General features: G+C 40.2%; 41 protein-coding genes and 1 long non-coding RNA gene across 82 annotated transcripts in view; 24 read left to right on the top strand and 18 right to left on the bottom strand.

Moving 5' to 3' along the window:
• zbtb20 (zinc finger and BTB domain containing 20) overlaps positions 1-19,441 on the top strand; it is an 86,487-nt gene extending 67,046 nt beyond the window's left edge. For 7 of the 10 annotated variants that reach the window (XM_079356211.1, XM_079356210.1, XM_079356207.1 and 4 more), the window contains 3 exons: positions 3,412-3,556; positions 4,805-6,343; positions 7,484-19,441. In XM_079356211.1, the coding sequence (XP_079212337.1) occupies positions 4,825-6,343; positions 7,484-8,019 (2,055 nt within the window). In that variant the 5' untranslated portion in view covers positions 3,412-3,556; positions 4,805-4,824 and the 3' untranslated portion in view covers positions 8,020-19,441. The remainder of the gene's footprint in view (positions 1-3,411; positions 3,557-4,804; positions 6,344-7,483) is intronic. The other 3 variants (XM_079356213.1, XM_079356206.1, XM_079356205.1) reach the window with 1 other exon arrangement.
• A 2,824-nt stretch (positions 19,442-22,265) lies between these two features.
• Positions 22,266-24,573, bottom strand: LOC306831927 (ADP/ATP translocase 2). The gene is made up of 4 exons (XM_079356231.1): positions 24,353-24,573; positions 23,025-23,511; positions 22,792-22,932; positions 22,266-22,702 (listed from the first exon to the last, which is right to left on the bottom strand). Exons 1-4 carry the CDS (start codon positions 24,461-24,463, stop codon positions 22,545-22,547), a joined length of 897 nt encoding a protein of 298 aa, XP_079212357.1. The 5' UTR covers positions 24,464-24,573; the 3' UTR covers positions 22,266-22,544.
• A 3,540-nt stretch (positions 24,574-28,113) lies between these two features.
• LOC306831922 (GDNF family receptor alpha-4-like) lies at positions 28,114-48,155 on the top strand. Its single transcript, XM_079356220.1, has 8 exons — positions 28,114-28,522; positions 37,602-37,868; positions 37,958-38,050; positions 38,157-38,526; positions 40,459-40,568; positions 41,193-41,327; positions 43,265-43,404; positions 45,151-48,155. The coding sequence occupies exons 1-8, from the start codon at positions 28,468-28,470 to the stop codon at positions 45,343-45,345; spliced, it is 1,365 nt and encodes a 454-aa protein (XP_079212346.1). The 5' UTR covers positions 28,114-28,467; the 3' UTR covers positions 45,346-48,155.
• Positions 48,156-82,888: 34,733 nt separating this feature from the next.
• On the top strand, positions 82,889-89,781 carry cdc23 (CDC23 (cell division cycle 23, yeast, homolog)). Of its 2 annotated transcripts, none has more exons than XM_079356216.1 (16): positions 82,889-83,068; positions 83,581-83,653; positions 84,908-85,045; positions 85,127-85,169; positions 85,250-85,355; positions 85,443-85,575; positions 86,013-86,190; positions 86,274-86,371; positions 86,462-86,543; positions 86,632-86,785; positions 86,933-87,052; positions 87,164-87,239; positions 87,331-87,392; positions 87,541-87,619; positions 89,003-89,122; positions 89,199-89,781. In XM_079356216.1, the coding sequence occupies exons 1-16, from the start codon at positions 82,956-82,958 to the stop codon at positions 89,349-89,351; spliced, it is 1,728 nt and encodes a 575-aa protein (XP_079212342.1). In that variant the 5' UTR covers positions 82,889-82,955; the 3' UTR covers positions 89,352-89,781. The 2 variants fall into 2 exon arrangements, with proteins under 2 accessions (XP_079212342.1, XP_079212343.1); XM_079356217.1 differs by lacking the exon at positions 82,889-83,068 and adding an exon at positions 83,140-83,346.
• A 115-nt stretch (positions 89,782-89,896) lies between these two features.
• Positions 89,897-102,906, bottom strand: kif20a (kinesin family member 20A). The gene is made up of 20 exons (XM_079356202.1): positions 102,897-102,906; positions 98,591-98,685; positions 96,611-96,784; positions 96,236-96,364; positions 96,023-96,142; positions 95,673-95,811; positions 95,375-95,550; positions 94,871-94,970; positions 94,503-94,715; positions 93,861-93,972; positions 93,694-93,768; positions 93,459-93,602; positions 92,759-92,927; positions 92,521-92,670; positions 92,171-92,310; positions 91,943-92,045; positions 91,580-91,772; positions 91,404-91,495; positions 91,173-91,310; positions 89,897-90,611 (listed from the first exon to the last, which is right to left on the bottom strand). The coding sequence occupies exons 3-20, from the start codon at positions 96,776-96,778 to the stop codon at positions 90,225-90,227; spliced, it is 2,748 nt and encodes a 915-aa protein (XP_079212328.1). The 5' UTR covers positions 96,779-96,784; positions 98,591-98,685; positions 102,897-102,906; the 3' UTR covers positions 89,897-90,224.
• On the bottom strand, positions 99,957-103,388 carry LOC306831220 (cationic amino acid transporter 2; the record flags this gene model as incomplete). The annotated part of the gene is made up of 11 exons (XM_079355178.1): positions 99,957-100,096; positions 100,191-100,299; positions 100,516-100,682; positions 100,775-100,908; positions 101,265-101,367; positions 101,455-101,591; positions 101,731-101,953; positions 102,030-102,163; positions 102,343-102,499; positions 102,699-102,854; positions 103,019-103,388. 11 exons carry the CDS (start codon positions 103,386-103,388, stop codon positions 99,957-99,959), a joined length of 1,830 nt encoding a protein of 609 aa, XP_079211304.1.
• Positions 103,389-106,919: 3,531 nt separating this feature from the next.
• Positions 106,920-110,752, top strand: casr (calcium-sensing receptor; the record flags this gene model as incomplete). Its single annotated transcript, XM_079356203.1, has 6 exons — positions 106,920-107,104; positions 107,198-107,504; positions 107,708-108,547; positions 108,635-108,865; positions 109,416-109,539; positions 109,623-110,752. The coding sequence occupies 6 exons, from the start codon at positions 106,920-106,922 to the stop codon at positions 110,750-110,752; spliced, it is 2,817 nt and encodes a 938-aa protein (XP_079212329.1).
• A 3,235-nt stretch (positions 110,753-113,987) lies between these two features.
• On the top strand, positions 113,988-118,905 carry b4galt4 (UDP-Gal:betaGlcNAc beta 1,4- galactosyltransferase, polypeptide 4). Of its 2 annotated transcripts, none has more exons than XM_079356229.1 (7): positions 113,988-114,472; positions 115,129-115,640; positions 116,021-116,253; positions 117,558-117,745; positions 117,903-118,025; positions 118,132-118,236; positions 118,327-118,905. In XM_079356229.1, the coding sequence occupies exons 2-7, from the start codon at positions 115,379-115,381 to the stop codon at positions 118,460-118,462; spliced, it is 1,047 nt and encodes a 348-aa protein (XP_079212355.1). In that variant the 5' UTR covers positions 113,988-114,472; positions 115,129-115,378; the 3' UTR covers positions 118,463-118,905. The 2 variants fall into 2 exon arrangements, with proteins under 2 accessions (XP_079212355.1, XP_079212356.1); XM_079356230.1 differs by lacking the exon at positions 113,988-114,472 and adding an exon at positions 114,474-114,549.
• A 57-nt stretch (positions 118,906-118,962) lies between these two features.
• On the top strand, positions 118,963-121,415 carry LOC306831928. Its single transcript, XR_013780150.1, has 2 exons — positions 118,963-119,427; positions 119,462-121,415. It is a non-coding gene; the product is annotated as an uncharacterized lncRNA (long non-coding RNA).
• Positions 121,416-125,245: 3,830 nt separating this feature from the next.
• On the top strand, positions 125,246-139,326 carry arhgap31 (Rho GTPase activating protein 31). 2 transcript variants are annotated; one of them, XM_079356199.1, is made up of 12 exons: positions 125,246-125,780; positions 128,994-129,096; positions 130,097-130,247; positions 131,909-131,991; positions 132,116-132,223; positions 132,824-132,966; positions 133,066-133,267; positions 133,389-133,510; positions 134,171-134,227; positions 134,320-134,961; positions 135,072-135,220; positions 135,553-139,326. In XM_079356199.1, the coding sequence occupies exons 1-12, from the start codon at positions 125,681-125,683 to the stop codon at positions 137,542-137,544; spliced, it is 3,852 nt and encodes a 1,283-aa protein (XP_079212325.1). In that variant the 5' UTR covers positions 125,246-125,680; the 3' UTR covers positions 137,545-139,326. The 2 variants fall into 2 exon arrangements, with proteins under 2 accessions (XP_079212325.1, XP_079212324.1); XM_079356198.1 differs by having other exon boundaries at positions 133,060-133,267.
• A 4,916-nt stretch (positions 139,327-144,242) lies between these two features.
• On the bottom strand, positions 144,243-146,183 carry gsx1 (GS homeobox 1). Its single transcript, XM_079356451.1, has 2 exons — positions 145,188-146,183; positions 144,243-145,080 (listed from the first exon to the last, which is right to left on the bottom strand). The coding sequence occupies exons 1-2, from the start codon at positions 145,564-145,566 to the stop codon at positions 144,728-144,730; spliced, it is 732 nt and encodes a 243-aa protein (XP_079212577.1). The 5' UTR covers positions 145,567-146,183; the 3' UTR covers positions 144,243-144,727.
• Positions 146,184-180,264: 34,081 nt separating this feature from the next.
• On the bottom strand, positions 180,265-232,194 carry prdx4 (peroxiredoxin 4). Of its 2 annotated transcripts, none has more exons than XM_079355509.1 (7): positions 231,696-232,194; positions 230,569-230,686; positions 230,346-230,462; positions 229,665-229,787; positions 229,277-229,407; positions 229,076-229,147; positions 180,265-180,304 (listed from the first exon to the last, which is right to left on the bottom strand). In XM_079355509.1, the coding sequence occupies exons 1-7, from the start codon at positions 231,907-231,909 to the stop codon at positions 180,297-180,299; spliced, it is 783 nt and encodes a 260-aa protein (XP_079211635.1). In that variant the 5' UTR covers positions 231,910-232,194; the 3' UTR covers positions 180,265-180,296. The 2 variants fall into 2 exon arrangements, with proteins under 2 accessions (XP_079211635.1, XP_079211634.1); XM_079355508.1 differs by lacking the exon at positions 180,265-180,304 and adding an exon at positions 228,535-228,648 and having other exon boundaries at positions 229,113-229,147.
• On the top strand, positions 182,274-188,807 carry LOC306831413 (actin-binding protein WASF3-like). 2 transcript variants are annotated; one of them, XM_079355506.1, is made up of 9 exons: positions 182,274-182,701; positions 184,576-184,737; positions 186,124-186,258; positions 186,374-186,527; positions 186,618-186,735; positions 186,826-187,010; positions 187,690-187,890; positions 187,989-188,281; positions 188,395-188,807. In XM_079355506.1, the coding sequence occupies exons 2-9, from the start codon at positions 184,605-184,607 to the stop codon at positions 188,550-188,552; spliced, it is 1,377 nt and encodes a 458-aa protein (XP_079211632.1). In that variant the 5' UTR covers positions 182,274-182,701; positions 184,576-184,604; the 3' UTR covers positions 188,553-188,807. The 2 variants fall into 2 exon arrangements, with proteins under 2 accessions (XP_079211632.1, XP_079211633.1); XM_079355507.1 differs by having other exon boundaries at positions 184,573-184,737.
• On the top strand, positions 190,509-196,817 carry LOC306831775 (V-type proton ATPase catalytic subunit A-like). Its single transcript, XM_079356007.1, has 14 exons — positions 190,509-190,640; positions 191,095-191,223; positions 191,400-191,614; positions 191,696-191,833; positions 191,917-192,068; positions 192,589-192,751; positions 192,947-193,055; positions 193,274-193,396; positions 193,750-193,864; positions 194,063-194,126; positions 194,227-194,430; positions 195,382-195,476; positions 195,757-195,928; positions 196,044-196,817. Exons 1-14 carry the CDS (start codon positions 190,559-190,561, stop codon positions 196,134-196,136), a joined length of 1,854 nt encoding a protein of 617 aa, XP_079212133.1. The 5' UTR covers positions 190,509-190,558; the 3' UTR covers positions 196,137-196,817.
• zdhhc23a (zDHHC palmitoyltransferase 23a) lies at positions 198,907-204,770 on the top strand. 2 transcript variants are annotated; one of them, XM_079356450.1, is made up of 5 exons: positions 198,907-199,488; positions 200,013-200,150; positions 201,387-202,022; positions 203,495-203,575; positions 204,212-204,770. In XM_079356450.1, the coding sequence occupies exons 2-5, from the start codon at positions 200,032-200,034 to the stop codon at positions 204,483-204,485; spliced, it is 1,110 nt and encodes a 369-aa protein (XP_079212576.1). In that variant the 5' UTR covers positions 198,907-199,488; positions 200,013-200,031; the 3' UTR covers positions 204,486-204,770. The 2 variants fall into 2 exon arrangements, with proteins under 2 accessions (XP_079212576.1, XP_079212575.1); XM_079356449.1 differs by having other exon boundaries at positions 203,408-203,575.
• Positions 211,114-212,904, top strand: LOC306831316 (lipocalin-like). The gene is made up of 6 exons (XM_079355347.1): positions 211,114-211,282; positions 211,807-211,946; positions 212,037-212,110; positions 212,239-212,352; positions 212,447-212,548; positions 212,659-212,904. Exons 1-6 carry the CDS (start codon positions 211,190-211,192, stop codon positions 212,676-212,678), a joined length of 543 nt encoding a protein of 180 aa, XP_079211473.1. The 5' UTR covers positions 211,114-211,189; the 3' UTR covers positions 212,679-212,904.
• LOC306831315 (zinc finger Y-chromosomal protein 1) lies at positions 213,520-223,430 on the bottom strand. The gene is made up of 7 exons (XM_079355346.1): positions 222,870-223,430; positions 219,864-219,960; positions 219,292-219,606; positions 217,843-217,992; positions 217,400-217,528; positions 216,958-217,101; positions 213,520-216,351 (listed from the first exon to the last, which is right to left on the bottom strand). The coding sequence occupies exons 2-7, from the start codon at positions 219,928-219,930 to the stop codon at positions 215,051-215,053; spliced, it is 2,106 nt and encodes a 701-aa protein (XP_079211472.1). The 5' UTR covers positions 219,931-219,960; positions 222,870-223,430; the 3' UTR covers positions 213,520-215,050.
• Positions 224,354-225,827, bottom strand: LOC306832202 (diamine acetyltransferase 1-like). The gene is made up of 6 exons (XM_079356683.1): positions 225,599-225,827; positions 225,430-225,481; positions 225,252-225,332; positions 225,045-225,146; positions 224,881-224,921; positions 224,354-224,783 (listed from the first exon to the last, which is right to left on the bottom strand). Exons 1-6 carry the CDS (start codon positions 225,662-225,664, stop codon positions 224,616-224,618), a joined length of 510 nt encoding a protein of 169 aa, XP_079212809.1. The 5' UTR covers positions 225,665-225,827; the 3' UTR covers positions 224,354-224,615.
• Positions 232,195-232,652: 458 nt separating the features above from the next.
• Positions 232,653-239,035, bottom strand: pdha1a (pyruvate dehydrogenase E1 subunit alpha 1a). Its single transcript, XM_079356427.1, has 11 exons — positions 238,897-239,035; positions 238,128-238,196; positions 237,866-238,039; positions 237,437-237,563; positions 237,213-237,304; positions 236,446-236,538; positions 236,058-236,213; positions 235,623-235,694; positions 235,467-235,534; positions 234,839-234,947; positions 232,653-234,508 (listed from the first exon to the last, which is right to left on the bottom strand). Exons 1-11 carry the CDS (start codon positions 238,942-238,944, stop codon positions 234,344-234,346), a joined length of 1,173 nt encoding a protein of 390 aa, XP_079212553.1. The 5' UTR covers positions 238,945-239,035; the 3' UTR covers positions 232,653-234,343.
• A 1,545-nt stretch (positions 239,036-240,580) lies between these two features.
• Positions 240,581-254,130, top strand: map7d2a (MAP7 domain containing 2a). 7 transcript variants are annotated; one of them, XM_079356195.1, is made up of 17 exons: positions 240,581-241,037; positions 242,854-242,946; positions 243,396-243,479; positions 243,581-243,658; positions 244,240-244,403; positions 244,561-244,678; positions 245,229-245,318; positions 247,488-247,594; positions 247,710-247,825; positions 247,950-248,146; positions 248,469-248,592; positions 248,664-248,838; positions 248,954-249,058; positions 249,174-249,224; positions 249,434-249,464; positions 250,159-250,843; positions 251,911-254,130. In XM_079356195.1, exons 1-17 carry the CDS (start codon positions 240,980-240,982, stop codon positions 252,167-252,169), a joined length of 2,535 nt encoding a protein of 844 aa, XP_079212321.1. In that variant the 5' UTR covers positions 240,581-240,979; the 3' UTR covers positions 252,170-254,130. The 7 variants fall into 7 exon arrangements, with proteins under 7 accessions (XP_079212321.1, XP_079212318.1, XP_079212317.1 ...); XM_079356192.1 differs by having other exon boundaries at positions 240,588-241,037; positions 248,445-248,592; positions 248,670-248,838; positions 251,911-254,123; XM_079356191.1 differs by having other exon boundaries at positions 240,588-241,037; positions 248,445-248,592; positions 251,911-254,123.
• Positions 254,131-255,109: 979 nt separating this feature from the next.
• On the top strand, positions 255,110-262,702 carry LOC306831361 (uncharacterized protein). Its single transcript, XM_079355429.1, has 10 exons — positions 255,110-255,219; positions 256,653-256,714; positions 256,872-257,546; positions 257,900-258,526; positions 261,170-261,282; positions 261,430-261,517; positions 261,614-261,686; positions 261,778-261,849; positions 261,948-262,100; positions 262,204-262,702. The coding sequence occupies exons 2-9, from the start codon at positions 256,674-256,676 to the stop codon at positions 262,089-262,091; spliced, it is 1,833 nt and encodes a 610-aa protein (XP_079211555.1). The 5' UTR covers positions 255,110-255,219; positions 256,653-256,673; the 3' UTR covers positions 262,092-262,100; positions 262,204-262,702.
• Positions 262,703-264,828: 2,126 nt separating this feature from the next.
• Positions 264,829-267,002, top strand: LOC306831609 (SH3 domain-containing kinase-binding protein 1). Of its 2 annotated transcripts, XM_079355790.1 has the most exons (5): positions 264,829-264,901; positions 265,640-265,747; positions 265,944-266,158; positions 266,272-266,335; positions 266,479-267,002. In XM_079355790.1, the coding sequence occupies exons 2-5, from the start codon at positions 265,649-265,651 to the stop codon at positions 266,515-266,517; spliced, it is 417 nt and encodes a 138-aa protein (XP_079211916.1). In that variant the 5' UTR covers positions 264,829-264,901; positions 265,640-265,648; the 3' UTR covers positions 266,518-267,002. The 2 variants fall into 2 exon arrangements, with proteins under 2 accessions (XP_079211916.1, XP_079211915.1); XM_079355789.1 differs by having other exon boundaries at positions 264,891-265,747.
• Positions 266,932-274,299, bottom strand: LOC306831607 (lipase member H-like). 2 transcript variants are annotated; one of them, XM_079355786.1, is made up of 11 exons: positions 274,023-274,299; positions 273,479-273,562; positions 271,973-272,343; positions 271,232-271,340; positions 269,936-270,037; positions 269,745-269,834; positions 269,488-269,655; positions 268,904-268,993; positions 268,138-268,246; positions 267,850-268,023; positions 266,932-267,730 (listed from the first exon to the last, which is right to left on the bottom strand). In XM_079355786.1, exons 2-11 carry the CDS (start codon positions 273,534-273,536, stop codon positions 267,646-267,648), a joined length of 1,356 nt encoding a protein of 451 aa, XP_079211912.1. In that variant the 5' UTR covers positions 273,537-273,562; positions 274,023-274,299; the 3' UTR covers positions 266,932-267,645. The 2 variants fall into 2 exon arrangements, with proteins under 2 accessions (XP_079211912.1, XP_079211913.1); XM_079355787.1 differs by lacking the exon at positions 274,023-274,299 and adding an exon at positions 273,705-273,917.
• On the top strand, positions 271,682-281,113 carry LOC306831608 (choline-phosphate cytidylyltransferase B-like). Its single transcript, XM_079355788.1, has 9 exons — positions 271,682-271,706; positions 276,076-276,263; positions 277,753-277,852; positions 278,228-278,344; positions 279,415-279,566; positions 279,656-279,734; positions 279,820-279,962; positions 280,063-280,251; positions 280,692-281,113. Exons 2-9 carry the CDS (start codon positions 276,183-276,185, stop codon positions 280,923-280,925), a joined length of 1,095 nt encoding a protein of 364 aa, XP_079211914.1. The 5' UTR covers positions 271,682-271,706; positions 276,076-276,182; the 3' UTR covers positions 280,926-281,113.
• A 1,326-nt stretch (positions 281,114-282,439) lies between these two features.
• Positions 282,440-289,094, top strand: LOC306831800 (palmitoyltransferase ZDHHC20-A-like). Its single transcript, XM_079356038.1, has 13 exons — positions 282,440-282,575; positions 283,995-284,021; positions 284,123-284,217; positions 284,412-284,532; positions 285,459-285,528; positions 285,779-285,811; positions 285,965-286,085; positions 286,786-286,918; positions 287,067-287,193; positions 287,432-287,518; positions 287,609-287,688; positions 287,797-287,843; positions 288,069-289,094. The coding sequence occupies exons 1-12, from the start codon at positions 282,458-282,460 to the stop codon at positions 287,838-287,840; spliced, it is 1,056 nt and encodes a 351-aa protein (XP_079212164.1). The 5' UTR covers positions 282,440-282,457; the 3' UTR covers positions 287,841-287,843; positions 288,069-289,094.
• Positions 289,095-292,039: 2,945 nt separating this feature from the next.
• On the top strand, positions 292,040-296,400 carry LOC306831711 (organic solute transporter subunit alpha-like). Its single transcript, XM_079355925.1, has 8 exons — positions 292,040-292,238; positions 292,867-293,018; positions 293,237-293,310; positions 293,724-293,882; positions 294,084-294,195; positions 294,296-294,442; positions 294,922-295,027; positions 295,138-296,400. Exons 1-8 carry the CDS (start codon positions 292,133-292,135, stop codon positions 295,296-295,298), a joined length of 1,017 nt encoding a protein of 338 aa, XP_079212051.1. The 5' UTR covers positions 292,040-292,132; the 3' UTR covers positions 295,299-296,400.
• Positions 296,401-297,758: 1,358 nt separating this feature from the next.
• On the top strand, positions 297,759-302,124 carry LOC306831824 (uncharacterized protein). Its single transcript, XM_079356067.1, has one exon. The coding sequence runs from the start codon at positions 297,992-297,994 to the stop codon at positions 301,040-301,042; it is 3,051 nt and encodes a 1,016-aa protein (XP_079212193.1). The 5' UTR covers positions 297,759-297,991; the 3' UTR covers positions 301,043-302,124.
• Positions 302,125-303,813: 1,689 nt separating this feature from the next.
• On the bottom strand, positions 303,814-320,788 carry phldb2a (pleckstrin homology-like domain, family B, member 2a). Of its 2 annotated transcripts, none has more exons than XM_079356004.1 (17): positions 320,503-320,788; positions 317,371-317,485; positions 315,615-316,570; positions 315,178-315,513; positions 312,585-312,719; positions 312,201-312,338; positions 310,527-310,673; positions 309,679-309,789; positions 309,498-309,587; positions 309,221-309,364; positions 308,667-308,766; positions 307,815-308,013; positions 306,741-306,831; positions 306,510-306,656; positions 306,178-306,397; positions 305,939-306,024; positions 303,814-305,762 (listed from the first exon to the last, which is right to left on the bottom strand). In XM_079356004.1, the coding sequence occupies exons 2-17, from the start codon at positions 317,423-317,425 to the stop codon at positions 305,622-305,624; spliced, it is 3,096 nt and encodes a 1,031-aa protein (XP_079212130.1). In that variant the 5' UTR covers positions 317,426-317,485; positions 320,503-320,788; the 3' UTR covers positions 303,814-305,621. The 2 variants fall into 2 exon arrangements, with proteins under 2 accessions (XP_079212130.1, XP_079212131.1); XM_079356005.1 differs by having other exon boundaries at positions 307,815-308,010.
• A 9,201-nt stretch (positions 320,789-329,989) lies between these two features.
• gabrr3a (gamma-aminobutyric acid type A receptor subunit rho3a) lies at positions 329,990-340,941 on the top strand. The gene is made up of 9 exons (XM_079356426.1): positions 329,990-330,729; positions 331,280-331,392; positions 333,933-334,000; positions 334,104-334,327; positions 335,831-335,913; positions 336,619-336,756; positions 338,478-338,630; positions 339,952-340,145; positions 340,294-340,941. Exons 1-9 carry the CDS (start codon positions 330,587-330,589, stop codon positions 340,594-340,596), a joined length of 1,419 nt encoding a protein of 472 aa, XP_079212552.1. The 5' UTR covers positions 329,990-330,586; the 3' UTR covers positions 340,597-340,941.
• A 2,238-nt stretch (positions 340,942-343,179) lies between these two features.
• On the top strand, positions 343,180-346,155 carry LOC306831219 (uncharacterized protein; the record flags this gene model as incomplete). The annotated part of the gene is made up of 6 exons (XM_079355177.1): positions 343,180-343,274; positions 344,080-344,159; positions 345,004-345,072; positions 345,695-345,765; positions 345,857-346,032; positions 346,134-346,155. The coding sequence occupies exons 1-6, from the start codon at positions 343,183-343,185 to the stop codon at positions 346,153-346,155; spliced, it is 510 nt and encodes a 169-aa protein (XP_079211303.1). The 5' UTR covers positions 343,180-343,182.
• A 1,765-nt stretch (positions 346,156-347,920) lies between these two features.
• Positions 347,921-357,860, top strand: LOC306831218 (adhesion G-protein coupled receptor G2-like). The gene is made up of 23 exons (XM_079355176.1): positions 347,921-347,942; positions 348,032-348,069; positions 348,148-348,278; positions 348,359-348,434; positions 348,696-348,745; positions 349,706-349,747; positions 349,840-349,907; positions 350,016-350,059; positions 350,147-350,186; positions 350,606-350,634; positions 351,265-351,332; positions 351,416-351,617; positions 352,022-352,178; positions 353,152-353,313; positions 353,470-353,592; positions 353,713-353,758; positions 353,850-353,953; positions 354,047-354,171; positions 354,773-355,144; positions 355,257-355,540; positions 356,495-356,596; positions 356,749-356,892; positions 357,290-357,860. The coding sequence occupies exons 3-23, from the start codon at positions 348,167-348,169 to the stop codon at positions 357,391-357,393; spliced, it is 2,454 nt and encodes an 817-aa protein (XP_079211302.1). The 5' UTR covers positions 347,921-347,942; positions 348,032-348,069; positions 348,148-348,166; the 3' UTR covers positions 357,394-357,860.
• A 145-nt stretch (positions 357,861-358,005) lies between these two features.
• On the bottom strand, positions 358,006-365,663 carry sms (spermine synthase). The gene is made up of 11 exons (XM_079355781.1): positions 365,408-365,663; positions 363,889-364,009; positions 362,840-362,927; positions 362,362-362,426; positions 362,076-362,251; positions 361,765-361,919; positions 361,541-361,630; positions 360,700-360,814; positions 360,524-360,603; positions 359,929-360,044; positions 358,006-359,127 (listed from the first exon to the last, which is right to left on the bottom strand). The coding sequence occupies exons 1-11, from the start codon at positions 365,451-365,453 to the stop codon at positions 359,097-359,099; spliced, it is 1,083 nt and encodes a 360-aa protein (XP_079211907.1). The 5' UTR covers positions 365,454-365,663; the 3' UTR covers positions 358,006-359,096.
• Positions 365,664-366,410: 747 nt separating this feature from the next.
• On the bottom strand, positions 366,411-371,637 carry LOC306831605 (uncharacterized protein). The gene is made up of 5 exons (XM_079355783.1): positions 371,510-371,637; positions 370,330-370,588; positions 369,576-369,609; positions 369,176-369,350; positions 366,411-367,787 (listed from the first exon to the last, which is right to left on the bottom strand). The coding sequence occupies exons 1-5, from the start codon at positions 371,550-371,552 to the stop codon at positions 367,444-367,446; spliced, it is 855 nt and encodes a 284-aa protein (XP_079211909.1). The 5' UTR covers positions 371,553-371,637; the 3' UTR covers positions 366,411-367,443.
• A 140-nt stretch (positions 371,638-371,777) lies between these two features.
• Positions 371,778-418,509, bottom strand: LOC306831606 (ryanodine receptor 1-like). Of its 2 annotated transcripts, XM_079355784.1 has the most exons (107): positions 418,361-418,509; positions 414,723-414,842; positions 414,516-414,614; positions 414,360-414,380; positions 413,993-414,067; positions 413,777-413,855; positions 413,582-413,694; positions 413,398-413,497; positions 413,210-413,306; positions 412,322-412,396; positions 412,067-412,223; positions 411,801-411,965; positions 411,583-411,704; positions 411,303-411,489; positions 411,041-411,176; positions 410,841-410,936; positions 409,989-410,107; positions 409,768-409,901; positions 409,414-409,655; positions 409,061-409,253; positions 408,733-408,949; positions 408,555-408,659; positions 408,357-408,460; positions 408,190-408,273; positions 407,947-408,106; positions 407,638-407,785; positions 407,336-407,541; positions 407,026-407,200; positions 406,741-406,949; positions 406,280-406,638; positions 406,029-406,158; positions 405,615-405,775; positions 405,355-405,517; positions 405,187-405,273; positions 404,854-405,080; positions 404,334-404,772; positions 403,682-404,242; positions 403,395-403,595; positions 403,172-403,283; positions 402,932-403,075; positions 402,256-402,529; positions 402,037-402,151; positions 401,759-401,891; positions 401,575-401,669; positions 401,357-401,492; positions 401,072-401,258; positions 400,848-400,959; positions 400,605-400,725; positions 400,244-400,413; positions 399,912-400,132; positions 399,729-399,819; positions 399,451-399,591; positions 398,854-399,017; positions 398,685-398,763; positions 398,403-398,492; positions 398,171-398,311; positions 398,017-398,094; positions 397,862-397,937; positions 397,664-397,787; positions 397,000-397,115; positions 396,812-396,879; positions 396,588-396,709; positions 396,425-396,474; positions 396,177-396,237; positions 395,937-396,063; positions 395,710-395,821; positions 395,527-395,608; positions 395,305-395,435; positions 394,897-395,217; positions 394,556-394,796; positions 394,336-394,423; positions 394,151-394,243; positions 393,722-393,736; positions 390,988-391,158; positions 390,785-390,844; positions 390,527-390,661; positions 389,945-390,057; positions 389,733-389,829; positions 389,544-389,653; positions 389,392-389,443; positions 389,214-389,288; positions 386,087-386,186; positions 385,905-385,984; positions 385,744-385,820; positions 385,584-385,657; positions 384,456-384,473; positions 383,337-383,417; positions 383,159-383,247; positions 382,630-382,758; positions 382,446-382,550; positions 378,344-378,425; positions 376,921-378,242; positions 376,715-376,797; positions 376,287-376,446; positions 376,104-376,190; positions 375,641-375,916; positions 375,429-375,559; positions 375,008-375,050; positions 374,787-374,920; positions 374,621-374,681; positions 374,371-374,517; positions 374,154-374,288; positions 373,599-373,755; positions 373,328-373,392; positions 373,143-373,243; positions 372,994-373,045; positions 371,778-372,899 (listed from the first exon to the last, which is right to left on the bottom strand). In XM_079355784.1, the coding sequence occupies exons 1-107, from the start codon at positions 418,406-418,408 to the stop codon at positions 372,804-372,806; spliced, it is 15,243 nt and encodes a 5,080-aa protein (XP_079211910.1). In that variant the 5' UTR covers positions 418,409-418,509; the 3' UTR covers positions 371,778-372,803. The 2 variants fall into 2 exon arrangements, with proteins under 2 accessions (XP_079211910.1, XP_079211911.1); XM_079355785.1 differs by lacking the exon at positions 384,456-384,473.
• A 723-nt stretch (positions 418,510-419,232) lies between these two features.
• Positions 419,233-429,212, top strand: nfrkb (nuclear factor related to kappaB binding protein). 3 transcript variants are annotated; one of them, XM_079356402.1, is made up of 26 exons: positions 419,233-419,337; positions 419,680-419,829; positions 419,935-420,136; positions 420,245-420,372; positions 420,458-420,629; positions 420,740-420,844; positions 420,941-421,014; positions 421,103-421,184; positions 421,277-421,472; positions 421,568-421,679; positions 421,772-421,898; positions 421,989-422,066; positions 422,150-422,226; positions 422,349-422,395; positions 423,071-423,131; positions 423,210-423,384; positions 423,495-423,601; positions 423,691-423,814; positions 423,963-424,042; positions 424,118-424,311; positions 424,402-424,672; positions 425,166-425,345; positions 425,496-426,227; positions 427,534-427,640; positions 427,883-428,018; positions 428,716-429,212. In XM_079356402.1, exons 2-26 carry the CDS (start codon positions 419,704-419,706, stop codon positions 428,854-428,856), a joined length of 3,834 nt encoding a protein of 1,277 aa, XP_079212528.1. In that variant the 5' UTR covers positions 419,233-419,337; positions 419,680-419,703; the 3' UTR covers positions 428,857-429,212. The 3 variants fall into 3 exon arrangements, with proteins under 3 accessions (XP_079212528.1, XP_079212526.1, XP_079212527.1); XM_079356400.1 differs by having other exon boundaries at positions 424,115-424,311; XM_079356401.1 differs by having other exon boundaries at positions 419,250-419,337; positions 419,685-419,829; positions 424,115-424,311.
• tmem45b (transmembrane protein 45B) lies at positions 429,135-433,023 on the bottom strand. Its single transcript, XM_079356422.1, has 6 exons — positions 432,873-433,023; positions 431,635-431,832; positions 431,339-431,551; positions 431,063-431,247; positions 430,294-430,436; positions 429,135-429,663 (listed from the first exon to the last, which is right to left on the bottom strand). The coding sequence occupies exons 2-6, from the start codon at positions 431,822-431,824 to the stop codon at positions 429,552-429,554; spliced, it is 843 nt and encodes a 280-aa protein (XP_079212548.1). The 5' UTR covers positions 431,825-431,832; positions 432,873-433,023; the 3' UTR covers positions 429,135-429,551.
• A 317-nt stretch (positions 433,024-433,340) lies between these two features.
• gng8 (guanine nucleotide binding protein (G protein), gamma 8) lies at positions 433,341-438,230 on the bottom strand. Of its 3 annotated transcripts, none has more exons than XM_079356424.1 (5): positions 438,107-438,197; positions 437,113-437,204; positions 435,224-435,302; positions 434,398-434,511; positions 433,341-433,674 (listed from the first exon to the last, which is right to left on the bottom strand). In XM_079356424.1, exons 4-5 carry the CDS (start codon positions 434,479-434,481, stop codon positions 433,546-433,548), a joined length of 213 nt encoding a protein of 70 aa, XP_079212550.1. In that variant the 5' UTR covers positions 434,482-434,511; positions 435,224-435,302; positions 437,113-437,204; positions 438,107-438,197; the 3' UTR covers positions 433,341-433,545. The 3 variants fall into 3 exon arrangements, with proteins under 3 accessions (XP_079212550.1, XP_079212549.1, XP_079212551.1); XM_079356423.1 differs by having other exon boundaries at positions 437,113-437,255; positions 438,107-438,195; XM_079356425.1 differs by lacking the exon at positions 437,113-437,204 and having other exon boundaries at positions 438,107-438,230.
• Positions 437,808-447,151, top strand: brd8a (bromodomain containing 8a). 6 transcript variants are annotated; one of them, XM_079356417.1, is made up of 20 exons: positions 437,808-438,225; positions 438,685-438,781; positions 439,186-439,255; positions 439,360-439,409; positions 439,553-439,675; positions 439,775-439,855; positions 439,948-440,012; positions 440,964-441,106; positions 441,436-441,627; positions 442,163-442,241; positions 442,530-442,679; positions 442,852-443,003; positions 443,133-443,607; positions 443,717-443,760; positions 443,896-444,188; positions 444,410-444,502; positions 444,605-444,673; positions 444,787-445,069; positions 446,200-446,244; positions 446,395-447,151. In XM_079356417.1, the coding sequence occupies exons 1-20, from the start codon at positions 438,183-438,185 to the stop codon at positions 446,452-446,454; spliced, it is 2,607 nt and encodes an 868-aa protein (XP_079212543.1). In that variant the 5' UTR covers positions 437,808-438,182; the 3' UTR covers positions 446,455-447,151. The 6 variants fall into 6 exon arrangements, with proteins under 6 accessions (XP_079212543.1, XP_079212542.1, XP_079212544.1 ...); XM_079356416.1 differs by having other exon boundaries at positions 437,809-438,225; positions 443,893-444,188; XM_079356418.1 differs by lacking the exon at positions 446,200-446,244 and having other exon boundaries at positions 437,809-438,225; positions 443,893-444,188.
• Positions 447,152-447,985: 834 nt separating this feature from the next.
• dnajc18 (DnaJ (Hsp40) homolog, subfamily C, member 18) lies at positions 447,986-455,520 on the bottom strand. The gene is made up of 8 exons (XM_079355780.1): positions 455,015-455,520; positions 453,320-453,488; positions 452,814-452,959; positions 452,056-452,262; positions 451,470-451,582; positions 451,045-451,154; positions 450,762-450,934; positions 447,986-450,415 (listed from the first exon to the last, which is right to left on the bottom strand). The coding sequence occupies exons 1-8, from the start codon at positions 455,139-455,141 to the stop codon at positions 450,291-450,293; spliced, it is 1,170 nt and encodes a 389-aa protein (XP_079211906.1). The 5' UTR covers positions 455,142-455,520; the 3' UTR covers positions 447,986-450,290.
• A 902-nt stretch (positions 455,521-456,422) lies between these two features.
• Positions 456,423-489,733, bottom strand: ppp3ca (protein phosphatase 3, catalytic subunit, alpha isozyme). Its single transcript, XM_079355703.1, has 14 exons — positions 489,317-489,733; positions 482,635-482,835; positions 476,822-476,946; positions 476,554-476,665; positions 475,985-476,130; positions 475,746-475,885; positions 466,829-466,906; positions 466,607-466,701; positions 463,618-463,743; positions 463,420-463,500; positions 462,389-462,473; positions 462,095-462,192; positions 461,183-461,236; positions 456,423-459,589 (listed from the first exon to the last, which is right to left on the bottom strand). The coding sequence occupies exons 1-14, from the start codon at positions 489,369-489,371 to the stop codon at positions 459,411-459,413; spliced, it is 1,575 nt and encodes a 524-aa protein (XP_079211829.1). The 5' UTR covers positions 489,372-489,733; the 3' UTR covers positions 456,423-459,410.
• A 10,952-nt stretch (positions 489,734-500,685) lies between these two features.
• Positions 500,686-523,158, top strand: cxxc5a (CXXC finger protein 5a). 6 transcript variants are annotated; one of them, XM_079355885.1, is made up of 4 exons: positions 500,686-501,054; positions 510,113-510,214; positions 510,318-511,130; positions 520,128-523,158. In XM_079355885.1, exons 3-4 carry the CDS (start codon positions 510,336-510,338, stop codon positions 520,170-520,172), a joined length of 840 nt encoding a protein of 279 aa, XP_079212011.1. In that variant the 5' UTR covers positions 500,686-501,054; positions 510,113-510,214; positions 510,318-510,335; the 3' UTR covers positions 520,173-523,158. The 6 variants fall into 6 exon arrangements, with proteins under 6 accessions (XP_079212011.1, XP_079212013.1, XP_079212010.1 ...); XM_079355887.1 differs by having other exon boundaries at positions 510,113-511,130; positions 520,131-523,158; XM_079355884.1 differs by having other exon boundaries at positions 510,113-511,130.
• A 40,074-nt stretch (positions 523,159-563,232) lies between these two features.
• The window catches only part of LOC306831359 (uncharacterized protein), an 18,609-nt gene continuing 13,550 nt past the window's right edge, over positions 563,233-568,291 (bottom strand). For both annotated transcript variants that reach the window (XM_079355427.1, XM_079355426.1), the window contains one exon: positions 563,233-564,368. In XM_079355427.1, coding sequence (XP_079211553.1) covers positions 564,145-564,368 — 224 coding nt within the window. In that variant the 3' untranslated portion in view covers positions 563,233-564,144. The remainder of the gene's footprint in view (positions 564,369-568,291) is intronic.

Genomic DNA, 568,291 nt, shown 5'->3' with positions numbered 1-568,291 from the left:
CACTCCCCCCTACCCTCCTACCCCTCCTCAGTCTTTGTTGTGGCGGCAGCAGCAGCAGAGCATGCATTGCATTGGCGGTCTGAAGCATTGTGTCTGATTTCCAGCAGACAAACTGACCTCTGGGGATTTATTGACAGCAAACTCCACAGAGGCAGACACAGAGCTGGGAGCATGGAGGGAGGCAGCCGGAGAAGGGAGGGGGGGGGGGGGGGGGGGTTGTGAGGAGGGAGGGAAAGGAGGAGTGTGTGTGTAATGGATGGGGGGGTGGGGGGGGGGGGGGTTACAGACACACAGACAGTAGTGAGACAGACAGATTGAAGAAAAGACAAGGAGGGAGTTTGATGAAACAGGAAACAGGAAGAGAGAAAGAGATCAATAAGAGAAGGGGAAAAATACACACCTCGACTTTAGTTTAATTCACAAAATGTCTTTTTCTTTTTTTTTCTTTTTTTTTTTTTTTTGGGGAGCGTTTGGAAGTGAAAGAAAATGGCCGCCTCCTACAAGGATCTAATTAATTTTGAAGGATCATCAGCCCCTTTAGTCCAAGGCAGGGTACAGGAGGGGGGAGGAGAGGGGAGGGGAGGGGAGGGAGACAGACCCCTGGGCTGATTAGAATTCACTGCAGGTAGGCACTGGCTGCTGCTCACCCACTGTGTCACGGCTAAAATGGAATCACTGTTGTGAGTGGCAGTCTGGGCAACTGAAGCCTGCTTCCCTTGGCCTGCTCCTTTGTTGCCAGCATTCACCTCACTTTACCCCTCAGGCAGGTGGATTTACATGTCTGGATGGGCACGGTGGAAGCCAAACAGGGAACATATATGTGCTGTCTAAAAAAAAAAGAAAAAAAAAAAAAAAAAGAAAGGCCCATGGCAGCTGAATACAGTTACATCTTAAGCAAGAAGAGAAAAAAAAGGTTAAATATTTGCCAGTGTAATGGATTCAAGCATTTTGGCACATATTCAGTACGTTGAAGGGAAAGCTTTGAAATTAGGACTTTTTTTTGTTGGTTTTCACTTTGACTAAGACAATTTTGAAATATGTTAGCAACAGTTTTCAGCTTTTAGCGATGCAGTTTGGTTAACAGTTCTGGCAAGATATACTTTTAAAGTTAGGTTGTCGAACAAGGCTCATGTTTATCTTTTATTGACGTCCTTAAGAAATAGTCTTAAGGGCTTTTGAGAGTATTTTAGGGCTGTTAAGGTTATCGGAAAGGGTTCGGGATAGTTTTTTTAGCTCTGGTAACGGTGGAAATGTAACCAGTGTGTGTTTGCACGAGTGCCAAAGAATGATCCAGCTCAGTATCAAGTGATCGCCCTCTCCTCGTGCTAAACACGCTATTACTTGTCTTTATCAAATCTTCAAATTTGTTGGTTGACGGGGGCATTTCAAGACGGCGAGCGCACGCCTTGCTGCTTGCTGTACTTCTCAAAGTGGGGCCTGTGGAAGCAGAGCTCAGTGCCACATTTTCTCTGATTACAATTTAACCCCTCGACTCTGCTTTCCTCACAGATACTCTGCTCCTCCACGCTAATTTATACACACAACATTTCAGAGGCATATTTATGGTCTAATATTTATCGTTTTTTTCCGTGGTACAGCAGATGGTCCTTCTGTGGGAAAAAAAAAAAAAAAAAAGGTCAGATGCTTAAAATCATATTGTTTCCATCTGTAGATTTTACTTCTGTGTCTCGAAGCGAGAGGTGTGTTCTGCAAAAGTACTTTAGATTTGTTGAAGAATGACATGTGTCGACATTAGCGTGCAGGTCTGGTCAGATCCAAGCACAGTCCTCTCCGTTCTGGAACACAGAGGAGTTACTGGTTTTTACAGGGAGCACTGGGTTTGCGTGTTGCAGCCAGCGTGAAAGCTACGACACCCATTTAGCTCTTGTTTCCCAAAAATGCGAGAGGCTTGCACATCTCACTTGATATTATGATCCATGTTTCATTCATTATTTTTCAAAATGACTTTGGAAGCGGCATTGGAGGAAATATTTCAGGGAAATCTGGCCTCTGGGGGATAAAGAAGAGAGACATTGTGATGGTGTTTTGCAATGGTTCAATGCTGTTTTTCCTTCCTCCTGACCTCAGATGTTACCATGTCAATCAAACGTGGACGTCGCCATCTTGCCAATCGTTTTTTTGCGTCCATTTTTGAACGTCAAACTTTGCCATACTATTGTGTGTGTAGTGTAAAGGGCCTCTCGTGTCAGGCTTTCAAAGCGTCATCAAAGCAGCTCATCACATGCTTCACGTTGTTGAATGCTTTTCTTGTGTTTTTCAATGAAAGCCTTGTGTGTTTAAAATGTAACTCGTTTTTTATTATTACAACCTCGACTGTCCGCTCAATTTCTGATTGGGATTTTTTTTTTTTTTTTCTTCCCATTTTTGGATATAAAAATCAAAAACAGGAATAGTCAGGCTCACGCTCACACTCACACTCACACACACACACACACACACACACACACACACACACACACACACGTGCCCGCTCAGTGGTGAATGTGAGTGATACCTCCTCTAAATTATGCAGAAATTGAAGAGGTATTTATATTGTCTTTCTTCTGTAGGGTGTGGTTTTGTTGCCCATCAGCTCAGATAACTGCTAAGACAGGAACTGTCCCTTAAACCAAGATTTTTCTCATTCTTGATTTGTAATTGGTGCTCATGTGCACACAGGAGCGTCCATTCGTCATGCTTTGAAAACTCTTTACACATCTGTTGCAGCGTGTTGGTAAGAGACGTTTTTGTGAATTATGGCTCAGGGTTCATTAAGGGAGTGGCGATATCGACCAGGCAGTTTGTGGCATTGTAGTGGAAATTTCCGTCCTAAACAAGTGGAAAAACAACAGGATTTGTCTTTGTGGTATTTGTTCAACACATTTGCAAATTCAGCACACAGAGGTCAATGATCTCCTTAACCAGCAAAGATTGTCACACACTCGGTTACTTACTTCATCATAAGATCGAATCTATTATAAACAAAGTCTATTAGGGGGAATCAGGCAGCAGTTACACCCACGTCTTTAGTACAAGGTGCCCTTATCTCTGGACTCTGAGGGAACTTGGGTCAGAGGAAAGGTGAAAAGTGAGACACGGAGTTCTCACAATAAACAAGATTTTTATTTTTTTATTTCAAAACCGTCATAAATGAATAAGAAGTTGGCTGTTAAAGTTTGTCACTGCTCAGTTAATTGTAGCCGCCTCGCCCTGTCGGCAGGTTCAAAATCAGAGGCTGGTTTTTGGTGAAACCTTAACGAGCTCGCTACGCTGCCACAGTATGGTATTGGAGAGTGAGACAAATGTCTTCCATGACCTCAGAACAAGCATGGTCTTGATTGATATTTCTTTAACGCAGGTACTAAGATTTCTGTCCTTATCTTTCCCCTCCCCCTGCAAACACTGTGGCAGAGCAGCGCATGATTTGGACAGAGAGGACTGACAGCCTTGCCTAGCACTCGGCCTCTGATCAGCCATCTCCACCAGCAAACTGAAGTTTGACCCGCACTTCATCACCAGCCACACAAGCATCTTTGGAACAAAACGTCATCTAACTGTGAGTAAAAATCTGGATGTAATACGTTGTCTGCTTCGTTTGAGCGTAATCCCACTTTACAAACCGGTAACTGTAAAATGTGTTCATTTGAAGTGCAGCTGTACACTTTATTTCAATTCATTTATTGCAAATTATGAAGCATTTTTCCATATCTTTTAATTCCATATGATCAATTCATGTACATGTGGATTCTTACATTTCAGACCAAAGTGTTTTTTTACAAATATATTTCTTAGTCATTGTTAGAAATAGTGTAAGCTAACCATCTACTGTTTCTGCAAATATTTGTACATTTTTGAGTCCAAAATAAAGTGCTGTGTTTAAAAACCAGCACATCAGCTCAACAGCTTTACTTAAATTATACTCAAGATGGTTTGAATTTAAAAGAAATTACTTTAACAGTAATTATGAAAACCCTCAATTTGCATAATTCTTGCACTAACCACCCGTCTATTTAGTACATAGATTTTAATTTCTTTTAATGCCTCGCTTGGAAGAAAAGCACACACAGTAATCTTACACACTGATCAGCCGGGTCACGTCTATTCCAAGGATAGTAAAGGAAGCGCCATCAAAGTGAACACATGGCTAACAAAAGAGGCCTGTTGTCCTCCAAGCCCAGTGCACCACCTACTGGTGGGTGGAGGAACTTCAGAAGAGCATGGTGTAAGGGGGGAACTTGTACAGTAATAATTAGGAGTAACCATCTTAATTGTCTTTCACCATGGCAATGTGGGGTTTTTTATACCAGGATCAGGAGACAAATTTAGCTCCAGCATGGAAATGATTTGATTCACATCCAAATAATACGAGCCTGGGCTGAAGAAAATGATGGAAAAATGAAAATATTGGCATTATTGTTTTAGTAATCCTCCAACCAAGAGTCTTATCTCTTTTCTAAAAAGCATCATTCTTTCTAATTGTATATTTAAGTTCATTGCAGTGGTGCGATATGGTTTTGTTTTCTAATATAAGGCAAATGGCAGTTTACATGAGATCTGCCTTTTTGAGATGTGAATTTGTATTCTATTAAATTTGTGTTCTTAACTGTTGTAATTCTGACACATCGGTACTATTCTTCACGATTGATATACATATGTTATAGTTCCATGTCAGGAGGAATCTTCACCTTCGAACAAGTATTTTCACAGAACGTGAAACGTTCTGCCTGTCGGTGTTTCTCATGCAGTCGAATCTCACTGTGACTGAGGGAGATTTTAAGACAGGTCTGTTGCTTCCCGATTTCAGGTGACATCAGTTGCAAGGGGATGACCGAGCGCATTCATAACATCAATCTTCACAACTTCAGCAATTCTGTACTTGAGACCCTCAATGAGCAGCGCAACCGTGGGCACTTCTGTGACGTGACTGTTCGGATCCATGGAAGTATGCTGCGTGCTCACCGCTGTGTGCTGGCTGCTGGAAGCCCATTCTTTCAGGACAAGCTGCTCTTGGGCTACAGCGACATTGAGATCCCTTCTGTGGTCTCGGTGCAGTCCATCCAAAAGCTGATTGACTTTATGTACAGTGGGATTCTGCGGGTGTCTCAGTCAGAGGCCTTGCAGATCCTTACTGCCGCCAGCATCCTACAGATTAAGACCGTCATCGATGAGTGCACCCGCATCGTTTCCCAGAATGTGGGCCTGGCTGGGCCGGGTGAGTTCCCCGTTATACCGGGAGACTCTGGTCAGGAAACACCACGCGGCACGCCAGAGTCAGGCACCTCCGGGCCCAGCAGCGATGCAGAGTCGGGTTATATGCAAGCAACATCACAGCAAAGCATTGATCGTGCTTACACATCACTGTACTCCTACCCCGGCCTCTCGCTGCAGAACGGCACCCGTGAGCGCCCCATGTACATTAACCCTCTGTCTTCAAACTACGACACCACTCTCGGCACTCAGAAGAACCAGCAATCTCAAAATCCGCCCTGGATGAACCGCATCCAGGAGAGATCTCAACAGGTCGACCGCTTTATCTCCACAGCAGAGTCCACTCACTGCCGCAAACAGCCCCGACCGTCACGCATCCAGATGGGAGGGATACACATAAAGCAGGAGGCCGAAGACGAGTACAGCTGCTACGATAATTTAGGGGATTGCCAAGACGACACCGACCATACTGAGGGTGTAGAGAGTGAGACCAAGGTTGAAAGTTTTGACTCAGGTGTGAGCTCCTCCATCAGCACTGAGCCAGATGCTATGGAACAGCAGCCGTTCCTGATGGGCTTTAGAGAGGGGGGCGGCGAAGGGCAGCAAGGTGACGGAGGGGGTACTGTGCATATAGAGGTCAACGACTCGTCCCCGGAGCAAGTGCAAGAGATGGAGGACGGGGACACTTCCCACAGCACTAGTGACAGTAGCATGATGCAGACCCTGCCATACTCAGTCATGTCCCAATCCCTGCCGAGTGCCCCGCAATACATGCGCAAGGCAGAATCACACACCAGCAACCTGAGGATGCCGCTCACCGGGACCAGCAACTCCCAAGTGATGGGCACTGCTGGAAGCTCCTTCCTGCCCACACTCTTTCCCACTCAGCCGGCTAGAGACAGCAAGCCTTTCCTTTACCTTTCTGGCCAGCAGCAGCCCCAGTTCGTGGCAGTGCCGCCCCCTGCAATGCCATCATTCCCCAACCCAATGTCGGTACAGCAAGCACCATCTCAGCAACAACAGGCTGGAGGAGGAGGGCTCAGTGCGGGGGAGAAGAAGCCGTATGAATGCACTCTCTGCAGTAAAACTTTTACTGCCAAACAAAACTACGTCAAACACATGTTTGTCCATACTGGTAAGTCATGGTGGCTTATTGATTTCCTTTCGGTTAAATGATTATGTATCGATAGTTAAAGTAGGTTGTAGCTCTACCTGTAGATGCAGAAATGCAGAAATATAAATGGTAAGGGATGCACGTGAAGGTTATTTTATATAAACAATAAAAACCTGTAAACTTTAATGTAAAAAACTCTGTTGAGTTCAGAGTTTGTTGCAGCTTTGTTGTTTACCAGATTATTTGAGTTAAACCTTTGCCTGTTAGGTCACAGTTGACTCCTGCCTTGGTGGTTTCTAAAATATTATCAAATGTGTCTGGACAATGCACTTCCATGCAGAATAAGGTTGAAAAATAAAATCATAGCTAATAGAGAAAATTCCTGCCTTGCGCCTCAAAATAGCTAAAAGGCGATGAACACACTTCCACTCGTGCACACCACACACGCGCAGCAGCAGCAGAGGTGAAGTGTCATTAGCTTCAGTCAAAAATCTGTCAGAGATGAAACAGACTTTGAACTACAAATATGACTAATATATATGTGCTAGCTCCACCCTGCTGATCTACACCTGAGCCTTGGTTCTCACCTTCCTTTGGTGCAGGTCAATGAAAAAATGGCTTTTTAAATCAAAGCATGTAGCTACACATAAATTCACTCACTAATGCACCACAGTTGATACTTTGCATCATCCTGCATACCCATCTAATAATGTTAAGTATTACTTACTTACTTACTTACTTACTTACTTACTTTTTGCTGTCAGCAGGAAAAAAAGTATGTAAATACAAATCAAAGTGAAAATGTGCAGACTTACATTATTTAGTTTGTGATCATATGGAAATATGATTGTCTCCGTTCACCTTCGTGTCATCACAGTTAATTATTCATGTTAGAGTTTTGTAACAACTGCATCATGGCTACATTATAGCAAAGCTCTCCACACAAAAATAGCATATTGTGGCTTCTAGTGAAACCAACATTATAAGAGAGCTAACAAAAGCTTAAATAATTCTAGCCTGAGGTTTGTTCCTGTACTAGAAAAGAAACACTGCTGGCTTCAGGCATCTGATGCTTCTGCACACATTCTTCTATATCTTTTAAACCTAATACTGAATATGTCTCCCCTTTTTTTGAATTCTTTTGTCTTGCATGACATCCAGGTGAGAAACCTCATCAGTGCAGCATCTGCTGGCGCTCATTCTCCCTGAAGGATTACTTAATCAAACACATGGTGACACACACAGGCGTGCGGGCCTACCAGTGCAGCATCTGCAACAAGCGCTTCACCCAGAAGAGCTCACTCAATGTCCACATGCGGCTGCACCGTGGAGAGAAGTCCTATGAGTGCTACATCTGCAAGAAGAAGTTCTCACACAAGACCCTGCTTGAGCGGCACATGGCTCTGCACAGCACAGGCAGTGCCATTATGGGGCTATCGGTGAGCGCTGGCAACCCGGGCCCTGTCTCCATTCCCATGCCGATGGCCCTCCCGGAGCCCGGAGCAGGGGTGGTGGCCCTCGCCATGCCTGTGAGCGGAGGTGCTGGAGTAGGGGCCGGGGTTGGAACAGGAGTGGGTGTAGCTGCCGAAGCGAGTTGCCAAGAAGGGACCACCTATGTGTGCTCCGTCTGCCCTGCCAAGTTCGACCAAATGGAGCACTTCAATGACCACATGCGAATGCATGTCTCCGATGGATAAGTACTAGTAGATAAACTCCTTTCAAAAAGAATGACAAATAAATGGCACTAGATTTTCCTTTTCTTGTTTTAAGGTATGAAGAGTAATGAGTATAGACACTGGCACATTAAGTTTCCCAAAAAAAAAAAGATTTTTTTTTTTTTTTTTCTGTTAAATCTAAAAGAAAAAAAAAGATGGTGGCCTTAAGGCTTAGTAGTTTGATATTGATCTACTGGATGGATCCTAACTACAGGCCTCTAAATGTATGCTTTCCTAAAATACTGATTTATGTGTTGAACACTACCGAAAGGCCTACGAAAGAAACACATACACACAAACACACTTTTAGTGTAGATTTGTCTGAATGAATATAAATGTGCATATATGTGTGCGCGTTTGTGCATTTGCATGTCTGTGTGTGTGTGTGTTTGCGTGTGTGTGTGTGTGTGTGTGTGTGTGTGTGTGTGTGTGTGTGTGTGTGTGTGTGTGTACATTGCCATGAAAAATGAATCATGGCAGTTGTGAACCCATACTGACCAGTTTGGAAACTTTAGATGTCCAAGCTTACTGTGGTATAATTTACAACAATAACAAAAAAGTCATCTGGGGTCGGGCTATATATTCCCTCTAAAAATACTGACGGTCACAAGATTGCCTTCTTCTGTAAAATAAAAAAAGGAGAGTAGTTAATTTGAGGATGGGTTTTATTTATTCCTATTGTATTAAGGGATTATAATGCAGCTGTTGTCAAGGTACCAATTTCAATCATTTATCTGAAATGTGACTTCTCGTCCACTGGCGACCGGGATGAACATTTCTCATATGTTTTGTAATTGCTGTCCATGCATTTGAAGCTTCAGTTAACTAAATTTGGGTGTTGATGAGACAGTATTAGAGCAAAAACATGTTTCTTTTTTTCTGAAGTTTGGACTTTAACTAATTTGCATACACTGCCACTAATATTTTAAACGACTGTTAAGGCTTGTAGACCTCTTCCATTTGAAAACATGAGAAAAAAAGAAAGATCCTTTTGCTGACAGTTTGTTTTCAAAGCCTTTCACATTCGCAGTCAGGGCAGGCTGGCATATGTGACTAAACTCTCTCCTTCATAATTGCTGCTCTTCAACTTGCACCTGACTGTTATGGGATGTAGGTTCAATAAATAATTTGTCATATTGTTGTTATTAAGGAGTTTACATGGGTAGCTATCAAATTGATAATCAAGTAATAATACCTGGTCAGGGGGTATATACACTGGAACAGTGTTAAAGAAGGAGGGATTTAATTTGAATCAAATTTGAATTGGAAATAAATGCCATCCTCATCCTAGAGCCCCTGTCAAACATGTTCAATGCTGTTGCACAGCCATTTGAGCATGTGGGAGCTAAATGCATTGCTCTTCATGTGTTTGCCCTCCCTGGAGGCTCAAACGGCATGCAACCCATTGAAAGGAAAAGAAGTAGCTCCGTTGAATCCACTGTTTCCTTATATACCACACGTTCAGATGGACTTTCTACACAATAGTATACATTCCTGGTTTTTCTAAAAACAATCTAGACACATTATGTACAGAATAGATTTTGGAAGCTAGTGCGAGCAAGTTGTCATCACATCACTTTAGGCTCATTTTCTGATATTTGAATTGTTTTATAATTGCTCTATACTCGAAATTGGACACACACACACACAAACACACACACATAAACCGCCTGCAACTGCAATCCTGAAGGATTTGCTCGTGTGTGAGCAACATCTTTGGTAGTTGTATCTTTAAAAGAATAACTGAGTACAGCAGTCTTTAAAAAGACCTGCTGTGGATAAAAAAAGTGCTATTTTGCACATTTTCTTAAAATGCCTGTGCTTAATATTTAGTCATTTTACTTAAACAAACTTCTATGATTTCTGTTATTCAATTTCAAAGGAAAAAAAGCATTTTTTTTTTATCTTGATAAGTGGACTGCATTATTTTCTTGCATATATGTTGCACTGCTTAAACCAATAAGTGCACTACTGTTAACAGAGATATTATAGTTTTAGAAAAGAGTTTTTTTTTTCTTAAATCTAACATTTGGTTGTAGAGTTCACATGTAATAGAATAGCTTTGTTTCAATTTATTCATTAAGTAAATCAGCGGTTCTTGGCTTTTGTTATTGCTTGCAGTAACCTTCAGTATATTCTTGTGCCGTGTTAATGCAAGCATTTATCTTTATTTAAATATGTACCATTACGTGTGCTCATCTATGGTTTCAAACCTTTGAACTCGTTCTTTTATGGAGTCAGTTCCCTATAAACGTCATTGGATTGCATTTTTTTTTTTTTTTTTTTTTAGAATCAAAGGAGAATATTCAAGCCAAACATCATAAACAGTGAAACAAGAACAGTAATAATACACACAGCTCCTTTGGCGGAGGTTCTAATAATAACTATTATTATATGATTAATAATAATACATTTATAATGTGTGTGTGTGTGTGTAACATAAATGATAGGTGTGTCCTAGAACAACTTTGTGTGGGTTTAGAGGTGTGGGGAGGAATGCAGCTTCTGTGATATCTGTGCGTCAGTTGTACACAGTTGTTTCCCTTCCTTAGTGTTTGTCCGTCAGTGAGTGTTTGTGTGTTTGGTATATAGCCTAATCAAGCTGTTGATAAGTGGAAAATCTGAACTGTAGGGCTTCCTTTGCAATATGCAATGCAGGTACTATGAGAAGCAGCTCTCCAGACCTTTTGGGCTATTAAGGCACCTGTGGCGTTTGTTGGGAGATTTGACTCAAGCTGAGGTTGACGCTGTTGAACTCACAGTACAATTTGAGGAGTTTATTGTCCGGCTTTTGGATGCTTCAAGTTATTTTGACTGCTACTAAAGTACAGATCCTTGTTGAGTCAGCTGAAGGGGAAGTCTGCGTGTCAGTTTCCCCTCGGCTTAAAAGAATCTATTGACCACACATGCGTGAACGCGTGAGGTTTGTCCGCAGTAAAAGTAGCACATTATTAAACATTTGATTGGGCCTGTGTCCTATGGTGTGCATATAAGCCTAAACTGTATGGTTCCTGTTTGTAGCTGTTGTTGCCAGGATGGCAATATTGCTGCATGCTAGTGCTATATTTGTCTCTACACAGCACGTGGAGGGTAATCTCATGCCTTAACAGACAATGCACTAAAAAGAATATGTAAGCAACTGCCGAGATCTCTTTTCCAACAGTACTGCCACACATACGGCACACAGCTCATTGTGTTGATGTTTGTTGTCTGTTCAGTACCGAGTTAAACACTGCCAATCGAACATCATCACTTCTTTAAAAGCGAAGGCAGAGACATTGATTGAATCGTTTCAGTGTAATGTTTGTATTCAGTGATCTTGCATTCCTTCATGGCACCTAAATTTTACATATTCGTGTAAACACATATATCAAATGCACTATTGACTGTAGCTAGATGAGTACAACCAGCTTTGTGGTATCATTGGTCTAAATAGTAGGTTAAGTAGCTCGATGTTGGTTTTATGAAATATTTGATTTCAGAACTTCACTATCAGTCGTTTCTCTATCTTTTTATTTGTTTGGAATAACAAAAGTAGCCAATCTCAACATTATCTGGATGAGGGCTAATAACTCGTCCCATTGTCAGTTGACTTCTTGTATCATAAGGTGTTTGATAGCAGACCAGGCTCAGAAGAGGGAAGAACCTTCTCTCCAGTGTGTCATTTTACGTGCTTTAGCATACCCAGGCTTTTCCCCCCCTGTTGCATTAGCATCACATGCTCTTCACTGTTCATAGTTATATATTCCTTATACTGCTTCAGCTACTCGTGGTGGTGCTTAATTCTCTTTTCTCTCTCAGTGTTGCAGAAAGTCGGTTGAAAACTTGTTGAAAAGTCGCAACATTATCCAGAAAACGAGTCCTTCTCTCAATAGTGCTTCTTCTAGTTGTTAGTTTAAGAAAAAAAAAAAAGTCTAGACTTTATGTTTGCAAAGTGTTCGCATATTTTCCAGAACAAAACATATTAAAACGTAGATAATAGCCTTGAGCCTGCAGCTGTTTGTGTTGTGTTTCAAATATATTACTGTTCATGTTTTGTTTATCTTAGCGTAGAGACACAGGGTCTACAGTACATTGTTGTCCTTCTTGCAGTATGTTTAATTCATCATTATACTTATTTATTTCAGGCTTTCTCCTGCTTTTTGTCATGGTGATCATAGTGCTGTTGTTTATACATACATAGCTTCACGCAGCTGGATAACAGTCCGTTTTAAAGTCATCTTTCACATTGTACTATATATGCTTATATGCTTTGCATTGAGATGAAAACGAGGAATTGGAGGAATGGTAATGGTGAGGGTCATGTCGAGTAAGGAACAGGTTCATTTTATTCTGGTAAGCATGCCATGCGTCCGTCTCCCTGTTTGTCTTTCAGTCCATCTCCACACATTCAAAGTCAGATTGTTTTATTTAAAGCTTGAAGAAAGTCACAAAGAGTAGAATACAGAAAACACCAGTCAGATAATACTTTACTGCATCTTTGGCCTTCTACAGTACACAAAAGAGTGAAATATCCTACAAATATACTATATATATTATTGTATCACCGTCTTCACACCGATGAAGAAAACATTCTCAGATAGTTTGATAAAGACAGAATTGCAGCTAGAGTATACAGAACCTTGTGGGATATAGGGAATATGCCTCTCAAGTGCCTCTCAGTACATACAGCAACTATACAGAAGATTCATAGTTTTTCTCTCCTACATTGCACAGATACAGTTTATACACAATGGTCTATTATAAATAAACTATTTATACTATTACTGCTAAGACCTGCTGGTTGTGAGTGCATCCTAAGAGAACCCTTTAAAATACCTGAGATCATCTATTCATATACAGTGAAAGCTACATCTGTGAGTTTTATTTTTTATCTTCCATCTATACAACTCGGAGGATTCAAAGATATAAAAGGCAATCACGTTTCATCTCTGAAGGAAATATATTCATAGAGCTAGTGCATTGAAATTGTAACGGGAAAAAATATTAAATAGGAAAATTAAGAATTTAACGACCTTTTTTTAAGGCTGCTCTTTCATTGTCTGCGTTTTTTTTAAAACATGGCAAACAAGCCATGTGCTGTGCTGAATGTTTGTGCGGGGACAAGGGCAGTGGCGCTTTGTGAACAGCAGAGGGGGCCAAATTCTCCTGGAAGAGTTTGTAACGAACCCTCCATAATGTGGATATCTTTAATCTTATTGGTAATTAATTCCCGTCTTCCGATGGTCAAATAAATCACATTAAGTAATATCCTAAATGTGTCCTATAAGCATGCAAGTGTTCTCCTCCATTTGCACTTACTGTCACAGAATAATAAAGTCTTTGCAGACTGCAGGAGCTGGCAGCTGCTTCAATGGTTCTCCGAGTACACCGAGTTCTTTTTGACCTTGATGATGGTCCCTGCCCATTTCCCCACAATGATCATTCAAGTTTTATCTTATCTGATCACATTTATGCTTCGGTACAGCTTCAAGTAGTAACAGACAAGCAATGAGTAACCTTAAAAAGAGCAACTGTCCATTGAATGTTAGATAGACAGATATTTTTAGCTACACGGAGGCAGATTGAGATTAAGAAATGTAAAGTTTAGTCAAAGTCAGAAAATACACCAAGTATCCCGTTGTCTCCAAGTGTTTGGTTTACCACCATGGAATCCAAACTAAGAGATAATAGAGTACAATAAAAAAACAATAATCAAGTTTCAGGACGAGTGGCTGAGAGATAAAAGGTTTCGGGATGGCTGATTATTCGGTCCCCTGTGGACTAATTACCACAGTTTTCTCTCTAACCTTCCCCAGCCTAGTTACTGTGCCAAATTTAGGAAGGGGGGAAAAAGACACTTTTAAAATGCTCCCCCTATTGTTTAATCTGATAAGGAGAACAAAGCTAAGAACATTAAAACCATTGTGAAGCAAGTAAGTTTGTGTAGAAGCTGTAAAATGAACATGGTATCATAAAAAGGAAACATATGTCACAATAAGAGCAAGTGATTGCCTTTATTTTGGATCTTTTAATCCTCCATCTAACATAGTTTTCCAGTAAATAGGAGAAAACAGCTATGATGAAAAAAAAAGCACATTTTGAAGGCTTAGTTTAGCATGTATATTATAGGCAATGAGATATAGCTAGTCCCTGTCATCCAACTGTCACACACTACAGCATGTGTTCAGATCGTACAGTCAAACATGCAGACTCTGTTTTGATTTTGAGCTTTAAACACACACACACACACACACACACACACACACACACACACACACACACACACACACACACAGAGAAGCAGCTGTTCAGATTTTAAAGTACAACACAGCTGAGCTAAGCTACAACAACATTTAGATTATATGATTTCTTTCTCCCGACATGCAGTTCATTCAGTACCCTGATGTGGTCTAGCAGTAAGCGTCATCAGGAGTCTGTCAGTGCACACATGAAGCATGCAGTCCTGTCCACACAGCCTCGTCCTGCAGGTGGGCTGGCTTTGTTTTTGATGGAGCACAAACTCTGTTTTGAGTGTCCCCCGATAACACACTTTATCATTTTTTTTAATCACAATTGTTAAGAGACTGAGGCTTTGAAGACTAAACATGGAGGCCTCTTTGTGTTCTGGAGCCTTTTTTTTTCTTTTTTTTTTCTTTAAGCGTGGTCCTGCTAAATGAGAGGATTAGTTACAAAGTGTGCAGCAGAGTAACAAAAAAAACAAACAAAAAAGCATTCCTGTTTGAAGTCCAGAGCATTCCAACTCCTATTCTGGCACTCGTTTTCCACAGTGAACTAACCTGACATTAAGCAGGATTTCCAGCGCTTCATCCTTTTACAGATCTGTTGGATATTTGGTTATGTAGGAGCAAACAATGCCCATCACATTAAAGAAGAATTTATACTTTCCTGAAAAAGACCATTTGTTTTAAAATTTCGTTTAGCTTTTTATTCAAATTTCAACCTGCTCGGATGGCCTGGTTTTATAGACAACATGCACTATGCTAACACTGTAGGTCTCTTTTTTACAATGTCCCGTTAAAATCAGTCTCAGCCAGCATGTTTCTGCCAGGAGTGAAGGGCAGACTTAGATATCAATCATGTCTCTGTAAGGTTCCTTTAAGGGGCTCATTTGAAAACAGGGGGCCATGCTAATCATTAAAGGTTAAATACACGTTAACTTTACGAGACAATGTTTGTGTTCGCAAACCAAAGAAGGGTTAAGATCATTTAAGTTTTATCTTTTCTATGTGTGTGGGGTTCCTGCCATCGGGCTAGATTGCTACAGTTTGAATTTGTCGTGTGTGTTTTTTCTATGTTTTTCTTCTCATTGCGGGGTGCTTGTGAAAATGCATCTGTGTGTTTCGTCTTTCGATCTGTTGTTCATATATTTGTGGGTTTTTTTGTTCATTTGCCTATTGTAGACCAAAATAGACGTTTTTTTTTTTTTTTTATAAGAAATGCAACAAAATAAAAAAATGTAAGTGGACACAGTAGCTGTGATGTAAACTATCGCATGTGACGACATGTTTAAGATTGTAAATGTTGCATCGTTTCTCTCACAAAACATCATACTCAGTAATCATCAGTTATGTCTTCAATACACACGTTTAGCAAATCAGTGTAAACCTGTTCACCTTCACACATTGCTTCTCAATCGCTTTTGTTGTTTTTTTCTTCAGATATCGGCTCCGTGTGATATTTTGAGGCTGTCCCTGAAATACTAATCTGACATTGTGACCTAGAGTACATTTAGCCATTTATACTTGAGATGGACCAAGATGTTAAGTTTGCACATATTTGTAGGTTGTTTATTAAGCCAAAAAAAAAAGAAGAAAAAAGAAAGAGGAAAGAGAGTAACGATACTTTCAGCAGCTTCGGTCAAATCTGACGGAGCTTCTCAAAAGTCTTTCCTGTTCAATGAAAAGTCAGAGCATCAGAGCCAGCCATCAGCACACGATGAGAACAAATCCAAACCAAACTGTAACCTGGATTCAAATAGCACTAATCCACAGTAAAAAAACAAACAAAAACAAGATGATATATTTTTATAATGACACATCATCTGTAAGCAAAATGTAAACCATTTGGCTAAAATTGGACAATATGTTATTACTGTACGCTCTAATTCAAGGCGAATCTGCTGTATTTTTTTGATCCTTTGCTTTCAAATAGGAAATTGAATTACTGTAAATCAAGCATTTTTTGTGTACCTGGAGTGAAGACACAATTTCTCAAACATTGACAGTACAAATCCGACATTACGTGTGTCCTAATCAAAGCAGCTTAGGTTTTGTTTTTCATCCGGCGTTCAGGCTTTTTGCTGCCATATCTTGTATGTAGATGCTTTTGTAAACATGCACTTGAGTTGAACTTTGAGATGTGCTTATAAATATGTGTATATTTTGTTAGGCTTCTATTTTTGTTGGCCTACGATGGCTTGATATTTTATTATTTCCCTTCTCAAAAAAACAAAAAAAACAAACGTCTCCTTTCTCGTTCTAAACTTGGCAGAGGTGGAGCTGTTGTAGTAAAGGTAGTTAACATCCCAACTAAGCAACCCTGAAATATATGCTGCAGTAATGTATTTTCAGTTTGTTTTTGATAATTTATGCTCCAAGTTGGTTTGTATTTTATTATTATTATTATTGTTATGACACAAGCTTGTTTGAAATGTATTGACTGCTGTTCTGAAATAGGGGATACATTTTTTTTAATGTATGTGCAAGGACGTTTTTATAATATGATTTGTCAAACACTGGACTGGAGTGAGTTTTTCAACATTTCCAAGTTGAGAGATGTATTTGACAGACATAGCTGCACAGACGACACCCGTTAGCACAGATATGAGCTGACACACACACACACACACACACACACACACACACACACACACACACACACACATCCTCCCAGCTGTACAGAGGAGGGAGACAAAAAAATGGCCAACATCCTCGTGCTTCAAACTCGGAGTATTTGAGATGTGAGAAATTCAAACATTTCCTTTCTGCTGGATTACTGCATTGATTGGTCGCTGGGTGATATATATTAGGAACTATTTATAAGGGGTTTCCCTCAATATAGTTGCGTGGCATCCAGTGGTGATAGATATTTTTGTTTCTTTTCTGAGGGAAAAAAAAAAAAAAAAGTCAGAAGATTTGTAAAGGGATACCACTTGTCAGCTCTCCAGTTCTAGAAATCCGCTGGTGTGTTCTTGCTGTGGTCGAGCAGGTTGAACAGTACAGTCTCATTACACCAACCACCACTTCTCAAACCAGAAAAGAGATTTGCACTAGACTTATTTTGGTCGTCTTCTATCAAAAGCAATATAATCCACTCAACACATTTAAACCATAGTAATGTGATGGTCGTGTCACACCATGACGATGCTGAGTAGCTGGTGATATTTTGACTCGTTCTGGTTTGTTTTTGTATTTCGAGGTACACAATCAGTCACCTTTTTAAATGCACATGACAGCCACACCTTGGTGTTTTGTTTTTTTGTTTCGTTTTGTTTTTTCTTCGAACCCAGCAGTAGTGTGGGGAGTGTTGGTGTCCAGATTTGAGGGGCATTAAAACTGTTGTTTCCTCCTGTGATTGTGTTGGACAAATCAAACCGCTCTTACAGATCTGTTAAGTAGGAGGGAAGGAATCCATTTTTCCCCCCCCACCAGTCAAATTGTCTTCATCACGACATATCTCAAGCTAAAACACAAAAACCAAAAGATAGACCCAGCTGTCACACCTTTCCCTTAAATAAAACCATCATCATCATCTCTGCATATTTGGTCACTCTTCTTCGGGGACGTTACTTCATTAAAACTGCTTTAAAGTGATAACAAAAAGAACAATTCAAAATGCACCTTTTGTGGTTTAAACACAGTGCCATTGGCCACGTACGTAAAGAATCCACCAAAATGTATCATAACTTCATCCTCTTTTCAACGAGGTCATTCACAACAGCCGTAATTACTGACCTGTCGATATTTTGTTCAGTGGATACGTGTAAAAAGATTTCCAATAATTCACAAACAGCAAACCTTCACCATTTTATCTGGATGTAGTAGCTTTTCCTGTTTTTCACCGCTTCGTGGTGTTGTTGAAAGATGTTGCGGTTTGTCTAAATATGTTGCGTGTTAGAGGAAGCATAAGTATGTGCCTTCTTGTAATCTCCTTGGTGAGCTTGTTATTATTGAGAAGCTGAAGCCAGCCAATTGTGTTTGCACTAAAACCAAATTGCTTTTGTGATGTAGACTATTTAAGCAAGCTTGTTGCGTCACTTTAACCGTACAGTATGCATGAGGGTGAAATTGGTAAGTCTAGGGCTAGAGCTCTCATCTGTTGACCTGTAAACCAGTGCAGCTTAGAGGATCTTGTGAATATATCTTGGCTTAGTTTCGCATTCAGTTTTTTCAATTCCATCTCCTTCTTCATTCAGTTTGTCACAATTTCAACAGTTAGAAAAAAAAAAAAAAAGAAAAAAGAAGAAAAAAAAAATCATGAAAAAGCAAATAACACATACCATGAATACAATACAGCTTTTACTTTCACATGCCACAGTTTGATCGAGTCACACATCTGCAGTAGAGATATTCATATCTCTGAATCCATGGGAATGCATGAGTATACGAGGTCGCCTCAAGACTTTTGGACAAAATGATTTTAGGTTGTTTTTGCAAATCTGTATTTATTACATATTTTGTTGACATCTGAGAAAGGCCAACATGCTTTGAGTCTTACAAATGCACCTTATTCATGTCAGTCCATGCGGGGAGAAAGAAAGAAAAAGAGAGGCTGGCTATGTAATATCTCAGATTTAGCACCTTACTACACAGCATGTTTTCACTTTATGCCAGTTTAGCTATTCTTCCATATGTATGATTTCAAAAGTACAATCTCATCTTTTGTGAAATTGTTTCATGGGATGTGCCAAAGTTTGGAGGCGATCTCTCAAGTGTTTATGCTTATCATTTTCTTTTCCTCCTCCTTCAGTTATAGCAATGGTATGTCAAAACGTTCCTATAACAGTGTGTGGAATCAATTTATCTCAGCAAACAGTATCATTACTTGCCATTTTACAATAAGCCCTGTATTTCACATATATTTACCAGTGATGTGTATTTGTTATTATAAAGAAAATAGCCGTAAAAGCTTCATTATGTTACATAATATTGTGACTTTTTTCGAAAAACTGTGAAGACTTATCTTGCATATACTTTATACAGAAGTATTAAGCCTTAATACAAAAGACTAAAAAAAGTGTGGAAGAATAAACTGATTGTTGCTAAGTAAGGATGATTTTTGTAAATGTTACCAGCACTTTTTTTGTAATTTTCACTCTCTGAGGTATTGTACAAGTTCAAGCTGTTTGTGAAGTTTGATTATGAAGGAATAAAAACTAGTACTTTCCTGTACTTCACAGAAAGTCTTGTTGCTGTTTTATTTTCTGGCCTTTCTCTCGTGAGTTTTTCTCATGAATAAAGTGCCCCAGAAACGTGCGCGGAAAATGTAACTTTTGACTTCATAGGGTAAAGTTTGTGCAGTAAGACTTCCAGGCATGACCTTTCACATGCATGCCCTGCCAAAACTAACAAACGGACAAGCACAAAAACACACACAAACACGGAGAGATATTCTTGGAGTGAATACAATCAAACAAATGAGCTGTATAAGCTCAAACTAAGCCCATAAATAATATTAGTCCGCTCGTGTGTTGATTCCAAACTCAGTTGGATGTGATTTTGTAGATCCCAAACAACAGGCTGGATTGTATCCCAGAATGCACTGGGCAGAAGGCAGGAAACACCCGGGACAAGCTGCCAGTCCATTACAAATCTAACGAGGATTAATCAACAATCACAGTCATACTTCACTTTACACCTACTGTACATGCAAACCCAGAAGTGAAAACCTCTTCACTCACTTGAGTGTTTGGAGCGTGGGAGGGTAAACTCAAAACGCTTTCCAGGAACAGAAGCCTGCTGCACAGAAACACACATAGCAGGTTACAGCAGTCCGTCAGGATTTTTACACTCCCATTAGCTTACACCTGTTCGGACTGTCGCCACAGGAATCAGCGTTGACTCAAAGAAAGACTGTGTGCTGCAAGACATACTAATAATGAAGTCCTACAACTTCCTATTAGGAAGACTAGTTGTCGCAGGAAAATTTAGAACGATTTATTTTCATTTATAATTCAGTGTCCGAGTTAAAAAGAACCTGCTTCAACATGAAACTGAAGATATCCTCCAAATGTCGCCTCATGTGAGGCCCAGAGAGTGTATTTTAACATGTAATATATAAAATAAAAGAGTCCATTTGTAAATACATTTGACATTTTATTGATTGCACACATCAGAAACAGAAGTGACAGAAAGCTGGTGACGGAGGAAGAAGCTCTGGATTCAGACTGAATTGTAATCCTTGTTTCTATAATTCATCCAGCAGAATAAATGAGTATTTATAAATTCAGAACAAGCTTGTCTGCTGAAAAAGGATGATTATTTATTTTAAGATTATTAATCTTCTGATTATTTATTTTATCCCAGGCTACAACTTTTTTTTTCTTCAGCTTTTTAACTTTTATAAATTCGGGCTAAAACGTCGCTGGTGACGTTAATGAAAAATACAGAGGCAGCCTAATTAACAAAATGATTTGTTTTTGTTTTGTTTTTTTTTCATTTCACATTTTTCATTAAGTTGAAGTTAATCACAGTCGTTGTACCTGATCAAAAATTCAGGCCATCATTTGGGAGACTCACCAATCAACACAGTTTGAGACACGTGAATATATGAATCTTTTAAAACCAGGGAGCATTAGTTATAAGTTTATAAGATAATCAACATAATGACTAATCTTCCTCTATTTTAAAGTTGTGATATTATGAAGTCTATCATAACGTGTTATTTTATACAAGAGAGAACCTCACATATAATACAACCAAATCCAGCAAACCTAAATTAGTAACATAACACTATGGTCTTATTTATAACTTGTTTATAAAAAATAAACATTAACATTAAGTATTAACACATTATGTATAAGAGCAGCTGGCCTTGAAATATTCCACAGTACTGTTAACCTTTTCATTACTGAGCTCACCTGAGAACGCTTTGACTGTAAATAGTGTATTTGGTCACATCCTGTAAAACCTAATCCTGTCACACATCATTCAGAGGCTTGAGCGCGCGCAGAGGGGCGCAGGCACGCGGGAGTTTATCACTTACGTGCCGCTGCTGCCCCCTGCTGTCTGCTCTTCAGTATTTCAGATAAATAAATAGCGATAGTGTACAAAGTGTGCCTTTGAAACTTGCAGGGTTAACTTATTAAATGGTTCTCTGACGCCGACTTGTTTAGATTTAAAGAAAAATACTGAATTTCTAACTCGACTTTAAAATGTCAGAATAAAAACAATGTGCTTATCAGCTTGGTTTAATCTACATAAAATAAAGTAATAGCTTCTTTTAGCTGTTTTATCAGGATCAACCAGTCTGTAGAGTTTAAACTTTCTTACAAAGATCAGGAATGTGAAATCACTGTCCCAAGATATGACTGAAAGGAAATACTTATCTTAGCCACACATTCACCGCTATCTGCTATGGCTTGTAATCGTATTTGTTCAAACATGTTCAAAAGTCAAACCAGGTGAGGCCATTCATGCAGCGTGAGTTTTAAACCATTTAACACCCAACTGTGATTGTTTCACGTGCAGCCGAGTCCTAGAGCTCAGACTGACACCACTGCACCCATCTTGAAGCTCCAGTTACTTTAAGCAACATTAAAAAATAAAATCAGTGTTTTAGGACAATACAGTTTAATATGAGAAACATGTACAAGGTGTTTCATGACCGTACGAGATTTGTCTTCAGATCTTTCGAATCTCTTCCTCATTTCCCTGCTGCTCGTTATGGAACAACTTAAAAATCAATAAATCTTTACAGTCTTATATTTGTACTCTTGAATAACCAAAATACTCAATAGGGTTAGCAACTTTTATCATTGCAAAATTTACAAGCAAACGAAAAATAAATTTATGATCTGCTACTACCAGCAGCCTGGAGTCATTTGAAGGGCACTAAGACTAAGTGTTCTACTCTACAATCCTTGTAGTGAGCACGGTAAAAGAGGAAGGCTCAGAAGAGATAAGCGTGTAAATATAGCAGTCAGGTGTAATCCACTTCGTGCATTTCACTATCCAGTGGGTGCTTAATGTCATGCTATGCCAACGGAGGAGACAGTGGACAGCAAATTGTGGAGTTTGTTCCCCAGAATAGATTTATTCGAGTTGGGACCATACAAACCTAGTGAATAACAGGAGGAGGTATCAGATTTCTTTAACAGGAATGACATTGGTAAAGAGGGTGCGGAACGTTTAAAATCAGAAAGATGCACAACGTACAGCCATCGCCCACAGCTAGTGGTGACTCACTATAGTTTGTTCCCATAAATAAGGCAGAATGCAGAGTCCATAGAAATGGAAGGTTATTACATTTAGCCAAATTGGACAGTGATGTGACAAAATGACAATTTACAGGACTTTCTTCAGCTCGTCGTACAACACCAGCACGAAGGCGCCGCCCATGCCCCTGAGCACGTTGGACCAGGCTCCCTTGAAGAAAGCCTTGCCACCTTCATCGCGTGCGATCTTGCGCCAGCAGTCAATGGTCCCAGTGTACATGATGTCAGCTGGAGAAGGCAAAGCAATGTTAAAGCTTCTCTTTCTCACAGATTAAACCAACAGTATACAATAAATTATGTCTGACAGATATACTGACCTCCTTTACGTCCAGACTGCATCATCATACGTCTACGGACAGTGTCGAAGGGGTATGAAGTCAGACCAGCAACAGCGGTCACACTCTGTGCGATCATCCAGCTCACCAAAATGCTGGCGTTCTTAGAATCTGGAAGCATACCTGTAAGACAGGAGAGTTCACACATCAACCATCTGGAAGAACTAAACGGGTCTCTGTAATTGTCCCAGTGTACTGGAGTCAAATTAACATACCCTTAGCTGTGTCATAGATGCCAAAGTATGCAGCCCTGTAGATGATGATGCCCTGCACGGACACGTTGAAGCCCTGGTACAGACCCCTCAGACCATCAGACCTGAAGATCTTAACCAGGCAGTCTCCCAAACCGTTGAACTCTCTTCCAGCTCCGGGCTTGCCGACATCAGCGGCCAGACGGGTACGGGCGAAGTCGAGGGGGTACACGAAGCAGAGGGAGGTGGCTCCAGCGGCGCCACCGGAGGCCAAGTTACCGGCGAAGTACCTCCAGAACTGGGTGCGCTTGTCAACGCCGTCAAGGAAGATCTTCTTGTACTTGTCCTTGAATGCGAAGTTGAGGGCCTGGGTGGGGAAATATCTGATGACATTGGCAAGGTTACCTCTCCAGAAGGAAAGGAATCCCTGCTCCTTGGGGATACGGACGACACAGTCCATGATACCCTTGTACTGCATATCTGCGGTGATCTGCTTGCTGGCATGCTGGACCTGAAAATTATTGTAGACAAACAAATAGTAAGAATTAGAACAGGAAAGCCATAAAGTTGCAAGCACTTGTCAGTCTCCTTGTTTTGACCTTGGTGCATGTTTAACTTGTAGACGTTGCAGTAAAGTCAGTGTGCAGGTGAAATTTAAAAAGCTAACTTTTAGTGTTGACTAGCAATCAAATGGTCAAGGCTAACATGTTGAATTGATCTAAAACACGTCATAAGCTAATTATGAAAAAGGTAAAATAAACGTTAAAAAAAATTTAAAAATCGGGGAGTTTTCTCTTCAGTATATTAAGGGAGAATGTGATAAAACAGGTTTAACAGAAAAGATGGTGAAACATTTCGGCCCAGCTGTGAATGAAAGGCCTCCATCATCTGACAGCTAACATCGCTGATATCGAGACCTCATTGTCAAGCAAACCTCAGATAAACAATTAATTTGTAATTTAGCTCCTAGTGCTTAGAACATATATTCGTCGTTTGTACATTTAGAGAAGTTCATTTAATCTGTACACAATGTCCCAAATGTCACTACGAAGCGTTTGTCCTTTGTTAGCTACGCCGGCTAAGGTTAAGAGCTAACATTAGCATCTAGACTCGTGTAAGGTCATTTCCTTTTACGCAGTGATGACCTCAAATCTTTCAACTCATCCCTGCTGAAACTCTCACTGATTCCATCCGAAAAGATGTCACAACACTGTGGGGAAACCCAGACACTGTAATAGACAGGTTGACAACCCTGAGAGGGGGCTCGGATTTGCGCCTAACTTTGATCTATGGCAAGCTAACAAGCTAACCGGCTAGCTGCTGCATCGTCCTCCTCCTCCTCTTCCTCTTACCTGAAGGAGAAGCTTCACTCTCTCGATTGGGGCCACGGCCGTTTTGGAGATGGCAGCCGAGATGCCACCGGCCAAGAAGTCCTTGGCGAAAGATACAGCTGTCTCATTCATGGTGCTGATGTTCTTGTCGTGCCTTTCAGATAATCAGTACTCGATATTAAACCACTGCCCTCTACAACTGCTGGCCTCCTCTGCACCGACGAAATGGCCGATTGTGTAGCCGCGTTAGGGATTTATATAACATACTAGATCGCGAGAGAAAACGGGAACCTCGTTCTGACGGGCCCGCAGGGTCACGCGGTGTTCAGCAAATTACCACTCGCGAGTGGGTGATGACGTCTCTCTGCGTCATTTTTCCTGTACCCACCGTGGTGGGTTTAGTAAATCCTGATATTACAAAATACACGTACAGAAACTAAATTTAGACAGAAACGCAGTGTGCGCGCGGACTTGCTCTTATTTGGCGTGGTGCCTGGAGTAAAACCCGAATAGACCAATGAACAGCGAGGCCGTGTAGTGATACCTCTGTGGTTAAAGTCACTCGAGAGGAAAGTCAAAGGGTCGTAGTGTCTGACCACGGCCTGTCAAGGACTTCAAGACCAAGAGCTCAGGAGAGTCTTAACTTCCATTTAAAGAGTCTCAGTGAACCTATCTGTCCACATCAATAGACATTAAGTAGGTCGCTTTGAAGGCTTCTTAATCCTGATGTAAAAATAAAATCTTTAACAAGTCTGTAACTTTTATATAGGCTTCCCCTACAGGCCTGCTTCTGTTCATCCACACTGTTTGGCTTTAAAGAAAAAATAAATAATATTTTATAGCAATACTACCAATTTACTTCCTGCAATACCTGAACGTCATGTGTTTGATTACACCTGCAGAGATGTTCTTTAGTACACCAAGTCACGTGTGCACACCTGATCTGCGTCTCACACAGGTGGATGAGCTCACCTGCTGCTCATACAGCTGTTTTTTTGCTTTTTTGTTGTTGTTGTTGTAGCCTAGGAAGCTTATCTGCGCTCACCCATCTTGAATGATGACATTTACAAGTGCTGCGTGACGAAATAGTTCAATGCAAGCTTCATTCATTAAGGGTAGACTTGATCCATATTTCCCACTAGAGGGCGACACGAGACTGAAAGACTGTCCTGAGGAACAGAGCTTGCATAGACCTGCCATGCTGCATGCAAACATCAATTATGAATAAACTTTCAATAATATATTTAGATTTACAACAGAAGTTAGACCTTAAAATGTACTATAGCAACGTTTTATGTGCAAAGTGATCTATCCATCTATCTATCTAGCTAATCTGTAAAGGTTTCTGTAACCACATATTTTCCTGGGCGCCCCTGAGCACTTGTAGGATCCTCTACATAGTTGGTGAGGAAGTCCTGCTGCTAGGCCCCACTGTTTGTCCCTACATCCTTCTTCCTGCATCTTCCCCTTATCCCATTTTCAAACCTGGCACCGTTTTGGCAGATGGCTGTTCATCATCAGTCTGGTTTTGCCTGAGATGTCTGCTTGTTCAAAGGAAGTTTTTTTTCCAGAAGTTTTTCTTTACCTGCTTTTTTTTTTAAAGTGTCTTGAGATAACATTTGTTATGAATTAGTCATACAAATAAAGGCTGATTGATTGATTGATTGATTGATTGACAGTCACACAGGACAATTGGGCACATTGTTATCTGCCATTGGCACTGAAAACCTCAATATTTGTGCCAGTGTGTTTAAGTGGATCATAGTCTCCTGCAGCACTCTATGATTCCCCTGCTTTATTTTAAGCTTCACTGAACAGCAGAACCGGGAGCTCATTAAGAAGATGCAGCTGTTGAATAGTCTGCAGGGCCTTTTGATAGCTTTAATAATAAACTGTTTTCTGAGTAGCCACAAAGAGCTCAGATAGGACTGCTTTGATTAAGACACCAGCCGGCCATGTCAGAGTATAAAGCCAATACTTCCACTTTGAGTGTATTTGGCTGTGTGAAACATAGAAGTGGTTAGTGTGCATGACCCCTGTACAGAGGTTAAGACCTCAAAGCTGGCTGCTTGGGTCTTGTATCCTGTATGTCATCCACTCTTCCCCGATTTCTGACTTTATCTACTGTCCTATCTCGAAATAAAGCCCTACAAAGCCCCTGAAATAAATCTTTAAAAAAAAAAAATTCTTCTCAGTCTTGTGTTATACACAGGATGCCCAAAGGGAGGCGCTGCTGTGATGCCATAAAGCCTCAAACCTCCCCCGAGAAATCCTGCAATTCAACACCTTGTACATACCTGAAGATAACAGTGAATAAAAGTTGAGTCCAGAAAACACTGGGAAACAAGTTGTAAACGAGACTTTATGTACTTGCTTTGCAGTATTTGATTGTTTGAATATAGAAGCAACTTGAGCAGGAGCAGATTGTTTGGTCCCTGGTCTTCATGTGCTGCCATGGTGACTGAACATAATAACCGAGCATTATCACCAACATTGCTTTGTTCTTGATTGGTTGGATGTGGATTTTCACAACAGTCACCGTCCACTTGTGCTTCTTACTGCCACTTGAGTACACAGTTGAACAGGATGTGTATTTATAATTTTTTTTATTACAGTGACGACAGCAGTTTGTGCACTTTGCATTTTAAACTGCGTTTGTTCTCTTTTTTAAATAGTGGTGCATCGTTTCTGCAGAAATATCACCAAAACCTTACAAAACTTCACAAAATCTAAAGAGTTGCATGATTTTCAAGAAAACTGTCCAAGTCTCACTTAACTTATAGCGTTGATTAAAAAAAAGTAGACACTTTACAATTCATTGTATGTGTTTGTGTTTCCAGTTAGTATCTTTGAGTAGGCTTGGAGACTACGTGTTGCCTATGGTTGATAAAAGCAGCTTGTGTTACTAAACTTGTCACTTTTGTTTTTATCTAAAAATGTACACAAATAAGGATATTTAATATCCGTTAAAAACTGCACTAAATGTGTTCAATGTTCCTGGATATATTTGCTGAATCTTACTTTAACTATGCGAACATGTATGTGTGAGTTTTCAAATGCATGTGCATGATAAATTCTACTCTTCTGTCTGAGCGAAGCGCAACAAATTTAGTTGTACAACATGCAATGAAAATAAAGATTTTCTATTGCAGTCACTCCTCTCACACAGATCAGCTGCAGGAGTGGAACAAGTGGAAATTTCACAGTCCCAGCTCTGCTGTGAGTTGATATGAATGGAGACGACTACAAGGCTGCAGACTAGTTTCAAGGCAGAGGAGGGAACATATTTAATTTAACATTTAAGCTGCTCATAAAGACACCTGTGGGAGGAAAATGAACCAGTATATAAAAGCAGAACTATGGTCCAATCACTGAGTCCAGATGGAGAAAGACGGTCTCTGCTTATAAACTCAAAACCAAATGCAGTTGTTGTGGGTATGAATCCCATTATGACTTTATTAAAATAATGTCAGTGTGAAGGTCAAAGCCATTACTGTTGGGATTTGCATTCAAAATATAGAGTATTTAAAACAACTAAAAGCTCTGTTCAGGGAATGAGTGAATGATTATTAATTGATGACAACCAACCAAACATATTGACTCTTAAACCAAGTCTTAAATATAACACCTGGCGTTGTCCAAACATTTCTTGAATATTCGTAGCTGTTTCTGTTCCCCAACTGGAAACATTACAACAAATCATCGGCACATTCACGTTTAACATCGGCCAATCAGGTGGCGCCTTCAAAAGAGATGCGCCATGCAGTCTCTGCGCGCTGGTCCTCACTCCTTGTGGACAACTGTGGAGCTGCGACACACGGAGTCTGTAGTGTGAATGACTGGAAATGACTGGTGCAGAGAAACTTTTTGGATACGTGTTTATTAGATTATTAGAGATACATTTTACAACAGGATTACGCCAATTAAATGGGACAACAAGAATCGCGAGAGCTTGAATCGCTCCAGGTGTACGCGCGGTTCAGTTTGACCAACTTTGTGAACTAACACCATCCGAACTGCCTCAGTCCGCGCAAGAGCAGCAGCAGCAGAGGAACAGGAGGCTGGATGTGGCACAAGGAGACGGGTCAGTGAGCCGCAGAGAGCCGGGTGTGAGTTTCCCAGTGTCCAACTCTCCAATGTCAGCAGACAGGATGATGATCATTGGACTCCTGCTCAACATCTTCTCTCATGGTAAGATCAACATTTCTTATGTTTTGTGTATTTTTGATGAAACACCTCCGTTAAATCTGCGTGTGGGGGGCTTGCATAGCCTATGGGTTCCTCTTGAAAACTTGATAATGAATGAATGTATTCCACATCTTTTTAAAGGTACATTACAGATTGAAGCCACCAGAGCAGACATTGGATTTATTGGATCTATTTTCTGATAATGATTATTTTGTGTATTTAAATCCTGAAGATTGCTAACACCTTTGTTTGTTTTTGGTACATAGTTTAGACTATAACCTGCTGGTGTCTTTATTTAAAAAGAGAAGGGGAAGTGGAAAAGACTAGGGGAAGGAAGAGTTTGGTCTGAAATGAGGGGTATTTATAAATGGTTCTACTATTCTAGGTCTGAGTCAAACTTTAAAAATATACCATTAAACAGATCCATTAGAGCATTTTATCAATAATGTATGCATTACAACTATATTTTACACGTGGATGAGATCATCACAGGTTGACATTTTTTGATTTATTTTGGCCTTGGACACCTTCCAAATTCAGAAGCCATTCATCTCCACAATTATTGATCACGCTGTCCCAGATTGTGTAAATATCACACATAAAAAAGTTAAACGAAACGATGTTCCTCCCAAACATGAAGAACTCTGGCCTTGTCGTCCATAAATATAAATATTTCAAATATGCTGTGCAAGAAGAAGATTTATATGAGAGCACATTTCAGAGCTTTTTGGCAAACATATTATCACTTTGTATTGATATTTGACTTAACGGATAGATGAATGTGGATTCCCCCCTCCCCCAACACACACACACACACACACACACACTCAAACAAACACACACACACAAACACATACACGCACAAGCTGTTCCAAATGAGTGATAATAAGTAATAAATGCAAATGTGGCTGAGTGAGAGCGTTGATCTCAGGTTATTAGAATGATGGGTCATTACAGAGCAGTAACTTCCATTATTTTGATAATCTATTGTTAACACAGAACGTAACGCTCCCCTCTCTGCTCCATGTTGCAGAAAAACATGCAAATACTATAATTGTCCGGATTATTTCAGCAGCAGAGGAGCCGCTGGCTTCTCTGCATCCAGGGACTCCGATAATGTCAGGTGAGGCTTTCCATTAGAGGTTAGTATCATAAAATGATGAATGCTGTCTTGTGAAAGTCAAACCTTTCAGACACACAGTTTATCATCCTCTGTGTTGAACCCCCACACCGTCAGACACTTTGTTGGAATCACACACAAAAAAAGCAGTTTGCTAACGTCATTTTAATACTCCTCTGAGTCACTGCAGGTGATAGACAAACTGTCGTCATGTTGAGTTGAAAAATCCCTCACACGTTCCTCTGATTTTGGCCCAATATGTTGGAGAGCTGTTTCCACAAGACTGTTCAGTAGAGATGGCAGGGTAACTCACGATACGACACAACACGATCCTCACGATGTCTCCTGAAAGATTAACTGCAGGACTCCTGTATTTATTCATCGCAAAATGGTGTCAATTTCTCCTCTTATCATGCTTCATTTCCTGACTTGTTTTCCTGCTGTCCGACATGATCCCGCTAACTTCTTGTTGTTTTATCTTTAACTTAACTCCGAGTTGCTCCCACTGCTTCAGCAGCGTATTAATTTGTATAAACGGGAATACTTCACCTCTGGTGGACACTTTACACAGAGACCTCTGCCATCGATGTGTGAACGGGTAGGTGTGACCTGCAGTGTAAAGGCACTTTGAGTCTAGATAAAACCAGTTCATTTATCACTCAATGAATTTGTTTTTTGCTCAATTAAGTTCTGTTCACCACAGCGCCATGTTGAAGAGTCAGGAAGTAGTCAGGTGATGAATCAATCTGGCATAGCGAGCGCCTTATTAATTAATTCAATTATGGATATTTGGCTTCAGGGAATGAATGTTTATATCACATGAGCCAGGACGACGATGTCAGGCATATTTAGGTTTCTGTCACTATTGTGTTTTTGTCCCACATGTAAGTGTTTTTTTTCCCCCAGAGTCTATACACATTCCCTGTTTAGCTCTGGAGGTATTGTATAGTATAAATAGCCTCTCACAACTGTACTCCACGTCATACTCTGTTATTTTAACCTTGTTATAAATCTGGCCTTAAACAATGGCAGAGGGAGCTTAAGAGGTAAAGAACAGCCGTTCCAAAATGTCCGTCACCGTGATGCTCCACAGAGCTCAGGGCCAACAGAAGCTGTAATGTTGGCGGGATTGAAACATCCAAAATGAAAGAGGAGAATTGCACCTGTCTGTATGGATTACAGACTTTATGACTGCCCTTTGAACAAACACCAATTCCCACGCTTAGGGCCTTGATGCTTTGCAAAATAGAATGATAAACCACGTACACTGAAAAACATACAACAACCTATCAAAACTCAGTATTTGACTTAATAGAGATACACTCCACCACTTCTACATACATTTTTTTTGCACCTTTATCCAAATTAATCTAATAAACAATGCATTGGCATCTTTATCTGCATTTGAAAAAAAGATTGCAGATGTTTACATTTTAATCTTGGTTGGGCTTCTTCCATGAGCCCTCACCTTTTGTTTTTTAATCCACCTTTGCGTTTCATATGTCGATGCTTACAAATGTTTTCCTTTTTAATGTTTGTTTGCACAAAATAAAGACCTCCAAAGATATGTCTGCTTTTGAATGACATTAAACCCGACTTTGACCCCTAGCTGCAAGGCCTCTGTGGAATATTGAAGTCTCAGCACAGACTCGAGCTGGTGATTGAGTGTGTCTATTTCTGGTGCTTCATTTGGTGGACATGATTGAGCCATAACACGGTCATCATGAGAGTGATAGAGCTCATTTTCTGGCTGAACACAGGTGTTAGCTGGACTGATATCCACATGCTGGGGCTGTTTGACACTTTGTGTAGAGGTTTGAGTTCCTCACCCCTTGCTCACAGGTTTAGCCAATCCTCTGCTCCTTTATCTCTCCCACTGTGCTGGGGACTCTTCTTTTTCCTCCTGTTTCTGCTGAGGCATTGTCTTTTAATGTACTCCGTGCCTGAAATTCTGTTTCGTTTAGGGCGACAGCACACAAAGATTAAATTGGCAAAGTGCCCAATGGACATGACTAAGATAAGAAACATAAAACACAGTTTCTGAATATGCAATTTTTTCCCACATATTTGAAGTTTTACTTAAATCATTTAATTAAAATTCTCACAGCTTTAACCTTAAAATGTGGGAACCCTGAATGACTAAGTGACCCATTAAATGTTGAATATGTGTTTTGGTATTCTTGATTGTCATTTGCAGAAACCAACAGCTTGATGGAATCAAACGATTTGTGTCTTGCTGTCTGGCCAAGAAATTATTTAGCTTGTCATAATTCAGTAGCAGCAGGAGGCAGAATCCTGAAAAATTCACTCAGTTCTGCTCACTCTGACTCTACCTGATGCAAGTATGTATTTTACCTGGAGTAAAGAGGAGTACAGCCTGCGTGATGTGGCTGCACAATCACAGCAGTACAGCCCATTAAACTAGATACACTGCAACTGTTGAGCCACAAGATTAAATCAGGATTCTTACTGAGAGTTGTCTGTTTGTATTTGGGCCCTTAAAAAAACCTCCTGGATCATTCTGTAAAGGCAAATAAATACCAAGCGTCTTTAGCAGATTTTACCTTCCTCAAGCTCTACCTGACATCCTGAGTGGAATTGGGTCAAATACTGCACCCTTTATTTTAAACTGTATGTATCGTGTGCCCAAGTAAAGAGAATCATCTCACCTTGAGTTGCAAGTGTGCAGAATAAGTAATACTGTACAGTGTCACTAAATGTCACTCTGCTGCATCTTTCAAAGCCTCAGTCACAACGAGAGTCTGTCCTGTTTTTTTCCCCCAAAATTAAGGTAAAGATGTTGTGTGTCCATGCATGCAAAAAGCTACAGAAACCCAAAGCAGAGAGATATTTATACATTTAAGTCACTCTACATTCCTGTGATAAGTTTATTTCAGTTGTTTTCTTAAGATGGGAACTTGTTTTTCATTGTCTTGGGATAACAACGCTGGTGTTCTTGTGATAACGGGATCATTTTGTAATCTATTAAACAAAACAATAGGCTGGTCACTCGAATCGGCCGAACCAGGATATGCCTTGCAGCCGTTGCCCACCCTCATGAGGTATGTTAGTTTAGTGTTTATGCAACTCAACGCATACAAGATAAACAGGTCAAGCTCTGAGTAAATGGTGTGCATGGATGCAGCTCAGGGCTTCCTCAGAAACAGTGTTTGACATGTTGTGTGAAACTCTGCCTTCAATAAGATGTTAGCAAGAAGCTAACAAAAGGTCTCCCTGTCTACAGTTGGATGAAATGCTGCTTTTTGTGAGGTCTGCTGAAAGCAGCAGGAGCCGCTGGAGGGAGAATGTGGACACCTGCAGTGAGGGAAGATTTACGATTGATTTGTTCCAAATTGGAGGCTGAGAGTTTGAAGAATATACTGAAATCTGGCAGGTGCAGCATCATGGAGGGCTTGGGAAGAAGGGAGGGCAACATGAGAAGCAGTCCAAGGTAAGATGGACTCAGTAGAGAGAATAGAGAAATAAAAATAAAGAAGAAGATGAGCTCTGCTGCATGAAAAATGGAGAAACATTGAAGTTGACCGCTATGGTATTTGAAAGCTGTTTTGCTGAATAAATATTTACAGTTTGTGTGAAAATATTATTAAAATATTTCCATTTTAAAGACTTAAACAGAACTTATTCTGTTTTCTTTAAAATGAGCTCTAGAAGCAGAAAGCCTCGGGTGCTGCCTCTCATTTCTTATATAACAATGAGCATTTGTGCAAACTTTCTAGCATATGATTAATGTAAAAGTAAAGTTGAACACGAGAAGACAGTGAGCCGATTGGTGGAAAGTGCAAAAGTAGGAGCTCAGCAGAAATGAAGTGTCAATGAGGGCACACAAACCTGAATCATCTCTGATGAAGCAGCTTCTTTAGGAAAGTCCTGTGGTCACACATACAGGAGGCGAACAGACAGCAAGAATGATCCAAAGGACACTAGGATTCAGTCTAAACAAGTCTACTTTACTTTAAAGGAACATTACAGCACAGAGATCTCTCATAAACATGCTGCAGTCCTTCTCACACTTCCATCCATTTGAACCTTTTGAGCAAGATGATGAGTCACTTTTTGTTTGGTTTAATTACAGCCTTGGACATGATCAACAACAGTTAAGAATGTCAAAAAAAGACTTTCCATTCATTTGACATCCGCTTAGTCTATATTGGAAATATATTCATTTAAATGTAGAAGCTTAAATAAATTGGAAAAACAACATTTTGGAAGAATAATTATTATTGTGACCTGCAAACATGTACTCTTTTATTCTGCTGCGTGTTCACTCTCACTCATGACTCATGTTTTCAACACAGTCTCCTACGGTCTGTTATATAACTGATCCATTTGAATTCTTTTAAAAGTTGTTCATACACAATCATGATCAGATGATGATTCACTGACAGGTGAGGCTTAATGCCTCTCCACTTCATCGCCTGCTTCTCCATTAGCCAGCAGTTAGTTGGAGTCAGTGTTTTGAATATGGCGACGGCTCTCGGAAAGCTTCAGAACACTTCTTCAGAAACCAGTCGACGTCACAGAGACCACGTCCATTTTTATACAGACTATGATTCTAATCAGCATCTTTTTCTTTTTATAAGTTGCTCTTTATAGATCTGTTCAGTTCAGAAAATACAGTAGTTGATTATGTAATATAAGGGCCGCAGCAGGCTTTTATTGTTAAACAATAATGTGCACATATGCACTCTGATCTATTTGACTGCACATGACGTGAATGAGTAGTAACAAGTAGTGGCCGTCCTGTGCATGGTCTCCCTTCAACTCCATCTTGTCACCTCGCTCCAGTTTCCTCCTCGAGCCTGTGACTTCCTGTAAATGAGACCCTTCTGTCAAAACTCCCCCAACACACCACAGTCACACTACTGCCCCACAATCTGCATACATGGCAGTCTGTCACACCCGCTAAGAGATATGGGAGAGACATTTAAACCAGTTCACTCACCATCTGTCTCTTTCTCAGAAACTACATTTGCTGATTGTCTCTCTTCTTTCAAAGCCTGAGGGAGCAAATCTGAAAAGGAATGATAAACAAACACCAGATTAAACCTGTTTAGACTGTCTAAAGATCTGATACTTTGTCATGTATAGGTGACCTTATCCAAATGAGACCATGACTCAACCCACGTGTGTTACCTACCTGCATGTTTTTTTTGTTTGTCTCACTTCCCCCTGTGGACTCTCTGCAGCGGCTGTGGCAGGTCTCCTGCGGCGGCGATGGCGTTGAGCCTGTGTTTATGATATGTCTAAAGCCAAAGTGAGACTGGGAACTCATGTGGCGTCTAAGATTGCAAAACATGCAGCAGCCGAATTGGATTGCAGCAGCGCTTTGTGCCACCGGACAGCGGGAGCTTAATCGACGTGTGTGACCGATCGCACCCTGCAGTGTTGGCGTGCGTGTTTGTATATGAGCTTATGCAATGTATGTTTCCATGTGCATTTGAGGATCTAATAAGTTCTAATATTTGGTGACCATAGAGCATGAATATTAAGTACTCTCCAGCATATTTTAAATGCTTGCCACTCTTTTACTTTTGTGCAGTTATAAACAGGCAGGATATAGCAAATTAATGCGATAAAGTGTTAAACAAAAGTGTGTGCATATTGCCTACTCCAGCTATTTTCTTGCCCTGGATTCATTGTGTTCAAAATGTAATTTGTGGGCACAATTATGTGTCACATTTGAGGAAATTAATTTCCTGAAATGCTCCATCAGAATGAATTTTTATGAAGAGGCTGTTCTGTTTTTTTCTCGTTTCCCCTAGGCTGTCATCGGCCTTCCTGAATTGTGTTTTTCACGGAGCAAAAATCATTATTAAGAATTGATTCATAGTTTAACTTTGAGTCATTCTAGACAGAAACGCTAACAATCAAAACACTCTTAATGCTTAATGAGCATGGAGCGACATGACTGACTTTTAGAGGAAATGTGGCTGCTGATAAGCACATCGAAACACTTTCAGACACTTTTGTAAACCAATGGGATTTAAATCTTTTAAATACATGCAAAGCTGATGTAAGTCTGCAATATCTTCAAGCAGCATGTTTTGTAGGTAGGGGATATGTTTGCAGATGAAAAGTCTTTGTCTGAAACTTCAGGGGGACAAAACGTTCTCACAGTGAGTCGCTGTCTGTGATGTCAGGGTGAGTCTTTGTCTGAAAGCTAAATTGGAAAAAAATATGTATTGTTTTTTTTTTGTGAAGGGGAAAAAGAGAGAAGAGTTTGAATAAATTGGTTTTGTCTGCAGGATTACTCGTGGAGACAGTGGTGTCTGGCTTTGGTGGAAAGCTTGTTCAAAGGGGAAAGAACCCTGCTGCCAACAGTTTTGTCCCATGCGTCCTTTTACAGAGTAAAAACTGTATATTTATTTATTTATTTTATCCTGTTTTTTCTTTGATACCAACATTTTTAAATGCAAAGGTCATATGATTGATGAATAGAACTTTAGAGAAAGCCATGCTTTGAATGTATACCAGTGTGACAAGATAACTGAACACATGCTCGAGGAGTAAAATCAAGAAGTGTGACGTTGAACCTTTCAGCTAAATGTTGTCGTCGTCACATGGAAACAGATTGATTTAGAAATGCTTGCTTATTGGTTCAAGTACGTGCTGGAAGATCCAAGAGACTTGAGAGTTTGCAGTGAGTGGAGCGGCTTCCCTTTTTGATGCAGGAAACTAACAAATTCTCTGTGTAATTCATCCCCGTTTGGTCATCCATTGATGTTATCTCAGCTGTTTGGCAGCTGATGCTCAAATCTGTAAGAGTGTGTGTTTAAGAGGCAACACTATATACAACAGAGCGCAGAAAGACAAAAGAGGTGCAGAGAGCAGCATTAAAGTGAGCCTGACAGCCAGGTCACAGCCTTCATTGATTTATGACAGTGACAATCTGTTACTTTGCTGACTTAAAAATTCTGTCGTTGAAAACCGAGGCTAAGTCACATAGTCATAAAAGGTAATGCTCATTATTCAAGAAATTTTTATTTCATGAAATAATTAAATGTAATTCATTTAATTTTCTCTCCTGTGAACATGTTCTACAGTTAAATTTTCAAAGAAACATTTTGTGGAATAATTCTCAGATGGCTGGCATATTTTGCAGTTTTCTAGCACTTCATAAAATGAATTATTATTATTATGTTTACTCTCATATGTCCTTGTATTAGTCTGTCCATGTTCACATGTACACGTAAACAGTTCCATGTTGTTATGGAGTGAATTGCTGCTGAACTTCTTTTTAAAACTGTTGTTTACTTTTAAACTCAGACTACCTTTCAGGGCCTGTTCTGTCACTTTAACTTGAAGAAGAACTTGATTCAGTAATTGAGGTTTTTACTCGTCTTGTTTTTCCAAACATTTATCCGTTCATCGACTGTACGTGTGTAAAGAAGATGAAGCTCACTCACCGGACTCAAACAGTACCACGATGTAAGGTGTCAGCTCGAGCATTTTTTAAATGACGGTATGAACGCGCTGCTCTCTTCAGTAGAGGCACTTTGACACTGTGCTCAGAGAGAGTGTAATAATGAAGAGGCAAAGCTACACAGCAAAAAAGAAGAGAGAAGTCAACAAGGAGTCCCAGTGAGACGATTAAAAAATATAAATATTCAAACAACAATTATCACATAACCTCATCGTGTTGTTAAATGATCAAAGAGGCTCTGAGGAATACTGAAGTTAACCCACGTTGCTACTCTATTACTCCTTTGCTTCCAGTTTTAGTAACCATGTTGGATTTTATGGCCACCTGTAGTGCAGTGGAGGGTCTGTGTGGTGCACTCACCTCGCTCTGTTCTCTTAATCACAGCCTTATTAGCTTAAAGACTAAATCTAATGCAGGGGCAACAATCCTAGCTGCTGTGCACAATACTGAAACGCACAATCTAGTGTTGATGTTGACAAAGCAGCTTTCCCCACCACAAGCTTCCTGCTGTCTTTCAGGTGGTGTGCCAGTTTCTGCGTCCTTGGACTGTCTGGTGGCCGAGCAGAGCTGCATCCAGGTGCAGTCCTGCAAGGTTCTCTACAGGCTGCTGGAGTACTGTGCTGCTGAGGAGGCTGTGTCGCCTCTCGGTGCCGATGCCCGCCTGGAGTGCCTGGAGGCCCAGAACTCCCTGCAACATTACCGCCCGCTTCAAATCTGCAAGTGCCAGCGTGGCTCTCGCAGGGAGGAACACTGCCTCAGGGTGTACTGGACAGTGAGGTTTGCAGGTGGGTTCAAGCACTGGCAGCTGTGCAGATGTGTGGAGGAGGACTCCACTCCATAATCCATGTTATAAGACTCTTTATCTTTCTTTTAGCGTATGAGGAGTATGAGGTGTCTCCATACGAAGAACTGCAGTTAAATCTGGTACGAAACATTGAGATGTCGCGTATGGCCTCCATCATGGCAGGTACTTCCCTCAACACAAATACTTTAGAGTTTAAGTATTCAAATCCTCGTTTCTCATTATGTTTTCCTTCTTCTATGATCTCACTCTTCTTCCTGACCTTCTCCAGCTTCCACTCTTTCTGTGGACGGACAAAACCAGTGTCTGAAAGCAGCCCAGGACTGCGGCTTGTATGAGAAATGTGGCTCCCTGCGGTCAGAATATGTCGTAGCCTGTACCAAGCGAGCAACAGTGTCTGACAACAGCTGTAACCGCCAGAAATGCCACCGAGCCCTGCGGCGTTTCCTCGAGCGCGTGCCAGAGGAGTACAGCTTTGCTCTGCTCTTCTGTCCCTGCTCTGACACTCTGTGTGGGGAGCGCCGCAGGAAAACCATCGTTCCGTCCTGCTCCTATGAGGAGAACGTGAGAGGGGAGGATAAAGTTGGCAAACCTAACTGCCTGAGCCTGCAGAACTACTGTTCCAGAGACGAGCTGTGTAGGTAAGGTACATGTTGGGATGAAAGGTCTTTGTACATGAAGTGACTTCCTGAAAGTTTAAGACACCAAATAAATATTAAATTAGACACTGAATCTGTTGATCAAAATTATTATTAAATAATTCAGCTGTATTTTTCATTTTTATTTTCTGATGTTCTCAGTTTATACACACACTTTAGTAGGGCTGGGAACCTTTGGGTGTCTCACGAGTCGATTCGATTCTTGGGGTCACAATTTGAATTTAGAATCGATTTTCGATCCAATTTGATTCTGGATTCATTGATTTATGGATTCAAAGTCTATTTATGAAATAGTACATACTTCAAGATCTACTCCAGTCATCTGTGAGAATGGCTGAATTTCTTGTTGCTACATTTGGCATTCTACTGAGTTAAAGAGCTGAAATAAAAACATGTATTAAAAAAATTAGTTTTTTGGAAGTTATGAATCGATTTTACATTTTAGAAGAGAAGAATCTTGATTTTTACATAAATCTTACATAGTTTATTGATGCTGTGTATTTTTTGTTCTCAAGTATGGTTTGTTTTATGATATATTTTTATACTTACTGCGAAGTTTGTCTGGCACCTCAGGGATGCAATCCTAGTGTTTCTGTGTTTTGTTGATGTATTTGCTTCCTGAACAAGTTGGATCAGCCCATTTAAACAGTGATGTCAGCATTTAAAGAAAAAGAGTTAGATCTGTCTTATCTACAAAGAGCCTCAAAGAGGTTTTAGTGATTTCCCACCTCGACACGTTAGCATGTTAGCAATGTGGACCATTACAGCCGAGAAGAGACACAGCTTGTGTTTGAAACCTAAATTGATGTACTCTGGTTTTTTGTTTTTCCACTGACTGATGTTCAGCAGCACTCACATGCTTAAAGACGCAGCTGTGCATCAGGGTCAAAGATTGGAAAGAAAGCTACATGATTTTAACGTTGACGTAAAAAAACATGATCAAAAATGCAAAATGATTACACATCAGTATGAAGGATTTAGTGACACTGCAGATTTTTACCAAATATGTAAGAATGATGTATGTATTAATTAAAGTCGACACAGTGTGAAAATGTTTCAGAGGTTATTATAGATAAGAGGCGACGACTACTAATTCGAAAACTGAGAACCACTTCCTCCGTGCTATAGTGTTGGAGATAGATTTAAATAAGGAGAGCAGCGCTAACCTCAGCAGAAACTACATTTTTCTATTTCACACACGTGGACACCATATGTTCCCTCTGAAAGGCATCGGAAAAACAACATGTTCACGTCTTTAGTTTCAGTCAAAGATGTTGAATTGATTATTTATGAAAGGACTTATTCAGCTCTGTGTGACAAGCTGTTTAGTTAGTGTGTTCATGACGATAGAACGGTGACAATGTTAGACTTACATTCTCACCTTGTTAATGTCTGTCAGCACTCACCATGTATACTGATGACGACACACATGATAAACTGCTTAGAAATTTTCTTTGGGGCTGTCAGCGGGCCTTCAGTGTGTCTTATACCAAGGACGGGAATGTTTTTAATCAGGTCTCTAAGAAAAAGTTGGTGTGTTGTAGCGCTTATAAAATTTCATGTGGTTTTTACTAAAATAACTCATGGTTTCAATGTTACTTTTTTTTCATACTAGTGGAGAGCTATTGATTTCTGTTTCATGTTTTTGCACTCTGTGAAAACAACAGTGTGTTTTGATTCTGTTGTTTTGTTTGGGCTCAACTTGAATCCCAAAATGAAATTGTCAAAACAGTTAAAAATGCACTCTCTGCTTCTCTGTGCTACCATGTGAAAACAGTTTTCTCTTCTGTTTCTCTTTGTCCCTATGTGTGTGTGTGTGTGTGTGTGTGTGTGTGTGTGTGTGTGTGTGTGTGTGTGTGTGTGTGTGTGTGTGTGTTGTGTTGTGTTGTGTTTGCACGTTGGTGTGCATTTCAGATCCCGATTTGCTGATTTCCAACACAACTGCCAGCCCTCCGCTCTGTCTGCCTCTGGCTGTATGCGAGAGAGTAGAGCCATGTGCCTGAAGGCATACACTGGACTCATAGGTGAGATGGAGAGAGAGAAATTAAAGAGGTAAAAGAAGCTGAAGAAGGGAATAGCCTGAAAGAAAAACAGAGAGCTGCTTAAAGGACGGTTGATATGTAGCTTAAACACGTTTCTTTTAGGCTCAAACATGGTCAGCTGCCAGAAGTTGCTGCTCTGGGAATCTAGTACGAATCATTATACAAAACCTGGCTCAGATGGCCTAACAGTGAAGTCGAGTCCCATGTACATAAACTGTAGTCCTCCAAGCAGGCAGCCAGGGTTTGAGTCCTTTTCTCTTATGTCATACACCACTCTCGCTCCCGGGCTTCCTGCTCCATCATGTCTAGATAAAAAGCTAAAGCCCAGAAAATAAAAAATTGCACTTTTATCAGTGCTACAAAGGTTACAAGTAATAACATGTTCTCTTTTCCTAGAGTGTATTTTTTTTCCTCGAGTAATTTGGTCTTCCTGTAATTATCAATAACCAGAGTTTGAAAACTGGTGACAGTGATCCTCAGGACATATTCCAAAGAGGTGTGTGCTGAAAATGAGAATCATCTGCCCAGGGCAAATATTACTAAGGAGGAGGTTTTTAAAATTTGCATCCGCAATACAACTTCTGTCTTTTTTTCTCCTGTAACCAGGGACCATCATGACTCCCAACTATGTGAGCAACAGCAGCACAGAAGTGTCCCAGTGGTGCACGTGTGAGGGCAGCGGGAATGAATGGCAGGGCTGTCAGCGTATCCTGCACATGTTCAGCAACAACATCTGTCTGCGTGAGTAACATGTCGTTTGATTACCTGCATGTCTCCAATGTCAATAAAACTTCAAACTTATATACACAGTATGTATATCGAAATACATGATAAATGCAGTGTTAGTAACACGAGGAAAATTAAACATTTGAAATCATGAAAGCTAAAACTTGTAACCTGGATGTTCAGACTGGATTGTACAGCCTGTTGATTTTGATCTGCAGTGGAAATATATATATATATATATATATATATATTTAATTTACTGAAACATTTTATAATATTTTTTTTATATGTCTGAGAAACAACAATTTAAATAAAAGCATCTCCTGAGATCGCTTGATTTAATATGCAGCAGCGTTTTCTATGGACAGAATTCAAGCGGCGATATGGGGCTGACAGCAGTCTAAACACCTTACCAAAGCCAAACTAATGGGATTTATCACGATTAAACAAACATAATGATAACAAAGATCAACTTACCACTAATGTAATAAAACCCAACAATACGCACAATGCCTGGCTGGGCGGCACATCAGTCCCCGCTCCTCCTCCCTGATGCCAGCGCTGGCCTTTTAAGCTCTGAGCCCAGGTGTGCCTCGTTGTTCGATCAGTGGCTACACCTGGGCAGGAAACAGAAAGGGGGAAGGGATGAACAGTACAGGGAAACATACAGCCGTAACAGTACGCAGCAGAGTTTTCTATGGACAGAGGATGATTTTTAGACGTCAGTAACGCTTTGTGCAACGCTGCAAGGGACAGAAGAGGGACATCTATAGCTCATCAGCTAAATCTGGTGCGATGAACGTCCTCTCTTTAATGGAGATAATGCATATTTTGTCAAACTAAACAATAAACTCAACCAGAGAGGTCAATATTCATGACTATACACAACTACTATAAGTGGTGAGCTCAGTGAACCTTTTACTGTGTTTATCTCATCCCACATCTCATGACCTTTGTTTGCTGCTATTCCTTTGATTTAGCCTGTAATTGAGACGAGTGTTATCCCTGTTTGTGGCTTTGAAACACTCTTCAATACATTTTATTATTGTTTTTTAGCATGAACATTAAATTATTGTTGCAACTCAATCTTGTAACGATCAATGTCTCATCTACCACATCTACCAATTCCCTCGTTGTGAAGATAATGACAGAGGAATTGTTTCCTTTGCAGCTGTGAAATAACATAATTGATCTGGACACGCTGCTCTTATATTATAAAGTACAATAATACTGAATTATTAAATGGCTTGTTATTGATGATTGAGGAGGGTGAACCACAATGTTGTCTTCTGAAAGAGTGAATGCTAACAAAGTAAGAAAGTGATTTCCACCTCCCGAGGCAGCGAGTCCTTTCTAAATCTGATGATTGTCGAATGGCTTCATGTTGAGTTGTTGCGAAAGCAGCGGGCGAGGAGAGCATCAAAGACAAAACTAACTATGGCCAGTCATGTAGTTTTCACTGAAATCAGTGTGTCAGTGTAGACCAACAAGTACACTACTTACAACGATTAAAACACATGTTTGAGCCAGTAAAACATAATGAATACAATATTTTCATTAAGGGCTAAATATATGAATTTAAGGCAGTTAAAAATAAATGTCAAATTATCTTTTGTCTCCATGATGGTGCGAGATAAACACTCAGATAGCAATCTCAAATTGAAAACAATTGAGCCTGGGTTGTCCAGACTATATGAATGTTTAGGACATTTGATTGACTTCTGTCCAATATGTGTAAATATTTCAGTCTGGATCAAAGTATTGGACCAGCTCACTAAACAATATTTCTATTTCTAGACTTTCATAAATCTCCTTTTCTGCTTCATCCTGAATAGTATGTACCGAGTTGGTGCACAATGTTTCTAAAAATCACTGATATTATTTTGGTCATACCTCCAGGATGAATAACGATGTGAATCTAATGAAGATGCCCCCTGCTGATTCTGTTTCAGGCAATGCAATCAGCTCCATGGGAATCTCTGCACCTCCTCCTGTGGAAAAAAACACTCCCGCGCCCGCTTCTGAGCCCTCCCCGCACGTCTACCAAGAGAGGGTCCACGTCAGTGTTAACACTCTCCCTGAATTCAACAGTGTAAGCACACCCTTCTTCCTTTTAACTATCTCGCCATATGCTCGTGTAGAGTTGAACAGAAGAAGAGGTTGAGCATACATCATGTTGTTACACCTCCATATCAGCAGGGTTTGGAGGAAAAGGAGCAGTGATTTGGGCTCCCTCCTCCTTCACTTCCTGTCATTATGGCTGAGGATTAACTGAAGGTGTTTGCTGCATTAGACTCAAACCTTACTGTTAATATTCATGTATGCACCTCCAACTGCTCAATATCCTCGATTTCTCATTATTTTAATCTTCTTTACGTTATATTTCCTCTTCTTCCACAGTCGTGTAGCGCACAGAATACACATAGACAGCATGTTGAAAATTTAGATACACAAATATCTATATAAAAAATATTGCATCTTTGGTTCCTAATTATTTTTGCTGTTAAGCTGCAATGCAATCTGACTCATGTGATGTCACCATACTGACACATCCAGGGGTACATCACTACATCACTGCAGCAAGCTGTAACACAACATTTAGCGAAGGAGACTCCTGACCTACTGCTCAATGATGGTAGCATGATGCTAAGCAGCTGACCTGTTTGCATGTTGACTTCAGGCAAACAACACATTATATTTACCATACAATATAAAATTATAATTGTTGTAATGATACATGAAGCTTATGTCAGGACTTTTGAGCTGGTTTTCAAACAGACCTAAATGAGTATGTCTCTATTTGATGTTCCTTGAAGACTGATTTGATCCTATGTTGTTAAAGCTAATGCCTAAAGACAGAGACCACAGAGAAGTTGTCAGACACAATACATGCTACAGAAAGTCTTTTTCTACACACATTGACCTGGGTAATAAAAGGGTAATTTATGTTTGAGATGTAACTTTTCTCAACATTTGCCATTGTTGTGCTTTTGAATGTGAAATGTTCCTCTGTTCAAGTAGAGTTTGTCATTTTCAGACAATTAAGAATAATTAAACCCCAATTTATCACCTGGTTTCTTCAAATGTCACTCAGGAGCAATTTAAAAAAAAGAAAAAAAAACATTTATTGTGATAACGTTTTTAGACATATTTCCCTGTCCCTATCTCTATGTGATATGTACTCAATACTGAGTACTCAATTATGTAAGAGACAAAATCCTCCTCACGAGAGCTCGTTGAAAATGTACAGTAGCAGATATTATTTGATATACATTTTCTACTTGGTAGAATGTAATATTCAGGGATGTTAGCTTGCATTGAGTCTTTAGATTTGTGTCCAACGATTGTTTGCACATTTTGAATATTTTCGTTCTTGAGGACACTTTTTATAAGAAACAAATGAAGGTGAAATCTATGCACAGATGAGTAAAACAATACATTATCTTTCACCTCCATCTCTGTACATGTGACTGTTTAGTGCTTCCTGTGTTATACATTGCTAAGTACAATAAGGGGGGAGACAAATAAGACAGCAAATGTCACTTCTATTTGATGTATTATGAAAATGTCTTTATTTGATTTTTGAATTTTTGTCAACAGAGACATTTTTGCCCAGTTATTATAAATTTACTTTGCAGGGAAACATACTTCAGGCTGTTTTAGACTCTTAACGTTTCCATTCCTTTGGTTGTTTTATCTTCAGCTTTAAGATATTTTTACATGTGGATTTAAATTCTGTACTGATGTCGTCTTTCTCTTGAAGTCTGAATCCAGAACTCTCCTCCACGCTCCAACACTTCTCTTAATTGGAAGAATCAATCTTTCCTTGCTTTTTTAGATGGAGGACAGCGAGCAAGAGGAGCGGGACGAGGAAGGAAGCGAGGAATTCAATGTCATCCCGCCGTACTCAGAGAAGGACTCGAACATCGAATCGGAGGCCAGAGGAAGTACACGGGGAGCAGCCAGCCGAGCAGTACCTGTGTTCCCTTTACTGCTGCTGCCTACACTCATGCTGGACTGCTGGAGCTACTGAAGCATCCGTCTGATTTTTCCCATCTCCACACACATAATGCAACACAGAGGACATTTGCAAGGGAGAAATGCTTGATTTCTTTTCCCTCACTTTTTTCATTTTTCAAACATCCAGACTTTTACTTTCCTATTCTGTTTCTGCTATCACTGCCTCCTCAAGAGCTTAAAGATATCAGTACTCCTGCAGTATGTGCCGCGTCTTTGCTCCAGTCCGCTCCTATGAAAGGAAGCCAACAACGTGAGCAGATATATGAGTGCATGGGTGAATTTAGAAGTGCTGTCTGGGCAAATGCTCTATCTAGAGCCTGCTTCACACTCAAAGTGCATCCCCTCTTTTAACAAGAAGCTCATCGCCCAAGGCCACATCCTCTATACACACTCCAAAAAAACCCTAACCAGGCTGCTCCGCTGCAACCAGACCCCGAGCACGGCTTTTGATTTCTATTTCATGACTCATGTCACATCCGTTTCTCCATTGCCCCTTCGGCTCTTCCTCCCTCCCTCCCCGCTTCGTACTATGGTTGAGGAGGATAATCCCATTTACAACAAGCTAATAAGAAACTGCTTCACACTTAAACCTCTTTGTATCATCAGAAAAAAAAAAACACTTTTTAAAAAGTAATTAGTCCCAAAAAAATGACATTATGTATCCTCTTATGCCTTTTCATCCTTTGCTTCTCCTCACTTTGTGCTCTAGAAAGAGGGTAAAAGTCACTTCGCTCTGCTTCTTTTGTTCACACGCCACTTGGTATTATTACTACTGTGGGTGAGTGGCTGACAATTCAACCTCGGGCGGACGTAATGAGATCAAATTCTATTGTAGAAATGACGAGCAGAGAAAAGCAACACGAGCAATTACAGCACAACTCAAATTGCTCGGCATGCAGGGAAGGTCTGGAGTGAGGCTCAGGGGAGGAAATAGCCAATTTACTGCTGTCATACCCTCTCACTTTTTTTTTTCCTTAGGAGGTGTTTTTTTAGTGCTCCTTTTACCCATCATGTGCTTCAGATGTTGTGAGAGCGGTATGTGGAGATAGGGATGGACACAGGAGGCTGTAAAGCCTGCTGGCTGCTCTGATCATTGAGCAGCACATTGAGCCATTCTCTCTGCTTCAAATAGCTTCTGCTGATGTTAATGATTTTTTCTCTTATGGATCATTTTCGTGTGAAATTACCCAGCTGCAGGGAGGTAAAAGGAAGTATGGGAATGTTTTTTTTGTGGAGGTTAAGTTTGGAAGAAACAAGCAATCTAAGCTCTGCAAGGATGTTAGATTTATTATATTACCTGTATGTATTTCGACAGACATTCAAAAAGAATTGTTTGTTTTTTAACAGTTCTCTAAACACATCTGGGTTCAGGTGCATCACAACACTGACACTCATAATAAACTAATTTAAGAGACAATGACGAGGATGGCTTCATCGTATCCTCCTGCTTTTAACTGTTGTCACGATGAAGATCACACATTCACTTTAAAGACGCCGGTTCAGTCGAAAATGTTGGATTAAAAACATTTTGGCCAATTCATTTATTCAGTTTAGTAGCCATTGGCAGATTGACCAAAACGTTTTGTAAGAACAGCATTGACACGATGATGGGGGGCTTGAGAAGGCATATAATATATAATAATAGCAATCAAGGGGCGTCGGAGAGCCAGGATAGACTTAGAGGCTAAACAGTAGATCTCGTCACAGCAGCTATGTTTGAATCCGACCTTGGCCCTTTGCTGCATGTCATTCCCCACTCTCTCCTCCCCACACTTCCTGTCTCTCTTTGGCTGTCCTATCTAAAAACATTTCCCTCAAAAAATACGTCTTTAAATATAACATTCAAAACCTTTAGATATCGATTGAAGAGGCCATGCGGGCCAATCCTTTTCAGCCCCTCAGCTGGACTTGTTTACATGAGGATTTTCTGAAATGAAAATTGAACTTTTGATAAGGGCCAACAGTAAAAAGGCAGAAACGCACTGGAAGCGTGTGGGCTACACTTTTGCAAAATGCAGGTCCATCACCACTTCAAACCTGAGTTTGATGTTTAGAAGTCAGAGTTGGACTTCAATAGATGTCGTAAGGTTATTAAACTTGTACTGAGTGAGTGTTACTCAGCCAGGGGAAATATGACATCATGTAGGTTTTTTTAACCTCAGTCTTGTTAAGAGTTACATTAAAGGAAGGTGTGAGGTGAAGAGCTCTGAAGTGTGACTGCAAGCTTAGAAGGTGCCAAGAAAATTACTTATTTGGAGAGAATATTTGAAATAAAAGTCTGCCCACACAACTCGTCGGTATCCAAAAGTATTTGAACCAAAACGGAGATGGAGCGGAGAAAGGCTGATAAATAAACATGTTAGATAAACATAAGCCGTCATGTTGGCACAGTGCAGCATCTGTCATGCTGCTCCATCAAATATCTCATCTGCAGTTATTCATAAAGCATCTAATAATACAGCATCAAGGGTCAATATCAGCATCCAGTGCGCTCTGGCCTTAATGACTGAATGTGAGTTTACATGTATCTTCACATTTCTATAAGTTTGTTTATATTTGTAAACTATGTAAAGTAACAGTTTACATTAAACATGGCTTTTATTATTTTGGATGAGTAAAGGAGTGGGAAAAAAACATTCATCCATTAATAAAATATGGTAACACTGAGTGAGGGCACATGAATGATCATTATCTTATATACTTCTTGAATGGCAAAGTAAGAATTCAATCCTGAGGCATGAACATGGATCAACATTATCTCATGTTAGAGAACCTCAGTCATAATGGATTATTTTACTGTTTTTATATGATCAGAAAGCGCCTGGAAAAACTACTTATATGAACACAAACAGCTACACTTTTCACTCCAACTTCACCCACAGTTTCTCCTGCCAGACCTCGAGTATTTGTTTTGCAGCAGGTCCGATTGGGCTGATGTGAGAACACTGCAGGATATTCGGAGAGTTCACCTCCAGCCAATAGGAGTGGTAGTCGACCGCGACCATCACCATGCACCTAATTAAACGTCTGCATTATGTTTTCTGTTCAGCAGTTTGTTGCTCTTCGTTCTTTTGTTGATGTTGTCTTTCTTTCGGATTGCACATTGATACTCTATAAAGGCAAATATTGGCAGTATAGCAGACTCTGTTGCTTCTTCAGCTACTTCTGTATTGTTTTTTTTTTATGGTCGGGAGAATCTCCAGAGCAGTCGTCCAGTAACTATCTAGTTATTATTCGGCGTGCATGTGAAAACGGTTTAAGTTATGTTTACACATTTTTCTTGTTGTCAGTTATTGGGAACAAAGGAAAAAGCAGTCACTTCTCACAGCTCGTGTTCTGATGAATTCCAAGAGTCATGGCCAAGTGTTAGTCATGATTTCGTGACTTCATCGTGTTTGTTGCCGTTTAAATAAAGTGGAGACCTGCTGGGATTTGAGCCCCTTTCACACCTGCACTTTGCAGGGTATAAACGTCCTCGCTCGCTCACGAAAATATAACCTGCTGCTTTCACACATCGGCTCACTATGACTTCCTGTGGAGATTTAACCGACAGGAAAAAAACAGGATGAAGTCGGTTTCAAAAAAGTGTCTGTTTGCGTTCACACATGCAGAGTTTTGTGTTTTGTGTGAATAGAACTTTGAACAATGATCAACTTAACAATTGTAATGGAGTTCAATATTTGATCTAATTCATACTTTCAGTTTTTTATACACACATTTCCTAACTTACTTTCTCATCAGACCTGATAGAGTGAGTGAAGAAATGATTATAATGATGAAAGCAGAAATCTTTCCCTTTGAAAAAGACATGATCATCATTTATAACTCAGAAGGATAGTTGAATTGCTCTTTCTCAAAAAAATGATATGAGACATAGAGTTAATCTGTAGTTGAGCTCTTCTTTTCAACATGAAGTCATGATAATATTAATGATCATTCACAACCCTCACTACAAATGTTACCAAAAATCTTTAAAAAAAAAAGTGTTTGTGAATATTTTCTGAGTAAGTTCTGAGTTTTTACCTTTTTAGATCTAGTTGAGAGACAATGTACAGTCCAATGTTTCACATGCTTACCTTCTTTTAAAGACATATCAAACATGCCAAATACTTCTGACTGTACGTGTAATAACTGTGTAATTTTGTGACATAGCAAAAACAGTGTGCCAATTTGTTAAAAGATGAATAAAAGTCACGGTGAAAAGGCCCAACGTAATTAAAGAAGTCTTTTATTGACTGATAAAAAGATCAGTTTAAGCTTCTAACATTTTGAACATTTTTGCAGGTGGTTCAGGATAAGTCATATACATCCAGTATCCTGATGTGTTCAGGAATGTTGCTGACAAGTCTGTCAGTTTATTGCAAAGTGGTGAGTCACAAGGTTTAAATACATGCTAAAATATACAGACTCAATACCATTTGGACTGTAATTAGCTTTAATTGTGGTCCAACTGAGCCAAGGCTCATGTTCATATTTTATTTCTGACTGGTGGGGGTGATGAAAGGGTCTTGGGGCTTCTGCATGCAGAATGACACCACTGTGGCAGAAACAAGCTGCTGAGGAATGACAGTAAACAAGGCTGTAATGGAGATTGGCATGGGTCTGTGCTTTAATTATAAACAGTACGGCATGAGGGCTCTGGGCCTTTGTTTTCTGATGTTAAAATTCAGCCAACTGCCTCCAAAGTTAAGTTATGCTTGATTAAACCCCCAGAGGAACATTTATGTTCTGCATTTTCACCATTCACGCTGTTTAGGAGCAATGGGCAGCCACCAATCACTCAAGTCCCCAGGCCAAAGCCTTTAAGAACTGTATCGGTGGTTTGCATGTTTTAGCCTGTTCACTACAAATCACATATACCCTCAATCCAGGATTAACATTGTGCTGCTTTCAGAAACAACTCCAGTTTCCCCCACTGGTGTCAGCGCATTTCTCAGTGATGATATAAACAAACTCTTGAAATAGGTTTAAGCTGTGTTGACCTTAACGCACATTAGGTCAATGTACGTATCGTTATGGAGGGGAGACTTTTCACTTCGACTGGTAATGATGCAATACTATGGAAATTGAATTGAGAAATGAGACAGACATTTTGTTCAGTCATAGTGAGAGATGCACAGGATTTACTAATGAAATATTGTGCTGTTGATGCTATTTGAGTTGCACAGGAGCCTAAACTTGCTCACTAATACAATGGTAAGGACCCATCAGGTGAATAGAGTCCAGAACAGAATAGATTCTTGTGTTATTTTGAAGCAGACACTCATCGTTATAGACTCGTATTGTTGTGTCTTTGCTCCCCGTTCCTCATCTTCTCTGCTAATCCAGTCCAAACAGTGCGGCGGGAGGGGAAATTGTCAAAAGAGCTGTCAGTCATAGTTTTATACCCCAGCATTACTGTATTTTAAAGATGAACCAAACTAGTAGTTCTCGATGTACAGCCTACAGACAATCTGTGTTTCGGGCAGAAACATTTTCACACTTTAGAGTAAAAATGATTTTCATCCTATTGTGACAGTCATGAAATACGACTGCTTATTTTGGTGCAGAAGATAAATTATCATTACGAGGCAATTTATGCAGATTCCTCCATGTGCCAATTACATTGTAAACTGTATTGACATGAATGAAAACCAGCCAGAGCTTAGAAAAGGAAACACAACAATCTAAGAACTGTTTTGCATGCATTTAAAATTGATCTGCAGAAATATGAAGTGCATGCTTTGTTGTTAAAACTTGAAAATGACTTTCTTGCAGGTCAGTAGAAATAACTGCGTCCACAGCTCAGCCCTGTTTGGGTTCAAACCCAGGACCGTCTCTTTCTGGGAGGCGACAGTAATCAGCTGCTGTGAGCCCCAGGAGGCTCTCAAGCTGCCTAATAGAACCCCTTCCTCGTAATATGAAAGATAAGCACTTATGTTAATGTGGTTAATAATTAAGTTAATCAGTGCATTCATTTGCAGATAATCCTATGTCAACATAGTAATTGTTTCGGCTATTGCATGTAATGTATTAATATGAACTCAGGCATGAACTCAGGATCTTAAAGCGCGAAGGAAAATTAGCTTTTCTTATTAATATGATAATTTGTGCAGCAAGAAACTCCTCAGTAAAAGCAGATCAGCCTCTTAGTTTCTCTGCATATTTGTGTATTAATGGATGCTTCATTTTTCGCCCCCAGATTCACATTCATAAGTCACTGAGTAAAACAAGAGTCACTTAGAAACAGCAGAAGAACACATTCCTTAAGTACATCGTCTAGTAGATCTAATAGCCCTCTTAAAGAAAGCGTTTTAATCTTCCAGCTACATCGCTGTGAAGAGTTTAGGTGCAGGGTGTTTCTCTATTTTAACTTGAAAGGTGTGCAAGCATTCAGGAATGAAGAAAGCAGGCTGGATTCTTGCTCAGTTGAGATGACATTTAAAGTGAAGGGCTAAATTGTTTCTGCTCAAGTGAAATGAAGTCCATCTCTCGCTGACTTGAAATGTCCTGCAAGGACCAAATGCTGTTGGGATGAAACTATAAGCATTGAAAAATAGCACTGTTAAAAAAAAAAAAAACATGTTTTTAACAAACAGAAAAGAGGTTAAAAGGAATAAGAAAACATGTTTACCGTTGTGAAATATTTACCTAGCTTAATTTTTGTAGATTAATTTTCTGTGTATACAGTTTTATGAATTTGACATACTGTCACTATCTTCCCAGGCTGTAATATTTGTGTTGTGAACACAAATAATAAACTCTGGCTGGTCAAGAGTCAGCAACCTTAAATCATCATGAAACACACCAGACAGGGCATAATCAGTGAAAACGAGAACGGTGCAGATTTGTCGTATAAAGAACCTCCTTTCTGTTTTGTTTTTCATGCCAGCAGTCATATTTATATTTTGGGAGATCTTTATGTGCCATGAAGCAGACTATTTAAGTATGGGTGTTTCTTTGTGAGCAGGTTGCAGATTTTCAGTTACCATGGTGAACTGAAAATGAACTTCTGATTGTTTTGTTTTTTTCAATGTGATGGTAGCTTCAGGGTGACTGTGTTTTTTTTGTTGGGTTTTTTTTTCAGATTTTTCTCTTCGAGATGTATGATTTGATAGTAGTCTGAATGCGACAGCTTAATGTTGTTCTGTTCTTTGTTTTTATTTGACACTGTGCCTCCTCAGGTTAAGTCTTGACATAGATTAACATTGTGTGACTTGCTTCCGGCTAAGAATTAGAAAAGAAATGAAATTTGTATTTCTGTATGCCTAACTAACTGTATGCCTGCTTAACTAAGGCCATAGGTTTGTTGACCACAAACGTCTATCTGCTTTTCTGCTTTTTATATTCACAACAATGAAAAACATCGAGGAAAATGAGAAAAACTAAATGTAATTATTAAGTAGTTTTTCTATATTTCATTTGCACTGTTTGAATTCATCATGGAAGCACAGAACACTAACATCCCCCTGAAGTCTGATGAACTTAAACCAAGGCAGTGGCCCAAAATATGCACATTTTGCAATGACAGTCGGAAAGCTCCTTAAGAGGCACCTCATTAAACAGCATTCAATCTCGTTGCCCCGTTGATCTTTGCAGAATTATTGCAGTGGAAACCAAAGTTTGTTGATCAACGTCAACAAAGAAAAATAAAGAGGAATGATCTCATTATAAGAGATAAAAAGGAAGAGGAGTCGGGACAATCGCTGACATGATTATAATGAACGGTGGTTAGAGGGTCCTCCATTTCATTTTTACTCAGGGCGCCGACATGCTCTAGAGTTGACACTGCTCACCGCAGTTAACACAAGTGTGGTGAGGGATTGATCCAAATATTGCAAACCCTCCTCCTCCCTCATCACTTTGTCATCAGAACTCTAAAGGACTGTCTAGGTTGTTTTTATGACCCAATGTTAGGACTATTAGTGATCGCTGAGTGATTCAAATCTTGTTTCCAACACGACATATTAAATATTCTTTGAATCTTCCTCAAACTGGCATCAAAATGTCAGAACACTTTTGGCTTTAATTGAAGCTAACTAAGTTTCATTGTGTTTATTTTACTGTCTTGGTCTTTGAAATGATACACTGTATAAAATATGTACAGTTGGCAGTGTCTTTGACTTCACCCACGGACGTCTGGGGAGGCGTCATGAAGCCCAATGAGGGCAGTAGGCATATTGAAAATACTGACTCCAACTAACTTTTGATCAGTCTGAAAAAAAAAAAAAGACTAAAAGACTAAATCCATTTTTGTACTGTGTTGTAAGCGCGTTTATTTTGGCTATAAACATGGGCATTTACACGTGGGCTCTGAAGGGGCTTCCTTGTCTTATAGAGCCAGCCTCATGTAAACACTAGAGGAGGTTTTTCTTTTTTTGCACTTTTGCATTGGCTTAAATTTCTTAGCCACATGGTTCGTATAATTTTAACCATGTAGGAACCACAGGCAACCAGTTCCACAAATACAAACACACTGGACCTCCCCTGGCTTTAATTTTTCTATTATATGTGCCGACTTCCTTTGTGTCTGCTGTTAACACACTTACCTTGCACGGAAGCCTTCCCGTCACCTCTGTCATTCAACTGTTTTCACCTCTATTCAGCTTCCTTCACCTGTTGGTCTAAATGGAGCTCATTGACAGGTCATGGAGCAAACAGGTCGAGTATAATAGAGGACACACAGTCGTTTTCAGTTGATTGGCTGGCTGAAAAAAAAAAAAAACACAGAGAAAGCCATCTGTGATGAAATACAGTTCAATCTGCTCCCTTTCCTCCGCAGGTTCTTTAAACCACACACCTCGATTTCAAATACAAAAGCAACTGTGTTGAGTAACACTTTCAGGTACATTACAACGTTTGATTTGGTAAAAGATGTTTGTTCGTATTATTAGACGCATTATCCTTATTTATAAAAATACAAAGCTTAGAGCAGAAGAGTGCAGTCACATGTTTGACCTTCAATCTTTTTGCAGAAAACAAGTCATCACATGACTACTACATAATCTTTAGAGTAAGTTTTCATTAGAAAAAAAAAATAATGATGGCAAACAATTATATTCATCCATATTTGATAGACTCTGATTGTAATTTGCTCTGACATTTCGTAAAGAAAATAAGCCCACTTACAGTTTCGTGATTGCATGTGAGTAACACAGACGATTCTACTGATGTGTGACTGGAGGGGAAGTTAAATCTATGAGGGGTGAGAAATAACCATCACACATAAGGGTGTGGAGTCAAGTGTTGAGATGAATCTGAAGGCGCTCTCAAAGCTTTCTTTAAGCATCACAGGGCTTTTACCCCTTTCATAACTCTACTTGAGTAATGTCCTTTTCTGCCATGTATACCACCTGTATTTTACAGCAGATTCAGATGTTTAAACCAGGTCATTTAAAAAGGTAACTCTAATGTACTTATTCTCCTGAAGTTTAAATTGATAGATCCTTTAAAAAATTAAAATTATGTGTAAAAATCAATAGATAAAGTTTTTCACTCCTGGCTCTTGGTCAAGAACATTTAGTGAGGCGAATAAGTAAGACATTCAATATGTTTATTGTGAGCGAAATTAAAAGGAATATGAACATTTTTTGTGTGTGTTGTGGAGGGGAAAGATGGTAATCGAGTGAAACAGTCCTCCATGGCTGCCTTGATCTCAAAAAGATTAATTTTATTATCTTCAAATTTAATTTCTCTGTATGCTTTTATAGAGCTAATCTAATCATATTACAAACTGCACGTCTATTTTAAACTCCATGTTGAGTAATAGTGATATATAGTTAGGGGCAAGTTCGTTAAGGCATTTAATAAGTTGTCGTAAACAGAAAAACAAAAGGCAGCAGGTTCAGATCAACTTTCAGATCCTATGTAAACTTCAGAAGTCTGTTTTTCCAATCCCACGTTTAAGTCTTACAAGGTTCAATCTCTTTCATTAGCTCGTGTTCATCTCTGCTGCCAACAAGCTGTGTTCATCTCAACCTCTCTTTTTCATTATCCACGCAGCCCTCAAGTCTGTCAGAGTAGTTACACAGCACTTTATCTTATTACACCGTTGAATGAAGCCTCTGAGGGAGCGCTGCAACAGGACTTTTTATGACACCCATCTAATGTTGAAATCATCAATCCATGAGCTCAGCTGAAAACTGTTTGGCACTGTATGTTTTATCTCTATGCATGTTTTTTTTTTTCCCAGTATGTCTCAGAATGATTAAATCTGGTGATAAAAAAAGTATTCAGCTGAAATCTTAAAACTTTTACAAGCACAAAGTGTTAAAAAATGTACAGCACATCATTCTGGTCGAATAATTAAATGTCAGGCCAAAGGCACAGCTAGCTATTTAGATTACACTGGGAATGAAAGGATGATTTATGTGTTTAACTATGCATATATGCATGTGTAAGTATGTTCACATGGTTTCCGAAAGGTGAAAAGACAAGGGTTTGGGTAATGTTTATATTGGGGGGGTTAGCGGCTTCAATAGGAGACAAGGTGCTCCACTGTCCATAATATGAAGGTGCAATTGGGGGAGGGGCGAAGGACCTGGTCTGTTTAATGTGTATTAGCTATAGAAACTTTCTGATAGCAGCCTATAGGTCGAGGCAGATCCGTTGATGGTTTTTTTCTCCCCTTTTTGCTGAATTTAATTTGTACTTCACCTGCTCTGTCATTTGAACTGTGCTCATTGGACCCACTCCCCTTTGTTTCTGTTTCTCATCATACATAACAGATTAATATTTCAGCATAAAAGAACAGGTATAAAACAGACAAAGAAAGATGTATGAAGTAAATGGCTGAATAATTGGTTAGCTGCAGGTGGGAGATGGATGAAAAGCTCAGGTGTGGGGGATGTTATGATGCAGGGATTGCAGGTTTGATGGGAGTGGCAGAAAAGCAAAGACAACATGTTGGCGGTCTGATGAAAAAAACGAGTACAAGCAAAAACTTACACTAAATAATGATGTGAGCCACTGCAATGATGGTAGTGAGATAGGTGTGGGATGAGATATCAACATTTTTCACTTAAAGAAATGGCATAGTCCACTTTAAGGTTTCTGAAAAACACTTCAGAAGAATCCTCCATGAAAAAGTATGGTACTTTTCATCATCATATACTGTATGTACAATTTCCTCCCAATTCCAACCTACTGCATAAAATCAAACACAGGAAGCGCCCACTACTAACTGACAGTGTCGCAAACTAAAATGTCTTTACGGCGAGGGATGGGATATCGGTCAAATATGTATAAAAAAAACGTCAAATCCTCTTTTTTTGTGCAACAGCTCCGAGCACTCAAGTTTAAACATTTTTTTTAAATTTAAGTCTTAATTCGTCTATTTATGTGTGAATAATCATTTATTCCATTGTTATTCCATGCTTCAAAAAAAGGACGTGCCGTGCACTTGATTAACAGAATAGAGGATGAACACTGACGTAACAAACACTGAAGCAAGAGTCACTGAACTTTCCATAACCTTGAGTGTCTGCTTCAAACCGTCTTGAGAATCTGTTCTGTTGTCGACTAAACCAACCTAAAGGGTCTTTGCTCTTTTAAAGCTCAAGCAGGGTCTCTGCTGTGTAGCTGGGTCTCTAAATGATTTTCACCTCTCCTTCTTACAACAGAGGAGTCGGAGACACGTTGCCCATCTTTAGACAGTAGAGTCAATGATCATACCTCTTTGGTCATGACATGCGTCCCCATCTGACAATGAAGAAACTCATTGACTGCTAGGTGCAGGAGATTGCTGCTAAGACCAACTCACTTAGTTTAAAGAAAACCCAGAGAACTCTGAAGTGTAGATTTTGTTTAGGAGACTCAAACTGTTATGAACATTGACTTCTCCATGCAGAGATTATGTGACAGAGCCATAGATTAGACTCTATAAGGATAGTACATTTATGAGGCGGGGGTCAATCTGATTTTATTGACCATATTCAGTATAGCAGCAAGACACGGGACATTGAAGCTGTGGTGCGTTGAACACTTTCAGAGATCTCAGCATAAAGTCGGCTGCTCCGTGTGGAAAAGTTTGGCATCCAGGATTTAGGCGCTTTTCTGACATCTCAGAGGAGTTTAAGATCTTTATGGTCTCTCCTCATAAACAAATCAATTAAATAAAGAGGATTCTTCAGCAATTTTCAATAGTACAGATCCATCAGAAACTGAATGAATATTGCAATATAATAAACACCTGCAGTTTGGTTTTAGACTTGTGCTGTTATATTAATGATTGGTAATTTTTCCTTCGGACAAAATTCCTTGAGTTTTTATTATGCTTTCTTTCAGAAGCGATATTATCTTTTAAAAAGTCATTGCCCTGCTGTGCATTTACAGATATTTCTTGTAGAGCCCACTGAGTCTTTCTGATCAGTTCAAGAAAGTTTTAAATCATTAATTCCAAATCAATTTAAAGCTCTTTTCACACATGGACTCCTGAAACTGACTAGAATGTTTTCGGACAGCTTGCCACTAAAGTTCTTCCTGCCTGATAAGGAGGAAGAGGAGGGGGTCTCCGGAGGAAAGACATGACGTCAAACAAGGTGAAAAGAACTGGCTGGTCAGCAGAAAAGAGTCTGAAGGAGCTACGTTTGGTTCATGACAATTGCACAGGTCAGGTTATCATCACCCTGACACATCTGCTCACTAAATGTTACCTGCTGTGTTCCCACATCGGCTTAACACAACTTTACATGTGTAGTTTACTTAGAGGCAGTTTTTTTTTTTTTTTAAATCATCGGTCTCCACATGATACTATCCAATAACAATGATTGGTTGAGAATATTTCAACCCTAGTTGGTGCCATTGTTCTTTGTTTTGCCCACAGGTAGCAGCTGCAGAATGCATTTAATACTAAAGGCTATTTGTAGCTTGTTTCTAATCTAACCATGAGTTGTGCTCTAGAAAAAGACAAACAAACTGAACTATGGTTGTATTGCTTCAACTGACAACTTAAACCATGAACACTGAACACTTGTCTACATAAAACACAGCAATGCAAACCTTCCAGTGCTTTGAAATTCAATTAGAGAGAAACTAAACTGAGAATAGATTTGTGTCCATGCAGCAGAGTGTCTTCATGTCCTCAAAACTCTGACTCTGACCCCGCTTTGCTTCAATTTTCTTTCCCAAACCTCACTGCCTCATACTGCATTTGTTCCAAAAACCATTTCTTTTCCCTGATGGCTCTGTTGCCCATGTTGCACCTGCCCTACAATATCCCATCATCCTCTGAGCTCTGGCTGTGCCTTTCGGCTGTGCATCTTCGTTTTTATATGCAACAGTCTGGCTATTACATCCTTGGACTCCAAGGTTGTTGGTTTCATTTTACATGTTGCCTATTTGAAGTTGTCCATTAGTTTGGATAGTTTTATCTCCCCCACAACATACAAAGCCACACCAAGAAGGCTTTAACTTTTGAATCTGCTGTTTAGCATTTAAGGTTGCACTTTATAATCCCCCTAAACTCTTTCTGAGCCCCTGCAGTGAAGAAATGTGAATGCCAGATAACAGCAATCTTAATCTATTAAAGTCTCCTAAGTGAGAAAATGTCATTTATAAACTGAGTGAGCCTGCATTAAAACTAACATTTGATTTTATTGGTAGACTTTGAATTTATATTTAGCTCCCTCTGTGGTGAGTGTGCTTATCTTCATCACAAGAGACCAAGCTATCACACATGAATATTTACAGATACTGAGAGCTTTCTTCACACTTTAAAGTTGTTACCCTCTGTTATTAAGCAGAATAACTTTGTATTTGTCTCAATACTTTATGTGCACAGGTTGAAAGAAAGTATAATAGTATCATAGTTGACTTAAGAAATGTATCCCTACCCTACTACATACCAGCTTCTGCTTTTATTACTTGGCAAATTTTATCTAGAACTGTAGTTCCTCCCATGGCCTCACGGGGCAGCTCAAAAAGTGACTCAATCCCTGTTACGGCCAATATAAAAACAACTGATTTCACATATTAAAATTATATAACGTACATAAGGGAAGAAGTGCAAAACAAAGTGTGAGTGGCTGGTCCAAGCTGCTCAGTGTTTGCCGTGTCTTCATTAGCCTAAGCATTACAGATTACAGATAAGGACAGATTACCTTTATTTAATAGAAAATACATTTTACTTCAAATATTTATTTTTCCTTCTACACTGTTACTTCTGTACTATTTCATTAATAATGTTTCCTTCACTATACTTAACGTTTATTACACACAAAATTTGTAATGAACTAATTAAAAACACGAAAGAAGCATGTGCTAAAAAAAATCTTAGATTCCCTTTCACTTTTAAAAACTTGTGCAAATTTAATTTAACAATCTGAAAAAGACATCTTTTCTTTGTTGACCAACTGTACTTTCCACATGGAGAATTTATGAGCAGAAATTTAGAAATATGATTATGGGGAAAAGCTGGGGATATCAAACAGGCAGCGAGGAGGAGCTGAGCCTCGTCCAAAACATTACTGCTGGCTGAATAAGTAAAGCCACCTATAGAGGAGGAATAGATGATGAGGAGACGCAGGAGAACAGAGAAGTTCTCATCTGTGTATGGGACCTGCAACACCTTCAAAGCAATACAGAACGGCCAACTCAGGCAGACTTTCAATGGGCAAAAAATATATATTCTGGACTTATACAGGTCAACATTTTTTCAGATCCTGTAATAGGCAAAAAAAAAGAAGAATAACGAGGCTTTAGAGGATGCAGAGAGTGGAGGCTCTTAGAGGGGGTGTTGGTGGATGGGGTGGAGGGTGAGGGTTGAGGAAATGTTTCTGTGAGAGAGCATATAGTGAGAGACACGAGGCAACAGATGGAGAGAGGAGGCCCAGAGTGGCTGAAAACAGTGATACTCCCGAGAGAGAAGGCGTTGAGTGTGAAGCCCTGAGTCCACTGAAAAACTATCAGAACATAATGTGAACATAATGTGTCTTTAAATCAGCCCTAACTAACAAATGACATGTTAAGCTTTAAATAGTGCTTGTATATGTGGGTTTTCAAAACAGAATACCACATTTTAATTTAACATTTGAACAATCACAGTGATTATTTTCCTCTGATTGCATAAGTGTATGTCATTATCACCAGCCAAATTGCGCAGTCAGAGACAATGGACAGGCATAATGTGTTCGCTTATACAGAGGGAAGATAGTGAGAGCGAGCGGGGAGGCGGCGGAAGAAAATGAAGATGAAGTGTTTGATGTACGTCTCAGGAACAAGAGTGGCCTTAATGATAAAACACTGCCAATGAATAAGTCTGCCAGTGGACAGGGCAGGCCTGTCAGCGTAAGCATAAAAGGTGATGAGTGAGAGCTTCGCGCTGTTAAACCTTCATGCTCCAAGACGCACAGTGTTGAAGACACTGCCGAGGTCTGTGAATATGAAACATGGCCATAATTAAGTGCTGGCATTAAAGTGGCAACACACTCTGAAAAAAAAAGAACTTGATTTGCTTGTGAATCAAAAACTTCCATTTCACTAAATTATTTCTCAGCGTGCAGAATTTGATCAAACTTAAGCCCTGCTTAAAATTTTAGAAAATAAAACTCAATGCATTGAATCTCTGTTTACCAAGTGGATACAATCATACATCTTTCTTTTATTTTTTAATTATGGTCCAAGACTGAAGCAGATATAAGATGTCAGGCCCTGTTTTTACTTATAGTGTTTTTACTTGCAGGTTCTGGTGTCTTTTTTCACTTGTTTTCAATGAGAAGAGAGCAGCAGGCGCTTGTCAAGAGAAAAGGCCCCTCTTGTCTTTTTTCCGAGCACTCTGACTTTTTTGTGCGGCAGCTCCGAGCACTCAAGTTTCAACTTTTCAGAAAGGCGCTGTGGACATCACCGGAGCTCTTTTCCAAATGTATGATATTCCCCATATTTTTGCCATAAGTCTAGATTAGAGTCTCTTATCAACACTAGCCAATATGTATATCCCTTGAAGCCACGATGTCAGGAACTCTTAAAATAAGAACTAAACTACTGAAGATGAATGAGAAACTTCAGCCAATATTTGGAAGACCAGCAGAGTTTCACACAGACGGTTTTGATTCTGCATCACGATGAAATATCTGCAATTTATCAAAACAAGTTCTGAGTTTAGCCGACAGCCATTTTCATCAGATGAAAACCGGCTTTGAATAGATTACCATGCATGATGAAGTCTCTTTTATAAGTCTGTAGATAACTTGTTTTGCATTTGGTGTTGAATTAATTTTCACTACCTTTAAAAAAAACCTGTTAGCTAAGAAACTCAAAAAGTGCATCAAAATCTTATCTTCATTCGGGAACATCTTTACATTTTGCCAAGTCAAACGCCTGATTATTTCCTATAATATTTGACAACAGTGCTTTCACATATATATATAAAAAAATAAACATTAAAGCAGGTTCGTAACTAAACAGAAGGTTAAGTAAAACCTAAGCTTAAGACAGGAAATAACTACCAAATAAAAGTATAAAAACTCTGTTTGCATGGACAGTTTCTCACTGTAAGATGCATCTGTGAATGACCAGATGAGACGGACTTCAGGGGCGGTCCTCCTGAAACTGTCTAGAAATGTTTGAGAAGCATGTGTGAAAACAGCTCAAGACATCGTTACGACAGCGCTGTTTGATCCAATGTAAGAAACAGATCAGAATAACAGCAGCTTTTTTTTTTTTTTACAATGCTGTGGTTTTTGTATATCTTTTTGATAATTATAATAATTGTTGATCCCCTAAAATGTGATGAAGTATCATCAGTATGTCACACATTTTACTGATTCAGTGAAATTTCTTTACCAAGTTAAAAAGTGTGTAAAGTTTGGAAAGAAGGTATACATACTGAGGAATAAAATAAGCAAATATAGGATGTGACATGGGGAAAAATTTGATGGCTTGACAACTTGGTCAAAAGTGTTGAAAGTGAGGAAAAACATTGAAAACTGGCCCGTCCAACTGAAGCGCCGCTGGAGCTCAAACTGAAAAGAATGCACTGTTTTAAGAGATTAAACAACATTGTCGTGGTGGAGGAAAGGTGTAAGATGGGGTTGAATGGAGCTGAATCTACAGAGCACAGATGGATTGGGAGGTGACTTGGTGCAGGAGGAGAGTTACAATGAGCCATGCTGAGATGACAAACTGGCAGCAGCACAGAAGCAGAAAGCTTTAAAGTTTGAAAGCCACATGATGATTGGTTGATTAAGGTAGTGGTGAAATGTGGTTGCTTTATTACTTTAGAGTAAATGCCCACCAGCTCATCAGAGATGCACAGTGAGGCAGAGAGAGGGAGAGAGACAGATAAATGAATGACTGAAGAAAATGAAAACAACATTGAATTTATGTTCAGCTTTATTTCCATTTCAATTCACCTTGACGTTTAAAATCAACCTTGACATTTAAAGTGTGACGTTCATCCAACATAACAAAAACACTTTTGTACTTCATGTGAAGAACAAACACTAGCTACCACTCTTGTACATAATGTGATTGTTATGATGATGTAAATGCCAGCTTGAGCGAGTCTCTGATGATGTCACTGCACTTATTCCTCTCAGACTGACATTACAGCCCTTTGTTCACCCTCACAGTACATGTACTAAAAGAAGCAGTATATTATAGTGTTACTAGTCTTAACCAAGACGCCATGCCCCTAAGATCTGGAGCCTGACTGCACTCTTATCTGTGGTTGAGTGTCTTTTTTTTACATTTTTAAAAGTCATGTAAGGGCACACGTCATCTGGGGCTTGTCTGGCTTTTTAGCCCTTTGAGCACACAGTGGTTTGGTGGTTTGCCATTAAAAGCCTACACTCCAGTAGGTTGAGGTGTACACAAAAGCACTTTCTCTCCTTTGAAATGCACACACAATAGCATAGGACTCTTTTAGACTTTTGCTTTGCGGGTAAATATACAACTTAATGGATTCTTCTGCTGAGGATAGATAGACTGGAGAAAACACAAGGAAGTGTTTGGGAAAGTGGAGAATTACGGGGGGATGAAGGGATATAAGAGTGGGAGTAATAGAAAGGAAGGAGAAGGGGAGATGGGATATCTCTGAGGTAAAGATACAGCCAAGGGCTTCAGAGCTGTAAATCCTCCTTCTTGAAGAGATGTGGGTTTTTATCTCCTTTCTCCCTCGTCTTCTCCGCCCTCTCCACCCTGCACTTCTTGATCTTCAATACAGAAACTAACATGTACACACAAATGCAGACTTTCATGCTCTAATACCAATAAAAAAAGAAAATATGTGCTGATGTTGATGAGAAGGGAACTTTATAAATACCTTTAACACCAGGAGATTGTCACTTGAATTAGCCCTGAGCTATAATATCTTTCAGCTTCTGTGTCATTTTTTGTTCCACTTTCTTTTTCTCTCATTGTCAAAAATGTAATGAACTTTTAACTTACTGGAAGCTCAAGGACAATCACATTCGTCACCTCTTACTTACATGGAAATTATTAGTCTTAACTTTGCATTAGCATAAAACGTTTCTTTTTATTTTATTATTTATCTTTTTATTATTTTCCATATTTCTCCATCTTCGCTTATTTAGTACTTTTATTGCCAAATTAAAATTTGCAGCATTGATGTCCACAAGCTCCAGCAACACTTGGAGTATGAAGTTCAACTTTGTAAGACTGACATGTTTCTTCTTGTGGACTTCACCAGAATCAATCCTGTACTGTAAAATAACCACAAAGATAAACCTTGGTTATGTTTATTAAGGTTACATGTAACATAGTACTTTTCCTTTCAAAGGAATAAATAACATCAGAGCTAAAGTACAGTTTCAGTGAACTTTCCACTAAATAAACTCACGTTTGTAATATGCAAAAATCGAACACAATCTCACTGCCTTGTTAAAGAGAGAAAAGGAGATAAACCTGTCATGTGTTTGATGAAAAGAAAACCAATGACAATCAGTTTCTGCAGTTTCAGAGTCTGGTTCTGCTCAAGGTTTCTCACTCTTAAAAGAAGTTTTTCCTTTCCACTGAAATGTTGCTAAATGTTTCTCTGTGATCATGATGGACAACATAATGAGTTTAGACTTCTTCGCTTTTTTATAAGTGTCGTGAGATAACTTTTATTACAAATTGCCATGAATAAAGGTTGATTGATTATGTTAACCAATCATACATGATCTTTTGTGAAAATAAAGATCCTAAAGAGTACAAGCGGTGATGAAGAATGTGGATGTCTGTGCACAGAAGAGAAGAGATAGAAGAACGAGTGGTCCAACTAGCTTCTGTTTATTAAATGAAAGTGGCGCTGAATCAGGACAGTGAGAAACAGTGGGTGAGAGTAGATAGAGTAAGTTTGAGAGCAGTGTGTACAGATTAAGAGTGGTATTAATTCTGACCCATAATCTCTCTGCTTCTGTAATTGAGGTCGCACACCAGGGGACGCCGAGTTTGGAGAGAGACTGCCTCTCTGCTTTGCTAAGCTCTAAGGAGGGAGCAAACAGACATGGAAAGGAACTGATGGGACACAATCCTCCACAGACCTTCTGACAGTAGAGTTTGTGTTTGGAGACAAAGTAATGGGGACAGTCAGGGACAAAGTGAGGACAACCTCACTGGCGTCCTGCAGACAGAAAGTCGGCTTAAATTTAACACCGGACTAAAAAGAAGATTAGTTTCTTAACCGTTTGGTAGTTGGGATGAAAATCTGCATACTCTTTAATACAATGAATTGAGATATAAAATATTATTGTGCAACCATTGTTTTCATTATTGCTCTGTGATGTCAGGTTGAAACCTGCAGAAGCTTTTTGAAACACGTTGTTTGCTCCAGTGTTTTATATGAATAACATGTGCGCTATATTACTCTGATCTTGAAAGCTGTCTGTTCCTCCTCTAGCTGCACCCAGATGAGTTTTACAGTCGTGCACAGGGCCCTCGTCGTTCCTCAAATTAAAATGTATGTCTAATATTTGACAGCAATGTATCACTTTTCAGCTTTCAGCTATCAGCTTTTTGTGGAGGGTGCCCCAAGGGAAAGGTTTGGAATCACCCATCAGATTTTAGACATACATCACCTGGGATTTAGACACTTTATATGTAACTCGGTAACACTGCAGATAGTTTCAGGTGCAATAATTTGACTCATGTATAAAATGTACAGAGGGCTGAGGTTACAGGACATTGATGTGAGATCTGACAGTTTGGTTATCTGACATAATCACTGGACCAATCAAAAGAGAGATAGCTAACACTAGCTGGCCCAGTTTTAAAGGAGCAATATATAAGATATGGTAACCCTTCATTCATTAAGGAAACATGCATTGTTAAAGCGCTGGCTTCTCCGACAGCAATGTAGCAACCACTATGTCCTCTTTCTTCTAAGGTTTGATTCTGGTCCTGAATGGTTTGTGTTTGTTTCGACAAGAGAACTGACGAAGTTTAAAGGCAAGCCCCTCACAGCTGTTTTGGACACTCCTCAATTTTTTAAAGCTATCAGTCCGTTGACCTCTCAAGGCTGCCAAGTTGTAATCCAAACTTGCTTAAAACTGATATTGTCAGTTTAAAATGTTGAGAAACCTAGCAACAAAAGGTTGTGATCATAACCTCACTATAGAACATTGTGTGAATATTTCACAACTGTATTGAAGTTTTACCCAAATGGCTGAAGCTCAGATGTTTTTTTTAAAGTGGATTATCCTCCATTACAATTAGATGCCTCACACCAGCAGTCCTTGCACCGAAGGACAGAAACATTTTAGTCTCAGTCTGTTTCTGACATTGATCCTCACAAACATTCAAAGACGGCTCCTGAAAAGTGTCAGTATGTGGCCCGGATTGGCCGTCGGTGCTGAAATCTGAGATCAAGAAGCTGTAAATACAAAAAAACCCACATTTCTCTACTGTGGGAAAATCAAAACTTTTCAGTTGTCACATACTATAATAGAGACCACGCAACAGACAAGAAATCATCTCAGGGTACTTAAACTGTCTACTTCTTAAACAGCACAACCAAACTCCACTTGTTTGTGGTCCACAGCCATCGATTCCTTTCCCTGCCTCTGCTCTTCAGCCTCCAAACTTCACTCCCCTATTCACTCTGTTCTTCTGCATCTGTCTGAGATCAATATTGTAATAACTAGAGAGGAGAAAGCCTCATCATAATCAATAAGAGCAACGTATGGCTAGGCAGAGGTAGGCAGAGAGAAATCATTCTGCCTAACAGCGAAGCTGAATGTTTCTGACACCCCATTCATTACACTATTGAATAATCCATCGGCTCTGTCGCAGCCGCAGAATAAGCTCCTGTGTGAGCACATCTGCAGGCGCTCACAGCGGTAGGTAGACCTACAGCAAGATTTATATTCCCTTTGATTCCACAGAAGATTCAGATGAGTTTAAGAAAATATTAATGTCTCCGCGGGAGTCTGGAACAAGTCGGAATCAAGTCTATAAGGGATGTCTCTCAGGTTTCTTTAAGCTGCATGTCAACATTGGCCTTAGAAAAAGCACATTACACAGATACGTTAAATAGCATTGATAATTTCTACAATATTACCAAAATTAAACTTAGTCTCAACACATTTTGTTGGTTGTTAAGCAAAACTACCACTGCTGGAAGCACCTACAGTAAGTCACTGACAACAACAATAAATGCCCATCATATATATTAAAAGTGTATTCACATGTTTGAATATGTTTTCCCCAGGACATCGTTGCCAGTATTTTGACGTTTAAGTGCCTCTTCATATTCTGAGGACCCTTCTTCAAAGCGACATGTTGCATCTCAAACAGCTTATCTTCACGTTTAGCAAGCAAGCTCATGAAAAATGTCCCACAATACCTGCAGATATTTCCTGCAGTTCATCAGTTCATTCAGTCTGCTCTCACAGCTAAGATGTCAACAACACGCGGGAGGTTTTAAGTTACAGCTTTCAGTGCTCCTTCTTCACAAGTTTATCCATTGACAGCGACATCAGTTCACTAAACTCTGACACATGGAGGAAAAAAAATCCTACACCTGAGTGGCTTATCACTCTGCTCCAACACACTTACAACTGGTAATGGTTTCTGGTGAAAGCAGGACACTCACTGATGATTTGATGCTATCAAAGGTTAGCCTGATCCGAGGTTCAGATAAAAACATAGCAGCTGCCAGACTTCAAATGATATCACTTCACCCTGAGCACAGATGCTGAGGTGGGAGGAGAGCTCTCAGACATAAGATGCAAAGTCATCAGCTTAGACCCACATGTGTCTGACAGACTAAATGAAACACTTCTTAAGCCTGAAGGGTCTGTCAGTAGACTTTTGTGCGCTTTTTTTGACTCCGGGCTAAAAAAGACGTGATGTTGGGAATTTGTACATATGACAGCTAAGCAGAAAGGGAGGCTTTGATTAGGTCTGTGCAGAAGGAATCACAGCCGCTATCATAACCCTGGATCAAATGGGTAACATGGTTCGAACAATGCAGAAGTGGAGGACACTTTAAGAAATCCAGACTATATTTAGAGTACTGAAAGCAACAGTATCTAACCTTTCCACCTTACAATAGTTGAAAAGTTCAAATTATTACGGCAATAACTTTCAACAGGGAGGATGGTTTTGCAGCTGTTAGAGATCTTGTGAGAACTGCGTACAGCTTTATGGCATTATTTTACACACAGTTTTTTTTTTTTTTATACGGGCTCCAATGGGGATTCTGGTCACATTACCAAGAGTACGTTGTAATTCATGTCAATGAACAGAATCTGCATTAAATATCAGCTAACAATCCACAATGATATCTTTCTTAACTCTCTTCTTGGCAGTTCTTGGCTTTACTGGAAGTCTGCAAGGTTTGCCTTAGCTTGACTGATGTATTGCTAACTTGTCTGGAGCAGCTGTAGCAAATATATCTCTGTAATAATGTCATTTAATTACATGCACATTCGACACCCGTGATTTCATATGGTGCAATTGTCCCAAAATGTGATGTGCAGAACGAAGTGCAATTGATTATCTTTTGGGGTGATGTAAAATAAGCTTGTACTCCACCTGTAAACAAGCTTAAAATATACAAAGAAGCAAGTTCTCTTTTTTATACAACATCATCATCAAACCATGAAATGTGACAGAAAATGACTTAAAAAAACATCAGGGAGCTTCCGTCAAAGCCCCTGTCTTGCCTGCCGGGTGTTATTTTCTGTCTATTTCACACTAAGAGAAATTCATTAAGATGTTGTGATTCATTTTGATTGAGGGTTGCAAAAATTACACCGTGACCACTTTGGGAAATTAAACAGATTTGATGTGAAAACAGCAGCAATAACACCAATTCAGGGCTGGAATTAATCCTTCTTTCAGTAATGCAGTGCAGCACTGACAGTTTTAGAAAGTCAATTGATAAACAAAGTATTTGTCTCATGAAAGTCCCCGCTTTGTTAGTACCCTCACCTCCACACATAACCTGTAATCCATTTCATACTGATAGCACACAATGAATATTTTTTATGGCCTTTAACTTCTGTGACTCATATTTCACGGTGTGACAAAGATATCTAGCGAAAATAAAGGTTGGAATGATGAACCCACCCATAGAATAACCATGTCAGCAGTTTTTATTGAACAAATTCACTTTTGTTATTCTGAGATTAAAAAAAAGATAGAGAAGTCTATCTAACTTTACGTGATATATGTGTCCCTCTTTTCTGAACATGTGTACATTTGTTTATATTCCATGAATGTTTTCCCCTAAAAATGACTGTTAGGAAGGAGTCTCAGCCAAATTCAGCAAGCCGCCACCTCTTCACTTATAAATGTCTGATGTGAAAGCATTCAGTGCAGATTTTACAAATATACCTCAAATACACCTGTTAACAATAATCTGATGAGAGTAGGCAAAATGTTTAAGGTAAATCATTATACTATTTATAATGAAACAGTGAGTTCATGCAGAACAGAGGTCACTAGGCCCTGGTCTCTCCTGTCATCCAGCTGAACTTCATCTTTGGCAGATTCAACATGATTGACCCCACGGGGAGACGGGACACCCCCCCCCCCCCCACACACACACACACACACACACACACAGCAGACAAGAGTAGGATGGTCTTCATCGTTTCACACTCGCTGACTGGGAGCTCAGGGAATGTGCAGGGGGGGGGGGTGCATTGACGCAGCTACTCCAGCTGTTTTGAGGACCATGGATTACTTGAGGGCAGTAGGTGACTGAACACCATTATATGTATTTTAAGTAATTTTAGTTATTTTTAAGGCTATAATAACCTATAATGTGGCTCCATATACAAAGGTGTCCTTTTTTATTTTTCCTTAGAACAGTTTTGTTTATGATCTTCTTTGATACTTAGGAGGACACACTGGCTGCTGCATTCAGAGAAGCTAACGATGGAACATGTTTCTTTTATTTCTGATGATATACTAAGTTCTTTCACTTCAGTAAATATCTTACTGCTCCTTGAAGTTTTATTATTTTTAGGATATTTTTGACTCATTAATCTTCAGCTAAATTAAACCTGCAGTCACACTGATCAGTTACTCACAAATCTCTGTTTCCCCCCTTATCTGAAAGTCACTTATAACTCAGTTCTGTTAGTACCTTTAGCTCAGCATTTAGCATCAGTCTATATATTGATTCCTGCTTATTGTGTCATGTGTTTTCCTACTCCTCTGCCTCCTCCAGTTACTGTGGTACACATCATTAATGCAGTTTTAATGCTGAAATTAAAATGGAAACTGGAGATTAGGGTCTAACCCCTTCACATGATTCACATTTATATTTTATTAGTTCATTTATTATTCAGATGAAAGATATGCCTCTCTTCTAACTTGTAGTCTCCAAGATCAGGATACAACATGTATACCTTATTAGACATTGAGCCAAAGAGATCATTTACATGGTACGTGTTTTAAGGTTGAACGTCATTAGTTTGCCCCTGGTTGACTGCTCATTTATGTTATTCCCTTTCCTCTTCTTTACATTAGCATCAATTAATCTTACTAGAGAAAAAGTCAAGTCTGCAAGTGTGACTTAAGAGCTCCTGACAGAGCAAGTGACAGGATGACAGTTTTGGGAAAGGAGTGGAAAGGCAGTGAGAGATTCTTCTGGACAGCTTCATAGGACTTGTTATTCCTCTAATGCATAATGATTCTGAAGCTGTTTACTCTCTACTCCTTAATTGGCACAGCGGCTCATGTAGATGTGCAATGATTTACAATAAGGATCAAAAATGCAAATAGGGTAAAATGGGGACATGTTTCAAAAGCCGCTGAGTTCCCCTGACTCCTCGTCACAGATTGCAACGCTGAAAATTCATTACAGTTAAAAGCAAAGCATGCAATTTTTGACTGTTATAAATACTGACTTCCTCACACAGCAGTAATGTATGACTGTCTCTGTAGACACGGAAAATACAATATTTCCAAGCAGGAGTCAATCAAACATTTTCAAGGTTTCAGGAGACGCCGTGCTGGCTCGTCTCTGTTACCTTGCAAACAGGAGTGAAACCTCAATCTGCCATAGAGACGAAATAAGTCTGAGGAAAGAGAAAATTACAGAGAGCAGATGTGACTTGGCCCAACAAAATTGTGAAGGAGACGTACAAATAATACAGAAGCAGCCAGGCCAGCGAATGCAGACATATGGCAACATCTCAGGGCAAAGCAAAAATGAGAAGAGGAAATATGAGAGCAAGTATACGCCAAAGAAAAATGATGCAATAAAGCTCCGACACTACAGAGCGAGATGGAAGGAGGAAAAAGGAGAAGATGGATGGACGGAGGGTGAAATAAACTGGAAATGAGTGGAAAAACTGTTTTAAAAAAGCTGCAGCTGTTCATATCCATGCATTTACAGAAGACAGAGGCATGGAGCAATAGGGGAAGAGAGGTGGAGGAATTGGAGTGGGTCGGGTGGATGGGTGGCCATCAGTGCACGAGCCTGAAGCGATGAAACATTACGGCGGGATAATGAAGATGGTTCTGCTCGGTCACACTCCACATTAGCCCAGAGTCAGGCCGACCCCAAAGTGTCAACAAGTTAATAGACTGGGTATCAGTGACTCTTTCACACTGCTGCTCTCCACCACAAACATTCATTATTTACAGGAGTTCTGTGGATATAATAACATGTACACATCTTCATGAGAAATAATGAAACGGCTGCAGCCTGAGGTACAGCTTCATGTGAGCTTTAATAAGTTTAGATAGTTGATTGGCGTGTGGCGTGTGGGACCGCAGGTATGAAGGCTCTATGCAATGGTTTTATTGTGCAGTCAAAAGACAAAGTGAGAGACACATCAACCGTTAATCCTGAAGCTTTGTCTGGGAAAGAAAAAGCACGACAGAAGATTTAACAAATGGACAATAATTAGTCAGTCATAGCCTCATTGTGACGGCCGCTATGAAAGATTAGCATGAGATCATTGTTAACACATCAGAATTATGTTAAAAATGATTGCATCAACATTTCAAGCTGCCATTTATTGAAAGGAGGTGATAAAACTCAAACACACGCAGAATAGTCAACACTACACAGGGACACTGGCTTACTTCTCTCTCTTGGCATTATAAGGTTGCCAAGTCCTGTACTTACAAAGTAGCCTTTGAAAATCTATGTGGGATCTCACTGAGTAATGTGGCCTTTAAAAATCCAATCTCAACCTATTCCTCAACAAAAACATCTTGTGTATTAAACCAAGATTAGCTGCTCCATGTAAAGCGTATTGGCTGTACAGCGTTGCTTTGAAGCTAAATTTAAAGTTAGCTTGCTGAATATTTTTAGTATGAGATGTTAACCATGCACACCGTCTAGTGATAGCATTTAAGCATACATACTTTGCTAATTAGCAAAAACAAAGTTAGGTTAAATGACTTGAGAAATCATTTAACAGTGAACTTTTTTAGTCTCTATCCCAAAGCTGTTTTCACAAGTCAGCGTATAAATATATTGCTCTAGAACATGTCACAAGATTGACTTTGTGGGGTACTTCCTCCTGGAAACCATACATTTCTGTGAAAAACAGAAAAGCCTGCCAAAGCCATGCCCACAGTGAAACATGTTTAAAATCGAAACAGATGCTGAAAATGTAAGAGACCCTACACATGATCCAATAGGCTGAACTATTTTTTTCTTGTGTGTGGAGAGCAGCAATTTGACCAAAAAAGTGTACCACAAATTGATTTTTATTCACCAACAACCTGAGCCCCGACTCTAAAACTTGAAATCTCCCAAAAAATGTCTTTGGTCCAATGCAACTTTCAAATCAAATGTGGCGGACAACGAGCAGGAAGAATATGCAATAGACAGTTTTTTTTACTGAAAATTGTTCGGCAAATGAAAAACTATGGGTCAAGCCGAGCAAAAATGGGCTGTACATATTACAGCGTGTACAGAGCTGGAGAGGAGTAAAAACTATGCTTCCCAATTGGCTATTGTTTCATTCATGTGATATCAACAACAAAGTGATCGGCCGTCCTGAGGATTATACCCAAGACTCTGATGGTAAAACTCTGATGGGCAAACCTCAAAATCTGAATTGCACTATTTAAACCTGAATTAAAACGTTTATCAGTCATAGAATTCTTTCTCAAGTAATAACATCAACAACAACTACTGAAATACTCGTAGCCATCCCTATTTAATAAGTGAAATGAAAACACAAGACAAATATTTGATTTGTGAATCCAGAATGGATCCTTATGAAGGAACAGTCAGGTAACATTCACCAGTGATATACTGTATGCTGTATAAATACTGTAATATTTCATGCTATGATATCAAACTCCATTGTGAGTGTTTTTAGTGAGTAAGGACAAGGGGTAGAAATCTCTGTTTTGATTGTTCTGCAGTAAACATTCAGAGGACGCGGTCATAAACAAACCAAGCATCTCCAAGTTTTAAGAAACTAAATTAAATCGAGGGGGAGCTCTTTAAGACAATTTGCAGCCCTCTATCTCAAGTAATTAGGTGAGATAAGATTGACAGAAGCAGAGAGTAGATGCAGAGATGTGACAGGCAGCCAGATGCTCTCCAGAGAGCAACACCCAGTGTTCCTAATGCTCCGACTGGTAGATAACTTTACACATCAGCTATGATTATGTTACTTATTAATTCAATCAGTCAGCTCCGGCTGGCTGCTCTTTTATTAGTGCGCTCTTTTACTAATTCACTCTACAAAGGCAGATGTGAGTGATGCAAGCGAATGGAAAGCAAAAAGATGGGAAGACAGTAAGAGAGAGGAGACGGAGCAGAACTTTGACAAACTCTGCAGTAATTGCCACGAGTTGTTTAAAAAGGGTTTTGAGGATAAAAAATTGATCCATAGATCTATAAACTCAAGAGCTGACTGAGCTGTAGATAACCTTTGACCGGGAAAAAGAAAAAAACGGGATACTATGATTTAGTGCAAGCTTACATTTTTGACATTCAGAGAATTGATTCAATATTGTTGGGTTTCAGAGGTCCTTCAGCAGACCAAACACATAGTTAAGACCCGTCTGGGATTTTTTTGCTGCCCTTTTTTACGTTTAAGATTTCAGTAAGACTCTCCTTGGATTATTGTAGATGTCACACTAAAAGGTGCAAACCCTCCTGAATCTTAAAGGAATAGTATGTTGGGGGGTTTTTTCAAGTTCAAAGGAAAAATTTGGACATCAACATGAACAGGCATCGGCCCAACTTTAACTAATGTAGCATGCAGTTGGACAAGTCCACATTAATAGAGCCCTGATAATTCACCATGGCAACAGGTGACAAAAAGAGGTCATACCCTTTTCCATCTACAGAGAATATGGAAATGTTTTAGAAAATAGTAACGGTATAACACTGCAGTAGAAGAAGGGAGAAGTGGCATGGGAGAAAACTGCTGACAGGCTTTAGCCTAGGCTTCACGCACACACACAAATGCATATATATACACACACAACACACATCACATCACATATAAGTAGCATAACGCTGCCTTCCAGCAGTGTCAAACATATCGTCAAAAACTCCATTGTACTCCAATGTTTGTAGGCTACTGGGACAAAGACAATAGTCCATTTAAATGTACTAATCAAGTTATATCTGTAGCTCGACTTGACCGTGGATAGTTTAATATGAGAGGTTGGAATCAAAGTGTAACTCATTTGATATTATACGTGATATGTATCCCCTGATAACGATAACATCACGACAGAGCATTTTGCAATAACTGATAAATGATCAACAATAGTATAATGAAATCAGGTTATCTGAATCATATAACTAAAGGAGGTAAAGTGCAGGATCAATGTATTTATTCACTGAAATATGGTGTCAGGTTCACATCTCATTACACTAACTTCTGTTCACTGCTGTCCGACCTCCTGCTGTCTTCCTCTTCTGCTTTAATCCTGCTGTCAACTTGCCAGTGAAAACCGTCTAGAGGCAATTTTGTGTAATTTTCACCAGGTGTTGGATCATGTGAGTCAGGACAATGGAATATTCCTTTATTGGTATTTTGTCCCATCCCTAAAATGTATAAACATACAAACCTTGAAAAGACAACTAGAAAATAATTGTTTCTGTGTCTGTCTTCTCTCTTTTGTCATTCTTACTTTTGGGTTGCTTATTTGAATGATGGGTGGTAATCAAATGATATCACTGTTAAATGTATCACCGTTCTCTCCCAGCATGAACAGTCAATAGTGAACATTAGTTGAATTCAAATGAAAACAAAAGCCCTGTCACATCCTGTCAGTTCAGCATGATACAATAGGAAAACACATCACAACCTCAGAAAGTCCCTACAGGAAACATATTACCCGTAAAATCTGTAAACTCAGTAATGACAAAGAACGTAGCTGCAATTTTTTTTGTGTACATAAAAATATATATAAAAAAGTCAATCAAAATTAGAATATAATCAATTGAAGTGAAAATCAGAAGAGTCTCCAACATTTTTCATCTCTTTTTGAGTCATCCGAATGAATCTTTTGTGCTTATTCACATCACGTTTTAATTATTCTGCTTAGTTTTTAATTAGTTGAGTTCTAAGGACTAAGACTATATGTACGAGCAGGAAACAAAGACCAGAGGACAAAGAGAAAAAAGAGAAAGAGATATGTTTTGCTTCCTAATTTAATGTACTGTAGCTTCCTCTGCTTGTAAAAGCTCAAAGTGTTTCGACATGTTCGAGCTAGGATAACGCAGAGAGCAGTGAGAATCAGAGGGAGAGGCAATGAGGACTCAGCAGCTTGCCTCTCTTCAAGCCTTGAAGAGGTCTTCAGCATTCTGCTTCTTCTGGGCCTTGATCTAAAAAAGAGCCATGCAGTGTCTGCAGTTCAGTAAACTTTCACACATTGACATTTTTGATGTCTGCATGTCAGAGGGTTCCTCAAAAAGTGTCCAGAGCCAGAAAAATCACAGCATGTGCGTTCCCTTAAAGGAGCAGCGGGGCGTGGTCAGACTGTTCGAGCAGACGGGAAGCAAGTTTTGTCCACAGAGGCACGTCATCTGTGGCCTGTCATTCAGGAGCTCAAAAGGCAGATCATTGTGGTTAATGTTACCAAACACCATAATGGCGCTCAGCGTGGGAACCTTCCATTGAAGAGGCAGTTCACAAAAGGAGGCAGTGGCTTCTAGCAGGATGTGAATCTCGCTGTCAACTACAGAAATGAACTAGTGTGGACTGTGCAAGTATCTCAAACAATCTAAAAGACTGAAAACTGAAGTCAAAACATTTAGAGCTCCCCTAATGACTAGTGCGCTTCCTCCTAACAGATACGTCAAACGGTAAATACATTTTTCTAAAGTAGGGTTTTATATCTTTATAGTCAGTTGTTAATGTGCTGCTTTATGTCCATGTGTCCCCTTTTTCAAATGAGTTTGTAGTTTTAATGTGATATTAGATGCTCAAAAAGGGCATGCCATGATTGACAGCTTTGTTGACAGACCTCCTGTTGTGCTGCGTGCACCAGATTAGCAGAGTAAAGAAGGAAAGTGAGAGACAACTTGCAAATGCTAAGTCAAAACTGTCACACGAATCTGTTAATTTATGGACTTTTCCTACCTGTGCTATATGTGCTGTTTCATCAGTAGATTACATTTGTTTTTGTTAGCGAAATGGTTTTGGAGGATGAGCTAACTAACAACCTGCATCAAAATGAACTTCAAACTAAAATGACATTTTAAAAAGTCTAAATGAAAAAACTAGTGGCACAAACAGTAAAAACCTTGTTTTCAACAGATGGTTAAGTTACAGGCCTTATGTGGCCCCTGTCCTGGACCTCCTGTGGACCATAACTCATTGATGTGTTTGGACTGAGCGTAAGTGGACAATGTGGACAACTTTGATAGTGACCCACTGGGAGGTCAGTGAGGTTTAAGAGTTGAGCGGGGGACAGTTGCCAATAAATTCCAAAACTTTAACCTCACTGTTTATTTTCTGGACTTCTGTGCAGCTTTGGTAAGAGGTCAGAAAACTGTGTGCACCTTGTCAGCTTTGTAGATTTTTTATTTTTTTTTGTACCTGCACAGACATGTTAATATTTGTACTGATCTTGACGCCATCATCATTATCATCTCTGTCCAAGCTGTTGCCAAGAGACTATTTTAAATATTGATCAAACATTTCTGTTAATGATTTTTTTTGTGTCCATCCCATGAAAAATTAGCTGAGTCACAATAGTAGACGAGATGGAAAAGGTGCTGATCTCTTTCATTAATTACCTGAGAGCGTTTTTAGTCGAGGGAACAGAGAACATGTAGTCCTGCTATAAATTAGTAATGTCTCTCCTGGGTTTGGTGCAGGAAAGAGAATTGATATCAGAATTCATGTATAAAGTCGTGAATCATGAAATATTTAACCGTGTATTTATATTGCCTCTGGTGTAGCAACCCATCATTATCTTCTACACTCTGTGCAGCCTTTTCTGACCTAACTAAGGTCTGGTCATGATGAGTATTGGTTTAATACACCTCTGATATCATCTGTGTCCCATTGCCGACAAAGGAACATAGGATATGAATTTATTTAAAAGTCCAATTCGTATTTTTTCTCTCTGATAAATGTCAGAAATGATGCAACATCTTTTTTAAATCAAGAGTAACTCAGACTGACAGGGAATAATTTGTTGTCACCAGCTGGCTGCATCAGTGCAGCCAAACTCCATATTGCTCAAAGACCAGGAGTTAAAGAGGTATCACATTACAAGAAATAGTAAGTCTAGTGTGAGAGCATATCGCTGACAGAGATTTTCCATATGAATTAGTTTGTTACATGTTCCCAGTGTTTTGTGAAGTTGGATTTTGAGGTTGAGTTGGAGGGTTGGGGGGGGGGTTTAAACGTAACACAAGATTTATTGTGTCTGCTCTCACTCCTCACAGCACCTGTCCCAAAAGGCAAATTAATCCCACAACTAAAACATTTCTCTCCCTCCCCCACTGTGCAGGGACATGACACATCTGTCCAAGCAATTATCCACGGTCTGACGTGTTCCTGGGACACATCACACAACACCTTTACATCGGGGATGAGGTTAATGCAGCGATCTATCTGTCTGACAGAACGACTTATAAAATAAGTCTCTTTTCTGTCCCTTTCTTCTTCTGCTCTCTCCTCATATAACCTCAATCAAAACATGTTTTCATGGTAAAGAAGATGAGCAGAAAAATGTCAGCTTTCCCTGTAGGAAGCAACCTCACTACAAGTCCATGTAAGTTGGAAAAGAAAGAGTCTTAAGACATTCTGTTTGCCTCACTATCATGCACTCATATTCTGTGCTATAACCCTCTGTATTTCTTGCTCTACATTTCCTGACAGCTGTTGGTTCTGCTGGATTTTTGGAAAGGACAAAACCTGCAAAACAAATGCCCAAACAGCTGTAACATTAAAGCATGCCCATTATGCATACACACTGATGCTTCAGCAATAAGAGTTTAAAAATGTATATCAAAATACATTGTAAAAGTAAGTAAATCATTCTTACCCGGGTGTTGCGGATGCCTTTCTCAGACTTTTAACTCTTTTGTAAATTTTTGTTTTTTAACCAGAAATCTTAATCTCTTTGTTTTTACGGTCAATATTTCACTCATCGTCAGTCTATGCTGTGGAAAAAGTAAAGCAGGACTGTTTTGTCAGTGTACAGTGAATTTCCTTATTTGACATCCTTTTTATTAAACAGAAACACTCAGGAATGATTAGTGAAAAAGGTATCAGTATCAACGTCATTGTGTTTTGTACATGGTTTCGTAACATCTTCAAACTCCTCATAGGAGCTTTAATTATTTCGAATTCTCGAGGCACTTGCTCAGCTGACGTGCTTTTTGATTTAAAAAAATAAAATCATTGTATTATCGGAACACTGAGTTTGGTATAAAAGTTGTGACTGAGTCCTCTGCTACATTACGATTTTATAATAACACAAATGAATTCTGTAGAGCCATTAACAAACTCCAGTGCAGACCAGTGTGTGCGTCATGTCCCTGTGTCGGCTGTGTGGTGCAGAGCCCAGTGCTCAGGTGGTGGCTGCTCTGATGAGACATGGCTCTCGGCTGTTCTCAGTCCAGCTAAACAACATCGTCAGCAGCCAATCACAGGGTCCGGAGCCTGGCCCTGAAGATCAAAACCACAGGGACTGGGCATGCCTGCAAAGCCGCTTTTTCACGCTTACTTACACAAACAGATGCACAGAAATGTTTGCTTTGAGGGGGAAGTATTGCTTTTATATATTTGTTTCCCCTCTGAAATGTACTTATATTGCCCCAGACATTTTGATTGATATTTTCATTTGCTGCAAAAAGAAATGATTGTAAAAGTAACAGCTTTTACGTTAATGTCTGTCTCAGGATGAGCATGTATATTTTGGAGTTCAGAGCAGACAAAAAAGACCTTCACACTAAGCTCAATTGAACCTTTGATCTTTACCTTTTGAAGAGATAAATCCTGCCATATTCACTTTTATTATTTATACACATAGAGAATCTAAACTCATTGCCATGCCTCACATGCACAACATTTTCCCCTTTTCAGAGCAGCTTGTTGAATGAATCCCAAGGTGAAACTTGAACACACTCACACACAAAAAAATAATCAAGCACATTGTTGGCATATTTTCCCTTTCAATTACACAGCTGTCTTAAAAATTCTGTCTCAGCAGCTCTGTCATACACTTCACTGCCCCATACCTGCAGGATTTGTGTGTATGTGTGGGACATTTAAGTGAAGAACTGGAGAGAAGGAGAGAAACAGAGATCAGAAATATCCAACTGTGGATGTGCAGAGGCATAAGAAACACAAATTAAATGGGGGAAAAAAATCTGAGTGAAAGGGATGGACTTTACAGTATATGTCCAGTCTCTGCACCTCTTTCTACCTGCTCAGTGAGCCATGTGTTCGGCCTTGTACACCACAGTGCTACTTGATTACTTTGTCAGTCTTCTTAAGTGACTTTTGCTCCGCAGAGAAAAAAAGGAGACATGTACGACAGAGGATGTCCAACACAGAGGAAGAAGAGCAGGGGGAGTGAGAGGATGCGCTGCATTTAAATGAAGGGAACTATTCTCCTGTCAAGGGAGTGAATAATGGAGCATCATCAGACACGTCAGGTTTTCTGACGAGCTGGATTTTATGTGCTGTATCGAATCAAACAAGCAGAACCTTTGGCATCATGTAACACGTCTAAGAAGGGGACCTGAACTCGCTCTGCTGTAAACTTCTCCTTAAGAACAGCTAAAGGACCAGAGCGAGTTAATTTCTTATAACAAACTCCCACATCAGTTCTTTGGGTGAACTTATAAAGAACTCATTATAAAATGAATTACTTACAAGTACATGATCGTAGATCTCTTCACGAAAAACAGATTATCAGAATGATGCTTATTTTTCTGTAATGAATTAATTTTAATGAATTGATCTTATAAAGTTTTAAAAGTTTATATAAAAAAGTGTGTTTACAGTAATACACCAGTTTGTTTTTTCCTTCTGCTGTCCTAAATGAATTCAGCTAGACAGTGCCACCCTTTGGTAAGATTTAAAAATGAGTACCTTTAAATAACCTTTGTACAACTTTTTGTTGAACAGTTGAAACTGGACAAAAAAACTAAAAGTTTTTGGAGAACATTTATAGAGCAGAGAACTTTATTTTTTATTTCTTTAATAGAGATTGAGCCTAGCTTTTATTTTAGGTCTTATTAAAGTTATTTGTTGTATGAAAAATATTATGCTTAAACAAAATACTATATTCAATGAGGAACCTGGTAAGATACTGAAGTTGCCTTTTCTTCTGGTGTAACCCGAGGAAAATGTTCTTGTTTTTAAACGTTCTCAATGTTTCCTGGAGGACTTATTTCATACATGAACAGAACAACAGCATTTTATGCTGTCACTGATTTTTTTATTTTTTGCTGAAACATTGCCAAGCTGCCATGCCAAAGTCTTTAAGTGAACAATCATTTATACAAATACAGAGCCCCAACTAGATTGAACATTAAAGATTATTGATCCTGCTTGACCCAGTTGGATTACTTTTAATTTAAGGTAACTGTATAAATCATCAACTAAGGGATACAGCATCACTAGTGCTTGGTGTCTTTGCACCCTGTGCAAAAAAACCAAACAAACAAACAACTGAGGCACTACTTGTCCTTTCTGAGCTTTCTCTGTGACCAAAGTGCATTAAGCAGTTGTCATTGAGTTGACTTTAGTTTCAGCTCGGGGTCTGAACACCTGTTTGACTGTTTCAAGAACCCGTGCTGCTCTAAGATTTATTGTTCCCATTACTAAGACACATTCCTACTGAGCCTTTGGAAGCTCTGTCTTTGGACTTTCTCACACTTACAACTTTTGAACTTAAGATAATCATTTGTCTGATTTATCTAAGTAAGTCGAATGTTAATTTTTGCACCTCTGCTATCTTATATGTATTAAATACCCATTAAGGGAAAAAAGTAAGAAACTGAGAATACAACACATAAAGAAGCTTTGTTTCCGTGCAGTGTAGTGTAAAAGCGGATGCATCTGAATTTGACGGTCAGATACATGATGAGCCATGTCAGCTGCCAGTGAAGCGACCACAGTGACAGGAGTAGGGCAGGCAATCAAAAAAGACACATTTCTGGCACAAGAAAAGGAAAAAAAAAATGCTATTGCTCTTTTGAATCTCACTCCTCAGCTCGACATTGATTTTAAAAAGGAACTTTTGTTTCTATGAAAGTAAATGCAAATAATATTGACAGAATAGGGGTTTGGCAGGACATGCAGGGACTGAACCTTTCTAAAGACCTAACGTCTGGAAATGTTTGAGCCAACATTGTGCATTCAACTACATTACCTACAAAATGCATTGTGATGACAGGAGCTGATGCAATTTTTTGGCAATGCTTTAAAACACGGTGAAATCTACCAGACGAGCAGGGGATATCTAAAAGAGTTATGTTAGGCCAGAAACGTTGTCATTTTATTTTTTTTATCTAAGGTAAGTTTTCCCTTCTGAAAGGTTGCACAAATGTTACTCTGTACAGTAGGTCAAATCCAAGCAAGGGCAACTTCACCCGATCCCTTACAGAGCCATGCAGACAAGTTCGGGTCAACTCAACAGCAAAGCTCAACAAAGAGAGGTCTAAAAATAGACCACGTGTTAGGTTTTTTGCAACTGTAAATAGTTGCAGGGACATTAAAGGGGTCACTAGCAAGACTTGGGAAACTCAGAAATCATGTTGTTACTGTGCAGCCATTAAAAAACAAACAGACAGTTTGTGCACAGAAAACTAAGAGCTGAGCGAGCCATAGGCTAGTTACAAAAAAGTCAAACGTCCACACGACAAAAATATGCATGAACTGGACTAGAGGCTGCAATATAAAGATTTGATTCAACAGTGAATCACATAGCCTATTGCTTTGTTCTTACTTCAGTTAGTCATTTTAACTCAGATATTTGGGTGTAACCTAAACATCCTGCTCCAGTACAGGGTTAAGCCCTGGACTAGTGGTGAGGATACAGCTCATATTTGAAGTTTTGAGTATAAAAAATTGTAAGCTCTGAGCTATCAGAACAATAAACCCCAAGTGAACAGAGATCTCTGCCAAAGGCATAATAGCAGAGTACAGATGATGTTGTGATGTCTTTATTCTGTGTGTATGCTTACAGGTCATGAATACAAAGCAGCACTGCTGTTTGATTTTCAAATTGGAAAATGGATCAAAAACATAGCCTCATGTAATGGTGTGCATACAAAGTAATTGTATTTTAACAAATGTATAGGTCCATAATATTTCAAATGCATCAGTTCATTGCTCTTCTGAAGTTTATTTCAGTTAAATGTGTACAACAAAACAACACATTTTATTTATATATAAATACCCTCCTAGAAAAGTTGTTTCTGGTGACTATGATGACAAAGCTGATAACTCTTAGAGGATGAGGATAATCCACAATTATTCTTTTACAAACATTGGGAATTGTATTAATTTCATTGTACAAAATTAGCTGGTAGATATAAGCTCTTTCCATTGAAGCTTAAAATGACCTCACACTTTTTTTTTATTTAGGCTTTAACAGGTATGGCTGCAAGTGCATTTTCCTCCTAAAATATTTTCTGATTTTATCACGACTGTGTCCAAAATGACTCCACTCACAGTGCAGTGCACAGTGACGTGAGGGAAGAGAAGTGACGTCATTTAAAGCGGGCGGGACTACCGCTTTGTAACGACTGTATTCACCAATAGCAGACTTGCTTGATAAAATATGAAAATGGCGGCTCTCTGTGCTGAGTTTGGGGACCTGGCACAAATTAAGAAACAGCTAATATCTGTGATATCGCTTTGTAAAGAAAGAGGACTTTTACACAGCGCGAAGTGGTGAGATTTTATCGTCTTCGTCTTTGCATAAACTGTCCAGATTTTCTGCCTTGTTGCCATAGTAACCAGGGGGTTACGTTTGTTACCAGTCTGTTAGCAAGCTGCGTTAGCTGTGCTGTTGACAAGTCTCATTATATGACAACAATAGCTGATTAAAACAAGTTACTGTAATTAGGTGTGTGATTATTACCTCGTATTTCACACAGAAAGTGAACTGCAGCGCAGGACTAATCTCTGTGGGCTGCGACGATGTACTGTATGCTGTCGTTTCTCTTTATGTAGGTCCTACTTGATGTAATAAACAGTAAAGTTACCGACACTGTTTTTAGGTTACATGCATACTTACGAGGCTTAATTCACATTATTTATTTAAGTTAGTATTTAAAAAAAAATATTATTTGATTTCTGTACTTACCCCCATGGTGAAACTCGAAGTGCCTTATTCCTGAGACTGACTCAAAGGTGTCCACAGGTATTATATCACTGTGTATCACTCTGTCTTTCTCTTTCAGGGCCTCTGAATTGGCCTTCTCGCTGGACCCTCTTCCCAAGGACAAGTTGCCTACCTCACCTCCTTTTACAGAGGTTTGTATGCTGCCAGGCCCGAAGCCCTTCTGTGCCTATTAGTTGTCTTAATTTTCTTCCAGTTCCACTAATAATTAGCTGTAGAGTTCAGTTAGGTAGATGTCATACTGTTTAGTCGTGTATGTATACAACAGATTCTGTTCTAGTCCGTTTCAGCCCTTTGTTGTAATGAAGTTCAGTGGGATGAACAGAATAAAATATTCAATCTGGATTCCTTTAATATAAAGAAAATTCCATTTTCCCTCTGACCCACACCAAGGCCTTGTTCACACTGCACCTCCAAATGTGATTTTTAAAAAGCCACATGAGATCAGATTTTTCCAAATCTGATTCAAACCACATACGGAGGTGGTTTCTAATGTGATTCAAATCTAATTCCTACCAATCCGACTTAATCGGAAACGTCTTTGTCACTTCAGTTTGTCTTCTGTGTCACTGTCAATGCAACACCATCGAAAAATAACTATGATGTAGATCTGGCAGGCCGAAAGTTCAATTAAAAAAACTTGGTTTGTCCCCGGGGGGCAATTCAAGGGCTCACGGAGCAGTAAATGAATGACAGTGTAGCTCTACAAAAAAAAAAATTAACCAAAGATACAGAGTCAACTGAAGTTTCAAGTTAACTTTGGTCAGTGAAAGAAAACGGCAAGAATCAAGACAAACCCAAGTGACCCCCATCCCGTTAGCTCCCCTCCAGCACGTTACAAAAATGTAGTATCATCAATTCCAAATGCAGAGCAAAATGGTCTGGTAGCTGGAGAGGTGCCAGACCACTCCTTGAGCACTGCCGAGGTTCCCTTGAGAAAGGCACCAAACGTCCACAGGCTCAGGGGGCGCCTCCAGTGAGGGCTGCCGCTGCACTCTGACATCTCTCCAGTAATTCATCTCCCCAGGTCCTACTTGTGCATATGTGTGATGCAGGTCTGCGTGTGTGAAAAGCACGTCTCTACTATAACAGAGTGTGAAGCTGAATTTCCCCCTCGGGAATAAATACAGTATATGGGGGGGAAAAAATCCATAATCTTTACTTTGTCAGTGATTTTATTCAAGAGTCTCCCTCTGTCAGGAAGGCAAGGGTAATACTGCCCCCTGCTGGAGATTTTGTATGTTGACATTTAAGTTAGAGTCAAAAACACTGTTACTACATCATAAAATGTATTGGTGATTTTTTAATGATATCTTCAGTGATAAAGTTAACAAAATGGTATTGATGACTGTTCTTTGCCACGGTTGTTCGGTGTGTTTTTGTTACAGGAGGATGCACAAGACCTGGATGCACTCACTCTGGCTAAATCGTACTTTGACCTGAAAGAGTATGACCGTGCCGCTTACTTTCTGAAAGGTTGCTGCAGTCAGAAGGCTTATTTCCTCTATATGTACTCTCGCTATCTGGTAAGTTTCTTTACACATCCAGCATGTGCAGACTGCTTTTAGTTCAGTGTGCTTATTGAAAGATTCTGTTTTTCTCCTCAGTCAGGGGAGAAGAAGAAGGATGATGAAACTGTGGACAGCCTGGGTGAGTCATTTTCTTATTCATGCAAAATTGAAAGAAATGTATCTATCAAATAACGCTGTATTATCTCTGCGTGGTTCCAGGTCCCCTTGAGAAGGGTCAGGTGCGAAATGAAGCCTTGCGAGAACTGAGGGTGGAGCTCAGTAAGAAGCATATCGCAGGAGAGTTGGATGGGTTCACCTTGTACCTGTAAGATTTAATCCTCATGAAAGTAAACACTGTCCATAGATTTAGCAGAGTTGTACTCATGAACTATCTATGTGTGTGTTTGAACAGGTATGGAGTGGTGCTACGAAAGCTGGATCTACTGAAGGAGGCGGTGGAGGTGTTTGTTGAGGCCATCCATGCACTCCCACTTCACTGGGGAGCCTGGCTGGAGCTGAGTAACCTCGTCACCAACATTGAAATGGTAACACAAATAAACTGCACTGGGAAATGAACCGAACTCTTCTACATCAGAACTCATATATATTCACATATGTTCTCATTCTGTATCTGACCTTGTGTGGAGATCGGCTAACACCTAGAAAACATGGCCATTCTTCCAGGTTAAGATGTTCATTCACCATAAAAGAAACGGCACACTCATTATTAATTGACACGCTGTAAAAGTCGGTAAACTTGAAACTGCACAAAATCCTCTCCTCGTTGAGATAAGATCGAGCAAGTCTCATTTTAAAGGTACAGGTCATTAAAAAAAAAAAAAACATCAAACATTGCACGGCAGGTGAAACTTTATATTCTGAACAAACACAAATCAAAGCTTTCTTATGTCAATCAGTGAAAAAAGCTCAATCTCAGGTTATAATGTAACCTTAGTATTAATCCCACCTGTCTTCTCCTCAGCTCAAGTCGTTGTCTCTGCCTGACTGCTGGATTAAAGACTTCTTCATGGCCCACATGTACACCGAGCTGCAGATGATCAAAGAAGCGTTACAGAAATATCAGAACCTCATGGAGGCCGGCTTTTCAAAGAGCACCTACATCATCTCGCAGATAGCTGTCGCCTATCACAACATTAGAGGTTCGTCTTCCATCTGTTTCATGCAGTGACCTTTTGGTCTGTTTCAGGGACACGTCATATTGAAGTGTCTCTCTTTATCACAGATATCGACCAAGCTTTGGCTTTGTTCAACGAGCTGAGGGAGCAGGATCCATTTCGCATCGACAACATGGACACATTCTCCAACTTGCTCTACGTCAAAGTGAGTTCACTATTGTTGCCTCGTGTAGATCAGATTGATTTTCTTTCTTTTGTCCTGTGATCTTTAACACTAAAAACGTTGTCAACACAGAGCATGAAGCCAGAGTTGAGCTACTTGGCCCACAACCTGGTGGAGATCGACAAGTACAGAGTAGAGACGTGCTGCGTCATTGGTGAGTGTTTGCCAGCCTGGTGATTATGAAGATGATCGATTGTATTTTTGTTCACTGTGTTTTTTGTCTTAATGTGTCTCTTCTGCAGGTAACTACTACAGTTTGCGCTCTCAGCATGAGAAAGCAGCGTTGTACTTTCAGCGGGCCCTCAAACTGAACCCTCGCTGCCTCGGGGCCTGGACCCTCATGGGCCACGAATACATGGAAATGAAAAACACGTCAGCTGCCATCCAGGCCTACAGGTCAGACTCAACGTGAAGAAGAGAATTCAGTTAATTAGATGGACATCTATTTGTCAGTTTGTTACGATGATTAATGCCAACCTTTCACAGCGGCATGGGAGATTTCTTCCAGGTTTTTAAATGCTTTGTTTACTTCTTTTCTTTTAGGCATGCCATAGAAGTAAACAAGCGAGACTACAGAGCCTGGTACGGCCTGGGACAGACATATGAGATCCTGAAGATGCCATTTTACTGTTTGTATTATTACCGAAAGGCTCATCAGCTCAGGTACGGAGAACAAAAAAGGCTTCTCGAAATCTGGAAGATAATCCAAAGAATAAATGTGATTTTTAAAAAAGTCAGTGATCGTGATGATGTTTTTTTTTTTTTTTTTTTTAGGCCTAATGACTCTCGCATGTTGGTTGCACTTGGTGAAAGCTACGAAAAGCTGTCGCAGCAGTTGGAAGCCAAGAAGGTACACATGTCACAACTGTCAGAGATGTCTGCTTTGTGTTGTAAATGTTGTGTTTTTGTCATCTGTGTGATGATCTGACTGTGCTGTGTAGTGTTACTGGAGGGCTTACTCTGTCGGGGACGTGGAGAAGATGGCTCTGCTCAAACTGGCAAAGTAAGAGTCTATTTCAAATCCAGGAAAACATAACGACAAAAATGTAGATGACATCAGAATGATGGTGTTAGATTGTGATTAAAATAAATACATGTGTTTGTTCTGTGTATTTTAACATGTTTAATGTAAAGTGTGACTCCTCCGGCAGGCTCCATGAGCAGCTGAATGAGTACGATGATGCTGCCCAGTGTTACATGCTTTACATCCAGGACATTTTCTCTTGTGGGGTAAGTTGATCAAATGATCTGAATCAGGCCTTAAAAATATAATAAAAATAAAACCAATTTAAGTGTGATCAATTCACAACAATGAATCTGTATTCATACTGTAACTTACAGCTTCTATATAACCAAGGCAAGGTATTCACGCCCCTGTAACATTGTGCCTACAGTGTAATTATCAGTGTGTTATTGTGGGACCAAGGTGTCCCACCACTGAGCCCACTTCAGAGGTAGTAATTGAGGCACTACAGGGGTGAAGACGCGATCAAACAGGGCTGTGTGTGAAGCTCCCACTGTTACTTTACACATTATGCCTCTCGTGACGCCGCGGTGAAAAATCACACACTGTGACGCAAATATGACGCTGTCACAGTGAACCTTAAAAACAGAATGAAGGTCTTAAAGAAGAAAAAAAAAAAAAAAAAGGTGGGTATCTGTCGTTCTTCATGTTTCTCTTGAATTGCAGAAAATATAAAAGCATCTTTTACTCCACCCACCCAAACTGTCATCTATACATGTGAGGGTAACTAATAATCAGCTTGAGCTTCATGTGAATGCATCAAAAAGGTGTGAAAGCTTGAATTGACATCCAATAATTTCTCAAACATTTGTGATACATTGACACATTTTGTGATGTATTCTTACAAATGCTGTTGTAGCAAAAACAATGAAATTGCACTAAATTGTGCAGCCCTGATCTAAATACATCTTTAAATGTGTCCGTTTACTTATCGATGTGAGAAGAGTTTGTTTGGATGAGACCCCTCAATATAATCCAAGGAAAATGTGAATACTAATGATTATAATAAATCAGAGTCCTGACATCCAGTCTGTCGACACATATGGATGAGTGTGGGACAGACTTCGTTGGCCAGCATCACTCGTGCTCTCATGGCTCAGTGGGAACACATCCACGCTGCAGCATGGATCCCAAACCTCATTGAAAGTCTTCATAGAGCACGGGTAGTAACCCAGCACAGTTTAGCAGATGGCTGTTCCGTCATGAGCCCGGGTCTGCTGAAGATTTCTGCCTGTTAAAAGGACATTTTTTTTCTTGCCACGCTATGACGGATTAAGCTGGGCTCTTGTAATCTAGCCATAAGTAAGGTCCTTTACCTGCTTTTTGTAAACATAACAATGAGCATGGTCCTGTTACCTGCTCTTTTGTTAATGTTAACAGACAAACAGTAAGGTCCTTTACCTGCTTTTTGTAGTGTCTCGAGATAACACCCGTTATGAATTGACGCTATACAAATAAAGATTGATTGATTGTGATGTGTTAGCTAGCTTTTTAATGTAGCTTGGTTTAAAATAACATGTGAAAAAAGAACATTGGATATATTGGTAACATGTTTTAGATCTATTCTTAATGAAACTCTGTCATCAAAGGAACAACTGGAGCATGCAGAGGTGAGCACAGCCCTGCGGTACCTGGGTCAGTATTATTTCAAGAACAAGCTCTACGATGAGGCTTCTCTCTGCGCCCAACGCTGCTGTGACTACAACGACGTAAGTGCCTCTGAGCACCGTTGTCTCGTGTGTGTGTGTAGTCGTAACACACTAACTGGCGTCACTCTGTCCTCAGGCACGTGAAGAGGGGAAGGCTCTGCTGAGACAGATATCACTGGTCAGAGATCAGATCGAGACTCCATCGGCAGATCTGTTTGCTCCGCTCTCAAACAACAACACACCCGTCAGGAGGGTTTCTCCACTGAACCTTATCTCCTTTACACCCTGACACCCGACCTTCCCTTAGCTGGCTTCAAAATGGACAATGTGTGTGTAACATGACACTGTTGGTGTTTGTGTTGGCAGGAGTTGTTTTTCAGAGAATTGTTAATGACATTAAAATTGTGTTTTTTTTTGTAAAGTTTGCCATCATTTTGTTTAATACTTCAACTGAATGCTAACAACTGCAAGTCAGATTTATACACTGCAGTAAACCTTATGCAATGTCTTTGAACACATTTTCAAGTACTTTTATATTTTACAGTTGACCTGTAACTGTAATAGGTCAAAAGGTACACGTCAACTGAAAAAGGCACCTTCAACTATTTACATATACACACGTGGAGGAGAGACAACACAAACGCATCATGTTTGACCTGCCTTCATCTAAACTGTTTATATGTAAATAGTATTTAAATAAAAGCGTGCCTATAACATAAGGGCTGTGAGCTTTGGGTTTAATGTTGTATAATACATGACACCACTAAAGAGATCATTAACATTTACAGTGTAAAAATGTGATTTATTTTATCCTCTGATACTAAAGACAACTCATTGTTTTTACAGATTTTATTGTAAGGAACATAAAAATAGTTACAGTGAAGGGATTGGAAGGACATGCAGACAAGGTTAATTACACACACACACAGTAACTGTTAACTGCTAAGCAGTTCAAAGCAACTTTCTCACTAGCATACTGCAACCCCAAGTAAAGCATAAATGTGTAACTGGCATGAACATATCTGTATTTGGCTCGACAACACTGAGCTAACTACTGCAAAACGTAAAAATGTACAAAAAATATAAAATACGATAAAGTTTGAGCGAATATAAACTTCTTTTTGCATAATATAAAAAACCCCACTATCTAGCTTTGGAGAGCTCAGTACTTCCCCCTGAGACTGCGAGGAGCGAGGAGAGGACTGGGAGGGGGAGAAGGCTGGCGGGAACGCAGGATCTGTGAGTAAGGAGTATCCGCTCCTTGACATGCTCGTGTGTTGTACTGGCGTGTCGGAGTACGTGTCGGGGTGCGTGTCGGGAACAGAGACTGGAAAAAGGGACGTTTTTGCGGAGGTCGGTTCTCTGTGTCACTCGGTGCGGCAGCCACACAGCCTCTCTTCTTACAGAAACCTGCAGAGGTGGAGGGGACAGAACCAGAGGAGGGCAGCTGGGGCGGGAGAGTCTGTGTCTGTGCCAGGGTCTCTGCTTTCCGCCTTAAATCGGCTTTGACGAGCGTCAGGCCGTTCTGGAGCTCCAACAGGATCTGGTCCTGAGAAGAAGTCAGTTAACAAGGTTAGATAAGACCAAGGAAGGGGGGGGGGGGTGGAGGTTGAAGGTGAGGGAGGTTGAGAGAAACGTAAGTCAAGGAAAATGAAATGCATAATCATGCTAATGCACAGCAGACCTGGTGCAGATGTTAGAAACCCAGATTCAGTTTAATAGCTGGCTGTGCGTTAAGATTGTTAGTGAAGAGATCAGAAGGAGAGAAAGAGAAAGGACCACATTTGAGATTTTCAACAACTTAAAACTGCTTTGGTAGCTTTTTTTTCTCTCTCCAGGAATTAAAGAAATTAAATTAGAAAAAAAGATCTTTTGATTAAAAAGTCTAACTCAAGTAATTCTGGGAAAAAATAATTAACATTTTAATTTAAATTGACATCTGCTAAATGTAATCATCCACGAACAAAGAAATAATCAGAATTTGAGATTACTGCTAAATTAGTGAACTTTGTAATGACAAACTTTTGATTATTTGTGGTGTATTCTATAACATTTGTCTTTGCTGAACTAAACAACATAAATTAAGTACTATAGACATCTGTGGTCCTACCTGTTTGGCTAGTTTCTCATCTGCAGCTGTTAAAGCCTGCCGCAGCTTCTCTCCTCCTGTGTTACGACAGCAGGCTCGTTCGCCAGACTGCAGGTCCAAACCGAGTCTCTGCAGGTCCGAACGCAGCTGCCGCAGGTTCTGTAGGAACAAAAAAAAAAAAAGACTCAATCTTTTTGAGGAAAAAAACCAGAAAGACAGTAATAAATGAGATATAATACAGCAGTAACTGACCCGTTGTCCTTCCTCCAGCTTTCGATCAGCAGAAGAGGTGAGGGTGCCTGCTGAACCGGGAACTTCCAGCTGCATCTTCAGCTTCGTCAGGTCTGCCCAGACAAAAGAAGGAGATCATCTGTTAAAATCACTTCATCGAAAAAATATGATCAGGTAGTTGTTATGTTGTGACTTACCTTGTGTCTTAGAGAGCAGTTCCGCACGACACTGGTTGAGCTCATCCTGAAGTCTGCCGACTGCAGGATGAGTATTGAGGCGCTGAGAACGCCGAGGGCCCTCAGAGTCTTCCTGCGGCCCCGACATGGGGACTGACTCAGTTTGCTTCTTTTTAAGGGCGGCAGATAAATCTTCAATCTCCTGATCTCGCTCCTAAAAATAGGACCACAGAATATGTTCGCACATTATAAACAGAAATCTAACAAATACAGATACATCCTGGACATTCACAGTAGTTTGGGTAAAGTTTCCATCAGATTGATGTTTAAGTTTTACAGATTGTGTATGTAAACACACCACATTAGAACAGACTCAGCCCTCACCTTCAGCTCCTGGCTGTAGAATTTCTTCAAATGTTTTTGAATGTTTGATATCTTGTCTTCGTATCTCTCTTCAATCAGAGCTCTCTCCGTCTCCAAGGTCTCACTGTACATCAAAGGGATTTCACAACTTAAAATCTGCTCTTAAGTTTAAGTAACAACTACACATTTAAACTCGTTTCTTTCACCAAAAAAAAAAAAAAAAAAAAAAGGATCTTAAAGGAAACAAACCTGAAGTCGTTCTGCATCCCAGTGATCACCTCCATCATCTCAGACACCACCTGCTCTCTCACGTTTGCCTCAAGAGCCTCCTTCTCCTCCCGCTGGCGCTGAACCTCTTTCTTCAGGACATCGATGGCCTGCAGGAGAGCCTAGATAAAAAAAAAAAACACAAACAGCTGTGAGGAACAGTTTGACAACAGGCTGTTTAAGGTGGAAACAGCAGGGCCTGAATGTCCTGAAATCATCTAGACAATATCAAATGTGTAAAAAAAGGATTATAAGAGCGACATCTCTGGGATGTTTACGGTCATCAGTACATATTTTATTCTCACATACTGTACCGGGGCAAAGAACGTTACCTCAGTATTAAACATGGTGATATCTCCCTCTTCATCACTCTCATCCTCTTCCTCTTCCATCACCGTGCTGTCATTACCGTGTGCTGACGGCTCACGCAGCAGGGACAGGATGTAGGCCACTCTGGTCTTTGTGGATGGACCGTGGACCAGCTAGAATAACAAGAGGTATTTTTATTCAGTCTTTGTCACTCACTAAAATCGCTGACATCAGAAGTTCAGTACACGCGTGTTATGTTACCTGAGTAGCAATGGCTGAGAATTTGAGGGCCTGGAGGGTCTCGTCATAGACGGAGGCACATGGATTGATGTTGACCACCATGCTGGAGGTTCCTCGGCCACAGAAGAAGCCCTGCAGGACCCGAGTCAGCTTACTGTCCCTGAAGGGCACCACTTGAGGGGGTCGGGACCTGTGACAGGTACACAAACAAGTCTCTAAATATCCATCCACATTATGTTATAATAAGTCATGACGTATGCAAAGCACGTGAAATGTGCTATATAAACTTAAAGACTAAGCATACTATACATAAGATTATTGTAATCATCACAATTTATGATTATGTGTGATCATAGCATCATCAGCTGTGTCTCTTTATTATTTAGCCATATTCAGGAGTTTTCCGGAAAGGTTTGGAGGAGCTACTCAACCCAACTTTATGTGGGTTGAGTTTAATCTACCAGTCACCTTGTAAAATTTGACTAGAAGTCAGGCCATCAATGTGTCAACACAGGAGGTCATATTTAGGAAACAAGCTAACGGTGAGGTTTGATGTTTACCGTATGTAATGAGACCAACACTGTGACCTTTTATGTGCCAGGTGTCCCTAACTCCCATCTGATTGGGAAACACTCCTACTGTGATGGACAGGTTTAAATAAAACATGCAGGAGTGAGGAGGAGGCAGTGAAAAGGGCTTGTGTCAATGGTTAAAGTCATACTTGTTGTTCTGGTTGTGCCTCAGAGCGGCGATGCAGCGTCCTAGCGTTAAGAGAGACGTGTTGATGTTGTTGGCCTCCTTCATCCTCTCACCATTCCGCTGCTCTTTACAGCGCTCAGACCCGGCGAGATCACACACAGTCAGTCTAAAGAGGACACAACCCGGGTTTATCACTTTTGCAACATCAGAATCAGAAACCTGTAAAATCTTTTTGGGTATCAATGGGTTAAACTTACTCGCTGGTGTGCATCGCCATGTTTGAATCCACCTCTTGGCGAACGTGCACGACCCGAATGGAGAAAATGCTGTGGCTGTGTAGGAGATAAATGCATCATCAGTTATGTCATGAACCTGGAGGAATAAATCAAAATGAAGTTTTGAGAGACACTGCATTGGCTCGTACCTGCGGCTGGAGTTGTGGTTGATGTGAGTGCTAGCAAAGCTCTGGTTACGATGTCCGGCCCTCAGAATCCTCCAAGCTTCCTCTGCACTGCGTACCTGGATCCAGGTGAGGTCTGAAAGAACAAAGGGAATAAAAATGATGCTCTTGTAGGGTTGTCATGATACAAGAATTTCAAACTTTTACGGCATTTCAGTCAAAATCCAACGTTGTTGGTACCTGTTTGGATACCACAGCAACAAAAATATACTGTAACATTTTTCTTGTGCAACTTGGACAGTGTCACTGTCACCTCCTCTGCTCTCTGGCTGTTTGTTAGAGACATAAATTTAACTTTTGCATCTTTATCAGATCCCCTTAAGATTTGCAAAATGTCCCTCTGCCCTCTCTCTTACTCTCGAAGTCGCCTGGGGTAAAAAATATGAAGGTCGACAAAAAAATAAATAAATAATAATTTTTAAAAAAGGTTGATACTCTAACATACCATGGATCCTTCAAATAATAGAGATTGTATCTTTGTATTTAAAAAAACAAGGTGTGTTCCAAACGAATTGAAGTAGAGAACACTTGGCAACCTTTCACCCTCATTTTGAAAAAAGCAACAGTGTAATATTTGAAGTTCTTGTAGCAGTGAACAAAGGTCACCTTTCACGTAGGGGTTGCCCAGCTTGTCGTCACTGAGGCGCAGGGTGACCCTTTTTCTAAGCTGCAGGGAGGGCGAATTATCCAGCAGGTCATACAGGAACTCATTGTAGATTTCATAGAAGGACACCCAGATAGAAAACTGCACCCCGTCCTCCAGATCATCACCTCCACTGTGTGAGAGGCTGTCAGGCTCCAGACACACACTGCCAGAGTCTGCAAAGAGAGAGGGTTGATCATAAATGCACCAGGGAGGGATGTGATCGGCATTAGTCAAGAGAGAAGGGAAAAACAGAGATCATAAAAAAAGTCATTTGGATATCCAAAATGTAAACGCTGTTTTCAAACAACACCCATCATGCCCCTCTCACCTTCAAGCTGGGTGGCAAAGTTAGATGTAGAGGAGAGTCCTCCGACACCGCTGTCCCAGATTGTAGTGGTTCCACCTCGATGAGGGTTTAGACTCTCATCCTGTAACAAACACAATGAACACATTAGCTCACGTTTAAACGATATTTATATTAATAAGATCAGAAAGATTTATGAGAAGAACCCGGACTTGTAAAACGGACACAGCTTTTTCATTTCTGAAAAGTCCCATAAATGAGCTGGAAGTTTGTTTGCGAGGCCGTAGCTTGCTTGGATAAAGATTCATAAATGGAGAAAAACTCTGAACTAATTTAACTGTAACTTGAATGACACTTCACTAGATGAACTCGAATGCACTGGCATGGGGAAACAACTTATACAAAATCCCATTTTGCTATAACAGATATAAACAAAATGTACATCACTGACGGCTGGGACACTATGGGAAGGCAAAAACAAGCATTTTTCACGTCATGTGAGTCTTAATGAAGGTTTTTTCATTTTACCTCTTTGAGCAGAGAGTTTCTGCGGATTTCCTCCGCCCTGACCTCTCTGGGGTCGAGCTGCCTCACATCCTGAGACATGACAGGCTTCAGGTCCATGGCACCGTAGAGACGTCCCTGCAGTTTCCTGAACAGGGACGCTAAAGCCCGAGGCAGCAGGCCAGCCTGTCGACCACTGCCTGCAGGTCAAAGGTTGACATTTTTTTTTAAATTGTACGTCAGCATCATCTTGCAAAGCTGCACGTAACAAAGACACACGTGCTGTGTGTTCATTTGTTTTAAAGGAACAGTGAAAACATACCTTGAACAGTGTAAGTCTTTCCAGAGTTGGTGACACCGTAAGTGTAGAGGAGTCGGTTTTCTCCTTGAAGCACGTCTTTCACCATCTTCTTCATCGTGCTTTCATAAAACTGCTGCTGTGTCGTCTCTGGGCCAAAGATCTGAGGAAACGGGGGATTATCAATCATTAGTATGTGGCCTCTTTTCAGAGTCCAAAAATAAACAGGATGCATCACCTCAGCGTCCACATTTATTATTAGGTCATTGGATCAATTAGCCTCCATCTACCACATATAAAATCATCTAAACAACAATATGGTTTAACCTTGGCCTTTAACTATGCACAACAAACGTAGAAGTGTGACCTCCTACCTTCGAGAAACTGAACTTGTGCATGCTCTGGGTGATGCCCTTCTCTGCAGTCCTCATGTTCTGAGATTCTTTCGGAGCTTTAAGCAGCATGGTCTCTTCATCTTGGACAGCCACACAACCCTAAAAGGAGAGTCGATGTCGTGAGCACACGGCACAGAAGCACTAAAAAGGCACACAGCTAACCAAACAACCACAGGAGAATTCGTGTCTAACCTGCTCTTCCCCCTTGTCTCGCTCCGCCTCAGACAGTGGACGGATTCGCAGAAAAACATTCACCCTGTCTGTGCTCCCAGAGCCATCACAGCTTCCTTGTCTCCCTGCTGCAGGTTTCACTGCGAGTTTCTAGAGGAACATTTAAAAAAAACACAAGGATCTCAAAACATGAGCCAATAATCTGTCCAACAGGCTAATACACATGAAAGAAGGCAGCAAGTCATCTTTTAGACTTTAACATTCGAGAAAACTTTATTCAATATAGGAAATACATTCAACATTTTAAAAGCTACACTAATGGTAAAAACAGCCTCATTTGTTTTGGAAAAAGACTCCAAACAGTGCTCAGTGCAACAGAAGAACCTCGCCTCTTACCGGTTCTGAAATGGATGGTCGAGTATCGAGGCCGGGCGAGATCACAGAGATCTCTGGTAGACGTGGTCTGGTCTTGCCTCCCAGCTCGGCAGCCGTGGACTCAAACACGGCCATTTCATCATCTTCATCATAAGGGCATCCACACGGGGAGGACAGAGACAGTGCCATGCTGACCTGTTACCATGACACAAATCCAGATGAGTCTATCAAGTCCTAGGTAGTAGAAACCAAATATATGTGTACGTACGCTCTGGTGTACGATTATCAACTATTGCAAGGAACTCCTTCAAACTGTCTAAACTGCACAAATTAAAATATTTTGTGATTTGGTTTGACCAGTGATACGTTTGTTTTCAAGCTCTTTCCAATCCAAGAATAACAGATTGTGTGAAAAAGTTTACTTTTTTTTTTGGCTGCCTTGATTTCAAAACCTGGAAACGACTGACGAAGCCACCTTGTAGTGTTCCTTTACTTGTACACTCTGGGTAAAGATAAATTATTTAATAAGTACACGTTAGAGATTAAAAGGGCCCATCGGGGGGCGCCGGTGGCCTGGTGAGCACGACCCATGTTTGGAGGATGGTGTTCTGGAGTCCAACCTGTGGCTTCTTTTCCCCACTTTCCAACTTTATGTTTTTTATCTCCACATTAAAGAAAGCCCGCAAATACATCTTAAGAAAAGGACACATTTTGGTATTTCGTCCAAAGTTTGAGCATGTAATACAGCCATCACTGAAGGTGCAAATCTGTGACATCATGTGACCTCAGGCAGAAACTCAACGTTTCAAAAGGATTCGTTTAAATGAGGTGTGTCACTAGACAAGGTGAGAAAACACAGAAACTGGATGATCTCTTTACAGGCAAACTACAATTCATTTTCAGAGCTATCAAATGTCCGAATACGTTTGGTATTGGTGCTGAATAGTTTTAACACTGAAATAAAAAAGATGCTTCTGACTGGACTGGGCTTCACTGGTTTAAAACCAGGCAAGCAGAAGAGATACTTAGGAGACAGTCCTGAGATAAACTTGATTACAGCCAAGGTTTAAGAGGAGCAACAAACTATACATTTCCCTCTACAAATAACTTTAAACATTTAACCTCACTGTGTTGGGACAGCTTAATCTGTGTTACTGAGACCCATACTACTGTTGTTTATGTCAAGGATTGCAATGAATTACACTTGTTCTCATCAAACTACCAACATTAGCCCTTACATCTCAGCCACCGTTAGTGACACATACCAGTCCAGGGTGTGTAAGAATAAGCAGATTCAAAGTTAAACCAGACTCCCTGACTGTCCAGGCCACACCTCCTGCAGTCGTTGATCTTTTAACATGGGTGGGAGCTTAATAAGTAAACATTATTATAAATGTAGATATGGACTACAAAAACGTATTTAAAATACTTTACTAGTAACCTTTAACCTCTCTTTGTCTCCTGACACTCAGGTCAGCAGCCACTAACATTTAAAGAACATTATCGTTATACCCATTTAGGACATTTTGTTTGTATTAAATCTTTTACTATTATTTAAATTGAAGTAAACGTCACATTTATATAAATGTACTTGTTATTTTAAGTCTATGTTGGACATTGTTTACAGGAAACAATGGGAGCCTTACACAGTCACTAGCTCTGTAAGGCTGCAGCATCCAGCTGTATGAAATGTATCACAGGCTGACAAAGTTCATTGTCGTTCATATGAGCACACTTAAACTCAAATACAAGTACAATATATATAATTGAACAATATATACTGTATTCTTTTTACTTTACACCTAACACCACCGTATGGTCTTTTATTTGCTCCTGGTTTAAAGTAGCAACACTACCATATTCTTTGCATTTGTAGAAGCAGGAGAAAAGCTTAAAATATGTTTCAGACATTTAAAACATCCTTGTGGATATTAGCAGGTTATCTCTGCTGCTGTTGTTGTGAAGCACTGAGGTATCCACGAGGTTAATCATTTGACTTACCTAGAATATCGTTTCCTAGTTGCCCAATGTCTGTAAATCCAAACGTTTTTCACCAACACTCGAGTATTTCACTCCAAACCTTAAAATGGAGCTGCCTACAAACTACCTGCACTAACGAGCTGTACCTGACATGGCTGAAATAATCAAACGACTCGAAACGAGACTGCTGCGACTGTTTTTCCTTTTTGAACAATGCGGTTCTAAGCGGAGCGACTCGCCGATTGGTTAAAGATAGTGACGTAGCGCTCAAATGTAAACTCCTTGATTGGCTGGATTTTGTTCAGTCTTGTGCGCCTGTAAACGCCGTCCCCTTAAACAACGGCGCTTTACAGAAGTTCCATTTGTGTTGCTTATTTTTTACAGTCTCTGCTTTTAGCATAGACATACATAACATACGTTTATTATGGCCTATGTGGTTGAGCATAAAGATTAGAAGAGATTTAAACAAATAAGTATTAACCATTTTAATAAGTATCTAAAAAAACAAGTTTAGAGAGAAAGATAGAAAGAAAGTCATATGTGCTCAGGTGGGTTTCCAACAAAGTCATAATATTTTGTATGTACAGAGATGAGGCAGAAAGTAGATACATGCTTATCCAAAATGATACTGTTGTGTTTATTTCACTTTGTCCACACATTATAAATGTTTTTTTTTAATTACAAAAATACATAATACAGAGTTCAATGACACGATCAGGGTTTTGGTGCAGTAGAGAAATTATGGGGACTTTAAAAATAATTCCTTGCATCTCGCCGTATCATGTTATAATTGAAATATTTAACAGCTTAAAGGGATACTTCACCCATTTACATGAAGCTGTGTATCATTAGAAACATGGTAGTAGTGTTGAATGGTCATGAATACAGCCCTCATTTTGCCCTGAGACGAGAAAAAGGTGTTTTTCTTTGCTTGAAAGTTTTCTTCATGTGATGCAAAAAGCGTCATATTGCATCACTGGGCTGGATTCACGCCCATTCAACACTACTACCATGTTTCGAATGATACAAAGCTTCATGCAAATGGGTGAAGTATCCCTTTAACTGCATACAAAACATTTATTGTGAGTTACATGATAATTGAGTTAATTTTTACCACGGTAATCTCTCTAATAGAATGTATTGTTTGTGCAACACATTGATTTGTTACTGTAAGAAGACCTGTACAGTATACATTTTAACACCTTTTTTACAAAGACTTCACTGCTCCATAAGTTGTAGCACTTTTCTTTTAAACGTTGTGTTCTTCCTTGTTTAACTTATACAATATAACTTCTGATATATCAGTGTCTGTAGCCGATACAGTTAAATCCCACTACAATATTATAAACAAACACAAGTGACCACTCTGAGGTTGTTTCTAAAATGTCTAACCATTCAAATCTTGTCCAGGTTCAAAGCTTTCCTCTGTGATAGTCATGCTGTGAATGCTGACTCGATTGTGTGAATTTTGAAGCCTTTGTTTCTGCACGCTGTGGTGAAGACCGTAACAGAAGTAGATGATTAAACCTGTTTAAAGAAGATTTATGTTACACATGCTCATACTTATCTTGTTTGATTGAAATTTAAATTATTTATTCTCAAAGGCCATTTTTTTACATACCTACTGCCATCCACACAGCATAGCGGATCCATGTGTCTGATCCAAGTTGAACCATTAGATAAACATTGACAAAAGTGCTGAAAATAGGAAGCGACGGAACAAAAGGAACCTGTACGAGAGCAGAAATGTTAAAACAAATATGTGAGAAAAATACTCTGCTCTTCTTGTGTATACATTTAAAGTGGTAAAATTATGCTGGTTGATATTTTTCATTGCGAGTAATTTCGTTAATGTATAAATCACTCTGCATGTCTGTAATGGTGGTTAAAATGAAATATCAAAACATCATTTAATGCTCCCAGATAGATGGATAGCTGTGGCGTACCATGAAAGCAGCCTTGGCTGTACTCTGAGGTTGTCTCCAGATGATCAGAGTAGTGATGGCCAGCATCAGAGTAAATATACACACACACAGTAAACTCCACCAATGGAGGGCCTGCAGGGAGTCAACTGACCTCGATATGACAAGGCTTAGAACCACAGCTAAAAAGACTGAAGAGAACAATGTAAATTAAAAGATTATTAACAATCTAAATAATAATGCTGTATATTAGTAACAGGTGCATTTTTAAATGAGGACTTACTCATAAAAACACTTAAAACAGACACGTTTCTTGAGGTCCTTGAGGTGTTTTGAGATGGAGGACATAAAAGTCCGGTTACTGTGAAGGGCTCTGTTTTGCTTAAACTTGAATCCTCACTGAGATCTGGTTGATACCTGTAACAAGAAGGATTTATAAATAAATGGACCAAAGAATTGGCTTAACATCACATGCACATCTATATAAATTGTGTATAATGAAATAACTGAATCTGGCTGAAGGTATATTGTTTCATTGTACATTTTATTGTTTTTCAACCCTTAAAGTAAGACTTATGCTAAACTTTTTGAGCTGAGTTACTTCAACTAATATTTCTCTTTTTTCATTGTTTTGTCTTCAGGTAATATTCAGCTCTGCAGAAACCACTGACCAAACCAATATCCCTACTAAAGATGCGCTTCTTACCCCACTCATAAATATTCGTCATAACACTAACTGTTTCATTATTGAGCACACTCATGAATCCTCTTACCTCAATATGAGAATACATACAGCAACTAGAGTGTAAGCAAAGAGGGTTCCTATTGACATCATGTCAACCAGAGCCTTCAGGTCAAACAACAACGCCATGATAGCTGAAAAAACACAAATAACATTCAAATTCCTTCATCAGCTTAGGGATAAGTTTATCCTGTGGATCTGATTAGAATTGGCTGATTCACCTGCAACAACCCCTGATGCCAAAGTAGCTATGACCGGACTTTGCCTGTCACTCATTTTACTGAGAGGTTTGAAGAGAAGTCCGTCCCTGGCCATGGCAAAGAGAACACGTGGCATCGGGAACATTGACCCGAGCAAACTGTAAGAAACAATTTAAACGAATCATCAATAATCAGTCATAAAATAAGGTTCAGGTGAATCCATGCAGAGGAAAGTCATGCTGCTTTGATTTGCAGAGGGGAGTTAGGTTTATAAATGGCACACTGTGCTTCCTTTACCTTGTTGACAGAGCACACAGGGATCCCACAGCCACCACATACTTTGCAGGGCCCCAGCCGATGTACGTAAAAGCCACAGGCAGTGGGCTGTGAACACTGAGCAAATAATACGGCATCAAAAGAGTCAGGGCAGCAGAGACGCCGAAGTAAGCCAAGAAGCAGATGAGGAGGGACGCCACAATCCCGAGCGGGATCGACTTCTGAGGGTTTTGAACCTCCTCTCCTACAAAACACATTTTGTTTAACTCACTCATATTGAATGCCGTGTCCTGCCAGATCCTCAGTGTGCATGTATATACCTGTCGTGGCAATGCAGTCAAAGCCAACAAATGCATAAAAGCAAGTGGCAGCTCCGGCTAATGTTCCTTCAAAGCCAAAAGGAAAAAATCCTCCACTGCCAAATGTGGTGGTCTGATTCAGTGAGGTGTGATTTCTGTAAAACCCCCACAAAAACACACATTTGATGCATTTACAACTAAAGCTTTGTAGTTTAATGTATATAGACTGAAAACATTGTTGTATGCACCCTAGTTATTCATAGTACATCAATTTGAGTATTGACCTTCTATGATACCTTTATTGATAAAGTATATAAAAAATGAGAGCCCTTACTCAAAACTGTCCAGGAGAAAATCTTCACTAAGGTACCAGTTATTGATGTCCCCTTTAATGACTCCAGAAAGGATCACAAACAGCAGCACCAGAATGTTCACAGCTGTGAAAATCTTATTAACTATTGCGGACTCTTTGACACCGAATGCAAGAACCCCTAGAAAAGAAACAGAAAATGCAAATCTGATTCAGAAGTGGAAATGATGGCTCATCGTTAGGAAAATTACATTTAATACATGGAAAGAATATTTTATAAATATGAGATAAAATATAGAATGCTTTTACCTTCAAATGTTTGAATTATAATAACAACTTTAATTTGGTAACAGGTCAGAGGGGTTCAGACTGAAACCTACCTGCCAGGAGCATTATCAGGCCAGCTGCAAAGAAGTCTGGGTAAGGAGCTAAGCCAGGTAAATCCATGGAAGCCTGTTTCCCAAGAGAGTTGGCAATGACATTTCCAATGAGATCATCAAAGGTCCCGCTCCATGCTCGGGCAACACTTGATGTCCCTTAAAAAAAAACAATGTTGACACATTTACAAAAAGGGCAACCCTAAAAACTCAAAGTCTGTCAGATTTGAGGCTCACTGGAAACATTGTGAAGACAAAGTTTAAGAGGATGGAAGTTATTTAGAGAGTACTTTAATATGTCATTAAACACCCCCTATATTTACCTATGACATAGGACAGCAGCAGGTTCCAGCCAGTGATAAAAGCCCATATCTCCCCCACAGTCACATAGCTGTAGAGATAAGCCGAGCCAGTCTTGGGAACCCGAGCTCCAAATTCAGCATAGCAAAGTCCCGCAAAGACTGAGGCCACTGCCGCTATCAGGAAGGCGATGATGATACTCGGCCCGGCTACAGTTCTGGCCACCTCTCCTGACAGCACATACACACCGGCCCCAAGCGTGCTGCCCACCCCAAGAGCCACCAGGTCCAGAGTGGTCAGGCATCGGCGAAAGTTTGACACCTCTCCTTCAGGCTCCAGAGGTTTTCGACGGGACAGACTCTGCAGGAGGAGCAGGATCTTTGCACCAGACATCCTGTCAATAAAGACATTTGCGTTCACCGGTTCGGATAAAAAGAAATTAAACTGAATACTGATACAACCATGCATTTAAAATGAAGGAAATCTAGACGAACAAAAAATATCTCAGTTGGCATTACTGATTATAGATTTAACAAAAATAACACATGAAACACGTACTTATTCATTTAAGTCAAACTGTAAGTCCTTAGCTGATGATCCCGATCATAGTATTAGTCATAGAAACTCATGCATTAGATTAATTTAACACTAATTTGCATTCTTTCATCAGTGTGATAAAGCAGAAATCTTGAGAGCAAGTTTAGCTAAACATCAATGATATAAAATATTTAAATGCTGCAAAAGTCAGAAACTGTTCAGTTTTTCACTCAGTGTGATACATATACACTGATAATAAATATAGTTACATTTGTCAGCAAAATATTTAAATATCAATGCTGTAAAATTCATATAATGCAGGTCGCCTTGAGCTTAGTTAGGTAGAAAATACCTTTTAATTCATTTTGAATGAGCTGGACACAGAAACAAGATCCTCTTTATAGATGGACAGTGATTTAACTGTACATGATGCACCAATGATTCCTCAATGACTAAATAAAGACATGATCATCTACTAGCAAACATTATGAAGACATAACTCTTCTAAGCTATTACATTGAGTTCACATTCAGTACATTGCATGCATCAATATAGGAGAGAAACCTCCTTACCTTTTCAGCTTCACGTAGCCTTGTGTGTGATTTTGATCCGAGCCGGACTACCTGTGAGGATAAATCCATTCACTTTGAACACTTCTCAGTGCAGCATTTTGGACACGCTACGTTACATTTCAAACATACGTGCCATTTCTGAAAAACACAGCGACAGGATGATTTGTGTGAGTATTTTTATGTGTTGCTGAAGATGTGATGGACCCCGTCGCAGTATGAGTATTAGGTTCTTGAGACTGTGCTTAGTGGGACATTTCACAATTTAAGTTCAATGTGATGCTGTCATGTTGTTTATATTACGCGATGATAACTAAATAAGTTGACACAAATGTAGGACTCTGCTGGTAGAGAGAGTAAGTATGAACAGGTGGGAAAGGAGCTTCATGTCGGACTTGAATCAGGGCCATCCGCTTGGTGGTCTAAAGCCTCCGTTCATAACCACTAGGCCATGTACGCCCCTGGAATTTTCTTTGAATCAAAGTATTTGTTGCTAGATTGCTTTGTTGAGCAGAGACGGTTGCATTAGAGTTTAATGCACGCTCCAAATGACGTCATCGTTGCAATATGTCGGCGCCTGATGATGGGGTATGGAGGCTTCACTTCTGTACAACAGAAAGAAGCCAACAAGCATCACTCATCTTTATGTACAGCCAATGGCTTCAAAGGATTTGAGGGTTTCTAAATGTGACATAATGATTGAACCCCTCCAGTCGTTTCGAAGTGGATTAAAACAAATAAATTATATCTGTGTAACGCCTAAAACACAAACCCTTTCCAAACCTCCCATGAGCCTGATGTGAACACAGCGCCGGTCACGGTGGGCCACAGATAAGTCAACATGTTGTAAAGTGAAATAGCGGTCACTAAAGCGGTCTGCTCAGCAACAAATTGATCAAACATTCATTAGAGCATGACATGACGACTAATTGCTTGAGGAACATTACGGTGCAATCCACTGCTTCCAGGGGTTTGTGGCATCGTGCAGCACAGCACAGTGTATTTATAGAGATTTAAGCTGATCTCAGTGTGTCGATAACATGCAGACACAGGTGGCATAGAAAACACAATCATATGTTATATTGTTGCTGCAAATACAAGTATTGTGATAGATTTCTAATCTGAGTATTTTTATTGATGAAATGACTCAGACGTGTTTTAGATGTTTCTTTAACACAGCTTTATAAATTGTAATTAAAAGGTTTACCATGTTAATGTTAATGCAGACACAGACAGTATGCTGCACAGCTTTAAATAGCTACTGATATTAAACAAAGACAACTTACTTAAAAGTCTCCTTTATCTCATATTTTAGCTGTTGTCATCTCATCATTACACAATATAATTCTGTTATAATGCTGACTTAAAAGCAGATCAACATGAATTAAAGTCCCAGCTTTCCTTCTGCCATTTTAGGCTTAAGACTTAAGTTGAGGAGGAGCAAAGTGTGAGGACTTCATTAGCTGAAGGAAATGGACGAACCCTCTCTCTGTTAATGATTTATCTGCACAAAGAAGTTCAGAAGCTCATGTTGTTCAGGGAATTCATTCAGCTCTCTGGATATTTTGGGAAAAGGCCTAAACATCTGTGAAGACCGAAAAAGAAAAAGAAGAGTTTGAAAAGTATTTGAATTTGAGGAGTTTAAGAGGTAAGTTTTACGCTGACATTTTTTTTTCTTTTTTTAATGACAATTAATGAGTTAAAAAATACTATTTGTAGGATTCTGTCTTCTGTCTCCTGATAACTTTTTTTAAATAAGACAAATGAATAAATACATTTAATGATAGAATAACATTAAATAGTTTTCTAAATTCGCTTTGATACTAAATAATGTTTTAATCTGCTTTCCAACAAGTTGTTAGTGGAATTGTGTGAATCCTAACTTTGCCTCTTTATTTTTATATAACTTGTGTTCAAGAAGAGCTTGTATAAGATCAATAAAGGATGCTAATTTGGGCACAAGCTTTTTTTAAATTTTTATTTTAATACACTGATGTAAAAAAATATTCAATCCCAAACAAAGAAGGAACAAAAAAGTTATTCTATCTTATGAGTCTGTGTGTAGAACTTGTCTTTATTACGGTTAACATGGCAAACAGTGTCTCTTACAGTCGTTAGCTCCTTCATTATCACAGCTCTGCTCCAGCATTTTTCCAGCAGTATTAGCCAGATGCAGCAGCCCTCTCTCCATGGTGACTGGTTCACTGGCCACAGCATGAGAGCCACTGTTAGCAGGAAGGAGGGTCATTAGAGTGTGACTTCACTCTTAGCTCATGTAAATCATGAAATCTATTGGAGTTTGGATTTCAAGCAGTTCGAGCCAAATGTTGCTGAAGATGGGATGTTAACTATCCTTCTCTTTTAAGACATAAAACTTGCACAAGTAAACTCATTTAGAAAAGCCAAACTGGAACAAATGGTTCCACATAGTGCCTTTAGAGTGGGTCATAATGGTTTTATAATGTTGGCCTGAAACACCATTCTCACACACTTCTTCGCTGTTTATATGGAAAATGTTCTCGTGATGGGGATTTGTTTGATGGTATCTGAAAATGTTACAGTACAATGATGTTTGTCTGTTGCAGTTGTCCTTTTGGATATGTCAATCCTTTAAAAAAACAAAACACCCTTCCTACAACTATTAAACAAAAGTATGACATGTTTTGTTCTTTTTTCTACAGTTTGACATTCTCATCACTGCAAACATGACTGCCTCAAAAAAGCCCAGTTGCCAGATTGATGGCAAGAGATAATATCAAGACAAGTGTAACTCTTGGGAGTTATTGAACATAGTACATCCACAGGAAAGAAAAGAAAGATGAGGCTAGTTCTGTATTATCTGACTCTGCTGGGGTCCAGTTATGTGATTTCAACCTATGGACCGCACCAGAGAGCTCAGATGACTGGTGACATTCTGCTCGGAGGTCTTTTTCCCATACACTTTGGCGTCGCATCCAAAGACCAGGACCTCGCAGCCCGGCCTGAATCAACACAGTGTGTCAGGTAAATCTGAGACCTGTTTACTCGTAGGCAAATAGGGATTCATAAATAAGTGTGCTAAACTTATCTTAATCCAAACCATTTCTACTTTAACAGGTTCAACTTTCGTGGTTTCCGTTGGCTACAGGCCATGATTTTTGCGATCGATGAAATAAACAACAGCAGCACTCTGCTGCCAAACATCACTTTGGGCTACAGGATCTTTGACACGTGTAACACAGTGTCCAAAGCTCTGGAAGCTACGCTGAGTTTTGTGGCCCAAAATAAGATTGATTCCTTGAATTTAGATGAATTTTGTAACTGTACTGATCACATTCCAGCAACCATTGCGGTCGTAGGAGCAGCTGGATCTGCCGTCTCCACAGCTGTTGCAAACCTGCTGGGTCTTTTTTACATTCCTCAGGTGAGTAGTTAATATTTATCATATCGATGCTACTGAATAAATAACAAAAACAACATGTGAACCAGGAAGCACATAGCAGTGAAAACAACAAATAATACATATTTCACATTACCTACACGTGGAGGACGATGAAATGATACAACTTTAATATTGGCTGAAGAGAGAATTGAAATGACCTGAAATCATCTGTCTTTTTTTTTTAGATCAGCTATGCCTCTTCTAGTCGCTTACTGAGCAACAAGAATCAGTACAAGTCCTTCATGCGAACCATTCCTACAGACGAGTTCCAGGCCACAGCCATGGCAGACATCATTGAGTACTTCCAGTGGAATTGGGTCATTGCTGTGGCCTCAGACGACGATTACGGACGACCAGGAATTGAAAAGTTTGAGAAGGAGATAGAAGAGCGAGATATCTGCATTCACCTCAATGAACTTATTTCCCAGTACTTTGAGGACCATGAAATCCAGGCTCTGGCCGACAGGATTGAGAATTCGTCAGCTAAAGTCATTGTCGTGTTTGCCAGTGGGCCAGATATTGAACCTTTGATTAAAGAGATGGTCAAAAGAAACATCACAGATCGGATCTGGTTAGCAAGCGAAGCTTGGGCAAGCTCCTCTCTTATTGCTCGACCTGAGTATCTCGATGTCGTGGCTGGGACCATTGGCTTTGCTCTTAAGGCAGGGCCGATACCTGGCTTTAGAGATTTCTTGCAACAAGTCCAACCAAAGAAAGACAGCCATAATGAGTTTGTCAGAGAGTTCTGGGAGGAAACCTTCAACTGTTATCTAGAAGACAGCCCGAGACTGCAGGAAAGTGAGAATGGAAGCACAACTTTTAGGCCTTTGTGTACCGGCGAGGAAGACATAACGAGTGTTGAGACCCCATATATGGATCACACTCATCTTCGTATTTCCTACAATGTGTATGTTGCAGTTTATTCTATCGCACAGGCCCTTCAAGACATACTCACCTGCACACCAGGACATGGACTTTTTGCCAACAATTCTTGTGCAGATATAAAGAAAATGGAAGCATGGCAGGTAAACTATTGAATCATAACCCCAAATTAAGCAATTTAATACCTGATCATTGATGAATAAACCTAATAGTTGTGTTATTATCCGCAGGTCCTTAAGCAGCTTAGACATCTGAACTACACCAACAGCATGGGTGTAAAAATACACTTTGGTGAGAATGCCGACCTGGCAGCCAACTACACTCTCGTAAACTGGCACAGGTCTGCGGAGGATGGCTCTGTGGTGTTTGAGGAAGTGGGATACTATAACATGCACACGAAGAGAGGAGCCAAACTGTTCATTGACAAGACAAAGATTCTGTGGAATGGATACAGTTCTGAGGTCAGACGTTTATGATTCACTGATGTGCAATGATGTTTCTGTTTTTATATAATGAATATTAAATACTCATGGCATACTTAGTATGAACATGCTGATACAAAGCTGTTCCCAGGCAACGTGTGGTATTTCAAGCAATATTTTGATTATAATGATTATAAGAATTACTGCAGACTCCCAAGAGTCTATAATTGCTAAGATGATCTCAGCCTTGGATGTTAAAAGAGAATTGTTCTTTTTGTCCACTTGAGGGCAGCAGAAGCCCCTGTAAATACTTGTCAAATTGTTTTTTCCACACACCTTTATTGAAATTAAAAATTGTTTATTTTTTACCAACACCCAAATAAAAAGTGTTCAATTAGTTTTTTTTACTGCTAAGAGTTAGTCTGTGGTCATTGGTCGCTTACTTACTATCTGTCTTGGCAGATAGTAAACAATTATTTTACCAGAGCTGGAGACAAATTCAAAAGCATGTTTACAATGAACTAAATAGAAGACTGACAAAACAAGTGTATGACCCATGTTTTCTTTTCTGTCTGTTTATATACTGTAGGTGCCATTCTCTAACTGCAGTGAGGATTGTGAACCTGGTACAAGAAAGGGGATCATAGACAGTATGCCAACATGCTGCTTCGAATGCACTGAGTGCTCAGATGGAGAGTACAGTAATCATAAAGGTATCAAGATGCTCATACATTCATTGTCTTGTTGATTCATTTCATTATGCTGTTCAGTTACATGTGTTTCCTTGTTTTTCCAGATGCCAGCGTTTGCAACAAGTGTCCAAATAATTCTTGGTCTAACGGGAATCACACATTCTGCTTTTTGAAGGAAATCGAGTTCCTTTCATGGACCGAACCATTTGGGATCGCTTTGACCATATGTGCAGTAGTCGGGGTTGTTCTGACAGCCTTTGTCATGGGCGTCTTTGTCAAGTTTCGAAACACCCCGATAGTGAAGGCCACAAACCGGGAACTGTCCTACGTGCTCCTGTTCTCTCTCATCTGTTGCTTCTCCAGCTCTCTCGTATTCATCGGAGAACCACAGGATTGGATGTGCCGTTTACGTCAACCTGCCTTTGGGATCAGTTTTGTCCTCTGCATCTCCTGCATCCTTGTGAAAACGAACAGAGTTCTTTTGGTATTTGAAGCAAAGATCCCCACTAGCCTTCATCGTAAATGGTGGGGGTTAAACCTGCAGTTCCTGTTGGTGTTTCTGTGCACGTTTGTCCAAGTCATGATATGTGTGGTCTGGCTTTACAACGCCCCTCCTTCAAGTTACAAGAATCATGATATTGACGAGATCATTTTTATCACCTGCAATGAAGGCTCTGTGATGGCTCTTGGGTTTCTTATCGGCTACACGTGCCTCCTGGCAGCTGTATGTTTCTTTTTTGCTTTCAAGTCCCGCAAACTTCCAGAAAACTTCACAGAGGCCAAATTCATCACTTTCAGCATGCTTATATTTTTTATTGTTTGGATCTCTTTTATCCCTGCCTACTTTAGTACTTATGGCAAATTTGTTTCAGCGGTGGAGGTCATTGCTATCCTGGCTTCCAGCTTTGGAATGCTAGCATGCATCTTTTTCAACAAGGTCTACATCATCCTCTTCAAACCCTGCAGGAACACCATTGAGGAAGTCCGATGCAGCACTGCTGCCCATGCTTTCAAAGTGGCTGCGAAAGCTACGCTGAAACACAATTCGGCTGCCAGGAAGAAGTCAAACAGCATTGGCGGATCTTCTACCTCGTCACCGTCCTCATCCATCAGCCTCAAGACCAACGGCAATGACTGTGACGCAGGAAATCACAAGCCCAGAGTAAGCTTTGGCAGTGGAACGGTGACTCTATCCTTGAGCTTTGAAGAGTCAAGAAGGAGTTCTTTGATGTGATAGCATGTGTGTGGATGTGTCAGCTTCATGGATCCCATTAAAAAATATATATTTTGGACTTTATTTTGAAAAGCATTTAACATAGGCTTTATTTCCTTTCTGTTTTTTAAACTTTTTTTTCCAGAAAAATGTCAGTTCACTAAAAGCAATACAATGACAGTCCAACACATTTACTGTTCCAATAATAAAATCCCGTTTCACTTCTTATTTTCAGCTGATGTTCACTCCCACTGCGAATGATAACAATAGATTTTGTACCATTAAATTTTATGTTAGATACTTAAGTTGTTTGTTTTTCTTTTTACTTTGGTTGCATCAATATCATATTAGATGTATAGTTGTGTTGTGTATTCCTACCTGAATATGACAAACTGTGTATGTACACAGAGAGTTCAGCACAAAGACCTGACCCTTTACTTGGAAAATTTTGACAAGAGGACAACACAGACTCTTTGATCAGACAAGCGAGACCAGAGGATGTATGAGTCACACTGTAAACACACAATTACAGGATGTCGACAAAATGTTCCACACTCAGTGATTATGTGGTGTTAAGGTCATTCATGAGGCAGAAAAAAGTAATGGAGGTATAAGTGTTCAAAATGGCAGTGCCAAATCACTTCTTTTTTTAAAGTAAAGCTTGAAACAATACAGCAAAAGTTACAATTAAATGATGATGTGAAATTTGAAGAAGATTTAGACAGTGATAATACATGTTTGTCTGGTGTAAGAGAAGTATAACCCTGACAGCATCCTTTCTTTTCCAGTTAAGGTACTGTGTCGTTGCATTGTTACATTTGAGATCTTTGTGTGAAAATGGAGGAAACTGAAGGTGTTCTCTATTCCTCACAGTGAAGCTTGTTATATTATTTAAACTACCTTGAGGCACAATCATGTTTTATTAAAAGGTAAACATCAACATGATGGTAGAAATAACCGGAATTCTCTAATAACAAAAGATCAGAAGAGTAGTAAAAACCTGCTCTTTCTATGCTTGCAGCTTGCCTATCACAAGTATCTGACAACTGCAAACAGTGAAGGTCAATCTCACATGTTAATGTCATTCTCACAATGGACCTACACTACTCTAAACATGTCCTCTCAAAATGGAGGAGGTGTGGTGAGGAGGGAGCAGCACCCAAAGCCACTGTTTATTCAAATTCCCCTTGTCCGAGCTTCAACTTGAAATAACGAAGAGGAATCTATTTTCTTTTTGTAAAAAAAAAAAACCAAACCTATAACTGAAGCAATAATACAGCAATAAAATCTGGTCTGATATAATGACAGTAAGAAGAGACAATCCTGCTTATGGTAAGTACAGATTCCTGATAATACTTGTGTTTTCTAACCTGATCCAAAATTAAAGAAAGAAAATGTACCTGTCAGATGAACTCCCTTTTCTTACAATTAATGAATGATGAAACAGTTGAGAAAATAAAAACATTCCCCATTGGGAAAATAAATGTAGTATGATAAAAGCGTTGAGGGAAATACGTCTCAAGTTTTAGTCCAACAATAGAAGAAAAGTGAAAGAATTAGAGTATTCAAAAGAGGCAAGACAAGATATTTACAAACAAACTAACTCAATGTTACAATGGAAGTTACAACTTATACCATCTTGATTTCTACTATTCCTTTTATTTCCTTTAATATTTACAGTATTTGTTTTACTGGGGCATTTCCAAAGGGGAAGCTCTTGTCAGTTAAAGGATACTTGAACTGACAAGAGTGACTACAAGTTAAAAGATGGAAGTTCAAAGGATTGGGAGTGCAGGACCTTCCATATAAGATAACATGCTGAGATATTCAGGATCATGGCTGACCTGCAGCAGACTGAAGAGCAGCTGGACAACCACCAACTGTGTTAGCGAGAGGAAAAGACCTTTATCCTCAAAGTCAGTGTAGCCCAGCAGAGAGACCAGCATGTTGTCCATGTCTCATCTGCTGGAGTGGAATGAGACAGATATTGGACTAAATTACCAGGAAGCATGGAGTCATTATTTACAATGATAGTTCTATCCTGCAGTTATTCAGTAGACAAACATGAACTAAAAGACACAAATGAATACTAATTGTTTTTTACAAATCTTTCAATAACTCAGTTTGAAATTCCTACAACCCACTCAAACCTTAAACAAAACGAACGAGAATATTTCTGGAGTTAAATGGAATTCTTTCAAAAAATATACCACAGCCTTTATTGTGAAAATGATTCAATGGAAGTTCTTCGATTTTAATCAAGCTAGAGATATTAACCCTCAAAGGAAGAAGGATTTCCGGTTTGATCTTTCCTTCAAAATTAAGGACCGTACAGGGTAGATGCAGGTATGCCCACGTTTTTTTGTTCTTCATAGATTATGACCGCTTGTAAATCTCCTCTGATTTACACCATTAATTATTCAGCAGTATGCTACATTTTTTCCCCTGATGGTGAAGGGATGACTCTCCCTTCTCCATCTCTAATGGCTTGTACACAGTTAAATATGTAGGAGTAATCTTGCTTTGTAGCCTTAAAAATAAACATTAAGGGAAATTTCAGAGTATGCCCACTTTTTATGCACGGCTACACCACTGGGTTTAAGTACGATAAGAAATAGGCACAAAGACGTATAAGTATCTGCTAAATATGGGAGACATTTATAAAAACATCAGAACTATCAGAATCAAAATCAGCATCAGCTTTATAGGTGAGATTTTGAACACATAGGCCTACACGTGGTTTATATCTAGTTAACTCTGCTGTATTTATAAGCATTCAACATATAATAAACTAACATGTACACGTTTAAATAATACAATACATGTAGTGGTGAGAAAGAGTGGAAAGGATGCTGAAATATGATAAAAATATTATCAATATAAACATGATAGATGCCTTATTTACATCATAACAGCGTGCTTGGATTCACGTCAGATGACAGGATAATATTTACAGGATTATATTCCATAAAATGAAGATAATGAGTGTATTTATATGCACAGAAGTTGTGCACAGTATTGCACACGTTTGTTTTTTTTTACATTAGGCTACAATAGCCGCAATAAAACAGTCAGTACAGTACATGTAGCACAAAAATCGCTGTACATTGCCTTCTCATAGAGACACCTATCGTTTTACAGCTGTAATTATTGGACAATAAAATATGATAGATCATGCTGAAACTGGTTTCCATAAACCCTGCGTATTTATCCCTTTAAAAAAAAAAAATCACTTCGTCTTTTATTTTGAAGTGCATCCGGCAGACGCACTTTGTTTTCATCGTGTGAACTTGACAGACTGATCCTGTTTGTTGATAACCTGGGACAAGGGGATTTTTTTTATAAAGGTAAGACACAACAGCCAATAACACAATTATAGCGTTTTTGACAGTATTTCCTTTCACTGTGTCCGGGTTGAACCTCGTCTGGACTTCTCATTGTGCTAATGCTAATGCTAATAAATAGTTTTCACAGCACATTAAAGTGTCTCCATAGTGATACATCAGCTTCTTCAGCTAGCTTACCGCTAATCACTTGGACTCTTCATCCGTGTTTGTATTTCTAGTTTGAGGATACATTTAAAGTCATGAACATTTAAAGAATTATTTGGGGGGAAAAACAGATGCCATCATGTGCAGATAGTTTAATGGATCTCCTCTTCTTTACATTAATACCAGCAGAAAATGTGGTGTAGCTAACTTTAGCTCGCCACATCGGAGCCACTGAGAGCTTTTAAAACATGTTAGATGTTTAAAAAGTGAAAGATTTTACTCTTTTATATGTTTGCTTAAAGATATTTCCAAACAGCAAACAAGAAGGTAAAAAAATGTGTACATTCATTTAGCGTTATAACACTATAACATGATGACACAATTTCTTACAATGTATTTCACGGTGTAGGTTAAATTAATCATTTTATTTTACTATTTGAAAGAATAAGGGGAAATAATCACAGTATTATAATCTGTGAATCATTTCTGCTATATATCAATGTATGCTTTTACTGTTTACGAGCATTTTCAGTCCAATGATTTATCAGCACATGACATTGATGAAATATGGACATTAAAGTGATCATTAGTTATTTATGAAATCAATAGTATCAGTAAAGAAACTTGATGTAAAGCACTTTGTGAAGGTGCCCTGAATAGAGACGGGTGTATAGTTACAGGGTGAGAGGAAGCTTTTTAAAGAGTGTAACATAATGAAAGGCTCCGGAAAAAAAAAAACTGAGTAAACAAAAGAAAGACGAGGGAGTTGAAGACATGTAACCAGTTTGTTTTCTCAGATAACATCACTTCTGTTAGTTTCACAGGAGACGTGGCAGTGTGACTTAGATTATCTTCATTAACTTCTTTTCTTTTTTTCTTTTCTTTTTTGTTCAAAATCACAAACAGCTGTTGGACAAGCTGCCTCTCCTCCTGAAAATGGATTTTTACCAATAAGTTTTTAAAATTCAGCAGTGTCTCATTCACTGCATGTTTCAGAAGAATGTTCCCTCGCCATGGGATGACTGGAAAGTGAATCTGTGACTGGCAGTATTTTTCGCTGAAATGTCCCACAAAGCGGACATATCGTAAGAATCAACTTAGAGCGTCTACAGATCCCACGTTCTCCATTTCAAGCCAGCGCAGCAGACGCACAGCCATGGGCTTCTGCTCGCCTGTGTGCAAGATACTAAGGAGGGGAAAGTACTTTGTGCTGCTCTTTCTCTCGCTCTCAGTGCTGGCATGGATCGCAAATTTTACAGGGGAAACATTCAAATCTGTGCATGAGCCCTCTGCCACAAAACGACCTCCTGTCCACGCAGACAGCCTGAGGGAGAAACTGAACTCTTTGACGGCCACTCCTCAGAACATAGAGACTCCAACACCCAAAGTCAAATGCCCTGAAGAGTCGTCATTGCTACGTAAGTATTCACAGATACTTCAATTGTTTGTGGGCCAACCTGCTCATGATTGGTTTGCATGATTACTTCTGTAAATGATCCTCCTTACGCTGCATATGTTACCGTGTAGGTAAATAAAAAACCAAGAAGGGCGAGATAACTATCACTAACAGATGTAGTGTGAGTGATGGTTAAATAATTATCTTTTTGTTGCGTCATGATTTCTGTCGTGTTATTGTTCAACAAAGTTTTAAATCAAATTTAGTTTGATTTGTCAGATTTGGAAATGTTCAACATTTCATTAATTTACCGGCAGTCTTACAAATCACAAACGGCGACAGACTGATGGCTTGAACCTGAGACTCATCTTACTGTGTTTGTGGGATGTGTAACGACTGCAGAAGGAGCTGTGAAGCTGTCCTTCGAGTCCTCTCTGAAACTGACCGACGTGGAGGGGGAGAACAAGGGAGTGGCCGAGGGGCAGTACGAGCCGGCGGACTGCACGGCGAGGCAGAGCGTAGCCATCCTCATCCCTCATCGCAGCAGAGAGAAGCACCTCCTCTACCTCCTGCATCACCTGCACCCCTTCCTGCAGAGGCAGCAGCTGCACTACGCCATCTACGTCATCCAGCAGGTACGGATACTTTCATGTCTCGGGTTTCTGTGTTTTAAAGATTTTTTTGGAACGGTTACACATTCAGTTGCACGAGCAGACAATTCAGTAAAAGAAGTTGCAATTCAAGCTGTGTATATATGAACATATGAATATTTACACCAAGGGGACAACGCTGATTCTTTGACAACTGTGTCCTTTTAATCAAAGAGAACAAAGTTTCAGCTTACAGGACTTGATGTTAATATCATGAGTAATGAGCACTTCCTGGATTTGAGTCGGGAGAAGGGGAAAGAAGGTGAAAGAAGAGGCAAGACGAGGAGGAGAAGGAGGAGGTATATGTCCAAATGTGACCTGAAAAGCTTTCTACATGAAAATAAAACCTCTTGAAGGTATTAAGTACTGCATAAAAAGCAAAAGAAGAAAGGCAAGGCGAGGTTTAATCTGCCTGATATAGAAATGAATGATTCACTTCATTGCAGGGAAAAAGTCCGAAAAAACCAACACCATCAATCGATCATCTTTTATACAGCGCCAACTCAGAACAAATGTTATCTAAAGACGGCTTTACAAACAGCAGGTCAAAGACCTTACCCATTTTTATGTTACAAAAACCAAATGGGATGATGGGGACGGGATGAGGCACATTTAATACTTTTAATGGTGAAACAAAAATACAGTCAAATCAAAACATAAGACTTGTAACACGTGAAGACGTCTAAAAAGTCGCTTTTGAAAATGAGTCGTGTTGAATGTTGCACTGAAATAAGGTTGAGATGCATAGTGAGGCATAACATGCATTCATGTGAAAGGTAAATCATCCAAACACAATTCAAATATTTATATAAGTCTTTTTTTATTTTTATCTTTAACTAAAAGGCAAATTGCATGATGGGTAAATATTGTACCTGCATGTTAGTTTTCTGCTTGATTACACTGTGTAAGTAAAGAGACAAGGGAGGCAGGGCGTGTGCAGCCACATGATCAACCACACACTCGTTTCTATAATATCTAACGTCTTTTATTAAAAGGTGCTGTTGTGTTACTCCTGTGCTCATCCGGATTCGAAATCAGTCAGTAAAACACACATTCATCTTCTACTAATCCATGTGTTTATTATTCGGTATAACAGCTTGATTTGATGAAAGTGACTCAATGAGCGGGCCCACACACGTTGCACTACGTCATGCCTCACAGATGCATCTGTTCTGGACTTGATCCTGTGACCTCGGAGCCTCCTACTTATTGTTAAAATCTTTTTGTTTCAGTGGATATAGCAACACTTGTATTCTCTCTCTCTCTCTCTCTCTTTTTTTTTTTAAAAGGCTGGTGATGCAACTTTTAACCGTGCCAAGTTATTGAATGTCGGGTATTTGGAGGCACTGAAGGACTACAGTTGGGAGTGCTTCATCTTCCATGATGTGGACCTGGTTCCTGAAAATGACCACAATTTATACGTCTGTGACAAGCAGCCCAAACACTTGGTGGTGGGGCGAAATGCGACTGGATACAAGTAAGTATGAGTGAGAGGAAGTCATGAGACTTGATATCACTATTGTGGCTGAACATAGCAGCACTGATGGACTGTGGTGTCTGCACGTCTCAGAATATATTTTCAGACTCTCGATATGTTATCTGTGAAAATGTTATTGACATTCTTGCGCCCTCAGGCTGCGCTACAAAGGCTACTTTGGAGGAGTCACAGCTATGACCAAAGACCAGTTTCTTCAAGTCAACGGCTTCTCAAACGCCTACTGGGGTTGGGGTGGAGAAGACGATGACCTGCGCGTCAGGTGCGACAGCTGGAGTGAAAACTGTCTCTTTTTTTTTTTCATTGCCTGATATGTTTCCCTTCATGGCATCTGAAGCAGTGTGGTTTGTGTGTGCTGTCTCGCTCAGGGTGGAGCTGCAGAAGATGAAGATCGTACGGCCGCCCGCTGATGTCGCTCGGTACACCATGGTGTTTCACAAGCGGGACAGCGGCAATCAAATAAACAAAGACAGGTGAGTCAGTGTTAAGATGATGGCGTTTATTTCAGTCTATTATCCATCCTTATGTGTCATGCAAATCTTTTTCCTTTCTTTGCTTGCCAGGATGAGGTTGTTGGGACGGACGCCACAGGTGTGGAGGAAGGACGGACTCAACAGCTGCTCCTATAAGACTCTGTCAGTAGAGAGGCGGCCTCTTTATGTGAATGTAACTGTGGACATCGGTAAGCCACAGAGTTGAGATTTCAGACGCGAAGCAAAGCTGTGACCAAAACAATTTTTGATAGACATTTTTTAGAGTGCGTTTGGGGAAACTGAGGAAGTCACCGTGTTAAGCACACAAAACGCACGCTTGGAAAAGATCAGTTTGTTCAGATGACGTTCAGCTGCCACTACATCTTTGCACTTTCTTGTTTTTGCACATCATGCTGCCTTTATTTCTTCGTGTTGACACCAGCCTCCCTTAAACAAAATCATTTTTGAAGTAATTCATGGTTGGATCAAATGAAGAAGTCGCCCTATAATATTTATATATAAACTTTGCGCAAAAAAAAAAAAAAACAGCTGTCATACTCCACTTTATTTTTGCATATGGCTTTTTTTCATCCAGAGTCATGTGACCTCGTCAAACACGCTGATTCTTACGGAGATGTGTATTTTGTGTGCTTCATTCTGTGCTTGCGTTAACTGTTGTGACTTCTTATTGCCTAATACGACTTCAAGACATCCCGGGAAGAACAGAATGAGATCTTTGATTGATGGATAGTTAACTTCTTCTCACTCCTGCCAAATAAGGACCTTTAATATTATTATTATTGTTAGAAGTAAAACTATGTCATTTCCCTCATTCTTCTGAGACTACTGTATATCTGAAAAAAAAAAAAAAGTGTTTGTATGTGTGCAGAGCCTTTTTAAAGCAAGCTAATGTGATGATGTCGTCACAGGGTCACGTCTTATTTGACCAAACTCGTTTTATTGACACTAACTCTTAGTCCCAGTGATAACTTATCAGAGCAGCGTGAACTGACTTCTGTGTGACAGACAAACCAAACAACCTTTGTTCACGCTTAGCTTATTGGTTTCTCTTCCCTTAAAACGCTCAGCACAACACCTTTTAACCAAATAATCACACAGTTGATATTTGACAGAGTTGTTGTCGTCGGGCGAGCTGGAGGACGAGATCAAACTCAAATAATCTTTGTCTGCGTAAAAAGCGAAACTGTGAATATTTCAAAGGAAGCTGCGTTCAGCTGGAGTGAAAGTCGGTTTTGTTCATCTGACAAAACAAAAGCAAAAAACAAACATTCAGTCGAACATTCGACTGAATGGCCGATGTTTTCACTCAATCCTAGCATCCTCATTAATCCGAGTTATGTGAAGGCTAACCTTTGTTAGTTACCTTTCATAAATTAAATACTTTAGATGCAGAGTTTATATTTTATAGTGGTACAGCAGAATGATCAAAAGGTAATTAGGATACATGGAGGGTCACATGACACGGAGGGAAGTGAGTTTATAATATATGATTCTGAAGATGAATAAAGTATCTCTCGATATAGTTAAACTGAAACACTTCACAGCTGACAGTGGTTCAGTATTGATCCTCCCAAGAGGACAGCTGCAGCACACTGTCACATCTGTGTCCATCATGCTGCTCAAACAGTTTTCAGGCTTCCTCGTCACTTTCGGTCACCATCATTGATTTTATAGTTTTACACAGGCGAGTTCATAAAACATCAATTAATGAACTAATATGGCTCTTCTTACTCCCATTGTTGGGACTGATATCTGTTTTGATTTTTAAGAGTCGGTATACTGACAATGAAGTACTTTTACATCAGCTTGTACTTGTGTCTTGCATGGATAGTTTATTTTGAGGTTAGTTGTTTGGGATGCACGTCGTCGTACTCGTCCAATGCGTCTCAACCTCTGCAAGTCGACGTGGTTAAATTGATCTCGTTCAGCTCGGCGCTCATTCACACTACATTTCATTGAAAAAACCAGGTGTAACCGAGGGTCAGTGTTTCAAACAAAGCTTAAACGATCTAACATTCATGAAACGCAGTCCTGTTGGAACATATCAACATGTCTGTTTTGAGAAAAGCTTCTAAAAAGGTTCAGATCATTTTTCTACTTAAGATTTCCTTTGCACTTTAAACCACGAGAAGCTTGTGCTGCTTTGGACCAAGTCTTTTTTTCATAAATCAACTAAAATCTTTTTAGATGAGTTTGATTTTTAAAAAAAGGGATTCTTATTTATTAGTTATATTTTTAAAATCATAATAGTAGTCTTTGAGACCAAACTATTTGAACGTTTCTTGCTCTTATCATTCGTTTGCATATTAGTGCTGAACTCTTTTCACACTTTTGCTTCCGTCATATCAAAGTGTGTTTAAAGTTTTTACAGAGTGATAGTGTATCTGCTCGTGTGTTACAACTGTTTTCTTTATGTATTTAATAATCAAACCATTCTACTTTCACTCTTCATTAAGTAATGTCTCTTAAAGCATCCGTACAGTTCACTACTATTTACGCACTGAAAACTTAATTTAGGAAATCTGCGGATATCTACGAATATCTGGAGTTAATAATTAAATCAGTTTTGTCGGTCGTGGCTGGCCTGAGCTTCCTTCATTTCATGGTCACATTTCAACTCCTGACTGAATGTTTTAGGGTTGGCTGTTTTCTACTGTGGATTGAAATCTTTTCCATGTTAAAAAAAAAACTCCTCTAAAGGATTTCCTTGTTAAATGATCATAGCTGAGACACCTAATGTTGTAGCATCAAACAATGAACTGATTTTTTTATTTTTTTTTTTATTTGAATTTGTACTTTATGTGAATCATTGTGTGGAATTCAAAGCGATGCCATGTTTTTAAGTTGTGTGTTTTGGGGGCCTTTTATGCTTTTGTTGGATATGAGTGTTGGGAGGAGAGAGTGGGCGATGAATGACATGCAGCTAAAGGTCGGATTCAAACCCTCGGCCGCTGCTACCAGGACCACGGCCTCTGTACACACGGTCCAAAGTGATGCCATGTTGACCCTTTGAGAATATCATGCGTTGGTGTGGGATGATTTGTCATATTGTGTTGGTGTTGATGAGAGATTGCAGATCATGACATAAAGGGGAACTATTGATTTCACCTGATTAAGATTCTCTTTAGCACATACAAAATAAATAGTATTTTTTCTTATGAACTGTCTGTGTTTTTCTTGCCAATCTGTTTTTTTTATTAGATATGTATCTGAATGTAAAAGCCACTAACATCAATCATGAGGGCAACATGAACACATTTTCCATGATCATAAAGGCAGACAGAGCTCTCCTTTTTTCCAACTTGCACCTTCCTTTATGTTTGATTTTGCCCGATACAAAGAACCTCCTGTATTTAAATATGGTTTACAATGTTCTAAATCACAATTGTTTTTTACAATGCGGTCAGTGTATGATGATAGGCTTTATACACGAGGCATAATCTTAGGCTGCAGTGCATCAAACTCACCACAGGGGGTCCTTAAGAGCAACAGTACTACTATTGGGATGCATTTTGAGTAAGTTCTCACCATTAATGCTGTTATTTGTTCACATAATTTTAGCATGTTGGAAGCTGAAGTTGTGACACAATCTTTGTGCATCTGAAATGACAGTCTGAAAAATAATAATGCTGAGAAATGTCATACAATGTCACTTATTTTTATTTAGCCTTTATTTAAGCAGATTGGTCCCATTGAGATTAAGAACCTTTTTTTTTTTAAAGGGAGACCTGATCAAGACAGGCAGAGAGACAAAGAGAGACGAAAGTACAATTTAAAAAACACTAAATGTTGCATTAAAAGAGAAACATCTATGAGTCAAATCTACGAGTCTATAGTTTAAGTAGTTGAGCTAAAAGCATCAACATCCTAAAGAATCTGCTTCTTTCATTTTAGATTTAAAAACATTGACGGACACCAGCTGTTTGAGTTTTAAGTCACTCTGAAACAGATCGCAGGCTGCAGAATACCTCATTTCTGTTTGAGCGTTTGGGACAGAAATCTTTTTTACTGTTTAAATCAAATCAAAACATTGCGTATAAAAGGAACATCTTTTCTGTTTCCCTGATGACATCATTTCCTCCCTCTGGCATTTAGCAGAAGCCAAATTATGCTTCATATCTACCAAGACATTGCATCATGCAAGCAGAACCCTTTATTATTCCAATACAATGAAATGACTTCTCAGTGTAGAGCACTTTTTTTCTTTCTTTCTTTTTGTGTGCAGCGGGATATCTTAGGCTCTGTATGGACAGAATGATGTCATCTCCTCTTCCTATGGTGCAGAAAGAAAGCTTTGTCTGCTGGAGGCCGGGCCTGATCATGGAGCTAACATGTGACATTCACAAAACACTGGACACCAAAATATGAACTCTGCAAGTCAGAACACTCTGATCTGCTCAACAAACCAGCCCATTGAGATCTGTTAAATAACAGTGGTGATGCCCACGTTGTTTGTCATATTGTTACCACTTGTAAATATTCAAACTCTTCAACAAGGGGAAGGGGAATTGATGAGTAGGATTTTTATATATTTCAAACAATAAAAACAAAGCAAAAGTTTGAACTTCCCCAAAGTATTCATCTATTGAATATAAACTTGGCTTTTTTTTTTTCTTTTTCTTTTTTAATCAAAATGCAACCAGATGAATCATTTTGTGCTTTTATTTGAGAGCAGTCCTGCTGCCCAGTGGTGACTTTACATAGACAGTAGTAAGTTTCTTCTACTTTTTCTCCACAGAGTCACGCGGGTCAGGTAGACTGAAAACTCTGCAGATGTGAGTAATTTGTTCTTTTCAAATCAAAACTCCTGAACATCTCCTCGTCAGGGTCAGCTGCAAGTGAGAACACAAAGGGTCAAAATCTTCACCCCTACTCTCCCAGGATTTATCCTGCCTGCCCACCTGTACTGTTTCCACTTAAAGTCAGGGTAAACTGATCGCACCAGGAATTATTCAAGAAATTCACTGCAAGCGAGAGAGATGTTATTTGTTTATTCGTAGATTTACATGTCCCATTGATTTAGAACTGGTGTCACAGCATCTGGTTCTGCTGCTTCCTCTGCTCTTATCCTATTGTCTTTGTTACGTCATGTCCTACCTCCTGCCTCCTTATCCTTCCTGATTCTCTCGTTATATGTTCTGCTAGTTTCCTTGTCACTACTCGTAGCATAACATAGGTAACTGCAGCCCGGTCAGGTTGCACCCCAGGATGGCGCATCCATACATGAGGTCACAAGGTTTTCTGTGAGATCTCAATCACAGATGAGGGCAGATTCCCACAAAGCACATGTGACAGGCGTGAAAGCTGCCTGTAACTTTATCCAGCATGACCGGTTTGGCGGTGGGTCAGTGATGGTCTGGAGAGGCATCTTTGGAGGGTTGAACAGACCTCCATGTCATAGCCAAAAGGTACCCTGACTGCTGTTAGGTAGTGGGAATGGAATCCTCAGAGGGACATTCAGAGTGGTGCAGCAGGCCTTTGCTTCCTCCTGGTGCAGGACAATGCAGGCCTAGACTTATCCAGACTTACTGTATGTGTGTGTGCCTACTGTATGTATGTATGTGTAGGCAGTTCCTGGATGACGAAGGCATTGATGACAGGCCCTCTTATTCCCTTGACCTAAATCAAATTGAGCAACTATGGGACGTTTTGTATTGTTGTATCCAACGCTGCCAAGTGCTGCCTCAGACCGTCCAGGAGCTCACTGATGCCCTGGTCTGAGAGGAGATCCCCCAGGAAGCCATCTGCTGAGAAGCAATCGTACAGGCTTGTTGGGGCCGTACACACACTCGTTCACTCATGCAGGTTGGATCAGCCTGTGATTTGATGTTTGGATTTTTCAATGGGGTCATTTTTCAACATGTTGCCTTGCTCAAGGACACCTCAACAGTGCTTGGAAACTGAGCTGACATTTCTCCAGCAACCAGACCGACTTCCACAGTGTGTCCCCGATAGGTTTACAACTTTTTATTTATGTTTATCTTTTAATAACTTGACCTTAAAAGGGGTGAGGGAGGCCGCCAACACTGTTCCTTACTTTGGACCGCCAGCACTCCTTCGGTTCTCAAACCTATTCCCTATAGACTGAGCTGCTGCACCCATATAACTTCAAGCTTATTAGACTTGGACTCGGACTTGAAAAACCTGTTGAGCACTTTTATGATAAATTTGAGAGATGAGATCAGAAACACCAAACTCATTTGGCTCCTGCTTTTCTCGTGGTGACAAAATGTTTAGTGTCACGTCACCTTTGTAGGTCCGACTCTGTTATCTTTTTTTTTTCCCCAGACATTAAATATCAATAAAATGTCAAATGTAAAACTAGTTTATCTTTCAGTTTGCTCCTTGCATTGACGAGATGTTCTGTCTTTGTGTTAAAGTGCTGTACTTGAGGCAAAGGATGAAAACTTCCATACTTTGAATGTAATGCAAATGATGTCGTTATGATGAAGTTGTAGTCCAGCCTGAAAAAGAAATGCATGAAATGCACGGCAGTAACAAGAACCATGTGTGTCGTCCCCCCCCCCCCCCCATTTCCCATCTGTGCCCTTCAGGCCCTCACTTTAGTCACCTCCCACTTCCCTCTTCCTTCAGAACCCGTCTGTTTTTGTTTTCCAGCCCGGGCTCTTTGCACAGGAAATTGTATACATTGGGAGCATTCAGGAAGGCAGAGAGCAGCTTTCCCGTCAGCTCCCACTTTGGGCACATGAAAATAAATGAACAAAAGAGGTCAGTAATTTCTAAACCAGGAGAGAAACAGAAGTCAGCTGTTCTCCTCCCCTTGCTTCACTTCCCTCCCCTTTGCAAAGTCTCAACATTTCAAAATTCCCTGCCACGAGTCCATCTCTGAACACAAGAGTGTTTGAAAACTCTCAAAGTGGAAATATGTGTACAAAACAAACAAAACCCAAGTGACTCCTGAGGAAATTTGCCATTCAAATATACACACATGCACGCTTCCTCAGCTACAGAGGAGCCAGTGTAAAGGGGAGACTGCGAGTGGAATGAAGGAAAAGAGGAGGAGATAAAGGAGCAGAGACTGGCTGGGGGTGAAAAAACAACAGGAAACTGACCGCTTCTAATGCTGTTTCTGCAAATCCTTCACAGATAAAGCAGCAGCCTTGCCACGTCCAAACAAAACAGCACCCACTCCATATGTTCTCCTCAAAATGTTGTCTTGAACTCATGACAACCTAAAGGACTTAAAGCTGAAAATGTGACGTCACTTCTGCTCTCAGCCTCCGAGCGTGCGGTTAGTCAGAATGTGAGCGGATGCAGACATTTGGGAGCTGATTGCTGGGATTTTCAATGCGGCTGCTTTTTGACCCACAAACTCAACCTCTCTCAGGGTCATATATGGATCGATCTGCCAGCTTCCAAGGATCTGTTTGTTTTAATCATCTGGACGACTAACTGGAGCCACATGAAGAATAAAGGGAATAAGCTCAAGTCCAAAAAGAAAGGGAGTGAAAATGCGTTCGGCTGTGACCTGACAGAACATCTCCAGAACTCCGGACAAGACGGTAAACTTTACACTTTTGCTTCTTTGAAACCTTGAACTCCTCCACAAGCAGCCACACGCTTTAACTTTACACGTACACATAGGAATAACATTTAAACTGAGACTGAAGCTTAATTATTCCCATAATTACAGTAGCTATAATAACTAATAATGACTAATTTAAATATATATAAACATTTAAATTAAGACAGAAAAGGTAAAAACTGTATTTTAGAATAAATGTATGACATAGTCAAGGTCTGGTACCCAATAACATACAAGGTAAACATGTTTTTTACATTTAGAAGGGCCATTCATTCTCCCATTGGCTGCTTTAAATGGTCATTTGTGACTTTGGGTGTGGCTCTTTTTTTCAATTTCCTAAACTGACTTTAGCCTCTATGAGTAATAAAAGTCGGGTGGAGTTTCTGCTGATGGATGTGAGAAGATTATGAGCCAAGAATAGAAAGGCTGGAGACCAAATGTATCAGTGAATATTCAGAGTAGTCAGGTTCGTTTGAAGGTTTGGTTTATTTTGTCTGCCTTTATCATCTTTATTCTTTCCTCTCATGGCATGCCTTCTTGTAGTGTTTATCTAATACGTTGTGGAGGGAGCACCCTGATATGTCATAAAAAAAGAGAGGGTGAACATAAATCCCCCACGTGCTCAGAGATATGAATCCTAACTTTAAGGAAGACCTGTTATAGTTCTCTGTAAGGCGGAGCGTTGGGTGCAGGAAGTGAGGGAGGAGGTTTAGGGTGTACCCCTCCATCATGGATGTCCAGCAGACATATTGTGTTTTTAAATAGTAGGTGCATTACACTGTTACTGCTCTTTAAAAGAGTCAACTGCACACCACAAGAAAGTACTGGAAAAGTTACTGAGAAAAAGTGGATGTACAATATATCTAGTGAACAACAACAAAAAAATCTTTATTTTCCCAACTTCTGTCAGTGAGCATGTTTCCCAGCTGTCCACGTCGATCTCTGTCCAACTCTGCTTCAGTGTGTTAGTGAGGAAAATGATTTAGCACGTTTTAGCATGAAGGCTGCAAAGACAATAAATGACAATGCCTTCAGTTCTTTCAACCCTCCACTTTTGAACGGTGGTTTGACGATCACTGTGAACGCTCCGTTCACAGTGATCGTCAAACCACCGTTCAAAAGTAAGATTAAACCAAAATGTGTCAAACAATGGAGAGCAATTAAGATTGAGCAATAGAGATTCTGCGTCACAGCCTTGGCTGGATGTGAAAGGATGTGAAACTCGCACCTCCTGCCTCACACAGACAAAAGAGTCAGGATTATGTGGTTGTGTAAGTTGTTTATGACAAATCAGCAGACACGCTAAAATGAGTTGTCTGGAGGAGGGAAGGGGTTGGAAACACAATAACTTTATCTTCATCATCAACATCTCCAATTTCACAACAAAGCGATGCTGATATTTAAAGTCCAACGACTGTTGGCCTGTTAAAGGGTTTCTCAGGCTCATCATTGGTTAAATGGAGCATGTAATATTATTAGCCAAACAACTCACCACTTTTTAACTGACTCAAATTTGGACTTCCCGACATGTCAGACGCTTTTTATCACTTCAAGTCTTATCATAAAGTAACTGCCAAAAAGGAGAAAGGGATTTTCCCTTCGCTGCAGAGTCTGAGAAAGGAAGGCTCCAGAGTTTTCTTTTTCTTCCCTCCAGCATTTGACCACAGGCATGTCACTTAAAAACCAATTCAATCAAATAGATGAGAATGTAAATAGCAGATTCTTGGTGTCTGGGGTGGTTAAGAAGAAATTAATTAAGCGTTGCTGAAATGATACTTCATTTTGTTTGCAAAATGAGAATTTTTATACGTCTCACCAGGAGGCACACAAACGGCTTATTCCGACCTCCAAGGAAGTGTGGACAACAGGAACGTGAGGAATACTAAGGACAAATCCTTCCTGTATATTATCCCATGTGCTCTTTTGTAAAGCATTCTGAGTAACACTTGTTAATTATGAATCGACGCTCGACAAATAATGATGGACTGATTGATAACAGGAGTTCAGTTCACAGGACAAAGAATAATCACTCTGGATTACATTTATAGCATATATCATATAATGTTCGTTGCATTATCTTCTTTAAAAATCAGTAAAATGAGTGTGTGAAAAATATTGACGTGAGTTTCCAGAAGCCCAAGATGATCTCATCTCAAGTCTTTTTTTGTCAGTAAATATTTATGTTCAGTAAACTGATGAAGAGCTGCATGTACGATTTCCTCTTAAAGAAGTAAAAAAAAATACTGAAAATCAATCAATGGATGAACTTCAAAGACATTTACGCATCAATTCAACATTGCAGCTGCCAGATAATCACATTTTGAAGCCCAAAAAAATCTAGTTAAAAACAAAAGTTTTGTAATATATACATCACACCACTGACTGTTTTTCGAGTGAATGCCAAGTGCGCTCTTTCAACACGCACTGACACAGACTATTATAACTCACTACTGCTTAGTATAATGCACATCTTGGAGCGTTACTCCAAGTGTTGCTCAGCAAACGTGAAATGCTGAGAAAAGCTTCTGCATCAATTGAAAGGAATTCATTTAGTCTGAGATGAGACAAACTTTGGATTAATAGTCTGCCTTCTAATCCAAACAAAATCAAAAACACATTACGATTCATCATCCGACTTTTTCCGAGTACACTTGTTTCTGCAGTCATAAGAGTGATTCTCAGAATTATCTAAAGGGACGTTGTGCTCACACCCAGAGGTGGAGCATGTGATGAAGCTCCAGCGCCTTGGCTAAACCGTTTTTTTTTTTTTCTCAAAAGAGCTGCCAAACACAGTTGTGTACAGAAGGTGATGAACTGCCGTGCACAAAGCTGTGTACTGTCGGTGAGTGGTAACATTTCAAAAGCAGTTTTCTATTAGAGGAAATGTCGTAAGTAATACCAGCTACAAGGACTGGGTGTGTCAACCTTCCTCTGAAACAAACAAACCATTTTTAACTTCCTGACACAGTCCACCTACAATCAGCGGCCCTGAGGAATACAAAACCGACATGGTGGAACAAACCCCATACCATGAAGTCAGCCTTACAGTATGTGCATTGTTACTGCTGAGACACTGCCTTTACTGCAGCTTCCTTCCTCTTTTGTTGAGGGTTTCATCGAGTGGAGTTAAACTGGCTTCTGAATGTGTCCCACTTTATGATGATTTCATAATGAGGATTTCTCATTTCAGTTCCTCAGGTTCTGATTAAATGTGCAGAGTTCATCGAGGAACATGGGATTGTGGACGGGATCTACAGACTGTCGGGGGTCACCTCAAACATCCAGCGCCTCAGGTACTGATGCAACACTGACAAACATCCAGATATTATGCTTTGTTTAAATGCAGTGTTTTAACGACCCTGATCTGTAGCAGAGTGAGCAGCTCTCCGTCTTCAATAAGATATTTATTTATTACATTTTTATTACATTTCTTTAAACCCGGGTGTTGTTTTGTCATACTCCACCATGTTCAGATTTTTACATATTGATTTTGAACCTTCTTTCATCTATTGTTGTCAATTTCTCATTTGTATGTATCTTTTTTTAATGGTGACGTTTTATTATGGTATTATATGAAGTGATGTTTAGTTAACGTTGCATATTATTGATTCCTAACAGAAGAGTCAAATTGATGCTACTCTGATCAGGCCTGCTGAGAAGAATAGGCATTGTTCAATAACCTTGTCTATTTACTGTGATTGAATACAACAAGGGATAAATACCACAGAGTGCATACTAGTTGTAACTCACAAAGTCTGTCTATCTTCTGTCATGATTCACACAATAACTGAGGCTGCAACTCCAAAATGAACCGATCATTCAGGCGACCACAGGTTTTACTTTTAACCAATAGCATTTATATCGAGTGAAAGCGTGATGATTCCAGCCAGGCCTCCGTCCAAGAGGAAAAGTGATTAGTAAAAAAGCGTTGCTTGTTTTACATGAATAATTTTTTTATTCATTGCAACTTAGACTCTTCAGAGCAGCTTCAAAATAAGTGTGCAGCCCTACTCTCAAGTTGTAACTCAACTATTCTTTTTAAGACTAAGTGCATTTTACATTTTGAACACTGGTTTTTGGTTTTGTTTTTGGCTTGTTGAGCATCTTTGTCGCTTTTTATATGTTGACTTAATATCATTAGTCATCCGGAAAAACTTCAATCAAACATTGCGTCAAATGCAACAGCCAAAGTATTCAGCAGCTAACTGTGTGTGTGTGTGTGTGTGTGTCTGTGTGTGTGTGTCTGTGTGTGTGTCTGTGTCTGTGTGTCTGTGTCTGTGTCTGTGTTTGCAGGCAGGAATTCAGCTCCAGCTCCGAGGCGTGCCCTGACCTCACAAAGGAAGTGTACCTCCAGGACATCCACTGTGTGGGTTCCTTATGTAAGCTGTACTTCAGGGAGCTTCCCAATCCTCTGCTCACATACGAGCTCTACAGCAAGTTCACTGTGAGTACAGCCATGTTACAAAAAAAATCATCAAAGCAGTGCTGTGATGGCAGATCATCTCCAAAGTCATGCAATAAACCGAATGGCAACTCTGCATGCAGATGTCAATAAGCAGCATTCATGCCAGCTGGCCTCTCTCTATATTTATATCAGAGTCTATAAAACATGTTTACCATCATTTTCACGTGTGTGACCTCAGGCTGGAGCTCACGAGTCATCAGAAGTCTTTATCTCCTCTCTGAAGAGAATAAAGAGCCATTAGCACGTCAGCTGAACTTTCAGCATGTATGACAGAACAATTTAATATCAGTGTCTATCATCATGGTCATCTTTGTTTTTGTAAAGTAGTAACACAAAAAAAAATGGCCCTGCATTTACAGACTGATCTGTATTATTTATATTCTGGGGTTTTTGTTGGCTTCCTTCCTGCCAGGTCATTCTCTCAAACAAAAAAAAAATTAAAAAAAGGATCCTGATGCATGGAAATGTTTCAAAGATTTGAATGAAGCAAAATCCCCCAATTTACAATCAATGACATCATCTTTACAATGAGGAACAGAGAGACACTCTGCAGCTGCTTGTTCTGTCTGAATTGCAGACGTGAGAGACACTTTAGAAAATAGCAGGGGCTATGAGACCTGGTTGCAGCTTTCTGTGGAGCTCTCTGTGTACAAACTGAGTCATTTGCATACCTTGGCATTCATAGATTTCGTACAGCGTGTGCCTGAAAACTCAAGGGCTCCACTGTTTTAGGAACAATAAGTTGCTCGCATGCTGTGATGTTGTGGAAACAAAACAAAAACGATGCAAAGTTACGCTGTTGTAGACCTTTAAATGTGAGTGAGGTATCGTGAATAAAACGACTTTTAATGACGTTGAGTTCTTCCCTGTATCGTTAGTCTTTGTGCTTCGAATTTTTTTTAACAAAGACCTATTTTTGTTGACAGCTTCACACATGACTGGTAAATAGAGCTGACTTGCTCAGCTGTTTGGACCTGAATCACATGAGTTTGACTGCATGGGGGCCAGCGTGTCTGTTTACGTTGAGCAGGGCTGTATGCTCGCTCACACACTATCCTGTTCATTGCCCACATTGATCCTGTTTACATACTCATTGGGAGAATTTTTTTTGTCAACAAACTGAGGATCCTTTTCAGGGAGAATCGCAGAATAGCGGCAGAAACCACAAGTGTGAGAACTCAATTCATATAACAGGTTTAAAGTTCCTGTGAGAAGTGTTTCTAATACAGACTGAAACTACGTAAAAAAAAAAAAAAAGCAAACGGGACCATCTACTGTAAAAACAACTATTTCTGCATGATCCTTTTTAATGGCTGTAAAACTGCACTCTGAAAGGGCCTTTTTTATTTTATTTTTTACATTTTTTACAGCAAGTATTCATGTGGTGCATTTCACTGTTAAGCGGAAGATTCCTTCATAAAACAATACCTCAGCATATGTAGAACAAAATCAGCTAAGAGACAAGACGCACCGCTTGGTCCACAGGAGTTCCTCACAGGAGCTTTAAAAAGCTGCAGGGGAATCAAGGAGCAGACAGTTCTGATCAATCATTCACACAGTGCTGGTTAAGCACAGTGATGAGTGTTAAACGTCCAGATCTGAATTATTATAACATGGACAACTTTGTGTTGCACATGCAGGACGCGGCCTCAGTCAAGGGGGATCATGAGAGGCTACTACACATTCAGAGGGTCATCAAAGAACTGCCCACTCCTCATTTCAGGTGAACTTCAGCCCTTGAGCTTTTTTTTAACTCTCAGCAGTGAAAACCTTTTTATAGATATATCCTGGTTTGCCACATTGTCCACAGGCTGTTTTATTAAACATGTTTTTCCGACTGTCTTTAGGACTCTGGAGTACCTCACGAAGCACTTGACCCACCTCGCCACCTTAAGCACCCAGACTAACATGCATACACGTAACCTGGCTCTGGTTTGGGCTCCAAATCTGTTAAGGTGAGTTGAAAGAAAAAAAAAAAGTGCTTGAAACAGTTAATCTATATAAATTTACTGTAATTATTGTCTGGAGAGATGGAACTATAGTCAGTGTTGTATTGCAGATATTTACACATTGACTGATTGACAATATTCAATAGTGTTTTTTTTCCTGGTCTCTAACAGGCTAGTGCACACATATTAAATATGTAAGAGTAGTCTCACATGTCACTGTTTATAACACAGGCTGTTTATACGCTTAAAAAATAAAGGGGGAAAAATGAAGAGTACACGCCCCTCTTTAGGCACCACAACACCGACTGCCTGCAGTTAGTGTGGCCGACCTGCTATCACTGTACACCTGCCTCTACCTGAGCTCAAAGACCGTCGAGTCGTTACTGTGTGTGTGTGTGTGTGTGTGTGTGTGTGCTCACTTGTGTGGTTAATGTATGTGCAGTATGTTTTTTATTTTAAATGTATTGTGTTCAGGACTCAATCAGCAAAGAGATGAGCCGTACTGCTTCGTACACAGCAGAGCGCCAACATTAGACATTAACCGAAAGTTTTTCACAGGAGCTGCAAAAGATTTGTCAGCCTCTTATTTCCACCTCGTTCTCTCAGATCTAAGGACATAGAGACGTCTTCTGCGAATGGCGACATGGCTTTCCAGGAGGTGCGAATCCAACAGTCGGTGGTTGAGTTTATTCTGAATCACACAGAGCAGATCTTCAGCAGCAATTCTGTGCAAATCAAACCCAAAGAAGGTATGACATGTGAAAAACACACAAGAGATTTTCTTGTTTGTTTTTTTTAAACAAATGTGTGACTGTATGAACTGGCTTATTGTTTTCCTCGAGGACCAGGTCTGACGTGTGGGGAGAAGTATGCCACGCTCCCGATCAGTGGTCAGGGTGGGCCGATGAAACTGATGAGCCTGGAGGAAGCTCAGGCTCGTTCTCTGAGTCCGAACCATCCTGTACACAGAGAACGCCAGCGAGAGAACAGCCTGCCTGATACCAGCACCGCCATGCTCTACCACACCGTCATCGACATATCTGACAGCAAGTATGACAGATCGAGTTCAGTCTATGTGCCGTTCAAAGTCAAACTTTACAAACAGAATGTGACCGGTTTCATGGATGAGGGGTGTATTTACTGAACCTGACAGTCTCTTTTTATCTCTTAGGAGAAAGTTTTCTGGGAAATCAAAGAAGTGGAAGTCCATTTTCAACCTGGGACGCTCTGTGGACACCAAGGGGAAACTGAGCCGGAATGGCAGTGTGTTCATAAGAGCCCAGGGGATGAAAGGTAACAATGATCAATCCTCAGTGCAACACACAGGACAGAGAGCATAATGTATATGTTGTTATGTCTGCAGTCTTCGACAATCCACTGTTGAGAAGGAAACAAAAAATCCAACCATGCAGATAACATTTTTTGAAAGTTCTCCCCAGCACTCTAACCCTGACAGTTTACAGCTTTGCCTCTTTTTAACGCCCCTGGCTAGTTATGAAATAGACTGAAGGGGCAGCAGTAGCTTAGTGGTTAGTGCACGTGCCCCATGTACGGAGGCTGTGGTCCTCAGAGCGGGCAGCCTTGGTTTTAATCCGACCTGTGGTTTCTTTCCGCCATGTCGTTCCCACCCTCTCTCTCCCTTCTGACTCTCTCCACTGTCTTATCTCTAAATAAAGGCATGAAAGGCTAAATCTTACGAAAAGAAAGAAGAAAGACATGGACTGAAATCAATATTGTTACCTCTTCATGGTCAACACAAGCAAACAAGACGTTCAGTGGAGAAGATTTAGTCTTTTTAAATGATAAACAATTTGTTCCACAGGGGGGCGACAAAACAGAACTTTCTCACAGAAGAGTCAAATTGTTTTGAATTTAATCTACAACAGTAGTTCATATTTGAGATGTGTTATTTCTTCTACAGAACTGAATACCATCATATTTGTTTCTCTACAGAAAAGGCAGCTCTTCGTCCGTCTAGAAGCATGGAGTCCTTGTGCTCCTTACCAACAGGTTGGAATACAACAGATATATTAATACACACTGCATGCTTGTCGTATAAAAGGTGTCATTTCTGATGTACATGTTCTCTTATTACTAATCAGACGATGACAGAGCAGGAAGCAACAGTGCAGCTGGTGGAGCCGGCAGCAACTTTGTTCCAGATGTTAAATCCAGAACTCTGGGTTCTGACTCGCTCTATGACCTCAGTGAACACGACCAAACCTGGGAGTTTAAAGGGAACAACGCAGGAGGGGCTACTGGGGGATGGACCTCCACCACGAATGACAAGGGGTCGCCAGGTGCCTCTGCAGCCCCTCAGAAAACAATACCAGAGCAACTGAAAGTGTTCAAAGGAGACGACCTCAGCGGCTACCGACCCACCTCTCCTAAAAATAGAAGGATGTTGTACTCGGGCTCATCTAACAGCAGCTCCTCTAGACCCTCCTTTCCGGGTAGTTTCTTTCCACTTGAGTCCTCTCCCAGGCATCAGCGAAGAGCCATCAACATATCAGAGCCTTTTGCCGTGTCCGTACCGCTCCGAGTGTCAGCCGTTATCAGCTCCAACAGCACGCCATGCAGGGGGCCCGCCAAGGACAAAGCGGCTACTCTGAAACCCAAAGAGAGCTCTGAGCAGAGCAGCAGCAGTGGAAAGAGCAACACTTTCCCCCAGCTGGAAGCGAAGAAGCAGGAAGGAACAGAGAAGAAAAACACAGAGGAGGAGACCTCTACAGTCACGCCACAGGGTGAAGATCTCTCACTTTAACTCACATGGCTAAAGTTACACGTCGTACTCATGTAACAGTTACAGGATGTACTAAACCAAACAAACCTTTCTTTTTTTTTTTTTCAACAGATAAAAGCAGAGAAGAGGTGGAAGAAGGCCGAGAAGGGATGAACATATCTGAACTGGAACCACACGCCCTTGAAAATGCATCACAAGGAAAAGATGCAGCGCCATCTCCTGGTGCAGAACTGCAAATCCAGTCCGTCTCTGGGGAACTGGTAAAGCACGCTGCTTGTTATGCTTCCACAATAAGACAGAGTTATGGTTGTATCTTTCATCAGAGCCTGTGTATTCTTTTCTGTTGGTTTTATTATCGCATAAACATTCATTTAAAAAATAGAGAAAGTATGTGTTTTTTTTATTTCGAGCTGCAATCCTGTAGTCCAATGGTTTTCTTCCAAACACTTCTGGTGAGGTTGCACGAGTGAATACTGCTCTGCTATTTGTCGAGTTATCCTAAGCTGTATCCAGCCAAAGGTTTGTCTATTTTCAAGAAATAATCGAGATGCAATAAACGTATTCATTTCTGTTTATCATCCTTACTTTCTAGGACAAAAGATCTTCTTCTGGGAGAGAGCTTTGGCCCGACCTCAACCAGGAGCTGAAAATAACTGAACCTGAGATTGACCTGCTGGATAAGACTTTTAAACCTGTTTTTGGCTCCAACAGCTCCTGTGAGGGGACAAAGTTGACAGCGGATGTAAAGTCAAAGCGAAGTCGCAGCTCTCCTTCACTGTCTCTGTTATTTAGGGAGCACTCTTCAAATACCTCTTTGAGTGATCTTTCGGCTGCGAACGGATCAAACTCTGCAAAGAAACAGCCCTCGGAGTCGGACATCTCATTTTCTCCTCGAACAGTTCAAGAAGATGTCTGCGCTGCTCAGACGAGAGAAGAGAAACCACCAACGTCAAAGAAAGAAGACACAGCTGACACCGAACAGAGCCAAACTCCTGTGAAGGAAACCTGCTTAGAAACATTTCTGAATCCTTTAACGATAGAAGAAACCTCAACGGTTGAAGGCTCCTCAACGCCAGCTCATTCTGACGAACATGACACTTCGAAAGACAAAATCTTTTCCTGTCACGGAGCAAAGAAGAGTGGGCTTAATGAGCTGGAAGTCATTCAGAGGCTCTCAGTGTGTTTGGAAGAGAGACGTAAGATGCTGGAGCTGCCGATTCTCGACCACGACGAGGGAAGCGGAGGACACTCAGAGGAGCTGGACTTAGTGGAGCCCTGGGAGGATTTTAGTTCCACCAAGCAGTGGGTCACGAGTCCTCTCCATTCACCAGACATAGAGAAGCTGTTCAACCAGCTCTCACCCTTCAGCTCTCATCTGGAAACTCTGAGCTCAGAGGAAGCGGAGAGTTCGTCTCCTTCTGCTGATGGAAACAAACAATCTGCCGATAAGAGCGCTGAAAGCTTCTCAGGAAACCCTGCGCAGACCACCAGCAGCAAACCAGAGACTCATTGGATGTATTGTCCATCAGTGCCAACACGGGTTCGTGCAAACAGCAACAATGAAAGTCAAGTCAACGCGGGAAAATGTAGCTCAACAAAACAGAAGACTACAGCGTCGTCTCAGAGGTTTAACAGACAGATGTCCCATGAGGCAGCTGCTTCGGAGAAAAGAGAAGAAAGCTGCATCTCTAAACACCGGCCGTACTCGCTCAATCTAGATCTCGGGCAGAGATGCATCAGGGACATTTCTAATCAGCAGAACCGAAACTCATCAGAGTTTTCCTCCAGTAAGAAGGCGTCACAGACTTCTTCTGGGACTCTCAACAACGGGCTGCCCTCGGAGCTGGACCTGTTTCTGAGCGATCGTCAGGCACCTCTACGCCGAAACTCGGCGCCGGTCAGCGTGTCGTCTGTGAGGACAGCCTTCATGATCAAAACATGCCAGGCCAAAGCCGTGCCTGTCGTCCCTCCCAAGGTGCAGTACAGCCAGATACCTCACTCCAGACACGAGAGCGACTTTCATGCAGCGAAGGAGCAAGAAAAGGAGCGTCCGAAAATGAGCGCAGAGAAGAGCATCAGTCTGCCGGCTCCCGTGATGTCCGATCTAAAGGAGGAGCTGGAGAATAAAAAGCCTCTCCTCAAACACCAAAAACACTCACACTTGGGGAGCAGCGCTGACTCTGTAAAGACCCCGTCCACCACAGATCAGCCGGTCATACGGAGGAGACACGCGCCCAGTCTGGAGGTGTTTGTAGATAGACCTACCAGAGGGAATGTTTTACAAAGACCGTCCTTCAGGAACAGACAGAGACCTCAGAGTCTTATACTGTTCAGCCCTCCTTTCCCCATCATGGACTATCCGCCGTCAGGAGACGACAGCAGGCTCCTCTCGTCCATCAAGAGTCTGAACGATGAGTCAGGAGGGAACGTGTTCGGCAAAGAGATGTCAGAAGGGATCCCTCTTCCAAATAAAATGACTATTCCTAAAAGTGGACAGAGACTAGAAACATCGACCAGCTGCTTCTACCAGCCCCAGAGGAGGTCCATGATATTTGACAGCAGGAGCCACCGACAGAACGAGTGACTGCGGCTACAGTCCCAAACTCTGATAATGTGTGTATGTAAATAGACGAGCATAAAAAAACGTATCATAGAAACTAAACGATATGAATGTGGATCAGAGAATTTATTTTGCTATGACTCCAGAATTTGCTGACATAAGACAGCTGAGTAAAGTAAATGTTCATGTGGTGTTTCTCTTTTTGCGTTTATCGGTGGAGTATTTTTCTGAGCAGTCAAAATCTTGTTTGGGCAATAAAATGTAAGATGATGGCAAAAAAAAAAAAAAAAAAAGCGCCTCATCACTTTTCCAGTTCAAACAACTAGATGTCTCATCCAAACCAACAGCTTAACGCTAACCTAACATCCTGGATGAATTGCTGTCAGAATGACAGACGTTTAGTTTAACACTCAAGAAGACCGTTGAGTCAGTCAGTCTGAATTTTTTCCCAACTTTCCCCGATGGGGAAACCAGCTGCTGGTCGTGAAAAGACGACTTATTAATTGTCCTTTTTCATGCAGAGTTGCTTGATTTCTAAAAATGATGAGCTAACAATCAGATGTAGTTACACATTCATGTCTGCTCTCTGTAGAGAAACAATGAGTAAGCTCTTTTACCTGCTCTTTGGTCAAGTGTCTTCAGATAACATTTGTTATAAATTGGTGCTATATAAATAAAGATTGTTTGATTGATTGTCACACATTTGTAGGAAAAGAACAAAAAATCTCAAGGCTTTTGTGTTGAATTCAAAGTCTTATGTGGGCTTACTTATTTAAATTGATCCCCTTTGGTTCATCCCTTTCGAAAACAACTGTTCTCCCACTTTTCAATGAAGCAAAATGGAAAAAGGTTTTCAGCGAGTCACCATGAAGTATGGACAAAAAACTGTTTTTTATCCCGTCAGGGGCTTCTTTCTTTAATGGTTTTATAAAAATTGAAAAAGTTTCCGAGTCAGCAGGGGGCAAATAATCAATAATCATGTCAAAGTCTGGACTGATCTTTAAGTGTAAAAGTCTTCTCAAACAGAAAGCACACAGGGAAGGAGAACAGACAAGCTGTAAGAGTCAAACCGAAGGTTGTGTTTTTATTTATTCCTTTAGTAACACATGTTCTGAAGTAAACTTGATGCCAATAAATATTCGATATGTTGGCTCTGTGACAGACTTACATCAATGTGATTATTAAAACTCATATTTAAGAAGGAAATTCATTTTTCTGATTTAAATATAGCTCAAACATTATGCATAGTATTTACCCCAGAAGGATTTTATTTCATGTGTATCTTGTTTTCTGTCATTATTCTGTGTTTTTTTAAAAACAGTGTAAAGTAAACTGGAGTCTGAGTGTGTGCGCGCTGACTGTATTCAAGGTGTTTGAGGTAAAGTCAGATGGTGGTCTCTCCAAGTCCTTGTCCCTTTTCTTGACGTTTTACAAACACGGGACATGATGTGTATACGGTTGTGCTATTTGTGGGCGAGCTCCCGGGAACATAACACAGTTGGGACATCAAAGGAGTAACAGTGTAATTCCTCACAGTGTGTTTTATACTGTAGTTTGGATGTGCTGGGTGAATGATGAGTGAGTCAATGAGAAACAGGACGAGAAGTGTTTTTTGTTCAACTGTTGTAAACTTGTCAATACTGAACATGACTAACTGTATTAATATGAAGGACAAATGAACTGAGAAATTTGAGTCTTCTCTTCATGTTCTGATTATCATATCTGGAGTAATTGACATAAAACACTTGATGACTTTTGCTACAAATTAAAGTTATGATAATAAAATGTTTGGAAAATCTCATCAAACAGTCTTGTAAATATTTGAGGTTTTTTGTTTGTTTGTTTTGAGTTTTTAACATAACCTGACATCTTGACTTTTCCCTGCAGCTCTTCGATCATTTTAAAGTATCCTGTTGATGTATTTGATTTCCAGGGGTTGAAGGGATGTTACAAATTAAAATAGTTTACAACGAAGAGAGTAAAAGCATTACTACTGAGACTCCTCACTCACTATTGCTGACATATTTTTTATTAACTGCAGGGTTTGTGATAGTTTTGCACACTCTTGACAAATCTGTAAAACGCTTTTCTTTAATCAGAATACAAAGATCTCAGTTTACACTTTTCACCAGAACACCTTCCTCATACATTTACTACCTTTACCTTTCTGATTTTGAGCTCTTCTTTTCTGCTTGAAGTACTTTAGACACATATTCCAACTTTGTCACACGTTTTAAAACCTCATGATACTACTGCAGAAGGTATATGTAAAAATCCATGGATTTATTTTAGATTAATATGTCACTTTGTTCCTACTAAGTTTTCTTTCAGAATTTCATAACTTCTATAAAGAATTTCAGAGAGCAGCTCTCTGAGGGGGCCGGTATAAAAGAGGCTGTGCTGCTGCTGCTGTGTGAAAGACGGGCATTCAAGGGGCCCCCTGAGACTGATGGGGCCTTTTTTGGGGGTCATCTGTGATTCTGCAGCCTGCTTATTTGTTCAGACTTGGGATATTTGAACCTCCCAAAAAACCCTTCAGGTTGCTGTGAAAATGCATTCTCTCCCTTTTTTAAACTTTTTTTTGTATGTGGTTTAAAATGTTTGCAGAGTGTGCACCTGCACTTTCTAGACGTTTCCAAGTATCACTGGTCTCTGCCACCAGATGACGCTACAGCTCCACTGTGTGACATAAACAGACCGCTCAGGTACACTATGTGCTCTCGGTCCTCCATGCTTTGGACCAAGTTTCTATATGCAAACAGAACACTGACATTGTGTGAACCACGCCTCTAAAAATAGTTGCTGCTCTTAGTGAGCAGGAACTATTGCGTCTACGTGTGCGCAAGTGTACAATCTGCTTTGAAAAAAAAAAAGTGCATATGTCCCTATTGTCATAAATAAATTCAATTAATGTCTACTTTCAACTATTTGATGTAATTATGTGAAGAGACCAATAACTTGCACACAACTGGGACATTCAGATGTATGAATCAGATTCTGGTTGAATCTTAAAAATGGTCACAAAAAAACAAAAGTCGAGGTACCCAATAAGTGTCGGTTTAAAATATACGTTCATACACTGTGAAACAGTTGCATGATTTATTCTATGAGGAGTTTAAAAGATGCTGCTGTTTGTCTTATTTCTAAAACAGGCTATTTGCGAGAGAATCTACGTCTTTTTTTTTTTTTTTTTTACCTTGGTGACCAGGTAAGTTGTTGACCTGTCAGTCCAAGTTTTCCGGTTTATGTTGATCTCCACACATGGGCTGTGTGAAAGTGACACCAATCAAACGACGATAGGAAATTATATTGTTATGTTGTCCAAATCTAATATTTGGACCAAAATAAACCCTTTCAAAAGCACTTACTTTCAGAGCTGCGCTCGCGCTTGCAGAGGTCACTTCCATGTATGTGCAGTTCATTATTTATCGACCTTTGACACTGCTTGTGTGTGTTTGGGCCGAGAATTAAAAAGGCTATTCCCTGCAGCACGCTGAAAAAGGCATGCAGGGCACGGTGCGCGCGCTGAATATTCAATTAGAAAGGGGGAGAGAAGAGAGGGAGAGTAAAGCTGCGTGCCAGTCCTTCATCTTACATTACTGATTAGCTGTTAAACAGATTATACACAGCTGAATGGCTTCAAAAGTTGCAGCACTCAACACTCAGAGTTCAAGGCAATGCTGAGCTGTTTCATTCCGAGCCACTTCAGCAGGCGGAACACATTTTGTCAACAGAAACAGCTCCGGAAGAGCCAAAATGTAACTTGTCCAAATAGTTTAAAGGCATACAGTAAGTGAACGTTTACCCAGCAATCCGGCCTCCTGCATGGGAGGAAACACTTTTCAAAAACTAAGAATAAATTGAACCACATTTTTTTCTAACTGCAAAACTCTTTTAAATTTTAAAATCATACCAACACATTCAAAACATATTCATGTCTGTTATATTCTAGTAAACTACTTGTTGGTGAAAAATATTGGCGAGTATACAAAAAGAATCCAACATTAAAGAGTAAAGAGATCTTAAGATAACATTACAGTATACCACTAAACTCGTGTTTAAAGAATTATCGTTTTAAAAATCTGTTCCAACAAAAACTCAATACTTAACATTCACAGGAGAGGCTGGAAGCCTGGAGTGGCTGAAAAAAAACGAGTAAAGAAACTTATTAAAAATAAGCTAAAGTGTTTAAAAGTTTATAAAGTATTTTGTTAAAGTAAACAAGTTAACATGTTTGGTTTACTCCTTGCATTTACTAAGCTGTATAAGTTTAAAGTAGTTGAATGTGCAGTGCCACAGCAAGCCACGCGGGTCCAAAAGAGCTCTCATTGAGAAGCCACGTGTCCGTTTCCAAAGCCTCTCCAACTTAACCACCTCCTTTGTACGACTAACCCACATCGGCAGCGTCCCTCCACATAAAGGGATTTGCAATTTCAAGATATTTCAGCTTAAATGTTTTTGACAGTTCCCTCGCTTTTACCTCGGCTTGGTTATTTTAACTGTGCCAAATGGGTCACCTTGGGTTGCTGTCTGCGCGCAAAGGGCTTTTGCGCGCATTCAGTCTGAATTTTTTCCAACTTTCCTTGACGGGGAAACCAGCTGCTGGTCGTGAAAAGACGGCTTATTAATTGTCCTTTGTCATGCAGAATTGCTTGATTTCTAAAGAAACGTACAAAGGCTCTTTTTCAGGATTCAAGTATTTTGTTTCGTGCGTATTTTCAAACCATCGAATCAGCTGCAGCGCCGCGCCGTCTACCAGACTCTCAGGTACTGACTGCCTGCTCCCTTTGTCCCCTTTTAATGCTGTTGTAAATCGTGCAGACTGATTTGTTACAAGCTGTTCTTTTAATCTGATAGATAAGAGACATGTCAAAGAAAAGCCGTAAATAAAAAATTAGCCAGAATAAAGACAAGGGCGAGTCTGCTAGATGGGCGCCTGTTGACTCAAGCGGCTCTCCAGCGTCAGGGGAGCCCTCTACTCAGCCCGTCAAGGTTACGTCCACAATTCCCTTTTCTTCTTTTTAAAAAGACACCGTAGTCCTTTTAGCTTCAATGAATTGATCGGCACAAAATTAAGAATAAATAAATCGAGCATTTGGAGCAGCGAGCATAAGCTCCCCCAGGGCGCATACCCCCGGGCTATTGAATGGATAAAGGGTGCTTTCCAGAGGACGTTGTGAGCAAAATGGAGCTCTATGGTGCAATTAACAAAATAGTCTAATCCCATATCTTAACAAATGCAAATATTAGAGTTGTGTTAAAATGGTTAAGTGAACAATTAAATGAACGTTTGAGTAAAACTTCCCATCCAAAAAAGGCACACTGATAGATAACGTGCTGTACGAATTAAAGAAGTTTTTACTCCTTTTAAAATGCTTTATGGTACATTTGTAAAGAAGTGGATATAATCTAAAGCCTATTCAACGTCATAAATATATTTTTAAAAAACAGGGCTTCACTCAAAAGCAGCTGGAGCGGTGCGTAAAACAGGCGAATATATCTGGAACGATAGACGCTGAACTCTTTGTGTGTCTTTTTGAAGAGTTTGAAGCGAACAGAAGTCTTGTTAATATCTTCAAGAAAAATATATTACATTTTTTTTTAAAGATTACTTTGAATTTTATACAGGAGTTCCCCACCACCCCCCTTCAAAATACCAAACGGTGTTTGAGCTTGTTGCGTATTGTCTGGCTCAGCATATTATTTTATTTTGTGGATTCAGTTTGTGTCGTTTTACTAGAAACTGTCACTCTATGCTAATTAAGCATTCTTTTCGTAAACAAGATTGATATTATCCAGGTCAAGTTGCTAGTATGAATTCTGAAACCCACCTGCAGCTCATAAAAACGACAATAAACTTGATCACCCTGGTGCGTGAACAATAACAACAATATGGGTCATGGACACCAAACTGAGTCTTTTCCTCATTTATTTTCATGTTAGATCGATATCTTAAGATATGCACACTCCTGATGCACCATTATACACCCTCAGTGGTTATTAACTCAGTCACACGAGACGGATCATTGCAGCTGGGGTGAACCTTGAAAAGAGCTCCAAAGGGCCAGTCACTGATATCTGTTGTTAGTGTCCCCCTGGGAAGGCACATAAAAGAAGCCCATAACAACGTCTTTAACACCTCTGAGTGATAAAGATTATTGAGCATTTCATTTACTCATCCAGGATTGAGTTCAGCTCATAAAGCCTGATGCCCTCCAAGATAGAAGATCATATTTGGTTAGTGTGTGTGTGTGTGTGTGTGTGTGTAGTGTGCAGTGCCGGCTGGGAGTTTGTCTTTCCTACAACCTATTTTTAGGGAACTCTTTAAGAACATTTTTTACACCTTGGTATTACTCTTTTTTCTCTGGGTCTGAACACACTCTGTGTTTCTACGCCTCCGTAGAATATGAAAAATGTTTTTTTTTCTTTTAACACAGAGGATACAATTCATAGTCTAACGCCTGAAATTACGCGCAGCAAATGATGCCACAAATACAGCCAGAGAAAATGTAAATGCATGAAGAAGTATTTCATACTAAAGTTTTGACCGAAGAATATCACATGATGTTTTTATTCACTCTTCTGTCTTCTCAACATTTCGTATGAAGACTTTTAATGGCCTAACTATATGGTTTACCCGGAGTGACGTGCGCCACAGTGCGCACAAAGTGGCGCGCAACAAACTGATTTTTTTAACTCACACCAAAACGAAGTCTGTCGCTCAGAAATAGTTTTTATTAATCAACATTTTTAAATAAATAAATATTTTTCAATTACACTGAAGATATAATTTCAGAGTGTTCTCAGTCATGTCCTTCCAGCTTTCCACAATTGAATTCACCGCTCCATTCACATAGAATGGGTCTGACCAGTATGGTAACCATGTATACAAAATACTGTCCTCCCCAAAATACTAATAAACAATGTAGCTATTGTTGTTTTTCCTTTTAGTCATTTGGGTTTGTCTTTACAAATATGCCTACCATACTCATGGGATTGGCAAACACAATTATACCGTTTTCAGAAAAAAACTACATACAAAACGTACAACATGTATACAGCTATACAATAATTCAGGGCAAATCCCTGAATAAATATTCTCTTTCTATGTACAGACGACTGAACACAAGTGGATCAGTCTTTTTTTTTTTGGCAGTTTTCAAAATCATGAGGACCAAAATCTTTCATGGGAGGCAGGGGAGAGAGTTCAGGGGGAGACGGACAGGTCCACGTCCTCCTTTTCGGACGAGGATGGAGAGATGGGCATGTCATCCTCCTCTTCCTCCGAGCATCTCGCGGTAGACAGAGACGAGCATTTGCAGTTATGTGATCCAGTCCTTTGGCCGCTGCTCTTGCCCTCTTTCTTGTGCTTCACTCTGCGGTTCTGGAACCAGATTTTAACCTGTTTTTCGGACAAGTTCAGGTACGTGGCGATCTCGATGCGCCTCAGTCTAGAGAGGTACATGTTGGAGGTGAACTCGCGCTCCAGCTCCAAAAGTTGTGTGCTGGTGAAGGCCGTGCGCATGCGCTTGCTGCTCTGAAGTTTGCTGTTACTGTTTTCTGTGGAAATAAGAGAGACTGTCAGCAACTGTGATATTATAAACAAAGGTGAAATATTGTGTCATGCTCCCTCGCTAATAGGTCAAATCAGCTCGTAGCCTACTCACCGATAGAGATGCAGTGGAACTGTCTTGGGTCCGGGACTGAGTACGCAGCCTGGTATATTCCGGGACCGTGGCTGAGGTTGACGCTGTTGGATGAAGTGTGTTGCCTGGACAGAGCTGAGTGACAGTACTGTGCACTGAAGGGAGGAAATGACGCCTTGAGAAGCGGCAGAGTCGGTGGAGATGGGTGAAGCTGGGACGCGGTCATGCACAGCGGACAGAAGCACAGCAGCCCGGCTTTCCTGGAGTGGCACGAGCCCGTCAGCCCGTGCGGGTGATGCGGTGAGTGAACGGCATACGGGAATAAAGGTGGGTTGTTCTCGTTCCCCTTGTCGTTGGCCTCCCTTAAAATCAAGGAATCCACCAGAAAAGACCTCGGCATGTTTGCAAAACCTGTTGCTCAGTGTGGCTGAAGTTGAATCCGGCGCGTGGTGGTGTCAGTGTGCTCTCCTCGAGACTGTGGACAGCGAAGTGGTGCTGAAGGCGCAGCGCTGCTCCTTAAATAGTCGCCGTGGACTCGGTTCGGCCATGTGACGGTTACGCTGTAAGCGGCCAAGAGCTCTCAATAGGGTTTTGTGCCTTTCTCTCGGCATTCCCACTGCACGCTTCCCCATTATTTCACTTGTTAACTAAATGAACTGCATAATGTAGTCTATTCTTGTCAGCCCCACCCACGCCGCAAGAGGCGGCACTGCCCATTCTCCCTTTTATCATCACTCTCATTTTATCATAGAGCTGAGCTTCAATGTGCGCGAGAAAACGTTTCTGTCACATTCAGACAGCAACTATTCAAGTTCGGTCTTAGATACTAAATAGCCATCAGGTGTGTATCAGAGAGAGTTAGTCTGAAATATGCCTTTTTACCCATGACAAGTTGCGGAACAGTCGTAAAAAAAAAAGTGCAATACCAGCCGGTAATGTGCATCAATTATTAACAAGTACGTGTTAATCAGCCTACAGAATATTTTCAAAGAGGGTTTTAAAAAAAATTAAATTTAATTGTGCTTTTGTCTGATCGTTTTGAAAAGTTTGCATCAGTCAAAAAATGTTAATCTCCATTTGCACACGAATTCAATTTCTCGGAGTAAACACCTCTAAATACTCGAGGTAATATTTTTCAATGAGGTGAATTATTAGTGTGACAGGTCTCTGCACTTGTGTGGCTACTTTACTGACTGTCGAGTGCACACATAAACGCAACAGCTGAATGTAAAGTTTATGCATATCCATTTTAAGGTTAATGTGTCATTTCTGGGCACAAAAAAAGGGACAAGTCATCGCCTCGAGGCAGTGCTGTTAAAGAGCAGTGATTAATTCCTTTGCTCGGGCCCCTGCCGAGTCGAGGGAAAGAATATGTAAAAATAACCAGGTTTTCACTCTGCGGCCCTTATTGAATGTCATTGTGGAGGGATTTCAATGAGAGAGAAAGAGAGTCGAATTAAAGTGTGTGACAGCGGCGGATAGACGCAACAAAGGCGACTCTGTCATAGAGGAGCCCAATGCGCGGCGCATGAAGCCCCCGCCTCGCGCTCTGATTGAATTAAGTAATAGGAAAACATTTTCTTTCACTTTAAGGCTCTCTGAACAAGACCTTCAAAGAGACGGAGCCGTAAAGTGTGAGTTGATAGTGGAGTTTGATTTCTGCTCCTTTCAGATTTTATTACATCCTGAAGAAATCGTACAAACTTTCAGTTTCTATTTTGTCTCATCAGTTAATTGCGTAGTTTTTTTTTTCCCTGTGGAGATTTTTCTGTCTTTATTCTTAATTGGTATGTGTTGTCATGTTCTAGCTTGTTTTAATAAGCTACTGTGATTTGTTTTTATTTATAGCTTTCATATCATTAACTCTAATGCATAATAATCACGCCTAAAATGAGCTCTTTAGCTCCACAAGTTAGTCTGATGTCATCTGTTTTCTCCCCATAAAAGAGGCCTAATGTGCTCAGCTTCACACCGCTAATCTTCCATAAAGACCTGACCTGTAATTAGCTGCACCATTAAAGTCGATAGAAATTAGTAGCAGTTTAAACACAACAAAAATATCCGCCTGAATGACTGTTATATCCAAGAGGGTAATTTTCATTTGTCGCTTTAGAAAGTCCTTTCGTTTCTTGTCGGGGACGTGCAATTAACTAGTCTGTCAGTCTTGTTTGCATTTAATGAATTCTGTAAATACAAATCTCTCCTTTCTATTCGTAATAAGGTAATAATTTAATGGCATGTTTTTGTTCACATGCTGAAGTCTTTTATACAACATCTAATCTTTTTCAGCCCTGGCTCTGAAACCTGCATGTTTGACTTGTGTCTCTAACGTATGTTTTTCCTTTTTTTTCTTCTTTTTTTTTTTTTACAGCGGCAGATAGACTGCATGCTGCTGGCAGATTGACGTATTGCTTAACATAAAGATGTTATCAAAGGCCCTAATTTTCGAATTATGTACAGCAGTCACCCCGTGGATAGGAATAGAGGTTTCATGGGTCGTCACGCAGGGAGGCTCATCCTAATTTGCAATCCCAACTGGAGACTGACAAATAGTTTTGACCTCCCTCTGGAGGCGCGGGCCAGAAGTGCAAAGAATCTCATTCTCCATAATCACTTGTTACTGAGATAAATAATGGAGGGAAATAGCCCACTCACATTACAACAACTCTATTACAGTTTTTGGGATACTCTCAAGCTAAAAAAAATATACATTTATAGCCTCTTATGATAAGGTTCATGCATCATCACATCCATATCGGTTGTTTTTCCCCACACAGACACATTCAGTTTTTGTTCAGCATACAGCTGGGAGTTAGCAAAGCTTCTTAACGTTAATGTTTGATAGGGGGGAAGCAATACCCCTGAAATAGTAAATTATTTATAAGATATTAAGTTGGAACAATTGCCATCACTCAAAGTTCATCCCTGATGATAACGCTGACCAGTGCCTGCTGTGCCGCCGCAGAAGCACATTTTCAGGGGCTTTTACGCAATTATACCCAAAGATCTCGTGCCTGATGACATAAAAAGAGCAGTCTGTTTATGGAGATGTAGTCAATATCTCCTTTTCTTTTTGGTATGAATAATTCATAGTTTAAGACACTATGCCCCCACACTTAATATGTACACACACTTAAACACCCACACATCTCTAATACAAATGATGGTTTTAGCTGACAGTGTAACAGGATTTAAGGTCCCAGTGGGGTTTGGCCCGGCCGCGGATGGGCGCTGTGACTGTCGACGTGACACAGAGGGCCGGCTGCCCCTCCTAATCTCCCCCTGAGGCAACATCACAGACCGCAGATCCTGCTGCACCTCTATGGACACACAAAGGCCTGATTATCATTCATATGCTCAGCACAAACACCAGTCCAATAGATAACAGATGACATATAAGTACCGGCTGAATGGTGCAATATGTTGAGGCTGCTGGAGTCTAAAGAATCCTTAAGAGCGAAGCGGACTGACAAAGAGATGCGGGCTCTTGAGGTGCCATAATGTGACAGATATAAGGCTCCACAGGTGAATGTGCACTAGACTGAACCAGAGGAATCTTAATGCTGAAATTATTTTATACATAAAAGCAATTAAAGAGCTTTGTTTGTGTTTATCATGCTGAACAGAAGCTGATAATATCAACATGGCATGGATTATTTTGGGATGAGGAGACATTTAAGAGACCATTTCAAGATAATTACATGAAGTACTGCTTAACTCAGCATTGCCTTACAATTAAAGAGATGAAACAGACTTTTCACTTTACATACAGAAAACTACAGACGCAAATCTTCAGATACAAAAGCAGACTGAAAGACTTTCACAATGCTATGTCAAGTACTGTAGTGGTGAACGTTGGTTCAGAAATGAATATCAAAATGTTTGCAATCATGCTCCCTTTCTTCAGAGCTTGGGTGTTAATGTGGAGTGGGATTAGTTCATGAGTTGGTTCATCTGTTGGTGATTCTTCGGTCTACTTTAATAAACACAAAGCTTCATCACTGTGGCTCTATTGACTTTTTTTTTTTTTTTTAAATAAATGGAGCTTTGCTGCCTTATGAGGTACTTTAAAAAAAAAAAACCTGGATCTTTAATGTTCGTGACACTCAAGAAAAGCCTCCGTGTAACAATGTTTACAAAATTGAAAACAATTGTATTTATGATATTAAATATCTAATGTACTCATTATGCAGACAGGCTGTTAAAGATTGATATAACCTCTTATATACAACTGTATAAAACATTAAGAATTCATTGATTTATTGATGCAGTAATATGTTCCTAATGCGTCTGAAAGGGTGGAGGGGTATTTTTGTGTTACCTGTTAGCATGAAAACTTCACCAATTAAACAATAAATTACGTATTTACCAATCATATCGTACTACAATCTATTCATTAATTTTTAATTTGAGTCACTAATCTGAATTAGCAAAGTAGGAGTGGATAAATGTAATAAATAAATTAGGTGCAACGAAAAGGTCTGAAATGTATGAATGTAGATGTTTGAAATATAATCATGAAGAAGGAAATAACAAACCAAGGAAATAGAGTAAGAATCCTAAATGTATAACAAAGTGCACTAATTCAGTAAACTTGTTGAGTTTGTGTTGATACTGTAACCAATAGTGAAAAGGTTGCAGGCACAACAAAAACAGTGGCATAGATACTTTATTGATCACAAGGGAAATTCAAGATAAAATAAGATAAGGAAAAAGCCCAAAGTTATTTTTTTACTGCCGTTATGAATTTGCTTGAAGGCCTTATAGGTTTAATCAGAACTGTAAAAACTACGACAAATAACAGAAGTGACTTTCTTTTATATCTAAAAAATGGAAGGATGAGGTTTCCATCCCATGCATATCACTTAGCTTGGGGCAAACAACTGGAAACAGTTTTTGATTTTATTTCGAAGTGACATGAATTCAACAGAGGACACGAGTGTAAAATAATGGATAGATTTCACTTTAACATTCATATCTTTGGCTAAATGTCTTTGTCTTAGTCAAGGTCAGCCTTAGTGAGGATTTGGCAGAAAATTAAAAGGACATTTTGATATAACTGAAAGCAGTGGAAGTGTAAGTTATGTAGAAGGATCTTTTCATATTTCAGATAGCACAGTGCACACACACACGCACACACACCTCTCTGTCTTCAACAAGTGTTAGCCTAATTCATAGAAACACTTCAAACTATAATCCTCAACAGTAAAGATATATATCAGAAAAATGTTTCAAGGTCAAACATATGATTGAAAGATAAACACCGAGTCAGTGAGTTGTTTTCGGCTGCAACGTGTCGTGTTTATTTATTCCCATATATACTTCAGTAAACTTCATTTGAAAGATTAATCCTGCTGGGATTGTTCCCTTATATTTCAAACTCACTCAGCATAGGCAGTCTGAAAGGCCAAAGGCCATACCCCACACTAAAAACTCTCTGCGTGATAATATATGACAAATGATGGATCATACGTCATGCTGACACAAGTCTGAGCTGCGGCCTATTGAGGCGTGTTGTAAGAGTCTCCTAGCAACGTCAATGTTAGGCGTCCACCGGAGAGAAAGTGTCACAGTGTGGAAGGATCATGCTGTCACCATGTTGTTCATGAAGTTTCCTCTGCAGTCAGTTGTTTTAAATGAGTCACAAACACTTTCTTTACTCTTAGTTCTTTGGCTTAAATTGAAGAGTTCAATTAAAGATATTTTAAACAGTGTCCCGTCTTCATATTGTCACGCGAAAAAATCCTTCATTCTAGACTACTGTACTTGAAGCACATGTTGGCAAATACAGACAGCATCATTACAAGGCCTTTATTAAAGTCTGCACATTGTTGCATTTTTTTTTTAAAGGCAAGTAGCCTTCATAATGACTGATAACATTACACATTGGATTACTTAGTTGAAATGCTTCTCATTCAGATTTGTTACTGTTTGCATTTGCTTTTTACTCTGTCTCCTCATGATTCCTTCTCTGATGCCAAAGCTGAGCTACATTTCTGCCACAGTCGGCCGTGTAGTGTCTCTCTGATGTGGTTGAGTCGAGGTCAAGTGCTGTTGCTAGGTGCATCCTGTCAGATATGGCTGCCTCTACACTGACTGTCTCAGTGTGGCTGCCAAAAACAACTACAATAGAAACAGTTAATAAATGACTAATTATTTAAAATCTGATATGATCTATGCAGTGGATTAAGGCTCACTGAGCATTGTTATGTGTGAATCAGCTTAAAGAGAAGATTCATTTTGTGTTCATAAAAAAGTGAAAAGCTTTCCGGTGCTGGTTGTTACTCTGCACCGTCTCATACTAAGTTATTTGTCAACAGTTCTAAGAAGTTACGAGGAAGGCCAATGTTTCAGAAATTGAAAATGTTTGGAGCAATTACAGCGACCAGAAACTTCATGCAGTTACGAGGAAAAGGAAGTTCAGAGTTTTTGGTTACAAAATGAAAACAGACTTGGCGTATGTCACTCTTTTCTGGTCTTCCAAAGACTCAAAATACTTTAACTCCACAAGTCAAATTTACTCATTCGGGCTGCTTTGTCAGATACCAGGCTGTCCATCAGAAAGAAATTAGACACATTTGCATACAGTCACAAGCCTATAGCAATGCCTTTGAAGGCCACTAAGCAATCTGTGTCTGCCCGAAGGACACTTTGGCTTTTGGCCATCAGTAGTTGTGATCAAATAAACCTTCTGAATGGAAGAAGAAAACACCCTGAGACACAGTTGTTTGTCTGGTCTTTGCTTAGACTGCCTGTCTTCTCGTCCCACATCAATTATAGCGTAAAGTTAAAACTGCTCCGAACTTAATGAAATATCTAAAGCAAATGAAATATGTTTTTTTTTTTTTTTTTTGTGTTGTACCATATCAATCGCCTGTCCACAAGATTACAGTTTCTTACAGATGATAACTGGCTTCACTTTAGAAGGCTATTCAGGGCTGTTTGGGCCTGAAGGCTTGAATTTCCCTCGGGATCAATAAAGTATCTATCTATCTATCTATCTATCTCTTTAAAAAAATAAAAATAAAAGCATGCATAACAGTAATTGAAACCTGCGTGAAACAAACAAAAACAAAAAACAACAATAATACCCTGTTTGGACCGTTTTGGTCTGACTTATGTTCTCAGCACAGCCCAGAAACAGCTCTTCTCAAATACACCACTGACCTCCTCTCCTCAGACTCTGGCCACCTCTGCATTCTCATCCGCCTCGACCTCACTGCAGCCTTCAACACAATTAGGCTAACTCTTCTTCTCTACCACCTGGAACACTTAACATCACCGGCACTGCTTCCTCCTGGTTCAAACCCGACTTCACTGACAGACAACAGTTCATCAACAACTGCACCTCCTCCATGGCTTCTATGGAGGCGTCCCCCAAGGTTTAGTGCTTGGTCCTCCCTTGTTTATCACATACTTTCTCCCCCATAGTAACATCATACATCTGTTTCCATTTTTATATATCAATAACTTCCAGCTTTACATCTACACCAAGACCACCCATATTCATTCAATAACTAACTGCCTCATTGATATTAAATCCTGGATACATGCCAATTTTCTAAAACTAAACTCCAATGGTGGATTAATTTTTGACAGTGTGGTAGTTTTGTTTCCCCTTGAATTATCATACTACATATTTGATTTTGTTTAAATAAACAGAATTGAATATCTTTATTATCATTGTGCAGGGTACAGCGATGACAGCACACATAATTTACTTAACATTCTATGGCATGCTTTAATTTGACATCATATACTGTATATCATGTATCCTATATTGATACATTTTAGACATCCAGCAACTGCTAGATGCCTTTATTACATCAAGAAACGACGACTGTAATAGCATTGTTTCAGCACATCATCCAAAGTCAACTAAACTTAAATGCATCCAGAACTCTGCTGCAAGCCTGCTCACCCACACCCACCCCTGTGACCACATGCACCCTGTCCTTTAAAATCTTCACTGGCTCCCTGTCCCATATCCTTCTCGTCACTCGTAAAGCCATCAATAAACAGACCCCCCTCCTACCTCAATTACCCCCTTCATCCTCACACTCCTTCCTATTAGCCCCTGTTGAATGTAAACTTGTCTCCACCATTTCAGAACCAAACACAGACACAACCTTCTCCATTACCTTTTTTTTTTTTTTTTTTAAGTCTAGTTGCCAGGAGGATTTCAAGGCCATGGACTGGTTTTCATGAACTTGACGGTAAGGTGTAGCATAATCAAGTGAAGAATCTGCAGTTGTTTTGAACTGATCTGAATCCAATTTATATATGAACAATTTGGAACAGATCAGTCAAAAGACAAGGCGATTGCAGCTTGGACTATAATATCCAGACATTAGCAAATTTTAACATGATTAAATACTTCATTATTCAACTTGGTGGAGGTCTGCGCTGTCCAAGTGCCTTTCAAGTTGTGTCTGTGTCCACAACTTTTGATGTTGCAAAATGTGGTTTTAAATACAAGCAGCAGATTTCAAAGAGCCCTTGAGAACTCTAATTGTACTTTTTGTGTAAGATCGCTTGCAATGTTTTCTCCTAAAAGCCTCTTCACCTTGAGCACATTTTTTTTTTTACCTCTTGAGTCACCAGCTAATGTCTGATATGTTGTGATATCAAACACAGTAGACACCACTGGTCATGCCATGTTGGAATCTTACCAATAGTTACTCAATTTACATACTCACAGGGTAAAAATGAACTCATAGAAAGTCATCATTTGATAATGAGACATGAGCAGAGCAATGGTTGCTGTGGACGTGGCTTGTGTTTGACAAGAATGAATGAGACAAAGATGCTAACCTGACAGTCTGGCCTTCCTAATGAGCTCATTTACATCTAAATGTGATGATGTTATGGGAACTAAAATGGTCAATTTTGTCTTCTTTGAACTTTTCCAACTTCAGAATAGGACAAATAATGCAAAGCAATGCCATTTGCTGTCCAATGTCCTTCGTACTAACACACAAAGCTTTTAACTGATGGATTTCGCAACTCTGTCTTCTAACAAACAAGTTTCATTTATTCTCACCAAAAAAAAAAAAAAAATTCAGGAAAATGTGTTTTGCTCGTAAAGTATGAAAAAACTCCAAAAGAGCCATTAGAGTCTAAATATCTTTGGATGATTTCAAATTCCCTTTTGATGTAAATCCATTGGTTCTGCCATAGATATGTCTCAAACTTCCCCTTTGACCCTATTCATATAAAAGCCTTGAAATGCTCTTCAAAAGGGTTTGTTACCCTGCGGAGGTCAGTAGGCTATTAAGTATGGCTGACTCACATTTTTCCAAATCAGCAGACTTTTGGCCTAGAAATAACAGGTCAAACCAATGAATTTAATGAACTCTCCCAGACACAATGAAAGCCTCTTGCCATTTGAACCCCAATAAAGGGATATGGGCAGGTCAGCAAGCCCTTTCAAGGGGTTTGTACACAAATGTGACAGAATGCAGATGCTTCAGTGTCCGCGCTGACAAGTTGTTCAAAGTGCTGGGGATGTCAGCGATAGTGCCTTCATCCACACTGCCCTCTTTGTTCTCCATTTTGTGTCTGTTGCTCTTTCATGAACAGTCCCACAAGTACAAAAGCGAAAGAATGCAAAGCGCCTTTTTGCGATGTTCAGTTTGCCTCATTTCTCTCTGCCGAATGTTGCGCTGCAGGCCAACAAGAAGGAGACTTTATTGTAGAGAAAACAAAGCTGAATTAGGGCGAAGAACAACTTCTGATGGTGAATCGCTACTCCTCCCTCCTTTTCACCGCTTTACTTTTCTGATCCTCCCCTCTTTCACTCCCCTCATTCACTTTACCCTTCGTTGATTGTCACTTTCTTCTCTTTGAGGTTTCATTTTCAAAGCGCTGATTTCTCCAGTAGGTTTGCTTGAAACGGTGAATTGAAAATGAAACTATAACAGAGCTTAAAGAAAAAAAAAGTTAAAGAAAGGTGGAGAATTTTCAAGCTTTTTCCAATTTTGTCCCAAACAATTTCGTCCTAAAGTTTCTCCACTCAGAAGTTGTTATGTGCTCGGATGAGAGAAAAAAACATCTTTCAGCATATGGTATCTGTGTGTTCACTTAATTGAATCAATTGGAGGCCCATGGGAAACCACCGAGGGGGGTAAGGGTTAGGGAGGAGGGAGGTCAGAGAGTTAGGGCTGGAGAAAGACAGAGAGGGAAGGGGGGGCCACTCCCAAAAACCACTAATGTGATCTTTACTTACTCCTTCGCAGCTCGGCACTTCATTAATACGTCACTCTCAGTGTGTTTGTCTAAACAGCAGGATGAGGATGGGCTCGAAGAAAAAGTCTTGAAGGAAGCAGACTGTGAAAGCACTGTGATTCCTTTAGCTTTATGGTTTTCTCATTAATGACCTCCTGCAGTTTGGCCCATTTCCTCTCCATTCATGTCACATTAGCCTCCATTCAAGAGTCCCCATTGTTTCAGGAATGTTTTCATTTTCTTAGGGACACAAATGTGCCAAATCCAGCTTCCTAACATTTTTTTTTTTAAACCTAAACTGATATTGGGCCATTGTGTTGACTTTTTAGTCACAAGGTGTCGAAAAATCTAAAAACTGATTTTGAAAAGAAAATAAATCAAAAGGAAAATCACTCTAAGTTTAAAGTTTAGAGGTGTGACACATTTCTATTTAAAAAAAACAAAAAAAACAACAACTCTGGACCCTCACGGAGGGAGTTGAGTCTGTTTCCTGGGTGAGAGCACCACTTTTAGGGCAATGAATGTGAAATTTAGACTAATTTGCATAAGCAAGAGTGGACCCTCTCTATGATTTTCATAACCCAATATCCTCTTTTCTTCTCAAACTTCTATTGCAAGCATTGTGATTTGGAGTCTGCTTTTGTTTGATTTTTTTTCCCTCCCCACTTTGTGCTTGTTGCTTTTTACTTCTCCCCCCACTCAGTCTGATGACCTCTGTGACGGCTTTTTACTTCGTCTCACGCGCTGCTTTTGACCAAACTGGGAATATATGGCTCGGTTTCAACTTTCTCTCAAGAGTTATGACGTAAGCAGTGTGAAAAAGAGGTTTAGGCTAATTCAATGTCCATATGACCATATATGTGAGAGTCAGTGTGATGACGGGTCACTGCCCATCTCACAGGGTCCTCAGTTTTCTGCAGATGCGCTCTATTCAGGAGGCGACACGCGGCGGGACGCTGCTGGGAGGTAGTTACTATTTGTCCATTACCATAGAAACTTACACACTGGCTTTCAGCTGGTCTAGGCTAGGGGTCCACTGACACAAACATTCAGACTACTCTAAGTCCTAACAAAACCCCCCAAATGAATCTCAGCACACTGAATAATACCCATTTGTATGCAAAAAAAATAAAGAGGCCTCCTTTTTTCATAATGAACAACAAGATGGAAAACACTTTGGCACTTGTGAGCTTTGAAGCCATCAAGTCTAGTTTACATCTCAAAATGCAAGCAACAGGTCAGATTCATTCTTATTTTATCATATTATTTGATTTTATAGATCTATCTGTTTTGGCTATTTATCTATTGTTAGTATGTATTTTCATGGATTTATTTATCTGGATAATTTTGTGGATACATCTTTTAATTTTGTCAACCATCTAAGAGAAAATAAGTTTTTGTCCAGACACGGAGGAATGGTTTAAAATGTTGGTACCAAAAAACAACAAAGTATTTTTCTATAAGTTTAGCTTAGCACAAGGGTACATGTATCCCTTTCAGCAAATGTTGACTAAATAACTCTGTTCCATGGTGATTTTTTTGGTTTTATATTTACTAAGTGCTTCATTTTGTTTTATAGTGACATACAGTCCATGACATAGTTGGCTATTGTTCTAGATGTTTCCCCAGGTCTGAAGGTAAGTTACTCACTGACAAGAGCCTCTTGTGTACCTTAAAAATATCTATATTGATGTGTTTTTGTCCATTCGAACAAAACGTGGACCTTTAGTCAGTTTAGTTTCTTTCTGTGCAAATCAGAGTTATCATTTACATCTTTACTTTCTTGCTGTGTAAAATAAATGGACACGAGTATGTACGATTGATGAATTCATGCAGCCGATTGTGATATGTTGTTGTTCGATTTGATATTTTAGCATTATTTAGGTGGAGGCTTAAAATAAGCTCTTTGAGTTTTTTTGTCTCTTCCTGCACTTAATGTTGTCTTTTATTTATTTGTTTATTCCCCCCCTCCCTTGCTTTGCAGATAAATAAATAGTAAATAGTAACTAGATGTATTGAGCTCACATTTGCTATGAATTGTCATGAAACAAAGATTAATGGATTGATTCATAATAATTGTGAAAGGTTCAAGTTAAAAGTCCCCTGAAAAAGATCAACAAGCGATGAGGAGACAATCAGCAGGTAAATCTAAAGAAGTTTAGGTTTTATGATGTCAAAAACCAGGATCAGGAAATCAACATCTAAAAGAGGTTCATGCTGTTGTTTGACAGTTTGTCTCTCCACTTGCAGCCTATAAGTTGTTCCCTCACCCCTGACGTATGACTTATATATTACATGGTATAAGTAATAACTGTGCATCATAGAAGGTACGAGGTCAGAGTTCACCATTGATCCTCTCACCCATGGCAGGTGCAGCTCACAGGAGTGAGAGGAGGCGGCCCCTCATCTCTCCCACCTCTTCACGCTGCTCAGCGAGAGAAAGGGAGGAGTGTAAATGAGTGCTCTCCAGAAAGCCATCACCTGCTCCCTCCACCCTAAAGTCCCCACTAACTCTGCCAGACAGAGATATCCTCCAACTCCGGCTCAGACTTCTCCACCTCTGATTAACGAGAGCAGAAAAGAGACAGACTGAGAAATGAAGAGAAGGGGAATAAGGAATTCTGACTATTAGCATCCATGCGGAGTTTTTTTTTTTAAATCTGTTGTTTTGAGTATGAACACATTCATGGGCAGCAAAATGTACATTTGTCATGCTTATAGAGGGAACCGAATTGGGCTGCAATGAGCTTTGAGTTTGTGCGCAGAGAGAGCCCAAGGGTGAGGTTGTGTATTGATGGGTGCCCCTCCCAGCTTCTCCCAGATTCCCCCTCTATTGTGGCTTTGAGTGAATGTATCCTCTTGCTAAGGGCACTGGAATGTGTCTTCTCAACCCTTGTGATGGATGGGGCCTTGTTTTGCACTCCTCCGCCCCTCCCTCTGAATCCCTCTTTCTCTCCCTCAGCCTTTGACTCTTTCATCACATCCTTTTATTCGGCACCAATAAAAGTCAGTGATTCTTCATCAGCCGTTGTGCAGATCTGAGGGCCGCTGTTATTTTTCATCAGGAGTGTGTCACACATCACCATTCAGCCCCTCCGTCACACAAATTCAGACACTGGCACAGAGGCAGAAGCAGGTGGAGATACACCATCAATGAATTAGGCAAATGAGACACTGGCATATCCTTTAAATTTCATTTAAATTCTGGGTTAATGTTGTTTCCTGGGTCTCTATTGCCATTAATGTGCAAGGGTGATATACTGTTTTAGCTCGAACACGTTGTAATCGTAGAGAGGGTAAAAGAAAATGCAAATACTTCTACTACTACTAATTGTAACGATAAATCACAGACTATAAAATAACACCATTTTAAACATAACAGCCGAATAGATCAAACTAAGGTATCAATCATTGTTGTTGTATATCACGATTTGAAGATTAGGAACAGTTGTGTCAGCCTTTTGTAATAATTTGAGTGTAACATCTTCATTACTGAAAAGAAATCAAATGTAGTAAACGTGCAGAGGTCATCATGAAATGTGCTGAAAAAGGACTACAACTCCCAGCTTCAATCTGGCTGCGATTTTTAGTTATTCCTTTTCTTAACATTTTAAACTTATAAGAAAGAAAAAAAGATCTTTTTTTACTGAAGCCTGGTTGGGAACACACCGTTTGAGTCATTGAAGGGCTTAACAGAAAGAAATGTTAAATCAAGACTCCTTCTTTCCTGTAGCCATGTTTGTTACTGACCAACTCACCAGAGAAGAACTCAGACTAGTTTTTTTTTAAGGCGGCGCTGAATACATGTGATCCATAAATATCTAAGAAGTTTAACTAAGTACAATAAGTGACGGCCATTTTTCAGGTTCATCACCTCGAACTGCTTTGCGCGCTCTGCTACCGTACGGCTCCGTGCTCTCTCCTCTGTCAACACCCACAGGCTGCGTTTTCAGGGCGCAGCATGGAGCGGCACCGCCTGACAGCTGGAGGCTCAAGAGCCAGGAGTTCATCCTGTAATTACAGAATCACAGGCAAGAGAGCGGGTCAATGCATGTGGTATGAAACTTTTATTCTGAAAATAAACCGGATGTTTTAATGTTATATCAGTGTCTGACTTCCTGTCCTGATGTGTCATGCTTATCTGCTGCAGAGAGCTCCAGACTGCAGGAGTCTATGTCTACTTTCTGCCAAACACATTAAAGTCAGAGGTGCATAAGTTATGTCATAACATCATGTCACTTTATGCTATGTTGTATTCATGTCATTTTTCACGTCCATGATTTTTCTCTTTAGATCCGTTCTGCAGTGCCAAGATTCCTCACACTCAGACATTATTTCCCTCATGGGAAGCTAAAGTGTCTCTATTTGAAAAGCATTATTCAACCCAGCGTTACATAAGAAGCTCCAAACAAGAGTCAGGCCTCGCAACTGACTCATCAGCTCAGTCATCATGTCAAACAATGATCCTGTGGCACCCGCAGCACTTCATGACATTTTACACAATCTAAAAAGACTCAAACACACATAAATCCAGGCAGGAGCATCACTTAGAGGGAGAGGAACACGTTTTACTTTCTGCTTTATGTACCATCACAGATGTGCCAATACTGACAGTCGTGACATGCACTCCTCCTCCTCTGTAGGAAAAGTTGATCAGGTTTACGTTCAGTTAGGGGACGATGATGGTGAGCAGGGATTTAACCACTCGATAAACGGCGCTCTGTTCATGACTGGAAACCTTGATTCTGTCAGAGATCTGTAAAATGCTGCACAACAGTTTCAACTTTGTATGGCTGAATCTTTTTTAGCATCTTTTAACATTTACCAAGAAAATCCTACATTATAAGCAGCTGTCCTTTAAACCTGAAGCGATCAGAAGATTGACTCAGGCTGGATGAGTCAGGATGCTGGACGTCTCTGAAAGCACAACACCGTTATGAAAAGAAACTCAAGAGTCTAAAGGCCTTCGTTGAATAAACATCTTCAAAACATTTCTTAAGCTACAGTGTCATCTGCCCGCTTCAGTGACGACTTTATCTCTTTAAATCAACAACAAAAGATTTAAGATCACAGATGACGAGAGTGAAGTTCAGTGTTGTCTGATAATGTGTCAGTTCACAACACAAATTCTAATCAGACCTCATGTATTGTTATTACTGTGAGTGAACGTGTGCAGATACAAGAGGACTTGTTTTATGTGTCACAGTGACGGGATATTTGCTTGTTTATTTATTCAAATATATATATATATATATATATATATACATACATATATACATACACACACACACACACACACACACACATATATATATATATATATATATACATACACACATATACATACATATATACATACACACATATATATACATATATATATATATATATATATATATATATATATATGAAGCACCTTGTTTGCTATTCAAATTAATTTAAGTTATTATTTTACCCATTTGAAATTTTTAGACTCTGGCTCTATTTGAATTTCTTTTGTTTAATTCTCCGTAGAGCTGTTCAAGTTAATACAGAAATAAAGCTTTTTCACCTTACATAGTTCATCTATTAATTCATTAATGTTTTATTAGGCGACTGACTTTTCACGTGTGTTGTGTTTTTGAGGCTTGAGGCTCGTTCTCTTTACTTTCATACATAAAAAATTAAAGGAAGAAAATGGATAAATTCCTGCTGCCACTTTGTTTTTAAAGTTAAATTGTACCGTAAACTTACGGCACTCAACAAAACCTGTAAGACCAATTCTTTAAAACAACTGAGCAACCAGCACTGCAACATCGTCACTTCCTGTTTGTTCGTGACTCTTTGCTAAACCGTTCTGACACAGATTGACTTAAGAGATCAAATTCAAAGAGTTGTTGATGTTGTCCAGAAATATAAAGTATGAAAATTCATTTGATGGAAGGATTATAAATGTAACAATCGAGATGAGGAGGACTGGTGATTATCAAATTTAAGTCCTCAGTTATTAGAGTCGGATATTTTAAACCAGTTCTGGCACAACCTCCAATATAAGAAACAGTGTTCAAAGAAAATGTCTGACTCATGAGAGTAAATCTCTTTCTTCAAGATTTCTATATTTTTATCTTAATTACAAAATCAGCATTGTAGTTGCTCCTCCACATCTTTTCTTCAGGTAGTTATAAACATTCAACAGGATTCAATTATACCTGCATGCTGGACTCCTGTTCGTTCTGTTTTGATTGTCCTATCATTCTTAGTTTCCTCCCACTTCACACCAGTTTGCTGACCGTATGATGGAAGAAAATTACTACTAACGTCTCTGCTGCCGTTTCAGCTGCAGGCACAGAAGACATTAAACGTGCACAAGTTCAGGACATTTGTTTTTTTTGTTTTTTTTGTTTTGTCAGCGTGATGTTGGAGAGTCACATGGAGGCAGGGAGCCGTCAACACAGGCAGATTTAGTATCGGCTCCCTGCCGCTGCGTCTGCTGCCTGCAGCTGTAACCGTCCCTCTCCTCTTCCACGTTTGATGTTTGGCACGTCAAAATGATTCTGAGTTAGAAAGGTAAAAAAAAAAGGACATTTTTGCAGTCCATCATATTTGTTTGTCTGATTTGATGAACAAAATACACTTCTAAGTTTTATTCTGATTTGTTTCCTTTCAGCATTATTTCCCTCCTACAAATGTTTGAAAATGTCCCCGGAAAATCAACATTAAAAACTGTTGAAATCATGAACAGGATCAATTTACAGTTTTTATAAAAATGGACTGGCCGTAAACAGACTGATGGATTGAAGCCTGTCTCAATTCAAGCTTAAGGAGAACATTAATATATCGTTATTAAAGTAATTTAATAAAGAGTATGGGTCAAATGACTTAAAATGCATGTTTTTATTTTAGAGACATTTTCATCTAAAGGCTTCAATGTTTCTTATATTTATAGAAATAGTGAAGTCGATGTCTTTATATGTATGCAATTCTCTCTGGAAAAAAAGGAAATGAAATGTTTGATTTTCTTTTAACATCTTTTATTATTCTAAAATGTGGAAAATATTGCAAATAAATAAAAACAATGATGAACTATGAGTAGGTGTGCCCTGGATAAAGATTACAGTAGTTTTATTATTATAATACAGTGTATTAGCTTTTGTTTGGCTTTTGTTGTTTCCTGTTAAAGTATCTTTTAGTATTAATAAATAAATCTGATTTATTATTCTATTTATTATTCTAATAATATAGTGAACTGTATTATTGATAACACTGTTAATGCAGTGTGTCCAAACTGTGGACTGGTGGTCAATTTCATTTGTGGATAAATCATTTTCAGTCTAAGTTTAATATTTGGATTTATTGCAATATTTTAACCCACATTTTAAACATTTTAAAAAGTGATTTAAAGTTTAAATAATTTTATTCAGGCTGGTTATTGAGCTAAATGCGTAATTTGAGGATTGTCAGAGATTATTTTTCACGTCTGCAGAATTAGTAGTTTCAAAATAAAAGTATTCCCAATTAAAACACTTAAGAAAAAGGAATATTGATAATGTAAATTAAATCAATACTTTTTAAAGGTGTAAAGAGTATAATGTCACCTTACTCACACATTTAAATTCCTCAATTACAACAATTGATGGTGTGAAAGCGATCCCCAGGTGATCACCAGGATATAAAATAAACTGAGCTGCTGTTTATCAGATGATTTATGATTTTGTCATTAATACTGATTTTATCAGAGAATTCTAGTCAGAATATTGTTTAATATAACCTCTCTGGCCCACAAACTGATAATATTTCAGCAGCTGTTTAGTAGAAGATGAGTGATGGCAGGCGTACCTTACAGATGTTTTAACTGATGTGCACGTGTTGATGTGTGTGTAAGGCAAAAGTCTAAATGTGCATGTTTTTAATCAGTCCTGGTATAACCTCTTAAAGCACACAGAAAAATGGCAGCGGCATTAAAAACATAAAAGGGAAAAAGGGCAGTAATGAATTTAGAGGAAAATGGACATTAATGGTATTAGCATTACTCATGTTCCATATAACAAATTATTGGAAATTTGACAAGCACACCAAATTATCTCCTCATGCCTGACGGGAGTGTGCTGAAGTCCTCTCTACCTGCTGAGGAAAGACAATTTCTGCTCATTTTACTATTTTTAACAATAGAACCAACCCATTAAGACAAATTAATGTCATTATCAAGTCTCTATGAAAATGACAAATACCACCGTTTCGAGCAGCTTTAGAGGCTATTGACAATAATGAAATTCGCTGTACAGGTACTGAAAAGAAACACTCCAAGTAATTATTTTCTAGTAGCTTGTTTGTCTGCCATCCGTTCATTTGCTTTCAGCTCAATTATCTGACTCTGTGAGCATGTGGAGGCGCATAGTGCTCTGCGGCCCACAGAGCGAGGGCCCTAATTGGGCAATTACCGTTCTGTTTCGGGGCTTTTAGCTCCAGTGGAGAGTGGAGGGAGACCGCGGTGTGTAAAACCATGAGGACCTTACATGCACAAAACCACACATATACACTGTTTAAACAAAAACAAAAACCCCACGTCCTCCATACACATAACACACAGACCTATACGCTGCAGCTTTAGTGCAGCTCGTGCAACAAACACTAAACACATGAAAAAAAAAAAAAAGCCACAGCGTAGCCGCAGCAGTCCTTTTCAGGGACACATAATGCAGCTTACTGAATTATCTGCAACTTTTCAAACGTGATTATGTCACACAGCCGGGTACGCTTTCTCATGTACATATGCATTCCTCAATGTTTCCCTTTAAACAACACTCTTTACTCATCGGAGCCAGCAGCAGCTATAAAAAGCTGAGAGTGCTTGCTGTATAACCCCGTTGCATTTTGGGAGGGGGGTGGGCTTAGGTAGCGGGGCTGCAGTTATAGAGACTGCAGGGTCAACAGTAGGTACCACTTAAAAGTGTTGTGCATCGTCAGAAAGCTGGAAAACTACAGGATTCATTTCAGGGTTTCAACAGTCAGGTAGCAGCAATGCTTTTGCATTTTGAAGTCATTTCAAACGTAGGAATAAAAGTGGAGGAAGTTTGAAGTTTGCCACCATGTCGTCCTACATTCACTTTATTGACACCTGAGGAAATACAGACGGGGCAAATCAAAGGGGAAAAGCTGAGTTCATGCAAAGCAGCAAATGTAGGCGCCTCGACACATGAGCATGTGGAGTCTGAATGACCCTGTGTTTGCTTTCACGTCAGTACATTTGCTGTATCTTACCTCCTGGAGTGTTAGTGGCTGGAGCTGCTTCATGTTTACTTGATGACATCGTACTTTGCAGTTTGATGTCGGCTGAATGACGTCCGAGGAATACCTGGTTGATTTAAAAGTCAAGTTGTGCCAATAATTCAGCGTGAGATGGGTCTCGTATATGACCAGGCACGAAAACAAAATATTTAATCTTTCATCCACCAGTTTATCATTTAGTGTATAACTAATGTAGATAATGTGTCATAGTCTTTACAGAAATTAAAGGCTCATTCCTTTTATTCACAGCCTACGGTTTCTTCCTAAGCTACAAAAAATGAAGGGACAGATATATATCCATAAAAGCTGCTGCTACGGCTTATTATTGACCGTACATAGTGTAAGTAACAGCTCGCATGTTAAAGGGATACTTCACCCATTTACATGAAGCTGTGTATCATTAGAAACATGATACATGATGATACAAAGCTTCATGTAAATGGGTGAAGTATCCCTTTAAGTCGGCCTCAAACCAGGAGTAAAGAAATGGTTTAAATGAATGATGAAGTGAAACTAAACTGTTATCAGATAATCATATGTTGTTGCCCATGCATCCATAAACTTTGGTTTAATTTCATACTAATGCAGATATGATATGGAGGCTGAATATGCAGAGTAATGGTGATGAGTGTAACTTCTGGTTGTCTCTGGCCTCACGCTGCGGACTTGTGTCAGATCTGTTGAAACACATGCTGATTTTGTTTGCAACACAGCCACACCGTCGTAATGTGCAACAAAACAAGAGCTAATTCTCGACTTTAAACCTATGAAACAAAAGTTGGCACTCCCCCCCTCCTCCCCCTCGTCTCTCCCCATCTCACCCTCCTCCTCCTCCTCACTAATTTTCATATTATCCCTGCGCCGCGTGCTCTCCCCCTCACTTTAACATTCTGTCACGCGCTCCCTGGATCATGTAGCTTGTGTTAATTAAACCCTCTTTCAGATCATTTTCTTGCTCAAGTGGCCTCAGTGCAGCACCCATTAGGCAGAAAGCTCTGTTATCTGAATTTCCAAATGTAGCTCAACATTTATTAAAGTGAAATTCATCCAGTAATTGCCCGCCTCGGTATGCCCCATGTCTCCCTCTTACCTCCAGGGCCACCTGCTCAGAGACACCTCCAACTATTTACCGGCATGACGCAGGGTAATTAGACCCCGCCGACCTCGGCCACTAAGAGCCCGGTAATTGCGTTAATAAAAAAATTAACAGCGGCAGCATGAGGATCATTATGTAAAAATACTCGGTAATGAAGCATTAGAGTTGATTTTATTTGGATTAAAAACAGCTATAGGTATTCAAAGGTTACAGTGTCTGCTAAAACAATATCTTTCATTAAATCCCGGTGTTACTGAGTAGCAGGTGGTGTGAGATTTTAGCACAAATATTTAAGACTGACACAAAAATCTACCATGTCTGGCACTATTACATGACAAAGTGTTTCTTTTAGAGACAGACAGATCGACCAACACTGTTTAATTAAATAAGGCTGCACTTTATGTTCTTCTTAAAGGAGTTTAACTAAACCTGCTCCTGGTTCTCCAGTCTTTTCACCTAATGTCACTCAATCCAAATCCAATCCTTTGTGCAATGGCATCATTAACCATGGTGCCTTTTAGGGACGCAACAGTGTATCAGTTAAACAACGGTGTCGCCTCATACTTGCCCTGTTGACAGAAATCGACCCATCGGAAAGCACCGATGTCAGTAGCTGTGATGTTGCATCAGTTTAATGTTGGCAAGCTAGTATACCCGACTGCTGATTCAGAAGTTTCTTTTTATTCGTGCAGAGGAAAGTCGACAGTTGGTCAAACTCTGATCGACATGAAGGAACATGAGAGCAGTGTGGGAGTCTTGCTTCATCTCGTGCAGTTTGTTGGTCATGTTTCTGGACATTTCACGAGGAGTTACTACGACAGTTTGAATACTTAACCACATGGCTCGTTTGGAAAACATCTGGATCGACAGCTACTTGTTTAAAACATCAACATCAGCCCTGATATGCGGACTCGTACTTTGGAAGTCATCAGCGAATCAAGACTTCTGTCCGATCACAAACTGCTCTTGGAGGTTTGATGGATTCATGAATTTCTTGGTTTGTGAATAAATCGACCAAAAGCGGATGAGACGGTAACCATCAGTGAATGACGAGACGTTAACGAGCTAACATTGATCTCTGACAACCAAAACTCTCGTTTTGTTTTAGTAAACGAGATGAGACTAAAATGTAGCCGTTGGCGAGTCAGACTTTCAAAGCCCAAGATACTTTCCTCCCTGTCAGTCCTATCATAATATTAGTAACCTTATAATCCGAAGGCTTCCCCCTTTATAAAGATGCAGGCTATAAAACAGCAGTCTGATAAGTCAAGCTGCAGCTCTTCTGTGCTATATCGTATCCCAGAGCCGGTCGTAAAAGTCCTCCACCCACACTGTGAAATGCCTCAATACAAGTAAAAGTCCTTCATTCTAAATATCAGTGTCGTCATCAGTGTGATGGAAGATACCAAAAGTAAGGATAGGGCGCTAATATGTGAGTGTTAATGTATGAAGCATTATCCATTTTATAGCTGTAATAATATGTAGTTAACATTTTATTGCTTCAGGTGTTTACAGGTTTAGATTCTCATTTCTGATAATTGCGTGAGGCTAATTGAATTAATTAATTAATTAATTAATTAAAAGAGAAAAATTAAAAGTAATGACTCAAATATGACGACTTGTTATTGACTAAAATTGAGCGCAAAATGTTGAAGTTGCCATCGAATGAAAGCCAGACAAAACTGAAACTAACAAGCATGTTCGTCAGAAGACTGGGTCTAAAAAAAGCTGCCAAGAGTCGCTCTGCTAATCAGCAGTGCAGAGAGGACAAATCAAATATAATGGGTGTTACTTATTAATGTGTTTCCACACTGCACTGCCACCGGATGTTTCTCTCCTGGTGATTTAGATAGAAAGATACTTTAATGATCCTGAGGGAAATTCAAGCCTTTTTATTTTTATTTTATTTTAATGTATTCTGATGAACGATGATCTGTGAGATGGAAACACCTTTAAGGCATTTGAAGACTGTCACTTTTACACTGACACTGTAATAAAATGTTTTTTAATCCCGCTACGTGAGAGTTTATTTGGATTTCCATTTTTATTCAATTTGATCCAAGTTGAGATGGCATCATAATAAATGTTACTGTCAATATTGTTTTTTTTGCCACTCCAGAAAACAATCAGTGCTCTCTGTTTCCTCTGAGGCTTTTGTCAGAGAAACAAGACTTCTGACACTTGTGAGAAACAATCTAGTGTGATCAGCAGCTCACTAACCTGACACACAGTCCGTGTGCCATGAGAGGTTCAGACATTATCGTCTATATAGTGACACCCTATGGGCAAAAAGTGGAACTACTCCCTGTGACAATCATTATCACAGACGGAAAGCACTATTAGTGTGTCACAACATTTACACATTAACTCCTCTCTGATGTGTTGTTTTGACCTCTGCATGTGTTATTGCACGTCTGACTGTAACTTCAATCTGTGATGATCTTGGAGCGACAGAAAGCTGGGCAGTTTTCTTAAACCGGCGGCACTGTGGCGTTTGACAGAGAAGATTTGCGGTCGACTTTCTCAGACTAATCCTTGGCGGTTTTTTATGTGTCATTTTATTGGCCCACATGGGCAGAAGTCCCTCTCTGTGTCTTGAGGTCACTCAGTTAAGTCTGCATGTCCTCCTGGTTAAATCCTGTTGTCTGCATGAGCAGCTCAGGCTTCACAGTCGAGACGTGTCATTCTTTCAATACTTGCTTATAAAGCAGACGTATCGGTCCACACCTTCAGCCGTCTTTGTCATTTTATTTTCATAATATCCACATTTAGGTGTCATTAGCGCTGGACGTATTTGTGCCCAATATTCACCACAATTCCTTTAACATCAGTCCTCAAGACCACAAAAGACCACCTGCAGTGTCTCACAGCAAACACGACATCGCCCACGCTGCTCTGCTGGCTTCTTCTTTTTCTTTCATCGAAGCCACAAAAATACCAGACTATGAGCTGGTAAACACCTGGAAGTCAAATCTGTCTGTGAGTGTAAAGGTGCTTCATTCTCCTCCTTCTGATACAAATGTCTCAGACAGGGAAACCCTGCAGAGGACTAACAGAGGGAGACACAAACATCAGTTTCCATTTTTTATTAGTTAAGATCTTTTTTTTTTTTTTACAATATTCAAATTACTTTCAGAGCCCTTTCTAGTCTTTCTAGCTGGACTGTTAGATGTTGTATTATCATTAAATATGACCAGGAGAGCAGGACTTTTCATCAGATTGCTTTTAGAGTTTAGAGCCGGCCTCATGAGATCGTTTTTTTGGTTTTTTTTAAAGAGAATATCAGGCTGTAAAGTCTTTCTGTTTATTTACATGTAAAGTTTTCACAACCTGTAAGTCTCCTATAAACGCATTCCTGCATGAAAAGAGCTTTAAAACCTGAAAAATCAAATGAGGACACACACACATCGCTGAGTGGGAGCTGGATCTAAAAAAGAGGAAGACAGAACAGAGTCCGCGCACCAAGGAGCTTCAGTTTGAAGGATTTATGACGTGACGGTTCTTTCTCAGACTTCACCTGGACACAGCAAGCTTTGACCATGTCATTGTTTTAGTGTTTGGAGACAAATATGAAAAGTGTGAGATAACCAATCCTTCAACGTGTTATTAAAGCTCTGACTTCAAGAAAAAAAAGTCAAGCGTCAACGTTAGACTTTATATCGATCCCATAATCCTCCTTTGTTTTACTATTGAAACATTTTCTGACCCAACCGACACTTTTTAAAATCAAATGATGTGCACACGTTTTTCTCGGCAGGGATTTTCTGCGTTTCATGACCACTGTACCGTAAAGCCTTTATTTAATCCCGTTTTCTGGCTGCAGCTGAAGATGCAGACAAGATTAATGAGAAAGCAATGACAATTAGCTTCTCATATTGTGTGTTGTCAGTGTATCTCTTTTTGTGTTTGTATTAAAGAAAAGCTCTCTGTTCACTTTCTTTGGTTCAACAGTTGAATGGAGAGCCGAGCCGCGGCCTGGCTCATTACCGACTGGCCTCTGTTAGTATTTACAGCATCACGTCGGGTTGACCTCACAGTATTCATAGCTTCACACCTCGCCACCGGCCATTCACTGGTCGAAAATAAACACAGGCCACACAGCAGCCCAAAAAGACCCGTCCCCTCTGAAAAGATACCAAAGGTTTCATGGTTAAACACTACTTCTATGTTGGTTTGATGCAACAATGCAGGATGCTGCACAAGGAAGCAGAATCCAAACACTAATTAGGAAATGAGGAACATAGGCTTTCTCGTGTTCAATGCTCTTTCGGGCATCTTTTTTTCTGTGTGATCGGTCAGCCGTGCATAATCATCCACCTGCTACCTCCAAATGACAGACTTTTTTCTGCTCTCTCTTTCTTTCCAGATTCTTTCTAAAAGAATTTTAGATGCATTTCCAAAACGTAGGACTATGTGTCTTTCTACACAGGAAGCTCTACCCAGCTGCTGGGGGGGGGGGAGTCGCAGGACTGGAGCCTTAAACAAGAAAGAAAAAAAAAACGTGCTGGTGTAAAATCATGTCTGTGCGAGCTTTGGTGAGAAGTTAAAAGTTAACAGATGATGTGATCAAAACACGTTTTTAACTGGATCAAATGTCAAACAACAGATTCGCATTTAAAAGAAGTAGCGTGCTCTGAATTATGAGAACAGATTAAAGATGATCCGAAAGAGAGAGATAAACTTAAAAACACAACCTTCAATGGATTATAATGATGTTGGATCTTTTTCATGGTTAAAACAACAAAAAAGGATATTGATGAACATAATGCACAAACGAACTCTGTGGCTCAGCTTCTGATTTAGACTTTCTATGAGATGAAATTCATAAATCATTGCATGTTGAAGCTGTACTGACCCTGTCTGCTATCCTCACTGTTAGATCCATGTTTGTTGTTTGTTCCATGTAAACATATCTAATAGAAACAAAAAAGGACAAAGGCCTGATGCTCTCGACAAGCTCCTGTTTAAACAAACCACGGAGGTAAAATATGAGGCTAAACGAAGACACCTGTTTGAAGAGCAGGTGATGGCGCTGTATTTAAAAGAGTTGTTTAAACCACTTCAGTCCGCCTCTTGACGCTTACGTTAAAGCCACAAAAGAAAGCAAAGATTAGACTCTCTTTGTGTGCAGAGGCATTAAACAAATTAATCTTTTGTTGTTCGTTTGACTGTGAAATCAGTGAAATCACTACTTTTAAAGACAGAGGCTTGCGAGTCAAACTGCCTCGTGAAAACTTTCCCGTCGTTTAGAGCTCAGCAGCAAAAGAGGCAACATTGTATCCTTGAGTGTCCCAATTGACTTCATAAGATACAGTACAACAGAAAATGTGTGTATTTCAAAACATCTAGCTTAGGCTAACAACAACAATGGCCTCTTCATTCAATCCTCTAAAAGGGAGTTTTTCTTTGAAGACCGGGCAGAGAGGAACAATTCTGTCAGGCCTCCAGCCTCAGTGAAGGCCTACAAAGGCTGATTTCTGAAAGACGCGGAGTTGTGAGAAATAATAGAAAAGCAAATGTTGAGAAATGAGAGCTCAGAAGACGGGGACATTTGATAGAATCTGTGAGGATAGTATTAAGTGCAGTTCCCAGGAGAGAAGCTGCAAACAAAGAGCAGCGGTGAGGGGTATCAGCTGAGGTCAAATTGTGTCAACCTGAGTTAGGTTCAGATGAGCGCACTGAAGTTGACCTGTGTACCAAGTGTGAGCCCGCACCGGCCTGTTTAAAAAGCCTGCTTTCATTCCAGCTCCTTGATGTCATTATATCTCCAGTGGGCCATGTGCCGATAGTTGACAGCCTCCTGGTAGGACGACTTTATTTTTTTTCACAGCCACCCATCAGTGAAAGCATTCGAGAAATTGGCCGCATTTGTGAGATGGCTTTTTGAAATCTGGTAACAAATTAGGCCATTCATAAATTCTGAACAATGACAAGAATTCAGTGTTTGGTCTATAACTTTCAATGGTCACATTCAGTCAAAGAGCAAAGGCACAACTGAGCGTCATCTGTGTATGGGAAGTGTTTGAAATATTTAAATGATAGATGACAATTTGTATCTGGGGTTAAGAACTGAACCTGTGTTTAGAGGTCTTATAATATTTAACCGAACCCCTCAGGGGATCTGCAACTATGTAGCTGAAGATGGTGAAATAAAAAGGTCTTTTTTTTTGCTGTTTCATCCATAGTTATAACTATATATATATATATATATATATATATATATATATACACAAAGTTTGTATTTCAGCAAACATCAGCAAGCTTTATGTGTACGACTTTGGATTGAATTCAGGCCCGTTGCCTTTAATTTGACAGGGTGGCTGAAGATGGACAGGAAAATATGGAGGGAGGGAGGGAGGGAGGGAGAGAGAGAGAGAGAGAGAGAGAGAGAGAGAGAGAGAGAGAGAGAGAGAGAGAGATAGAGAGATAGAGAGATAGAGAGATAGAGATAGAGATAGAGAGAGAGATAGAGAGAGATGACATGCACAAAATGGCAACAAGCCCGGGAGTCAAATCTGCACCCAGTGTGGCGAAGACTGTAGCCTCTCTACATGGAGCCGCCTGCTCTACCTACTGAACTAAAGCGGCCACATGAAGACCACAGAGAGCATGTTAGCTACAACTCTCAGTTTTCATGCTCATCTGCTGTTGTTTTAATATTTGTAACATGTTTGAGATTCCTCTTTCTAGATCAAAAAGTTAAAAAGCATGATGTCTGAGTGTTAGTCTGAGTGAGAAAGCGTTGATTGTTCACATAAAATAAATGAGCTCATTCATCACCATCAAGTCAGACTTTTGAAATGTGTTTAAATGTTCGTATGAACCAATAACATTAACATCAAGACGATCAGTAATGGTGGAGCGTTATTTTCAAAGTCTACTCATCTGTGAGACTGGATGGATTTTGATTTTTGGAGGTTATGAATAATTTTACATAAATCGATTTTCCCCACAGTTTTACTTGACTGCATTAGTAACTGCAAACTCTGAAGGACAATGTGAGGTCTGATGTGTTGAGTTTACAGACGACTGTGTTTGTCAGTCTCACCATTTTTCGATGAGGGTGTGGAGATAATGAACATGAAGAAGACAACGTTTCAGGAAGGCTTACCTTGTCCAAATGATGAAGCCAGCAGGAGAAAGGACTTCACTCACACCTCCACTCAGAATTTGGCTGACCTAAACAAGAAAAACAAACCACACACATGATCGTGTCATGACTGATCTCAACTCCCCTCTAACCAATCACAAACGTTTACGCTTTATCAGAGGAGACAGTGGATAGAGGAGGAAATTAGGGAAAAACAGTCGGGTATGACACAAGAAAGCAGGTCAGACTTGAACCTGGACCCCCCAAACATGAGGCGTAAACTAAACGTTAGGCCACTGGTTCCCCTAAAAATAACAAAACACATAAATTTAACACAACATGGTGAATGGAAGATGGCTTTTTTTGACTTTCAGGCGCAGGCAGACCTGTAAGCAAATCCTCAGGACCCTCAGAGAGACGTCACCAGGTGGATTATTAAACGGAAGCGCTGCATACTTGTGGTTGCACAGAGCTGACTTACAGTAATCGTTTCCTATTATTGACAGACCCAACTAAATATGGTGAATATATATATAATTGAAAGTTGTTTAATGTCATATCTCTCTGTTTCTTCTTAATCTGTGAGTGTTTATTGTTGTTTGATTGATTTCTAAAGGTTCTATTTTGATGTGTTTCTCTTTGTCTCGATGCTTGTGATGTCGCTTGTGAAGCCCTTTGAATCGTCTTGTTGCTGAAATGTATAAATACACTTCTGTGGGGAAGCTGATTCGTGCAGGAGAAATAAAGTGAAGGAGTGAAGGTTTACGTATTGACTGAAGTCTTCCTATTACAATAACTCCAGTGGATTTATAACTATCTAAATCGAGTTCACAGAGAATCACGACGAAGATTAAAACAGAGGCGCAGACTGTAAATAGGAATATTATAATTAATTGATCATTTAAAATTAAAGGGGATTTTATTGGTGAATGTTTCTCAACAATAACAGCACACTGAACTAGACTCCCATTAAGCCATGAGCTGGAAGAAACAGTGATGCCACATTCATTTAATTAGACATCCACCTTGTGGTTAGAAAGAAGAACTGCACCTTTCATTGTTTACATTTTCTTTTTAAAATTTGGATCACTTTAACCTAACTTCAGACCAAATGAATTGTAAACATTTGTGAAAGAGAGTTTTAATCTCAATGAGACTTTTCCTGCTTAAAAAAATAAAATGTTGATGAAGCGGTTTTAAGTGGTTTAATGTCGTCTTCTGTCCCAAGACTGATCTGATTAATATTTTCCTCATCAGAGAGGCAATGACTCGAGTGGCTTTTATAGCAAAACTACTCAAAACAGGATCAGCAGAAAATATCAACCAGTTTGATTTAATTTGTTAAGGATTTAATTTTGAATTGTATGTTATTATTTTTATCATTATTGTCCCTGGATCTCTTCTGGAGAAAAGTATTAAATGTTCAAGTCCTTTACACGAACTTCCTGCGGCTGCCCAGTTAATCGCAATGTTATTGTTGTTGAAATGAAATTATGTTATCAAAGTCTGAATTTACCACTATGGGTAAAAACTCCTATTTTAAGGCTGAACAACACTTTCTCGTTCAGCATGTGCACGTTACACTCATTCTCCTTGGTGTCTCGGCCATCTTTACACACAGTTATGATGCAGTAAGATCGAGCTCAGATTCAGGAGGGACATGTTGCACACACAGCTCTTGTGTAATACAAGAAGAAAACCAGATGGGTCTATCTGGATCAGGAAAGATCAACCGGTGTCTCGTGGACCGCATGCAGCCCCACTCCTCACCTAACATCCTGCAAGATCACTTTCAAATATCAATAAATTGTAAACAAGAATAAACTGTGGAACATTTGACCACATTCAGGTTAGACTACATAACAATCAGCGTTAGCTCAGATTAAAGAGCCACAGTCATTATTCATTATTTTTGGCTGAGACTTGGATTGGCAAATTGAACGTCTTTCCTCTGACAGTCCTCCTCAACTTTTTATGATGTTTTCTTAATAATGTTTTAATGTAATGCATTTTGTACATACTCACAGTACAGCACTTTGGTCCGCCTAGGCTGTTATAAATGTGTTATATAAATAAAGTTGACTGAATAATAATAATAATAATAATACATTTTATTTGAGGACGCCTTTCAAAAAAACCAAGGACACTTTACATGCAGGGTCTAAAAACAATAAAACATAAACACCTATAACCATGGATGAAACGGTGAAGCACAGCAAACACACGGGCAGGATCAGATAGGACCTTCTCATTATTTCAGCTCTGTGTGTTAAACATCTTGTAAAGTTTGGCTGTTAATATTTAATTCTGCTGCAGGATCACATTGATGTATCCTCTGCTGCTTGTGTAATATTCACTCACTTCACCTGTGTGTGTGTGTGTGTGTGTGTGTGTGTGTGTGTGTGTTCGTGTGTGTGTGTGTCTACAGTCCTTCTGTGTCTGATAACTTGACTGGGAGCTGTGTGTTGGTTCCGGGTGCAGGGCTGAGGTTGTGATGTGCAGGGCTGAGGTTGTGATGTGCGGGGTGGTAACAGTTAGAGTGTCCTCCCCTCGTATCTCTAGATCAGTCAGTGTATGCAAGGAGGGAAACAACAGCGAGTCATCTCCAGAACCTTGTTCCACAAACAAATGTGCTGCCATTTCCTTAAGAGGAGGGTCGCTGTGAAGCTCATCCCTGTGTGTGTTACAAGCAGAGAAATGTTCTATGCAGCAGGTGATAGACTGGGCCCTTTTTGTTTAAGAATTCAAAGACAAACCTGTGTGTTTATGGGGCCTTGAAAAAAATATACTCATCCCCATCCCTGTTTTATATCAAGAGCAGCTCTTTTTTTTATACATTTGTGCGATTATAGTTGAAGATGACCAGTTTGAAGATAATCTAAAAGTATCCAAAAATGTGGCCCCCCATTCTGTCCTCTTTATAAATCTATTAGGATTGAAGTGGCTGAACGTCTCACGTGCCTCCTGGGATCCGCAGTGACGGTGGTACACTTTGTTTTCTTTTGGGCTGAACTTTACACCCTCGTCTACTCTGCAGAGACATTGTCCTTTCTTCCTACCGGCCAACACACACGATGAGATTCCTTGGTGCACACAGTCACACAGGCTTTTAGACACTCATTAGCCTCTGCTAATACAATAAGTGTCACCTTCCATTACATGGTGCTGGGCTGGATATCAGGATTGGAAACCAACCAAATCTCCACACAAGAGGCACTACCCCCTCATGCACGGTATTGTCTTTCGTCACAATGTCGGATTGTTTTTCTTTTCTTTTCATTTTTGCTTTTTCATGCCTTAAAATAAAAAACATGAACACTTCATAAAGAGTTTGGACAAACTAAAAGTTACCAGTCGTGTGTGTTACCTTCTTAACCATCTTTGAAGGTAAATGACATGTTCCTTCAGGGTGTGGATCTTCAAATTAAATGTTGGACTTGTTTTTTGGGGGTTTTTTTTTTAATCAGAGCAGCTGTTTAAAGGATCCACCACAGCCCCGCCCTCTTCCAGTCTGTTGTCTCGCTTGTGAACAGCACATGCAGAGTTGTACAAAATCTTAATTAATCTTCCTAATTCTCCGTGCCATCGCCTGACTGAGGCTGTGCGCTCACGTGAAGAGCTTGTGAAAACAGCATGAGGGTCCGTGGCGTTGGACAGGGACGGTCCCTTTCCCTGCTTTGACACAGGAAACAAACAGAACTATGTTAAATTAATTCGAGGCTTAACTAGCCTGATAAGTATTTGGCCTCTGTGCAGTTATGATTGGTGTAATCGAATTAGCTGTTTTGGAGAGACACTTGTGTCCTTTATTAAAACAAAAACATTTTTATTGATTGATGAGATTAAATTTCTATAAAAAAAATTAAAAAAAAGTTTTCTTCTCGAGTCAAGCTGAGTTTGAGTCACGTCTGTAAACATGTTAATGAACTTCCTCATTGTACTGAGAAGCTTCAGCGTGCTGCACGTAACCACGCCGCACACGAGTAGAAATGTGAAGTGACAAGTGTTTGCCGCTGCAGAGGTGATTTCAGCTCTGTGTTTTGTACGTCTTTGGTGCTGAGGCCGCTCTCCTCTGAGCGGTGGCAGAGGGCATGTGGTCCTCTGTGTGGAGCAGATGCCCCGAAGACGACTTGCGACAGATGAGTCGAAAATGAGCGTGACATGTGTTAAACAGGCGAAGCCCCACCGCACTGACGTTTGACAACCTGATGGGTGTAGGCAATCATTATTGTCTCCACTTAAGCAAGCAGTAAATATTCAGGGCTGACGTCTGTTGAAAGCAAAAGCCGTAATACAAATCAGCCTGAACAGATTTTCATTAATGAGAGACGTGTTTGAATAGATTGTGATCAGACTGAAACACAGCCAACTGGTAATATGACATGCAGAGTTTAAATATGTTAATAGACGCCTGGATCCTTGATATTGATTCTGAAACGAGCCAAACAAAAGTGATATTTTCCAAAAGGGTTTAGAAAGTAAAATATTATATTTAAGATGAAGTTTGAGATACTGTACTTTCTTCAAACCTTATCAGACCTTTAACCTCGGTCCTTCCTGCTTCACAAAGGTGCCAATGATGGAGAGTCAGGCATTGGGAGGAACATGCCAAGGAGGTGCCCCCCTTCCTCCCCATCCCTCCTCCAGAACCATTTGGACCACAGGGAATGGGTTAATCACATTAGAGGCCCAGAAGAGAGATGGGAAGTAGACAGTACCGTGACAGCCGGGGTAGCACTGGCACGACTAATCCCGTTAGGGCGAGGAAAAAGGGGGACGCCATCGCGCCTACAAGGCTGAGAAAGAAAAAAACATTTTCCCAGGAATGAGTTCACCTGTATGGTAACACAGAGAAGTTGGCCTGTTGATGCTTATTAGAAGAAACAATTGCACTTGGCACGTACAAATGTTTTTTTCATGCTGGGCACCACTTTGTTGTCAGTACTTGAAAAAAAACAAAAAAACAGCAGCAGACAGTGGCATTGCATGAGATCCTCTTTCATGCCATGGTGAAGCAGCCGCTTTCAACCCGGTGCTATCAGTCTCTCAAGCAGTGAGAAGATGGGGAGGGGTGCTGTAAGAAGGATAGGGCTTACTTCATCTGCCATTGTAAGTGCACCCGAGTTCAACCTTAATGTAAACCTTTGCAGGCAGGATATGAATAGGATGCTCTCTATAAAAATATATCCTGCTGGGTAATCCGGCAGATGGCCACAGCAGTGGACACTACAAGCGCCGCTGGTCACTGCAGGGGTAACAGGGGACGTCCGATCAGCAGCCACTCTTCTGCTTGAGAGATGCGGAATCAAGATTCTTCGCTCCCCTTAGCAACGCTGGGAAACAGAGCCGTCACTTTAGATCCATCAAGTTTCCACTTAATCTCGCCCACCACTTTTTTCTCTCCATTTTCTCCTTTTTTGTATCTTCCTCTTTTGTTGAGGGGATTAAGCCAAGTGGTAAAACAGTGATTTAATGATCTTTCCATGGCTATGTGCACCACTTAAACCATGAGACAAACAAGCTGAGGCATTCTAAGAGTCACCCCCTCTAAAGGCGGCTGCTCAGGAACTGTGAGGCTTTTGATACGGCATTAAGCTCTGGCTGATTATTTTTCCCACTGTCGTGTGGTGTGCTGCGCTCTGCTATGGGAAAATCGAAGGTTTTGTGTTTTGTAAAGGCCCATTGTGGAAAAGATGAGGAAAAAAAAGTAGGATAACTACTTGATGATAGCTCTATAATGATTCGATATGGAGAATTATGATGATTTGTAAATGCAGAAGAAAGAAGGTACTGTCTGGTAATTTTTTTTATTTATGAGGTAAGCTTCAATGACAAACAAGAAGCCAAATGATTCTTGAGATGCAGTTGATAAAGCTCCGGTTAGTGGATGAAAATGTCTTATACCCAAACAATAAAAAAGGAACATCATCAGTTTTAATTTGAGTTATCTTTGCTCTGATCTCATACTTGAGATTGCTGCTTGTTTGAGGAGAAGTCTGGTGCTCGTGCGCCACAACATCCTCTTCATCGTCTACGGCTGATCATCATCTGGATCCGTCAAAGGAAGTCACGTTCATTATGTTTGCCTCATAGTACTTTATCATAAACATCTCTCTATGAACAAGTCGATGCTAACATAGGAAGTTTGAGCCAGCTCCAGACTCTGGTTCAGGACACCTAAAATAAAATATTTGGAAGTTTTTACAGATATTAGGGCAGAATTTTGACCCACAGACCAACAACTTACAATTTTGTCCAACTAACAATGACAACTAGTTAAAAAAAAAAAAGATCTCTACTAAAGAGTAGACCTAGACTTTATAGAAAAAAACAGTTACGCAACGTCCCAGGAGAGGGAGTGATGAATATTAGCAATGCTGGGGTTAGCACGGTGGTTAGCGTGCATACCTCACGCGGGACTGTCGTCCTCCAGGCAGGAGGTTTGAATGCAACCTGTGGCTTCCTTCCTGCATGTCATTCCTCTCTCTCTGTCTCCGTCTCTGTCTCTGTCTCTGTCTCTCTCTCTCCCTCCCCCCATCTCTGACTCAGCCCACTTCCTGTCTAAAATAAAGGCCCAAAAAGCACATAAATAAACCTCTAAAAAAAAAAAAATATCAAAAATACCACCAGCATGAAGACGAAAAGAGTTAAAATACAAAAACTGATGTTGTGGGATCATTATTATTAGATCATTATTATTAGATCATTATTATTAAATCATTATTATTAGATCATTATTTTAAACTTTTAGCTTTAAATTAAAGTGAAACTGTGAAACCTGACAGAGAGAAGCTGAGGATTTATACAGTGATGCTCTTGTGCAAGCTCAGTGTGTGTGTGTGTGTGTGTGTGTGTGTGTGTGTGTGTGTGTGTGTGTGTGTGTGTGTGTGTGTGTGTGTGTGTGTGTGTGTGTGTGTATGTGTGTGTGTGCGGTATGGCACTCACTCAGTAGATAATAACTGGTAAGGCATTGGCAGTGATCAATATGGAGTAGGACTAGAAAGCCATAATAGGAGGGCAAATATCAGAAAAGAGGCAGTCTGGGTGTCTGTGTGTAATGGATGATGGAGGTGTTAGTGTTAAGTGGTTAAGCCAGTGGTCGGCTGCATTGTTTGAAATCAGCAGGGTCAATAATGGTGATAATGGGGAGGGTAAGTACAGTATGTGGGTTAATACTTCTGAGCTGGCGAAGAGATTATGGTACTGTCTAAAATATGAAGACCCCTCAGTGACACACTCTCCAAAGCCATAAAGCAAACTGACACCATCAAGACTACACGTACCGAAAGACAATCAGGAACAGAGGAGAGCTTTGAAATCACACACCAACAGGCCTGAGTGAAATAATAGCGGCTTCTTGTATGTGACACGTTCAAGATGTATTTCATATCTCATATCTGTCTTACTATGTCTTGAATTTCCCTCGGGATCAATAAAGTATCTATCTATCTATCTATCTATCTATCTATCTATCTATCTATGTTTCTGTATTTTGTCTCCTTTCCTCTTTTTGTTTTCCTGCACAGTGAAGCGTCTGATGACTAAAGAGCATCTTTATCCATACTAATCTTTAAGAACGTTATTCAGTGCATTACTTTGCTTTTATTTCCTTCCTATGAAACACGATTGTGTGTTGGCAAGGTACTTTTTCGATATCACTGGAGGACTATGACAATCGTAGAACAAAGCTCTGGAGATGTAGGTGTAACACTGCTGTCCTTTCTTTCACTTGGCCTGAATCTGCACAAACGTTGGATCAAAACAACCTCCAGATCAGATAACAGGCGAGGAGAATTGATAAATTAAAGAACCGGATGATGAAGGTTTTTACTAACATGAAAGGATGGATTTTACTTCTGTGTCCCATTTGAAGCTGGAGTGAGGGCCTGGTTGGCTTTGTTCAGTGTTAAAAATAAAAACTACACATAATGTCAGCCTGAGTCTTTAAACCTATTGTTTACAGTAAGACAGCATTTAAGCATTTTACCCAAATGTTGACCTTTCGTCTTTTTAACAGAGTTATTGTCTCCTTTGGTTACAAGTAGCCTCAGGTCTTTGGGACAGGGACTTCTGCTCCAAGATCAAATTATTGACTGTTTTTAAGAAAATCGCTTCTTTAACATGTTCTTATAAGTTGCACACCTCTTTTGTCTTGTCGTTCTGTCTCCTCCATCCGCCTATGGCTTTTTTCTTTCGCCTCATAACTTCACTCCTGAAAAATAAAGTCAGAGTGAGATGAGGCTTTCCTCTAAGAAATCCTTACAACAACAAAAAAAGATTCAACATGCAATTTAAACAGGTCAACAATGCAGATTAGTACAGTAGAGATAGTTGGATTTGACACACAAGCCCTTTTCCTGTTATTTCTATGAGTTATTAAGATTTAAGCCCCCATATCTGGGTTACACTCGTCCCTCCCGCCATGCAGAGGCTGCCATCTGTGAGAAAAGAGCAGTGTGTGTGCGTGCTTGCGTGAGTGTGTGCAGAGCTTTCAAATCCAATGCAGAGTCTCATTTCACTATTAATCCAGGTCATCTCCACTAAGATGTTGATAGGCAGGCTGGGACTAAAGTCTGTTTATGTGGAATAGATGATACAAGTGATTAGACAACACTTGGAAAGCTAATGTAATGTAATTTTTCACATAGCAGCAAAACATTATGAATATTGAAGGATGTGCAATTAAGAAACTGATTAGCCAGTCAGGAACAAGATGTACTTTTGGACAGTTAATGACAGTTTTGCTAAATTAATGCTTTAAACGTTTGCTGAAGGTTGAGCCAGTTAATCAACCAGTACAATTATCAATTAGCTCTTAAATTGTTAGGATTTTCTTGCTGTTTATTTCATGTTATTCTAGGAATCAAATACTCTCCTATCAGAGTTAACAACATTTGGTTAACAAAATAAGTTATATTACGTCCTCTAGAAGAGAACATAAACCAAATTACGCTAATTACTTTCACATTCAGCGGTAGAAATTTGAATTTGACTTTGATGTCACACAGAAGAGAACTCAAACAAAATAGCACATTTAAATAAAAACATAAAACATGCTCATCATTACAGTCGCTAACGTTAATATGAGACAGTTTTTGCAGTTGATCATGCACTTCTACTGAAATCTAAATCGAACACAGTTATGTTCGTTGTTCTCCGTCTTCCTGCATCTAACCAGGAAGACCATCTTTCTTGAAGCCTGACTTGTGTCAATGTCAGTGCTCATCATGATGGATTAATGTTGGGTCTTTTTTATAAGAACACTGAGTTCTTACTCACCTTTTACTTGCTTGTTGTAAAGTGTCATTTGTTATGGATTGGCACAATACAAAATGAAGACAGATTGATAAAACACAATATCTTCATATATATTGTTTCTTACTTTAATCACTGTTAAACTGGTGAGCATATTGTAATGTTTGAATTGCAGCTCCCTTTTTTAATTTGCTCTCAGTACTGACAGTATTAGTAGGCTGTTTGTCATATTAATAAAAATTCATAGAAGGCAGATGACTTACTGTCCATAAAAATAGGACTAATACATCCTGAAATTAAAAAATTCTGGATGTCAATCAGCTGGCATTAAGACTGTGATTGGATGACAGGAGTAAATCTGCTGACTAAATCCCCTCATGGCTCAAGCTGTGATTTGGACCACAGGGATTTGTTGTCAGAGTGAACTCTGCTCTGCAGAGATGTCCATCGTCTCCGTCCAGCACAGGGCAGCAGCAGCAGCAGCAGCAGGCCAAACAAGGGGTGTTTAATGTGGGTGATAAAGCGACGACTAAACTCGTCCCGGCTTCGGCCCAGCGCGCTGACGTGACCGAGAAAACAAGCGAACCCAGCGGAGATTCACTGGTAGGATTACAAACATGTTGTGTTTACTCTCAGAGCCACGGTGTGTCTTTATGCCATGTATTGTGTACGTATTTTGTAGAAGGATACCTGCTCAGTTACTGACAGACACTTTGAAAAGCCAGGATGGCAGCGGGCCGACAAACTAAGCGCGTTACCTTTGCGGTGTGTTGATGTGACGTCACCTCACGCTGTGAATTATGGGGATTTGCTGTTTTTTGTTCGTTTGTTTTTTTAAATGAGGAAACTACTTATCCAGTTTCATAATGCAAATGAATGACTGGTGCAAACGGTGTTTCATTCTCTATGATATGTAGGTGAATTTAATTTGACTGCAATGTTTACATAAACGCTGTCTGAAGTTTTACCTTCTGACCGGGAACAATTCAAAGATGGCTTTTTTTTAATTAAACCTTTATTTAACTGGATAATTAACCCATTGGGATGAGATCTCTTTCACAAGGGAAGCAGCACACGTCATAATAAGCATTACAGAAATCATTTTGGTCCATTTTATTATGTTGACGCTACAAAATGAGCCTATATTTAAAAAGCTCTTCTGTGTTATTATCTGTTATAATATTATAAAGAGAGACAATGTCAATACAAAGAAAAGTTAAGCTGTATAAATGTTTTTTGTTAAAAAGGACCTGTGTCAAACTAATGTTACTGCTAGATTTTTATTAGTAGTAGTCTGTAGGTTAGACACCACGTGATAAGGAGTTGTAAGGTTAAGGATAGGATTAGGAGAATATAGTGTTAGCTGAACAACAAGACAGTAAAGTGGCCTACATGTTCATGAGGAAAATAACAACTAGTAAACATAACAGAGTTATAGCCGACCTGTTAGTTGTGGAAACATGAGAAGTCCATAAACAGAGAGTTGTCTTTATTGATGAAGAGGCATCTTGTGGTCAGAAGTATAAGAATTAAATCTTTATTCGTACCGTTGGGTGTCTCTTATTTGTCTTTTTGTTAAGTGACCTCATTAACGTGTGGTCAACTGCCATAGCTGCCTGCTTTGTCGTAGACTGAGGAATTAAACCCGTGAAATTTTGCCTCATATCTGTTAAAAAAATGCTAAAATGTCAACGTCATTCTGGTGTTATGTTTTCAATCTCACATAATCAGTGTCAAGCAGCTTTGTATTCTTTCCCAGCTTTCTTCCAGCTTGTTTTCCATGTTGCACAGACTAAAAGGATGGTGGTTATTGCCCTCTTGTTAATAGTGTTCGGACTCATTCCAGCCTGTAATTATTGGCAATCACTCAATCACTGGTTTCAAGTCAATGTCATAATGACTTGCTAAGTCACTTAAAAATTGGCAAATTTGCTGTCTTCACACCTCTTTGATCACAATAACCTCACTGAATAAAGCAGCTGTGCCGCATGTTAAATCAATTTGAAAAATGTCCATTACCATAAGCATACAAAAGGTTTAACACTTTGACAGATGGTGGTAAATGGTGACAATAAACACAAAGTGTCCCACCATTCAACACAGAAAATGAAACAAAATCATGAATAGTTGATTTTAGATTTGGATGCTTTCTCTTCTTTGTAACAATAGTTTTGGACTTATACAATAAAAGCTATGAAAGTTACATTAATCTTTACATTTTGAATTCTGCTCCGATAGTATTGTTCACATTTACATTATTTATTTTCTATTATCAATATCTGTTTATCACACACTTTACAATTACAAACTTCGATGGTATATGCCTGGATTGTACTGTGAATGCATAAATTATGAAACTCTTCAATAGCAATGTTTGATTACTATTAATATTGTCTTTTACATCTTGATTGAAGAGCTGATATTTCTACTCTTCAGGTTGAACTGAGCTGACATGGCTGTCTTCTCTTCCCTAGCAGGTGCTGAGTGTGAGATGTAAAAAGGGGTCATGCCTTTAGTAAAGAGGAACATTGAGCCTCGCCACCTGTGCCACAGTGCAGTGCCTGATGGGATTGGCAGCGAGCTTGAATGTGTGACCAATAACACGCTGTCCGCCATCATCCGTCAGCTCAGCAGTTTGAGTAAGATCCGAGTGTTTTTATCTTTATTCTTTTAGACAGTAAACATGTTTAAGTTGTTTTTATCATTACATCTCTATTAAGTGTATCAGGTCGTATCTTTAACCCTTTTTTCACAGGAATGAATCTGTCTCATCCCAATCCATCTTTAAACTGTATAGTCACAACTCATACATTTAAATAGTTTTACTTTTTCGTAAAATCAACCTTAGTTAGCTTTAAAAGTTTAAGAAAAGTCAGGGGAAGTTAGACGGTTTTGGAAACCATTCATGCAACTTCAGATTTTTACAACTTATCTTTTTATTTTTTGAACATGGACTTTAATTTGCAGAATATATGACCTTAGAACAGCAGAGAGATCAGCACATCATTGAGGACCTTTGCATGTTTTGATTGTAGTCTTAGATTTATGTTTGCCATGATTACATTTTCTAACTCCCTTAACCACGGGGTTTTCAGAAATAAGAAAGTCTGTTTGAAACTTGTTTGTTAGGCTCCAAACTAGACAAAATAAAAAAGCAGCCCACTGGACCCACTAGGAGCCAAAAATGCACAGATGATAACTGCTTCGAAGGTTTGATGATTTTTAGCTCTGTCATTGTGTTTCTGTTTTGGAGGTTTCACAATTTGGTTACAAAATATGAGACAGCAAGCGATAATGTAGAGGGAGAGAATATATTAGCAAGTAAATTTACTCCAGGACATCTGGTGAATGAGTACTCTGATTAGTGTTAGAGTGTGTGTGTGTGTGTGTGTGTGTGTGTGTGTGTGTGTGTGTGTGTGAGTGTGTGTGTGTGTGTGTGTGTGTGTAGGTGTGTGTCTGTGTGTGTATATTTAGTGAAGATACACAAGCTTAGAGCTTACCGTAAAGCTTTGTTTCGCAGGCAGATAAGAAGCGGAGTCAGTGGGCGGAGACTCAAACAGTTAGTCTAATGATAGCTCCCACATTAAGAGGAGCTGAGCTTTTAGGAGTGTGCCATTCATGCTCTTATGTGCACAGACCAAACACTTAATGCAAGCTTTTATTCCAGAGAAATATAATGGACTGAGAAACATAAAACTGTATTTTATTTCATAAGAGCTTAATACACAACATTCTGTATTTTATTAAAGTTTAAACACATGATTTAAATACAAAACTGTTCGCTAAGCTTTAGTTTCAGATAAAACACAAAACAGAAGTTGGTAGATAAATACATATTTTTAGAGCTGTAGAACCTACATTTAAACTCAAATGCCTTCTTCGTCTGTTTGATTTTGTATTTTCATGTGTTGTGCAGGATGCTGCACTTCTTTCTTCAAGTCAGAGATTGATCAGAGTTTAAGATTTTTTGAAAAACAAGTCATATTGCTTCTCTGTTTTCTTGTGGTTCTTTGCTTTGGTTACAGGTACACAAGCAGAAAATGTTTTCGGGGAGCTTTTTAACGAGGCTAACACCTTTTATGGGCGTGCTAACTCTCTGCAGGACCGTATCGACCGCTTGGCCGTCAAGGTCACCCAGCTGGACTCCAGCGTGGAGGAAGGTTAGTCCACTGGAAGCCATCTGTCTGTTGATTAAATATCTTATTTTCTACCCTGTCATTCATTCTCGGATGCTTTTTATTCACCTTAAAAAGCCTCTGTCTTTCTGTTTTGTAGTCTCGCTTCAGGACATAAACATGAGGAAGGCATTCAAAAGCTCCACTGTTCAGGACCAGCAGGTTTTGTCAAAGGGCAGCACGCCCAGCTCGGTGGCTGAGATGCACAACCGCAGCGACAGGCCTCCTCCCCTTGATGTCCTCACTGCCTACAGGTACTTTGTGAGTTTTAACTACTACTTTCCAACATGTTTCATTTCTAGTTGAAGCATATATTGGATTAGGAAAATTGTTTTTCAACACAGGGAGGATTCTACAAATGCGATGAATTTCTACTCCGACCCTTCGTACTTCTTTGACCTGTGGAAGGAGAAAATGCTCCAGGACACTGAGGAGAAGCGGAAAGAAAGGCGTCGGCAACGGGTACGAGAGAGCTCACTCTACCTGCTGCTTTATGTTTACGTATTTATTTGGCAGATATGTTTTCATCTCCTTCTATGGCCTTCAATTCAGGAGCAGAAGCGATGTGTGGAGAACAGCACGCTTCCACGCGAGGTGAAGAAGGTGAGAAAGGTGAGAAACCGCAGACAAGAGTGGAACATGATGGCGTTCGATAAAGAGCTTCGTCCAGATCACCGCCATCCACAAACTCTGCGTCGAGGGGCTTCGTCTGAAGGCTCGCTCTCCCCAGATGGCAGGTTAGTGGATCTTATGAAACAAAGAGATGAAAGTAATCAACCAGGGTTTAAAATGTTAGTAGTGATGCACACATTATGAAAAGACAAGCTTGCACATTAAATTCTTTCCATAAACAATGGATCGATCCTACTTGTTTTATTCAAGTAAGTGTACTGGCTTGTCTCCTTTTAATGCCCTTAATTGAATTTCAACATTTAAAACTGCACAGCTTTGTGGAGATGTTTGCTGTGATAACTGATGTACATGAACTCTGAAACTTTCTTTGAATTCCTTTGGATGGCTGCTGAACAACTATTTCTTAAAAAAAATCTTGAAAATATTTTCGGGATGGTCTTTTTATAAAAAAAACCCAAAACTTAATTTTTCTCTGTTGCTATATGTTCTGTCAGTCATTATCAGTCTTGAAAAAACACCAAAAGGACAAAACAAAGTATGATAACCAAGATCAAATGTAGATTTCTGTACATTTTATTGAAAGTGAAAGACAAAGATCAGGTGGAGTGCATCCGAGAAGAGAATTCTGGAGGGATTATTTCAATTTTCTTTTAAATTAATCTTAAGAATCAAATTGAAATGTGTCTCGTGTATAGAGCGTCTGTTAGGATTAGTTTAACAAACAAATCCACCATCTGGATATCATCTGAATGAGAAGCTTTTTGTCTTCCATTGTTTATCCAGGCCTGACCTCCCAGACTACCCCATCCCTCCTGTGCCTGCCCACGCTGCTTGTAATTATGCCAAGTCACATAATAAGCCATCCTCGTCGCCACCTGTGGAGCATGAATACCACAGCATTGATGTCAACTACAAGAGGGCGACCTACGACACTGCAGAGCCCCTCACTCTGAACGGCTCATCACATCTACCTGCAGACTACCAGTATGTTTGTTTGTCTTCTGCATCATCAGAGGAAAAAGGAAATGATCTTGTTTCTTCTGCAAAATAATTATTTTTTTCTCTGTTTTATTGTCATCCAGCTCGCCTCCTCCACCGCTTACCTCAGGCCCACCAATCCCTTCAGCACAGACAGCCTTTGGTTTCCCTCCACTTTCACCAACAACACATAATGGAGTTTCACATATAGGCCCAGGCTACCCGCTTCCACCTGTACCTCCTCCAGGACTACACATGATGCCTCCTCCTCCAGGTCCTCCTCCTCTCCCTCCCCCAGCTGCACCCTCACACCTTGCAGGACGCTGTGAAGGAGGCAAAGGGGAGACAAAACCTGTCAGAGATGCGAGGAGCGACTTGTTGTCCGCTATTCGTATAGGTGAGTTGTGGTAATTGTACAGTTTATTTGGAAATGATTGCTGAAGTATATTCTCTGACTGACAGTTGTACCATATTATTTCGTATTTTGAACACTGCGTTTGTCGTTATCAGGCATCCAGCTGAAGAAAGTCCAAGAGCAGCAGGAGCAGCAGAACAAGCGCGAGCCAGTGGGGAACGACGTGGCCACCATCCTATCCCGTCGCATTGCGGTGGAGTACACTGACTCAGAAGAGGACTCAGAGCTGGATGAAAATGACTGGTCGGACTGATCAGACAAAGAGTACAGCATCTGATTCAAAATTGGCTTCAGTGGATTTTCGTTTCATATAAAAATTAGAATCACTCTCTTTGGCTCCACCTGGTGTACTGTACAGAAGAATTGACTGTGTGTAGAGTACCATGACTTAATCCTCATTGATTCAAACTGCAATGTGGGAAAATGAATGATGAAAATTTCTGGTCTATTGTAAGTATTTTAAAACATTTTTGTTATATTTATTTATTTTGGATTGTTATTAGCTACAGATTAAAACTTTCACAACCTGCAGCACGATATGTCCCCATAAGATGTTGTCTCCTTTTACCTGACACCTTTGATCACACCATACCTACAAATGTCATTTTAAAATATCCCTATAGAAAAACTCAGGTATAGATAATTAAGTGATTGGCTAAATTACACGTAGCTGCTTCGGTTTCAGACTCCTGGTGTTGTGCATCATGTGACACATGGTTTAGACTCTAATAGAGTCCTTGTTACAGTTTTTAGAAAGATCTGCGGATTTCCAGTTGTATCAAATCAAATTGTTTTTAAGAAGATGCAGCACTCTCTCTCGCTCTCTCTCTCTCTCTCTCTCTCTCTCTCTATATATATATATATATATATATATACGTGTGTGTGTGTGTGTGTGTGTGTGTGTGTGTGTAAAACAATCAAGTTATTCACTTTTTTCATTCAATGAAATGAATTACACATCCCCCATAATATGTATGCATTAAACAGTCATCTGTGCATAATGTCTTTGATAAAGAACTCCTCATAAATTGTGTCACTGCTACCTCAATTTGTGTTCATTCTTAATTGGTTTGTGCAATAGGGTGCCATGATCAGAATGAAAAAGTTTTGCTCTGTATTAAAACTATTTGTTGTGATGTGTCTTTGAAAAAGTGGATCTGTTATTAAATCTGTTCATTATTGGCCTGACAGTCTTGTGTCTTTTTCTTTGTATTCCTCGTCCTTTTCTTCTTCTCTTTTTGTTAAGGCTGTGTATGTAACTGAACTCTTAAGCAGATATGCAGATGCTTTTCATTCTGAGTCGAGACAATTGGAAGTATTTTTTTTTGTACATGTCAGGCTCCGAAAGCCGCTGAGAGTTGTATTTTTATTATTTCGTTTATCACATTAATTTCTAGGTTTACTATAGACGTGAACTTCTCATGTACGTCCAGTAGATGTCAGTAATGCACCTGACTGGCTTTTATAAACCGGCGGAAGTGGGGTTTTTTAGCGATTTGGAAACTGTCTCGCAACGGACGCCATCTTGGCTCCACAGGCTTAGAACTGTAGAATAAGGGGCGAACTCGATCGAGCCACAATGGAGATTGTTTTCTTCCCGTGACAGTCTGGTGCCCTGGTAGGTGATTAGCACAGCGAAGCCCCTCCTCCTCAGCCTTGTACGTAAGAGAAACCTGGAGAACTGCATCTCAGGAGAAGGTAATGTGTTTTAGTATGTTTTTGAATTAATAACACATTGACATTTCCATCGTGCTTCGGGTAAAATAATGACTGTAATGGCGTGGCTTCACCTGTATGTAGGTGTTGATGACGTAGGCAGTCAGCGGTTGCTCGCTACTGAGCTGCACGCGCACAAATCAGCTTTAAGCTCAACGCTACGTGTGTGTAGTGACAAACATTATGCTCCCATATGTCTAAACAATCATATCATTAACGATACACTGAGGTCACACGTTTGACTTTTATCTTTCTAACCCTTTATGTGAGGTTGAGCATCCTCTGCGGAGTTAGCCTGTTTACCTGACTGTCATTCATTTTATACAGAATCCTGCTCATTTTTATTTTTAATTACGGTGCTAAAGGCCATGAAGATCGAACATCTTGGTTTACTGTTTGCCAACAACGACATAGTACAGTGTGTGTTGAGTCACTGTATTGATTTGTTTGTCTGCTCAGTGTATTCAGCATCAATCACCTGACAGTATATGTGTCCTGATCATTTCCTTTTCAGATATTTTTTGAAGCACACAGACTGTCGACATGGACTTGTCAAAACTTCCTAAGATCCGGGATGAGGAGCGAGAAGGGGAGTTTGGATTTGTACACGGGGTTTCTGGACCAGGTCTGACTCCTATCCCTTCTTCTTCTTTCTATTATTAAAATGTATTTGTAACATCGTCAGAGATGACTCAGCACACTTTTAGATATTGATTGGCATGCTATCAAATCAAGAAATATTAAACATACCTTTTGGTAATACACGCATTTACATCAGATTGTGGTAAAAGGGAAAGTCATCATATTATAGTTAGATATATGTCCTTATAAATATTAGTCACTTGTTCATCAAATGAATTGCTTCAGTGTGGTTTCTTTTTCTTGCACATTAAATTTATATAATCTTGTTTTCTTAGGTATAGTACGAAGAAATTCTGTTTTCATTACCTCGTTAGTTTAACAGCCAGGTTTTGGGGTTTATGTTGTGAAAGTCTAAACAAGCAAACAAATGTGATTTTCAGCATCATCCTTGACTAACAACTTTCTTCATTTTCTCCCCCGACCTGTCCCATCGACAGTGGTGACGGCGACTGCAATGGCAGGAGCGGCCATGTACGAGCTGGTCCGTGTGGGTCACAGTGAACTGGTGGGAGAAATCATCCGTTTAGAGGGAGACATGGCAACCATCCAGGTCTACGAGGAGACGTGTATCCTTTCAGTTACACCCTTCTGCTGTTGTAGTCGAACATTTTAAGATCTTTCTTCAACCTAAACTGACTCACTGAATGTAACAAAAAGAGGCACTTAAAGCTTCTTTTACAGAGTCTGACTTTGAGATGTTTGCAGCATTCGTTGTTTTCCCTTAACTCGTTGATTTTTACAGCTGGTGTGTCCGTCGGTGACCCTGTTCTTCGGACGGGAAAACCCCTCTCTGTAGAGCTTGGACCGGGGATCATGGGCTCCATCTTTGACGGTATCCAGCGCCCTCTGAAAGACATCAATGACCTCACTCAAAGTATCTACATCCCCAGAGGAGTAAACATCGGTGCTCTTAACAGAGACAGCAAGTGGGAGTTTACCCCGTCTCAGAGTCTGCGGGTGAGAAATGTGCAGGGTGGTGTGGTCTTTTAGAATCTCTCCAGCTGGACTGTTGAGACTAACTTCACCTCATCTCTTTAGGTTGGGAGTCATGTGACAGGTGGAGACATCTATGGCATGGTGTTTGAAAACTCCTTAATTAAGCACAAGCTGATGCTTCCACCACGCAACAGAGGCACGGTCACCTACGTCGCCCCGCCGGGAAACTATGACATCTCTGTGAGTGTTGCTCAAGAAGCTGAACGCTCTTTTGTTGGATCCACATTTCTGTGAAACTGATTCTGTCATCTTCTTGCACTCAGGATGTCGTTTTGGAGCTGGAGTTTGAAAGTGTGAAGGAGAAGTTCACCATGGTGCAGGTTTGGCCGGTACGACAAATCCGCCCTGTCACAGAGAAGCTGCCTGCTAATCACCCACTGCTGACTGGTCAGAGAGTTCTGGACGCACTTTTCCCGTGAGTAGTCCTTTTAGGCGCTCATTTTCCTTCACACCTAAAAACACTAAGCAGTTTTCTAGCTGTGAAATATGTCTTCAGTCATAACTCCAACAATTTCTAGCCATTTGCTGTTGGGTACATATGTTGTGCAAGTCTTTTATAGATATTTGTTTTTGCACTGATCTGTCTCTAACTGAGCATGTGCCAGTCTCGCTTGTGGTCACCAGTCCTCAATACATCTCTGCTTTTACCCTACCTGTGTTATTTAAGTACCTTACAGTGTTGCGGTTAGTTTGTTTGGTCCTCTGGGAGATCTGGTTTTATGCCCCCTTTTTAAATCTTTAACCTGCGGTACCAGAACAAGTCCAAGTTCTCTCTCCCATCTTTGAAAGCTTCAGTCTCTTATTGTGCTTCTGAACGCGTTCAGACTGGGACTTGTACCCCCTTTTATCGAGCGAGTCTTGACGTGGTGACGGTTCACTCCATGCTGTGTGAAAATAATCTGCAAATGAAACTGTTCTACCTTCCTTCTGTGCAGCTGTGTGCAGGGGGGCACCACTGCTATCCCAGGAGCCTTTGGTTGTGGAAAGACTGTGATCTCGCAGTCTTTGTCCAAGTACTCCAACAGTGACGTCATTGTCTATGTCGGCTGTGGAGAGCGTGGAAATGAGATGTCTGAGGTGCTGAGAGATTTCCCCGAGGTAAGCAGCAGAGTGTCGATCGGCTGTGGACTTAACTGAGTCCCAGGCTCTTTTTTTTTTTTTTTTTTTTACATTCAGATGATTCAACATGGAGACAAGCCAATTGAAAATATGTTTGACGCAAAGATAGAAAAGTGTGAGAAACTGCACCAGTGATCAAACATTGTCTCATGTAACACTGCTTTTGACCAACAGCTTACCATGGAGGTAGATGGTAAAGTGGAGAGCATCATGAAGAGAACAGCTCTGGTTGCTAACACATCCAACATGCCTGTGGCTGCCAGAGAGGCCTCCATTTATACAGGTACAAAATACAAAACACGACAGACAGCAGCAGATTAGTTTTTCCTGAAGACACAACTTGAAAAACTTCACTTTTCATTGTTTCTTTACAAATAATAAGAACAATGGAGACGCCATCCTGAAAAAATATTGAAGTAGTAAACATGAAGTACATGCTTTTTTTCTTCTGTATGAAATTGCTTCAAAGTCCTTAACCTTTAAACACAATCACTTCTGCAGGGATCACACTCTCCGAGTACTTCAGAGATATGGGCTATCACGTGAGCATGATGGCCGACTCCACCTCTCGATGGGCCGAGGCGCTGCGAGAAATCTCCGGAAGATTAGCTGAAATGCCTGCTGGTAAAATAAAAGTGACATTTTTTTAATTTACATTTTATATTTATATTTTATATATATTTTATTTAGTTTTTCAAAATGACAGAACAGAGAAATCCTAACAGGATAAAACACACAAGGACAACCATTTGCAACAAGACAAAACAAAACAAGGAAGGGGAGGGAATGGTGGGGTGCCTGTTCTAAGTTGCATGTTCACATACATATATACTATATGCACACATATGTGCATGTAAAGTCCTAAATAAAACAGTTCACTGGCCACATGAATAATGGATTCAGATTGTAATATCAAAGGAGTCTGTTTGAGATTTTAATAATTAACCACTGACAGCTGTGCATGTGTTTGTGTGCAGACAGTGGATATCCTGCTTACCTGGGCGCCAGGCTCGCCTCTTTCTATGAGCGTGCTGGACGAGTGAAGTGTTTGGGAAATCCAGAGAGGGAGGGCAGTGTCAGCATCGTTGGAGCGTGAGTTATTCACAATGCCACCCTGATATTTAAACATTTAAATTTCCCTTTTGTGCAAATTTATTTGTGTAGCCTAAGTGGTTGTTTTTGGATTTATGCAAAACAGTGGTCATAAAAAAAATAAAAAAAACCTAGACATGAAGGTTTAGTTCTCAATACTCGGGCTAACTTGTCTCTGAATGCTGCCATCCCTCTTAGTGTGTCGCCCCCTGGTGGAGATTTCTCAGACCCCGTCACATCAGCCACTTTGGGAATTGTCCAGGTAAATATATGGCTGTGTCCCCTCAGCCCTTCATTCAAACATTGTTCCTTACACACCATACCGAGGTCGTGTCATCTCTCCTTTCCTTTCTTCTTTTCAGGTGTTCTGGGGATTGGACAAAAAGCTGGCTCAGAGGAAGCACTTCCCTTCTGTAAACTGGCTGATCAGTTACAGCAAGTACACACGCGCGTTGGATGAATATTATGACAAACACTTCCCCGAGTTTGTTCCTCTCCGTACAAAAGCCAAAGAGATCCTGCAGGAGGAGGAGGACCTGGCGGAGATCGTGCAGCTTGTTGGCAAGGTGAGGCCAGATAAGACTCTGAGCTTAGACGCTTCTTCATGAGCGACAAAAGCAAATGAGACCATCAACATAAAGATGGATCATTTCTGTTTTTAGTTTAATGTTCTAAAAGCTCCTCCGACATGTAGTGATGCTAAATCTCTTTATCAAAACAGCCTTTAATCACTTTTTGCAGACATTAGACTTAGTATGAGATTTGTGTTTAAAAACACTCTGATAATAAATGTACTGGAACAAAATCAGTGAAGGAAAGAGTTATTGCTTTGTCCACAGGGAGGTGCCAAAGTCAATTAAATGTCCACGAAGGAGCTTTAATACTTCAGATGCTCAGTCTTTACAGGTTACATGTTCAGTTAAAATATTTAATAATGCTGCATCCTGTTTGCAACCTGCCACTATCCCATTGATAATGTGTCAGCCTCATGAGGTGAAGTTAACTGGTTACAGGTGTATGAGGCTCAGTCGCTTTTCAAGGTTTTAGTTTAGTTTTTTTTAAGAAATGTTTTGGCCCATGTTTTACCTTTATTAGATATGACAACTGAAGAGAGACAGGAAATGTTAGGAGAAGTAGAGAGAGAGTAGGGGATGTCATGCAAAGTGCCAAGCTCACTGCCTCTGTACACACAACAAAACCACTAGGCCACCAGCGCCCCAGTTGTACTTTTTTTTTTTTTTTTTTAATTATTAATCTTACCTGCAAAAGGTAAAAGGTTAGAAAAAAGTTCATACCTAAGTTGGTATTACTGCTGGAAAAAACCACATACTGATAATGACTTTTACTCCATATTCTTTAATTGATTCATGTGAAGCATTTTACTTTGACAGAGGCTCCTCTTAGAGGTTTAGGACTGATTTATTGTAATTGAAAGCAGCTTCACCCAACTTGATTTTTTTTTAAGCTAACAGGTCTGAGAAAATAAAGTGGACTAAACGTCATTTTTCTGTTCACAGGCTTCTCTTGCTGAGACCGACAAGATCACTCTAGAAGTTGCGAAGCTCATTAAGGATGACTTCCTGCAGCAGAACGGCTACACCCCATACGACAGGTGAGAAAGGAACAACTTATTGAACATAAAACACATCTTCATCCATTTAGAAGGTTGTTCCATCTCATCTATTTTAATTAATTTTGGGTAAAATTGTAAAAGCTGCTGACAACAAGATAAGGAATGTCTAAACATTAATCTGCATGATTGATGTCCAGAAAATACTCAGCCAGTTGAAATGATTGATTGTAAAATCAGATTACAGATTACATCATTTCCCTCTGTTTGATGATTACAGAATCTGTGAGCTTCACACATGCTTTTCTTTCCCTGCACACAGGTTCTGCCCCTTCTACAAAACTGTCGGCATCCTTTCAAACATGATCGCATTTTATGACCTGGCCCGACACGCGGTGGAGACCACAGCACAGAGTGACAATAAAATCACCTGGGCCATGATCAGGGAGCACATGGGAGAGACCTTATACAAAATCAGCTCCATGAAGTTCAAGGTACATGGCTGTTCCTCTGGGGGGGTTTTTTCTGATCAAATATTCAAATGCTTTTATTTGGTCAAGTGTTTGAATGAATAATTAATGTCTGTCTTCTGTGTCACGGCTTCTTCAGGACCCTGTGAAAGATGGCGAAGCTAAGATCAAAGCAGAGTTCGCCCAGCTGCTCGAGGACATGCAGAACTCCTTCAGGACCCTGGAGGAATGAGCTTCTTACCTCTCAGTCCCTCTTCCAACAATCCAGACCCCAGTGCAGTGCAACATAGTGCAGATTAAATGGCCCGTGTTCTGAATGTCGGCCTCAGTCATGTGAACTCATTTTATTATTGTGTTTACGTACCTTTAAACATTCCATTTCCTTCACAAAATAAAAATGATTTTTGACTCATCGAGGTCAAATACAAAATACTGGAATCCCTGAAGACAGCTACACATTTATAGTGTTTTTTTTTCTTTAAATGTAGCAACACCTTCAATCAGCCCATTGTGAAGCACTTACTGATCATTACACATCATCATGTTGTGGTTAAATCCAGTGGGCCCAGATCATGTGCTGTACTTGCACTTAACAAGAAGCTGCAACAAAGCGTGGAGGAGCTGTTTCTTTTGCCCCGATGTGACAGTGAACATACCAGATTATTTATCAAGTGGGAACATGTCCTTGTAAATTGACAGATGTACAGTTGCTGCATATCGGGTGGTTCAAGGAGTTCTTCCACCTCGTACCTCTTCAGTGTGATAGTGATGTTGTGAACTATATACTTGATGTTGTGTGTAAAAAAAAAAAAATGTGAATGAGTGTGGCTGTTAGGGTTGTGTTGTAACAGATGTCTCACTATTCTACCAATGTGTGTTACTGTCTCCTGAAATAAATGTCAAGAAAACTAAAGGAGTGTCGTTTGAATGTCTGAGCGTCTGCTCTACAAAGCTGGAGGCTGGTTGGTATAATGAAACCTATCTGGTGGTTAAGGGGTAATTTTTGTATTATTTACACGCTTCTTTTACCCTTTGAAACATGAGCAGCATGATGTCAGCCTCAGACGAGGAGACTGCTGGATTTTTCTATGGAACAACTGTAGTGAAGGAAATTAAAATGAAAAACATAATTATATTTGAAGCACAAAACCAAGAAACCAGAAAAATATAATTTACTTCATCAGTCCTGTCACACCATGATGTGTGACAGGACTGATGAAGTTGGTATTAAGTGGGTTTTGTTCTTTCTTTGCTGTTGATCTCGTCTTTGTCCTTCTTCCAAAAGCTTCAAACTCGACTTGATCGAGCATAAAAGGACAAAAGGGAAGTCGGATCACCATTCTTTAAATGTTACACCGTTTACAGTCTAGTTAGAATCCTTGTGTGAAAGACCTCTAGGTGGTGCACACATCGCTTTGTGTTGCACAGCGTCAAAGTGTGTGTGTGTGTGTGTGTGTGTGTGTGTAAACACTTTCTTGAAGCTGTATTTGAAGCAAAGATCCAATTAAATAGCGCTTGCCGCACATGTTTTCATATGCCTGTCATGTTACATGATGTCATGATGAAAATTACACAGTCCAGTTACTAATTCTACAAATTGTTTATATTTAGATATTTTCAGCATGACACGTGTTGTCTTTAATCCTCTTCTTAACCAAGCACAGGTTGATCAGGCTGGTAAAGATGCATTATTCATTTACGTGTGTGTGTGTGTGTGTGTGTGTGTTTTCTTTTCTCCAAAATGTTCCCTGAATATGTGACATCCTTTCTCTTCACACAAATATGTCCAGATCAAATAACATAAAAAAAATGTTTCTGCTCACAAAACAAGCACCTAAACATGTACACACACACACACACACACACACACACACACACACACACACACATTGTCTTTAATAGTCATGTTGTTCCTTCAAATGTAAGCCAGGTTCTCAATTAATCTATTATTTTATTTGATGAATAAAAAAACTGAACAACTTCCTGTCTCATACAAAAGACAACTATTCTTTAAAATCCCTGACATTTTCAGCTGCTTTTATTCTTTCTCCGATGCAAATCCGGCATCTGTTGTAGTTTGCTGCTGTGTGATCTCCTCCACGCGTTCTTGGTTCAGCCTGTCGTCTACGACTTCCAGCATTAATTCCTTCAAAGTAGATTAGAGCCGTTATCTCAGGTTCCGGGCTCCATCAGGACTAATGGAAGCATAACCCACAGGCGCAGTGCTGCATCTTTTTCTCTGCATTGATTCAGACTCACGCTGGTGCTGACGTTAAGAGATTTGAATGGTCTCTGAATATACCAGCCGATAGCTTATAATGCACCTCTTTCTCTTATTCACCAATTTGTAATGGCAGTTTGGCTCACTTGGATTACACTGGCGTCCACCAATATTAGCACAGAAACATTTTCTTTAAAGTTAGTGACGCTTAGACACCACTACAGTTTACCTGTTGTATGGTCCACTCTATAGACGATCAAGTAATGAAATATTAACAATTATTGACAATTTGGACTTCAGTATAAGCAGGCAGTGAACTTTTTCTAAGGCAGTGTGACTCTTACTATTTCATAAACCGAGGGAGTATTTGCCACCTGTTCATCTTTATGACGCAAGTGCTCTTTCCCAGCAGTCCGTGCAAGAGCTGCATTTTACTACCGCTTGGAGACAGACACTTTTTTAAACGTTCTTGGTTCAGTGCTTTTTCCTTCCTTCATTTTCAGTACTAAGTCAGGGTTCTTACATGTTATACAAACTCTGTTGTGCAGAAATAAAACCCCATCATATTAACAGAAACTCAAACGTACCCACCCTGCCTTCCAGAGTTTTCTGAGTGAGCAGCCAGGCCTGGTTTCTAGCTAAAGGAAATGTGATCCCGGAGGGTGGGGCTGCCCTGTGGATCATTGCTCACTCTCTCATCTATGAGTGCCTGTCATTCTTCTCATACGCTCTCTGGTCCAGCTCAGCGTGGATTGTCAGGGTTTTCGAACACCTTTACATAGCCTGTCAGCTGTGAGAGAAGAGGCATGAAAGGCTTGTGGCTCTCTGGCTCCTTCAAACACTTGAGGTAGCTGCTAAATTTACCAAGCATGCCAGGATTAAAACTTAAAAGTGGAAACTGATAGAAGCCATAAAGCAGATGTAGAAGTAGGCTACACTGGAGAACGACTTGTGAACTATTTAATGACATGTGAGGAGGATAGTCTTGCGAACAGTGAGCTGCCGATGTAACTCAATACTGAACCACTTGTCAGCGGGAATCCAAGTTGTTTTGGGGCTCTTCCATCTGGGGAATCCAAGAAATGAAAACCATCTTGCTGCACTGATACAGTGTCATCGCAGCACCAGAGGAGCAGAAACATGCCAATTTTCTTTGTCATCACAAATAAATGATGAGAAAGAAGAGGTGCCTTTTCGTTTTTCAGTCATTCAGAGAAGCTTGGTGACAAGGGGTCAGCTTCTTCATCGTTTTATCTTCATCGTTTGCTGACGTTAAGTAAGTTTTGAACTTACGACTGGAAGTGGAGGATAACTTCAGCGCACAAGTGTTGATGGTTTAGGTTTTTTCTGTGGATACAAAAAGGTAAGTTTGTTTGTTTCTGCTATTGTGATGACTAAAAACATTTGGATAGATATATTCTTCATAAGACAGTGCAGTCAGGTCAGAAGTCTTACAAAACAAACAGACTTAAATCCTATCAAATTATACATTTAGCCTCCAGATGGATGTTTTTGCCTTTAATAGCTGTGCTTGTGTTCAGTATAACAAGACTGAACAACTCATGTAAAATCCAGAATAGAATATCATCTCACAGTGAGGACTTCTAAAGAACATATTCGAGCGTCGAGGTCTTTGGTTTGCTGACCCACATACGTTTAATCCCTGTGGAAAAGGTGGCCTTGTTTCAACAAATTAATCAAATCTCTCTGGGATTGAGAATTCTTATTTTGTGAAAATCATTAGCTCAGATCTGACAAGTTACAGGTCAAGGTTGAGTCAGTTTGATGTCTTTCAACCTGTTTAATGCTTTGTTATCCTGTTGTTGTTTAATATTAAACAGAGCTTTATGATAATGTTTTTTATTGTGTTGCTTGTAATCTTCTCAGTCATCGTTTGCCGGCCGTAATGAATTGGGAGAAGTTAAAGCCTCCAGAACCGGATGATCCTATGTGCTGCTGTGAGTGTGATATCGACCCATGCGGATGTTGCTGTGACTGTGAGGATCTGGATGAAACCTTTAACAGGTATGAATGACTTCAAGGAAAACAGTCAGAACGGCTGGTTTTAAGTTAAAGAAGCTGAATGTAGATGTTTTAGAAAGAGTTCAGGACTTCTATAAAAACACATCTAGTTAACAGTGTTTTTTTTTAATAGGTAACAAGAAAGAGTCAGAGTGGTTGGGGTTTGATTACAAACTGGGCCACCTCATGGCCACATGTTTGATTACCTGAAATGTGTTTAATATCAGTGAAGGCAACCCAAATGCACGAAATATATTGAATGAACAGTTGACAACCGTAAGCTTGTAATCCTTTCTGGATAAGAGATACCACTGTAAATCAGAATATGGAATGATTAAGTTTTTTTTTAGTTGACAGGCAGTAAGCAAATATCTCAAGAAGTCACTGCTCCAATCCAAGGAGCTCGGCTAACAGCTTCCTGCTGTAGAGCGTCTTATGGCCACTTTGGAAATCAATATCCCTGAAAGTGAGCTCAAATTGTATTTTAACCATTGTATTTTTCTTTGTTAATTTGCATATTTTTGCACAAATTATAATCTGGAAACACACTCAGGACCCTATGCCTATAGCTACTACCCAGCTACTAGCTAGCTAACACTTCTTGTAGGTAGCGATAATAACTGAAAGCTGATTATTTTAAATAGGCTCAGGTACATGTAAAGAGTAAAGAACAGAGCCTCCGCAGGATTCGAAACCACTGCTATACTGTGAAGAGGCCCATAGAGTCTCTGTATATAATATGTCATTACAGCTGGGACATAAATCGTCTTGACTGATTTTCAGAAAGAAATCAAACATGACAAAGTCATAAGTTCTGAACTGTTGTCTTGTCCTATTCTTTTACACCTATTTTATTTCAGCTGAGGCATGTCTGTTCTTCACAAGATACTTTATCAATAAGAACAATACTTGTTGCTCTTCATACATTAGTAATACATGCACACCAGTTGAGAGAGGGAGCGTTCGGGGCTGACACACATACATATTTTTGCGTCACAAAAGAAACAAGGTAAGTCTAAAATATTCACTAGCGCTAAAAAAAGATATCATGAACTCAGACAAAGTACAGAAAAAATCCATCTCTGTAAGCAACACCACTGATTTTAGATTTTTCAGATTATGATTACAATTATGACTGTAGAAAAAAATATTTATATATTGAAGTATTTAAAAAGAAGTTACCCTCCACTAATGAAAAGAGCAGCCACATATATGATTCGATGCTCACTGTTCCTGCAGGTGGCTGAAGGATAGACCGCCTAAAAGCGGATGTCAGTCTCCTGTACTTGCAGCCCTGATTGACAAGCTTGAGATCTCCATGGTACCGGCCCTGGTGCTTCTCCCTTTACTTCTGCGTTTGGCAGCGCTGCACTATCTGCTGGGTATCATCACCCTGACTGCTTTACCTGGCCTAGTGCTGTGGTACTACTATGCTACACACCGAAAGAAGAGACGCACCCTCTTCTTCCTCACGCTTGCGCTCTACTCTTTGTTCTACATGTATTACCTCTTCATCACAGAAATATTTCCACGTGGGGACGTCAGCCAGCTGCAGCTGTGTACTGCGACCCTGGGGATGATTCTCACCATCGCCTTTCTTATTCACACCAAGAGAGGTCCAGGATTTGTGACAGCTTCTCTGCATGAAGCGCAAAGTCGAGGTCAGGATGCTAATAAGGACTCCACACACCTTAATGGATCTATCCAATCAACTACCTCTTCCCCTGGGAACACAGCGGAGCTGCAGACAACAAAAGGGGCCCCAACAACAAAATGGAACAAGTGTCCTGTGTGTAAAATAATGCGACCCCCCCGGGCCGGTCACTGTCGAACATGTGGATCTTGTGTTCAGCGTCTGGACCACCATTGTATCTGGTGGGTTGGTCCTTACCTCATGTCGGCCTACCAGTATAAACATTTAATGTTGCTTATAAATCATTTCTACTCTGGTTAAATGTTTCTGTATTTTCCATTCATAATAAGATAATTAAATTATACATGTAGGTGAAAGGCACTTAGTAAGGAGCTAAAGTCTTAAAGAGGACATATTATAAAAAAGTCCACTTTTACTGTGTGTTTTTTTTAACATACTTTTGGGTAACCTGAGTGTCTACCGACCGACAAAATGTGAAATAAACCCATCCAGTTCTTTGTTTGTGGTCTGCATAAAACTTACAATACAGAGAAAATGCTCTGTTTCAAATGTGCTCTCCTTGTGACATCACAAGTTGGATTGTGGTTAATAAAAAATACCCTCCCCTCCGCTGGTATCTCCACCCATGGACTCAACCCCCAGGTTACAGCAAAACATTTGTGCAGGTCAGTCATTTTTATTCTCGTTACAGAGGAGCGATGTCTCCTGGGATCAGGGGGCTCATTGCATTTAAAGAGACACACACACCAAAACAGTGCGTTCACAGAAAGCTGGTTTCTACGAGGTCACAAACCTTCTCTGCTGCTTGATTCATGTTATATTTTGATCAAAGCACAGCACAGATGTTTCATTTAGACCAGAGGGGGCTGTTTGAAAAGGGGGTATAATATGTCCTCTTTAAGATAACAAGGTTTATATTAAGCAATACCATAACAACAAATATTCATCACATGTGCACAGTTCAAATAACCAGTAAAAATGTGTTCCTGGTGCTTAATAACCTCAAGTACTCTTTTCATGGCCTGACACCAAAAGAGTTGACAAATTCATAAAACAAACAGCGAATGGGGCATGAATCCGTGATAAACTTTTGGGAAGTGAGTTGAATAAAATCGTCTGATCTATTTTGTGGTAACTCTCGGAATAATGGCCTGATATGAACTTGGTGTCTGGTGCATTAAGCATTCAAAACTGAAAGTGTCACAAAGTTGTTCTTTCCTTAAAGATTAATAAATAATCAGTAAGAATACCTTTAATTCCTTAATTAAACTAGACTTGTAAACTGGCATATCAGGAAGACGATCAAAGTCATATCTACATACTTCAGTGCACCAGGAGGACTTGTGCTAAATTACACAGATGGTTTAATCTGTGCTGTGTGTATTAGAGTTGAATAGGATACATATCAGTATCCAGGGTCAAATTATTACTTAACTACATGACCACACATTTGATTAGAATAGCATCATTTAATGTACAATATAAAGGTGAATGTGATGCCGCTTTAGTTGTATGTATGACTGTTGTGTGTGTGTGTGTGTGTGTGTGTGTGTGTGTGTGTGTGTGTGTGTGTGTGTGTGTATTTTGTTTGCTTGTGTTGCCACAGGATAAACAGCTGTGTTGGACAGGCAAACCATCGCAGCTTCCTGTTGACCCTCTGTGTGTTTGTGTTGACCTCCCTGTATGGGATCAGTTTGGTGCTGTGCAGCCTCTGTCCTCGGCAGTATCTTCTGACAGCTCTCCTCTACTGCCCCGGGGTCTACAGCCAGTCCAGGTACAAACTTCTTTATGATCCACGCATTTTAACAACAGACATTAGAAGTTATGCATAACACGTCCTTGTTAAAAAAAAAAAAATCACATTTTTGATTTCCAATGTCATAAATTTAAAGTAATCAAGAACAACTGTAAGAACAGTTTATTCAATGTCTTGTTTTTTTTCACCAGTGCATTTTAGATATATATAGGCTGAGCCTATATATTGTAGTTGTGAATATAATTTGGTATACAATTTAAGGAAATCAACACACTTTTTAACTTACATTAAAGTTAAATATATTTATTTATTTAATGAACTTTAAATTGACAGTGCACATTATTCAACCTATAAGCAAATCCCATATATCTTAATATGACAGATAAAAAGAACAACTTATTAATTTGGCTTCCTTTTTTATTGGTCTTTTTCTAGGTTTGTATTTGAACATTTCAGTCTCTATTCTTCTTTCTGAAATTGAAGATGGTATAAGAAGTGTTATAGGATCAACGTTAAATAATCAAGGTGGAAAATAACAGGTTGTATAATTATTTTTCAGGAGGCTTAAAGACCAAACATAAAGATTTGGTAATCCTTTTTCCTGATTTAACATTTGACTATATTGCTGTTATGTACTCTTCTTTGTATTTCCAGCACGGCACTCTGCTTCACTTGTGCGTGGTACAGTAGCATTGTCACCGCTGGATTGCTTTACTTGTTGGTGGCACAAGTACTGAACATCAGTTTCAATGTGACAGAGCGAGAGGCTCTTCTGGCTCTGAGGAACAAAACAGGCCAGAGCCGCCTGTGGGGACTTGTCATCGACCCAGGAGTGTATTCACGTGGATTTTGTCAGAACTGGGTTGAGTTTCTCAACATGACAGACGCCTCAGTTTCTCTCCGCTCCAGCCTCACTGACTTGGTCTAGTTTCACTAGAATTAAAAAATATAACGTACTGATAATGCAGCGTGTGTGGTGATTCCATATTATACATTTCTAAAAAAAAAAGATCAGCTCTTGACTTCCTTTGTTATTTAAAACAGGTCCATAACAAAGTGCTTATGTCTGCTTCAGAAAAAACACAATGAGAACATTTTTTCTGTTTAAAATTTTGTTAATTCTGTTTTTGAAATATCCAAATGATTTTATGTCGCAGTAATTGCCATGCAGTAACTGCAGAAAGCTAACAACATTTTTGCTGACTAAAATAGAAATATCCTCGACTGTATGTCAATTAAAAAAAGTTAATAAAGATCTACATAAAAAACGAAATGTTGATGTAAAACCAGATGTTTGATTGACATTAACAACTAGAGTTTATTGATGTCTATTAGGAATGTTCCTCAGAAACATTCAAATGAAGCACCTGACACAGTCTACAAATACTGTGATCTCTGCCTGACATATTGCTCTCTCATGTGTTCACTGTAATTGTTTACATCACGGCAGTAGAGACCGAAGAGAAAGTCCATAGCTTGGGCTAACACCAGTTTATGGCTGCAGGCCAGGCTAGTGGCAGGTGGCTGCATTACAGTCTGAGCGCATCATTTGACCAGCATTGAGAGGACCATCATATAATAATATGAATATTTTGTTTAACAAACAAGTACCTGTGGTGCCAACGAGCAAGAGTGTCAATCTTGAACCATTAAGTTGGCAAGTACTTAATGGCATATGGATCAATAAGAAAGTAGAACAGTCAGCACACTCAGTGTCCTTTAACATCTTAAAATCTGGGTCAGGATGCTGACGAAGGCACTTTACTGAAACACATCCAGATCCGATCTGTAGGCTGGATGTCTATCAACTTTAAAAGATGTTAAAGGACATTTAATGTGCTGACTTCAGCCTTTTTGTAGTCATGCACCTGAAGAGGTTTTTTTTTATTGTTTGAGTGTGCTCGATTTTCAACTGTTCAAACTTTGCATATGCAAATGTCAAAACCCAACACTGGACTGATGTCAGAACTAGAGTCTGGATTGAAATAAAATCCTGATATTGGATAGACGCCATACCCTGACGTTGGATTGACATCAAAATCTTACATTGGATTGATGTCAAAACCAGAGATATTGATATGCTGCCAATAGTGTGTCTCATCCGTGCACTTATATTACCTAATTTGAGACAATTTTTCCAGCATTACAAGTGAGTCATAGGCTTGTAAGTTTTGAAATAGAGCACTTGACCCTGTGAGTCAGCGATGGGAGAACAGTCATTAGTTGTTGGACCAGCTATAGTCATCTCAACTGATGCTGTCTTGTTTCTCCTGCATTTATTTAATATTTTCTTTCCAGTGCTCTGCGATATTGATTTTTTTTTTTTATCTAATGGTTTTTGCCCATCACTGTCTTGTGCCAGTGGGTTCATTTTACACTGTCCAGCCCTGCACATATCTAAGAGGCAGGGACTGTTTACAGATATTATTGATTTATAAGCTTTAGGCTACACTCCACTCTCCACTGGTAATGCAGAACATGTTATATGTATGAGTTCATCTGTTTGCTGTTATGCAGCATAGTAAACAAAGAAAACTTAATCTAAAAGGGTATGAACTTTCCTGTAAGGACTGGACTCCAGAGTTTACTCAGCACATTTCCCATTATCAATCTTCATAATGGACATCAATCAGTTTAAACCAATGCGGTTCCTCTATTATCATTCACTTAATCATTTAACTCGTTTCCTCTTACTTTCATGCCAGTGGCTCTGCACTCAGTCCTCTGGCGCCGCCCTCTGGCCAGTCTGGGGATTTTTCAAACCCTGAACTGAAGATGTTTCTCTACCAAGCACCAAAAGATGTTCAAATCTGGCCTGCAGCTCCTTTCCCGTATTGACTTCAGCTCTCTCTCTCTCCCGAGTTCATACTCTATGTACTGTCCTCTCAAATAAAGGCATAAAGTCCAAAAAACTAATAGAGACGGGAAAAAGGTTCAAGTTCGCCGTCGTAAGGTGGACATTCCTTTGACTCGTCAGCAGAGCTGTCTGGGAGTTTTTAAAGTAAAGTGAGACATTCAAAGATGCAGCAGTGTATTCTTTTTATTTTAGATTTTAATTAATTGTGCTTAACTTGTTAATGTTGACAGCCGTTTTTTATTACTATCGCTGCTCAACATAAGGCTCAATGACTTTACTCTAGTGCCATCTTCTGGCAAATGTGTTCTTTACAAATAAATGCATGCCATAATATGAAAAAGCAGATTCAGTACCCAAAGCTGTCAAACTCTCCTGACTGTGATTAATACATGTACTCTTCTGTCACCCTCAGGCCAACCTACTTCACTTGCATTCATGGAAAACTATGAGCATTGAGAACATATTTTCCACATGTTTAACATCTGAGAATAAAACATAAATATGCATGCCTGCCTGGGAGCTTTTGAGCACACAAGACAGATGTCTCAGCCAAGCTCAGACTGAGACTGCTTTGAGCAATGAGCAGTTAACAAAATATTCAGTCGTGTTTTCTGACAGTGATTTATTGCCCATTCCACTTACTGTGGGTGCTAAGCCAAAACCATTCAGTCATGATTAATGCTGCATTCAAAAGATATAATTACTTCATCATTCACCACTGCACTGTTATCTTATTTAGTCTTGTACATATTAGTCTCAAATTACTTGTTTATATTTGTTTTTGTTAATTGTTCATGTTTAATGTCTACACTTGAGAGCACAGTCTACCAAAGTTAAATTCATTCAGTGTTAATCATACCTAGCAAATTAAACTGATTCTGATTTAACCCCTCTCACTCTGGCACAATATTACTTAAAATGTTGTTTATCTCTCTGCAAAGGCGAACCTGTTTGAACTGATAAAGTATGTACGTCTGCGAACTCTTTGAACTGTGGCGTGTGTCTGCCTGCAACTGATTGCATTACGCTTCATCTTGTTGTCAGAGCGGCACATGTGGCCATTCTGCCAAAAGGCTCTGGGCGGGTCTTCTGGCAGTGTAAATATGGAGTATATAAAGAACGGTATTGTCTACTTTTTATATGCAAAAGGCAGAAAGTTTGACCCAAAGTTCTGTTTGTGCAAATCTCTTGTTTAATTTTACAAGTTCATCTATGTTACTGTAAGTGATCAAACACATCTGAATGTCTTTTTGGCTCTTGTTTCTCTTCAGTCTTCTCTTTTCATGTTCTCTGAGTTTTATTGAATTTTCCTTTTATGGTAGCTGGATTTGCTCATTTATTTTTCATGGAGGGAAATTTCCTTTGACATTAATTCTTCAGAAAAATAGATAAAGTTGATTGATCTGGATTGGTGTGTTAGACATTGCATAACATTGTTTCTCTCTCAGCTTTAAAATCAACTTTAAAGATTTATTGGCTTTACTGTAGAGACAGGGCAGTGGAGTCAGAAATCAGGGAGAGGGGGAGAGAGAGGAGGGAACAACATCCTGGAAAACGAGCCACAGGTTGGACCCAAACCGGGCCGCCCGCTTCGAGGACAATCACCTCTAAAAATATGACGCGCACACTAACCACTACACTACCAACACTCCTTAAACTAACTTTGATACCTTGAAAGCATTTCTTACAGTGAAAGCACTTTTGTTTGCCTGAACACAGATGAAGTTCATGAGTATTAGATACATGGATTTTTATTACTTGCATTAGTGATCCCTGTAATGTTAAGATGTATCTAAATGAGGATTATCTAAAGTAGCGAGTATCATTTCACCATGAGCGTTTGTGTTGTGTCTGTGTTTTACTGCTAAAACTGCTGGCACATGAGTTTAATTCTGAGCTCCCTGCCACAGAAAGCACTGGAGGGCAACAGCTGTTTTGTTTACCACCTTTAGTTACCTTGTTTGCAGCAGCTCGTGCCCCAAAACAAAGAGCTGCGAAATGAAACTGCATTACCAAATCATGTGCTTTCCAAAGCTAAATCACCAAAGTTTGACACACAGGACAAACTGTAACCTCTGTGTATTTGTTTTTCAGGTCATTTCATGACTTGGCATGTTTCTCCCAGTCTGTCAGAGAATCTCTTTTAACATACTGCTGCTTGGTTATAAAGCACTGAATGGTTTAGACTCTCAGAAAACTGCAGGTCTGCTGAACTCTTCTCTCTCAGACTCATCTGTCGACAGCTGCCTTTCATGAAACACTTCAAATGAAGGCGCTGATGGCCTAGTGGTTAGGAGACCTCTTTTTAAGGCTGAGCTGTGGCTCCTTTCCTGCATGTTATACCCCCCTTCTCTCACTCTCTCTTTGGTTTCCTACTCTATCCACTGTCCAATCAAATATAGGCAAAAAGTCCCACAAATAGATCTTTAAAAAAAGATTTAAAAAACTATTTAGTTCATTTATTTTAATTCATATTAAAACTATATAACTGCACTGCAACTATTACTCCTCTTATTATGTAACTCTTGTTATACACTCAACAAAAATATAAACGCAACACTTTTGTTTTTGCTCCCATTTGTCATGAGATGGACTCAAAGATCTAAAATTCATTCCAGATACACAATATTACCATTTCTCTCAAACATTGTTCATAAATCTGTCTAAATGTGTGATAGTGAGCACTTTTGCTTTGCTGAGACAATCCATCCCACCTCACAGGTGTGCCACATCAAGATGCTCATCAGACACCATGATTAGTGCATAGGTGTACCTTAGACTGTCCACAATAAAAGGCCACCCTGAAATGTGCAGTTTTTGCTTTATTGAGGGTCTGGGGACTCAGAACCAGTCAGTATCTGGTGTGACCACCATTTGCCTCATGCAGTGCAACACATCTTCTTCGCATAGAGTTTATCAGATTGTCAATTGTGGCCTGTGGAATGTTGGTCCACTCCTCTTCAATGGCTGTGCGAAGTTGCTGGATATTAGTGGGAACTGGTACGCGCTGTCGTATACGCCGGTCAAGCACATCCCAAACATGCTCAATGGGTGACATGTCCGGTGAGTATGCTGGCCATGCAAGAACTGGGACATTTTCAGCTTCCAAGAATTGTGTACAGATCCTTGCAACATGGGGCCGTGCATTATCTTGCTGAAACATGAGGTGATGTTCATGGATGTATGGCACAACAATGGGCCTCAGGATCTCATCACGGTATCTCTGTGCATTCAAAATGCCATCAATAAAATGCACCTGTGTTCTTCGTCCATAACAGATGCCTGCCCATACCATAACCCCACCACCACCATGGGCCACTCGATCCACAACATTGACATCAGCAAAGCGCTCACCCACACGACGCCACACACGCTGTCTGCCATCTGCCCTGAACAATGTAAACCGAGATTCATCCGTGAAGAGAACACCTCTCCAACGTGCCAGACGCCATCGAATGTGAGCATTTGCCCACTCAAGTCTGTTACGGCGACGATCTGGAGTCAGGTTAAGACCCCGATGAGGACGACGAGCATGCAGTTGAGCTTCCCTGAGACGGTTTCTGACAGTTTGTGCAGAAATTCTTTGGTTATGCAAACCAATTGTTTCAGCAGCTGTCTGAGTAGCTGGTCTCAGACGATCTTGGAGGTGAACCTGCTGGATGTGGAGGTCCTGGGCTGGTGTGGTTACACGTGGTCTGCGGTTGTGAGGCCGGTTGGATGTACTGCCATATTCTCTGAAACGCCTTTGGAGACGGCTTATGGTGGAGAAATGAACATTCAATGCCCGAGCAACAGATCTGGTTGACATTCCTGCTGTCAGCATGCCAATTGCACGCTCCCTCAATGCTTGCGCCATCTGTGGCATTTTGCTGTGAGACAAAACTGCACATTTCAGGGTGGCCTTTTATTGTGGACAGTCTAAGGTACACCTATGCACTAATCATGGTGTCTGATGAGCATCTTGATGTGGCACACCTGTGAGGTGGGATGGATTGTCTCAGCAAAGCAAAAGTGCTCACTATCACACATTTAGACAGATTTATGAACAATGTTTGAGAGAAATGGTAATATTGTGTATCTGGAATGAATTTTAGATCTTTGAGTCCATCTCATGACAAATGGGAGCAAAAACAAAAGTGTTGCGTTTATATTTTTGTTGAGTATATTAAAGTTTCTCTTTTAGCTTTTTTCTTTCCTTCTCTTTGATTTTTAAGGTTTTGTTTTAATGATTTTGAATTGTCCTGTGTTTTCCTGTTCGATATCCTGTGTGAAGCCCACACTGATTTGCTTTGTTGCTGAAATGTTTTGCACAAATAAACTTGCCCTGCCTTGCCGTTTTCTGTCTATTCAACTCTCACATGGCTGAATTAATTCAGTCCTGGCTGGACTAAAAGAGTACCTCGTGGCTGTAAAACTTCACGTGTGATTCTTTGAAGCTTCACTTGTTTAAACCCATCCCAGCTCCAGTGTGTGTGTGTGTGTGTGTGTGTGTGTGTGTGTGTGTGTGTGTGTGTGTGTGTGTGTGTGTGTGTGTGTGTGTGTGTGTGTGTGTGTGTGTGTGTGTGTGTGTGTGTGTGTGTGTGTGTGTGTGTGTGTGTGTGTGTTCGTGTGTGTGTGTGCGTGTGCGTGCTGGCTGGGAGGGAACATAAAACAGACCCAGACCTCATCCCCCTCTCACTATATAAAGGGTTGTCGGGGGAGATTTCAACATCACATCTCTGGATCTCAGGCACCACTTTTCTTCACTATCTGGTTTTCCCTTCTCCTCTGTCACCATGACTTTACTTCTGAAGGTACTGGGAGCTGTGCTTTGCACTTTCACGGTTTCTTCTGAAGTTGTACCTCAGGCGGACTTCAACACACAGGGGGTAAGACACAAGGCTGGGAGGTTATCTTCAAATTGAAGATTTTTTTTAATTTTTTAAATACTATCAATGAGCTGCTGATAGAGATCGTGTAAAATTAAGGGTGTAATAAACTTCTGAGCAACTTTATTTTCTGCCATGCAAAACATTTACTGGTACTTCAATAAGTAAATGAAGAAGTACTAGACTGTGACTGATGTTGTAAACTTGTTTACTCATATTACTAATATAAAAACATGTATTTAAACAGGTGTGTCCTTGCAGTAGATGTCTTTGGGCCATATTTTTGCAAGGACTGAGGTAACATTTATGTAAGAAAATAAAGAAGGGATGAGGAATCCAATGTTCTGAAGCCACCTTCAGATTCACATGTGCAAACCAGAACTTATTTGCCGAGTTAAACGTGGAAAACCCATCGTAACACACTGATAGTGGGGACTGAGTTGATGTTACGTGTTGTGTTCAAAGATTTAGGGGTTGAATAATAATCCCCCTCTGCTGTGGTTGCCTCGTGTGTGTGTCTACAGATGGCAGGGAAGTGGTACCTGGTTGGATTTGCCACCAATGCTCAATGGTTTGTCAACCGCAAAGCCAGCATGAAGATGGGCACAACTATGATCACCCCGACTGCAGACGGGGACCTGGACATTTCATACGCTAGTCTCAAGTGAGTGTGGAAGACAGGAGGGAAGAAAAAACACATTTTATCGTACTGAAAATGTACTGGATAAATATATATATATTTTTGAATCTGCAGCCTTGATGGTTCTTGCTGGAGAATGAACAACATGGCCAAAAAGGCTGAAATGCCTGGAAAGTTCACATACTCAAGTGAGTTCAACCACACACTCATATATAATAGTTAACACACCACATGCACACAACATGCATAATGACACCTTCTATACTGTTTATTTTCGTTCCTGTACATGGTGTATTTTCCCTCCTCGCTTCATCAGGCTGGGGGAATCAGAATGACATGCGCGTGGTTGAGGTGAAATATGACCAGTATGCTCTGACTCACACCATAAAGACCAAGGCCGGTGATAACACTGTCGTCAACAAACTATACGGTAACTGCATCACCGTTCTGCGCTCCATCTTATGAATGTACTCGAAGGACGATGAAGCAGGCCCTTGTCTTTTCATGCCAATGTGGTTCCACAGGTCGTGGAGCGGACCTCGGCGCTGATCTGCTGGAGAAGTTCAGGCAGTTTTCGCTGGAGAATGGCATCCTGCCTGAAAATATTGCTATCCTTCCAAAAAATGGTACTTTTGTCATAAATGGAAAGATTTTATGCTTTAAAAAAAAAAAGTTTGATTCAGATTTATGTCATGCACGGAAAAACTCACTCTTCTTTTTTTTTTTTACTTTTTAGGGGAGTGCTCAGCTGCCTAGTTGTTCCCTGATCATCGTGTGTCACAGATGTGGTTTTAAGATTTGAATGCTTATGAAAATTCTATCAAGGTCACTTTCTACAGTATTTCTTTTTTTTTTTTTTTTTTTAGCTCTTTCAGTTGTTCATATAGCTCCCAATGCCACCAAACAATAAAAAGCCAAGTTTAGAAGATTTTATCAACCCTTCATGTGTTGTTTTTAGACTGATAAAATGATTTGTTTCCGATATCGGTGTGTCTGGTTTGTTTCTTCAAACAGACCGGGATGTTCTCCATCACTTTAGTATGAAGTTTAAAGCTCTTGTAAAGAGTTTAAACCGATAATCCAATAGATTACAACTAATGCCTCGAAACGACATCCAAAAGCAAACCAAATGATTAAGATTGATTTTTTTATATGCCCCCTGCTGTAGGAGAGGTTAAAAGCACACAGCTGAAATAACCTTATTTACAGTTTTACCCATCACTGATTCATTATGAGTTGCATATTCGAGGTTAGGCATCTAAAATAAAGATCACAAAATATTTCATGAAGATGGAAAAGGACAAGGTCCTCCAAGTTATCCCCCTGCTTTCCTTACAGGGGGCGCCAAAGTCAACACAAACCACTACAGCTAGCTCCCAGATCTGTTTGTATAACTGAGGAGCTCTGCTGGGTCCACATTTAATCTGTCTACCAAGTCTAAAACACACAGTACAGTGTAACACAAGCCAAATGTTGTACACTATACCCCTCATCTACATATGGTGTTGATGCTTCAATAAGCCAATAAAGGCAGGAAAGAAAAGAGTTGCTGAGAAAACTGCAGCTTTAGCTTCGGAGGAAAAAAAAAAAAAAGACATTGTTAAAATACTTTGCTTTTATTACCTTTTTTAACAAATACGCTGAAGTACATCCATAACAACACAGTTCAGATTTCAGTTTTATCAAGTGTTTACATCTACACGCTTTGTACAGATTTGTATACAAAACAATAATTTACGTCCCATAGAAGTCTAGTTACACTTAACTATACAACAACTTGTAAATGAATAAATATAAAAACAGAAATGATCACAGGTGATAACAAAAAAAATATGTAAAAAGCCTTCGTACAAGTACACCACCAGCACCTGTCTTCTGAAGTTCTTTCTAAAAAGATGTACATTTTCCCTTTCTGCTGGTAAACGTACATCTGTGAGGGGAGACAGAGTTCGGTTCATAGTTTGTGAAGAGCAGCACCAGATGTACTGAATGATTCCTCTTTAAAAACAGACGGGTACATTCGTACACTGATGCGATCTTTTAATATTACGTTTGTATTTAGTCATCAATAATGTTGAAAACACTTTTTCTTTCAAATGAATGACAATTTAGTCCTCAGGTAGCATTAATTGATTTTGAATACTGTCAAGTCAGGGCTTCATCTCTACTGCTTCAGGCACCAGATCTGAACAGATACAGTACATTTACTGACGGGAAACTGATATATCAGACGGGTGTTTGATGATCAAGCGATCAGATAATGATCTCGATAAGTGGTGCAAAAATGAGCTTGTGTTTACTACCATGACATGTCCACTATTCCACTGTGTATTTTGGGTTAAGTTAATGACCATAGACCCCTGTGTACAAAGCTAAGAGTGATTGTTTTCTCTGCGTGCTGTACACAGCCGACCACGTGTTTGTGTCACACACTATAAAAAGCACTATGATACAGAGAGGCGGGGTCTGAGCACCGGGAAGCACAACAGATGCTTTGTTCTTCATTCATTCTTCTTTCACACATACACACACACCATCTTTCCCTACTCTCTCTCACTCACTCACTCACTCACGCACACACGCACACACACACGCACACGACTCGAGTACTGCATTCATCATGATTTTTACCAGGATGGTAAGTGCTACTTTGAACAGGTTGCTAATCCATACTGCTATGTTGAGTACTTTCTTTTTTTTTTTTAAGATGCAAATGTTTTGCAAATTACATTGAAGTTTTTGGACAAATAAGTAGGACCGTTGTGTTTGACAACTGATTGCTGTCTGCAAACTTAAAAGAGGTTTATCTACAAAGAGACACCTGAACAATCTGCCATGCACACTGTCACCAGCAAGGGACATGCAGTTCATAGTGCAAGTCTACAGAGGGGTTTTGTTGCTAACTCTGACGGTGTTTATGTTATGTACACGTTGTTTACATTTCGGAACAAACATTAGGTGGAGGATAGACAAAAGATCAAAACAACAGAAAAGGACTAAGTGCAGCACGCGCGCACACGCCGCATTATTTGAACGCGATGGTGGCAGGCTGAGGGTGCAGTGATTGGGGTGTGATGGTTGCTTGGACATTGTTTGTTGTTGTGGCACAGTATTTGGCTCGGTCAGAGTCACTCTGCCTGCACCACGTCTTTGTGGTGACGCATGATATGCTGGTTCTTCTCCGAGGGTCGCCGGAAGCCTTTCGAGCAGATCTCGCAGCGGTGCGGATAGTCTTTCGTGTGAATGGAAATCACGTGTCGCTTGAAACCCGAAGCGTCCCCGGTGCTGTAGTCGCAGTACTGGCACTGGTAGATTCTCCTCTCTTTTTGTCCTTTACCAATAACCACAGTCACGCTGCTCGCTAAGCTGGCTGCACTGACTCTGCCAGGCGGGCCCGAGCTGCTGGACCCGCTTGGCGCAGACTTTTTTGGTGCAGCAACGGGAGTGTGCACCTCTGTCCTCTTAGGCTCACTCTTTTCAGGAGAGGCCTGTTGCTCTTTTGTGTGGACAGACAAGATGTGACGACTGAGAACAAAAGGGTCTGCAATCTTAAAGTTGCAATGCCGGCACTGGTGGAGTTTCTTGGTGCGGTGGGAGACCGAGTGCTTCTTGAGTTCGGACGGCCGGTGGAAGCCTTTACCACAGATGGCACATTTGTGTGGATAGTCCTTGGTGTGAACAGAAATGATATGGCGTTTCAGGTCACTGGAGTTGGAGCTTTTGTGATCACAGTGGGCACAATGGTGGGTCTTATTCTCCTCGTGCGTCAGTCCGTGCTGCATTAACTCCTCCTCCTCCGCAAATGTCTGGAAGCAGCGCTCACATTTATATGGCATCTCTTTGCTATGCTTGGTCTTGATGTGCGTCTTGAGGTTGGAGGAATCGGCTGACTTGTAGTCGCAGTACAGACAGGAGTAAGGCTTCTCGCCAGTGTGCGTGCGCATGTGTTTCTTCAACTCTGAAGGGTGACGGAAGCCTTTTCCACACTCGACACAAATGTGGGGGAAGCTTTTGCTGTGGACAGCCAACAAGTGCCGATTGAGCAGTCCCTGCTCGGCCGTTTCATAGTCACAGAACTTGCATTTATGCATCTTGGTCGGCGTCGGAGGCGGCTGGTTCTTGGGCTCTCTGTGGTGATGCTGCAGTCTGTGAGAGAACAGCGCCGCCTGCTGGTGGAATTCCTTTCCACACATTTCACACTCGAAAGGGGCTTTGCTGCTGAGAGCGTGCACCTCCATGTGGTTGTGCAGGCTGGCCTTCTTGTTGGTGGTGAAGTCGCAGTCGGTACACTGGTACTTCTTCCTCGTCAGCACTTCCTGGTGATGATTCTTGGTGTGGCGTTTCAGGAAACCTCGTGACTTGAACTTCTTACCACAGAGCATGCAGGGGTAAACTGTCAGAGGCTGACCATATGGACCGATGATGATAGCTGGAGAGAAACATTTGAAAAAGGAGAGGGACAAAAATCAATTGTCGTTATTTGTCACCTTTTTGTGTCTTTAAATAATGAATTAAACACTCAAATATGAATAAGTTATGACAACTGCAACTTTGAAAGCCCCTCGTGACATCACTTCCTGTCACAGCTTCACTCACAGTCGTCAGTTTTAAAGTCAGAGCCAAACTTTTTCCTGGTGAAAGTTTATAAAACTCCTGACATATGAAAGCCGTTTTTGCACTCCTCAAAATGAGTTTCAGCAGGACTGCTCCAGATATTCTCCTGACCGGGTTGTTTACATGTGCACCTCACAGTGAGTGTGAAAGCCATAGAAGTTGGCTTCTTAAAACTTTGATTCCACGCTAAACCTCTGTTTGCTTTTCATCACAAAGGTTGTTTGATTAAAAAAAGAGGACAAAATCACGGTAAAGTCATAAATTATATAATCCATGTGAATGTGTCAGACAGTTACAGCTGAGCACTGCAGCGTGTGCTATAAACCATTCCTTCATTGAGCGATAAACAAAAGAGAAACCAGACAGACTCCATAAATCCTACCGTTTATTATTATACAGCTGAACTTTGTGTTGCTCTTACCCGTCTGTACTTGGCGCGGCTCCGAGCGTCTCCTGCTCTTGTTGTGTTGTCGATTGATTTCATCGACCCCGTCGGATTCATCGATATGCAAAAGAGCGCTCGCTGCACCGTTTCTGTTCTCACAGCTCTCGCTGTCCTCCACACCTGGGAGATAATGCACAGGCTTTAGGACAAATTTTAAAAAATACAAACAAACATATGCATATGTGAATCTTAGGCTGAGACACTAAGGTACTTTTCACAAGCTCCTAGTGGTGTGAACCAATTAAATGGACCACAAGCAGCAGCCCAGGTCACGGGCATCAAGTCCTTACTTACAGCCACACTGTCACACCAGAGGTCGGGAGTAAGCTGTACATCTCCTCCAACCAACTCCACAATGAGCCAAAACTAGTGAGGCTCCATGACGAGCTCCCGCTCCTGTAAGATCAAAATGTCTCACCGTGGTTTCCTTGATGGTGATGAGAATCTCCTACAGACATGTAAACCATCTTCTCTCTCAGCGTTTGGCCAGAAGACTCCGTTAACGCCATGCTCTCAGTGTCGCCATCGCTGATGTCGACCGACTCCCCTGCAAATAAACCGCCACACATTTAAATGCTTTGTTGTTTGACAAATCTGAAAAGCAGCCCTCGCTAAATTAAGATGATCAACAATCAACAACCTTGTATCATCAGCACCGACTTGTAGCTGCAAAGTAAGTAACTCATGTAAGAAAACTTTATAACACCGTCTCCTTTTGTTTTCAGATATTCAGAACAAGATTCACACTCAGAGCTGACGCACACCTCTAATCTTATTTCTCTTCATGTTTGGTCAAGTTCTTCAACATATTTGAAAACTTCATACATAAACACTTAAGACTTCAGGTTTAGCTTTCCTCACCCATGTCATCCTCTCCAGAATCAGCCTTGAAGATGTACACCTTTATCACTTCCTGTCCGTCCTCATCCTTCTCCACCTCCTGGTCCTCCACGGCTCCCTCCACTGTCACCTCCGTCCCGTCCTCGGACACCATTTTCCCGGCCTCGTCCACTGATGAAGGGAAAACACCGTTTAATGGGAGAAACTGTAGAGTCTGTCGCGTGGGATTCAACATATTGCAACGCCATTGTTGGCTACTGGTGGTAATTATATGGGGAGGAGTTAGTGAATTATAATTTGACATTTGCTTTGGTTGAAAATAGCACGTCGTCTCTGTAGCTGCACAGAGTGGAAGCAGCAACAACACTTCATGACTCTGGACTAAAAGCTTATCCAATGAAAAACATCAAAAACCTACAGACCTGGCTCACTAAACAGCTGTCACTCTAAAACAAAATAAACCTTTGAATCGACCGCGAGAGACATTTACATTACTTATGAATTCACCACATGTACATTCAGTTGTGTCAGGGTTCCTTCTACATTTAAAATTTGGCAGCGTCCGCCAACGCCGAATTCGTATCGCCACCAGCCCTCGTCTGACGGAGGACACGGCTTTTTAAAGAAGAGCAGCGGGTGAATATGTCTCGTGCACCGTGCACATCTGTTGGTCATGTTAAACATATCATTCAGTCTTTATTCTTTGGAAGTTTTTGGGAAATGCTGTTAAGACCAGAATTAACAGAATTTCCGTTTATTCTGCAGTTTATGACCCGCGTGACTTCAGTTTGACTTCAGTTGTGGAGATTAGGACGGGGCATACGGACCATGTCTGTATGAGCTGAATCTGACAGTTGGCAGCTATTTTCCCTGATATTACTGCAATACTTGGGAGGATTTTTTTTAAATTTTAATTAAGATTTTTTTTATTTAATTTGTTTTTTTTTTAATAGTTTATTTTTTGAATCACTGAGCTCCACATCTTTACGAATCAGAAGAAAGCAGAGTTTAGTTAGTGTGCTTCATGTAGACAAACGCATGAGTAGGGCTGTGTGATACAGAGAAGAATCATATAGGACACAAATCGTAATATGATTCTTGTAAAGTAATAATAACAATTATACAGTCAGACTGTGTGATGTTTGTTTGGGTCAGTAATAAATACATCTTGTTTTCTTACATCTGAAAATAAGATTGGGAGAGCAGGGATTCTACACAGCACATCAGCTCTTCATCGTAATGCTTTTTTTGGCTCCTTTTTGTTTTTAAGCTTCTTTCATGAGACCAATACGCTTGACTTTGCGGCTATTCATAACATTTTAAATCTACTGTGAAACGTTTAACAACACCTCTTCAAACCACTTTCCAAAGATCAGGTTTAGAAACTTGAGTGGGATTTGAACGCCCGCTCTCTTAGCAACAATTAGTCCTGTATGATGCTTTTCAGAACAAGAATGGCAGTAAACTTACAGGAAATCATCAGATAATCTCCACAGCCGTCTTGGTCGTCGTCCTGCTGATCTGGGTCCAGTCCATCTTCAGGGATGTCTCCCATGGCAACGCCTTCCTCCTCTCCATCCAGGGCCATTACGCACGTCTCCACAGCGACATCTTCATCCTCGTCACAGTGCACATACTCAGAAACCACATCCTCCACAGCATCCTGGATGACAAGCTCATCTGGGGCAAACCTGTGAACCGCCATGCCTTCCCCCTCCCCTTCCGACACCAACACAGTCTCTTGAAGCTCCACAACAAACTCCTGCCCGCCAACACTACCCTCATCTGGAAAAAAAAAAGAAAGAGAGAGAGATTACTCATTTGATCATCAAGCCGTCAGTGGAAACCGTTTGTTTCATATGCATGCAGAAAAGTTTTGACTTAACATTTCTTACTGACAATATACAACATCTCAATTTGGACAACATTGAACCTACAGTATGTCAATTAAATATATCTGGTTATCTAAGGAATCCAAATATTCACCATCAGGTCTATCAGAAAAGCACATGCAACCACAAACATCAAGCTTGGCGAATTACCCGATCCGTGCAGTATTATTTTAGGCTCCTCTGAATGTATGGCAAGCCTGGTGACATCCTCATCCATTGTCCTCGCACTGCATTTGTTACTGGAGAGCTGGAAAGTAAAACGGCAGAGTTTAGAAAATCCTCAGAGACCAAAACGTTTGAAAGCAAGCAGTCAGTGAAATGAATACGCTTTCTTCTTAATAATCAAAGCAGCTTCAGTAAGTCTGTTAGTAACTCCTCTTGCAGTGTTTGCAGCTCAAACAAGTCCACTTCCTCTAATGTACCACTGAGGTGGAATGATATGCTTTAGTGACATGTAAAGTTGTATTTCTTATTGTGCTTTGTGTGAAAGATGTATTAAGTCTCAAACAATAGAATATACAACAACTCCAGCATGTCACATATAGAATCTTGAGCTTTCAATGTTTTGAAATGATACAGAATTAATAAAATCAGATGATGCATCCATCTCCTGAATAAATGAAGTCTATTTTTACAATACAGAATAAAGCACAGTATCCAGCTGTGCCCCCCTGAAAGCTACAGAAAGCTTTTGGCCTCCTCCTTGTTGAAGCAAAAAAACAAACAAAAAAAACCCCAACAACAACATGGCGTGTGTTGTTAATTTGACATTGTAATGTAGTTCACATGATGGAGGGACAGCTGGCCTGGTGTTGCACAATCACTGCAGCATAAGGCCTGGTTTATACTTCTGCATAGAATATACACTGTACTTCAACTTTATTATTATCCTGACGGAAATTCAGTCTGCAGCAGGAATCAAGACAAAGATCAGAATAAACAGAAAATCTCCAGCTCGAGTGAAACAGAGGTTCTTCAATCGCACTGAGCCAGAGGGAGGAACAGTTCAGACACAGAACAAAAAGGTGCGTTAAGTCCAAGTGCTGCACAGTAATAAAAAGTTATAAAAGGATAATCAAGCAAAAATAGATAAAGAGAATAATAAATACGACATACAATCAGAAAACCTGTCTCACCCGCTTACACAAAATAATGCACATAAACTGTTAAGTTCAGCAAATTAAGCGTTAGCGATAAATAACGTCTGACATGTTTTGCATCCTACGCTGCCGTGAACACCTCATAGCCTACTTGTGCATTTTTGTGTCTGCTTAGCTCTGCAATACTAGCCCAACAAACGCTGGTTAGCAGTCTGATTTCTATTTTTGTTGAGGCAGTTTTTGGTTTCCACCACATTATCGGCTCGTTTGTGTGCAAGAAACCACGGTGACGTTGAGGTGAGAGCTGGTCAATATTAAACATTGAGCGGCAGCTGATTATACTGGCTCGTAGAGTTGTTCCTTCTGCAGAATTTTGAAAACTGCAACAATACCGTAAAAAGGAAATACGATGCGATGCGAGCCGGCCGCGGTTCAATTCACGCGGCGTGCGTTTGTAGGAGTCCATTTAGTAGCTACATTTTAGGAGGTGCACATCCTACAGCATGGACTCGACGAAGAAGAATAAATAAGGACGGAGCATAACACCAACAGCTAATACACACACTCATCTTCAGGTGACTACTGTCCACTCATTGTGCAGTAAATCCTGTATGTGGGTTTCTTTTCTGCACCAGCCTTACAACTTAAAAAAAACAACTTAAAACTGTCAAGAACCAAGGTTGGTGTTTTAAGAATATCTGTTAATGCGTTTTTCGCTGTACTTATTTATAATAACTAAAGACTAATGTAGAAACCAAAAATGCATATAAAATGTATTCAATCAATAATAAGCAGGTGTTAGTTATCGTTGACTTGCAACTGCTAGGATTTTATATCCGTTTGGTGTATCTTGGTGTGACAACAACAAAGTTTGTCTGCAGAGATTTTCCATTTGTTTTGACTTTTTATACACAAAATGATATAAAACAGCAGACAGAAGCTTCACAAGCGGGAACAACACGAGCATATTTGGTTTAACTTAGGGGATTTAACCTTCAATAATGAGTGAGTAGATGGATAGATTTCTGCAGGCGCTGCTTGAGTCTGCAGCAAAGGACAAGGAGGGAAATGACCGATGTTTCACCGGCATCACTTCTCCAGCCAACACAGCCTCATCAGATGTGTTATCATGACCCTCACTGTGGAGCTATTATTATTCACACACACAGACAGAAATGTAAACAGTGGTGTGTGAACGATGTTGCCAGGGTGCCATTTAATTCCCCCTTCATGTACCTACATGTACCATCCCCCACCTCCAGGTGAAAAAAGGATGCATGCATGTTGAGATGTGTCGCATTACAGAGAACATCAGTGTGCTTTAAGATGCCACCAGCATGTTAAACATATCTTAAGGGATGATCAGACTAACTTAGCTCCTCATTCATGCAGGACCGAACCCTGAAGTAGAAAAAAAAAAAACTCAATGAGACGATTAGAGGTAATGTCTTCAAGTGACCACTGGAGCTGACTTCTATCACGGCCAATAAAACACACACATAGACACATGTGGAAACAAAGGGGAATTAAGCAGCAAGGTGAAGCTATACCACCTAAATAGAAAGATTACATAAGGTCCAGAAGGCGCTAACTAGCAGGATGAGGCTAAACACACATTTCTATGATCGTTTTTTCACCGTCCGCCATTTTGTTAGCTTAGTGTCTGGATGAATGCTAATATTAACGCTGACTTTAATTACTCTTTAGCCGTAAGAAAATGTGTGTGTGGGGGGGTTTGGCCGCTGGAGGAGGGGAAACAACTTACGAACTACCAGTTTGATTAAACAGTGGTGTAATGTTTCGTTAAACTAAGAGACGAAAAAAACCCCGCTTCTTCTTTCAGCAGGCTAGTTAGTTAGCTCACCGGCTAGGCCAGACAAACCAAATTACGGCCTCCATTAAGGGCCTGAAAAGAAAAGGCCCAACCCTCTGCGGCCTCTCAGCGAGAATAAAGAAATAAATTAAAACACCACATGCATGCAAAAAAAAACAAAGACAAACCGATACGTGCGGATGCAGATAAAGCCTTAAATATAAAATATAAAAACCTCCGTACCAGATTCAAGCTGCAGGAGGTGGCCTCTGTCCGCTCCTCGGCTTCCCAGGCCGCCTGGTTCCCCCCCCCAGTCTCGGGCTGGATTCAGTCGGGAATTTTGTGTTATTTGGGCGGGCCGGAGAGGAGCAGAGAAGGAGGGGTTAGGGGTTGTTTCTGGAGCTCTGCTGAAAGCAAAGCGGGATGTCTGGAGCCAGATCTTGTCATGCTACAGCCCCCCGCTCCTCCAGCTCCGAGGCCGCCGTCAGCACGACACGTCACAGCCCGAGAGCTGCAGGAAAATGCGGAAGGGTTGTGGTGGAAGTCACACCGGCAGGCACCAAAAAACAGGCCATAATCTGAGGACCGCTGTTCAAAACGTGCACTGTGGTGTTCTATTTAATTAGTTTATGCCCCCAAGGCTGCTGTTATGGCCAGTGATGGTCTTTGTCCTCCTTTAAGTTCTCCAAACAGCATCCAGACTGCGGTGGTAAGGGTGACAAAAAAAAGATATTTACACTATGACCTCCATATAGAAACCCCCTTACACCATTTAAGTGGCATCTGAAACAAACCCAAGGTATCATGTCATCCTCACTACACATTTACATGTTAACTTTAATAATTATTATTTTTTGCTTTAATTATTATTTCTGCAGAAAATTTCAAAGTATTGTTTTTAAAAAGTAGAAAATGCAAAGATAAAGGTAATGTGGTAGCTTTATTTTAGTGGCCTATACAAACAATTTGCAATAACTTTGTTAGTTGGAAGACTAAGATAGTTTCTAGGTAGTCTCTCCAAATGTTTTTACCCTGAATTTTAACGCCCTCATATACTTTTGACTTTTAACATTTAGCAGGTGGTTAAATATTCTTATTTAGGATTAAAATAATTTATCCATTCTACATACTTTACAGGAAGCCTTTTTGAACTGGTTTAACAGTTTCAGTTAAAATGTTATTTATATAATTTGCTGTAGGAGTTATCAAATTCAAAAGCCACACTCTTAGGGACCATGCTTTTTGTGATATTTTGAGTTATGTCTTTTAATTAAATGAAAGCATAATTTTCTTTTTTTTGTTTTTCAGATTTATTGTTGGTTATTGCCTTTATTAAGATAGGATTGGGAATAGAGTAGGACACTGAAAGAGAGTAAGAAAATGTAAGAAAGGAGCCACATGTCATACTTGAACCTGGGCCTCCTGCTTGGAGTAAGCCTCTACACATTGGGGCGTAACCCAAACGTATAAGTTATCATTACTTCTTTTACTAATCCTAAATGAAACCTTCCACTGGCACATGCATGCAGACTAATACTACTGTAAAATCAAGTATTTAGTTCCTCTTAGCCCTTTATTAGTTCATTTTAAAGAGTGCAATTATTATAATGGCTTTATAAAAACACTCCTCATGTTGATTTGGAGTCCTTTGTTCAAACCTTGGTGATCAGCTTTCCAACATGGGTTTTGCAAGATCAAAAAACAGGTCAAAATGACATCCAATCCAATTAGGGTTTTTTTTTTATTAGACTTTTTTCATTTGTTTAAAAGCTAAACATGATTCAGATGAAAGACAAACAGCAGTACAGTTCAATTGTAATTCCTTTATATTGTGTTTATCTTAATTAGCAGAAGTCTTTCTTAACATCAAATGAACTAAAAGAAGAAACCATTCATTATTAGGGCAACAGGTGATTGATTACCTATCTAATCAGTGACAAAACAAAACATCCATGTAACTATCACTGAGAGTACAACAAACAGGAAACTCTATTTGGAGGTCATTTTCAGTAAATCCTCTTTTTCAATTTCATAAAGACGCCAGCCCTCCTCGGAGGAAAGATCTGCTGCTCCTCTTCGCTTGTAAAACTCAATGGACTTTGTGTTGTTTTCTGCCACGATGAAGTGCATGCCGCTACAGCGAGTCTTCACGGCAGTCTAGGGGAGAGAAAAACAAAGAAAATATAAAATGCAAGGACTCATGGAGAATCGAAAACTGTTCAAGTGAAGTTTAAAGCTTAATGGTAAACCGTACCTCACTCAAGACCTTCAGGATTTGGGAACCAATGCCAAAACCTGTTCAAAGATCAAACGATTCAAACAGTTGGTATATGAGAGGTTTGTGAAAGTGGACCACAAACCTTTTATTTCTGTAGCTTATTAATCTTTATGGCCATCATACACCAATGACAAACTCACCTCGAAACTCCTGCATGACAAAGAAGTCTTCGAGATAGAGCAGCTTTCCAATCCAAGGGTCATATGTGAAGTAGTACATGGCAAAGGCAATCACAGTGTAACCTGGAAGAAAACATCACCAGTTGAAGGTCAGAGTTAGAGGGTAAACCGATTTACAGCAAAGCTGCAGTTAAACATAAAGGAGTTTTATGAAAGTGAAAGTTTCACCCTCTGAGCTGTGCTCTTTTGGGACTTCAGCAACCAGGCAGTGGTAGAACGGATGATCCCCAAAGCCATCTTCAAGTAAATCTACAAGTGGGACATTGACTTTATAAGAATGTTCACATTATATCTTTTTTCAGTATAACCAGGTAAATGAAATGTAAAGTAGGCTAAACTAAAGCACCTTTTTCTGTCAAGAGCACCTTCTCCTCCATCTCTTCAAATTTAGCAAGTTCCTTTAAGACAAAACAAAAGATACAAGACAGACAATGAATCATGATACTCTATAGACAGTTCACCACAACAAAAACAACAATAAAATTTTCACCAATGGTAAAAGATTTTTAGCTTACCTTTATGAGTCGCAGAATATCGGGCACATCGCTGGGTTTGGCTTTCCGTAATATAAAATTGGCCATTTTCTCTTTTTACCCTTTTTACCTTTGCTCACTAGTCCTCTGAATGTGAATAAAAGCAAAATTTGTTTCGTCATTCGCGACTCAGGAGTTCATCCCCCGACTATGAATGTAGAAAACCAGTAAATAAAGACTTTGCATTGGACGTCTGGCACAGAATGGAGCAGCAGCCTCTGGAGCTTCCCCTTTTATGTATCTCTGAAGGACGCTTGCATATTCAGAGTTCCATAAATGGTCACACGGTTCTTTACATCCTGTTTCTCTCCTGTTGACACCTTATCTTTAAGTGGATCACCGTACCTCATTTGAATGTTTTTTAGCAGATAAACATTAACCAGACTTATAAAAGAACACAGCCAGTGGACTCAATGTTTTAAGGGTTAGTGATTCACCAGCATGTGAACTTATGACTGTTTTGTTTTGTCACTGAAGTCACTTTCTAATATTTTCTTTGCTGTATTTTGATTGCCTCTGTGTTTGAAAGCTCTTGCCATAAAATCTACACCGCTAACATTAATTATAATTGAAGAGGTCACACTTGCTTTGGCTTTGCTCAAGTGCAGCAACAATCAAACCCTCATTTGCATTGCTTACATCAGACAAAACGGTCATTGACCTTTTTACACAAGAACTTATTAGTTTGTAAGTAAGTAAGTTAGTGACTAAGAAAAGTTGTTGTGTTTATGGCACTTTTCACTGACTAAGGTTGTGCTTTACATCAAGAAAGTACGACATACAGAAATAAAAACTGAAACAAGAGGGCGGCTGATATACAGATATAAAACCCTGCGATGACCAGGAACAATATGACAGATCATTTACTGAAGACTGGGTGAACATGATTACTCTCAAGCCTGTCTAAACACATAGTTACCTGGTTGTACTTCAATTAAAAGTGAATTACTGCAATATGTGTTGGAGCATTCAAGTTATAAATAGGAGTGATCAGGTGATGTGAAATCTGTGATGTGACGACATCTTTTGGATTAATGATTAGCCCTGAAAGGCTTTTTTTTCTGACAACTTCAGAGTTGTTCCAGTGGCCTTGCACAGAGCGAGGAGTAAAGACACAAAGTGTGTTCCCTCTCGTGACAGTCATGAACACACTGTTGCTAAACTGTTTGTGTGTTAAATTCGCAGAATGTCTTTAAGGAACACTGAATTGAGGTAGTTTCTGGTTTCGCTCTCTTAACCGGCTTTATGCAGATCAGTTTGACTGACGTGCCTCTGAGCAAATTTTCAGCAATGATGAACACAAACTCGACTCACATGATGTTCATGACATTCTGGGTGCAGTTCTGCTGTGTTTGCAGGGCCAAATAAGGAAACGTGTGTTTTTTAAAGTGTGGCAATGGAGTTGATTTACTTGAGTATTTCCTCAAATTTATACCAATACTATTTCTCAAGCAATTATTGTACCTTGAACTTGGGATGTTGCAGTTAAAGTATTTATGTATCTTCAAAAATGTTGTTTTTTTGCCGTAAGTTTTTCTCAATTTTGACCAAATAAAATCAAAATCATCTTTTAAATAAACAACTTGGCCAACAGTTTGGCCAAGTTTACACCCGTTACACGTGTTAACGTATCCCGAGTCAACTTATCGCAAGCTAACAACGGGTAAAGGTGTGATCCAATCACTCAGGCAGACCACATTCAAAGGTTGTTTTTGACGTGTTTGTCAGCTTTCTCTCAGCAGTGTGTCCAGGGTCTACCCTCTGCATCAGGGTCACTGACTCCTTTTTCTGTTTTCTTATCTGATTCTTTTCATGTGTTTAGAAAATCTTTAGTGTTTTTTTTAATCATTACTGAAGACTTTTCATGAAAATGTTTAGTTCTGCTCCTTCTGTCTGGGAGATGGAGGAACGTGTCCTTATTCATATACAGACAATTTTTGTTTAATGTTAAAAGATGCTCCAGTCTGCTGTGAAGTTATACTTTAGTTTGAAGGAGTTATTGATTAAAATCACACCAACATGTCTGTCCTCATTGATCTGCTCTGTTTTTTTTGTTGCTTTATTGATTGATTAATAATTGAGGATTTTTAAAATTTGTATATGAAGCAGCCAAGCATAAGATCCAACCACAAGGGGTCAGTGAAGATGCGTTCAAAGACACATGGTAATACCTGTATTAGTTCTCAGAGGACAGGGGAGATGTGATGATTTAATGGACCATGGTGGACTACTGTATTAACTTTTCATTATATAAAGAAATCAAATTGGGCACCTTAAACCTCTGCAGCAAGTATGCAGTATTGTAACACACAAGTTGACCTTAGTAAATTTACTGGCAGTAATTCATGAGCCTGTACTTAACATGCAGATTTCTTTATACCTTTGGTGTAACTTTGCACTAAATCAGTTAAACAATGCACATCTTTTCCCCTCTAGGATACCTTCACACTTGAGTTATCATTACTTTCAGATAGTGTTACCATGTCACCTCAGTAACACTTTTCTTGTTCCTTTGATAATTATGAAGGAGCGAGAATGTGATGTTACCAAAGTCAGTTCAAAATGTGTGATGTTAACGATTAGTGTAAACTCTTCACCTACAATTTACACCTTCTTTTCAGACCACACGCATTTCCTCATTTGAGTAAACACTTCAGGAAAATGGTCCTACTCGACTGTTCAGAGCTTTAGGCTACTTTCCAACATTAAGTGTTAAATCTGCTGTTTCAAAGCAGACAGCATAACAGGTACAGCAAGTATTATTAGATTATTCTTTATTTGACTTTTTTTTCACCTGTTCTTGCTAGACAACATCTGGCTGCCACTGGGTGATTTCACACCGCTAACAGCTGCTCCCACCACGTGTGACACAAGCACTGAAACTCACTCAGATAAATTTAATGGATCAAACAGACAGCTTTTCTGGAAAACGGTTTTTATTTGTGTTTTGAGTTCACAGGCGCGGAAGACGTAAACGCAGATCAGTTCAATTTATCAAAATACTTCAGCTTGCCTGAAGGGTCGGGAATGATCTGTGGAAAAGACACAGTTAAATTAGAACACATAAAGTGTGATGAGTAGAAACAAATGTGACGACAATGTATACAAACTAAGCCAATCAACATCCATGCTGATAAAGAAATCCTGTAGGACACATATGTTACACATTGAATAATCTGACCTTTTTTTAAGAGCTAGATTATTTTCCCTCAATATACTTCGAGGTCTTCCACAAAACAGACTTAAGCCTGACTGAAGCTCAACTTTACTGGACATGTAGGCTTACTGACTGACTATTCGCAGCAGCCTTTTTACATCATGTCCTGCCTGCTGCAAGTTCTGTGAGAAAGAGCAGCTCTGGACGATTACAGGGGAAGGCTGTCCTTGTTTAAGGAGTGTATGTGTCAAAGAGGCTTCAGACAGCTTGTGGTTTAGAATCAATTTTTTATTTTGTACAACCACTACTAGTACCAATAGTAATAAGATTATCACTCACTGTGTCGCTGCCTGGTTTCCATCCTGCTGGACACACTGTAAAATTTAACACAGTATTTTAATAGCCATTATTCCATGATAGGCATAAAAATTGATAGATTTAAACTGTTACTTTGAATTAAGCCGTGCATTAAATATCAATCTGTCTTAACAGGCTTTGTGTACCTTCGCCATGTTTGTCGGTGTACTGGAAGGCCTGCACCAGCCGTAGAGTCTCATCCACAGATCGTCCAACTGGGAGATCGTTCATGGTGATCTGCCTCAGGATGCCTTTGTCGTCAATGATGAAGAGTCCCCTGAGAGAGACAGCTGTTAGTTGTTCACTGCTGACCCTCTCCTCTACAAAGATGTGACTTAAACAGAGTTGTGAAGCACATTGATAGAAATTATAGAAACATCACACGCTAACAGACTAAACGTCTTCATACCCGCTCCTGTAACATTGTATTCACTTCTAAAACTGTGACAGAACAGTGTTGGATAACCCACACGTGTCTCTTTGTTCGTCCAGAAACCCTTGAGAGTGGCCATAAATATATAAGTAAGACAGTACCTCAGAGTGTGACCCTGGTCCTCCAAGTAGACTCCATAGTCTTTAGAGATCTGGTGAGTTAGGTCAGACAACAGAGGGATTTTCATTGGTCCAAGTCCACCCTGCTTCCTGGGTGTGTTAATCCTGTTCATGACAAGAAATGTTGGAAAACATGAAGAACAAAACGAGATCACAAAATTCAAAAGCCAATGAGGCGGCAGTAGCTCAGTCTGTAGAGACTTGAGTTTTAATCCAGGTGTGGACCAAGTCTGGAAATTTGGTCAAGTAGCCGGAGAGGTGCCAGTTGTCTCCCTGAGCACGGCCTGTTAACCCATGAGCAAGGCACTGAACCCCCCCACCCCCAGCTCATGAGCACTCTGTGTGCGGCACCCTTATTCTGACATCTTTCCTTTAGTGCATGTCCATAGGATCCTGTTTGTGCATGTGTGTATATTTCAGCCTATATGCGTGTGTAGCGTGTTCATGAGTGTAAAAATTAATTTTCCCTCACAGATTAATATAGATATCTTTTTCCTCGTAAAACGTTTATTTGAGGGTAAAACATCCAATCCCTAACATCACCCCTTGAATCTGTAGGATCATCATTGGATTTCTGTGAATCTCATATCCCGTGTGTTCTTGGATGTCTGTCATGAGTAGTTGGGGATTTTGTGGTTAGTGTGATGGGGATAGTATTCTTACCAGGCCAGGTGGGTGAACTGGGAGTCCACAGAGCAGGCGACCACCTCTGTGTTAATGGCTTTAAACTCATGCACACGGTCGCTGAATGCAATGATCTCAGTGGGACAAACAAATGTGCTAAAAATGACAGGACAAACACAGTTCATGAAAAGACAGTCAGACGAGCAGCAATCCCAGCTTCGCAAATCAAATAATGGTGTAGTGTGTCCGTTATGTTACGCACAAGTCCAGGGGGTAGAAGAAAAAGACCAGATATTTGCCTTTGTAGTCCGACAGCTTTGCCTCCTTGAATTCTCCGTTGATGACGGCTGTTCCTTCCCAGTTTGGTGCAGGCTTTGAAACTGAAGTAGAAAAACAGACATTTCTTAAAATCAATGAAATGTGTTTGGATGCTGCACAAGACTGAATGTTATAAATGTAATCCAGCAAAATTATTCCAGCAAAATAATCTGTAATGTGTTGGCTTTAATATGTCAAAGAAATCACCTTTTTTTACAAAAATTCTGAACTGTGAATTTAAGTTGAGGCAAAAATGTTGTGTGGCTCTGTGTGTGAAGGTTATTTTCTTTGTCTATACAGATAATAACAAGGTAGTGTGTGCCTCATGATGTGATCAATAATTGTTCTTTATTTTTGGTACAGGTTTTTGACATCTTACATTTTAAAATGCTGACATTATTAAGACGCTCCTCTGATATTGCATGCATTACTTAAGCATTATTATCACACTCGACTTTGGGCTTCTATTCTATTAACACAGCTGTGGTTCAGTCAGAGGTTTTCTTTAAGCTGCCGAATATTTTAATCACAGCTGTGCTGATTATTTATCACTACAGCATGATGAGAGAGAGGACACCGCTCATAAAAGCATTATTTAGTGGTCTCAGTTTTAAGCAACATTTATTTAGTTTGTAAAATTATTTATTTCACTCAACTCGTTACTTGACAGTTTGAAGGCAACACAAACATCTTCCTGCACTTTTGCCAAGTAAGACCTGTTATTCCTTTCATTTTCTCCGACCGCCTGTAGTGCTATGACCTGGGACTATAGTCATGTGTTAAAGGGGCGGAGGGATACCAACTATGGATCTAATAAAGTGACGTGTCCTACAAACATCTGATTTAAAGTTTAATGACCTCTTAAACGATAAACTGTGGATTAAAGTTGGTTTCCAATATCAACACAAGCTGCACAAACACATTTGTTGTTCTTTTGTCCTGGATCACGTTGCAAACCCTGCAGCAGCTGCTATGTTTGGGTGCTAAAAAGCAAATCACAGCGCACTTTATTTGAAACATGCAAAAGCCACTTTTGGTGCCCCGGAGTGAAATCCCAAGATACAAACTCACTTTTGGCTTTGCTGAGGTGCAGGGAATGGTCAGACACGGGAACACGGAAAGCCTCGCCAGGATAGACGTGTCCTCCCGCGTAGTTGTGACACTGGGAGTTTTTCACGTCCTCTGCAGATGTGACCGTGCTGCTGGTGAAGAAGAGGAGGAGGACAGCGGCAGACAGCGAACACAAAAGCTCCTTCATGGTTGTATGGTGGGACAGAAACTGCATGAAGGTGTTGGGTGGAGAAGACGAAGCCGCAGACTGGCAGTGCGTTTCAGGTTGTTGGCAGGATTTTTGAAGAGCCCTTCTTCCTTCTTCTCCTCTTCTTCGTCATGCATGTTTAGCAGCAGCTGGCGTCCTTATTGATGCATTACTGCCATCTCCCGGAGGTAATTAGCCCAGTCCTTTACCACATATTGGCCCTGATTTAAACGCAATTCCATTTCATCAAATATTTAAGGAAAGAACCCCACTGTACATAGATAAACAGCATTATCACCTCTATCATTCAAAATACATTTTGCATTTTGTGCACGTGAAGGCTAAAAAAAAAAAAAAAAAAAAACACTGCCAGTCACTGCTCAGTCTGCACCATAACAAATGAGTCTGTCACTGTTCTGCTTCTGCATATTCATTATCAAGAAATATCCCTTTTCTCTCCGGGACGTTCACTTGTTAAAGTAATTTGTTCATCATCATGGACGTATTTCAAAGGGGACAAAAATCCACTTTGACTGTGTTTTTGAACATTTATTTAGGTAACCTGAGTGTCTATCGACCCACAAAATTTTAAATAAATTAATCTAATCCTTTGTTTGTGGTCTGCTTTAATCTTAAACCACATTTTCTCTTGTTTGTGACATCTGGGTAAGAAAATCTCCTCCCCTGCTATCTCCTGCTAACTCACTTCCTGGTTTTAGGACTCAAAACTATACCAATCTATTGGCCATTAAAAAGAAAGAGTCCACAAAGAATTTTACAGTATTTTTATTACAATGACGCACACATCAGACATAAAATGTTTCCATGGAGCGTTTCTATTCTTCACATGCCAACCTCAATGTAACAGTTCACAACAACGAAAACTTGTACTGCAGCCTTTTCACTTATATTCAGACAGGAATTAACATTTTAAATTTGAGTCTATCTTCCGTTGCATATTTTTCTTACCAGAGCATAATCTGAGGCATTGTTTTAATTACTATGGATATTTAGAAGCCAGAGATCATATGGTGGTTTGCTTTCAGCAGCACATGCTCATCTCACAATATTCTGAATTATTTGACAAAAAGTAACAGACTGAAATGAAAAATGTTCATATCCCTGTAAGTTGTAGCAAATAATGTCCCACAGCTGATGTGTGTAAATATCACAGATCAGCTTGCACATAAAGCTACAGACGCGCTCTTTGCTATACCGACATTTAACCCAACATCCCTCTTAGATTTGAAAACATGAAGCTGAGCAGATAAACGCACTGACTAAAAGTAAAAGTAATGCACTGTTATTTTAGGGAAGAGATCTTTCAGCTTTTGTTTATTTTGACAGAGAATATTTACTGTTACTTGTAATATAATTAAGGTCCTTACACGAGCTCCTCCAGATGAAGAGATGAGCAGTGAAAGCTTTAGACATGAAAGTTGAAAAAAAGTCACCTGAGTATCTGCAGACTAACCAAATGATTATAAACTCAGTTTGAACACGTCTCTAAAAAACAGGCGACATTTAGATGCACAGAATCACCTGCTCAGCTTGGAGTGCGACACACAAAACTACACATTCATCCTCTAAAATATCATGAGATCTGCCAGGCACACGTTTGGTTTGGCGAGATAAATTAAACACTTTCCCTTGGTGTCCATAACCATCCCTTACATACAAACATACTAAAAGAAAAAGACGCAAGTGTTTACCCTGCTGCCTTTCATGTCGTCTTTGTAACAGGGGGTTAAAAAATATAAATAAAATCAAGACACAAACCAGGTCACTCAAACATAAAAGTTCATCATGTACACTTCAGCATATAGAGTACAAAGACTTTTATTTTAATGTAGGGCAGTGACAGATGGACGTGGTGACATGGTCGTCTTGATCATGCCTCATTAGTGGGCAGAGATCATCACACAAGAAATGATGTGACGTACTGAGCTGGAGTCAAATTGACAAAACAGTCTTAAGGTAAAACAGGGCTCCATGTTTAGATAATATGTTGTTTACCAGTCGTTTGATATTCTCTTTAAAATCAATATGAAAATGGATTAAATAGCATTCATGCAGATCTATGACAGATGCATGTCAGTTAGTGCAGAAATCATGTTGCCGGACTGGGAACGGTTTTTACAAAGAGGCAGGAAATGGCTCTTGTAAAAGTCAACTTTGAACACCTGCATCTTCAATCTAAAGACAAGGAGCTAATGGGAGACAATTAAGGATAAGTTTGAATATAAATAGTTTTAACATATATGCGTCATGTTGTCTGTTTAATTCTCAGAAGGTGTTTGTGAATGTGGTCCCTGCTGTTGAAACGTACGCCACTTCTTTTGTTGGTGATTAACGCTCTGGGATCGTTTGTGGTACATTTTATGATGTGTGCGTAAATATATGACGGCCTCCGGGCTGGACATTTTAATTGAAGAGGGTGAGATCGGTAATGAAAAATAATTTAGCTAACAGACTTCAGCTTGGTCCACGGGTTCGTGCCGCGCACCTCCAGGGGTGGGTTGTTGTAAAAGATGTGGTTGCAGAGGTCTTCCAGCGGGGGCTCAGGATCTGTGGTGGCAAACTGAGCTGCGTCCTCAATCTCCTTCCTCACCTCCACATCAATCTCCTGCAGAAACAACACAGGTAAGACGGATCAGTACTGAGACATCTGCACAAACTGGCTGATTACTTCAATCACATCCCTAAAAAATCACAAACATGATGAATTCATTGTCAGAACAATAAAAATCAATATCTCTCTCCCCCTCCGTGTTTGTCTTCTCAATAAACATTTTTTGAACGATTCAGATGAAATATTCTCTGGGATGAATTGCCTTTAAATAAGAAGAAAAAAAAAAGGTGGATGTTTCTAAAAGGATTTTTTCCTCCCCTGCGGATGGTTTTCCCATCGCAGATTGTGCATCAGTCATTTGTACAAACAAAAAATATTGTTTACCTTGAGCTCCTCCACGCTGGCCATGTTGTTGCTGAGCATGCGGTCTTTCAGCAAGGAGATGGGGTCACTCTTGCCGCGGACCTCCTGGATCTCCTCACGTGTGCGGTAGCTGAGAGGGGAGAGATTGGTGCAGGGAGGTTGTAGGGATGCACTAAGGCGATTATTTTGTAGAGTTGACACCATTTCAGAATTTGGAAAAACTTGATTACCAGCATTACTTTAATTTAACCAAACACTGATTAATCTGATAGTTAATGGAGGCTCCTTATGCCAATCAAACAGAAGAAAATGTCAGTACGCATGTGACAGTCTGATCAGCACTTTAAGGATTTCCTGCTGTTATTGAAGCCAGCCATTCATCTGCACGAGCCATAAGTAGTATCACTGTTTGTGTTCAGTCCATCCCTGGGCTGTGCCCAAAGCTTTGAAAAGCCACTACAGCGGGAAGAAGAGTGCATGAACACTACTACTACAGCGGCAAAAGCGACAAGGAGCAGCGGCAGCACAGTGATGATAGCATAAGTAGGTCAGTCAGGTTATTAATAAAAAAAAATAAAAAAAAGAATGACAGCAATATAGAATTATGAAATATGTAAAGACACAAGTATCAGGCTCTGTGATCGCTCACCTCACGCCAGGGTCGCTCATACTGTGTCCATGATAGCGGTAGGTCTGAAGTTCCATGAGAATAGGACCCTGATGAAAGGTAGAGCAAACTTCATTGAGCTGAGAGAAGGACGATCAGGTTTTCCTGCTCGAGATAATTCAAAACCGTTAAACTCACCTTTCCAGATCGGCAGTGATCGGCTGCAAACCTGGTGGCTTCCCGAACACACAGGATATCCATCCCATCGACCTGAGAGCAAAACGCAATTATTTCATTTCAAGAAATACTTTTTAACAAATGCAGAATTATTATTAATCATTTGTACAGCAAAGAGGAAGAAACAGCTTTTTCATTTCAAAGTCCAGGACAATTAAAACGTGTCTTACCTCATCTAAAAAAAAACAAATAGCCCCTTAAAATGACGTTATTACAAAGTTTAAAACAGAGGCCTATCTCTGTATGGGGTACTGAACCAAAGCTCGGAGTGATCAAATTCAATCAATTAGAAGCCCCGTCGTACCAAAGTATTTTGATGGTATGGTCACAACAGATGTTTTTAAACATGTCGTCACATTTCTCAATATGTGTGAAGACGCGAGTAAAGGCCAGTACCCTGAGACCAGGGATGTAGTCTCCTCTCTTGTAGTAGTCTGTGCTGGCTGAAGCTCGCTCCACTGATGTGCCCATGCCGTATCTGTTGTTCTCACAGACGAAGATGGCCGGCAGCTTCCAAAGAGCAGCCATGTTGTAGGTTTCAAAAATCTGACCCTGCGAAACACACAAAGCGTTGTCCCAACGTGACACAAAAATCAGATTTTTTAATTTTATTTTTACGTTTCTTGACTTACATCAGCGGTGTAAAGTAACACTGCTTTGAAGTTATATTCAAGAGAGAGTATTTGATCAGTTGTCTCTGTTTTTCATCTTAAAGGTGTTTATAATAGTATAAGGTTTGCAGCTTATTTGCTAGAAAGAAGTGTGAGCGAATTGTGTCACCTACCTGGTTGGCAGCACCGTCACCATAGAGAGAGACAGACAGCTCGTTGTTGCCCAAATACTTACAGGCCAGAGCCACGCCAGCACCCAGGGGAACCTGAGGAGAACACGGACACGTCCCAGGTTAGATCACCGCAAACCTCAGTGCATAAAGTCCGTATTTAAACCAAATGCAGACGTCCCGCCTCCGTCACAGTAAAATGTAAAGATCCATCGATACATTCAAAGCCCCATAAAAAACACAGCAATTCTATTGTTTTCAAGTAACAGCAACCTGGTTCATTTTAAGTCAGTCAGCCCAGTTTAAAAGCGATTAACTTTGACTTTCATCTTGTATGTGAGTCTCCTGTATGTCTGATTGGACAATAAATAACTTGTAATACTTTGTAAATGTATTAATTATAAAGCACTCAAAGAGCATTGTCTCTCCCTGGGCTGCTTTGAAGGTCAGTCACACCTGTCTGATAATAAATGTGACAGGTCTTTGCCTCTCTGTTCTTTCCTGCTTTCTATTTTCTTAGGCACAAACATACTGTAATGTATAGAGCTGAGTTATGCCTTTGGTTCAGTGACTGAAAATGACATCCAGACATTTGAAAGTTAAGAATTTCCAGAAGCTCTTTATTTTGTTCTCTTATCTTCCTTTGTTCTATATTTCCATAACAACACACTGGCTGCATACAGGTAGGACATGTTTACATAATACCTGAATACATTTAGAGAGACGTGTGGGAAATTAACCAAAAAGAATTTTAACAGCTGTTGACATACCTGAGCTCCGACAATTCCGTTTCCTCCATAGAAGTTTTTAGAGTACATGTGCATAGAGCCTCCTTTACCCTTTGCAATACCTCCTCTTCTGCCTGTAAATTAAAAACCAACTATGAATAAAGGGATCGAAAACTGAAGTGAGAGAATGACAGAATAATAAATGAATTTCAAAAGCAAACGTTAAGTCGGTAAAATGTCACAATGTCTCAGTGCTGCAGACTCACCGGTGAGCTCAGCCATGATCTCCTTCACGGTCCCTCCTCTGGTGTAGGTGTAGCCGTGGGCACGGTACGCAGTGATCAGGTGGTCGGACAAATTAATGGCTGCTTCAATGCCCACCGCACAGGCTTCCTGCGAGGACATACGACGGTTGACATGATCAATCGTGTGTGGAGACGTTTCTCAATGTACTACAAGTGTACCATGTGAAACACAGGGCAGAGTAAGGAGTTTGTTTTGAACATATTTTAAAGACATTTTCTCCAAAAGTTAATAAAAAAAAGTGTTTACACACTGACAACAGTTTTCAATTATCATACATGCAGACTTCAATGCTGCAGTTTTTTTTTCCAGAGCACAGAAATCATTGTAACACTGAGGTCAACTCTTCTGACTTTTAAGTACAGCCTGGGGAAAGTAATAGTGCACTTTACCTGTCCGTCATATAAGTGGCAGAACCCTCGGATGATTTTCTGCTTATACAGCTGATCTGCCTTCAGTTCCATACGCCTCATGGTCTGCATGGTGCGGTAATACTGCAGACCCTCCTCACGAGTCATGACCACCTCAGTGGCCGGGGCCTCATCCAGCTTGTGGACGTCACATTTCTCGAGACAAGAAACAAAACAGCAGTAACTCAGAAACTGTCCAGAACTTTAAATACTTTGAATATACAAGTCAGCGTGTGAAGCTTACCTTTATTTCAAATGAAGCCTGGGCTGTGAAGTCAGCATATGAACGTGCTGAGATGACCACTGCTGCACCCTGCCGCGGAAGAAAAGTAGATTTAACAAATATTAGACACAAGCCTTCAAATCTGCCCAGCTTTAAAATATTACTACATGAGAGCATATACTGTAGAGACTTGGTTACTACAATAAATCCTGAGCAAGAGAGAAGTGAGGTTGGATACGGGATGCAAGAGATGGAAAAAACAAAAAAATAAAGATAAGAGAGAGATATGGATGCTTCGACCCAACAACTTCCACAGTGAAGTGAAATCATGTATTTTTAACCCACAGACAAGAAACTGACACTGATTCTGATAATAAGCTGTCAATGAGTTTCCAATACTTATTTATTTACATCAGACCTTCCTCACAAGTTTCTGTCTTTTTGGACAATATTCTGTGATGTTTATATCACAGAACTGTAAGCAGAATAGTTTTAATTCAAGTCAAAACAAACCCCAGCGTCCAAATCGAGGACCAAAAACCTGGACCACGTAAACTTCAATGAACATTAATACATTTACACAGGTAATACCAACTACAACAATAAAGCTGTCAAAGAGTATTTATCTATTTTTGCAGACTTTAGCTGAGTTAGCATGAAGCTATCATTCGGCCTCACAAGGTCAGAACAGAGATGTCAGTGTTGTTTTAAAAGTAAACACAGGAAGTTTTACACGTGTCAGGCAGAGTTTGCTTAAAGACGTTCATCGTTTTAAATTGTGTGTACTTACATTTCTCTGGACGCCAGCTCTCAGCACATTGGAGATATTGGACAGCATCTTTCCACAGCTAGCTCACTACAGCTCCGTCCTTCTGTCAGAGTACGTCCTTCCGGCTCCGCTCTCTTCTTCTTCTTCTTCTACGGTTATTAAAAGCAGCAGAGAGCATGCTGCTGCCAAATCTTCTCCTCGTGTCACGAAGTGTCACAACATATGAAAAACTACACAATGCATTTCAGGTAACTCACTGTTTGACCTTTTGAACTGTGTCGAATAAAGAGCCTCTACTAAATCCCAATGGCCTTGTATCTGCCTAAAAGCCAAACATGAATAAAGCAACAGATTATCCATTTTATTTATTCGTGTTTTACAGATGCTTTCCAGATGTTGGCTCTCGGCTTTGTCACCCAAAACAGATGTATTGATTTGCTTTTCCTTATCAAACAACAAACCTTAATCAAACTTAAGGATTTCCTATTAAATAAGAAAACCACAGACAATTAATTATTACAATAATGCACACTTGTTTTTGAGCTCCTCACGAGGACTGAGGAGGGTACATTATACCAGATGTCCTGGTGACAAATTTTAATGTGAGGACCTTTTGATAATACATGCCTTCTTTCAGAATATTGAGGCCAAGAGTGTTTCCAAACTAAGGGTTTATCTTTGAGGCATATTCTTAAAAACACTTCTTTAAAGGGATTCTTCACCCATTTACATGAAGCTTTGTATCATTAGAAACATGGTAGTAGTGTTGAATGGTCGGGAATTCTCGTCTCAGGGCAAAATGAGGGCTGGAGTCACGACCATTCAACACTACTACCATGTTTCTAATGATAAACAGCTTCTAGAAAATGGGTGAAGTATCCCTTTAAGTCTCAGTCTGTAGATAAGACTCTTCATATTCAGACGCTACAGTCCTCAGCACATCAACCACAGGCTGTCAAGTCAAAAGCCTTTTGCTTTTGGTAATCTAAATCTAAATCTCAGGGGCTCAAATTTACCATCTGAACCAAAGTAAACCTGGAGTAGAAAATATTTCAGCACAAGAGTATGAGTTGTGCTTTTTGTGACTAAGGGCAATCATTTCAGGAAAGCACTTCAGTTGATGGGAAATTGCAGACAGATACACTCAGTGTGCAGAGTTGGAAGAATAAGAAGATAAGAAGGATATGGGCCCAGAGCATTTTTGCTGCTCTAGTGCTCTGAAAGAAGCATCAGCACTGCAAAGACTTTTAACACTGTCCAGATATTGTATTTTGATAGTGTGAAAATGAAAAAAAACCAAAAAACAACATGCTCTATATGCGTTATTGTGGAAAGGACATTCTGGTGTTGGAAACATTTTTGTGTTGCACTAACCCATATATTTGTGCTAAGTTAAGAATACTTTTTTAGTGTTTTAAGTGTATACCTTTGATGAGCTTTCAGTTTTGGCGCCCCCTGTGGACAAAGTTCGCACCTCTTTCCTGATCTTGTCCTGTATAAGCGCAAATTGTGTTCTTTTAACAATTAAGTCCACTTAAACGATTTTCACATCCTCTGAACAGTATGTGTTAAACAACTGCTAGTTTATGATATCCAAACCCCTTTTTTTTTTAAATAATTACATAAATTTAATAAATATTAAAGGTAAGAACTTGAATATCCAAGACAAAAAAACGGAAATGTAATTTTGTTTGGGCATGGTTTAGCTCTGTGCATATGGTAAAATGTCTCCATCTACCGGTGGTTTGTTAATAGCAGGACAGGCTTTACGCTGCGACGCACACTGTGCTCGATAGTAAACTCGATAATGTGTGCGCATTGTCATCCTCTCTGCTCCAGTCTCTGCATCTCTCTCTCTCTCTCTCTCTCTCTCTCTCTGCATCTCTGCATCTCTCCTCCATCCATTCAAAGCGCTTCTCTCCTTCACATCATCTCATAACCTCCATGCTCTCGGTTTGAATGGTATGTGATTGGTTTTTGTTACGCCGTGGATGTCCTTCCTGCTGCCGTTGTTTCTGCTGCTGTGGAGGAAAACGGATACCTGTGCTGCATTGACATCACCGCAGAGTGTTTTTGGTGAATGCGCGCCCGTCCATTCTGTTGAATGCAGCCTATGACAGCTACCATGGCAAAAACAATCACATCACCAAACGCAATAACAGGTGAGCTTTGTTTGAGGTTTGTAACGTTGATATCGTGATGATAACTGTTATGTGTGGGTTTTTTTTTCTCGCGCTGCGTTTTAAAGCAGACATATGAATGACGCAACTGACATTTCCACTGTGCATGATTCTGCTCTGCGCGCGGCACTGTTTTGTTTATCAATGTGCCAATTCGTTAAATGCACGTCTATAAAACCTCAGACATATGGACTGATTGTTATAACCCACTTATAACTAAATCACTGAGCCTTAACTTTAACATTGCGAGGAGAAAAAGTGAGAGACGTTTAACTGGGAGCCTTTGTATCATTGTGCAATTCACATGTTTTCCTTTTCGGCAAATGGTTAGGGTCAAGTCATTTCAAAGCGTATTTAGGCTTTGTTGTTGTGTATGCTATCTTATCTTATTTTCTCTTAGTGGTGACGCAACTCAATCTGATAAAACGGTTCCATGGATTGAGAGGGTGATGCCTGTGACACAGCACATACACGTGGATTACACTGTTTCATTTGAAAGAGCACCAAATCCAGTATGTGAAGAGTCTTTGGGCCTGAAGACTGCAGGGCCATTGTCTCTAGAGCTCTGTATAAGCCTATTTATGGGCTGCCCTCCACGCCCTGACAGAGGGGAGATTTCCCTACAGGTCAATAATCATGTTTGATACAGTTGAGTCACTCTGGTCTAAATTGGTCTAACGGGATGCTGAAAGTCAAACAAGGCAGGGGTGGATCTAGACAGGGGGGGGGGAGGGGGGGGTGTCCAACCAGGGCACTGTCTAAGGTAGGGTTGACATGAAGTTTACAAATGCGTTTATTTACCCTTTCAATCTCCAAAAATCTTTTAAAACTATTATTCAAGCATTATACAGATTTTATGCAATTCATGTTTTCCTTTTGTAAAAAAGCGACACAACATAAAAACACATAGTTAAAGGCTAGCAGCAGCCTGTTGCATCACTGCAAAAAAAAGTTGAATTTGACATTATATCTATCTCTCACGAGGTAAATTGTCAATTCTAGTTTAGGATATTTTAGTGGCACATTTGATTGGTTACCAACCAGATTTCAAGGGGTGCCAGGTCAGTCCTGGCTAGGGTCTGGATCAGCCCTGAACACTGATTCCTAACTGGGCATAATGTTGTCATGCAAAATCATGCTCAGGGAACACTGGAGACGTTTTGATGCTTTTAGATTATTTTAGGAAGCTTCAAACATTTTGAACATAATACTCTTTTGAAGTATTTATTTTCACAGTTGTGACTGGACAGCTCTGTAATATACATAAGTATGAAGTTATAGATGCAATAAAGAGTGATGGCTTTTTCCCTCAAAGCTATAAAAGCCAAGGTAAACATACCCGAGTCTTGTTAGACCACCAGTGTCGCCACAGAAGAAAATTACTGAAGCGCTGTGATTGACGATGATAAATGTTACCAGTATTATGCACATGCACAGTATGTGCTCTGTGGAAGTTTGTTCCTCGCTAACAGCAGCATCACTTATTCAAACCACATGAAGAAGTCTGCAAGGTTTCAGTCGACGACAGAATCAAATTCCAGAAAAGAGAGTTATCAGTTAATCAGAAGAAGGGAATAAACATCTTGGCAAATAAGCAGGTTCCTAAGATATACCGGTAGGTTTGTGCATTAGCCTAGCCAAAAACACAACACACACTCCCTGCAGTTATAGTTCTGGGCCACATACCAGCAAACTGCTCTATTCCCACTAAGTGAAACAATTGGGATTTGTGATGTGGGAATGTCAGCGTGCATGTTCGGAAAAACGATTATCCTTCGATTTGTTTTGTGTATTATAGGAGAAAAAATGGCACCACCATCCATTGCTCTACTTCCAGAGAAGAGATCTCCGACTAACGGTTACAGCTCTCCAGTCCGTACCGGAAAACTTAGTGAGTAATCCTCCCCTGGGTCCGTCACACTTTCATCGGGATAATTAAAAAAATCACTAACACCACAGCGGTTTGGATTATTGCAATTTTAGATACATAATAAGATAATGATTGTCTAGGCTGGTAGATATAATGAAAATGTGTTTTGGAGCTTCTCTGTTGTCACTGTGTTCAGGAGCTGGTGACAGCAGAAATAACTAAAAGAGACACTCAGCATGTGCTCAGTCTCTTCTGCCAAGGACAGTTTCCTCCCCTCTCCTGCATATTGCTGCAGTTTGCCCTTGGCATGGGGCTACTGTACTTGGCATTTTGCAACACAATGCATTTAACACGGAGCTGCAGAAATGTTTCCCCCTGCTGGTTACAAATCAGTACTACAGGTCAGTACTGAGGCGCTGATGTCATTCCTCTTTATCCTTCTCTTCATCCTTCTGTAATGGTGATGTCAGCTCTGTCTAACACAGAGAAGAAGCCATACATAAATGGACACGCCTCCCCTTCACATATCAACAACAACCATGCAGGTAAACTAAGTAGGTCCATGGTTTCTTTGATGATGCAGTTTAACCTTTTCTCTTTGAATTTCACTGCACTGTCACTTCCTTTTTTTTAAACATCTTGGTTGATCTTTCAGTTGTGGAGGGTTATATGAAGACTGACGATAGGATGCGATTAGCCAAAGAGAGACGTGAGGAAAGGGAGAGGAGCCTGGGTAAGTTTTGTCCTGTTCTTTTGGCAGGGGGGGAAATAAAAAGGCTTCCTGCTGAGTTGCTTTCCAGACCAAAGTTTTCTGTGCTGTCTTTTTCTTTCTACAGTTTAATTGGTTATGGAAGAGCTCTGCCAGCCAGTAGACAATTTACTTTGAGTTCACTGGGTTTTTGGATGTGATGAGCTCAGTCACTTCAGAGAATGTGACAGCAACATTGAATAATCCACAGAAGTAGGTCTACCTCTCACAGTAAATCATGCTGCCCCAGCAGTTTCCTCATGATGACTAGGGTTTAAGTCTCCTTTATAGTCTTGGCTCTAGATTGCGAGGCAAAATCCAATTCACATCATTTTATAATGGCAGAATTCACATATATCACCAAACCACGAAGGGAAAAGGACGTTTCAACTGTTGCAAAATTTAAAAGAAAAAAGAAAAGAAAAGAAGAAAAAAGAGGATTTCTATTTTTTCTGTTATATATCCTGAACACTAAATGACCCACAGCAGGACTAGCCCAATGCAACAACAGCGCTCCAATTAATCAATGTTTCTGTTTAACCTGAAGCAGAATTTGTCTCCTTCAGCGGCCAGGGAGCAGTTGATCAGGGAGAAGGAGCGCCGAGCCAGACTGCAGTATGAGCGCACAGTGGAGGAGCGCTGGAGGCGTCTCGAGGAGCAGAGGCAGAAAGAGGAGCACCGCAGAGCCGCAGTGGAGGAGAAGAGGAGGCAGCAGCTTGAGGAGGAGAGGGTCAGCTGAATTAACATAACGGCATTCTCCAGATCTGTCTCAAATTAAAGAATGCACTATGGCTTTTTGTCTTTTTATTTGTTTGTGTATAAATGCTTTCATGCCACTTACATGACAATGTTCAAATAGAGGTCCTCTCTGCTGTGTTGTCTTTCAGGAGCGTCTTGAGGCCCTGATGAAACGCTCTCTGGAGCGAAGCCTTCAGCTGGAGCAGAGGACTAAACGCTGGAGCAGAGGCTGCCCGACAGGAGCAGGTCAGAGGAGATCGGACAGATGTAAATACAGATCATGTTGGATAAAAGAAGCATGGATGGGAAAATGTTTAAATGGGAATATAGCGCTGTGTTTCTATAAGACAACTGACACGAAATGAGTGAGCGCGTGAGTGAATGTATACGTGTTGGAAAGAGCCTTCTCTTTGCCTGATCATTGCTGACAGCCTGGCTGCTGAAGTACGCATGAGCAGACATTTGTTCCTGGTTTCCAAAAGAAGGAGGATGGAGTTACACATCAGCACTGGTGTCTTTTTATCGCACAACTAAACTTTTGAACTTATAGGAAAGATTAAAATGCACAACATAAGGCATAAATCTTCAGAGTGCACTACTTTCTCGTTGAGTGACCTATTTGATACCCCCAACAGAGAAGTCTTAACAGAAAAATGTACACATGATGGCTTTAAATCAGGCCAAAGTAACAAGTGTCATTACATCCCTGCTGGTACGTTAACTCCCATCTAGGTCTCCACAGCTGGACGAGGAACTGCTCAGTTAAACTGACCATAATGCTCTGTCTGCTCTACTCTGCTCCGCCCGCTGCCTATAGGTGACAGTGAGAATGCCCCACTCCCTTTCTCTGCTGCCTCCGCCTTTTCCCATGGCATTGCCTCCCCCCTTCCTGCTGCGAGCGAATCTGGTAAAGTTAAGACCCCCCCCCACCCCACCCCACCTCCTACTTTGCCCTCCCAAATATGTCTCTCCTCCTGTTCATCCAATAGTTACCATGTCTATGTGTGTTTACCTTTGGGTGGACCAAAGGCAAACGCTTTCCTCCTGTAATGCATGTTTGTTAGGCTGCTTTGTTTTTATTGTGCAAGTAAGATACACTGTAATTATGCTAAATGAATCACTTTAGCCCCTTTTACATTGTGAATCTGCTGTATTACATCATGTAATACTTTGTCCTTTTTATTGTATGTGCCTCGTTTAATATTTGTGTCCCAGTGGGTGACCTTGATGTACTTTACAGAGTTAAAATGCACGAGAGAAACCAACATGAAAACAAAAAAACTAGGAGTTTTCATTCACAGTATTGTTCCGCCCGTTCCACTCCGATGTTTAGCCGGCTCATGCAGAATGACTTTACTTCACCATTTCCCCCATTTTTGACATTTACATCACAGATGAGGTGTAACAAGGACACCAAAGTATTTCCTTGAACTTGCAATGTAAAAGGGGCTAATGTAAGCTACTGTAGACTTTGGTGTGTTTGCTGTGTTTGTTCTCTGCTGCGTTTATGTTTGGCACATGCAGAAAAACCCTTCTAGGAATTCAAATCATAGAGCAAATGTATATAGTACAGGAGCTTAATTTATATCGAGGCATTTACCAAAAACAGAAACAGTATGTAATACAAATATTTTAGCTAAATGAAGCTAAAACATTTGTATCTTCCTGATAAACCTGAGGGACTCTTTAATCCTTCTTTGTTTTGTCTAATTCTTAAAATAACAAAACCTTCTAAAAATGTGGGAAAGTACGAGATTAGGTGGTCGTACAAGATAACATGGACGGTCAGTACAACAAAAAAGCATGAACCAATCTATCCCTTAAAAGTCCATTTTAAAAAGAAAAACAAAAAAAAGTCTAAACCAGAGTTTCGGCAAGTTAGTAGCCCAGACAAACTATTGGTGAGGAAGGGAAAAAAGGGAGAAGGAACACTAAGTACTTTCCTCTGCCAGGCACGAAACATCCATTGTAGTCCAAAACTCTGCAGCATGACTGCATGAGCCACCATGCAGAAAAAAAAGACGATAAGGAAAACATTGGCTAATTCATGGACCGTATCTGGTCTGCAGAGATCCATTTCCTCCGTTCATTCATCAGCCTTGTCTTAGTATTCCTATGTCATGTGTTTGCTTAATTAAGGACGACTTTCAGTGTTTCCCTCTAAATCAACTGTGGGATTAGTTGAGTAATCTTTCAGTGATTACAGACAAGCTACAGAAGAAGGGTTGACTTGAAATTCGTAATCATCGTTGCGGTTTCACTTGCACTGTTTCCAGACATCTTTGTTTCTCTTTTTTTGAAGAGGGTTTTGTTTTAAAAAATGAAAGCAGCTAAGTGGTGATGGATGGTTTTGGAGATTAGTCGCCTGTGACCTAGAATAGAAAATTGTGCACTAAAATAGAAACAGATACAGGCATCGCAGTGAGAAGGCAGTGCTCTTTAGAGATTACTCTTTACAGATGGTGACAGATGGAACAGAAGTTATGAGAGACAGTGAAAAGATTGCTCCTTGTGTTGTACGATACATCCAATGTTGAGGGAATTGCTTCTGAGATTGTTACTTTGGGTGTTTTCATTTGCTGTTTTTGTTTTTGGTTGTGTCTGGGTGAATTAGTTCTGAATAGTGTTATTGTTAGCAGCCACCGTTCTGGCCTGCGTGTGCATGAATCACACTGAACAGATTACAGACTCTAATAATGCCTCGCGTGGCATCAACACACGTCGTAATGGCTGTATACTTGCAGAAGAAAGACAACGATGAGCTCACTATCTGTTAGTCGGGCCTGATCTTATAGTGGAAAATCATTCAGCTCTTTTCAGCTGAATCAGAACCACAATCAATACTTACATTTTAAGACTGTGGCCTTAAATACAACACATCCTCAGATTAAATAGTCTTTCCCAGCATTATGTCTGCCAACTGATTTTGGCAGGAAAAATCGAGTCTGTAAGCATCAGTTGGCTGCAGCACACGCTCTCCAGTCAGCCTCCGCCCTGGCTTCTGTATTAATATCCTTCTGTCACTTGTTATCTGCCATTATCTGATTTGAAAAGCATCATGTTTGTCATCATGCAGCACCCTGCAGCCCTCACAGGTCACCTTTCTGCAGCACGCTGAATCCTGCAGATCACAACAGAGCTGGATTTCAAGGAGGCTCACAGTCCACCCCCAACACCCCTAAGGTTAGATATGCCACAAACCCTTATGCCCAACAAAATGACAAAACAAACATAGGAATCAAACATGAATGGATCGGAGCAAAAAGTTTGTGTCTCAAATCTCTCTGACTGCATACAGAAAGAGCGGCTCCGCAGAGAAAGAAGAACTGCATCCCCAGGATGTGGATCACCTGTGAGGAGATCTGAATCTCCTGCTAGTGTCACCAAGTACTTGGGTTCCCCCACTACCTCCAAGTAAGACTTTTATAGAGGGTTAAAACTTAAAGGCAGGCAAACATTACGTTTGTTGCATATTGCTACAGACCTTTCTATCATGGACTGCTTCGTGTTGATGTAAAAGATCTCTATCTGTGTGCAGGCTTGCATCCAGAATGCGTGCCCAGTCTCCTAACAACACACATCAGTACCATAACTCTCCCACAAGAAATCGTTCAAACCTGTCGACTGATGACAGGAAAGCAAAAGACAAGAAGACAGAGAAAAACAGCGAGCAATCCAAAGCTGAGACTGCAGTGAAGAAAAGTAGTGAAATGAATGGAACAAATACGCCTCAAGGTGAGAAGAATGTGGACGTCAGATCACCTAAGGGAGAAGCTTTTGACAAGCAGCTTAAAGTTGACAGATGTGAAAAAAGTCGCTCACCTGACAGAAAGGACAACATGTCACCAAAAGTTGCTCAATCAGAGAAGAAAGAAAGTAGTACTCCGGATGGAGACAAGATAGAGGGTCAACTTCATGCAGATGATACTAGACTATTTGTATACTAGCTACATTTAGACACATTAGAGCCATTTATACTTAATAATATAATAGTATAATCTTACAACAAGTTTCTATTTTCTATTTTTGAAAGAATCAACAACAGGCATTTCAACAGGAAAGATGGCCGCCGGCACGACAAATGCAGAGGAGGCCACCAAGTTGCTGGCAGAGCGCCGGCGCCTAGCTCGGGCTCAGAAGGAACAAGATGAGAAAAAACGGGAGCAAGAGGAAGAACAAAAGTCAGTTCATTTATTATATTAAAGGCAGCATAAAAATGTTTTTAATACATGTGTATGTACTTCCAAATCAGACTCAGGGAAGAGCAGCTGAAGAAGCAACTCACACAGGATCAGCGCACACAGGAGGCGAAGGCTAAACAATCAAAGGAAGGAGAGAAAAAAGAGGAAGGTCCTCACAGGATGAAACAAGAAGAAGGGAATCAAAAGGAGGAGGAGGTGAAACTACAGATCCTGACTGACATAGAGGTAGGATATCGCTGTAGGATGTTGTAGTCTTCATGCTGCTCGTATCAGCTTTCATGAAATTATATTATAATTCTTGCAGTGTGGTCACTAATAGAATTATTTTTGATCAAAACAGAAAGAAAAATCTAAAGTCCTGACTCATGAGGAGGCCGAGCGTCAACGGCAAGACAGAGACTTGCAGACACAACAAGAAGAAGAGGAAAGACAACTAAGAAAAAAGGTGATAATGATCCAAGAAATCGTTTGAAAGGACAGCCTAAGAACTGTCTGAATAAAGATTGCATTTTGAACCTCTGTAAAGTTTACACACATGAAATGTTGCTGTTCTTTTGCAGAGAATTGAGGAGATAATGAAGAGAACAAGGAAGGCTGAAGCTGACTTGAAGGTACTGTAAGAGACAGCTTTGCTCTCATACAGTAAACCTGCAGCCATTAAGCACCAGCTGATCATTCGATCAAGACCCTTTTGTTTATTTATTAAAAGTCTGTTTTTCTGTCGTCATCTTTATTAAATTGTATTGTTGGTCATACTTTGGTTTTGTGTCCTCATTACATCAAACATTAACTTGATCGTCTCTGTTCTGCATTGAATCAGAGGGAGGAGCAGGTTGAGACGAAGCCAACAGGTTAGTATTTGATTAAGTCGCCCTGCTAGTACTTCAGTTTGCCTGCTGTCCCTGCTCACTTTGCCCCTCTCTTTATGCCTTGCTGCTGGAAAAATTGCAAACAGGGCATGTATGATTTGTATGTGATTCCGTTTTCAGCTTTTCTTGAGCATGTGCAGTGTTTTTTTTTTTTTTAAAGATTACTTTGAGTGACAACTCAACAAGGTACTGTCTCCAACATTTTCCTTGTGTTCTTTTTTTCCTTCTCTTGTTATTACATTATGCTTAGGCTTTGGATAAGCTATTATCCTTATCCAGCTTATATCAGTCAAGATTTTTTTTGCTTGTGCTTTAGACCATACATTTAATTACCTTTTACATCTGGGTTGGGTCATACAGTATATTCTCGATAGAATATATAGCAGCAGCCAAAGACCCTTCTGTTCCCGATTGGGCAGATTTTACAGTAAAGCAGTACCATGGGAGCTGACTGTAAAATGAGTTGCTCCATTTAGGGGCTGCCCTACGCCAGTGTGAGCTTACACTTTATTGGGACTGTTCAGTGTTGATTCCCAGATAATTTGGGTTTTACATACAAAAAGACTGACTCATAGTGATGATGTCTGACAGTAACTGTTAGCAAAAACAGACTCAGTTATTAACTGGACCGTCCAAATAAAGTGAAGTCCACTGTGGTCTTTTTCATTCTCCACAGGTGAAGTAAATGCTGTTCAAAGTATTGCTCAGGTGAATGAGCAAACAATCAAAAAGGTTGAGTTTCAGGTTAAAGAGTCAGCCACTGTCCAAGACAACACGAAGGAATGTTCCCCGATCAAGAAAGTAGCAACAGCAGCAGCAGCAGCAGCACAGATGGACAATCGGAAGAGTATGCCAGTGAAAAACAACACTCATGCAGCGGCACCAACACAAAAAGTTCCTGACAAGGGACCAGACACCAAAAAGACCCATGACGTCAGCCAACTCAACACAGATGGCAAGTCCTGTGCCACCAAGCTGCAGGGAAGGGAGTTGCAAATGAATGTAAATGATCAGCACAGAGCTGACTTTAAAGCCACAGACCAAATAAATAAAGAGCCAAAAAAGCCAGCTGAAGTCAACCAAAAGGAGGGAGGTATGATGAACGGAGCAGTGAAGGGGGAAGGAAGTGCTTTGATAAGAAGCCATGTGACTGCTGAGGTAAGCAAACAACAAACCCTGCATGTGGTGACAGCTGAGGGGAAACCAAAGGCAGGGTCCCAGATGGAGGTTATACACAAGGTTATTAAACCCTCTGTGACAACCCTGCCAGTGGGACACTTGTCCCCCCCAGTCATCAAGCTGGAGCCGCTAAATGTGAAAGGGACAGGGTCTTTTGACGGGGTGCAGTCGATGGAGGTGAGGTGAGTCATCAGGTAACACTGCTTATTGGTATTATGTAACATCTCCACACTAACACAGGATACCAAATAACTGTTTACAATAGCCATTTTCTTGTGATGCCATACTCAGGGTGTGAAGCTTAAAAGCAGTTATTGTGTGGTACTGTTATATTTAGTGTGACAACAGCCTGCTCTCTATTTAAAAGCTATAGTATACACCACATAGCAGTAAAACAATAAAATAATGGCAATTTAGCTAGTACGTGGCACAGTGCTAATTAGTGAATTTTTGTTGTTTTGTAATTGTACACGCTGTATTTTCTATTCCCAACAGGGAATGTAAGGTGTTTAAAGTAATGCTTAGGTAGCCACCAGTCTAAATGGTTCAGTTTAATTTGAAATAGTTTGCAAACGTCCAAAGGATGAAATGTAGCCTGGTAACTAAAGAGTCAACAACAGCACAGAAACAATCTAAGAATAGCACTCAAGTGTTGTATTTGTACTTCATCCTACACCAATGTTTGAGTCTTATTGGTTGTAAGTTCCCTGTTTTCATGTTGATCAGGAACTAAGAAGTAAGATTAAGAATTGTGGGGCATCTGGCATCTGCCTGTTAGCATTCAGCCACTTCATATCTAATATTATTGTTGTTTAAGAAATAACTACTCCTAAAATAACCATCTGATAGTGTTACATACACATACACATACACATATACACTGAGAGGCATCAGAAAGACAATTATTGTCCAATTTTTTGTCAAATATTTCTGTTAGCAGGGAAGTGTGTAAATGCTAAAATTATATATTTTTTATTATGTTTATGTTTATTGTGGTAATCTTATGCTAGTTAGTGAGCAATACTGAAGTCATTGGTTTTAATATTATAATGAAATATGTTCTTGAGTCCTTCCACGTTTCCATAAACAATTTGCCCATTCAAATTAGAAAATTTGGATCAAATCTACAAATCCTCAACACAACAGTATGACATAAGAGCATTTAAGCTATCCTCCCTGAGTGTGATGTCAGAGGATATTGGCAGCCATACTAGATCAATAAAATTGCTGTTTTATCTTTGCATTTCAGCCCAGTTTCAAAAGAGGAGCTCATCTCAATCCCTGAGTTCTCACCAGTCAATGAAATCCATCCCAGCAGTGTAAACAACGCCCGTGCCCTGGAAGACCTGATAGACCTGACAGGTGGTGTAACCTACCCCAAACTGTCCTCTGACAGCAACATGGGTGACTGCAACAAGAACCTTATTGAAGGGGTTGTCAGTCCTATGTCAGACTCAAAGCTAATTGGGCTGGCTCCTCCATCCTCAAATAAACTTAGCATCAAGTAATCAATTTATCCCACTCTGTTTCTTCCTCTCTCGCTTATCTTTTTTCTCTCCTTCTGTCACACACACAAACTCACATTTTGTGTGTGCCCATGTGTCATGAAACATAAGGGAATAGAGCCATAGAAACTAACTTGAGAGACTTTAAAATATAACTTGCAATATAAACAAGACATCCCCTATAGTTTAAAAACATAGCAATTGTAAGCATTACATTTTGTTAAAACTACAGTTGTTGTGTTCGCAAATGTGCAAGAGGCTCTGAAAGACAAAGTGTGTGCATACTGTATATTATATAACTACAAAAACAAATATATCAGGGTTTTGAATTAATACAGTGCAACACAGTACTGCTAACGTATGATAGCATAACAATTTCTTTCTCTCCCTGCACAGTACCCTCACTGGCTAACATTTAAGTCCAATGTCTCGAGTGATAAAACCTGCTCAATGTATTGATGTCTGCATTGTACCTCTGCATTTCCGTATGCCCTCTCAAGCCTTTAAGATAAATCAAATCCAGTGAGTTACTGGGAAAGGCATGACTTTAAAGAGTTGTAACACTTTAACTTTTTTCTTAGGCAATGTTGTCTGCATGTAGTGATGACTGATTAGGCGAGAATGTGATGGAGTCATCTGGAAAACTAAACCCAGCAGAAATCCAAGACCACTGCAGTCCTTTAGTCTTCCTTAACTAGCAATAGGCCCCATCAATTAATTGATAATATTCTAGATTTCACAGCAATGAGGTCTTTCCCTTTAATCTTTAATGTTCTGTTACAGAGACTTCTTACTGCACGTGGGCAAGAAAAATTATTCTAAAGCTGCCAATGTGAATGTTTTGGCACATTTGAAAAAGTCACGCCATCAATACAAATTATGCTAAAATACCAATTGTTTTCTGCAGACTTAAGTGAACCGCTAAGTTGGACACACTTGCAAATACAGTTATTGCATTCACATTATTTTCATTACTGTATAGTTCCCCATTTGACCAATGAGTTTATTGTTTAAATTGATTTCATGTGATGAAAATACTGAAAACTGAGCAACTTCATGTGATTGTGTTTTTTTGTTTTTTTTGTAGTTGTACCTTGCTGTGTTAATGTGTCCCAAGGCAAAGAACTAGCGGATGCATTAATTCATGGACATCCATAGATTACAATCAGCAGATATCTAGCTCTATTTGTATGTAGGACTGAAATGCAATGGGGCTATTGTGTTTCCTTTACAATCAACAACTGGTTCCTGTAGCTATAAAGACTCTGCTCAAGTATCTATTCTCATCCTGTTGTACTGTGCGGTCCTGTATTGGGCTGCTTTATTTTGTGAGTAATGTAGGAGTTATTTGAAATTTTAATTTAGTTTGTTATGTATACATGTAATTTCAGTAGAGATGCCTTATCGGAGACTGGATTTATGAGCCAAACCATTTCACTGTCTTCTGGCCCTGTTTTTAGTCCTTCCTGTTTGGCCGCTAGGATTATGTCGAGTAGTTGACCTGTAATACTTGAACCTTGGTTTTGAATGCATCATTTCCATGCTGCAAACAATAACACCAAAAGCTTGTGCACATAATTGTGTCACTTACATTAAGAATTATGTTCTTTAGACAATAAATAGCCCGCAGAGACTTTAAACTGTCTTGAGTGAAGTAGCCATACAGTAAAAATACAGTAGTCCAAAGTTAGGATGTGCCGTGTATCTTGCATATGTTGGTGTTTCACAGTTACTTTAATGCTGCTTTTTCTTGCACAGGGGCGAAGTTGAACTAAATGCAAATGAGTATAAAGACACACTACTCAGCTCATACCCATATAACATAACAGGTCACTTTACTCTAAGTTATGTAATTGCTGTAGACATTGTGCATGGTAAGCATGGTAATTTTATCCAAAACAATAAACTGTCAAACTAGGAATTCTGTTTGTGTGTCATGTGTTTTATAAAGCAGCCAAATTGTGGTAAAGATCATTTTCTAATTAAGATGTGAAGAGAGATGCAAAGTACTCAGAAGACTCAAATTGCAAGTTTTTGCTTGAATGTATTGTAACGTGTGTATAATTGTGTAGATATGTATGCTAGTGTTACTGATATTAAAGAAGATATTTGACACGCTAAAGGTACCCACAACCTTTTTTGGGATGTTCCCCTTCTCAAAACAATTTCTGTCAAATTATGAGAGTATCTTGTATTTTTTTAAAGTTAGTATGGACTGATTTTTCACACTTTGAATGATTGACAGGTGAACGATATGGCGTGACGACTGCAACAAAAAGCCTATGCAATTCCAAGTAGTTTATTTCAGGCTACCAAATGTGATATTGGAGACTTAATTCATCTGGATAAAATCACGAAGGGGAGCTTATAATCAAACACCAAATTACCTATGACAATTACATATTTTAAGGAATTGGGGACGAGTTGTGATTGCCTGAGGGAGTTCAATACGTCACACACCGAAGTGGCGTGGTTTGGGATTTTTGTTTACAACCTTCTTCTCACCTCAATATTGTGTAAATGAAAGATGGTGTATTGACAACAACATACTTTTTTGTTAGTTACATTGATTCTATTGGAAGAGAGAAAAGTATTGGCACATTTTCTGTAAATAAGTCAAAATAAGTACGTTCACCCGCTCCTTTGACTGGTTTATAAATTATTTTAAATATTTTTTATCTATCTTTGAAAAAAAATGAAAGCAATCTAGCAGCATTGCTCGAAAGATTAGTGCTGACTCATCCAAATTATTGTTGTTTTGATTCCTGGGCATTGTTGTTGATGTTTTTTTTTTGTTATTGCTGCAGTTTGTTATCTGGATCCTGTGTTACAAGAAGCGAGTTAAGTTGTCTTTATATATCTATATATCAAGTACTCTTTGACCTCTTGCCTGGTCCAGAATAATTTGGCCACTCTCGCCCCCTGGCGGTGTGGAGAATACTGCCCTGAACAACGCACTGCATAAACGGACGTGAGCATGCGCGAAACTCACTCATTCTGCTGGTCAACTGCGCAACGACCGTCTCTGTCTCTACCTCGACGGTTCGTCTTTGGTAAGTTGTAAGCCAAAAATATCCATCTATGCTGTTTTGTCGTTGACGTTAAAGTTAATGTGTCGTCGTTAAACCTTTTTCAAAGAGTAGGTTCATGCGCCCCAAATCACTCATAATAAAAACTACATTTTCCGATAGTCGCGTCATGCTAACGTTAGCTTAATATACCCAGGCCGGCTAACTGGTAAGGTAAGGAGATAAGGTTACTTCAAGCGTTTAGCTCGACCTGCATTTCTAAATTTGTCTTTTTAACATCGAATATAAACCTGAGCGGACATTTAGGCTCCTGCTAACACAGAAAGCTGAGTTTGAGGTTACTTCAGTTTAGAAGTAGTGTTCATGTAAGAAGTCTATCGTTGATATCAAACATGGAGGCACCAGGCTGAAACTACAAATGTGTTGTTCATAACTTTGATTTTTAAAAAATATATATATTCAAATAAAGTATGGGTAAGGAAAAAGAAGCGTATTGAAGTTGTAATCTAATTTTTTTATTTTGGTTTATTTCGAACATGTGAAGGAACAACAAAAAATAATAATGAAAGGAAAAACAAGTAAGAATAATAAAATAAGAACATTTTTGTTGTTGTTGTTGGGAAATACATAAACGTGCAAAATAACCTACAAAATATTTAAACAGTTCAACATGTATGAAAAGTGGAGTAGTAAGAAGTATAAACTTGTTTATTTCTACCCCTTTTCCATTCTCAATCTTAATCACATATTACTTCCGTTTCAATTTCTTACATTTCTAAAGTTTAGATGAATATTTTTTAACAGTACATCTTTATGGTCTGTTGTTCTGGGCTTCCTTCCTTCTTTGTACTTTTTGAAAATCAGTTCTTTACACCTGTATTTGAACTGAGTCAGGCTTGTACATGGCCTCAGCTCCACACTCATACTATACTGCACTTTAGATTAGGACAGGACGGGATATTGCCTCACATAAATATCACAATTAATTGAGCATTTTACATGTTGATTGATAAACTCACTGACAAAACTGGGATAAGATGAGAAGTTCTTAAGTTTCTATTCATATTCAAACTTTACAGGAAGGCGATATCGAGAGTACTTTTTAGATTTAGACTGACTGACCTCTTATCCCTGATTAACAGCTCTTGTATTGCTGTAAGTGGCTTTAGGCACTGTTAAACCTTAACTAATACAGCCATAGTCCCACCAAGCGCCAAATGCGGGTAGATTTTCCGTTTGGCGAGTAGATTTCAGAGGGCTATGCGCCACATGTCGGGCAAATTGTTTACCCAAAAGTCATCAGAACTAAACAAACAGTAGTAGTTTGTTTTGGTTTCATGCTTGTGCTTGGGTGACACCTACTGGATCAATATGTTGCTCATTCTTCATTTTGAAATGTTGAAGATGTGAGCGTATCATATGGTTAAGTAAACTTATTAGCTTTTCCTTCTCCATAGATTATTCACTACTCCCCAGAGATGGTAAGACCACATTTTGGACCTCCACGCTTAAAGCCCAGGTAATGTGTTTTTTTATATATCAATTTGCTCTTGGAGATATGTTGGTGTTTTTTATTTAAGGCAACATCTTTTGTCTAGTGGTTTGGACTGAAAGTTGGCCCTTGCTTTTATACAATAATGATTTCATTTTTCTCGTTTTTTTGTGTGTACTTTTAGACCTTACGAGGATGGTCATGGCGTTAAACCAAATGAGGGTAATTACTCCCCCAACTCCAAAAGCAGAAGAGATGTCCCGAGCTATAGAGGAAACTGGAGAGAGCCCAGAGGTAGAGGACGACCCCCAGTTGTGGGAAGAGTTCCCCTGATGGGAGAGCAAAGGGAGCCACATTTCAATCACTGGAGGTCCCAGAATCAGGATTCATACTCGTACTCTACAAAAGTGGAACCGCACCATAACCAAAGGAGGCATTCTCCGAATAGGCAAAACCGCTCCCCACATGTCCCCCACCATCCATCCTCTCGTGGTCCTTCACAAGGATCTCAGAGTCATCGAGGCCCACCTTTTCATGGCCCCCCGTCAGGTCACAGGTCCCCTTCCCCGAGACATTTTCGCAACCACCCAGCTGACAGGAGGCCAGGGCCTGCATCAACCTTTCAGGGGTCTTTCAGAGGCCACAAAAGGCAGTCAGGTTTTTCGCATCATGAGCAGCGGAGTCGAGAACCTCGCGGGAATTACTCTCCCAGAGAGAGACCCCATGAGCACTCGGGTCATGGCATGAAGCGATGGAATGATGCTGGAGCGTTCTCTCATCCACGCAATGGAGAACATGGGCCCTCTGGGTCACAGAGGAGCCCCAGAGAGATGCATGGGAGGGGCTCATTTCCAGAGAGGTACACGATTCAAGCAGCAATCCCAGCTGGGTAAAATTACGAAAGAGGTGGCCCAGTACTCCTAGTTAAAGGGGTCTTAATCATAACTTCAGCTCTGCCCCAACCCTAAATTAGTAGAGGGGATTGGGGGGTCTGTTTTGTGGAAATGTGGTTTCACTTGCCATTCAACGAGTTTTACTACGTTAATTCGAAACCCTTTCAGTTTACTTCTCCTACCCGTTTCCTCCTGTCATGGCATTAAGAAGGGGCTACAAGATTAAACATAAAGATAAAAGTTTAAGTTCCGCCTCCCACTTAACACGACAATGGATCTGTCATTGTAATGATTTCTGTATTGTTTGATGGATATGCAGGTGGTCATCTGAGCAAGAGTCCAGGCGGCAGCGTGGCCCATTGGAGAGGCAGGGAAGCAGGTCCCACAGCAGAGAAAGGGCACAGGATGGCCCCCACCCGCCCCCTTTCAGGACCCCGTCATGGAAAGGAGGCCCGTCACCATCACCCTCCTACCACAGAAACCCTCAGGAGAGGCAAATGCCAGGACCCCGCAAGAGGAGAATATCTGACATCAGCATGCCCACCTCAAACCCTGCAATGGAGCATGGCATTCCAAAATACCCCCGTAGAGAGCGACCTCAGCTGCTCAGTATTCCCAGGCCATTTGGTGGTAAACCCTTGTCTCTTAGGGATAAAGGTTTCCTGATTAAGGGCAGACAGTCTCTCATGAGGCTCAGAATTCCTCCACATGTGAGACCCAGGCCTCGCCCAGGCGACCCTGCCTGGCAGGGAAATATGAACTCTTTGTTTGCTCTCAGAAAGAAACGTTTCCAGTTAAATGCGGCTCCCCTGAGAAAGCTTGAACCAAGGAGGGTGAAACCACAAGAGTCACCTTCCAGAGAAGAAAGCGATTCCAGCAAGTCCTCAAGAGATTCTGATGATGACAAAGAACAGGTGGAATCTCGCCGGTCCTTGAACACTCACAGGTACGGTATTTTCCTTGTTGCACTGTTCGCAGGGGCTTGATGGTGATTGGGAGGTCAAGAAAGAGTGTCTCTATGTGAAGGGGTTCCTGCTGTGGAAAATGGAGATGTCATGATGAGCTTAATGTGAAACGGTGATACAGTTTGTCAAAAGCTGCAAAGTTTCAGTTAGCCCCCTGTCTGCGTGCTGCATATGTTTTGAAAATCCTCCTATCAAGTGGGCTGAGGAGACTGTGCAAAGTTTCCCACCGTATCAGTAAAGCCAACCTGGTTTAAAACCTGACGTGTTTGAGCCATTGTTGAGAAGAGTGGAGATCTGCGCTGTTGAAGGATACATGTTTGTGAGCCTTGGTGTTCATTATCTCGAACAAAAAAAATCCTCAGCATATTGCAAAGGCCTCTTCATCCTCAATAGAAGAGGGGCCGAGGGTATCAACATGTAGTGTAAAACTATGAATTGGTGGAAGGACGTGAAGAGGACTGCACTAAGAATGACCTTAACAACAGTTGGCAGCTTCCCCTTAAAAGTTCTTGGAAACATTTCCAACATACATGGACCTTGGAGAATACACGCATCAACTAAATATCTACTGTCTGTCCACTTGTCACGGAGCCATCATAAAACATCAAATGTATGTCAAGTGGCCCGTTTTTGGAAATTCAACGATCAAAGCGAGCTAGAGCTTTAGACATAATTTCAATGATGGATGGCGATAAACATTGCTGAAAACGGAGACAACAAAAGTCACCAAGAGGATGCTTGGAAAGATGTCACTTGATGCAATCAGTTTGGAAGGAAAAAAAAGATGTATGCATTTATTTTTACTGATACCTAACAAATGCATTTTGTGTTTTCACCTCTTTTTTAATCCACATCAAATGACTAGTAACCAAACATTCCCGTTATACGGACCAGAAGTTTAAAACCAGGGCCAAACCCTCAGTTTTTTTTTTTTGGCTTAAGAAAACACTCAATGTGCGTTGGGAATTTGGAGGAGTGTATCCATTTTAAACAGCTTTCATGCCAGAAGACACAACACCTCCCCCACGACTGGAGGACACAAGAAGAGGGAGACGTGGACGATGCAACATTCCTATTCAGAATATAGAAACACAAAGAAAAGACAAACGGCTACTATAACGCGTTTGACCAGCGGAGTATTCCCAGGAGGAAATTCACAATGGGGACTAGAATATTTTCTTAAATTGAACGTAAAGAAAAGCTACCATATGAAAAGCTATTGTTGTAATCCTAGCAACACTACCTGTAAAAACAGGATTTCAAGTCTTAAAGTTAATTTGCTGGGAAAAGCTAATGCATGTCTTTGAGAATTGAAAAGAAGATGCTCCCATTTCAAAACCTCAACTCATGTGGTGACACCAGACAAACCAAAAGAATGGATCTTTAATAGATAAACTGAAGATGAGTTTGGAATCAGTCAGAAATTTCAACTTCAATGTTGCATGGAAACCGAAAAAATATCAGTTTGGCCTTTACAGCCTGGCCTGTTTATCCATTCCTGCGTGAATGCTTTTGGACTGGACCCACGTGCCAGCATGTGCTGTGGTCAGTTCCTCTGTGTAATCTTGGGTGCACACCAACAGCTGGGAAGGAATCAGAATATTCACGGGTGGAACGTGACATGCAACCAAACTCGATGGCACCAGAAGTTTGTAACCAAAAAAAAAAGTGTGTTAAGCTGAGAAGACGGACGTTCTCTGCAGTTTATCCAACCGTTTCATGGAGTAAACGGATCACTGTGTCATCTCCCTGATCTTCGTTTTCACTCGAGATGATCAAAGCCCCGGCCTATTTTCTAAATCAAGCCTAACACATTAAAGTATAAGAAGAGCAGATGATTTAAAGAAGTAGAAGTCAGAGCCCTACATAAGTTTCCTTGACTAATTTGTGGACAGACTTGACTGGATACTCTCTCTTTAAACCTCTGCACAACTACAGAGAAGAAGCCTGACTCAAACGTCACCCTGGCAAGTTAGTCATTCACTTCGGAACCTCTGCTTTCCCCGGGACTCAATCCTCTAAAAACCCTCTGATGTCCTTCTCTGGAAAAACCATTAAACAATAAAGCCCTGACTCCTGCCACACCCTTAGAATGAAGAGAATGACTAAAGGAACAACTAGGATTATACCAATGATAAAGCAGCATTTCACTCTGACGTTGAAAACCAGGCATGGTCCTCCTGTGTCCTCTGAGAGAGAGTGATGATGATACAAGATTTGACGATGTGATCTAGACTGGTATCTAAACGTTGTCTCAAGAGTTACCCGCTCTTACAATCACTGAACCGAAGACAGATCAAATTGATTCAGGGTACAAAAATAGGAGTAAAGAAGCACGACAATCCATGGTTTTTGTAAGTACCCATGTGTGATGCGTGGCTTTATGATTCTTTGTTTGCCTGCAAAACACTGCTGTTCATTACTGTTATGAGTTGCCTTACTTTTAAGAGTTGGCAGGTTAATTTTCTCATGTTTTACTTACAGACCGTTTCCTTAAACTGTGTTAATATTAATGCAAAAGTGTTAATGTATTCTGACCATAGCTAAAGCATTAATACACTGACACACAAGGCTGGCTAGAAATGCTGATGTCACTTACACTGCTTACGACGATCTCTCCTCAGATCTTCTCCCATTGAGAAACGAGACCTTGTTGTTTTGTCTCACTGGCCCCCCGGGCCAAGCTCTTCTAAAGATGGCTCACCTCCGAAGTCTCGCAGCCCAGAGCCAAGGCATGGTAAGTCAGTCAGTCAGGCAATCCAGTCGTCAGAATGTTTTTGTTTGACAATCTTGGTTTTGATTGGTTTTTGTTGAGTGGATTAGAGTTTAATATCTTTCCATTTTTTTTTCTCTCTCTCTCTTTCTTAAAACTGTTCTGACACAGACGCCTCTCCTACCAGCCGTTTCTCCAGGACTGAGTCAAATGAGTCGGAAGAACAAAAACAAGACTATTTGGACAAAAGAGTGTTTAGGTACATTTCTTCAAGTCTCTCTTTTTTTGGTTTTTATTTAAATCTAGGCAGAGCAAGTGACACTTTTTTTGTATCTTCTCTTTCTTTCTTCGGCAGACCATTTCATATGATGCAGGAAAGCAACAGACGTGGGAGGTCCTTCAGGAGACCTGGACCTGGACCCATGCAGGTGACTGAAAGATTTTTTTTTTTTTCATTCAGACTTTGGGCTCTTTCAGTATTGAACTTTGCATTTATTGTTGATGAAACGTGTTTTACAGAGACAAAGGTTCCCTGGTGGTCCGAGGAACATCGGCCCTGACCTGTCTGGAAATGTTAGAAGACCACTCATGGTGTGCACACAATTTACATCATAGAAAAGACCGGTGGTTAATTTTCCCTGCTTTCTTAGCAGCCAGGATTTGATGTTCCTATCTTGTTTCTTCATCAGGAGAGCTTAGTGCCACGTCCCTTCCCAAATCAGAGGCCGGTGTTCAGGAAAAGTTACACTATCATGTCCAAGTACCGCAATATGAGAGTGATGCGTCAGCGTGCACCTTACAACCGAGGAGCTAATCACCAACAACGCTGGTGATGGACTCTGGTAAGTTATCATGAAGAAACATTGTGAGGAACAGCAAATGACTTAAATGTTTGTCTTTTGTCATAAAATCTGAAGTTACCCTGTTTATGTCCCACATTTGCAGACGTGACAGCGGAAAACACGGGACGGCTCCGATGAAGATCATCTCCTCTGGGTGGACCACACTAACCCCCTTCTCAGTACAATCCCAACCTTCCTGTATATGGTCAAAGTGTTGTTGCTTCCATTTGTTCTCTGGTCTCTTTCGTTTGACACTTTGAAGTACCGCAGTAGTTAGGATATTTTTAATATATGCCATTAAGATAAAAAGTTGTGCTTTTTATCGGGTGATTAATAATTTGGGAATTGCTGCTTGTGATCTTGGCAATCTTTGTTACTGGAACAGTTCATTTTTGTTTACTTGCAGCAATCAGTGTCAGGTTAAACTTTCAGCTTTGTAGCTTGTTCAGACTTAACCACATGAGATGTGCTGTTGGATAAACCATAGGTGTTTTTGATTTAGAAAGTGCTGCTTGTCAAATGACTTTTGTAAAGCTTGATGAATCAAGTTTTAGTTTGTTGATTGTGATTTTTGAAATTAAATCCAACAAGCTTTATTTTAAGATGGTGTTTGTTTTGCTTTTAGAATTGGATGAAGTACAGAAGAACTATGAAATGTATTGTCCACATTTTAAAAAGTTGAATAAGACTCAGGATGCACCCTGAGGTTGGACAAAGTCCCACTTTGAAAAAAATGAATGTTTGAATGAAGAGTTAGTATAACGAACTTTTGCACATATTTCCCAATATTATCACATTGGGCTGATCAGACCTTAATCTTAGGGGGGGGGCACAATTATTATCAGCCGGTACACGCATTTTAACAATCCTATACTTTATTCGCGCAGCACGCAAACATCACGTTAAACATAACCAACAGTAATATGACCTGGTACACTAATAAAAGATTATGTAGTCATGTACATTTAACTTAATAGATCTGATAAAATGTATCCAATATAAATGCTTCATTGATTTTGTGGCAAGTAACTTTCAAACAAATGTTTAAGATAGTATCTGATTATTTTGGTTGGATTAAATGTCTTTGTTTATGTAATTCTAAATAAAGAGAATTTTTTTATTAATCCAATTCAATAGAATTAGCCAGTTTTTAGTAGACGAGTACTTCATGTTATTTTGCGCCTTTTTTCTGCTTTTGAATTCAACCGCTTGGTGCTTTCTAAACTAGAAGGAAGCTTTTAAAATCGACCCTCACAAGAAGCCGGTGCAGATATCAGAGGACTGTTGTAATGTGCTCTACTTTCTTGGTGTTGCCGTAGACCTTGCCTTGAATTTCCCTCGGGATCAATAAAGTATCTATCATCTATCTATCTAGACTATCAGAATTCTGCATGAGCTGCAGCTGTCTGATGGATTTTTAATCAGCTTTAAAAACGGGATACAATAGCCTGCTAAAAATGAGAGCATGAACAGGCTTCTCCACCTACTTTGAACAAATCCTTCATTCTTGTTATACGGTATTTAAATTTCCCTTTGGATCAATGAAGAAAAAAATCTATCTCATATTTTTAAGATGGTAATATGCTGATTTTTTTATTTTTTTTTTTACCTGTTTTTGTGGTTAAACTGTCGTTCAAAGAATAAAACTACACCAAAATGTATTTCTTGTTTGTAACTTCTATCATGGAGTCAAAGTAAGCTTTCTTCTTTAGGGTCACAGGCTGAATGACTCCTGTTCTGTCAAGCGTTGGACTTTATGTGTAAAATTAGTGTAGTTGCCCTTTAAATTCATTTTATATATCAGATCTTGGACAACTGGACCCAAGTTTGTCCCTGTAAACAAAGCTCTCGCCCTTCAGCCTGTGACACCCTTCGCTCTGGCCCAGTGATATTTTGGAGCTAAGTTAAACTTAGCCCTGACAGTCCTCACTCTCCTCATCACAACATGGGGGGTGGGGGGGGGGCGTTACAATGGACGGTGTCTTCTTACCTCACATGCTGCTGTGTCTCACTGGTGGCTCCAGCCAAACAAGGTAAGTGTATGCACACGAGATCCTTAACAGACAATAATCTGGTAATTAGTTTACAATGCTTACTAATGGCTGTATAACCTATCCCTTGCCCCTCCTCCCTGTCCCCCATGCATCAGCATGTGTTGACCATTTGTTCATTGCTGTGGCATGAAACACAGCTGTCCTTACACTACCATCCAAACTTAGTGTCCCTTCATTTTGATAAGGAATTGTCTCAGTTTAAAACAGAACTTGCTCTGGTGTTATGAAGGGTACAGCTAAGAAATCAACTTTATACTATTTCTTTAATTTCTTAAAAGCATGATGTGAGATTTAAGTATGTTTTTTTCTTTGTTGACACTGACTTCAATCTGTTGTTTGTAGATGTAGATCTAAAGACTCTGCAGGTTTGTCTGTCTTTGTCTCCCTGCACTTGTATTCCTCGCTCACGCGATGGGCAGCTATAGCTCTACCCTCGTTCCTGGTAAGCCTTGACAAATATATTTTGAAACACTACCAAGCTTGAATGCTGCATGTTGAAAAGACTGAAAGTTAATGTAGGATTTAGATTCACAAAGATGTGTAGGGTAATTACAAATACAATTGCCTTATCTCTTTATAGTGATCACTGACATCTTGAATTTCTTTGAGGTGTGTGTTAATATGTCTTTCTTTCTGTCAAAGACACTGAAGAGTTTGATTCAATCGTGTCGATCGCAGAGAAGCTGAATGAGCAGGCAGCTCATGGTGCAGATGAGAGGTTAAAGTCAGAGCTGCAGACCCTGGAAAGTATATCCTTGTGATAACAGATTTATCATTCACTCAAATACAAAACTTATCTGTTAAACTTAGCTCACTGTTAGAAAAGAGTGTGTGGTCTGTTTGTGTCCTGTTTGTCCTTGGGATCAATATAACTTTTGAAGCTGCTTTAACACACACAACAAAAGCAAGACGCTTTAGCACACTCTTAAACATGGAACCTGTGGATGAATAAGTCATTTTAATAAATAACTTGGTTCATGCTGCAGCAAAATCTAATTCATCTCTTTAATAAAACATAAAAAAAAATGATAGAAGTTTCTTTTAAGGTTTATACACATTATCTCAAGTCTACTTTAACATCTATTTCTGTATTGTAATGTTAGTGACCAATGGCAAAAAAATGTACATATGCACACCCCAGAGGCAGATCAAGTGGTTACCAAGGGCAACCTGGGCCCCCCTTTAAAATTCATTGGCAACCCTAAGGCCCCCCCCCCACCCCCCCAACAAAAAAAATAAAAAATAATCTTAAACCACAGTGAGCTATTTGCCTTGTCAAAAGTGAGACCTTTAATAAAGCCAACTATTTCATGTACAATACTATTTCAAAGGATACATCTTAGTGTGTGTGTGTGTGTGTGTGTCTCGTCAGTCTTTATCGACCCCTGAGAAACCCATTAACAATTGTTTGAACAAATTAAAAAAAAAAACCTTTAAGTTTTACTCTTAAGGGGTCTCAGTTCTGAAACTATAGTTCATGACCAGGTGACACTCATGATGGAGGAGGAAAGAAAAGAGAAGAACCCAGAGCCAGATTCTCCAACACTTCAAGAACAACCTCAGGAAACAAGTTACAATAGTTCTGCACTGCCTGTAAGTGCAAAAGAAACTTTGAATGTTCATTCAAATATTGGATTTTTTTGCACTGGCAGCTAAAAACATTTAAACTTTATTTTGCTGTTGATGCTGTTTATATTTCCTGTTTTTAAGCTGCTGTAACAACAATTTTCCTCATTGGGGATCAATAAAGTTGATCCTTATTCTTAAAATACAAGTTTAATCTTCACAGGCCACAGTACCCGAGATGGTTCCCACACAGTCGTTCTCCTCTCTGCTGCCGAAGGCTCTCTCTGCTGTGTTACATCCAAAAGTGACCCCCAGCCTGAACTCTGACCCCCAGCCCAGCAGAGATCCAGTAAAGCAAACTCCACTGAACCTGGAGCAACTGCAGACAGAGCTGAGAGACCTGAGGGACCAGTTTGATCAGATGAAGAGTCAGCACAAGTACAGCTTTTTTTCCCTTTACTTTAATCTGATTTTCTCTGAACCCGACCGGCCTCAGCCTCGAGGGTCACATCCTTGTACTGTGCTCATTTAGCATTTTCCTTTTTTTCCAGCAAAGAAATTAAACTGCTGATGAACGAGCTTGATGAGGAGAAAAGGATCCGCTTGACTTTACAGGTAACGGATGAACACATTCCCTACAATGGCCTAATGACCTGATGTTATAGTTGTTTCTAATGAGACAAGCTAACAAATAAAATGAAAAAAGAATTACTAAAAAATGACATCTATGCTTTTATTTTGTATTTCTTTTGTTTTAGATGGAGATTCAACGCATGAAGAAGCACATGTCTAAATAAAGAAACTCACCATCAACAAAGAAGACTCGACTGGATTCGACAAGATGAACTCCTGTTGTACAAATATCTTTACAAATGGTATATTTTTCTAAACGTTGATAAGACTTCCTGCTTCTTTTTGATGACATCTTGACGTCATTATGGATTTTTGTCCCGACTGTCAAACAGACAGGTCAGGAGGACTGCATGTTTTTCCTGAGTTATCCCCAGCAGTACAAAAGTGAGAGTCAGCAGATGATCTGCAGTCTTGTGGACTGTAATTTGTTAATGATAATGTCTTTATAATGGCTGTGATTAGTTCATGATCATGTGATATTTGAGGCTTTTAGTGTATTTCAACACACAACAGGTTGACGTTTGATTGTCTTCTTATTGTTGACGTGATCGTTGTGAGCTTGTTAAAGATTTGAGCCATTGTTGAGATGAGGTTTTATTAATAACAAATAACGAATTCAAATATACAAATAAATATATTTTTGAAAAGCCTTGTTTGATGGAGGAAGCTTAAACAGAGAAGCTCTGAGAACAGAGTGCACGACCTTCTTTAGAGAGAAAGTCACCTTTCAAACTAACAGAAGGTGAATATTTGTTGGCTACAATTTCAGTCTTGAAGTGAAATTTGAGACAGAAATATGTTTAGCCTATAGCATACATCGTCCTCTCAGTCTTTCTAAACTGGGACCTGTAAAAATGTAAAGACTGAAAACAGCAAAGACCGAAAAAATGTTCTTTTAAAACCTAACACTGTTGATCTAGTGATCCAAAACGATCACTGATTTTCAAAGTCAGCATATCTCATTTAGAATCATTCATTTTCAAAACATGTATTAAAAAATAATTTCCCCTCCACGTAAAATGCAGATAAATTCCCTTTTTGGGCAACATTTATCATAGAGACACAAACAATTACATAAACATACATATTCCCTCTTAAACACATGTACATCATAAAGCATTTCATTGATTAATCTGATCATAAATGATCACATTGCTGCCATGTCTGTACATTTGATACACTGTGTTTGCAGTCTGTGTTGCTCAGACACAATCCTGGAGGGTCCGAGGAGCCAGCTGAGTCTTTTAAAGTAGAAGAAATGTTTCTTTTTCCACTTTGTGTCTGATTCAGCCTCAGAAATTGGATTCTTCACAGGGAATCGGCCTAAACGTGACCTCTTTATTCTCCTTAAGAAGGATGTCGTATCGACAGAGAGACCTGTGAGGGACAAAATCAAAATTACTTTAAATCTAAAGCTGGGATCAGTCACACAGAAAACGGCTTTAAAGGGTGTGTTAAATATATCTAAGGACATTAAAAATCCACTCGCTGCGTACCTCTCATTACGTTCCAGATGTGTGAGACGGATTCGGAGAACTCGGAGCTTATATTTAGGCTTGAACACATTCCCCGTCGAGAAGGTGAGAGACACTTTTTTCACCAAACTAACGTCTTTGTCAAAATGAGCAAATAACCTGGTCTCTGTGAACTTCTTGAACTTTGTTGCTGTACTAAAAGTAAAAGTGAAACACATGTTAGTTTGAGACAGCATGCATAACCACGGGACAAAAAGAAGTCGAGGTGAAATGTTTGCTTCAAAAAGGAGTAGCTGAGTGAACTCTTACTGGTCGATGGTTGCCACAGCTTCTTCACCGTTACCGTGAAGTTTGATAGTAATGTATCCCCAGCGCACCTCCTCATTCCATATCATCACATCCACCCTGTAGTTTGTCACTGCAAGAACATTAAATACAGTTTTGTAAAGAAGTAATGTATAATCACCAGCTTCAAGTTAACTGACAAGTTCTTCTCGAGCTGATAAAAGACGACTTCACCTACAAACACCAACGTCAACTTTTTGGCTCAATTAAACCTCATAAATTTTTAATTTGAGATAAAAGGTAGAAACAAGCGATGCATTTGTTTAAAAATGTAGAGGACTCAGGTGCTCTTCAAGAACAGGGGGCAGAAGTCGAATAGCTTAAGAATAACCCCCCCAAAAACGAGATGGTTCACCTCGAGGGGCTATCCATCAATAAACAACATTTCTCTGTATCAATGACTGTCCAGATTACACTGGACTGACTCTCACTTTCGACTGCCTTTTCTTCATGATGAACTATGCAACCAGGACAGTCCCTCATTTATAAGGCACTTTAGATGAAGTTGGACTAAAGTAAAATGTAAGTCTTTTATTAAACTCTTCTTTCACTTGTGTCGGCAGGTGGTCGCCCTTTCTGTTTTCCCTTAAACAATACTAAAAATGATGACTATCATACTGTCAAGCTATACATTTAATGAAAAAGGCCTCTGGTATAACGTCTTTTATGAACTGTAGAAATAAAACTAGTTAAAGGGGTTATGAAGAAAATGTTTGTGATGATTACTTACTGCAGTAAGGAGAAACTCCATTAGTGGTGAAGTAGGTTTTAGTTTGGCGCAGCTTTAACAAGACGTCTTTCCACTTCGTCACATCGTAACCTGGATATGAGTGAAACAGACACAAAGGGGTACAGGATTCATTTTGAAGGATTTTTACACACATTTTTATCTACTGTTCTTTGAGATTTATGTCACTGAGATTTTTGTCTACAGACCCTTTCACACATGCGAAAAATGGCTGAAAATGTCCAGAAATTGTAAAAGGAAACTGGCACATTTTCTATGTGACCAAGTCAAATGTTCACAAAAAGGTGTGATAAGCTGATGTGTTAAAGAAGCAGGTAACATTCAGCAAAAGCAAATGGGCCGGTTTATTGATCACATCCATTGCAAAACCACTGGGATCTTTGAGCACATAATAAAAAAGCTGAAATTTGCGCAAATCCAATTTTGCAGCTTTCTTATCAAGGCAAAAACTATCATCATAGTGTTGAACTCTGTTGCCATCTTAGTGTGCTTGCAAAAATGATTGGAATAAGCCCGAGACGTCACTTAAAAAGAGTATTTGCTTAAGGTGCGATATATTCACAAACCAAAAACGGGGCATCCGGCAGCACCAAAGCGCTCACAGCTCAGGCACTCCCCATCCAGAAAGTCTTTGTATGAGGAGCAGGGAAAAACCCGGCTGGTACAGGTCCGGTTCAAAGAGTCCAGGAAAAGGAACACTGACCTCTGGTGGTCACATTTAAAATAGGAGCCACCTGCACAGAAAGAAATCCAAACATGTAGATGTATTAGCTAATCATTTTCCAGAAAGAAGGTCTGTGTTCTTAAGTTTAAAAGTCTTTACCAGATAATATTGTCCTTGGGCAGTCAGGTTGGTCAGTTCCACCATTAGCATAGAAATCAATGTGACCAAGAGGCTCTCTGAAGCCCAGAGCTGTGAACAGGCAGCACAGCACAAAGATAAAGAGACATGTTATTCATTTAAAACATCTGTACACTTTAAAATAGCTAATATAGATGTCCACTTGAACTCACCATCTATGTCTGTGTGCAGCACATCCACAAACACGGCGTCTGTGGAGTCCAGGCGTTCGTCTTGAGAGGTGCCGGTGAACTGAGGCCCAGCAGGATCCAGAGCTGCAAACATCAGAACACGTCAGTGGAGCTTCTACTTTATTACAAACATAAGCTGACTGTTGAGCTTTTACACATTGAAAATGTTGTTTTATTGTAAATATTTTTACTACATTTTTCTTTCACAGAAGCATTTTGATGGCAACATGTCAGGTGTGTGCTGTTTTATGTATTGGTGTTTCCTTTTCTATTTCAGTGTTTATATCGTCCTGTCCAGCAGTGCTGAGCTAAATATCTGTTGTTCTGTCTTCTCTCTACAAACCCGACACGGAGGCTGCAGGTTGACTGTTTGAATCTTTCATAGTGACTCCGGCCCAGACGACAAAACCTCAAACAAAATCCTTTATACATGCAGAGATGATTCCGCTCTGTTAAATATTTCTCAACATGTCTCGGAATAAGGTTCATTTAAGTGTCACAACACTCATAAAAACTCCTTGATAAGCGTCTTGATTGAAACTGTAAAGTTTATAACCTGACGATGAAAATGTTTGTCCCTGCCTCAGGTTGTGTAACCATATAAACAATCAGATCAGATCTCCACACATATCCTTACATGCTTGCTTCTTTGTATGTGGTTTAAATGACCGTACGCTCAGAGCTGCTTTACCATTGGAGGGTGAAGAAACAGATTTGGGGAAATTCATTTAGTAGAACTTAATTTATTTGGATGTATTAAAGCTTTTTGGCATTAAACTCCGACAATGTTTACGGCCAGAGTAGAGGGCATTAGCCTGTTCTGAATCTGTTCTCTATTATATTGAGACTGTATCTCCACTTCATATTCCAGATAGTCTCTTTACTCAGAGAACTATGGTTACACCTTGTAACCTGCGATTATTTACTTTGAACAGTCACTTCACGCTGATAGTTATCAGCTTGTGAAGAGGCTTTTATCAGTGATTGGATGCACCTGTGGAGTAAACCACATTCAGAGGGACTCAGCATGTCTCACTTTGCACTGAAAGTCTCACTTTGCTCTGCTTGACAAATTTCTTTTCAGCCCAACTAGGATTCAATAATAACAGTCTTCATTCAGTGTTTTCTTCCTTACTGTTTCTCACCTTGGAGCTCTCTTTAGATGCTCTGTGAATTACTTTAACCCTAATAAGGATTCGAAGAATGTTTCTAAGAGTTTCCTTATAATTTATTTTTTGTATATGTAATATGGCCCCTGATACTTTAACTGAATCTTACCTGTAATTCTTCCAACTGACCCCATCAAGTTAGCGCCCACAAATCCTGATACATGAGCCCCGAGGCTGATCCCGATCATGTGGATGGAGCTCAGATTGGCACCTTGTTTCTGAAAGAAGACATTATAGTCTTGTTACAAATAACACAGGCACTATCCAGTGGAGGTGGGACAAAATATTGACACGTCAGTATATCCTCAACCTGACTCGTGTGATTCAACTCATTTGTGACAAATATCAATAATTTGATTGTTTAAAAAAACTAAAAACAAAACAACACAGCACCCCGGAGAAATTTGAGTCACTTCTTCATGGCTCCTCATGGTGGGGCTTTCCACATGAATGAGGGTTGAATGAACAGATCAGATAAATGAGCAAAGAAGAAGTTGACCATGTGATGAAAGAAGAAGAGGAAGACAGCAGTATAATGTGGGGACAACGGTGAAAAGACTGTAAAGGATGAAGCATTAAAAGAGGTAAAAACTGACACCACATTTTAGTGGATAAATATTTGAATCCTGTGCTTTATCTTCTTTGGGCCATTTTGTATTCTGTAGTTAATCAAGTGTTGTGACATGTCATATCATCCTCTTGCAATTCAGAATCACTATGCCTGATATTATATATCGTATCTGTCATCTTGTTTAATATGAACATATTGTATATATCATGAAATACACTGCCCCTCCTATCTCTCCAGGCACAGCAGGGATGGTCATGAGTAGGTTCAGGTTAGTCTTACCTGCATCAGTTCAACGAAAGCAGTGAGGTTGTCCGCCGCCTTGTGTGTGTTCTCCACTGCCTTGAAATAATTCACATTAGCGGCTCCGTGGTTCCAGTCCACCACTATCAGATTAATGTCCTCCCTCTGCAGCAGCATGTCACACAATGTCCCCAACCACATTGGTGGAGACCCCGTGGGTCGATATCCGTGAATGATAAAGGTGGTGGGCTTGGAAAGGTTGAACTGAGGCTGGGCGGTCAGGTTGGTGTGGGACAGGAGTCTTCCACAAGTGGCATTTTCCCTGGTGAACAGCAGCAGCCTGATTTTGAGGCTCGTTCCGATGATTGCGTGAGCGAGATCAAGGTCTGTGAATTCATCACAACTCTGAGCTGGAAGTGATGGTGAGGAAAAAAGAAGGATGAGACAAATAGGTGTGTTTTGGTAGGAGAGAGAGAGAAAAAAGCCACATATAAGACATTACAACTGGGGCTATGACAGCTCGAACGTAGAGAGGCTCGAGTCCTCGAGGCAGGATGTCAGGGTTCAAAAACATTCTTTAAGAACGGTTTCATAAGCTTAAATGTTTGGTGTTGGGTCACCTGCAGTTTCTGCCAGCGTTGATGACATTATACTTCCATATGAGTCAGAGTGAAAGTATTTAGCACTGCTACATTCAGACTGTTTCAAACGCAGCTTCGCCCACTACAAGAACACATTATGAACACGTTTGACTGGGAAAACAGATGATTTAGCAATCTTATGAGTTGCTAAATCATCTGAGTGAAACCAACATACACGCTTTAACCCTGATAGCAGTCCGTCAACCCTTAATGCAAAATGTAGACACTTCAAATCAGCGAATCACTGACACATCATGATACAACTTACAGAAAGGAGTAGCTATGTTTATGGACAAGCCAATTGTTCTGTTATCACCTCCTTGTATGGAGCTGTCACGAACGCATGCACTTGTAATGAGTGATGTCTAAGGAAGACGTCATGTTGGGTGTGTGTCATTTTTCTCTGAAGCGTAATAATAAAAATAACTCAGCCGGTAAAAGTTAGATCTCTGTGTGTCAATCACAGAAATAACTGAGAAACAATTTACAGTAAGGAATGAGTTAAAAAGCCCACTGAGGAATCTTTAAAATGATTTTTAGTTGAATCTTTTCTTGCTGTTCAGCTCACAAATTAACTTATAAATTGAGTTCCTCTCTGATAATCAGTTTTTGTTTGGAGTTTCTTGCCCCTAACTTAATTCTTTAAAATTCAATTGCATAATAGTATCATGACTCCGTCAGCTGAGACGCCTGTATGTGTTTAAGAAGTGTCAGTGGCTTTTTTCGAACCACGCTGAAGGCTGTTTGTTCAGATGTGTTAGATTTCCCACAAAATTTCAGTTCCTCAAATGTTGCTTGACGAAGCTTTTTCTCAGGAGAACAGCAGCTACACACTTACTGACAGCAGTGACTGTGTCAGCGTTTGTGTACATGCAGTTTTGAGAGTGTTAAGATTCAGGCTTACCTTTACATATGTGAACAGTTATCAGTGGGAGGAGTGCTAGATATTGCCACAGGAACATGCTTCACACCAGCGCGTGGAAATAATCTGTAAGCAGAGTTACCAGAGAGAGGACATTTCAGAAAATGACATCAGTCTGAATTAATTTCCTTCCAATCACATGTTCAACAGCACAACATTGACCCTCTGGACAAAAAGAAAGAAAAGAAGCAGTTTCTCTCCCACTTACCTTCCAGTGCGATGAACCCCTGTTGTGAATATGTGGGGAAAAAACTCTTCCAATTTTAGTGCCATTTAGGAAACATGCAGGCTGAAAATCTGATTCTCGCTCCACCCACAAGCAGTAATCCCAACCAATGACATGGGGATTATAAGTGAAACTGAAATCTGCAGAAATCGGCTGGACTAAACTCTCCTGTTACAGGAGACTCCTCATGTTTACTGACTGGAACATGTTCAGTTTTTTTGTTTTTTTTTGTTGGCATATTAAACCTAACAAATGACAAAAGCAAAGTACGACACGTCTTCAGTGTGATCAGAGCCTCACCTTTGTTGAAGTAGATGTTTTTGTCAAAAGTCCACAATGTAACAGGTGGTCTGGTGTTTGTGACGCCACATATTTAGTCAGTGTTCACTTCAGGAAGTCACGGGAGGAATAGACAAGCAGTCCTTCCACCCTGCACACTCTCAGCAGGATAGCCCCACCCCTTGCCCCAGGTCATTGTGTTCACAGGTGAAACATTCCTGTGAAGTCGCTCCTGATTCCAGTCTTCTCCGACCGGTTCTTCAACCGTTTTCCCTTTCCATGAAACTTGACTTGAATAACAACCTGGGACCTTATTTTGGTCAAGTGCAAAGAAACCATGCGAAAGTGAAACATTTGAAGGTCTTATGAGCATTTCCAAGAATTGTTTGGTTTTGCAGAAAATAAAACAAGATTACAATTCAGTCAGGCTCTGTAACAGACCTAAACATTAGGAACCGTTAAACCACACAAACAACCTTTTCCAGAGGAAGACAGTCCGATTGTTGTGTGAGCGAGGGGAAACTGAAGACAGGATTCAATTTCAGTTTTACTGACCGATCTACGAGGACATAAGGAATGTTCTTCCATTGACGTTTATGTCTTTTGATGGGAGGATTATGAAAAACTTCAGTTGTCTTTTAGATGAGGAACCTACAAACAACAGATTTAATCTACAAAGCATGCTGGGAGAAAAGACAGTACACACAGTTTAAGACTGAACTGTGACAGGAACATGCAACTCTGTAATGTTAGGAAAGTGTTACTCTAAAGCACTGCAACTGAATTTTCAAACTGACTCTAAAAATCAACAATTCTGACTAACAGGAATCTTGTTTGCAGGTATTTGCTCATTGACCCATAAAGTAGTAGACAGTTTCAAAATTTGACCTGAGGGTGGCACTGATGACACTATAAATGAGCTTTTATTATGGAGAGGGGCATGCATGTAAGTGGCCCATTTCATGACCATTGATCCAATCCTTGACCTTTGCCCAGAATAAAAAAAAAACATCAGGAGGAGTAAGAGGAAAAGTCAAGTGTGTTTTGAATCACACATGGGCCGACAAAATGAGTAACATCAAACATTAAAGCAACACACCAGCACAACTTTAGCTGTTAGTGGCTTATGCTCCTTAAAGTTTATTTCTGAATAAAAACAAAGTGCTCTTGCATTTAACGTGTTCTATGTTTTCAAGAAAATCAATGTGGTGGAATTTCTGAAATGAATGTGTAATGTTAATTCACTGTTGCTGATGTCAGACAGTTCAGCTTTGTGTAGAAACCGAGGACAGCTTGGAGAGTCTCATCAGTTCTTCCTGATATCTGCAAGGATGTTCGGGAAAACTTGTTGTTTGCTCCAAGACGTCACATATTATTGCAAGTGGGTCATTGTGACACGACCCTGGTTAGTGATAATATCTTTTTGAATATATGCAGAGTCTTTGGAAGTGTCCAGTTGTGTTCGAGCATCACACTGTGTATTAAGTCTTGATAATTTCCTCGACAATCAGTACAACACGCTTTTTGTCATTTTCTTCAGTATGTCCTCCTCCAGTCAAACTGCCTTCACACTGCTCCATTGTAAAGCACCTCTTTAGTAAAGTAGGTGGCATCAGAAGCTGGATTTACTAACCAGCAAGCAGGGCATGCCAGCCATTGATTTCAATATGTACATGAACTGTTGCACTAACGGAAATTACATAATCTGCAGCATAGCTCTGAGGGTGACAGCTTTGTGAAATGTCTGAACGTGCTTTTGTGTTTGCTTCCAAAGGCTGAAAGTATAACACCTCGTGTCACCTACATAAATGACCTTTTCACATTTCTTAGTTAATATGATTTACTGTTAGAAGCCTCTACTCTCATGAGAAATATTCAGTTTTTACATTTACTTCTTCTAACATGACTTGCACGTGTAGATTTTAGAGATAACTTAAATTAACAGTTCAAACTATTTTAACTAAAGCTTCCTTGTATCTTAGAAGAGGTCCAATCGATGACCAGACAATCTACATGAGTGAATACGATTACCACAGTGGCTTGAACTTTGCTCACTACGTTCTGCCGTCATCAGGGTCAGGCAGTCTGATGGGATGTATACTTACAAACACACTCGGCGTTAGAGATCGCAGGCAGGTGCTGCAGTGTTGTTAGAAGACGGGAAAGCAGAACATCTATAGGATGGCTGGACGGAGACGAGGCCGAGGCAGCAACGCTCAGCAGCAACAGGCTCCTCAGAGGCAGAGAGGAGGCACCCGCAGGGTGAGTCCGGCTCTGTTACATGAGTTTATTCCCCACAATGAATTTATTCTTTTTAAACCTTTTTTGTGAAGGTATCGGAGAAGTCTGTCAGACTTTCATGTTGTTTTTATAACTCTCCTTCTAGTTGTTGGATTTGTCTCTGGGAGTGGAAAGTTACACAATGCAGTCATGAATCATGTCTTTCATAGAGAACAATTTTTAATCTCAGAATAAATTAACCACAAATTAAAACTTTCTTAGCTTTGAGTTCATGTTGTGAATCTTAGAAATAATTGTTCATGTTGAGCACATAAGATGCAGGTTCATATTTCATACACTGTTTGCTTATTTTGAACACGTTTGAAACTGTGTGTACCGTCTGCTGACTTTGTGTGTGGGTGTAAAGTGGGAAATAAAGGGTTAACAGTGAGGTCTAAGAGAGGAAATGTCAACGAAGCATGGAACAACACACAAACAAATCTTCATTCACAGATATTGATCTCTTTCAGATACAATTGAAGCATTTAAACTTGATGAGCTTATATTGTGTGACAGTCAAAGAACCCACAGACATTTGTACATTTTCAGAGTTCAAAGGATATCTTGCATCACAGCAGATAAAGCTGTGTATTTCTATGTACACACAACACAAAGTCCATTACATGCTGAGACGCTGATGTCTTCAGAGCGCTGACATTATTTTCATCAGTGCTGAAGATATAATCAAACCTTATCTGGCTTTGATAATAATTTTCCCATCATGCTAAATCCAGGGAGGAGTTCCAATCTGCAAAACACTTTCAGTTTAATCCAATGTGGCAGACTTTTTTTTTTTTTTTTTTAATTATGTGAAACAGCCACCTACACACAAGACAATGTGTGTCTTCTCTTTGAATGTCTGCTTCTTCTATTTTGTTTCATGTATTTTCTTCTTCATTCATTATGTCTCTGACATTAATGCAGTTTTTTTTTGTTTTATTTTTTTTTACTTTGTTTAAGTGATAGATTTAATAAAGACAGAGTGCCAATAAAAACACAGAGTCAGAATCAGCTTTATTGACCAGGTATGTTTAACACACTTTAACTTTGGTAGACTGTGCTCTCTCTGTACAATGTAAACATTAAATAATAACAATTATTAAAAAAACAATAATTAAAGACTAATATGTACAAGACTAAATAAGAGCTCGCTCTGTTCAAAAATAAACCTATAATCGCTCTGTTATTTTTACAGTGTTTCAATTCCCCATTCTGTTACAACGCTGCTGTTGTATGATGTCTTGCTGGATTGATTTACCTCCAACACTAAATAAATGCACATTAGGTAAAACTTTCTTATTGTGCCAAGGAGTGTACTGAAGCTTTTATGTTACCTTGAATGTTTCCTGTCACGAAACACTTGCTGAATAGAATTAAACAATGGTTCGAGAAGATTGACTGAGGGAATAAATCAAGATGTGATCAAATATAACATGTTATCTTTTATTTGTCTTATTGTCTCTATGTTCAGGCTCTGAAGGAGCCGGCTCCTTTCGCCAAGTCGGCGGGCTGTGAATCAGAGGTTCCTCACGATAAGTTGACCATCGCACAAGCAAGGAGGGGAACTCCAGGTCTGAATCATTTTTTTTATTTTTTCTGGTTATGTCGACGAATGGCAGAACATGAACAAGGGGAGAGCGTGGGAGAATTATTAACTGCAGCTTCTTAGTATGAGCTGATATCAGCTGTAAAAAAGTGATTCAAGTATCAGTTCAAAGTTTCTTTATTGCTACTCATTAGTCTGATTATGTGGTTGCTATTATTATTATTATTATTATTATTGCTTCTCCAGGAATGTGTGACGTCATTGAAACCAAACATTCAGCAACACTATAAAAGCTTATCAGATCTTTTCTTAAGCCTCAATATATCATATTATAACATCTCTGTAAACAACAACGCTGTGGTTTTGTGAAACACATGTTCTCTTATTTCTTATCTTGCAGCTCATCGCCCCGTGCGAGTCTACGCAGATGGGATATTTGATCTTTTCCATTCAGGCCATGCTCGAGCTCTAATGCAAGCCAAGAATGTGTTCCCAAACACACACCTGATAGTAGGAGGTAAAATGTAGATCTCACTCGCAAACTAGAAACACAACAGAAAAGTTGGATTGTGTTTGAATTTAAAAAAAAAAGCAATCATGAGTTGAACATGAATACTAATTTGAAAGTTACCCTGAAACTGACGTACTAATGATGTGCAGTTCAAGTGAACTGATCTTCTAATAATACAAACACACCATATACTGTGGGCAATGCTTTCCAGGGCAGTCTCTTTCTGTTTATTAGGGGTGGGACAAAATCTTGATTAGGACGATGTAGCGTAGACCTGAATGTGATACAATGTGCTACCACATATCCATATTTTGACTGAATGAAAATCAAACTGTCTCCATTAGCATATTTAGCTAATCGACTCTTCACTTAATGAAAAAAGAAGAAGTTGACCGTGGGATAAAAGAAAAAGAAGAAGATAGCTGAAGGATAAAGTTAGACAGCAGAAAAAAAGAGGTTATATAGGATGAAATGTGACTAGAGGAGAAACTGCAGTTTACAGAGAATGAATAAATCCGGCACTTCACTTATTTAGGGGCATTTTAGTGTTTTTGCTGAAAAAGTTGAGATGAGTTTGGCATGGCATCTTGAGTTATTTTTTGTGATTCTTTATTAATTCAATTCGCTAATTCAAAGCCAATAGTGCTAAAGCTATAGGACACAAACACACTGATGGCCCTTTAGCTCCAGTATTGTAACTACATTTAAGGGCTTGGTCCATAGGGCAACTGGACATGGTTGGAGATCTTGAAGACGTTTCACCTCTCACATGAAAGTCGTTAGCTGAGCTTCGAGTCGTGAACACCCCCGGTCCTCTGTGGGTCACAAAGGTGGGACTGGGCTGTTATGAGAGAGAATTCAAAACAGCATTGTAGGCGGGTGAAAGATGGTGTCTCGGAGCACGACCCCGGATGAATGATGGGTTTTTTTCTGCCTTATCATAGATGACTTCTTTAAAACTCCCTACAAACCAACATTCATAGCCCAGTGGTCTACATACAAGGCTATTTTATTCCATATTAACTCAGACTAAATCATGCCTGAATAACAGGCCCGCTCTGTCTCTGTGTCCTCAGTCTGCAGTGATGAACTCACTCACAAGTTTAAAGGCTATACAGTGATGACAGAGGATGAACGCTACGACGCTCTTACGCACTGTCGCTATGTCGATGAGGTGGTGCGGGACGCTCCTTGGACGCTTACCACAGAGTTCCTAAAGAAACACAAGGTCAAAGGTCACACACTCACTCGGCATTTAGCTTTTTTTCTGATATCTGGAGTTCCATAAATCTGAACACTGAAATGTTAAACTCACAGATCGACTTTGTGGCCCACGATGATATCCCCTACACTTCTGCTGGATCAGAGGACGTTTACAAACATATCAAGGAAGCAGGTGAAGATGTCAATGATCATGCAAATATTGAATATAAGGTTTGTCATTTTAGTGAGTTCATGATCATTTATGCTCTTATTGTCAGGGATGTTTGTGGCCACTCAGAGGACAGAAGGCATCTCCACATCTGATCTGATCACCCGCATTGTTCGAGACTATGACATCTATGTCCGACGCAACCTGCAGAGAGGCTACACGGCCAGAGAACTCAACGTTGGATTCATTAATGTCAGTAAACATTATCTTGCACCCGTGTGAAAATCAAAGAATGCTCATAAACACACAGAGTAATTTGCTGATGGCCACTTGCTTTGTCTTTTACCAACAGGACAAGAAGTACCGACTCCAAAACCAGGTGGACAAAATGAAAGAGACAGTCCGTACAGTGGAGGAAAAGTCCAAACACTTTGTTTACAGAGTGGAAGAGAAGAGTCAGGACCTGATCCATAAGTGGGAAGAAAAGTCCCGAGAATTCATTGGAAACTTTTTAGAGCTTTTTGGACCTGATGGAGCCTGGGCAAGTTTACCTTTGAATTTACATTCATACATTAATCACACTTTAACAGTTGTAGAACCTTTTAATCTGAGGTCATAGTTGTGTATTAAAATTATTATTTGGATAAGTAAGAATTCATGTCTTGAAGTATTGCCATCATGGAGTTGCCAGTAAAGAAAGCGTATATACCTCTGACATCTAAAGGAAACACATCTGCACAGGGGTACATGGTGAAGATATTGGTAGAGGGAAATTTGGTTGATGTTTCCCCAACACACCTTTTCTTAGTTATTTATAACTCAGGCACATGACTTACACCTTGGAAAAGTTTAACTGATGGTATTCACGTTCAGACATAATTTATGTTCTGGTGTGTGTGTGTGAATATCAGTATACTATAGTGTCAGAGGGGATCAGAGACTCTTCCTCATTAAATAACTTAGTTTGTGTGTCTTGTTCAGCATGCGATCCAGGAGCGGAGCGGCCGTATGCTGCAGGCCCTGTCACCTTACTCCTCACCCCGTGGTTCCCCGAGCAGCAGTCCCACCAGAAGACGTTCAGTTTCTCCTGACTCCGCCTCTGCTTCGAACTCCTCATCCCCATCCTCTCTCTCACCTCCTTCTTCTCCATCTTCACCCTCTTCTCATAAAAAGAGGACCAGGGCATCTCGCAAAGCTGCCTCCACGAAAAACTGATATCATGTTTTGATCAGTTTTTTTTAAGACTATATTCAAGTCATAAATGACGTAAGGAGGCTGTAGGCTATTGATGAAAATGAAAAGGGGAGTGCTTTATTGTTTGTGAGTGAAATATCTGAAAAGAAGATGTGCTTAATTGAGAAACAATAATAATATATATTTATCAATACAGAGATGAACACTCACATTTTGCTTGGATGAAATCTTTGTCTTGTAATTTGTTACTTTGTTTAGGGGATGTTGAGCAACATCACATTACACATAAATAAACAATTCAAAAGGAAGTACTTTATTAAAGGTGAAGTGTGAAATGATGTATATAATGTTTCTTCACATAAAAGAAGGAAGATGAGTTCAATCCAGTAATAAAAAAAATATATATTTATCAATACAGACGGACATTAAAATGTTGGTTGGATCAAATATTTGTCTTTTTATTTGTTACTTTTTACAGGTGAACGCAGAACCATCCTGCTCCTAAGCTTCATAGAGCTTTTTAGCCATTGTTTAGCTTAAAATATCAGACACTGGCAAAGTTACGAACTGATGGCAAAACGTTTGCAACTAAAGTCAGATGGTAGAGACATAGCTAAAAAGAGAAGAAATATTTGACTCACGTAAATTAAGCAACATAGACTTGAATATATTGGCTATAATGTTTACATGTTAGACATAAGCTGGCTATATTAATGGTGACCAGATCTCCCAGTTTGTTTTGAAATGTGTGTCCAGAGTCGAAACCATTAGCTGGAACCTGTTATCGGCCTACCTTAAGATGTACCAATAATAATAATAATAATACAAATGGTGTTCTTTGGTTATTGGTAAATGCTATAAGCCCTGCAAAACTGTCCCTCATGAATGACTCAAATTAATTTAATTATTGGATTCCTGTACTGGTGCATTAAAGTGTTGTAGTACATCTTAAATTCCAGTTTGGTGGTTAATACAGTATACAGCAACCTCACATGTATCACATGTTAACTTTTTTGTCTTTCCGCCCCCCCGGTGGTCAAGAAGATATAGTTTTTAAGGTTGATAGTGCACTCGTTATTTTTTTTTACTTCTCGACAAAACTATAAACTAATAAATAAATAAATGTTCACCTAAATATGCTATAAATTGAGCTTTATGAACTCTTCAGCCCACTTGGTCAAAACTGTGAACTTCTATACGGGGATTTAATAAGTTACGATTAAAGAAAAGTTAACACAATTCCAATTTTAAAATCTTTATTTTTCAACAGCAAAACAACAGAGGGGGTTTTATGATAGTTTTTGTTATAGTTATTTGGGGGTATTAAAGAACTCAAAACAAGGCTCTGTCATCGTCTTTAACACGGAGACAAAACAAAGTCATCTCAGAAGTCCAATGTTTCACCCGGGCATTTAAATAACTCTCGGATGCATTGCCAGCTGGACCGAGTGAGAGCTACAAACACATCTGCGCATGCGCCCGCGTCTCCGACTCGACTGTTTAAAACCACGGCCATGACGTCACCAGCAGCTAATGTCACACACGGATTAAAGATGGCGCCCTCTCATGCGCTGAGGTGCTGCAGACGGGCTCTTAACTGGATACCTGTCCTGTTTATAAACCTGGTTGTTGGCTGGTCTTATTACGCCTACGTGGTGGAGCTCTGTGTCTGTGAGTACACCTACTTTCTGCATGTATTTAGCGGATATGCGCTTCTGTTAAAAGCTTCAGGGGTTGACAACTTTGACAAGATGAAGTGAGATATCTTTTCATCTCCAGTCTGCAAACAAACCTACATCATAACATTTTATTTATGTTTGTAAAACCACTGACATACACGCTATCCTTCTGCACAGCCATGAATGAAGTGTTGTTATAATCAAAACAACTTTTTTTAGTAGTGTTTAATAGTAATAGTGTAGTCTTTGTGTTGATTGGTCATTAATTAATAATTAATAACTTCCTTATTATGGTTGCTCTGCATCATGTAACATTATATATGACAGAGCTAGTGAACTGTAATGTAGGCACAATGATATAGTCAAACTTTCTGTCGAAATGTGAAGTTGTTAATGAATGGACAAGCTGAATAAGCTGATTTGAATAAGAACCTTCAGAAAGATTAGCTAATTTAACAATGGATTCAAGTTGTTTTCATGTGTTATTTCATTCTTTTTGTCCCTTTATGCATCTATATAGCCTTCATACTGTCCGAAGCTTACACAATACAAATACATTCATTTTAAGGGGTGCTATATATATTTTTATTATATATATTTTTTTTACCTATATCAGTTTTTACCTCAATGTAAGTTGGGTTTTTTTTTTACAATCAACAATTTTTTAAAATTTACTAAAGTTTTTGTTTGAGCAGTAATGGAAAAAAAAACCTTTATGCACCAATCACACTCTCAGTATTAGGAGGGATTGCTGACTGTAATTTTACCATTTGCTGTTTTTACTTCTGTTCATGTTTATGGGAAAGATAACCGAGGGGTTTGAACTAAACTAAACGCATCAACCTTTGTCCTAGTTCAGTTCTGTTCAGCTACCAATCAAAGCATCCTACGCTGAACAATGGACATGCAAAGACATGTGTGATGTGAATATCTGTGTTTAGATTAGATAAGTTGTTTCTCTTCTGTTTATTTGACCAAATCAACATTTTAAAATCCTTGATCATAACTGAACAGAGTATTGATCGACGAGTCTTCAGTATACAACCGTGGACAGAATCAGCAGAGGAAAGGAGGTTGATATATTTATCTTATTTGACCTTAAAAAAACAGGTCCTGTGGCTCTGCACTCACAGTATGTTTTATTTGTCCCAGCTGAGGATACTTTAATAATCATGTAGTTGTACTGAAGTTGTGTGTGTAACTTGGAGGCTGAGGTCGGGACAGGGACATCCCTGCTGCTTAAACAAAGCTCTCTGTTATGGGCTGCTCACTGCTGGCCGTGCCAGGCTGCTGCCACATGGTGCGAGAAAGGGGTGGTCCATGTGTGGGTGGTGGGGGATGTGTACTCTCAGGACATCTCTAATTATTCATTTCTAATTTGTATATATATATTTATTTGTGTCTGTTGTAGATACAATCCCAAATAATGCAGAACGAAGTAAGTGTTTCTTTTCACCACAATTCATTACTTCATTTTCTGGAAAAGATGATGTTCAAATGCCGGTTAACACCAAATAAACTTTTGTCTTTCTTCAACAGTCAGCTATTTGGTCATCTTTCACATTTTCTTCACCATGTTTATTTGGTCCTACTGGAAAACTATCTGTTCCAAACCAGCCGGCCCCTCAATAGCAGTAAGTCATGAGTGTTTATTCTGTCATTTTAAGTGACTATTTCCTGTTCAAACTTTCAGATGATAGGAGTTATAAAACATGTATATTCATATGAAGTTCCTAATTTTACCACTTGTAGTCCAATTTAGATTTCATGTAAATAATTTATCATGGCCCTCTCTGGTTCGTTTTTTTTCTTCCCCTGCTCCTTTCAGTTTGGTCTTCCCCGAGCAGAGAAGGAACTGTATGAGCGAGAGGAGCGAGCCGAGATGCAGCAGGAGGTCCTGAAGAAAGTGGCGAGGAATTTACCCGTGTATACACGCACAGCGGGAGGAGGTGAGGCTTACAACATGGCAGCAACTGGGCTGGGCTTACAGTTCTGTAGAGCAACGGTTAGTTTTGAAGCATACAACCAAGAAAACAGTGTTACCATTTTCACACTGTCATCTCGAACAAACCAACTGAGTCACAGAGATACTGTCCTCACAATGCAGTTCTTCTTTGTCTTCCACTTAAACAACACAAACAAGGAAATGCATATGAATTGCACAAATGTGTTGCTACATGGTGTCTTCCTCTTTAAAAGAAAAAGTAACACTGGTCATATCCCAACCTTACCCACACATTACAGTTTCAGTCAGATATTGTTTTCTTGAAGAGCTTACTTCTCTGTCTGTTGAAATGTTTTTGACAGTGTAGTTTTGGTTTCCTTAAAGAGAATAACCTTCACGTATACACTACACACGCTAAACGTAAGAGTCAGTCAGGGATTTAGTGCTGATGCCTTCAGGGTAAACATTGGACTATAGCCAATTATCGTAAGAGTAAAAGCTCTTATTTACCTGCTATCAGGGATCAGACTCAGCTGTCGTGTGTTTACAGATCGTCTTCTATCAGGAGGGTTAATGGGAACCCAGGCGCAGCTGTTTACTCTACAGGCCACAGCTGGCTTTCCTCCTCATTAGCAACAATGATCTCACCTGCTTGGTTTCTCAGGGACGCAGAAAGAAAGCCTCTACAGTACACTCAAAACTTGTAGAATCAGTCAGAGACATACACATTTTGGCTTTAAAAGAAATTGATCCAATCAGGGGACACATTTCGATTGTGTCACAAATGCAGAATGCACCTCAAATTCTTCTTTAGATGAAGTATTTGCCACATTTCATAGACTGTAATGGGGCTGACATTTATATAAGAGGGCTTTATTTTGTAGAAAAGATGCACAGTAGTACTAACTGTGCTTCCTTTTCTCTGAATAGCCATCAGATACTGTGACCACTGCCAGGTCATCAAACCGGACCGCTGCCATCACTGCTCAACCTGTGAGATGTGAGTGTTTAAAGATGTACACGCTGTTTTATTTAGTTATGTCAAAAGCAAGCTAAATGCTAACGTGTCGCTATTGATAATTAATCCAATAAAATGTGCTGTACCGTCTTTTAGTCACGTTGTTGTTTCACAATATATATATATATTTATTTTTTTTGATGGAAGAAAATAAACACAGTATACATAACTTTTCAAAGATGGAGTTTTCTTTTCTATAAAGGTTATATATTTTTTCTATTTCTCCTTTAAGGTGTGTACTGAAAATGGACCATCACTGCCCCTGGTAAGCGCCTGTCATCTCACACTGCGTTTGTTCTTTGTTGTATTCAACAATTATTATTGAATATTATCATAATCAAGTTTGCTTTCATGCAAATAAACATTTAAGTGTTTTCTTTTACCTCCACTCTCTTGTTTCTGTCGTGTTTCCCTTTAGGGTGAATAACTGTGTCGGGTTCTCAAACTACAAGTTCTTTGTGTTGTTCCTGGCCTACGCCTCACTCTACTGTGCAGTCATTTGTGCGACAGTCATCCAGTATTTCATCAAATTCTGGACTGTAAGTACAGAAACATTCATTTTAAATTAGCTTTCATACTGTATGAATACCCTTGTTCTCGGGTTTTAAAAAAGGTTACTGTCTTTCCATTTTAATCATAAGATCAATTTATTTGTTCTACTTTTTAGAAATATCACCCTTTTGACTGAAATACATTTCTTACTTCTTCGCTGTAACAGCACTACTGAAGACTGAGCTAAATAAAGATAGAGTGCTGTCAGTCCGTGGTGTGAGGCATGTGATTAGCATCTGATTAAACTGTAAGATATCAACTGATTGGTGTACAGATCTCTCTTCAGCACTCTGACTTGCACAACACAGAGGCTCCTGTCACTTGGCCCTGCAGTGACGGAGTACAGTGTGTCACAGTAAAAGGCAAAGACAAAGGTGTCATTTTGTGCTTAAGGTTAAAAAGACCAGTACTGTTGAGCTCATTTGACTGCTGTCAAGTCACATTTATTATAAAGTACAAATTACATTAAAATGAGCAGCAGCTGACCCAAGTGTGTTACAATGCCTTAAAGAAACAAAATCGAAGAATACAGAAATAACAACAGATAAGGCAACAAAAGAAAACCTGATCGAAACGGACTCAAACGCTAACATATGAAAATATATGCTTTTTCTCATCAGTTTTCAAATAATGATGGCTTCACTTGACTTGACAATCAACTCAAACATTTTTCTTTTCTGTCTGCAGAAAAAGCTGCCGGACACGCATGCCAAATTCCACATCTTGTTTCTGTTCTTTGTGGCGGCCATGTTCTTTATCAGCATCCTGTCACTTTTCAGTTACCACCTTTGGCTTGTGGGAAAGAACAGGACGACTATAGGTAACTACTGATTAATATTTAGCCCGATTTACTTGCTGTTACTTCCAAGCAAGGCGAGTTTATTAATATTTCAGCATCAAGGTGATTCAGAGTGCTCCACACAGGACATCAGAGGCATACCTCACATCATTTTTCTGTCTACTTTCAGAGGCTTTCAGGGCTCCTGTCTTTTCAAATGGTCGGGACAAAAACGGGTTTTCTCTGGGCTTTAGAAGAAATGGAGCCGAAGTGTTTGGAGACCAAGCAAAATACTGGATATTTCCAGTTTTCTCAAGGTCAGTGTTCCCTGAGGGGAAGTAAAAGCAGCTATCAATCAACTAAACAACATCATAGGATACATCATAGAAGCGCTAAGAGTTACATATCTGCACTATGATAGGCAGATTAGCTCTAATTTATTCACATGTTGTTAGAGGTTTCATGGAGTCATGATATTAAGATTAAAAAAGAAGCCCTGAAATCACAGCTTAGCAGGAATCCAACATATACTGACTGTTTCTTATGTTTCCTTAGTCTAGGAGATGGAAATTCCTTTGTTACCAGATTGGTACACATTGATCCTGAACAAGCTAACAGTGTTCTGCAGCAGAATGGCAAAAGGCTAGTATTTTCTATAGTTTACCTTTTTAAACAATCTGACAACATGCACCTTCTGTTAGCTAAAAGTCTTTAATGTGATTTCAACCACAGCCCGGTTGAGGGGGAGACCAAACCCTCGGTGCTCGGCAACAACTTACAACACACGGTGGATGACTGCAAAGACAAAATGAGTATGTTGTTTAAATACCTATATTCACGCTTTTGTGTACATTGTTGTTTAAATTGAAACCTAATCCTGCTCCTTTATCCTCTCTCTTGTGTCGTCTCTTATTTTTCAGACGGAGGCCCGTTAGTCTCTGTGACGATGGAGAGCGATCCATAGCAGGTGTGTGGAGACATATTATTTGAATACTGTTGAGTTTTGGTGGTTAGACCTCTTCCTGTGTTTATCTGTTGTTTAAAAACAGGTTAGGTAATTTTCCCTTAATTTTTTTGTAAAGATTTTGGCTTTTGAGGGGAGGGGTTGGGTGTTGATGGAGCATTGAGGGAATGCTACTTTCAAAATCAGCAAGTTATGGAAAACTACTAACCCTGCTTTCAATGGTTGTAGTTGCAGGTCACCTGGAGCTGAGTAAAGACCTTGTAAACAACGTAGCCTTAAACCAGGAGCATCAGCAGCTGGACAGGAGTTGTCCTCCACCATCATTTTGAGTTTTTGAGTGCAACCTAATCATCTTTGTTTTTACATTAAATGGATTGTGCTTTATACTAGCACCACAAAAACACATGAAAGACTGTAAAGCAACCTCTTAGACGGCACCAGTCTGAAGCAGAGGTCACTCCCAGGTTTTCTCTTTGATTTTAGCAAAAGACATCCGAATGTTCCGATATTGTTGTATCTGGAAAAACTCAAGGACTGCTTTTATTTCTGGAGCCGATGTAAAACTCCATTGTCTGTGTCTGCCTACATGGAATAACCACTTTAAACATTTCTACTACAGAATCATCCTTTTGTCAGTATTAATCAAGCACTAACAATTATAACTATGTTTAAAGTGGAGCAGCAGAAGCCCCTAAAGTCAACTCAAAAGAGAATCACATTTCAACTCCGGCCACAGTGTGTTTGATCACTTTGAAGTCAAGCACCTCGCAGTTATTGTACCAAGCAGTCAATCATCACATTGTCTTATGTAGTTCACAGTTTACATGATAGATTTCAAGGTCTTTGTGTTTACACTTAAAAGATATTTATTTTTTACGTCTTAAATTTTATATTAATGTTGAAAATGAAACTGATAAAAGATTAAAAATGAAAGCACCAAATGCAGTTGAACTACCAATAATTTCAAATAATTATTCCATTTATTTCATTTTTAAATGAAATAAATCATGTTTAATAAAGTGTAAAAATCAATGAAATTGCCATTTTTCAACGCACTATGTGTAATTTATTTCTTTTTAAGTATTGTGTAATTATTTGCATTGCTTCTGTGTTGATTTGTTGTAACAGCTTTTCTTATTTATTTGATTGTATTTTGTTTTTTAAGTTAAAGAAACTCAGTCTGTCTCTTTCAAAAACCTTCTTTGCCACTGTCTGTATTTATCCTTAAATTAAAATGTGCAGTGTTAATACCAAGTATTTGTGTTCTGTCTATTTTTTTCCAGTTCTTCCTCAGATTTGTTTGTTTGTCAATAGATTAATCAGCTGCTGTGTTCTCGAGCCTTAACCTGAGGAGGTGGACAGTGTGTACCACTCTAAAGTGCCTCTCTCAATAGTGACAATGTTTTATTTATAGTTCAGTCTCCAGAGACTCGGGTTGGAAATCAGAGAGTCACCGATTCAAGTCCCAACGCAGACCAAGTCTGAATAAGGGTCTGGTAACTAGAGAGGTGCCAGTTCACAAGTTGAGCCCTGCTGAGGTACCCTTGAGCAAGGCATTCCCCTAGTCCAACTTTCGCAATCTCACATCTCTCCATTTGTGCATGTCTAAAGGGTCCTGTTTGTGTATTTGTGTGTATTTCAGCCTGTGTGTGGCATGTCAAACAACAGTGTAAATTGAATTTCCCCTCACATGATTATTGAAGTATATCTTCTTCTTAATGCTCAGGTGTTGACGTCTCTGACTGGTTGGTTGCCTATGTGTCCTTGTCTTGTTTCTCAAATTCCCCCCATTTGGGGAATCAATAAATGATGATTTATCTTTATCCTTGTTGACCTCAAAATAGTCAGATTACTAATCTCACTGACTAAATCAAGCAGCTTTAATTGTGGTGCATGGTCTTTATTGTTCTGTAGCAAAAAATGTGTTAAAAAAAAATCAGAGAGTCAGTGTTCCTGCTTTATTGTGAGACAAACGATTACACAAATTCAGCTTCAAGCACGAGACATGGTGGCAAAAACTGAAGATTTTGTTTGATATGGTCTGAAGCCTGTGGGCTTTCCGCAATTTTTAAAAATAGTTGTCTAGTTGGGGTTTAATATCTTTTTATTTTTTTGTGATTAAAAGTCACATTGTTTAAATACAAAGACAAAAGAAAAGCCTGCAGCGTATTGCAGCTTAATTTCTGTACATTAATGGGTAAGTGTATGTGTTTTAGAAATGAGGCATTCACACAAACCCACACAAGAATCACCCTCTCATCATTTGTCAGTAATATTTAGCAAGAGGTGCACATTATCAATGTCAGCATTTTAAATGGTGAAAATGTGAAAAATTCTGCTTGTTAGCATGCCGATGTTTTGGTTTAACTTAAAGAAAATAAATGTTTTCAGTGCCTGAACACAATCTCAGAGCATGAGCTGTAGACTCTTGTTAAAAAGAGGTCAAAATGATACATATCCACTCAATATGGAAATTGTTCTACCATCATGACATTTAACATGTAAGCAGTGTTAAGAAATGATTTAAATACTGTGCATGTGCTGCTAATTTACAACTTAAACACCTCGTGTATCTCACAGAAGTTGTTGGGATAGTTGCGACACAAGACTGCTCACCTCATTTTTATGAGGTCACTGAAGCTGACACACTCAGACGTTTGACTGAACATGGTGGGAGGGGAACAGAACTGCTTGCAAGAAAGGTGAATGACCTGAGTGTTTTCAACCTGTTCATAACAATGCATCAGATAAAGCCTCAAAACTTAATGTAAGAAACCCTGTGAACTCTTTTTTTGTCTTTTTGATGATACTCCAGGATTGTCTGATATCCAAAATAAAATATTATATGTATAAAGGATTTTTACAATTAAATTTATAAGGCTGTATACTTTATTATGTTTATTCATGTTCTATATACTTTGATTTCCTATATATTTTACATGTATAATGGACCAATAAGACCAGGACAAACTCTTTGTGTTTGGCAAAAACCTGACTGTTAATTACTTACTGTGTTAAAGACAAAGCGAGAATAAATCTCCAAAAACGTGTTCAAGACAATCTGAATGCAGTATTATGAGTGGACAAATTTAATTTGATTTATGTTATAATAAAAGTAAAACATAGTCAAGTAAGAAAATCACAGTATAAAGTTATGAGCAATAGTCCATATTTGTTCTGTGGATAGTCAAAGTAAAATACATTCTGCTATAGATGTAAAGGTTTGTATTTAATCTTAGCAATGCATTTTTGTTTATTAAATTCTCATATTCAAAATGCTGCTTAATGAGAACCAAGTGGACTATAAGTTGTAGAATGTTCTCAACACATATACAGTAGAAACACTTCAGTCTTATTTCTTCAGTTTCAGAAACTGGACTTTCACTGGACAGACACGAAAATACGTTTTCTGTGGAATAGGAGATATTGGAGCAGAAGTGTTGAGTTCAATGCATTTTTAAGACAACTTCAGTGAAGAATAATTATCTTAAACGTGTACTTTTGAATTGTGATTTAGAATAGGGGTCTCCTTTGAGCCCCTCCAGGACAAGATGATACAATGAGTGATACAAATGAAGCAAACGAAGATCAGTTTGAATGTTTCTCCAATCCTTGAGTTAAAAATGTCGTTCTTAGAACACAGAAAACCCCAAACCTCCCCTGAGATCTAGGTGAGAGAAGAGGAGGCATGTAGTGTGCCATATGATACTTCTTCAAAGAAATCTGCAAGCCTTAAGTATTTGGCCAAGTAAGTCAAATGAATTTGTTCGTTTGTTTTTACGTAATAAAATTCTTAAAACTAAAAAAATAAATACATTGTGTTTTGCTTCATAAACACAGCCATTCTAATAACATTATGATTCATTTAACATCATGGCAACACATTCACATTACTCATGATATGACCTTGAAGACATTTTCTTTATCTTTAATGCCTTTTATATTTACTGAGAGGGAAACACACCCTGTCAAAGTTCACCTGTCACCATATTTTTCCCAGGTCTTACATTTTAACTTAAAACCTGACCTTTGTGTTATTTTAATTACTGTGACTCTGTGAATGAATGAGCAACAGTAAACTATGGAGCAGTTCACATAAACTTCTGAGCGCTGAACCTCTCTTCCACCTTTCACTCCTTAAAAGTCACCAAAAGGGTAAAGTACGCCGACTCTCCGATCTACAACTAGAGTCCACCGCTGACACTGCCAAGTATAGGGACAACAACAGTCTTAAAGGAGACTTTGGTAAAAGCAGCAAGAGAACAAATCTTTTTAAACATTAGTCTATAACTATGAATTATCAAGAGGAATCTATGGACACCATGGAGGAAGTCCTAAATAGCACCATTGATCCAGCTTGTCTACAGGAGCCACCGCTTGCCATCGACGTGATAAAGGGTAAGTGACTCTCATTACCACATCCTGCTCGCCGATAATGATTCCTTCTTAACCTGGAAAAACTCCAAACATTAAACACAAACCCATGTGTGAGTGAATCTCTGCTGTGAGTTTTAAAATACAGTATTAATTATTATTATTATTATTTCATCTCTGTTTGAAAAAACTTTGCACACGCCATTAGAAGAGATAATTAAAAAGCATCTCAGACAGACTGAAACAGATCAAAGTCTTGGTTTGGAGAATATCAAACTATATTATCCACAAAAAAATATATCCTTTAGATATTGATTTGAAATATTTATGTTTTTTATATTGTGTTAATATTGTATATACTTAAGCAACAATGGTCCAAACTTAGACCTCTGTGGCATCTCCTTTTTTGAAGAAACCAGGAATAAAACTTTCACAAAGGAAATAAAACGTACATTGTGATATACATCGTTTAACCCCCCCAAAAAACAACCTTTATAACTCTTTTAAGATATATTTTAACCAAAGTAAAATCTATGATGTGCTGCATAACGTACAGTTATATTATATAATATGTACGAGTGTAATGTACTTCATTGGTCTACTTAACTATGAAATAATCCGACTCCTTTCTGCTTTGAATGTTTTCATTCAGATATGGATGCGTTTGGATTTTGCCTATACTGCATGCTCACCCTCATGTCCTGTGTCTCTTTGGTGCTGTACTTGGAGCAGTGCGTCTTTATTTATAAACACATGGCATACCCCAAAAAGACCACTATCATGTGGGTGAATGGTGCAGCACCAGTAAGTATTGAATCATGTTTTGGTGTAATAAAATGCTCCTTATGTCCTAAGCAAAAATTCAATAATTGTCAATCACTTTTAATGGGAAAATAAGTTATACAAAACTCTGCTTGAGGCCCACTGTAAAAAAATGCAACACGACAAACTATAATTATGAATCTGATGAATCTGTATGTTTCGTTTTTGGTTGTGACACATTTTGCATTTCTGTTTTAAAGGTCATTGCCACCATGTCTTGTTTTGGGATGTGGATCCCGAGGTCAGTCATGATCACAGACATGACATCAAACTGGTAAATACTCCTTTAATCTACTCCTAAATCATGCATCACATTTTCTGATAAGAAACTGGTTTTACAGTTTTTCACATTTCCAAAAATGAAATATGATATAAGTGTTACTTTTAAATGTTTTTTTTTTTTTGCCAGGAGTTTCTCCATATATTATCTATTATCTTTCAGTCAACACAAACTAACATCTCTTATCTAAAAGCTGTGACCAGTAGCTGTGTTCTTAACGTTAAACTCACCACCTCTGTTATCTCTGCTTCAAGGTTATAATAAGAATCAATGTGGACCTTTGTTATATATCTTTCTATATAGCTTTATCAATTCTAAAACTAAAATTGTCATTTGCCTCTCTCAGAAACATCATTACATTCTTATCACTGTGATATTAACAAACAGGAACTCTCTTTTCCCGTTAGTTATTTTGCAGTGGTGGTTTACAAGGTGTTGGTTCTGATGATCGAGGAGTTGGGGGGAACCGATATGTTCCTGGAGAGGTTTTCAGGTAAAACAGTAAAGGTCAGCACAGGACCCTGCTGCTGCTGCTGCCCCTGTTTACCTCGCGTGCCCATGACACGGTACATATGACTTATCCATAGAGATGCATTCTGGGACTGTTTGATACTAACAACTCATAGCTGGGATCTTGCATACAGAAAAGTATTTTTTGGGGGAAATTAGTCCTGCTTGTATATAGTAATGTAATCATAAAATACTCCTTTTATGACTGCACATTTTCATTGATAATGTGGACCTTTCTCTGTACTTGGATTACTCAGGCGATTGTTATTCTGGCTGAAGGTGGGTGCCCTTCAGTATGCCATTCTTAAGACGGTGCTCTCTATCGTCTCTGTAGTTTTGTGGACCAACGGCAACTTTGATCTCACTGATGTTAGTATTTCAAATGCTTCGTTACATATTTGCTTGCACTATGATGTAATCATGAATCAACAGGACTTGAAATTGAAGTGGTTCTTTGCTTGATTTTCAGCTAGAGATCACTGGTACAGCTATTTGGATTAACCCCTTCATTGGTGTACTCACTATCATCTCCCTGTGGCCTGTTGCCATTGTGTTCATGAACTCAAACATCTATTTACGCAGCCTCAACATTGTACCCAAGTATGCCATGTACCAAGTAAGTCAACGTTAACATTACATTTTACACTACAGTGGGTGCACATTTCTGCATTTTTTTTGGCTGAAGTTGAAAACTGACACTTAAGTACAGTTGTATCATTTTATTTTCCGTTTAGAGTAACATAATTCCCAGAAAAATTCCTAAAGAAATCCTATCAGTTATAGTTGCATTTGTTTGGTGTCTTAATATAATTTAATTTCTTCTATGATGGCCCCCTCACTTTTGACTGGGATGGCCCAAGTGTGACACTGACTTATTCAGGGTAGCATGTCTTTTATAGCATGTTTCTACCCACTGCGATTTGAACACAAATCCTGTCTTTGACAAAGCAAATAGCCAGTCATAGGGATTTTGATTTGTTCCCTAAAGTGGCCAATCATGTTTCAAGGACGACCTTGCAGCCAGTTACAATAAATAACTGCGATAGCACCATCTACACAGTAATATACATAACTACGTTTTGGTTTTCTCCTCAGTTAGTACTTGTATTGAGTCAGCTTCAGACATCAATCATTAACATCCTGGCCTTGGATGGAACCATCGCCTGTGCTCCTCCTTTCTCTTCAACAGCTCGAGGATCATGTAAGAAACATTTCAGCATTTCAGTCTCTGGATTTGTTTTTACAATGTGACTTCAAATACTACACCTGAGACACTAATTTTCACTCTTTAACTGTCTCTCTGTCTGGCAGTGCTAAGTCAGCAGATGATGATTATGGAGATGTTCATCATCACTCTGGTGTGTCGATTTTTGTACCGTCGCACATATGACAAACTCCCCTCTGAAGCACATGACAACCACCTCAACGCTCAAGTGTCCCTGCAGGAGGCTCTGGTGGAGCATGACGTCTAAAATAAGAGACAGTGAAAGAGCTGAAGTCAACACTGCTCCTTAAAGATGTACTGTATTTGTATATTCATGGTCATAGTCATCAATTTTTTATTTCATTGTTTTTTACTTTATTTACACAAATGTTAGAGAAGAAAATATCAAAAACCAAATAACTAAACACCAAAATGACGCCCCAAATAGTCTGAGGATAAAAAACTAGAATAAACATAGAGAGATTAAAAAGTACAAAATTCACAGGATCTATTTTGTCAAGGTCATCATCTAGTTTTGTAACTACTGGCCTCAATAAAATCAACATAGATAAATTAAGAAAATATTTCACTTCCGTACAGTTTTTTGTTTGTTGTTCTAATATATTTATTACAGTGCCCAGATTACATGTACTCCAATTGCTGGTACAAGCAATCAATGTACATTTAATAAAATTATCTTTTCCTTTAATGGTAATGTGTAGGGTAGAATTTAAAACACTGCACATTTTGAATTATGTTTCAATTCATTTTTTTTTGTAAGTCTCATGTTTCCTTCACTTTCATAATCCTTGATGCTCTGTGAAAATACTAGGGAAACATTACAGTGATATATTCAGAAATATTCGATTGTGTCCTCAACAACTGTGAGCCAGTGTGTCTTAAATAAGCCCAGGAAAACATCCAGATTTGTTCAAAGCTTACTGACCCACTTACTCTGTATTCACGCAGATGAGACAGCAGCTTTATTTTAAGACTTGTTTTACATTTTACATCCATCTACAGCTGCATGTCGTTTCTTTAGCTACCACAAGAGGACGTACTTGTTCCATCCCCACAAATCAGCCATGAATCTGATTATATACTGGCTATTATATTATTAATTCTTACAATTCTTCAATACAGAATATTTAGTTGCAAACCTTAGCTCACATTATTGTTTGTAGGTGGAAAATACAAATACTGACCTAATTTGTGACCCATATAGTTTTCATAGGGACCATTGTGCAATATTGGCAAAATGATATAATTCTTTTTTTGTAAAATGTAATAAAATCAAGAGTTTTGGTTACTACTACTGAATTTGCAAATTAAGTTATAAATATTTTTCCTATTAAAACCTAAACTAAAAATTGGACTTAACTACTTTTCATTACCACCAAACTGAAATCTGACTTCTGATGTGATCATTATGTTGATAACAAGCAAATAAGATTCCTCATGATGTTTTTCCTTTTATAGCCTACACTGTATAAAATAAAGGACAACAAACATCCGACAACAACTCTGAAAGTGAAGCCAAAAGATTTAGGGCTCTCGAATAAATTCCTGTAGGTTATAAGCTCCACCGGTTTCTGTCATTGATTGACAGCTTAATTGAAAAATGCTGACGCTGATCTGTACTGCACCGTCTCTGACTACAAATGATGTCCCCTGGTGTAGTGTCTGCGCCAGTATTTTGGCTTGATTATTGTACAACCAGGGGAGGAGAAGATGTATTTTTAAATAAAGTCAATGTTTTGGACACAGCAATGATTAAAAAAGTGTAAACAAGTCATGGATGGAACATTGTGTCATAAGAGAGTCGTGTCAGAGGATTTCTTTTTTCAAAAATCATGTCACCATTAGCTAAATGCTTCACCTCTTAAAACATACAATCACATAAAGGTGAGACACAATACAGACACAACCAGACAACAAAAGTGATCATGTTTACATTACCATGCCCAACATCAGTAGTTGGCTTTTATGTCAAGTTCTCCTCCCTTTAAAATTTGATGCATTCATGTATGTATAATTGTGCAATCATTCTCAATGGCTCCATTGTCGTGAGAACTCTGGGAAGTTGTTCAAGAGGTCAAGCCCTTGATAGCTTTAATTTAATTTTATGGTGGCCCTATTAGCATTCACACTACACAGGATTCATCGCATTTTAGTCTATGTTCTCTGAAAGTTGTATAAATATGCCTCTGAAGTAACACACTGCAAAGTAAATAAGTACTTAGAGAATATAGTTAACATAGCTGTTAATTCAATATGAAAATGAGCTCATATACTTAAGCATGATTTATTAAATTATTGCTGTTAACTAACACAACTTTTTTTGAAATTGTTACTTTATTCAATGTTGCAGATTTTTTAATAGACTTCTAATAATCCTAGCATGTTGCTGTAACACATTTAAAATAGAAAAGAAATATATCTAGACCAAAAAAATAGTTTTTTCTATCAATCAGGTTATGAAGTTGTATTTAAATGAAAAAAAGCATTGATGTGGATGAGATGGTTATATAAAGCACGCTCATTCAGAATCTCGCTCTATTAATGGAGCATTTGTCACTGCTGTTTATGTAAACAGAGTCATCAGACGGCGAGGAAGAGAAAGCTGCGTTCAGGGTTAGTTAAAGAACGCCCCTGGCTCTGCACTGCTGACGAAAGCTGCTTAGCTCCTCTGTTGCTATGGCAACCGTGGAGAGCAGCCAGACAAAAATGAGGCAAAGGGGAGGGGCTTTGAAGGGAGAAACAGAGGAGAAAGAGCTGGATGGGAGAGATAGGAAGAGGGAGGGATACATGCAGACGATTAAGAAACACGCTGAGAATCAGAGGTAGAGCAGGGCTTCAGACGGCGATAAAGATACTGGATATCAATGCTCACACCACTGGCTTGGGATTAATAACTGCAAGAGACAGGAGGATACCGAGAAAGGTTGAAAGAGAAAGAAGATGGATGTACAAACAGAAAACACAGACCCCCCACCTTGTGAGACCCAGTCGAGTGGAAAAATCAGAAAAGGATTCAAGCTGTTTGGCAAACGCAAGCCAGGTAACATCTTTTCTATCCGTAACAAAGGGGATGGAAACAACAAATCACCTGTTAAAACTGGCAAAAGCCATGATGGATTATCAGAGACCACTGCACCAGATTCAGACAAGGAAAAGGGACATGAGGTGATTCAAGGAGAGAGAGAGCAGGAGGAGGAGGAGCCGCTCAGCGAAGATGGCGTCCTGGCAGCCGCTCCTGCTCGCACCTCAATTTCTTCAGCAAGCTCTGCCAAGTCCCTCAGCTTCCTGTCCCTACTGAGGGGTGGCCGAAGAGGAGTAGGGGACCGCCGAGCCCATACTGTGTCCCAGCCGGTAGGTCGGCAACGTCGAGGGTTAAAGGGTCTCTTTGGCAATGTCAAATTCCGATCGAACGGTAAAGAGGACAAGGATGAAGCCCCTCCGAGCCCACTCCTTATGTCGTCCCGTGCAAACAGTGTGGAAATCATCAAGGAGGACTTGACCCTCACCCCCAAATCCCAACCACGCTCTCTTGGCAGCCCAGACACTGAGAGCTATGATCCCATCAAGAGTTTTACAACACAGGACAGTGCTGACACAAGCCCGTCAGACACCGTAACTCCCCAGGTGACAACAGGCAAAGTGAGTAGTACTAATGAGCATGTGCCGTCTTCACCCATCTATGAACCTCCCCTGGTACCTGGTGATAGCAGTCTGAGCTCCTTGCTGGCAGACATCTCCTCTCTCCTGACCTTTGACTCCATTTCGGGGGGTGATATCATGGCTGATGTGGAAGCAGAGTGGGGAAAAGCCAGTAGCGCCATCAGTGCTGTGGTGACTGAAGTCACGTCATCATCCACATCTCTCTTCTCCAAACCCTCCATCTCATCTCCGCTGACTTCTACTTTTGTTAGCACCGCAGAAGGGGCAAAACCCTCTCCTTTAGCTTCAACCCAACCCTTTACTCCTCTTACAAAGACATGGATGACTTCTTCTCCCGTTGCCAAGCCCAGCACCATCATTACAACATTGACCAAATCTTCCACTTTGACGACTAACTCAGTCAAACTGAGCTCAAACACTGCTCCATTCTCTGGACTTTCAACTAGCATTAGCCCTGTAGCGCTAACAAGCTTCTCATCGCCCAAAACATCTTCCCCTTCAATGATAACTAAATCCACCCTGGGCTCCACTTCTACTACAGCTAGAGCTCCTTTAAACACCCCGGCTACTGTTGTCCAGGCTCCCTCAGTTAGTCCAAGTCTTACCTCTACGATTAACAAAGTGGCTTCAGAGAGCGCAGTGTCTCCTGCTCCAGTAAGTATACTCAGCCCTGTAGCAACTCCTGCACCAGTAAAACCTCCAATAACCCATAGCCCTCCAACACCTGTTACTTTTACCCAACACCCACCTCCCAAATTGGATTCACCTGGAGATTTGAAAATGCAAACCTCTTCTTCTTACAAACCTTTCTTCAGTTCAGTTGCAGCACAATCGAAAACCCCTGCGACAGAATCTCTGGCCTGTACTGTTACAACAAAACCCCCCTCTCCTGCACCTGGTATTACCTCCAAGATGACAACAGCTCCCACATCAACTGTAACCTCAAGCTCAGTATCTGCTGCCCTTTCAAAGCCGCAACTCAGATCTAGCCCACTGGACCTAAACACAACTCATTCCCTTGCCACTGTCCCAGATCGTTCCTCTACCTTTACTTCCATCACCAAAACCCAACCCTTCCCTGCATCTGTTCCGACCTCTTCTTTAACCTCTTTTGATAAAATCCCTCCTGCCTATAAACCTCCTCCTGAACCAGTCTCTGTAGATAAGAAACCTCCAGCTCCAACACAGACTTCTGCCCCTGTCACTCAAGCTGATGTTTCTATTCTTCCCTCAACACCTCCTGCTTCTGGCCAGATCCTAGTCCCTCAATCTAAAGATTCTTCTGCCCCTAGCCCAAATACCAGATCAAGAGATTCACCTGCTACTGTTCCAATTCAAGTTTCACAATCTAAGGACCTTACTTCAGCTGCTCAGATACCAGTTTGTGGATCTAAAGATCTTTCAGCACCCTTTTCAGCTCAAGTTTTGCAATCCAAAGCCCCTCCTGCCCAGGCTCAAATCCCAGTATCTCTTTCAAAAGATGCTCCTGTTCCTGCTCAGATCCCAGTTCCTGTAATCAGAGACCATCCTTCCACCGCTTTTATCCCCGTTTCTATTTCTAAAGAGACCCCTGCCCCTGCTAAGATCCCAGTTTCTGTACATACTGGTCCACCTCCCCCTGTACACATCCCAATTTCTGTATCCAAAGATGCTCCTGCTTCTGCTCAGACTCAAGTTTTGCAATCTAAAGCTCCTTCTACCCCCACCCCTGCCCCATGCCCTGTCTCTTTTTCTCTTTCTTCTCCTACTTCATCCTGGCAGAGTGAGATGAGAGGAAGTGAACAGGCATCAATGGAAAGGAAGCTGTCTAGTCCAAGTAGCACAGATGCCCAGAGTTCTCACACTGTGCCAGACAAAACAGAAGAACAGCATAAGGAATCAAGCTTACACGCGACCCCAAGAGAGAAGAGGACACCACAAGTGAAAGCATCTGGACTTAGCAAAATACCGGTAGTAGGAGGGGGCAGAGCAGGCAAGCTACCTGTGCGGGAAAGTCAACATGGTGATGATGAGACTAACAGAGACCCACCTACTCCTGTACTAGAAGAAGAGAGGCCACATTTCAACTCCCATGATGCAGGAAGCAAAGATAAAATCAGAGAGGCTGAGGTTAATGTGCCCACCTCAAAACACAGCCAGGAGGAAAATCAGCAGCAGAAAGTCCTCACCAGTTTACCGCGTGACTCAAAGATCCCTGTGAAGCACAGCACCTCACAAATCCCTCAAGCTAAAGAAACACCACGCACCAAGATACCGGTGTCCAAGGTCCCTGTCCGCAGGGCTGGTAATAAACCTGCAGCTTCAGGGGGCAGCACCCAGATAAGAAAGTAAAACAATGGACTGGACCATCATTGGCTTTGACTGCATTTTTTTGCCCACTCAACTACACAGCCACTCTTTTCAACTAATTTGTACTTCTTGGCTTGTCTTTCTATCATCTCTTGGCTTCACTACACCTAAAGCAGCAGTACCAGGACAAGCAGCCTGACAGCATTCAAGCACAAAACATCACCGCAGGGAGCTGAAACTGAGCAAATTGGACATGCACTCAGGAAAGGTTTATCGGGTCACACCTGAAAGGACAGCAGCAGCTTTGGTAACAAAGGACATGCAAGAAAAAATGGTCTTCTGGGAACACACACACTCACAAAACTTGGGAGAGTGCCTTTTGAAAGGTGCTTTTCCTACAGACTCTCAAAATGTGTCCAATATTTTCTACAGTACTTTGAACTTTTGTTACTCCCACTTTTTGTAGGACTCGCCAAACCTTTTTGTCTTTCTTTACTGGAAGTCTCTTTGATAACAACAAGTCCCTTTACATTTTTTATTTAAGTCAGAAGAAGAACTGAAGGAGCTCTCTAAATTAAATGCAAAACAACCAAATTTACATTCCACACCCGTCTCTGGATATATGTAGCAGAAAAACGTGCCATTAACTTTTGCACAAGATGTTGAACTGTACAGCGCCTGTTTGTCTGCCTGCTCATATGTAACAAGATCAGATCTCACTGTGAACTATTGGACAGAGTGCTTTAAAGGGAGGAATGGAAATAACTCCTTCCTGTGAAATGGACAGCAGCCGTTATGAATGGCAATATGAACGTTTGAGACGAGATCTCACACATCCTTATCCTACTTATACTCGGATGAGAACAAATATCTCTGTGAATAATCTCATCTTTGTTGTCCTGTTTCCTATTTAATCAATAAAACTAAATGCGTGCTTAGCAAGACAAGACCTGTTTAAGTTGTGAATGACATCTTTCTCTATACTGTGGCAGACGGATAAGAAAAGTGAGCAGATATGAAAAGGATTATCAGGCTCCGCTTTAAGTAGGACTACATCATTTCTTTGGGTAAATCTCATGTGTAAAGAACTTACATAACTCTGTATCAACGAGAACAAGTTAGGAGAAGAGGGAACAGAAAGAAGAAGCATTTCTCATTTTCATTGACACGGCTCACCATCTTACAACAATCTGTGCTCATACTATAGTGTCCTAATGGGAGCACGATTCCAACATCACCCACACTCCAAGCTCAGTGACCTGGATAGTGAGCACATGAATGTCAGCAGAGCCTAGCCAATCAGCTACAAGGAGAAGTGCTTAACATGCATGCCTTATTATCAGGAAAAGAATTGGGAATGTGTGTCATTGCTATTCTTAGTGTGAAAAGCACCTCATGGATCTGCTGAATAATCACGGATCATTTGATTTGGACATATAGTAGTAGTTTGACAGTACTTGAAGAGAAAATGTATACAGAGCTTTACAACCATCTGCATACTTGCACAAAGGCACTAGAGTTAAACTAGAGTTAAAGAGAATAAAACTACAGGTTAAGGAGTTGGAGGTGATCTGAGTCACGGGACAATGTTAAAAGGAGTGCGGTGTTAGAAATAAAGAGTAAACAACAAAAGGTTGTTTAAAAAAAAGGCTTTGCAAAGGTGATACAAAAAGACCTTTGTTGACTTTAAAGAGCCAGAGGCAGCAAGCTGAGAAAAGAGGAGCTGAGAAAACACGAGGCTTCCCCCACATCAGCGGCTGATAAAAACGTACTTCTCCCTGAGAAAAGGACAGCTTCCCCCTAAGGCTCTGAAACGACACATTTGTTTCACACCTGCCCTTTGAGATTTAGAGGTTCAAACATTTACTTAAACCTCTCTTACATCAGGCTGCTTATCCACCAGTGTGATGAACTTATTGCTGTTTCTTGTGGAAAACTGTCTGACTGAGTCTGGTTCCTGTAGGTTAAACAAGGAAACACACATGGAGTGAATGCTGTCTTTTGTCTCATCCTTTCACATGATTTTCCCAGCAATGTAGCTTAATGTTAATAAGGGAGAATGACAGTCTCTGTTTATTGGTTGTTGATGTGTCTTTAAGCCTGACCCCTTGCCCCAAATGTGCTTCACAAATTACAGCACCCATAATGCACTGAGGCCACCCAGGCTTTCTATGGTCTGTATGCGTTAGTGTCTGTTTCTGCCTCTGGAGGGACAACGTGCCTCTTTTGCACCTAATTTAGCATGCTTCATTCTGTGTTTCCATGCCAACCCCAGTAGGTCAACCAATGAAAGGCTGAGAGAGTTGAAAGAAGGAGGAGTTTAAAACATGAGTGCCTTAATGAGCACAATCATAGTATACATGCTAATAAGATCAGTTATTACAGCATACACAAAAACAGCAACGATTAAGTTATTCAAATTATTCAATAATTTATCTCTTGTCATTTTTTTTTGTCAGACAGAGCATCAACGACTCAGCAAAAAAATGCTAATAGTGGAGGTATTGATTGTAATAAAGATCACTGACATAGATCAAAGCAACCTCTTTAAAGATTTTTGATGAAAACATCCGGTTGCTTCGAGAGCCTGTGTGCAGCCATTAATGATAAAGCCATTTGAGTCTCATGGTGTTGCATTACATAACAGTGTAAGACAAATAATTACTTCCCATAAAACACAATATATTACCTAAAGAGAGCCCTACATAAAGAGCCCTTTCATCTGCTCCATCTTAGCCCATTCAACCCCTCACATGATCACCAACAAACACGAGTCTCAGTAAAAGTGATAACATAACATTTCACGAGTATGATTCACAATCAAAATGATTTATTCTTAATCTTAATTAAACAGTACAAATGACAGTTATAAAAAGCACTTGCATAATCAAATAACGATTGTTCTTGTACAAAATATATCACATGAAACTTATTTAAAAATATCCTGAACTGTTTTTGTTTGTCTGGTTTCAAGGGTTGTGTCTCATAAAGGTTGTGGATGAGATGTGTACTTGTCAAACTGTTTTTTCTCTGAGAATCATCCAGCACAGGCACCAGCTCATCTGTAACACCGTCAGCTCTGCAGCCTATTTCGCCCTTTGCAGTGTGTCAACCAACAGCTGGTGTGTAAGTGATCATTTTTTAATCAGTCCAATCAAATAAGTTCCTGAATGTCAATGAATAAGACACATGTCGAAATGTATTATATGTTTAATATATATATATATAAAAATACTCAAGATCATATAAATGATCTTGTTTTCTGTTTTGCTTCCAGAAGCAGATCTTTAACTTTATAAAATGTAATGCACATATTTGAAAGGCTGGATAATCGCTCAGTGAATTTTGCTCTATTTCAGTGAAGACTGAGCAGCCTGAGCATTACGTCATTTTGAGAGCAATAACTCTGCATTGAGGACCTCTGCTGGTGAAAACACACACTCGCTGTCAGGTCTTGTGGAGCAAGTGGGTGACGCAGTACACACAGCATCGCTGCTGCACAACATGGCCTCATCCGATCAGGCCTGCAGCCTCTACAGACGATCGAGGGAGCCAGCTGCTCAGTGTCACACATGACACACGGTAACATTCAGATTTGGGCAACATTTTCTCAAGGTAAGTGTACAGTATTTGACAAAAAAAGCAAAACAAAACAAAAAAACAAGTTGCCTAATTTACTGTAAAAAAAACCCCAACAAAATGTAAAAGTGCCTATATCTCCTTCAATAATTAAATTTGCAAGATGAAGAAAAGCAACAGAAAGGCATCTGGTTGAAGGAACTCTGATGATGGACATTCAGGCCTGCATTAAGCAGGCAGACAAGACCAGCTTGTGCTGACAGTCTAGAAGCAGCAAATTAACACAAAAAAACCATCAATAATACTTTCAAAATTATATTTGAATATATCATAGGTAACAATGTAGACACGATTAAAATATAAAAAATAGAGTTTTTGCTACTTAATATAGAGGGAGTACACAACATTGTGACCCCCTTCAGTATCATGTATGTGAGATACAGAACTGACATAGAAAAGAAAAACCTTTCAATCTTAGTGTAAGATAAAGTAACACTTAGTCCAATCATAACTGAGTCTTCATTATCATAACAGGAGATTATGGAAGAAGAAAGAAAAGAAGCAAACCCGAGCTTGAATAACTGATAACCTACACTTTAAAAGACTGATGACCAAACTGGCATCTGTTACGGAGAAGCAGCCCGAGTGTGTACCGTAGTCAACAATTCAAACCAGAACTCTGAGAGGATATTTAACGAGAGGGGAAAATGTCAAAGAGCGAAATATTTGCAAAGTTAAGGAATGTTTCCAACCATTATGGTACATGAATAAAAATAAAACATACTAAATAGCTTATTGTGAAAAATGTTGATAATTTGTATGTAGTGTTTTACATGATCACATTAAAGAGCATGAGTTTTTCTTAAAGACTTCAAATCACATGATGCGTAAACAAAAGTTTGTTTGTTCACCTGATGATCATCTGTCTCAGCTCAACATACTGCTGTTACCTGTTGCCTTTAACAAACTGAATGCTGCACATTTCCTTATTACTTGGCGCAGCTTTCAACAGAGTAATGTCATTGTAACCTGCTGGGATCGGCTACACCATGAAATGCATGTGTCCTTCTGCACCGGTTACCATTACATCCATCCAGATACGCATGGCCTCAGGCGACGGAGCCACCATGTAGTAGACCCGATCGTGGGTCTTCACGCTGAAGGTCAGTGAGGGGTTGGGGCTCTTGGGTGCCAAAAAGAATGTCATTTGAGGAAAAAAGGTGAAGAAAGAAGAAGATAGAGGGGAGATGGGCAAGGTGAAAAAACGGAAGGAGAATAGAGAAGGATGTCATCAGTATTCAAATAAAAATGGCTTCCGTGGTTGATGAAACACATCAACATGATCCTAAAGGGACTTACTTTATGTGCGTTCTTCAAATGGTCGTAGTACACCTCCTCTATGGCTTGGAAGTAAATGACTCCTTTCATTTTGGTTTCATGTTTGTCTGCAGCCGAGAATACAAACAGAGCTGTTTATGCATCGACAAACCTGTAATCCAAGTCTGGTTCTCGGCATCTAATGCATCAAAGTGACATCCCTGTTGCAGAAACGTATCTCACATGTTTCCCACACAGAACTGAAAGGAGGAGTCACTGACCTGCGTAGTAGGTGAGCGTCCTGCGATTCTGGTCAAACACAAACCAGCGTTTCTTCCAGGTCTTGATCTTGCCGCCCATTTTGACCAGGAATCCCCGACAGGTTTTATCAGTGATGGCCAGGTGGAAGCAGGCATCTGGGTTGTGTCCCGCTGCCTCAATGTGGCCGTGAAGATCAAAGTCATCTTTCCTTACCGGGAGGTAGCGGGTCAACAGTCGGGACTGTGGTAATAAAAATATAAAATAGATGTAAACATTGTATTCTTCTTTGTTTGGAGAAGAATGTACATTATAAAAAGACAATAAATGAAAACTTCACTTTTTTAATGTATACCTGTGATCTCTGTTTCTCCCTGAGCTTCACCTCTCTCTCCACTAGTCTCTGTCTTCTGCTCGTCTCCTCCTGCAGGCGTTTCTCCAGCTCCTCTCTTCGTCTCCGCTCTTCCTCCAGAGCCTGCCTGCGCATTTCCATTTCACGCTCCTACACATGCCACAGAAAAGCTAATACTTATCCCAAAAACACTTGTATCTTTAAAAAAAAAAACAAGTGGGCTTTAATATTTACCCGATGCTCGAGGAGCCTGTGCTTCTCCGCCTGGGCCTCCCGCAGTAAACGCTCCATCTCCTCAATCTTGATCATATTGGACATACTGGCACTGAGGGGGAAAAGGGCAAACATAGAGAGAAAGATGTTCAGAATCAAAACTCTGTCATGCTTTTTGTTTAAATTTGCAGGAAGTCAACGTCATGTGGTTGAGCATTCTTTAACACCAGCTTTCTGGATAACCCCCTGAACATGACAAAGAGCCAGTTGTGTCTAAGTTTAGACACCTACATGTCTTTGGACACGAAGGTCCAAACTGCAAAATTCCTTCCCTACAAATTCCTTTACAAGGTGGTGAATGAATTTGTAAATGTGTATGTACATTTTTGAGAGAACTAGAAATCATATGTTGTGTCTCTGTCACTGTCTCTTTAAAGCTCCTGTGAGGATCTTTCAGTTTGTGTTTGTCAACTCTTTTCTGAGCCTGTCCTGTACACATCTAAGTCCATTTTTATACACAATAATCTCTCATTGCTTTCTTTGAACAGAGAAGCGTTTCATTAACATCTTTGCGGAGGGAAATATCAACAAAGGGTGTTTCTGCAGTATGGCAACCCTCACTCTTCTCAGCAGCTGTGTTTAAAGGCATGAAAGACTTACTATACGGAAATGATCGATCTTCTTCCTGATGGTCATATTTGCAGTTGGTCAAATAGAGGCAGCAATATTTATTTCTGTCTGTATCATAAAGAGATAAAAAACTCCTCACAGGATCTTTAAACAGCATCTCCTCTGTGTCTGCTTGATCTCCAGAATATGTCAGAAAAAAGATATCAGACTGAGTGCTCTACATCCAGCTACCCCATCGGACTGTGCTCCGACCTCCACCTCAGCGGACGGGAACAGGAACGCCAGGAAAACAAAGAAAAATCCTTCCTGCGTATTATTCTATATGATCTTTTGCAAAGCGTCTCGAGATGACTTGTTTTGAATTGGCACTATACACATAATGATTGATTGATTTACGCTACAACTTCCCACATGTATCTGCCCTCTCCAGGCTTTCATCTGTATGCATCGTGTTTCCTCTCTGACCTGGAGATGTTGTCTGGAGAGCAGGCGGAGAAGCTGGTCTCCAGGCTGTCAGAGCTGTCCACACTGACCGTGTCAGAGGTCTGGCAGTTGTCTGGGTATGAAAAGGAGTCCAGGAAGACGTTGGACTCAGAGACCATCCCTCTGCAAAAATCACTCCTTCTCGGTCTGTCTTCATTCATGTGTGCATGGCTGTTGCCTGCTGACAGAGGAGAATATTACATTTGGATGACAACAGGAAGGCATGTTCTTTTTGGCTCAGTGGGACAGTGTCGTGTGATCATAATGATATTAAATCTGTTTCGTTAAACCAGGAAAAACATGTTTATGCCTCCTGAATTAATCTCAGAACTTCTTTAACACTCTCCGGCAGAGCGTTTAAGCCTCCATCTTTAGGAGAAACTCTTTAAATACATAAAAAGCTGCATGTGCTCTCATAAATGTTTTCCGTTTTCAGTAGTAGTCAACATCATGGCGTTCTTGATAAAATCAAAACAAGATTTTATCTTTAAACATGATCTTAAATACCTGATTTGACACATTTGATGAATTATCCATAGCTCGCATACCGAAGTACTGCCATTAACAAAGATATTATATGTTACTTGTTTGTAGGTTATAAGTCTTAAGATCACAACATTCCCATCTAGCAGGTTCGTTCAAATCAAACAAACATTCAGTGTTTGATGTCAGTATTGGATGAAATGTGTCTCTGCTCTCTGCCACTGATGACTTCATCCCTTCAACATTTTCTGACCTTACACCCGAATAAAGCCTGAGGTTTAAAGACGCTCACATGCAGCAATCTACAGATCTGACGCAGACAACATGTGACAGTCCGCCACTCTGACTCACTCTTGGGCCTGTGGCGGACGTTCAGGTCCCGGGGGGAGAAGCTGAAGCCTGGTGGGATGACGCTGCCACAGCTGGAGCTCTGGGACAGAGGCAGATGAGCCTGAAGAGGACGCCCAAGCACACATCATGTTCAGGATCAGAATCTACAACCTTTACACAATTACAAAAAATGCTCTCATCGTTAAAGCACTTAGTCAGCTGGGCGAGCCAGACTGAAATGGAGAATTCCTGTCTGGGTGGATCATTCTCTTGGGACAGAAAGTTTTAGATAGAAGTAATGAGGGCAGTGAAGTCCCCTCCACTGCTGTCCAGAAATATGAGAGAGCAACCAGATTGTGTTCTGTTTGGTAATGATTTCTTCATATATTCTAACATTTTAAGCTTTGAAACCCTTGGTTGCTCTTGCTGTGAGGCCTACTCTGTAACATTAGACAAACACTAACAGGTTTTTAGAGAATTACCAGCCTCATGGATTAGTGGGAAGCACCATTTTAACCCAGATGGATCTTTTGGTTTTCAGTCTTTGACGTCTGCTGTGATTAAAATGTAATGACCTTAGGAGAAAGCGTGCGTCCGAGGGATCTGCCGTAAGAGTTGAGGATCTGCTGGCTCCTCTTATGAGACAGGCCGTCACTTGGGTGGGAGGAGTTTTCTTTGCTGCTGCTGCTTCTTCTTCTTTCTTTCAGAGAGTGCAAGTGCTGCGGAGCGCACAGTATAACAAATGATTTTTATCCCCTGCCATTGTTCACTGTGGGAGATGCTTTTGAAAGACATGGGAGCACCCTGTTGGTAAAAATCTTAAATATGATTATAGCTGTAACTGATACCTACCTCTGTAATGGCTACAGGGTTGTTAGTGAAGTTCTGCCCCTCAGACAACTCTGCATACTTTCCCTCCAAGGATGCCAGTTTGTCTCTCTCCTGCAGGCATCAGGACAGGATCTTAGAGTTAACAAAATAAAACATTTACAAAATGAACGTGCAGAGAGAGAGAGAGAGCGAGCTCTCGTACCTTCTGAAGCATGATGAGCAAATTGTTTTTCTCTCTCTGGAAATTTTCTCTTTCTTGCTGAGCCTGTAAAGTGATCTGTGTCGACTGTTTCTTCAGCGTCATCAGTCTTTCCTGAGAGGGTAAAAAACAGCCCAATTACACTACACACACATACGAAGAAGAGATGCTGTCATAGTAGTTTATAATACAAAAGGGTTTTATTGTGAAGCGGCAGCAGAGTGAACAAAAGCAAAATCTCTTGTTGAAAATGATACTTTTGTTCGTCTATGACTACATATTCAACTAAATCAACCTCTGTGGCCTGTTTCCGCTCTCTGTCAACATGACATCAGTACAGATTTATTTTGGCCTATAACTATGCAAACAGGTTTTCATGCTTACCATTGCTGGTATTGTTGTTTCTGTTGTGATTAGTTCATGCTTTGTGCTGCAAAGCGCACAATGTTGCAGCTTTTTTTTCATGCACAACCTGTGGTAAGATTAACGACAACAAACCAAGATGGAGTAACTAGAAAAATCTAAAAATAATAATAATAATACAAAAAAAAAAACAGATAAAGAAGGGTGACTGTGATTACATTCACTGATTAAATTAACTGTGCTGTCCATGCTGGCACTAAAGATCTACTTTTTCTAAACTATAAAACAGCACAGTTGAAAAAAAAGATCTGAGGCTTTATAAACTTATTGGCCTGTGTTCTGTTATAATGCTTCATTACTTATAATGTACTTTTTGGCTGAGAATCAGTCATTTTTAAGTGATGCTGTGCCAGCCATTACAGCAGTGTTTAACATGCATGACAAGCTGCATGCGCACACACACACACATACACACTCGCTCTCTGTACCTTGCGTGACACAGTGAGACGCTGACACTCGGCGATCTCTCGCAGCAGCTCCTGACTCTGGTTGTCTTTTTCCTCATCCTGATTAATTTCTCTCTCCAGCTTCTGAAACTCCAAATCCTCCAGACTTTTCGTCTGCTCCTCCACCTCCTGAGAGACAGCACAGACCCACAATAATCAGCAACAGCGACAACAGATGAGGATGCACTGGAAGAGAAGATGATGTCATTTGCGCTCAAGGAACGAGGAAAAACTTTAAAATGAGAATCAGCAACAGGATGGCGTTTTATTTGCACAGTATTTGATGCTTATTATAAAGTAGATTGATGCATTTAACCGACCGTCTGCTGTAGAATGACTTAAGATGAATGTCCGAGTTATGTAATGTGTGCTAAATATCATGTCCTTCCAAGTGGTTTCAGGTTTCAGGTGATTGTCCTTTTCCACTTAATTGGAGACAGATGATCTAACACTTTTTTTCCTGCATGTGGTAACTATTTGGGCCTCTTCCCATATGTGTGTCTACAGGGCAGAAACACAAGTGGTAACATGTGAAGTCAAGGATAAAGTCCAGCATTACACAGAACAAGATCAGGAAGAATACTAACAATTTGAAAAGAAACAAATTGGGAAGAGAAGAAAAAAAAACAGACTGTACAGGTGGAAAATGAGAGGGTTTAGAATGTAATTCAGTGCTAATGAACAGTTCTTTACACTGCTCAGTAGGATTTTCATCACGTAAATACTGCTGCAAAAAGATCAGCTGACAGGTCTCTATTAAAACAAAGTGTTCTTTTGTTTAAATGCCTTCAACACAAGAAAAAGATCAATTAAATGACTCAAATAAAAACAAACAGAGGATGTTTATTGTATTTAAATTTTGCTTGTTGTCTATTTTTTTGTTTTGCTTCCTTTACCTTGAGGAGGCTCCATGGTATTATCACCTATTTTTGGGAAGGACTTAAGACTTTTTTCAGCTTACTTGTTGTTTTGTAGGTATTTTCTTTCGATTTCAAAGGGGGCATGTTGTGAAAAATCTACTTTTACATGATTTTTGAACATACTGTACATGTTGGTAACCTGAGTGTCTACCAACCAAGAGAATGTGAAATAAATCCATCCAGTTCTTTGTGGTTTGCATAAATCTTACAACACAGAGAAACATGCTCTGTTTCAAATTTATTCAACTTGTGACATCACAAGTTGGTTTCTGGTAAAAAAATAAATTAAAAAAAACCCTTCACTGGTATCTCCACCAAGAGCCTAGAGCAAAACTTCTGTGTAGGTCTCCCATTTTTATTGTCCTTACAGAGGAGTGGTGGGCTCATTACATTTAAAGAGACACACACACCAAAACAGAGCCTTCTGAGAGAGACGGTTTACACAGGGTCACAAACCTCCTCTGCTGCTTGATTCATGATATATTTTGATTAAAGCACAGTACAGATGTTTCATTTAGACCAGAGGGGACTGCTTGAAAAGATGTTAAAGGGGTATAATACGTCCTCTTTAAAGGAAATGCAACTTCACCCATTTCTTCATGCAGGATTTCCCCCTGACTCACCTCTGACCCCTCCTGCCCAATTTACAATAAGAGAAAAATAAATAAAGTAATCACGTTATCTTAAGTGCTTCATACCTTTACTTGGTTTAAACCTTTGAGAGTAATTGTTTTACCTGTGACTTCTCAGTGTGGCTCTTCTTCTCACTGCTATGAATCTTTTCCTTCAGTCGGTCCAGAAGCTCCTTTTCTCTCTGCAGCTGGGTCATCTCGGACTCCTGCTCCCCCTCCAGCAGCGCTATCTCCACCTCCACCTGCAGGAAAAATAAAAGCCTTACTTATAAAAGTTTGGTAAATGTTAAAAAGATACACCGAACAAATATGTATAATCACAGCTGGAAACAGTAACAAATACATAGAGTACGTTTGAAGCTTACAGTACGTTTATTTCTCCCAAACAGCTAACTCTTCATAAATAAAGTTATCTGGTAGTGTGCATCAAGCTGCTCTCGCATCAGTTGTGTTTACTTCCTGTCGCACTGTGCTGAGCTGTTGCGTACCTCTCTGACAGACTCCTCCATCTGGTTGTCCAGGTCTTTGATCTTCTGCTCCAGCTCCTCGATGTTGTTCAGGACTTGGATTCTCTCCTCCTCTATTTGCGTTACTTCCTGCTTCAGCTGCACGCTCTCTAAAGCCTGCAGTGACACGAGGAATGTTATAGAAATGCTTGGCTTTACAGGACACGTCACATGATTGTAAATTACCAGAGGGACTCTATGAAATCATGACGGCTCTGACTTACATTAGCTTCTTTTCATGATTGAATCAGAAGAGTTTATATAATATGAGAGATTGTTAAAGTCTTTCCCAGCAAGCAGAATCTTTTTTATTCTTAATTCAACAAGCAGCTGCTGTTTCAAGTCATCCAAGGCTGGATCACTGACAGCAGGATTCTATTCTACCTTATGTAATGGAAACATCTATCTGTTAGCTCGACTACAGTTCATGCCAAAGTCCTCCTACTTCTTTCATCTTCCCCCGAAGTCGTACAAACGTCCATTCATATTCATTCACACGTGGGTGCAGTTAAAGGATCCTTTTTTATATAAGCTACTCTTCCTTTAAAGAGTCAGGAGGATAGTTTTTGTGGCCAGCAGCTCCAGGATTTATAGTTTCCTCGGCTGAACAAACTGCTGTGAGGAATGCAGGAGATGGAGGGCGCAGCATTACTGTAGGAGTCTGTAAACTGCTGTCACTATCGACACGTCGCAGAAAGGATGGTCTCAATTTAAAACCTTCATTTTTTACAAACTCGAGGTGTCAGTTACTAGTGTCTGTCACATCTTAAACAAACGTGGATAATTACTTGTGATGATGTGTTAACTACATTTTTCCCCTTTCACAAGGTCTTCCGTCCATTCAGCCGCTGTATAAGGTTCAAAACATCTGGAAAAACGCAATGCCTCTGAAACACATATACACCAGCATTCTTCCACTCACAGAACCAGCACACACTGCACACACAAACATCTGCCCACTAATTCTCAGTGGGATAAAGTCATTTCCTGCCCCCCCCCCCCCCCCCCCCCCCCCCCGCCCGAAGAGAAAAGACTCTGAAAGACTGAGAGCCGAAACAAAACTCGGACTTCTTCATTAAAACCAGACTCACTAAGAGGTCGTTCTGGAGTGGAAGCAAGGTTTTAACGGAGACAGTAAGACTGAAGGATGAGACAGTGAAGGAGGTGGCATGCCTTTGAGATTAAATTACAGCATTTTATCCACGCTGCCATGTGATTTATGTTCTTAAAATTCACAAGATCCTCCGTTTGTTCGTATTTTTTTATAACTTTGACACATTAGATAAGTTGATGAGTCGAGGAAAGATGAGACAGAGCTGTGAGGAGGTCTTTCACAACTCTGAGCCTCCTGTTTATGTCTCTGTCCAGGCTGATAAACAGGAAATGTACAAACTGAAAACTGCAGGCACTTACTGTACTCCCGACTAAAAGCCCAATGATTTGGAAATCTATGTCCGTTGTTTATGTGTGTGGACTGACGCAGCGGAAGACAAACACTGTAGACAACCATCGTGCCATTGATGTGTTGTCGTCAAATGACTCAGCGTCTTTTAAAGCCACAAATGTTTGCACGTTTCATCCAGACAAATCCAGTTTAAAACAAAATCCACGGCTACATTTGTCATTGTTTAGATCATGATTATGCTATACGGACCACATGAACCTCTTCAATCCCGCTCGTCGTTTCTTAGAAAACAAAACAAAAAGTCTGCACCAATAAAAAATAAATAAAAAATGTGACACACTCAAAATGACAAGAAAAAAAAAAAACATGTTACCAGTAGCTCACACATTCAGACTCACTTGGTCAGACTGGAATTCATTATCAGCAGTAGGTTTTTCTTAATGAGGATCTCTGGAGTAGAGAAAACCCAAATGCAAATGAACTTAGGAATGGAAAGTATTTAAGCTGATATCACATCAGGTAAACAAACAAAGATCAACAATGTTTCAGCAGTGTGATAAACTGCATTCCACAGGAGGGGGCGTGTCCTTTTAGTGCTCACATCACTCACTCCTCTCTTCACAAACATTTACACTTTAACTGTAGCAGGACCAGCTTGAGATAGAGGCTGAAGAGAGGGTTCAATGATTCAGTGACCACCTCTCTGTTTAAATAATCCATCATATAATACAATACATTTCCTATCTATCTTATTTACCAGTAGATATTTCTGATCTCTAGCTTCTAGCTTTTTCCATATCTGCATGCTGGTTTGAGCTACTAAAGAATCAAATAATAATGGCCTACCATGAAAAAAGATGCTCACCTGAGTTATTTAACTTGATCATACATTGAATCAGAGGTGCAGAACTTTTGTCATTTGTCCTGCTGTAAAAGACTTCAAGGATCATTTGAGATGATTTTGGGCTTTATAATGAAACGTTACATTTTGTCATTACAATATCAAGACCAGTTTTTAACCACATTTCCTAAGTGAATGAGTTTTGGACTCTTTTAGTTAAGATGATCGACTGAGATTGAATTAAATTCCAGATTTTTAAAAATTTGGCAATATTCAATTCAATCCTCCTGATCTGATGATTTTGAGAACATGGATGAGGTGAGACTTACTTTGGCTCTGTGGTGGGTGGAGGGCGAAGGGGCACTGCTGTTCAGACTGACGACAGGTGAGTGGGACCTGGCCTCTCTGTAGCCGCTCTGCTGATGCTGGCTGACCTGCTGCTCCTCAGACAGCTGGAAGTCTCTGCTTGCTTTGGCCCCAAAGCTGCTCTCTGGAGCCGTGCTGCTGGGAGAGTCAGAAAACACTGACTCATCATCTGACACCTGCAGCTTCTCCAACTCTTTATTGATCTTCTGCAGGTCGGAAACAGCTGAGACAGCCGGCTCTCTCTCCACATGGCCCAGCCCAGTGCACAGGTTTAAGATGGTCTCCAGCCGCTGGCACTCCTGTAGACGTTTGATACACACTTTATTATTGTACAATGATAACTGGCAGGTTTTAAAACACGATCAGTAAATAAATAAACAAGATTCAGAAAGAAGCTTACCAATCTCTGCACTTTCTGCTCCCTGAGTCGTTCGTCCCTCTGATGCTGATGATAATCTCTCAGCTCTTCTTTGCCATTTAAGGAGCTGATGCTGCCCACCCTCTGCCCTGCACTCAGCCCACCTTTCCCAAAAGATAACCTTCTCTCTCCAAAACTCAGATCCAAACCCGTCCCGTCCACGTCCACTCCCAGAGAGCTCAGAGAGGCGAGGCTGGCTCTTCGGGGAGTGCTTGGCATGCTGGCTGGTACCGTCACATCTGGCGGCTGCTCCAGTGAGGAGAGACTACGCCGCTGCCCCGCTGATCCCACTCCTCTGTGGGAACCCACTGACTGACGTGATGGCAACGACAAGGCAGGAGGGTCTGCTGCATTGTGAAGCCGTGGCAGAGAGCGGCTGTGAAGACCAAGGCTGTTGAGGGATCCAGTGGAGTATTTCCTTTGACGGCTGTCTCCCCCAGATCTGCCTTGAGAATAAGGCCTGCGGCTCATTCTGGGGCTCGACGGCACACTGGCTGCTCCACTTTTTACCCGCGGAGAGCGAGGTAAAGTTGGCCCGTAGGAGGAGAGCAGAGAACTTCCATCTGTGAGCAAACTGTCTTGGGACTGGTGGCGAGAGTGAGAATGGCGATGCAGGCCGTTTGAGCTCAGTTGGCGTTCGCCTTGGCGAGGTGATGGAGGCACACTGCTGCTGGACATGTAGGAGAAAGTTCTTGGGGCAGATGGGGGTCTTTCTGTGTTGCTGAGGATTGAAAGAGGCCTGCTGGACTGGGATCCCACAGATGGAGGCACGCTGAGGTACTTCCGGCTGCATTCGGCTGCTCTTAAACTAGCTTCCAGAGCGCTCTTTCTGCGCTGCAGCGTCTCCATCAGCTCCTGGAGCTCTGCCTTGGAGCGGGAGCCCCTCAGCACTGTCCCACCCACAGAGCCACCGCTGCTGTGCTCAATCTTCCCACAGTCTGATGGAAATAGAAGCAAGTTGGTAAAGCATGAAATCTTGTGTCTTTTGGACTATGTAAAAGTGTCAGGTTCAATGTAACTGCTTTAATAAGCACCAGATCAGCGAAGAGCAGACACACTATCACATAAGTGCTGAGTAAGGGGGGGAAACCAGTAAAGAATGTACACTCGTACAGTTCTGAGCCCAACACAAACACTGGCTCAATCAGAGGTTAAGCTTCTTCTAAAAATGGAAAAATGCTGGTGGACCAAGACAAACCAGAATGCATCACAGTCTGGACAGCAAGAAAACCCCTGAGGTCACCTTCCTCCTTAGCAGGCCTTAGCAAGCAGAGTGGAGAGGTGGCCTGAGTTATAGATACACATTTTATCACAGTTGGTGTGATGGATAATCAGTTATAAGATGTATATATAATCCTACTGTTGCTGTTGTCTTTTCAGGATGTGGGAACAGTAAAGAGGTGAATATCTGTTATCTGTCTCTCATATGAAAATAGAAGTCGATTCGGGGGCAGATGAAAGACTTGGGAGGACTTTGGCAAGAACTGCAGAAGAGCTTTAAAAAAAGGGGGGGGGGGGGGGGTAGGGAAGTTTTATAAATCATTAAATGAACCTGCTATACAGAAGACACAGGTCTGAGTGATGTGTCACCCAGCTGACTCTGTTCTTTCACCATAGTTAGAAGACGTATACCTCAAGTTTACTCCCAAAATAAAATAACCCATGTTAAGTCATTAATATCAAAGACTTCTAGATTATTAACAGAAAACTACAAAAAGTATCCTGAGAGATGTCTTACCTGAGCTGTAGCTCATTGTGGCGACGGCACTCCTCTGAGGCAGCATGCTGTTCATCACACAGACCTTCTTTTTCTGATTCAGCCTGAGAATGACGAGCCCGGTCTACTTTGTTTCCTGAGATGAAGAATCACTATTATGAGACTTGTCAAGAATAAAACATCTTCTTTCATTTAATATGTTCATGTCTCGTGAATGTGTTTCATGCTAATGTTGTAAGTAGCCTACAAAGCAGTTTAACTGTCCTTTCTCACATCCTGCATTAATATTCAAGCAGTCCCATTTTTAGTCTGGAAACAAATGATTTAAAGAACCTCAGTGGAAGCTGAATCCATGCTTTGTGGGCACTCTTAAAACCCCACAACAATACCTCAATTCAAGCGGATATTTCAGATGTGCATTTTTAACCCCCAGAAAAAAAGAGCATCACAAAAATCTAAGTGGGAAAACAGATCCAGAGGAAAGTATTCATGTCTGGCTCAGTCTGTGTTGCCAATAAAAGCTGAGTCCTAAAAAGCAGCACTTGATCTTTTTCGCCTTCAGCTCATGACCAACTCAAAAAAGTATTCCCTCTGAGCCCCAGACTCAAAGTGACACATGCTATAGTGAGAGGTTCAGACTGGGTAAATCTGGACAAAGATCACTTAGAAGGATCCTAAGTTTCTTGCAGGCCATGCTGGAAACTTCATTACAATTTTGAAGACCATAAATCTTTACCTGTAACATCTTTATTGTTTCTACTGTATCTTTATTTTACTTGCCATCATAGAGCACTATTTGTTGCAGTATGTGTGTGCAGGTCTAAGAATGGAAAAGTACATGGTGGCGAGTAGAAATAAAAAGCAGCTTCTTCATGTGCTTAAAGATACGTAGCAGCTGCATCATCAACTTTGCCCACTTGATTGCACATACTTTCCCTGAATATTAGCCGCTGCCGTCACCAATCAGCTCACCCAGACTTCTTGCAGAATATTCACTGGGAAGCTGCCAGGGAAAAGTCTGTTTGCATTTACACATGCAGCTGCAGGGCAGTGCATGTGTGAAGGGGCTTAAGTCTGTCTCCATACGGTTTTCCTCCTTTCTTATACATTGTGGGCAATTCCTGTATTGGCAGATGGCAAAGAGCATAGTTCTGCTAAAGGTTTAAAAGTGAGATTCTCCTGGGCGACTAATTTTCTTGTGGGTTAAACACAAATTTCAATTCAGACTGATTCACCGACAGACCAATTCATTTCTACTCTAAAGGGAAGAAAACACTTCAAAATAAAACAGACAAAATCTAGCACTTTTTATTCAAAATGTATTTATTAAACTTTGGCTAATGTTAGCATTGTTAGCAGAGTAGCCTTAAGTCCTCCGTCCACGTTTACAGACAGATGCTCGGGCTGAATGGGATTACAGTTGCTCTGGTCAATATGCCTATTTTATCCTGACACAGCCGACATGCTTGCTTACATCGGAGTAGTAGAGCTCGGAGGGTAGGCCCAGTATCCTGAGCATTGAGACAGGCATTGAGGGCCAACATAAAAATTATGAATTACTTGCTAAAACGGCAAGTAATTCTGGTCCCAACTAAATAACCCAAGTTTAAAGGAAGTTTTCCTTGACTGAGGTCATAAGCTCTTGCTGATTGGTTGATTAACGTTTTCTCTAAATAATATGAGTACATTTGACACCTGCTTTTTATATAAAGTAACATCTGGTGATTCAAAAAAGATTGACTGACACACACTTATGTTGAACATCAAACAGCACAAAATGGTCTTACTCTCTTCTATAATCATAAAATAAAGTGAAAAGATGTAGATGGACCAAATAGCACAATAAATACAACTTCCCTTCTTCATAATAATCAAATATGATCACACATTGAGAGTATTGGTTCCATTGAGGGAATTTAAAAGTCAGACAGTGCTGTTTCCTGAATCCACAGACAGAACACACACCAATACACACAGACACACACTGATGCCTGATCCAAGATTTTCTCGACCTCCTGTCTGGAGAGAGAGAGCGAGAGAGGTCCTACAGGAAGTAGGGTATCCTTTTACACTGTCACACAATCAATCAGCATGAGTTCATTCTCCAGACCAACTGAAAAAGGGGGGAGAAACCCAGAGCCTCATGTTAGGAGAGAGAGAGAGTTTTTACTGCTTCAGCCAGGCCACAGGCCAGCAGGAGAGAGCAGATTATAAACAGAGAGATGTAAACAGCTGGAGGAGCATCCACAGGTAACGGTATGTTGTGTAGATAAATAAAATAGTCTTGATTAAGGCTCAAACTGCTGTCATGCAAGTCTTTCTAGACTAAGATAATATACATTTTCAGAGGTTTGAATCAAGTCAATAAGGGCAGCAACTCATGATTTTAATTCATCTACCCTATTTGTTTGACATAGCCATTAGGTCTTTAAAAAAAATCATCAAAATAGCCAATATGTGGTTTAACTTTCCAGAAATAGCTGGTAGCTTTTTACTGTATGACCAAAAACCTAAAACCCAACAACAGTTTTGTAGTGACAGAACAAAATCTAGCAAATACATACACAAGTAAAGAAGTAATGTTCTCCAGTGATCAGCTAAATGATTGGTTCATCCATATTGCTCAGACCAGAAGGCCCCTTCTACACAAACAAATCTGAAATCCATTAAAGAGAAATAAGGCTAGGACTTCAATTTTAGTACTTTGGCATTTTTACCTTTTCTTTTTTCACTTCTATGGATTGGAGAAGGTAGGTACCAGATTCTTAAAAGAGGCTTTCACTTTGTTGTGTCCTGGTATTGTATTAAAAGGTGCTCTAGGTCAATACAAACAAATAAAACTCAAAACTAATATACTTGACTTTTGCACATTTTCTCTGCAACATCTTGGCTTACTGATATTTGTGAATCAAACAAAAGTAAAGTATTTCTCATTATACATTTTGTAATGATGCATAGCAGATCAACACAGCACAAAACTACACGGAGAACAGCTGGTGCGAAAAATATTGTAATTTAAACAAATGCTGAATAATCGCAGTCCCGTTTTCTTTTCTTTTTTTAAATCTCCAGAGCATCACTTAAGTACCGATTTAAGATTTCAGTTTCAAACATGAACTAAACGACTTCTGCGTAAAGAGTATCATGACTTACGTTTTGTTCCCTCTCTCATTCACATAGTCGCTCCTGAGTTTTTCGCGTTTCTCACGTTGTTGGAGCTACAGTCCTCTCTCTGTCTCTTTCTCTCTGCACTGAGGAGTAAAGTCTTCCCATGACAAAGGATTAGACAGGAGACCCTCTCCCCTTGTCTCCCCTCCCATCTCAACTTTCTGCTGGAGAAAAGAGGGGGAGTGTGTTTACTTTCCGACCTCATGCGCGGTTGGTGCCTCTTCCTGGTGAGACGCAGAAATGCGTTTCATTGTCTAGGATTTCCACATATGAGCAAAAATACAAGAATTGCTAATTGTATGTTATCAGCCTATTTACCATGATCATATGGAAGCCCTAAACAGTCCCACTTTTTTTTTTGTGATAAGGTACATGAGGTATTTCCTGTCGTTTTCTCGAGATCTTCACTGATCTTTCTCGTTGTCTTTGGATTAAAATAATGTGGTTTAGCCATTGTGAAGTACTAATTTATCTAATTATAACAAAACTAAATCAAACAATAGGCTCACTGCAATGTCCCAGATCCAGACATGCCATGTCATGACGTCATTGACATAAAGTAAGTTAAGCCTATTTCTGTTCTTTAGGCATTTGCAACTTTGAAATATCAGATACACAAGACAAAAATGGAAATTACTCAAATGAAACAGCTCGTAAAATAACATAACATGTATGGTTGCATGCAGGGCTTCCATAGTGATCAATTGTGTTTAATGGAAACAGTTTTTAAATCACTTCTAAATCCTGATCTCTTTTTCTGTAGTAATTAGGCTACTGACCTAAGAACCCAGAATAATCAATACACTGAAGGATCAAGTTAACATTACATCATATTAGCATGAAGACACCAGAGTTACTGCAAAACTGTACTGCTCACACTACACTTTCTAACCTTCATACTTTCAGTATTTTACATTCTGTCTTCAATGTATTCAGTCTGTGTAATGGTGGATTTTTTTTTTTACAAACACCAAACTCCCATGATTTGAGTCTTCCCACAATCCCGTGTGTGTGTGTGTGTGTGTGTGTGTGTATGTGTGTGTGTGTGTGTGTGTGTGTGTGTGTGTGTGTGTGTGTGTTTATATATATCAGGGAAAAGTAAGAGAAGACATTGGGGCTGAAAGTGGTAAAAAAGAAAAAACAAGTTTTGAGTCTTAGATTGTTGTTTCAGCAGTATGTGGAGGAGGTAAGGAGGCCCCATCGCTGTGTTTGAAACTCAGCCAACCTCTCTCCCCCTCTACAGCAGCAAAGACTGAAAAAAAAACACCTCTTACTGTAAGAAAGAGACATTAGCCTACACATCCTGCAACAATAAACACATCCAAACCTGGGATTCTTCTGATGGATTTGCTATTTCAAATAAGACGTTGGTATCAAATAGCTATTTACCAATCGTTCAAGAGAGGAGAATGAATGAAAAGTTAACTCTGGAAAAATCCCCTAAAGATCTTGAACGATCACGCCAAAAAAACTCCAATTACATCATTGGGAGGGGGCTGTGCAGTACAGCCTGGATCAGATGATTACTTCCAGACACGGAGCTGGGGTCTTTGTCATTAAAGCTAACACACACACACAACCCCGCAGACACATGCACGTCTGTCTACCTCTCTCTTGGGAACTCAAAATGACACATAAATGTCAGGAGGTTCTCATTTTGAAAACTGGGACACTTAAAATGTGTTGCCAACATAAAAATGTAATTGTCATTGAGCGCTGGAATGTCTCTGCACTTCCCGCTCGAAGAAAGTTTGAGGAAAGGTACGATTTGAAACGGACATTTGCTGCCAAGTGCTGTGAGTTTGTGTATGCACACTTTTAAACACTAGAGACTGAAACCATGTGTGGAGTGATTTCTAGAGAGCTGAATTAAGACCATGGAAAAACATGGTGAGGGGGGAGAGAATGGAGAAAAAAAAAAAGTTGGTGTCAGATTGTGAGAGTGGGCGTAAAATCAACTCTGGTAATTGTCGGGAGGTCTGACTCACAGCGTGAGAAGTCTCAAATGTCTCACCCAATCACAAGAGGCCAAAGTCATTTGACAGTTGTTTGTGTTTGATGTGGAGCAGTTAAGTTTGTTTTCTTCCAGCTTCAGTTTTATCCTTTCAACTCTTCTTTCACCTTAACAGACAGACATGTTTCTCATCTGCCCTTTGTGTTCCTATACGAGACTCAGTAGCTGATAGTTAAATCCCAATCTCAACCACTGTAAACATAAACTGCTACAATAAACAAACATGTATTTACTGACCACTAACAACAAAAAAAGCCAGTGCCAGAGGGTCTGGTCTGTATGGTCACCCTGCAGTTTATTTCCTGAATTACGGTAGACCTCAATGCGGACACTTCCCACATCAAAGCTGTTAGCAGAGTTTATCTAAATCAACACATTTAAGTTTAATTGGTTTAATTGGAAGATTAGTCCTAACGTCCAATCGAAAGCTCAGAATAAGATGTTTGAGTCTTTGTTTTGTTGGTGAGTCTCTGATTAGAGAGCTGTGGTGTAATGCAGGCAAGTCTTTGTGTAGTCACACGTCTCAACGTTTGTCCAAAATCTATATCAAACAAATGGCCACACAGTTTGAACGAGTCAGATAACAGATGGTACAGGAGAGGTTGCAATAAGTTTTTTTAATTTTTAAAGGTTGACCAAAAAGAAGAGATAACTTATAGTTAATAATAGTTGTAACAAATGTTTACAATAAAAAGGATGCTCTTAATGAAATGTACACACAAACACCCATCCAATTGATCAGGATGGATCTCTTTGTTGGAGTTAGTTCATAGGTTGGGGGGTGACATTCTCCACTGTGTGTTTCTCATACATGTCCAGCAGCTTAAATAACATCATGGTTTATGATTCCCAGGCTCAGTGTTTTCAGATCCCTCTCTCTCTGGACAACAGTGTTGCAGCCCATCATTTCCTCCCTCAGGTGGTCCTGCTGATCTTGCTTCCTGTTTTATTTCAGTACCTGGTGGTAAATCCACAGGGCAGTCCTCTGCTATGTTTGCCGTGTTGCCTGCCAGTTCACTCTGTGCTTCACGCTGTAGTTGTAGTCCGGTACATTCAGCTCCATGTTGTCCGATTATATATGAAGCTGTTGTCTGTATGTCTTTGTAAGGGCCGCCCTCGACAAGGCTTGTTCCATTGTGTCTGTGTGAGGCAGCTCTGGTTTTAATCCCTGTATGAGAAACAGAAAATGACAATAAGTCATGCAGTAAGAAGACTCTGAGGTATTGCTTTTGATTTGAGGCTCTACTCCCAACAACTGTTACATTTGTCAATACTACCAATATCATTACAATACTGTTGTTGTGCTAAAAAAATCTTGCATCTTCATACCAACAAGGTTATTAATCTTATTTTAATCATTTTTTGGACAAACATGTTTAATGTCTGTCTCTCTCACATACCTCTTTGTCTCACACACTGAGGGAGAGCTACAATGATGGTGAACGAGACGAAAGCTACAGAAGCTGCAGTGCTCCACCATGACCTCTGCACACTCTGCTCATCCACACCTGCAGAGCAAAACATCGCACATCCTCTTCAAATGCAGCACTTCTGTTGTCTTCCCTAGATGTATGCCTGTACCTTTCCAACCACAAAAAGTGTGACGCAATACTCACTTATTGATGAAACGGTGATGTTTACTCTGGTTTGAACGATGTGTTTGCTCTGCAGCCCTGAGAAGGTACATATATACGTGCCAGAGTGTTCCTCCATGTCTGGCTTGTGAAGAAGTAGAGATCCGTCTCCCAGAGGAAGCAGGTCCTGGTCTGGAGTAGCTTTTCCCTCCCACAGGTTGAAGGTGTGTCTGGTTTTTGTGTCATATCTCAGGATGACAGTGGGCTCACTGGACGGGGTGAAGGTCCAGGTGAGGGAGAAATTCTGGAGATTTTGAGGTGCGATGCAAGGGATAGACAGTGCATGACCCTCTTCATGTGTGATATCGTCTGAAAAGATATATTTCTTTTACCTTTTTGTGTCGCATTGACATAAAACACGCTCTCTTCGAAAACTTAAACCTGATCAAATGATTATTATTACCAAACCACACCTGCATTTTTCCGAGAGGCAGTCCAGACCTGGCTCTTGTCAGCAGATATGAAAGAGCAGAAGTAGGTCATGTTGAAGATATTACCCACAATCCTCAGCGTGCTCACCACAGTAAAAAGACCCTTGTGGTCTGTGATTTTAATGGTTGAATTTTCCAGGGCCTCCTGGGCAGAGGCGGGGTCTGAGTCCCATGTCACCTGAGGGATGGGGTAGATGTTGTGAGAGGAACAGGTGACCATCCTATCAGTCATCTCCATGACAACGGAATGGATGAGAGCTGGAGGGAAAGCGTTAAAGACAAGAGTGTGAGAGTTTAGTTGGAACGTGATTTAAACTATGGCACTGATTAAGAAATGTAAATAACAATAATCGTCTATTTCTATCGTGTTTAACGAATGCAGTCCAATAAGTCAGGTTGAAGCCTTGTTTCACACACACAATCTTGATCTTTCCATATTTTGCTTCAAACTGAAATAAATATCCTTTCTGACTTTAAAAACACACATTATGGAAATACAAACTAGGAGCAACCCCATTATCCACTGAATCAGCTTCTCTTTAAATCATTTTACATATTGACAGATTTAACTTACCCTTCACCTCCAGGTTGACAAAGATCTCCTGGTTGCCTTTCCGTGTGCTCGTGTAACACTTGTACCTGCCCTTGTCTTGAACTTTGAGCCTCCTGAGGAGTAGGGAGGCATTTCCATGTGGGATTTGGGAATTAAACAGGCACGTCCTTCCACTGAAGTGTTTGTTCTGAAGTCCAAACTGGTCCTTGTTGTAGTAATAGCTGTGAACGGGGATTTGCTGCTTGTACCAGTGGATGACCACAGTGCCGGTGGGTCTGAAGCTGCAGGGCAGGATGCAGTCATCGGGGATGATACAGGTGACGTTTGCATCTGGTAATAAGACTTCAAGATGGAAAAGCTACAGTCAGACTCAAGAGGTTGGTGTTTGTCGTTGGTGAGCTGACCAGGTTTAAGCATGTTTACTAAAATTACTTGAGAGCATCGATGTCTTAATCTTTGCTTCAAATGTGACATTATGCAGTATTTTTTTAAACTAAATAATTAAAGGCACAAATGAGCATATTTCTGCTCAGATCTGTTCCTTTTATCAACACTTGGGCACCTCTGTGACCTACTTTTTTTATCAGTCATATTTCCGCCCTGATGTGTGTGTACTTATTTTCCCCCAGATGTTTGCAGCTGTCACAGCTGAGTACTGTAACACCAAGGTCTTAGTGCAGCTGTGGTGGTTGGAGCGAGTGCTATTGAAAACTAAATTACATTACACAAACTACAGAGCTGAATCATTATTGTTGCTCTTCAACTGGAGGCGACACAGATATTTGACTTTTGTAGTTAAACTAGATCCGTGCAGAACTCCTCAATATCTGACCTTTACAGACTGTTACTGGAGTCAAATATTGGCCACAAGATTTACTTCTTCACCCAAATCATTGGCCTGCCTGCTTTAACAATGCAAAGATCAGCACCTAATTTAAGACATTCGCTCCTAATATGACATTGGTCTAAGTAATTATATTTTTACTATTTTAGTTTTATTCAGGTTTTTTATTGTTTAGTTTATCTATCATTGTTAATTCAAGTTCTTGTCATATATTCTCATTTGTGTCTGTTCTTTTAATACCTCTATGTCTGCAACATCAAGAAAAATCAAGGTTTTCATGTAATGTGTTTTCTGCAGATTTAAATGTGATTGTGTCTAATGTCTGCAAAGATGAACATCATTATTTGGGCTTATACTGTTTTTTTTAATAGGTACAAAGCCTGACACTGTCAGCTTATTGGAGAGATTTGTAGTCTTTGCTAAAACTCTAAAATGTTATATTATCAATAAGCTAAAATAGAAAAAGAAACTGCCCTCTGCGGTTTTACAAAGTTGAAATACATACTACCTTTTGAGTTTGTCCATGAAGATTTGTCCAAGAATATGAGCAGCATGATCATTAGTCCATGTGTCTCTGCCATCTCTGCCAGCCTGCACTGAGGTTTTAATCTTGTGAGAGTATTCGGTATGAGTGTGTGTGAGGGCACTGAGGTGTTTCTGTGCGACTCCACTTTACATCCTTCCTAACACCAATGAAACACTGACTAATTAACCAGGCAGGTAAAAGTTTAACCAGCAGTCCTGTGAACGCTTCACTTCACACCTAAGACCCTCACTGAAATAGTTTCAAAAACACTTGTTACACCTTATGTTCTTTGTATGTTTACAGGATCACAATAAGAGATATCAGCGGTCTGAATTAAAGACGTGGAGTGATTTTAGTTTAGAAGTCAAAGCTCCTGCTGTATATGATTATATGCTACACTATGCACTGACAGCTTCCCTGTCTTCTCTGACCCCACTTTCCCCTTGATGGTCTTCCTTCCCCTTTATGGATTTATACCAACGAAGCCTCATAAATGTAATAACAGAGCAAGTATATAAAATATTGAGTGTGGTAAGTAAAGATTATTAGGGCATTATCCTTGTTGTTATGTTTTATGTAATGCATCTGAGGGAGTATAGCATGTAGCAAAGCATTAGCGACAACTATTCTTTTTTTATATATTTGCAGTACACCAGCATTCATCATTTAGTCAGTTGTTTGTATTTCCTTATCTAAACCTTAGGTGTGACAGTAATTTGTGCATTTTCTTTTGTCTTGTAGCTTTTACTTCTTATTCAATCTGGTGAATAAATCAAAGAGCAACTAACTACCTGACTCACTCATCACTGAATGGAGTTTGGCTGACTGTCAAACTACATACATTAAACACGCAGGTAGATAGATAGATAGATAGATAGATAGATAGATAGATAGATAGATAGATAGATAGATACTTTATTGATCCCGAGGGAAATTCAGTTCATACATTTTAAAAATGTGAAACAACAAAGGGTTAAAAAAATAACAAAACTCCATCCAAAGTTCGGTAAGACTGTTACCAAAGGCTTCACTTCTCCACTTAACTTCTCAGTTATATTAATTTATAATACTTCATCGCTCACAGCTTAGGCTGTCTTTAACTCTTTCAGTCTTAATGTTTAAATTACACTGTACCTATTTAAGGATGTGATATTGTTAAATCCCAGAGCCATATCATCAATACATTATCATAAGAAGATTTGCAAGCTTGTCATCTCGTAAATTCATTGATTTGTATCGCTGTATGAAGGTCTTCTTAACTGTAACTATTACACAAACTGTAAAGGTTTTTTGTGCAGTAACAGTGCAGCAAACATGATTATATATTATACAAATTTCCCTGTGTGGATACACCTTGGAGAATTTACTTTATGACATCCTGTTTCCCCCCTAATTCTAATTACTTTACTTCAGTTTGGTTTAAATAAAAGCGAGGCTGAGTATGGAATCAGTTCATACATTTTAAAAATGTGAAACAACAAAGGGTTAAAAAAAAACTCCATCCAAAGTTCAGTTCATTTAGACTTCTGTTGTGCTGACTTTAGCAGTAGAATCTATAAACTCAGATTATAGGGTACCTGTCACCAAAAACTAGGATGCTTAGTAGCCTGGGTGAGAACATGAGGAGGTATTCAGCAGGATTGAGTGTAGGTGAAGTTTTCCTGTTAGATCAACACCAGCTGAAAAAGAAAAAAATGTTAGTGACACATGACAGGTCACATGCATTACACATGATGCAAAACGTGATAGTATTATTGATTTAAATGCAGTAAAAAAAAATAAATAAAAAAAAATCATTAATGCAAAAAAAACCTCTTGGCGATTTATAAGCTTATTGATCATTTTGTAATTTATATATAATAATGCTCACAGTGTAATATTAAGCTGCATTATGTAGCCTGTCGGATTTATAAAAGTGCAGCTCATTGTTTACATTTTTGAACAGAGGATGACCTCTAGAGGGCACAGATGAGATGTTATGGGATGTGAACGGCTGCCTGCTGTCCAGCAGCTGTGGGGTCACATGTACAAGAGAAGCAAGCTCCACGTGCGTGATTCTTTAAGATGGCACTGCTCATGTCTGCCCTCAATCAACTTTAATCCCAGATTAAAGAGACCATGCCACTAAAGTAGAGTCATGCTGTCCATGTTTTGATTTCATCATTGATTCTGAACAAGTTCTGAACATGTTCTGAACATTTTTTTCAATATGTAATGTAATCAATATTTAGCATGCTTCTTCCTAAAAATCATCACTGTAGATACTGGAAAAATGTCTCATTAACATAATCTTTCTTATCATTACAGCTATAGGATGTAGGGCTGTGTGTAATCGATCACATTTACATAATGCACAAAACTGTATCATGTTGAATGTGGAACAGTGAATTATGCAGATCTGCATTATATGTGGATTTTTTTTTTGGATTTTTTTTGCTGCTAAAGTCATACTGCGGTTAATGCAGTATGTGTTGAAAAAAAAGGAAATATCAAATCTGAAATGTATTGTTTTTATTATGTAAAGAAAAAAAAACTACAAATATTAAGAAAGCCCTGTGAGGCTTAAAGTGAAATCCAAATTATTCCTACATAACCATGACAACCACTTCAAAATCTCAATGGATCTAACAGAGAAGGTGAGTTCATCTTCAAACAGTAGGTAGGTCACTTAAAGTCAACAGTAGCTTAAGTGGGGATCAATGTTTATCTGTCTTTCAATTTATCTCAGTGCTAAAATGTAATAAGTCATCACATGTAAGTCCATGTTTAGAGACCCACACTCCTACATAAGTGGCCTGTTTTTTGATTCCATCACCTGAAAAGTTTTGGTGGGTAAGCGGGTCAAATTGCATTCTTCCATCTCCTGCTGATAGCTGATGAGCAACCACAGGTCTGTCGGAGAGCAGAGGACAGCTAGCTGTGTTGGACAGGATCATGCTGTGGTAATATTACACAATGAGGGGGCTAACAATCAGCATAATCAGAGACATTTATAAACTCAGTTTGGCAGGGATGCACATTTAAAGGAAATCATTTTGCATAACAATAGCTCTTTCTTTTTGAATGGCATCATCTTCATTTAGTTTCAGAAAGGAATTGATTCGACTGTATGACATGATGGTGTATTTTGGGGTTGAACTAGATTTTACTCTATTATGAAGCATTGCTTGTGATGCAGGGGATCCTTTGGCCTAAAATAGGAGCTTAACCACAATGCTGGATCAGAAAGGACTGTAATGTTTTTTTTTTGTGAATGTCATTAAACCTTTCAAAAGCTGATGAAATGTTGTGAGTGACATTTTATTTTCAGACTGTGTTCTTGTTCCTTTTTAGTAATACCTGATGAGGGGAAAAGTAGTTCAAAGCCTCAGTTTAGCATCATCTCTGCGTGCTCAAGAATCAAAAGTGCAGCATTTGCAGATGTGGCTCAAACATATGCTTGCATCTGTCTCCTCTCAATGATGTGATCATTTGCATCCTCCCACCGTCACAGTGTGCATCGCAATTGGAGGGAAAATCCTGCACTGCATGAAAAGTAGGCTGCAGGCTTTTTATTTTTATCTGGTCAGAATGATGATGAAACCGCTGGTTGTATTATCCCTCCTCCCCTCCCTCTGCTGCCTGCAGTTTGTAGGTTACTGAAAGATTTCACCAACCACAGCTAAGAAGATTATAGAGGAATTAATGGTATTCCTTTGTCATTATAGGAATAAATTGATATTTGGTTTTAAATCAGAGGGAGGGGACATTGGTAGAGTCAGGACAACATGTTGTGTCAGGAGACGTAAGCAGAGGGATGACACAGAGACAAGCAAACCACGGGGATGCCTGTGCATTGGAGCTAAGCACCGGATATATCTTGACTAATGTTCACCATGTCACAGAAGATGAAAGAGCAGGATAATGCAGAAGTAGCAGGGTGTGTGTGTGGCAGGGCAGAATGAGCGCTGCTGGGACATGGACGTGCCAGTAGAGGACAGGGGCAGCTGTGGCATTCCCTGGACGAGACACTAACGAGGCGTGAGGAACCGCTGTGTTCCTCGCGTCTTTCCAGCCCCAGCTTCACCATGAGACTGGCCCTCCTGGCCTTCAGACTGATGTGCTTGGCCTGGATGTGGCCTGTCACCCAGCTCAACGGCAGCCACTACCCCAACAAGAGGAGACACAAGGAGCAGTACGTCGGAGAGAACACCAAACCAAAGCATGGAGGGTGAGCCAAATTGGGATTTCTCGCAAATTCACATTTTTAACAGCTGGATACAGTATTTTGTGGAGGCTTTTACTTTTTGCTACTTTACAATGTCTTCAGAAATATTGTTCAGAAGGTAAGAGTGGGTTCAAAGGATCATATGAGGTGACAGGAGATCTGTGCAATTGATTGCAAAAACTTTGCCTTCAGAGATAAACGGATATACCGGCCCCTTTTTTGGTTTAGATACGAGGACTTATAGAAGAGAGTGAAGACAGATGGGGTCTTAAGTGCAGAAAAATACATCATGGTTAAGGTCAACTCATAATCGAGCTACAACAGAGGTCCCTAAATATCTCTGATGCAGTTTTAATTTAAGCATCAGATTAGTGTCGATATCCTAAAGAGAACTTTTGTTGTCTTCAGATCAAGGCCTTCAGTCGTTATCAGACTGCTCAAGTAAAATGAACAACCAGATGCCTGCTCTGCTTTAAGTGTCTGAGAAAGGGTAAGATGGTGACAGAGAAAGAGTTTTTTACACAAGCTGTTATTTGATCTTTTTGGTTCTCAGGCGGGTGGATCTTAAAATGAAAAAGCTGGACAGCACCAAATCTATGCTAATTAAATCTGAGCAGCTGCTTCGGATTGAGGACCATGACTTTGCAATGCGCCCCGGCTTCGGAGGTAAGACGCACACCTGATCGCTGTGTCTCATTTTACACTTCCTGTCATTTTTAATAACCATATGTGTCCTGGCAACTTAGTGAGGTTAATGTAGGTTACTGTGCTGTCGTTGGTATTACGTACGCCTTCCAAAAACCTGAGTGACCTAGATTGTCAGCCATGTGAAATGATGATTGCAGACAGTGACAGTACAGATAAAATAATCTGGTATGCGTGTCTAGTAGTTCTGTGGATGGAAAGGGGGGGGGGGAATCATGTTAGAGAATATAAAAAACATACTTTCCTGTGTCGCAAAGCAGACATCTGGAGTCAGTTCTTTGCTTTGAATTTATCTGTGAGCACAGAAACAATTTCTATCACAATAATTGTAGATTTCGAAGCTTCTAAACACCATGTTCAGGATCCCTTTCAATTTGAAATAAACTAAATGGCTTATTCATTTGTCAGAAGGGGTGAAGGACGAGATCGTCATCTCAGGGGTTAGAGAAAGTAACAGCATTTTTGTGTACAGGGCTGCAGGGATCGGTGACTAAGACATGGCATTTAGTTTCCAAAAGGACAGGATTGCAACATGACAAAGAAAATATGCATTGTCATACAAACCCTTCTCACAGAGCCTCATTTGGCACACAATGTGACAGTCTCCTGAGACTAGTTGACAGGAGCAGATGTCCTGTACTGCCTGTGTCACTGTGTCAACTCTTATGTCATCACGTTTTCCTCCAAAACTATTAGATCTTACAAAATTAGTAAAGATTGTATGATTGGATCGAGTGTTTTGTAAGATTATTTTTTCATGCATCATATCATACACAGATAGTTTGAACAGTCACTTTGTTGGTTTCGGAGGGTTTCGTGTCTGTTGGGAGTTCAAAAAGCCTCAGTGACCTGATGCCAGATAAAAATGAACAGGACTTTACTTTCAGGACCCTGGCTGCCTGATATAATCCCTCCCCCTCGACTACTCCATTGTTATCATAGACAAACGGTTTCCAGAGCTTATTCATTAGATAATGGCACAGAGACATCAGGGTATTTACAGTACACATCATACGTTTGCAGTATTGTGCAATTGGAAAATGACATGAAGACCATTACATACTATACACCACATTGGAGGATTACATTGTTGAATGTGTTTAACCTCAGCTGCTTGATTTTGAGACATTTGCTTTAAAAGTGGCTTTTTAAGTTGCCGTTCGGCTTTTTTGAAACATAAAACTGCTGGAACATATTGATACGCATCATTGCAACACCAACATTCATTTATTAGTGAGGGTTCCTTGTAACTTGAGGATATACCCGCCCTTCTTCCTTCTCCCTCAGTCTGCGGCTTTTGCACTGCCCTGCACTTGCATGATGTGCGTATAACTGTGTTCTTTGTTGATCTTGCAAGATCAGGTTATGGATTACAACACATGCTTGATAAAGGAAAACAATATCTGAAGATCCAAATCAGTCAAAATTGCGACCACAACGTACTAAAAGATGAATGTATGGAGGTCTTTGATGAATTTTAGTCAGATTCACAAACCTGTTCAAAAAGTGAAAAAACACTTACATTGATACTATTTCAATATTTAATAAGGCTGATGTGGTTGTATAACATTTTTGATAAGCGACTGGGGGAAATACCACCAGAAACAAAGAAACCTGATTTGTTTCCTGGCTCTGACCTCTTGTGCAGCTTTTCCGCCAGCCTTGTTGTGTTCTTAAATGCCAACAGATGAGACTGTAGGTGTCAGTGAGCTTTGGTATCTGCAAGCTTGATATGCTTCAGACTTGTGATGAAATTGACGGTTAAAGACAATGAACTAATGAACTTGTATTTGTTCATCTGCATGTTTTCAGGAAGTAAACCTCAAAAAGTGTGAACTCATGTCGGTTGTTGTAAGAGCCTGAACTAAAGAATCCAAACTGTTTCATGAACTAAAGAACAGAACTAACATGTCAGAAAGAGGTACCGATTTCCATTCAACTTGATGTAAAGGTGAAACATAGGTCAACCCATTAAACTTTGGCAGGGATCCAGATCACAGTCAATATTAATGAACAAATTGTATCAACTCTAAAGTTTATGACAGATTGAAAATACACAACAGCCATGGACTATTGGACTAAGCTTTGGCCTGCTCTTCCAAATGCATTTTTTGTTTTCTTGTAAATGTCTTTTTTTTCCTTTTTTTTCTTTTTGCAGCGAAAGCGTCCCTTATGGAATCTCATCATACTATTTCATTAATTATAGCTCACCCATAAATAAAATGTATTTATTTGTTGTGTCTGGACCATGACCTGTTGGATTATATAGTGACAGGTGAAGTGAAGTTATTACAAGGATTTCAACTGAATGCAACTTTGAGCTGAATCATGTTTTAGAACCAGCATGATGTCTGGGTCATCATTTCAGATGTGGCTTATATCTTATCAGTAGTAGGATTTACACATATACTGGATAATCTCTGCCAGATGTGCACACAGATGATTCATGGAAAAAATGACACAACTGTTGATAATCCATTTCACGTTTCACCTTTTTGCAGGTTCAGCCATTCCTGTGGGCATCGACGTCCAGGTAGAGAGCATCGACAGCATATCAGAAGTGAACATGGTACGTGCATCTTTAACCTTTGCAGTATGCTAACCAGTATTTGGTTTCTCATTGTATGCATTGGCTTTGAACATAACTTTGTGGTTGTATGCGATTTTTCCAGGACTTCACCATGACATTGTACCTGAGGCATTACTGGCAGGATGATCGTCTGGCTTTCCCTTCCAGCAGCAACAAGAGTCGAACGTTTGATGCACGTCTCGTAAAGAAGATTTGGGTTCCTGACGTGTTTTTTGTTCACTCTAAGCGTTCTTTTATCCACGATACAACCATGGAGAACATCATGCTGAGGGTTTTTCCAGATGGCAATATCCTCTATAGTGTCAGGTAAAACAGGCCTCTTCTGTCACTACTCATTAAGTGTTTACAATCATCTAAGTAGTGTGACCAGCAGCTGCAAACAAATCAACTCAGTCCCTCCAGTGATTTTTGAGGCAATTGTTTATGACTACTTTAATTTAAAAAAAAAAAAAACTTTTTGAGATATTCCAAAACAAAATGCATTGTTATAAGAATGCTTTTTTGTATATCAAGGTCTGCATCTACAGCACACGACTAAAGAAATTAAACTGGGAAATAAAGGCAGCTGTGGACCAGTAGTAGAGTGAGTTGTCTCTCAACATAGACAATCCTGCAGACATGTCCAATGTATCCTTAGGCAAGAAGCTTCCACTGCTTTGTCAGCGGTGTCTATATGTGTATAAATGGGATTAGCTCATACTGATGTCTGCTTTGCATACTGTAGCTGCCGGTGTGAGTGGGTAAACTTGACCTACAGTGTTCAGAAGACTAAAAAAGCACTATAATTCAAGTCCATTTCCAATATTCCAAATCAAAACACTAAGAATCTGGCTCAATCCAGATTTTATTAATTTAGGAACATCTCAAAGATTAAGTGAAATATGAATTTATCTTTTTATTTCCTCACAGCTGAATTGTTGTAGCACCCTTTCCTCAGGACAAGAGCAATAGCACAACTTCAGATTGTGCTGTAGAACTCTGCAGTGAGACTTCTCACAAGGGTGAAGTGCACCTCTCACATCCCTTGGGAGTTTGCTCATCAGGTCTACATGTGTTTTGTGGACTTGAAGAAAACTTATGACCATGTCCCTCAGGGGTCAGTTTGGCTGACTTGTAGCAATGCAGGAGGGGGAGGGGCAATGTCCCCATCCTTGGCCATAGGCATGAATATTGGTCGTGATATGCTGCTTGCAAGTATTCAGCAGTATTTTTGAGGAGAGTCGAGACAAATTGTTTTTATGGCAGTGAATCCCTTTTGGAACTACTCAAAAAATCGAAAGACTGTATTACATAAGAAATAAACATTGCCTCTTTTGGAAGACGATCGAATTTGATCAACTTTCCTTCTTTAACCTTACGTGTGTTATAAATCACATGTGCCAATATTCAAATATTAATATAACTTAAATGAAGACATAACACATTCACTCGACTATTAATGCATGGTTTAGTGAGAAAAGCCTAAAAGTCTCATGAGAGGACGTCCAGTTAGCTTTCAGACTCATCGTATCCATTTCAGCCACAGCTGTCGACAATATGGCTTCACTGCAAGCAGCTTGCTGCAATCAGTGAGGCTGTCATGCACTGACATGTTACTGAATGAACAAATGACTTGACATATAATATAAATCTTTACTGTTTAAAATGAATCCAGTGAACATGTGACTAGCTAGCCGGCTGATGTAAATTTGCACAGGTTGTTCTTAATTGCAGTGTAATTCAAATATTACATTTTTCAAGTAAACAGTGGCTAATGGTGAATGACTGGTTGATTCATGTGGGTCTCTCTTTAACTATTATGTGTTTTAGGATCACAGTGACTGCACTTTGCTCCATGGACTTCAGCAGTTTCCCTCTGGACACACAGAATTGCTCTCTGGAGCTGGAGAGCTGTGAGTATCAAAGCACAGTTGGACGATGTGGGTGTTTAGTGTCTGATAGGATATCCAAAGCTGTACTTATTTTGATGTGTTAAGCTTGTGTAACAACCCTCTTAACAAAATGTGACCAACTCTCCATGTTGGTCAAATAACACATAACCCTGTTCTGCAACACTGGTTTGTTTTTAAAGGCCCTTGCTAGTGATACTTCTGACATCAAAAACATTATTGATCAGTTTCCATGTTGCTTGTCAAAAACCCTGATGGATATGTTTTGGCACTGACTGAGTGGACGAATCCTTTAATACTCACAGTCCATTACCATGAACACACAGTAACATCACAATCTTCTTTTAACATAGAGAAAGTGAATGGTAATCCTCAATCAGCTCAATCTCTGTCCATTACACATTTTTGTATTTCCAAAGAGGGATTTACAAGGGATTCTGTTTTCATTCTATCCTTCTATAAACTTCAAGTTGGTTATAAATAACAAGAGAGTAAAAATGTATTTCTATATAAAGTTTAAAGATTTTTTTTGTTTCGTCGGCCTGCTGCGCTTTCTTTTTTTCACTTGCTGTCTAACATATATTTTTGCGTAAATGAAGCATGGATCCTGGTCTCAGGGGAGAGTCGGGAGTCCCATTTCTGTTCACCCCCTCGTCCCGTCTCAGAAACACTGCCATGACGGTTCTCCCCTTCTCTCCTCTTTTGAAGATGCTTACAATGAGAACGACCTAATGCTCTACTGGAAGAACGGGAACGATTCATTAAGGACTGACGAGATCGTGCTCTCTCAGTTTTTTGTTGAAGACTTCCAGCCTTCCTTTGGGCTCGCCTTCTACAGCAGTACTGGTATGTGGGGTTGGAGCCTGGAACCCTCTGAGCTGTACCCGGTATGGGAACAACCAGAGAGCTCCTGACTTTATCAATACACAGCTTGTACCACAAAACCCTAAAGTCCGCATTATTATCTTAGTCTTGTACATATTTGTCTTTAATTACCTGTTTATATCGTTTAGTTTATTGTTAATATTTAATGTTTACATTGTACAGTCTACCAAAGTTAAATTCCATGTGTGTTAAACATACCTGGCCAATAAAGCTGATTCTGATTCTTCTAACAGCTATGAAAGTACTGTGCTAACAACAGCTTTAAACAGTAAGAATGATGAGATTATAACTAGGTATAGGATGCCCTCATTTAAAAAAAACAAAAAACAACAAGTTGTTCTTCAAGCCTCAGAGCTAGATTATAAGATTAATACTGAAACACTCATCTTAAACTGCAAATCTGAATATATGCAACTATAGCCAGAAGCTTCCTGTCGGTCATACTGTTTATGGAACCTTTTGTGACCCTTTTAATATACAAGCGTCGATATAAGTATGATGTTTTACCTATAAGAAGCAGTTTTTGTGTTTCCAGTGAGCCCCACCTGATCATTAAATTAGGAGTTATTGAACATCAGAGAAACAAGTTGAATTTACCAGAAGCAGCACTTGCAGCATGCAGCCCAATTAAAGAAGATTTGAGAGAAAGTGATTTCCACATGAGGCTGCTGTATTGTGTTGACCCGTCTCTATTGGCTGGTTCATTAGTTTCTTTGTTGCTCATCCACCTGCCGGTAAAAACATCTTTCTTCGACTCTCTTATTAAGCTTACATACATGAATCCCATGCTGTTGATCCTGCAATACTGTGTTCAAAGACAAAGATGGGAAAAAAGCCAACATGAGACAAAAAAACCCATCAATCAACAAATTAGAAGATGTTTGCATGACATCATTTAGGAGTCCACACCTACCTTTTCAAAGTTACCTGAACTTTCTCTCAGATTCAGAACACTGTCCAAGAAGCTTTCTACACATTTTATAAATATTTGCAGTAAGTGAGTTCTAAAATATTGTACCAATCTATGAAATACATTGCAGAGTCATTACATCTGAATGCATATCTTCACACAACTAAACAGTAATTTACATAAAAACAGTGTATCTGTATCATCATTGAAAACACTGTATTTTAGAATACATGTAATCTATATGTTACATTCATTTATGAAAATCGCGAAAAAGTATCTGCAGAAGAAATTGCTAATTTCAAAAACATTTCAATCTCAATTTGAGGAAATCATAATGCCTTGATTTTTTTAAGCACATACCTTAGAAACCCTTGTGTGCTTTTAACCTTATAACATTGCTTCCACAGGATCAGAGAGTTTTTATAAAGCCTCCCTGTGTCTGTCTTCACCATTTTAGTGTTAGAAGGAAGGATAGAAAAGGCAGCAGGAAGATGTTCTTCTCAGTGTGAAATAATCTTGCTGGAACATATCCACTTTAAGAGGTTTTTATATAACCTCAGCTCTAGACAGATCTGCCTGACCAAAGTAATCACTTTCTTAGCTGAGTTCTAGCTTCTTCTTGTAGGTCCATCTTGTACTTTCTTGGATTCTTAACATAATCCTTTGCAAAACTTTTTTTTCTTGTTTTCTGCTGCCACTCTCAGTTGCATTGCCCCGCTTCCCCACCCTGCCAGCCCCGCCTCCACTTTGTGTCTATTTATCTGTGTTTCAGGTTGGTACAATCGGCTCTACATAAACTTCATTCTCAGGAGGCATATCTTCTTCTTCATGCTACAGACTTACTTTCCCACCATGCTGATGGTGATGCTGTCCTGGGTGTCTTTCTGGATAGACAGGAGGGCGGTACCTGCACGCGTCTCTCTCGGTAATAAGACCCTGTTGTACATTTGAAAGTCATGTAAAGAAAGTATTAACACCACTTATGTTTACATGCAGCTGGTTAGGTCATCTTAACTGTGTGTTAAGATTGAAACTAACTACCACAACTAACCACAACTGCCAGCACACTAATGGTCTATTTATATTGTTTGATTCGTTGAATATTTAAAATATGACAATTAAACATCTAGTGAACACATCACACAAGTAAAGACTTAAAGCCCCTAGTATACTTTTTTCTTTTAAAAAGATACAACATAAAGAACAATTGTTTTCAAAACTCCATTTTACATACTCAACGACCGCTAACTGTGTTTTAACTTGAGTGTTGTGCTATATTTTGTGACGATCTTGACTGGTGACTTTTGACCAAATCCTTGTGTGGTTGCCATGGTGACAACGGCTAACATCATGAAGTAGCTGCCCCAGTGATAGTGTCTTTGATTAGATTTTTTATTGAAGATATATCTGAGGAGTATAGCTTCCCATTGCGTTTAAAAACTGAACAAGGTGGCATCTGCCAGGACAGTTTCTGCTTGTTACCCAATTTACAGTGTTGTAACTCTAAAACACATTTGGCTAAAAGTCACCAGGTAGCTAATACAGCACATATGCTAGCTTCCACACATCTTGTCCTCTAACAAAGAAAACCAAACAAACAAAAATGTATAGGTTTTTTTTTTTAACAATAAAAAGTATATTCATTCAAACCTTGACCCTGTGTCTCCCTGGTGCTTAAACAAAAGCTTGCTATTTTCCTAAGTTGTGCAAGACTCACTACACCTAAAGTTTTAGCGTTCCGACTGTTGTTACTCTTTCAAAATGAAAGCCCCAGCATTTACATTTTCACCAGTGGAAAGACTCTCGTGAAAAGATGATTTATACTGTGGGGGTGATGTGCATCAATATTTCTTGAAGAGCTGCATCGACTTACTGTTTGTCATCACAGTACAAAAAAACCAACAGAGACCCCTTCTTCCTATCTGTAGATTATCTTCAACAACAACAACAACAAAAAAGAGGCCATAATGGATAATACTCTAAAAACATCTTATTTAAATTGTAATACATTTACAAATTGGAGATACAGTTTACATGGTTAAATTGAATTAAATTTTGCTCTCACACCATATTCATGTCGATTATTGACACATGTTCCTCTTGCTATGCCAATTGGTTACCAATCCCAAAACTACTTTGGTGGGATTTCTAAACTATTTGTTCAGTTCAGTCCATCAACTATGGATGTCACTTGTGAGACTATATTTTTCATTCTCATGTCATAATCTAGTCTTTTCTATTTCCAGGTATCACCACTGTTCTGACAATGTCCACCATCATCACTGGTGTCTCAGCCTCTATGCCGCAGGTGTCTTACGTCAAAGCCGTAGACATCTACTTGTGGGCAAGCTTCCTGTTTGTCTTTCTTTCTGTCATTGAGTACGCTGCCGTCAACTATTTCACCACAGTGGAGGAGATGAAGAAGCTCAAGAGGGCAAGGGTAAGTTTTTTTATGAATTTATTTGTATGCATTGCATGTCTACCAAAATCTCATATGAAACATGTGACCAACAGAAAAAAATTATTTCCTGCCATCTGGAGCTTGCTTGCGTCAGTCTTACCCTCCTCTCCTTTATTTGTCACTGCAGATCCCGGAGTCCTACGACGCCACACAGGCTATGGCATTCGATGGATGTTTCCATGACAACGACATTGACCTGGCTTCTTTCCCAGAGGTCGCTAGCACCCCAAACACAGAGAGGAACACCCAGGCTAGAAACTCGACTGTCTCTGCTCCCACAGAGGGCACCAGACTACGCCGAAAGCACCCTGTAAAACAAAACCTCAGCTTCATAATGAGCAACAGCTACATGATTGACTCTTATTCCAGAGTCATATTTCCCATGGCTTACCTGCTCTTCAACATAATTTACTGGAGTTTGTATGCATAACACACAACAATACAAAAGATACCATAGTTTTTCTGATTATGGTTTGTCACCTATAGTGGCAGCAACGGAAGCTCGTGCAGTGTTTGTTGATGAGTGATATCACGAAAGGAGTCTTCTGCTGAAGAAGCATTCAGTTGTAACCTGGAGCAATCAACTTTAGCACTGAATGTCCGTTATTTTCATGGATGTTCATTGGTGTTATTTTTTTGACTTGCCTGTTTTATAAAGAGGAAATTATCAACAATAAATGATATATTATAACAAACACATATATTTACATTTTTAGAGAATTTCACTGCTGATATATACACAGAAACATTACATTGTATTATAACTGTACAATATCTTCAATGCAAAATAAAAAATGCTCTTCAAAAGATGTGTCAAGCTGTAATGTTTGATAAAGTTACATTGATTTTTTACATGACCACAAGCTATACGATTACAATAACATAGATTACATTTTGTTCTTTTTATGTAACTAATAAATCAATGAGGATTGGACAGGGAGAAAATACAGAGAGAGGGGATTACATATGCCATAGGGTCACTTATACTGGGTTGTGTAACATTGTGCTGTGGCACAAGAAGCCAGCAGGACGTCAGGTTCATCAGGGGTGATTGATGGATAATGTGATGAGTAAATACAATTAGAAAATGATGAAAATTTACCTGTTCAAATAGCTCAGTGGGGGACTAATAAACTTAAAATATGGCTGTAAATTACCATTAAGTAATTAAATTTGTCATGAAAAGGTGTAGAGACTTTTCTCTGTGTTTGATTCTGTATTATTGTTTCTAATCGTTTCCCTTTTTTTCTAACATTAATAGCATGATGGAGAGTTAAACCTCTAAATTATTACAACACTACAAGAATGGTTTTATATTTTTTTTACCTGGATGTTTGAAGATTTTCAACAAGATCAACCTGCAATTCAATTAACATTATATGACGAACCCAATGCTATTGGGAAAAACTCTTAAAAATATTGATTAGTCATGTCTGTGAGCCAAATCCTAATAAAAAGACTGTAAAATGTGGGATTTTTTTTTTACATTTGGTGTTACAGTCCTCTTCAGGGGAGTCTTGTTTATAAGTGCTGAAGTATGTTGCAAACATTATAAACTACTCCAGACCTTAATTGATAACTAAATTTACCCTTTAAATCCAAGTTAGACAGACAAGTCACTCAAAGGATGTTGATCTTGGAATAAACTGTTTAATCTGCTTTGCCGTTCTTCTCTAATTTTTCTGAGCTTTCCCTCTCTGGTACTCCCCCTGGTGTGCAGAGAGAGAACTACACCTTTACTTCTGGAATCAACATGTTTATTTCTTTTACAATTAGATACAATTAAGGTTTTGTTGCGTTTGTAATACTCAATCAAATCAAAGTACTGTACAAACATAAAGATCTATTTATCAACAGGTTAACAGACCTCATTTTATGCCTCTTTTGATACAGCAGTAGAGAGACAGAGAGACAGAGAGAGAGAGAGAGAGAGAGAGAGAGAGAGAGAGAGAGAGAGAGAGAGAGAGAGAGAGAGAGAGAGAGAGAGAGAGCAAATGTTCATGGTCGGGCTTGAACCCCGGACAGCAGAGGGGACTGTATAGCCTCTTCAAGTGCCTATGTTGAGCTAAACCAGAGCCCTGTGCAAGTACATTTTAAAATTGTTTCGTGTTCTTTTTACTTACAACTGGTTTGACATGTTGCTTTTCATCACTCTTTACATTTTACTTGATAATATTCTCAGACCTGCCAAGATTTCATGACTTAAACAATCAATCTCTGTGTTCAGTACATCCCCAGCAAGCAAAATCTGATAAGTGTGCACCTATGGAGCATATGCACCCATTCAACAGGGTGAAACTGTATTAATAATGGTGTTTACCTGTTGCAAATAAACAACAATAGAGTAAAATAACTCTTTCCCTGTCTTTCTGTACATTTGTGTGTGTGTGTGTGTGTGTGTGTGTGTGTGTGTGTGTGTGTGTTTGTGTGATTGTGCTTGTATGTGTTTGTTTGTGTATGAGACAGACAAGTCCCTCCCACTCACAGTCCTGAAAAGCGGGTGGTAACATGACAAACAATAAGGCTGCTGGTGCGTGACTTTTTGTGACGCAAGAGTTGAAATTTCGCAACACCAGAACTCTTTATGCTTTGTAATAGTTTCCCTGGAAACTCATGCCTACCGTCATGTCACTGAGAACACACAGGTAAGGAAACACCCTGAGGCACGCCTTGCCTGCTAAACAAAACAAAACAAAAATCAGCTTTCTCTATATAATTAAAAAAAAAAAAAAAGTGTGAACAGTTTTAGATGACAGTAAATTTCAGTGTGTGTAAAAAAATGAATTCAATTCCTGTTGAGGGAACATTTGGTTAAGATACAGTGACGGTCACCTGTTCAGGCTGACGTCAGGGGCGTGCACATGTGTCAGCTAGTGATCCTGCATGTGAAACACACCGACAATGGACTTTAATGAAAGCTTTCCAACAACAGGTGTCTGTGTTTTAGGGGGAAGTGTGTATCATTTTTTCGGTTTTAGATTTGTTTTCATGTTTGAGACTTCATTCACAGGAAGGTATGTTCTGTGAAAATGAAGACGGCTCCATGGAAGCTCCTGGTATTTGTGTTAATGGACCTTCGTTTTGGCACACGTTCTCCCACTCTGCCAGGTAATGTTGACAAAGGTGGTGGTGTGTTTCAACTTTCCCTTTATTGGGATGACTGATCAGCCTTAAGAAATCAGAACTTGATCTGATTTGATTGTGACGTTATTGTGGGGGAGTTTTTGGTCACATTTTTTAATCTGATCTTCAGTAATATTTTTCAAATATAAATCTGGCGAAATCTGTTAAAAAAAAGGGTAATTTGTTGAGTAACACAGACTAAAATAATTTTCCAGGTATTGTTCCCTTTTTTTAAAACTGATATTATATTTATCCACATAAAACACAATGAAGTATCTGATTTGTTGAGCATTACAACTTAGCATCCCTACTATGTTTGTGAATGAGACGATAGTTTCCTCTTATTCTGAGCAGAGAGTTGTTTTCCTTCTCTCTGAGCAGCAAATTTAAACCCCATTTACTACATTTTCAACACTCCTTCATGACAGTGTTGTGACCCCAGCAAACATTTACCATTTGTTCACAGAAACTAACATTAAAGTGTATATTGTTTTTTTTCTCTGATGTCCCCTGATTAAAATCAAAGGTCTTTTTAAACAGAAAAGAATTTAAGTCTTACTGACTGATAATTTTAGACAAAACCTTTCTGACATACCGTATAATTACAGGAAACATTCATTAGCATGGGTGTGATAGATTCACGAGATGTATAATCACATGACTCATTTTTCCACCCTTTTTCAACTCTTGTTCAACAACAATAGTGCCTCATATAATATCCCAAACATAATGTTCTTATCTCATTACAGTGGAAAGGATAGTTCAAATGTTTGTATTTGTTGTATTACAGATTGAAGAAGCCTGGCTCACGTGTCACACATCCATATCGGTTGCACATACAGCTGCTGGTTCTGCTGGTCCTACTTGCAGGTATGTTCTGACAGGTGTGAGTGAAAAATGATTTGCAGACAATAGACTCGCAGTGTCTGTCAGTAGGTTTGGTCATGTTATCAGTTCTAAAAACTCTGCGCCTTTATTTATAAACTAAAATGTCTGTCATGCCAGTCATTCACTGTTCATCATGTAACACAGACACACACACACAAAGTCATGAATGTGTCTCTTTTCTTTTCTATTCTACTGTAACCTGTTATTCTAGTTCATTCGCTAACTACTGTATGACCTATTCGAAAAAACTTCACAGTGGTGCAGCTTCTTTAGACAAAGGTGGAAAGTATGAACAAGAGGATCAAACAATTAGAACAACATTTAACAGCTACCACAGTCAACTGAGTTATTCAACCACGTTTAAAGACATCTATGATGACAAAAAATACACTTTTGTTAGTGCCTGCTTTAGGACTGCGGATGAAATTTAGCTTGTGTGCTAATTTTGCCATGTTTACATGGATGGGATTTGCTAAAATGTCCAGTAATGTGCATTACCTAATTAAATAAACTGTCCATTTAAAAATGCTGACAATTTATCCTTCATCTATGTACCTTTTTGTCGATCATTAAAAAATCAGATGAATATAAGGGAATGAAATACAAGATAAGGAGATACCTATAGCTTACTCAAGGTGTCAATTTAGTAGGAAAAATTGTGATGAGGTACAGATTGAAAAACATGTTTATACCTGTGATTTTAATCTACTGTTAATATGCTGTTTTATGTTGTAGTAGCAAGTGAAAAAGTTTGTTGATGGTGAGCGAAGTATTAATTTCTTCTTTGTTGTATGACTGAAAATTAGGATTATTTGTCTCCCGTCAGGTCAGGCTTCCTGCAATCAGACCTCTACTGCTCCAACACCTTCTGGTACAGTAAATGTACAGACCCCAGGTAAACCTGCAACATCCAAGAGAAACATCATAAGCTCTGTCATCGAATAGAAACATCCACAACCAGACAGGAAACAGACATCCATTTTCTTCATTTTTCTCATCTGTTAATAGGGTTCAACCTCTGTTGTCCCTTCTTAACAGTAAACAATAAAGCTCTGACAGGACACTTATAATTTCAAAAATGAGAATTACATGGTCATACTTTATTGATGTGGATTATTGTAGCAGTATAAGTTAACGTAATCAGATACCTAATTAATGTGACACCTTTAAGGAATTATTTTTTTTGGTTTCTTGCTAAATATTAAATAGAAACATGCAACAACATTCTTCACAAGTCAATATGCAAAATATGACCCTGAATGGTGAAGCTGAAGGTTAAATCAATATTTTCTAAGTCATTCAAAAGCTGGAATTCAGTAGTGTCAGTGTTTGACAAACCACTCTATAGAAATACATTGATAAGTGAGTCTCAAACTGTCCTTGCTAATCTGTTAAATAAGCATTTGGACCATTGTGTTCTATGTTGTCTACTGTTTGTGGAGTCAGGATGTCTCTGCTGCATTGATTTTGACCATACAAATCTGTATCTTCAATGTTTCCTTTCCATCTCATGGCAGTGCACTACCATTTTGACGTCGCTGTGGATGTCAATGGAGAGCCAAAGAGTGAATCACAAATCGATACCTGGGTAATCAGTAGAACTTTTTATGGGCTATTAACTTGTTAAAATACCAGAAGATTAAATGTAATGAGCATCATATTCTCTCTCTCTCTCTAAGCTCACGGAAGTCTTGCAAAAAAACCTGCAGGGCTGCGTGTTTCCCACAACTGCTGCACCTACGTCTCTACAAACTTTTACAATGGCTGAAGCAACTACAACACTGACAAATTCAAACACAACTTCAGCTGCAACATCAACAAGTTTTAATACAACAACAGCTGCACCATCAACAGTGTCAGCAAGCTCTAACACAACTACAGCTCCAACATCAACAAGCTCTAACACAACAACAGCTGCAACATCAACAGTGTCAGCAAGCTCTAACACAACTACAGCTCCAACATCAACAAGCTCTAACACAACTACAGCTGCAACATCAACAGTGTCAACAAGCTCTAACACAACTACAGCTCCAACATCAACAAGCTCTAACACAACAACAGCTGCAACATCAACAGTGTCAGCAAGCTCTAATACAACTACAGCTGCAACATCAACAGTGTCAACAAGCTCTAACACAACTACAGCTGCAACATCAACAGTGTCAACAAGCTCTAATACAACTACAGCTGCAACATCAACAGTGTCAACAAGCTCTAATACAACTACAGCTGCAACATCAACAGTGTCAACAAGCTCTAACACAACTACAGCTCCAACATCAACAGTGTCAACAAGCTCTAACACAACTACACCTCCAACAACGACGGTGTCAATGATCTCTAGCACAACTACACCTCCAACAACGACGATGGTGTCAACGATCTCTAGCACAACTACAGCTCCAACAACGACGATGGTGTCAACGATCTCTAGCACAACTACACCTCCAACAACGACGATGGTGTCAACGATCTCTAGCACAACTACAGCTCCAACAACGACGATGGTGTCAACGATCTCTAGCACAACTACACCTCCAACAACGACGATGGTGTCAACGATCTCTAGCACAACTACAGCTCCAACAACGACGACGGTGTCAACGATCTCTAGCACAACTACAGCTCCAACAACGACGGTGTCAATGATCTCTAGCATAACTACACCTCCAACAACGACGGTGTCAACGATCTCTAGCACAACTACACCTCCAACAACGACGGTGTCAACAAGCTCTAGCATAACTACACCTCCAACAACGACGGTGTCAATGATCTCTAGCACAACGACACCTCCAACAACGACGGTGTCAACAAGCTCTAGCATAACTACACCTCCAACAACAACGGTGTCAACAAGCTCTAGCATAACTACACCTCCAACAACGACGGTGTCAATGATCTCTAGCACAACTACACCTCCAACAACGACGGTGTCAACAAGCTCTAGCACAACGACAGATGAAGGCGGAGAACAGGACACACCAATCCCAAATTCCAATTCCATTCAGTCCAACAGTCTGCGTATAGCACGTGATCTAGCAGCACAAACCAGGTATCATTTTTATTGAGTTTATAAAAAGAAATGTACATTCACATTTTTACAGCCTAGCCCACATTTACAAAGGCTTCTAAATCAGCAGCTTTAGCCAATAGCGGAATGAAAAAAGGGCTCTGAGTCTATCAAAAAGCTGTTTTAAGCCTGGACCCTCAATCATAGAAGACTCTTGATATTTGAAGGCTCTACCTCCCATACTACTCTTGCAGCCTGGACACTTTACAAATAGGACATGTTTATTTGGTACTCTTTCATACAAGATCAATTTGAAAAATACTGATCAACATCAGTCGTTTTGAACAGACATTGTCAGCTCAAATCAGATCTTCTTTGCATGTTTGCGTGACACTCCCAGTGGCATCTTGTATGCTGTGATAACAGCTGAGTTGTTTTTGATCAAGATAACTACTGAACTACACAAATAACAACGTTTAAGACAACTAAGTAGCTAATAAGCTTGTGATCTTTCTATTACACAAAAACATGGCACTGTTTGGCTGTCATATGAAACAGAAAACTGTTTGAATTTAACATGTGTAAGAAGAGAGAGTATTTGGAGATTTCTAATTTTAGTATCTTCTAATTCAACTTTTCATTTTTAGGAGAAGAAACTTGCTTTAAATTTGTTTGGTTCCTAATGATGTTGTCTTAACGGTTTTTTATTTATTTCTATGAGCAGAGATGAGACAACAGGAGTATTTCAAGTAAGTTAATTTCCATTTCGTTTCTCTGGGTAACAGGCTTTGTATGTGGAACAGTCATGACAACAGTTGTTGATTCCTTCATTTAACAGAATATTGCTGTTTCCTGCAATGAAACGACTGAAATCAAGTAAGTGACCAACTATTTTGAAATGAATTTTGAAATCAAGGTCGTAGAGAAAGTCGAAACATCCACCTCTTTCTTCAGAACAACCACCTGTTCTGTGATGCTGACCCTGACGCAAAGAGTGCCTCCATGTTGTGTGCTACGTACTCTCTGTACAGCCAGTCAACCTCCCTCTGACATCTCTGCAGTGTGGGGGAAAATAGACATAATAAGTAAGTGTAACTCTACAAATTTCCCATTTCCTGCCTACTTAGTTATCACATTGAAATCAAACCTTTGTTCCATTGAACAGAACCGCAGAGTGAGTGCAATACTGAGCCACAGGAGGAAAACTGTTGCACATATGCAGACGGAGACAGTACACCATGGTGAGGTTTACAGTGCTTATGTGGATTCTTTTTAGTTGCTAAACCTTGTAAAGCAACACTGGTGTTTTTTTCTTTTGTTTTTTATTAATTTCTAAAATATGGTAATTGATCGTAAGGGTTCACGTAGGAAGCATGATGACTTTTGTATTTTTGTTTTGTACGTTTCCTTGTGTGTCACAATTTTATTAAAACACTTTATTTATACAGGTTTTATAGAACAAATTTTTTTTTTTTTAAATCAATTGTGTATTTCTTTGACAGTGATGAGGCTGAATTCACAGGTCATTGCAGCCTGACTGCTTGTAAAACAGGTGAGCTCTACACATTTCTCTTAAACATGTTCAAACATACAGTAACAGTGTAAAGGAACTACTCAACCTATGAAGTATAGTCCTGTGTTAAAGTGTCAAAACAAAATCAGCCAAATCCTGACGTCTACATACAAACTCACAATGTCAAAGCATATCACACTTTTTTTTTTAAATTATTTCCTTATTGGAAAGGGGGTTGAGGCACATCAATTATGTAAAAACAGAGGGTTTAGTAAATTAAGTTTAGCCGACTGCACTGCTTCATTGTTTGGGACCAGATTTTTTTTAATTATCAAATCTCATAGGGTAGTAAATCAGGGAGATTTGCTTGATGCTTGATGACAGTGGTGTCAAACTTCCCATCAAATCCCAAGAAGGAAAATAGCCATAAACATGTTTTTCAGATTTGTGAAACATTTCTGTAGATCGTAAGTGTAGAGAATTAGTGAACAAAGAGACTGTGGAGGGATTCACAGGAAACTCTGACAAGGTAAAAGATCACATCACAAATCTGGGTTGACGGGCAATCTCTGAGGGTATATTTGAAAAAAAATAATCTCCAGTCTGATATTGAAAATCTCTTCATGTTTAGTGGAGGCAAGACTGAGTTGATCACCTCATAGGACCCAGTGTTTTTATAGCCTAGCATTATTATGTATCATGACGTCAGCAGAAATAAATAGGCTGTGATTTGGTCAATCTCTAGGCCCATGTGTGAGATTTTATGTGTAGATTAGGGGCACAATCTCAGTGTGTCCTTATTTTTTGCTCGGTCAAATTGAAAATGATGGCACAGTGCCAACACAATGTGATGAGAAAAAAAAACTGAAGTATACATAAAAAGGCTTGAAATTGTGTGTGTGTGTGTGTGTGTGTGTGTGTGTGTGTGTGTGTGTGTGTGTGTGTATATTTATTTATTTACTGACATTTGAAAACAGTCAAGCTTTGGTTTTGTTTCAGAAAATGAGAACTGCAAATGCTCTTCCGTCTGCGCTGAATCAGGTATGTGTTCATTCTTTAAACACCAGATTATGACATAAGTGACATAGGTCTAAAGTTAAAAAGCTGAGTGAAATATTGTTCTTTCTTTTTAGATGCATACTATGCTTTTGAAATATCAATACAGGACTCTGACATTTCCTTTGAACATGTCTCTTCCCTGGTAAATATTCTAGTATACTGAGAACATGAATTGATGCCTTATCATATATTTTTAGTACTATTTAGTATATAATTTAGTATCAAACTAAAATCTCTTCACTCCATGCAGATTAATAAACTAAGTGAACAAGCAAACTGCTCTCCGAATACAACGTAAGTTTGACCATTTCAGCTTAGAGATATATATTTTGTAAGTTTCTATAAATCTTTGATCACAATCTGTGTAACGTTTCTCTGCAGTGTTTCATGTCCATCACCGATAATTGCATCCACATTCAAGGTAATCAGCCACCAAAGCTGTAACATTATTCCAACCCTTCCCAATTTTATATTGTTTCTGTATTTGGTATAATAAAAATGCTCCAAAAGAAAAACCTATCTGTTGCTGTAGTTCAGAATCGGCTCAATATGTTATATGATAAATGGACTACGAGCAAGCCTGCTGATTACAAAACAACAAAAATAAATTGGCACTGAAGGCTGTACATCGTCAGGTCCAACATAAAAGTAAAAATATTAATAAATTGCTAACAAAACATTTTGTTTGAAATGTGTAACACAGGGATTTTAATAAACACTGTGAATCATTAATACATTCAGCACTTTATTTTTCTATACAATGCATAAAATTAATTTTTTCAATGTTACTCATCATGGGACAATAAGATGGTTTGACTAAAATGGATTTTTTTTTTTCAGAATTCCAATTTGTCCTGTGTCGACACAAAGTAAGTCTAATTATATTAGGAGCATTACAAACAGTACTGATATATCAGATATTTAACAGTGGCTGAATCTGTGCTCTTCTATTTTCTTTTCTGGACTTCAAAGCTGCACAGTGATTTTAACTTTCACCAGAGAAGTTGACATCTGTATTGTGTCAGAAGCCATATCGTATGTGTTTAACTCTGAGAAGCAAATAGTTTTGATGGGACCGGTGACCCGAGCAGGTGGGCATACAGGGAAACAAATCAACATGTCAATTTAATCTAAAGTTCACACACCCAGGTGTGATCTTTAAAACATTCTTTATTGATTTATTCTTAATTTTTCACAGCAATTTGTGCAAATTCAGAGGTTGGCCTCCAAGAATCCAAGCTCACGTGGAGGATGATGGACCTTCAGCCTGCTGCATTTTGTGAAACAGCAAAGTCCAAGGAGCTTAAATGGTTTGTATTATCTTCAACCTGCCTCTACCCTGTTGTAACTGAACTCAATCTTCTCAAAAATCCATCCTGATAGTTATCAACTCCAGGACAATTTCTATTGTTGTTATCAAAATGTTTGTTTGTTTTTTTGTCAAAAATTCCAACAGAAATTTGTTTTTAAAGATCTTCATTTTTGCCTTTTCTTTGTAGTGACAATGGGGAAAGTTTGCTTGTGCTTCTGGACCAACATTGTGATTTTACTACAACCTTCATAGATGGTATGCCATCTCTTTGCCATTGTGTGCAGCACTGTTGCAGCATATGAATATTCATTATCCCATTCTCTGTTTGTTGATTATAGCTGAGGGCCAAGCCAATGCTCTGCTTGACCTGACCAGAGACGTGTCCCAGCTGAACTCCAGCCAGATAAATCAGCTGGTTTCGCAGCTCGAGGTGCTTTTGTCAGGCCCGAATGTCAGCCTGGCACTTGGAAACACCTCGGTCCAGATCGTCAGCAATCTGCTCGGTGCTTCTCCTGAAGTTCTGTCTGATTCCTCCAACAGGTTACATTGGGAATTTATTTTACATTTTCTGGAAACTTTTTTATTTGCAGCGTTTACGCACGCAAAAAAAACCATTGTACATACTATTTTCTGCTTGCCTGCATGCAGCATGTGTATTTGGTACTTAATGTCCAGTTAAATGTAGTATTGATAAAAAGGAAACAACTGTACATGGTGTCGCCCTCTGTAAACATTAAACTGTGGCCTTCATTTTACTATTATTATATTAAAACATACATCAGCCAATTAAGATGTGAAATAATAATTCTGCGCTTCTTTGCACCCCTCTAACAAATGTTCAGAGGTGGGTCCTGGTCAGTAATGCAGAGGTTGCAAAGCACACTTAAAACATGTAAGGCTTGGTCCCTAATTAGCATTTAACAAATGTTTTTTTTTAAAAACAGGATTATAAAGATTGTTGACACAGTGGGCTCAAAACTGGTCCTTGAGGAAGCAGATCAGACCCTCCTGTCCCCGGACGTGGCTCTGTCAGTGACACCAGCAGATGGCACTAATTTTCAGGAAACCTTTTTCTCCATCTCAAACCCAAGTGATGTACAGGTACAACAGGAAAAAAAATCTGTTATATATTCTTTTAGCTATCATATGAGTCATTCGTTATAGCATTTATGATGTGGATGTTTATGGAGTGTACATATTATTTCATTCTCATATTTGAAATAATAAAAAAAAAAAAATCTAGATATAGGTTAGCAAATACTGCTATCTCAATGGCCCTGCAGAGATACAATGTACATTTTGTCTGTAAAGAAAAATACGTCATAGGTAGTTTTTAAAGTCTTTACATGAATATCTCCATTATCATTATCCATAGTCAGTGAGGATTTACAAACACTGAACCATCGTAAAACTATTTGAGAGGAAGTTTTGCACACATGAGAGCAAGCGTTGGGGCTTGAAAGAGCACACAAACATTATTGAGAGCAGGAACGCTGACATGTCACAGCAAGAAAAGCCTATCTATAATTAAAGCCATGAACCAGTTTCAGGGTCCTGCTGTTTTTATGCCGCGGCTAACTGAGACACTTCGGTGAGACACAGACAGTGCTTGTTGATGTTTTTTGTTTGAAGTGTGTTTTTTTTTCTTTTTTACATATCATGTAAAATTGTCTGTTGTTATGCCAAAATGAAACTCCACATGAGCCCGGAACGATTAGAGAAAGTCTCCATCCCAACCTGTACATGTAAATTGCCACAGATGAAGAATCAGGGAGGTGAACTAGATCAGCAAGTCCGACAACCTACTTCTCAATGAGATTATTTTTATACATGATTTCTTTGTGTTCATCCTGGGATTATGCTTGTATATTTGGATGTAGCAACCTGTTGGGGGAGAAATGAGTTGAGGTATTACTGATAAATAAACAATGGTCATCCCTGACAGATGGATGTCAGCTGAACAAAAAAAAAAAAAAAAAAGACAGACAAAGATGTGACACTCAAAAAATATGATGAAAGAATCTGATTTCTTTGCTTGTGTCTCTCTGTTTATGTCAAAATGTGGGTTTTCCAGCTCAATGGTGACTCCCGGCTCAGTGGTCTGAGGGCAGACTCCTCCATCCCGCAGGGCTCCATCAGGCTGCCCCCCTCCCTCACACAGAACCTCAGCTCAGAGGAGCAGCAGCTGGCCTCTCGAGTCCAATTCAACTTCTACCAGAAGAGCACCGTGTTCCAGGTCAATAGATAGATAGATGGATAGATAGATAGATAGATAGATAGATAGATAGATAGATAGATAGATAGATAGATAGATAGATATATAGATGTGTTTGTTAGTTATGTTCTCTTTACACACTGAAAATCTTCTTTTGTTTGTGGTTGTAAAATTTAGGACAGATCTTTGGGAGAGCGCAGGCTAAACAGCGGGATCCTCGGAGCAAGTGTGGCCAACTTGTCAATCTCAGGTCTGCAGGACAATGTTGTCATCAACCTGAGGAATACAGAGCCTATTCCTGTGAGTCCATTCCCAAAATATATAACAGAATATTAACGTTTCAAGGGTTTCAAGAGAAAAAGAAAAAAATCACAGAATATTAAACTGATTCAACTTTTGATGCCTTTATCCAAACTACAGGCTAATTTTGTGGCTACATGTGTTTTCTGGGACTTCGAATTGAATGGTAAGTTTACTTACAGTATATATATATGAGTTAAGTGATTATAAAAGACAACAATGACAAAACAGTTAATTTGTGGGGGGATTTCTATCAGACAGATCAGGTGGTTGGAACCAAGATGGCTGCTCCGTCCAAAATAGCACCGACAACGAGACAGTTTGTGGCTGCAACCATTTAACCAGTTTTGCCATCTTGCTGGTAAAAAGATCACATAGCTCTTATGTATTTTTGTTCTTTTCTTTTGTTGAAATTGAATTGGTTATAGTCTGATTTGTTCCTCTTTTCTTAAAGGACCTCTCCAGGACGCCTTTGACTAGTCGTGTTCAGGCCACCATCCTCACATTCATCACTTACATAGGCTGTGGCATCTCTGCCATATTTCTTTCCATCACCCTGCTCACGTATTTGGCCTTTGGGTGAGTACTGGGAATCAAAAGCTGTTGGATTAGATTGCATTCTTGCCACTTTGAGCTCAATTGGATTGTTTGTAGCAGTTGCATGGCTCATGCTAGATAGAAGCTGCCTGCGAGAATCAAATGTTAGCACGAGGCACACAGCGCATAGTAGCAGTGACTTACTTACAGCTCACAGCGCTCACTCACAGTAGCTCCACTGAAGAGAACGTCTTCTCCTCAACACTCAACACTATCCTTGTTATCCTCCATCTCTGACATCCTCCAATGTAACAACCCTCAGATTAGCTGATGTACCTCCCTGACATTTGATGACATTTTAGCAATATAAGTAGCCTGGTCAGCTGATTAGCTTGAACATATTTAGTGAATCAATCCAGGACTCTTAGATTGGAAACTAATAGAGTAATGTATGTTTATGTTGATCCCAATATACATTCAGATTTGACACAATAGGTACAAGGCATTGATTTACTGGGGGTGTCAGCCAGTGAATTTTACTCATCTTAAAATTAGAAATGAAAAAAAAAATGGAGGAGATATGAATTGCATGAAGTGATGCAAGTAGAAACAGCATGTTATCTCCACTGTTCTGATCCTGCAGGAAGCTACGTAAGGACATCCCATCTAAAATCCTGATCCAGTTGTGCCTGGCACTGCTGCTACTCAATCTGGTCTTCCTTGTTGATGCTTGGCTGGCACTCTACCCCGACGCAGTGGGCCTTTGCATCTCCACTGCTTGGTTCCTTCACTACTTCCTGCTTGTAGCCTTCACCTGGATGGGTCTTGAAGCCGTCCACATGTACCTCGCCCTGGTGAAAGTCTTCAATACCTACATATCAAACTACATGCTGAAGTTCTCACTGGTGGGCTGGGGTGTCCCAATGATTGTGGTCATTATTGTCATTGCCATTGACGAGGATAACTATGGTCTTATCTCCTACGGAAGGTTTCCTGATGGCACTAGTGATGAGTTGTGAGTCTTTATTTACAGACACATTTTTGCACTGTACAAATACCAAAATATATTTGGATAAAATTACAAAAACAAACCGTTTGTTTCTCTCATGTCCCGTCCTCTCTCCTAGCTGCTGGCTGACGAGTGATATCGCCTTCTACGTAGCAGTGGTGGCGTACTTCTGTGTCATTTTTCTCTTCAATGTGGTCATGTTCGTCGTGGTGTTGGTCCAGCTGTGTCGGTTAAAGAGACAGAACCCTCACAACTCACTTCACCGGTCCATACTGCAGGATGCACGCAGTGTGGCGGGGATTACCATCCTCCTGGGCCTCACCTGGGGTTTTGCCTTTTTTGCCTGGGGGCCTGTTAACCTTCCGTTCATGTACCTCTTTGCCATCTTTAACTCTTTGCAAGGTGAGTCGGCCAATTTCAGACTAGGTGGCCATTTAATAGGTCCATTAACACCCGAGTGAAAGCCAAGGGTATCAATTTATTATTATTTAGTTATTTTTCAGACCAAAACCACTGAAGCAGGGTGGGCGTATTGCAGTCTGCTGAAACAGACACAACAAAGGGTCTTGATGGAATGATGCATTTCACTTTTTAAAGAACGCAGGAGGATTTTTTTTGCTAACATACTGTATGTAAATAAGCAAAATCAGCACCAATTTGGGGATGAAGTTCTGTCCATAGCGGACGCCACAATCCATAACATCCTCAAAGAACATTTAATATCACATGCCCACTCAAGTATAAAAAATATATATTTGTTATAGTATAACACATATATTTGTTGTAGTGTAAAGACTTGAGATGGGTCTAAATGACAATTTAAAAAAACTGGTAGATACCTCAAAATGTCAGCATCGTTTCATTTGGGTATTAAAGTCATTAATGCTATCATTACATTTACGAAACCAACTGCTGAAATCTTAGTAAATGGCAACATGGTGACAATTAAGTCTGATGCCATCAGACTGCTGTAAACATGCCAACACTTCAGCCAGATTATCTAAACTCCTTGCTTTAGGGATAAAGCTCAAAGTAAGGGCACAAGGGGCAAACGTCAGCTGTAATCCCTCATTGCATAACAAAATATTTGTGGAAGTACAGTAGGCCAAAATTGACAAAGATGCCTGTAAAATGTAAGAGGCTTTTACATACTTCATGCCATTACTACTTTTGTTCCCATAAAAGTCTTTTTTTTTTTTACGGTGAATCTGCATATTTGCTAAGCTCGGGTACTTACAACAATAGTAAGAGCCAAGTTGTAAAAACCTAGCTCTTTCCTTTAATGAGGGTTCAGTCTTTAATACACGTTTGAAAAACAAAAGGAGATCACCATTTTTAAATGCTGTTTCTTTGTAGGTTTCTTTATATTTATCTTTCACTGTGCGGTGAAGGAGAACGTGAGGAAGCAGTGGAGGACGTACCTCTGCTGTGGCAGGATGAGACTGGCAGAGAACTCAGGTGAGAAACATTCACTCCTGAATCAGTTGATTTTAGAAACCTTTGTTCCACTGTCATGTATCCATCGGTTTTTGTTTTTAGATGTCTGACGCTACGGTTTGAGCATTGTATGAATTTTACTGTGGCTCATTATATTACATCACCCCCTGCAGAGTGGAGTCGCACTGCAACACAGCACACTACCAAGAAGTCATCAGTGATCCGACTAAGTTCTGAGCGTTCATCAAAGCTGTCCCAGACAAACAGCAATTCCTCTTTCCTTGCCGCTGATCCCTCCGAGCAGTTCAATGGCATCAGTAAGTGAACAGTCACTGTGCCTGTATCTGTAGTCACAGTATGACTCCTGAAATGAAGCCTTAGCATGTACCACACCTAAAACATGTACCCCCCACCAAGAGGGTCTTATTTTATATATTGCTTCTGCTCCTTGATAAGCTACTTTTTTTTGTGTTACCTTAAATTGAAAATGACAAACATGACTAAATTTGGGAGGCCACTGATTTCTAAATAATTTAAAACATTATGAATACCTTAAAGTCAAACGTGTTACAGCATTTTTTTCTACTACACACCTGTCAAACAAGTGAGCTATCAACAGAAAAAAGATGCAGTCCAATTTTTAAGCTTTTATTGAGCTGCATAAATGACAATGACTGAATCTAGTAGAAATAATGAAGCCTTGCTGTGTTCCAGGCAGCCCCTTTGAAGACCGAGCAATCACAGCTGATGAGGAGCCAAATATGGACGTGATGCTCAACGAGATCAACAGTCAGCCCAGACACAGACACACATCCTGATACAAGGACAGAACAGACTTTTTACTTGAACTGTGTATATAATGGAGATGTACAGAGTAATTTATGTATGCATGTATTGGAACGATACATTTCTAAATAGCTTATGGGCTACGATATTTTAAACATGAATTTCATGGTTTGGCTCCTTCACTTACATTCATCTGTTCCCAGATTGCTTTCACACGTGCCTGAACGCGTATTTGTCTGTGATATTTCTTGATATATTTACCCATCAATAGTTTTATGGAAAAATGATCTGGTCTTTCTCATGTTTGACGTAATGAAAGGCAGCTTGTAGCCTTTATATGGCACAGACCCCGAAACAAGTTTATAGTTCAATGAGCTGCAAATGATTTCTGATGCGGCATCTCTAACAATAAAATTGATGTTAATTAAAATATCTTAGCAACAAGGCCGTGTCTAGACTTTTCTTACTGCAACATGTTTTTCTTGTTTGTCCTGACAGAATCAGAAGCAGTCTGTACTTGCCCACAAACTGATGGGACTACTCCAGCTCCTGAGTTCTTTCTTTCTTCCTTCCTGACATGGTTTCTTTAATCCAAAGTACTCTCTTGTATTTCTTATAGAAAGAAAAATGTTTTTAACACCATCCCCCAAACACACTTTAATTGTGATGTTCACAAAGATTTTCTCAGTGGGACAAAACAGCATTTGGTGAAATTATATAGAATAAATAAATGTAACTCAGTCCCACAGAGTTTATCACTTGTAAACCAGCTGTGTACTGTATATGCAAGCTACATTCACTGTCCTTTACATGCACCTAATACAGTCTAAAAAATAATCAGGAGAAAACAAAGGTGCTAATAAAACATGACGTAAACTGCACAAGCACAGAGGCGGCATTTAAGTGGTGGAATCGTTTCCCTTTTAAAACACACATGGACTCAAATACTTTGAGTCCCACTGGACATGCTCACATTGCCTTGAAACAACCTGAAAGAATCAAATCACATTCGAGAGGCAGTAACAAAAAAAAGAGAGCGTAAAAAGCAACTCAGTTCAGCTGTGCTGAGGATATAGATTGCCCTATCACTCAATCTGAGCTCATGACTCAGCTCAGAGTCAACCTAAAGGAAACACACACACACACACACACACACCTGTTGTAAGAGTAGTTACACCACATCATCAGTGTATCAAACCACTGTTATAACATCTAACAGTTCCTTCAACATACATGCAAATGGACATTCAAATCAAGTAACACAGTAGAAATATAACTGAGAAGTAGCAAACAATGGTAAAACACGACTAAAACAGGGACAAGGGGGAGGGGGAGGGAGATTCAGGTCTTAAGGGGTTAAAAAAAAAGAAGGGGAGAATAAAACATGTTTATTTTGCCCCAAAAGATGTGTTCAGACTGAATGCAGAGTGAGATGTATTTAGTTTCACACCCTATCAGAGGGAGTGTTTGACAGTCCCAGCTTACTCACCAAATACGACCAATTACAGCACAGATGTTCGCTGGAGCTCAATCCGTGTAATTTACCTGCACGCATACCTCTTGTTGATACCTCTCTTTGAAACACCTGCAGCCTTTTATTTACCCTGATTATTTTATCATCCATCGTTTTTCCTGTCCGGTTCAGTCTGAACACATCTTTGAGGCTACAGCAGAAATGGGAGGAGCGTTCACATTCCAGCCGCTGGGGATTCAAGCAGAGACAAACTGGAGTTCTTTACTTCTTCCACACAGTGTAGAAAACCCATCTGACACACTGCAGTTAAGGACGGCACAGAAGCAAACGTCACAGGACGCAGACATCAATGGTGTTGGTTATTCGGCAATGACTGAACTACTATAAGTTTTAACACTTTGCTTAATGAGCAGCGTTCTGCATTTTTTGTGAGGACGCTCCGAGCGATCAAGACAAAAAAAATCTTTCAACGTTTCAGAAAGGCGCCTTTTGACTTTACCTTCGCTCTGTATGATATTCCCTGTAAGCTTGCCGACTTTGGATCGTGTCCTGTACCCACATCCTGATTGCTCTGTGTCTGATCGGATAATAAACGATCTATAATAAAAAAACTAACGGCAGCAAGTAACGGATCATGGTCTATCATAGAGCGGCTGTTGTCATGGAGATAGCAGGGACATGCAGCGCTTTACTTCTCAGCTAACAAATGCTGCATGCAAGCGCAAAACGAGCGCACAGCCAGAGCTTTTCAGCCAAGAAGAGACGCTAGGTGGACACAGGGCCTAACAGTGAAAAACCTCTCATGGGTGATTCATTTCAATAAAAGCCAGCTATATGAAACCTTTTCAAATCGTAATTATACAGTATATTATCTTAAACAGTGGCATCTTATTGCACATAATGAATCCTCCCCTCCCTGTCTTTAGGAGTGTGTGTGTGTGTGTGTGTGTGGGTGGAAAATGCTTGTATTTGGTTTTGAATAATATTGTTTACTGTTTGAACCTCAAAAGGAGAATTTTTGTCCCAACAGCGACAGATCAAGTTCATCTATCGATCTATCACAGTGATAAGCTTTCATGTGTTTAAAGGATACAGTTCCAGGTAGGAGGGCACACACACCACCTCTTTGGAGAAGCCCACGGGACACGAAAGCTTTCCCAGCTGCTCCTCATACAGACTCAGTGCCTCTTTCAGGTTCACACTGTTTCCCTGTTGGCCAAAGGTAGAAAGAGAGAAATGTCACAAGACATACAAAGTGTGAATAATTATTGGCTGTTCAATCACAACATGTATTTTTAAGATTTATGTCTGGGCTTTTATGCCTTTATTTAGATAGGACAGGGTACAGGGTTGGAAATCAGGGGGACTTGAACCCGGGCCATCTACTTTGAGGACTTTGGCATCTGCACACGGGGCCCATTGAGTCACTCGCAGCCCATAAGAGGTGGTTTAAAGGGGCGGAAAAAAATCGCAACGGTTAGCCAAGATGAAAAGTAAATAATGACTTCTCTATCCCGGTTTAATAATTGTTGACATGATCAGCCCTCAAATCAAATAATCTGCCATTCTCCATCTGAATAATATGAAACTGGTTTAACTGGGCTGTGATCCCTCCTCACAATGACATCCCATTTAAGGCCAGTATTAACACTAGAAGTTTGAAAGAAAACTGAAACCTGAAGACTCACCTGTGTGAAATATTTCCCAGAAGGATGAAGGACTTTTATTGACAGGTCTAAGATGAGACGCAGGAACTCCCATGTAGAGTCTACAAACAGCAGACAGTGACATCTATGAGAATGTGTCTCATATACGGTATCAACAAATGAGAGAGAGAGAGAGAGAGAGAGAGAAACAGACAAACCTTCTTCTGGCTCTGTGGAGATTGGGACTGCAGTGAGGTCATTAATTACATAATCAAACGTCCTTCCTTCCTGTACATATTTTTTCAGCACCGGCACACAGTCTTCCACTAGTATCTGAAGTCACAAACAAAAAAGAAGCACGATTATCTCAAAATCAGTAAAGTCACAAACATTATTCAAGTCAAAACCAAGTAAACTACTGCAGCCAGTTTGGAGACAATCATCCGCCAGGGAGCTGCTTTAGGTGTTAATTTTCAGCTGAATGAGAGGCAGCCTAACATGCTGTGTCTAGACAGGTGGAATGATTTGCGTGTTTGCTGAAACAGGCCCAATCAGCTCATGATCTGGTGAGCATATTCCAAGGAAAAACAACATGAACAAAGCCTGCGGTTTGACCTCAGAAACTGGATGTAATTTAAGTTGAACTCCTGAAAAAAAGAAAAAAAAGAAAGAAACTTCTACGTGCCCACCTGTCAGTCAAATCAGCCTCGCTCTCCCTATGATGTCTAAAAAGACAACTCTTAGCCTTTATATATGAAAATGGGTTAAGTTACAATTTAAAGCCCACCACACAGTCTTAATCAAAGAAGTGAACTATTGAGATTAAATCCATATTTTAAACTACACTGTAAAGGGCATATCTTGGTTTTTTTTTTTGCAGCGAGCCTCAAATTGACAATCCAGGACTGCCGGGTATGTTACCTAGAGATCAAAATCTGTATATATAAAATAAAAAAAATATAAAAAAAACATATGTTGAGATCATTTCATTTAGATATTGGTGCACAACATTGCATCTTGAAGTGAAGCATTAGCTCATGAATAATTTTCAGTACTCACTTGGTAACAGTCTCCCTCTAGGCTGTCAAGGATACTTCCACAAGTTAATCTCATGTGTGCTCTGCACCCGTCTATCACCTTCTGGTCAATGTATGATCTTTATTAAGGAAGCATCCATCAGATAAACACACACAATGTAACATCTTAAAGCAGAATTCAATTCAAGACTGAGTCACAATAATAAAGAAAGAAACATTTGGCAGAAACAAAGCTGTTAAGGATATTTCCAACATGGTGATCATCTTTGGTTTTTGTTTGACCACCTCAGCCAGGATGCCTCCGTCACCTCCTCCCAGAATAAGAACCTCCTTTCCAGCATAATTCTCTTTTCCACTGCCTATGATGGCTTGGGTGTAGGGCGAATCACTCTCTGCCAGGTCTGCAGGTAAGACATCATTTAAGAAATGTGTGTGTTTACATACATACATAAATATACATGCATGATTCATGTCAATGAACCCACTGACAACAAGTTACTTTAAATGTCTCTTGGAATGAAAAACACGCTGAGGACTGTTGCGTTGTATTCACTTACTGACATCGCCGTTGAGAACCAGGATATTCCCAAACTGCTTTGAGTGCAAAATTTTAATGTTTTGGTAAGCAGAATCCTCTTCATAAACCACTCGGTCGATGTCATACTCCATCAGCCTGCCGTCAGCTGTGGGCCAGTATCTGTCCACCTTAGCTCCACGTATGAGGGCTGGAAGCCTGGGAGTGGGGATTGGATAACAACCAGGACAATCAAAAGAACTGCTACGCGACATCAAACTGTTCCCTCTCTACAAAGTGAGACAAAGATTGAGCCTGCAAACACCTACCTTTTAATCCGTGTAATATTGCCATTTAAGAGAACCTTTAGCTTCTTTTCCAGTGCATTTAAAAGCTGTTGAGAAACATTTCAGTCAAACACTTAAGAATGATACAACTGTTATCAAAAAGTACCAACACACAGTAAATACTGTAGCAACCAAACTGTGTGTATGACACCATGAGCATGTTCAGACAACAATTGTGACGCCTTATGTGTCTGTCACGTACCCATACTCTATTTAAAGCATCTCTATCATCATGTCCTAAAGATAGTTTATAGCACAGATTGTATTGTCTCCAGGAAACACTGTAGTGAATAAGTAGTACAACTGATATTTCATAAGGGCGATTAAAACAAATTTTCCATCCCTTGAGAAGTATAAAAGTGAGTAAGATTACATGACATGCTGCATTGTGGGACTGTCTGTGTGTTTCGGCTTCAAGGTAAAAGATAAAGTGTGGTGGGTTTCTTTTTATATCACCTACATTGTCTAGTTGTGCAATGTTATCCTCTTCATAACACTGCAGATCAATGGTGACCAACTCATGGGAGTGCACACGCAGAACAGCAAACCTGTGAAATAAAGGGACAAAAATCAAGAAATGCACACAAAGCACTAAAGTGAAGTGAACATGTAACTTTATTGAACAGGAGCAGAAAATAAAAAATATATTGACTGACTTAAAAGTGTAAAACTTTGATGATTCCTCTTTGCAGAGTGCACTACACCCCTCATATACACCATAATGTACCCCATATGAGACATATAAGACAGTATTGTATTTTTGCATATGAATTAAGCATTAAGACACAAAGCACAATGCTAGAGTAGTTTATGTAGATCCTTTCTTTCCGTTGGAAATGTTAATGTTTCAGGTGAGTGCTTTAACTGCATTTAGCCACATTTTCTATTTGGTCTGTTTTCACACAACACACTGCACTGCAGCTACTGTAACAGCGTTTTTTTGTTTTTTAATCTGGCCGAATTAGGAGAAACCCTTCAAAAGAAAGCTGCATGTGCATCCTATTTTTAGAACTTTTCTCAAGAAGAGTACAAATCGTATAAGCTCCTAAAGTATGGATAATAGCTGGGAGAGAAGTTTGAGGTAGTACAGAGTAAAGCTGCACACAGTCAGTCCTTTTAGCAGCTGTTTGGCTTCATTCTGTCAATGCTTGTAAAGAATAAATATATAAAAAGGATGAAAATACAATCTTAAAACCACATTTTAATTCCAGCTAATCAACCTGATAACCAAAATAATGTAAAATAATTTAAAATAATATAACAAAAGATAATTTAAAATAATGTGGTTACAGCAGAGATGAGAGTTTCTGAACAATGTGCTGTTTGGAAACAGAGTAAAGTGTGGATCTACTGTAAATCTGTTCAGAAGAAACAATGATTAAGTTTACTTCTCCAGCTTGGAGCTTTTATGTATTCTTTGTTTGCCCTTATTCATATTAGGTTGTTAACACTTTGTACAACTGTTTTCTTGAAATCTTACATCGCCACAAGACAAGAAAAATGTCTTACCGGCCGTTCTTTCCTACAAATGTAGCAAGATATCCATGCCCGTCTGTGTCGTGGACAGTCTCTGTCATTTCCTGCTCGTGAAATATGGACAGTAGACCAGGGACTGTTGATGCAGAATCAACTGGGAAAAGACAAAGGAATGAAACATTGGAAGAAAAAAAAGAAAAAAGGATTTTTTTCTGAATTAGGTGTAAAACAAATGAGCAGATCCTTCAGTTATTTAAAGCAACACTTAAAAGGTATATACATATTCTTTTGATTACTAAGCTTTGTTAAAATCAATGAAGAAGTGTCATTATCAAAGACTTTTTTTTCAGCACAGAGGTCAAGCACTCAGTGTCATGGCACTATTATTGATGCTGCTGGATCATGATTATTATTAATGATTAACAATAATGTAAGAAGCCTTTTAGTGTGATCTCTGTGAAGGTTGTGGTGGTTTAACTTTCATATTTAAGATTTCTTTTTAAAAAAAAGCAAGATTATTATTATCATCATAGCATTTTAATATGCAATGTAACAACTACTTAAAACTGTCAAGTGTGACTTATAGAGATGTATCATATGATATAAACGCAGACTAGACACCTAATTTTTGCCACAAAGGAAGACTTAAAGATGCTTTTAGTTTGAAGAATCTCTTTTCAAACTAAAGTTTTAGTCAAGACTCAAGAACTACCTTGTTGTATTTGAAGTTGCTTTGAACCTTAAATCTTGAATCTTAAATTAAACAAATACTGTTCTTGAACCCCACAACATTCACATAATACCATAGGTGGTTCTAAATTTTTTATTTTCAAATTTAGCATGTGACACTTGACACGCTTTCAAACCTGATGCTTTGTTATTATTTAAATTAAACACTAGGCCTCTTGGAAACAATTTATACTGGGTTTATTTGCTAATATTATAATGATAAACATCCCTTTTGATTAAATTTGTATTTTTTTTAAATAAGAATATTTTTCAGGACGAATATAAACGTCAGCAGTTAAGAATATATTTTTGGTTTATTTTGAATCACTTAATACTTTAACACGTCTTTACGCAAGAAGATGTTTGTGAACCATTTCAAAGTATCTTATGATTTGTTAGTTTTAAAGCATTTAATTTATTGGATTTGAACACCTAAAACTACAATGATGGCTGAACTCGCGTCACTACTTGTGCGACGAAGCTGGAGCGACCATAACTGATAGCCAAAGAGGTTTCGAACCGCTGAAACAGACAAGTTAAAAAAAAAGTGTAATGTCTAAAAGCACGAGACTATGCAACTGACATTCAAACCAAACGTTCGACGTACGAGAACTTTGCTCCTTACGCACCGACTTCACAAATAACGAACGTAAAAAATGCCACTTTCAGCCATGTTTCATCCAAATCGATAAAGCGTTACTGTTTTGAAGGGCAGTGACAAACTAGCAGGCTAGGCAGCTAAGCTAGCCTGCAGCCCTGATGCAGGGACTGTAACCTGAATGCAGCGGATGTATTCCTCCGCTTGTCGCGCTCATTTTTTTACCTGCCGTGGAGAGGCTGAAGTCGAGGGTGTAATGTCGTAGTGCCATGTCTGAATGCAACCGTCATCCATGCCTGGAATAGACAGGCTGCGAGTATTTATCTGCAGAGACAGAGGGAGGGCCCTGCTACCACTGCTGCTACAACTGCTGCTACCACTTCCCACTAAACACTGAAGCAAACCAGGCGTGGCTACGGCGGTGCCAGCAGGGGAGTGTGTGCAGGGGACAGCTGCAGAGAGTAACCACGGGACAAGAGAGTTCCCCTCTCCGCGGCTATCGCAAGGGCGCACGGTGCGGACAGGTGAGAAGGCGTTAGATGTGTTAGAGTCCAAGGGTCTCCAACCTTTTTTCGAATGAGAGCTACTTAAAAAAAAAAAAAATCAAGTCGTGAAATACTTCTACTACCCTTATTTTTGTTTTGTTTTTGCAGTGTTTATTAATAATATTGTATGCTTAACTTTAATCAGAGTTCTGACACTGCATGCTGGCGACCAGATCTAGATTTGTAGTAAACAGATACAGTTTGCTTTGAGTGAGTTTTTGTTTATGCATAGGGTAGATATTTTTTTATTATTTTGTTTTGGATTTGCTTGGCAAGCCACTTTTGAGGGCCTAGTTTGGGAGCCCACTGTTGGAGACCCCCGAATTAGACACATATTTTCTCTGCTGCCTATGCATACATGCTCATTTTTACATTTCATTATTACATAAAACCTAAAAAAAGAAAAATACAACCAAGGCATTCATTATATAATGACAATGAGCATGTTTTTGACGTTGACTTTTTCCTCTCTGTTTATCTTCCCCATTGGGGATCAATAAAGTTATATCCTATCCTATCTTGTACATGGCCAGAGGCATACGCGGTCAAAGATGGTTAAACTTGCATGAAAGATAGATAGATAGATAGATAGATAGATAGATAGATAGATAGATAGATAGATAGATACTTTATTGATCCCGAGGGAAATTCAGGGCATATGCAACCGTCCAACCGGTTCTGCAGTCACTCAACAATTCCAGGCCATTATAAAAGTAAAGCTTGTATTAAAAAGAACAAGTGAGACTTAGACTCATTTTCGCATGACTATTTTATTCATACAAATGAAATAGCCTGAAATGGGTGTAGGCTAACTTGCCTTTTTTCCCCAACATAGATATAAAATGCAGCAACAGAAACACAAAAAAATGCACAAAAGAGGATGATGCAGAGAGTCAGAAGAGCCCTTTTAAGTTTTTTTTCCACTGCAAGAGGTTAAAATTAAGGTAAATGAAAAGTTTGACACATGTATGAATCTCTCCATCTTGTTTAAAAACAAGCACAGAACGTCAACAAAGGTACAGATATGATGTACGTGTTTATCAGGTTGTAAATGCCCAAAGATCATGCATGGGTTACTAATAAACATTTTTGAATAACTTTTGCTAGTATCAGTTTGAACATGTATTCGTATTACAGTCACAATCACTGATGGTGTATATACGTACTGTAATCACAACAAATAGTAAACATACAAGAGGTGGAAATAAGCACAACATATTTTTAAAATACTTCATACAGTCACAGTAATAATTCGAAGCATGGTAAATACTGAAGATGTCACAAAGCTTAGTTGGAGGAACAGATTTATGAATTGTGCTGACGAGCACCTAACATCAGACCAAGTTAACCTAAAGGACCAAAAGGAACCACATTAGTATCCTTAGAGGTTTGTGGAGAACAAAAACAACGCTGAGAGGCAGTGACTTTAACCACTAACACAACTCCAAAGGAAAGTTAATGTTGCTTCTTCACCGCTGCATGTAAACATACATTTTGTGCTTAATCTTACAAAAAGAGTACCGTTATGTTAACATTGGTTTCCGCTGCAGCCTTTGAAAAAATAAAAACTTTTTTATTTGTTTTACAGTAATGACTTAACGTTACTGAGCCTCATCTTAAGACTTCCTCTTTTTGACTAAACATGTTGACATATCAATTAGTTTAAAGCATCATTACAGCTGACATCCTAACTTCAACCTTAAGTACAGTTCGTCATTAGAAGGTAAATGCACCACAATCAAATGCATCAAAATCAGAGTCTCCCACTTCAAAGTCAAAGCTGTTGTAGTGAGGGGAGTCGAGTGCAGGGCCGCAGGTGTGGTACGCTCCTGCTGGTCCCATGCCAGAGAAATCTGTGTTGAGTGGCATGTCAGGACCTTTGGCTTCAAGATTAGTGAGCGCGCATGTGCCAAGGTACCCCATAGCAGAGGAAGCTGCAGCCCCTCCCATCAGCAGATACACTGCCTTCGCTGTTTGGGCGTTGCTGATGGTGCCATGACGTAGGCACCCGACCGAGTGTACACCTCCTTTGTAATTCTTTGAACGGGGAGAATTCCTGCCTGTCAGGAAGGGAATGAACATGTTATTTATAACACCTGTTACACATACAGTACCATAAATGTATCGGAAACTTTAGCATAGCCTTTCCCTGACATCTTTCTGAGCTGCCCTTTCACACATGCCCATCAACAGTGAGGAGGTTTCAGGCTGCAAGACATGGCCTTGAAAGGTCACTGGATTGGATATGTTGTAGTCATAACAGATGTTCCCAAATGGTGGTAGAATAAGAACGTCCTATGATATGATGACAGTCTTTGCTGTTATGTCAAGGCGACGTGTAATTGGACGTAATAACAGTATCAAAATGAGTGAAATAAATTCTGCTCGCAGAAAGAAAAGCAGCAGCTTCATGATGTAAACAAAGATAGGCCTGTTTGTTAGTCATAGGATATAAACCTAACCACCCCCTCCTATACTTTGTGGTGATCATAAATATTTCCTGCTACGTTGACAAATCCACTCATGTGGCAGCCATGAAGTGCATCACTCATAATAGTAATGTTGAGATCGCACTTGGGTAAATATTTGGATGATCAACTAAAAAGATTAAGTATTTTCTCAGTCTGTCCTGTGATGCTCGTGTTGATCCTTCTTTTAATGAGGGTCTCCTTTGTCCTCCTTTCATCTGCTGGTTTCACAGCCTCTCCGTTAAGGGCAGAAACAATCTGAATAGTTAAAACCTGTTCTAATATTATCAGCCTGAAAAGAGACTTGTAGTCTCTCTGTAACTCAGATTCTCAGGTTGGTTGAAAGTTAACTCCTTCTGGACATTTACATACAGTATCAGTGAATTTTCTGTGTCGTCATAAGGAAGTGGTTATGTTGACTAAAAACTAGCCGTTATTCTAAATCGCTCATCCCACTCAGATTACTAAAGGAAACTTAGGTTTTATATTTTTACTGAATTTTATTCTTTTACTACCACAGATCTGTTTTTTTTAGATCATTTTTTGACTGAACCTTTTGTTGTTTTTATTCAGTCTTGTTGTCTTCTAATCGATCTGTTTGAATTTGTTTGGTCCTGTTTCTCTTTTGTTAATTATTTTGTCTGTATGTCACCATCTTTATCATTTTTTTTTATACAAGCTGCTCCAAGACAGCTTAATTAACCTGTTTGAATTGATGTGAATTTAACCACTTTTTAACCCCTTGTGGTCATTTACCAGGGGGCAATCTGAAAAAAAAATCTAATACTGTTGAGCTGAAAATGTGGCCATTTGTGTATTCACACCTGAAACTCACCAAGAAAATGTCAGGATATTTTCAGGAGTTGTGTGTGTCTGTGATTAGAGCTTGTGCAACTTTTGAACATAATTAATAAAAAAACCTGATGAACGTTTTTTTTTTTTTAAAGTAATAGGAAAACAAGCATCCATGCCATACTCACCTTTCTCCCTGGGGGAGACACATGTTGTGGGCCCTGGGGAGGGGGCCTCTGTGTCACTAACCGGGGGTGTTGGTGGATCTTTCTCCAGGATTTGCTCGGGCACCAGGTCTTTGAGGGTGATGTGTGGAGGAATCACCTGATGTCTTTTACAAGGACTGAGAGGTGATGAGACACTCTGTGGAAAATATTTTTTTTAAATTGAGTTTTATTTTGAGATTAGAAAAGATAACATTTACTGAATGATGAACAACTATAGGTCTACGTCTCTAATGTTAATTAACATTGAGCTAAAAGCACAGATGTACAATACTTAAAAACAGCTAGCATGGTTTTCGACTGATCTTGCTGTATAGGCAAACATTCACATTAAAAAAAAATCACGAAATGAGTCTCATCTCACCTTTTTCACTTTTTTCAGCGTATTCACCCATTGACTAAAAAGAGTTTGAAAAATAAAAGAAAGAAAAAATTAAAGTTATTTTGTCGATGCAACTTAAAGAGCAAGCAACACTAAACTTCAATCTACCAGTGACAGATAGCATCAATGGAATTTCAAGTATTTGTGTGTCTAGTTTGTCTAACTTTAAATCTCACAATAGGCATGCTGGTACTGTTGGCAGAGGAGGTAGATGTCCAACTGAGCCAGTGAAAAATGTATCTTAGGTATGGCTGACACCTCTAAATTTGCAAACAAACATCCATTTCTACAAAACACTGAAACTACTCATTCACTGGTGGTAAATGATTGACATGGCACTACATTGTAATTGAATAACAGATAAGGACACAAGTTGGCATCTTATATCCTGTTGAATGCATAAATAGTGAAGTAAGCAAGGACAAAACATTTATCCTTTCAGGGAAATGTATCTTTTAGTTGAGTTACAGGAGAAGTTAGATACGGCTGTTCGTTGGTCATTTGAAGCTACTGCTGGTTAGCTTAGCATGAAAACTGAACATAGCAGCAAGCAGTTTTTTTTTAACTTGTCTATTTGTGAAAAAACAACTTCTATTTCCTACAGTGTTGGTAAATATGTGACATGGCACTCAAATCTGAGTTAAAGATATGAACAAAAGATAAAACGTTACAGCATGTGACATTCTACTTGAACTAGGTGAAGTGTGATGTTGAGAAAGCGCAGTGTCAACCAGACCTGCATTCTGCAGAGGTTTCTGTCATCAGCAGCAGGTATTTATTCTGGGGCAGGATCAGAGCAAAGCAGCAGTCTCTGCTCCCACCAGAGGGTAATTTAGGCAGGTCGAGGATCTCCTTGCCTTCAACAATAGTCTCACACCCGCCCTGCAACTGAACCAGCTGGTCAGGGGGAGAGGAAGCATCGTGACACACCAGGAGACCGCCCTCGGCTGTCAGGAGCAGAAACCTCTTTTTCCACTGTTTGAAAATAAATCCACCTGGATGAGAGGGGCAGGTTGGAAAAAAACAGACGTGATAAACATTTCTAATCATACCCTGGAGCTTATTGACAATATTTAGGGTGGTCACGGTGATCCTGATAGCAGTGGGGGCAGTGTACAGCTGGATTAAAGCATGAACACTTTGTCATTCCATCATCCCATCAGATTAGAGGCGCAGTCAGGTGGTTGGAGGATCAAGAGGATGTGGATGAGGGGCTCAACCAATCAGAGGCTTTATCACATTCACACGCACACATCTGGATTTCATCAAGCCATAAAACATACAGTGAAAAACATATGGAAAAAATGTGCTTTACTAAAGCATGTTACATTATAACAGTACGAGAGCTGGTGAAGAAACATGAAGTAGTTTAGATGACTAATCTTTTTGTTTTTCAGCCAGCCCTCGAGATAATGATTCTTTTAGGATTTGCCACACAGATGTGGCTTTCACAAAAAAAAGCCCTTTTCAAAGCAAAAATCTAAAAATCTTCCAAAAAAATACCTATTGCACCTAATAGATGATTAGGTGATTAAACCATGGTTATTTTTTTCTGAAACGTTTACTTTTGCTTACTTTAATGACAATATTTTATCAAACTGTTAAAGGTTATTCTGGAACATTTATTATAAGCTGTTTTTTGAAATCACACCAAATATTTTCTACCTCACTGAAAACAATGTAAATTCAATACAACTCCACAAAACAATGCTTTAACATTATTTCAATATTCTTTTTGAAACAGGGGAAATGTCCAAAAATCACTTTATAGATTGAAAAACAAAAACTATGCAGATTATCATAAATCCGAAAAAATCACATAGCCATCCTATAGCCTGTTATGAGATAGACAGCCATTCTTGCTCTCAAAAACTAGCCTAGCTAGAATGACTATTCAGTGGAAAAGATCATCTCACCGTACATCCGGAGCACCCCATGGTGGATCCCCGAGATGTTCATGTTAACAGTCAACGCAGCCTCTGTCGTACGAGCTCGGAGTGAAATGTTTCGACGACAGGACGGGTGAAAAGCACATGAGGCTCAATGTGAGTTTTAATGCTCAGGCTTAATCCCCCATTCAGCTGGGATGTTCCACAGAGAAACCGTTCAGCAGCTTGGTATGGAAACAGGTTGTGATGAGAGGTTACTGCAGCAGTGTGTGCAGAGTTACTGTATAGAGACGAATACTTCAGCAGCTGCTGTTGTAATATTTTGCTTTAATTCCAGTTTTACAAACAGTCATTTTTTTTTTAAATCAGTTTCGCCAAACCTCCGGGACTCATTCCCTCTCTTCAAATCCAGATGGTACAGAAAACAACTGTTGAGCCATCTACTTCCATTATGTAATAACTTCATCACAGGTTATCACTAAATCCCTTAAAATCTTTCTGCACTGATTCACCTTTCGACACTCATCCAGTGCATGTCAGGGTCTTATCCTCTGTAAACCTGCTTGTTGAGATGGCTTCTGTCATGTCGCATTACTTCATTAAATACAAACATTCATTGTTAACGTAAGATTGTAAAAATTGCAAATTCATCAGGGTTTTTTAAAAGTAGCTCAACTGTACACGGAGAGGACACAGCAGCCACATCACTAGTGATCAAATCAACTGAACAAACTTTATGAAGTGCATGAGAAAAAGATCCTATCAACATCACATTAAAATGAAGCTTATACAGAATCACTTTTTATGACAGAATCAGTCTTTCAAAACAATAAATAAAATAACTTAAAACCAAGCAAGTACGCTATGTGAAGAAAAGAAATCTGCTGAAGTGACAATGATCACAAACAAAAGGTAGTGTTCTTCCTCGTCACTACATTCTGGTGCTGTGTGCTGGTTATGGCAACTTGTGTGACAGCTTTGGCACTTGATTACAACTTTCATATAAGCATGAGTTTAATAATCTTACCCTCAGTGGACAACACATGAAACCTGTTTAAGCAAACCCATAATGTCTCTAAATCAGTGAAAGACAAGTTTCAGTCCATTTTTCTATAGAACAAATGAACGACCATCGCTTGAGTAAAAGCTTTCTAAGGGCATCTAACTTACAGAAAGTATCTTTGTTGACATGTAAATTATTTGAGACATGTTTTTGTTCCTCAGGACCCAATCATTTCTTGTGTGATATGTCAGGAATGATGAGCACAGAAGCAGAACACTGGCTGGTATTTTCCCTCCTATGTGTCCAGAAAATGTCTGGTTATGACAGTAGATCCTCATATTGCTTTCTAAAACAGTCTCCAGCAGGGAAAAAGTCCCATGAACGCTCCTGGTACATTTTCCACACATAGGATTCCTGAAACATAAGACGTAAGAATCAAAAAGGGGGTCAAAGCTGTTTTCAGGAAAGAAAAAAACAAACAAACAGTAATAAAAGATTTTAGACTAACCTGTCCAGTGTGCTCCGTTTCATCTTTGTTGATAAGGTACATTAAAAAGAACCTGAAAGAGAACATGCATGTTAGCTGTAGGTCATATCTAATGCGCATACACACTCTCTTACACATGCACTTGATGCACATGAATGATGTGGACTCACATGTAATTGGCCAGGTTGTGTTCATCAAACGTGTGTGTCTCAAAGCCATGTGGCGTCGTGTCAAAGTAGTCACTTCCAATCCCACATATGAAGCATTTTGTCTGTGCAAAAAACAGTGATGAGTGTTCAGTGAAAGTTGTGCATCTATAAAGCGCGAGCGTCAATTCTCCACTGTGATTCCGTACCTCCATGTCTTCCTTGACCTGCTCCTGTTGGTCTCGGAGTTCTCCAAAGGCGTCAATGATCAGACCTGCAGTGACATTAGTATTAAAAGGTTTAGGACATTTTCACATCATACCCGTACCTTAACATGCATTCCCTGTGTGAACAGATTCAAGTCCGTCTCCAAAAGCTCCTCCTTTTATTCCCTTTTCCTAACTTGTTAGTTCCACTCACTTTTTTGTACCCAAAGACATGAATTCATAAAAGTGTCCTCCAAAGCAGTATTGTCTTTACCCTGAATGATGGCCAGAAGAATAACAATGACAAAGAAGAAGAAGGTAATGTCAAAGACCACTCGATAAAGCTCGTATTCGTCTCCAGCAGGATCCTCGATTTCATCTCCAATGCCTCCACCAGCACGCACGCCGACGTACATGTGGAACAGATAGCACTGCAAAGACAATCAAACATACAGAAAATGTCCACATGGATGGTTGGATGTTTACAGAATCCTTAAACAGACTTGCTTCAATACATTTTAGTTACAAAGTACTAACAAGTATTTTCCATTTGTTGTCACAGGATCTCGTCTTATTTTCTAGTTTTCTCAGGATAACAAAGCTTGTATTGTTAAAAATAAAAAGAAGTGGAGTGAAGACAAGTGAAATTGACTCGTAACCAAGGTAAAACCATCGCTATTATCTGAAGGTAATAAGATCAGTAAGTTTGGGTGTCATGGAAACAGAAATGACTCGCTATCACAGGACGAAGGACTAAATAAAAGGGATGGATGCATGTCTGCTTACTGGGGAACAAAGTCCACATATTTTTAGGTCCACAGTGACTTACAGTCATCATGTCATCACATTTCATGTCTGGTTCATCTTCATCCTCGCTCTTGTTGTAAAACTTGCGGAAGAAATTGAATGCGACCACCGTGTAAAGGTACACCACCACAGCTAACAAGCCCACCGTCATCATGAGCTAGCAGACACAAGGAGAACACACATTAAGTACACTCAGACTGAATAATAGGCCGCACTTTTGGGTTTCTTCCTTCACTTGCCTGTTTGCCGTTGTGTGTGACTGAGGACAGGATGGTGCGGAGCGTCTTCACACCCATGGCGATGTCCAGCAAGTGACAGGCGTAGAAGAAGTTGTTGTAATGTCCAAGCAGAGACATGATCAGGTACCAACACAGATAAAGGAAGGTCTGAAAAGAAATGACATAATGGTTGTTTTGGCTCTTAGAGGTCAGAGGTCAAAGGTCATGTATAGATGGTTTGTTATACACAAGTAAATCTGGGTTTGCTTACACCATCTGTGAACACAACGCCAAATTTCCAGATCTGGTACTTGATGTCAATGGACGTCACCCTGAAACCCAACACTTTTATTAATATCCTCTTTGAGATGATGAATTCCAGTTTAGACGGCTGTTATCTGCACTTCACACCTTTGCAAGTTAAAAATGCACTGTACCATGAAAACATAGAGCTGTCTGGTTCTTCTTGTTTCTTCTCATGTTGTTGGCTTACATCCAGGGAGGCTAAATCCACACCCAAAAGCTCAGCGATTCTTTCTCTGCCATAAATGTCTCCGTACTTATCCAGGACCTGTAGGATGATACATGAGTTAAACATCAACAAGCGCTGCAAAGACCATTTTTTTTAAAACCTTCCAAAATCATTGAGTCTACTCACCTTTCGTTTGACAAACTTATCCCAATAGTTGTTTGGGAAGGAACTGTGAAAAGGGAGAAATCAGTCTTTATTAAATCCTTAACCAGTTCATATTTGACAAAGTGTTTATGTATTTTAAAGGCACGTCTAATGAGAGGCATTGCTCATGAGCGGAGGCTATAAACGCTGTAGGGTGTGGCAGCAGTGTATTTGTTTCATGGTGCTCTGCAGGTAATAACACAAAAGGCCACATTTATCACCCTGACTTTATCAAAAATCTTTTCATGCCTTCATATTTTATTTAATTCTCTGCAAACGAGGCGATGAGAGTAGGATCATGTGACTGCTTTTTGACCAGTGCTTTCCTAAAGTTTTCTAATGGAAGTGTAAAAAGGGCTCAAGTTATCTCTATCAGGTCACAAATCATTCTGTGTCCTCGTACGGTGTATTCAGAACCAGTCGGTCCCACTGGCCCTTTATGTCATCATCCTCAGGCTGCTCGGTGATGTAGAGGCCGTCAAACTCCAACTTTCTTGCAAGTTCTTTCTCCCGTTTAAAGATAACCAGTGGAATCTGTTGTGAGAAAAACATATTAATTGAGGCTCAGCTTTCAGGCCAAATTAGCAGTTTTCTTTTCCTGTTTTTCCATCATACCTTCAGGCAGTTGTAGCCAATGATACAGATGAATGAAATGACTGTGTGCAGCGCAGCGATAAAGGCCAATGTTGGCTGCATGTAGCCAGTGCTCTCCTCTAAATAGAAATAAAGTGGAACATCTTCCTCGTCCTCATCTCCTCCGTCACTCATTCCAGATCCCTCCGCCGCCTCTTCAGCTGAGCCCTCAAACAACCCAGAGCCTTCAAACAGACCGCTCCCCTCAGAAAACCCTGATCCCTCCAGCTCTTCGCCCTCAGGCGGCGTCTCAGACACCTGAACAGAAAAATGCAGATAAACTTGGTACACAGAAAGATAACAGGGAGTCTGATGGACAAAGTTGAGTGCAATGAGAGGTGTGGCATGAGATACAAAAAAAAGTATTTTAGGATGTACATAAAAACAAATGGTATTTGGTGCTCGAGTACAGCAGAAACATTAAAATACAAAAGTATCTTGTTACCTTGTAGAACAACAAAATGAAGTTCAGGGCAAATGCGAGGAACAGAGCCAGAAAGCGCAGGTTGTAGAAGTTTCTAGAGAGGTAGTTCTACAAAAAAAAAAAAAATCACTGATAAGTATGTTTTCTGGGTGCACAGGGACATTAGAATTTGCCATCAGATAAATTCTGCATCAAATTAGTCACCATGAATTTATTTCTTTGGGTTTCCAGCTCAGTCCAGATTTGGAAACCTGCTTCCTGTTTCGGCTTCTTCTCCTTCTTTTTGGCAGATATTTTGCGCTCTTCTCGCTGTTCTTCCACCTTGCTTGGGGAGTCTTTTTCCGCTTTCTCTCCAGTTTCAACACTGTTACAACCAAACAACAACAAAAACGGATCACGATACCACTGATGCAAACCCTTTGATTTTTCTGTTTGTCTTCTCATTTATGTCTTTCCTCCTCATGTCTCAGAAAAGAATGAAGATAATCCTGAAATATTTCCATTAAAGATGATTTAAAAAAAATGTATTCCTAATATAAATGAGTCTTGTCTTTTTACTACAACCACGAAATGTCATGAAAATATGTGGATGGAATTTTAATGTTAACAAGAAAACAAGAGTGGGCTCATACTCAGCCTTTTCAGGTTCTGGGGGAGGTTCCACTACAGGAACAGGTTCAGGTGGTTTCTGGCTCGCATCAGTCTCTTCTGGAGGCTGTTACAAAACACAAAGCACTTTAGCCTTCCCTTTCAGCATTATTTGATTCCCTTTTTGAAACAAATTAACCACCCAATGTACTCACGATATCAAGACATTTGACGTCACCCAAACACTCACCATTTTCCTTTTTGTTATTGGCGTTCCTTCAGGAGTCGGAGGTTCAACAGGTGACTCCACACCCATGTCTCCAAGTCCACCTGGAGCATCAACCCCTGCTACTCTCCCACCCTCTTTTTCCTGCGTGTCTTCCTCTTCCTCTTCCCCGCTCCCAGTCTCCCCGGAGTCCATTACACCTCCAGTGTCTTGTTCTTCCCCTGTCCTCGGCTCCCCGGGTCCATCTCCATGCACGTCGTCCTGCGTTGGATCCGGCATGCTCGCTAGAATCTCAGTCACAGTGATGTTTTTCGCCCCCTCCACTAAGCCGCCTCCGAACAGAGTTTGCCAGATGATCATAAAGAAGCCTTTGCACACATTGTAAATAAAGTGTAATATGCTCATTAAGATTGTCCAGAAAAATGTGGACAAAGCCACGACAATCTCTTTGATGGTCATCTTTCTCACTCGGCGATATTGTCTGCGAAGGTTTCTGAAGGTGAAAATACTGAGGAAGCCCAACATGCTGTTAATGAAGTCTGCAAAGGCAGAGCTGGACTCAGGCTGCCCTTCCTCTCCATTACAGTCCTCATCACTTCCTCCGTTCGCCCCCCCACCTTGTCCTCCCTCGCCTCCACCTTCATCTACTTCATCGTCTTCTTCCCCCTTCTCCTCTTCCTCCTGCTCGGAGATTTGCGAGGCTATGTTCATCTCAAAGATGGTGTCCTCGCAGAAGTTGACAAACATTTCCATCTTCTCGGATTCCCCGCCCTCGTTGACCACGTCGAAGATGAACTGTCGCTTGGACTCTCGGACCTGCGGCATCTCCCACTGTTTGCGGTTTACTTCACTGATTTCAAAGTAGATACGCTCGATCTTTCTGCTGGCGCCCATGATTTCAATACGGCCGAGGAAGGGACGGAAGTAGTTCAGCACGCTCTCTGCTTGTTCCAGGAAGTTCTTCAGCCTGGTGTCATGGGGAACGTGCTCGGACAGGTTGGTTAACAGCACGGCTATGTTGAACCCGATGTCCTTGGCAGGTTCCTGGAAGCGATTGGCGTACTCCTCATAGTGGATCATGTCATTCTCATCTGCTTCTGAGCAGGACAAAAGAAACTGGATCTCAGAGGGGGAGTACTGTTTCTGACTGTCCATGGCCTTTTGGAAGTCCTTCTTGGAGATCAGCCCTCGAGGGTCTGTGACGTAATCACGGAAAGCGTCCGACGCCACGATGTCTTTCAGTTTGAGGAACATGTCAAAGAACTTGAGGATCATCTCCACGTTGCTGGAGGATTCTACCAACATGTCAACCATCTGCCGGGCAATTGTGCCATTTACCACATTTCCTGTATGAAAGAGTGACAGTTAAACAAAGGTTTGATAAAAAAGGAAGAGCGTATGAGATGAAAAACACTTAAAAACCAATCAGTAGATCAAACTTTTTTACCCTCCAATAGTGACAGCAACATCACAACCATGTCCTTCTGCAGGTCCAGAAGCTCCTTCAGCAGCCCGATCTGGCTGGAGTCCTGTGAGCAGAAAAAGATGGACAGGCACTTACAGTAATGACAACCGATCTTTTATCATCGAGAGAAAAATAATCGAAAATAAAAATAAATATTTAGAGACGAAACAGTCGATGAGATGCAACAGTAATAGGTGATGCAAAAATACAATTACAACACAACATTATTAAAAATAAAGTGATCCAAAAACGTGTTACGATATGAGGTGTAGAGTGCTGCAGAAAGAACGAAAAAAACCCTCAGGCTGCTTTCAATGCTTTTTTTGATTGAATGAATTAAACTATCAATTGAACATGTTTGAAGTGGAAGATATGAAACATAGTTGTAATGTGACTTCTGCCTCTCTGAAGAGCACATCAATGTACACGCCAGTGAAAATATGCTGTATCAGCAGAAGCTTTTGTGTCTGGGCTTGTAACAACCGATCAATGCAGGGTCCATCTGCAGCGATGTTGTCTCAACCTGTACAATGATACAATTTTCATTGGGAACAAACACCACAAAACAAGATAATTCAATTCATTATTCCTTCACTCAGAGAAACTCAAATTAAGGATTTAGGCTTTTTTTTTGTTTCAGTATGTTTAAAGATTTAAACAGCAAATCTTCTGTGATCCCAAGGGGAAACAGACAGATTAAATATACCGGTAATAAAAACACGTAATAAGCCAACGATTAAAAACAGAATTTGGATTGGAAGATGAATTGAATTTCATGAAATACATGGATAAAAATATGTATGTAGTTGTGTGTAAACTATTAGATTTAGATTAGATACCATTGTTGTATTGATACTTAGTGTTAGTTTAAAATCAAAACAACACAGAAGCCACAAAGCAACACAACACCGATAATGAGCACACTCTGCAGGTTAGATATTAGTGAATGAAAAATGGCGACAGAACCCTGTTAAATGTGTGCACACAAAGTGGAGCTCACATTAAAATGTATATTCCAACACAAAATAATATCACATTAAAGTGTATACTCCAACATTGGAGGTTAAAATTCAGTCCTTCTCGTGGGAAGTTTTATACCCACCTGCTCCCTTTCTTTTGAGCTCAAACCTCAGTTGAATATGTAAACATGGTTCTGGGTGTTGTTTAATAAGTGTGTAGGATTTAAGACTTTATCATATGAATATTGTTTATATGGCATATTTAACGCTAAAGGTAAATGCCTGGACATAAGCGCTTTATAATTGCATTTCATATTTTCTCATTGAATCTTCTCGTTAACGTTTTGTTTTAGTTCTCTTAAATTTTCTATTTTAATGTTTTGTGTTTTTCTCTTTGTGGTGAGGATTTTGATGTCCTGTGTGAAAAACTTTGAATTGCCGTGTTGTTGAATTGTGCTGAAGAAATAAACTTGAGAATGGATCCAGCTCAACTCTTAACAGAATCAAGAGACAGAACGAAAAGGGAGAAAAGCAGATGTGCAGTTTACTGTTTAATATTACCAAGAGGGAAGGGGATGTAAAATGTTTTTTTTCTTTGACCTTAATCACCAGGAGAGAAAACTAAGCAGGAATGTATTCAGGTGATTGGATTGTTTTGACTTCACTCAACAAGCTCCTGAATGATCCGTCCTCTGTCTTAACCCTTTTTCTACATCGTGCTTACTAAATGTGTTTTTACTCAGAAAGAAAAACCATTAACAATGACTATTTCTTTTCAACACACTCTTTTCATTTTTCACAGTTCTGTATAAAAATATTTCTTAATTTTTGTTTTGTTAAGCTTTTTATATATCTGAAAACAGATACACAGATTTTGATCGAAAATGCCTCCATGTATCTCAACATGAAATCTGAGGAGTGTTGTTACTTATATTTGCTGTTGACAGGTTGCAAATGCCCCCTGCTGGACAACACTGAAATGTAAAACATCTGAGTTATAAATAAATGAAGGTGGCATGAATCGTCTGTCCCACTGAGAAACATCTCTGTTGTCGTTTTATGGTTGCGCTGTATTTCACTAGATTTGATGTCAAAAATGATAATGAATGGTCAGTGTGGTCCACTTTTCTTCACTTTGATTGCTTTTTCTATTGAAGGTATATTTGATCTTGCAACACTAAACTGGACAATGAAGTGTTCTTTGTTTCACTGTTGAAAGCAGGTGGATATAAAACAACCTGATAAGGGAAACAAACACTGAATAGATTACAAACTAGTAAACACAATATCACATCAATAGATAAATAAAATGGATACATACTTTACCCTGCATTGACCATGTGGAAGACAGTTTAAATAATGAATCAATTATTCAGTTGTTTAAAAGATAACATTTTCAGATGCTCTTGTGTATGACAAGAGAAACACTTTCTTTGACAGTCAGCAAATGTTCGGCTGGTACAGACTGACACAGTAATGAATCAAAGACATCTTTAACATCCTGTACTTTGAGAAGACTTGTTTTTAATTATACACCTGAATCATTCTCTCTTCTTTGGTTTTCACTGTGTTTCAAATATGGTGACTGCAAAGCTGAGCAGCTGATACTTGTGAGATTATCAGGTCAACACGTACAGGGAGCACAGGAAGTGATTTTGTGTTAGGTGCATCATGTGTATTAAACATGTGCTGAGCTGGAACATATGGATGAACAGTGGCTCTAAGTCTGTGATTAAAGGGGTTATGCATGCCAATCATAATGCTTGTAATGAAGGTGTGCCATCAGCCGCATTCATACAGAGAGGATGACGGCACCTTGTAAAGAGGAAGAGGCTCCCTCCTCGTGTTTCAGCCAAAATATCACACATACAATGTTCGGAATCAACTCCACAACTTATTGATTCATTATAAGTCTTTTATATTGTTTTTTTAATATATGTAATACATTTATTTTTGAATTTTCATGGAAACTGTGGAAAACAAGTTGATCTTATCGCATTCATTACTACGGAAGCCCAAAGTGGACATGAATCCTTAACTTTTTTTTTTTTTTTTTCTCATTGTGCTATGATAACAAAGCTTGCTTTCTCATGATCATTTCCTGGTGATCCAGAAAATCAAACAGTATACCGGTTCCTGTGTTAGGCCAGACCTCGACAGTCGATCATGTCGCCATTGCCCACACTGAGGAGGTCAGAAGTTAAGTCTGTTTCTCAGTTTTTTTCTGCCCTTCTGCAACTCCAGTGATGCAACATTAACAAAAAGTCCAGATCGCTGAACACGACTTGTTATCACGGGAAAAGGAATACATAAAAAATATTAGATGCATGACTGCTTGGAGCTTCCATACGTTTCATTAAATGTAAACTAAGGACTTTTTTTTCTCTCTGTGCTACAAGTATTGCTCATTGAAGGAAAATCACATTATGATGACACTGTTCTATTCATTTGCCTCTTAAAGCCAAGACAGTGTGACATTGAGTTAGCATGCACACTACCAGAACTACCAAACTAAGCCAGCTCATAGCACATCAGCCATCATTATTTCAGTTTTAACACCTGTGATTTTTCTCAAGTGCAAGCTATAGATTTTTAACAAAAGTTGACAAGCATGTGTAAAATGAGGCCTGTGGCAGCATAGCTTGTTCTCCATGCACATGTAAGCAGCTTTGGTATAGCTTTTAGTGTTACATGTAGAACTGCTCAGTAGACGTAAACTTCACTGAAGCCTCAGAAGCAATGATGGGTGATTTAATGGACTTCAACCAACAAGATGCAAAGTAAGCGCTATGTTGGATCTGGCTATTGAGATGCTCGATGACAAAAAGGCAAAATGAAACGCAAAATAAACAATGCATCACGTGGACAACACCGGCTCTAAAAAAGCATGGGCCTTTAATGGTTACCATCGATTTCTCTCATGGGGACTGAAAAGAAAAGCTGTCATGAGATCAAAGTTGCATAACAGATATATAATTTAGTCAATAAATACTATATGAGTGTAGATCTGAGGGCAGGGAGCGGAGTCTATTTGTGAAAGCTGGAATAAGTTGTCTGTGTACACGTTCACAGGAGATAACAGGTGTCCAGTAGAAAAGTGAATAAATTGCATTTGAAGTGCGTACCTGCGCGAGCTTCATCATCATGTGGGCAAAGACATGAAGGAAGCCAACAATAGCATCCCACAGTCTGCTGTGAGCCAGGGACTGCTGGTTGCCGGTGCAGGGGCCCTGAATGGAGACACTGTGTGTTACAAACACAATACACAACAACAGGTGGGGGTAAATACCTGATTTGTTCACAGTGTACCTGAATGTATTCAGTCAGACTGTTGAAAATCTGTTTGGCCACTGTCATAGCTTTAGAGAAATTCTTTTTGCCTGGCTCATCAATGATGTCCTTTCCAGAGTAATACCAGTAGAAATCACTGATGGACTCCTTGATTAGAATAAAAAACATGTCAGCAGAGAACTCCCCACACCATGACATTTTAAAATGAAGCTTTTTTTCTTTTTTTTTTTACATCCGGGCAAACTGTCTTATTTATTGCATATGAAATCATCTTCAATCCTTTTTTCACAAACTTACTTACAGCATCCTGATCATCATCAGAGCCTATACGGAAACTATGACATGACTCAAAATCCATGATTGAGAGAAATTGTCTGTGTGCATCAAACCTACCTGCGACATGTTCAGATGCACAGGCTGTTTGATATAGATGTTGTCTTTTATAAATAAGACAACACATGATGTACATTTATCACATTTATCATCCCTAACATTGACTTTGATTTCCAATGACTGCCCCATGTCTAGATGACATTACAAGTTGCACCTGAAGTCGGAGGAGGTAATCGACGGTGCAGATGATGATGTTGATGGTCGTTGTGCTGCCGGTCTGTGTCCGCAGGTAGTTCTGAAAATCTACAGTGATATAAGGATCATGATGAGTGACCTTTGACATGAATTATGACATTGGCTTTCATTTAATTTGACACCGGAGTCATTCTCACCGTTATTGTGACCCTCACAAAGCAGCTGCAAGAATCGGAAGAGGTCGCAGGTGAACTCGTCGTCTGCCATCACTTTCTCATCTAAAGAGAGGAGAAGACCTGTTACATAACATCCTCAGATCGGGTTAAAGTCAGAGTAAAAAAAAGTCTCACTGTTGATCTTTGAAACAGTTTGGCGACAGCACATACAATAAATTTCACAACTCACCATCATCTCTCAATGAATTTAGATACTGATACAAACACCTGTGACCAGGCGTTTTTTCCCCCCCCAAGATAAATAAAAGAAGGAGTCTCGCCCAATGACATGAACAATATTAAAAAGGATGAAAACTTGACTGTGTTCTGTCCAACATATAGTCAAAGGTCTCACAACATACAGGAGGCTTCAACACTGCACGCTTACATCAAAATAAAGCTGCAGTAAAACAAGGACACAGAACAGGCCATACCGCATGAACCACATGAGCTCGAGCAGACACTGTTACGCGGACGGAGAGACAGGACACAAGTTCAAACATTGCCGTAAACAGAGGTTAACCAGACTTTTGGCGTCTGTTAGGCAAATAATCAACCTTTACATGCTTTTTTAAAAATCACAACGCACCACTTGTTGTAGTGGATACACACACACACACAGACACAAAGTCATGCAGCACACAAGATGTGAGCTTTAATGCAGCGGAGTTAAATGAGTGAGAGGTCGGGGCATTGTCCATCAAAATGTTGAAGATTCATCCGCTGCTCTGGAAGAACTAGACTATAGATTATGTCCTACTGCCTTGAAAAAGAGCATATATACATATACTGTATATGTTGTTAAAGTTGACAGCAGTGTTTGCAGTCTCTCTTTAGACAGTGATACTGAGAAGTGACACTAAGTCTGGAGCTTTGTTACTGCAGGACAGTCGATTCCTATTTACTCTGCCTTTACAGATGAACAAGAAATGTGAGAAGAGAAACCATCTCTGGACATGACAAGATGGACAAAAGCCTCCAGTCCTCTCTTTATGGATGTCAGTGTTAGAAGAAGGACTGATGAAGCGAGAGAGAGAGAGAGAGCGCAGAGAAAGAGGAGTATGAAGGACAGAGAGGCAGATGGGCAGAAACATGATTTACCCCGTCCTAGGTTCAAGTCTGAGGACCATGAAAGGAGGAGGGACAAGGGAGAGGTGGCATTGATCGTGGGGAAGGGAGAGAGGATCAGTGTGTTGACAACAGTAGAGGACTAAGAGATGAGGAGGGGGAGATTAACAACATTCCATGGCAAATTGAATTCACATGAAGAGTGGTGGTGGTAGGAGGGGGGATTGACAAATCAAACCAGGAGACGTACTAAGACAAATAAAAAACATACTTAAATCAAATTCTTAAAGAGTTATCCCCGTGTTAATCAAATGTCATGTTAGAAAAATAATCATTCAGTTCAATCAAAAGTTGTACCGTCAAAGTCACACATCGCACATGAATGAATAGATCCTCAGGATGTCTTACATGTATCTATTAATTCATATCTTATTTTCTTTGATTAATTCATTTTCATGTTAATTGTGGTGACTTAAATACCAAACTACAGTCACTCAGCACGACCGGCCATTTCTTCATTTACATTCCTCGTGTGCGCTTCATCTGCTCTCCAGGCTCATCGTTAGTCATGAGTCTCCAATCCTGTGTCACTAAATGTTGTACTGCTACATGACATACATTATCATCCTCAGTGTCAGGTCATGCTTTTGAACAATAAATGTTTGTTATTTAACGTTCGTTTCAGTGCTGCTGTAGCTTCAGCTGGTTCTCGGCACAGTCACAGCAGATGGCCGTGAGACATGAGACTGGTTCTGCTCGAGGTTCCTGCCCGTTAAAAAGGAAGTGTTGCATTTGAGAGTACAGTCTAGACCTGCGCTTTCTGGCAAACGTCTAGGGATGACACGCTGTATACACTGTAAATTAAGATTGCTTGATAGACTTGTGTTTTTCGAAAGGACTTTCACACACAAAACAGCTTTGTGTGCTATAATGGTGAACATTGGAACAGTAAGTAAAAGCTAACGTGATTCTTGATTTGAACGAATGTCTGTCATTTTAGTTTAAATTTCATCTCTGGTGGTTTGTGAACATTATTGTTTAAAGACATTGTTGGTAAGAGTAATTAAGAAAGTGATCTGTGCCCTCTTCTGATGCAGATAATTCACAATATGATATTCATACACAAAGGCAGTGTTCTGGTGTAAGCACGAGGAGACTTACTGGTGCCCTCCTCTGAAACCATGCCCAGCCCCTCCGCCTTGTTCTGCCTCTCAAAGGCATTCAGATCCAGGACGCTGCAGAGAAAATAGACCCATTTCGAGATGTAAATCCTGAATTTAGTTTCCAAAACTGATTTTAGGTTTAAGTGTTTTTTCCCGACCTGCATGTCTGCATCAACGCCTGGACACTCAGGAAGAAACCTACGTCCTTCTTATCCCTTAAGTACTCCAGCATTTTCTGTCAAGGAAGGGGGGGGGAGACACTCATGTTTATTTGAAATCTAAAATGACAAAATGAGGAGTTCTACAGAGTCCAACATACCTGTTGAACCTCACAGTTTCCTCCATTGAGGATGGAGATACCCAGTTTGAGGGTTGTGGTTACCATTGTGCCAGTCTCACCTGCGAGGAAAACACAACGTTATCACCTTGGCAAGAGTAAAATGAATCACAGTGTAGGTTTTACATGCAAGACGTTTTTACTCAAGAGGGAAGAAAGAATACCTTTGCAGGCACTGATCATTTGCAGGACCATCTCTGCAGCACCACGATTATGCAGTCTGGCCTGCTGGTACAGCAGCCTTTGCTTCTCCATTTCTTTTTCCTGTGGTTTACACAAATATAATGAGGATCTGGTGCTGAAGATGATGCCAAAAAAACAACAACACACAAATAGATAGAGTGGATTCTTTCAGGTCAAATAATTGACGATTTATTCAGCAGTTTTTTTTGTTTTGAAACACCAGGTGAAGATTACGACAGCTGTTCCCTGTCCCTCCAAAGTTCTGAGTGACGAGTAGTTTTAATCAAATGAATAACTTAATCAGGTCGCACCATTAAAACTCGAGCAATGTCTCATCTAGTAACTTTTGATATGGATTTTATAGGTTTTATCAATAAGAGCATTGAGTGCTCTGCCTTCCCTGTCCTCTCTCTAACACCTCTCTTCCCTGGTGAGGGTGGGGAATGGGCTTCGGGTAGACGAGCAACCTAACGCAGCAGTGGTGAGCTCGAGCCCAAACAGGCTTTTTGCTCTGGCTCTGCCTTGCCTGTTTTCTTTCGAACATCTTTCTGCTCGTTTCTGTTCTCTTTTTTCTTTCTTTCTGTGAAGGGGGTGGGGCCAGAATGGGGGCGTGGCTCTGGGAAGCCAGAACTTGCTGTTTTCGGTCTTACCAAAGTGTTGTGAGGGTGACTGGATGAGGCACCAGTGAAGAGGGGTTTTTCAACTTGTCGGCACCCGTGGTGTCCAGAGCCATGTGCTAAGTTATGTAACTTTTCAGTGGATCATGGGGGCGTGTTTGGGATGGGGTGTTTCTTCATTGATTGTTAGTCTTTGATCGGGTACAGGTATATTGTATGTACTTAAAATACCTAATTATTTGTTCTGTTATTTGTGGATTTTAATATTTGTGTTTAGCTCTTATTATTCAACTAGTATGTGAACAAACACAGTGTAATCTTGTTTTTTTTTAATATCTGATTTAAACTTCCAACAGCTGGCGCAATCGGCATCTAGTGTTAAAACATGAAACAAAAGTTTTCCATTCCATCTATTCATATTGTCAACATATTCACTCTCCTTTCACTCAGGTCCCTAACCTTCGTCTTCACTGTTTATATAAAACACTTACCATTGTTGTTTAAATAGTCCATAACTGAAGCATCTGTACATAAAGTAAACATATCATCCAATTTCCAAGTTCTATAAATAACCTTTTTTGATCAAATTTCCTCTATAAAACGTATTTTCCTTTCATTCTTAAACTCAGTTTAAGGTTCCTGTCTGAAGCACACATTCTGTCACTTCATTAGTCATGGAGTTGTTACACTACATCTTCACGTTTGCTGGCTGGAGCAAGCGTTAGACTACAGGAAACAGCCGGATTGGCTTCGCATTTTAGTCATAAAGCTGACCAAAGTGTCTTTATTGCAGCAGACCTGCAAACAGGAGACCTTGGACAAGAGCTGTAATCCCTCTGTATCAGATATATTCCTTTGATATTTCACATCCACGTTCTTTTGCTTTGAGAAACTGTTTGAAAGGTTTATGCAAAATATGGAAAAAGTCCATCCACTCGAGCCAATTACACATTTCTTTTGAACCAACTGGGAATGAAATGCCAGTTATAGGAAGGCAGTGACGATCAAATGAATATCTCTGCGTTTGAAGGACAAAGGGACATTCCTCTGCTCAGCCACATCACAAATCAACTTTAAGCATCCCACATCCTGACTGAAACAGGCCCGATTCACCCGCCCCTGCCTCCCCTCCCTCCCTCTCCGTGCCCCCTCCCCCCTCCCACCCACCCTCGTATGCCTGGCGATGCTTTATCCACTATGTGTCGTGCAGTTGGACCGAAAACTTACACTGCAGTCCCTGACAGTCTAATGAACTAAACACTGTATGATGTTGGTGAACTTACTTATAGCTGTGACTATGTGTTGGAATAACTACCACTTGTCATTGCGTGGTCTACACTGGCTTTCACTGTAGTCTGTCAGTATGCTATGTGAGTGGGGGAAGGGAACATTGATCAGTAGCATTCAGTTAATGAAAGCAGGAGTTATGAGGGTGAGAGGGATTACATGGAGTAATGGAGAGAGAGAGAGAGAGACAGGAAGAAAGACAAATGGGACAGCCATATAAACAGGGAGGAATGACATCACTTATTTATGTTAAATAAAGGGAGCACGTTCTGATTAGAATTTAATTATCCTTAAATCACACAAACAATACTACACCATCTCCTGACTCTACACACGGTGTTTAACATGTCCAACAGCCATTTTTTTCTAATAATCATATATTTATCTGTGAAGAGGACAAACAGTGTGTATGATCACAAAAACAACAATCTTCCTTAAAAGAGTTCAGTTAAAAAGAAGCTTTAAGTGGTGCAATCAGCACGAGATTTATCAACGACGACAGCGTGAGACTCCAGCGCTTAACCCAAGAATGAAGAACAGGCCTGCACAGTGGCTACTGCTCTGTCCTTTCAAGCTTCGCTATAAAGTATACAAAGCTCTCTACAGAGCCTCTGTCATCTCAAATTGTACGAGCTGAAAGGAGACTTTCTATTTCTCAGCTGCATTTTTCTATCATATACCTTAATCGTGATAAGGACGTTCTTTCTTTAAAAGTGAATCATAGTTAGTGTGATGATTATTATCATTGTTATTGTTAATGTTGATGTTAAATGACATTAATCTAATCTAACAAGACCCCAATCCAGAGTGGAGGCACGCAAAGTATGAACAGAACTCACGGAGAATAATTTGTGGTATTTGTCAAAATTGGAATTGGAAAAAGATTTTTCAATTTTTTGTTTAAATAAAAAAAGATACAAATATATTGTGTCAACAAAGTTCAGGATGCCTCTCTGGATTGCAGCTTTGAGTGTCTGAATCGAGCGACTCACAATGAACGAGGCACAACATGGAAACAGAGGAGACAGAACACAGACATCACAGACGAGAGGTAAGGAGACGTAACAAAGAAAGACAGAGAGAGAGATGTGGTTGTGAAGTAATGCTCTGATGATGAGGTCACTCAATGCGTCGAGAGCTACCGCTCCAGTGTGTTCCTGGTCCCCAGCCCCTGGCCGCCCATTACCAGTTCTGACTGTCGCACCTCAAAGGACATCTCATCCTCAGCATTTTCCCCCATTTCCTCTCCCCCTTCCTCTTCTTCACACATATGGCAACTCTATAGAAATGTAGAGGAAAAGACATAAATGTGAGGAATTCAAACAACATTAGGCCTAACATTAATCCTCAACTCATAGTGAAAAACATTTCCGATCACTCACCTTTGCCATAATGTCGGCATATGCCATATAAAGATGATCTGTGTCAAGTTTACTGGAATGGGGAAAAGGAAAGAGAATGAGGAGAAAACATGTCACCCTGTGAGTTGACTTCGTCTTTACTTTCAGTGTTCATCAGCAAGGCCCTATCAAACCTCTTTTCTGTCAGAGCGGTACGACTGAAATGCAGGATGAGCTGGTGAAGGGGATCCGGCTTTGATTCCTTCTCCTCCTCTTCATCTCCTTCCTCTTGCTCCATCGCTTTCTGAAAGACGTGTGGGAAAAAACCCCCCGATGAGTAATGGTGCGGATTCTATAAGAGTGAGATTTAAGACAACACTCACAGATAAGTCATCGATCATCCTGTCTTCAAAAGAGTAACCCTCGGTGTGAAGCCAGTTACGCTTGTAGCCTTCAAGGAACATGTTTGAAGCTCTGTGCCTGCCATGTTCAAAAAAGGAAACAATAACAATCAGATACATAGATAAAGATAAATACATCTGCTGTACTTATTTGGTGAAAATCCCATACATGTCAGAGTTAACAGGGCTCCTACCTGGGAATGTTGTATAGTGGTGTCATCCTAAAACAAGCGACCACAGCCCTGCGTCTCTGCTTCGACAGCAGTTTGTGCCAAACCATCTTCTTTGATTTGAAAGGGTGCTCCGTCTACACCAGAGAAGGTACACGTTGGCAAATGGCCACAGCAGGAGAACCCAGTGAAAGTCGAACTTATATAAAAAAAACCATTTTGTCTGAACTATTGCTGACATGTTTTCCAATTTATCTCTGTTTCTGATGCTATCTGAAGATGCTAACGTCAGATAAGTTATTTGCATTTTCCTTTAGGGTTAAATGGATTAGTTCATTCTTCTTTGAAAAACAAACTAACAGTAAAAACTATTTCTATCAGTTCACTTATTTGTCCTTTAATCAACTTATTAAAATACACTGCCTTTCAACTAAAAGACACATTGTACATTATCCATTCTTATTCAGTCAGTATGCATTAAATGAGTCAGGTCCAGGTTCACTTTTACATTTAGTCATTTCCATCTGTAAGTAGACATTTTACTCTCTGTGCAGGAGAAATAGTTGAAGTATGCCACAGTTAGTGCAGCTGAGACTGAACGCTCACCACTTCAAGGTGATAGAGGACAGCAGACACCTCCTGTACTCTTTTCACAACTTTTTCAGGGGCATCAGCATCTTCAGCCTTCCCTGCCATCTCTTTGTATAGAGCCATCTGCCAGCGCATGGACGGGTTGTCCACCTATCCACAAGACAGGGATTTAGAGCTTCTGATATGTTTTAGGAGTGATTGTCATTTAATCCAAATCTGATCACGCGGTCGAATAAAACACAACACTGGAGAGTTTCAGTCAAGGAGTTATACCTTGCCCTGAAGATGAAGGTTGTTCTGCAAGAACTCTCTTACTTCTTCATCAGTGTCTCTCTGCAGAGTAAAACATTTGATCAATGGTTTTCCTCCTAAGAAAAGCTTTGGAGGTAAAGTCTGAAAGAGAAACTATGAAAATAGGTTTTAACATGTTTCAAACCGTTTTGCAGGAAAAAGTTCATTTAAAGTAAAAAAACTACCAAAGAGTATCGGATCTTTGCCAAGTTGATGAGCTCCTGATCAGCGGGAGAGCACATGTTGAGGCCTATGGGAAGCATCTTTTTTAAGGCAGCCACAATAAGTGAAGTCTGCACAGAGTAACGATCTCCACGTTTCTTCTTCTTGGTACGTTCGGCATCTGAACCTCCACCCTAAGAGACGGGAAAGTAAACCAAAAAGCATCCAAAGTATCTCGTAAAAATGCCACCACAGTTAAAAGTTGCTTCGTTTTAAACACAGCAGAGCCGTAATTCACTGCCAGACTGTCCCTTCCATGGATAGAAGTCCTCATTTGTAAGTAACTTCATCTATAGCCTGTAATAATAAGAATAACTGCAACAACAAAAGGGCTATAAAAAAAAAAAGGTAGTAATTCCATATTTATGCTACTTTTCATACCACAGAGAAAATATGTGTGATCTGAGCTTGTCAACATATTCGCACACATCTTTTTTTAAAACATGACCCTACGTTTAAATAATGACAGAGCACTTTACAGCACTGCAGAAAGTTTATAATGCAATACCAGCTCATCTCTCCACGTAGATATACCAAGCTTCAATCGATAAGAATTCCTCCTGACAAAATCTTCACGTAAACAACGTGTACATTTCAAGTGAGTGCCGTCATTTGATCGTTTATTGTTTCTCTGAGCTCAGACTGGTAAGTAGAGGGTACAGTGAAATGTGAGGGCAAACTGGGGACATAGCTGGCTTTGGGGAAGGGAAGCTGCAGGATATGGATCTTACAAGGAAGTAAACCTGTGGAACTGCATTTGCAAAACATGCCACAAAGAAAAGATTTCATTCAAGTGACAATCCATTCAGCACTCAATGAACAGGATAAACAAACATGTATGTTTTTCTCTTTTTGTGAATTATCTCGTTTACTGCATCCTGTGGTGAAAGGCTAGTATATTAGATGAAACAAAACTCTTGACATTAGAGTAGTCATGTAAGTAGCAGGCAGTTAAAATCACACAACTATTGTTCAAGAGATGTGACCACATGCACTTCTGCTAAGCTCCTGTTCTGTTTCTGTGAGAGTTCAGTCCTTCTGGTATCTGCTCTTTCTGGAATCCTCCAAAAATGTTGAGAAAATGTATGTGACAGCTTTTAGATTGAAAAAATTAAGACATTAAATGCTCTACAAAAAGTATTTCATTTGGAAAATAAAAAATCCAACAAAGGGACTTGATATTAATACTCCTTATTTCCTCTAAAAAATACTTGAATCACCTTAAAAGGGCCAATGATGTTTAGATAATAAGAATTCAGTAAACGTTTTTTTTTTTAACAGTACCCCAAAACTTTAACCCCCCGCCCATCTTACCTCGTGAAATGAATAAATAGTCTTCATATGTCGGTCATTACACGTCTAAATCCAAAAATATTCAGATGCAAACATTATATTAAAAAAATTAGCTACACCAAAACCAACAGAGTTGCACCTTTTACAGGTGATCTGATGGAAATGAAATTCAAATTCAAAAAAACTTTATTTGTCCCCGGGGGGAAATTGAAAACATGTTGAAACAATGTATTTTAAGTGTCATTGTCAGACATCAGCAACTGCGTTTGCTTCAATTTAGCGCCAGATGCAAGAGTGTTATGGGAAACTAGTTTAGAGGCAACTGGGAGCAAAGCATTTTAGATAATAAGGGTAAATTAATGTATTGGTTAGGTGGATCATGGAAGTGGTCTTAAAACATGTTTCAAGAATTCTGCTACAATGATATAAAGCATCAAGTCATGTGTTAGTGTGGATACTAGGGAGTGTGAAGGAAACTAAACCATGATGTGCCATGGCATTTCCAGGGAGGAGAGAAGAAAGAGCACAGAGAAGACTAACATCATCCCCTAGTGGCAAAAAAGCTGCATTACAAAAGCTACAAGGTCAACTATCCTTCAACAAAAAGAAACAAAGACATACTAGAATATTCCACCTCAGCTATGATCAAAAAAGAGCAAACTCAGTGACAGGATGATGGCACTGTGCTCTCACTACCACGTTGGGCTTGGTGTAAAGCCCAGTGCCATGAGCCCAACTCTACAGCTGAGTACTTTCATCAAGCGCCTCCAGACTCCCCCCTCACACACTGGCAGGACAGGGGTTGACCCACAGAAGGGGGGCCTTCCCTTTTGTCCAGTGATCATTGATAGCGTCAATGTGGATGTCTCACTCTACTGCATGTTCATTACAGTTTGTCCTTTTATATGGCGTGCCCAGTATAAGGTCTATGTGGACGTATATGTGTGTGAGACATGGAGTGAGACGATCTAAATCTGTGTGTCAGTGCACATGTGCTCATACGCTGGTGTGTAGCCGTGCTAATGACACTGTAAATCTGTTTCTCTTCTGACTAGGATTTTCCAGTCCTATTAATATAAATGACTCCGTATTAATAGCGATGACAAATTCTCACTGAGTTTTGTTCCACTCATGACGGACGTCAAAGTATTTTTGACTAAGCAGACACAGCTGCATGCACAGAAAAGGCCTCGACACTGGCACTGACTCAGTTGTCTCGGGTCATGTGTCTCAGAAAGGAATGCGCACGCCTGTGTGTGTGTGTGTGTGTCTATATATGAAAGAATGTGTACTTGTGTGTATGCGGATCAGATGTGCCAGTGTGCTGGAGAGGTTGATGAAAAGCTCCCCCAAAGTGAGGTGCCATGCGGTCAGCACAGCGGGCGTGCAGGAACAAAGTCTAACCTCTGAGTCCCCGCCCTGGAAACCCAGCCGCAACCCAAAAGAAGAGGAAAGGGACAGCCAGAGAGAGAATATTGTTAACAAGACTGCTCGGGTTGTCTGAACAGCGGATGAAAATCAAACTTGATAAATGAAAGAACTTCGCCAAGTGTAGCCGAGCCCAACAAACAAGAATACAAAAAAAAAGTACAAATTATGAATGACCAAAACGTGGCACCAGAGAGAGAAAAAGAAAACATGTTTCCTGTACCTGGAAAAAAAGGTGCATAAGAGCCTTTGTATTTATTAATGCTTTGTTTTGCAGTAAGCAATGCACAATATTTAATATTACAATTTTTAGAGTTATGATAAACACTGAGGGCAGAAGAAAGGAACACACTAATATAAGAATCCGACTCAAAGTGGCACCGCCTCTGCCCTTCATTCACTCACCTTGCTCATTTTGCTCTTGCTATCAGCAGTGAGGAATGACATGTTATTGATCTCATTCATCACCACAAAGTTCTGCTCCTCTCGCTTGAAGTTCTACAACGGCGAGAAAAAACAACAACACACGGTGAAAGATGTACGCTGTGACAAACGGCTGCACTCAAAAAAGCAACAATGAAAATACCTACATGAGACTTGGACCAGAAAATAAAGACCTCCCCAACCATTCGGAAGAGCTCTTCAGCATCTGGGTCTGGGCATGTCAGCCATCTTGCTCTGTAGCAGGACGAAAAAATTTTAGACTCCCTACTGTCCTAACATGTTTGACTAAAGCACAATATATGATAAGTGCATCATGTTGCATTTCCTTCGGTAGTAGCCAGGAATCATCAGGAATCTTTAATGCACCTGTTGTTGTCCACATAGCGAATAAGCAGAGGGTAGAGAGCATACAAGTCTCTGCAGAGGACAGCAAACTCATCACGTATGGTGCCGTCTTCTTCATCTCCCTCTGATTTCCCCTCCATTCGCAGGTGGTCTTCTTCAGCCACCACCTTTGAAGTGCGTTTCTTTAGCTTCTCCATTGTTGGGATGAAGTGGGACTTGAGCATTTCTGGCTTTGCTCTGCTGACGATGGGCTGTGAAAACACTAGGAGAGAACACAAACGGTGTCAACATGCTGGTTCAGATTCTCACCCAACACTTACTTACAGTATATACATGTTGAAAGATGTTAAAACAGTACTCACCAGCCAACCTCTTCATCCAAGAAGCCTCATCAATACCCAAGTTGTTCACTACAATTTTCATGATGCTGCCAAGCATCTGATTCAGGTGTTCTGATGTGACAGCCGTGCAGATCTGGTTCTCCAGTTCAGGGAAGTTCTCAGATCCTCTCTCCCACCAGCGAGGCAGGTAGTTACACAGCATGGGCAGAGTGATTTCAATCACATGAGGCATTTCAGTATAACGAGCGCCGGACTCTGCCAAGTCGCCGATCTCCTTCAGGAGAACATCCAGCTCTGGGATGTCTGGACACAACTCCTGGACCTCATTGGGAAGGCCCAAGACTTTGGAATTTAAAAGAGAATGAAGACGCACAGTTAAGCCACATGATGAGACAATGATCACATCTAAGGAAACATGAATACACTCACTGGCTCTCTCCCTGGGGGTCTTTGTAGTGTAAACAGAAAATGCATTATATTCATTCAGACTGGGCTCTAAGTAAGCCACTGGCATAGCTGCAGCAAGATGAGCCAAGCACTCTCCAAGAGCCGGTCTCTGCCTGTAAATGTAAAGAACAAGTAAAGAATGACTCCAAAGGTGAGTCATCTTAAATGTTTTACAGCTTTTAGTGATTGCAGCTAAGGAGTTACCTTTCTACATGTGGATTCTTGACAGTCCCTAAGGAATAGATGCTGCACATGATGCGGTAGCAGGACATCTGCAGGTCATCCACTGTGTGCAAGCAAAAGAGAAATGTACAGCAGTGTCAGGATGATTTCATTAATGAAGACAGGGCACAATAAATACAAAAGCACTGATGTGGAAGCACTCACACATGACGTCATCTCCAAACTGGTGCTGAGCGATGTGGTCAAACAGGGAGGTAAGCACTGGGAGCAGGGCGATGGTCGTGTAGTTAATGTTCTGGGACACTCCTTTCACTTGCTTTAAAGAGGAGAAGAAGAACATGATCATGAATGCTTGAGGGTCGGTGTTTTTTAACTTACATTTAGGGATGGCAATCAAGAAAGGCCATTCAAGTCATGCGCCCATCTATCACCTGATTTCCTTTGGACACTTTTCCCAGTTTGAGGTTCTCTACCATCTTCTCTATATCGTCAGCCGCACTTTCAAAGAAGGAGCGAAGACCTGCTTTCACAATCTCAGGCCCCGACTTCATTACTGTCCTAATTATGCAAAAAAAAAAAAAAGAAAATTATGTTGAAAAAGAAAAACTTTTAAAAATGTGTTCAATTTTTTTTTTTTTTTTTGGCATTTTATGAATTAAATGACACTAAACCTTGCATCCAGTGATCGAGCCAGAATGTGAAGACAATTAACAATCGCTTGAGCGTCCGTTCCTGCAACATCAAAGAAATAGCGGCCGTTACAGATCTTCCAAAAAAACTACTAAGACAACATGTTTCATGTAAAACTGCAATCTTATTGACTGAAAAACACATTGCAGCCACGTAGTAACACATACGAGAAACACAGAAAAGAGTGAAGAGAATCTTAAAGAGTGACACGGAGGAAACAACACCTTACCAAAGAGAGAAACTCTGTGTCTCACCAGAGCGGACATTTTACAGAAGATACTAAGATCAGGAGGAAAGAAGACGGAAGGAGAAAGGAAATAGTTTTAAAAGTAAAACATGAAAAGAAACCTTAACATGTCTGTGTATAAAAACCGACAGAAGGTAGAGACCACCTTGCAATCATCTCCTTCTCCTTATTTGACGAATGTCCGCCACTACCCAGAACTTTTGCAGGCGTTGACAAAAAGTAGAGGCAGTGGTTTTTGAAATACTGATTGATCAGAGGCATCAGGATCTGAAAGTGAAGGTTTCAAAGAGAGTTTTCTTATTTAGCACAGTAATTACACAGTTTGAGTCTTTAATATGTGGATCTTCCAGCTTCACACTGAAGTCTCACCTTAGCAAAGAATTTGATTTCTTGCTCATGGGGAGACTTTTCCACTCGTCCACTGCTAACCACGGCCTCTGAAGAAAACACACACACAATATTATATGCATCATAATGGTAATGGTAAACACATCTACTTAAGGTCACATCTGTGATATGTGTCAGGTATCAGTTGTCTCCTCCTTTCCCCACAGTACCAAGATGAGCGATGAACTCCTGGGCGATTTCCATCCATTTCAAGAGCTTCTGCAGGAAACCATACGCAAACCTCTTCTCAATGGATGAGATGTCAGACTCCATGTCCTTCAGGCCCCTTTGGTGAGACAGAGTTCAATTCTAATTTAGTACATGACATCTGCATGTCTCTTTCTGTATTTATTTAATATCTGGTATCTGGCAAAACACTTTTTATACTACCTCATGTAAATACTCAATATAAACAATATAAAGCTTTAATTTTGTTGTAAAATTGTATAATGACAATAAAGACATTCTATTCTATTCTAGTAACAGAACAAGGAAACATGTTTCCAAAGGGCTTCGTAGACTTTTTGACATATTCTTCTTTTTCAGACAGATTCTGGACCCACAGAAAGCAGCTCAGTGACCCATGTTTGGGGTCTGACCCACCAGTTGAGAACCACCGTATCAGAGTGCTACAGCTACAGGTAGTTGTTCTGTGTTGCATCATCTGAACTGCTTCAAAGTGACGACAGAAGTAAGCTACTAACCCTTTGAACAGGTAGGTGATCAGAGGACACAAACATATTAGACAGGACATATACAAGAGGATCACATGAACACAAATAGCTTGAACAAACGCTGTTCTGCAAACACTGAATTGTTCTCCTGCATGTTTACCGTGTGACAGCGTATCCGTTCAGCTGCAGGAACTTGAGCAGCTCATGAGCCTTCTCTCTGTCTCTGGCCTTTTCTTTGGCCGTCAGGGTGTCGTAGGGCACCAGCAGAGGATGTGTTCCACCTCCTACACAAACAGAGGTATCAGTATAACTCTTGGAGGAATCGGGAACAAGCCTTATTTTATAAAACACATCTTACCTTTGGACTGCAGCTCTAACTTTTTCTTCCGTCCCCAGGTGTTATGGTAGTTTTCTGCCAGTTGTTCTGCCATAGACTGTGAAAGGATGTAAACTATGAATGACACTCCTATGCTAAGATTATTACATAAATGGTTCAGATTCTTACTGTCATACCTGCAGGTCTCTTGAAAGAGCCATGTGTGTAATCTCAATAGGTTGTGGACTGTAGCCATGGCTTGGGTCATACGTGGCCTACAATAAAAAGAATTCTAAAATCATATATTGTGATAACGTAAAGTTTTGAAACTTGTATCTTAATGCTCGATACCTGAGCAGTCTGTGAGATTTTTCGTGACGCAGCCTTCTTCTTCTCTGACTCCTCTTCTTCTCTGGCTTTATCGATGGTCCACTCCCACGCAAGCATGGCTTTGACTGACTCTTTGATTGGCCAACGGTAAATCTCTTTGTCCTGCCAGAGGAGAAGGTAGATTTGAGTGATGCAAAAACAAATGAAGTAAGTTACAGCTAGTGTTAAAAACACACGGTGATTGGGAACCTACCTTTTCTGAGAAGGTTTTGTAAGGTCTGAGCATGGGATGAGTTTTCGCATTTTCATCCAGCACCTCGCCATACGACCAGTTATTCTGGATCTGAGACATAAATGCACACGTACACTTGTTGAAGCTCCCCTTTCGACACAATGGCTTCCCTCTTATTGGAAGCAGCTGTATTCATTTGCTATATTAATTCCTTTTCTCTCCAGAACCGAATGTAACGTAACTTTTTGCTATGCTGAAGAATTGTTAAACAAAAGTAATGATAAGTATTAAGAAAAGGTCTACCTTTTCAAAGGCCCATTTATCATGCGTGTATTCAGCATATTTGTTGATAAAAGGATCCAGCCTCTCAGGGATGATAGTGCTGTGGTTTGATGAAGAATCACAGTTCATTAAAGAACAGGTCATTTACAAGAACATATTTATAGGGAATAACAAACCGGAGTGCTCTCACTTTGTGGTCTCCACTGGTTTAGGATCAAAGTTTCCTTCTGCATCGACTGACGCCTTTTTCTCGGTTTTTGAGGAGTAGCTGGCGTCGACATAGTCAGGAGGAATGGCCCCAGCGATGGCGCAGATGCATGGCATGGAAATTTTGAAAATCTCAGCATCAAATTTCTAAAATCACAAGAAACAGCTGTCAGTATACCCCACACACACATTCAAACATTAGCCCTCACAGTAAGAGGAACACATCTGTGGAAGGCATTATTATCTGAAATTTAAAAAAAGTTCAAGGTTTTTAAGAAACAAGTAAAACAGCGGATGAAACTACTTCCTCTTAGAATCCTTATTTAACCATTTTTTGCTTATTTTAGTCTCTTTTTTTGCATTGCATTATATTAACATTTCTATCACTTTTTCTGTATTTCTTTTAGTCTAATGCTTCAGTCTGAATCTTTAAAGCCAGGGACAGGGGCTGCAAACTGGCCATTGCTAGAAACCATCATGGTATCTACTTTTTATTTTACACATGAAGTAATGTGCGCTGCATGTGTTCCTGGTAAATAAACAAATATATGAGAAAAACCTCCTATTGAAGGAACCTCACCTTGTGTGCTAATGATTCAAAGATCCCCCAAAACAGTTTGCGGGTCAGATGCAGCTCCTCCTCTGATGATACCCCGAAGTTGGCCCAGCCATTAGGGAGGCAATAATACTTCCAACACCGCTCATAATGATTCGTCAAAAGCTGTAAGATGTACAACAAAGATGTGGTTAATCATAATTTAAACTACATATTCCGATAAAAGTGAAAGGATGAGGAACATGAACTCTGAGGAAAAATGTTGTTTTTGTATTTTTTTTTATATTTAAAAGGCCTAATACCTTCAGCGGCATCTTTGCATACTCATTAAGAATGGGCACATCAAACACCAGACGTCGTAGTAGATGCTGAAGCATGGAGGGACGTAGATGTCTGATAGGAAGATAAATACAGTCAACCTCAACATAAATGTATTCATGATGATAGTAAGTGACATGCAAAGAGTGCAGTAAGGTTAAACTCACTTGCACAAAGCCATGAGGCACTCTTCAATGATGTCTCTTTGAGCTTTTGTGAAGGCGCGTCCACGAGACAGCCGGTAGATTGTGTGCAGCATGGAGTCGATCATAATGGCTCTGTGGTCACTGCCAGCAAAGAGTGGCGCACACTTTGTGATGAGCGGCAACACAGCAGAACACAGGTAGCGGTTCAAAGCGAGGGCCATCTCTGTGGTACTGAAAGCAACCTGTAGGAGAGGAACTGTGAATTAAGTCCTGTTGGGTGGTTCTGATCCTGCTCGGATCTTCTCCAAAAGGACCACATACAACTTAAGCTGTATCAGTAGCATGAGGCTCACCGTGTCTAAAGAGGCAGCAGCCCTCATGTCAGGCAGAAAGCCCACCTCCAGCACATGGAGAAGAAAATCCTGGTTGTCAATACCATACACTCTGTCCAGGAACAGAACCATGGGAGCCTTGTGATCGGGTACAAAACTAGCCGACATCTTTGGTTCTATGATGCTGTTGTCTGAACATGAGAAAGAAAAATTGTTTAGAAAATCAGAAATAGTATGCAAAGCAAAACTAAAGCAATAGATATGGAAGCTTTCGCCGTAAAGCTGAGTACAATAAAACACCTTGAATAAACAACATTTAAAACATTAACGTCCTACTAAACACATGCTGATTTAGGAAACCTCAATACATTTTCATGTTTACCTTTGCCAAAGGAAGGAATCTGAACAGGAAGGCTGATGACTCCTACCAGATCTTCAAGAGGGACCAGTGATCTCAGGATGGCCCTGATCCTCAGAGCTTCACCCTTACCAGCCTGGATCAACTGTTGAGAGAAAAGCACAGGTTCACCATAAACATTTTCAAAAAGAAGTCCCGTTTCTGCCTTGTATTTTCTCTTTGCCTAAAGATTAGTCCGGTAAGGTAAGCCGCTTCTGGAGAGCTTACGTGCATCTCTGGAGCACAACGTCCCAGCAAATCAATCAGGGCAGAGTAAAAGGACATGATGGCATTTCCCAGATGCACCCTGTTCTCTTCATGCTGCTCTTCTCCACCAAACCTACAAGTAAGAAAAAAAGTGGCTCTACAAGTTTCTGGAGGAGATAATGCACTCTTCAGCACCTCTTTGAATACCATCAGAGTGCGTTCAGACAAAAGCTTGGAGCTCTTACATGGGAAAGCGTCTGTCTTTCTTAACACTGGGGCCATCCCGTGCAGGGTCCTCTGATATTTTGATGGCCTCTTCTATTGCAGCCAGTAGACCATTCCCACCCTCCCCTCTCAGGGCTGGACCGAAGCACTCAGGCCTGCGGATGAGAAGACGTACCACCACATTGGCATTCTCTTCTACGCTCTCACCTACAAACAGAAAAACAGGTATTAACTGTCGTCAACAAAGAACAAAACAAAAAGACGGTAAGGAAACTTTTTCATCATGCAGCCAATAAAAATCATACCATTGACAAATACAGCAAAACGAAGAAAGTCAAGGTATTTCTCTCCACCACAAGGATTCCAGCCGATGTCAGGGTAGCCTTTGGCCAGCAGCATGGGACAGCTTTGCAGTCCACATCCAGCCAAATATTTCACAACCTGTATAAAACATTAGAGTACTAAAATGATGACGATTTTTCACATCGCTTCTTTTGTTTTAAACATGCAGGTTGCGTTTTACCATTTCCAGGTCCTGCTCTTGGAGGGCCAGCGCCAGCTCGTTGTTGTCGATGCACGAGGCTGCAGCCACATCCAATGGAGTGGAGCCCCGCATCCCTAAAGACGCAATGTCCGGCTTTATCACAGTTCACGCATAAAGAAAAAAATCATTGAGAGTCATGCTGGAATTTAACAAAGACAATCACCAAGGCCGATGCCACTGTTCTGAAGAAGGTAACTGAGGTGGTCGAACATGGAGCGCTGGTTTTGACGGCTGATGCGACAGAAGTAGCAGAGGAAACGGCAGCAGTTTGTCACCACTCGGGGGAATCTGATCTCCTATTGGAGGAAAGTATTTTACAAATTTAAAGTTAGGGATCAGGTCCCATTTCCTCCAGTCTGTCTGTGACCAGTTAGTAATAAAAAGCAATGTTTCTCCATGTCTCTTGCATACTAACATGAGTGAGTTAAATGAATAATGTACCTTTGAGTCCCCACCCCCCAGCACGTTAACCATGACCTCCATGACAGTTTCATGCATGCCCAGAGCTCGCATCAAGTTAGGATGCTGATAGAAGACTTTGTTACTCATGATGTTCCTGGGGAGGGCCAAAAAAAAATAAATCAAGTATCTGTCATTTGAAAGGATCAGAGACGTCACTTTGAGTGTTGATATTTAGGATACATTTAGTGTAACACCCACCCGATGCTTTGGATCATAAGCCTCTCTTCTTCTGGGCCCATCTGAACGATGAGAAGTGAGCGGATCTGGCCCAAGCACTCGAGCAGGTCCATGGTGTCGTTGATTGACACTTGGTTGATGGTGTAGGCTTTGGGGAGGGCACGCATGAGCTCACCCAGCCCATCATACTGCCTGTGAAGGAGGCTAAACATCATACGCACAAGCTCAGGGTTTTGGATAAACGACTCCTGGGCCCAGTGGATCATAGTGTGAGAAATCAGCTCCTGCAAGGTGCCTGGAAGGTCAAAGAGAGAAAACTTTTCACACATTTTTCAGAAAGCCTATACACTAAATCTTGCTGAGCTCCCTAAGTGGGGGCTTTTGTTCATTGAATTTAAATAAATAATTTTAATGGTTAACATTTATTGGCAATATTTGCTTAAGGTGAAACCATAAAAAGCTTTAACTTTCCAGTATTGCAGGCAATTTTTGTCTTTATAAATTTTTAATTATTCGTTAAATAGTCTGTGCTTTACAAGGCGTGTCAATACAAAAAGCAGAGCAAAATGAAGAATGAATGTAATTTATTATGTAATATTTTTGTCTTTCATCACTTCAGGTGAAGCATTTCAACATTTGTGATTTCGATAAGATGCAGTTTAATCGCAGCTGACCATAACGTGAATGAGAGGCTCACTTGGTTTTGTATCCTCCTGTGGCTCCGGCTCCACCTCTACCTTCTTCTCCCGGAATGTTTTGACCTTCTCCAACAGTCGGAGCAGTCGTCCACGAACTGAATTATCGACTTCGGCCTCTTGTTCCTCTTCTTCTATATGAACACCTGAGAGGAAGGTTTAAAAATAAGACCTAGAATCTACTGATGGATTCATAATACTGATGTTGGTTGACTTGATAGAGACTGTGGCTGAAGACTGACCGCAGTGTGCCAACAGAGCATTGTGGAAAGTCAGCATTGATTCGCGGACCTCATCGGGAACAGGGCATTCTTCATCGTCAGCGCAGTTCTTGAAGTTCATGAGCATGTTGACCTGAACGACACATGGAAATGTGTATTACACTTTCAAAAGAAGGCTTTTCTTAGATTTGAACAGAAAAGGCATTCTAACATTTCCAGGTGCTGTTAAACTGTCTGCGTGTACCTGCTCTTGTGGTGGCGATCGAAATTCTCGAGTCTTGCGAGCAGTCTCGGCTGCGCTCATGGTGAAGGCCAGCATAAGTTCATTATATCGATGCCTCTGGTTGAACTGTATCTGGCTAACGAATTGGTCTGAAAAGGCAGTGATGGCCTCAACTCTATGACGTAGCTCACAGTCACAGAAATACTGCAGCAGTGTGCACATCTAAAGGGCAAAAATGCAAAGTTAATCTCGAATCTTATGAACACAAAATAGGCTATTCTGTTAGCGAGTAAAGAAAAAAGTCAAACCTGTAATTTGACAGACTCTGGCAGCTTCATCTGGAAAAGTCCTTGCTCTAATTCCTCTTCTTTACTCTCCTCTTTAACTTCTTTCTCCGTTTCCTCTGCTCCTTTCTCCCCATTTACTGGCTCTGTCTCAACCGTCGTTTCTTCGTGAGGCACAATAGATTCAGTCTTCTCAGGTTCTTCCTCTTCCTCTATTTCTTCCTCCTCCTCCTCCTCTTCACCCAAGCCATCATCTTCATATTCCTCCTCATCTTCCTCACCAATCGCTTCCTGATCTTCTCCCTTAGCCGCTTCTTCCGCCTGCGGCGTCTTCTCCTCCATCATCTTGGCGTTCTCCTCGGCAGGCTCCTCTGCTTTCTTACCACAGAAGACCGTGGGCTCGATCATCTTCAGGATGTGTGTGACGTCTTCGTCGTCAAACACGCCCATGATGAGAAGGGTGCTGATGAGCTTCAGGATTGGAACAAAATGAAACTCCACGCTGCCTCCCACAGGATCTCTCATGGCTTGACCTCCATCCTGGACTGCCTCAATCAACATGTTTAGAGCTTTGGTCTTCAGCACCTGGACATACAAACAAGGTCACATTTTAGTGGTTTAGTCACATTTACAAGTGATTGATGACTTTTCTTAAAGGCCATTTCTGATGTCTCACCTGTAAAGGAATAAGTGGGCTCAGTGTGTAGATGTCTGGATCTGTTCCCACAAAGCCAACTGAGGAGAAATGAAGTTTGGGGCGCAGACATGTAGTGAGGCCGACTCCAGGTAAAGCGTGAGATTTTTCGGAGTACAAGGTGATGCTACGTGTGTTGTCCGTCATTGGAACTATGAATTCTTTGTTCGTTCCCAGTCGGTTCCTCTTGGCAGACTCCAGGTGCATGCTGATGAGGAGGTCATAGAACCCGCTCCTCATTGGTCCAGGCAGGTAGGTGTTCTCGATGGCGTAGAAGAGCTGGGATTCATCCACGTGGCTGCACAGAGCGTGAGCCACGCGGTTGTTTCCCAGAGCACACACTGAGCCGTACAGCTTCAGAGTGTGATAGTGGAACTTCAGCAGGTCCATGCGTTCAGACAGCTCTAGGATGTCGATACACCTGCAGGATGCAATGAGCTGAGTTAACAGATTGGTTACACGTCTGAACCCGAACTACAAGAAAGAATTACGCAGAACCGACCTGTTCTCCTCCGGGATGTGGAGAGCCATCATGGTGAGCGGTTCCTGACACTGCACTAACCAGCCAAGCCGCTCGCTAACACGCCCCGTCTCTGGAGCCAGGAAATTGTTTGGCATTCGACTCCAGATGACTGGGGTCAACATCTGGACATCCAGTCTGGGAGGGCATTGGGGAACAGGGTTCTTGCGTTCACTACGAAACATGGCGGCTGAGATCGGCATGATGTTCTAGGAAGAAAGACAGACGATCCATTAGAGAAGACGTAGGGAAGACTGACAGTTTGTCCATGTGTAGCTGAAGTCTGGATTCAGACTGAGATTCTTTTTGACTGACCTTGAGCTTGCCTAACTCAAACTGAATCATATTCTGACTGGAAGGAAGGACAAAGACAGCTGGGAAGAGTTTTGTGTGGGGCTCCACCTGCAGAAAGTGAACATAACACAGTCGCATTAAATGACTTTATAAGGAACAGTCTTAACACCAGCGTAGAACTTATCTCACCTGGTAAAATGTGTTGATCTCTTTCCCATTAGCAGTGAAAGTCATGAGGCCAGTGTCCAAGTCAATCAGGCAGCCAATCACAAAGTCCTCCTGACTGACCCGGGTCTGCTGGGAGCTGCTGAACTCCCCTCCACACACCATGTAGCAGTTACTGCGCTTTATACTGCGGAAGACAGAAACATATGAAACATGTGTTTATTCAATGTTTATGATTTTCAAAAAAGTTAAACACAATGATTTTGTTGACCAGAATGAGATACCTGTCATGAATGTTGCCTTTATCATCACCTACAGTGACGGTTACGTTTCTCACTTTGCTGAGGTCAAAATGAGGGTCATACTGATGATAGTCAGGTGTGATCCAGCCCACCCACACGCCACTGGGCTCCTGCCCCGCGAACACTCGCACGGAATAATAGTACTGAAAAAGAAGGGAAAACATCCATGCAACCTCAGTGGACTTGATTAGGATCTAATGGCGTTCAATTACACTCTGTGATAAAATGTGTGTCGTCCCTCTCTTGGCTTTTGGTTGAAAGAATTAACAGCAAGTTTAGCTCTTCTAAACATCTCCCCACGTGACATAAAAAGGAATGTTTTCTTTGGTTAATATTTGGAAGATTTTAATTTTTGGAAATAGTTAAAAAGGGTGACAATCTGAGCTGTAGTCCTACTGTAGTGGTGTTGAGGATGATGTCGACATCATCCCTGTCATCCGGCACCACATCTTCCATTAAGCGGGGCATGGTGGGAACAACAGGGGGTGGAGATATCAATGCAGCTTTTTTAGCCTTGAAGAGGAACCTGCAAGCAACAGCAGCGACAAGGCAAATTTATATGACACTTTAAACACAATATTAACACACACAAAAAAAAAATCACCATTAACCCTAATTAAGTTACTCGACAAGAAATCTTTACAAACCCTTTCTTCTTGCTCTTCTCAGTCGAGGCATCTTTCTCGTTCTCCCCATTTTTATTGGCAGGGATCTCTTTGGGCACAGAGGGCTCTTTCTTCTCCTCCTCCTGCTCTTTGCGAGATGCTGACTTTTTCAGTATTTCAAAGTCAGAGTCTGGGTCCACCTCTACCACCTCATCCTCGGGAATAGTCAGGGTACGAGTAAGAAGGGTGGTTCCGGCTGGGACTTTGAAGGTCTCGTGGAACTCAACTGGCATGCTGAGTCTGAAGAACAGCAGATCTGTGTTGGCGTTCTGAGATCCAAATGTCTTGTGGGTGACTTTGAGACATGGGGCTGTTTCCACTGTCCCATCAACACGGGACTCCTAGAGGATTGAGGAAAGGGAGCGAGGTGATTAGAGACAAAACTCAAATCATACAGGACAGAAAAAAATACTTTATGAGACTCACAAAGGTATGCATAATACCTCAATGTGGGGATGATCTGAAGGTGTATTGATAAACTGTGGCAGGCTCTTGCTGAACCACATGGTAATGTCTCTTTTCATGTTGATAGCAAAGGGTTCAAATCCCTCCTGCAGGCCGCAGATGGTGAAGTAACGGAGACTGCTGACGTTCTGACCCAAGTTGATCCTGCCAACCTGAGACAGGCCCAGACTGCACACGGGTATGAAGCCTAGAGTATGTTGCACATACATTTTATAAATCAGAACAACAAAACATAATTTGTGACCAGCTGATGCAGTACTTACCCTCTCCTATCTCTATATCCTTAAAAGCCATCTCTGAGCCTGAATCACTGATCAACATTTCTCCATTGAGGGTGAACATGATGTTCATCTCAGTGAGGTCAATCATACAACCCACCACATCACCAGACAGCCACTGACGACCGAATGGCTCATTCCCGACGTGCCAACGTTGAGCCTGAAAGAAAAAAGAAAAAAAAAGTGCTTTTTAGAAAGTCGTGCATCACGGATGCTTTGCACTCCTTCCCAAACAAGATAAGATAATATTTTATTGATCTCACAAGCGGAGAATTACACAACATCTCACTCCTACCTTGAAGCCGTTAAAGACGTATGCCAACTCATCTGCACCAAGTTCAGTGTCAGCACGGACATTCGGTCTGGCCCAGCCCACTCTCATTTCCCCGACAGTCACAGCCTCAAACTCAAAGTACCACTTCCCCTGAGTGATGGCGTAAGATTTCTCTGCTCTGAACACTCTAATCTTATCTCCGCGGGAGCTGCCTGGTCCTTCGCCGCCTTTATTAACAAAAACACAAATATGGAAAACTTGTAGATTTGATAGATGTCATTTCACTTTAAGGGAAAGCGTGGTGTAGAAAACAGCAAACTTACTGCTCTCCTGGTCAGGTGGTTCGATGTTGTAACCATATCCGAGGAGAGTGCGAACAGCTGCACAAACCGTGTCTCTGTTGGTCTTTTTAGTCTTTTCATCCAGCAGGTTATAAGGGACCAAACGGGGATTGCGCTTATTCATTATATCCTACAGAAGGAAATACACAAAGACATAAGTTTAATCGGATAAACGCAGATTACAACAGCAAATGCAAATTCAGTGTTTTCAACAAAACCACCAAACACTCTATACGCACTTATTATTATCATCATCATGGAGACTTTTCTAGTAACAAAAAAAAGAGGTACCTGCACAATACTGTATGTCCATCCCTGTCGGACTCTGTCTCTCGCCCAGACATTGTGTCCGTTTTCTGCCAGTCTCTCTACTAGAGTGTTCTGGTTAGGAGTCAGCTTGACATGGTTTAGGTCCAGAGGGGCTGGCTTATATCCATTACTCTGCATGAAACTGACACAACATGTACTGATCTCAGAATGGGCTCGAGAAAAGAGAGGCAATCAACCTCTTCATAAATGATGTTTGCAGCTCACGTTTTGGGGAGTTTGGTCCTTTTTAGATTCTCCTCTGCTTTCTCATCTCCCATCCCTACATGACAGCCTAGTGCCAATAGAGTCCTTTAAAATGAAGCACACCATTCATTAGAGAAATACAGAGACACAGCCACATAGCTGCTAATTAAGTACGGGCACTGACTTACTTAAGTGTCTCTCCAGACATTGCTAAGTTGTAGTTCTTTTCTGGTTCAGGCAGACTCTGAAAATCCACCAGGCAGGGGTGCAGCTTCTTGTTGTCGTCACGAAACTTCACATTCATTTCAAAAAGGAAAGAAGAACAGATGTTTTAAAGGTTGTTAATTGAAAATCTTCGCATGGACAAGAACACTGAAATCACGTACCGGTCCAAAGGTCCACCCTTGTTCAATCCGAGTAACAGCCCATAACTCGTGGCTATTTTCTGCAAGCTTCTCTCGAATTCGCTCCAAATGAGGAGGAAGCACAATCTGAAGAAATTTCAAATTAGTTCAGTGAAGAACGATGAAGAAGAAAAACAGTGTATTTAGAATAGGATTGTACCTGTATGGTGTCCACAGGGCAAGGAGTGAAGGCCGTATGTGAGAGCGACTGAGTCGGACCCAACAGGTTGCGGACAGCATCGTAATCATGCTTATACTCCTTTATGGGCTCAATCCGCAGACGGTCCCGGGGCAGAACTGCTTCATAGCACGGAGCGTAGCCTGGAGGGGGGAGAAACTTGAAATCCCCATGACGACCTCCGAGAAGAAATCGCAACCTAGCAGTCACAGCAGAGACAAAAGGACAATGGTCTCAAGTGTCAGAACTGCATTGAATTATGAAAGGAAAAAAAAAAGGTTAATTTTACTCCATAGTCTAAAAGTCTTACGTGACGCCTGCAGAGAAGCTGACAACTGGGAAGAACAGACCGTCCAGGTTGAAGTTTTCAAACATGCCCTGAACAGGATGACCATTGATACGGAAGGAGATGCTGGGCACGCTCAGATCCAAACAGCAGCTCACCACATCCTCTGCTGCCAGGAGGTGCTGATTGGGTGTGGCGACGTGACGAGGAACACGGCCTGCAGACAGCAACAAACGATCTCCTATTTAAGTTTTTACTTTGTAACTTGTAAGCAAAATGCAAGAAAAAAACAAGTGGTAAAGGCACAATGCAACAAGGTAGAATTCAGTCAAAAAAGGTCGTAAATCGACGTTTATCTGGAGCGATGTTTACTTTACCTGACCAGAGGTGAAGCCCATCGAAGCCGTAGGAGTAGAGGTCATCTCCGACACCGTTGCCCCCCCAGCCTTCTCCTCCACCAGGGTATGGACTGTAGCCCTCGGTTAGAGCCCAGCCCACACGCAGGTGATACGGCTGAGCTGTAACGAATGGCTCCACATGGTCCACCATCACTTCAAAATACCACTTCTTATACTGAGTAGATCCCTCACAAGTACCGAGGAAAATGTTGGGTCTCATGCTAAAAGAGGATGACAAGAAACGCTCTTCTCAGATCTTTTCAGAAACTTGAAAAAAGAACAAAAGTATGTTTAGAGTTGCACTGGAGTTTTAACCACTTCAATAAATCCCACCTTGTAGCATAGTTGATGATGTTGGTTTGAAGTAAGAGGTCACGACCTGGAAGTAGATTCTCTGTGATGAGATTCTGATTTGACCTCACTGCCACCCCGTTACACACGCACAGAGAACAGAGCACATCCAAGACCTGGTAAACAGATTGAAACGTATTTCTATAGATTACATATTAAAGAACATCTGAAGTAAAACCTCCTGCGCGTTACAGCTGTCTGACTTTGTGATTGCGTCCATGCTTATCCAGCAGAGAGATGATAGATTTGATGTGGTTCTCCTGGATGATATTCAGCACTTCTGGACTCTCAATCAGAACACAGTACAACACCTCCAGGATTCCTGTCGTGGGAACAGCACAGTATTATAAACACTTTAGGACTGATGCCAACCACTGTATCATTTAGTACTAAAAAAAACAAACACATTTCATCACGATGGCTAAAACTAGCAGGAGGACATTCCTAACTTTGTTTTCACCCCCTCTCTTTATCTGTCTGTTCTCAGCTGCTCGTGGTTCATATGTATTGTTTTATATAGTCTTTTAAATGTACTGCATCATGCTATTAGATGCTCAGACAAATTAAGTTTTAATTGACAGGGAAAACAAACACGTGTTTCTTATACTGATGATGTCATGACCCTGATAGTTTGCCCCTGTCGCAGTGAGGTACTGATAATCATTTACATTTACACATACAGGGAATTTGTCTTGGTGTATTGGTTCAAAAACAGTTAACATGGTTATCATGGTTTATGATTAAGGATAAATATTTTGTTTCCTTGAGTCTTTCCAGCTGATAAACTTTTTTTTCTGGAACCCAATATCAACTTTTGCCACCAGCTTGCCATCTTCAGCTCTTGAGACACCAGTCCATCCTCGCAGCCACTCACTACCTGCCCACCTCTCCTTCTCCCACTCAACCTGCAATTTCTCAAAAACCCGCCTGCAACTTATCTTACTGTGTCTCTGTTCTGCATGTATGGGTAAAAAGAAGAACAATCATTCTTATAACGGGAGAGATAACATGTATGATAGCTTCTGTAAGTCTATGATACGTCGATAGAATGATACCTGAAGACGCCTCCAGACGATCCAGTTTACTGACCAGCCAGTCCAGGTTATCACAGAACAGGGCACAGTTGGCACGGTTACCTCTGATCAGAGAAGCTGGACAGAAGGAGAGGAGCAGAAAGAAAATCCATCCGTCATAATTGTTAAACATGAAAGGTCGATACTGTATATCTAACATAAACTCCTTGTGACCTCGGTACCTAGCAGTTCATAGAGCAAATTCACTATCTCCTTCCACGACTCTGCGGCTTCCTCTCCAGCGTACTCTGAGAAGTGGGCTGCAGTGTTGTAGACATTAAGACGATCCACACAGTCCAGGACGAGAGTAATCATTCCCTGTTTACAGAAAATAAAAAGTTATAGAGGAGGGAAAATCTAAATATTTCAAGGAAACAAATCAAACAAACCTATGAATGTTCAACGTCTTAATAAATTGTCTTTTTCCTCAGGAGGCGCACGTACCTCTTCCTGGAAGAGGTTCTGTCTGTTCTTGAGGGAGCGGAGCTTGAACTGTTTGTCCTCATGTTCCAGCTCCTCTTCGGGGGGTCTGAAGTAAAAAATGAGATCCTGCAGGGAGAGAACCACGGTGTCCATGGGCAGAGATTGAGGGTTGGAAGATTTGTTCTTCCCATTTAGAGCATCCAGACCTCTGAAGACATGAAAACAGGAAAGCGAGTCACAAAAATAAAATAATACGCTAAAGCAAAACTTTGAATGGAATACAAACGACGTGCTCCCGTACTTGATGAACTGGTTGAAGAGGCCTGTTGTGCTGTAAATCATTCTTGCAGCTTGGTACTCTTCAGTCTGAGATCGAGCCACTGTGAGTGCATCATCCATGTGACCTTCTTTATGGAGAATGGCCTAAGAATTAAGCACATGTGCTATGAACACACAGATGTGTACCCAACACTTATAGATGTACATACAAAGTAAACTTGATGTGTTTAAGTTCTTCACCTTTCTCTTCAGAGGACCCAGGCGAGCGGATTTGGCATCAACTGCAGCGTATGTAAGCCAGAGGCCAGATGAAGCGTGCTGCACAAAGCACATGGACTCTCCATACTTTATTTCAGGTATGCCCATGCCTTCCACGTCTCGCTTTTGTACCACTTCGATCTTTTCCTGTAGTTTCAGTAAAACGTGTGTTGGTTAAAGCTGAAGAGTGTAATTGAACCTTTAAATCTCATTGTTTTCTGACACGGTCGTCTTTTCATGACAATAACCTTTGAGATTCTGAAGCAGAAAGCAGACATCTTAGAATTTGCCTTCTCTGCATCCACCAACAGCAGCCCTTTCTCTTCATCCAGAAGCAGGTATCTGCCTGTTGTGATGTGACGTATCCGAAAAGACTGGCCCCATTTAATATGTCCTCCGCTCCAACTACCAACAAGAACACAAATGAGTGTCAGCAAACTGTAAGACCACCAAACGCCGATTACACCTGTTAAATAGATTCTTTAATGTAATGTAATGCTTACGCAATACGAAGTGGCTCAAGTCTCCACAAAGACCGAGCATGACTGCACACAGCCCCTCCTTCATAATGAGCAACTCTGAAAAAACAATGACATCATATTGAAAGATACACAATATTATGACACATCAACCAAGCAGCAACCACTGGTGTTAACACATCAGGAAAAACAGTTAGTGCACTTCCTCATGTGACCTTTTAAGGCGGGCTTAAAAAGCAAAAGAATCGCATAAGGGCTTTTCTTTTTTCTTTTTTTTTTTTACAGCATGTTTAAAGCCTGAAAGAAAAAAACAGTTTTGGTCTCAATAGCTCATTATTTCATTAAACTGTACAGGGGGTGAATTTTCTTTTACAACCCATTCATTTTTATTATATTAAGGCATGGAGGTAGGTAGAGTTATGCAGGAATTTGCGGAATCTGGGGTGTGGCTGCGTTGACTGACAGGTGGGCGTGTTCCCCCTCCTCCCCTTTTACAAGACTGATCAAAAGCTTGTAAGTTAGGTTGCGATAGCATTTCTAACATGGTGACTGCCAGGGTTGGGCTCCATATGCCTCTTTAGGAAACAATGGGTGTGGAGACTAGGAGACACATTTTATAGATTGTCTATGACGTCAACACTATACATCCACACCGTATTGAACATTGGTTATTTATTCAACCATTATATAGCAATAAAAATGACCTCTAATTGTTGATGTGTTCAAGGAACCCATGAAGGACCAAAAATGTGAAAATGAGACATTCTCACTAAGTGACATTTTGTGTTTTTTGGCTGCCAATTTGAAATGTATTGTGTGGGAAAAGGTTTAAGACAGCCCCTTTATCCCCATGAATTCTGCCACATATGATACAAGGTATGTTCCTAAATGAAGCACAGAGACAATGGTCACCTGCGCTGGTCATCTCCTTGGTCAGCTCCGGGAATTGCCAAACATTCATCCATGTGACCGTGGAAAAGGCGGAGCACATAACCACCAGTCAGAAAACCTAGAACAATAAAGAGCTGTACTGTTAGAGACTGGAGTTATAACAAAACAAAAGATGTTTTGTTTTTTTATAGGACAACAAAATTACAGACCTTCAGCTAGCTCACATCCAGACATCACAGGGGTCATGGTCCACAGTGTTTGCATGAACGAGGCATCGACCATCAAGTCACCACTGGCATAGGACAGATGCTGAATAGAGTGGAGTTTGTATTATTGTCCAATAAGATGATTTAAAAATAAAGTTACAGTGAACTAGTTTGAAATCATGTTTACCAGGTATCTCTCTGAAGAAACGCTGACGAGAATGAGGTCATCTCCGACCCTGACCTTCTCTCCTTCTGATCTTTGTTTGGAGGCTGGGTGGATGGTCCACCAGCAGGCCTCCCCTGAGACGGACAAATACGTTCAGAATACATAAATCTACATCTTTGTTTTTTTGACTTCATGTCCCGAAGAATGCAAAGCCACCTGTTGAGTCTTCCTGCAAGCCCACATCAAAAGCCAATTTGTCCGTCAGTGAGCGTGAAGTCGTCAAACAGCTCAAGTACTGCGGTATAAAAAGAAGGAATAACAAAATGAGCGCTGTGCAATAAAATGCATGTTAAACGACTCAGAGAATGAAAGGTTGTGAGGAGACCTGCGGCACAGAGAAGCAGCCGCATACTCTACAGTCAACGTGCTCACCATGCTGGAGTGAGTGTGCTTCAGGAGGATGGCGTGTCCGTACAGCAGGGTTCGGTGACCTCCACCTTGTGATGACTAAAAGAAAAGGTCAAAAAAATGTGCAAAGAATGAGAGAACACTGAACATCTGAAACCCCTTCAATGTGCAAAACAAAAAGGAAAGTTTCAATCTAGCACCATAGAACAGCAAAAAAGAGCTTCAAATAACAATTGATTAAAATCCTGTGGTGTTATTTTGTCATCTGCCCGACATTAAACATTAAAGACAAAATAATCATTTTGAACTAAGATTTATCTAACTGAGTGACACAAATCTGTCAACTTGTTCTAAGATAGCACGATTTAAAGTAGTCACTGTGCACACATACCCATTTGTCCAAATCGACAGCCTATGAGGAGGAGGTGGCAGAGAGAAAGAAGAATGAGTTTCAGCTGTAGATCAACACACTCCATTGACATGTATATCATGAGTCCACCTTTTCAAAGACGTCTCTTTGAACCTCATTGTCCTAAACGTTTCTTACCTCATCCACAGACGTGTTGGACAACATCTCCTGTAAGGCCCGTACAGACAGGGACTGCTCCAAAATGAAGCAGCAGATAGCGAGGTCTGGAGGGACATTCTAGAAACGCAAGTTAACCAGAAAAAACCTGCTAAGTATCAGCGATTAAAAACAACATCTTACTGAGAGCAGGTGAATGAAATCATTTGCACAGTGTCCTTCTGCTACCTGAGCGTTTGAGGTGGTCTCAAGGAAACACAGACGATTCCCGAATCCTTCACAGGACAGACACAGCTTGATCTGTTCCTTCAGAATAGCTGCAGTGCACTGTAGCACCACTTGATCATCCTGCAGAGATAGAGAAGCCTGAAGTGAGAAGGTTTCAGGTGATTTTGCAGGTAAAGAAAGCAGGAGGGATGTCAGACAACATAAAACTCACATAGACTTGAAATCAGAAATCCCGACAGGAGAACCAGACACAAAGTCGTTTTCCTTATTAAACCTTTGTCCTTACATTACCGACAAAGAAACTCAACTATCAACATTAAAGATATCCGTGTGTTATACTTGATGAGCACTAGCCACATGAGAAGGTCGCTTTCACATTTTCTACACAAAATAAGGGGGGAAAAAAACACTTTTGGATGCAGCTACCTGAGAAGCCACAAAAAGTTTCTGAAAGCATCTCTCCAATATAATACTCTCCAGAACCCGCATGGGCACTTTGATCGTTAGTTAAGAGCAAGATGAGAGAAAAAGAACAAACACATGCTGAACAATGGCAAGAGAAATCTCCAGAGCAAGGTGTGAAACTCTTTGTGCATAAACAGTTCCTGAAGTCCTCCTTCTTTAGATATTAAAAACATGTCGACATCGGAAAATGAATCATCATCATTTAATCATTTAAAAATGTTACAGTATGCGCCATGACAGCAATAAAAAAAACAAACAGGTAGTTGATGTCTGATTATATCCTCGCACCTTGGAGAGACTTTTTACTTGAAGGATAAAAAAAAACAAATCTGCTTTTTTTCGTACACATCTTTTTTTTCTCTTTCTGACTTCCACCTGTTTCTTCCTGTTAGGGTTTTTCTCTGTGTGTGCTGTCCTTTGGCCAAGCTCAAATAACCCCGCCTCTGTGGCGTCAGACACCAGCCACTCCACTGCATCTCTCTATTTCAGGCCGCTGCACCTGCTGTTCACACAGCCCTTTCTGGAAAGCAAGAGATATTTCGGATTTGAATGCCTGGACAATAATTGGCCCACATTGTGCCAACTCGACCAGGCGAGAGAAGAGAGAGAATAAAGTTCTCAGAGTCAGCTGAGAAACTTCAACTGTTTTTGTTTTGATCTGAAAATCTTTTTGTTGTTGTTTTTTTCATGTAATCACAATCCACTTTGTAACAAGATGCGAAGGAACAACGCAACAACATGTTCACTTTTAAGTAGAAAGACTTGGAGACAGTTTAGTGAGACTCATTTAGGGTGTGTCCTGTCAGAGTCGTTCATAAAACTGTAAGCAACATGTAGGGCCCGACGTGAATTGCCCGAGTACAAGGGGGAGAAGTGTGTCTGACAGTGCTGGAACTTTAAACTCAAAATAATGGAGAGTGTTTCTCAAATTGGACAATCAGAATGCAACATATGAAATACATAATTGTGAAGTCTCTGTCGTGCTCTGTTTCCTGGTTTCTGTGTATATACAGCGACAGACTGGCATACATAGCATCATGCTTCAAGCTGCCAACTTCCTCGTTTTCCTCTGAAGGTTTGCTGTGTAAGAAGTGGAAAATAAATCTCTTTTCAAACCAGCACTTTATAACAAACTTTACCAGAAGTACTCAAAGAGGTAAAGTTCCCACATGGACCGAAGTAAGCAGCTGCTGAAACGGGCCAAGCTTTAAACCTGTTAATCCTCACACACTAAATATAGAGTCCAGCCGAGTCCAGGGTGAACAGCGACAGACTGACAACTCTGGGTCACATTGTTTACATATTTGACTTCACAGCTGTGTCGAGACTCTTTTTAAAACAGGGTTTTGTTTTTTCTTTAAGATTTACGAGGCTTTATGTTCGTCGTTAAACCCCCTCTGCTCGCTGAAGTGCAGCTCGGGGTGGCTGCCCGGGGGCTGGAGCGGATCCCAACTGTAATTTGATGCTCAGTCACACCTACGGGCAATTTAGAGATGCCAATTAACCTCACCTACATTTGGGCATTCAGAAGAGGGCAGAGAAGCCGGAGAAATCTGACACTGGCAGGGAGATAACACACAAAGTCAAAACAGAAAGGACCCTGCGGGTACAGGATCAAACCCGGTTTATTACATAGTGGATACAAGAAACAGACTTTCAAGTAATTCTCGTAATTCGAAAGACAATCAGTATCTGGCTAATGATGACATCAGGGCTAGACTTGCCAGGGTCTAAAGGAGCTCAAGTGTCACTATGTGGAGCGTCTTCAATGGCCGAGTGTCAACGCTGACCATCCAAATAGAGGGTGTTACATACAGTAGACTGCCAGCAAGGCCACAATGCCCTTCTGGAAGCTTGGCCCGCAGATCTGAAGAGGTAATCTGATAGCTCCCCAATGAGTAAGGTGGTAAAAAATAAACTGATGTAAAATTATTATGTTATAAATCAAAGTCCAACGTCAAATAATAAAATCACGCTCCCAAGCAGTTGGAAATATAGTTATTGAGTTACAAATTGGATGTGGGGCTAAACATAGAAACCATGTGGATTTGACAGACACAACCATCTAACACTTCATAAGGGGAAACCATGCACAGGAAGAGAACAATTATGTAGGTCCTATAGCTACCAATAGGAGTGTGACGTCAAGAGCAGAGAAAGCGTATACACTGAAGGAGTCAACCTCCGTCTGGAGCAGCTATTTATTTACAAGCAACGTAGAAAGTGTAAAATATCTCAGAAAATTAGGAGGCACAAGTTTGAGTTTTGGACCTTTTTAATGCCAAACTTAAAATGTCTTTGTAGATTCTCAGTCATCCAGGTCATGATGGTAAATTCAAAACTGCAGATGCGTAATTCTTCACACCTGAACGTGTTTTACACCTGGTGTTTGTTCTGAATGGGATTTGTTTTTAAAGCCGAGAAAAAGAACAGACACATCATGCTGAATAAATAAAAGCACGTTTGATTGGTGGTCCTAATCTGAAAGTTGTTGCGGTACATGACAGGAAATAAGAGGACTCTGAGAAGTCCTGATGAAGGTTGACAACAATGAAAGCTCTTCAAGCTACGATACACAAAATAACACAGCACTCTCCGTGAAATCACAACACACAACACCATTGGGTCCAGTCGTTCACACTACCATTCAAGGTAATGGATTATTAGTTTGGGATGTTTTTCATTTTTAAATTATATTCTGAACCACCTCAAACACAACCCAGAAAGTAACTGGTTCATTCTGTGGATTTTTTGGGGTAAAGGCCGGACCGTGATGTGTTTTCTGTGAAGTGACAGTCGTCTTGTCTTGGTCAAAATTAGAATATTTTGTCAAAGTTTCATACTTGGTTTCGTGTTACTGTTGTCTAAATGATTTTCCTAATCTGTCATGTCTATGTGTCCACTGCCACTTGGCACCAGCAGTTTCTCTCTCTGACAGAACAGTAACATATCAGGTAACCATTGGGATATAAAAAGACAACAATGCCGACAAAGCAGCCACCTGTCTTTGTCAATCTGTGCTCTGCGTGTCAAGGAAGTAACCTAACTGTCAACTATGTGTCTCGAAACAACTATTAAACATTCAAAAGTCTTTTAGTTTTAAATGTTTTTAAAATCACATTAACGTTGTTAAAGTCACACTCTGCTTTGGAGAGGCATTCAGCATCACTTACCGTACGCAGGAACTGAATCTCTTCCTCTCCATCTGCACCTTCTGCCATCCTCCCAAGGCATTAAAAGCACAACCTTAAGAGAAAAGGAGAAAATGTTGTCCTCTCAGTCCTGTCAATTGCAGGGCCCATATACCCACAACATAAGGCAGGCCAATGTGTGTGAAGGTTTCTGAAGGGCAATGTGGGTCCTGTGCCTCTGTCTGGCTGTGTTACGAGGCAGACAGATTGAGTGTTCATTCCTGTTCATTACAACATCTCAAAGAGGTGGAGCAAACTGACCAAGCTGAACCAGGCCTCCAAATGTTGCTGACCGCTCGTATTTAAACTTTTGTATTGCACTGATGTGTTGCACTATATCTGAGATGTAAATAAAACAACAACTCTCCTCACATCACAGCAATTTGGAGTTGCAATAAAGAGAAGTTTAACGCTTCCACCTCATACCATTAAGGTTAAAGCTTCAACCTCACTAGTATGAAATGTATCATTTACCTATTTTCTATTAATTTTGTACTCTAATTATCTACAATTTCATCTTACCTCACCTGTGTGGTCGGTCCATCTGATTGAGTGGTCCGCCATCCCTTATCCACTGTATTAAGAATGTGAATTTTGGGAAAATAGGTTAAATAAATTAGAGGTAGAGGGGGACGAAAAATAAAAAGGGAAGAAGAAAACTTACGAAATGAAGTCTGTAAAAATAGCAATTTCAAACGTTAAGGCAACCGTTCAGTTAACGCTGTGAGTTATGATGAGAATTATATCGACTTAAATTGTAAAACACAAACAGTTGTTCAGAGCAATTTTAATAAATACATCTTAACACGCAGTCCCGTGAGTGTCCAGTGGAGGGCGGCAGAGCGCGCGGCAGAGCGCGCGACACGCTGATGGGTCGTCTCAGACGAAGAAGAAAACGGTGCGTCGGAGAAACTCTTCCCTCTTCATTTCCAAAATAAAAGAAACTGTGTCCCGTTAAGGTGAGCTGGAACAAACATTTAAATCACCAGTTTGATTGTATTTATTATGCATAGTGACCAATATGCCGTGCAACATAAGTAAACGCGTTGAAAGTTGTAACTGGCCCGCAGTCGCTGAAAACAGCTGTTTTGTTATTTTAGCTCGATTATAATCTCTGCTGTACGGCTTCTGTGTTTACATACATGAATGCTTGTCTGTGCTTTTGATGCAATAAACTGTCAGACTCATTCAAACTATCAAACCAACAACATGTGCATGTTAAACAACTTAAAGCCAACGAACATTTTAAGAGTTTCTTCTTTTGTTTTTTTCTAAATCGTCTTTCTGTCTGGAAAAAAAAGTGTAGATTGCTTTAGAGGAGAAGAATGGATGCCCTCACCCACATGCTTACAGACCCCCTTGAACCAAAAGAAGAAAACGATGGTCAAATCACAGAGGAATGCATGCTGGGAAACTGCAGAGTGAATCTACCTGAGGACTTACTTGAGGATGTGAGTCGTCTTCTCTTCTTTTCTTTTCACTGTAAACATTTGCAAAGCACAATGTCGATGTTGCAAACAATTATGGGATTTATATTTGGGGGGTTTTTTCGACAGCCTGACATTTTCTTCTCGGTGATGAGCGAGAGCACCTGGACCGATGTGCTGTCAGAATCCCAGAGGCAGCACCTTCGCCAATTTCTGCCTCAGTTTCCAGACAACAACGTGGTGGAGCAGGACAGCACCATTAGTGACCTGTTCGACAACAAAGACTTTCACTTTGGAAATCCCCTTCACCTTGCGCAAAAACTCTTCAGAGGTATCTCGCAGTTATCAACCTTGTTTACAGACAAAACAGCAAAACTGTATCCTGCTGCAAGAATTTATGAAGCGCTTGTCGGACATGAATCTCATTTTCTCATTCCAGATGGATATTTCAACCCCGAGGTGGTCAGGTACAGACAACTGTTTGCGAAGTCCCAGAGAAAGCGCCAGTTGTGCTCACTTCAGCAGTATTACCACAGACTGTTGAAGCAGATCCTTGTCTCTAGAAAGGTACATTCATGTACACGTTTAAAGTACCAGGCAGCCTCAAAGCCTTTTGCACTCTGTCTAAATGTTACTTCTTCTTTTTTTAAAGGAGCTGCTGGAGTTTGCAGTTCACAATGGTCTGGACTTTCCACCAAAAAGAAAGTTACCAACCAAATCTCATGCTGAAATGCGCGAGTCGAGGGTAAGAAGAAGATTGAACAGGATAATAAAAGATGTCAAAGCCGAGTGTGGAGACAGCAATGCTTCCTCCGATGATGAAGGTTAGTCCGGTCTTTTATTTCCCATCTCTTTGCCATTAAATGTGCTTTTTATTTCTGAAACACATCTGTGCTATTGTTTCCCTCCATCCCGGGATCGCGTACGCTTGCAGACAACTCGTTGTGGAATCCAGTACCGCAGTCACCGTCCTCTCCAACGCCGACTGTTTCGCTCAGAGTTCTTCCCAGCCTCTCCACCCAAGACATGAGGACTACTGGTGGGGCATTTGTGCAGAGTCCAGATGATGTGTAAGAATCGAGCAGAATGCCGTTCACCACTCAAAATGTCACTTTTTAAAAAAAAATCTTCACAGAAAAAATTGAACCAGGGGAGCGGGACTTAAAGGCCATGTTACAAAAACATCGCGAGAAGAGGAAGCGGCAGCCAGTAAGTGCTTTTAAGAGTTCATAAAATGCATTATTTCATTCAGTGTTGATTTGCTCGCTATAATATGACTAATTATTTTATCACTCAGGACCACCCAGATTTAGTGACCACAGATATCCACCTCGGAGATGTACTGTCAAGAGCAAATATTGGTCGGAAGGGGACTGTGTGTAAGTCAATTCATCATTTTCATTTTTTTTTTAAAGTTTTACAGAGTTTGCTGATTCTCAAGTTAAAAATTTTCCGTCGCGATTTCTTCCAGCTCTCTTCGACCTGTGTCTGCCGAAAAAGAAGTTGAAAGATGAGAGACGGAAGAAGAAGATGAGGACAATAAAGGTGGAATCTGAGGATCCTTGTGAAACTCTCGCCTCTTCAGAAACCCAGTCGGCTCCACCTGCAAACATCGTCAACTCCCTGCCGGACGCACCGTCGACCCCGCTGACCAACATCAAGGAGGAGTGAGTCTTCATGTCCTGCTGGCGATGAGAATTGTTTCAGAATTCTGACATAGTTCTTTTTGCGGATGTGTTCAAAATCACCCTCGTTGTTGCAGGATTGTGGAGGAGTCTCAGAGCAGTCCACCTTCTGTTGAGGAAATCGCTGTCAGCTTCTTCAGCTTGTTGGAGAGCATCTTAAGAGCAGACAGCCTGACCAGCACTCTAATGGTATGAAGTCATGAAAGGCTCTCACATACATGTCTTAAGAGTGATCCCAATTCTCTGATACAACAATATGACACCTTTTTTTGGTATAACAGTTGGAGGACAAAGTTCAGCTGTGGCAGTCCTCTCCCGCCAGCTCTCTCAACGCCTGGTTTTCGTCTGTCCCGTGCTGGTCTGACTTGGTTCTTCAGGCTCTGCAGTTTCTTGCCGGAGAAACAAAAGGTCAGCAGAAGAGGCAGCTTAAAGTGGCATTGTTAGCTTCCGTGAGCTCATGCATTTTCCCCCCCTCACACTCTGATTTTTGCTTTCAAGATGGCATGATGGCACTCCCAAGTGGCTTTTCTCCATTTGTGGAATTTTCTGAAGAATCTCAGCAGTGGAGGTGGATTGGTAAGAAGGATGAACGATTTAAAATCCTCGTCGACGTGGTGCTTGACTGTAATGCTGAAGATTAAAGTCATTCTTGGTTTTAGGCTCCACTCAGGATACAGAGAAGGATCTCAGTGCACTCTGTCAGCTGTGGCTCGACTCCAAAGATTTAGTTGTGAAGGTCATACAAATATTATATACCAGACATGATTAGACTCTACTGTTGTTTTTTATATGCTGCACTGCTACATTTATGTTTCATATGTTAGTAAATTTAAGGTTGGCTTTTTTCATTCTTCACAGACAGAAAATGAAGACATGTTAGAGATCACATCTCCAACACCAAGAGTGTAAGTTTCTTTTCTTTTTTTTTCCAGGATTTTAAACAGTAAATATCAATTAAAAGAATAAGCTTATCTGTAAGCACAAGTATTTGAGGGCTTGGTGGTTTTTGTAAGAAAGAAAGCAAAGAAATCATTTCTTGATTTAAACTAGTAGCTTAATTGTAGATGATCGATTATAGATTACAGATGAGAGGAACTTGAATAAACTTAAGCAGTTTGAATTCACATTGGTTTCATTATTTACAATTGAACATGGGAAATGTTGCTTTAGATGCTGCAGTAGGTTGAAGGACCGCTGCTACAGCTGTGCTGCTCGCTGTTTTTCACCAGTTTCTTGTCATTAATGTTCAGAATAAAATATCTGAGAGAACTGAAGTGCGCTCGTCCAGGTAAAATGAATCCAAGTGCAGGGCGAGTAATGTGCTCACTGCAGAGAAAAGGCTGAAGGTTCGCACACTTCAACTAGGGGAACTTTATTTAAACAGGGTTTTGATCTAAAAGCCATCGCCTCAGAAAGATTCAAATATCAAGTGCCCAGTTTAAATAAAATCCCCCAGGTAGTCAAACAGTGTGCCTTCCTTTTTTTTTCCCCTCCGCAGAATAAAAAGTGTGTATTGAGTCCCTGTGAGTTGCAGTGTCAGGCTTTACAAAGTTAAATGTCTGATATCTCTCATCACTCAGTTCGACAGATTACGTGGTGCGGCCCAGCACTGGAGATGAGAGACAAGTGTTTCAAATCCAGGTTTGTTTTTGCCTCTTTTCTCTTTACTGTAAGACACGAACTCTGTAAGCTAAACGTAGTTTGTGTTTGTTGATTTAGGAGCAGCAGCGATACAACCAGCCACACAAGGCCTTCACCTTCAGGATGCATGGCTTTGAATCGGTGGTCGGGCCAGTCAAAGGGGTCTTCGATAAAGAGATGTCCCTCAACAAAGCCAGGGAGCACACACTGCTCCGCTCAGACCGTCCTCCATATGTCACCATTCTCTCTCTGGGTTAGATCTTCTCGTCTGCTCTTCATTTTTAGGCTGTTTGGGGGAGGAGTCTCTGATTTTACGTGTGTGCACAGAAAAGCAACAAAGCCTCTGATTTCTTCCCTCTGCAGTGCGCGATGCTGCAGCCAGGTTACCTAACGGAGAAGGGACGAGGGCAGAGATCTGTGAACTGTTGAAAGACTCCCAGTTCCTCGCTCCCGATGTCACAAGTGCACAGGTGTGATATTTTTCGCCTTTTTTTCTTTTACTCATTCAGCTTGCCCTGACCTAGTTTCCTGTGAGTAAAGTTTTTTTTGGTTATTTTAGGTAAACACAGTTGTGAGTGGGGCTCTGGACCGACTTCACTATGAGAAAGACCCCTGTGTGAAGTACGACATCGGTCGGAAACTTTGGATTTATCTGCACCGCAGTCGTAGTCAAGAGGAGTTTGGTAAGCAACCGTAGACTCATTTTTTGAGTAAACCCTAAAAATTCATTTTGTTGCTGCTTTAGATACAAAGCAGAATGTTATTTTAACTTCAACAGGAAATTTCCTGTCTTTCTTTCTTTCTTTTAAAATGCATCTCTCTTCCAATCAGAGAGGATCCATCAGGCTCAAGCTGCTGCTGCAAAAGCAAGAAAGGCTCTTCAGCAGAAACCCAAACCTGCATCCAAACCTGTGAGTGTCTTTATGTACTGTTGATGCTTTGAATATCCGTCTGTTGATTATGACGCTCACCTCCTGTTTCAGAAGTCTGGAAGTAAAGATGTTGGCAGTAAAACCCCTGGATGTCTGGAGGCTGGACTGGATATAAGCTCCAATCCCATGTCACCGACACCTACAACGCCCACCCACAACACACCTGGAACCCCGAAATCCCCCCTACCCTGCGCAGCCACAACTCCAACAAAGAGCGCGGTCTCTGACGCTATAAAGGCCAACCCAGGGTCAGTGTGACACATATATGTGATATTTGACATTTTGTCTCCTCTGGATAGTTTTTCATGGACTTCTCTCCTGCCTGTTGTGTCTCCCAGTGTTCTTCTCGTGTCCCCTCCCTCACTGCCTCAGCTGGGAGCCATCTTGCCAAGCAGCCAGGCCGCTCCGCCAATTTCCCAGCCAGTCACGTCCCAACACGCGGCTCGCCTTGTGAGTCACCTGGCGGCCGCCTCCCTCCCTCAGGTGCGAGTCGTCTCGGCTCAGCCTGGTCTGGTGTCATCAGCTGGGAGTCAGCAGGCCACACTGATGCACCAGACCCCTCACCACATCAGGATGCCGGTGTCCGTTTCAACAAAGGGCATTTCACAGGTAACGACACTTACAGTTGGGTTCGTTGTGCAGGATATTTAATTTTGACCATACATGTGATGTCACAACAATATATTGAAATGTTCCTTTAAATAAAATCTGTGTCTGTGAAACCCTGCCCCTTTGCCAGTCTGAACCTAACAACGAATCAGGGTTAGCTTGCAGGGAACCAACCAATCACAGCTTTGAAATCTCTCTCTCTCTCTGTCTCTCTCTGTCTCTGTCTCTCTCTGTCTCTGTCTCTCTCTCTGTCATATGTGTTGGATCACAGACAGTCAGTGTTTCTGTCTTTAAAGTCCAACACAACCAGCTGAATGCAACAAACAGTTTGCAGTGATAAAAGTTGGGGTGCAAGTTTAGTGTGTCATTAAGTGGGAGGGGCTTAGTGGATTGATACAATGAGAGGTGTAAGGTTTTTTTTTTTAAACATAGATGTTTAGGTTTCTTACTGTTGCTTTAATATTGCCCTTTTTTATTGTGTTTTCTTTTACAGACAGTGGTCTCTGTGCCTCTGAGGGGTCAGTCTGCTAGCAGTTCAGTCCAGGCGCCAACCTCCCTGTCAGTGTCTGCTGTAGCTGTGGCCAAACCCCACACTGGACCGTCTGGTAGCCCCTCTCACAATCCTGCTTCTGCTGCTGTTCTGCAGGGAGTCGCCAACCCGAATATTAAACAGGTGAACCATTTGCTTCCAACGGGGACATTTGGTCAGCTCTTCTGGTTACAACCACAGCAGCCTCCAAGTTGTTGAGTTGACTGAAAAAGCAATATCCATCTCCTTACGTGTCATGTTATTTGCCACATGATGTCATGTTTTCCTTTAAAGGTATCCATCACGGGCCAGTTGGGAATGAAGACTACAGGAGGAGCAGGAATTCCAATCACAGCTACAAACCTGCGAATCCAGGGAAAAGATGTCCTTCGTCTCCCGCCCTCCTCCATCACCACTGACGCTAAAGGCCAGACGGTGTTGCGGATCACCCCGGACATGATGGCAACTCTCGCCAAATCCCCAGTAGCGACGGTCAAACTCACCCCTGAATTCCTGGGGGGCGCCGCCTCAGGCAGCAAGAGCATATCAGCCACCCTCCATGTGACGCAATCCCACCCTTCAGCTTCCTCTGCCTCCAGCACGACATCGTGCACAGGTGACGCGCAGACCTCTAAAGCTGTCGCTGTCACCTCGGCATTGTTGAAGGCTCCGGGAGACACAGCCATACGTCTCATGCCCACGTTAGCGGTTACTGTGGCTGACCAGAAAACCAGGACTTTCACCACCATGAGCTCCCCCGACAAGAGCGGCGCCACCATTCGGATAATGCCCGGCCTTGGCGTGATTCCACAGAAACAGGGTCAGACTATTACCATGACAACCACCACAGGAAGTAAATCGCTCACAGCTTCTACGTGCGCTAATGTAGTGACCATGGCTGCCAGTGTTGTGGCTGGTGCTAAGGGGATCACCGTGGCTCCAGGGGTTTCATGCACGCCCCTGACACTTGGAACAGCTACAGCCACAGTGCGGCAGGTCCCAGCTACAGTAGTCACCACACAAACGGTAATGAGAAAAAAAAATCCTTTTTGGATTTACTTAAAGTTCATTTGAAATTTTTTTCCATGTTGAGGTTGGTTTTTACTTCCTTTTGCAGAGATGTGTAGTTCACATTGGTGATGGCTATAGTGCACTAGATATATTTTAATTTTAATTTTTTAGCCCCACATTTAAGAATTTTAAACCAAGAACATCAATTTTAGTCTTTTGAAACCATTTTCTGGTCGCTCATGTAAGATAATGTTCGGCCTCTAGAGGGCAGTGTTGGACTGTCACACTGTGTTCTATCACTTCATTGAACATTAATAATGGTAGCTTACATTACAGATCATTTCACCAACTGCTCACAAAGATGAAATGAGTTTTTATTATGGTGATCAATCATAGTTTGGTGTCCTAAGGGGAGGCTTCTAAGCGTTTCATTGTTCTGCTTCTGGAACAGCGCGTTCGTCGAGTTGTCCAGGTGATAAGATATCAAGCATGAAGGAAAAACCCAACACCTGAGATAAGATAATCCTTTATTCAACTCGCAAACGGAGAAACATACAAAACGTGGAGGACAGAAGGTTGTCACAGTTTGGATACTTTGATACCAGGTGTTTAAAAACGATACAGTTACAAATACACAGATATACAGATGCAAAAGTTACATTCATGTCAGCAGAAGTCCCTCATCGAAACTCCAAAAATACATTGGCATTTTGTCATTAAAACAATGTGTTGAGGTTTCAGGTTCTGTGGAGAAAACCCCAAAAGGAAATCCCTGTAACCATGAATGCGTTCATTTACTTAATGCTTATAAAAAGCAAACAGTCCACTTTTAAACCTCTGTGTGTCCAAAAAGACTCGTATGTTGAATTGATTCCATGAACAAGGCAGAGAGCAGACCTGCGATTTTTGTCAGTTTTCTAGATTAAAGTTGGTCATAGACAGAGGTGGAGATTTGGTTGCATGAGTTCCAGGAATGAATTTTTTCACTTTCTGAGTCCAGGACTCTGAAGAGCAAACTTTTTTTTTTTTTTTTTAAATGCAGACTTTGAGTTAAAAAAAAAAAAAAAAGACGCTGCTCCCGTCCACCTGCCACTTAAAGAACCATTGTGTCATTTATCAGCTTCATCAAACATTAAAGTCCTCTTCCACATGTGGATCCACATGTGGACGTGGGTACACATACCCACGTCTTCAGTGATCGCTCTTTGTTTTGATTTTGTTCCTGCAGTCATAATTAAATGTAATCAACCACTCTTTGTGGAAGTCACATGACTCATGATTGTACCTTCTTTTTTCTTTTTCTTTTTTGACAACCCTACAGGGGAAGTTACCTACACGGATAACTGTGCCCATTTCTGTCCTCAACCAACCACTAAAGAGTAAGAGTGTGGTGACCACGCCCATCGTGAAAGGAAGTCTGAACACGAAGTAAGTGTCATGTTATCTTTCTAAAAGTCTTTTATTCCGATTTGTTCCAGGACACTTAGAAGTTGGACCTGTAATTATGTGTGTCTGTTGTTTTTGTGCTCACAGTAGTGACCGTTTGGTTCATATATAAATAAGATATATAATAAATGTATATATCTATCAAAGGATTTTGTTTTATATTTGACTTGATGGCCTTATGTTTGGTTGGCAGACTGATGTGTTTTTGTCTCTTTTCCGTGCAGTATCAGCAGCCTGGGCAGGAACATCATCCTGACCACCATGCCTGCTGGGACAAAGCTGATTGCAGGAAACAAACCGGTCAGCTTTGTCACAGCGCAGCAGTTCCAGCAGCTTCAGCAGCAAGGGCAGGCCACACAGGTTAGCTCAAGTTTCCCCGTCTTTCTATTGACATAGCACATTGATCGTTTTGTCAAGTCAAGCAATTCTTACGTTTGATGTTATTGATCAGAGTAGGAATTCATCACAATGAATAAGAAACATTCAAGAAGCATGGCTGCTATAGCCTTCTTTTGATGCAGTAAGATGAAGCTCAAGTTACTTTTAAATTTCCATCTTTAGCGGTAGAGAAAAGAACTTTGGGATTTAGTTCCTATTCAGGAGCGGCTTCTTGCAAACACAGGGAAGGGCAATTAAGGGTAACTCTGCAGACAAACATTGAAACTTGGAGTCATAGCTCCTCTGCATTCAGGAGTATTTGTTTGTTTTTTGCACTTCATATCGTCGCCCTAAAACAGAACAGTGTAACAATTGCTCATCACATATTTACTCACATCGAGCAGGCCTAATACAAACAAGGTTATTTGTAGTCAAACAAAAAGGAGCACATTTATTTAACTACTACCTCGAGTTTGAATCATGCTTGAATTAGTGGTTTTAAAGTCATTGGGATAATAACTCCTTACACGTACAATAAATCAGTTGTGGTTTGAAAAGCTTCTGTTGAGGTTGAACTTGATCTCTTCTTACATTTCATTTTTTGATTGATCGGCTTTCATGAAGACTGAAACCGTCAAAGATCATCCCAACACAAAGTGTCTGTCTTTTCCTTTGTCAGGTCCGCATTCAGACTGTTCCAGCGCAGCAGCTTCAGCAGCACATGGCATCTGGCCCCCCGAAATCTGTGTCCACTGTTGTAGTGACAACAGCACCTTCGCCCAAATGTGCACCCGACCCCCCGCCTGCTCCTCAGCAGTGATCCAGTCCAGTTGTAGGTTTGGCACAAGCGTCTGTATTTAGTCAGTGGAGTCCTTTTGTTCTCTTTTTCAGGGTCATTTCACTTCCTTGTTCTGTCCTGAATAAAGCTATTGTTATGAAGGTGTGCGTTTATTTATGTTTAAATTAAATATTGTCCTGTTTAGTTTCTGAAAAAGAGAAAAATTGGCCAACTGATTTTGCTCGTTCTTATGGTTCAAAATGATGTTCAACAACTCTCCAGGCTTTTGACAACCACAAACAGATTGAGTCACGTCCAACTTTAAATACAAATCTGGATTTATTTTGCTTTCAAACCATGTTGATTCATAATTAAAAAAAAATCCAATTCAGATGTCATTAAGGCTCAGTAGCATGTTGTCTTTGTCATTCATTTCATTCATGTGATTTATAGTTTGCAGTGAAGGTGTTGTACCGAAGCCTCTGAAGTTTTCAATGTCCGGACTTGTAGGTTTTACTTGTAAATTATTATTTCTTCTTCTATTGGGCCATTTATCAGATGTCCAGGCCGTGCATTTGAGATTCAAATTTACTTTACTTTTATGTTATAGTATTTACAAAAACAAACAAAAAATACATTGAGCAAAACAACAGTCACTCTTTGACCCAGAGCATCAACATAAAATATTAAATTAAATTTACCTGTAAGTGAAATTCAGAACAACCATCAACATGTATTCACTCTTCATCTGAGGCTTCAAGCAAAGCTTTCTGCGAGCTTGTTTTGTCGGAAGTATTTCGCATCCCTATCTCGATGTCTCGTCCTCGTCCTGACATTCTCTTTGCAATGCTGAAAGAAAACAGAAAAGGAAAGAAAAAGGCTTTAGGAAACAAGTGAACAACATAAGGATTAAACAGGAATCCTTCGAGCTGTGAAGTGTTCATTTCATTAATGTTCCTGCAAGAAGTGTCCTGCATGGAAAGCTTAAGTTTTCAACCCAAGACCAAAACTTAGCCCACAGCTTGACTACTGTCGCTGCTGCTGTGTGAGAAACATTTCTCGTTACTAAACGTGCTGCAGACTTACAAAAAAGCAGGTTCAGAAAAAGATTACATCTAAGAATTTTTTAAAAATGTCCCATTGTAACCCTAAATGTAGAGATTTAGCACCACAAAGTCGTTCCCCTCCTTCACTTGATCTTCCTGTCGTATCTGAGATATATATATATATATTTAACATCAATAAAACCTTAAAAGGCTCATCATGCAGCTCGTTTTACTTCCTAAGCTGCCTCTGAGCGTGGATAGAAATAACGTCTCCCTTTGATCAGCACGTTCCGTCCCGCTGATTGGATGTTCCTGCATCGCCACGAGACGAGCACGCTTACATTGTTGCAGCGTTCCAGGAGTGGTCTAACCTGTCCGAAAACACTCTCAAATTTCTCTCTCTCACAGAACAGGTAAAAGATGTGCTACTTACAACCAAAACACAGAGGAGGTGCACGTGACCAAAAGCATAGCCACAGCTAAATGCCAACAGAAACACATCGTAACGAACATGATGTTGCTATGCTGGTTCAGGTCCCACTGCGGTCCACTTGGAGGGTAGAGAACAAATCCAATCTGGAAGGATAAACAGCGACATGCATATGACTTAACTCACTTGAAAATACAGTTCATCTTTGAGCATATATCTTTTTCTGACGGCGTTAGAAATGAAGGTTGAACATAATCTGTGGTACACAAAGTAGGAGAAAACATGACAATATATTGTTGTCCTGAATTGATATATACAACTACAAAAGCAAGTGTGCCGAGTAGTGGTATTTAAAAAAGATGCAAATGCACTCTCAATGCGTTTTGCCTGCCAAATGAGCTCACCGTCTCACTGCTTTATGACTTCTCACTGTTGTGCGAATGACATGAACGAAAGTAACATGAACAGATTTAAATAAAGAAGAAGTTGAGGGTGAGATAAGTGAAGAGAATCTCAATTATCGCAGAACTGGTGCATTGTGACAGTCATTGTTATCATGGAGTGTCGTATTGCCAGTTGTCCTGCGATCCCCACTAAAATGAAGCTTGCAATATGAGACTTGCAGCTTTTAAAGGGGTGCAGATTTTCAAAGTGATAGTCCTTTGATGACTTTTAGGTGTTTTTTTTTTTACATTCATATTGTGGAAACATCTCCATGTATGCACATTATGATTTAATTAAAAAATTCTCAGCCTTTCATTTAGCTAATCACCTGATAGAACCAAGACCCCTGCAGGAAGAACAGGCCTGCACTGAGCAGCTCCAGGACAATGTTGTCTCTTATGAACACCTCCAGCATGGTGCTTGCTGATCCACCGAACACAGCCACCAGCAGCAGGGAGTGAATGTGAGCGTCCAGAGGCGGCCGACTTTGCACATGGAAATAGAACAGAAACCCTGCAGCACGTAGGAGTTGAACACAAAAACATTCAGGTCATATTTTAGATTTGGGTGCCTACAAAAAAAAACCTCGTCACTTGAAGCTTACCTTCAACGAACAGAGCCAGGGACAGAGTGAAGCGGTCAACACCAAGAGGCGCCAGTCTGAATGCAGTACTGACCACCAGTGCTATTCCAGAGATCCCAAAGAACAGGTACATGGTGCTGTGCTGCCAATTCATCAGCTTCACCCATGACTGTGTTTCTGAGTTGTAAAGGTGAGCATGTGGACCGTCCACCACAAACTGTTCAACCATGATGCCTTGGAACACAACAAAGGAGAAGAATTAGCTTTTACATTTGAAAGAGTTCCTGTGAAGAAGCTGGATTAAGGGTAAAACTGACCAACAAATGATGCAAAGATCAGAAACCCCCCCTCAGTGTAGTCAAGTCTTTTAATGAGGGGAAGGGACATCTGTCTTCCTTTAGGCTGGTTCGACCTCATGAAGTGTCGGAGAATGTTTTTCACTGTCAGCCAGAAGCCAAAGAGCAGGAAAAATGTGCCAGGGATGGCATGTCCTCCAAAGTTGGCCATCTTCAGGTCTGAAAACAGAAGACACTCACCTCAGTATCTATCACATAGACACCATTTAGGTCACTTGAGAGACTGGTTCTATTGAGAGAGAAACTATTTTATTGCTTTGACTCTTCCTATTTGAATGTGAGAGGACTCAACTTTTAGTTTGAAGTTCAAGCTCATCCTTTTATCTATTGTGTTTACTGCCATGAAACGATTACAAGGGGACAAAATGTTGATCCCGAGACTAAGAGAGCATCTGACAATAACTCATAGAAACATGTAATAGTGGATTACATAATTAAAGGTTATGATCAAATGAATGCTATTATCCAGTGACACGACAAACTCTTTCAGGATAAATTGTTGGCACTATGAAAGACAGAAAAATGTCTGATCATATTCCCACATTGAATCATCAGAACTACAATGCGATAGATCAACTTAACATAGTGCCCAACTAATAATAACATAGTTTGACCTCAGTACTGTGTGCAGAAGGATCTACGCACACAACGGGAATGTGGAATAGTCGACTATTTGGTTCAACACGCAACATGTATTTAATCTGATCCTTGCTTCAGGCTGGAAGAGAAGAAACGCCATTTGATCCTTACACGAGCCCTCATTTGGTTTGCAAAGATGCCATTCAAACAACACACCCAATGTTTGGAGAGTGAACATGTTGGCCTCTGAAGTGACATGCAGCAGTTTCTATCGAAAGTTTAAGCTACACTTATTTACCTTTACTTATTTGTCATTGGTTGAGTATGAAACAAAGAGCATGTGCTTTCATCCAGAACAGCTTTCCCTTCTTCATGATTTAAAAAAAAGACAATCTTTAGTAAGTTACTGTTAGTTACTCATCGTTGAGTGTTTTGGGCTTTTGTGTGCCACATGTTTTTGCAATCACCATGTTCAGTCAGACGAGTTTTTCTTGACTAGCCCTGTTCAACTTGATGCTACTACCCAGCAGGACTCTTACCACTGTTACATTTTACTCTTTAACTATCTCAAACCTTTACACAAACATAACAAATAAATCCAGAAGATAGTATGTACATACCTTTTAATATCCAATCAAATCCACGAGAATTACAGGATTTAATGAGGAATGAATTATTCGTAGTAGCAGTCTGGGTGAGGTTTAAGCCTGACTGCGTAAACTGTGCACACCTGCTACCTTCACCTCTCTTCTAACATCATCTCACAGCCCCTCCCATAATTGCCATTACTTTTGTGACCAAGGGACGTCCTCCTGGGAAAAGGCTGTCACATTCAGGCAGGAAAACAATACCTGACTCGTGATCGTGCTGTTTATTCCCAGATTCATTTAAAGCAAAGTATAAATTAGGCATAATTATTTATAAGGCTCTGAAAATAAGGTGTAGAGCAAAGCAGACAGTGTGATTCTGCATAAAGCTCCTTTCAATCATATGATATGGTGAATGCTGAGTTAATGATTAAGCTCAGTACAAACTGTATGCTTAAGGAAAGGAATCCCAGCTGGTACATTTCATGAACTTTGCACACATTCTCAACACATCTTTATTGCTGTCATTGTCACGTTAACAAGTGGATAATTCCTCAGGAGAAGGTGGACAAAAAGAGCTATTTTGTTACAAAACGGAAAATAGTAGAAAAGTTATTTTCATTATGTCATTAAGGCTGACATGGAATTCACTCAGGAAAATAATGTTGATGTTAAAAAGCAGACATTAGTTTTGAGCATGTGGCAGCTATAGGATTTCACAGAACAACTTCTTCTCTCGAAACGGGTTCTCAGAAGAAGGCACAGGTGTCACCAGTGGGTCCTCTTTGGCATGAGTTTCACAGTAGGCCATCAGATCAGCTGCTGCTTTAGACACCTGGAAAAAAAAGGTTGTGTTAGAGGGTGTGTCTAAAGAAGGAAAAACCTGTCACTGACGTCAGATGTTGAAAGTGTTTCAACTATTTGACTGGAGAGGGATTACATTTTTTTTTAAAAAAGGGGTAGAGATCTAGCTGGTACATGACCGTTTACATGTTGAAACATTGTGTATAGCTTTTTGATTGTTGCAAATTTAAGATTGATCACAGACTAAACATGGCAAGTTTCTTTTGAGAAAAACAGAAATGTCAGGAATGGTGCTTTTGGTTTGTTGAAGCTCCTGCGAGGTATTGTGGACAAACTGAAAGTACAACTGGTTTATCTGTACTTGCACCACAATCTACATACATTCAGAAACCAGATTTCTTCACAGTTATGTTCGATGCTTGTTACTGCTGCTGCCTGGTAGGTGTCACAGCACACTGCAGGGACAGCCTTTGTTTACATTTTTCCCAATAAAGATTCCTTGTAACTAGAATCTCTGACTGTCAGAAAAACAACAACCTGACAAGCTATTAAATCAGGACACTGAATGAAACATGCAAAGGACAAGATCAGCAAAGAGATAAGACATAACATTTTGCCCCCCAGGGGGTGACAAAACCAACACAAACCAAAAGTTCCTCACAGGAACTTAAACAGCATAACTCTACTCGGCACTTTGTCTTACTGAACTCCCCACAATCATGGTGATATGTATTTCTAAGATGCATTGACCCACCATCATCCTCTCTATGTTGACCTCCAGTTTCAACTGTTCCACCGTCTTTCGAGCATCTGCAATCTTGGCCATGTTGTTGGACATCCTTCCTCTTTCACACTAAAGCCAGACAGTCTGCAGAAAACCATCAAATATCAGGTAAACAGACCAAAACAATAAAATCAGTTTGGATAACTTGTAAAGAAGTGGCAAGTGAATGTTTCAACCTAATGTTGTAAACAGTAGGTGACAATCAATTCTGTGTTGTGTAAAGAGTTTCAATTTGCTCGTTAATTCTGCTCCCTGTGTCTCAGCTGCAAGTGGCACAGGGAGGGTCTCAGAGGAGGAGGGCAGGGGAGTTGGAGGGGGGGCAGAGCGGCTTCCCCAGGGGGAGAGGAAACTGCAAGCTGAGAATGTAAATACACCTAACATTAACTTGTTGCTCCTTCACAATATGTTCTCTCATAAACTGCAGATATAAATCATTGCCTCTTTGGCTATTAATCTACCCGCCAGCCAGCTGCTAATAAGCTGCTCAGCTGCTCAGACTGATTCAGGAGATCAATCTTGAGGAAAATACAAGGCAATAAAAGAAAAGAGCAATTTATCAAAACGAATTAGCATTGAAGTGGAAGATAAATGTATTCATCAATCAACGAATAATAACCCTCACATTCTTATATAATCACTCATTTCGGAATATTCTTTTGATTTTTGCAAACATGCAGAATAAGTAAGCTCAGACAGGAATGTTTTATCAATTATACAAAATTTGATTAAAAAAAATGATGATGCAATTTTTATCGAGACTTAACCATAACTCATAATAATCTACAACATGACTCACCAAAAGCCCAACAGCAACAGTTTGGCTCCTTGAATAAAAGTCCGCTTGTCTTCAACAGGGTCCCCACCACAGCAGCTGACTGTAACGAATGAAGTGACATTAAAGATGAGGAGTGAAGCTTCAATAGGTTCCCTCCTACAAATAATAAGCTGCGGTTCTGCCCCCAGGATGGGCTCAGTGCAGCAGTTTAAAGGCAACATGTGGTGTGACCTTCAACTCGAGAGATAATAATACATGAGTTTGTGTTCTTAGATGGAAGATCTTTAAAAGGGATGGCATTTAAATAGTTTATAGTGTGCTTACCATAAGGATAAACAACAATTTCCTCCCTTGCAGCTAAAGGGACATAACACTTTAGTTCTCAAGAAAATAGGCAATGTTTTTTTCTACAACTTTAATCCATTTTCCTTTTGGTATTTAGTTTGTAAAGAGGATACATTTAAGACTGTAGTGGGTGTAATTTTTCTATGGAAAACTTAATAGAGGGTAATCATCATTTATCCCGAGATGAACTGGTTGTATGAGTTCATGTTGGAATTCCAATTAAAGGACCTCCAAAAGTAATCAGTTCATTTTTGGTGTATACAAGTTCGATGAAGATGGTAGGTTTTACACTCTGAGGAGGAGCATTTCAAGGAGTCTTGGGAGATGAAGAAGAAACCTGTGTCTGATTGTGTTTCTTCTACATCATGTTATCCATACTGGATTGTGTGATTTAAGCTGAAGCAACCCCATGAGTGTCTCTTTGAAAACGTGACAGGGGTAATTGTGCAGACTTAGTCTGAAAACAGTAAACAAGAACTCTAAAGCACAAAGGATCACAGATGGATCGTACGAAGCTCCAAAAAGTAGGAATTTATTTCTTACAACAAATACACATGCACATCATGTGTCCAATAGTTGAATTTTAAGTGATTGAGGTTTGAGGTTTGCTTGGCAAAAAATGTGTTAATAATATGTAGCGATCCTCTACAGAGCCGCCCGTCTTCTCCCGCAGAGATGATAGTTACTCCACACAGTAGCAGGGGGCAAAGTGGCGGTGTTATGGAGTTAAATGTCAAATCCCTCATTAACATTTGTTTCCCTGTAATTGGTGGTCTCCATCTCTGCGAAAGACGAGGGGCCATATGAGTTATAAGTGCTGCTGCTTCACACAGCTAACTTCTGTCACCAAGGGCCAGAAAAAGAATTAATTTGCACACTGTTGCGTTGGATGATTCTCGAGGGAAATGTTGAGATTCTGTTTACTTACTGGAGAGCAGGGGTGGAGTATTTTCAGGATTACATTTAAAGACATCGTAGTCCTTTTTTGCCACTATACTTTGTCTCTTAAGTGTCAAAAACAGCACAGATATAGAACACTATGAATACTATGAACATACTAAACTCATAAACATGCTAAACCCAAATAACCCTCATATGTTATGGATCACTGCCAAAACATAGCACCACGAGCCTTCTGTACATATGAGGCACATATTAGGTCTATAAAATGTGTATTATTGTTTCTTCAGGTGTGAGATTGATTTTCTTCTTGTACAGATTATTTTGATGGCATTTACTGTAGTCTCTCAGATCACATTTTATACTCAGCGTGCAGGCTCAGATATATTAGATGAGTCATGCTAAGAAAATAATAGTGTGTAACTACTACTGATTAAGCTTAAAAAAACAGGGTATAAACAGGGTATGGAGAAAAACAAGCAATTCTAACATTATTTGAGGGAATGAAAGTAGCCTATATAAGAATCAACCTCAACATGTTGAAAATCAAAAATCAAATCAAAAAAGTTTAAAACTTTTTTTCGAAACTATAGACAAAAGTTGTTGACAAAAGAATTATCACAAGCAATCTGCAAAAGGTTCACTGCAGAGAATCCCAAGTTCACCTGTGAGTCTGATGAGCCTGAGTTTGTTTATTTTTGCCCCATCATGCTGGCCACAAACCAGATTTTCCGGTTAGTAGCTCCTGCTGCCCAGTCTGTAAACAGCTTCATTGGTATCACTCATCAAAATCACCACTTCAGTAGGCCTAGGAAGAAAACAATTGACATGAGGTAAAGTGATAAAAGCTTATTAGCCTATTTGGAATTATTAGAAATGCAGTGTAAACAAAATAAACTCAGTCTAGTCAAGTTAGTTACAATACTAAAGAAAGACACATCTGGCTGTAGATGTTCTCCCTGATATTTTTATGGATGACCCTGACAAACAATTGCTGCTCAGATACTATTTGTGTCTTTTAATTGCCCGATGCTGTATTTTTATGTTTGTATTGTTGTGTTGCTGCTTGTTTTCTCCACGACACTCTTGAAAAAAGAGATTTTTAATCTCAATGAGTTTTTATCTTCCTGGTTAAATAAAGATTAAATAAATAAGGAAAAAAAGTCTATTTATACATGTATTGTTTTTGTACTATTACCATTGCAGTTTTTTGTTGTTTTCCAACCATAATAAAACTGGTAGTTTTGTATTAATGTAAAAAAAAAGAAGCTTAAATTAAATGCTCAGTAACGAGCACGAGCATCATCCAGGGTCGTTTATCTGCTGTGGTGGTGGGCGTGTACGAGCACGAGCGGCTAGCTAAAACCCGAAATAACATCAGTGACTTGAGAAAAAAAAACAAAAAATTACCCGTTTGGTTTGTACTTGGTGGAGTTTAAAAAACGATTTAACTCGTTTCAGAGAGTGTTTTTTATTTTTAACACATTGCTGTGGTTAATTTTAGCATTTTGAGCTAGCTACTTAATCTTTAAGTTACAGCTAAAAGACAGGCGAGACTTTCAGGGTGATTCAGCGTGCTAGCTAAGAAAGAAAAAAAAATCCTTTACATCCACAACGACGCTCACACACACACACACACACACACACATTGATGGTGACCTGCATCGTTTCAAGTCTGTCTTTTTTCGGACCTCGTCAGTGTTATTGACTGCTGGGTTTCTATCTTCCACGATGTATGAGATGTCGGGATGACAGGGAGATGGCAAACGGCGTTGGAAGTGAGTACTCGTGTTGGTACATAGCAAAATACCATGACATGCTATAAATGTTAGCACTGACTGAGAGTGTCGTACTGTGCATGTTATGAGCTCTCTAACTTCCTTCACTGAAGCTCCCTGCAGATGAGCCTGCTCGAATGAATAGCTGTCATTAAGACTTGACAGGTCCTTGAAGTGGTGATTCATATTTAACTCCTGCAGTTATCTATCAGCTCTCTATGTGTGTGTGCGCGCGTGCGTGTGTGCGCGCGTGTGTATGTGTGTGTCTTCGTGCAGTCAGTCAGTCTCTGTGTCCACAGTGAGCATGGTGGGCATCAACATGAAGCTCAAGAGATTAACAAAGCCAGGCCTGAAATATTGTGTAACTGCTGCTCAGTCGAATATGCATGACACACGTTTGTTTTATAACTTACTGAAATATGCATCCATGTGTTGACTGTTTTTCATTCACATGTGCAGAACACAAGCTGCTTGTCATTGGACCAACAGAGCCATGGTCAGTGAGGGAGAAGCTGTGTTTGGCAACATCTGTCATGAAGAGTGGCGACCAGAACTGGTGCTGAACCCTTGTTTAATTGTTGCTACGTATGTGTAAAGCAGTTGTGCCAGTTATACTTTTGTTGGCAAAAAATGTCCATCTATAGGCTTCGTGTTTCGTGGCATTGCATAAAGAGCAGTTGTTTTCTCTCACAGTCAAAAGACGCACACACAATGCTGTAACCATCCGTGATAGTCTGCATGTGTTTGTTCAGTGCATGTTTTTCTCTAAATTTGCAAACATGTTTGAAATGCATTTACTTAAAAGTGTAAAAGACTGCTTAAAAATAATAACAACAATCAAAAAGACAGCACACAATTAGAAGATTCTAGACGTTTAATAAGGACAGTAATAAACCAAGACAGAAATAGAAGGCAGCTTTGGATTAGAGTATTTATTTCCTCCTGGATCATTTTTAACAGGGTGTCTGTCAGTCGAGCCATCAAACCGTTTGCAGAATCTGGGCGACCACCTGACTGGTTCTCTCAAAAGGTACGATGACGCCTGAGCTTGCTGTATTGTAGAACACAAAGACAATTTGTATGATTTTTTTTGTCCTGTAATGAAGGCCTTGATTGTCACCTGACTGTTCACAGCATTGTGCCTCCAAGTACTCTGAGCTCCTGGAAACAACAGAAGCACCAAAGTGAGATCATAAGCTACTTTTATCCCCAGCATGCTTGTGCAGAGTTGTAAGCTGAAATAGATAAACATTATTTTTTCATGATGAACACGTGCGTCTATGTCAGAAAGCAACGTGTAAATACATGTATTTATTTTAACCTCCAGGCGAAAACGTGGTGAAAAAGGTGAAGTGGTGGAGACAGTTGAGGACGTGATAGTGCGGAGGCTGACTGCTCAAAGGATTGATGAGCTAAAGAAGTTGATCAAAGAAACACAGGAGAAGCACAGGTCTACAGTCATGGCCTTTAACAGCATGCGCAGATCATTTTCAAACCAAACAAACTAGCATCTTCATCATAAACTGCATCGATGACTTTGTCTTTGTAGGAAGCTGAAGAGAGAGACTGAGCTGATTCAAGCAGGACATCTCGATTCCAAACTAGAAGAGATATGGGAAGAAATCCAGCAGTAAGAAGCAAAACAACCGTACTGCTCATCTCTTCTTCTTAATTTAAGCTTGGACAATTAAAACGAAAGATGGTCTTCTGTGTGTCTGTCAGGAAGAAGAAACGGGAGGAGGAGGAAGCAGAATTGAACAGAAAGAACACAGATGCTGCTTATCAGGGTATCACCTTCAATTTTAATGGGTATTATGTGATATGAAAAATCATTACCTACTTCTGGTGTTATTTACTTTTTTACTGGTCTAAGTAAAGCTGTGAAAACATCCTTAGCTGACTCATCTTTAGTAAGTCATCTGGTTTGCTATAGAAATAATCCAACATCAACTTAAAACAGACCCTTTAGATTGCGTAACAACAATGTAGTGATCGGTGCTTTTACTTTGGTATTGAAGAGGTGATATGAACTGTACGGGGGAAAAACAACTTGTAAGATATTTCATATTTAATTTTCATTGAAAACTCGACATCAGATTATCATTTCAGAAATCAGCAGCAAATAAATATAACTACACTGGTTTATTAAATAGCTATTAGAGGAATCATCGCAGGTTTCATTGCGGACTGAGGCCAACATTGGCAGTTGTGGCTCCGTCTGACCTCTGGTGTGTTGAGTCAGATTCAGTCATTTTGCTGAGCTATAAGCATATCAACATGTCAATGGGCTAAAGGCTGGTGTGCAATGTTTTGCGCATTATCTTGTTGGATTGCTAAAATGCTTATGATAAACATCATTATAACACTTCCTGTAGGACAGAAAAAGAAGAAGGACTGTGCCAGTAGTTGGTATTAGTCTTTGTGATGAACACTTAACAATATCTGAACTGTAAAAACTGTAAAAGGCAAATGCTTTCTCACCCCAGGATGCATGCTTTTGAGTTGTCAACAAATTGCTTTTTGGATTCGGAAGGGTTCTTGCAAACATTTACTGGATAAACGTGAAGAACTGGAGATAGAAATAAAACACTGTAAATTAAAACTTATTAGAGCTATTAAGTTTTTTTTAGCACATTATGTATATTTAGATAGATAGATGGATGGATAGATAGATGATAGATGGATGTCTATTGTTAGCCTGATAGAAATCCTCTCTGTGCTGCCCGTCCCTCTTTCAGCCAGACAGGTGGCAAAGAACACGCCTAAGCGAATGCCCGGCATCACCATGCACTCACCCACAGGCTGTAGCTCCCCGAATCAGGACTTCTCCCCCAGTGACCCACTCGAGTGCCTGACACTAGATCTTACATCATCAAAGAATGTGAGTGATGTTAGTTGGTATTTTTGGTTAATAATTGTATATCTGCCAACATGAAGGAGTTGGGTCACATGTTTAAATGAGCTAACGACATCTGCCTCTATGATACATTTGCCATATATTAAATATTCTGCTTTTTAACTTGATGTTTAAAACTGCCTGCATGCATTAAGACATTAAATCAAAATTAGAACATGACCTTCCTCCCTGTAGGAGACAAAACTACATTAGAAACATCATCAAGTATTGTTTTGTTGACACTTTGTTGGTAATCAGAAGTATTCCTTGATAGGTAAAGCTGTAAGACTTCATGTTTCCCTCTCCGGCTCCAGGCGGCCGGATCAACCAGATTAATGACAATTCCGGAGACTTGTGGACCTGGTGATGATGACATCAGCCACGGGACACTTCTTGATGACCCCACCCAAAAGAAGCTCCTGAACCAGAAAGCAACACCACCGCCATCTCCGCTTCTGTCCGAGTTACTGAAGAAAGGAAACATCTTGGCTACAAATGCTCGACTCGTAGGTGGAGGCGTTTCTCTGGGACATCCCATCTTCATCTCAGCTTTTTTTAAGACAGGAGGCTTCATTCAACGTTTCGAAAATTGTGAATCAGACTTTACTTTATAGTTTTGAGGCTTGGTAGGTGTGGATATTGTGTTGTTTTTTTTTGATTGCACAAATGTTTCAATCCTTATCAAATTCTGTTTTTTATTATAATTTTTATTATTATAGATGAATTTTGTTTATTTAAAGACCTCCTCATGTCCATACCTCTGCGTCACAGCTTTCATCACCAAGTCATATATCATCAGTACGGCGTGCGTATCCGTCGCAGCCAGGTTCTGTCGTTTGGCCAACAGAGGTTTAGATGATGGACATGATCGATACCTCCTGGATGTGTTTGAATAGTTAAATGCTTTTATGATGTTCAGTCAGGAAGCTTGTGTTGCTGCACGGAGGGGTAAATGAAGGGCATGCTTTAAAGTTTATGCACTTGAAAAGGAAATCAGAATGCACGTTAGTTTTCCTCATGTGATGTATATTTATTCCTCAGATTGGGGATGGAGATGCGACCATATCATCACATGACCTGCAGCTGGCTCCACCCACCCAACCGCTTTCTCAGGCTACAGGTACAGATGGTCATGACTTATGTTTTACTCGTTTCACACGTTGACAAGGATTACTTTCTTAACAGTGATTGAAAGCAGAAATAAAACGAACGTCTCGTGTTGATTGCATGAAATTAAATTTAAAACACAAAGTAGTAAATGTACGTTTGCTGTCTATATACACTGTACACATGCGACTGTACTAAGTTGTTTGCTCATACATTGTGTAGCTCATAAACCAGCACTTCTTCTCCAATCCTCTGCTCTTTGTGTTTAATATTTAAAAATGAACAAATGCTTGTCTTGCAGGCGCCCCGATGTTATCTCGTCTCCTGGAGGCGGGTCCCACCCAGTTCTCTGCCCAGTTAGGTTTTATGGTCAGTGCAAACTCAGTCTCGAGTGCCCCTCTCTCTGCTGGCACTCCTGTTCCCATTGGCTCTACTTCCTCTGCAAGCACAGGTCTGTCCCCTGTGCCGCACACCCCTCTATCAATCCACAGGCTATAACCCTCAAAACATCCTGATACGGTTTAAGGAACGAAAATAAAATAAAACTGACTTTCTTAAAACTGTGTCTTGAAAAAAAAATTAAAAAAAAATCGAACAGTGAAAAATCTGTTGTTTGTGCGCAGAAGTGGATGTGATGGCGTCCCCTGGATGCCAGCCTGTCTCTGCAGATGTCAAGGTGTCAGAGCTCAGTGAGGAGGATGTGACTGTGTCCTACATGGGAGACGAGCTGGACCTGAAGACAGTGGGAGACATCATCGCCATCATTGAGGACAAGGTCAACATTTGAGTTAGACTGTGGATAAAGGATAATGCCTCACTCATGCAATCACTGAGGACTGTGGCAAACAAAGCAAACGCTAATTAAAAACGGCATGTTTTTTTTCTTTGAACACTTCTTTCACAGGCGGATGAGACTGCAGAGGCGTTGGATGCAGCTGCAGTTGAGGCTGCTCTGTCACTGTGTGAGGAGAACAGCCATGCTTTGTCTGGTGCCTGGACTGCTGGGCCTTTCCAGCCCCACGAGCCTCACTCAGCAGTACCCACAGGGGCCCAGCAGTCCTTGTCTCTTAGCTGTAGCCTGGAGGGGAAGACACAGGTGCTGGAAAATCAGGGTGGGACTTCTGCTTCACTGTCCTCTCTGTGCAACAGTCAAGGTAACTGTTTTGCAGCTTTTTCAGTGGGACTAAGGGGCCGTCCCCCCATCTCCTCGTGCAACTCGAGAAGTTTGGAGCATCGTCCCGCTGGGGCAACTCCACAGCCAGAGGCAAGGAGAGAGAGTGGAGATGTGAAGCACCAGAAACGCCAGATGTCATTGGATTTAAACTTAAAAAGTGAGAGTGAGAAGTGGGCACAGCAAAGACTTAATAGATCCTCTGAAGGTATGCACACACATGCATAAATACTAATATTAATAATGCGTTTTGTGTGCAACATGGCCTTTTTGCATAACGACTTCCTGCTTATTATTCATCTTTACTATCTTGGCAGAATCAGTATTAGAAGATAACCCACTGAAACAAAGGCATCCTAAGGTATAGCACCAATCAAGGACAGAGCGAACACGATGCTTGTAAATGCTGAACTCAAATCTACAGTTTGTAGCTCCACAATATTCCTTCACCATAAGCTTGATTCTCTCTGGGTTTTTTCCCCCCACATCTTAGCAGGACATGAAGGCAGGGGATGGACAGAATGTGGGGCGTGGAGAAAAAACCTCAGGGATAAAAGTTCACAACGAGGTCAACCGACAGGCAGCGTGTGGCGAGGAAGAAGAAGAGGAGGAAGAGGAAGAAGAGGGCGACGGGGCGGAGGGATTCTTGTCAGAACCGGACGGGGAGATGGAACTAGAGCCTGCGGCCAGTGAGAGCGAGGATGGATACAGCCTGCACACAGCCTCCTCCTCTCTGCAGCTCCACACAACCGCAGACTCCATCCCCAGCAGCCCCGCCTCCTCGCAGTTGTGAGTGTAACACACTTGACAAGAAAGTGTCAATCAAGAAAAAGATTGCCCTCTAGATGGAGATTTGATGTTGTGTACGCAGATTGTTTTACTTCTCTGTCGACAGAATTCTTTTTCACTGAGTCATGCTGCAGATCAAGTTCTGCTTGATGACGGGCCTGTCTTTTTCTTCCCCTTTTTTTTTTTTTTTTTTCCCCCACTCGCACGCTATTATTGTGCAGCTCCATGTGCAGTGAGGACCTGGAAGCTCTGCAGGCCCAGAAAATCTGGAAGAAAGCCATTATGTTGGTGTGGCGTGCAGCTGCCAATCACAGGTCAGGAAAACAGAAACGCTGATGCCGAGCTTGTCCTAATGTAGATTTTTGATCTTATTCGTGTCGTCATAGAATTAAACTACACATGTGGATGTGTTGTAGGTATGCAAATGTCTTCCTTCAGCCAGTAACAGATGAAATAGCTCCTGGGTACCACAGTATTGTGCACAGGTGAGCACAGGGTTCTTTTGCTGTGGTCCTATTTTACAGCATGTCTTGGTCATAAACAGTACAAAAATGTATGACAGCACAGTAAAAGGACTTTTTAACACTATTACCCGCAGGCCCATGGACTTGGCCACCATTAAAAAGAACATCGAGACCGGCTTGATCCGGACCACGGCTGAGTTCCAGAGGGACATCATGCTGATGTTTCAGAACGCCGTCATGTACAACAGCCTGGATCACGACGTGTACCACATGGCTCTGGAGATGCAGCGGGACGTCTTAGAGCAGATCCAGCAGTTTCTAGCCACCCAGCTCATCATGGAGACGTCCGAGTCTGGCATCAGCGCCAAGAGCCTGCGGGGCCGTGAGAGCACACGCAAACAGGACTCCACTGACAAGGTGCTTCACTAGAATTTTGACAAAAGCAGAGAGTACAGAAGAAGAGACAAGGGTGAGACAACAGGTTGATTAAATGTAGACGATAGAGACGCTAAAGTAGATCTGCATGCCATTTTCCAAAGCATGATGTTAGTTTGTAGAAGGGTAGCTTTTTGGCTAATATCAATTGCTAACAGTGCTAAGAAGTTAATATGACTCCTGAAATAGATTATCCATCACAGTGAAAATCTGTTTCTTTGGAAGCCAGCTTTAATAATGCATCAACGTCACATTGTTTCTTAACACCATGTATTGATCTATTATCTGTATTCCTTATGTGTTTGATTAACCTACTTTGTATCTTGGATGTCTATGAACACAGTACTGAACAAAGATAACTGGTATAAATAAGTCACACGGTTTTCTGGTGTTTTGATTTTTCCTTTCTCTTTGCCAATGACGGTAAGTTTAAAACCCAGGGTTGAAATAAATATCGGTAGGCTCGTGTTACGCTTCGGAGAACAGCAGGCAGAGAAGAACTCGTGCAGTAATGTGAAGAAAGTTACTGAGAACTATATACCAACGCATACACGCAATTATTTCATGAAGGTAGAAAATAAACGGACAGTCAGTGATGTTTTTGTCATTGTGTCAGAGATACATTCTGCCTCATCATGTGACCGTGAGATTAACTGCAGAAAAGATTAGCTGTAAGACATCTACAGTACCTGACCACGATAACTCACTCTGAAGAAACAATCCAAAGTTAACTACTTTATTCTATTTTAAATGTTTTAATTATCGTGTCGATGTGGGGCCGTCACTTTCGCATGCTTTCCTCATGAGTCAGCGTCTGTTTGCACAGTTTGTCCTCCTCACATAGTTGTGTGGTAAAGTGCTGCTAAAGCAAGCGTTAACGGTTGATTTCATGGGGCTCTGGTGAACTTAAAGAGACGGGAGGAGAGAATCGTTGAGTCTCAGGCTGTGCTTTGAAAATCAGTGAATCTGATGTGCACGTTGTTCATAAAAAAAATCTTCCAACGGCAGCTTTCTGAAATCTCATATTAACCTTTGCCAACGTGTGTTGTGTCTTACATTTTTCTTTTATCCACTGCACTTTTGATCTGATTTTCATCAGTTTCCTCTTACAGGACACAGTCTCCATGTCCTCTCCTGCCTTCCTTCTTTCTCTCTTTGTAAGTACCCATCTTACAGCCTTTACAGTTTCTCTCTTTGTTCTTGTTTTGTTTTATTGAGCTGCAGATGTTGATTAAATAGAAAGCTTGTGTGAAGACCTAATGGGGTGTTTACAGGTTATTCCTTCTTTGTGTTTTCACGCTGTGTAGGATGGAGGCACCAGAGGGCGCCGTTGTGCCATAGAAGCTGACCTCAAGATGAAGAAATGAACCTCTGGTGTGAGGCTTTAGCAGATAGTATCCCTGAGCTGATGTGAAAGGTGGGACACTTCAAGACTGAATTTATTCATCGTCACCTGCACAGGTTCTCACTCTGCATAGCCGGCAGTGTAACTTTTTATTTGCGCTCTAGATGGTTATGACTTTGCAGAAAAACATACTGTATAATTCCAGATAATGGGGCCTTCAGAAAGATGAGGTCAACCCTTGTACAGCAGCAGCTGCAGATCACAGAGACCTGCCTGCTCTGGTTTACATCAGGTTGTAGAAATGAAAAGTTACCCTTTATTTAAAAATGAGCTGACAGTTAACCTGAGGGGGCCGCTGGGTGATCTGTGACTGATGAATATAACATGTTGGTATTACCTGAACTCCGTGGCCGAAGAACCTCATTCAACCTGGAAAACCTGCTGAACCATCGGGGCCACATACTCCTTTTCCAAACATTTCCATTACTGGTTAAAAAAAACAAAAACAACATTTTAGTTTTTCTCATTTTAAATTGTTCAGATCTTTGTTGGATGTGAGTGTATTTTTTTGTGATGTGTTGATACTCCTGATGCTACACTTCTGTAAAACAGTCCTTTCATGCATATCTTTAGTTGTTCGCAGTATTTTTGAAAAAATGTCACGTCGATGAAATGTTTTGTGGATTTTCAGACCAATAAAACTTCTTAATGAGCCGTCATCCCATTATTTTAAGCATGGATTCGCACAAAAGCTCCCACAACATGGCATTAAAGTGCTCCTCTTCCTCACATCAACCCTGCAGTAAAAAAGAGCTGTCCAAGCTAACATGATCAGGAAAGGCCAGTGTGCAAAAATCTGAAAAAGTCTCCAAGTCGTTATCTTCCTTTTGGAGGATTTAAAAAAAATCTTTAACTCTCGTTTTTTTAATTGTTTAAACTGATATGTTTATTTACTTAATGCCAGTAAGAAAACACATGCATGTTTGATTCTCTGAGCTGTTTCACAAAATGACATCTACTCATCAATAGGACACAGGATTCTTAACTTCATCTCTAGTGCAGGTCCTTTTTTCATTCAGTTCTTTTCACTCGTATTTAGAGGTCACTACGCAAATTGCTCTTGAACATTTTTATCAAATACTGATGTGTCCCTAGTCTTTTTACAAACCCACCAATAAGAAGAAAAGTCCATCCTCTCCAATCTTTGATTTGATCCACTTTTACAAAAATGTGTGCTCAAACAGGCCATTTGGAGTTTCTCCCCTTTATGACATCACAAAGGGCAGTTACCCCTCCCCCAGGTTGGTGACACTAGGACGACTAGTTCTGACCTCCGAGTCTACCTTCTCATTGTAAACAAGAGGGGCGTGGTCTCACATTTAAAGCTGTAGACACGGAAACAGTCTGAGCAGGTCTGAAACAGAGGGGTCTAGAGGCATGAACAAATACAGGCTCAGAGTGGATTTACTCAGTGATGTGACCAAACATGGTACGTATTCACAGAGTCAAAGCAGCACTGTATCTAATATAAACAAATAAAACAGACCAAAAAACACATTCTGGATACATCTTTAATCTTGTATTTTGGCTAAAAACTGAATTCCGCAGTTTTTCTTCAGTGCACTAATGTTAACTGATACCCAAACCTACATCTCTGAGTATCACAGTTGGGTTTTACATGTGAGTTACAGTGTGGACCTGAACATTTCTGTAACCATGACGCGTGTGTGTCAAGTTGTCCTAAAACGTTTGTTGCTTGAAATCAACATGGAACTAATAAAACACTCTCTCACTAGGCTGCATGCAACATGAACAACAGTGAACACAGGATTAAATATTAACTTAAAAGTGCGTGAGATGAACCTCAATTATTAACAAGGATGAGAACGGCTAAGGCAGTTGGGCAGTCTTAGTGCACAGCAATGAATGTCAGAGTGTATATGGATGATCTTGGTTTGGAAAAAGGAATTAAGGTTCAAAAGTCTCCAAAGATAACTTCCTATTCATGACATGACAACAAAATAACTGCACTCACTCTTCTTAAAGGTGTACTTTGCACATGAATGAAACTTATAGTTCCGTTAAAGAATCCATTTTAGATCAGTATAAATTAAAAGAAGCAGGATTTATGCAGAAAACATTAACCCCTTCAACACATCTGTATCGTTAATTGTTGTCTAACCGTCACTTGTTACTGTGGAGTACGGTCTCCACGCAGCAACTAAACAGAAACAGAAGATGGCTCACTGCTGTCCTATAAAAACCAGGAGGGGGAATTTGAGCTGAACACTGACTAAATTTCTAAGTCTTGTTGGACAGCTTTTTCAGGTAGGAAAAAAAAAAAAAAAAAAAAAATCTCTTCCTTGATTTTTCAGAGAAGCCTTCTTGAAAGTTTTTCATGAAAAGAAGGTATTAGCATGCCATTTCAGTCGTGGTAACACTATACATAACGCCCACAAACGAGCTTTCTACATCTTCCAGGTCCATCAGCAGAACAAGAGTGCAAGAGTGTGAATGGGATTTGAAGTTCAGGTGGCTTGTAAAAAGAACGAGACAAAACCTTTTCTTTCAACACACACATCCTCTCTTACACTCAAACATCACTTCTGTGTGTTTCTATCTGAATCAGTAGTTTCTGAATGGCAATAAACAAGTGTGACCATTAATGTAGGGAGAAGAAAGCTTGTAAACCTCATTATCAGCACATTAAATCAGGTAATGTGGTCATGTTTTAGAAAATATGACGCATTTGCTAAAGTTCGGAGGGCCAAACTGTCTGATTAACTATGTTAAGATTTAAGTGTAATAATTAGAGCCCGACCCATTAATTGTCTAGCCGATAAAAATCAGCCCATATTAGCACTATCAGCTAATTTTATCACAGATATGGACCGATATAACTAGATTTATTCAGCAGTTAAATAGCACTTCATTTGAGTTTCACTGTATTGCACTAGCAGTTCTCTTTCACCAGCAGAGGGCGCTACACGAGTTACAACACGCATTATCACTCTCCAGAGATTCAGGCGGTGATGCCTGAATGCGTACACGAGCAGTTACTTTCCAGTTGCGTGACCATCTTTTCTTCATTACATATCTTTTCTACAACTGGTTTAGAAATAAATGCATTTAAGAGATAAACCTATAACTGTGATTATCTATATCTATCTATCTCCTTGAAGATATCGGCCGATAGATCGGTATCCGAATGCAGTTCTCCCAATTTTTATATCGCTATCGGCCCCAAAAATCCCATATCAGTCGGCCCTAATAATAATGTCTGATATGTCAGCTTTGATAATAAAGAAAAGGTACTCTGTCATTTCACAGTACTGAAGCTCTGCCTTTAGTCCAAAGACAACAGTCTCATTTTAAGTTGTTGGACTTAATTCCATCTAACAGAAAACAACAATGAGCCAAGCTGCTCCAGTAACATTCACTCTATAAACTAATAAATAAATAGATCAAACACGTCGAAAAAAAAATTAAACTAAATAACCTACACTAGTAAAACATCAATGTGTGAACATAGAACTGCTTGCAAAACTCAAAGGGGGGACCCCGTATGTCATGCCATTTCTATAAGAAACTTTAAAGGCTCTGAGACATCGAACACACTGCCACAGTGAGTTTGCACTTGATGTTGCCGCCATGGTCGGCAGCTGACATGCAACTCCTATTTTCTACCATCAAAGAGGAGAGAAGGCACATTGTTTCCAGCGGTGTTATCTCCCACTGACTGCGCTGTACCTCATCCAGATTTCTTTACAAAGTGGCCTGATTGGATCAATTACACACTTGAATGAAACACATTGTTGTAAAGTCCGTAAAGAAACATGTTCTCCTCTCAAAGAGTCCTCATTTGCCTCTCTGACGGCCGACCAATCGGTGCAGTTTCTCACAGTGGTCGAGCCTCATGGACTCCGCCTTTTGCTTTAACCGATCATCTCGATACAGCTGTCCCAGGTTGGCCAAGTCAGACTCTGGAAAGAAAAAAAACAGAAGGACAAAAGAAAGTGGTGTCACACCTTTTTATTTTTATCATAGCTGTCATTTAAAACACAATTACCCCTGAACATCTGACTTAAACATGTGAAGTCTCCCACAGCTAGCAGGCAATTAGCTGAAGTTAGCTATACAATATCGATAGATCAATCAATGGATCAATAGGTCTATTTGACAATCAACTATTTAGGGCCATAGACACCAAGTAAAACATCTGTCAAACAAACAGAAATTCAACATCGGAGTACCATCTGAATTTGACTCCGTGATACCTGCACTGTCAAAAGGATTCCCTGTCAATGCCAAAATGAGCTCCATTCTTACTTTGCTGTTTCTCTTTCCAGCAGCTGTTCTGCAGATGTTCGATATAGTCGCTCTCAATGGTTTTCTCCAGTTCATCCAGCGCAGCTCCGCGGTATTCTTTCTGAAAACTTTTATCCACATAGTATGGTACGCCCATGTGCTGCGTTTCCCTGGACACCACCAGCCCCATGGCTCTAAAACCCAAACACAATATCAAATGTACATCGCGTTTAACTACTGTAGAGTCAAGCGTGCTGGAAATGTCGAGATTTGTTAGTGACTGTTGATGGTGCGGCAGACTCACGGCTTATAGAAGAGACTGTAGGGTGGGTTAGTGGCCATCATCTGCGTAAACACTGATATGAGGATTAGCACCAACACAGGCAGCAGCTGCAGGAGAGCTGTGAAGGTGTTCTGTGGGTAGATAAAATCAGCACAGATTACAAAGCATACTGTATTATACTGTATGTAGGCTGCACTGATACACTGTACTCATGCCAGCACAGTACTTCTGTGTAGAGCAAACCACGCTCTCCCAAAGCAATGAGTGAATGAAACAAACCACTTATAATGAGGAGGGGGAAAAAATGATTAGACTGCTGCGTCCATGTTACCAAAAATGCATCCTCAGAGCATGCTAAAGACTGATGCAAAGCCACATCCACACGGGAAGAACACAGCATGAGATCGGGGTTGTTTTGCAGAGATTGATATTTGTGAGTCACTGACCTGACTCTGGTTGTCCTCCACCCCCTCCTCGCGCCTCTCATAAGCACGTCGACGACGAGGCTGATAGAACTGAGAGTAGGAGGCTCCCTGGTTTGTGTACACGTGAATGTTTCCTGTAAGACAGCAGATGATAGTCCGAAACTAAAAACCAACACTATTTAACAAACATGTTAGAATTACTGTAGATTTCTTTATGTCAACAACTCCTCCCTCTGAGAGTACGACTGACCTGCAGACTTATTTCACTGCTAGACAAATCTCATGATGCAGGTGTCTGTACATGATGCAGGTATCTGTACATGATGCAGGTATCTGTAAATGCTCATATATGTTGATGCACATCTGTACATCATGGGCATATCATGTATCTGCATGCTAATATTCTGTGTAGGCGATAATGTAGTGACCAATTTTGGCCCTGGGATTAATAAAATATTTCACATTGTCTTGTTAACATTCAAAATTACAACTTTCTTCCCACCGAATTTGGTAATTAATTTTTTGATTCTACAAACTACAAAGATGAACTTATGGTTTCTTTTCTGTCTAACTGCAGCCAAATAAATAAATGCACAACACGGCTCACCTGTGGGAAACCTTCCCCCGAAGAAAATGTTGAAGAGTTCTTCTGGGGAAATATCGGCCTCGAAGTCTCTGTGGAAGTTTCTGTGGTATCCATGGCGACTGTGGCTGGACTGTTGGGGTGCATTGGAGGTTGTGGATTGATCTCCGTATTGATCATACTGCTGCCTCTTCTCTGGGTTGCTCAGCACTGCGTATGCATTGCCTATTGCTTTGGAGAAAGGAGGAAAACATTTGGCTGTGGCAAAAGTGGAAAAACAGACAAACCAAAAGACATTTACAGCAGGGCATCCCCTTAATCAGGTCAGTAACTGTTCACCACCGTTCATCTTATCAAATACACATGTACATGGCAAAAGGATTTCTTTTTTTTAATTTGTAGTTCAGTTGAGCATCACTTTTTAAATAGACTCCCTAAAAACAAGTCACATCAGTAGGGGGGACCATGATACCATTTCAGTGGCTCAAACCTCATCTTTATGATGAGCAAGTAAAACTGTGACTGTGACCCCCCCCCCCCCCCCCCGTCTAACAGTGATAGTCTCACGCTTCATCGGAAGCAGTCTTCCTGAAATCATTTTGGTATTTTCCAGAAGTGCACGTGTGAAAATGAGCCCCCGGTTATAAGAAGTACAAACCCTGCTGCTGTCTGTTAAAACAAGATGCAATAGAAAAGGACAACAAAAGGGTTACAACAAAGATTTATTCGAAGGACTGGTTGTTACAGTCCTACCAACAAGAGAGAGATAAAAAAAATCTTACCTTTGAAAGCATCTGTGGCTCCCGGAGCAAAGTTCTTGTCGGGGTGAAACTTGAGGGCCAACTTTCTGTACGCCTTCTTCAAATCTTCGTCGCATGCATTTTTGGAAACACCGAGGATTTCGTAAAAGTCCTTGCAGTTCTTTATTCTGTAATAACAGCAGCAAAATGGATGTCAACACAAATGTCTAGATGTCACAGCTAATACAGATGATGTTTATATGTGTATGCAAAGACATCTGGGAATATCAGATCATGAAAAGCATGGTGAACAATACAAGGCTTAGTCTGACTTTAAGGACGTTAGAATGGCATGTGAACCTTCTTGCAGATTAGTAAGTACTGAGAAAAAAAACCCAACAATGGACATCTTATGACTTTTTAAAAATCGGTTTGAGCTGGTGGGTGGTCAGGAAAAGTGTGAGTCTTTTCATGTGGGCAGTGAGCTCAGGAACAATGGCAGCCACTGAATTCAAGTGTTGAAAATGTCGAGTAGAATCGTAGTGTACCTGAGAACCCCCTGACGTTGATCCTCGGTGTAGCTCTTCTTTTCATCACTATTTGTGTTGCTCCTCTCATCGTTTCTGATGTCTTCATCTCTCCAGCCTGTTGGAGGGGGGACGTGGTTCGCCTCTGACGTAGAAGGGCCTCCGTTCCTTACGATGGCGTCTATCAGCACTGAGAAAAAAACACAGCATCTGAGGTCAGCTGGCAACTCAAGTCACAATGAGTGTGGTGATAAGAAGCCGGCTAAAAATTCAAATGTGGTCACCGAGACGTTGAAGGCCACATTTTCTTCAAACAAACTCCCTGCCAGCCTCTGCTTGCTGTCCCTCCGAGCAGCAGGGGGGGCTAGCCATCATGTACCCCTTGCTGTTGTGCAATGTGATTGGTTGGTTCATAGTTCTGAAGGTTGCAAGGCCTGGTAAATCTTAAGGTTTCCCAATGGCTATAAAACTTAAAAGAAACAGATGAATGTTTAAAACAGCTTAAAAATGTGGACAAAATCAGAATGAATTCTAGCCATGAGAATGATACTCGCTAACAGTGTGGGTAAATTGCGTTGCTTTAGATTGGGGGAAAAGGACAACGAGGAGGAAACCAAGAAGACTCAGCTGCGTTACAACTGGAAGTCTAATAATTATGATAATAATACATTTTATTTGTTTGACAGCGCCTTTCAAGCCACCCAAGGTCACCTTACACGGGATAAAAACCTAAAATAACAGAGTATTAAAACCAAACATTGACCTAAGTCTGCATGATGCTACCTAGCCTGCTGTTGTGCAGTTTGATTGGTTGGTTCATAAGTCTTAAATGCTAAATGTAAAGGTTGGCCAACCTACATAAAACTCAAAACAAAAAAGAAAATTAATGTTTAGAACAGCATACGTCTCTTTTAAAGCTTCCAGACTGAGTTGTGCACTGTTTTGATTTTTATCTAGCAGCTGCAAACAGTTGTTTATTCGTGTTGCTCTGTAATGTAAGTTCAACCTCCTCTAAGCTTTTGTTCCTCCAGCAGTAATAATGTTTTGTATTCTCAGCTGACACATATCTGGACTACAGATTGATCTAGATTTAACTTTAAATGCTTTGTGGCTGTTATTTAATTTTTTTTGTATTTATTTGGTGCAGTTTTAATATATGGATGTAAATGTGCTGCCTTGTACAATTAAATATGTAGTTTTACAGCCAGAATAATCAACTCAACTCATACTGTGATTATTAATGAAATGCATTAAATCATTTGATCAGATAACACCCAGGTTCCCTCCCTTTGCATTTACCATCCATGGTGTGAATTTGTACAATGTTATTGGTGTGCACTGGTCAGTCCTCAAAACAAGTTGTTCAATTCATTGACAACTCCTGGTGACAAGCTGGGTTCAATGAACTAAAAGTAATGTGTGACAACTTAATTATCCTGCTTTGAATACTTTTCGTGCAAAAACAATGAGCACGTCTAAAGCAAACTGGACATACAGTAATGCCTCGGCAGCCTGTGCTAGAGGAGGGGAGCATTAAGCTTCAACAAAGTATGAAGGCTACATGGCTAATATGTGTACCCTTCTAAAAATAGCCACCACTGCAACCCAACTTGAAATATGATAATATATTTTTACAGCAGTGAACAAGCTGCGTGTGTTTGGATAGTCACACACACACACACTGTCATTGCAGAGTGTGCGTCAGCTCATTTTTACCTCTGGCCCGGGTGCTGGGGTAAATCTTCTGGGCTTCATGCAGCAGCTGCAGCGCCCGATCTTTCCGTCCGGACCGTAAACACAGCTTCGCCTTCTCTATGAGCCGGTCTGCTTCTTCTTTATCCATTTCAACGTTACACACGATGTTTTGTTTTCCTTTAAAAGAGGTCCCAGTCCCCCCTGTGTTTGCAGTGTGTGTCTATATCATATGTCCAGGAGAAGCCTGTCAGACAGCGCTCGGTAGCCTTTAGCTTTGGTTTCAGACAGCTGCGTAATGTTAGCTTTAAGGGAGAACCTGCAGTCACTCAAAGTCTTTCGCAGTATCCTATTCGAGCTGCAAACCGGCCTGCAGCGGGGCCATTTTAAAAGTTGTAAGTCTAAAATGTTGACTGTTTTTTTTTTTGCTTTCTGTTTTTTTTTTCTGGTGTTTAAAGGGCCACCCAGTAGTGACATTAAACCGGACCCTTATGGCTGGCTATGAGGAGGAGGAGGAGGTATTGATGCATTCAAGGGGTGTCAGACACATCGGAAAAAGGAGTTTTATATTTGTAAAATGGACATGAACGCATGCTCAAGTCGAAACAACAACTTTGAAACTTGGTATAGAATTAGGTGACCGATTTAAAGACTAGACGTCAGAATATCATTAACTAATTAATTAAATTCATTTTAACCTAATTCGCGTGTTGCACATCAACTTGAAACTTGTAGCAGTTGCATTTCGCTGATCTTTTTTGTAGCATCAGTGCTGTTTTTTTGTTTGTTTGTCTTTTGCTGTTGTTACAGCATTCAGACTTTCCGAACTGAAATCATGTGAACAAAATGAAGTTGGAAGAACGACCTCCCAACTCTGAAACTAGGATCACCTGAGCAGTACCTGAATACAGCATTAGACCACATAACGTCATATCCTGTCCTGAGTCGGCTCTGAAATCTGGAGAAAAAAAAACAAAAAAAACAAACACCTCTGCTTGTTATAATGGTACTTAAGTTATAACGTTTACAGTCTATGCTGGCACTCTTTGTCAACTGTTTTTATTTTAATTAAAAGTGTATTGGTTCATAGACAGACATCTCAAGGTTGAATGTCATCAGCAGCTGCATTCAGGGTCTACCCCTCAAGGCGGAGTTGTGTGATGCATTCAAATGCCTAAATTACGAATTGTACCCAAAATGATTTAAGGTTTATTACAGGTGATTTTTGTTTGATTTCAGTCAGATGTTATGTAATTCAAAACAGCAGGGATATAATAGGTTTTTATTTGCATGAGTCCCTTGAGTGTGTGTGTATGTACATGTGTGTATATGTACATTAGGAAAACAGTGAGGGAGAGAGTGGAGAATGACATGCAGGAAAGGAGCCACAGGTCAGATTCAAACCCTATAACAATTTACTTATTTTCTTTTAATTACTTACAACGTTACAATACATTATAGGCTGTCAGGATCCAGCTTTTTGTAAAGTGTCTTGAGATAAAAATTGTTATGAATTGGGGCTACACAGATAAATATTCATTGATCTCCTTAGGACACACATGACCATTTGGACATGACATCAAGGCTGCAGGATGATTCTTCAAAGTAAATCAGTTTTTATGTGAGGGAGACGTTCATGGCTGGCTGTGTTGTAATACTCCTAATTGTTTTTCTAGGCCATGTTTCTGCATGAAGGCTGCGATAAAGGTTTAAATTAGCAGTCACACATCTTTGTTCATGCATATTTTATTCAAGAGTAAAAAAATGTGATTTGTCCCATAGGGCATGCTTACAATGTGTGTATCGTTTTAGGAAGTCAAATGCGAAAACATATTTCTATAGATAATAAAAAATGTTGCAAGATAAAATCCATTATATTTGTTTGTTGAAATATGTATGTAGACCATACAAGAACCAGAAACAGAGGAAGGAAAATAACCATAAGCTTAATTGTAACAATAATAATATCAGCAGTAAATATAACCAGAGTACAATGTTTCCTGTTAAACTTAAGTGCGACACATGATTTTCTGTGTGTCCGATTCATTTACATCTGAAAACCATGCTATCATGCTTTGGCAGCCTGAAAGTTGCTTTTCACTGAGATTATATTCATTCACACTATTGAACATTTTCTGTACATCAGTACAACCAAAATAAACTGAAAATAAACACAAGGCTTCACACCTTAAAAGGGCATCTCTGCATACAATAAATCAATATAAAATTAAAAGCAGTGGTAATAAATAACAGATTGAAAAAAATGGACAAAAACAATCAAAGGAAGCCTATTTATAAAATTTATAAAACAAGACAAATAGAACTTTAAATATAATTGAAAAAATAAAAGAATTCAAGTTGACTATTTGAAACACAACTATCACAATTATAATCTCACATAACAATTAGGAACTTAATTGCATGCATTGATGCGTTCCATACCATAGATGCTGTGTTAAAAATCACCTTTTCCATCCATAGTTCACGTACCTTTATCATTAAATAGGGAGATGAAATATCGAGTAGAAAAAATATTAATGTGCGCAAGGAAATTCTAGAAATTGATGTGATAGAATGTGTCGCTCGAGGTTGGAGGTTCACTCGTATCGGCCTTCCCAAGTGATTTCTTTTGAAAACCCAGAAATGTTCCTGTTTAGTTTGGTTTCTTTTTCCTTTCCTTTTTGTTTTGTTCCACCTTTGATGCTTTCTACGAGACAAATGAACTCTTTTCTGGAACAATTAGTTTATGGCAATTGATGTTTTATTCGGATCACAGTGTGGTTTCACTTTTCAGTGACGTTTTCCTCAGCATGTATCGTAATCACAAAAATTTAAATATGTAAAAAGCATTGATTGAAAACAAGAAAGTATAAATGATCAACACACTTAGATGCAATAGGGATGGATTTCTTAATCTAATGACTGAGTGTTATGTAAATAGTTTTTGATAGTATTTTTAAAGACTTTCACGTCTGGATACATTTCTACATCTCAGAAAATCAGAATAGGTCTCAGGGTGCTTTAGACACAATAACACATCAGTGTGTGGTTGTTAAATGATCTTTAAACAACAGCTAGTTCAATAATATCAATTCACAAATTTATAGAATTTCCTTCTCACTCTAATCTCATTAAAATGGCAGCACACAAAAAAAGTGCAAAAACTCAAAGGGCGTCAATGTTTTCTTTTTTTTTTTTTTTTTTTTTGTCTTTCTCTTCAGCAACAAGCAGGTGAGAAATAATCAGGTAGTGTGTGACAGCAGAGTCCATCACAAAGTTCAAAATGGCCTCTTCTTCTTGTTTTCCCTGTGATGCAGAAAGTTGAGATAATGCTGCCGGTCATAGCGATGCAGAAAAGATGGGACAACCTTGATCCAATCATATGCCGAGGATGCTTCTGTGTACACTGTCTCTGAACAAATGTCATGCTTCTATAAAGTGCACTACCCGGGCTACAGTCTAACTTTGAGGATGATTTGGATGAAGGTATAACCTTTGACATTTACTGTATCTACGCACGCTGATGACGCTTTATGGGATAGTGCATTTATTTGGGGACATGTTTAGATGCATATTTTACAATTAAATATAGTGTGTACATTATCCAAATGCTCCTTTCCTCCACTTCCTTTCTTTCCTCGTCCCCTCCAAGTGAATTCTTGCTAGGAGATGACTGATAACAAGGGAGGGGAGGAAAGGAGCAATCCTGGAGAGTACGGGTGGGGGGGGGCAGCAGCAGCCCAGCTGGAGCTGTTAATACACAAGAGCACCCTGTCCTCTTTCCACTTTCAGCACGGCAGCATCTTACTACAAGGTAAATCAATAAATTCAAGTCCACTGGTAAGATTGCACTGCCAGTTTTAGGAGGTACACAATTCGCTCCCTTTCCCTTTGCTTTGTTGCTGACAAAGTGGCGTGACTTGTTAATACTAGCAAAAAACATGACGGTAAACAAGATTAGTGTCCTCATGAAGTGAACTTGTGAGTGATTCATAATAAACACTTAGGAAACCGTAAAATGATTCGTGTGGAATGGATACTGCAATGATGTCATCATCAGTCAGGCCCTGCAATGAAGGAGCAGACATTTTTCAGTACAACACAGCCTCCAACCATCCAGTCCGTAGTTCAGTCGAGAAACAGAACAACGGGCAGAGACAACTTTCAACCGCACTTCTTCAGTCAAGTTGGAGCCTGCTGGAGTCTCCTTATCTCAGCCCTCTGCTCCCCCCTCCCCCAATCTGTGGGATGACAAACTGTCATGAAAAAAAATGACCTTTTTGCCCGTTTAGAGTAGATTTGCTGCAGATTTCATGTTCTGTCTGTGGGCCTGATTTATTTCTGAGGCCTGAATTCCCGATTTGGCAATGTCTTGCTGCACAGCTCGACAGCGGCACGGTTGTGAGGCTCAGTCAGCGCATCACTGGAGGTTGCTGTTGTCATCGGTGCCATTCGCCTCCGACATATTCATCTTCCCCATGGAGTGGCCGACGTGGTTTACCCCGTCCTTGCGGGGCGGCATGCGCTCGTTGATGCGGTCCAGGCCCTTTGCCTCCGCAAAGCTGTTGATCTTGTGCTGTGGGGAGAAGCCACGGATAGCTAGAAAGAGAAAACACATGTATGAGGATCAGGCTACTCTCGATCTGACAGCTGAAATCATACTATAACCTCTGTTTCTAAATGTCCTTCGATGAACTTCGGGATATGGTTGTTAAATATTTTTAACACTGTGATCCCACTGGCCCAAACTTTGAGAAAACAAATGTTTTTCATATTTAAACCCAGAGTTGCAGCGAGAGTAAGAAAGACAGCACTGTCTAAACAGCACAAACACATTGGCAGCATTTGGGTACTGAAATGTTGCCAATATATTTTCCCAATATAGTCTGAGTCCAGGAACCTAGTTACCTTGTACTAGGTTTCCTCTGACTTTATTTTTGTTGCTGAGGTATTGAAATCGGTCCAATTGAAAGCAATTACCTTCTAGTAGTATCAGCTGTTTATTCATTGTAAGTCTGAAACTGTTTTTTGAGTAATTTGTGAGAGAGAGCCACTGCAGTCAGATGATTCAAAGGGTTACAGCTGTAACACAATGAGTCGTACGTCCTTTCTCTTCAAATAAAGCAGCCTTTTAAAAATTGCACTCGGTAACGTCTACATGCCACCTGCTTTTATAGACTGCTTACTTCATTCTGTCCTGTAGGTGGAGCATTTTGACTCGTTTAAAAGTGTCTCTCATCAAGTCAAACTCCCCTCCTTTTACTGATACAATCCCACTTCAAAGTGTCCCGTTCAAAATGTCTGACCCCCTTTGTAGCCAATCGTCACAATAACAATTGAAAATGTCCTTAAAGTCTGGCATCACTGTAGTTTAGTGCCTGTGCTGTAAAAGGCTGTATGATACTGGAGCTTCACAAGTCAGTGAAGCGAAAATTACCTCAGACATATCACGAGCATTTGAGGCTCCATGATGCATATTTCATGTTGGGACTCTTGTGCATGCAGCATTTCTTTTAAGAACCAGAATGAGGCCATTTTTCAAGCCAAACCCAAAAAACAACAAAGTTGTTGTTTTTCGTTAGTGATGCATCTTGTTAGCAGCAACTTTAACCCTGCTGCGTTTTCATTCATCACAAACCTGTCTCAATGCTTAAAAGGGGCGTCTTGATTTATTTTGCATTTTTTATTCTTCCTCTCGTGACTCAGTCCCAGATGTGTGCTACTGTCTGAGTGAGCAATTCATATAATTCCCCTCAGTGCTGATGCCTTTATCAAAGAGCGACACGAACATGATCCCTCACCTGCTTACCATCCTAAAAAAGCTGAAAATGAAAAGATCCTTTTTTTACCTCTTCACCACTCAGGGACCCCACTGGAAAACATTTCATTAAAGATCAAATCCCCATCGTGTATAAGGTGCCCTACTTTACTAATAACCACTTATCTCTTCTGAAGCCCAGGTTATACATGAACTATCCGTCTAAACACATCCTCTTTCTTTTCAAGACGAAAACCATTCATGTTCTTGGATTGCTTTTGTAATTAATGGTACTGCAAAGGAAAGTGCTGCATGGAAATAACCGCATGGAAACTGTCAGATGTTAGATGTTGCTTGATGGAGTTGTTGTCGTGTGGGTTGTTATCGTGTGAGGTCATGTCGCGAGGGCTGGAAGGGGGGGAGCGCAGGTTTACCTTCTCCGTCCTCATCCTGCGTTGGCTCGATGGCTTCTATGGCTTCAATGGTGGCTGAGGGGGGAGGAGGGGAGCAGGTTACTGCTGATAAAGCCATGCAAATGTAGAGAGAAAAAAAAAATGCAGCCCCAGCGAAAAGGCGGCTCATGTTGGACCAGATGAGATATACATGTTCACCAGCAGTGCAGCCAAAATCAGAGGAGTGCCGTGTGTTAAAACTGAGAGAATTAGTGTTAAAAGATCAGTTGAGGAAAAAAAACAAAAAAACAAAGATTGATCAATCGAGAAGAGAGAAACAGACTGCGAGAGGTTGGATGGTTGAGAGTTAAAGATTAGAGATAAAGATAAAAGACAGACATCAGAGAGCTGACACTGTAACAGATTTGTGGAGGGAGGATAAAATAACTTGCTGCGGCCTTGCACGAGATCTTACAAATCTTTAAGAATAGAAAAACACTCTTGCAGTGAAAAATAATGTCCCAGTCAAGGTAAGCTAAAATAGGTTCTTGCTACTTTTGTCCCAGTTGTGAAACACTACTTTGATCAAGCCCCGGTTAGAGAATAGTTTGATCTTAGTACTGATTTATTCGACACATTTTTTGTTCATCCAGCTATAAGGGAAGGGGAATTAACACAGCTTAAACTTGAACTAAACAGTGCAGATCTTGAACTGATTGATTACACTAAGACAGAATATTGTAAAATGGTTTTGGTCAGGTTGTCAACATAAGTCAATAAATAAAGCTATCGTGCCACTTTAGTATTTTGCCAGAGAGAGAGAGAGAGAGAGAGAGAGAGAGAGAGAGAGAAATAAGTAGCAGTGTAAGGACTGAGAATGGCTGAGAAGAAATGAAACCTAACAAAGATGGAGTACAGGGTAGAGAGAAGGCTTGTGCTGAGCCGTGTACTCACCACTCTGCAGTGTCTGTCTGCCTCCAGAGAGAACCCCGCTCGGCAGCATGCCAGTGGGCGTCAGGCCCTTCAGCGTCAACACATTTTCACTCTCCTCTCTGCAGGAAACACACAAACAGGTCCGACAACTTCACTGAACCCTCATCAAACTGCAACGTTTTTCACTTGATGCCCTCACTCAGACAACCGTATACCTACACACTCGACCCACATGTACATGTACACTCTAACACCTGATGCAGTGTCAAATATTTGGAAATGCACACCTGATCTGAAATTCACACACGAGCGTACCTGAGAACTGAGAACATTTTGGCCATTTTCCCGATGGCACGGATCTTGTTTTTGATCACCTCCTTGCGTGCTGCAGCTGCATTGGCTGGGAAAAAAAAAAAAAAAAGTAAGTCCACTATCAACATATGCTTCTCTTGGACAGAACAGATGTTTTCATCATCAGCCGATATGATGCGGGAGAAACGGCATGCAAAGACGCATGAAACAGATAAGTGTGTTGAGGCATAGGATACATATGCCAGTGTTCTTAGAGCTTGTTGCAGCGCTTTCTCAGAAGCCAATAAGACTCCTGACGCTCTGTCACCACAACCTACAGTCCATGTTGTGATGTGTATAATGATCTACTCCATGTCATGATGAACAGCCATTGGTGCTTTTTTTTTTTTTTGTCAAGAAATGAAGTACAAACTGTTTTTAGTTGTAGTTCTATTATTTTAGTTTGATGTGAAATAAATAATGATCAAATTTGCACATACAGGAAGAACCAGTTTGAAAACATAACCATGGACCCCAAATCTGAAGCTTCTTGTTGGGGGGGCGGGGGCGGGGGGGTTGTTGACGATTTCTTAAAATGCTCTGCTTTCACATCAGTACTTTACCTAAGTTATTGTACCTCGTGGTTCATGTACACGACCCATGTACAGATGCTGCAGTCCTCCAAGAAGGCGACCCAGTTTTTATTTTCCGACCTTTCCTGCATGTCATTCCCCCCCCCCTGATTTATCACTCTATCCACAGTCCTATCTCTAAATAAAGCCCAAAACTAAACCTTTAAAAACTAAAAATAATCTGAATGTTTGAGAGTGATGCCTTCAATTAAATCACATGAAACAGGGAACAATTCATCATCTTGTTTGGCCTCTTAAAGGAAGCACGCAATCTTTGGTGTTTATAGTGTTTATGTAAACAGCTCAATTGTGCAAATCTTATTCATTAAAAGACCTGATTAAGTGTATGGACTTTTTACCCACAATGCACATCTAAAAATAACAAAAGTCAATGTTTTCATCTTTGTCCACCAAGTATCTTACCATCAAAGATCTCATCTTCATCATTCATCATCAGCTCATCATCAGAGCAGATGCTCAGGATGTTCACCAGCATTTCTGTGACTGATGAGGAAACAGAGTGGAGACGAGAGCTGTCGTCATTGAGCCACATATGCCGCAGGATATATATCTTTTGAACTCAAAGACATCAGAAGACTTGTCTCTGGAAACACTTGGTACCTTTCTCTCCAACAAAGGGCAGAGACCAGGTGAAGACGTCCATGAAGTTTGGCAGCCAGTAGGGATGGGGTGAACAGTTGAACTGTCGGATGTTCATGACGTTATTTTCATACTTCAACACAGCAGCTGTTGGGAGGAAGAAGAAGAGACACAGGCGGGTCAAAACCTCCTCTTGAATCCTGCTCAATCTTAGAGCTTGTTGGTGTCTGGATGGCGTGTAATTATTTTCCATAAATTCAAAGAATAGTTCTTAGTTAATGTCAGTGCAGCTTGATAAACAGATAAACAGTCATGACGAAGATTACATTCTGAGGCAGAGGATGGAAGTTGTATCTGATGAAGGATAAGCAATAGGAGGTCTACAGAGTCCCAATCAGTCTGTCTTGTTCCTGTTGGGAAAATCGTTTCATACAAAGACAGACTGGGATGAAAGTTCCATCCAGATTAAACCTCTCATTTATTCTGAAGGCAACAATACAGTATTTTCTGAAAAGTGAAACCTGATGGGTGGGCTTGAGCTGATTTCAGTTGTCATTGGGTGAGAGGCGGGGTTCACCCTGGACTGTTCGCCTGTCAATCACAGGGCTGACATATATAGACTGACAGCCAGCCACACTCACACCTCAGAAAAAACATCTTCAACTTATTTGCCGTGATCTAAGCTCAACTCATCCAAATAAACGAATGAAAGGACAACGGTTTTATTTTGCTTTTTTAGAAGAGAAACAAAAACACTCCAGCCAGTGAAATGCCTCATTATCCATGCCCTTAAAATGAAGCTAGCATGAGGTTAAAGCACTGTTGTCATCTGAAGTCAATGCTTACATGTGGCATATGCTTTAAATATTTCGCAATCATTTCTCGAGAACACCAAATATTTCATCATTACTATTTTATTTGTGGTTTCATTTATAGATGAGGATGTTTCTTTGCTGCTTGTTTTCTGCCGTGAGCGTGTGCTCAGCTGGAAACTTTGTGGCGTGCCGTGGCAATTTCAGATTCTACGCTGAAGCACCTAAAAGACAATTATTTGCATTTTTGTTTTCACTTCATACCTTTTCTAATTGAAGCGATGAGCATGTAATGACATCCATGTTGAACTGATACTGATATATGTACCCCCCCCCCCCCCCCCAATAGGCAGTACATCATTACTGCCCTTGAGTCACATGGGGCGGCTGTGGCTCATTGGTCAGTCGACTCTGAACCAGATAGTCAGAGGGTTGATCCCCCAGCTCCCGCAGCCATACGTCGACGTGTACTCTGGCAAGTGTGTATGAATGGATGAGTTAAGACTGATTGACTGATTTTATTATCCCATTTATCCAGCAAATAACTTGGTGCTCATTCATCGCTTTCTTTTCAGTTCAGTTGAAAAGATTGAATTGATGGACCTTTTACAAAGCCGCCTCTCTAACATCAGTGTGTGAAGGTGTAGGTGTGAGCTGCTGTCTAAAAAGCGCTTTGAGTAGTCAAAAGACTAGAAAAGCACGATACAAGCTCAAGTCCATTCACCATACCAGTAATTAGTAGATATTCAGAGAGAGAAAAACGGCAAGAAGACGAATGGAAACAGAGGACTTAAACGCCTGTGATAAAAACCTGCAACTAAACTCTTGTGCTGTAGCTTCTGTCACTTGGCTCGTTCAGTCTGGTTTGTCTTTCCTGTGTCATGTAACTTAAATAAGCCTCGGCTGCAGAGGCTGGCACATGACCAGTTTGTAAAATATAATGTGTCTGTAAGAAATGCTCAGTAGAATCCAGTGTTTTTATGATATTTGAGAAACATTTCAAGAAACGTCTGCACCGTACATATACCGCCTTTTTTTTTTATTATTGAGCACTGTGCATGATCTTCACTGTCAGAGCCATATGCACAACATGACAGATATATAAATATTGTATATAAATGTATGCTGGTTCATTGATGTTGCCTGTGAACAGCCCCCTCTGTATATGCAGTCTGAGAACAGAGACAAAGCAGGACGTTGGACTTCTAACCACTAGATGGCCTCGCTGAAGCCAGGGATTGCTGACACTGTTACATCAAGAGGGATAAAGCCACATGGAGGTAGTCAGCGATGCCGACAGTCGCTCCCACGCTCCCCTTCTCCCATAGCCCATAGCAACCAGGACACAGATCTGAGAACACAAACAAACGGTGGCTCCCTGATGCATTCTTCATCCCGCTCACGAGCAAGAGGCACTTACATTAACCCATACAATCTAGTTAGCGCCAAGAAAACCATTTTAACATGCAAGTAAGAGGAGCTAATGCAAGTCTTTTTTTTTTTTCCTGGCTGCAAAGTGGTTATTCAATTCATCACATCCAGATGCAGTGAAATGCCAGAGCTTCAGGTGTTATTGATATACAGGAATTAGGGCATCCCTTTTACAACATCAGCTTTTGCTGTTAACTGTTTAATTTAGCGGTAAATGCATTTCTCAAAGCCTGCCTGCCTCATGGCAATGAAAATTGTATGATCGTTAACAGGAATGATCCATTTAAAAAAAAAAAAAAAATTATTTCACATTGCCTGTGTCACAACAAAAGGGTTATTTCATTTTGAGCACGGCTCCTTTTATTGGTCGAATTTGATCTCACTTGAAAATGTCCAATTTATCTCTCCCTTCAAAACAAAGGCACATCGTAGGATCTGTGCAAAAAAAATCAAGTGCCAGTTATCTTGCAGGGCAGGCCAGGTTTAAAATAGCAGATGTGCTGCGACCAACTTAGGTCTCCATCAGGGAACCTCAGTCAAGGTTGGCTATTTTAAACTCACATTCTACACATGCAATGAGCCCTTCACAAGAAGAAACAAGTGCAGAAGTATCTGAAGAGCCCTCGAACAGACCAAGCTGTGCTTCTCCCCGTTTGTCTTTCACAAACTGTGTCACTTTGCAGGGAGATGATACAGATGCTCCGAGACGACATAACTGCAAATGAAACTGAAACAAAGAGAGGTTTAAAATGAAGAGACGATCTGACCTTTGTTGTTGTAAACATCCAGGTAGTTTGGCGCTGAGAAGATGGTTATGAGAGATGGGAATCCAGTAGTCTGGCTTTTACGGTACATCCGGTAGCTGCGGGGGGGTGGAAGTGAAAGACAGAAGAAAGGACATGATCTTCTTAGTTATGCAAATATATATCTGTATTTCTTTGTTTGGCTTTGACATGTGTGTTTTTAGGTGTTTGCTATAGATGACATACCCGGCATCTTGTGCTTCGTGCGCTCGGATTATTGATAATAGGTTATTGCTCTGTAGGAACTCGCATACAGCTGGATAACTGTCAAAGGAAAACACAAAGAAAGGTTTGAGACATCACTAAAAAACTATTGGCAACAGAGTTTGTCAGTGAACAAATACAATCCAAGCAAAACGTGAAATTTAGAAAACGGTTTTTCAACATCATGAAACTGATTCAAGTCGCTAATTTCACATTCGGTTTCACTCCCCAGAAAACAGACAAAGATTTATTACTTATAAATGCATTCATGAAAGTCTTGCAAGGATGATGCAAGGGCATGAAAAACCAATCCACACGCTACCTGTTGCAATGAAAAACAAACTAACCCAGTCAGTGCTTCCTGCCCCCCAGCTCTAACCTGACAGGAAAAAGCCTGAAAGGAACAGAGACCAGGCAGAAAACACAGCTACACTCACACATGGCATCAAAAAGCTGCTACCTTCAGTGTGTCTGTCTAATTCACTGTTTGTATAAACCTCGGCTAGTCTGAGCATGAAGCTGTCCATAATTCTTCTGCTCCACTACTGCTAAAAAAACATGTGCAGGAAGCTGTTTTAAGTGGAAAGATATTATGTTGCCTTAGGATAACATTTTGGAGGCAATGATTTGTTCTCCCGTATTCCTCGCTGCTTCACACAAATTTCACAGCCCCGTTCATCGGTCATTTTTGTCAGCTAAGAAATTGCACTACAAGCCAGAAGTGGAAATTTTGTCTGCAATTGTTGACAGGTTAGGGAACACGGAGACTTTTGTAAAAGGGGTTAGATTCTTAGAATCACTGATTCACTTAAGATGGTGCTGCTATTGGGAGAAGGCCTCCTCTTGTACGTCCATCATTACCTACTGTATGACCTTCTCTTAAAGAATCTTTGAATTATTATGTTGTTAAATTATTATTCTTTTGGTCATGGATTGATGCACACATTGTACCTTTTCAGTGCTGTTTGTTTGTATAGTGGTGGGTTATGATGATTTATAATGGGACTATTGAGTTCTGAGCTGTTCTGCAACATAGTTCATCCTTATGTGCAAATATTTTGAGCTTACCTATATATTTTTATTCTTTATGTCTTCTAAAGTGTATGAGGTCTTCCATTGACCTATTGGGCCCTACAACCTCATTTTAGACTGTGGATAGTCCAACTCTGCGTAAAATAAATAATGGACGGCATCTCAGCGTCTTTCCTTCTTTGTTTCTAAAGAGCCAATGTGAAGTCTAATGATTGCTGATGCCATTTGGAAATGCCATCGCCACCTAACTTTCCTTTAAGAGCTTGAGCTAAGTAGGCTGGCCACCTGTCGCCACACCCATTATTATTCAAATGCAAGCAAAACTATATGCGTCAATGTAAACAAACGGATGGCTTAATTTTTCAAATCCAAAGGTTACCATTTGGTAAATACATTTGAATACGTATGCTACCTTCTACATCCTGGAATTCTATGCCCTGAAGAATGTAGCGATACACGATGCTCGTTTCACGCCACGATTTATTTTACAAAATGAGACTGTAGATAAATGAATCCTTTAGGGGCTGTAAACCTGTGTGTCACTGTGGTTTGGCCTTTTGATATTTTTTTTTCTCAGCAAGGGGAGATGATTGGAGCTTCCCCTTGTGGTGTTGATTAAATGTTGGATCATGTTGGCTTTGCTGTTTGTGTAGTTCCACGTCTTCTTGCAATATTTGCACACTGTTTTTGTCTTGTCTGTTATCTTCTCACCTCTTGTTGTTTTCTGTCTTGGGGAAGCCAAGCTGCTTTCACACCTCAGATTTAAAAGATGATGGTGCGTCCTTAATTTCAAAATCTTGCTCTCCAGCTGCCAACAGCCTCTGCTCTAAAGCTGCTGATGCTCACCATATTATTATGATTTATCTTTATCTTTCTGTGCAAATAAACATTTCTATTGTTTACAGCCAAAATATATTATGAACCTGCGTTAAAGAGCACAGTTATCTTAAAACAACTTCTCCAGAATGGTTAATAACTGCAACAGATCCCAAAGATTGATTGCAATATTTCCACTGGCTAATTGCAACAGTTGACTTCCTGTTTTTTTTTTTTGTTTTTTTTTTGGGGGGGGGGGGGGTTGTACAGACACACCATCAGATGTCCCATAGGGGAAACAATTATGGTAACTGACTGGAGTTGCAGATGTTGATCAGATGTGGATCAGATTTATTTAAAAAAAAAAAAAAAAAAAAAAGGAACAAATACAAGAGGACAGAAACACAAGACCCATTTTACTTAGGACGGAGAAATAATCAGAATTGGGACACTTCCAGCCACAGTGTTAATATAGTCCAACATTTAGCAGCTCTCATCACAGTCGTTATGTAATACCTAGAAGGTTGTGTTATGTCATATAAATTCAAAATGAGTCTCCAGGGTTAGAAAAATGGATGCTAGATTACGGTTTGATTAACTCGTTTAAAATAAAACTCGGCACCATTTCAATCTGTCTTTTCCCTGGGCTTTGTTCAGTTTGGAAAGAACATTTATTTCTTGCATCTGGCTCATCAAAGGCACATGTACAGAACACTAAATAAAGATCCTTAAATCCTGAACAAGAAGGCTAAAAGGTCACATATTATTCATAATCCTCCTCACAATGGTCTTTTACGATGTAACCTCCCAATTATAAGAAAAGTCTGTCCTCTTCATCTTTAGCCTGTTTCACTTTTCAGAAAAAATGTGATTCAAGCCATTTGGAGATTTTCACCTTCATGACATCACAAAGGACAGTAAGCCTTCCCCCAGTTGGACGACACTCCCACAACAAGGTGTTTGTTCTGCCCTGAGTCTGCCTTTTCACCATAAACTATCAGACATAATGCAAGAAAGTCCAAGCCAGCCAAACCCTTACAGAGAGGGGCGTGGTCAGACACAGCTTATTTACATTTAAAGCTACAGACACAGAAACAGCCTGTTCTGAGCAGGGCTGAAATGGAGGGGTTTGTAGGCATGATCAAATACAGGCGCAGAGTGGATTTATAACAAGAAACGTATCAGACATGTTTTGGGGACTTCTGAAAGACTGAGCCTTATTTAATCTTGTTAAAAATGAGTTTAATAGGGGACATTTAATCAATGCCCAATGCTGCAATAGTAGTTCACAAAACTAAATAAATCAGACATGTTGTGCATTCTTTTCAAATGCCCGTCTATAAGTAGACAACTTGAACCTACATAACAAATGACTGCCAGTGCTTTCTTTGATAATTACAATAAATAATGTTATGTCGGAGGCTGAACAAAATCACTTTTTTGACTTTCAGCCAATAAACGAATTGTGATAATAATGATAGTGTCTTTCACATTTTTGATTGTTTTCGGCCTAGGGTGTAAAAACTGTAATTTTAAACTTTAAAAAAAAAGCTGAACGATAATTTTCTTAACATTTCATCACATCAATTTTTACTTAAAATTGTTGACTACCTTTCACACCATCCAAAGATGGCTGTTGAATTGCTTTAACATCCATTATTATCCAGCCATACAATAATCATACAGTTTGTCGTCCCCAGCAACAATCCTCTCATCCGGCTCTTTCTTACAGTCAGTGCCATCCCATTAAACTTTCACAAGTGTTTAAAATATTCAAGTGTTCAAATGTTTGTGCTGATAGAAAAAATGAGACTGCTGTGCCCTGAGCACCTGGCCAAACTGTGTCATCTTCATATATCTAGGTCACATGAAAGACACCCCCTAGCTGGCCGATATATACATTACAGGAATAGCTGCGGCTCTCTTCGACGATGGCTGACAATGCACCCTGATAGAAGAGCAAAACGCTGCTCTCAGAAACCGTTACGTAAGTATTGCTATTAAAAACACATCCACAACACATTTGTAACTTATAAAAGGGTAATTTTTGCATCACTCTTATTTAAAAAAAAAAAAAAGAAAGAAAAAAACGATGTTTTTGAAAAGCAACTGTTTCACAGTACGGGCCGAGACTTAAAATAAAACCATAAAAATAAAGCTCCAAACATGCACTATACTAATTTATTTTTTGTCCACTCCAACGGTATCTATTGATTACTGCGAGGGAACACAGTACACACACGTTGCTTGCCTGCGGCTCACATTCCTTCTCTCCCCTTTGTGAAAACACACAATTATGTGTTGGAGAGCCTGTGAGCGAGAGAGAGCGAGAAATCTGACAAGTGAGTATGAGCGAAAGAGACAGAGAGAGATGGACGTGCTGTGTTGTGAGTGTGAAACTGAAAGGGTTTTTTTTCCCTTTCCTTAGAAGAAAATCCATCTGTCCATCAGGCTAGTGGTCATCCTATTCACTTACCTCCACATAAAAACAAATTTTATGGCCATACAGAGTCCCAGTTCATTAGTGAATAAGAAATGACACTTGGCTAGTTGTTACTTTAATATTGCAATAGCACACTACTGATGTGTTTTGTAGAAAAATCAACAATTCATGTGTCGTGTCGCCAGAGTGAAATGACAAGCGACTTAAATCTGGCTTTAAAAATTGAAAATGCTCAAATGATATCAAAGATCCGATTCTCAACAAGCTTTAGAAACATCTCAGTGGCAATAAACCTTCATAACTCCCTAAAAATAGAGCACTAAAAACGGCTAATTTACTGTCAAAACCATTAGTCAACACTGTGTTGGTATGTCCTCCATGGCTCCACTAAAGTACTCTAACAGATATAACAAGTGTGCTGCTACCTTCTAGGCTTAAGTTTGAGTCATTTTCCCTGAACATTGTCTGATGCTGAAAATGAAGTCAGCTGCAGTGACCTCTTGAGGCTGGCTCAAAAACAAAGGAATCAACCTGAAATACAGTTTTTGTCTCTATGAAACGTATTTACTGTCAAACTTTACAGGATGTAAATGTGTTTATAACTCATCTGTTTAGGTTACATCAGACCAAAGAGTTTTCCTTAATTAGGGGCGTGGCTAATCTGACTGACATGTGGGTAGCGATTTGCCAGGGAGCGTAGTAATACGTATTTCAAACATTCTCCGTACCTCTGAGGAGCCTGCATTTGTATGGCTACTTTTGAGACAGTGCTTTTTATTGATTTTCTTTTAGGTAGGGGGTTTCAGATGGCGCTGACAAATTCTCCCGAGTGTGTGTTTGCATGTACAGTTCATGTATCACAACAATCCATCATTGTCAGAATGTAGCTTAAAGTCAAATAACTGCAGTGTATCTGATTGCATTTTAATGTACCCTCTTTCTTCCTAACCTGCTTAGCCTTATACCCACTTCTACTTCACACACAGATTTTCTTGCTTTCCCAAAAAATCCCCAGGAGACTGAGTTTCTCTCTGCTGCATACACTCTGTATAGTTGGCAAGAGTCATAATGATGGAGAGGTAAGTTTGAGAGTGAAGGCAGAACAAAGCCACGGGGAGATAGATGACTATAATAGCAGCATCCTCCACACATCTACAGAATAATCCTCACTAAGCTCCTTTCTCTCTCTCTCTCTCTCTCTCTCTCTCTCTCTCGCACACAGTGGATGGATGGTTTCTTACTGCTGACCATTCAACAGTGATGAAAAAGGAAGTTAAAGGCCAATCGCCTCCTTTTTCTATACATGTCAAAGAGTGCTGGTGACCTCAACCAACACATTTATAATCGCTTCGTCATTTTCGATCGTGTGTCAGCTGTTGTTTCACTTTTTCTTTTTAAGGTTGACGTATCTGAGTCAATCACTGGTTTCAGTTCATGTTAGGTTAGTAACAAAGCCAGCTGTTAGATTAGCACTTAGACATGTTTTGTCAGATGTACAATGGCCACTGAGGAAAGCAACATTCAAATAGTCTTATTTGGTATTTTCATCGCATTGTGAACATCCCCTTAAACGCTCCTAGAACAAGCGCTGAGGAACACACTGACATAAAAGTATATACATGCTACATCTTTCGACGTATACGTGAGGCTGCTTCACTCATCCAACTTCCTTGTTGGTGGCAATTTGGTGGCAGCGGCAAGAGTAGCTAGTGCCGTTCATGCTTAAGAAGGGGGAGGAAAATATGATATGATAAGAAAACAACTCGACTTCTTGAAATGATTTGAGATTCAGAGGACACAACGCTGAAAATACAGGTGCTGTGTAAATCATCCCAGACAGTGGAAAGACAAGAACTGCATGTTATAGTTTTTTGGGTTTTTTTTATGTATCAAACATATTGTCATCATATAACGCCAGCTGTTTTTTTTTTTTTTTTTTGGGGGGGGGGGGGGGGGGGGGGGGGATGTCCTTTATTTACCAAACACATTAAAAGTCAGTCGCACAGCCATTATTCCCGGAAATATTAGCAGCAGCATAAACTTTTCGGTCGCCTAGTAACAAGGTGAGCTGGCTGACGAAACTTCTCGTATCATAGAAACCCACATTTGCCTCTTTTACGAACCAAAATGAGAAAATGAGAATGATTATGCGAATCCTAACTGCAATTACTCTGTGCAAACAGAATGTCATTTCCTCTCTGTGGAGGACGAAATCTTCCCAGCTTTACTTTTAGTGATTTGTTCGGAGCTGCAGCTCCCACGCAGGGGTCCGTACTGTTCTCTACCTTCATTAAGAAAACTCTCACAACAAGCGCCACGCCACCTAATCTCTTCTCCTCACCACCACCTACTTCCCACAGCTCTCTCCCATCTCACAACAGCATTAGGACAGTGCTCCCTCCTCCTCCTCCTTTTACATGCCTTGTCATGGATGAATAGTTGCATAACACACTCACCCCCCCCATTTGCCTCGATACCCTTTTTTTTCTTCTTGTTCTTCCCTGCTGATCTTTCGACTTTCACGATCTGTTTAACCTGTTCTCAAAAGCAAACATTAACCCCTGGAAAAAGACCCTCATATACTCGCAGATGAAGCAATCCAATAAATCATTCACAGTCTCATTAATCACGCCATGCTCACAATGAAATAGCCATTATAGGCTGTTAAGTGTGTGTCTTCTGTTTGTTTTGTTCTTTTTGGTTTTTCTCAGGCAGTCATAAATGTTTGATATCTATTTATAATTTATCATCTTAACATCTATTTTTGATATTAAGTTTCTAGGCTTCTGTGTGACAGTCTGATTTCTGCTTTTACTCCAGCAATTCTCTTCAAGGTTTGAATTAGAACTCATCCACACAGATCCTTTAGTCCTATGCTTTTAATGCCCTTTCTTTAATCTTCTGTTTGAAATCATCCGTCCAACAAAGCTGAAGCAAATGTTGATGACTCTGCCCTTTTTTCACGATCAGCCGGTTTTTGGCCCACCTTTTGAACGAGACAGGAATTATGGTTGAAAGATTCCCATGGTGAGTCACAACCTTTCATTCTCTTAAGTCTAAACTGTAATTAGAGACCATCAATGAGTCACAAGGGAACACCTAATGGATTCAGTGCACCATATGATCAACATTTAAAGGAGGTGATGGCTTGCAGCATGTCGTAAACAAGGTTTCAGGCTGCTGTTGATGCATGCATGCAGAAGCCTCTTCTCACTCTTCAGTAGTCATATACGTGCCCTTTTTGTTCAGAGGCCCAACACTTCCTGATATGTAGCTGAAGGTGTTTTGGTCATGTCGTACGAAGAGCATTTTAGTTAGACGAAGGCAGCAAATGGTTCAGACAAACAAGCGGCTTTCATCAAGGAAACTGGGATTTGATAACTGTGTGAAACCAAATTTTGACTTCTTTTGAAAAGGTGACTTCTTTTATTCTGTAACATATGTAATTGAATTATTTAAACTACAATAAGAGTTATTCATTATGTCAGTTTCTTAGACCAGTGCTCCTCATCTGGTGGTTAAGAACTCCAAAGTGGGTCACAGAGCAGCTTTCTGAGGGTCCAGAATGACCCTGTTTAAACACTTTTGATTTGTTCCATTTCCTTGTTCTGTCGCATGTTTTCTATGTACATATTATCATATGTACAGCACTTTGGAGACATTTCTTTGTTGTTTAAATGTGCTATATAAATAAAGTGGATTGGATTGGATTGGATTGATGTTTTCTACCATCTGAGGTCCAAACTGCACATTTTTTCATTAAATATCTGATTGATTGAAAATATTAGAAATGTGGGATGTGAATGTTCATGGAGGAGTTGGCGGTGGGTCCTCGGGCTCGACCACTTAAGAACCACAGACGATGTTGTGATATTTAAAGCTCCTATGAGGATTTAAACAAGGCCATCAGTGAGAAGATTGTTTGTTTCTCTGAAGTATTTTTTTTAATGCTTGTAACCATAGCCACCACGTAGGTGTTAGACAAAGAGAGTTAAAAGAGAGTACCCCAAAAAAAAAAAAAAAATCCCTCCAGTCTTTCAAATTTTCTCCACTTGTGACATCACAAGTTTTCTCCACATATCGCATCGACTCCACCCCCAGCCTAGAGCAAAACTTTTGTGCAGGTCTGCCATTTTTAGTCTCTCTACAGAGGAGTGATGTCTACTGGCAAAACTCAGGGGGGGCTCATTGCATTTAAAGAGACACACAGACCAAAAGCGGAGCGTTCTGAGAGCTGGTTTATACAGGGTCACAAACTTCCTTCAGATGTTTTATTTAGACCACAGGACACTGTTTGAACAGGTAGAAAAGGTGTATAATATGTCTCTTTAAAGTCGTGAGGTGGCATATTGACAGTTGATGACTCGGTGCCCAGAGGGTGTGAGACTTATTTTACCTATATATGTATCTTTACTGTCACACTGTAAAGCACTTACAGTAATGTGGAGAGAGGAGCAGTTAAAACAGGGAACGGTATGAGCGAACTTGGATTTTAAAGCAAGTGTATGTCCTCCCTCGAGTGTAAGTACAAACAACCACAGTGTTCGGGTTATAATAATCCATAAGGTCCAGAGGAGCTGCAGGGAAGAAGAGGCAGGATCAGCTCACCTGTAGAAGTAGGAGCAGCCTCGCACTGTGTTGTGGCTGAAATATTCCTGGGTTTTCTCATTGCCAAAATCCTCCAGAGGATCAGACCACAGCAGGTCACACATGGGCCCGAACGCCGGCGGCTCCTTGAACCGATCCAACTTGACATAAAGATGCAGAAATTCAGTTGTTGGGAAAGGAACAAACAAAGAGAAAAGATACAACTAATATAAATGTATTTTGCAGCTGTAAGTCGTTACCTTTTTAATGTCGTCTAAGGTGTGTATTTCAGGTGAGAGTCCACCGTGGACACACAGAAACTGTTGGTTCATGAGGGCAGCCAGGGGAAGGCAGTCAAATGAATCCATACACGAGTCGTACACCTGCTCTGAGTACTTAATTTTACCTGACAGAAAACAGCAACATTATGAGAAAAAGAACCAGAACCTGCTTATTCCTTTCTAAGCACAATATTCCCTCATGGAATGAATATGTCCAGTGAGCACTAACTGAGCACTACACAAAACACAATCTTATTTTATAATTTTGATACTCATCCATTTTAGTGTTCTATGCAAAGACGTTAACACAGCACTTTTATGGGCAATGTGATTCTAATGAGAGGATTCAGAGACACTGAAAAGGAAGCAGTTAAAAACTTTAATATATAAACAGAAGTTTTGTTCATCGTAACATGTTGTATCCTTTTCTTCTATAAAACCCTACAGAGCTACAATGACACTGTGCTTGCGTAAATGCTGACGCGCTTAATTATACAAGACGGGTAGATGAGTTTGGAGACAGCTCTGTAGCACTGAGATTTACTTACATTCTTGTTTGAAGGTGAAATATTCTGTCAAATGTCTACATTCATGGTTTCCACGAAGTAAAAATAGCGTCTTTGGATAGAGGATTTTCAGTGACCAGAGGTATAAAACACACTGTAAGAAAACACAAACATAAAAACAAAACAAAAAAAACCCAGATGATTACAGCTCTGCAAAATATCATCATAACTTCAGGTAAAACAAAATGCAGTACGTGAATCTTTCTGCACTTCTACTGTGACACACTTCATGATATTGAGACGATTTTACCTCAATACTGAAGTAGCCGCGGTCGACGTAGTCCCCGAGGAACAGGTAGCGCGTTGTGGCTGGTGATCCTCCCACTTCAAACAGCTTCATGAGATCAAAGAATTGCCCGTGGATGTCGCCACACACTGAAAAGCAACAGCAGGACAGCAAACATTTCAGGGTTAAGACATGTAAAGATCTGTCTCTGAACTCTCAAGCCTGGAGTTTCTCGTGAATTTCATTGGACATAGTTGTAAATGCTATGATATAAAACTGCATCAGAAGAGCAGGAGATACGATTGCCCCTTCTTGAGGTTTGAACAAAGAAAACGACAGAGAGCAAGGCGAGAATGATCAGACAGGATCTAATGGCAGAACAGAGATGTACGCTTTGTGTCAGAAGTGCGTGTCTTTGCTTTATAAATAGAGAGACAGGCAGGCCGGAAGCACAACAGAGCTTGTGTTCATAATTGTATCTCAACAGCCTCAGACCTTCATCTGCGATAAAGTTGATCCATCTTATTGTTTTATGGTTGAGGCTGCTACTGTGAAGATATGAAAGTAATAAACTTACAGTGGCTGTCATCTATAATTCATTCTGCATTAGACTTCATTATTGATGTTATGTAACCATAGACGCAGCCATAAATGAAATAGCTGTACTTTCAAGACAGGAGACAACATGTTGTATTGCATGTTCATTTTGTTCATTTTGTTCATTTTAGTCATTAAGGGTTTATAATCCTGCAGTGATAAATTGATTAGTTGTCAATTATCACATCAGCCGTTAATTACTTAGATAATATATTAGCAGGCCTGTTTTTTTTTTGTTTTTAGTTTCTTCACTCTTCCATGAAAGTAAACTACCAAAAAACTTCAAATAAAGACAGATCACACTGTAACGCCCACTCCCTTTAACTGGCCTGCTGTTGCCACAAAGCGAAAGATAAAGATGAACTCCAATATGTGTCCAAGAAAGTCAGAGTAATGCTGGTATGTGGGACGTGAAGCAAGTTTGCGTGTTGTCTTAAAACTCAAGACTCAACTCCAATTGATTAATGATCATGTTTGTTTATCGAGATCCAAATTTAATATTTTGTAGACTTTGATGTGCAAAAAGTTAAAAAATAAATAAATAAAGTAATTGAAAGCCCGCCTTGCACCGACACCAAAAAAAAGACAGGATCATTTCATAAACTGAACCTTAAACAGAAGCTTTAGGGTTCATATCTTTGTATTGTGGTAACAATAAGATACCTAAGGATTACATACATTTTTACACCTTAATAATTGTTATTATAAGGACTTTGGCAAGGACTGATCAACATTTTAAACATGTGTTCTGTAGTTTTAAAGACCAAACAAATAATCCATAATAATAATTATCTACAGATTAAACCAAAATCAAAAGAAGCAATGCTCTTAAAAACACTACATAACATGACTGCGTAATTCCTGCAGCAACATTATTTAATTTAATCTCCGACCACAGTCCTACAGCCAGCATTAAAACACATTACATTACTGTATATGAGAAATGTTCTGATTACATTTAGCTCCCCCCAGGCGAGAGAGTAAACTTACAAAGTAGTGGATCCATCTTTTTATGAAAAATAAGTGTTGTGGACATGTTGCTTTACTAATATTACCCTTGATGCTATGCAATGCTACTCTTTTGCTTTTGTTGTTTCACATTTCACAAGAAAGCATCTGATGGTTTTGTGTGGTCGATCACTTATAGTCCAGATTCTTATGTTAACTAACGCTGCATTTTTAGCAGTAAAAACAGCCGATATTTATTTCTCATACCAGCGAAACTCTGATCTAAGCGTCTCCTGTCCCGAGGCTGTCTTCATATTTAGATAACATTATGGTCTTTGGCTGAGAGGTCTCTGTCCTCCCAGAGAGAGTAGAAGCGCTCACCTCAAAGAGGTAGAGGAAGCTTGAGCCCCGAGGGAGACGCTTTCTTTTTCGCAGTGAACACTATGGCTCTGGAGTGCAAACCTACATCTCATTTCCTCACTGCCTTCAATTTTTCATTATCATCTTCCTCTGTCTCCTTCTCTCCTACTCATCCTCCATCTCCTCTCTCTTTTCTGTCTCCCCTATCAGCTCCACAGTGGCCTTCGCCCACTCAAAGCTTAGAGCAATGTGAGTAGGAGACTGCTTGTGTGACTAAAGCAATCAAACTAACACACACACACACACATGTTCACGCACACACAAACAACCATGGAACACATCCATGCAAGTAAAGACCCACAACTGCCTCATAATATATGACTACACGCACACAGCTGCAGAGACATTTGAATATAACTCGAGCTTACAAAGATGTAAAACAGACTTCCACTCTCACAAATGCCCGTACACAATGCTCAGTTCATCATCCATATTTCATGCTTGATACACAGCCTCCATTTTACTGACGCCAGTCAAGATGAGCAGCCTGAGACCTCCCTGAAGTCAAAGTGCATTTCATCCATGAGTCACCTTTTCTTCAGATTAACATTACACTTGCTTTCAACAAAGACAATTGAATGTATAATTAATGGTCCACAGTTTCATGTGAAGCTGAATGGAAACATGAGCACCAAGTTCAAATGACCAAGGTGTAAAATTTTTGAGGAACCATTTTATAAAATACCTAAGTATACAGAGATATTAATCTAAGATATTTATCTAGCCAACCACTTGATTGGACATGGACACAATCATTTTACACAAATCTCTTCCACATATCTCAAATGGCTTTTTAAGAGGTAGATTTGCCCTTTACTGGATAGCAGTGGTTGAATAAAACAGAGATGGAATATCGGAGAGAAAAGGAGGGGGCGTAGCGTAAAGGTCTATGTCAGGGATCAAAGCATTATGGCCATATGGTATGCAGCCTTAAAGCTCCTCTGAGGAGTTTTCACCCGGTAATGAAACACACTTAAATGAATATTGATGCCTCTGTATGACCTACTAAAGCAAACCTGACCATCAGCATGAACATTGATCATTTCTATAAGGTTGTTTTTATCGTCTGTGTAGGCGTCAGACTAAGTGAGTTCCAGCACACTGTGAAAACAGCCCTTTAAAAAAACCACAGATGAATGAATGAAATTTACAGTGACTGATATACTTTTCAATGGGTGTATCGATAATATTTTAATCAGAAAAAACATTACTATTGCACATACAGGACACAATCAGCAAAGAGAGAGAACGCACTGCTTTAAATCACACGTTACTGTTGTTTAACTGATGCCTTTACATGGACACACTACATTAGTTGATCAGGATTACTTTTAGAAGGAAGTAGATTTACTTGACTCTCTAAAAAAGACTCAAAAAGCTCGCAATGCTGTTATACCTTCATTATCAAAAAGTTTAATCCATATAGACTTGCGATTTAGTCTTCTATTAAGGGCCTGATGAAGGCAGATACACTCCAGTTTGTCTGAAATATTAGCCTCTATGATAAGCTCATGAAGAGTATACCAGAAACTGACATTTTCCTGCAAAAATCATTTACATATTGCTCTAATCTTTGTTTTATCTTCGCCTGTGCCCTCAGTTACCATGTTTATTTTGGTACTACAGCTACAAACAGCAGCACTGTCAGTCCACATCCTCTCACTCTCTCTGAAGTCTTGCAAGTCTTCCTCCACTCTCATAGCTTCTTTTCAAGACTATACAGAAATATTCCCATAAACGCGATCATCACGTAAATCAGAAAACTGGTCCAGGCTTTCATGTCAGATTAAGTGGACTGAAAGGATTGTGATTTCTCACCTCCTATCATCACCGGGACATTTCTTCAAACATCAAAAACCTCTGTTTTATAATTCGTTTAGGGGCTATTTAGGCCTTTGTTTGAGAGACAGGACAGTAGAGTTGGAAAATGGGGAGGTAGAATGAGAAATGACATGCAGAAAAGGAGCCATAGGCCGGATTTGAACCAGGAAACAGCCCAAATCAAGGAAAACAGCATCTGTACATTGGGACCGCCGACTAACCACTGGTCCACCAGCGCGCCCCAAAATGTTATCACTAATTAACCTTAATCTTTCTAATCATTTAGCTTAGTGTATTAATATCATAATCAGCATGTGAAAGGATCCATAGGTCAATGGACATCATTGGTGAAAAAATGTACGTGACTAATTAAAACCTGGTTAGACGTTACTTTGTCTATTAGTGGGTATAGAACAACTTGAGAAGCACACTGGCATCAGATTATCCTCTTGAACCTCTCTAACTTGCTAGTCTATTTCCCTTCAGATCAAGCAAAACAATAAGGATGGCCCTCAGTTTGCCTGGCAAACAGCAAACCAACAGGTGTTGCAACGATGGAAGTGGGCTAGCAAACTGGTTTCAAAACCAATTCCAGCGCTGACTAAACACTGAAGCTTCCGTGACTGTAAATTGGTCAATTTAAACACAATATGTATTTAAGCAATAGCTTGCTAGCCTAGCATACTACTGCTATGTCGCACTTTTTAATTGATCTCATTGTTGTTTAATAAAAATGTGTCCTGAGGCATTTGGTCTGTGCCAGTCGATAAAGCCTTTTGAAAATGGAGAATAAACTGAGATGTTAAAAAACATTTGAAGACTCATTTGGACTGTCAGCTAGAACATGTTGTTCGGGTGTCTTGCTGCCTCAGTTATTAATTAATAAGGCTCCCTAGATTTTTTTTTTTTTTTACAGTTTCTACTTCTAACTAAACCAGAAAGTCAAACAGAAGATACAACCACCCTGTTACAAAATGGCACAAATCAGGACTCTCTCTCCTTATTGATTTTAATGGGTAGACGGAAATATCAGAGACTCTCAGTGTTATGTAATACTTTATACAGCCTCAGAAACAAGAACCTCCCAAATGACAATGACAGTAAATTTAGGCCTGCTTGATATGAGAATAATATTCAATGAGCAATAACATTGTTCAATATTACGCTAACAATATGAAGGGCAATAAAATAAAAATAAAAAAACAGATATGACAGAGTATATATTAGAGATTGGTCACACTTGCTATGTCTCTCTGCTGATCTTCATTTGTGTTTGCAAATTTATACATTCTCTCCACAAAATTGGCATTAATTGATATTGTGTTATGAAGGCTGGGGCCAATCCCAGCTGTCATTGGTTGAGAAGCGGGGTAAACCCATGACTAGTCACCAGCCAATCTTAGGATTGACATACAGAGACACATGACCCGGCACATTCACACTCACACCCACAGGCAATTTTGAATCACCAATTAAGGAGGAAGCCGGAGTACCCAGAGGGAACCCACGCATGCACACGCACACATACAACCACCACACGGAGAGGCCCCGGTCGAGGCTTCGAAACCAGGAATCTTCTTGCTGCGAGGTGATAGAGCTAACCACTGCAACACTGTGCCGCCCCTCCATCCAATAGGTGAGGTGGGTGAGTGAGAAACAAATTGCTTGTTTTTATAAAGTGTAAGTCCCTGATTTCTTGTGATAATTTCTCACTGTGGATTCATTTGTTTTTAATGCTTATGTTGCGATAATAATTATAGTGGGATTAATTATGCAGTGACTTAAATTAAAATCTCTTCAAACCCATTAAAGTTTTGCTATAGGGCTACTGTTAAATTCAGCCGTTTTATAATGATACACAGTATAGTACTAAGTCTTAAATCTAAAAAAAAAACCCCAAAAAAACGTATATGACCATCTTTGATTTTAGCCTCTATCACAGTCATAAAAATGTGATGGATAAAGTACTTTAACTCTGAGTCATGTGTGATGTATTGCAGATGGCGGTGAGTCTAGCAGGACAAGCTCCAGGTAAAGAAGAGCAAAACTACCTGTGACTGGTGCCTCGATGTCCAGTATGGTTTTCTCCTGGCGCAGGATCGATGCTCCCTCGTTAATGATTCGAAGTGCCACGGCTTCCTCCACACGGCCCTCCTTGGTGAGGTGAGCCTTCAGGAGATCCACTCGAGGTTTCCCTTCACAGTCGAACACTTCCTTCATGGTAAGGCGGTGGCTCAGGGGGAAGGGGACAGCTGAGGACGGAGCATACATGATGACATTTAGAAAGGGGACACTGCTGTAACTATGGCTACTCTTTATGCCAACAACAATACAATTGGTGGCTCCTGTTTTTTTGGGGGGTTTTTTGCACTATTGTGACAGCATGGTGTCAAAAGCTGCACAGAAATTATACCGGCAAGGAATTCATGCAGACATCCTATTTGAAGAGCACAATCTGTATTTTTCCTGCAGCATTAATGTGCTGCTGCTTCTTCCATCTTGTCGACTTGCAGTTTACATCTTTTGCATGCAAATAATATCAAACATCAGAGAGCCCGAGCGATTAATCGACCAGCCATAATATCGGGAGATATTAGCATATCCAGCGACGACCAGATATTCTGACATATTTTACTAAACACTGTACAGTTAATATCTCTAAACTTGTTTTTCTCTACTTTGTGAATGAACACATTACTGCAGGTTTGATCAAACTGTCAGATAAGAAAAGGTTATTAGAGTACAGATGTGTTCATGTGTGTGTTCATGCTAAGTATCTTCCGAGTGCAAGATAAAACTCCCAGCTTACATCTAGGCACTCGATTCATCCAGCGCTCTCTCTGGACTGCTAAAGCCTATCGCCATTAGACTGCACCAGTCACCTACTCAACAGACTGCCTGTGAAACTGTGATTCCAGCATCAGATCATTACTTCAGTAGCAGGCAGCAAAGGTTATTCATTAGATCGTGTCCGGATCTGTCTGTGCTGTGTGAGCACCAGCTTTCAGGTCCCACGTATGGACCTTAATCTACAGATCATCTGGCTTAACACAGAAAAGTCTTTCAAGTGTCGGAGCTATAAATAATTCGGATGAAAAGGAAAGTTGCAAGTCCTCAAATGTATTTGAAGGGTTGGTGACAAGCGCACACATACACTTTGAAAATAGCAGAGCACATTTCCCTTTGTTACAGTAGCATTTTTGTGTACCTGTACGTTTTAACGTCCCCTCTGTCACAGTGTACTACAGTACTCTGAGACTTCCCCATTTTGCAGTGGCATATGATTGTCAGGAAGACATTACACCCTGTATGATGGATTTAAAGTGTCCCACAGTATGAAGATAACGTGACATAAATTAAGTAATAAAGTAATATATAACTCCCTACATGAACAGCTGAATTCTTTCCACTCCAGAATCACTTAAGTGACTGATACATGGAAACAATGTTGTTTGAGCATTGAGCATCAGGTGCAAGTTTAGTTTAGCTAATACACACTATACTGATCCCTCATCAGCTAATTTTATTTAGAAGAAATTGTACCTGAAGTTGTTGCATGCAGGAAGCCTTTTTACTGTTTGTGACATTCACTGCGATACACAGGTGTGACGAACTTTTTGAAAACTTTGAAGAGCGTTGTGTGGACCACAGCCAAAGCATATTATTCTTGTACACTCAGATATCTATAGATGAAAAGAAAATCCCAGTAAAGGAAGGTCACAGGACTAGTTACGTTGTATGCGTTGAACTACTCTGGACAAATTCTGCAGCTCGTTCTCGTTCATGACTTCCTGTGTGTTTGTCTTAAATGTTCTCACTTGTGACATACATTCTGCTTTTAAAGTGAAGGGTTATTACTTTCCAAATCTTAAATTACTTAATTACTCTATGTTGTAAGTACACTTAACATTTTAAAAAAGTACATCCTGCTATTGTTATTTAATATCCTGGAATATTAAATGTAACGTTTTTTTTTTGCAGAAATAAGTTTCCTTACTTTGGATCAAATGTACTTTAAATAACAAGGCTTTGTATAATAGATGGAAAGAATACTCGAGTATTATCCCACTACTCAAAGTGTTAACAGCTAGTATATTCAGAAGTTGCCAGATGTCAAAGCAAACAGGGCCACTGTGATGACAAAGGCAGAGTCTCAAAGCTCTGGCTTATATCGAACATGATCAACATGCCCTTTAATAATGAATGCTTGACTGGAGGAATCTCAAAGTCGCTGCTCCTGGAATAATGAGGCGAGCCCCGGCAAGTGGATTTAATGGGACTCAAATTTTTCACAGCATGCAGTGTGTATCTGTGATGGTGATGGGTGCTTTTTACACTTTACCAGTTAGTACAGGCTCAGCACAGTCATCACTCAAGTTTCTCAAGTTTTGGTTAGGGTAATGTCATTGTGCACTGATGAATTTTCCAACGCTTTGTCTTGGATTCTTGGCATTCAAACCGACTGTACAGGGACTGACATTGACTCTACTTTGCAGTATATCATTAACATGCAGGAGTGAAATACCTTCATACATTATTTGGGGAGGGGGTGAATAAAAATGTGATTTTCTGTAACAATAATGTGTAAAAAAACCTCTTTAAACAATCCCAACTGGAGGACTATGAAAAGGTAAATGGCTTACAGAAAACTGAAATAAACCCACAATACACGTTATTTCTTATTTAATTGCTGGCTTCTTTTTGATCTGTAAATTGAATTGAAGTGTAGTCACATGAGGATTCTTTTCAAAGGAAATGACACTTATCTTTTATAGGCAGAATCGAGTAACAAAAGACTTATTGCACTACTTACATAGAAATCTGAAAAAAGCGACCCAGATCCTTCACACGCCATCTCAAACAACACACTTCACAAACAACACGCATATGTAGACACACAGAACCACTCTGATTTAGATGTACTGCGAGATGAAATGAGATGAAAAGCTGACTTCTGTTCAGCACCCGAGCAGAGTTGAACTATGAAATACTGTATGTTGCCGGGCAACAGCAGCAGCAGCAGCAGCTGACTGTTGGAGTACAGCCAGTACCGCCACAGAATACTGCAATTTGCATCAGAGGTTCACATAGATGCTTTTGGAAAAAGGCTCTCACAGTAGACACATGTCAAATTATCCCATTATGTTGTGCAGACTGTACTGTACACAAAACCCATAGTCCTCCATTCTGCAGTCTTAAAACGTGTGTGGTGCTGAGGTTCGTGTTGCTAATGAGCAACCCCTGGGAAAGCTGGATGGTATCATCTGACTGATCAACGACAGAGTGCGCATTTCTGGGATGTGCAAATAACATACAGAGAAGAAGAGTCAGGCTCAGACCATCGAATGCTATTTACACGTAAAGATAAAGAGGATCTATTTGTCACAACACAACTACTGCTCCACTGTGACCATTAAAACGTCATTATTGTCAACACAAGTGTTGCTGGAATCATTTTGCATATTTGCAACTGAAAGCAAGAGTCAATATTTTAGCCTTCTGCAGGATGTGTTGATTTTTTATAGCTGACACATTATGTATCATTGCAATGCTTCTCTTATTGTTGCATAATATGGTGGGAGTTACGGCTCTTACAAGGGAGACGGATCCTTTGGCTCTTTCCCAGAGAGGTAAAAAAAAAAAAAAAAAACTTTCATCATGATTATGTTTTTATTCTTGTGGTTAAAAACTTCTTCTAGCGTTTATCGCCAGGAAGCAAACCAGTTTAGAGTTGCTCCGGGACTAGATTGGATATGTGGGGAAATTTGGGGCTGTTGAATAAAGACATTTTTCAATTTTAACTTAGTCATACTTGAAATATTAAAAATGAATGCATTGTTTTTTAACTATATACATTACTGCATACAAATGCATTTAAACAGATGTCTGTAGCTTTAAAAGATAGATAACACTGTTACAGATTTACAACCAGCAGTCCTAAAATACAAAGACTGGGGTAGTCTGTGAAATCCTAAATGAGAAGGACTTGATTTTATAAGGTGCTGTTGTAAAGTAAGACATTTCACAAGTGTGCAATAGGCCTTCCTCCCTGAAATAACTGACCTGAATATGCCGCTTGATGCCCACAGCACAGTGGTGACAGAGCTGTGGAAAACAAGTTGCACAGGCCAGCAGTTATTGTATCTCTTAAGAAATGTTCTGTCAGCTTTAAACATGTAAGACAAAACAAAAACTGGATGAGGTCTAACTTAGAGATACTGAATGTGTGCAGGGATAAAAATAACTCGGAGTGGCTTGTAGTATCGGTGCTACATATGCACACACATCAATGATCACCTTTTTAAGCTTACTTTGATCACCTTTTTCAAGCGATAGCATGTTGGGTTTTAGAAAAGGAGAGTATGAGAAATAGTTAGCCATTCTGATCGCTCAAAATGATCTAAACAATTCGTCTTTATGTGTATAATGCCAATTCTTAACACCTTATCTGTCGACACCTTACAAAAGGAGCAGGTCTGCATCGTGCACTTTTATTATACAGTATTTGTAGTTACTAAGACCCAGCATTAATCCACCATGAGCACAGCAATAAGCAACACTTACCAAAGTAATCCTTTCCTTTTGCACGACTCACCATTGCACTATTTTCTTATTTAGTCTTGTACGTATCAGTCTTTAATTACTTGCTTATATGTGTTAGTTTATTGTTAATGTTTACATTGTACTAAGAGAGCCCGGTCTACCAAAGTTAAATTCCTTGTGTGTTAAACATACCTGGCCAATAAAGCTGATTCTGAGTTACAGTGGACAGAAAAACGTCCTTTAAGAGGCAGAAACCTCGAGCAGAACCAGACTCGTGGTGAACAGCTGTCTGCCTTGATGTGTTGGAGTTGCAAAGTGGGACAGAGGGAGATACAGAAAGAGAGAGCTGGATAGGGACAAACAGAGCAACAACTACAATGAATACCAGTTATGGCGATAATGTTAATGGGGATTAGGAGTCACAGACCAGGTGATTCAGCAAGTTTTGTAAAAACGCACAGCCTGTGGCTACCTGAAAAGCCAATTAAAAAGCAAGTGGATATAATCTAACACCCAATACAAAGAAAATGCCTTGAGTTCTTTAAACACTGTGCAAAATATCCTAAATGTTATGTGACTATGTTACAAAAGAAGAACACTGAGTCAGATTTTTTTTGGCTGGGTTGAGTTTGCTGATGTAAACCTTCTGTTTGACATATTTTTGAAAGCCTGGATGTCCGAGAATTTGTTTCTCAGAAAACGAACAAGAGGAACTTGCTTAAATTGCTCAGACACACAACAAGTAATTACAGTGTCAATATTGGCAGACTTTGTAGTCCTGTTGAGGAACATAATGGATGACAAATGACAATCTCCTTTTTGTGTCTGTCTGTCTGTCTGTCTCATGACATGACATCACATGTTGATGTTTGTTTTTATTCATGGGTAGTATTATGAAGACACATAAGTGTGTGCAGCATTAGAGTCCAAGACAATGTAGTACAGACGTTGACTTGTCGAATCATAGTGTTTTATATCATGAAGTATCGTATTGTATCATATGTTGGTGTATCATATGGTTTAGTCTGTTTCGTATCAGATTGTATCCTGAACCTTCTCGTCTGCTGACAGAGCATGGAGTATTATAAACTGGCTAGATTTCAGGACTTACTCTATGTTGTTTGTTACACTTCAGTATCAGTTTTTGCTCGGAAACTACTTAGCAGTGATGTCATTGTTTGTTATTTCACACTGATGAAGTGCTTGACTAATAATTATAATGAATTAAAGATTGTCAATGCCGCTTGGAAGGCCGTAGCTGAACACAGGTTTTTTTTTTAAACAAAAGCTTTTTCAGTCGTAACATCTTACCGTATACGTACATGACATTAGCCTGCAGTCAGTGTCATTGTGTATCTCAGTGCAGATTACTCTGTGTTTCTACAACTCTGTAGCTTAAACGACCAAGTTGTTAATGCTGACTGAGCATTGTTAACATCCCCATAATATACAGTACTGCATGTGAATTTATTCCGGCTCTGTGCTGACTGTGAGCTGATCCATGGTCAAAATGAGAACAGCTAAATGAGTTATGGCACAACTGTGTGCACTTCATCATCCTCCATTGATCCAAGTTTGTGTCCTCAGTAATTCCCTCATCTGGAGCTGCTTTCTCAGCATCTACTGACGCTGCTTTTGGGTTTCCTTAGAGATCTCTCCTAATCAAATTAAAACATGACTCACTCCTGGTAAAATATACCCCCATTAAATGTCAATTTCATGCCCGTTTCCTCTTCCACTGGCCCTGTCAAAGCCTGTGAAATCCTGCTGCATCACTGCCCCAGCTCCTACCAACCACAAGCTCACACAGCAATTCAGCTGTTTTTTCTCCCTCTCTCTCTCTCCTCTCGAAGCCGGGATGCAGTCAAGCCGTGACATCAAAAAACTGAAAAAGAGATGTGCGTTTTTGCACAACATAATAAAAATGCATATTCTCTGGTGCAGTGCTGTTGTTTCGAAGCGTTATCCCCGTTTTCGTGGGGGCTGTGCAGCAGCAGAAAACCGGATTGTTTATCAACATCAAAGCTCCAGCAGCCCACTACACCACCACGAACACAACTTGATGGCCGCAAACACACCATTAAAGCACGACATGAAAATTAAAGCCACAATCTGTCGAACCAACATGAGCCAACCGGTGGAGGTGTTGTTCAATATTTAGAACCAAACGCAGGATGCAGGCTCACTTACATTTCACCATCCTGTCGGCGGCGTTTAAGACGATGTCAGCGTTAGACATCTTCATGGACAGTTGATGTCTTCGTGGCTGAAGCGATTTATCTCTCCCTGCTTTTAGGATGTACTCGCAGTTCTTGTTGTCGAGATGCTACTGATAATGTGGCATCACTCAGATGATGCGCCCCCTCCGTGCGTCGGTGCTGCCGGGTAGGACTGCTGCTCCCCAGGCAGGCGGGCAGGCGGGGATGGATGGATGCTGGATGCTGTAGGAGCTGCTGCTGCTGCTGCTGCTGCTGCTAAGCTGTTAATGTGGGGGAGGATGCACCGAGAGAGAGAGAGCGAGCGAGAGAGAGAGCGAGGGAGGGATGGGGAGGGAGGAAGGGAGAGAGAGATGTGCAATATCCCGACATGGCGGTGAAGGGAACTCCCACGCAAATGTTTCACGGGACTGCCTGATGCTGCCATCAGATGGAGGTACAGGCGGGGTTGCCCCCCACGCACGCACGGAGTGCCATGTTTGGGTATTCACTAAATGTTGGTACGCGAAGGCCCGAGAGCACGAGGCCTCGGTTGGTTTTAATGTGTGACATTAATGATGAAGACGGGGTTTGATGAGGCGCGCGCACATGAATATTAGAATTTGTACAATAGCAGATGAATTTCACATGATGGCGACAATTCATCACAAATGGTGCACATTTTACTCCTCGTGTTGGTTTATATAGCCCAATTTCTATTGAAAAATATATACATTTTAAGGCAAATGTCACAATAATAGTCTACTATGGCTACAACGTACTTCGAAATTAATTCTGTTTGGTTATTTCAAATAGATTTTTGCATGTATTACATTCATACAGTTTATCATTTTCACAAATATTTTTTGAAATCTACAACCCAACATGCTGTTGTGCTGTGAATTATGTGAAAACTAATTTTATTATTCTGGGTAAAAATCAAGTCAAATACAAACTAGAGACAAACTTTTCATTTATTGTTTATTAATGACTTCTGTTTGTTTCACTTAAAATAGTGAAAACGTATATGATCAAAACGGCTTGAAGCAAATCAACTTACGTGTAGGAATAAATGAATGTGTAGTTGTACCCGGAGCCATCTCTGTATATGGCTCTGGTTGTACCTACAGAATGAATGTGTAGTTATACCCACAGAGGCACTCAGTGCAGTACCACTGACCACCAGTAGAGGCAGCTGGCGCTTACTCTTTGCTAATAACATTTTGAAATGTTTTGTTGTGTTTGTGTAGGTCATTCCAGATGTGTTTGTTCACCACCTTATTTGCCTCTATGAAGGTTTATTCTCTGATAGGCCCACTGCCCAGAAGAAATTTAGTTTTGCTTATGTAAATTATGTAATCTGAATTTTGGTCAACATTATCATTCTTATTATTGAACGTCAAGTGTGCACGTCAAGCTAAAATTTTTTTTATCACTATGATGTTTTAGACATCTGTTAAATTGACTTTGACATCATTAGTCTTTAACACAGCAAAACACAGTTTACATTAAATATGTCACAATACATTTGAAATCAAAACGTATAAACGATCAAACTAACAGCTTGTTCTTTTTAACACATTTACAGCGAAGATTAATTTATTTGAGGCAAACAGGTTGTGGAGGTAATAAAATGGGAAGAATTTCGCAACTTATCTAAAGCAGTTCTCTCAGATTTCTTGTTTTTTCATATTGCTATTAATAAAAATCATCTCATTAGATCTATAATACCAGCAACCGGTCTGAGACATGAGAGTGATTAATTTCACATGGAAGCTGCCTCTTTGAATGCCTTAGAACTCTCCAATATCTGAGACGGGTGCACATGAAAAGATTTGAATTCATCAGTGCTATAGATTCATAAAAACATGCCAACTTGTTTCAGACATACTGGCCTTCATCAGGGCAGTTATCTGATCAATTTAGTCTTTTTTATGTTTTCTCCTCTGTGTGCCTCAGACCTCTGTGATAGCTTCTTAGTTAAATTCCACTGAAGAGCAGCAGAGACGCACATTTTTACAACATTTTGTAAACCATTTTTTAACACCCATGCAACACTACATGAATCTGTTTTAATGTATCTTTAAGATGTTAAGATTGGATACATTGAGGTTTTTTGAAAGGAAAACATTGGCACTGATTTTCAGGCACATTTGAACAACAAGGCAATTCAAAGTGCTTTACACAAGACATCAAAAGCATCATGACAGAGGAAAGAAAAGATACATACACACAAAAAAAATCAGTGATTAAGAATCACTATTTAAAAAAGTTAAAAATCACTGAAATTATTAAAACTTAAAATTTGTTCAAGTAAAAATAATTCAAATAAAAGTAATTTAAGGAAGAATTTAAAAGTTACAGTGCAGAGTATTAAAATATATTAGTTAACGGCAGCAGTAAACAGGTGAGTCTTTAACCTGGATTTAAACCTGGTGCTGAGAGATTGAGCTGACACCCACTTTTCTGAGAGTTTGTTCCAGATATAAGGAGCATAGAAGCTGAAGGCTGCTTCTCCATGTTTGGTTCTGACTCTGGGGACAGAGAGCAGACCTGTACCAGACGACCTGAGTGGTCTGGGCGGTTCGTAGTTAATCAGCAGGTCACTCATGTATTTTGGCCCTGAACCATGAAGCGCTTTATAAACCAGCAGCAGGATTTTAAAATCTATTCTCTGACAGACTGGCAGCCAGTGTAAAGACCTCAGAACTGGACTGATGTGATCCATTTTCTTGGTTTTGGTGAGGACTCTAGCAGCAGCGTTTTGGATCAGCTGCAGTTGTCTGACTGATGTTTTAGGCAGACCTGTAAAGAAACTGTTACAGTAATCAAGACGATTATTTTCGATTATTTTACCTAAAAAAAAGAAGATTTGATAAAGGCTTGTAATTGTCCATTATTGACTTGTCTAGGTTGTTTTTTTTAATAGCGGCTTGATGACTGCTGTTTTCAGCGCCTGTGAAAGACACCTGAGGAAAGAGACATGTTTACAATCTGTAACAGATCTGGGGCCATGACGTGAGAAACTTTTTTGAAAAAACCTGTTTGCAGGATATCAAGACAGCAGGAGGAGGAATTTAATTGTTGTATAATGTCCTCCAGGTTTAGTTAGGTTAAGTCTAACTTTTGCACAACCAGATGCTACTGTCAGCATGTCTGCAGAGCGGACATTTTCAATCATGACTGTTGATTTCTATTTTTGCCTGAGGCAGAGTGGTGATAAATCCAATCACTTTTTTGTGACATTTCTTATCCAAAGTTTCTTGAGCAGTTGAGACATGAAGGACTTATTTTTCGAAAGAATGGTGTAAACACAGCTCGATCAATCAATAAGAATATTTATTCAATGAACACATCTGGTATATGGTGAGTTTTCAAACTATTGATTGAAAACTCTGACCTTAATCATTATTTTACTACAGTTCTCAATTGACACGTATTCTTTCAACAATTTCCCTATAGGCAGATTCTGTGCAGCCTTACCACTAGATGGAGCCCTAACCCTGATTATCACTGCAACAGGAGCAACAGCTGGTTGGTTGGTTGGTTGACTGGTTCTGCTGCAGAAGAGGCAGTGTTTGCTACTTAAGTATTTGAGACATAATAATGTGAGAAAGCAATGACACAACATAGCGATACAAGTGAAACAGTTGTTGATTTCTTTTGTCATGTTTTTTTGTCCTCACATTGACAGGCAGGACAATAGATCTACTGACTTGATGACAGATGAGCCTGAGCATGTGATTAGTGGCAGGATAATAAATCTGCAGTAATGGAGCCAGTGTTGCTCATGAGGCCAGTGAAAAACTGAGGTTTGAGGCTCACACACGGTGTGGCAGACTTGTTTATTCAGAGAGAAGGTATAAGACACAGAACAATCCTCACCTGTTTGAATACATTTATAGCGAGTGTCAAATACCTGTCTGGGAAACAGATGGTGCGTCCTTGAAATAACCAATATTGTAGGGACAGATGAACCAGGAAGTGGTGTTAAAAGGAGGGAAACTACCTCAGATTTTATGCATTACACAAACATGTCTATATCTGCTGGTCTATGGTGTTAAAAATGTGCAATACTTTATTTTTCCCTTAGGGGATATCAAGGTGTACACTCTGATGTGACAGACTTGCTACTCACACTCAGGCCCAAATATATTCACATGCACAATCAGTAATTTGCCCCAAATAGTTGGGGTTCTGGTGCCTCGCTCAAGAGCATTAAGTTCTTGAGAAATGAACTGGCACCCCTGCAGCAACCAGACCAATTTCTCTTACTTTGATCGATATTGAACAGGTGATCCTCCGGGTTACAACCCAAGTCTGTATGAAGTCCGTATGGACTGAGCTGCCACCTGAGGGGTAACAATAATGACACAAAAACCTGGTACGAAAACGTATCATTTCTTTGGTTTAAACTACACGGGGTTGAGATTTGACAGGTGGGCATGTTGTAGTTTGCCAGGCGGCTAGGATTCATTTGAGTTAAATCCTGTTACAAACCTCAGACAGCTTTGTTTATCTTGACCTTATCTTTGGAATATCTTAGCGATAGATAAAGAGTTAAAAGCTTAATTTGTGAGTTTCAGCAGCAAAGATATTCATTCGGCTGGCCTCAAAACCTTCTCTTTGCCTGTTTGTTTATTCGCCAGAATTACTTAAAGTTAGCATTTTCAATATAGCGACCACAAATTCATGAATCGTCTTCATAAACAGATGCTGGATTTCAACGTGACTATAAGCCTTTTTTATACAGTTTATATACACCACCTACCAAGTGTGATTTACTGTCTTACATTAAGTCTTAGAAGACTTAATGTAAACTGTAGACAAACGGTGTACACAAAATGATTTTTGTTTTGAAATAAGTCTGCTGTAAGTGTGCAGTATTTTTGTGGTGGCAATGACCCGTTGGCAGCTCCAGTTGTTGAGCCCTCCTTTAAACACTGTTGCATGCTGTGCTGGCACACAGCTAGGAGAAAATGGCTCTAAGAAATGGCCTCTTCCAAAATAATGAATGAAGCTTGTCCAGCTGTACGCTTCCACATAATTAACTCACTGTTACTTACTCGCAGTCACATCAACCATTAATTAGATCACAGGCCATGTTGTATGTGATTCAATTACATCACAGGCAAGATTTCTCTGCTCGTAATGCTAACAATACATTCATCTTTCTCTACTTGGTACTCTAACAGCCCATTGTCTTTCTCATCAGATGTTTTTGAATTTCCTCCCTTTAACGCCAACAGAGACAGAAATAGTTAACAGCTAAGTTATATTCAAATTGAATTGTATGTGCTGTATAATGGCAACAAGCCACCAAATAGGCACTCCAGACTCCCTCTCCAAGAATATTTGAAGCAACAGAACATCATTAATATGAAAATAATCCATCTAATGTGATATTTGCATTTGACGATAGAAGCTGCAGTGACACAAGACTTTTTGTGATCACCACAAGATTCAGTGAACATTGCTCCAGGAAACTAGTCCAGAAGAGGTGGAGTCATTGTCTGTAATGTAACCCTTGAAACCCTAAATGTTGTCTGTCGCTCCCAGAGCTTATACTGTATATTCACCTGAAGATTGCTGATGAATACATGTTTAATCAATTAAGTTTGCTTTATTTAGTCATTTCCTTCTCAGTTATTTTTATTTTTTATATTTAACCTTTATTTAACCAGGTTGGTCCCATTGAGATTAAAAACCTCTTTTCCAAGGGAGCCCTGGCCAAGACGGGCAGCAGCAAAAAACACACAGTTACTGATTTTATTGAATGACTGCATGGTTTCATTTTGAGAAACACAGCGAAACACATGACATAAGAAGATTGATGCCACTCTCTGTGAAATAACTATGAAGCCTGGACGTCTGGAGGCATTTAGCTGAGCTTAGCGTAAAAACACGCACACGGCAGGAAACCATAAGAAGCGGGAAACAACTGGCTAAGTCAAAAAGTGGAATATACTTGCACTCTAAAATCACACATCTCTTGATAGTTCAATCCGTACCAAAACTACGGCGCTAAAACAACACTGTAGCAGCGGCCAGTGGAGGCTCCTAATGGAGGCTGTGAAAAGAAACAGCAACTGGAACAATCTGCTCCAGCAGCTGGTTAATGTTGCTGACAGATGATCTATGGTATTCTGCAGGAAGTGACATCACCTGGCACCAAACGCCAGCCAATAGGAGAGCGTCAGGACTTTGTCTGATGCCAGTAGATGTCATGTTTCACACATGTTTGGGTTTGGGACAATGTGGGCTGAATCTGGTAATGTAATTAATGCAGTGTATTTATTTAAAAATGAGTTATCCTGGAACTAAATAGAGCTTTATTTAAGCATGGCTTGATGGTTTTATTGATGAAAATAAAGTTTTGAAGTGTTGAAATGAATGTAATGTAAATGTCTCAGCTGGGAAAGACACTGCACAAACCTTTAACAGAGGAAGAGGACAGTCTCTCAGAAATAAGGGGGATGTTCACAGTGTGTAACAGTGATAATTTGGGGAGTTAGCAGGGCTTGCAACATTCCTCAGTATTGGAGAAAACCGATGTTCGTGTCTCGCCCTGCTCCGTTCATCCCTTACGTACCTCTTTCTGGGCCGTCCACGGGGGCTTTCCTACGGTGCCGGTCATGTGTGCAGCTGGGGATGGAGGCTGTGCAACGCTAATCCTCCTCCCCAGCTCAGGAAAGTACCCTACCTCCCTGTGCAGAACGAAAACAACAAAGAGCTGAGTGTGGCTGCAGCCTCCGGGGTTCAGTGCACCCACCAGAACATGTCCAAGAGTCACAGCTTGCTGCTCCCTCCTACCCATCTATCCATGCATGACTCTCTTTCTCTCTCAGGCTTTCTCCATCTGACCCTCTTTTCAACCTATGAAAGACATGTATGATTGCAGACTGCAGTGTAATATTCCTCTGTTTCATCCAAAGCATAGAGGTCTTTAGAAGGTCAAAAGAGGCAAAGACAAAGAAAGTGGAGAGGATGAGCACTACAAAGACAAAGTTATTCCTGTTAATTCACATTGTTCAACATTGCTACAGTGAAATAAAACCCTGAATGGAAACATAGAACATGTAGAAAGAAACAAGAACTTCCATCAAGGTCCCCAGTAAATAGCTGAAAGGAAAATACATAGCATCCCTTGAATCAAAGCATTGGAGACCTCGGATAGTTTTTGTTTCTGCTCTCACCTTTGCTTTAAATGTTTAAATGTAAACCTTTTGCATTTCTGGACAGTTAGCTGGTTATGAAAAGACGCCAAAAAAAAAAAAAAAAAGCAAAACCACTTGTTGCGATGTCTGCAATCGGGGGAACTCATCAGCTTTTATCTGTTCTCTGGGGGCAAAAGGATTTTCTGATGTAGCTCGAAGAACGCCGATCCCTTATATATAGTCCTAGTCTTTCTCTTCTATGTGCCATTCATTGTAAACACTCCAAAAAGCAACTTGGCAGGCAGGATATGAGTTTCTATTAACAGCTATGTGCTACAAATGAGGAGAAAACGCTCATTAGAAGAAAGACTGAGTTCAGAGACTGAATTGTGGCTGTTATTGTCTGCTTATTTTAGCTCTTTACGTGGATGTTTTTCCTGCAGGCAAATCAAAGCACACCCAAACATGACTGGTCAATGCTACTCTGTCTACAAAAGGAGTGCAGTATGATATCAAATGCTTCATGTTAAAGATTCTCCACTGATTGGTTTTAGAAAAGGCATTATGAAGCCGAACCATGGTGGTCCCACGCCCAATTGTGAATAATGACTACTGCTAACCTCTGGCTAATTAAGAAGTAGGCAAAGAGGTGGAGCTGAGGCGGGGCAGAATAAATGTCTTGGTAGCTGAGTCATGGCCATCATGCTCATCTAGCTCATCATCAAACTAACATATTTCAAGCTGACGATTGAAAACATCAAAGAACGATGACAGTTTCATGTCAAAGATAATTTAGTTAAAGTGAAGCCGATTCTCTTGGCAAACATTTATATGTGCCCACCTGTCAGTCAAATCAGCCACAACCCTAATTATGTATAACGCTTAGCCTTAATTTGATCAAAATGGACAAGCTAGAAGAAAAAGTCCATGTGTGAATTATTTAACTGAGCTATAAAGAACAAACTATTTTTCTTTGTGCCAGCATGTAAACATGTTTGTTTCTCCTGTAAAAACAGGAATTATAAAATGGGCAGTTACGCGGATTTTTTGAGCAATCCGCAGCTGTTCAATCGAGGAACTGCAGTTGTTTGCACTGCTGCATTGATTTCCTTTTTTTTTTTTTTTTTTTTTTTTTTTTTTTTTACCCCAGAAATTGCTGCTTGGCTCATATCTGTGTGGCATTTTCATCAGCTTCAACTGGAATTTACTGTATATAGTTAGAAAACTTTAGCATGTTCATGTGCTAAACTGCAGTAGGGGACAGGGCAAAATGTATGTAGCGGAAGTTTGAATGGTCTTAGTGTGTTTATTCATACTGAAATCTGCTTTTAGCAACAAAAAACTAAAAAAAACCATGACGCATTCATATGCTTGTAAAACCTTGGTCTGTTTTGTTAATGACAGTATTAGTTCTTCTAGTGTCCATCAATGAGGTGGATGTTTCCATAACACATGGAGTTAGTTGAATCATTTTGCATTCATCCACTATTGACAGTTCAAAGTGCAACCCCATTCTTCAAAGTGAACTGCCAAAAGAATAAAAGAAACATCAAACCACAGCGAACAATAATACCGACACCATCTTTAAAACTGAAGACATCTAAAGCTATTGTTGCTTCCTTGAGTTATTATTTAAAAAAAATCAACTTAATAGCAGTGATAGTGCCAATGCACCAAGTGTGATGATTAATGCAGCTGAAAGTACAGGTGTGCGCAGGCTGAGAGGCAGATGTTTGACTTTAGCACCAGTGTCCCATCCCCTGTTATTGTTTGAACTGTTTCAACCCTCATATATTTAACCACAACCACCAAATCTTCCCAAAGTAACCCTGTTCAGGTCTCACTCATACACGAGGAAAGCACAGCCTGCTCGGATTACAACTACGGTACTCAACATTTCACTTAAGAGTGCTGTTAGATTGAATTCACACCCAAAACAGTGTTGCTTCTTCTTATGAGTCTGATTCAAGTCATCCAACAAGAGACTGAAGGGATCTGTTTGTGAAAAAAACAACAAACAAACAAAAGTGTTTAAAGACAATGAACACAGGAGGACATGGGGGAACTGAGATCAGCTTTTTACGCTGAAAAGTATTCCTACTGTTTGTTTTTCCTCTTGTTTCTGTTGCTGCGTAGCTTTCACATTTTCATCTTTAAGGCTTTAATTCAACCGCCACAAGCACATGACACCGTAAAACTAGAATTCTAATCACTGAAAAGTCCATCACATCAAAAGATATCCTGGAGACTATGTTTCGGTGGACTTGAAAAGTGATGCCAGCAACAGTGTGTTTATTGATACAGCACATGTTATTACCCATGCACTGCACTCTCAATATACACAAAGGTAAAATATCAAGGTTTGACAAAGAAAAGCTATTGGACTGATAGTCCGTGATGAATTTTGTCAGGACAAAAAGGTAATATGCATTTCATGCTACTCCCTATGGAGAAGTTAAAGTGTATGTTGTAGATTTTAAATGAACAAAGGGGATTTATGTTAACCAATGTCCATAACATAAAGCCACATTGGCATGTGACATCAGAGCAGTCGGTATATATTTATATACAATAAATGTTTACAATGTGAAGAACATGGAAAACTTGACTAAGATAAAGCTTGTGAAATAACATGCAGACCTGGATCACTTTTGTCTGTAGATTTACCAAACCCGTCTTTGGGAGGATTAAATGTGAATCTAAAACCTTAACTAAAGACATTAGACTGAAAAATGAGAAACCTGTCCTGTCACTGAATGACTTTCCCCTTTTCTGCAGAATGAAATGCTTTATTGCTTGACTTGAATAATATGTCATATTCATATTATGTGTCATATTTCAGGATAATAATTCCTCAATATTTTCTTAATTCTGGTATAAAGGCAGCTTTCAACAGAGTAAATACTTAAATCGAATCAATGGAAACCCATAGTTATCCTTAATAATCCCCCCACTCCCTGCCTTGTCATGCAGTATGATGATTTGAATAGACTAAAGCATGTTGCTTTTAAGTATTTCCAGCTTAAACCCAACGTGAGATCTTTTTAAAATGTCTGTTTCAGTGTTATCTGGAAAGTAAAAGTCAACAAAACCTCAGAGAACACGTGAACTGCTGTTTCCAATCAGCAGATGTATTTAAAGATGTTTTATTTATTTAAATCATTTTCTAAATGGTTTTCCTCTTAACCATGAATTCACTCGTCTGTGGGGATAAATAAACGCTGTGTTGACACACTTGTGGTCGTTTTCAACTTAACTGTTTACTAAGTGAGTGTCATGTTTATGAGAGCCAGTGCATATTTGTTTGTTGGGAGGCTTGTTGGCTACTGACATAGTTGGTTGAATTCTCTCTCTCTCTCTCTCTCTATCTCCATGTCTCTCTCTCTCTCTCTCTCTCTCTCTCCATGTCTCTCTCACTCTCTCTATCTCCATGTCTCTCACTCTCTCTGTCTCTCTCTCTCTCTCTTCAGCTGCCGCGATATTTTCCAGCTCTGGAGCCTCCACCGCACAGCTCGATCGATTCGCATTGATTGTCCCTGACGAGCTGCTCCACTTTCTAGCCAATGTCAGCCAGTCTGCGATCGGGAAGGAGAGAAATGAAGGAAAATCTCTGCCGCCCTGGCGGTGTCATTTCCACACACTTGGGTTGGCCGCCTGCCAGCAGACAGGCCGGTGGAAAGAGGTGGAGTGGACTCTCAGAGAGGGGCTGAGCTGAAAGGAGGAGCGACCGGCCATTAGGCTGATTTCTGTCCGCCTGTTATATTCGTGATAAATACTGTAGATAAATGAGTAGAATTCATCATCCTGTAGGCTACTCCTTTCGGATCCCACTATTTATACACACAATATAAAATCTCGTTGAAGATTTACATGACTGCAGATATATGGTTTAACATTTTCCACTTACATACCTTCAGCATTTTATGTTGACTATAACTGCAAAAATATAATCCAACGAAAACATTACGACTCAGTCAAACTTTATTTAAAAACTGCAAATCAAATAACATGCAGGCCAATTCTTTTTATGTTGTATGCATAAATTATCACTATTTGAGCTACAGTATCATTGAAAGAAGTCTCAGCCAATAGTAAGTCACACACTCTTCATTTATTATTGCATAGTTTCATTGTGAAACGCCTCTCTCTCTCCCCAGCTGTCCTGAACGGCCCTCGCGCTGCTGTTATTGCCACAGCCGAGGCGCGCGCGCCGCACCAGTCTAAGTCCACTTCGGTTTTTCCGCGAAGCTCCAAAAATCTATGAAATGTGTTTGCATGTTCCTCTCTGCAAGCGGGGATGTAGAGGTGGGATTGCAAGGACCGAGAAAGCTGGGGGAACCCACGCGTTCAGCCTCAGAGAAAGTACGGCTTTTTCCTACACAACTGACGCTCAATCATTTTTTTCTTTTCACATTTGTCACCAACAGGCAGACACTCAGTAGGATTGTGTTCTCGGAGAATACGCTCTTTTTCCTGCTCTTTTTCTTTTTTTTTTTTTGTCACCATTCTGCAAGGCAGGCTGAGAGACGGACCGCTCGGACTGTGGGAGCCCTCCCCTCTGCTCCGATCTGCTTTGGTAGGTGCGAATAAATCGGGCCCATGTTTGCAAATATGCAGATATATGGAAGGGTAGGGAGGAGGTGTGGGATGGAGGGAGGGGGTCATACTTTGTTGAAGTCTGCTCAAAGTTGGGATGTCATCTTCTTATCGGATCAAGTTATAGCAGGGGAAGGGGACCGGGGCTGTTCTGTTAACTATATCCTCAAATGTGTGAATGCAGCTCAGTGGTGGTACCGCAGATAGGCTACCGTGTTCATAGATGACCGGATCCGCACAAAAGAAACCCCATTTGGATCTGATTATAAAGCTAAAAAAAAAAAAAAAAAAAAAAACATAACCAGGGATTTAAAATGTAAAGATATTTAAGCTCCAGTAGCCTAGTCTGCATTTTATGAGATTGGATTCTCTGTTTATTCATTTTACGCTGTATTTATCAAGTGCCCGCGAGCGTTGATACGGATCGGCACCACACCGAAGCACGAGCCCTGACGCTTTTCTGTGAATCAGCTGTTAATGATGCGCGTCTAAACTTGACGCTTGAAAGAAACGACCAGCGCTCGAGCCGAATCAAGCTCACAATGGAACAACAGACTCCTTCCTGATCTCAAGCATTTACACTGAACTTTTATTTAATAAAAAAAACACAAGTTAATAGATTTCTCAGCCTTCGACTCGAGTTAAGACAGGGGGGGAACAAATAACGGATTTGTTCATTTTCCAAATGTCATTTTCTTCCGGTTTGTCTTCACTGTTTCTGTCGACATTTTTTAGAAAGTTACTCAGGTAGGCTATTCACAACGCGCCTCCCGGATCTACAGTCAACCCCCGGCTGCAACACTCCCTCGGTGTCTTAGCTCCAACTGCTCCATATGTTTGCGAATAATTGAAGTCACTGTATGCCCGGCGTGGCTGTTTTTCCTCTAACTTTTTGTGTGCGTAGTCCCAATTAGTCAGAATAAGACGCAGCAGGTTGTGGACAATGGATGAATCATTGAGTCTAATTATTGTCACCAGTTTTTTGTGGGTTTTTTTTTTTTTTTGGACTTCCTGTGTGTGTGTGTGAGAGAGAGAGAGAGAGTGAGTGTGTGAGAGTGTCAGTGTGCACAAGAGGTTGGAGGAATAGAGAAGCTCGCCAGTAGACAGGTCCGCAGACAGCGCGACTGAAGGGGAGGGGGCGAGTCAACTAAAGAGGAAGGGGGGGGACCGCTTGCATCGTGCATCGCCTGAACTAATGCATTAAGTATTCTCGCGTCTCCTGAGGTGCAGTCAGTCAGCTGCTCCGGAGTTCGTGATGGCCCAAGCGCCTCACAACCCTGAAGGGAAACATTTTCTCACCTCCTATTTAACAAGCCGATTACCAATACCTGGTTACCTTCGCGTGCTGTGACGTCAGTGAAGGGAAGTTATTCAACAGGGAGGGAGGTTAAGTGTCCAGCAACTACCTAGTTACCGTGACGACTAAATTAATTTGTGATTATATTTCCCTCAGTAATAGAACAAACTATCCCCATTTTTTTTAAGAGTAAAATGTAGGTCCAAAACAAAAGGAACCAGCCTACAAACACACGTGATCCCAAAGGCGTTACTCCATCACCTATTGATCTGCTTGAAACAGCCAACTACTCATCCATCAGTTAGCTGTCACTATGGTTAACTGACATTAACCTACTTTAGCATCCTAGCTCGACAACTGGTACAAAGTCACTTACTGTCAAAGAAGAATTTAAATGACATTTAAATCTAAATGAATATACAGTTAAGGCTAAACTACTGATACATTTAGTACAAGCTGAGAGCTGTGTGTGAATGTTAAATGAGCTGTTCATACAAGTATCACACTGCTGACAACGTTCACCCAGCAGCACTGTGGCTGTCAGGAAGCTCTCATCAGCTGAATTGGTGAGTGAGTACAGTATAATTTATTGAAGGACTACTTCATTCACCAATCATTTCAGTTTGAAGTTTTAGTAAATGCTCGACACAAAATGAAACCCCATGTTTGGTTCTTATATACCACATGTAGCCAATGATTGAGATTCTGAACCTCTGACAAATTTATAAATTATAACTCCCTGTTCAGGTGTTATGGCCGGCCTTGTCCAAGGTGTACAGAATATACTAACCCTATTTAGAAAACATATTGAATTATGTTTGACAGAGCTCTTGATAAGTTAGAAGACGGAATTGCCACTGACATACTGATAGTATGTTTACATGCTAGTTGAGCTATGTTATAGCTCGACTTGGCTATTAATTTAGACTACTGCCCTTGTCCCATTATACAAGCACTGGGGGTGAATAGTAGCTAATTACAATATGACTTTTACCAGTAGACGTATGATGTCTTCAGTCCTATACTTGGACTGTAGTCCAACTCCTTCCGCTGACACAACATATACTGTATCTCCTTTTCTGTCCAAAGGTGTGATCTCACTCTATTGTATACAGTGAGGATACCTTTGTCTTGTTTACTTTCTGGCTTTCTTCGGCACATTTATGCTGTTTGACTTCTGGCCAGGCCCAATAGGCCAATTTGGGACTATTGAGGTGTTTAGATGCAAGGGTTCATTGATCCCCATTTGCAATTTGTAAAGTTTAATAGACTATGAGATTATTGATTTAGTAAGATTTCAGCGGACATGTATTTTAAAGGGTTTAATATCATGTAATAGTATGAAGTTGTAAGCAATTGCTAGCAGCAAGCTAAATAGCAATACTCATTTTTTTTTTTTTTTTTTTAGCTAGAACCAGTGACATTGTAATAGCTACATGATTACTTGTTCGACATTGACTATAGCAATCATGGCATTGAACCGATTTTAACCCTTTTTATCAACAACAATTAAAACTAAACTTGTCAGAATAGTGAACACTTGTATGTCAATCAGTGTGATAAGAACCAACTTTATGGACCAATATGATGTTACAGAAAGAGGATTTGACATGCAGCCTACCTTATATTAATCTCTCATGTTGTATTTGAAAGAATAGTTTATGATGTATAATGCAGCCAGTCTGTAGGGGGAGCTCCAAATGTGTTGGCTTCACTTTTGGGGATCTATGTACAGTACACGAAACAATCAGTATACAGCCTAACTCACAAGATACTTTTAGACATTTGACAGGCAGGTTTTTTATAACCTTTTGGCCGAGTGACGCAATCTGTTCCTTGTTCCTTGTTTCCAATGAAATCACCAAATTTGATACTAACATGACACCATTCCCTTGACTTTGTATTTCATTAAGCTTTTTGCACAAAACTTGTGGATATGAACAAACATGCTAAATAAGGCAGCAGCAACAACATTCAACAACCAGGACTGAAATAAGAGTCAAAATTAAACATCAGACACAAATTATCCATGTCATTGCATTTTCCATTTAAGTGGAATGTTTTGTGAACCACATCCAAACATCTCTGATCCTGCAGATGAGCAGCTGCATGTGGGACGTGTCAGATCAGACACTGAGCTGACATCACTCTGCTGATTTAACACAATACATCTAATTTAGTGTCAGGATTTTCACTAGATGTCTTAACTGGATGAACTAGATTATTTATAATCACATAAAGTTACCTGCATTTGATGATGTTAAGATATGTTAAACTCAAACAATTGTCAAGCACTCTGACTTAAGGTTTTAAAAGTTCAGTTTTGCGCATAATGGAGATTAACCGTCGAACAAACGTGTGCCTTTTGCAGTTTTACAGATGCTTGGATTGTAGGTTCACTCCTTGGTCAAAAATAATTCCCACTCATAGTTGTTGACCTCAATTGATCCTTTGGATCATTCATATCCTGAGAATTGTCTTTTCCTGGGGAAACAAAAAACAAATAAAGACAAAACACTCAGGTAAAAAAAAAAAGGAAGTGATTATATTTGTCTCTTTATGCCGAGTAAGGTGAAACATGTGTTTCTAAATCAGCTTTAATTAATGACAATCATCATGTCTATTTACAGACTGTCACCAAACATTTAAGTGTTATGCTTTAATATATAATCGCTACAGCAAGTTTCTTATATCACCAGCAATTGAGTAAATATGTTTCAATGACCAAATAATACTACATCAGCAGCATGACACTGACACTCAGAGGCAGCTGGGGTGCAGGAGACAGTTCACATGAGGACATAAACCCATCTGTAAATGATGTGGTGAGAGGATCTGAAGAGCCATGACGCTGGGAGTCGAGGAGGGGAATTATTCAATGACTATATGCTGCGCTCAAGGTTGATGAAGATGGAGAGAGTGTGACTGATAGGTCGGGAGAATGGCGGGAACATGTACACACAAGCAGCAGAGAAGGGATAAATTCTAGGATAAAACGTGTGCTTCGGTGGTTGCCTAAAGCCCCAACTGTGGTCAGGTGCAGCAGTTTAGTGTGTTGCATAGGATACATGTTTGCTTTGAGATTTTATCTCATTATTTGTTTGTTTTTTTTGTATATAAAAGCCCAGATTCAGATCCTCAATACATTTAACTGACTGATGTGTTCTTGCGTAAAGCCTCACACTAACCTCCAAGACAAGTGAGACTGAACAAACAAAAATCCTTTCATTAATCAATAATTATTTCAAGAAAGAAACAAAACAATACAGTTTGTGTCAGAAGCAATATCAGTTTGCGACATGTAATCTGTAATTATATCTTAATTATCTGAAATCTTGCATCTCTTTAAAGCTCCTGAGAAGAATTACTGGTTTGTATTGATTTTGGCGCCCCCTGTGGACAAAGTGGTACCTCTTATCTCTTTGCTGGTCTTGTCTTGTCCTTTGCATGTGAAGAACATCTCTTCCAACTTCCTCTAACAGTCAAACACTCACTCATTGTCAGTCTTGAAAAGGTAAACAAAAGCTGTTTTAGCAGTGTCATTTGACTCACCCTGCCTGACACCTACCCAGTGGCAGCAGTTACAGACATTAAAATAACTATTAAAAAAAGTCCCCTGAACCTCTTTGACGTTTGTATCTCATAGAGACTCATCAGTGTTAATTTCATTGTATTTCTCAACTCGCTAAAACGTCCTCACAGTAGATAAATAAAATAAATAAAACTGCAAAGTAAACAAAAGAACAGAGTTCACACACATCACAATGCAAACAAATACTTAAGATCAAACTGTACACTTCTAAAGAGCATGTCCGCGAACAGTTCATTTACTTAATTAACCTATTTAATTATTTATTTATAGCAGATATATACATAGACAAACTGAAAACAGCCACCCAAGGCAAGAGTGACATGAGTACAAGTTTGTTGCTGAACTAACTGGATTTAGTGGCTCTCATGCGGTATAAAGTCTGTAGTTAGTTTCAAATAATCAGCGGGTTTCAGGATTTTGCTCCTTTCACAGAAACAGTTGTTTGAACAAAAGATGTTTTGCAAAAGGAAACCTTACAATTGCCACTCAAAGCTGCTCTGGTGGATCTGCTGCAGCCCTGAAGTCTTTATTATGTCTCAACATTGAAAGTTGAGTTTAAGAATTACTGAACACTGAAGCTTTAGGACATAGTCCGCTATGATACCTACAAGGTGATTCAAACCAAGAGATATTTATTCCTTTGTTATACATCTGCTGATTACTGCATTGACTGTATACAGTATAAAATAGATAAATTGTATCCTCCACTTCCCATTGTGCACTTCTTCTAAGCAGCAACTTCAGCTGTTGAAAAATGAAGACAATGTGGAAGTGCAAAAACCTGAAGTTCATTGAGTGTCCATTGAGGCTGTCTAAAAAAGCCCCAGAAGTCCCAAACACACGCTTTAAAAAAAAAAAAAACTTTACAGCATGGTTCAAAATACAAATATGGTCTGAATAGATTGTCTTTGTCTGAAACACAGTGTCCTAATTTTTAAAGTAGTTTCAGTGACATCAACCACTGATTTCCTCGTCGGACTGTTAAAGCCCATCGATTGCGGTTGCCACATTAATAATGGTGTCTCAAACATTACTTCGGTCAATTTAGAGACAGGCGCTGGAGCTGAGACAGGTCTTAAACCTCCTGATAAACTGCTAAAAAAGCGCCCGCTCATCATTCAGATCAGCCACATCGTTTATTATAAATAACTCTTTTCCTTCATAACATCCAAAAGAAAAGAAAAAAAACAACCATTGTGCCCTGAGTGCAGATAAAGAAAGAACAATTCAGATGAAATTCATTTTTGAACAAGACTGTAATCATGTTTATGTCTGCTCTAATAAATATGTGTGTATGTGACCTCTGGGGCTTTTGTAGCCAGTCTTAAGTAGACAATTAAATAACAGCAGTTTTTTTTCTTTGCTTCATTTTTCAACACCTGAGGCTGTCACTGTCAGTTAACATGACGCTTATGACCTGAAGTCTACAGCCAGTCAATAAAGGGATCTCCAAATAATTTGGCTTCACTTTTGGAGAGCTGTTATGTTGTCACATTACCGTCTAAGTTTGAGTGGTTACTTAAAATGTGTATAGTCTAAATGAAGCATCCTGTCCGATCACCAGCACTTTCTTTTTTCAAAATGGGTGTCAGCAGGTCAGCTTCTGGAAACAAAACCTCTTTTTATGAGCTTTGATGGACATATTTGTCACTTAATAGCAGACATAACAGGCCGTTTATTGTGGCTATTGCTAATGCTCCATTTAATTAATAATGTGAAATACTCAAGTTATGCCCCTACTGTAGTATTGATGAAGCAGTTGGATCAGAGCATGGTATGCTCCCAGGCTATGATTAATCAAGAAACGGTGTTGTCACACAAGTAGATATCCAGATTAACTTCTGCAAAGCTGCAGGGGAGTCCAAGTGAGACTAAATTAAATTGAAATCTCCCTTTAGACGACAATATTCAAAGATGACCAATACATAGAACTTTCGTCCAGTGTTTCACAAGAACAACAAACCTCCTCATTCGTCCCTACTGATTTGCAGAGCTGCTTTGCATTCAACCTTAACTGAGTGGAGATGCAGTGAGTCTAAGACGCTTTAGGGAAACCGGACCCTGGTCAGTGCTGCAGCAGGAGAAACTGAAACTACAGGGCTGAGGGGCTGCCGAGCTGGCTCTGGTTCGCTGGCGCCACATCCCCCTGAGCTGGTGAGAATGTGGGGGCTGTGCTCTTGCCTTTGAAGCTTTACCTCCCACTAATTCTGGCCTTCCAATTTCCACACACTGCACAGACACCCCTCTCCATCCTCCTCCCCTCCCTCTCCCTTTGTTTCCCTTATAAGGACTGGCCCGGCCATTTCCTCAGCGTTTCTGTGGGAGGTGGTGGGCTTGTTTGTGAACACGGACAGGTCAGGGGAATCGCAGGAGAGTTTTTCTTCTACTAGATGAGCAGTCACAAGATTCTTGCGCTAAAAGCTGCTGGATGGATGCATCTTTGTCCAGTGGGGAGTCCATCATTACTAGCCCCTCAATTTAATCCTACATTTAGCAAAATTAACATTTTCTTTAAAAGTTCTAAGACAGAAATTACTTAAAGAAAAATAATCAATTGAAAAAAAATGAGGCGAGACATTGAAATCTTAAGTTGTGGTAAAAAGATTTTACCATCTGTAATGTATGTAGTTTGAGCAGTATTGACCGATTACATATCAGCAGACTTTGGTGTTTTCAGGAGAAACTGCCTGTGTGGACGGCAAAAACAAGGTGCAATGTTATCTGCGCAAATGACATACCAACTCCAATTAACAGTCAATAATCTAATAATTTATTGACCGTTATAAACAGATATCCGGACAAAAGTGCATCTGACAGCCCATTATAAATCTATCATTTCAACTTGAGCCACAAATCTGATCGACGCTGTGTCTTGTCAATCAGTGTTCAGATTTCCCAACTACCTGAATTGCATCAGAAATGATCAATCTGACCTCAATTCAGCAAACAAACAACAACATTCATTTTTTTCTTTTCCTCTTTAGGACAGACCTGACAAAGCTTGCATATTTACTTTTTACAAATATGCTTTAAAGTTTTCCACTTACTTAAGCCTGTTAATTGCAATTACATGAAGAGATTATAGTTTTTTCTCTCGCTCATAGCACCTGACGTAAATTGGAGTGAAGTTTCTGTGTAACTTACAACCACCTGTTGAACTGAACTGAGACTCAACAGATAAAGAGGCCCTACTCTGAGATGTTATAAACCAAGAAAGAACACAGAGAAAGTCTTGTCTGGAAGTTTTTCAACACTAACTGCTGGCTTTACTGAAATTACAGAGATATGAAAATTCATTTTCACATGCATATAATGTCAATCAAATGGTGATAGACAATGATTGCCGAAGGGTTTCAATAATATGTGTTCCCTAATTTATTCCTGGCTATGAGTGTCATAACTCCTAATGTATCAATGTAGTGAAACTTTTCTGCTACAGGTGTTGGATAAAAGTTTAACTGACAACAAAATCCATTTTTTATTTTCATTGCACAACTTTTTGTTATTCATGATATGACAAGTCATAAGCTCATTATTGAGCCTGTGTCAGGAATTGGCTCTGAATATTTTGGTTTTCAGCAAGAATCTGAACCCAAATTTGTTAAAATAACAGAAATGAATATAGCCGATGTGACAGGGCTCAGTCAAGGTTGAAACTACATAACAGCTATCCACCAACATACAGTTCTCCTTGGCTACATGGAACTAACAGCTTAATGTTTTAAGCTTACTGAACTCACTATTATTGTATTTGTTAGATGTAGAAGCTATTTCCATATAAAACCTCTAAAACAGTTCAATATTTGCATAAACAAAACATAGCAGACAACTATCTGGACAACACAGTGGAGCACTTCAACTCAAGAGCCAGATGTTTAGATATTTTTCTCCGGAGTTAGTAAAGACTAAATAAGGCTTAACCGAGTTAATGTGACACCATGGATAGATATAGGCAAATACACGTACATGTTTTCCACTCAAGCGTTGGATGTTTAAGTCTGTATAATCCAAAAAGATGACGTGCCGTGAATATAACTTGTGGCTGTTAGCGCTATCTCAGTTCTCGTTCTTCTCACATGTTTCAATGCCTTACTATTTTGGTGAAGTGATCATTGAAGAGTAATTCACCTCTCTTGTCCCTATGTGAAGTTTCCAGATGGCCCATTGGAGAGTGTGGATGAGGCCTGAGCTGTAGTGGGGCAGAGGGCTTTGGGGCCTTCCTGTTGTCGGCTTCCAGATTCATCCATTGAGGTGAGGCAACAATCTCACCAGGACAGAACACGGACTAGGAAGAGGTCTTTGCTCCCCCTCCTCTCTCACCCCTGCCCCCTTTCCACCCTCATCCCCAACCCAGGCACATCCGCTCTGGACCATGTCTAGCGAGCCGTCGGAGGGGGGTCGGACAGATGACCAGGAGCGGAGTAGCAGCAAACACCACTCTCCTGTAGTAGAACGCAGGAACCGCAGCGGCATCATCAGCGAGCCCCTCAGTAAGAGCCTTAAGAACTCACGCACTCTCTCCCAGTACACAGCCGTCTCCTCGGCCAACACCAACGGACACACAAACAATAATGAGGCGAAGAGCCACTCGGCCAAGCCTCAGCCTACCCCGCAGCCCCAGCCAACCGTCTCTGCACTGACAGCAGCCAAGTTGGACCGAACCCTTGAACAGGTTCTGGAGGGACAGAACGGCCTGCTGCACTTTGCTCAGGCAGCAGCGTTGTTGAAGCGGGCTGGTATGGAGCACATGCTCCTTCCTGGGGGCATGGGAGTAGGAGTTGGCGGAGGAGACGCAAGCTCGGGGGCTAGCGACTTGGAGGGTACGTCTGTCACGGACGCCGTAGGTGGTCCCGTTGACTTCCCATATGGAGTAGGGGGTGGTTTCCCTTTCAACCCGGGTCTTTTCATCATGACGCCGGCCGGAGTGTTTCTGGCGGACAGCGCACTGCACATGGCCGGCCTGGCCGAGTACCCGGCACAGAGCGAGCTGGCCTCCGCTATCAACTCCGGGAAAAAGAAACGAAAACGTTGCGGCATGTGCCCACCTTGTCGGCGGCGGATTAACTGCGAGCAATGCAGCAGCTGCCGGAATCGCAAAACGGGCCATCAGATCTGCAAGTTTCGCAAATGTGAGGAACTGAAGAAGAAGCCCTCTGCTGCTCTGGAGGTAAGATGGAGGTATTTATGATGTACCTTACTTAAACAATGCATCCTCATAATTATGTTGCAGCTAAAGGCAGGTGTAAGCACACCTTTACGTTAGAAGTCCACGTTTCAAACCAAAACAATTTGTACTTGGCAATGACATGGGTGATTGAATTGTCCAATGTTTGATAGGAGTCAATCCCTCAACCATGAAATAAATTACATTCAGAAAATTTAAAGACCTAGAAAAATAACAATTTACTTGGATATTGGATTATACATGAATGTCGTTGCCGTTTAAAACTAAGAGTACAGGTTGGTGGGGGGTGTTCAGGTGATAGGGATGATGGCTTCACATGCAGGGACATGAGAGGTGGTGAGGAGTGTAGTGGGTACAGTATGTGCAGGGTAATCAGTGCACCTTGGGCTCTCCTTAATCTGTCCACCATAACCATTCAATCACTGTTCCTTCGACTGGAAGACTAATGCACTAGCTTCAACACATGATAGTTTACAGTTTTATGCATTGAGCTTCTGTAGAGCATATCTTGTTTGGTCACATGTGAATCCTACATGTGCCTCTACATATGCTGCAATCGTAAGGACATAAAAACAGTGTGTGTGTGTGTTTAGGCAATGTTTCAAGTATGAATATGCCTACAGTACGTGTTTGTGTTTATGTGTGTGCATGTAACAAGGTCCATCTGGCCTCAGAGCTGTCATCTGGAGCACCAGGTGTCAGCGTGGCACATGCAGCCCCCCTTTAGCTGCCGCTGTCCTTCTCTCTGTGACACTCCTGCTCATCTAAATGGCCCTCCAAACTTCCTGCCTGCTACCTCATACACACTCGGTGGCCTAACTTACCCCGGCTACAGCACGACCAATCAGGACATCCTTTCAGCAGACGCTACATCTCTTAGAAAATAAACTATACAGATAAATGGCTAATCTTGTCACTTTGGTGTTACATAGTTAAAAAATAGATATGTATCATGTGGAGAGGCCTCTGATTTAATTGACTCAAACTGGGTGTGCTACAAACTGCTAATGGCTTTACTTCTTTCTGTTTCTGATGTTGATTGAGGGTGACAGCTTGGCCTCTTGTTTGGAGGCTGAAATGTTGGTCAGTCAATCTCTATGTACTGACTTCAGCCATCTACAGTGAAATGCTCCTTGAAGGGGAAGATGCAAACGGAGAGGGGAAAAAAAAAATCATCTTAAAGCTCCTGTGAGGATCATTCAGCATCTGATCTCTTTTATCTGATGTCTTTTCTCAACTTGTCCAGAACATACATATAAAGTGTTTTCTAAAGAAAATAATTTCATCCTGTTTTAATAAGCAACAACATTTTACAGTTTTCTATTGTTTTTTTCGATTGGTTTAAGGGTTCTCCTGCCTCAAACTAAATAATTCAACTTAGAAAAAAACCGAGAAAATAAATAAAAGGTTTGGATACGTGATAAACGACTGAATAGTGTAGGAAGATACGGTGAGAGAGTGGTGAAAGTGCAGAAGGTCGGAATCATCCCTGGCCACCTGCTTCGAGGACTTCGAGCCTCTGTACATGGGTTGTGTGATCTGCCAGACTGCAGCGCCCCAACACCAAGCATACTTTTTTTTTTTTACATTTTAAATTTGCTTGTGGGGACAAGAATGAAAAACACAACAAGCTGTTTCAGAAAATGACCCCAAGATTTTACACTGAAGGTCATGTAGGAGGATGCTGTGTAAGGCTAGCTGACCAAACTTTGGCCCTGCTGGATGTTATTTTTTAACACAACCCAGCTTTAACAACAAGTTCATTACTGTGACCATTATGATGAAAGACCCTTTAATAATAAAGTCATACATTTAACCCAAAGCAAAGCAAAAGAAGTAGATGGTTGTGGTATTTACAGGATGTGGTTAGGACTTGGATTTCATATAATTATGGAAAAAGTCTGCTTATCATAACATAAAAATGATTTGTTCTTTGAAGATTACATTGACAACAAAATTAAAACCATAACAAAATCTAATTGAACCAATGACATGCATGGAGCAAAACCCTAAAGAATGCAAATCACTTTCAAAAACACTGACTATGATTTGTTTTTGCAGCAAATAAGAACCGAAGTAGTGTGAAATTGAAGGACTCACAAGGTTGTCACCAGGGTTCATTGCAACAAAAGAAAAACTGACTGTTAAGAATCAGTTTGATGTGTCTGAATATCTGCGTTTTTGTTATTTTGTGTTGGATTTTTTCAGTTGCAAATTAATGATCAGCTCCTTTTGTCTCCGTCGATGATTAACCAAATGGTGTAATGTGTCAGCTCGCTTTGTGGGTGGTATGACTCAATGTCTGCAGCAGAAAATGAATTTAATGTTAATATGTGATTTGCATTTGATGTTGTTATGGCACTTAGCCTGATACCAGTCGTTCACACCAGCCATGCCAAACCCGAGGGGGCCTGAATATTCATGAGTGCTGATGTTGATGTAGGTCATCATGCTGCTTGTAACGTCACAGGCTGATGAGGTCGCCAGTAGCCACCACATACGAAGGAAACTCAAGGGGGCCTCCTGCCATGCATCAAAGTACTTATGATTGCAGTTTAAATGCGGACTTTCTCAACTTTCTCGAATTTTTTTGATCAATCTGTCTTTTTAGACACAGATATGAGAAAGCTAATCCTTCTTTTCTTCTGACTCATTGTACAGGATAACCTCTGTGCTTTGCCTTTTCTGCCTTTAGACCTTCACATTGGCAAAACTCATTAGTCATTAGTCACTCATTTAAATTTCACCCAGGGACAAATAAACATTTTTGAATTTCAATTTGAGTCATTGGAGTCAACATCATATTTAATATTTTTAAACTGGTCAAGCTGCGCACGTGGGTTGGTCCAGTCAATAAATACGATATATTAAGATTAAGATTAAAATACTCGTTATTACAATGCCAATAATACTAATAATAACAATATATAACTCTTTTAACTAGTGGTGTAACAGATTATCTGATGTCGTCTGTTGCTGTCAAATTAGCCTTATTATTACTACGCCCCTGTCTGTTTCAAAAGTGCAGGTAAAAGCCCTGCATGCTCGCCGTTCATTGTTTTATCCAACAAGGCGGACGCACACAACTTACTCAACAGACACTGCAGGGACAGCCAGTGCAAAGATACACACAAGTCTGCTAGATGAATGGTGTGCATGTACAGCAGACTCTTACTTTATGAAAGAAGACAATGTAACAATTTATTGTATATTTTGTCTTAATGGATAAAAAATTGACCAAATGGAGCGATGAATGACATCAGCTTGTCTGGCTAAGGACCAGAACAAAACGCACTGTGTGCATGAAACAGGTGAGGGTGAGAGGATAGGACATAAAGGAAAAGTTTATGCAGACGGATTCACAGACATACAAACATGTGATAACTCGAAAATTTAACTGATATCAGTTAAATGTGAGTCAGTAATTATCATTATCAGTTAATCAACTTGAGTAGATTTGAATAAGCTTGTCCTTATGTTTGAAGACCCAGCAACAAACAAAAATGATTTGTTCTGCTGTACCGGTGATGGACTCAAAAGTACCAAAGACACTTAAAAAAGATCATTTCTATTTAGGCTAACACTGTGTTCGTTCATATTTTGTTTACCATCAGACAGCTTTTTCATCCTGTGACCTTACAATTTCTGGGCTCTTTAAAGAATCTGAATCATCAATATAAACCTCTTGTGAGGCGTTTTTAGTTGGAAACAGGCTGTAATTATAACTGATGCCTCTTTATGAGCATCAAAAGAAAACAAGACCATCAGGAAGAAGATGGATTATTTCTAAGAAGTTATTTTCCATGCCTGAAACCATTGCTACGGGGTAGGTGATGGTTAAGAAACAGATTTTTCCCACGCACAGCAAAGATTCTCGGTTTGATAAACTGTACATTTGACTGAAAAGAAAAAAAACCAACACGTTTTTCACAGGAGCCTTTATATGGTTAGTCGATTTGAATTTATAGTCGGACAAGTTCTCTTAATCACTGGGAGAAATCACTTCTGCGATCTTTTCTCTCTATGGGGAGCTGCAACAGTGTCATTTTAAATTTCACTGCTTTTCATTTGTCCTCATGTGCTCACACATTTCCCATTAGCAGTGCAGTAGCTGTCTCGGATGGCTTTGTTATTAAGTCAACAGCTCTTGTTCAGCAGGTGATTAGATCAGAGAATACAGCCTTGGCCTCACTGTCAGTGAGCGGGATGTCATCAGGACACGTTAAATGTCAGAGGAGGAGATTCGCGGAGGATGTGCTGTGTCAGGTGAGAAAGTGGAGAGCAAAGAGTCAACAGTGATCCACAATGTCAAGACTGAGCAGATACTGTATGTAAATATTAGAAATGCAACTAAAGTCCTGAATGTCTATCCGAGGCAACTTTGGCATTACTTGTCTACATTTTGGGAGTGTGTTTGTGAGGTGGTTTTGATTGCTTGCAGCTTGCCCGTGTTTCCACACATGCAAAGCAAACACAACACACAGGAAACGGTTTGGCTGTCTTTAATGCTGCATTTGCATTGATGCTAATGCTCCTGCTTTTGTATGAACCTGAGAGCGTATCCGCGTCGGTACATGAGTGCAGTCCAGCAGCCGTGTGTGCTTATTTTAAGGGTGTTGACGGTTGCCATTGAAAGCTCACGGCAGCTCAAAGAAGAGCATAAAATTGGCAAGTGAGGGGGAGTAAGCATGCTGAGGCCTTTGCCACCTCACAGCTCACTGGCTGAAGATGTCTGGATTTATTCTGGGAATGCTACATTTGAGAGAAATAAGTGGGAAGGCAGTTCCTCTGCGCTCGACGTCTGAATACCCTCCAGTGGTGTCAGTCTCAGCGATGCAGAGAAACAAGGAGAGTCGGTGTTAGGGAGTTGTAGTGTGCTTTGTTTTTACTTGTATGTCACTGTGCATTCAGGATGGACTGTACAGGTGGGTGGGTAATGTTTGAAAACAGACAAGACAGAACTTTTATATTTTCTTACCCATGCAATAATGTATTTGTAATAAATGTCATTGGCTGTGTCAGATACTATGCTTGTTTGTCATCAGACACACCTAACACCTTAACATACAAGTGTTGTCCTTTGGGAACCACCATGCCAGAATCAGACATCGATATGGGAGCAGCGTATTCCCTCATGGTCCTTTCTGCCTCACAGACACCGAACACCAGACAGTCAGGAAAGAGTCGGCTCATGCAAAGTGACAGGCATGCTGACTGACACCGAGACACATGGATGTACGGGCAAGTTGCTGGGCAGGCAGAGGGATAAGTTGGAGAGGACAGAGGAGTCTTGGGCAGACAGAAAGGGAGGGGAGACAGCCAGGCACCCAAGGTGTCATACTGCAGTCTCAATCGGGTGGATCAAGCTATCAGCCCTTAACTCAAAGAGAGGAAGAGATCAGGTTGTAGTCCATACTGTTGATTTCGTCATTTGCTGGTCAAAACATTGTTAAATGTCTATTCAACTTTATTAACTTTACCTATACTTGTTTATATAATGCTAATCACAGCACAACCGAGGACAGTTTACAATTATGAGCACACACTTGGTAACTGTGGCAAGGAAAAAACCATCTTGTAAAAGGCAGACAACTCTGGAACCAGACGTTCTGGTGGGTAGTCATCTGCAAAAAAACGAACAGCTGGTTGGGAAGGGGCATGATTGACAGGGGAAAATAAATATAAAAATAGCAGAAAGAGAGGAAAAGTCCTGCACACAGAGGGACAAACAGTTAATATGACGTAAATATTATCTTTTAACTGTTGTTAAAAAAAACCTATCTTACTAAATCTGCCAAATTCCAGCCAAATTTGCCCCATAATCTAAATGCTGATTCATCTTTTGACCTGTGAAAACTGTACATTATTTTTGTGGGTTTTTGGGAAAGACTTTGATCATTGAAGTATTTATCTCTGTGTTGATCAACTCTGGCATGTGTAAGACCAGAGATGAGTAGATATGCAATGACTATTCCATTTACCTTTTCAGCTTCGATCCTTAGAAATTTGACGATTTGTTATTTCTCAATGACGTTTTTACCACGGGCTTATTACCTGTGTTAATGCTCTAGCCCTTGTTTTGAGATGTCTTTTGAAGCCCAGTAGAAGAAACAGTTGCAATGTATTTAAGTTATCGATCACATTTGGCGTATGGTCGTGCAAGCAGGCGTAGAAAAAAAGATCCAGCTCCTTCAGCCAGACGATCAGTGAGTGTTTATGCCAGCAGGAGGTCAAAGGTGTTTTTATTGAATTGTTTTAAAGGTTTACTTCTCTACTTCATGTGAACAGCAGACAGTTCTACATCCCACATGCTCCACTGCTTGTGGAGAGACTTTGTGTTGATTGTGGAAGGGGGGTTCTTGTGGGTGTCCATAAGGGAGTTCTCACATTAGTTGAGGATGGAGCCTCGAAGAAAATAATCAGGATGGTTAGCATTGCTCTGGGTCAAAAATGATGTCATCATTTTTGTTTGACTGAGATACAAAAACACAATGTAATCTGAAATTATAAATTAAACAGGTGTAGTCCAAAAAAAATGAAATGATTGTTCCAGTTTCCCTTTTGTGGAGGCCTTTGTTGCACACAAATTGTTTGTGCTATGCTAAGACAAATGTGCTCGCCTTGTCTGAGGTCTGGAGAAAAAAAAACAAAAAAACATCCATCGATTTTAGTGATTGGCCACTTCACACCCACAGACCCCATCTGTTTGAACCCGTGCAATCAGCGCGGGTGAGGGAAAGCTATTCCTGAACTGAAGCCATTTTTCCATTGATTGCTCATGTTTGATAACGAGAGAAAAGCAGCATTTACAGTTTACTCAAGGGAGGTGTTGTTTTTTCTTCCCACACATTACGTCATGGCCAGACCTCACCAAGTTTTTGACATCTGTGGCAGCAGCAGATGTTCCTGTCCTCTGACTGTCTTTGTAACAGCTGAGTGGTGCTGCAGAAAGGTCACTCCAGAGATGGATGGCAGGCTAATGATACCAAACACACACAGACCATGAAATAATGTTGGCATGATGTTGGCTGTTAACCTCCTGGTTTGTGGTTCATATTAATATTCATTGGAGCCACAATGAACCTTATACGATTGTACTTGAATACTCAAACACCCTGTAAGAAAATTAGTTTTGAACTTCAATTATGCACACATTTAGCTGTACCATGGACTGCTTCGTTTTGTGTGTTTGTTTTGAGTTTAGGTGTCGAGGATAAATACCAATAATAGACACACACTCAATTTCTAATCTCCGTCCATCTTGAAGTATTTTCTTCAGCTTTGACAGACACACATAAAGTGTAGGACAGATGTGAGCGGGCACAAACATCTGTGGACTATGAATGAAGAGCACTGTTGTTCAGTGTCTCTGCCGTCAGATTATTCCAAATTGAGTCAATTGAACAAATAAAGCACAGAGTGGGCTATGTTTAGTTGAGATCACTGAGCTAATTACCAGGCTTGAGGTCTTTTTACCCCAGCAAAAATGTTTCATTTATGTCAGCAGGAGTTTACTTTTAAAATAAAAGTAAAATGAAACCCGTGGAGCTCGAACCCTGCTGTCGCTCAGTGTCATGTCCAGATATGAACAATAGCATTCAAAAGAACACTGTGCTGCTGATTCAAGGCTACAGGAGTGGTTTATGTGGGCCTGAAAAGTAATTAGGGCTGGTATTGTTTTTGATTTCAAACAAACTTCTCAAAACTAATGGGCCATTAAAATCTCAGCTGTCTCTGATTGAAAATCTCATAGTTTAACCGCTGTGTGAACAAGAAGGTGAACAAAAACATGAAAGCTGATTATGCTCAGGTTACATGTAATTATATAATCAGAAACAAAACAGAACTTGACACATATTTGTGTCTGCAGAAGGTATTACAAATATAGATATGCATCTCTTTGACACATGAGTGCATTTATATGGCCTGTCAATGAGATCGGCGTTATGGTTTCTTTTTTTTTTTTTCTTTTTTTTTTACATTATGCTGGTAAGCACTGATGGAAAAGTGAACCAAAATCTATCGTATAAGAATATTTTATTTTAACAGCCTCACTGTTTGGTGTGATTTCGGGGGTGTATTGTGAGTGTCGGTTAACGTGCCACTGTGTGTGGAGGTGTGTGACTGTACTTGAATACATATTGGTTCGGTGTGAGAGTGTGTGTGGGTGCATAAATGTTTGCCGAGATCCTCCTGCTTTGCTCTAGGCAGAGCTGGCTAACGGAGGAAGAATCCATGCTGCAGAATCGAGTTGCACTTTTACAGGACGCCAGCTCTGCTGCAGCTCCAGGGACCTGAGCAGCTCTGTGTCTCCTGACCGGCAGGCCCCCTGAGCTGCTGCTGAGCCCTCCAGCTGCATGCATGTGTGCAGCTCCTGCTGCAATCACACAGACAGATAACCACAGCCAAAGAGAAAAGGGAGAGGGACATAAAGCATTATAATCATTGGTGATGGTGTGGGAGAGTGATGCGTGTGGTGGTTAAATAATAAATGTGGCATATTGGGTTTTGTGCAAAGCCGGGACTGAAGCTCACTCCTGTGGTGGAGCTGAGAGGACAAGATGGAAAGGACGCAGAGATTTCACACATAATAGATGAAAAAGAAGTGTATCGGTTTAATGTAGATTTTCTCTTAATTATTATTCCTGTTTGTTTAAGAAAACTGCAGTATCTCAAGAAACAATCTTGGCAAAGTCCTTTAATTTTAATGTTCAATTGTTTTTTCAACTCCATACATTAAGCAGGTAGCTGTAATAAAACATCAATACATTGAATGCCACAGCAATGCTTATAGTTTTAGAAAGAATCAATGACAACAAAATTTAACGTAATGGTAAGGCAAACAGTAAAGGGTATAATTTCTGTTTTATATTTGCAAACACTGATGCTAAAGTGCTGTATTGCTTATATTAAAAACCTACCTCCCCTCTCTCCCCCTCCCCTTCTGTCTCCTCCTTTCTTGTCCTCTGTTTCTCCAAGAAGGTGATGCTTCCTACAGGAGCAGCGTTTCGTTGGTTCCAGTAGGACTCCTCCTCCACTCCCTACCCAAAGCTCTGCCATCAAGTGCAATGCCAACTCCTGGATTGTCTCCGGAAAAGAAACTGGCTTAAACACAAACAAGCAACAAGTAAAAATAAACAAAAAAACAACATCAACAAAACAAAACAATGAAAAAAAAAAAAAAACAATTCGGTAATGGATGCACCTACTTATTCCTTGAACCAAAAATGAAGCGCAAAGAAAAGCATCTACGGCAATTTTCATTCCCTTTTCTATGTTTCCATTTTGGTACCTTTTGTCCTTTTTCCAGCAGGTTTTTTTTCTGTCGCTTCAACACAGAACTGTTCATTGCCAGAAACAGAAATGACGGACTGAGTGTGGACAATCAACTAATTTCTGTGTTTGGTGTTAATGTTGTTCATGTGTGGAAAGATACAGTACTTGTGTAGAGAATGTAAATTTACAGCTATATTTCAAAACTAGTGGCTAATGGCAAACATAATTGTAATTTTTCACCATTATGTTACCTAAACCCTTGTTTATTTTATGATTCATTTAAAGTTTTCTGACAGATCAGTGGTTGTCTTTGAAAGACAAAAAAAATGCGATCAAATTGTGACATTGTGGATTTATGATTTAAACAAAATTGGAAGAGCAATGTTCTTGACCATATTCACACAGCGGCCATTTTTTTCTGAAACATTCACCCAGTGGCATTAAGTGCTGTTATGTCACATTGATATCAGTATGTCAGTAGGCCTATCTGACAAACCATCCTTTCACTGCATTTTTCAGAAACTAAGGAGGCAAGAAATTGTGAAAACCAGGAGGGAAAACAACATTTTTGAAAACACATTAGCTACAGTAGCCTACCGTCTGACAGGCTACAGTTACTAGAAAGTAACTAAAGGCTAATATCACTGTTTGGTAGAGTTTCTCTACAAAGCATAATGTGTCCATTACTTATTTAAAGCTTGCTACAAATTGAGTTCTTAGCTTTCCTAATATCATCAGCTTTTGGTTTACTGTTGTTGTCTAGTCATCAAACGTGCTATGGCTAATTGTAGCTTAGCCCTTCAGATTTTCAGAATTAATCATCTTTCCAGTTGCTCATTTCTTGAGAAGCGTTGAAATCATAACAGTTTCAGACCATGAATTTGGTAGACAATAACATTAGGCCAGCATTTGAACTTTCCAGCCTGATAAAACCTATTAGCTGTTATACAGTATGACCACTAACATTAGCAATTCAACGCTTTTTAGCTAACATTACTGTAAGTTAGGAAGTGCATGATAGTTGACATTAAATGTTGGTAGAGCTGATCTATCTAAAAGTTTAGGAAAGGTGTAAATCCATTGCTTATAAATGTACAGTCAGAGAAAATGTTTCCATGCTTGTCTTGTCAAACTACAAATCAGCTTTTACCTATGAGGGTTATTTTTACCATTGGCCAGTGAAGGCTAAAATGTACTTCATACAATAGCAGAGGTATTTATTTCTAGGCCACACAATAATAGAGGGAAATTACTTCTTAGTCAATGAAATGGCAGTTAGGAAGTGGCTGAATGCTAACATGAGCTGATATCATACTAATGAGCTAGTTAACTAATGAGTTGTCAACTGTGTTGTTTCCTTTCAAATGTGGCTGGTTGTCCCTCCAGAGTTTCAATATCAATTGTGGAGTAGTTGCTCATTTACTGAGAAGCAGTGAAATGAAAAAAGTCAAACTCTTTGAATTTACAAGACTTACAAACGGTGAAACAGCAGTACAACATCACACCAGCAGTTTGAGTGTGGGGTCAGAAGAAAATTGATGTTCTGTGAATATGGTGAAATGGGCAAATTTCCATAGACGCCTGTCTGGGTGTAAGATACAGTATGCCAGAGTCGTCACTACTGTAATCTCCTCAATCAGCCCTCCTCTGCATTTCCAAATGTTTCCTTTAGTGAGGCTGGCAGCCTTATGTTACTGTGGCCCTACTGAGCATGTGCCAGTACTGCTCAGGGCAACAACAGAGAAAGCACTTGCTCTGAGTCTACCCTACTGAACGCACTGAGACAAGATTATGTTTTTTTATTTGTTTGTCATATTTTCATGATTTTTGTTATGTTGCTGGGTAGCTACAGCTTTTAAAAATAACCAATCTTTGTATTTGTTTAGAAAATTGGACTGGTTTTGTGAATAAAAAGGACTGCATGTATTCGTGTCAAAATGTACAACTCTGATGTTTGTCTACTTGTCTATTTGCATGTTTCTTTTTGTAAAAACAGCTGGTTTGACAAGCAAAACATTTAGCATAAAATTTCCATAAACTGAGAAATGTTCCTTTTTCTTTCATAATTGGGTGGTGTAGGGAAACTTTAAAAGATTTGGACTCGAGCAGAAGTCATTAAAAGCAAATTAGATGGTGGTCTGGATCTCCATAATGTCCTTGAATTGACTGTGATATTTCTCTCACTGATTTAATATTTCCCAACAGTGGGCCGGCTGAGGGAGCTTTACGATGCTAACGTGTAACCAAAAAAAGAAGAAAAAAAAATCAAACTTGTTAGCATAATCCATTTTTATTGCATTGAGTTTTAAAATGTGTGAAACCTCTTGAAAGTCTACTGAAATGGCATTCCTTGTCAAAGATGTTCACTAATCTCTGAAATATTTGTCATTCACTCTACTCCAGTCAGAAAATGGGAGCATTAAAATCATTTAATTTCAATCATCTCTGTCCGACAGAGTTGCTGAACTTCTCGTGAAGGAGTCTGGCTAAAGCTACATGTTGTTAGGTTAGGTATCTCATTTCTACTCCTTGTAATGAACAGCTGTTCTATACGCACAATTGAAAGACTTACAAATGTTTTTAAAATGTAAATATAAACCCACAAATGTCACCAGCTATCACAATAGCTCCTCAGTACTTGTGTTTTTCATCCATGGAGTAGAAGGAAAGTTATGATAAAGATGTGAATACAGTGAAAGCTGTGCTAATTTAAAAAAAAAAGAAAAAAAGAAAACGTGGACAATCTGATACGGGTCTTGGTGTAATTACTGATTCTAATGCCTCAGGTCTGTGACACTGGACTGAATTTCCATTTCCTGCTAAGTGATGATTCTCAGTGAGTTTTTTTTCAGAGCTCCACAGTCACTCTTTCATATCCAGGTGGGGACGTAGAAGCTGATTTCTGCTGCAGCCGTAGAGCTGAGTGTTTCTAATTAGCGAAAGGAAGGCCCAGTATAGTTGGCTTGTGTACGAGCTCGTGATCAGCTTGGAGAGTGTAGCTAGACCCCCCCCCCCCCCCCCCCCCCCCCACGCACACACACACACACACACACACACACACACACACACACCGGTGACACTGCTGGGCTTGTGCCATTGCCATGGAGATGGGGGGTGGGGGGTGGTTGTGAGTGTGTATGTGTCTGGGGGGAGGCTGGCGGTGGCTGAGGCCTTTCATTATTAATGTGCACCGCGGCGTCCTTACCTCCTCTGAGCCCGCACAGCTCACTGCCTGACCTGCCATCCAAGGGAGAGGGGAGAGAGGAGGGGGAGTGGGGAGGAAAAGGGGGAGATAAAGAAAGAGAGAGTGCTCACGACTGGTGTGTTGTGGAAAAACTATGCCTACATGTACGTCTTTTTTTTTTAAATTTACACCTGAGACAGAAAATATTGTCAAATCAAGATTTTCAGTTTAAGCGGTTGCTATGTCTCTTTTGGGGTGGGGTTGCAGGTGTCTGGAGCTCCTGCCTGCTGAGGTGTAGCAGCCCAGGGAGGTTGGAGGAGGAGGAGGAGGAGGGGGGGATCAGGTGCATGGTTGTGGTTGTCTTACTGCAGAGGGATGTACGGCCTGGTGAGCAGGCCTGTCACACTGGGAAAATCCTGGAATCTTATCACCGCCTCACAGACACTGAGCAGCACTGATCTACTCACCCTCACTGCCAGCAGACATGCCCTTCCCCCCACCCAAATGCCCCTGCGCTGACTGGCCCCCACTCATCCTGCTCGCCACCTTCTTCCTCCAACAGAGAGATAGCAGGAACTGATGCGGTGTAAGTGTTGAGAGAGGAGCAATGCGGCTTTCAAAAAGTGAGAAAATAAAAAAAAACACAAACAGTGCACGTGAGAAGTCAGAAGAGAGCTATGATCCTTCTTGCACTCTTCACAATTTTTTTTAACCTTTACTGACCATAACACATTGAAAGAATAAGTTTAGATCTAACGTTTGAAACTACGAAAAACTCATTGTGTCATTTTAGAGAAAATAGTTTCCGCATAACCTGCCTTTATTTTTAAAGTATATTTCTATATTAACCTGTCTTAAGCATCCATTTACCTGTGGGGTTCCGCAAGGTTTAATTCTGGGTCCCCTGTTATTTTCTATTTTTTTGTTCTCTCTGGGTTCGATATTCTATAGTGACAAAATCCATCATCATTATTCTGATGGAATTAGACTTCACTCATGAGAAGCTAAAACACTGTCAAGGTAAGGTCAACAAAGCATATCATATGCTTCACTAAAGCTAAAGGATAAAACAAAATAAGTAAAAGAAGCATTTAAAGGAAGCAAAATTAGAACAAAAACTATAGATTGACTTGTGTAGTCTTGCTTTCACCAACAACAGTTAATGGGATTATGATAATGAGATGTTTATTGGATTTTTATTTTTTTATTTTTTTGTGTGGTTCCAATGGTCAGAGCTTCTGAATTAATTTTATAATTAAATAATGATATAAATAAATAATTAAACAGAAAGTGGACATGAGGTTGCCACTGAATTTTTGCTTCACTGGTACTTGTTAAGGTGTCTTTATGTTTTTTAATGTGTGATCTAACCAACATTATTTTGTTGTTGCAGGATGTAATAGAAGAAAAAGCAGTTTCCCTTATTTTCAGCATACAAAACACCATACAGCAAGTATTCTTGGGTTTGTGATAATGACATTGAAATTCACCTGTCATGCGCTGAAGAAGACAAGCAAACAGCAGGTCTTATTTGTACTACATGCTAAATGAACAATATTAGATAACAAATAGGGTCTTAATATTGCCATTGGGGATATCTAAAACCATGGCAGTGAGCTCTCATTTGAAGATGTGTTGAACTTGTTTAACCTGAAGCACTGAACAGATGGGATCAGGTATGTGCTTTTTGTGATGAGTGTTGCTGATAGGCCAGGACAAATACGAGTTAATGTGAAAATCTGTGTTTGGAGAGCTGTTCAGTTTCAGTATTACCTTTTAGTTCTAAGTGGTGACTATTTACTATTACAAAAACATGCTCACTTGTTCCCTAGAAATGATTCAAATAACTGACTTCCTGTTTTCACTTTTAGGGATACAATTATGATTAATGAGCATTCATACAGTTTTCCTTTAAATGTAGAAAAAGACACAAGCACAAACTACGTATATCTCCAAGTAAAGTTCTCAAGATGGTTAATCAAAGTGCTTGCTGTTAGATCATCCTACATGATACAAATTTACAAGTAAAATAAAAGTCTCATTTGGCACACTTCCAGCACCTTCACTTTCTAGTATTTGAATACATTATTGATAACCAGCATGCTTTAGGGATGTCTGAGGGCATGCTCATCAGAGAGAAAATTACAGAGGATCAGCACAATTTACTGTCAAAAAGTGACCTTGCTCAGGGGGACTTTAAGCTTTTTTTTATTACGTGTTTTACACACTTAGTGAAACACAGTTTAACTTTATTTTAACATCTCAAAAGGACTCATAACCAACAACGTGAAATGGTTATAACTCACAAATTCTAAAGAAATTAGAAGTAAAGGTAGTCAATAGAGCGTATAGACACAGTGATACAAATGGTCTTACAAGGACTCTTCACTCAGAAAATGCCTCAAGAAGTTGGACGAGAACATAAAATTGTTACATGAAAATCACTACAATAAAACTCAGTAATTATATATAGCTCAATAACAATCACAGTATTTAGCTCTATACAAGAACCATCCAATTGGTTTACTTTTTATGTCTTTTAAGTGTATTGAACTCGGTACAGGTAAACTCAATGGGTCCATGCTCCTGACTGAACCACGAACCAAAGAAGCAGCAGGAAGGACGAAACCGTCCCTGAGTGTGGGGCTTAAATAGTCTATTTTATTTGTGCACACAGGCAGATACGATGAATTTCAGCTGCACACACTACTCCATGGAGTTCTGCACTAAAACGAAATAAATCCCAATAAAAAATGTTCTTCATTACAAGTCTTGGAGTCTCTTTTAGGTTACAAAAACACTCACGCAAATAGATTGAAGGCTTAATAAACAAGAATTATTTGCATTCTTTTATTTACAGTTCAATGGTGCAATATTCACAGTTAAAAGAAAATCCATAATAAAACATGCTATATCTTAAAAGTAAACAATGTGGTTCCATCATTTCATTCAGAAAAAAAAGATGCACACAATGAACAGAGTAACAATTCACAAGTTATAATTCTTAAGCACGAAATCTTGACAAATGTGAACACGTACACGTTGGAACAGAATAAAAAAAACAAGGATACTCTCCTTTTCTTATTCTTTTAAGTCTTCTTCTCTCTCTCTCTCTCTCTTTCTCTCTCTCTCTCTCTCTCTCTCTCTCTCTCTGTATCTCCATCTCACACACACACACGCACACACACACACCCACGAGAACATGTGGGAACAGATTAAGTCCAAATCAATGGCTGTGGCTGGACTGGGAGAGAGATTTCACCCAGGGTTCTCGTTAAGGTCTGACACATGCGGCAAAGGCTGGAGGGAGTGTTATTACCAGGGTGATGGTTGATAAGACACTCGTTTCTCCACGCTGCGTCCCACGGGAAAATGCATCGCGCAGCCATGGAAACCATAAGGCTAGGTGTTATGCTATAATTGGGCCAGCGTTTTGAACGATGCAGCTGCACTGCCAGGTATGCCGCTGTCTTCAAATGAGAAATTAGAGTGGAGTCGCAGCAGAGAAGATGGCACTGATTTTCGAGAGCAGTTTTTCTTTCTGCGTGGTTCCTTTCTTTATTGTTCGATCAAACAAAGTTTTGTACGACAAAATAAAGTGACAAAGCTTAAAAACATCAACAAGAATTCTTCAGTGTGGCTGGAGGAACAAACACATCTTCCGCTATTTGTCTTGAGATTTTTTAAAACAAACTTTTTTTCCCCCCCATCTGCTTTGTAACATTTTGTGCTTTAGCCTGAAGAGACATGCACCAACACACACAGTTTGAGATGGAGGGAGAAGTCAAGGGAAAGGAAAGAGGAGGGGGAAGGAGTCAGAGGAGGAGAAGAAGAAGAAGAAGAAGGGAAAGAGAGTCGTTGGCCAATCCCTGCTCAGTCTCTGTAACTTGGTTGATTACGATCAATTTCCCTGGTATCGATGGCCTCTCTGGCCCTGAGCTACACTCCCTCCTGCTCTTTGCATGGTACGTGCTTTGTGTACCATGACATGACTCACACTCCAACACACCATTCCCAACGCTGGGCACTCCCACCTGCAGTCCTGGCCTTGAGGAATATCAACAGCTGTGTAACTGTGTGTTGGAGGAGGGATATAAACGAGCAAATAAAAAAAATAAAAAAAACACAAATGTTTCTACGCAATGTTCTCACAGACAGTATAAAATCTGGGTTAATGTGTTATTTCAACTGATTGTGAGTGCAGTTGGTATAAAAAAAAAAAAGTTTGGGTGGTGTTACTGCGGCAGAGCAGGAGGAAGAAGGGAGGGTTTTTTTTCTTCGCTGTCAGGGCTGCTGAAGGATTGAGCTCTCGCTGAAAAACTCTGAGAGACAAGGTGGAAATGATGAGATGAAGTTTGGTCACGACGTGCTGGACTGAAAGCCCCCAAATCTGTATTTGTTCTGGGGAATGTGAAACTGTCCTCCCTCCGGCATGTGCGAGGGCGCATCCCGCTCGCTCTATCTCTGCACACTTGGCACGCTCTATCCGAATTAATTGCATCTCTGCGAGGGAGAGAGCGAGATGGATGGAGAGAGAGGTAGAGAGGTTTAGTCCTTCTGTTGGGCTGGTCTTGCTACAAGGGGAGTCATTTAAAATTCTCCCTCCCATGTGGCTCCTGGTTTTCACTTTAATGACCCCCCTCCTCTCCCCCTGCTTTTTACCCTTCGACTTTCGTGGGTTTGCAGCTGCAAGCTCAGTTTCCCACTGCTGCTGCACGGTACTGAAACACATCTTACGAATAAAAAGCACTTGTTTATTGACCTGCATTAAGGCCATTAGGCACAAAATACAGTGTGCACCCTCTGTCTCTCCCTCTTTTCCTTACTTCCTCTCTGTCGCCACATGTCAACGTTCCAAGTTTCTGCTTCACATTTTGCTTTCCAGTAACTGTAAGAGCATCAACATTTCTCAGGGAAAATGGCTGCTACACCTGTTGTCAAGCTGAGGGATCTTCTAATTAGTCTTTAGTGGACTACGCTGTAAATAAAAAAAGTAATCGTTCTTTGTTTGGAGAGGATACAAATGTTTTGTTTACTGTGGACACAAGCGTCTGCTTGGTAATAATTCATGAAGTCGGGATCATAACACAGATATTGACCTTTGCTGATGACTTTAGAGGTGAAGCTCTCGGTATGGAGGTGTGGGGCTTTTGTGTGTCTGTCTGAGTGTGTGTGTGTGTGTGTGTGTGTGTGTGTGTGTGTGTATCAGGAGCAGCAGAAGGCCCAGTGGACGGTTAACTGCCGCAGTGTTTACCGGCACAACAGCGAGGCTTCGGAAGAAGCACGATAGGAAATGGCCTCAGTGAGATAAAGCTTTCTGCATAGTTCTCTGCAGGGGTCTCACCGCACACAAACACACACATATATCTGTGTGTGTGTGTGTGTGTGTGTGAGAGGTGGGGGTAGAGTGGTGTGGGCTGTAGGACAGCGATGGCCCACAAGGTCAGAGTAGGCAGTGTATATGGTTGTTTTTCCTCTGTTATTTCTCTCTCTCTCTCTCTCTCCCTCTCTCTCTCTCTCTCTCTCAGCGGTGGAGCTGTGTGCAGCCTCCCCGGGTCTCTCCTCTATCTGGTCAATACCAGCACGCAGCTTCTGACGATCAATGGAGGGTCAATACCTCTCAGACGCCTGCCTCTTTGTGCTCTCACTGATTTAGCTACCACCTACCCTGGCCACCTTCCTTTTTTTTCTTCTTTTTTTTTTTGACTTTTTCTTTCTCCGTCTCAGTTTCTTTATGACCCTGACTCTCACTTAAATACACGAACTAACTAAAATTAAAGACACAGTGGTAAATCTGAGTGGCAAAGCACATGTTTTCATGCCACCATGGTGACCTTTGATCGATATAAATGTCCTTTAACCTTTTGATTGGCTAAAAGAAAAACAAAATAATAATCCAACCTCGAGAGACACACAAAGTGGCCCAAAAAGTACAAAGTGCCACCGTAACACTTTTCAAACACATTATTCAGGCTGCCTTAATGAAGGCATTTTTTAAATGCATAGCTTCCCAGCCTGGCTCCACGATGAACCAGTCTGATTCACCTGCAGATGGGGCTAGATTAAGTCTCAAACATCCAAACCCTGATATAATGGATCCTGAAGCAGTTCATAAAGGACACCCAGTCATGCATGCCATCAGCTGACCCATGAGCACATGTTACAATCAGACTGACAATAAGTCGGTCTGTTAAAGCCAAAAACACTCACACTCTTTTTGCTGCAGCACATTCACACGGCTGCTGCTGATGACGATGATAATGATTGGTGTTTGTGAATCTTTTCCTGCACCACCCCTCCCTTTCTATGCGCTGCTTCTGCTTATACACACAGTCTCCCGATAAAATGTACTGACGTATATCACTATTAACTATTAAACTATGTTGATTTCTGAATGAGTCTCCGTTCCATTTCATAAGATCTGTGAAGGCCGCCTTTCAGTTCATAAGAGAAAATATTATGGGGGGGGGGGGGGGGGGTGTTAAACAGTATTGCATGAAAAGCAAGGAGCTAAATGTACTCGTAAGACTCTCCTTTTGGTTTACAAAAAATGCAATAACCTTCATCAATCTCTTGCGATCATTTATGGCAAATGAAAACAAAGCAAATTTAAGATACTCACATTAATTCATAAATAGCAGGTGGTGGGGAAAGAAACAGTTCCCTTTCATGCTTTCCAAATAAATACTGTTCTTGTGACAGTCTTAGCGTTTCTGTAGCTTATACTGGGCCACATAAGCTTTACTCTCTTACCTTCTGTGTCACTAGCTTTGGTTGATCCCATTTAGCTTCCGTTTCTATCTGTTCAATTTTAGTTTAGTCTTTCAATTATTAGCAAAGGGTTTCAAAGTTTATCCATTGCAGTAGCTAACTCTTTCAACCCATGAGCTAGCTATTTCCACTGTTACTATGGTAGCATCGCCTATTTCATTAGCTAACAGCTATTTCTGAATGTTGACCCTAAGCTTATTAAATCAATCATTTGAATATTTTACATCTATCAGTTATTTTGTGAAACAAATGTTGAACATTTTAGCCTTCACATTTAGCTAATTATTTAAACTGTAAGGCTACAATTAGCCTTCTGCTGCTGCTCACAGTGCGGCCCCTCGACACGTTACCAAAAAGCCGCAACACTTTCCACCCATAACAACTGCACTTCAGAGGTCTCTGTAGGCTACTTAATTGTATAGAACTGTTTTTCAAATGAGGGGGAAAAGCTGTAAAACAAATTGTTTGGTTTATCACTCATGTCAGTGCTCATGTCACCCCTAACAGTCTCTCCCTCAATTTCCTTTTTAAAAAAAAAAAGTCAAATAACTTTAATTAAAGCATCTGAGTTTTTTTAAAAATAGTTCAAATTAAACTACTTTTGTTCCATTAGAATTTTTTTTATTGTTAAAAAAACATTAAAACTAACTGAAGAACCTTAATTTGTCATATAAAAATAAAGAAACATTGATCTTCCGACACAGGCCCAAACACAGTAGGCCATTAAAAACACCCACAGTGCAATCTGGCATTGTTGTACAGGAAACCCAATATTCTCTGCTAAAGCATTCAGGTGGGAATAAACAAACAAACTGACTATATTTTTAAACTGTATTTTGATCAACTACAGTCACTTCCATTATAATCTGAACTGAAAGTGTTTATTTTTAACCTTCAAAATTCATTCAGTGGCTTTTATCATTCAAAACATTAAATGTAATGAGAGACAGAGACAAGTTTAGATAAACAACGGGCAGCCATTCTGTCTGAAATTATAATGATTTGTTGGATTTCCTACTTAAATAACTTACAACCTGGAACACAGTGTGAAGCAGAATGACTACATTTGAGCTCAACACCCTGAGCCTGATGTTGGAGGAAAATGGCTGCAGTGTCAATATTGTCAATGACTGCTAAGGTAAGAAGCAGAAACATGCACATTTTTACATGGACTTCTTCCTGGCAACTCTCTCATCCAAGCAGCTGTCATAGACCAACCAATAAAGTCCCCCACTCATTATCACATCAGTCCACCCTACTTATCTCCACCTCCTGACCTGCTCACGACCTCACCTTTCCCACGTGCAGCAACTGTACTCTCCGTGCTAAATGCTTGTATCAAACTGCAGCTATAGCTTAGTCCCCCCTACTCCACAAAGAACATCTAAGAGCACTCATGAGGTAACACCTTCAGCTAAGCACATTCATGTTATGGCATTTTTCTATCAATCTTTAAACACGTAAAAGAAGTTTGAACTCCTGTAAGGTCCCCCCATAGTAAGATGAAGTAGTACAAACTGTTGCATGAGTTATTGAGAAAAAGAGGATAACATCCATTGTATGTATTTAGGGATCATTGGATGATTGGGCTTGATTATAGAAATGATCTTTCAGACTGCATTTATAGTCAGGGTTGTTATTAAAGAACAGTGTTGTCGCCAAAAAAATAGAAGAAATGTGCTTTAAAAAAGTGTGGTCCTTAAAGGCCAAAATTAAATGCAGGTTTTTAAAGCTAAAAACAAAACTGGGAACGTTTTTTTTTGTTGCCATTATTAAAAAATCCTTTTTTTGTGTGTCATAGAATTGGTAAAGTATTGAACATTATCCTAAAGAGGAGTTATTGATAAGAAACACATATAAATGTGAGAAGCATCCATTGAATATCATTTGATGTCTTTGGATCTCCAGCAGCATTGACTAACATCTTCTCTCCCTAAAATGACGGATGATTGGAAGGCCCCTGTGGAGCCAAGTGACATTATGGTAATTGTCATTACTGGGGTTGGAGTGCGTGCGTGACTGACGCCATTAGAGAAAGTGCAATTACAGTAGGCTTTGGTGACCTTGCTGACTAGCGGAGGTCAGAGCTTCTCATTAGAGTGTGGTGGAAGGCAGCCCAGTGTCTCCACTGTGCCAATCAATAGCAGCGTAGCGTGGTCGGCGCTAATCATAGCTTTGACGCAGCCTCACGCCCTGCCGCCCCCCATCACCACACATCCCCACCACCCTTCGTTCCACCTTTTAGCTCCCTTATTACCAGCGCACCAGCACCTTTTTCTCTCCCTCGAGCACTGAAAGCATATTGAGCAGAAGGGCTGGGGATAGCATTGCTTGACTATATCCTGACGTATGTTACACTCATGACACTTTAAGTGTATCATAAGGTAAAAAAAAACCAACCTTAACAGACAGACTGAATACTTCATGACGTGTTTTTTGAAGCACTTTTTAAGGTATAGTTGACAAATACCCAAATGTTAAGAAAAAAATTATAAAAATGTTGTTTTACTTCTGTGGGTTAGCTGGAGTGCAGGTTATCGTTCCCCCTCTCTGGATTTTATTCACTGGCCTCCCTGTGTATTCACAACTTGTCAGTTTCAAGGAGCAGTTGTAAATAATGCATTATCCACCGTCTGAACACGAGGTGCTATTATACAAAACAATGACTTCTAAACATTAAATGTTGGAGATACCTATTTTTGTTTTGAATCATGAGATGATTCAATGTGCATACATGTCGTCTAGACTTATTTCATAAAACACGGTCCTCTTTTTTTTTTTACACATAAATTGGCACGTTCCTCTGAAGACAGAACATTTGTTTTGATAGCGTTAATTCATGGTAAATGGACTTGAGCTTGGAAAGTACTTGCTTAGTGTTCTGATTACTCTAAGTGCTCTTTTGCACCCCAGGTCACACTGACCCATTCACACTGATGGCAGAGGCTGCTAATGTGTCCATCAGTATAAGCTAACCCCATTCATACATATTCTCAAGCAGCTGGAGCATATTTGGCGTTTAGTGTCTTGCCCAAGGACACTTCAGCATGTGACAGGGATCTGACCCCTGGACTTCTGGTTGAGAGAGATATAACTTTGCCACCAATCCACAGCTACCCCATGTTCCCAAACAGTTACCACCTTATCTAACCAATTATTCCTGTAGTGTTGTATTGAATAAGAAATGCTGAAGCTTAAATTTCTGTGAACCAACTTTTTTGGGGCTTGTTGGCGGTTTTCATTGGTCTGAATTCATCTCCAGGTATCAAACTGAGTTAAAGAAAATAAAAGAAACTGATTTTGTGTTGATCCTGGTGACTACACAACAGGTAGTGACTTCTTGAATAATGAATAATGAATCAAGAATAATCCTTTTGTGGGTCATGAATAGGTCGTATCAGTTATTTAATAATAAATGAAACAAATAAGTACATTTAAATCTGTGATCTTGTGGTTTCTTGCTTTAGCTTGAAATGTCAAATGTACTTATTTCCTTCAGACAAGATGAAACATGTCTTTCTGCTTAGACTGCTGTGAGCAGAAGGTGCAACATACATCCAACACGCAAGTAAGGACGTCTGTTAAAAGTGTCCATGCTGTTTTTCTCTGCACGCTCTGTGGCACTCATCATTTTTTCATGTTGCTGTAACTCTGCTGCTGCAACGCTTCTCATAGTATTTCAAATGCAACACCTACTCAAAATCATTAACTTGTAGGTCGTGTGTACCAGTAAGGCCTGCCTCAAACTAAAAGCTTCGATAAATTTGAGATTGTCTTGTTTCTCAGATGGAGCATGCACATCGTCATGTGATCCCGAATGAGCATGATTTTACAGGGAGGGCGATTTAGACATAACAAAGACTGACTACAACAAGCCATAGCAATGCTTTACAAAGGATGGTTAATTGTAGCTTTGTCAATGACTCAAACAATAGGCTATATCTGCTTTCTCTCGTTGAGTCATTGCTTTGAAAGAACGAATGTAATCATCCAGATTTAATATGATACAACAAATTATTATCTCCTTACAGTCAGTGACCTGTTTGAGAAGTTTAAGAGACGAGCTTTAAAACCATGAAATTTGCAGATAATCTGCATTGAAATCTATAAACAACCAAAGGCCCAAACCAGATCCGACATTAGTCATCAGAAGCTACTGGGGTTAAAATTGAACTAACCCTAACCCCAAATCCCTTTTAAGGCATATGAACATATATAAAAAAGTAGCCCACTGAAATCTTACAGGTGTTTACATTGTTAACAGCCGACTGAGGAGGTATGACAGCTGATTAAGTAAACCAGATTTAACAACCAGAAACACAAAAGGTAAGATTCTTGCAAAAACTTCCCAAAGAACTTTGTTTCAGCAGTTGTTTCTACTTATCCTCTGAGGAGATGTACTTTTAATATTCTGAGGAATTGATAAAGGCTTGGTGTTGTGAGTAGCAGGGTGCTGTGTCCACGCTGGTGTGAGGTATGTAGTGTGGCTTCGGGCAAACAGGCTGTGAGCCAGTTGTCTGCAGAGACGGAGGGGGGAGGGGAAGTTGACCAGAAGACTCTGGATCAGCTCTTTCCTCTCTGTTTGCACTCTCGTGGTTGAGTCACCAGACTTGCGTGTGAAATCAAAGGCCCCGTTGATAACGACAGCCAATTATACCCAGATGAGATGCCCCACACACTCCCTTCTTTTGTGTCCCCACCCGAGTTTTGTCCTTCTCTTTGTGTCTTATCTTGCTCCCACTCTTTTCTCCACATCACATGTCTGACATATTTTTCCAGGTCTCAGTCAGACAGGAAAACACAGTGTTGCATCTCTGACTTTCTCCTGGAACTTAGTAAAGACTAAACGGCATTTTGTGTTTTTGCTTGCAAAGAATCAGATAATTTCACAACAAGATCGGGGGGCAGGAGGATAATGACTTTAAACATGCCTGCCGCAGTTCCTTTTAGGATTAATTATCTCATCAACGATTGGATGCATTACCCTGAGAGGATCAATCCTATTGTCTTTGGTTATTGATTTACTTTTTTATACTACTACTATCATGTACAAATTCCAAATTGTCCAAGTATTGGGCAGTATGTGTTTGTCACACGCCACTCTTGCTAAAGATTGGTTAAGCGAGTGCTGAGTCAACTTCGTTTCACAAGCTCTCTTTGCTTCTTAAGTCTGCACAGATGTAGTCAGTCACCACCAAATCTCTCTCTGTGGAAAACACTGTTTTTCTCGCTCAATCACCAGTTCATGGATTCAACACAAGTGTTGAAAGTTAAGCTTTTATAACTTGGCTTTTTTCTAACCGCTCGCTCCTAAGAATGAAGGTCTTAAAGAGAAACCAATGGTTGACATCAAGGTATTTATGATGTACAGGCAATGATGTGATATGGTAACCATTATATCTGACAAACATTACCATGTTAGCTTTGTCTTTGTAATTGTGATAGCAAGCTAACATTAGCATTTCAACCTGGAAATTACTTAAGAGTTGACAATTATCTATCTAACATTTTCGGAAAAGATAAATGTCTTTGACAATGAGACTCCGTCATGATGACTTTTTTTTTCTTTTTCGAAACTCTATTTATCCCCGTAGGAGACCAAGCGTTCGACCACAGGAGCAGCGAACTGCAAACACCCTGACAGAGCAGGGGGAGCAATTCAGGGTTAAGTGTCTTGCCCAAGGACACATCGGACATGTTGCTCACAGGATCTGGGGATCGAACCCTCAACCTTCCGGTTGAGAGACGATGACTCTACCCACTGTTGAGGGCAGGTTGTGGCAGAATCTGGTTGGTTTATTACTTAAAGAGTAAACACTTATAAGAGATGGAGGGAGTGGAGGAGAGGTAGTGGCGAAGTTGAATAAAGGAAAAAGAATGAATTTGTGGGGGAATATATCAACATAGTTTTCCTGCTTAAACTTGTGCTGAGCTCCATTAAGCTCACTTAACAAAGCTGCTAACAGGGCTGTGGACTGTGTCTTATTGGTTTTCCCATGATGCCCTCATTTTATGATCATAATTTATTTAAAACTTTCCCAATAATGACCTGATGCGAAAAGCATTTGAGGTAATTTCCCTTTCTATGCATATGGTCTACCAAATCATTTCAACAGGTGAACCATGTTTTTATTTGAGCTTGAACTGTTGCAAAACGTTTGTCTTGTTCATTCCCAGTTTCTCCACAGCCCCAGTGAAAAGCCTCCTCTCGCTGCATCGCTTCTTGTTGCCTTAAGCTTCTATAACCAAAATGTCTATGCTCCAAGACAACGCACACACATGCACGCACAGAAACACACACATGCACACACACACACACACGCACACGCACACATACAAATACTTCCCCCGCTCTTTTCCTTTGACTTCATGGTAAACTTGAATGAAGCCTCTGATCAATAACTGTCAAATGACGGTAACTCTCTGTTGTAAGAAATGTAATGTAGACCAGCATATAAATAGTAAAGTTAATCTAAAGAAATTCTACAATTAGATAAAAATCAACAACTCTTTTTATGACTTCAACAGGGTTGGTTTGTTTGTATTGAAACTTAAATTAGCTTAAAGAAACGAGTTGTTTTTGTGAAAGCTTGACATTTTCTGGGACAGCTCAGCTTTTGAGCAGATGTTCCTTATACCTTGGTAAATGGTGCATTCGTTGGGGTCTATTTTTGTTCACAGCTCACAGAGTATTTATGGGGTATTGACCTGAAATAATTAAACACATCCATGTTCATGTAAGTATAGAAACGTCACCTGGTGCAAATATGTGACTTCTTGATCTTCTGATCTATATTCAGTGTGATTTAGAAACACGTGTGTGGAGGAATGAACTACTACAAGATGTAGTGACACAGGGGAGTATGAATACATTTAGTGGTCTGAAGATAGCATTTGGTGACAACAAGACAACGGTCGATTTATGGTAGTGTTGTAAAGTGTAAAAAAACATTGTTTTTCTCCAAAACATTGGATATTAATATTAATTAAATACAGTCTGCATGTAAAGGGAAGCGTCATTTTGCTGTTTCTGTAATATATATAATAATATTATTGTAATATTATTAATATTAATATTATAATATAATATAATATTTATTTTATATGTTGTCTCTCTTCTAACTTGCTGACCAGAACAACTGATTTGATACCTTGTGCTGCATGTGTTAAAGGTCACATATTATGCAAAACACACTCTATGAGGGTTTTTTTGTCCCCAGCCTGTCATCAAATCCCACACTTAGCCTTTAAGAAAAGCCCATCCTCTCCGTCTTTTGCCTGCTGCTCCAACAAGCCAGTTTGAGATCTTCCCTTCATGACATCACAAAGGGCAGTAACCCCTCCCCAGGGTAGGTGACACTCCCATATGTGTTTGTCGGCCTTCTCAGCGTCAACAATAGGACATGGAGTGAGAAAGCTCAAGCCGCCAAAGCCCATCTATGAGAACAGATGGTCAAGCACAGGTCAATTACATTTAAAGTTACAGACACAGAAACAGCCTATTCTGATCAAATACAGGATCACAGTAAAACTTATTTATATGTTTTGGGGAGTTGTGAGACTTTTTTAAATGTGTTGAAAAGGAGGATAGTATGTGACCTTTTCAATATAAGGCAATTGTGCAGTTGAAAACTTAGTTCCAAAGGACTTAATTATTTATATAGAAGACAAGCAGGTACAATGTCCAAAATACAATGAACATTTAGACATTTTGACAGGTTTTTTCTAAACGTTTGACTTCTTGAATTGTGTTTGGAATAATGTTTCACGTGACCCTGTCTGCAGCGTTGCATATAGCTTAGATTTAATGTAGAAACCCCAGTCAGCTTCTGAGTGACTACCTGATATGCTAACTAGTTTCTTTGATACTCAACTCTGACTTTTTCATTTATTCAACATTCATTTCATTTTTTAAACTTTTGGAAGGAAAAACTCATTTTCTAATAAATGCAATAACTTAACACATATATTATGTGGAAAAAGCTTTATGAGAACAAAACAACGAAATCCTTACAAAGATGTTGGTCCTTGAATGGAGAATTCATTCTGAACTATTTATTTATCACTGTAAGCGTGAAGAAGTGGTTGGGAAATTTCCAAAATGATAAAAAATGTTGGTCAAAACTATGAAAGGAGTCAGACACAAATAATCCTAATGAAAGCACAATGTCTTGCTGTTACATTTATTAAAAAAGAGGAGTACTGCTGAAATACGGCAAGAAGAGCTCTTCATTTAACTTACTGGAATGTGGACCTCATGCAGTTTAAAGCTCATTTTCAACATGAAACCAGCAGATGCTAAAACAAAAAGAAAATGTTAGATTTATTTACAACCCTCAGATTTTAATGAAAAAGTAAAAAAAAAAAAAAAAAAAAAAGTCAGTGCAAATATGTCATCATTTTTCCTGTTAGGTGAATGAAACAATTCTTCACCTTAAAGTGATCTAATCAGGTGTTCTATGTATGTGTCGCTCCATCCACAGGCTGTCTGTCTGTCTGTCTGTGGTTGTTGGTTATGGATTGTAAACCCTGGTCCAGGCACACAACTCTGCCAAGGGAGCTGCACCCCCACATACCTCGAGGCGATGCTCCAGCCCTGCGTGCTTCACGTACTCTCCGCTCTGCTTCCTTCTCCTGCTCGGCGCCTTTCTTTCTCTGGTTTGCTCTCCTCACTGCCCAGACTCTTTTAGCATTTCCTCCCAAATGCTAGTGTGACCCTGCTCTGCAGCTTGAACAGCAAAGTCGCTACCAATCTTTGCATGTCTGCAGAGAACATTTACCCCGAACCATATCACTTGACATTGTTAAGAGCTTTGTTGAAATTCTTCCACAGTTATTTCTCAACATAATTATTCAATATACAGTCACATGAATATGCATTTACCTCACAGCAATACATCTTCTTAAACTTTCTGTGAGGAACATTTGGTTTGTGTTGATTTTGGCCCCAACTGTGAGCAAAATGGAACATCTTCTCTCTACAGCGCTGACTCTGTCCTCTACACGTGTAATGTCTTCTAAATCCTGATTTTAACGTGAATGTGTGTTAAATGTGGAAATAAAGACTGCTACAGCCAACACAATTGACATAACTGTGTTGTTCTCAGGATTAAATCATTAAATAAATTGCTTGAATTTGAAATACTCTCAGATATCCATGTTTACTGCATGTCAGAGATTCCTCTAAAGGTATTTACTTCTGAACAGATTGAATGCTTTTAATTCAGTTGTGAATCATTTGAAAACAATTATTCTTCTTCAGTCTTGTGTTTCCATTGAAAAAGTGGAAATGTTTTATAATAATGTATTATTTCCAACGATATATATACCAAATGTGACTTTCCGCTCTGCTTCATGGAGGATTAGTGTGGAGCTCAGAAGCTCATGAATATCGTGGAGCAGGCGCTCAGGAGAGGATACAGAGAGAACACAACCTAGCCAAAAGCAGCTCAACAAGGCAATCAGACTGGAGAGTCAGGTTGCCAACAATGACTCACACTACAGGAAAAGACTCCTCACTTCTCCTTCTCACTCCGTCTCCCCTGTTTCCCCTCCCCGATACAGAGAGGAGTCTTTTTTTTTACCACAGAAGATGAATTTGAGTCATCGGCAGCAACATTAGTTTGTGAGTGTACAGAAAAGACGATGATGCAGTGACTTCCTCTTTTAACATCGTTTTTCAAAGTCTGATAAATATCTCCTCACTTGAACGGTGGGTTCTCTGTGATGTAACGACACACAGGTGCAGAGAAAATGATGTTTTGAAGAAAACAAACAGCTGTGCACTTTGCACTACATGAGGCGTCATATGGCATAGACAACACCTGCTGATGATGTGGGCGAGACGATAACGCCATTCAACAGAACATTTTATCATTGCGTTTTTAGAATGATTAGCCAAAACTGCAATTGTGCATAAAATATCCCCGTAGGCAGGTCCTTATAATTCTTGTGTCTAAGAACATGAAGGAGGGTGATAACATTAACGTGTTAATCAGCGAGGTATTAAGGTCCGAACCAACGCATTTTTTTTCTTTATTTCTTAACTAATAAAATGACATGCTATTAAGTCCTTTTAGGCACACCATAGTTAAGCTGCATTGATAGAAATAAAGACACATACTATGTGTTAAATGGCTCTTTAATAAAACATCTACATCTTGTTACTTTGCTTTGATTTGATAAAACCCAACTCTGCCTCTTAGGATTCATCAGTGTTGCTTTCTATTTATGTCTGTCAACAATAAATGTATACTGGTGAATATAAGAAGACCATTTACGAATTCAAAAACCTGGGGGGCAAATGTGTGAGTGAAAAAACTTAACGTAGGACATAGATCTTTAGAAAGATACTAAAAAACTACAAAAATGTACTTCACCAAAGTTCAGCTCAATGGCTATTAAATGGTGAATGGACCTGAGCTTGTATAGTGTTTTCTAGTCTTTTGACTCATGGAGCCTTTCACACTACAGGTCACGCCTACCTATTCACACCCATTCACAAACTAATGGCAGAGGCTGCTTTGTAACGTGCATAACATCAGTTTAACATCAGTATTAGCTAATCCCATTCATACACATTTATAAACTGCTGATGAAGCAATAAGAGCAACTTGTGATTTAGTGACTTGCCCGAGGACACATTGGACACATGGCTGCAGGTCCTGGGGGATCGTACACCCAACCTTCCAATTTAGAGACGATCAACTCACACTGACCAACAGTGTCATTTAGAAAAGGAAAAAAAGCCTCAAATAATTAACTCTCCATAGTATCATTATGTCCATCATTTCATAGTAGTTCCCTCAGTTTTGATGTGACCAGTTTGACCATTTGCAGCAGCCCAGCTCACACTAACAATGTTGGAGAAGGAAAGAGAAATGTCCTGGTCTGAGTGGGTCGGTTTTCAGTGCTGGAGACAGATGCTTGTTTACTGGCCTCATTATGTCAGCAGCTGTCCTGAGCGGGTCACACTGTGGTCCTCTGTCCACCTACTGAGACCCATAAGTCCTGCACCTGGTCTTGGAAACACTGTGAAGGCTTTCAAATACAAGGAAAGCTTTTTTTAAATTGCTGCGGTTTGGCCTCTATGCGTTTAAGTGCAATTGAAACAAAGAATAAATGTTTTTTCAAAGTTGGCCATTTGATGGTGTATGTATGTGTTGATATTTGAGTAACAGCCACACTTAATTGAATATAGTGACTTCATATGTAGATGGATAAAACACGTTTTTATGTTTTTTAAGGAAGACAAAGACGTTACGTTTCCCTTAAACATGTTAGAAAAAAACATTCTCAACCAGCCTTTTAATCAATAATCCCAAGGCTGGTATGAAAGAGTTCAAACAGAAAGGTAAATGCTGCTATTTAAAAGTGGTGAACTGAATTATCTGGAAGGTTGTTTTGGACTTTTTGCCAATTTTACTATTTTTGTGCACGAATAGAGCTGTTTTTGTGTGAGAATATGAAATTCCCAGGAGATTAAGAAATTCTGCGTTGTTTTTGTATTCCTATTGAAATCACTCGTACACACAATGAAGTAAAAACTACACAATCCAACACCAAACTACAAATGTATAGGTGCGTATGTTGCACCACAGGCCCTGCTTTTGCCCTGAATGTGTCCGTGAATGTGTTGTTTTTCCTCTCCGCAGTCCCCACATCTATAATCCCTTTTATTGAAATCCGTGTCACCTGCCGCCTGCGCAGTCCAGCACCCTGAAGCATTAGACGGCTGGCAAAGTGACGGGCACTGCAGTGAGCGGAGAGAGAGAGGGGGGGGGGGGGGGAGACATGACCATGGTGTCTTTCATTTAGTTGTGCTAGAAGGCTTTTAACATGTAATAACATTTGCAGCTTGTTTTATTTGTATATTTTGAGTGAAAGTGTACTAGCAGGCTCCACATTCGAGTTAGTAAAAGCACCTTGATTTTCATTTACATGGGCACCAAATTTGGATGTCAGCTTGACATCTTCTTGTTGTTATGGCAGCACTCTGAGACAAGGTCTGCCCACAGTGTTGGTCTGCAAGACGGACTCATGGTGAGCATCTTGGCTGGGCGATTGTCTCCATGCACAAATATCTGCATTTCCTCGTCGCTCAAAGCACCCAGTAACATCAGCCTGTGTTTGGGGGGGAAAGATTGAGATGGAGAGGGCGAGGTAGCCCACGCCACGAGGGAGGAGGAGAGAAGACGGAGTGAACGAGAAGAGGAGAAAGCCAGAGGGGGAGAGGAAGAAGGGAGGATTGAGCAGTGAGGCAATTTTGCAAACCTGTGACACATTAATTATTAACAAACTCGGGCTAAATGCGTAAACTCTCCCTCCTTGTTCATTCTCTCTCCTCTTGGTTTCTTCACCTCCTGCGCAAAAAAAAAAAGACGACCGTCACAGGCAGTCGCACACACGCACACATGGAAACACACACATAAAGCCAAGGGAGGTGGCGTGTGAGGCTCGTAACATGAAGTGGAGCATGTCAAAGGTGTCAGGCTCAAGGCCCTGCAAAGGAGGGAAGAAGAAGCCAGTAAGGAGGAAGGGAGGCAGAGAGGGAGGAGGAGTTGTTTGGCTATAGTGTAATAAAGGAAGAGAAAAAGAAGGTGAAGTACAAAAATGAGGCGAGGAGATATGCATTGACAGCAGGGAAATAGGAAGGAAGGGGCGTAAAGAGCGTGCTTGTGCATGTGTAGGTGTAGATCTTTGTTTTTAAGACCCAATCAGGCTGCCAGCACTGGTGACAAAAGAAACAGAGACAGCAGTAACATGTGGTTGGACTTTCAGACGTAAGAAAGATATACAGTATGTGAGGGTGTTGTATTAAGATGTAAAAAACAAACTGATAACATGTACAGCTGTTGAACTGAATCCCTCCTTTGTTTGGAGAGCGAGGAATCTTTCCCGCAGCTCGGTAAGCTGCTAATCATTAATAGGTGGTCAGTCTATTTGGCATTCAGTATTCTCTAATCAATTGGCTAGAATGTTGCAACGACATCACATGGACGTGCCTCAGTGTGTGTGTGTGTGTACGTGTGAGTGTGTGTCTGAGTTTGGCTATGACGTGTGTGTGTTGAAGCAGGCGCTGCTTGAGCGGTCACTCTGCCCCTCAGGCAATGGTGTGTGTTTGGAAGGGAATGGATCCTCCCTCAGGAGTGCAGGGAGGAGATGTGTGTGTGTGTGTGTGTGTACGTGTGCGTGCGTATGATTGTGTGTGTGTGCGCGCGTGCGCCTGTGTGTGAGCATGTCCCTACAATACTTCTGCTGCAGTCTGTCCTCACACCACAGCTCGAACAGGGTATCTCTGAGAGTATGTACTGTATATGGACACAGCATGTGGAGAAAAGGTCATGATTCAGACGTGTCGTAGATCAGCATCATTATCTAATCAATGGAGGTGTGATAATCTTTATACGCAGAGCATCATATATATTATGGTTACAAACACACAAGGTGCTGCAAAACCATATATGAGATGCTTTCAAATACCAATCTGTCTTTCAATTAATTAATCAATCAATCTTGATTTTTAATGCACCAATTAATAACAAAAATTATCTCGAGACACTTTATAAAAATAGGTAAAAGACCTTTGTCATTGATATATTATCAACAAATTATCAATATTAATCCACCATGAATAGTATAGCTAAGTAGATAAGATGAGAAACAGTGCTGGGCTATCTATCTATCTATCTATCCATCCATCCATCCATCCATCTATCTATCTATCTATCTATCTATCTATCTATCTATCTATCTATCTATCTATCTATCTATCTATCTATCTATCTATCTATCTATCTATCTATCTATCTATCTATCTATCTATCTATCTATCTATCTATCTATCTATCTATCTATCTATCTATCTATCTATCTATCCATCCATCCATCCATCCATCCATCCATCCATCCATCCATCCATCCATCCATCCATCCATCCATCCATCCATCCATCCATCCATCCATCTATCTATCTATCTATCTAAAAACTGTTGTAAGAAGAAAAAGTATTCATATGGTATGGCAGGATCAGAATTTTTTTTATTAGTTTTTCTACTTTTTCATGCGATGCAGTTAAGGAAGCCTGAAGTTGTTAGCCTGGAGCAGATATATGGAGTGGGGTAAAGAGCTCTGGTAAGCTCACTTCCTTCTAACACCAGTGCAACACCTTTTCTTCTCCTTGTCAAATCGAAGTCCTATCACTGGAGGACATTTATCAGACTTACAGTGCAGCTTCTATTGAAGGCACAAAGGTCTTTATAAAACTTGTTTCACATAACCTGTAGTCCTGCTCGGGACCTGTAAACACACTTTGATGTGTTGAACTGGTTCGGTTCCACTTGAAAATTTGATGCATTCTTTAACTTGCAGACCTTTTCATACACTACAGCTCAATGTGTGAGAGGAAATCCACATATTGCATCTATTTGATGAAACTCTTATGTTATAAGTCTATAATCATGAATCATATAGTTTGACTAGTTTAATTTTGTGAAGTAAAGTATACTAAGGTAATCGGATTAAAAAGTGTGTTTGTACCAGTACCAGTTTACATCTGTTTTCACAGCCTCTTTGTGACTAAACAAATAGACGTTATCTCTGGACTTAAAAAAAATTAAACTAATTTAGAAGTGCTAAAAACTACAATTCCTCAAGTGTCCACCTGAGGCTGGCAGCAAAAGTCAATGAATCCATGAAGCCCATATTGAATTGCCAAGTTTTACAGCAGGAATAAACATGTTTACAGCCGGTTTAAAAAATATATATTCATCATCAATACCTCATGTCTTCTTACACACTGTAACACGCTGAATTATTTTAAACTAATTTGTTTTGATTATACCAAGCCTAAGAGCTATTTATTTATATTTGCATAATTATCTGCTTGGCTGAGTTGAGGTCGATGCTTAAAGTTCACTTCGATCTTATCTCTTTGCCTGTTGCGAGATTGATCAAAAGTTCTGAAGAAATAGAATTTCCAATATGGTGATGCTATTGATGGGCCTCTAAGACATCAATGGGTGACATCACTGAGACTATGTGTATGTTTAACTCAGTCTATGGTTAGAAGTCTGGCATTTTCCAATCTAAATTGTAAATGGAGTTTCCATTGAGTTGAGGTAATTGAAAACACTTCTTGAACATTGTAGCATAAGTACTGAATTGATTTGTATGTGTTTTGTATTGTTTTTATTCGCGACCATTTTTCATTCAGTCAAAAAATTGTTTCTCCTTGAAATATCTGATATGCAAATACCCTAACAAAAGGCCATTCAGAATTGTATGCACCTTTCTATTTCAATGGGCACCAAGAAGTCACAATAGCAAATGGATGTTTGACATTTCTGTGATTTCAAGGGGCAAATCTCTTCTTTGTTTACAATTTAAATTAACATAAAATACATTTCTGTGATGTTCAATTAGTACTTGGCCTCATAATGTTCAATGCATTATTTGAAATGTAGCTGTACGGTTGTAAATCTCAAGTCTGCTTCGTCTAACTTTGTTTGTTAATGTTCCAGTTCCTCTCTTCCCTTTTAAAGAAGCTCATCTTACACAGTTACACACAATAACTGCGGCTCCCAGAGACTTTTATTCTATCATTTGTAAAGAAACTAACACATGTTCAGCATTGAAAGCTGCAACACAAACATGAACTGTAAGGTCATCATGGTGGCACAGAAAACTAGCAGGGTGTTAGATAGATTTGAAGACTTTTGTCAAAGGTTTATTCACATAGGATCACAAATGTGAAGAAACAGCTGCCACTAAAGAACAATCAGTTTGACCATTTGACCACGATGATGCTCTATAATGGAGGAAAAGCAATGTATTTGAAATGGCTTCATATACATTTGTGTAAACCTTCATTTCATAAAGTAAAGGACAACACATTTTGATCCTTTTATTTCCCTTTTTTGTGTAATGTGACAAAAAGAGTTAAAGAAGAGCCTCAGCCTTTACTGCTCTCGTCCATCTGCACCATCCTGTGCAACTTTGCCAATGGTTGCAGTAATGCCATGTTGACTTTTACGCATGAAGGGACCTTAGAGTTGGATGCAGGCCAGTAGCTCAGACACTTCACATCACCTCAGAGCTTTACCTCCTTGAGCATATCAGGGCCCTGGATAAATGGACACAGAGATATAGAGTCCTGATTGGACTGGGGTCACACACTGAACCACCATAAAATGTCAAGGAGACTTAAACATGTACATTTCATGGCAGGAAAGTATAACCTGCTGAAATATTTAGAGAGAAACCTGTCCTGCCCATGCAAACCTGATGTAAACACGGGTCCAACAACAACACAGCCAGCGGGACTCACACTTCTTAATCCTTGTAGACAGTCATGACACAGAGAGACATTTAAATAGGATACATTTGATTTCTGTTATATTAATATGTAAAAGATTGCACGTCTTGCTGCAAATCCAGAACCAACAGAGTCCTTTACAAAGGCCGAATATGACAATGGAAATGTGGTGCAAATAAAAGTGCAGAAAAATGTATAAATGGCACATGCAGCTTTTATAAAGAATGCAACATAAAAAAACACAAATATGTAAAACAAATACAACAGACAGAACACTGAATATCCAATTACTACAAAACAAGTGCTTTAGCCCAGAGCTGGATTTTGTTCATTCTACTTTATGTAGAAAATGATATCAAAGTTGACATTTTTGAAATGGTATCCATGGGAATCTTACTGGCCCAATTCATTTTTTATCTGCCACCAAACAAACCACACCCTCTTCAAAAAAATACAATTGTTCAAGCTTGACCTGAAGTATTTCCACAAAATATAACTAAGACGTGAAACTGGAGGAACACATTTTACTGTCTCTGGAAGTTTTGTCTATTAGCTTTGAAACAAAAAACCTGATAAATAAATTAGATTTCTGATTTCTCGAGGATAAATTCAGGTAAACCGAAATTAAACGAAAGATACTGAAGTTTTTATTTCAAGTATAGATATATGTACATTTAATAGGGTAACTTTGGAAAATGTGTACAAAAAAATACATCTCCATTTCAGTCTTGAGCTCTACAGCACATGGGCCTTAAACCCCCTGCAGACAATGACTGGATAAAAAGGCAAGAGGATGAGTCAGCATGAGTCATGTTTTGAAATCTTGCCGGGGTGGTTAAATCTCACCTGAAATAGTGATAATGTCACGCACCAAGCACTCAGCACCTTTGTGGTATCGTATCTGAGTGTGACACGCAGGAGGTGATGGCTGCTCACCAGCACATGGAGTCTGATTTAACAAATCCACATGCTGTTGAACCGGGGTGGGTGGCTGAATGCAGGTTGAATGTAAGTGTTGCAGGTGCAGTCATGATGCTGTCAAACATTGTCACTGCACCCACACCTTTCTGTAACACCTCTAAGTGTTTCCATACTCCCAATCAATTTTAATAACACTAAAAGTCAAGGGGTCATTTGGCACTTCAGATAATAAAACATCAAGTAAAGATATAAACAAAGAGTTCAGAAATGTGATATGATATTAACTCAGACAATTCCATCTGCTAATTTGGACTTTCAATGCCAAAAGCGTTCCAATCACAAAGATACAGAACAGCGTCAATTCAAAATGTGTTTTTCCTTGAAATCTGACAAACTAAAACATCAAATCAATATTCATACCATGTTGTACTTCAGTTTATTTCATGTCTTCCATTGGTTTTTATTTGGGCCATTACATTTTCTAAACTTTTCCATTTATCGCTAACTCTTTGTGGAAACACGAAGCTGGAATGTCTGTTAACCTCTATATTAATTTGGCTGCTGAGAGCAAGACTGTATTTCATTGTTTGTATGAATACAACCTGCAGAGGTCATAAAGTGCAAAGACATACTTTTGCTCCTTTTCACAATGGTTATAAGAACAAAAAAAAACCTTTCATTCATCTTCTATAGTGAGCTTTGAGGTCAGAAGCAACCTTATGAAACAAATCTTTTGATATAAGAAAGATATTTATTGAAGGACATTTTGTCATCAAAGGAGACATTTTTGAACCACCTATATTCATTATAGTATCCCAGATGTTTAATCAAGGGCTATAGCATCGGCTAATTGCAACTGGTAAAATTATTTTAAAAAAGGAAAATGTAAAGTGATGACACTATCTAGCTAAATACAAATTTTCGAGCAATGTCAGCGCTATTCCAACTTGTCTTTGAATGTTTTCCAAAGACAGGCAGATGATTCTTAAAGGATACTGCTTTGTCTGTTAAGCAGTGGGTAGGTCTGTGTCACAGGCTGAGAGCGAGAACATTATGCACTCTTTGATTTCATGCAATTGTAGATCCTATTTAGAAAAAAAAGGTGTTCTGTTCAATGACTAATATTGTCTTTACACCGTCTATATTAAGAATTATGTTTCAATCTTTCTCTCAAGTATCAATTGTAATTAAGGTTTATGTTGAATATTTTCTGTCAACTCTGATGTGTTTTTTCTTTTTTATTAATGTGTTTCCCTTGCGACAGAGTCTGGTCAGGTGTTTGTGGGAAACAGCGCTAGCAGCATGGCCTATAGGTTTGTGGGACAGAAATCTCCTCATCAATGGAATCAGTTCATTTCGCTGATGTTACATTTGTATTTTTGAATGCAGGCCAATGTATGGCTGCTCAGTGTCTGTCAGAAACGACGTTGTCTGCACTGCTGCCAGGACTCTAAGAAGTTTTTGATAACAATGAGTTTCTCTCCTGGTTGCCCTACATAAAGGTTAAATAATTGGTTAGGAAGAAAGTGAATCAACTTGTCTTCTTAACTGTCTTTGGTCTTTAAGTGCCTAATTACACAATTTAGGCTGAGCTTTATTGATGGCACTGTGAGCAAAAACCTTCTACGGATCCTCCTTCCTGAGCTCTTCACACATGGATGACTGCAAGAGACGTATTGTACTTGGACAGTGTCACCATGGCTTTCTGTGTGCTCTGCTTCTGTGGAAGTGGTCCCAGTGGACATGTTCTCTGTGGACTTCTTACTGTGAGCCTCAGTGTCTGTGGAAAGATGGGAAGAGGAACGCAGTTTGAGGTAGCCATTGATTGTGTTCATGACTACAGATATCTTTGTTTCATGGATTTAAACTTTCTGTTTTTTTTTTTCCATTTTTGTGCAACTTGTTTTTTTCTACATTCTTCATGATGTAACAATACTTAAACATCACACGGAAAAGACAGCTGTGCAATGACCAAGTAGACGGTGAGGATGGTCTCTCTGGCTCGACAGCCTGGCTCACCATGGCAACACGTCCTCCTGTGCAGGCCCCGCAGCTGCATCAGTGTCTGCACATTGCATGCAAACCAGGCCTCCAGCATCCCAAACCCATGCTTATCCCCAAAGAGTACAGACACACCTACCAACACACCCCTCCTACATCCCATTCACATGCACAATAACACCAAAAGATCTGTTTCCAATGACTTCAGATTCTGGTAAAAAAAAAAAAAAAAAAAAGTTTATAAAATTAAAGAAATCACAATTGGTATTTAACAATAGCCGTTACTGAAGTATTGTTTTTAGGTGTGTCCATGTTCTTTTGAATCTGTTGAATTCATTTCATCAAAGATAAAGGATGAAGAGTTGAATCAGTGCTTTGTACTTAGTTCAAAGTGTTTGGGGTCTGTGGTTGGTGACACTGAGCGAACAGCTGCCTACAAGCCATGCTGCCTCCGCAGTTTAAAGCAGAGGGGCCACCTGCTGCTGTCTGCTAGTCTACTCTTTTAACAGCATTGTTTATACAACTTCATGAATGCTACGAGTAGTCGTGGTACTAGTCACTGGTCACAAAGTCTTCCTTGTTAAGTATTGTGTTGAGCTTTGTCAAATGTTAATCAGAGAACCACTTACCTTCTGTGACAATGGATCTGTGTGCCCAGCTTTTTAGACATCCCTCCCTCTACAGATGCTGAAATTACTGTTCTATAATATTCACAACCCTAATAAATCCTTTTGGGCCCACAGGCAGAGCCAGATCCTCCTAGCTGGGTTGGGCCAACTGGAGCACTGACATATGGAGGTATATGTGCAAACACTTACAAATACACATTAAGTGTAAACACTTAACATCAAAGTATCTTAAGTATCCTGTCTATGTTTTAACTTCATATGGTAACATTATAGGACGGCAACATTTAAATTATCTTAAATCTCAAACAGTTCACACTCCAAAGAATTAATTATCAAACATAGTCTATGATTTTAGCCAATCAGATTTGGCCCTGTCACTGATCACCCCCTGCACCCGTGTTGAACATATATTCCTGCATGTTTTACTAATCATTTAAGAGAGTGTATGTTTTTTGGATAAATTAGGGAGAGAGAAAATTAATGAATAAACAAAGAGGAAAGACGTTAAATAGGAGGTCAGCGTCAGTCCTTTCCCGTTTAAAAGCTAAAAAGTGTTCAAACAGCTTAAAGTAAAGCTTGACTTACACAGGCACAGCAGGGAGAGTGTGGCTTTGCTGATTGGTTGGACTTCTCCACTGCATATACTGCTCCGTGTATCAGACGGAAATGCATACGTAAAAGCTCAACTGTGAAGGTCCTCTCAAAGTAGATCACTCACTCACTCACACACGCTCGCTCACACACACTGAGCCCCTGGTTTGTCCCCCTGCCCACTTCCTCTGCAACCTATGGTGCTTCCGCTGGGGTGAGACAGTGCCAGCTCCCTCCCTCTGCTTCCCAGTGGGGTCCTGCCTCCCGGCATCTGTCAGGGCAGCTGTCTCTCCTCTCCTCTCCACTCTGCACTGCACCACACTATGCCAGGCCTGCACACAGGATCAGGAGCCTCAAACACACGAACACACATTTCACTACGCACAGTGACACCATAGGACGCCTCTTCTTCGCTTTATTGAGTGAATACGGAAGATTTTCTCCGATTGAAAGGCAAGATTTAATCAACTGATTTAGAGCACTGAATGACCCAAACTTCCCAATCTGCCTAAATACGATTTGATTCATGGCCCAGGATTAGAATAATATCATGACGCAGCGTTTCTGCGATCATTTATATTGCAATGAAATCTTTCAGCAGTCGGCGACGTCACAATATCTGATTAACCAAGAATAAAAAAATATTCTCCAAAAAGGTAAAGGGCCACCTTAAATGATGAACTGCAATTTTGTGTCAGTTTCACGCCATCCAAATCCAAATCCAGCAGTCAACTTATTCTTTGGCCAATTAACTTCCCGTATATTTGGCACTAGCAATTGAGTTACAGGTATTGCATGGTGTATTGCAGGATTCAGGAGGACAATATATTGCTGCATCAATTCTTTGTTCAGACCATAATCGACGCTATAAGGACACGTTCCAATTCTAAATTGCAAGCTTATTGATGTTGTGCATTTTGGTGTGTATTGAATATATGAACATCCAGCGTGAAGTTCTCAAACCTCCATTCTGCAGCTTACACTGTCAGGACTTTTTTCAGTCCTGTGATGATTTTGGGTTAGTTTGAGTTACGGAAGTAGGGCATAAAACCAGAGGTAAATGCTGTTTTCTCTGTGGAAACATGCACACTGCTTAGCCTCATGCTCTTCAATTTCATTTGTTATTCATATGTAAAGTACTGGAAAGACACAGGAGACGGAAAAAAACCCCCCAAACAAACTGGAAAGCAGAGATGAAAGAAGGAGGGGTAGCTCAGGTCCAGGTGTGCCAGAAGCTTCAGGAAGTAAACACATTGCGGCGAGCTGCACAGGTGCTGAAAAATGATCCGCTTTCTAGTAAGGCACAGCAAAGCAGAGAGGGAGGTGGGGGTTTATGTGCATGTGTGAGGGGAATAGAGGGTCAGCGAGGGGTGGATGACACTGAAACCAGAGGGAAAATATGGACAAGTAGGAGACAGAGAGCCAGAGAAGGCTGTCGTTTTTATTGCGAGGCTGGAAAAAAAAAAAAAAAAAAAAAGAACACCAAAAACCTCCTCCAGGTTTTACCAGAAAATGCTCACAAAAACACACAAGCCCCTTCACTCCCTTCCCACCATCTGAGACACACTCTCACAGGTAGCACACCCAAACACACTTATGCTCACATGCAGGAGAAAGTGTGTGTATATTCAGACAAAAACACAATCGTCTCCGCTCTACCCCTCCCCTCGGGGTAGAGGTCCATCCAACACAGATGTAGCCCTGATTAATTGGGCGCAGCACAGGGAAGTGGGTCTGGAAACTACCTGGCAATTTCCTACAGCCTGTCCCCCTCCAGTCCCACTATCCCCCTCCTCCCCCTCACATTTGGATCACGTAAGTCAGCAGGTGGGCTGCTGGGAGGAGTGTCTGCCGTGTGGCGTTGATATTCTGCCTGCGTCCGGCTCGCTGGGCGCCCTACATTGCAGGCTCTCCCTCTGGCAGTGCTCGCCTTGGCTCTGGGCTGAGTGCTGGAAAATGCTGAGAGTCTGACAGACTCCATGGGCGCACGTACAGGTACACACACACACACACACACACACGCACACAGCCATGCAGAGAATGGACGGCACTCTGCTGCCCAGCAGAGCACATCATAGAAAGAGAGAAAGAGGGAGCAGAGGAGGGAAAAAAGAGCTGGGAGAGGCAGAGAAATGGACAGACACACTGTATTTACCTCACACTTTTTCAGGAAAGCATGTGGATTACCCAGCGGACTTGGGGAGGCTTTTTAATGAAAGCACAGGAAGGGGGCAGCAGCTGGTGGCATGTGTTTGAGCCGGGAGGATAAGACCCCTTGCGCTTGGCCTGCCAGCCCCCCTCACTCCCTCTTCTTCCTCTCTCTCTCTCTCTCTCTCTCTCTCTCTCTCTCTCTCTCTCTCTCTCTCTCACTTTCCTCATCTCCTAACGCCCCGTTCATCCTCCCCCTCCTCCTCCCCCGTAGAGAATGAAGTCCTTTGTCCGTTCCACTACTGCCCGTCCTGGAGCCGGGCCTGAGCCGCAGGGGCCTTCTGGTCAGCCAGCACCAGAACCAGAGCAGAACCGAGTTGAGCCCCCCTCGCAACAGCTCTGGCTACACAGACTGCCTCCACAGACCAACACAAGTCCCCAATCACCCCGTGCTGGGAAAGCAAGAAGAAAAATGAGCAAAACAGACAGAGACATCAACAGAATGGTTGGACAATACCAACGAGAGAGTCAGACAGAAGGAATAACACAGAGGAATGTGGCCAAAAGTTTGACAGAAAGCGGGCACATTTAGCTCTAATGTCGTGCTACAACAAGATGTCATCACCAAAAAAAACAGACATATACAGACCCATTTTTATGGATATCATTTAATCATCATATCATTTTGCCAAGAAGCAGTGCAGCCTGTGTTTGCAGCCATACAAGATAGCTTATTATGTAAACGTAATGTAAAAATGAAAACATCATGACAAATAATTACCTTCCCATTTACAACTAATAACAATTACTATTGAATGAACTTTCAAAAAAGGAAAGGGAAATCATGCAACAACCTCTACTAATGTCAGTCCCAATTTGGTGATCAATATACGATTAAAGCCTCAGGAACAAGACATGATGGAGAACAAAAAAAACACGGCTAAAGTCACGGTGTAATGTTCACAACAAATACAAAATGGTGAATGAAAGCAATAGAGTCCGAGCCTGTGATGACAACTTTGTCTTTATCTCAAAGCTACGAGTACTTGGAAGTATTCATAGTACCAATAAATGGACAGAATTGAAGTGGTGAGCAGAAAAGTGTACGAAGCAGATTCAGTGCACAAAGATCGTACCTGTTACAAGATATGAATGTCATCACTTGTGATTAATGTTATCATTTATCTGCTGCTATCCCCGTCTTTTTACGGAGGGTGTGCCTCATAGAGAGGGCCAACCAGCCTTGGTGTATAAGGTACAGTGATGTCCAGCCATGGTCACGAACCATGACGATGATGCACAGATGATACACAGCATCAAGGGGTTTCGAAGTAGTGGGAAAGGCGTGCACGTATAGAGTGTCACTGTAATTAAAAGAGACATAAGTGTAGATTGGGTAATGGTTTTCCTACTGGCAGTGGAGAGGCAGGAATTTGTTTCTGTATAAGAACCTGATTTTTAATGTAATCTTTTTTCGACAACTGTTCCACATGGGTGTGGAAAGAGAGCCTATTGTCCAGCCAAATCCCTTATCATGACATCGTCCACAGAAGACTTTGTGTATGTTTCAGCAATAGGATCTGCATGCTGCCCCTCAAACCCCTAAATAAAAATGTCGCTTGTGCTGAAGAGCGTATATATTTCAGCGAGGGACAGTGATGGAGGGATGTAAATCAATCATTATTATATTATATCAAACGGTCTTCTTGTTCGATCCCACTATTCATTTCTTGATCTGTATTATTTAAAGTAACAATCCGAGTACAAGCAGGAAACATTTGGTGGAAGTTTGAACCTCTGTTGCTGAGGTTTCAAGGTTCTTGCAGCTGAATGGATTTTGAAGGAATGTCTGAGTGCTCTGTTGTTGGATTGTTAGTTTCTGCTAATAGCTGGCTATTGAACGATACCCAGCAACAAAATGCAACAGCTGTCACAGCTTTTGGATATGTGGAGTGAAAGAGTTAAAATGCATGTATGATATCAAACATGCATGCATGCATCCATGACATTCTGCTCTATAAACATTCAAAACTTTGGATAAGTAGGGTAAAATCATCACATGTGACGATGATACTTGAAGAGTCCTGTTCATGCCTTTAGACGAGCACCATTTCTTCACTGCCATGCTGTTGAAAATACAATAAAACAAATGTCATTATAGAAGCACAGCTGTGTTAATACAGTGTCCTGCTGTTATTCAATATCAGTGCGTATCGAGCTTGGCGCCACTTATAAGGCCTCAAAACTGTAACGTTTCACACTCTGAGACGGTAAAATAAAATAGTCAGTCTAGTATTTAAATGTGGACTACAGGAAAGTGTTTTTCTTGGTTGTGGTTGAACAGGTCAAGTTCACATTTCTTGAATTAATAATTGTATATTTTCTAAAGTTTTAAGATAAACTCCCGCACACTGTCAACTAACACACAATTTATTGGCAACGTTTCGTACTAGACCTTCATCACATCTTTTTTGATGGACACATTGTTCTCCTGTGTGCCTGTCTTGTGAAAAGGATGTGTGAAGGTTTTTGCAAATATATATTTGAATATACAGTATATATAAAACGTTTAAAATTAATACTTTAAATTCACAAAATAAAATGTGATTTGTGCTGGTAAAATTTAATTCTGAGCTTGCTGTAAAGGTCTCTGCTTACCTGAATGTTTTCTTTATTCAATGTTTAACCCTTTTATCCATCACTCTCTGTTATCTTTTATTCCACAGTCTGTGTGTGCATCAAAGCGCAGGTATGTGTAGGAACATTGTTGTGATCTTGATAAGTGCGATAGTTGTTCCCTGATCTCTGAACTCAAGGCTGCTATTCTTCTTGTTTAGTGTCTCTGTTGAGTTGCTTGAAAAAAAACCTGCTTGTTATTCAAGTGCAGTTCAGAAGTTTAATGAAACCTTTTAAAAGCTTTACTTTGGTCTATTGGAGACCGGCATCATAACTTCTGGTGACTGATGCTTCACATAAGCTTGCTAGCTCTTCACTGAAGTTCAACTCTCCAGTAACCAAAGCCATAATCATCCATAAATGTCTTGCTTCATTTGCACTTCTACACTTTGACCTAACACTAAAATCAGAAATACTTTATTTATTTCAGGGAGAAATTCGGTTTGTGCCGTTGCTCGTCATTACGTTGCCATGACGATACCATCAGTTGTCGGTTCGGAGAGTCTGGAAGCCGTTGAAGACTGAATGTTGAGTCAGGGCGGCTAAAGGGACATGCCTTTGAACAAATTGAAAAATGGACTATATAAAAAAGTATTTGACAACTATGTTGAAGTTTCCACTAAACATAATATTTTTGGCTTGCTAACACTAAGCAAAATACGTAACATCAGTTTTAGAGCTACCTACAGAAAGTCAGCATAAATATAATCAATATGCTTGTGCTAACGTTGAAAAGAGCTTGTTATTTTTTCCCCTTAATGCCTGCATTTATGAAACAGTAATGTGAATATTACAGTGGAAGCTCAAGAGAGAGCTAAACAGTTAATGGTTGATTTTAGTGGAAATACATCCCACAAGTTTCATCTCTAGTTTACAAAAACAGTGCTTGAGAAGAGAGATACATTTCTACTGTCTCTACTTTTGTAGTCACTTCCACGTTAAAGGTCACATATTATCATCCTTTTCAACAAGTTTAAATAAGTTTCAGAGCTCCCCTAAACAAATCTGTGAAGTTTCTTAGAAAAAAATCCCTCCGATCCTTTATCTGATCAAGCCCCTCTGTTACAGCCATACTCAGACTGTTTCAGTGTCTGTAGCTTTAAATGCAGGTGAGCTGTGTCTGACCACGCCCCTCTCTGGAAGCGCTTTGATGGTTCTGGCTTTCTTGCTGCATGGCCAGTTGTTAACTGTGAAAAGTGGCAGATGGCACTCAGATGGCAGAGCAGACAAATAGCTGTGGGAATGTCACTTCCCTTTGTGATGTCATGAAGGTAAAATCTCCAAACTACCTGTTTGAGCTAACATTTTCTGAAAAGTGGTGCAGGCAAAAGACAGAGAGGATGCATTTTTCTGATAATTGAGGGGTTTGAAGACAGTCTAGGAACACCTATTAGTGTCAGTATAACAGTATTATGTATGATAATGTGTCCACTGTCATTGTGATCAGCCAGCAGTTAAATTACAACAACTTGTCTGATTTTTGAAGCTCAAGAACTTGAAACCATTGACTCATTTTAACATTTCAGCCTCACACTACACTACAGAGAAATGGCCGCCATGTGAATATGATCTGGCAAGTTTCAAATTAGTCATGGTTCTATTTAAAACAAGCACGCTCTGTTCTGTTGATCCTGTGACTCAGGTGCCGAGTGTGCCCCCTAGAGACTGGAGGAGTCATTACTACTCCTTGATAATACTGATGGTGCCCAAGAGTTTTTTTTGTCTTCCATAACTCTTAAAGGGTCCTTCCACACATGAGCTCCTGAACAAGCTTTGAATCATTGTCCTTCTGCACATCAGAGCATGGCAGGCAACAGCATCCACGCATGGCAACACCAGCCCAACAACCATCTCCTAGCAACGCACGTCCTCTGCCCCAGGAGGAATCTGGAGGTCTCTGCTGTAGTCACACCATGCATTTCCTGGAGGGCAATCAGCTCTTCCCCTCATCTCGTCTCAAACTCCCCTCCCTCTACCTCTCTCTCACTCTCTCACTCTCTCACTCTCTCTGTCTCTCTCTCTCTCTCTCTCTGCTTCTCTCATCCTGAGACTTCATTCCAGCTGGCTTGGCTGTTTTGGAAGGAGTCGTTCTTGGGATGAAAAAAAAAACAAACCCACAAAATAAAAAAAATAAAAGAAGGAAAGGGGGGAGTAAATTAGGCTCATTTATTTGAAACTGTTTGGCAAAGTAAAATATAAGTAGGAACAAGGGAAGAATATAAGTTGAGCAAATATCCAAATTTTCTCATTCTCCCGAGAATCCTGGCAATTTGTTTTTGTCATACTCTTCAGTATCACTTTCTTTTATATATTAAATTAAAATAATAATTAATTCAATATGTATATCAGTTCAAAGTGTTTTTCCTTAGAGAAAGTTTTCCGTGACCCTGCGTGACCTTTCTAAAATCTGTTCAAAATAGAAAGAACAAAAAAAAAGAAGAAGAAACTCGTACTCCAAACGGCTTCTGCGTGCAACTGCTAACATGCCTGTTCATTTCCCCGCAGCATAAGTCCCCCTTCCTTTCCACCCCATCACCACAAACCAGCGTTCCCACAGAATTCCCATGACTCTCTGCTGCTCCCCCTCTCCTCCCTCTGCGGGCCCAGACTTCAGCGAGAGGCAGGAGGGCTGCGTTGGCGAGCAGCGCACTCGCTTTAGCCCACCTTCCTCACATCTGAGAGCCTCTGTGAAATCCTGATCCCCAGAGCGGGGTGAAGCGCAGGCCCAGCTTGCCTGACCTCTTTGGTTGCCATGGATACAGCGCACTATAAATAAAACAGAGGGGGCTTTTTTTCCAAGCAGTTTGGCAGGGCTGTGTGGCCTGCTCACTGGTGGGGCTTATTTTCTCTCTCTGCCTCCCTCGCTCTGCGTCTCCTCACGCTCGTTCTACTCCCCCTTTTCACTTATTCTCTCAATCAGTGAGTGTCCGTCCTCTTCCTCTGTCTTGTGCTTCCTTCCTCTTCTTGTAGCTCATTGAGCACTTTTCATTTAACGCCTTCAAGCCAGAACACCTGCATTAGTACCATACCTGTGTTTGGATATATTCATCCTGCAAAGAATAAGCACTTACACATCCTTGTTCGATTAAAAAAGTTAACAAACTTTTTGCCTTGAAGCAAAAAACATCCGTCTCTTTCACACAAGGATCCTTAAAAAACAGGCCAAGTTGGTAAAAAAGAAGACCTAATTTGGAGGAGGGAGTGTGAGTGTGTTCGCTCACCGAATCAGGACGGCGCTGCAGATTTTTGTCTGGCACGGCAAATCTCAGGAGGCTGGAAAATAATTTGGTCATGGCTGTGGGAGGTTGTTGGGAGTGGAAAGCTAGGAGTGGGAGATGTTGGGTAGAGAAGGGTTTGAGGGGTGACTGGTTTGTGGGAGGAGGAGGTGGGGGGGGGTTTGACCGTCTCGCTGTGGTGAAAACATGCTTGACACTTCATTCCTTTCCAGTTAATGTGGAGCGGACTGCAGGATGTTAACCCTCTGCCTGCCTCTGATGCTCAGGCTCCACGTCTGCACTAAAACAACACTTTCTTGCCTTACAGAGGTTCAAACACCGCAGGACGATCTGTGGATAGTTACTGTATATTTAATTCCCCGTGTTACGTCTACCTTAAGCGAGTGTAACACTTTGAGACAATGTGACAGGCCTGCTGTGCATCCTCACAAGCTGTCATGCTGATAAGAACATTTGACCATCACATGCCTCTGTGTTTTTTGGAAATCATTTTTTTGAAAAGTAAACTACATTTCCTGGACCATCTGCCTCGTATGAATTACACAAAAGACGAAACCGGCACCGGCAAACATCCACAATGTTGCCTGGGAGACATGAGGTCACATGAGAGGATGAGTCACAGGAAACCAAAACTACAGAGAAACCAAAGCTATTGAGCGGCCGTGCATCATGGTGCTCTGAACAGAGGAGTTAGTGATGTGTCAGTGACTGGCAAATAACAAGTCGCCTATACATTTCAATTAAACAGGGTCAGAATGTGATGCTTCTGTAGAAGTCCAACTTGATGTCTGAAGAACATTTCATACGGACATGCAACCATGGTTGATCAGAATTTTCGAGACAAAATAGTACAACTTAAAACATTAATAAGATGATAGAAAAAGAGTAAATTAACACAAGTTAAAGCTTAAATAAATATAGGTTAAAGCATGTGTCCAAAGTAACAGTAATTTAAAGCTCCTGTTTGGAGTTTTAAGCTGGTTACAAAACATATGAAAGTGAACACTGATGAATCCATTCGACGCACAACAGCAATCAAGGCCATAAAGGCCTTTCACCCCTGCAGCGGGGTAGGTGTCAGATGGGGCTAACAACATACAGATGTCAAAGCTTTTTGAAATGTTTCCACTCCACATCATATGTATGTACAAAATATGTCCAGGACAAGATTAGCCAAGAGATCAATTGTCCCCAAGATGGACGCAGTAGCTCACAGGAGCTTTAATTTCCTAAAAAATCCAAAGAACATGCAACTACTAGATCCAATCCATTTCAAGGTCACTTATAAACCTGTGACCATGACTTCCTTATACTTCTAGTGTGTGTGTGCGTGTGTGTGTGCGTGTGTGTGTGTGTGTGTGTGTGCGTGTGTGCGTGTGTGTGTGTGTGTGTGTGTGTGTACTCATGCAGACCTGGAGAGTAGGGAGTTAATGCAGGCAGGGCTGTGGCGGTCCTCCTGCCCCTCAGCCAGATTAATCATGCAGGAGAGACACAGCAGGCCCCCGTTCATTCTGCCTGGGGGTGAAGCTGTGCCCGCATGCTCTCCGTATCACATGGCCTCGGCCCCCCTCTCTTTTCTCTCTCTATCACTCTCTCTTTCTCGTTCTCTACTGGGGGTGCTGGTGGTGGTGGAGGAGGAGGAGGAGGAGGAGGAGGGTGGTTGTTATTGGTGGTGTGGTGGAACGCCACAGCACGCTGTAGAGCTTTTTTTCCCCTTCTTCTACACTCTTTCTCTCCCTCTCTCTCTGTTTTCTCCTTTACTTTCCCTCCGTGGGTGTGAAGGGAGTGAGGCAGCGAAAGAAAAAGAGAGAGAGAGCGAGAGAGAAGAGAGAGAAACAGGCGTCCATCTCTCCTGCGAGGAGACAACAACAGCCTCTTTTTTATCTCCCGTCGGAGGGCCCTGACAACAGCAGCGGCCAGGCACCGAGGATGAAGAGAAGTGTGTGTATGTGTGTGTGTGAGTGTGTGTGTGAGTGTGTGTGTGTGTGTGTGTGTGTGGGGGGGGGGGGGGGGGGGGGCTGCATACCAAGGGGACTGGCCACAGATATCTCCTGGAAACTGCTCGACGATGTCTCTGCGCATCAGAGAACAGCCACAGCCATTGTTGGACTCATTTGGAAAGAGAGGCAGCGTCGTAGTTGCGTGCTTCAGCATTTTGCAGCATGTTTCACAAGCACCTCCAATGTGTGTGTGTGTGTGTAGATTGAAACTGAAATGTTTCATAATTTGTTTGGTTGTAAGTCTTCTTACAGTACATTGGATCTCAAAAAGTTCATTTATGTGCTCCCCTATATTTACTGGTGATTACAGTAGTGGCCCTGTCGGGGAGCCCACTCTGATAAAGCCTGTGAACGTTTCTGTTTGGACAGCAGAGCTCTATTTGCAGTGCATGCTTTGCTGCCAGAGTCTTATCACTTTGGCTTTAAGCACTTTCAGCTCCATCAACAGAGCCTTTGACATAAAAAAGGGAGTCAATTCTTAGCATTTTGAAACTTAGCATTTAACCAAACAAAGTCTTGATGTTATTTAAGTTCGGACATGTTGAATAAATGTACTCAAGGTTTAAGTTTACCTCCACCAGGTGCAGCAAGAAGAGTTCAAATAGACAAACTTTCATTGACTGCAACACATTTGATCATCAACATACTTTGGAAAGAGCAGTTACTGAGTGAATGAGCCGATTCAGTGTGTCCATAAATATGATTTGTATTTCAGTGTTTTTGGTTTACATGTATATTTATTTACTTTATTTGGGCACCAGGTGGTGATCGTGATGGTGTGAGTTAATTGGCCAGGTGGTATGGTTGAGTGTTGTAGGTCACGGGTAAACAGGAAGTTGGACGGAATAGGTCGTGGGAACATACGGTTAGCTTAACTTAATGTAAACAAACGACAACGAACAATCTGAATCTCAGCAACGACCTTTGGTCATCAAGGTTTGTCTGCTTCATCTTTTACTATACTGTACATGAGAACTTCCGACAACATTATTTCAGTTTGGACATTTGTTAATTTTTTTGGAAGTGACTAAAAGTAGGGTTCGAATATTGGGAAATTAGATCTCACCACTCTCCAGTCTTAATGTTTCACTTTCCTGTCATTGGAAGAAAAAAAAAAAGTCCAAACATCCCAAGTTACGTGCTATAGCTCATAGGCTCCCCAAATGTGCTTGAGCGCTTTGCTCTCAGTGATATTGTGTCTAACACAATTATTATGAAGGATATCTGATTCAACGAGCGCTTTTTCCACTTCTTTGTGCATCAATGCACAAAACTAAAATCACAGTGGAACTACTTTTCATACGCACTCAGTCATCGTGCTACATTCAGCTTTAGAGGTTTCAAAAGAATCATTTAGAAAAAAATGATTGTAAACGGCAGTAACATTGTTCAAGACGGCACATTTCCTTGTAGAGGTGTTTTTAAAGTTGAAAACAGCCCAAAAGGAATCTTTTTTTTTTTCCTTCAGATCTGTGGAGGCACATCTGGTCTCTTCAGTTGGACCAAGGTAATAACTGATCATGATACTTGTGACAAAAACAGAACCATGATTTCGGTGCACGGTGGGCTTTTTTTTAAAAATGTAACCTGTTGAGAAGAAAAAGTCCTGATGAAGCAACGACACAGTTGAACGATAAATAAACACACACACACACACTATAGCATAATGTAGCTTGAATAGATTTAAAAAGTCTTCTACTGTGCAGTTTAGGTGCTTCAGACATCTTTTGTTTGGCTCGTAGTGTTATGAAATCAAGCTCACCGTCTCCAGGTCCATGAAAGAGATCTCATTCAGACACGCAGAAGCTTCTTGGTCCCACGATGTGTTGGGTTTCTTACATGATCATATATCACTTCGGTGTGCATCAACTCAAATTATTTTGGGGTGTTGCTTTTATTCACACCACTGAGCTGTTTTGTTACCTTGGAGATGAGAGTGTGTTTTTTTTGTTGTTGTTTTTTTCCTTTTTCAAACAAAATAGACATCTGCCAAACATTAGCCGAGGTAACTGTGATCTGCAATGGAAATCACAGGATCCAAATGTGAGAATATGCCTCTCACTTTTAGCATCGGCAAACATTTTCAGTTTCATTTGCAAGCTTGGCGAGCTCTCCTGGAAATTAAGCAGGAAATGTCGGAGCACAGTAATAACAAGCGTGGGGGTGGATGATGATGTGTAGCTCTGCTGAAATTTAAATTTTGTACACTTACCCTGGTGAGGCATGCAGGACTATTTGCTGAGGCTGTTTAAAAAAAAAAAAAAACGACATGTATCCTCAGTGACATTTGACATGCAAGTTAGCACATCTAGAAGAGAAGACCTTTCACACACAAGTTTTAAGAGCGACACAATTTTATTGCTTCTCTGATTGCACCATACAAGCTTGACATAACGTTAAAAAAAAATTACAAAATGAACATTGCAGCAACAGTAAATATCCCATTATAAACAACTTCCTCCCTTTAGAAAGTGTATAAAAAAACATAAAATACAACCACACATCACTTGTATTGTACTCAGAAATGGAGTAGAGCAACACAGGGCTGGATTGTTTGGCAGTGACTGTCTAACTTGATCCACGGGGAGAGACAGACGAGGCGTTTGGCACTGTCATTGGTCCACAACAGGTCGCAGAGAGGCTCCTGCCAGGTGGCACAGGGAGGCATGCACTGCATTGTGACAAATAAACAACCATGCACTGGTCCCAGGGAGGAGACAGCAAGATGAAGAAGGAGCCTACGCTGCTTTCTTTCACCCTTCTGGGCCGTCCCATGGCCATTCTTTTGTCCCGAACCTCAAAAACGGAACGATGAAAGCCGGCGATGACAATAATCATATTGGGAAGGAATCAGCATTGTGTGTGCATGGTTTAAAATTGGACTAAAAACTGTCAGAATGCGTTTCATGATCCCCCCCCACATGTTAAAGTGGAAGTATAAAAAAAAGTGAATGAGTACATATGATCGTCATCGATACCCTGCTAATACATATATTTACAATTTTTGGCATTCCCCCCCCACAGATAGTGTTTACAGTACTGCAGCATTCAAAAGTAAAAGAACACCATTACATTCAAGAATCTCCATTTCTGTGCTTTAGGAGGGATGGCAACATTTGTGAACTGAGAGCTTCCTTTGGAGCTCTCGATCCCATCAGCCCACTCTGCAGAGGGTCCATAGCAGGCGTGCAGCATCGTCCAGTGTGGCTGTGTTCGGGATGAAGCTGAGTGGGCGTCTGTGTGAAAGATTACCTGACAGTGGGTGTGGTGGTCAGACGCAGGTGGCTGGGCTTGGAGGGGAGAGGGGGCTTGATGCCGCGGGAGGGGGATTGTGCGGGAGGCGTGGAACCTTCAACACTGAATGTTTTCATCAGCTGAGCCACCCGGCCGCGCCCTGCACAGGTTGATGTGCTCCCCGATGATACGGAGTCCTCCCGAGCCGTCTGACGAACCGCCTCTGAGGAACCGATATCTGAGGGGGGGGGGAGGACTAGATTTACTGAAGTGCTTATGCAGAGGCCAAATATCCTTTTTGTGTTTGTAGTGGGAAAAGAATCAAACAAGTATAAGAAAAGATTCATAATTTGGACCATATATTAAAGCTTTTTGACAGATTCAAATCAAGAACACAAAAATGAAAATATTTAAGGCCTTACAAAGTCAAAAAGTAAATACCAAGGTCAGGACAAAGAGACGTTTCTATAAAATATCAAAATCAGTGAGGCAAGTTTAAAGCACGCAAGCTGGCTCACACTGAGCACAGCTCGTTACATTACTAATGAACACCGGTCACCATGAAGAAGCCGGCTCACCCTCAAATGGAGCCCTGATGTTTTCGTTAAAGGGGCCACCTTGTGTAAATGTGTTCCTCAGGTGTTTAACGTGACACACTTTCTTTTCACACGCAAGTCAAAGACACATTTCAGCAGTTTTTTTAATTTTACACCATTTTAAATAGTTTGTGGCTTTGTTCTCATTTTTTCATGTTTCCAGTGTGACACCCTGAAAAATAGATGAAGGGTTGTACTTTTTAACATTTCAAGATTTGAAATGCAATTTAAGGTCAGCACTGAAAGCAAGGTACAGTATATCAACAGAGCATGTCCACTCCTCGCGTGCAAAAGACAGAAATTAGTTTTTGACTTGCACGTGAAAAATGTGCTACCTTCTTTCCCTCCTTTTCACTGGCCTCCCTTTATCCCCTCTCTGCTTGAGCAGAGGTCATCCTCAGTGGAAGTGAAGTAGGGACACAGCTGGGTGTAGAAGCTGTGTGTATGTGCGCTGGGATTGGAAGAGGGTGTAATTGAGGGAGGAATGGAGGGAACAGGAGTAACGGAGGGAAGGGAGGGAAGGAGGGAAGGAGGGAAGGAGGGAGGGCCACAGGGACGGCAATGGAGAGCAGACAGACGCTGCTCAGACACCAGAAGGCTTGAGGAGCCACATATTTTTAGCGTCATCCCCGGGGGACAGAGATATGTGAGAGCGCCCGCGTGCACGGGCTGCAGACGCACACGAGCTCACACGGAAACACACACACACACGCACGCGCACACAACAAAGTCAAAACATGCACAAGCATACACACGGATTCTAACAGTTTAGTTTTCCAAAGGACACACACGCGTTCTCATGTTACTCTCAGCTGCGTGCATGCTCTCAAACGCATCGGAAAAACACAGACACACGCACCTTTGCACACCCCTCCTGCACATGGATTCAGTCACGCATGCACCTATCTCTCCCCAACACCAAGGCACAGCAGAGACACACACACACACACACACACACACACACACAGAGGTGGGGTACAGCCAAACCGCACAGGCACTCCTGGGGCTGGGGAACCTTTAAAGCCTCTTGATGTCTTGCAGGCATGAAAAGGAGAGACCTAAAGTAGCCTTTAAGGTTGTGTTATTGTTTATTGTTGTTTACTCTCCTTTCTCTCCTCTCGCCCCTCTCCCTGTGGCTCTAACGCCTCCCTCCTCCCTCCTCTTCATCTCTTCCTCTCCCCCCCCCCCCCCCCCCCCCCCCCCCCGACTTGCCCTGCCTTCCTCTGCCCCCTGACCCGCGGTTCCTGTGTTAATGTCCTCTCGCCGCGCTGCGTGGGCTTGCCTCTGATTGTCTCGTTGTGTTGTGTGGTCACCACGGAAACCTTGGATAGGCTCCAGCAATTGAGGCTGACACACATTCAGGCACGCACCGAGCACACACACACACACACACACACACACACACACACACACACGTGTGCGAACACACACATACACACACGGTCAGAGAGTTTTTCGAGCTCGGAGCCTTGCTGCAGGTCTGAGTGGAATGCTTAATAGAAAGACAGAAAGATAGGAAGAGGGGGAGAAGGAGAACTGTTTTTAAAAGATGTAGACTTTTTGTGAGGAGGTAAAGGTACGTACATATACGTACATAAATGTGAATAAAGGCAGTGTATTTCTTTATGTAAAACCCTGATTCCTTCCTGTGGTAACCTGACTAACCTGTCCTAACACACCCAAGAAAAATGCTCCGACCCCACGCCTCTCTGCCTGAAACTCTCCACAGCAGCTGCACTCTCAGCTTCGTCAGCAGAAACAGTCGTTAAAAGCTACCTGTGAAAACACCTATTAAAATGAAAGAGAATCTCGCCATTAAATCACTCATCAAGATTGATTAATCTCCCATTTGAGCTTTCGTACGCCAGTCCTCACATCTCAGGCCAGCTCGTAAAAAAAAAAAAAAAAAAACGCAAAGGGAGGACAAAGAGGAAGGGGCGTGAAGCCGTGTCACTGACCAGGCCAGCACAAAAATTAAATACCAATCTATCTTTTTAAAGACCTCCACGTCTCTGACGGAAAGAGCGAAGGAAGACAGGGAGGCGTGGGTGGAGGGGGGGGGGGCAAAGTGGGGCAGAGGGCAGAATTCCCAAGCAGCGTGTCTGTGGACTGAAGGGCAGGGAGGAGAGGAGTTGGTGTGTGTGTGTGTGTGTGTGTGTGTGTGTGTGTGTGTTGATGGTGGAGGTGGAGGTGGGGGGGGGGGCTCCTGTGTGGGGGCTGGGGCCCCTGTCACTTATCAGCTCTGGCTGAGCGTCGCCCAGGGCTAGAGTCGGGAAGCAGCGCAGGAATGTGTGTCCTTCCCTCTGAAGGTGAAGAGAGAGGAGAGGAAAAGCCGACCGACAGACAGGGAAGGATTTATAAACACGAATACACACACGCACACACACACGCACACACACACACACACACACACACACACACACACACACACACACACACACACACACACACACACACACACACACACACACACACACACACACACACACACACACACACACACACACACACACACACACACACACACACACACACACACACGCACACACACACACACACACACACACACACACACACGCACAGACACGAACACACCCCGCCAGCTGCCGGAGACTGATACACTTTCACGCTCACATGTGTTCAAATCATGTGATATAGTGCACGACGCATATTTGTGCAGCTCTCGGGTCAGCTCTACATTCTCTCTTTTCTTCTCGTTCTCTGATCCGGTGTTTCTGTGCAGACGACAGCGTCCTCTCAGAAAGTGTCAAGTTACAAGTTGAAGAGGTCAGATTCTAAATATCTACTCACTGTAAGGGCTTGTTTGAACTCATTTCCACTCATGCTTGTTCACTAACAGTTACATTTCCTGCTCAGAGGGCACGCTGGTCGTGACTCTTTGGAGACTGTTTAGTCCGTTGGCAGAAATGAAAACACAGAAAAAGCCTGATGATGGACACTGACATAAAAAAGGAAGTAAACTTGACTTCTTGATCATTTTCTTTAGTTTTGAATCAAAACTTGTCGTCAGGCTAATAATGTGTTTTAAATGGAAAAGTAGCCTCAGCACGACAGTCTCTCAAGTCAACCTCAGTGACTCGCTCCTTAAAGGAATTTTGGGTTGTGTGAGTTTTTCTCTTTACTGTTCTGACAAAAAAAAAAACCCCTCACCCTCTTATATTTCTAATGTCTGATGTGCAACAAACTTTGAATCTTTATTTCTAAATAATGAATCCTCTGATGGTCTTAGTGTAGAAACATCAGTATTTCCCTTGCTCACAGGGTACAAAGGCTATGGTCATGTGTTCAAATCTGACCTCAGCCCTTTGCTGCATGTCATCGCCTCACTCTCTGCTCGGGGCATTTCCTGTCCCTCAACAGCTGTCGTAACAAATAAAATGTAAAAAAAACCAAACAAAACCCCCCCCCCCAAAAAAACAAAACAAAACATTTTTATTTTTCTTAAATCAAAACTCCTCACAGGAGCTTCAAGTCATCCTGAAACCTGCACTTCAGACAACAAAGTCCACTCCTCTCTTTGTGATGAGAAGTCTGGTCTGGTTCC

Source organism: Symphodus melops, assembly GCF_947650265.1.
Source record: "Symphodus melops genome assembly, chromosome: 11".
In the NCBI taxonomy this organism is placed as follows: domain Eukaryota; kingdom Metazoa; phylum Chordata; class Actinopteri; order Labriformes; family Labridae; genus Symphodus; species Symphodus melops.
The sequence above is the reverse complement of the archived record's forward strand: the minus strand, read 5'-3'. Positions and strand labels throughout refer to the sequence as shown.

Excerpts from the sequence above, each read along its gene's own strand:
- LOC306831927 (XM_079356231.1), bottom strand. The coding sequence starts at position 24,463 with ATGAATGAGACAGCTGTATCTTTCGCCAAGGACTTCTTGGCCGGTGGC. Across the intron at positions 23,512-24,352 it reads GAGTGAAGCTTCTCCTTCAG|GTCCAGCATGCCAGCAAGCA; the intron begins GTAAGAGGAAGA and ends AATAATTTTCAG. Across the intron at positions 22,703-22,791 it reads GCAGTCTGGACGTAAAGGAG|CTGACATCATGTACACTGGG; the intron begins GTCAGTATATCT and ends TGCCTTCTCCAG.
- LOC306831922 (XM_079356220.1), top strand. The coding sequence starts at position 28,468 with ATGTCAGCAGACAGGATGATGATCATTGGACTCCTGCTCAACATCTTC. Across the intron at positions 38,527-40,458 it reads TCCAGAGACGAGCTGTGTAG|ATCCCGATTTGCTGATTTCC; the intron begins GTAAGGTACATG and ends TGTGCATTTCAG. Across the intron at positions 40,569-41,192 it reads GGCATACACTGGACTCATAG|GGACCATCATGACTCCCAAC; the intron begins GTGAGATGGAGA and ends TCCTGTAACCAG.
- cdc23 (XM_079356216.1), top strand. The coding sequence starts at position 82,956 with ATGAAAATGGCGGCTCTCTGTGCTGAGTTTGGGGACCTGGCACAAATT. Across the intron at positions 85,576-86,012 it reads TCGTCACCAACATTGAAATG|CTCAAGTCGTTGTCTCTGCC; the intron begins GTAACACAAATA and ends TCTTCTCCTCAG. Across the intron at positions 89,123-89,198 it reads GCTGCTGTGACTACAACGAC|GCACGTGAAGAGGGGAAGGC; the intron begins GTAAGTGCCTCT and ends CTCTGTCCTCAG.
- kif20a (XM_079356202.1), bottom strand. The coding sequence starts at position 96,778 with ATGGCACTGTCTCTGTCCTCCCCGTGTGGATGCCCTTATGATGAAGAT. Across the intron at positions 95,551-95,672 it reads AAAGACTTACACTGTTCAAG|GCAGTGGTCGACAGGCTGGC; the intron begins GTATGTTTTCAC and ends TTTGACCTGCAG. Across the intron at positions 94,716-94,870 it reads CTTTGCCACCCAGCTTGAAG|ACTCTGGCAGTGTGTGTCTG; the intron begins GTGAGAGGGGCA and ends CTCTCTTTGCAG.
- b4galt4 (XM_079356229.1), top strand. The coding sequence starts at position 115,379 with ATGGGCTTCTGCTCGCCTGTGTGCAAGATACTAAGGAGGGGAAAGTAC. Across the intron at positions 115,641-116,020 it reads TGAAGAGTCGTCATTGCTAC|AAGGAGCTGTGAAGCTGTCC; the intron begins GTAAGTATTCAC and ends TAACGACTGCAG. Across the intron at positions 118,026-118,131 it reads GACGATGACCTGCGCGTCAG|GGTGGAGCTGCAGAAGATGA; the intron begins GTGCGACAGCTG and ends TGTCTCGCTCAG.
- arhgap31 (XM_079356198.1), top strand. The coding sequence starts at position 125,681 with ATGAAGAATAAAGGGAATAAGCTCAAGTCCAAAAAGAAAGGGAGTGAA. Across the intron at positions 131,992-132,115 it reads CTGCCCACTCCTCATTTCAG|GACTCTGGAGTACCTCACGA; the intron begins GTGAACTTCAGC and ends GACTGTCTTTAG. Across the intron at positions 132,224-132,823 it reads TGGGCTCCAAATCTGTTAAG|ATCTAAGGACATAGAGACGT; the intron begins GTGAGTTGAAAG and ends TCGTTCTCTCAG.
- gsx1 (XM_079356451.1), bottom strand. The coding sequence starts at position 145,566 with ATGCCGAGGTCTTTTCTGGTGGATTCCTTGATTTTAAGGGAGGCCAAC. Across the intron at positions 145,081-145,187 it reads GTTCCACTGCATCTCTATCG|AAAACAGTAACAGCAAACTT; the intron begins GTGAGTAGGCTA and ends TTATTTCCACAG.
- LOC306831413 (XM_079355506.1), top strand. The coding sequence starts at position 184,605 with ATGCCTTTAGTAAAGAGGAACATTGAGCCTCGCCACCTGTGCCACAGT. Across the intron at positions 186,736-186,825 it reads AAGAAAGGCGTCGGCAACGG|GAGCAGAAGCGATGTGTGGA; the intron begins GTACGAGAGAGC and ends CCTTCAATTCAG. Across the intron at positions 187,891-187,988 it reads CATCTACCTGCAGACTACCA|CTCGCCTCCTCCACCGCTTA; the intron begins GTATGTTTGTTT and ends ATTGTCATCCAG.
- LOC306831775 (XM_079356007.1), top strand. The coding sequence starts at position 190,559 with ATGGACTTGTCAAAACTTCCTAAGATCCGGGATGAGGAGCGAGAAGGG. Across the intron at positions 190,641-191,094 it reads ACACGGGGTTTCTGGACCAG|TGGTGACGGCGACTGCAATG; the intron begins GTCTGACTCCTA and ends TCCCATCGACAG. Across the intron at positions 192,069-192,588 it reads GTTCTGGACGCACTTTTCCC|CTGTGTGCAGGGGGGCACCA; the intron begins GTGAGTAGTCCT and ends CCTTCTGTGCAG.
- zdhhc23a (XM_079356449.1), top strand. The coding sequence starts at position 200,032 with ATGAATTGGGAGAAGTTAAAGCCTCCAGAACCGGATGATCCTATGTGC. Across the intron at positions 200,151-201,386 it reads CTGGATGAAACCTTTAACAG|GTGGCTGAAGGATAGACCGC; the intron begins GTATGAATGACT and ends CTGTTCCTGCAG. Across the intron at positions 202,023-203,407 it reads CTGGACCACCATTGTATCTG|GATAAACAGCTGTGTTGGAC; the intron begins GTGGGTTGGTCC and ends GTGTTGCCACAG.
- LOC306831316 (XM_079355347.1), top strand. The coding sequence starts at position 211,190 with ATGACTTTACTTCTGAAGGTACTGGGAGCTGTGCTTTGCACTTTCACG. Across the intron at positions 211,283-211,806 it reads CGGACTTCAACACACAGGGG|ATGGCAGGGAAGTGGTACCT; the intron begins GTAAGACACAAG and ends GTGTGTCTACAG. Across the intron at positions 212,549-212,658 it reads TGCTATCCTTCCAAAAAATG|GGGAGTGCTCAGCTGCCTAG; the intron begins GTACTTTTGTCA and ends TTTACTTTTTAG.
- LOC306831315 (XM_079355346.1), bottom strand. The coding sequence starts at position 219,930 with ATGGATGAGGATGTCACCAGGCTTGCCATACATTCAGAGGAGCCTAAA. Across the intron at positions 217,529-217,842 it reads TTCTGGAGAGGATGACATGG|GGGAGTCGGTCGACATCAGC; the intron begins GTGAGGAAAGCT and ends GTTTATTTGCAG. Across the intron at positions 216,352-216,957 it reads GCCGCGCCAAGTACAGACGG|CTATCATCATCGGTCCATAT; the intron begins GTAAGAGCAACA and ends GTTTCTCTCCAG.
- LOC306832202 (XM_079356683.1), bottom strand. The coding sequence starts at position 225,664 with ATGGCCAATTTTATATTACGGAAAGCCAAACCCAGCGATGTGCCCGAT. Across the intron at positions 225,333-225,429 it reads GGTGCTCTTGACAGAAAAAG|ATTTACTTGAAGATGGCTTT; the intron begins GTGCTTTAGTTT and ends TCCCACTTGTAG. Across the intron at positions 225,147-225,251 it reads AAAAGAGCACAGCTCAGAGG|GTTACACTGTGATTGCCTTT; the intron begins GTGAAACTTTCA and ends GTTTTCTTCCAG.
- prdx4 (XM_079355508.1), bottom strand. The coding sequence starts at position 231,909 with ATGCAGTTTCTGTCCCACCATACAACCATGAAGGAGCTTTTGTGTTCG. Across the intron at positions 230,463-230,568 it reads TTCTTCTACCCCCTGGACTT|CACATTTGTTTGTCCCACTG; the intron begins GTGCGTAACATA and ends TGTCATTTTTAG. Across the intron at positions 229,148-229,276 it reads CACCGACAAACATGGCGAAG|TGTGTCCAGCAGGATGGAAA; the intron begins GTACACAAAGCC and ends TAAATTTTACAG.
- pdha1a (XM_079356427.1), bottom strand. The coding sequence starts at position 238,944 with ATGCTGTCCAATATCTCCAATGTGCTGAGAGCTGGCGTCCAGAGAAAT. Across the intron at positions 236,539-237,212 it reads ACGGAATTGTCGGAGCTCAG|GTTCCCCTGGGTGCTGGCGT; the intron begins GTATGTCAACAG and ends TGTTCTCCTCAG. Across the intron at positions 234,948-235,466 it reads ATGAGCGACCCTGGCGTGAG|CTACCGCACACGTGAGGAGA; the intron begins GTGAGCGATCAC and ends CTCCCCTCTCAG.
- map7d2a (XM_079356191.1), top strand. The coding sequence starts at position 240,980 with ATGCAGCCTATGACAGCTACCATGGCAAAAACAATCACATCACCAAAC. Across the intron at positions 244,679-245,228 it reads TCAGAGGAGATCGGACAGAT|GTGACAGTGAGAATGCCCCA; the intron begins GTAAATACAGAT and ends CGCTGCCTATAG. Across the intron at positions 248,593-248,663 it reads GAGCAAGAGGAAGAACAAAA|ACTCAGGGAAGAGCAGCTGA; the intron begins GTCAGTTCATTT and ends CTTCCAAATCAG.
- LOC306831361 (XM_079355429.1), top strand. The coding sequence starts at position 256,674 with ATGGTAAGACCACATTTTGGACCTCCACGCTTAAAGCCCAG. Across the intron at positions 261,518-261,613 it reads TTGGACAAAAGAGTGTTTAG|ACCATTTCATATGATGCAGG; the intron begins GTACATTTCTTC and ends TTTCTTCGGCAG. Across the intron at positions 261,850-261,947 it reads ATGTTAGAAGACCACTCATG|GAGAGCTTAGTGCCACGTCC; the intron begins GTGTGCACACAA and ends TTTCTTCATCAG.
- LOC306831609 (XM_079355790.1), top strand. The coding sequence starts at position 265,649 with ATGATGGAGGAGGAAAGAAAAGAGAAGAACCCAGAGCCAGATTCTCCA. Across the intron at positions 265,748-265,943 it reads ACAATAGTTCTGCACTGCCT|GCCACAGTACCCGAGATGGT; the intron begins GTAAGTGCAAAA and ends TAATCTTCACAG. Across the intron at positions 266,336-266,478 it reads GGATCCGCTTGACTTTACAG|ATGGAGATTCAACGCATGAA; the intron begins GTAACGGATGAA and ends CTTTTGTTTTAG.
- LOC306831607 (XM_079355786.1), bottom strand. The coding sequence starts at position 273,536 with ATGTTCCTGTGGCAATATCTAGCACTCCTCCCACTGATAACTGTTCAC. Across the intron at positions 269,656-269,744 it reads CCCAAGGACAATATTATCTG|GTGGCTCCTATTTTAAATGT; the intron begins GTAAAGACTTTT and ends CTTTCTGTGCAG. Across the intron at positions 268,994-269,487 it reads TGCCGGATGCCCCGTTTTTG|GTTACGATGTGACGAAGTGG; the intron begins GTTTGTGAATAT and ends ACTCATATCCAG.
- LOC306831608 (XM_079355788.1), top strand. The coding sequence starts at position 276,183 with ATGGCTGGACGGAGACGAGGCCGAGGCAGCAACGCTCAGCAGCAACAG. Across the intron at positions 279,735-279,819 it reads CAAACATATCAAGGAAGCAG|GGATGTTTGTGGCCACTCAG; the intron begins GTGAAGATGTCA and ends TCTTATTGTCAG. Across the intron at positions 279,963-280,062 it reads TCAACGTTGGATTCATTAAT|GACAAGAAGTACCGACTCCA; the intron begins GTCAGTAAACAT and ends TTTTACCAACAG.
- LOC306831800 (XM_079356038.1), top strand. The coding sequence starts at position 282,458 with ATGGCGCCCTCTCATGCGCTGAGGTGCTGCAGACGGGCTCTTAACTGG. Across the intron at positions 284,533-285,458 it reads TACACGCACAGCGGGAGGAG|CCATCAGATACTGTGACCAC; the intron begins GTGAGGCTTACA and ends TTCTCTGAATAG. Across the intron at positions 286,919-287,066 it reads AAAGAACAGGACGACTATAG|AGGCTTTCAGGGCTCCTGTC; the intron begins GTAACTACTGAT and ends GTCTACTTTCAG.
- LOC306831711 (XM_079355925.1), top strand. The coding sequence starts at position 292,133 with ATGAATTATCAAGAGGAATCTATGGACACCATGGAGGAAGTCCTAAAT. Across the intron at positions 294,443-294,921 it reads CCAAGTATGCCATGTACCAA|TTAGTACTTGTATTGAGTCA; the intron begins GTAAGTCAACGT and ends TTTTCTCCTCAG. Across the intron at positions 295,028-295,137 it reads TTCAACAGCTCGAGGATCAT|TGCTAAGTCAGCAGATGATG; the intron begins GTAAGAAACATT and ends TCTGTCTGGCAG.
- LOC306831824 (XM_079356067.1), top strand. The coding sequence starts at position 297,992 with ATGGATGTACAAACAGAAAACACAGACCCCCCACCTTGTGAGACCCAG.
- phldb2a (XM_079356004.1), bottom strand. The coding sequence starts at position 317,425 with ATGAACAGCATGCTGCCTCAGAGGAGTGCCGTCGCCACAATGAGCTAC. Across the intron at positions 306,657-306,740 it reads ACAGGCTCCTCGAGCATCGG|GAGCGTGAAATGGAAATGCG; the intron begins GTAAATATTAAA and ends TGGCATGTGTAG. Across the intron at positions 306,398-306,509 it reads GGGAGAAACAGAGATCACAG|TCCCGACTGTTGACCCGCTA; the intron begins GTATACATTAAA and ends TTATTACCACAG.
- gabrr3a (XM_079356426.1), top strand. The coding sequence starts at position 330,587 with ATGAGACTGGCCCTCCTGGCCTTCAGACTGATGTGCTTGGCCTGGATG. Across the intron at positions 334,328-335,830 it reads AATATCCTCTATAGTGTCAG|GATCACAGTGACTGCACTTT; the intron begins GTAAAACAGGCC and ends TATGTGTTTTAG. Across the intron at positions 338,631-339,951 it reads ACCTGCACGCGTCTCTCTCG|GTATCACCACTGTTCTGACA; the intron begins GTAATAAGACCC and ends TTCTATTTCCAG.
- LOC306831218 (XM_079355176.1), top strand. The coding sequence starts at position 348,167 with ATGCTGACCCTGACGCAAAGAGTGCCTCCATGTTGTGTGCTACGTACT. Across the intron at positions 349,748-349,839 it reads TTCCGTCTGCGCTGAATCAG|ATGCATACTATGCTTTTGAA; the intron begins GTATGTGTTCAT and ends CTTTCTTTTTAG. Across the intron at positions 353,314-353,469 it reads AGAAGAGCACCGTGTTCCAG|GACAGATCTTTGGGAGAGCG; the intron begins GTCAATAGATAG and ends TGTAAAATTTAG.
- sms (XM_079355781.1), bottom strand. The coding sequence starts at position 365,453 with ATGGCACTACGACATTACACCCTCGACTTCAGCCTCTCCACGGCAG. Across the intron at positions 364,010-365,407 it reads CTTCAGCCTCTCCACGGCAG|TTGATTCTGCATCAACAGTC; the intron begins GTAAAAAAATGA and ends GTCTTTTCCCAG. Across the intron at positions 361,920-362,075 it reads GGTTCTCAACGGCGATGTCA|ACCTGGCAGAGAGTGATTCG; the intron begins GTAAGTGAATAC and ends TCTTACCTGCAG.
- LOC306831605 (XM_079355783.1), bottom strand. The coding sequence starts at position 371,552 with ATGAACATCTCGGGGATCCACCATGGGGTGCTCCGGATGTACG. Across the intron at positions 369,351-369,575 it reads CGCTGAAAAAAGTGAAAAAG|AGTGTCTCATCACCTCTCAG; the intron begins GTGAGATGAGAC and ends TATTTTCCACAG. Across the intron at positions 367,788-369,175 it reads TGTCTCCCCCAGGGAGAAAG|GCAGGAATTCTCCCCGTTCA; the intron begins GTGAGTATGGCA and ends CCTTCCTGACAG.
- LOC306831606 (XM_079355784.1), bottom strand. The coding sequence starts at position 418,408 with ATGGCAGAAGGTGCAGATGGAGAGGAAGAGATTCAGTTCCTGCGTACG. Across the intron at positions 400,960-401,071 it reads AAAGACAGACGCTTTCCCAT|GTTTGGTGGAGAAGAGCAGC; the intron begins GTAAGAGCTCCA and ends TCTTACTTGTAG. Across the intron at positions 398,493-398,684 it reads ATAAATGGGCCTTTGAAAAG|ATCCAGAATAACTGGTCGTA; the intron begins GTAGACCTTTTC and ends TTTATGTCTCAG.
- nfrkb (XM_079356400.1), top strand. The coding sequence starts at position 419,704 with ATGGATGCCCTCACCCACATGCTTACAGACCCCCTTGAACCAAAAGAA. Across the intron at positions 420,373-420,457 it reads AGATCCTTGTCTCTAGAAAG|GAGCTGCTGGAGTTTGCAGT; the intron begins GTACATTCATGT and ends CTTTTTTTAAAG. Across the intron at positions 420,845-420,940 it reads CCAAGACATGAGGACTACTG|AAAAAATTGAACCAGGGGAG; the intron begins GTGGGGCATTTG and ends AAATCTTCACAG.
- tmem45b (XM_079356422.1), bottom strand. The coding sequence starts at position 431,824 with ATGGCCAACTTTGGAGGACATGCCATCCCTGGCACATTTTTCCTGCTC. Across the intron at positions 431,248-431,338 it reads CCTGGCTCTGTTCGTTGAAG|GGTTTCTGTTCTATTTCCAT; the intron begins GTAAGCTTCAAG and ends TACGTGCTGCAG. Across the intron at positions 430,437-431,062 it reads AGGGGTCTTGGTTCTATCAG|ATTGGATTTGTTCTCTACCC; the intron begins GTGATTAGCTAA and ends TTATCCTTCCAG.
- gng8 (XM_079356425.1), bottom strand. The coding sequence starts at position 434,481 with ATGTCCAACAACATGGCCAAGATTGCAGATGCTCGAAAGACGGTGGAA. Across the intron at positions 433,675-434,397 it reads TCAACATAGAGAGGATGATG|GTGTCTAAAGCAGCAGCTGA; the intron begins GTGGGTCAATGC and ends TTTTTTTTCCAG.
- brd8a (XM_079356416.1), top strand. The coding sequence starts at position 438,183 with ATGAGATGTCGGGATGACAGGGAGATGGCAAACGGCGTTGGAA. Across the intron at positions 441,628-442,162 it reads TGGCTACAAATGCTCGACTC|ATTGGGGATGGAGATGCGAC; the intron begins GTAGGTGGAGGC and ends TTTATTCCTCAG. Across the intron at positions 444,503-444,604 it reads CGTGCAGCTGCCAATCACAG|GTATGCAAATGTCTTCCTTC; the intron begins GTCAGGAAAACA and ends GATGTGTTGTAG.
- dnajc18 (XM_079355780.1), bottom strand. The coding sequence starts at position 455,141 with ATGGATAAAGAAGAAGCAGACCGGCTCATAGAGAAGGCGAAGCTGTGT. Across the intron at positions 453,489-455,014 it reads CCCCAGCACCCGGGCCAGAG|TGCTGATAGACGCCATCGTA; the intron begins GTAAAAATGAGC and ends TTTTTTTCTCAG. Across the intron at positions 450,416-450,761 it reads CTGGAAAGAGAAACAGCAAA|AGTCTGACTTGGCCAACCTG; the intron begins GTAAGAATGGAG and ends TTTTCTTTCCAG.
- ppp3ca (XM_079355703.1), bottom strand. The coding sequence starts at position 489,371 with ATGAAGATGTCTAACGCTGACATCGTCTTAAACGCCGCCGACAGGATG. Across the intron at positions 463,744-466,606 it reads GGATGTTTACAACAACAAAG|CTGCTGTGTTGAAGTATGAA; the intron begins GTCAGATCGTCT and ends TCCTCCCAACAG. Across the intron at positions 462,474-463,419 it reads TGAAGATGAGATCTTTGATG|CCAATGCAGCTGCAGCACGC; the intron begins GTAAGATACTTG and ends TTTTTTTCCCAG.
- cxxc5a (XM_079355885.1), top strand. The coding sequence starts at position 510,336 with ATGTCTAGCGAGCCGTCGGAGGGGGGTCGGACAGATGACCAGGAGCGG. Across the intron at positions 511,131-520,127 it reads AGCCCTCTGCTGCTCTGGAG|AAGGTGATGCTTCCTACAGG; the intron begins GTAAGATGGAGG and ends TGTTTCTCCAAG.